Here is a 576,716-nt window from a genome sequence, read left to right on the forward strand (position 1 = left end):
AGCCCAACAGTTATCTTTGCTGATTCATGACTTTGCTCCATCTCAAGTCTGTCATTGTGACATCTCTCTCAGCACCTTTAGTCAGACACCTGGTCAGTGACTTTGGCTTCATTTCCCTACTTTATACTTGCCTCTTATCTTAGACCTGAAGATTTTCCATGATGGCTGCTTTCAATCATGCCATACCCTCTCTCTTGGCAGCCAAGTAAAGGTGCCACGTTCAACATTCTGTTGGAGAAAATGTCTCAGCCAGTGCCTTGTGTATAAACTTTAGCAAGCCACTTAATGATTCTGGGACTCAGTTCACTCATCTGCAAAGGGAGACAGTTGGACAAGATGGACACCAAGATACATTGCAGTTGAAAAAAAAGTAATTCTGAAGGTCACATAACTATAATCAGTGCCAGATGAAGGGATTAGAACTCCAATTTGGGTTCTTTGTCCTTTTCCAAATGACACATAGAAAGGCTCAAGGATTACATTTCATGTGACATGTGGGTATTTCTCAAGATGGCCACTCAAAACCTGGGACAATCCTTATCACGTCCATAGTCAGTGTTTTGAAATCCTGATTACTGGTTGAAAAAATGTGCCCCACCCCCAGCCTTGCCTTGTATCAGACTTGTTTCTTGCTGTTTTCTCCCAACTCTTTGAGAATTTGCTCCTTTATTTACTTGCTTAATAAACATTTACTGAGTCTCAGTATCATTCCAGTGCTGTGCTAGAGCTGGAGATACAAAGATTTTTTAAAAATGACCCCTGTTTTGAAGGAACTGAAGCATTTTTCAGAAAATAGGTCCATACTCAGAGCCATTATGGGAGTTATAAGACTGGGTGCTCAATGCAGGAACACTCAGACAGGGATCTTGGAGTTGAGTCTTAAACCATAAGTAAGAGTTCACCAACTCTCATAGTGTTATGCCCAGAATTCATGATCCCCAAAGACCACTAGGGAGCTGAGTCCGATGTAAAAGCAAAAGAGCCTTTATTCGAGCTAGCTCGAGCTCAATCCCCTAGCTGCACTGACGCAGCAGTGAGATACCCGGGAGAGAGAGCGAGTTTCAAAAGCACAAAGGTTTTATTGGGGCCTAGGGGCAGTTGGTGAGGTAATGGCTGTGGCCTCAGCCGATTGGCTGGGGAAGGGTCCGAGTCCTGTTAGGCAGGTGAACAGGAGTTACTCAAGGGGAGGAGGCGTGGTCAAGGTGAAGGACACAGAACAAGATGGAGTCGGAGGCATAGGCCCGCCCTTTCAATAGCTTTGTGAATATTTTACTCAATTTCCTCCTCAAGGATAAACGGTCAGGTCTTCCATGAAGAAGAAAACAAACAGCATGTTCCTTTCTTTCCTCAACTTCCTGGTTCTTTCACTTGAATTTTGAGATTCTTGTCTCACCATAGACTCAAGAGAAGTCCCAAAAGCCAAGAATTCAACCTTTGGTTTACCCTGAGTAATTTTGTATCCTCTTTTCTCTGGGGCAAACTAAACTTCTCTGGCTTTGAAAGTACACGCTCTGCAAGGAAAATAATTCCAGAAGAATAATTGCAAAGGGAAATATTTCAAAATATTATCCCTATTCCAGTTAGAACCAAATATCCATGAAGTAGCAATGTGGCCTTTTAGGGAGGCAAGGAATCCAATCCCATATGCTGTGGACTGCTACAAGGCCAAAAATTTGAATCTCATTTGCTGTGAGGGTGTTATGCAAAGAAAAGTCTCTAAGGGAGAGAGGCATGGCCAGGCCTCCAACATGTCACTAGTAGGCTTCATGCTTCTCTCCTTCTCATATAAGGATTAATCCCCGTTAAGGGTCTGAAGAAGCCATTTATTTTTTCAGTAACATCGATTTCTCAGGGGATGTCTTTCTGAGAAGCTACCCTCACCTCCCTGACCTTCCAACTACAGCACCAAATGCTCCTCTACAATAGAGCATATTGTATTCCTTGATTTCTAATGAATTTATTAAGGGGAATTTCTCCATTTTTACTCACAATTGAGTCCTCAAACTTACAAGAGCAGTGACTAAGTCATCACAGGGTCTCTAAAACCTATTTTTTTGAGTGAATAATATTTGCAAAGAGAAGGATTTATAAAATCTTCAAGTAAAGTCTAGAATATGCCTCCTCCCCCGTCAGCTTGCCCCTGGATTCCATCCTTAGGGAAATACTTGAAAACTCCAGCAAAAATGCAAATATGTTTTCTGAGAGGATTAAGAAGAAAGCTATTATCCATCAAACGCAAGCCCTTATAGCAAATACTTAAGATAGTCGACATCCAAAATGACCCACAGAGAGTAAAGGAGCTTATGGGATCTTACTCTTCACAAGGAAAACCAGGGCTAGGCTGGGTAATACCTAAAGAGCCAGACTCATGGTGCTGGGGATGAGAACAAAGGTCCTCATTCAAGACAATGGGAAGTGGGAGGGAGGGGCAAAGGAGAGAAGTAAGTCAGAAATAAATACCAGAAAGCCAGTGTGAGAAGAGTCGGGAAGGTTGTTAAATCCTAGGGTAGGAGTCCAAAATAATACATCAAAGTCTGACCATGAATCTAAGAGGCATCTGGGAGGTGAAAATGATCAAAACAAGGTAAGAGTTGTGTGGGAGTGGATGGGGCTGTGGTGGGGAAGGAGAGAGCTGTCTAGAGCATTATCACTGTGATACATCATATCAGGACAACAGGGGCCACTGCCCTGGGCCCCATGCTTTAGAGCAGCACTGTCCAAGAAAGCCACAAATGCGAGCCACATAGGTAATTTAAATTTTTCTTTATCTTCATTTAAAAAATAAAAAAGCAAAAGAAATAACTATAATGCCTTTAATGAGAAATCTTGCATTCTTTTTATTTTCTTTGTACTGCATCTTTAACATGCAATATGCATTTTACAATCAACTCGTTCAACACATCTCAGTTTGGACCAGCCACATTGCACATACTCAAAAGCCACGATCTTAAGGGACTTCACTCTGGTCCTCTTCTGGCTCCACCCTGGGGTTGAGGAATCTATGAGGCCAAAGGGTTCTATGTACCTAGATCCCAACACCTCCTTCTAGATTATACACCAAATGTCTGAGACTTTAAAATTCCCTGCCCAAAAGGTCCACAGTTCACTTTAAGGGCTTACATGAACCCTTTCCCTGGGTCCATCATAAGGAAAGGTCTACCCTTCTAGGGTAAACTATGCTGCTGCTCTGTGTAATCCCAAACTTGACAGGGTCCAAAGGGATGGCTGCTTATGGGGACATATGGACAGATCATGGACATGTGGGTTGATATTCCTGTGTAGGACAGAGCTAGGGGTTGGGAAGAGAAAAGAGACAGGTCATTCTCTAACACAGGGAGCCTGACCATCTCTCTCCACACTGCCACTTGCAATAGAGATTTCTGAAATGTCTTGAGAATTCTGCATTGGAAGCTAACTTTGACAAGGTAAGGGAACAGAATATATTTTATTTAAGAGTTTATTATTATTCCTGGGGCTCCTCGGTGGCTCAGTCGGTTAAGCATCCAGCTTTGGCTCAGTTCATGATCTCACAGTTTGTGGGTTTGAGTCTCATGTGGGGCTCTGTGTTGACAGCTCAGTCTGGATCCTGCTTTGGATTCTGTGTCTCCCTCTCTCTTTGCCCCTCCCCCACTCACGCTCTGTGTCTCTCTCTTTCAAAAATAAATAAACGTTAAATTTTTTAAATTAAAAAAACAGTTTATTATTCCTAACTTGTAACTTTAAAATATTCAGCCATGGTATGTGAGCCTCCATTTTTACTTCTGCCCTAGACCCCAGGAATGCTGGAAGCAAGCCTAATCCTGAGTTTTATTACTTACTGTAATATCTGGAATTTATTTATTTAAATTCTTATTTGTCTTTAGAGGAAGTATGAGGAAATTGGCCCATCTTAAAATATCAGAGGCATAGGGCTCCTGGGTGGCTCAGTGAGTTAAAAGATTAGGGGTACAATGAACTCTATGTAACACAAGAGGAGAAACAAATTATTTGGCATAAAATTCCAGGCTGTTTTACTGAAGGTGGTCTCAAGGAGACAAAGTTATATTACCTCCACTGTGGAGACCACCCCAACACCAATTAGCATAATTAATCATTTTTTTCTCTTTGTTCCCAGAGAGCACTTTATTCAAAATGACGTTTTTGTAGAGTATACCTCCTTCTACATCTAAAGGATCTATTTTCTCTTGAAACGCTTATTCTTTACTTTTGGGAATCACAGATCCTTTCGAGAATAGTATAGTGAAAGCCATGAGTCCTCCCTCCAGGGGGAAAGAAAAATATATATATATATGTGTGTGTGTGTGTGTGTGTGTGTATAGGTAATGTGTATATATATATATATATATATATATATATATAAAATACAAAATAATATAGGTAATGTGTATATATATACATAGGTAATGTGTGTGTGTGTATATATATATATATATATATATAAAATACAAAATTGGGAATATGATTTCAAGGAATTCATGAACTTGAGGTTAAAATTCCTGAGTTTGTACTACATGAAGAAAGGCATTGATTCCATTCAGTGCCATCTGAAACACAGTAAGCGCCCAAATCAGATAGGATGAATAAAGAACACGCTTCAGGCATCTCTTACATACAACAAACTATCTCACAATTTCATGGCTTAAAAGAAGAGACACAATTTATTGCTCAGGATTCTACAGTTCAGGCACGGCAAAGTAGGGATGCTTCTGCCCCACGTGATGTGGGCTGGGGTGGCTTGACTGGGAAATAGAAGAGCTAAGATGGTATCATTCACAAGTTTTAGCTAGAATCACTGGGAGCTGGCTCGATTTCTCTCTCTGACTCTCACTTTCCCTATAGTCTCCTAGCCTTGAGGGCATCTTTCCACATGAACTTTCCAACAGTATAGTCAAACTTGAAACCAAGGTTTCAGGAGGGAGCGTCTGCTTGTGTCATGCTTGCTAATTTCCCATTGGCCAAAAAAGTCCCATGACCAAGACCAATTAGTGTAGAAAGGTTCTACACAAGGGTATCGACACCAAGATATGTGGTTTATGGGGAGGGGTGTGCACCAAGTAAGTAGTCTCTAACACAGACTCTCCCCCTCTACTGCTGGCAATGGACAATTACTAAAAGAGCAAATAATCCCTTAAAGATGCTCCCCAATGAGGATGGGGGGTAGTTACTTAATTCTTCCCATCATGTAGGCCTCAGGCCAACAGTCTCTTTCTCACAGCACCTGACTAGGTCATATCTCTTTGTTAGGCACTATCCAAGAACCCCTTGCCCTTCTTCCTCAATACATATCACAGCTTGTAATAACATATTAGTGTGAATATCTGATTTTTTATTATGGAAACGAAATTATATACTCATTGAGGAAAGGGACCATAACTGCTTTTCTTACCATTACATCCTAGCTCCTGGCACAAGATCAGACACATGATAGTCTTTCATAAACATTTGAGGAAGGAAGGAAGGAAGGAAGGAAGGAAGGAAGGAAGGAAGGAAGACCTCAGACCCTACACTCTTAATCACTCTTAAACATTATATCAGCTCTAAGGACAAATTAACATTTAGAAGCAAAAGAGAATACTTAAGGACTAACATGTGTGTCCCCTCAAGGACTTCCTGGGAAAAGATGAACACACAAGCAAAAGAAAAGAGATGTTTGTTGCTTTGTGGTGGTGGGGGGGGGGGGTGGTTCAAAAGACTGGTGGAGATCAAGCAGAAAAATGGAGTGAAAAATGAAAGCATCAGGGAGATAATGAGGCAGAAAGGACTGACCGGGAGGGATGCTCAGGTGGGTGGGTCCACATTTCATTAGAGAGGGGGTGATGCAAACACTTCCCAGGTGGAAAGGAAGATTAGCTGGTTAAAGTATTCAGATTGGCTTTGCAAAACGCAGCCCTCACAATGAGTCATAATTTCAAAGATTATGAACAAAAACTGTGCCAAAGCGAAAGTTTAATAGCAGGTGCAAAATTTTTTATTAGTCACAAAACTCACAGGAGACGGTTGGCTTTCTGCTACAAACAGAGATCAAATATTTAAGTCTTTATCTATAGAAAAATCAAAAAGGCATAGCCCACACCCACCAGACTAGCTAAAATGAGAAGAAATGGATAAAAATTAATCATTAGAAAGGATTTGGAAAAATGGGACTCTCATACCCTGTTGGTGGGAGTGGAATCCACTACACCCACTGCTGAAAACTGTGAGCATCCACCAAAGCTGAACATGCACGCGTATTCTATGACCCAACATCACTTCTGAGCAAATACCCAATGGAAATGTACCCACATATTCATCAAAAGATGTGCTAGAATGTTCACAGCAGCACTATTCATAATGAGCTCCACTAGAAACCACTCAACTGCCCATCAACAGTAGAGCAGATAGGGGCGCTTGGCTTAGTGGGTAGAGCATGCGTCTTGATCTGAGTCATGAATTTGAACCCCATGTTGGGGGTGGAGGTAAAAAAACAATACAAAACAAAACAAAATATAATCGAGCAGATAAATCATTGCTCACACATTGGAATACTACACAGTAATGAGCATGAACAATGCACAGTTAAGTCCAGAACAATGGATGAACCTCACAGACAAGAATATTTAAAGTTAAAAGAAAACAAAACACTCTGGGGAAATCAGGATGGCAATTACCCTGTGGGAGGAGTGTCTGCAGGGAGTCTTAAAGACAGACTTCTAGGGTAACAGGGGCAATTTTCTATACGGATATTTTGTATCAATCAAACATTTCAAAGAAAACATCTTCAAGAACTCAAAACTGAGTTGTCCAATCACTATGTTGTACACCTGAAAATAACGTAGCATTGTGTGTCAAGTAAACTTCAATTAAAAAAAAAAAAAACTGGGGCACCTGGGTGGCTCAGTCCATTAAGCGTCCAACTTCAGTTCATGTCATGACCTCACTGTCTGTGAGTTTAAGCCCCACGTCTGACTCTGCTGACGGCTCAGAACCTGGAGCCTGCTTCAGATTCTGTCTCTCTCTCTCTCTCTCTCTCTCTGCCCCTACCCATTCACACTCTGTCTCTCTGTCTTTCAAAAATGAATACATATTTTTAAAAAATTAAAAAGAAAAGTGAATAGAGACACAGAGATAAGACCGAGGAGAAGCAATGGGCAGGAAAAAAGTCAAGGAAGTTGTGTAGTAATCTCCTATCCACAATCTGTTTAGAGGACACAAGGGGGTCATTCCAGGGGCTCCTGGAGGAACCATTAGTCTGGAGATCTTGGAGAATTCACAAGCCTCTCTTATGGTGTCCTTGTTTTAAGTCATTTCTAAGGAACAGGAAGGTGCATGCCTCTCCTCTCTCTTTCTCCAGGCCCTAGCATTGTGCCTTACACATGGCGGGTCTACAGTAAATGCGTGATGAATGAATGACGAATAAATAGAACTAAGGGGCTCTTTTTAAACGCTATGTCTTTAGTTGGTTTCCTCTAGTTTGTAGACCCTGACACAGGAATAGATGGGTTTGGGTGCTGCCCTTAGGAAGTACTTGCAGCAAAGTAAGGAAGTGAGACCAAGGAGGGAAGCAGCCAATACTGAGGGAGACTTCCACTCTGGGCAACTGGGGCTCAATCCACCTGGGGAGTTAACAGTATTAAACATACTTCAGAGTGGTCCCACCCAAGGTGTGAGATAGCAGGGGCATTCACCTTCCCATTTGCATTCATCCCTGCCCAGAAGCTGCTCCCAGAAGCCTAACTCCCTGATATGTCTTGAGAGTCACAAGTCCTGGGATGGGGGGCAAGGGGTACTGAGGAGAGGACGGGGGGAGAGGAGAGCATCCACCACAGCTGGTCATGAGGAATATTTATGGGAAACATAATTTTGTTCTCCAGTGATGGATATGGGCCATGACTGAAAGTAGGAACTGGGGTTCAAGAGCTAAAAGTAAAAATCATACAAAGTTCAGTAGAAAAGAACTTTAAGACTTTTTTCTCTGACCGCTCTTTGATGTTTAAATCCTTCTTCATACACACTGTTCACTTGATGAACACCCCTGAAGCAACGTACCTGAGGAGCTCTAAGAAAAACAGCACTGAATTTCATATGTTCTATGTCCCTCTTTCTGTCTGCCTGGAGCCCCAGACTTTTAAATAGTTCGCTCTAGGAAGGGACATGGCCTCTCTGGCCCATGTCTTTACATGACTTACAACAAGCTTCTGTATCATTTTTAGCACTGTGCAAATTGGCTGTCTTCTGTTTCCATTCCAGGATCAGTTAGGGGCTGGAAAGTACACAAGATTCATTTTGAAATCTCCAGAAAAGACATTAAGATGCCAAATTTTAAGATCAATGCTTAGAGGATCTAAGTCCCAGCACCTCAGGAAGCAAAGACTCGCCTCCCCAACCTTTAGGTCTTGTTAGAACTCTCCCCAACCAGGGCTGTGAATACTAATTCCATAATGACAGTGGAGCATTGATGTAAAATTTAACAGTTGTTCAGCTGATCATCAAAATTAGCCTATCACAGTAAAGAGAGGAACTTCTAGTGATTCACTATCATGTAATTGCAGATAATAAGTGATATGATGGAAGAAAAATTTTAATGTATTCTAAACCCCATAGGGGGCATTCAGACTCCTTGCCTAGAAGTTTGGAAATTCCAGGGATGAGAGAAAAACCAACAGCAACAAAGACCCAGCTCTGAGCAAAGTCCATTTGGACACAGTGTCCAGAGAGGAAAGCATCCTGGCCCAAAGATCTGGCAAGGAAAAGTTACTTGGAGATGCTTTTTTTTGTAACTGTTCCTTGGAAAAAAGCAAAGTCCTTGAACAACATTTTGGTTCATGATGTGGTGATAACTTAAAGTCACCAAAGCTAAGATCCAATCTTTATGTTGAAAATATTCATGACTGATCATGAGTTTTAAAAAAATTTCTAGTGTAAGTAATACCTGCCCATTGAGAGTTTTAATCAGTTTCTTTAAAGGGACTAACCTTACCTAAGTAGCAGTAAGTGGTATAGTTTATTATTATTATCTGCAGTGGTGTCCAGCTCAATAGTGGGTACTTAATAGGTTCTCAACAAGCTATTGATTAGAATGAATATTTTAAGGTATTTTCCATGGAGCTCCTTTTTTTTTAATGTTTATTTTTGAGAAAGAGAATATATTAAAGAGAAAGGAAGTACTTTTAATGTTTATTTATTTTGGAGACAGAGGGAGACAGAGCATGAGTGGGGGAGGAGCAGACAGAAAGGGAGACACAGAATCCAAAGCAGGCTCCAGGCTCTGAGCTGTCAGCACAGAGCCTGACACAGGGCTCGAACTCACGAACCATGAGATCATGACTGAGCCGAAGTTGGATGCTCAACCGACTGAGCCACCCAGGGGATTCTGGAGCTACATTTTCAAAAATTTTTATCTGGAAATAATTGCCAAACGTACAAAATTTGCAAAATGAGCTGTATCCTTTTGAAAATCAAAGTAGTGTGGTATAACTGAGAAGTGTACTGACAGCTACAAAATCCAGAAGCGCCTTTATAAAACCACTGTTAAGAGGTGTTTGCCTATCCTACATGGACAAGATGGTAGGATGAGAAGGAATGGTTTAGAACATAGTACTTCTTTTTTTTTATGTTTATTTATTTATTTATTTATTTATTTTTGAGAAAGAGAGAGAGAGAGAGGGAGAGAGACAGAGCACGCACGGGGGAGGAGCAGAGAGACAGGGAGACACAGAATCTGAAGCAGGCTCCAGGCTCTGAGCTGTCAGCACAAAGCCCGACGTGGGGCTTGAACTCATGAACCATGAGATCATGACCTGAGCCGGGGTCGGATGCTTAACCAACTGAGCCACGCAGGTGCCCCTAGAACACAGTACTTCTTTGAACAGCCCACTTTTATTTCTTTGTCCTCATGCCCCATCATGTGAGAAGCTGCAAATGAGATCATCTAAGCTTTCAGCAGCATCTCCTTTCTTTTATTTTTCTTTTGTATTGGGCTTTTGCAACATTTCCTTACTGTCTGTAATCCTAGGATTTCTAGAATTTCATAGACATTAAATCAGTTCCACACAAAATATCTGAAAAATATGTGAGATATAAGATGTGCAAGGTGGGTTCGGTTTGGAAGTTGGATTAAAAGCTATTCTATTCTGATTGATGTTTTTGTTGTTTGTGGGTTTGTTTTTTAATTAAAACTTTTTTTACCCCAGTGTTCTTCCAGACTTCTGAATTTCCTTGTCTGTTCTGAAAGCAGAGCTACTCAGCCAACAGCTAAAATCCCTTTGGTCCTAGACAACTTTTTTCACCTTTGCCCTGGCTGTCTCACTGTTTATTTGTGCTTCATCTTGTAACTAACTTGTTGTAGCTGGACATTGATGGGGGCAGGTTGTTGGGGGAAAGAACCCAAATGAGAACACTGCATCAATTCTATTGAAGTAGAGTAAAACCTTGGTTTGCCAGCATAATTCGTTCCAGAAACATGCTTGTCACCCAAAGCCCTCATATATCAAAGTGAATTTCAAGAACCATTGGCTCACTTGTGACCATGTGACATCATGCATCACCTACTACTTGTATCGCAAGACATTGCTTGTTGGTCAAGTTAAAGTTTATTAGAAATGTTTGTTCGTCTTTCAGAATGCTCGCGAAACAAGTTACTCACAATCCAAGGTTTTGCTGTCCCTTTTATTCAGTATGCTAGACATTCATGAATATGTTATATATGTTATATAACTGGTTTTCAAACAGGTCTTATTCTCAGTTTTGAATGTCTGATCTTATGAAAGTCTAACTCAATAAGGATTTGGTTTACTTGAGTCAGCTGTATTTGACTCACCTGGCTAGCTGAGTCCAGGTAACATAGGGGTCTCACGATTCCAGGTGCAGCAAGAGAGAGCAAACTCCAAGGCATAAGTACCCTTCAAGCCTTTGCTGACATCTCATTTAACAGAACAAGTCACGCTTCTAAGCCCGGCTTCAAGGTACAAAGTACAGGTTCCACCTCATGATGCAAAGAGGGACCAAGTTACACTGCAAAGAGGTCTACACTCAAGAAAGGGAGGCATTTCACCACCTTCGCAATCCGCCATACAGAGCAGTTCGTAGTTACACCACGAACCTGTAGCAAAAATCTGAGGACTGCTGCTTTCATATCATTCACCGGGAGCTGCCAAGAGGACATAAGAAGCAAACAAACAACCCCGCCACCCTTTCCAGATCTCTAATCGCCTGTCATCTTCCAAAAAGGGCCAGAATATTTAGTTCTGGGTAGTTAGCTCTGAAACACAGAGCATAATATTTTTTTAAACACATAATGATACTGATTCAATATAACAGCTGTGAAAAGATCATAAAAGGAGAAGTTAGGGAAAGGCCCATCGGAAATAAGATTAGAGACAATGTTTCAGCTCCGCGGCTTTCACTGGGCCCTGGGAAAAGAAACACCTCAAAAAAGGTTAGTTAACTTTCTCCCTCCTAATGAACATTATGAGGACAAATATTCTGTTTGCATGTACCCTTTTGGCAGGCTGGTTAATTTGTTAAGCCCAACTGGACACATAAAGAGAGCCCCTTTATCTTCATTAAACCCGATGAGAATGAATGGCAAACAGCAGCATCATTAGTCTGGCATGATAGGTTTCATCAAAGGGCCCGGAAAGCTCTTAAAAACCCAGATGCCTTTAAGGTTGGCTGGGTTAGGGCTTGCTCATCTCTTATAACAAACATTGGCTGGTCTTATCTTCATCCGTAGATTTAGGCAAGCCATGATCAGCTTTCAAGTATACACAGTATAGAAACACATGGGTGCACACACACACGCAAACGTGCATGTGCACACACCCATTCACACACACACCACACACACATTGACCAACTAGCACAACTGGGAAGGAGATACAAGAGAGATAAGGAAGACGGAGGAGACAGAGTGGCTTCTGTTCTCTCTCTGGCCACATTGACTGGATGTGAGCCCCTAAGGACTCATCAGGATCAATGGTTAAAAGCATGGACTTTTGAGTAGACTGCCTAGATTTGACTCCTGGCTCTATGACTTCCTAGCTGGGTGACCCTGGGGAAGTTACTTCATGTCACTGTAACTCAGTATCTTCACCTGTTCAAACAAAACAACAAAACTCATGGGGTTGTTATGTAGGTTAAGTAAGCTAATATCCTTGAAGTGTTTGGAATAGTCCTGTCCCATAGTAAGTGCTCTGTAAGAGCTATTGAGGAAGTATGGCTACCGGGGCCAGGATGAAACTGCTAAGGAGTGGCTTTGTGACACCCTGAGCTGCTTTGGAGCCCAGGTGACAAAGTGTGACCAAAAATTAGGGCCATGGATCTCTTCCTGCCCCAACACTGATTCTTCATGAGCCAGGGAATCACCAAGTACTAAAAGCTTTAGAATCATTCTTCTTTGACAAGGACTTTGAAATGAGAGTGGGGGGAGGGAAAAGGCAGTAACAGGGAATCTCAGGTAGTGTCACAAGAGAAGAAAGACAGTGACAAGGATAGATCATGTGATAACAGCAGAGACAGCAGGAAGAGACTGCTTCATGAATACACGTGGGAGACCCTTTGTAGACCTCCCAGAAACAATATGCTGTGGTGGACCTGATGGGGTTTGGCATCATCAGGATGTGTCTTTATCCGTGGGTCTGGTAATTGATCCTGATTTTCATCTAGGAGCTTCTCTTAAACTATCAACTGGAGGACCCACACATGGTCTCTCCATTAACCTGAACTTCCTGACAGTATGGTGACCTCAAGATATTCAGACTTACTCCATTGCTGGTCACTGCTCAAAACCAAAACCAACCCAAACAAAACAAAACAAAAAACAAACAAACACACAAAAAACACGCCAAGTGTCCCAGCTATCAAGGTGAGAGCAACATTGCTTGTATGACCTAGCCTCAGAAATCACACAGCCTCATTTTTGTCACTTTCTATTCATTACTAATGAGACACACGCTTGCCTAGGTCCAAAGAAAGGGAACAGAGACTGAATGTCATGATAGATGAAGTGTCAAGTTCACATTGTAGAAGAACATGTGGGACGGGAGATATTGTTGCAGCTAAAATGCAATCAGCAACAGGGGATGTCAAGCCAGAAGGTATTTGCATTATATACGTTTTATTTATATTTACTTCAACTTTATATGGATGAGTTAATAATCTACTTAGCTTACACAATCTTTATATTTCTCTACGGCTATATTGCAAAGAACAATCACAATATTATGCACCCATTATGAGCTTCCTTATGGAGTTGAAATAAAAACCCAGGAGTCAGCTGTGTTCTTTGAAGCCTAGCAATTCTATATGGTGAAAGGTTGACAAAACTTGGTATATCAGTAAAATTGGGTTAGCGAGCACAAAGCGAAGGAATTAGTTTCCCGTAGCAAGGAAAGATGCTAAATGGCTCTGAAAGAGCTGAAAGAAAGACCTCCATGACTCAGGATCTAGAGAACAATAGCTGGGGACTCAGTCCTGACACCATCTCCATCTCTGCTGTCTCACATCTCTCCTTGTCTCTTTTTGTATGTTGTCTTTGTTGTCTCCTACTGAAGACATGGGAGCTTCTCTGTAGGACTGGGAAATGACCAACCAGTCACCACACAGTAAGTCAGAGCTTCTCTTTTCCAATGTCAACATATCCCTTCCAGGGAAAGACAGCTCTGCTCCGCGTTAGTCACATGACTTCTCCTTGGAATTACTCTTGCTGGGGGATAATGCTCTATACTTAACCAGGAAGTCACGTATTTACTCCTCGGCCCAGGGGTCAAGATCTGTTTCATCTACTGAGTACCTTTCTTTACCTAAATATATGTGTATACGCACATGCTTGGTCATGAAAATAAACAGCCCTAAGGAAGCCAAAATATTCCTACAAATTTGCACATACTCCAATGTACTTTGTTTTCCATAGCAATCTTGGTTGGGAGAAACAGCTGATTCTCTTATCTGTAAGAACAGGACTGGTATTCCTGTCTGGCGAGGCCTGGAAAACACTTAAGACATTACTTGCTGCTGGCTGGGACTCACAGGCAAAGGAATTAGATGACACACAAGTCCTCAATTCTAGAACGTTGAATCTCGGAATGTCAGTTGTCCTTTGGAAAGTTGATTTTGGATGCAATGTCATTCTCTCCTTCTAGGGACAGAGGTACCTCCTGGCCTCAGCTGGCTTGTTACTAGGCAACCATGGAAGAACTCCCAGGATCATTCATTGGCAATCAGAGGGGGTGAGACTATGAAATGATGGCAGTGCTAAAATAAACAATGTAGCCACCTAATGGAAACTAATAATAATTTTTTAAGGTTTTTTTAAAAAAATGACATGGGTTTTTCCAACCCAAGGTGATGAAACAATGCCTCAATATTACTCTCCAGAGAGACAGCTCCCTAGAGTCTTTCTGGAAGAGATTAAAGGACTGACTTCAGCTCCATATTGTTTGGCTTCAATAATGTAAATTTGGTTTTAATCGGTCACCTCTTTGAAAGACCTCTTTAAACCAGCTGACAGAAGGTGAGTGCGGGAGCCAGATGATCAATGAGGATCTCGACCACTACATAGCATCACCTTGCTGGCACATTGGCTTATCCTGGTGTCCAAACTGTATGTGACAACCAAACTTTGGACAGTGGGGTTGCTGGGGAACAAAAACACACCTGGGCTTGATTTCTCTAATTTCAGGGTTCAGAGACAAAGGGCACAGCAATGACTTCCAAGGCTGGTTGAACATTCAAATGTGATTATAGTTTAGGGGTGCCTGGGTGGCTCAGTCAGTTAAGCATCCAGCTCTTGATTTCGGCTCAGGTCATGATCTCACAGTTGTGAGATCAAGCCCCATGTCAGGCTTTGTGCTGAGCAAGCGTGGAGCCTGCTTAGGATTCTCTCTCTCTACTCCTCCCCTGCTTGCTTTTGCGCCCTTTCTCTCTGTTTAAAATAAGTAAATAAACATTAAAAAAAGTGATTATAGCTTCACCCTCCATGGTAAAATGTTTTCTAATATCACCACCTCAATCCCTCCCACCCCTTATGCTCTTCCCAGTGTTAATTTTCTGCTCTCTCTACCAAGGGGTGGGTCTATTCCTCCATCCTGGAACCTCAGCTGGCCCTGTGACTTGCACTGACCAAAAGAAGGGAAGTATGGAGCCTCTGATGCTAGGCGTGAAGAGGCATGGCAGCTTCCTTTTTTGTCCTCTTGCCATGTAATGAAAACCAGTATTCTGACAGACTAGGAGGTCATGGGGGGCTAGAAGCCCTGGAGGAAGAGAAAGGACATGTGAAGGAGAATTGACATCCCAGCTGACAGCCATTACCAAAACCCCAGCTGCATGAGTGGGGTCATCTTGGCTCCTCCAACCCCAGTCAAGACGCCTGGTTGGCAACACTTAGGGCAGAGACAAGCCATCACCTTTCCCCCACTAGCCCTGCCCAAATCCCTGACCAACAGAATACTGAACAGTAAAATAGTTGTTTAGAGCAAGTTGTGGAGTGGCTATGGATCAACAGATACTCATCCATCCTCTTGTTCTACTTGGAGAAAATGGTCCCCCGAATTGGGAAGGCCTGCCAAAAATTGGGCTATTGAAAGGATCAGAATATATTTTGTGTTATTATCACTGGATACAGAGTATTTCCCTCCAAATATGAAAGCCAAAACTAAATGAGCTGCTTTTCTTCAGAGCTAGGCCCTGCCATTCAAATCCAACCATTTTATTCAGTCCTAAAATCTTTTCCAGTGGCTTGTGTGAGGTCAGTGAGCAGCCCCTCCAGTTTTCTGAGAGCCACTGGGTTCCATTTTAGCAACCCTAAATCTCTTCAGCCTTTATCAGTGTTCTTACTGAACTTGACAAATGGCTGTTGACAGAATTTTTTTTAATTGAGATTTGATTTCCCACTGAGTATAACTGCAACAAAGTTTCTATTAGATATCGATGGGAACATTCAGGCTGCTGAACTGATCATTTCCCATGTTAACACAGCCACCCTGAAAGTAATCAATTCTGCCCACCTGTCTCTGTGGACTGAAGAGAACTTTCCAGCAGCTTAGGCATGATTCCTTATTATCATATGGTCAATAAATTATTTGTGTAGGTGCATTTTATGGTTGCCCAATACACCAGCATAATAACAGTTTGAATTAGGTAATGCTCCTTTTTATTATCAGAAATGAATTACCTCATGGGACCAGCAGATACACAAATTTAGTGTGCCCTTCCACTAATTGGAAGGCCTTTTTCAATTGGCTTCTGACAAATGAGGAAGAAAAAAACCAAAATAACCACATTCCAAGATTTCTCAGTATCAATATTATAGATTTATTTTATTGGGCTCATTGTTACTCTTCATTCAATAATAAACAATAGCATCATTTCCATAGCAACCATGGCATATCATAAGGGCAATATTAAGCATAAATTCCAAACTTTGAGCATTTCTGCTGAGCCCAGAATGGGACCCTTTCTGCAGGGCATGGTGAAACGTTCACACTGGACAGAAGTTCCATTTTTGATCCCACCAGACCTGTAGTGCTAAACACTTACATTATGCTAATAAATGTATGTAATAGCACAGGTATTTATGTTCACCATAAAGAGAATATTATGCTTTGATATATGAATGTTGGCCTATGATTCTAAAAGCTCATGTTTCATTTTTAACTTTTAAACAAAACTTATCACATAATGATTAAGTGCTTCCTGTATACAAGGAACGGCCTCTCGATTTTCTCACTCTTAGCAGTTCATGAACTATGAATAGGACACTTGGACATCCAGTCTGTGTGATCGTCAAGGGTGAAGGCTGAGTCTTTGTCTCCGCTCTGTTTCTCACACCTGGCATGCAGTGGGCAATCAGTAAATGCTTAAAAATGGACAAACACTTCTTACTGACACTGAGGTGATGGAAGGGTGGGAAGTATTCCTGGAGAGTAGAAGACCCATAAATGTAGTCTGAAAAAATGGATAGTCCGATAAGGAAAAACAGGGGAAGGATATGGGGCATGAGAAACAATGGGAAGGGGGCCTAGGCCAGGAGAAGCAAGAACCTGCAGACTCTGATGACCTTGGAGGCCAATGTCTGCAGTAGGCTGAGAGCAGAAGTGAGGCCAGGGAAGGAGATACCAGGCAGGTCATGAAGCGCCATAGAATGCAGGTGCGAGCATACACATCACGGAGAGTATTGAGGGACATGAAGTAGAGACAGGTGTTGGTTGGGTTTCTGATTTAGAAAGATTATTCAGGCTTCAGTATGGAGGTGGATATCTAGGAAATACAGCGAGAATGAAGGAGACAGCTTAGAAGGCCAGTAGAGTTTTGGCCACCCTGACACTCCTTCATTGCTACCATAGGTACATCACATAAGCTAGTTTTGGTACTGTTTCCACCCCAATGTCACCTGGGATTCTCAACAAGGTCAAACAAAGTAGCCCAGGGCCCCAGTTCTTTTTTTTTTTCATTTTTATTTTTTTAATGTTCATTTATTTATTTTGAGAGAGAGAGAGAGAGCATGCCAGCAGGGGAGGGGCAAAGAGAGAGGGAGAGAGAGAATCCCAAGCAGTCTCCCCACTCTCAGCACAGAGCCCGACAGGCGGCTCCAACCCACGAACTATGAGATCATGACATGAGCCAACATCAAGAGTTGGACCCTTAACCAACTGAGCCACCCAGGGGCTCCTCCAGTTCTTGGGGCATCTCATGTCTTGGACACTGTGTTTCGAGGAAGCACTTTGTTCCAGAGTAAAGTGCTACTCACTTACACCTTCTGCCCACCTCCCTGTTCCTATCTTCCCATTAGTGAGCACTTCCAGGAGGAAGAACAGGGTGGAGAAAGGGGATGGGGTATTGCCATCTCTTTCCTAGTTTCAACCTTTCCAAGGACACCCTTCTCCACAGAGACAGAGTCCTGGTCTTGAGCCGGCATTGAGAGGACAAATCTTAAATGGCTCCATTTGCCAACAAAGAGCTTTCCACCAAAGAGGTGGGGGTGGGGGGGTATGAAACCACTTTATTTCTGATGATTTCCTTTAGAAACAGATCCAAAGTCATAGGCATTCAGGTTCACAGACTTTCCCAGACCACTGGACACCAAGAACCCACTTGAGCGCCAGGCATTGCTTTCAAGATGTTTCTAGACCCTGTAGTAAGACCTAAAAAGAGAAAAGCCCAAACCTTGTACTGTTTTGTAAACATCAGAAACCGCCTGCCTAATGTGGGCCCTTTCCAGACTAGTCTGTGAATATAGCAACAAATTTCTGAAGAGATTAGTCAAGAAATCAAACTTACTCAGAGTAGAGGAGACAAAAATGTCAGCAAAGACTCACTGAATCCTTTGAATCCAGGTTACTGTGCTTTATGGCAATGGGAGCCTAACTGGTTTGGCAGCTGCCTCCAAAACCCAGACAAGGATGTGCTTGCTTTTTGTAGCGGAGGGATTTAATTGGAACAGAGGGAAAACTTACTGATAAGAAAGGTTGTTAGGAACGGTAACAGATTATAAAGAGAAACCCCTTCAAATTCATTTCTTCTGCAAATATTTTATTGAGCCCCCTCCATGGGCTAAGCACTGTTCTGGACTAAGAGAACTAATTCATCAGTAAAACTGAGACTCCTGCCCAAATGGAGTTTATATCCAGCACAGCATCTGAGGGAGACCAAACAAAGGAGGCTTAAGATGACTGAGAGCTGCAGACACCTGCGCCCCGTGTGGCACAGTCCAATGTGGTGCAGTCAAGTGTGGGTACAGTGGCCACAGCCAGGAAAAATGGGAGGAGGGCGTGGTTTCCCTATAGGAGCCTCCGAGATGTGATGAAAGCATTGAGCTGGGCTAGGAGGCAAGGAGGAGTATGAGCCTGGAAATGGAGCTCCAGGTTAGGGCAGAACATGAAGAAGCCTGCAGGCCACCTGGAAGAATGGGGACGGTGCTGGAGAGCACAGAGCTGGTGGCAGGCAGGAGGAGGGAGCTGGCCAGGAAGATGAATCAAGGATGAACGGAGAACAGCAGGACAAGAGACCAAGCAGGTCTCTTTAGAGACAGATGACACCAATGAGAAACGAGATCCCAAGCAAGTTGCTAAAAGGACAGGATTCTGGGGCACCTGCGTGGCTCAGTCAATTAAGTGTCCAACTTGATTTCTGCTCAGGTAATGATCTCACCATTCGTGAGTTTGAGCCCCACATCTGGCCTCATGCTGACAGCACAGAGTTGGCTTGGGATTCTCTCTCCTCTGCTGGTTCTCTCTCTCTCTCTCAAAATAAATACATAAACTTTAAAAAATAAAAAATAATAATAATAAAAGGACGTGATTCAGTTGCCATTGGATGGAATCCGTGAGAAGCAGGGACCAGGTCTTGGGCTCACTTGGGTGGTGGCAAGATCACATGTGGGAAAGAGGGCAGGAGAGAGTGCTGGGCCAGTTTCAGTACCGCCTCTGAAGTGCTTCCCAGATGGTTGAGCAGCCACCCCCAGTGTGAGACGGCCACCTGCAGGTCATATGTCTGTGCGGTATGTGGCCCCAGGTCAGGCGACCCTGGGTACTCGAGGCCTGAGGGTGGGTAAATGAGATAACACAGCCTCAGTAAAAAGCAGCGCAAGCCTCTGATAGACTGTGAGAGAATCACTGAAATGCAAAAGTGCCCGCTACCTGCTGCCTCACCAATGCCAGCTCAGTCTGAGCGTACAGCCTCATTTGCTAATCAGAACCCTTTAGAAATGCAATCTCCTAGCCCCTTAGCTGCGGGGCGACTCAAAACTCCGGACCTTGACCTTCCCTGCAAGTTGAACAATTTGTTCAGCCCAAGTCCTCAGAGTCTGTCTGAGTAGAGGAAGCTCCCTCACATCCCTGCTAATTCACCCCGCAAGTGATTGGAGTAAGCCCTCTTGACACCCAAGCTCTCCAAACAGATGCCTGGTTTCAGGGGCACAGCAGGTAAGAGGGAAGCACAGTATGCCTTTGAAGTTTTTTACCACCCACCCCCCAGTCCTGAAAGTCAGACGGTTCATAACCGGGGCTCCCTGCTCTGTGGTCCCCATGAGGCAGAAGCAGTGGCCGCACGCAGGTGAATTCTTCTCCAGCTGGCCCTGACAGCCTGGCCGCGGGTGGACTTCACACTTGTGCTGTGGTAAGACCTCAGAGTAGAGTTGGTCTCTGCTGGTGACCCCAGGCATGAACCAGCTTTACTCACCATCTCCCTCTGGCTTGGCTTCTTGACACTGTGGTTTGAATTCCTTGCTTCTCCTGTTTTTTTTTTTAATGTTTATTTGTTTTTGAGAGAGAGAGTGCGAGCAGGGTAGGGGCAGAGAGAGGGGGAGAGAGAGGATCCAAAGAGGCTCCAGGCTCCATGCTGACAGCAGAGAGCCTCATGCGGAGCCCCAATTCCTTGCTTCTTGGTGCCAGAGGTGCAGGTCAGAAACTCTGTTCGGCAATTCTGTTCTCCATAATCAGAAAATCTCCTATTATTCATGAACTCCTAAAAGAGACCTGTCAGGTGTCACTGTTGTCCTTTCATACACATCCACCCAACATGTGGCTATATTGACACCCCATATGAGACATCCCAAGGCATAATTCCCCATTAGAAGCTTAATGAACTTTTCACAGCAAGTAGGACATGCTCCTGTGTGAAACACCATGCAATTTCACATAATAGCACACATCAAAAGGTGACATGCAGAATGCAACAGCGAGGCACTTTGGAGCCCTTTTATCCTTCTGTTAAGGGGCACAGAGTAAATATTTTAGGCTTTGTGGACCTGTTTAATCCGCCGCTATAAACAGCCATCGACAAGCCAGGAACAACTGGGTGTGGCCGCGTTTCTGCAAAACTTTACTTACAAAAATTGGCAGTAGGTTGTGAGTGGTCTGCAAGCAGCAGGCAGTAGTCTGAGGTAGTGACAAGAGACAGAATAGGAGAAAAAAGAGGACAGCACCTTAAGTAACTGCAATTTTTTTCTTTTCTTTCTTCCTTCCTTCCTTCCTTTCTTTCTTTCTTTCTTCCTTCCTTTCTTCCTTCCTTCCTTTCTTCCTTCCTTTCTTTCTTTCTTTCTTTCTTTCTTTCTTTCTTTCTTTCTTTCCTTCTTTCTTTCTTTTAGAGAGAGAGAGTGTGCAAGCAGGGGAGAGGGGCAGAGGGAGAGAGAGAGAAAGAGAAAGAGAATCTTAAGCAGGCTTCATGCTTAGAGTAGAGCCCGATGCGGGGCTGGATCCACAGTCTTGGAATCATGACCTGAGCGAAAATCAAGAGTTGGACGCTCAACTGACTGAGCCACCCAGGTGCCCCAGTAACAGCAAAATTAAAGGGATGGGCAGTGTAGAGGGGTGAAAACCAGATCACAGTGGGTTAGAGAATCATGATTACGTATGTGCTCATATATATACATACATATATAAAAACATGTGTGTACATAGCTGTATATATGTATATACAGCATATATATATGTACATACATGTATATTTCATGTGTGTGTGTGTGTGTGTGTGTGTGCGTGCGAGATTTTTGTTTCTTGCAGTTTAGAAGATTGGATATACTGTGTAAGGCCCGATTGAAAAAACAATTCTGGATTAAATGCATCTGTGACCTGGATTGGAAATAAGGAATCCTCAGAAGAACCCAGAAACAGAGGGAAGGGAGGAGCCCTGTGTGTTTGCAGCAAACCATGAAATACACTGCGATTTCCCTTCATCAGCTGCATGGAACTCCAGGAAAAGACACTGGAGCTTAGCCCCAGAGAGGTGGGGAATCTGAGAGGAGCCTATAGTGTTCATTACACATCAGTCACCTTAGCTATTCCACTGCTGGAAAAACAAGATACAGTTTAAATTCATACAACAGTGGACAAGGAATTCAGCACAGCAGCAGCAGGATAAGGACATGCTTGGAAAGGGGTCAGGAGACTGCAGGCCATAGTTTCTTTGTCCTTCCATGGCTGGGTCTCCTTGGAGAGCTTTGTCTCCAGGTTGTAACAAGGGCCAGTGTGTGCACACATGTGTGTATATGTGTGCTTATGGAGGGGGGGGCGGGTAGGTGAAGCACCTTGATACCTTGGTACCAGAACTGTTCATGTTGGGGGTCTCTAATAGATACATTCTAGTTAAGTGACCAGTCATATCTTAAAACTCAACTCTTTTCCCCAGATTCCACCAAAACCAAGAATAAATCATAAATCCAAATATTGTTACTAAACAATACCAAGAGGCTGCTACATTTTACTCTGAAATGGCTCACTGATCCATGATTGCAGAATATCATTTCTCATTAGTGAACAGACACCAAAGCCTTGGCTGACAAGGGTCAGTAGCTCAGGAGATGAGCATGTGTCAGTACAGCTCAGTAGAGGTGATCCCCATGCTACCTATCACCTCCAGCTGGGATGCCTCAGTGTCAGGACTACCTTTATAGTTCAAGAAACCTCAAGAAACTTTAAAGTAGTCCCATAGTGGTAGTGTCCCAGGCAATATGTAGGAACAGATTTAATTCCTTTATGGAGAGAATCAACCAAGGCCCCAAAGAAATCACACAGGTCTAGCTGCAACATAAATGGGCAATTCACAGACAAGCTGCCATGGGCTGGGACAAATCAGGGCAGGCACAGAATCACAAGGTCTTCAGCTATTGGAGTTGCCAGGCTCACAGGTAAAATAACTATTTTTGATATGCTTTAAGGAATAAAAGAGAAATCCAAACACATGAAAAAAAGAATCAGATACTACAAGGAATGGTCAAACACTAACTTAATTAAAACGAACAGTTCTATAGGCACCACAGCTAGTCTGTGATCAGTTTGTGCCTTTAGAGTATTGGCGATAGTGGGGAGGGAGGCGAACTCTAGGGGAGGAGAGAGAGAACTAACAGTGGGAGGTCATACAGCCCAGGTGGTTGTGATCTTGAGCATGGAATCGTATTGAGTCATGGGAAAAGAACCAAATAAAATTTCTCAAAATGAAAAGTATAATAATTGGAAAAAAAATTTTAATGAATTAAAAGATTAGTCACACATGAAAAGAGAAGAAATGAAGAAGATGGGATAGAATTACCCATTGTTTAGTTCAAGTTACAAAGGGATGGACCGAGTGAAGGAAGAAAGTGGGGTGGGTCATCTTCGGGAACAGGCGGGGCTCTCTCCAGGCATGGCTGCCAGGTTGGCCCATTCCCTGGATCTTCTTTTTGGTCTCACTTGGGTTTTGAGGAGAAAACAAAAATATAACTTTTCTATGAAACCTTCTGATCTTTAAATGTTGAACACTAATTTAATTAAAACGAACAGTTCTATAGGCACCGCAGCTAATCTGTGACCAATTTGTGCCTTTAGAGTATTGACGATAGTGAGGAGGGAGGTGAACTCTAAGGGAGGAGAGAGAGAACTAACAGTGGGAGGTCATACAGGCCAGGTGGTTGTCATCTTGAGAATGAAATCGTATTGAGTCATGGGCATTGAGGCTAGCTGCTCATCCTCCAAGACAGGTGGGACAGAGCTGCACATAGATGGGAGTTAGGCTTACTATATCTCAACCAGCTTGAGGAGTTTAACCTAAGATCCTGATATCTTGTGAACGAACTGCCCTTGACTTTTAGCCAAAGAGATTAGAAGCAGGGAGTTTCTGAAAAAAATAAACTGAGCCTCATGTCACAGCACTGGGACACTAAGTAAAGAGAACATTGGGACACTGGATCTTACATTGCTATGATCATGTCAGAATTGTCAGAAAGAATCTTGGAAACATGGTTTCTTTTGCTGCCAGGCAAGTGGACAGAAATTTTCTGTAGGCAAAGCATCCTTAAATACTCACCAAAGGATTAATGGGAATCTGGGGACAATATAACAAGGAGATAGCTTTTCTGATGCTGATTGGTAAAGGCAGACGACCTACAGTTTAAAACCCAGAGAGCAAGGAGCAGCCAGGAGGGTAATAAGAAAGAAAGGAGAAGGGAAAAGAATGGATAACATATCACCCTGCTGTTTTGAAAGGCACTAAAAATTGGCAAGGTAGGTTCTGGGCCTCCAGTACAACAGCGATATTGTTCACTGAGGTCCTCAAGAACTTCCCAATGACCTGGCATCACAGAGGAAGCAAAGAGGTCTGGTTTTGTGTCCACTTCCACTCTTAAGGTAAGGAGCTTACCTTTGAAGCCTTAATCAGCTTGCTGTCCTCTGTATGTGGAGCACCCAGCATGGTGTCCAGCAAATGAGGTATCACAGAAGGCAATTTCTCTCTACAGCCTAGACCTCCCTGTATCTGTTTATTTTTCCACATGTGCTCCTTCTCAGCAGCTATTGACCTCTCTTTTCTGCTATTTCAAAGAACCAACACTCCATGTGACAAGGCTATGTGCTGTGGCGAAGTCTCAAATTTAGGACGGGGAATGCATATTTGATCAAGATCTATGTAAATTCCACCCACCAACAATTTTGAATATTTTCCTTTGCTTTGAGAATACAGTTCACCTCTGTCTGTGTTTGTGTTTCTACAAGTGGTAAAGCCTCGATGTATTGTTTTCAATCACCCTTTTATATTCAACCTCTCCCTTGAAAAAGTAATGTCTCCCCCAGTAGATACAAATTGGTACCAAAAAAAAATCACAAAATAATTTTCATACCTTGTGTGCTATATATTTATGTGAAATGCCTTCAAGAGCATCACTAAGCCAAACAAAGCCCAATGCTTTCCATTTATTATAAATATTGTCTTGGCTACAATTTTGAATCACATTTTGCCCACAAAAAATATTAGGCAGGCTTTCTTGGAGTCCAAATATAATTTTTAATTTTAAGTATTTAAGTAGTGTTTTTTTAGCACATTAAAAATATGTAATAATATGGGAGTCATTTTCTCTTTAATCTGTCACATTAAGACAAAAAAGTATGGATTGCTTTCTTTTCCCTGTTCTGGGAAGCCTTGTTACTAGATTGTCCAAAGGGACAATAGGAGCTGTATATGGATCTCGTGAAAATGCAGATTCTGACTCACTAGGTCTCAGGTAGAGCCAAGATTCAGCATTTCAGACGAGCTCCCAAGAGAGGCCAATGCTGTCCATCCAAGGGCCACATTTGGGGAAGCAAGGCAACCAGAACAGTCGCTCTCAGCCTCAGCTCCACACATGAATCACCCATGGAGTTATAAAAGCAGGTGCCCAGGTCCCACCCCAGAGATTTCAATTTAATTGATCTGGAGGGTGGCCTGGCTATCAGAAGTTTGCAAAAGCATCTCAGTGATTCCAAAGTTCAACTTAGGTGGTGAATCAATGATTTCAGTTGGGGCCTGCAGGGCAAGGTCTGAGGCTCTGCTACCTTTTCCTCCTTGATGACGTTATGTCTAGATCATTATGAAATTACAGCATTGTTCAGAATGTCATCAGTGTGCTTAACACTAAACATGACCCCCATGGGATGATTGATTACGGTCCCTTTACCACTTATATTAAGAACCAGTACATTTGAATCAGTGGCTCCCATGGACACAATATGAATGACCCAAGATGAGAGGTTTTGATCTCGTTTAAGCATTACACACACAAAAAATCTGGGTGTAAGATATAGTCTTCTAGGTAGAAACATGGAGACCAAGGTAAAGTAAATATTTAAATAATTAAGGACTAGTGTGAAGCTGTGTTTCCTGAAAAAATGCAGTATTCTCTCTCTACCTTACAGAACAACTAGATACTTTGGTAGTTAAGCATACTAGATACTTTGGTAAAGACTTAAGGTAAGGAACTTAGGTCCCTGAGGACATCACAGCCAGCCTGTGATTTTCAAAGAGCCCAGGCTATCGCCCAGCTGATATGGAAGATGAGCAGTCTGGGTTATGCCCTTGCCTGGCTTAATGACCACCAGGTGTCCTCACACATGCAGAGACCCCCATCTATGAAGATAGATACTCTGTGACTATCAAGGACCCAACATATGTTCCAAGGAAGACCAATAAAAGCAATGCATTATGAAAAACAGGTTTGGCAGAGGACACAGGTGGATATAGAGATGCTAGAGTCAGAGGTTTCCTTGGGCAAATTTAAAAAGCCTCCAGACTTCTATTCCCCTGGTTTGGAATCAGTGATAGTGATACTCTTTCACTGATTCGCTTTTGGAAACCTATCCCAGGTCTATAGTTATAACTCATCACATAACTAACTTGGCAACAGGAGCCTATACTCTGGTGACTTTTTCTAATACAGCTGCCCTTCTATATGAAAGGTCATCATTTCCTCCATTTTTCTTTTTGTCTTCACTCTATGACCTCTAGAAAATAAACCATAAATACTATTAAATAATGAGATGACCTTTAGCTACAAATGAGCACTCCAGTGACCAGATTCTGCTGGATCACAAAGGTTTCAGAAGTTATAGTTATGGCAAGGTTCCTACTCTACACATCCTTATTCTGCCATATTGATGTTTTGGCAAAACAAACCACTGCAAAAAGATTGTTCCAATAGAGTACAAATATACAGTTCATGGTGAAAGCCATGTATAACCAATCAGCCACAGCATGTGAGTCAGATGGGTATTACAAAGCCAGGGCAACCATCAGCATGCATTAAGACTTCAGTACATCTCTCTATGTTTCTGAGTCTCCCAAGGGGATTCTGATATGCATTCAAAAGTCCTAAAAGGTACTGATGTCTTATCAGGTCCCACTTCCCTCTGACACTGAACCACTAAGTACTGCTGGTCTGTATTCTTGCCCACAGGGCACCAAAGTAAATGCACACAGGAGGGGTCCCCAGGCAGGGCTGCTTGTATCTCAGTGTGTTCCAGTATTTCAGTCTGTGTATCCAGAACCCAGAAAACTATTAGTCTGTCTGAAACAAACTAAACTTGAGTCCTATCCACGACTTCTATTCACAATGTCTACTCTCCTCCCATGTTGTCTAAGACTCTTCCTACAGACATTTTTTATGATGACTTTTCTCCCAGCAGACAAGAAGCAAATAAGTGTCAGTCGTGCCAAATCTGGGCACAGCGGTGGGCACAATAGGGACTAACAGAAAGCAGTAAAAGCAGAAATGTGTTTGGCTGTTGATCCAAGGAATAAATGGAGGAAATGTCATTTTTACTTACAGTTCTTTTTCAAAGCCAACAAGCACATGTTTTGGCTGGAAAATGATGGGTGGTTCGCTGCATGTGACATTTGAAATGAAGACCAAAATTTCCAGAACAATAGGAATCAACCATGTGGTCTCATTATAGATGTTACTGGGATCAGAATAAACTTGCCAAATGGGAAACCCAAATCAAATTATTATTCAAGTAAACAAATTGAAAATGAAGGCATTCCCAGATGCTTTTGACAAGGGGCAAATGGACTACTAAATCAAACATTTCATAAATAAATTAGCAAAATGCATTATGTAACACTAACATTAACAACACACACCAGATTGCCAAGGTTTTTAATCAAATCTTTTCAATCTAAGTCCTTATATTGGGAATGGGTCGGTTCTTACAGACAGCTCGTGACACAAAGGAAGTCTCTCCAATGACGTTTCTGCCATCACCAAATGTTTTCCTTCTGATCTGTCTCCAGGCCTGACATTTTTGCAAATTAAACTGGATTACATTATCCATGATGGCTTAAATTCAATTATCCAAATAACTAAACAGCCAGCGCCATGACTAAATTATCCACCTGCTGCCTGAACTTTTTGGGTTTTGACAACAGGCTGGTTTCATTTTAATTTTGAAAAGTAGAAGTAGACCTGGATTTCTCCTGGAAAGAAAAAAAAAACCTCAATGTGATCTTTTTTTATGTAACATTTTTTATTATTTAGAGAAAGTGAGAGAGAGCAGGGAAGGGGCAGAGAGAAAGGGAGACAGAGAAACCCAAACAGGCACCGAGCTTTCAGCACAGAGCTCAATGCAGGGCTTGATCTCACTAACCGTGAGATCATGACTTGAGCTGAAATCAAGACTGAGTCGCTTAACTGACTGAACCATCCACTCACCCCTCCTTTTTTATTATTTATTTGTTTGTTTATTTGCTTGGGGTGGGGACTCTTCCCATTTCATATTACTATAGGAATCATGGTCAGATCCTCACTGTAAAACATTCAACAATAGAGAAGTGATCAGAATCAAGGGCTGAATGTTCTTTATACTCCCACCCCCTCTCCCCCTCTCCTCCCAATGTTTTTATATGTGTTACCTTGGCCATTTATTTAGGTTTCTAAATCCACACAATCTCAAACAATGCCAGAATAGACATTTTTACCTTTGTGCACATCTCTAAGTACCAGGGAACTCACACTTTTATTTATGGAAATATTGTCACATTTCCTTTCCAGGAGACTTCACAGATTGACACACCCTCTTAGCAGTGTATAAAATCACATACTTCCCTTCATGCTCATCAACACATCATATGATATGTCATTTAAGTTTGGCCACATGACAGTTCAAAACAACTCATTATTTGTATTTACATTTGCATGGTTACTTGAGATGGTACATCTTTTCAGGTTAGTAGCCCCTCTTACATGTAATTTTTAAACCTGGTATAGGGAGTTAGAACAGTCTTTTTTCTTTTTAACATTTATTCATTTTTGAGAGAGAGAGAGCGTGAGTGAGTGGGGGAGGGGCAGAGAGAGGGAGATACAGAATCTGAAGCAGGGTCCAGGCTCTGAGCTGTCAGCACAGAGCCCAATGCGGGGCTTGCACCCATGAACCATGGGACCATGACCTAAGCCAAAGTTGGACACGTAACCAACTGAGCCACCCAGGCACCCCTAGAACAGTCTTTTAAAGATGTAAAACAAACAAACAAAATCACAAGACTAAAAACTGCCAAAATATGGGTTGATAGAAAACTTTTACCCAATGAATGAAGACAATAGAGTCAAATTTCCAGCAAATACTGAATGAAAGGTAGAAAACATAAGGGAAATATATTTTCAAGGTCATGTTTGAATAAGAGAATAGAAATAGAGAAAGAGGTCTTAGATTGGGAGCAATTCTGAAAAGAAGAATATTTAAAGATGCAGAGAGACTGGACTGTCTAGGCCTCTGCATTTTGATTATTGTAATAGTTTTCTTTTGCTGCCATAACAGCTCACACAAATTCATTAGTTTAAGGCAACACAAATTTGTTATCTTATAGTTCTGTAGGTCACAGTCTGGCAGGTGTCTCACCATGCAAAAATCCAGGTTATCAGTAGGCTGTATGTCTTTCTGGAGTCCCTGGTTTATAGGGGAGCATCAGCTTCCTGTCTACTTTGGTTGCTGGGAGAATTCAGTTCTTTGAAGTTACAGGACTAGGTCCCCATTTTCTGGCTGGCTGAAAAAACTGAGGGCTGTTCCCAGATTCTAGAAGCTGCCATATTCCTTGGCTCATGCCCCCCTTCTTACATTGTCAAGGTCAGCAATGGCGTGTTGAATTCTCCTCATGTCACATCTCTTGAGCCCACTCTTAGCTTCCTTTTTCTGTAAAGGCTTCATGTGATGAGATTGGGCCCACCTGGAGAATCCAGGCTAAGCTTGCTATTTTATTTATTTTTTATTTTTTTAAATGTTTATTGTTTATTTATTTATTTTGTTTTTTGACATAGAGAGAGCACGAGCTGGGGAGGGGCAGAGAGAGAGAGGGAGACACAGAATCTGAAGCAGGCTCGGGCTCTGAGCTGTCAGCACAGAGCCCAAAGCAGGGCTTGAACCCACGAACAGTGATATCATAACCTGAGCCAAAGTCAGACACCTAACCGACTGAGGCCCAAACCTTGCTATTTTAAGGTCGGCTGATTAGCAACCTTAATTCCATCTGCAACCATAATCCTCTTTTGCCATGGAACATAACATATCCACAGGTTACCACAATTAGCTTTAATGGAATGCTTAAGAAAGCTCCAAAGAATGTTAAACCTTCGTTTAACTGGCTTTTGTCCCTAACTGCTGAGCTTAAAGCAAAAATAAACACTCTGACTCTCCTTAAAGTTTATTTGTGGAAGCCTTGGATTCAGTCAGCTGCCACATGGGGACTGCAGTCTCTCTTTTCCTCTTCCTTGTGACTTCCTCCCTTAACTGCCAGGCCCTGGACACCATTGTGACTTTCTCTGAGGTTTTCCATCATGCCAGAGCTATGCCCTGTTTCAACAGGAAGGAGGGGGTGTAACTGCTCCCACAGTGTATGGCCTACTTGGCTTCCTGGGTAACCCAGCAGCCCTTCTTCCCTTGCCAGGTCTCCCTAGATCTTGCATGAAAATGGCTTCTCCTGCTTCTTATGAATCTTGGGAGGAGCTGGGCGACATAAAAGGAAACTTTTCACCTCCTCTCCTCTCACCTTTGTTTGGAAGGGATATTTAGGCACACTGACACTTAGTAGGTCACAGTTCATCATATACGTACAGAGGGGTCAGATTCATATATTTGCATATATATAAATTTGCATATATATGTGGGTGTGTAATATGCGTATATGAGAGTCAGATACGCACAGTGAAACAAATAATTCACTTTTCTCCCAAAGAATTCAAAACACAATTTTTATTATATTATTTATTCTAAATGTCTTCGTAGGGTATATATAAGACAATAAATAGTCTCATTTGCCATAATTCAACAGATGGACCTGAGAATAAGTCTTCCTCTCAAACTCATCAGGACAATTCCAGCCATCAACCCTGGCACAGGGAGCCTGACCAGAAATGGACCATCATTATGCCCTACCCAAAGAGTTTGTGCTCCAAGGAGACAACCTACACTGTGGACTATGCTCTGAGGAGATTCAGACTTTGGCTAAGATGGCTCCATTTTAGAATTCCTCCTGATGGCCTTTCCAAAGTGCAGCCAGGAAAAAGCCTAACAAAGCTAAGTGTTTGCTTCCTAATAAACATTATCATCCCAAAAGATGGCATATGCTTCAATGTGGCAGAACCGCTAGGACTTTCTGTCTGGGGATGAACCTAAAGATTTGGGCACCTTGGTCAGAAGTCTACTGTGACCTTTTTGTACACTGGAATAGAAAGCTAACCAAGATGGTATTTTTACAGGAAAAATTCTTTTATCCAATATGCTAAGAAAATGGTGTTGGTACAATCAACTCAGAATCCTGGGAAATTCAGATATCATGTAGAATCATGGATGAGGCTTTCACATTTACCTAATCCAATGCCTTACTTCGCAAAAAGTAAAACTTAACAAGAGCAGATGACTCACTCAAGGTCAGGCAGCTAGCTCATGTCACAGCTGGGTCACCAAACCCTCTCTATATTGTGATGTCTTTCCATCACTCATGGGTTCCTGATATTCCAAGAGTGAAATGAACAAGGTTTTAGTTAGAGATGCCACATGGTGTACACTCTTTTAGATCCTCTTCCTCCCCAAACTCCAATGAAGCGTCAGTAAGGAAATAGGAGAAGACAGCAGGAACAAAATAGTAGAATTTCAAAAGCAGATTTATCAGTGTTAATTAACTTTAGAAACCTGAATCCTTAAGCGGAGGAGGACATGAAATATATCACAGAATTCCCCCAAAGTTTCAGGAATTGTTTGCATCAAGTACTTTTGGAATTGAGAGTGTCAGTGGAGCATAGAAAAGGAGACTTGGCTGAAAGTCTATTTAAGAGGGAGTTAGAACCCAGATCCCTTCTGTATGTCCATGCAGCAAAGCCACCAGCCTTCCCTCACTGCAGTGGAAGAATGGAGCTGCTAAGTGATAGTTGTGATATATATATACACACACACACATATATGTGTATATATATATATATATATATATATATATATATATATATGTTGAGTAGCAGTTTTAACTGCAGAACCAAGGGCTAATGAGCCTGACAATATCAGGTGTACAATACCACTAATTGTATTAATAATTGTTTAGGTATCAATTCCCCAATTAAACATAAGACACAAAAACAGTGGAGAACAGAGCTACTCCTGCTGTGTACCCACACGGGGTACAACAGCAACAAAATCCCCAGGTCATCCCTCTTATGGTGACTTTGAATTCATCAAAAGGAGGTTACCCTGGGTGGGTCTGACTTAATCAGATGAGCATATGGGCTCATGTGTCCAGAAACTATAAGTGGACTCTAAAGAAGTCCTATTCAATAGCTAAAAGAATCGGGCCTTAGTCCTATAACCATAAGGAAATGAATTCTTCCCACAACCAGTGAGCTGGCAGAGGGCCTGAGACTCAGATGAGAATCACAGCTCTAACCAACACCTTGACTTCAGCTCAGTAAAACCTTGAACAGACGAACCAGCCAACCTATACCCAGATTCTTGAACCATGGACACTAAGAAAGTGAATTTGTGTTGCTTTAAGTCACTAAGTTTGTAATAATTTGTTATGCAGCAATAGAAAGCCAATACCTCTGGGTAGTCTTAGTAGGAAAAAAAAAATGGCCCAAAAATAGTAAGGCAGAAGTAGGCCATGGACCAAGTCCACTGCTACTTTAGCAGGAGTGAATTTTTTCATCTTAGAGTCTCTTTATCTCCACCCCCATCTAATTGGAGAGCAGATTACATTCCCCATTCTCCTGACTCAGACTGGAAACAGGATTTGAAACTGCTCTTCATAAAGGAGGTGGGGAAATTCCAGACCAAGCTATCATCACAGTGATTCCTAGGTGGAGTTGGGCTCATTCAAAAGTAACCAGACCCATAAATGCAGAGAACAAACTGATGGTTGCCAAACCAGAGAGGGGTGAGAGGATGGGCAAAATGGGGGAAGAGGAGTGGGAAGATACAGGTTTCCAGTTATGGAATGAATAAGTCACAGGAATAAAAAGCATAGCATCAGGAATATAGTCAATGATATTGTGATAGTGTTGTATGGTGGGGTAACTACACTTGTAGTGAGCATAGCATAATAAGGAAGTCAAATCACTATGTTGTATGCCTGAGACTAATGTAACATCATATGTCAGCTATACTCAAAAAAATGTTTTTAAATAAAAAAATAATTTTTAAGTGACCAGACTGAAAGCAGAGTACTCTAGACAATATAACCCCAAAATGAAGGTGGTCAGAAACATGAGTCAGAATCAGTATACCAAGAGAAAAAAGGCAAAGGCCGAAGGGACAAAACCTGGAGCCCTAATTACAGATAGACCAAAGCCAGGAATTAGAAATAGCAATCCGAAACAAAGAAGGCCCTGTGCCATTTCTGAGAAAGGCCATGGTATAGTGGGTACCCTCGAGGTCAGCAAGCAAGTGGTGTGGAGTATAGAGTTAAGAGATGCACAGTTACTGTGGGCCTTTACCAAGTGCTCTCAAACAGTTTGGGAAGGCTCTGAGGCAAGCCCTCATTAGCTTCTTTGGAAAGCTTGTACAGTCTATTTGGGAAACTGTGGCAGGGGAAAGCAAGCCAAAAAGAATATACACACCATGGCTGGGGGCATTTGTGTATGGGAAACTTCCCACCCCAAGCCACCCAGCTTAAGGGAGGCCTTGCTAGGAACACCGTTATGGAGGTCTCTGCGAATGTCCAATGGAGGCCTCAGATGGAATCATCATAAAGACAATTCATGATCTTAGATGTGTCTCATGTGATAAGTCAATTCATCCTATCATAAGAACAGTAAAATAGAAGACCCAGGACATTTTGGCATAGGCTCACCCTTTCACAGCTCAACCAAGAATCTAAAAGTTGGAATCACTAAAGTGAACATCTGTCTCAACACCCCTACACAGGTAGGGAAAGTTCAAAGAGAGTATGTAACTCTGGAAGAACCCAATACTCATCTTTAAGTGTCCAAACACTTAAAGTGGACAGAGTGACAAAGAAAGCACTGGGGTGGAATCTCAACTCTGCATTCATGAGCGCTGTGATCTCAGGCAAGTCAGTTTACTTCTCTGAACCTGAGTTTCCTTATCTACCAAAAATGGATTTAGAAGGATTACCAGGGAAATTTAACAAGCGAATCATGGAGAAAGCCACAGCATAGTGTGCATAGCATGTAACTTGTCAATACATTTCCTTTTGGGTCTTAGGACCAACCAAACTTTCATCTCTTCTCTTTGTACCCATTCCCCAGATCATCATGGAAGAAACCAAATGCACTGAGTTTCTGAATCTGTAGTCCTAAATCTTGAATCTTAGAACAAACCCATCATACTCTCAAGACTCAGAATTAAAATAAGGCTGGTATTTCCAGGGTCCCACAACAGCCTCCTGGCCTAGTGAGAAAACTCAGAGCCTGATCCACGGACAGGAGGCAGGAAAGATCAAAGCCCCAAGTGCTAGTCCTGAACACAGTGAACGACAAGCTGACTTGAAAGGATCAGCTAGTTCAATTGTGGACTCTTGAAACATGTTAAACAGGAAATGAATAGCAACAGTGGAAACAAGACTCAGGGCAACAGAAATACAACTATTAACTTTTCATGATTTTAGAGCTCAGAACATGCATGTTCATCACTGTGGCACTTTGTACATCAGTGAACGTATAGTGAGTGTAACTTGAAAATCAGGGCCCTTCACAGAAACAACTTAGTGCAATGCTGGCATTTTAAAAATTGTTATCAAAACTATTTCACCATAAAAACTAAAGAAACTAAAGGAAACTTAATGCCCCATCACCACTACCATTTTCAGTATGCTGTTAAAGGCATACAGTTGTCAGCTAATGCTTGCTTATCATGGTTTCTTGGTGAGGTCAGCAGGGCAATTTTTTTTCCAGAAAGGAGCTCAATAAAGAAAATATAGTGACTTGTTTAATTTATGGGGACTGTAGTATCAGCAGGCTTCTATGAACTCTAGTTCATATGCCCCAGTCCAGAGTCATTTTCACAATATTTAAATCCTCAACCCACCATTACACACACACACACACACACACACACACACACACAACACGCACTTTAATAAGAGGAACTCCTTAAAGGGTTAATTTGTGTTTTGAAATTTTTGCTGCCGATTTTCTATCCTGGGAGCATCACTCTGACTTGCCACCTACTGGCTCTGCAACTTGAGGACCCTCTTTTCAGGTTAGGTTCTCCAAGATAATAGACCCTGAGATAAGGATTTGAGTGTAAATGTTTTACTGGGGTGAAGGGTGACCTCACGAAGCACTGGTAGAGAATGAGGAATAAGACAGGGAAGGGAAGGCAGCCAATATGATGTGTTTTGATGAGCAGGTTATGTCTGTGGACAACTAGAGTTCCATCCCACTGGGGACCTATGTAAGACTGTACAGAATGCAACTCAAAGAAGTTCCCCCTCCAACAGGTGAGACAGGTGAGGTATTTCTCCACCAACTTCTCCTTGTCATTGGTTCAGGCTGCTCCAGGCACATTCCTGTGCACTTCTGGCCTTCCCCATGCACAGACCAAGCACACTACTGCAGCCAGAAAAAGCCCTCTGGTTTTTTTAGGTGCTAGCAATGGGAAGCCATCAATAAAACATACATAAGAATAGTGAGTGGCAAGCGAAGATGGACAGGGAACTAACAATGTCCACTTCACGCTACAAATAAACCTCGTCAGTTTTAGACTGTCTCAACTGACCCTTGTATTCCTTATCTTCTCCCTCCTAACAATCAGGCTACTCAGAGATGGACCCTAGACATTCTCTCTACAGACCTTACCTGTGACCTGCCCTTGTGTGCAGTCCTCATCAAGACCAATGCTGGCAAATCAGAAAATGGCAGAAGCAGACTGGCACCCCAAGGAGAAGCAGCATAGGTAGTGGTTAAAAGAATGGATGTGGGTGCCCCACAGCCTGGGTCTGGAATTCTAATGCCCCACAGATCTCCTATTTGCCACTCCAAAATTATGTCAACACTAGACCCTGATATTTTCTGTGAGCCAACCCTGTCAGCCAGATTTCTAAAAGACCTCCAAAAAAGCAGCAAAGATGTGTCATATTAATACTAGACTTGCACAAACACCACCACAGACTCAGCAGGAGAGGCATGGTGCTCACAGAACTGAGCCATCCAACAAGAAAAAGCCATTGTTTTCTGGAAGAACCCGTAGACATTCTGGGACGGAGCTGTAAGGGATAAGCTCCAGCTTGGCAAACTAAAAGCAATGGCAGAGGCTTAGAGATTTATTATAATCCCACAGACCACCAGCCATGGAAGGAGAGCCATGTGGAATTGATTGGGCATAAGTAAGGCCCAGAAGATTTTAATTTAAAACAATTTAATTATAAAAAGAAAAGAAGCAGACCCTGAAGGGGAAAAAAAAATGTGGAGGGTGCATGTGAGAGAAAGTTCATTTGTATACACGACTATGAAAAGAGACAATAAGAGAAACACAGAGAAATAAATAGAAAAGCAGAACTAAGGGGAGGGCATTAATGAGAATAAAAGGTGGGGGCAGGAAGGGAAGGGGGAAATAATATGTCAGCTAAGATATTTAGGCCCAGATAACAGAAAATAATTCTGGTTGACTCAAATTTAAAATTACCTGTTGGAAGGATAGTTCAGTAAGCAGGTGGAATAGAAAAGAATTAAATAAGCAGTCCTCAGAACAGAATGAAGGAGCTCCTCAGATCTAGATAGAGGAGGAAATGAGCCACCTCGTCAGGTGTCTGCACTTAGTAATCACCACTTTCTATTGATACCCTACTGAAAACCATCCTTTTTCAGGTCATGGATAATATGACCTACCTTTGGTTGAGGATTTGGGGAAAGGATCTTGACTGAGGATCTCACACACATCACATAAATGAGGGAGGTATATCTCCATGATGCCACTAGACAAAAAGCAAGAAATTCCAGGCAGGCAGGAGCATCAGTGGTCCACTACAGAAAAGGAACTCAAAAGAGAGAAAGGTAGTGGGACTCAAAGGAATTTAGGGAGAGTCAGCTACAAACCTGGAAAGACTAGGATATAGGAAAGGTAAGAGAATGATGAAGAGGGAGAAAAAAGGTAAGAATAATAAGAAAATGGCACGGAAAAATGAAGCTAGATAAAAAAGAAGAAACTCCATTTCCATGGAAGAAGTAGGAGCCAGACAATGGTAGGGAGAGAGAAAAGTGGAATGGTGATAGAAATGATAGCAAGGAATCACATAGGCTCAGTCATGACTTCATGAATTTATGACAATCGTAACTATAGGCATATTACTCCCCATGCCTACTAAGTGGATGACAAGTAGGAGGGGTCCCAGATCATCTCAAGAGAATGTGATTTGGGATCCACTCCACTTGGCATGAATATCCACTAAGTGATTTGATATCCATGATTGATATTTTTCCAGTTCTCTATTGTTCCACAACAAATCACCCCAAAACTTAGTAGCTTGAAACTACTTATTATCTCTCATGGTCATTTGGTTTTACTGGACTCAGCTGAGTGGTTTTCACTTCATGTATCTCATGCAATTCAGCCAAGGGTCAGCTGGGGCTGCAGTCATCTGAAGGCTCAACTGGGCTGGAATGAAGGCTCAACCAGGCTCGACTGGGCTCAATGCGCACCTGACTGGCAACTGATACTGCAGCTAGCTAAGGCTGTCAACTGAAATACCTCCATGTGGCTTGGGAGTTCCACAGCATGGCAGCCAAGTTCTGAAAGGGAGTGTCACAAGAGTGAGCATTCCAAGAGGCTGAAAGAGGAAGCTGTCAATCAAATTAAACTAAGTCTGAAACTAGCACAGCATCATGTCTGTCATATGCTATTGGTCAAGGTAGTCACAGGGAACACCCAGACTCAAGGAAGTAGAAAATGGATTCCTTCTCTTGATGGTAAAGTCTTTTGGTGGGCTTGGCAAGGTCAATTGCAGAAGAGCATTTGGGATGAATAAACATCTTTAGAAAATGTAATCTGCCCTAGGTATCTAGCCTCTTGACAATGAAGAATAAAGTATTGTCTTTTTACACCTTTTTGAGTTGTTGGAAATTGAGCATCCAAATTTTGAACTCTCAATCCCATCTGACCTTTCAGAATATCCTCACTTCAAATGCAAGTTGATTGGTCAGAGAAAATGTTATATTTTCCAGGAACCTAATTGACTCATTCTTATTGAATGTAATATCCAACTGAGAGCATACCCAGTCTGTACAGAGCCCACATAGGACAGATATAATTTTCAGTACCATCCTCTTTTCATTCATAATTAATTCATTTATTCCACAAATATTTTATTCCCAGGCTCCATGTTAAGTATTGAGGATGCAGAGAAAAGCATAGTCTCTACCCTCAAGAGTTGAATGCTATGACAGAGGTTCATTCACAACTCATTTTATAAAAGTTCTAGGGGTTACAGTTTACATTTATCAAATAAACTTAAAATTGTATATTACCAAAACTACTCTTAAAAATCTCTTAGGAATTTATCACTTTGTATACTCTGCTGCAACAAGCCCAATACAGATATTTTTTTCATCCATTGTTGGAAACTAATCATTGTTTTATTTTGTTGAACATCACATAAAATAGCAGGTTGCTATTTAGAAGTCACTTTTCTCTTCCTCCACTTACCATCCTAGACCTTTGGCCTCTCAGTTGATCTCCATGCTTTCACCCTTGCCCGCATGTAGCCAGAGTAGTCTTGCTTAAGTGAAAGTCAAATCACATTACTCCTCTGCTCAAAATCATCCAGTGATGCCTATGTCACTCAAAATAATGTTCTAAGTCCTTTCCATGACCCTCAAGGCCTTATAGGATGTATCTTATGCCTACGTTTCCAACATTTCTCACCACATTCCCCTCCACACCCTATATTCCAGGACTACTTCCTCCTTCCTGCCAAACTCATGTATGCCTCAGGACTTCTGAACTTGCTGCTCTTTCTGCCTGGAACATTCCTTCCCCAATTAGTCTCATCAGCTCCTCCACCTCATTCAGGTTACTGCATAAAAGGAACTTGGGCAGGGGCACCTGGGTGGCTCAGTTGGTTAAGCGTCCAACTTCAGCTTAGGTCATGATCTCACAGTTCGTGAGTTTGAGCCTGATGTCGGGCTCTGTGCTCACAGCTCGGAGCCTGGCTCCTGCTTCAGATTCTGTGTCTCCCTCTCTCTCTGCCCCATCCCACTCATACTCTGTCTCTCTATGTCTTGAAAACAAATAAAACATTTTTAAAAATTTTTTTAAAAAAGGTACTTAGGCAGAAATCTCTTCCCTGAGCACAGCATATAAGATAACATTCTCTGGCATTTTCTGACCTCTTACCTTGGTTTATTCTTCTTCCTAGCCTTTATCACTACCTGAAGTTGGGCATCTGTTCCCTCACTGGAATGTGACCTCCAAGAGGGCATCTCTGCACTCTAGTGCATCCCCAACCTCAGGAGAGTGACCGGCACATGGCACTCAATGAGTATGTGTTAAGTGAATGGAATGGTAGATAGATGGATATATGAACAGGAGAATAGATAAATAGATACATGCAGTAGAGGCTGTACCCAAATCCCTCTTTCAGAATGAGTCACCTCTTTCCCAACTGTCAGAAATATTACTTGCTCTTGGCTCCCAGCTATTTGCCCAAGGCTATGCCCCTTTCCTGGGGGCAGCTGCATCCATTGACTGGTTAACATGGAGGTATGTAGACCTGGCCCCTCTTTTCTTTTCTTTTTTTTTTCTTTTCTTTTCTTTTCCTGTCTTTTCTCTTCTTTTCTTTTCTTTCTGTTTGTTTTTGGTTTTGGAGTAGAATTCAGTGATTCATCACTTACATATAACACCCAGTGTTCATCCCAACAAGTGCCCTCCTTAATACCCATCGACCAATTAGGCCATCGCACCACCCACCTCTCCTCTTTGTTCTCTGTATTTAAGAGTCTCTTATGGTTTTACACCTGGCCCTCTTGACTCAACTTGGGATAATTCTGAAGATTTGGTTGCAAAGGCACCATGGTTTAACTTCTCCATGCCCTACCCTGCTCTCCAAGTCTCTACAGATGTAGGTCCCAAGATCACTCTCCAATAAATGTCCTGAACACAATTCCCATCTCCTAAACACAAATTTCCATCTCAGAGTCTGCTTCCTGGACACCTGACCTAAGAGAGTGCAGTACCAAAAATATCCACATTCAAGCACTGGAATCGCATGCAGTTCATGTATGAGTAAGAAAAACTGAGGAGTCCACAGACTCAAATCACCCACTTGGCACTTGTCCCAAGACAGTTGCTCACAAGAAGAAATGCTGGCAAATCACAGGTGTTCTCTTTCCCCATCCCTCTGTCTCTCCTTATTTCTCTCTCCACGTAGCTTATGTAGTTAGGTTCAGTTATATTATGTAGATACAGTGCAATTCCACTGTGTCCACTTTGACCAGGAAAAGCATCTATCCCAAGGTAGCCAGAATGAGGCTTATCATATAGTCTGGAAAGAAAACTTCTCCCCAAAAAAGGGTGAGCTAGGTTCTGACATCCCTGAACTCTAAACTGCTAAGTACAGAAAGGTCAGCAAGAACTGAAAAGATGCTCTGACAAGCCATTAGGAGTGGGAGAACAAGGAAGATAAAAGACAAAAATAAATGGAGAGAGGTCAGGTTAATAGGGAAATTCCAGATTAGGGCAACACAGGCTTTGGCCGCTGACATCCAGAGCTTTCTTGAATGCCACGTGATGATCCAGTTTCATACTCTTCAAGGCTCAGACATGCTGGGGGTCCCTGACCCTGCTTGTTGAGCTATCTCCCTTTCCTCGCTACTAACGTGGGATTCCTGTTTTTCCGAATTCCCAAATGCATCTTTTTAATGAACCCATTACTTGAGGTTTATGGAGTTCTTTAAATCTCAAAATATCTTACTGGCAAATATAATTATTGAAAAGTGATAACAGTAACCATTGAAGAGTGCTTACTACATACCAGGCATTCACTGTTTCATAAATCCTCACAACCATTTGAAAGAATTTCTGAGGTAAGAAACTGAGGGTTTAGAGAGAATGACCAAAACTAGGCAGTTTGTTGGATACATTATTCAGTCAAGTCAACATGGCCGAACTGAATTCAAAACTAGGTCTATCACATTCTAAGTCCCAAATCAGTCTGACTCTTCAGCATCCTGTTTAGTGGCTGCGTCTTGTTCTGCAGTGACATGTGCCATCTTCACCACCCATCAGAGAAAGTCAGGGAATTAGTTCAAGAGCCCAACAATGTCATTACTATCACAGTTCTGCTCTTGGTTCTGAGTGGGAAGCCACTGGCTGATCACCAATGGATTCCTGAAGGCCAATGCTCCCCAGACACTTTGTCTCCCAGTGAACTCCTTCTGATGGGAGAGAATAATAAGAGAACTAGTGTGCAGGCTGACCCTGAGGAGGCTTGGGTGTGGATCCTTGAAGAAAACCAGAAAAAAAGACAACAAAGAAAACCATCCTGTGACCTGCTCTGCTAGGCCATGTGGATAAACAGAAACCATCCCACAGCAAAGTTCCTCTGTCTCATAGGCAATCCAAACATCTACTTCCCTAATCGTGCTTTCTTTTATGCACACATGTATGTATATTTCACAGCTGTGCCATCTGTGTTACTATAGTTATGGTCCTATTAGCATTTCTATAAAAGTGATAGTAAATCTTTGTTTTCTGAGGTTCAGAAATAGCCTATAAAACTGGGTCTAGAGGCTGAATCTCATTCCCAGCAGGGTCCAGCCAAAACACTAATAGATTTTGTTCACCAATTAAACAAATATCAATTTACTTGGTGGGCTAAAAAAAAAAAAAGTGCATAAGTTTACTATTTCCAGAGGCAGTTTGCATTCATAAAGGCAAAAAAGCCCCAAATCTCAGTATAAACAAGATTATAGACTTAACATTCATGTTAGTGTCTGTAGGCCGTTTCTAATTAATTGAAATGTTAAAAAGTCAGGTAAGTACTATACAATCTACAGATGTTCCCTGATTGCATTTGTTATAGAGATCTTTCGATAACAAGCAGCAGAAATGGACAATGGCTACTTTAGGCAAGAGGGAAATTCGTCAAAAAGATTTGTAGGATCTCACAGGATTACAGGGAGGAAAAGAAGGGGATGCTGAATAACCATGGCTGAAATGGATGGGCGCAAACTGAAAGTCTTTGTAGCATGAGCTGCTTGATAGCACAATGTCCAGAGCAAAGGCACTGTACCACTTTCATCCTTCTCTGTGTGTATATATATATACATATATATATATACATATATATATATGTATATATATATATATTTTTTTTAGAGGGAGAAAGGGCATACCTAAGCAGGGGAGAGGAACAGAGGGAGAGCGCATGAGAGGAGTGCATGAGAGAGAATCCCAAGCATCTCCATCCCATGACCCCGGGATCATGACCTGAGCTGAAATCAAGAGCCAGACGTTCAACCAACTGAACCACTCAGGAGCCCCTGCATCCTTTTGATCTATATTCAAGATCCCAGGAAAGGGTTTGGTTTGCTAAACCTGCCATGTGGCTGTCCCTTGTTTCTATTACACTTGCTCCTTGGGACTATCACAGTGGTGGGAGAAGCATCCAGCAACATCATTTATAATTGCCAAGGAGAGGAAGGAAGGAAGGAAGGAAAGAAAGAAGGAAGAAGAAAATGAAAGTGAGAAGGAGCTGGGTGGGTTGGAGAAAGAAAAGGAGGAAAGGAAAAAAAGAAAAACAAAGAAGGAAGGAAGAAAGAAGAGAGAAAGAAAAAAGAGAAAGAAAGGAAGAAGAGAAAAACTGAAAGGCAAAAAGAAACTCAGAGAGAGAAAAAGAGAAAGTGCATGAAAATGCAATAGTTAGAAACTGGTTGGCTAAATTATGCTCCAAATACACAATGGGATATTCCATAATCATTAAAAGTTGTGGGGAAAATAGTAAACGACTTAGAAAGCTGTATTCAATATAGTGTTAAGTAAAACAGTAGGTTACAAACAGTATGGTCAATATAACCATTTTTAGATTAAATACATACATCCATAAGAAAGAATGTATGAATAGAAAAAAATGATGATGGACTTTGAAATTATTTTTAGTGTATTACTTTAGCTAATCTTTGTGATCTAAGTTTTAAAAAATGGATAAACACTATTTTTGAAAGGATTTTTTTTTTCAGGCAGAGAGTGCACGTGCAGAGGGAAGAGGCAGCAGGAGAGAGAGAATCAAGCAGGCCCCATGCTCAGCGCAAAGTTTGACTTGGGGCTCCATCCCACAACCCTGGGATCACCCTTAGCTGGGCCCAAATAAAAAGCTGGATGCTCAACTGACTGAGCCATCTAGGCACCCGGCGATTATTTTAGAGAACACATTTCAGGTTTCTAAAACGCCTCCTGCACCTCTGAAGCACATACAACAAATATTCTTACCCCATTCCATATATGGAGAAGTTAAGGCTCAGAGAGGACATTCCCAAGCAGAATCACAAAGTGGAGCTAAGAACCTAGAGCCTTAGTCTCAAAGTCTGGGCCCTCTTCTCTTCTCTCTTCTATGAGGGATGGAGTCATTGGATGTGACCTTTGACAAAGGGGGTGAAAACTGGCACTTAACACCCTTCTTGTGAACCAGACCAGCCTTCGTTCTTTCTTGAGCTTTGAGAGCTGCCTGTGAAGCATATTGAGCTTGGGCTTTTACTCCATTTTTGCAAGAGAGGGTCCTTAAAGTGGTATTGGAAATTCTGTGTGTTGTATTGGCACTGCTGGATGTTATCTTTCACATGCCATTTCGAAATCATCTCTGTGTCTGAAAGGTCACTACTGCTAGCTAAATGGCATTGATTTCCAGGCATTTACAGATGTACGTGACGACTCCTGAAAGGGCTTTTCATGGATTGCAGAGCCCCACCAATGGGATGCGAGTGGTAAACATCTCTCTGAACAGAGTCATTACAAGGGAAGATAAACCTGGAGGTGCCCGTCATCAGCAGACTAGAAATGGAGCCACGCTTTCCCGAGATGACCGCTGTCACTACAACATCCTCACAGCCTAGCCTGGCTCACCCGACACCACAGTGCCCATGAGAGGAAGCTCCTATTTGCAGCTCCTCCCTGCACACACCTAAGGGGCCCGGTGTTCCATACGAGAAACTCCAAGGAGGCTTAGCGGTTTGCAGGGGTGGAACTGAGACACAGGGTCGATGCGCACTGCGTTTCACTGTGAATTCTGAAAGCTCTCAGGAAGAACAGTCAGATTTCACATAAACGCTTTTGAGACATTCTCTCCGTGTCGAGGGCTCATGGTCATTTCTGATTTCAGCCATGACCCACCATTTCCTAGTGGAAATGGACCCACCATTACCTAGCACCAAATGCAATGGTATAAAGTGAGTCTGTATCGTACTCTCATGGGCCTTTGTTTGGCGACCGACCCCTCCTGGCCCACAATCAAGCACTTGTTGAGAGATTCAGATGAGGCTGTGGGGATAATAGGCTGTGTTTATGTCGACTTGTGTTTATAATTTTTGTTTTAATTTCCTTTTTTTTTTATTTGAGAGAGAAAGAGACTGCTAGTGGAGGAGAGGGGCAGAGGGAGAGAGAGAGGAGAGAGAAAGAGAGAGAAAATCTTAAGCAGTGCCCCCGCCTCCCACCACGCCACTCAGCGCAGACCCTGACAAGGGGCTGGATCCCATGACCTGAACTGAAATCAAGAATCAGATGCTCAACTGACTGAGCCACCCAGGTGCCCCGTTGTGTTTTAATTTCTAATAAATACTAACAGAAATAACTCACATAAACAAATTTTAAGAGTATTAGGGAAGCGTCGATCTAATTTCTTTGCACCTCCGCCTCCCAAAGAATCAATAGGCTGTTGTAAACATTAAATTATATTGTACACTCGAAGCTAATATAGCCCTGCATGTTAATAATACTTGAAAAAAAGTAAGTAAATAATTTTTCAATAAATAAATAAATAAAATTGGATGAAGCACATGGCATTAGGAGCAATACACCGAAATTTATCCCTTCCTGCTCAAATACATGCATTGTCCTAGCTTGGTCTGAATGCTCAACTTCACTCTTTATGGGAATGAGTTTCATTCCTGCTTGAAAACACCCATTGTGCCTTCTCTGCAAAGCCAGGCCCTTAATAATCCAGATTGAGTGCTCCAGGGCCTTCCCCTTAGATCCAATTTTCTGCCTCAGCCTTCCATCCCTGGCTTCTCTGTGCCATTTCTGCAAATATTAAGAGCTCTGTACCTATTCAAGTATATCCGGTAGAAGCCATAAAACAATACTTCTATGGAATGAAGGCACGGTCTTTCTTAAAATGAATGGTCTTTTCTGGTGTCAACCATTCCAGGAAGTGGAGGGCTGTAGGGCAGAGCTTGGAGGGAAATCCTTCAGTAATGTTCTTCTGTGTCTCATCCTTGGGCCAGGATTTGTGTTGCTTCATAGAAGTGGCACCCGGAGAGAGACCAGGAACCTGGCAGAAAGAACCCCCACATTGACAGGTTTCATTATACCTGTTTGTCTCTGAATCCCCTGTACTAACTTCTCAGGGGCTCACTCGTTCTCAGAATAAAATAACTTCATCATTTCCCGACCCTGCTGTAGCTAAGACACTGGTATTCCCATTTCTTCTAGAAGAGGTTGACTCTGGTATCCTACATCAGATGAAATGGAACAGGAAAAGTTTGGTGACAGGAAAATGCACCACAGACAGTGAGGACAGAGAAGAAATTTGAATTGAATAGGTATTTTCCAAATAAAAACATCAGGATTGTATGTGGGGAATGGGGGACATAGAGCAACTGAGGACAACTCCAAGGATTCTGCTTCCGAACACTGATGGAAGAGAGGCTATTCATTGAGGCAGAGTAGTGAAGGAGAGCTAGATTGAGAGGGCAGGAGAGTCATGAGAAATTCTGGTCTAAATCTCAGGCTAGAGAGGGGCACCTGGGTGGCTCAGTCTGTTAAGCATCCGACTTCACGTCCGACTTCAGCTCAGGTCATGATCTCACAGTTCGTGAGTTTGAGCCTCGCATCGGGCTCTGTGCTGACAGCTCAGAGCCTGGAGCCTGCTTCGGATTCTGTGTCTCCTCTCTCTGCCCCTCCCAAACTTGTGCTCTGTCTCTGTCTCTCCAAAATAAACAAATGTAAAGGAAAAAAAAATTTAATCTCAGGCTAGAGGTCATCCTGAAGGTCACGGAATGGCAGCTGAAGCCCACAGGGCCTTTGCTATGCCTCTGCAGATCTTGCAGCTGTAATGGTGAAGCTGGAAAAAAAAAAAAAAAAAAAAAAAAAAGCCGCCATCTGTTTTGTGGGATTCCCCAGAGCTCCTGTTGCTGATTCTTATTGTCAACTGCCTTTCCTGATTGCACTTCTGGCCGCTGACTTGATTTCCCCTTTGGCCTTCTGATCTGTTTTTGTACCCATAAACCTTGGCTCAATTCAGCACACATTTTAATCTTTTGCATATTCCCAAGACCAGCTCAGAAAACTCTTTATTCTTCTTGTGCTGCTGGGTGTCTTCATTAGAAGCTGAGGGAGGGAAGGACAAAGAAAAAAACACATAGAGCAAGAAGAGAGAAGGATCCCAGGAGAATGGGAACAATAAGGCAGCCATTAGTAAACTTAAAAAACTCTTCTTTCTTCTCTGGTGTGCATTTCGAAGTCGTACTTTCAAGGGAATTATTTTAAATGGCTAATTTGGAGACGTTGTGTCATTTGGGTAAATTTGGAATTAGAGCCAGATCTCTCACCCTCAAAAGGACTCAATTCATTGGAGCAAATATTATTTCATTCAAGAGTCATTGGCAACAGTAGAAACAACAAGAGCAAAAAATATATGCAATTTTCACAGTGATTTGTTGATTTCTAAAAATTCCTTATATAAATAACTTCTTACATCTTAAGAATTTAGGCAGTTCCTTATAATTCACTATTGACTAAAATTTGCCATTTACTAAATATTTTGCAGGCAGAGGAGAAACAGTACTAGATAGGGTCAAAAGTTTGCTCAGTTTAGATCACTTGCAAGTTTTTGCTCACTGATGGATAAGCTAATGGTCTATAACAGCTAAGTTTCTTCTTGGGTGGTGTTACAATGTCAGAGGTATGGTTTCTCTGTCAATTCTGACCTAGACAATTAGTAAATTCTCCAAAATGCTGCTTGTCAGTAATATAGTTGCAATGGATGGAGGAAGTTCTTCTGGTCAGGATAGGCTAGGTTACGCTGCCGTGGCAATCCCCAGAGCTCAGTGTTGTGCAAGGCAGACTTATTTACGATGCATGTTCATTACTTATAAATGGAGGCGTTTGTTCCACATCACCTTCCCTCAGAAACTCAGGCTAGTCACAGTAGCAGGAGGGAGAGGAAGGATGAAGAATCATCATTCACTCTTAACCCTAGAAGTGACATAGGTCATTCTGTTCACATTATTTCAATCCAAAAGGGATGTGAGTTGGGCTAAATTCAATAGGGAATTGAAAATAGGAAACTGTGTATGAACAAGTGTAAATTTTAACAGAACAGGAATAAAGACACCTTCATTTATTTACTTATTTATTTATTTATTCATTTATTTTTATTATGACTTAAAAAAATTTACTGTCAAGTTAGCTAGTGGGGGATTGCCCCCCCCCCAAAATGAATAAACATTAAAAAATAAATAAAGTGCAGGGGTGCCTGGGTGGCTCAGTTGGTTCAGCGCCTGACTTCAGCTTGGGTCATGACCTCGCAGTTTGTGAGTTCGAGCCCTACATCCGGCTCTGTGCTGACAGCTCAGAGCCTGGAGCCTGCTTCGAATTCTGTGTCTCCCTCTCTCTCTCTGCCCCTCCCCACTCACTCTCTCTCTCTCTCTCTCTCTCTCAAAAATAAACATTGAAAAAATTTTAAGTATTAAAAAATAAAGTACAAAATGAGTATAATAATCTTTATCTTACAAAATCATTATGCATAAAAAAATAAGAGAATGAGTATACCAGTCATACAATAAATGCTTATTTATTCTCCCCACCTTAACCACCAAATGAGCTGATAGTTGATTGTCAAATACAGACTTTGAGTCTATCTGAATCACGTAAGGAGTTTTTTTGTTTGTGCTTTTGTTTTTTAATGGGGCATCGCAAGATTAACAGAGGAAATTGTGAAGTGGCTTGGAGATGGGGTTTGTATTTTTTTTATGCTCATTTATTTATTTTGAGAGAAAGAGAGAAAGCACAAGCGGGGGTGGGGGGCAGAGAGACAGGGAGAGAGAGAATCCCAAGCAGGCTCCATACTATCAGCACAGAGCCTGATGTGGGGCTCCATCCCATGAACTGTAAGATCACGACCTGAGCTGCAACCAAGTGTCAGATGCTAAACTGACTGAGCCACTCAGATGCCCCAAGATTTGTATTTTTAAAGACATGATATATGTTTACTAATAGCTACTTTATTGTTCCCATTCTCCTGGGATCCTCCTCTCTTCTTGCTCTGCATGTTTTTCCTTTGTCCTTCCCTCCCTCAGCTGCCAATGAAGAGCGCAGGAATAATAAAGGCTGTTCTGGGCCAATCTTGGGAGTGTGCAGAGAATGAAAGTGTGTGCACTGTGTATGCATGGACTATTTCTAGACAGTTAAGCTATTTTACCAATAAAATTGATGCTGAGGGGCGCCTGGGTGGCTCAATCGGTTGTGTCCAACTTCAGCTCAGGTCATGATCTCGCACTCTGTGAGTTCAAGCCCCGTGTTGGGCTCTGTGCTGACGGCTCAGAGCCTGGAGCCTGCTACAGATTCTGTGTCTCCCTCTCTCTCTGCCCCTCCCCCACTCACACTCTGTCTCTGTCTCTCAAAAATGAATAAATGTTAAAACACATATATATAAAAATTGCTGATATACTTTTCTTTCTTCTGCCGAAAATATTCGAGCATTTCCTGAACAACAGTTATATTCTATGAGTGAGTAATTTGCTATAGAAGTTCCAGTGTCTGTTTAAGGAAGGAAACTAAAAACAGTATCATGAAACTATTCATAATAACATCAATAAATGCAATAGCATACAACTTATTTTTTAAAGTTTTCCAGAGGGCTGACATACAAGACCACAATAATATGTAGAAAATAATTTGAAGTTTGGAGCACATACACAAAAGTTTATTAACAGAAGACCAAACTAATGTACAATTGGACCTGAGAACCGAGTTACAAATAGATCCTTAATTTCTTAATATCATTTGCTTACTAAAAACTGCTTATATCATGTACATACCCCCTAATGAAGACACAGGCATGAGTTAAAGAAGGTATAATGGATTAACTTGAGGTTTCTTGGTAGCCATTGGCCATGATGGATATATACACGACTGTGCCTATGCCAAGATTGGTATTTCTTAGAAATGGTTTCCCTCTTGTGCCTGTTCTTCTGAAAGTCCCATTAGTATCTACATACCTTGGTTGCCAGTAAGTGGATTAGTGGTGCCTTTCAAAGTAGATTAGTGTTCCCTCTGCATTTAATTACAGTTCATTCCATCATCTTTAAGAGCAAAATTATGCAGAAAGAAATACCTTATGTGCAGACATTGACTACAAATATGTCTCCCATTTGGGTCCTTAAAGTGATCCAGTTGGCTGCACAGTTCAGAATTTCTGGAATAACATACAAATTCAGTGCTTTTTCTCCTGAGAATGGAAGTGTCTGCCCCATGAGTGGGAAGGACATGGGGAGGGTTATGTCCCTGACCTGATTTGAATCTCACACTTTCTAATAAGATAACACTTGTAAATCATTTTTAACAAAAGGGTAAAAAATTGCTAAAAAAATGGTTCAAAAAGTGATAAAAATATTAATGCCCTCCTTAAGTTGATAAACTTGCAGAGGGAGAAGTCACATCAGGGTGTTTCTCTGGCTCACAGATAGACTCAGGGCATCACTAAGCACCTTCTCATCAGACAGCACCATCTCAGGATCTTTAGTGCCATAAACATCAAAAGAAATTGTTTCATAGCTGAACTGACAATGTTCTGGTCTGTGGCTAGGTTGTCATTTTATGTAGCTTCTCTCACAATAGCAAATATTTCGGCTCTGAGCCATTTTATGACCCAAAATACATTTACTGCCTGACTCTTCATAAGCACAAAAACAAATGACCACAAAATGTCTATCCCAGCGGTTTGCAACCCTGGCTACCCATTAGAATCACTTAAGAAACATTTAAATGGCATACCTGAGTCACTCAGAAATTCTAATTTAACTAGTCTGGAGCAGGGCCCAGGCATACTATTTTTTAGAAAGCACCCTAGGTAATTCTGCAGCCAAGGTGGAGAGTCAAGGAGGAAAACCACTGTTCTTTCCAATTCCGTGTCTCGGGCTTGCAGAAGTGAGCCTTTGTGAATCCCAAGAAGATAAAATATTGCTTTCTTGCCTCTTTAGGCTAATCCCCTTACAGAATACTTTTACTTGGACTAAAGAGAATAGCCATCTCTTGCATCTGACTTTGCCTCTATCCCTTGGCTTTCAAAATGGGGATGGACAATGTGTGAACAAAGGAATCAGAGGGGCAGAGCACTTGGGAGTCCAGGCTCGCCTCATTTCTCCTGCTCTTTGAGCTTTACATATATCATCTAGGTGATGATATGACAGAGGTAATATGTGGTAACGACAGAGGAGAAGGAAGGCAATAACACAGAAAGCTGCTGTCCTACTGGGCCCCAGAAGAGACCACAAATGGTTTGTGGGCTGGTCAGGAGTTAGTTGGGAGGGGAAAATCCAACCACAAAAATGATCAATGGAATATCTGTGGCTGTGGACATTGGAGACCACACCTGCTGTGTGAAACAAGTGACTGAAGAGCCTTCCCAAGAGCCTGCTCTAACTTGCTGCTTCTCTGACTGTGGCGGAGTCAGCAAAGCCCCGTGGCATTTTCTTTCTCCCCCAATGCCTTCCCCATCTTCAAAGTTTTTAAGATACCATTTTGTAGAGTCTCAGTTTCTCTTTATCCTTTATTTTTGTCTCACACATACACAAAATCTTTACCCTAAAGATTGGCTTGGGTTTTTCAGTTGCTTCCTTGGTGACGTTCAAAAACAATGTAATGATAGTACCTTATCTGCGAGGCCACTTGAGGAAGCACAGAGATGAAACAAATGAGACTCAACTCAAACCGTTGATGACACTCAGGATCAAATTTATTTCTGATTCAAAGTATACCAGAAATAGGAAGACACAGCCAAGATGTGTTCCCCTCAAGGAAATCTAAGATTGTCAGCATAGCTCCTCAGATGTCTGTTCTCCTCCTCTGAACTGCTTTGGTTCAGATTTGACATGTGAGGTTTAAGCACTGCATCTAGTGCATTGTTTGAACACATGAGTCATTTCAGTTGTGAAATACCTCCTTTTTACACCTATCTTTCCATACCTTACCTATGGTGGTACCTGACCTAACACGAAAATAATGCAAATGAGATTCAGCGTGAATCACTGATCAGACCTAGTACCAAGTTTACTTCTGATTCAGCTTATAAGCATTAGCAATTGGCAAATAAATGATGTAGCTTCTGAAACATTTTCCATTGAGCCATGTCCCATAACTGCATTAATTTCAGGTTTATTTACAATAAGCGGTTGACACAGGCTAGGTTAATCCTGCTAAAAGTAGTGCACAAAGATTTTCCCTCATCTTTCTGCTGGCAAATATCATTTACCAAATGGTAAATTACCATTTGTGTGTGTTTTCCAGGAAATCTGGTTAGTTGTGAGCTGGCAAGAGAATTTGTCTGGTTTCTCTTTTTTTCCCCCAGATGGTCCAAAAGAGGTTGCAGGCCTGCTGCTGAACTTTTTTGTTTTTTCAGCACTTATAAATTAAAAACAAAAATGCCTCCACACCTAGTGCCATCTTGACTCCCCATGAAACCTCTGGAGCAAGCAGGGCAAGATTCCTTCTCTTTGAAGACTGAGGGAAATTCAAACTCAGAAAAATTGGGTGAGTCATCCAGAACCTTAAAACAAGTTGGGAATGAAGCAACTTGAGAAATCCAGCCTTCAATCCATAATATTCTGTCTTATATTTCCCTTCTGGATCATGATTCTTCATCGAGAACGACGCATGAGTAGTCACTCCTGAAACTCACATGTCTATAAAGGCAGAAAAAAAATTCAGAAGCACCGTTTTAAACAATGGCCATTGGATAATGTCTTATGTGTTCTGTAACTACCAAGACCAACGAATCCTAGAGCTCTGAGCTGTGTGTGGGTGATGGAAGCACCAACAGATGTCATTCTGTCACTGCTTCGAGGGAGCACCCCTCAAGGTAGTAATAATAATGATTCGTTCTCTTATGCACGTAAGTGTTTCATCAGTTAACATATGTGGCGTGTTCTTGCTGTACTCACCTTTGAATCTCTGGTGTGTGCAGGTGCACGGTAACTGTTTTTGTTGGACTAAATAATCTGTATTTGGAAGCTCACAATAACCTTTCGAAGCAGGAAGCTCAGAAATAATTATCTTTACTTTGCAAATATCGGAAATAGTGCTTAAGGAAATTTAATGGCATTTTCAAGTTTACACCTGGAAAGTATCCAAATCAGAGCCTATCCCCCAATCTCTGATCTCCGTTCCCCTCCCCTCTCTTCCCCCTGGGTTATGTGAATACTATAGCTCTTCCTTTCTTTTTTCACAACCGAGGTCAACTATAGCAGTGCCTTCCTTTCTCTTTTCACAACCAAGGTCAGCATTGTTACTCAATAATCTCTTCATTGATTATGTAACCTTTGCCCCCATTACTCTCCAGTTCAATTCTTGTTATCCAAAATGCAGACACCGAAAACCTTCTGGATTCTTGTAATGAGCGAGTCTGCATGGTGAGGAATGAAAACTGGGCATTAAGTGCAAAGGTCCTTGGCACTAAATACACATGTGCCTTGAACAGTCCCTTAACTTAATAAGCCCCTGTTTCTTTAACTGTAAAAGAAAGGGATTAGAAAAGTCTGTCTCTACATCCACTTTGAGTTCCAAGTCTCTTGATCACCCTCCTCTTGCTAGTTTATTCCTGCAGTATGCACTTATTTAGGTGGTCTTAAAGAACTGGAATTATATTTTCGTTTATTTTCTATTCTCATAGTGAGGTAGTTTAATTTCACCAACTGTAAGATCCCCGGGGTGAGGTGTCTGGCCACCAATGGGTGAATCCAGAGAGGAGCAATGAACTTCATCTTGACTGACTCAGTTCTGAATCACTTTTGTGCCTTTTAGATAATCCAGAAATTGTGGGGCACCAGAAGACGCATTCAATATGACTTTCACTTCAGGATAAGCCAGAATAGCCCAGAGCTCCCACTGACAGGCAAAAACCTGTTTAAAGTTTACCCAAGAAATAAAATAGATATCAAGGCATCACAATTAAGAAAGTGGAAAAAAGAGGGAGGGGAATGAGAAACAGGAAAGAGAAAAGGGAAAGCAACATAAAAAGGAATCAAGAAAGAGAAACTGAGTTCATGAAGTGCTCACCAGTGCTGGGCATTTATCCTCAATGCTGCCTTAGATTTTCCCCACCACCCTGGGAAACAGACTTCATCGACATTTGGCCACTGAGGAAAATGAGGCTTAGGATTGTTTCAGGCTTACATCGCTCCGGGGACAGTCAGGTAACAGACATCAATCAAGTGGACCAGGGACACAGAGGCGACAGGGAGGGTCTGCCACACGGAGAAGAACACAAGGCCACATTCTCATCTGCTACAGCAAATATGCCAGCTGGCCAAGTTCAGCCGTGGCCTGCCGAGTCTTGACCTCTGGCTAAGTGAAGGCTGGTATATAGGGGAGCCACACTTCAAACGTGTGCTTTGATCACATCATGCCCAACTTTTCATCGGCAGAGGTCAGGATTAATTTCACCAAGGTTTATTTTATTTCTGTCCCTGTTCCTTGAAGTGAACTTACCCAGACACTCAGTAAGGGAGAGGGAAGATGTAAAGCACAGGTATTACTGTTGAGGACCTTTAAGCATGGGCTCAGGCGTGACTGGGATAAGAAAACCAGAAGCCTTTTAGGGATTCTCTCCCTGCCCACTTAGCTGAATCCTTAGGTGGGTAGGGGGTGGCTCTCCCAGGAATGCCGCTGCTCACATAGCTCCCAGACGTCACACTCTGGGAAGGGAGACAATGATACACCCCAATCAACCTGGACTCTTGCCAGGTACACATCCTCATTAGCCAAGAGTTCTGGAGCCTGGTGACATGCCCACTACTATTTTAATGTTTCAAAAATGCATGCAACTCAGCGGTATGTACTTCCAGGAATGCTTTGCTTAGCTAAAAGGCTAACGGGGCCACTTTTGGATAATTCAACTGACAAGAACCAACAAGCAAAGACCTGCATAAGAAATCCTACACAGCTCAAGAAATGGTGATTTTGATCCTAAAATTCTACTCAAACAAGAATCTGTGAGTGTCTCTTCCCCACCCCACCCCCTGCCAGATTTAGCCACAGTAGTGACTGCCTACCCTGGAGGGATCATTTATGTGTCATTAACTTATGATATATACATGTGTGTATTTATTTTTATCTGTTTACTTATAATCACCAGCAAGAGAAGAGAGACCTCTGGGTGTCCTTCGGGGTAATTTCAGCGTGTTTTCTACCAACTACATAGCAAATGCTCAGAGCACCTAAGCTAACACTCTGATCTCTCTTTGATTGTTTCTGTCTTCTGTCCTTGTTCTGAGTCCAGTGTGATATCTCATTATTCTGACGTGTTAGATTAGATTGTTGTCACACTCTTTCATTCCCTCTCCCACTATAAAATTTTTCATCCACGTGCTTTGTCGTGTGACTTTGGACACTCTCCCCCTACGCTGGACAGAGTATATTTCCTCAGCTACTTGGTTTGGGGCTTGGTCCAGCGATTGCTTCAGCCAATGTAATCTTAGCAGGTGCGTACATGCAGAGGCTTTAAAGGTGCTGGCATGGTTTGGCCTGTGACTGCCACGAGCAGAGTGAGCCCAGGGAGCCGCTGCCCCTTCAGCGTGGGCCCCAGAAGGCAGACACATAAGCAGACCTGGACCAAACCCATACCTTGAAGTAGAGCTTCCATCCGATCCGAGGTCACATAAGCATAAAACATCAACTTCTGTCTGATGTAGCCAACCGACGTTTTAATGTTTGTTCTGCGGCATCATTGCAGTCATGGTGAATAAAGCACATTTCCGGTAGACATACTATGAACCTAAATAAACATTGTTCAGGCCTCTGAGATCACAACCAGAAGCAATGGTCCCCTGGAAATTAGGGCCAATTGGACACTTGTAGGAAATTAACTTGAGTGGTCCTCAAGCCAACAACCAAGCAATTTCTGTCTACACTTAACTATTTATCTGTTAGTCTGAAGGTTACAGAACTCCTCCAGAATATAAAAATTCACAGTCATGGGCTCTCTATATTGTGCTGTGATCATTGAATGGGCTGTGGAAGACACTGCTCCTATGAGAAAATGGAGCTTTTATAATACGGGTCTTCCCTTATCTCTCCCTGATTATAGGCACAAAACAAGACCCGTTTAGTGAACAGTTTGCTGGAGTTTGAGTATTCACTGATATACACTGACATGCTAGCTGTATTTTATACAATCTCCTGACCATTCCCTCCTACTTAAAATGAGGAAAAACTATTTGCAACTAAACTATGAATTAAAGCATAGGTACAACGATCGAATACTGACCATATATCAATCCTTGCAGTAGGTCCTTTGCACACATTAGATCATCCAAAAGTCTCAGCGATTCTATAAACTAGGGACAATTAGAATTCCCATTTTGCCGATGAGGACTTGAGGGCTAGGGAAGTTAAGAAATTTGTCTGAAGCTACTCGTCTAGTTTATAAGCTAGAATTTCAGTCCATGCATTTCCGAGTCAAAAGTTGACAGCCTCTGCCTGTCTTTTTGCCATCCTGTTCTTCCTTCTCCAACTTTAGGTAATTTCTCTGGCACCAAGGCCAGCGCTTGGACTCTGTTAGGCTGCTGAAGTTTCTCTCCCCTTGGGCCTGACTAGCTCTTTCGAAGGCAGGTAGCAACTGCAGGACCATGATTGCAGTTGCCTGGCTGGCTTTCAAAGGAAATGAACACAAAATAGTGACACAACACTGCGATATATCCCACAGCTATTGGCACGGCAGATAATCTGGGTGTAGAAGAAACCACAAATCCACCTACAAGGCAGTTGCTGCTAGCAGTGTCTTGACCTTGACCAACTCTTGGTCCCAGGGGCAAGAAACACTCCTAGCAGGGAACTAAAGTATGATAATAAGCATGAGCTTTTCTCATGTTTCTGTAGGAAAAACTTCCTCTTGGAAATGGGCTTTTGTGGGAGATGTGAAAAGCATGGACTCTGGAGTCAGAAGGGATTGGTTGTAAACTTACTTGTGTCACTACGCGCAAGCTCGTGACTTCACCTCATCATCAGCTTCAGCTTCTAACTTACAAATCAGGGTGATGCCTTAAGTTCGGTTTCCTAGAAACAGATCCCAAGATGAAGATTTGTATTAGTCAGGAAGCACTGCCAGAGGAAGCTGGAGATTGAGCAGGGGAAGAGGAGAGAAAAAAGGAGGGGCCAAACAGGAGACTGATCTCAGGCAAAAGTCCTGCAAAGGGCAGCCTCAGCCTGATCCTGAAGAGTACTGTGGGCTGCAAATCATGCCTCTGAGTCGGCCTTACCCAGAGGTGTTTTGTACGTCTGCACCTGTTAGTCATTGGTTAAGGGCTGTTGGAAGGAGAGTGGATATAAAAACTGAGGCACCTCTCTCTCTGCAAAGGAAGTTCTACCAGCAGAGGAGAAATCCTATGAAAAGTAGCCATCTGTACTTACTGTTGGAGCAAGAGCATCCCCAAAATGGGTGAAAAGGGACCCAAGGCGACCTTGGTGGAGTACCCATATTTTTCACCACAAATTATACTTACTTGCTGGGCCATTATTTATCTATATCTATGTCTATACCTATACCCATATATCAAAATAGAGAGATACATCTCAATATCCTGACATACAGAAGGCACTTGATAAATAGTTTGTGTTAGTGTCATTGTTATTATTGTTGTTCGAGTATTGCCCATAAAATCTTCCCAAGTTCACAGCCAGAGTCCTGTGAACTGCTTGCTCTGCTTGGGGACGCCCATGAGCTCTGCTTGCCGGCCGCATTGGTGCCTATGGGCTGATTTCACATCATTGGCTTTGTTTAGTTGGCACCATGTCTGTCACCCAATCTCATGACCACTGCCCTTTTGGAATCTCCTCTGCTAGGCTCAGAAAGGACCCACTTCCTGCCAGGCAGGGTGTTTCCGAGCGAGGCAGGTGCCTGAGGGCTCAAGTGTGAGTGCTACTCTGTCTCCCAGCAGTGCCACTGGGCCTCCAGCAGGATGTGCCAGCCCCAATCCTCCCCTCTCATTAAATAAACCCTTGGCCTTTTTAAGTTTTGCCTATTCATCTTCCCCCACTAACGGCTAGGGATTGGGTGGAATGAACCAAAGTCCACAAAAGGACTCTTTCCCCTTTATGTCTAAGAGCCTACCCTGAGAGACCTGGGGCAGCCCTCTCTCCCTAGGGGGCCTAAGACACCCACAGAAACAATGCAGCATGGGCTTTATTTAATTAATCTTTTTTAACAATCAGCCTTTTCCATGTGCCAGCCGGGAGAGCTCATCTATGAAGGAGCCTCCCCTCTGTGACTAATCCTCTATGTTAAAAGATTGTGCTTTGCTATTAAGCCTTTACATACATCAGCTCACAAGAACTGCATTTTCTCACAGTGCCAGACAGCCCCCTTAGCCACACTACTCTGGGACCTCATTTTCTAGGCTGCTATCATGCCTGAAATTAATCTAAGATGGGCTCCTTTTACAAGAGTGGCAGCAAATATCCAATTCAATTTGCTTTCACCCAAGATTTCCCAGGAGTCATGCCGAATGAGATAATCAATGATGATTATAGGGCTTGGCCTGCCTCGCTGAGCCAAAGTGTTAAAGGAGGGAGAATTTCTGCTCCGGTGCTCACCCAAGTCAGGCAGACCCATTACTATTCTCAGTGGCTGTAAACCATATGTGCTGCAGTAGTCATGGGGGGTAGGAACAGGGGATCAGTCCTCTTACCTAAGAAAAGAGAATTCATTTTTGCTTCCCCTCCCACCCCAGAATAACAGAAGCAAAAATGTATCGAGCATCTGGAGCAAAGATAAGTAGGCTGTTCAAACCAATGATGCTAAAGAGATTTAATTTATACAGCTAAACTTTCCTTGTCTCAGCTAGAGACTAGGCATTGCCTTTACTACTAATCCAATCAAAACAAAGTATTAAATTACTTGTTGCTATCATCTTAACCCTGAGAAGACTGTTTTCTGCTTGGATGATCATTCTGAAACACCACAACACAAAGGGAAGGAAAGTAGGGACAAGTGGTTCCAGGGCGGGGGGGGGGGGGGGGGGGCGCAAAGAAATCTTCCTGACTTCTTACTCCCTCCCTGTTTCTCCTCCTTCTTGCCTCAGCTAGTCTTGTACTCACTGTCCGGGGTGGGGGTGGGAGTTCTGAGCTCTGCACATTTTTACAAAGGCTGTGTCCGAAAGTGAGGATATGATTGTGTATTAGTTACCTACTGCTGTGTAACAAATGGGCCCCAGATGTAGCAGCTGGAAACAGCAAACACATGTAATTTCCCAGTTCCTGTGGATTGGGGATCCAGGAGCATCTTGGCTTTGTGGTTCTGACTCAGGCTCTCTCACAGGCTGTACTAAGGTTATCAGCTGGGGCTGAGTCATCTCAAGAATCGGCCTGAGAAGGACAACCTCTGAGCTCACTCACTCACATGAGTGTCTTATTGGTAAGACACATCAGAAGATCAACTTTCAGGTTCACTGATGTGGGCCTTTGCACAGGACTGCCTCACCAACTGGTGGCCAGATTCTTCTAGAGTAAGGGACCCAAGAGAGTGCAAGACAGTACCCAAGATAGAGACCTCAGTCTTTTTATAATCTATTCTCAGGAGTCAAGTCACATTACTTTGCCACATTCTGTTGTCAGTAAGCCAGCTCCCACTCAAATGAAGAGGGTCACACAAGAGCACAAATACCAGGAGGGAGGTCTTTAGAGACTCTAAGTCTTAGAGATGACTATGACAGAGGAGAGACCCGCTGTTTGGAGACATCATCTGTGCATGGAAGTTGGGGGCCATTGTCCCATCAGACTCTGAGGCAAACTCCAACGGGGGTCTCTTTTTTGTGGTGCAGAATGCTACCTCTGACTCCAGGGGAAGAAGAAGGGATATCTGCGTGTATTTAGAATCGCTCTGGGTGCTCAGGGTCAGAATTAGAGCTGGAAGCAGGGCCTGCCTTCTTAAAAACTTCACTGGAGGTAATAGGCTAAGGATGTACATGTTGGCCTAGGTGCTGCCTGGTTCCATAGTCTAGCAGAATGGCCAGCAGCACACACAGGACTGTGGTAGGAACCGTAAGACATCAACAGGCAGAAGAGAAGAGATACAGGACCTGGACTAGGAGGGCATGGCTGGCGATCTCTTCTTTCCTTTTGTGCAAGATGGTTATAGTCATGGCCCAACAAACCACACCTCGCAGTATCCCTGTGTGTGGTTCCTCTCCCACACTTGACTCTGAGATTGCCCATGAGACTTGTTTGGGCCAAGTCCACAAGATGTAAGCCCTTGCTAAGTGCTACATGTATTGGGACTTGCCTCCTGGGGATGCTTTCCTGAGACCATCATGCCAGGAAGACTCCCACTGGAAAGACTCTGGAATGAAAGACCACATGGTAGGATGTTCCAGCCATCCCAGCTTAGCCCTGCTCCAGCCAACCTGCTTTTCCAGCTGGATGCAGTCTCATGAGCTGTTTCAGACAAAATTGGCAGAGGATCGATCCAAAATTGGGAGAAGGGATTTCTTGCTGGTCTAGGCCACCAAGTGCAGCAGTGATACGTTACAGAGAAATAGTTAACCGATATATTACTGATCCCGCCAGAATGGTCAAACCTACCCAGACAGGCAATGGTGGAATTTGGAACAATCCTGTGGTCACACAGGCCCCCGAGCCAGAAAGCAGCACCTGCCCAGTGCTTCAATGCATGCTCTCTCTCTCTCTCTCAGTGATGCCACAGAAGTAGTTCACAAACATCACATATGTGCTGGTCTTTTTATTCCTCAGAGAGAATCTGGACTCAACCAAAACAGACATATCTTTGGCTTCAAAGGAGATTCTCTTAAGAAATCACAAACCAAAGGCCCTTTATGAGCCAGTGCTTCCTGAGAGCCCAGGGGAAATTGGATACAGGACCACATTGTGCTCTGAAAAGGCTTTGTGACAAAGCAGGGCGTCCTTACATCTCAGCCAATGATTTCAGTGGACGGTGATCAGCTCAGTGGCTCTGGTGCTGTAAGGTCACCTGCCCAGGTTGCTCTCCAGGAATATTGTTTTTCATCTCAGCAGCAGGTGAGCCAACTGGATCACTTGGGTGACTCGAGCGTCCTGGGAAGCGGTCAGATCATCCTCTGTCTGTCAAGAAGAAAATGTTGTCTGAGAAACGTGACTATCACAAATAATCCCTTATCCCTATTTCCCTGGTACCAAGCCTTGTTCTCTGAATCAGTATGCAGAGTGGAAACCTGCTGAGACATGAGGGACACCTCTGCCACCCTGCTTCACTGCCTGGTGAAATTCCACTTGCTTGTCAAATTCCAGTCCCAGCATCACCTGCTCTGGGGAAAGGTTGCCTGTTTTAATCCCATGGTAGAACAGGAGAGGGTGCCGGCTACATCCTTACCACTGCTATGCATCATCACTACATCCCACTGGGGTTGGCTGTACCTCCATCCCAAAACCTCAGGATCATGTTAAGAGGAAGATCCTGCTGTGAACATCTTGATATACTGAGTACACACCTGACACATGTTAGGCATTTGGCGAAGAGCAGAATTCATTCAGTCAGAAAATATTCACTGAATTCCTACTTTGTGCCAGATACCTGCTCTGAGATGACAGCAGGGAATGAGACACACATTCCTACCTTCAGGGGGCTTATATTCCACTCAGAGGAGACAAACAGTAAATGGAAAATAAGAAGTAAAATACAGGGTGGAGTAAAGCCTTGGTTTGCGAATCTAATTCATTCCAGAAACATGCTTGTAATCCAAAGCACTTGTATATCAAAGCGGATTGCAAGAACCACTGACTCAGTTGTGATCATGTGACATTCGGCGTCACGTGCTACTTGTATCGCAAGACATCACTTGCTCATCAAATTAAAATTTATTAGAAATGGGGGTGCCTGGGTGGCTCAGTATGTTAAGCATCCGACTTCAGCGCAGGTCATGATCTCACAGTTTGTGGTTTGAGCCCCGCGTGTCAGGCTCTGTGCTGACAGCTCAGAGCCTGGAGCCTGCTTCAGAGTCTGTGTCTCCCTCCCTCTTTCTGCCCCTCCCCCACTCATGCTCTGTCTCTCTGTCTTTCAAGAACGAATAAACGTTAAAATTTATTAGAAATGTTTGCTCGTCTTGCAGTACACTCACAGAACAGCCGTTTGCAATCCAAGGTTTTACTGTATATGAGAAGGTGATAGATGCTACGCAGAAAAACAAAACAGGAAAAGGAACAGGGTGTAGCAGTTTAATAGAAGCTGACATTTGAGCAAAGACTTAAAGGCAGAGAGGGAGTTAGCTAGGTGGGAAGAGTATTCTAGGCACATGAAAACGGCCAATGCAAAGTGCCTGAGGCAGGGGTATGACTGGTTTATTTGAGGAGCAGAAGGGGGGGTGCAGAATAGCTGTAGCTATGTGAACAAGGGAGTGTCTTTAGAAGATGAGACTGAGCGGGTACGGGGGTGAGTGAAGTTTGTGCGGGGCTTTGCAGGGCAGAGTAAGGATTTCAGCTTTTAATCTGCAGAAGATGGAAGACGGATTTGGGATTTTTGAGCAGAGGAATGACACGGACGGACAGGGTTTAAAAGGATTCATCTGACTCTTCGGTGGCAAAAAGACCGTAGGCGGGTATGAGTGGAAGCAGTTAGGAGGCAATAACAGTAACAGCCCAGGTGAGAGACACTGGAGGTTTGAAACAGGTAGCGACAGCGGTCAGACAGTGATGTATTCTGAATGGTATTTTCTAACAGATTAAATGTGACACAGAAGGAAGACGCGAAGAGTCACAAGTAACCCCAAAATGTGGGGTCTGAATGACTGACAGGGAGGGCTTGCTGGGTGGAGAGAAGGGGGTGGGCAGGGCGCTCAGGTGTGTCGAAAGATCAGGGGCCCTGCCTGGACACGTTGAGTCTAATATTTCCATCAGCAGAGATGTCGAGGAAGCTGTGGCATATTTGCGTCTGGAATCCATGGAGCACGTGTGGGCCAGAGCCATGAATTTGAAGGAATTCATAAGCCTGAGCACTTTATTTTACTCTCTTGATTTTACCCTCCTCCACAGTAAATTGGGTGGAGGGGAGGCCAGTAGGTGACATGTTAGACTTGGTGATTATCTACCATCCTTTCCGGGTCTTACACCAGTCTTTTATCTAGAAGATAATTGGGCATCCCACGCCGTTCACCTCTTTGGCATTCTGCCTTTGCAGGCCTCTTCACTTCTGATTCCGTTTTTCAGGCTCTTGCAATACATCACTCTTTCAAACAGAGATCACAAGTGCAACAGGAGAGCCAGCCCCCATCCATAGGTGAGTAACCACTCTCGGGGACCCCGGGCCTCTGGCGAAGGAGAGGACACAGAGGCACAATTGTCCAATCACTGACAGCAGTGGGCTGCAAAGGGCAGGCATGCGGCGGCCCGCCTCGCAAAAGGAACCAGTGCTACCCACCAGGCAGAGGCACAGATGACTTTATTCTTTCCAACACTGAGCAGGAGACTCTTTGCGTGTTTGCCTTAGAAGGAGAGTGAATGTGTGTCCCGCTTTGCCCAGAACAGCCTGGGTTGGTATCTTTCATTTCAGTATAATTATAGCAGCATCCCCTTTAACTTCCAAAATTACCCCAGCTTGATGATAAATCACATGGTCACCAACTTACAGGCTTCCCTCTTGACATCTTTTACCTAAAAAACCCCCAGCAGAGTCTTTCCCTGATAACTCAGAACTTTCTGACTCTTGAGCAGGTTACGAATGAACTGAATCTCCATGGACCAACCCTGGGAACAGCAAAATCATTAAATTCTCTTCTCCTTGCCACCCCCCCACTTGGAGGGACGAGGACCCGGGCAATGATCTATGCATATGACCCTCCATTGGGAATCACTGGGTCACTGTAACTTTCAAGGTCCCTGAACTTACCTCCTTTGAGTCCAACCCTCCTAAGGGTCCCGTAGCTGACAGTGTTGTAAATGGCTCAGGTCACCTATGCAGAACCACACTCGCTGGTTTTATATCTATTCATACCATTGTTCGCTAATAACCTTGCTTTCCATTCATGCAACAAATACTTATCAGATGCTTGCCCAAAGCATAATGGGAAATATGGAAAAGATTTATGTATTAATCCTACCCTTGGGTCTAGCATAGAACATAAACGTAGGCAGAAATCATGAAAAGTTGATGTAGAATATGAAATGACAAAAAAGGTCCAGCTGAAGGCAATCTGACCATATAAAATCCTCCCGTCCTTCGACCAACATTTTTGGCATTGATTATTCGCTCTGCAAACATTTGGCAAAGCGCCATTTATCAAGTGCCAGCCACTTGATATACATATCTCATTTAATCTTCACAGCCATACTCCAAGGTTGATATTATTATCTCAGCTTTGTAGATGAAAAGCCTGAGGCTCAGAGAAGTTGGATCATTTGCTGAAGGTCACACAGCCACAGAGCAAGAATTGAAACCAGGCTCTGTCCTCGTGCTCTTTCCAGATGCCACTTCCATGCACAGCACTGTTGGATTTTTCTTCCCCAACTCTGCTAAACGGGATAGTCCTTTCCTAGAAACACACAGGCAAGCCCTTGTAGCAGGATTCACATCCACTTGTTCTCTGGCTAAAAGGCAGAGCTGGGAGTGGGGTGAAGAGAGTAAGTCACTGACCGCAGGCACAAGATTTAAGGGGGTGTCAAAAACCTCAATAGTCAAGATAAATAATATTGTAATGCAACATTAAAAAAAATCAAACTGACAAACCACAGCGCTTGGGCCAGCTGCCTGTTTTCATAAATAAGGTTTCAGTACACTTCACATGTCAAGACAGGCCACATCCACTGGCCCCACGTGCCTGGTTTCACTTGTGGAAGAGACTTGCTTTGCCTTCTAGCCTAGAGGACAGCATGCATTCTATAAATAAAGGCCATGTGGGCTGGCGCCTGGACAATCACAGAGAGTGACACCAGAAGGCGGACTGCTCCCTTATTCTCCCTCGGAGCCAGAGCAATCCTGATGTGATTCCGAGACATGGGCAGGAAGCGGCGGCCGGCGCTTGCACAGCTGCAAGAATAACCGGCTGTGAGACGAGACGTGGCTCAAGTCCCCATTCCCCCGAGGATTAACTTGCCACGTGGGATGCGCATGGAGGGACTCGGGGTCACTCCTCCGCGCCGTGATTGTGATGGGAGCTGTAGCTCTTCTTAGCTGACACACCCTTCGGGTGCCTGGGCTCCACCGGGCACATGCAGTGACGCCAGCACCCGCGCCAAGCAATTATTAATGGGAAAAGAGAGTGCTGGGGCCCCCAACAGCCATTTTTAACTGTGGACATTATTGCTCAATTTTGAGCTGCACCCAGGGACTCGTAAGAGGAAGACATAATGCTTGTTTGTGGAACTTTTATAGCTAATTGACATTTTTTCAGTGCTCCCCCGACAGCTATAGTTACTCCTGATTGGAAGGGCGGTGGAAAGCATCAAGTTGTGCACTGTCTCCAGATGGGGCCATATTTCTGACGTGCCACGGGGAAAAAAAAAAGAATAAATAAAAAGCCGTCAAAATAAACATACTCAAAAGCGATAAAGAGGAGCTGAAGTGATTGGCAAAACTAGTCCGCTTTGTGCAAAAATAACGCATGCCATTTTCATGCTAATTGAGGATGTTTGACTATCTGGGGCTGTCAGATTTCCTCCTTTCTTGGGAACATTTTCCTCCCTTCTATAATTGCTCTTTGCTCTCCAGAGACAGGGGAATACGGAAGCAAATTTCTCCTTTCCCAGTCTGTGTGCCTCTTTCCACTTACGGGCTCTCAGACTCTGTCATTGGTGCTAGCAGAAGTCAGGGCATCATATTCTGGCTGCTCTAAGTCAAGTTCATGAGATAAAAACTACTGGAATTAAATTGAGAAATCAACTTAATGCTAGCAATTCCACTTTCCTCTCTGGACACGTACAGATTACCCAGGAATATCAGTAACTAGGATGGCATATGATATGCCAATTGAAGTGACAAATCACTTGGCATAAATGCCAATTGGGGGTTTGCATGTGTGTATGCATGGACTCTTTTACAGTAGGCTTCCTTCTAGTTTTCTTGATTCAGAAAGTCACTCTTCATGTGGAATGAATTCCTTTGAGAATATTATGTTCAGGACAGAACAATATTCCAGACGGAGGTCATCCTATACCATCCAAGTTTTCTGGTTGCATGGACAAATATCACATCTTGCCTATTTGGAGGGACGTCTCCTAGCCCATACATTTCCTGAATGGAAACATATATCAGGACAAGTATAAAAATCATAAAATGCAACTGAGTGGCCATATTTAATATCCAGTGTCTACATATCAAAATTTTACACACCTAAGGCATAGGAGAGTCTGCCAGGCATTTGCTCAAAACCTCCATTCACTTACTTTACACACAATTCAAATGAACTCAGTGATCAGATCTCTAAGTCAAAGCTGCAATTAAGGAGGAGGAGAGGGGTTGCTAGAAGCAATGATAGTGACAGCAGAGAGAAATGGCAAAGACAACAGCCTGGCAGTAATGAGAGAGATTTTCAATTCAAAGTGATTAGACATGAGACCTTAATAAGCCCTCTACACCAAGCCCTACAGGTGCAAGCCCTCAAGGTAGCCCTTTGGGCATCAGTGTAAAGATGCCAGAGGTATGACAAGGAATGTCCCAGAGGCATTCAGGAAAAAGTCAAGTTCCGGAGCTCTGCTTAAGAAGCAGGAAACGATTCATCTTAGAAAAAATCTAACTTGAAATGTTTCATCATCGTTGTTGTTGTTAGTAATTGAGGGAAATTAAAAGATAAACCCTCTGGATCAGACACGACTCTTGGTCTCAAGAGAAACCCAACTGAAATGAGCTTAAATAAGAAAATACATTAACTCCCCATGGGAAACTTCATAGTTGATCTGCGTTGAGAAATAGCTGGGTTCAGGTGGTCAAATGATGTCATCAACGATCTTCATCTTTTCATCCTGCTTTCCTCTGAAATCCTCTTTTATCCAGTCAGTTCATCACTCCAGGACAAAGATTTTTTTGTTTTGTTTTGTTTTGTTTTGTTTTGTTTTTTTGCCTCAATGGTTGAAGCATAAATCCTGAGGAGGATTCTTATTGGCCCAGCTGGGGTCATGTGCCATCCCCAGCCAATCACAGTGGCCAAGGCAATGTGCTGCTCTGATTGGCTAGGCATAGATCACTCCCCTTCCCCCATGGCAGGCTGGAGTGGGGTGGGCTCAGCTCCAAGGGTGGAGAGGAAGGGTAGTAGGCATACCCTAAGGAAAATGTAGAGGCTGATATGAGAAGGGGGGTAAGGATGCTGTGCTGGTAAAAACAATTGATGGTCACTGCAGTATTAGCTATCAGAAGCCATTTTCCAGAATGGCTCGATGTCTGAGAGTTTTAGAGTTCTGCATTCCCTAGGAAAGAGACTCTGAGATGGAGAATTAGTGGTTGTGGCAGAGGGCTCTTGAGACAGCATCGGCGGGGAAGGGAGGGAAGCTCGGCTGGGCAGAGGGAGGAGTTGGGCTGTTGCAACAGCAGCCTCAGCCCATCCCACAAAGCACTCTAGAGCCCAGAAAGATTTTCCCAGTTACCATGAACTGAGGTAAGGAGCCGGCCATTTGTAGATCTTGCATGGCGCAGTCATTGGACTGTCCCAAGGGAAGGGTTCTAGTCTTTAGGGAGGAGGCTCCCCTCAGCCAAATGTAATTCTTGGGGAAGGCACTCAGCTGAGTGCCATCACTAGGCATCATTCCAAGTATCTAGAGGAACAGATGCCTCATGGGAAGGGGAGATCTGTGTGGAGCACCGGAATGAAGAGTACCCAAGTGGGAGGTGGTATATGAGGTGAGTCAGAGTAATGCTCTCCCACTTGTCAGGCCTTGGGCTTCAGGTTCTATTTACCCTGGTATCAGTGTGGACTGAATGCACCCATCTCAGGAAAGGAAGTGGGCAACACTGTAGGCAGGCTGAGGCCATGCAACATTCTGAAGCACGGTGTGCTGAAAAACATTTATTGAGCACCTACTGTGTGCTAGTTCCATGCTAGGTTTTTTTCTGTCACAGAAACTTCTTCATTGTAAGAAACTTCTTTCCAGGGCACCTGGGTGACTCAGTCAGTTAAGCGTGGGACTTCAGCTCAGGTCATGATCTCAGGGTTCTTGAGTTCAGCCTCAAGTCCTGCTCTGTGCTGACAGCTCAGAGCCCAGAGCCTGCTTCAGATTCTGTTTCTCCCTCTCTCTCTGCCCCTCCCCTGCTTGCTCATGCTCCCTGTCTCTCTCTCTCAAAAATAAATAAATATTTTTAAAAAATTTTAATAAAAAAAAAAGAAAATTCTTTCCAAATGTGGATTCCAGGAAGTATGCTTAATAACAAAGGAAAGGGACACAGGGCTTATACTAAATGAGTTCAAGGACAGGAAAAAGAACAGTTGTTCAAAAGTGAGCCCCGGGGGTGAGCAAAAGTGTGTTTCTGAATGTGTATCAAAGGGAAATAAATTCTCAAGAAGAGGTAGGAAATTAAGGGAAAGTCTTTTTAAAAATGTAATCACAGAACTAGTGTAATTTTGTAAGGCTTCTTTTTTAAAAGAAATCCAGAAAATTAGATATAAAAAAGGTAGGTGTTCAAAAACAAAGAACAATGAGATAAACATGGTGGGACACAGTTTCTAAGAGGGAGAGAAGAGAAATAGGTCTTCTCATTTGCCCTTCATTGTTTACATGTTTTGTTTTGTTTGTTTTAAACAGGAGTTATTAACTGGGAGTTGGTAACTGAGCTGAAGAGGTCCGTGGATACCCTGGAACTGAATATAATATTGTGTACATTTTTCATCTGTGGATCTCGGCAGATCCTTAAAAATGACCATAATTCTCAAAATGTTTGAGCACCAATGTCCCAGCCCAAATAATGACTCTAGTGAGCAAATAGTTATAACAGAAAGATAAATGTTTTAGGAAATACTTGTATTTCCTTTTTGAGTAGATTTCTTATTTTTGTGTTTCAAAATTAGAAATGTATATTCAGTAAAAATTTCCTTCCTTCCTCCACCCACATCTACCTAATTTTCCTCCATATAGCCAATAATGTGACCAGTCTTTGTGCAACTTCCCAAATGTATCCTCTATAAATTTGTGTGTGTATGTGTATGTATGTATATACATGTATACTATATATGTGTATATACATATATGTGTGTGGATATGTGTATATAGTATGTAATATTATATATATATATATTATATGGGCAAATATACATACAAATACACAATCATATATACAATATATGACCATGTTTATGTACATATAAATTATATTACCATTTGTATTTATGTATGTATGTTTTTACCCAAAGAATAGTGTACAAAAGACATTATTCTCTACTTTTTTCCCCTTAATGTATCCTTATGTGGGCATAAAGATCTTTCTCTCTGCTTCTTAAGGGTCTTAATATTTCTATTCATGAACATACCATAATTTATTTAACCAATCCCTCAATGATAACATCTTGGTTATACTAAAATATTTTACAATTATGGAAACGGCAATTAATTAGTTTGACCATGCATAAATTTGTACCCATAAAAATATCTGTAAGATAAGTTCCTATAAATTGAATAGCAGGGCAAAATGCAAAGTGCATCTGAAATTCTGAAGATATTGCCAAATCTCTCTCTGAGCTTACGCTAATTTATACTCCCTACAGCTCTACATGAGGATGCCTTTCTTCTCACACTCTTGTCAATAAAGTATATTAATATACTCTATCTTTGCCAGGGTAATGGTTGAAAAAATATCTCAATGAAATGTTATTCACATTTCTCTGATTTTGAGAAAAGTAGTACCTTTTTATGCAACTACTATTTGTATTTACTTTTCTGTGATTTGTATATATCTATTTATATACTTTTTTTACTTTTTATATACTATTTATATCTATTTATATACTTTTCCCATTTTTCTATTGATTTGTAGGAGATCTTTATATATTTAGGTAATCATCCATTTGACAGGTGCATCAGAATGGGGTTTAAGTAGCTGTTAGAATGTGTGACAAAAAAAAAAAAAAGCATAACTGTAAAATATCTCAAGAGGAGTGAAGACATACAACAAAAACAAAAGGCAGAAAGAATTAGAAGGAATCAGGATAACTCGGCTAAAAAGGAGAAAAGACAAAGGATTCCTGAGAGCTACAAACTTGAACTTGGAAGAGAGATATAGAGATATACTATAGAATAAGACATAAGATACATGTTTTGGTTAAGATCGGCTAAAGACCTGCAACAAACCCACAAATGCAACAAATATAGTAGCAATTCATTTCTTCCAACAAAAAAAGTATAGTAGCAATTTATTTATTCACTGGGGCAAATGGCTCTCCTCACTATGGTGATTCAAGGACACACATCCACCCCTAGGGTCTTGTCCTAGTCTGTATTCATTTGTTGAAAGAAAAGCAAGTATGGAACAGGTACACCCACATCTTAAAAGCATGGGCCTTGAAATAGTTCACATCCCCTCCACTTACATTCCATTGGTTAGAATTAGTCATAAGTCCCCACCAAGCTGGGATAGAAAGAGCCTGGCTGGGTAGCCACTTCTCCGCACCAGCTGCATTACTGGGGAGGTGGGGAACAAAGTTTCATGGACACCTCGCCACCTTCACTACAACTAGTAAGAGACACACAGGGATCGAGCTGGTACCCGAGACTCTGAGAAATGCAGACCAAGGTATTATTCATTGGGAGCAGAAGCCCTTGCCTGGCTTAGCATCCCAAGATCTAAGTGGTTAAATATTCACACCTGTTCACCTGAGCCTGCGAGCAAGGGGAAAGCTGTCTGCTGTTTTCCCTGTGATCTGCTCTGTGTCTAGAACAGTACCTGATACATTGCAGGTGCTCAATAAAGATCTTTTGAATAAAGAGTGTTACACCAAACAGAAACAGAAGCTGAGAAGGTGGACAGGTACACTGCCTAAGAGTTGTCTTTGCAGGGAGGGTCAGAAGACAGCTCACAGAAGCTCAACCCTCAAGCCTCACCTTGTTTTTCCAAATCCTTCCTTAATTCCTTAATCTTGGCCCTGGGATTTTTTTTTTTTTTTTTTTTTTAGTGGCTTTGTTCGTTTGTTTTTAGCATCAGGTACCCCATGGCCCTGGGATCTTCTTACTTGACTGGGAGGATTTCTGAGCATCCGAGCCTGGCTCCATATTTCCAAAGAAACTCAAACTGGTTTGTTATCAACCTTCCAAACTCCTACTAAAGGCTTCTCTCTAAAAGTCTTGGTTTTTAGTATGAGAAAAAGAAATAATTTTGATTATTTTTATTACTTTCCATGTGTTCAGCTACTCCTCCCAAATTTCTGTTTCTCCCCCTGTTCCTAACCTACAAAGAATGCAAGACTCAAACAGAGCATGCGATTAGGGAGTTGTCATTCCTATTTTTTCCCTACAAATATGTACTTTGGTCCCATTAAATAGTGTAACAAACTGGGGTGACTTTTTAAGCAGCGGTCAGGTTGACTTGATCTGTTCATAAGTGTTTCAGTCTTAGGATCCACAGCTACAGACACAGATTTACGACACTGGTGACTATCTGTGTGAACTGTCCCTGGCATGATGGTGTGTGTACCTCAATGTTATGGACTCCAACAGAGGGTGCCGCTGTCTTGTTTGGAGATCTGCCTCTGAATTTTTAATTTTTTAATTTAAAATGGTATGTTTTACACAGAGGAGATCATTAAAGCTGTATGAAGGAAAACACAACAAGCCCGGGCATAGCCTCTTATGGCAGAGCTGACCTATGTGGTAATTATGTTAGGGTTTCTGCAGGGGGAGGAACACACAGACACATAATCTTGGCTTCTGCTCAGTGCTCTCCTGACATGCGACAGGTAAAACTCAGAGATGATGAAGCATCGATGCTGACCAGATGGGCTGGTGGGGTCAGTCCGGCACAAAGTGGGAAGAGAGCAGCGAACATTTCGAAGAGCACGCTGTGTCCAGAGGGCGTTGGTTTTCTGAGTGTATTATCATATTTAACCACTGAAACCAACCTGGGAGGCCCTCTCCCCATTTCACAGGCCAGCAAGTGAATGTACCTGACATGAACAGCTCTACAAATATGGAGGCAAAACAGACCCACAGTTTCTTCTCAAGATGCCTCCAAACCAGCTGAATTCAGAATATTTCAGATTGGGAAAACGTAACATGACGCCGTGACCCTAGAGTATGTGACACCCCATCAGGGTCTGAGTAGAAACCCCATGATCGTCCACATGAATATTTCCACAGTAAAACATAGGAATATTCTCACTGGAAGGGCTCAGTAAAGGTTATAAATAACCTCATGTCACTTCTGGTTAAGATTTGCCACCTAATGAGACTCTATCAATCAATCGCAGGAGGGAAAAAGAAAAACAACAAACAAAACAAAACAAAAAAAAACCTGTTCTGATTTCAGAGCATTCTTGGGTTTGGAATCATAAATTTAAAATTATAGACCTTATTTGTTTTCTTTCCTATGTCATGTCCTACCTTCCTTCCTTTTTCATTCCTCTTTCCCTCTCTTCCTTCTGTCCACCGTTTAGTCCATCCACCAGTCACTAGTGTGTGTTCTGTGAGATAAAAATAGACCTTATTTCTATCAATAATCACCTCCTCTTTCATCCCAAATAAACATCAACAAACAAAAAGATTCCATAATTCCATGATCAAATGATTTGAGGAAAATTTTTTTACAGATTTTATCTTTACGTAACCTCTACACTTGACGTAGGGCTCGAACTCACAGCCCAGAGATCAAGAGTCACATGTTCCACTGACTGAGCCAACCAGGTGCTCCATGATTTGAGGACATTTTGGACAAAAATACTTCTTTACTGCATCAATTATAGGAAATCTCAATATTATAAAATGCCTTGAAATATCCACAAAAGAAGATGTGTGTATTTGACCACAGACAACCGTGGTGGGCTTTTAAAGAATTTCCTCTCTTGAAATTCCATGGTGTGAGTGCCCTGTGCACCTGGTCCTTCATTCTTCTTCCTCCATCTCCAGAACAGCATGTCCTGTGTATTAGCTTGGGAAAAATTAGCTGAGATTTCTAAGGATCCCTGTTGTAGTGCTGAAAATGAATTCTGAACTTTGTCCAAAAAGATCCCAGACTTTAGGGGATCTTTCAGTGCTAATACTAGAAGTTTCTTAATATATAATAAAGGAGAAGTTCTTCAGGGAAAAACTGATTTTGTATACTTAGATTTTACGCATCATAAATAACTCAGTGATTTTTTTTAAAAATGGTATGTCACATTTCCCTTAGCAATTTATTACCAGAGTTAGAGGAGACAAGGTGTTCTAATATGAATTCTACTAAGAAGTACAGATTCATTCAATGCTTTTAGTAAGTAATGTGTTTAAATCAACAATTCTGGGGCTTAATATCAATTGTGGGGCTCCCATATTTGGGATTATATGCAAGGAACACAGATACACCCCCACACTCACACACAGTTTAGGGAAACTCTTCATGACATAGCTAAGTTAAATTATCAAGAAGTGTAGGAAACAGAATGCTTTTTCCTAGAGAGAGAGAGAGAGAGAGAGAGAGAGAGAGAGACAGAGAGACAGCATGAGTGGGAAGGGGCAGAGAGAGAGAAGGAAAGAGAGAATCCCAAGCAGGCTCCAGGCTCAGCATGGGGCTGACACAGGGCTTGATCCCACAACCATGAGATCATGACCTGAGCTGAAATCAAGAGCAGGATGTTTAACTGACTGAGCCAACCAGGTGTCCCTGCTTTTGAAAATTTAGAAATGACTATAAAAAATAAAATATATAGCCCACCATAAAAATTCTGAAAATAGAAGAGAATAGAGGAAAAAGTGAAGTATCTGCTAAATCCACCTCCATATATGTTTTATATATTTATGTAAATATAAACGTATTTATAAATATATACATATAAATATATACTTATATTTATATGTAATGCAGTTTATGTATATATATACACATTTTATGAAAATAGGGTTTCCTATTGCTATTTATTAATTAATGTTAATATAATACATTACATACAATGACTATTATGTAATATAATAGACTGATATTAACATTATTCTATTAATAATCATACATTTTAATAATGGGATCATAATCATAATAAAAGCTACCACTAATTGAGCTCCTATGATGAGTTAAATTTACACATACTATTAATAAGCTATTTACTTAATTACCTCATTTAATTCTCATGAATCTCAGACAGATACTCTGATGGCTCAGAAAGGCAAAGTGCCTTCCTCAAGGTCACACAGCACACTGTGGAGACCACTGTTCACACTCAGTCCACTATGTAGAGCCTGCACATTCCACCACTAAGCTATTCATACTCTCCTGCAACCTGCTGTTTTCACTTAATGTATTGTACTTATATTTCTGTGTTGATAAAATGGGGCTGTGCTGGCATATTTAATAGCTGTGTTGCATTTCACTGTAATGGAGACACCCTAATTCCTTCATCTATTCCTCTATAGGCATTATTTCGGTTTTGTAAAAATCTTATCTGTTTTCGTTGTTACAGTACTATCCTAAGTGTTCCTGTACCTTTTTGTGCATTTGTCCATTTCTATAGAATTTTAAATCGCTAGGTAACAAACTACCCTAAAACATAATACCTTAGAACAGCAACAGTTTATCATTTCTCACGATTGTGTGGTTTGGCTGGGCTCAGCCCGGTGGTCCTTCTGCCCCATGAGGTGTTGGCCAGGATCGCTCATTTGGCTGCAGCCAAGGAGGTGGCTGGAGATAGAACACGTCTCATGGTTGGCATTGTCTATCAGCCAGAGCCTCTCTCTCCTAGTGGTCTCTCTGGCTGTGTAGCCTACCGTCTTTAACTGGTGGCTCAGGGTTCCAAGATGGCAAAAATGGAAGTTGCCGGACCTCTTGAGGCCTAGTCTCTGAAGTTGTATGCTTCACTTCTGCAGCATTCTGTTCGTTAAAGCAAGTCTCTAGGTGAGACCAGATAACTGATGGAGAATGGCAGATCACATTGCTACAGGGCATGTGGGACAAGAGGAGATGTTTGGGCCATCTCTGCAAACAATCTACGGATAAGTCAGAGCATGTGAAAATCATAAAGACTTTTGACAAATACTGACCCATAGAGAGATTCATCAGTAACATCCCTGCAGCAGAAAGAGTATCAATTTCTCCATTCATTGGGGTACCAGAATCTCTTTAAAATTTTATCACTCCCAGGTATCTCAAATGACAGCCCAGTGATGACTTCATTTAAAATCTTAATTTCTAGTAAAATTGGGCATCTGTTGGAATGTTCAGTGGCCACTTAAATTTCTTTTTATTGGTGTTAATTCATATTCTTTGCCATCGTAAAAATCAAAGAGTCCTAAAAAGACATGAGTCTATTTTCTTAATTTGAAAGAGAGTTTTTCATGTGCTACCAATTCTTTGTCATGTACATTACAAACTATTTTCTCAGGTTGTGTTTGGCATTCTTTATGATGTGAACACCATCTGTATCCTTTCATACCAACATCACTGCCACCTTCAGGCTCAGTGAGTCTAGATTCCTCTCTGGACCCCATGTTCTCAGACATGAGAACCCAGGGTGAATTCCTGGGCTGACCATCTGGTCTGTGCAGTATCTAAAATACTAGTTTATGAAGCTCACTCAGGGGAATGTCCTGGGTGACATATCTCACCATTTGTGGGGTCAAAAGTTCCCACTAATCATGTGGGATAGTTTTGTAGTTCAGATTGGATCTTGGAAGAGGAATAGTCAGTTTAGGGCATCTCAGTAGTTATCACAACAAACCAAGATTTCTCATTATCCCGTGGGGAACCAAATTAGGCTTGTTGCCAAGTCCCTGGAATGACAGCGTTACTGTTCTCCTCCATGCTTGTAGAGCTGTACCTGCACACCACCAGCTTCCCCTGCCCAGCATCACAACCCAGCCTCAGAAGAATGCCACTCAATGGCCAGCAGAGAAGTCATGCCTCTTAGCATGACTCTTTTCCAGGTTGGGACAGATTGAGCAGCAGCTTGACAGGCCTGGAAACTCTGCATGGTGAGCCAGGCTTCTGTGATGGGTGTTTGATGGTGAGGTTATAGTCCCCAACTTAGAAATCAAATGCTACCCTAGATATTGTTGTGAAAGTGTTTTGCTGCTGGGATTAAAAGTCTTCATCAGTTAACATTAAGTAAAGGAAGTATCTTGGATGATTTGGGTAGGGCTTGACTGGACCCATTGGAAGACTTTAAAACCAGGGCTGAGATTTCTGAAAGGGAGGGAGAGAATGAGAGGGAGAGAGAGACAGGTGGAGGGAATTCCACCTGTGGGTGACAGCTTCTGACTATGTTTGTAGAGGACCCTACTTGTGGTCTTCCATCCATTAGCGTAACCCTACGGACCTCAATTTGTTGAGCCAGCCCACGATGGTGTAAGAGTCCTCTCTGGGAGATGATCTTAGCTTACTGAACCCACCCCAGTGACCAGGATGCTTTAGCTGGTCCTGTACTTGCAGAATCCTTGGGCCTGGGCTGTGATTCGGTCCCTGGATGGAGCAGTGGAAAGAAAGCATAGAAGGGAGAGAAGAAAGGCAAGGAAGCAGGCTTTGAGGTATGGGCAAACATAAACCTGCTGTGGACTGAAGGAAAAGAGGAGGAAGGACTGGTGGACTCACTTTGGCATTTGACTGTGGCCCATACACATGGGGTGGCTGAGTACCTAAGCTGAACTGGGATTGAGGGAAGACCTTACACTAAGGCACTCCAGTACCCACCTCTGAAGTATCCCGGATCCCACACAAACCTCTAGCTGAGAATCACCACCCCCAGGCTCCTGCCAAACCTTCCCCCGTCCAGAATCAGATTTCATGCTCCAGTGTGCCATGACAGTCCCTCAGGTTTGGCCATCTGGCTTCAGTTCACCACTTCTAGACTTCCTAGAAACCTGACCGTCTCCCTTCTTCCATGTCCTACAGACACACACACGAGCATCTGTTGCATCTGGAATGTCTATGAGCCTCTGGTTATAAGCCTTCTCTTTGCTATTTGCTCTGGGTTTTTACAAGAACAAGAAATAACAACACATTTAGGAGCCTGGAAGCAATACTCCACCTCTGGGGTTTGGGATAGCACTTCCAATCTGTTCACGCTGAAGCAAAGAAGGTTGACCAATACAACCTTGACTTTTCCTTTCCTTGACTTTTCCTTTCCTCCCAAATACCAAGAAATGCAAGGATTTCAGCCAGAACACAGTATTAGAAGGCAATGATCTTTTTTCTGCAGCTTTGTTTTCAATTACATTGGACGTCCATCCATCCAATCCTGTTGATACCAAAGGGACAGACACCCACCCTGTCTTTCTCTCCTCACAGAGGCTGCCCCAGCCAAGGCTCCCGAGTTTTTCTTGCATCTTCCACTTTGGCCCCTCTAGTCTGTTCCAAGCAGTAGCCTGAGGAGTCTTTTTAGAATGCTGGTCATTGCTACCCTCAGCCCCCAACCCCAAACATACACACCAACTCAGTGTAATAACCATGGAGCATGCCACGTGCTGAAGTAGGGGAACCAGCAGTGAACAGAAGAATGCAGTCTTGTCCTTCCAGAACTCATCACTTAGGAGGGCATCGGACATGGAAGCTGAAGGTTACAGACAGTTGTTATCAGTCCTGTATTTCCCACTGAGTCCTGAAGTCTAACCCCTCACTGGGTGTTTTGTGACTTGGCCCTAGTGGGCTCAGCGGATACCCCACACTTGGCACAGCCTCACCTTGCTGGGCCCCTGCTGGCCCCCAACATGGTGACAACATTCTCATCTTACAGTCCTGAGCATGCGGTGCTCCATGCGATTGGACAACTCTGCAGTTACTTTTCTAGTGAGTTCTGATGTCCCACCTCAGGAGTCTTCCTAGAGACTTGAAGGACTGGGAAGAAACACCTCTGGATCCATTTTCCTGTAAGATCTGGGCCCATGATCTTTTAGCTATGGGACAGTGGAAATCCTTAGACAGTGCTGGGGGTGGGCTGGGGAAAGAGTGAGAAGGGAGGGGAAATAAGAGAGAAGGAGGGAGAAGAGAGTGTGAAGGGGAGAGGGAAGCGGGCTCTGGAGCTGGCATGGTTGGTGACCCCCCATCCCTATCTTCTATTTCACAACTGTTATTGAGCACCTGGTGAGAGCCATGAAATGGTCCCTGCCATCTGTAGGCTGACAGACTACAGGGAGGTGACAGATTTTCCATCAACCTCGTATCCCCCTCCCAGTCAGGCCCTGGGGCCCAAGCTCACCAACTGGATTTTGGAGGTGAGGCTTTGGTTTTTTATTTTTTATTTTTTACTTTATTTTTGTATTTTTCTCCCACAGGACTATGTTAGCCATCTCTGGTACAAAGGAAGAAGAAACAGTCATGATATGCAATAAAGTCAGATAGTCAACACATTTTACTGAATCATTTCCTGAAAAAAAAAAAAGTATATATATGGCATACTTTACATACAGTAAAACCTTTTGCAATATACAGTTCTATGAATCTTACCAAATGCCTACACTTCTGTAACTCCTTCCACACTCAAGATATAGAACAGCCCCTCACCCCAAAACATTCCCACGTGCTACCCCTTTGTGGGGAACTCCTCCCCCAACCTCCCCCCACCAAATACCCCCTCCTGGAAAGCACTGATGTTTCCTTTCCCCGTGGCTTTGCCTTCTCAAAATTTTCATGTAAGTGGAGTCTCACGGTAATTATATTAAACAGTCATTATTAATTTATTGCTTGACCCAATTCTATAGTAATTGTTTCCCACTGTTTTTGTTGCATTTTCTTTGATCACTTCTGCATCAGACAATGATGTAACAGCACATTTAGAGAGAACAGAAAATAGGCTTTCCTTGGTGTCACAACGTGTTACTGGAAATAGCACACTGTGGGGGCAGAGCTTCTTGCCTCAGGGAATATCCTGGGAGATGGAGCTCCTTGACCTTGGAGGACTGTGGTCTTGGTAGCACTGGTCCAACTCAGTGATACCCATCCTCCCCTCCTCCCTTGCCCCACTTAACAGTTGCTGTGGGTGTCAGAGACAGCCTGCCCACCCCATGGCAGTAATGGTGGGACCACCAGGTATGGGGAGGTGACCCTTAAGCTCACCCTTGTTCCCTCCAGGAATGGCCAGGTTGCTGCTTCCCTGCCTGGGCTTCACCCTTGGAGGGGAGCCTGTGCATGTGAGGGGCGTAAGCTGAACTGTCTTCGACTTTCTCTCAGGATAGCAGGGTTTCCAGGAAACAGCAATTCCCCCAAGCTTCAAAAGATGACGAGCATTTCTCTTCACAACTTTGACACTTGGACACAAAGGTGGCACATCAGGCCATTCTGTGTGTGCCCTCTCTGTCCTTCTGAGACATCTCTGTCAGCCCTCACAGAGGATGAAAAAGTACAACTCGAATTAGTAGATTCTGAACTAGAGATTTTTGTTACAAGGCAGAAGAGAAGGACGTTCAACCCAAGTGCTTGAACGAATATTCTGAATTACCTGTATTTTGGCATTCCCCCTTTACCACATGGATGATGGCTAATTACAGAGATTGCTTCAAATATGTCTTATCTATTCAGACTTCCCCTTCTGAAAAACCTCACTTTTAATTGAATTGCCTTGAATTTGTAGGTCTGGCTTTGGCTTGTCTCCCCTGATAAGCCCTGCGACAGGGTATTTCTCAGATGGCAGGGACTGTTATAACTCACACTTCTGCACCTTTACAGGATGAAGCTTTCTTTGCGATCAGATGTACTCTCAGCCACTTGTCATCCCCCACACCCAGGAGCCGATCGTCTGTCACTGATACCAGGAAATTTAATGAAAATAAATGAAGTTCTTTGAGTTCCCTGGACAGCATCCATTTTAAGAGGAAGACAGATACCAGCCCAGTCATTGTGGGCTGACTGGAGAGGTAAGATGTTGAAGTAAGCAACTATTAAATGTTCATTCCATTTCTTGAGGATTTCATTCTGATAATTAGAGAAGTATGAGCCCCAGAGCCAGGAGGCTTGTTGTATGCCAGCAGAGCGATTTCTTGGGACCCTGGACTCTTTGGCCAGTTCTCTTTAAGAACTTGCCTGCATAACTCCTTCACACCCGATGTGTCCACTCCTGGTATGGGTGAGCAGGAAAGCTCAAATGGGAAGACGAGCCTTGGATTCCGTGGCTTGGCAGAACAGCCCTCCACGTGAGAAAAGCAGTTGTGCAAAAAGACCAAGCAGAGACTGGGAAAAACGAGACCGAGGCAACACTTCCAACGCCTTTGCTCACAGGATGTTAAACGTCTTCAGGAAATATCTGTTCCCAAATTCTGAAGTTCACAACAGCCAAGAAAATAGCCGTTTCAGGTCTTTGAAGGTTAATGTCATGGCCCAGTGCCAGGAATGTTATGGCTGATCTTGCCTCTCATGGGGATAAACACAGAGAAGTAATTTCTTAGGTGAGTAGCACGACGGATCACTCAGGCAGAAGGGATGAGGCTGCCCACCTTGAGTGCAGAGAATAGAGGTGATTCCACACAGGTTCATAAGGGCCCTATTGTGACACCACTGCATTTAATCAACAGCATGTAAATTCAGGGTCCCCAGGCCCTTGACCATAGAGCTCACTTCCCTGCTAGATGCTCTAGAAACATCCTTGTGTATGTCTGCAAGCCCTATTGAGATTGTAGTTCAGCCTTCCAGGACCCTGGGATTGGAGCAGATCCTTCCAAAATGACTTTCTTTGTCATGTAAGGGAAGAATAAGAGAAAGAGCAACTATCATTTTGGTGCAGGGAGGGGTGTCCTAGGATGCTTTGGCCCCTTGTCTTTTTAAAGCAGTCTTTCAACACTTCTTTCCATTTCAGGAAAAGTAGCCTATGGCAAAGGCAGATGCGGCAGGAGATGCTTGAGGTATCATTTCCCATGTGACGGGCATTGCATTGTGCAGGTGCCACATGGCTGCAGCCGCTTTGAGAGACAAGAGTGTCCAGTCTTTTGGGCTTCAACCTGATAAATGTTTGGAATAAATTTTACCTTTGCAGGTGAGCTCCTAGAGGACACAGCCCATGCAGATTAACTCCCAGACTAGAGTGTCCTGTGTCCAGCAATTGGCATACGCGGCATCCAAAGGATGTCCAGTGATGGGTTATGGTAGGGGACAGGGGGCCTGGCTTCCAGATTGTTCCCTGCAAATTGATTGATAGCTGATGAGTGTTAGGTCCAGGCTTCAACTGGAGCAAAAGCTCAGTGTGCCAGTTAGTGAACACATATCTCCCAGCTCAAAACCTGCCCCTCTCTGCTCTGGGATGCAGGGACTGGGACTCTGCAGATCTTATTTCTGCTCTGCCAGCTGCTCCCAGTTACGCTCGGCCAAGATAGGGCCCTAGAGGGAGACAAGCAAGGCTAGGGGAGCAAGAAGGGATGTGTTTCTTTTGCTTTCTGTTTCTGTGAACATCATCTCTACAACACTTCCTGTCTGCTTCCTCTTCCTGATTAGACGACTTCCTGTTCCCATCAGCATCACCCTAGCTACACGTCTCCCCTCCAGGAGCAGCAGCTGAATCCAGTGTGCAGTTTTCCCAACATTTGCCGACAAGCCTCACTACACCCTGGCCCGTAGAGACGCCAGCACCTCGTCCTCAGAAGCCCGGGTCCCAGCCCCACAGGATCCTCCCCGCCTGCCCGCCCCCCCCCCCCCAGACACCAGTACCAGTGCCAGTGCCCCTTCCCTTTGGGCTGTCAGTTTCAACTCTGTGGCGACCTTTCCTCCAAGCTTCTAAGTTTTAATAATTCTAATCTTCTCATGTTCTCCCCAGTACTCTGGATGGCAGCTGTTTCCTGTGGTTACTACCTCTGCCATACCTTGGAGTTTTCTGTTTTTCACCTTCTACATTAACTATAGTTGTTTTAAATTCTCTTTATGAAAATAAATGGTGCGATCCCTATCGTGACTGATGCACTCAGCATTTTCCTCTCATCCGGGCAGTGGTAGGACGTTGAGGCTCAGGTCAGTGACTTGGATAAGCCATCACCTCCTTCCAGATGTTTTGCCTTTGGTAAATTAAGAGATGGATTTAAATCAGAGATTTCAGGGGCACCTGGGTGGCTCAGTCGATTAAGCATCTGACGTTGGCTCAGGTCATGATCTCACAGCTTGTGGGTTTGAGCCCCACGTCGGGCTCTGAGATGACAGCTTGAAGCCTGGAGCCTGCCTCAGATTCTCTGACTCCCTCTCTCTCTGCCCCTCCCCTGCTCATGCTCTCTCTCTCTCTCTCTCTTTCTCTCAAAACTCAATCAGAGATTGCAAATGGTAACCATGGGCAGAGTGCCACCTGCAGGTGGGTCGGGCTTGCCCGGCTCCCACATGTGCACTTTTGCAGCATGCCCTCATTTCCCTTTGGTGGAGGATGTCCTCTCCATCCACATGTGTATTGTGTGTCTAACTCCTGAGCGGATCTTGGATCCAGATTGTTTCCAAGGCTCCTTCCGGCTCTGACATCCTTTTGTCTCCACCCAGGTGGAGTGGTGTTGCTGGGAGCTTGGAGAATGTCCCAAAGGTGGTACAACTCAATTGATGCAATTTCGGTTCCGTTGCAGGCACAGGAAGAAAATGCGAGAAATAACGGGCCCCCTCTGTTGGGGCCGCTCTGAGCAACCTAGACCTCCCTGGAGGCATTAAAAGTATGCTAAAGTTGTGTTCTGCAGGGCCGGCTTGGATTATCACCTATTCCTCATCCACAAGATGCCGCCTTACTGGCAGACTTTCCAGAACAGATGGAGACTTTCCTTCTATGCTTTGAATGCTTTGCTTGGCTTAAGGACACAACAAGAGGCTTGGACGCTGGTAGCAGCGTATTCATGGTTTTTTTGGGAAACTAGCAGAGCTCCTGCCATCCCCAAGGGTATCTGAGGCTCTCAGGAGCCCCACACAGCTCACTGAGGTCATAGCCACATGTGCAAAGAGGTGACACAGAAAGCTGGCGTGGCACTCAGTAGAAGCACCAGGAACCTGACTTTACCTGATGCCAAAAAGAAGTATCATGTGCAGCCAGAGGGCCCTAGGTGGCCTGCCCTATCTTTCCTCTTGCTTTTAACTTCAATAAATTCGTCCCTGAAAAAAGCTACCTAGGGAGATTGTCTTCGAAGTGTCCCCACCCCCAACAAAATGAACTCTTGCCTCGGCATGTACGTCCCCTTTCTGACTCTGAGAGAGGAGGCCTTTGAGCCAGAAGCATAGCAGAGGGGAATCGGCAGCGTGGGCCTGGCTGTTTGTGATACGCAAGGCCAGGTGTATCCCCCTCTCAGGCTGAACACAACCTGTCATCCTTCACTTCTGCTGCACCTTCTCCTCACCTGACATGTGTCTTGGCCCCCATGGCCTCTTCCTTTTGTGGGAAGCTTTCAGTGACCACAGCCACAGCCAGTGGTAGCCTGTCCCCTATTAGTCATGTTGTCATCGTTGGGGGGCCCAAGGAGGACTCCTTCTGTGTACACCCAGCAGAGAAGCTAGCTCACCAAATGGCCTCGTGAATTAATGTATGAAGAGCAATGGCCCTTTTGAATGGTAGCACTGAATTCATACAAAGTGGACCAGGCTGAAATTTTGGGGAGACCCTGTGTTAGGGATGTTAGTCTCTGAGCCACCTGATCCACAGAAACTGACCTGCTTTATTGAACCACATTCTCAGGCTGGCTGAGAGGTTTTTGCTTTCTTTTCCAGCCAAGGGGCTTCTCTGTACCGGGATGGGTTACAGGCTGTTTATTTAATCTGAAAGCAATTTTTTTCTTTCATGGGGGAGGCTGGGATGCTTATGCTCAGCCTCAAAAGGTGGGCAGAGGAGTTGATGTCCACTTAGGGCTGCGGATCATGGTGCCCCAGCCTTAAGGAGGACACGGTGTCCTTGTGCAACTGCTGGTCTAAGTCATAGACCAAACCCCATAACCTCATAGTTTCTTGATAGCTATGTCTGCATGGGGCTCCTTATTCTTCTGTTTACAAAGCAAGGATTAGGTGGGAGGCCCAAAGACAAGACATGAACTTTACTTGGGTTTGCTGGCTACTGTAGTATGGGACTTTGGACACACCCGGCAAGACATCTGAGGGTCTGGTGAGATCATGCCTCTCTAAGGCAAAAGCCCCTGAAATCTCAGAATCTGAAACACACACACCTAAGGTCAAGATGACAAGAGCAGAACTTCCGGCCTTTAGATGGCACAGGACAGTACTCTCACTCAGATCTTATCCCTTCATTGTTAATATTGGATCAGGAAGTTTGCTTCTCTTTATTATGTGTGATTTTAAAGGATGAGCCCTACTTGCCATGTGCTCTTCCCCCAGGGGAACATCCTTCCAAAACAGTGGTGGCTGATGGGAAACGTGATCTCATTTACAAAATTTCAGCCAGCAACCTCTCAGGTGCTCATTCCTCTGGCCTCTTTCTCTCCAACCTGTCATGTCTACGGCCATACCACCCTGAATGTACCTGATCTCGTCTGATCTTGGAAGCTAAGCAGGGTCAGGCCTGTTCCCGGTTGGATGGGAGTCCAACCTGTCACTGTCCCTGATGCTCTCTTCATGTTATAGCGATGAGCATTTTCCCTCTTGCACACATGCGCTTTCCTCGATTTGGGGCAATCCCTTTGCCTCCTTGGCACTCATTTCTCCTCACTGCTCAGGTCTTAGCTCAGGGAAACTGCAGAGCCTCCCAGATGAAATCATTTCTCTGGTACGTTCTCCCCTGGCGCCATCTACTCTTGTTCCATATCATTTATCACAATTTGCAGTCACGTGATTGGGCAAGCATTGGTGGGTCGCTGAGTGGAATGAGAGTTCCCTGAGGGCGGGTCCATGGCCATACAGCTCACCTCAGTGTGGGGGCCCCAGTCCCATGCTAGGACATGAAAGACGCTCATGAGTATGTGGTGAATGGTGTGTGGGATGCCAACGATGAGCAGGTCAGTGCTCTCACAACCAGGAATGAGCAGAACACAACCAGTTGCTCTACCTTCTCTGTGCCTTGTTCTCTCTCAGCCAGGATCTCAATACTTAACATGTGGCCAGTGGACTCACATGAAAGGCCACAGTTCGGTCTGATCCTTCCTTCAACCTTCCCCATGGCAGGAAGGGGCTGGCGGTGTGGCTGTGACACGTACACAGCTGGCTTTAAGTAGGGCAAGCATCATCCATACTTTATGAACTTACTGAGGCTCATCTCACCGTGTTTGTCCATCCTTTCTCCCAAACCCTCACGGGGTACAGAACAAGAGAGGGGCCAGTGGGGTGCACAAAGCAGGGAGAGGAATGGCTTACACAGGAAATGAATGAGGTAGGACTAGGCGGCGGTGTGAGTAGTGGGGCTGGGCCAGCTGGCACCGGTTTCCTGATCAGACACGCGCGTACGTGCAACAGACAGAGAGGCTGCTGGACAGCAACCTCTTCAGACGCATCCTCCACTCTAGAACACTCTGCGCTTCAGAATCCAAGGGGAGCACTGCACTCTTTGGCCTTGAGTTCTTTACGGAAAAAAGAAATCTATACATGGGTATATTTAGGCTGCGGCCCTTGTACCAGAAGGCAAAGAAAATCCTTTATAATGTAAACATGACTTTCCCCATCTGCTTATAAAGGATAAACAGGGTTTTAATATCACTCTGCAATCAAAGAATTGCACCCTCTGTGAATTGACTTTACTTATTACATTCATTAAAATTAGGGCTTAAAACACCAACCAAAAAGAGTCATTTATAACGGCAAGCCACACACCCCCATTCCTCCAGCCACCCCTCACCGCCCCCCCACCCCGCCCCACATACACCATAGCTTCTGGCTTGTTTTCAGGAGAAAAGCTAACAGAATTTAGAATCTATAAAAGTGCAAATATTAAAGATGCTCTTAATCACCGCCAACTGCTATGATTGTTCACTGTGATCCTCTCCTCTAAGATATTCCCTGGCAGCTTTGGAAAAGCAGCTGCGATCTTTCTCCCTTCCTCCCTCCTTCCTTTCCTTCCTCCTGGCTGAAAAGGAAGAAGGAGCCTCAGGAATAGCAGACCCTCAGGCTGTAATTTAGTGAGAGGCTCTCAGGCACAACTTTAAGTGCTACTGGAAACATTTCTGCAAATATTAACTGTGCATAAGGATTCACAACACTTTGAGGAAAATAACTCCTCTTTCAAGCAGTGAAGATATTTAACTATATTTTTCACATGTTTTTTTTTTTCCCTACCTGGACTTAAGTTCTAGACAAAGGTTTCTCTCTTTCAGGTGACCTGCCTTAATGGTACCGAACAGCTTTGTATGCTAACCCTTTGGGGCTTTTGCATTCTGCTGATGCATTTCCCTCTGTGCATTGCCAATTTTATACCTAGTGCACTTCCCCATTTTCAATGCAGAAAGAAAGATGGTTTGTGCATCTTTTTGCAAACACATCTATTTCTCCCTGAATGGGGAAGATTCTGCCTTTCCAGCAATGGAGAAGGAGCAAAATCAAATTGATGAACCTCAAATTCCGACAGAAGAATCAGTTTTTGGAGAGGTAATCCCCAGGTTAAAAAAAAAACACTTTATTATTTAACTTTCACATTAAGGGGTACCAAATGAGCATAGTCAAAGAAAGAACATTTTATATTTAGTCATTTTCCAAGAGATGCACAAAAGGGAGAAACCTCTAGAAAGGCAGTGCAGTAAGAGACAGTGCCAGAGCATAGGGCACAGAATTCTACAGTGATAAATGCATGCAGATTGCTATTTGCAGGGAACAAGGATAAACTCGCATCCTTGAACCCCTTCAGTTCAGCCAAATGTCTTTCTGTCTTTCCTACCATTTCAAAATGTAGCTGGGTTCTTCTGGGTTCCCAGATGGACAAGCCTTCTGAAGGTAACAGCCTGGCCACCACCACCATCACCTCAGATAACTCCCAGGTACCACTGTAGGATCCATTTGAAATATGACGCTTTAGAAATTTATAACAACCGGTGGATTTGTTTCAACTCAGAAACAATTCTGTATGTGCAAAATTCAAAATTTCAGCACCAGAGAGTCGTTACCCATGTAATTATCATCAGAAAAAAACACTCTGAACAAAAGGAAAAAAGTCGACAACCGGGTCCTCTTCTTGCACGTAGCAAGAGGCATGCCATTAAAAGGTGGGACAGACAGGGCTTAATCTGCCAAGAATGAGTCCCCCTAGATTAATGGTCTTTAATTAGTTTCCCCAAAACATAACTCACCTGTCATGATAATTTAAGTAAAACTGAAGCAGTTGATTTTGCCATGGATTTATTTTACAGACATTTCTTATTCCTCTTCTTCAAAATGAAAACAAACAAAAACAAACAAAAAAACCCACTTACCCAGTAACAGAGTCCAGCCTGAACTACTCTTGCATGGGTGTGTAGGAATATGGGAAGACAAGGGCCTCACGTGGGAGAAATGTTCAACCCTGGACTAATGACCCCTCAAGGCATCATTCTAGGCGTTTGTGAAGGAGCATATTTAAAACCTCTCTCCAACACTACTGATCGGAAAGCAGGATGTCACTGAAAATTCTCTCATGACCATCTTGAATTGTTACCTAAGTTCCCTCTGAGGAGATGAGGCCTGCTTGGGGTAGGCTCGGCATAACAACGAGCCACGTCACAACAGAAGCCTGCTCTCTACCCCAGAGGGCACGTCTGAGGAAGCGATGGGGCATGCGTCGGATTGCGCACTGGGGGAGGTGGATCTGAACCTCATCTTTGAAACTCGCACCCAGAACACCAATGTGCCCCGGCTCTGAGGCGAGGGACTGCAGCCTTGCAGGAGCTACATATCTGAGCTCACAGATGCTCTAAGCTGTGAAACTTCTGGCTCCTTCTGCCCAGACTGCCGAGCATGTGCTGGCCAGAGCACGAAGTGGGTGGACAGAGCCAAGTGGATAACTGGGTCTTTCTACATACAGATGTGCACAGAAGTGGCCTTGGGGCCTGGGTACCCAGTTCATGAGTCTCCAGGCATCTCCACATTATGGGCCCGAGAATCTTCTAGATGCCCATCATTTGGAAGCCAGCATGACTTAGCTATTCCCTATGCACAAGCCCAAATTAGTCAAGACGGCGAGGCCTGGGTGGGATCCCAGCCGAAGGCGCCTACCCTACTTGTGAGTATAAACAAGCTTGGTGTACACATTTTACTATGTAAGCAAGACCTAGGACACTCTAGGTCCTAGGTCCTAAAGAATCCTAAGTTCCTTAGATTTGTCCAACTGACTACAGGAATATTTAGAAGTTGATGGCACCTCAATCTGAATTGATAAAACGGTCATTTTAGCACAACTTTATTTGAGGCACTCGAAGTAAAAAAATCGGTATCTGCTAATTTTCTTTTACTGCTCTGAATCAGTCTAAATTAACAAAGCTTCAATTCTGTCATCCTGACTCTGACATCTGTTTTGTCTACACTCCAGAAACTCCATTATTTGTTTAGGTGAGACTTTTCATTGGCTTTTCAACATTCCCTCATGTTTTATTCAGGTCAAGCTGCCTTTGGGTCTGGTTAGAAGTTTGTATTTCACATCCGCACACCAGGGGCTTACCTGGCCCATCCATCAGGAGTAGTTATCCCCCTGCTTGTGACCACGGCTAAAACAGGAAAGAGAGACTATCCTGTGCAACAGCTTGTTTTCAGATGGGGAGACTGAGGCTCAGAGAGGTGAAATGACCCACAAACACTACAGCCAGCTTTAGCCAGAGCCAGCTAGCGCTTGAACTTCAAACTCAATACTGATTACTTAAGATGAGGATTGGAATCAAAGGGTCTTCTGGCTCCTGTACGGCTCACAAACACGGGTCTATTTATTCTCGCCAGGTTATTATCGTATCCTGTGTCACTTCAGTGAAACGCTTGCCATGAGCCTGGCCTCAGAGACAGGTCCAAAAGGGCAAGGGACAGATTATCTGGTCAGCTGAAGAAAACCATTTAGTTTACTCTGCAAACGAGGGACAATCTGTAGTGCTTTGGCTCCTTTTAGATGAATGACCTATGGTTAATTATTATCTCCCAGCTTTATCCTTAAATCTGCAGGTTTAAATTCTCTGGTAGTAATTGTCTCTGAACTATGCCTGTAATCACTGCTGGAGACAAAAAGCAAGTCTTTCTGTAGCAATTTTTAAATGTCCTCATTTTTGTCATATTAAACTATGATATCTAATTAGTGTAATAATAGTTTTCCCCCTTATTGGGATAATTGCATCTTTAAACATATTTTTCAGGTTGGAGGGCTCAGTTGCACAGGTATATTGTAGAAGACTGAATGCAAACACATTTTGTTACCCCATTCATTCGTGGCTTCAAATGTTACTCTAACAGCATCTTCTGCAACACAAATGCTAAATTATACATTACCGATCTTTCCAAACACATTAGATAAATTTTTAAACAGACCAGTAGGGATGATCATGTCGCAAACTTAAAATAAACGGTGCTACAGGATAGGTTCTACAACTTCATTTAATATTGATAGCAGCTCAATTTAAATTTTGAAATAGCAAATACCTTTAATAAATTTGGCGTGGATGATTATATATTTTGATACAACTACTGTACAGGCGTGTGTACATATATAAATCTATAGGTAGAATTATATACATTTCAGTATATGCCACATATTTTTCCACTTACATTTTTCTTCTTAGTAAAACAAAGCAGTTTTATTGTACATGGATGTGCAATGCTACATTAAGTCCTGAGTAATTTTAAGGGATCATTAATAAACTACTGCAAATTCTAGTCTTTCAGCCAAAGATCCAGTAGATTCTGTAACAAAAACGTGAAAAAAAATTTAAAAATATGCATTCAGCTAAGCGCTTATTTTGTGCTTAGCGGAGACAGCTCAAGAATGCACAGTAGCCATTTACGTTTAGGAAAATTTCCTCAGATATTCAAGATTAAACATATATCCTGTTTGTATGGATTTACAGATGTTTTAAGTGATGTCGCCTACATCTAATTTGTCAGGCATGGAAGATTCCAGTCATGATTGGACCATAAATCCCTTTTGCAGAATATGAAATTCTGTGTAAACATCAGTGGTCAGGTATCGTACAAAAGTTCTGACTCAAATGAGGGGAAACAGAAAAAATACAATGAAATCATTTAAAATGCTTCTCGTGGGATACAGCCAGCCATATGGAAGGCATATAAAAAATAAGATATATTTTGGTGGAAGAGGAAACCAGATGAAAGTCATTTCAGGTAGGTCTGGTAAGCCGCACACCCAGTTTGGGAGGTCCCAGGTTGGCGTGGCTCAGGGAGGCCCAAGGTAAGCCGGCCACGTCCATTTTGCCACAGGGGACGGCCTCCCGCTGTGAGGAGGAGGGAGCACTATGGGGGAAAAGGCCACGTTCAACGGCAATGGAACAGTAGCAGCTGCCCGTCAGGGTCACCACCAGCGAAGTGAAACATGCCAGTCCAAAGTCAGGCACCCGGGAGGCCCTGGCGGGGCGGCCCAGGCCAGCTGCTGCACGTCTGGCTGCCACAGGAGGAGGCAGGCCCAGAAGGAGTGTGGGAGGCTGCCGCACGCCGGGAGGGCCACGTGGACGAGAAGGCACTGCATCGGTGGTTCCTCCGTCACCCCCAGCTCTACCCCGTCCCGTGGCTGCTGTAGTCAAAGACCCCTTTCTTGAAGAACGGCGAGAACTCACAGATGGTGTGTTTGGAAAGAGTCAGCCCCACTTTGTCGATGTGTAGGGGAGACGTCGCGGACTGCAGCATCACGCTGAAAAAGTCCCTGAGGTATTTCTGAGGAAGAGACAGGAGACAAAACGTGGTTAGACGTCGTCGTGGGGTGGAGTCAAGGAGAGAGAAGAAATCCCAGAAACAACTTGCCACCCACTTTGGAAGAGCTGTTGCTGCCATTGGAAACAGCACATGGGAATCTGTGTGTCCTTGGCCTTCACCAGACCAACCCAAGGGAATAGAGTCACCACATCCATTACGCGTGTGGCTCTGCTCTCTGGCTCAGGGCAACATGGCCTCAGGTCTACCTGCGGACAATGCCCAGAGAAATGCCAATGTGGTGCCAGGATGGGGGGTGGGGAAGTGGTCTGCTTGCCAACAATAGTGGCATCAGTTAATATCCTATTTTTTTAACAGGTCGTTTTCCCCCAACTTACTTGTTAAATAGAAAGCCAATTAAAGGGAGGGGGGAAAAAGGCTAGCCATCTGTAGAATGCTAAATGTGCTGCTCACTAGCATTTTTAAACAGCACTGTAACTGTCTGATTTGGATCCTTTAAAGGAAAAGAAATGCTGGGGACAAGCGGGTCAGTTCCAAGTACTAATATTTACGAGTCATTTTGCAAAACCCATAATCATCAATGAAAAGAAATTCTGACTAAGATTAATTGCTCTGAACCCCCTGCTCTGCCCCTCCCCACGGCTGCACGTGTTTGTCACAGCAGTCGCCGCCTTTTCTGGCACCGAGCAAGCAAAGCATGTCTGGGATGAGGATCCGAGATGCCAGGGATGGAATGAGACGTGGGTGCAGGCAGGATGTATTAAAGGAAAAGAGGACATACAGAAATAGTTCACATATTTCAGGTCAGGCAAGTATTATTTACAAGAGAAAATGGGTAAGCCTAAATCTTTATTACTGCCTCAGCTTATTTCAAAAATATAAATGATCCTATCACAAACGCTGACATTAAACATAATTATTATGGACTTTGAGTAACAAAGATATTTGTCAGCGAAACACGCTGAGGCCGAGAAGCAGTGGTTCCCACCAGGGGCGGTCCACCCCGTAGAAGACACACAGCGATGTCTGCAGATGGTTTCGTTACTCTGGGTGGGGGGGGTGTGGCGTGCATCTAGGCGCATCCCACGATGCACGGGACAGCCCCATGCAAGCATTATTGCGTTCCCAATGTCACTCACGCAACGATTGCGAAAACCTGGCCCAGCAGAAGTGGCATCCAGCTGCCCCTACGAACTGCCGGCCTTAAATTTACTTCTGAAAGAAGACACTCTGCTCAAGGAAAATTCATCAGCTACTTTCTTAAAAGTAATGAGGATTATTAATAATTGACACTGTATAGTAATTTACTTTCTAAAAATCTTCTAACGTCTCATTTCTTACTGACGCACAGTCACTGTACGTGCTTCAAACGGACAATCTGGTGAGTCTTGAACCGTGTGTACACCCGTGAAGCCATCCCCAAAGCAAGAGAACAAAACATTTGTACTGTGCCTCCGCATTTCTGAGCTCACCTTGTTTTATGTTGTTATTGTACTCTGCCTAGAATTATCTGCTCTTATTAGTCATAGCCATTTTTGGATGAGGACCCTGTCGTCAGGGAGGTGAGCAAGGCTAGCGATCAGGAGAGGGGACTTGGAAAACAAGGGTTTTTCACTCGGACTCTGTCTTTTTTGTTCAGTATTCCTCACTTACTGGTCTCATGGTAATCTCTCAGGAAAGGAGCTTGAAAGAGCGATCAGGTCAAGGCGAGAAGGTGTCAAAACCAATTGCTGAAAAATGAAGATTTTACACCAGTACTTTTTTGCATCAGGGGCAAAAGGAACCGGACTTCAACCTCACTGGGGGAAGGGAAGCGGAGAACAGCAACTTTAGAGGGACCCAAAAATCCACCCAACGTGGATGCGAGTGTCCAACGCAGACCACACCTGCCGGCCAGCCAATCTTTACAATGCGATAAATACACGTGCGCAAACTGACTGTAGTGGGAAGGTCAAGAGGGAAGTGTTTCCAGAAGGATGAGGAGGAGCTTGTGCACTGGAGTGTGGGGCCACAAGTCTGCCACAGTCTAAAGCTCGAACAGAGCTGGGAACAGCCCCTGCTACAGGTCTCCCACAGGCTGCTCAAATCTAGGAACAGATGTTGTATCCGCATTTGTCGTAATTGGTTCACAAAGAGTGGGGGACCTTTAAAGGGCCAGTGGAACGCAAAGGGGGTCATGAAAAGTTAAAGTTAAAAAACACAGATAAAAATAAAGAAAATATTGGAGATACCTTCCCTGCCCGGTCACCGCCATCAAGAGACCAGTAAACTAAACTAGGTGCAGGGAGTGTCTTTTTCTTTAAATGAACTCACTGGCATGTCTCCATGGAAACTGGAGATACAGGGACCTCATTCAACGAATTAGAAACATTATAGGAGAGTTTTTTCATTGCAAAACAAACCTCTGCATTGCAGGATTGGGCAGCCGGGGCTCCCTTTACATAGACTGCTTCCTTGGCCAAAGAAATGCTTTGATTAGAGAGTACTCTTCATAGTGACCTTGAGGTGCTCTGAAGTATCCAAGGGGAGGCAGGGTGGCCTTGGTGCTGTGTCCAGAGCCACGTGCTTGCAGTGGGCCGGACAACTTCTGGTGAATGACAAAACCAAAGGACTAGGTGTAGGGCTGGGCACAGAAGACAAAAGTAAACTCCTAGAAGGTTCCTGAGGTCACAGACAGCATATCCTTCTTCTTTGTAACCACTGCCATGCCTGGCACACTGCTGAGCTTGGGAAAAGTGCCTGGAAAGAACCCTGATGACGGACGCTGGTGAGTTAATTTTTAAAAATTGAGGTGTACCCTGAGAAAACAGCATGCACACACAGCCTAACAAAGTTTCCAAGACTGGACATACCTGTGTGAGGAGCACCTAGATAAAAACGAGACAATGTTGCTAGTACCCGGGGGGGGGGGGGGGGGGGCTCACACTACTGGAACCACACAGGACACTCTCTTTTGTGTCTGGCCTCCTGTGTGTAACACAAAGCTTGGGAGATTCGCTCACCCTGTTGGGCATCCTTGTAGTTTGCTCATGATCATGGCTGTATAGTATTCTGCATGTGCACATGCCCACTGACTGTCTTTTGCAGATAGTCCAGCAATGGTGACTAGTTTGATTCTTCTCTCTGAGCTCTTCCTCAGTGATAAAATCTGCCTCTACATAACGCGGTGTCTGGTGAATCAAGCTTATCACTCTTTCTCCAATAAAAAAGTTTCCCTTTAGGATTTGAGGCTCAGGCCTAGATCAGCCAATGAACTAGAACTCGACCTTTGCATATATTTAATATACGTTACAATTATACATAAAATACATATTTAAATATACACATATTTACATTAGTAATTTTTGTGGCTTGGGCTTACCATGTTTTCTATGGCATCTGTGGCTGAAGGGAGAAAATGAGAGTCCTTCCTGTCAAGGTTAGCCCTCCCTGCTATGTGAAAAATAAGTCCAGGGGCCAAGCTGTATCCCCAGGGCAGTGCACTTTATAAAAAAGTATTGCAAAAATTGAAGGACATTAGGAGTTTAAGTGGCTTATCAGGGTCAGAAGGGCAAAGTAGGAAAAGGATTTGTGAAATCCAATATCAAGTTTCTGTTTCTTTCACATGGCATTTTCTCCATTAAAAAAAAAGAAGAAGAAACAAAAGTAGACGTATTTAAATCTGTTGCTGTTCGGGACCACAGAGGGCCGGTAACCCCTGCCCGCCGGGGGATGGGGGGGCATCTCACCTGAGTCCTTGCTTCATTCAACACTCGGATCAGGGCCATTGAGAATAGATGGTTATATCCCCAGAGGTTGTGCCACATTTCGGCCCTGCCTCATCCTGGTACTTGGAGGATGTAGGTCAGATTAAGCCAAATCCTTTTTCAATTAAGATTGCAAACCCATAGTACAGAGCAAGAAGGGGTCTGGGACAGGGTCTGAGTATGAGTGATTGCAGGAAAGGGCAGGGGCCAAAAGGGGCCCTGAGAGATGGAGGGGCCGGCTGGAGGAGGGTGAGAGAGGAAGTTTTGGGATGGAAGGGAGAACAGAAGCCACAGGGGAGAGAAGGCAAATAGCACAGCAATATTGGAGGTCAAACTCTGTGAGTCATGTATTGATTTGGAAAAAAAAAAAAAAAGATTTAAGAAATATATGAGACATTTATCTAGGTTATTTACTTTTTGCTACTTGGACTAACACTAAAGTATAAGGTGTTTTCTTATTGATACTTTCAGAAAATCAGGCTTAGATGGCAGATCTTGAACGCACATTTCAGTACTGAACAGAGTACCTTGATTCCATAAAGTGCCTTTCTTCTGCAGTCCGCGGGAATATCTTATTATGTTTTAATTTTTTTTAATGTTTATTTATTTATGAGCGAGCACAATCGGGAAGAGGGGCAGAGAGAGAGGGAGACACAGAATCTGAAGCACGCTCCAGCCTCTGAGTTGTCAGCCCAGAGCCCGACGCAGGACTCAAACCCACAAACAGTGAGATCATGACCTGAGCCAAAGTCAAACACTTAACCGACTGAGCCACCCAGGTACCCCTCTTATTATTTTTTAAAGTCAATCCATGCAAAGGCAATGAGCAGGCGTAGACGAAACTGGGAGAGACCACCCCATGGGTGTGTTCCAAATGGAACTGTTAAATAGGCATGTGCTTTTAATCTCCACCTCCAAATAAGACAAAATCCTGAGGGGACCAGGAGCCTTTCAAAAGAAGGCCGAAAGAACACAGGAAAGACGAGGACACACAGCTTGTTCGAGACACCTATATCAGGCTCCTGACCTCTCCTTTCCCAAGGAAAGTGGTCAACTCATACCTGCCAAGACCACTCTATTTCCTGAGGATTGTCTCCCACGTACACACAACAGTCTGACCAGCTCCCATCTTGTTGCTCTCACGAAGAGGCCAGTTATCAAGGGCATGTAATGTTCTAGGCACAGTGAGAACTTTTCATGGTATATCTCATTTACTTACCACAAGAGCTATTTATGAAATAGCTATTTATGAAATAGGGACACTGCATGGGAACCATCTGCCAGATGAAGAAACTGAGGACCAAGAGGCTGAAGTAATGCCCCAAAGGTCATGAAGCACAGAGGTGGGAATAGCAGATACATACCCACATCTTTCAGCCCTAGAGGCTGGGTCTCAATCACCAGCCTGCTGTCCAGCGTCTACCATCCCCGTTTTATCCTGTTGGGCCTCCCATGTCCTGAGCACTGTTGTCTCTCACCAGGCAAGGTTGTCCACACTGAGCCAGATATGCTGCCTTTTCCAGGCCTGAGGCTGCTCTCACAGAGACAGGGGGCCTCTGGGTTCTCTAGAGTTAATGTTCCATACAAACATGAGAAAAAGACCTCTAGCTGTGAGCCTTATACTCTTCTCCACAGAGTCCAATGTAACTCTGTTCATGCTCTGATATCTTCCTTACAGAGCCTCGGTGAGCACTGGCCATGTTTTGACTGCCCTGCTTCCTTTTCCCTTCCCTAATAGCACTCAGATTCCCTTCTGAAAAAACAGCTTTCCCTTCTTTGGGGGTTGGTTATCTAGCTGACTTATGGCAGAGGGCTGGTGAGTTTTTCCCATTCATATTCTGGGATGGGCACCTCACTGCCAAAGAGCTACTGGAGATACCACTTGGAATCTGCTGGAATCAATCTCTTATTGACTTCACAGCCACTGCCATAGAGCATTTATAAGAGTGTAAGAAATTCAGGGACCTCTCTCACAGAGGGGCAGCTCCAGGAGAGACTTTGGTCAGGCCATTCCCAAGCCTGGGAGTGGAGAAGTCCATTTGCTTACAATGTGGCCCCAGTGATTTTCTACTATTTGCAAACAAGTTAACGGACATTAACTCCGAGCACTGGCAGGTGGTAGGTGCCAGTCAAGATCAGAGGAAACCTTCCACCTATACCACATCCAAGCCCCTGGGCTGTGGGGGGTGTAGTCTGTAGTCACATCAAGATCTGCCCAAGTCACCCTTCTCTCACTCCTAGGAGGCTTTAGTGACTAACATTTTTGATGGGTCAGTGCATCCTAGTGGTACATCCCCGGCCAAGTATTTACCTGGAAAGCTCCTGCCCAAAGCCTGATATATACACGCAGGCCAATCTTCAAAATTCCAACACCATTTCAAAATACAACAACTAAAATATTATTAATCTTTTGAACCAAAACACAGGCTAATATGGTCTACTGGCTGTGTTAATGAGTTCTGAAAGGTGAAGCACACTCCCTACAGCAATACAGGGTAATTCAGCAAGAATTTAGTCAATTATTTTAGAGCTTTAGCCTGGTACCTCAATCGATACATTGCATGAGGAAAAAAATTGAAAATATAATGTGCTGCTACATGCTATTTTCATTTTTATTTCATTCTTGATGAAGGTCATTTTGTTAACATGATTCATATGTGCCTTACAATATAATTTTAGGCTCTGCTCTAGCTGAAAGGAAAAGTACTTAAGTTCCAGGAACAACCTAGCTAAAAGCTGGCCTTATGATGGCTTCTGCTGGCTTGTTCTTTTCAATTCTGGAGTTTCTGGATGAAACGTTAGTCTGGTCATTGGGACCGACCATATGCTCCATAGTCCTTCCAGGCAAAAACCTGCATGATCAGCAGGGAGTTCGATAGTGTGGCCCTTCTCATCTTGCAGCCATTTCCTTTCAGGTCTGGGATCTGGAAAGGAGGGAAGACGGAGTGGTATCCAAACTCAGCAAACTGTGTGAACAAGGGAGTAAGTAAGGCTAGCATGTGCAGGGCTCTGTGTGGGGAACAGCAGGACTTGAAGGAGAATGTGGAAGGCCTGGATGCTGGATTTGGATCTTCAGGCACTTTGTACAAAACACTTACCAGTTCATGAGCTCCCATGACCCCTAAGACATGCTGAGGTGGAGGAGGACAGGTATGTGAATCCTGTTTACAGATGAGGAAACTGAGATCCCAAGAGGCAGTGGCTTAGCCAATGTCAACAGACTATAGAAGCTGACAAACAACTTGGTCTTTAAATTCAGGAGAAAGTCAGATGGCTTAATGTCACTTACAAGGTGCAATCCCTTAAGCCTGAAAGGTAATGAGTAAATGTGCATGTAAACACAGCCCTTCTCTTTAGGGATCTCCATACCATGCAGACTCTCAGAATTTACTGTGTGTGTGTGTGTGTGTGTGTGTGCATGTGCACACACACGCACGCATAGAGAACACGTGGGAATAAGAGGGCTTCAGAAGCGTTTCAAAGATCTTACCTTATTTTTTGGCTCCCTTCCTTTTGCTTTAATGCTCAGGGGGATAAAGTCATGACTATTTTAGGTTACTAAAAAGCTTGCTTTAACAGGGCTCATGACTGTAAGTGTAGTCTGCTGCTCATTTCACAGGCATGCACCACCTAGCTGTGCCACTCTCATGATTTCCCCAGCCATCTCATTGTTGTGGAGCCCCTTCATCTCACAAAATTTTAACATAAATTTGTAATGTAATTTAAAGTTATTGAAATTATTAAAACGTACTTTAAAAATGTAGTAGGGCCTTATCCACCTTTCCACTGTGACATATTAACAGGGAAGACAGTTCCCTGGAATTCATTTCCAGAAGCCATTAGCCAGGGCAGCTTAAAGATAACGATCAGTCTAATAAGACTTAGAGGTTTCATTTACCTTGTAGCACTTGGAAAATTCATCCTTGACTGATGGGTTCCAAAGACCAATCAAGCGGGGATGGAGACATGCTGGGATATTTCTAGACATGAGAGGTCTGGTCACCACTGGCCATGGATCATGAATCAACCCCCTACCAGTGGGGTCAATATTCACTCACTCAAGTCTTCCCAGTTCTAAACTCTCATAAATTCTAGTCGACACCTTTCTCTGGCTATTTTAGGGATCCTAAAATTTGTCTCCACTGGATCAAAAATGCTGGGTTCCTTTCCTGACATGGTCCTAAATGTCCTCTACACTCTGATGAAATTAGGATGGTTTAATTCAAGCAACTCATCCATCCACCACAGTTACCACACACCTGCCCTACATGGAGCAGCGTGCCAAGCACTGGGTGTCCAACGTTGACTAAAACAGACACTGAGCCTGTGCAGAAAAGGAGCCTGGGCCGCCCAGCACCATCTCCTCATTGTCCAGAATCCTTCATCTAAATCCTACTTGTCTTCTGAGGACTGGATCAAGGTTTGTTCTTCGTCGGCTCCTCTTGAGACTTCATTCATGCACCCAACAAATATTTACTGAGAGCTTTCTATATGTCATGCTGCTGAGGAGTCAGTAGTGAATAAGGTCAGTTCTCGTCTTGAGTCACATGCAGGCATTCCAGGGACTTGGGACAAGTAAAGCTCTGATTAAAATATGGAATGAGATGATTTTGGAGTACATAGAAAAGGCATCCAGCCTAGTCCTGAAAACTGGTGACATTTCTGCCAAGAGCTGAAGGATGAGTAAGAATCAGACAGGTAGAGATACTCGTGGAAGATACTGTAGAAGCCTATTCCCGGCAGTGGGGGGAGGGGGGGTGGGCGGAGAGGGGCGGGGGATGTGCAAAGCCTCATGTTGACAATGAACAGTTTGGGGTCCCACCAAGAGTCCAGCATGGCTGGACCACACACTATGTGGGGTTCATTTACGCGGGGGACACACTTCTGGAATGTACTGCTCACTGGATCGGCTCTCCAATGGTCCTCATGTTGCAGCTTCTTCACTGTGCTCCAACAGCATCTCTTCTCTCTGATCCATGGATCCTGCCAGGCCTTCTGTTTTCCAAGAGAAAACACTGGAAGTAAAGCTGACAGTGAAGGAGTCACCTTGCAGGCTTCGGTGCCCCATCTGAGCCCAGTCCTCAGTGGAACCATGATCAGAATACAGCCATGGAAGTGGCCTGACATGATACCTGACATTTGGAAAAGATGAACCACTTGGCCAAGCCCTGCCCAAATTCCAGAACCACAGCATCACAAGCAATAAAGTGGTGGCTGCTTTAAGGAGGTTAAGTTTTGGGGTAGTTTATTACGTGGTGATAGATAATCACAATAGATATGCGTGGGAAGAAGGTAAGGGATGAGAGAGTCAATGAAATTAGTCAAAGCAGAATAGAAAAGTCTCATTGGTTTTTATTTATAATTTATGACTAGCCATACATCACAGTCCGTGCTACTAACCTTTTCCAACCTTTTTAGTATTTCTAATGAATAATTCTATCTTAGCAGGTACTTCTTTTCTATCCATCCTAGGTTTTAAAGTAAATACTTGAAATAAGTAGTCATCATTTGAAATATGGCATTTATTTCTTGATTTTATAGAGAATTCTGAGAGCTCCCAGTTAAAATTCATCAGGGTGAAAATGTTAGTCTGTGATTACAGAATTGGAACTATTCATTACAGCTATTCAGAGAATCTTCTTTATGAGCTTAATGACATAAGCATATTGTATTGAATTATTATGGTACTGCATCAATTGGACTCATAAATTTAATATACTCAGTCTGGTTCACATATTCTAATTCTAATAAAATCCAGTGAGCTTTAAACATTTTATAAGGAATGTGCATTTAAAGTCATGTGATATTCAGTTTTTACAGGTTGGCGTTCCTGCTTAGGGTAAGAAGCGAGCTTCAATGATCTTGGCCACCCGGCCTGGTAGACCAGCAAGCTTGGGGGGAGACCCCCCCCCCCACTCAGACAAACAGGCCACATTAGAAAGCCCCAAATCCATCAGCTCAGGCTGTGAAGTTGGTTGAGCTTTTCTCTAGAACCCAAGTCGGTATCAGGCCCATCTTTTCGGCTCATGAAGGGAAGAGAGCAACTAGCTGAGGCTGCATCTTGAGCCGTGAGCAATGGCATGTCAGCTGTAAGGGAGCAGGCAAACCCGCTTCCAGGCAGTCTGACAGGCCCCCCTCTCAACCTCATTCAGCTGAAGCAAAATACGGCAGGACAGACACTGTGGAGAAGCACAGTTTCCAGGGCTCGCTCTGGTTCTTTGACTTTCGTTTACTGGATCTAGGTTAGGAGATTGGTAAGGGTCCCACACACAGCAACTGTCTCTGCATCCAGGCAGGGAGGGCGGAAGAGGACCTGGCCATGTGGACCACACGACTGCTGGAGTCCTACCCTTGCACTGTGAGCCACGTCCTGGGCACCCAGTCACACAGCAGCCAGCACGCCGGGCACGGGGGGCATTACCATACTGGGGTCCAGATTAAGTCGTGAAACTCTCCTGCACCTCACTTTCCTCATCTGATTAGAATGCTTTTTAAATCAGAAGATGAAATGAGAGGTCTGTCAGGTGCTAGGGGCAGGGCCCAAGTCACAGCATGCATTTATTAAGTAGGTGACATTATTATCTACACAGCTTTGTCCTTGCAGAGTTAATCTGCAAATATAATCATTTTCTCCCTTTTAGATGTTTCAGGGCACGTGGGCTTAAAATGTGTTAGTATTTAATGCTTTAATGTTTTCCCCTTCAAAGGAAAATGGAAGACAACAGTCTGGAATGGTTTTTTTCCAAAGTCACCTCATATCAGAGGCTGGCAGACCCTTTATTTCAAAAATTGCTTTAAAGTAAGAAAGAGTTAATGTGTTTCTCAAAACGGGGAATCATGTTCACGTGTTTAAAAATATAGGCTACACCAGGTAAATTAACTATGCCCCCAAAGCTCATGGTAAGATATAGTTTGGATACTGAGATTCTGAAAAATGCTATCTGGGGAAAGAAAGAACTATTCTTTGTTTCTCAGCTCACGATTCCTTCTTGCACCATCTACATCTTCAAAGAGGTTCTTGACATTTTGAGGGGGATGACTGCTCCAAATGGCCAATGTGACTGACAGACTTTCAAATGAGAATCTCATTGTGTGGTACCTCTTGGCTATAATATACTTAAACTCAAATTCAAAGAAACCTCAAATCCAAAGGTCCCCAAAAGCTTAAGAATCAAGAAGTAGTTGCGCATTCATTACTGGCATCCCAAAGTCTCCCTCTTAGTAGAAGCCCAAGCACCGGGACACGGTGTGACGCTTCAGGGACCCCCCACGTGACCATCTTGCTCCTTTCTACCATCCGTGCCTGTGGTTGAGCAGGACCATCCCCCCCTTTTATGTCTAACCTGAGGTCACTTCTGTATTGATGGCAAGTTTCCTCAGGCTGGCCTTGTACTGGGCCATCCCTGAATACCAATGAGTCCCTGAATTCCAGGGCAAGAGGGTCAGCTCTTGAGACTAGGAGGGAAGACCCACTGCCCCTTTTTTGTTCTCTGGACGAGGGGCTCCTGATGATCCCTGTGAGGCTATTTGCCTTCAGAATATCTCCCTGCCTTGGGAGTTATTCCTCAGTGTCCACCCACTGCCCTACGTCCCAGGAGGGAGCCATGGTCATGCCCTAGGTGTGATTAGGCCTGTGGCCCTGAGCTGTGGGCCTGTGACCCCACCCCACGGAGAGGATTAGCTGAGGATTTGGATTATCCACACCGGTGATCCCTTTCACTGGGGACAATGATGGAGGCTTGACTATGTCGGGGAGGCTGGAGGCAGGGAGAAAAGCCAGACCAAACCTTCTCTCATATAACATCTCTAATTCTAAAAAAGGATGGGGTAGGTGTAGATTTTTAATAATTCCTTCACCAAACAGATATCATCCACACAATTAAGTATCTAAGTTGAAAAATATATACATTGAAAACATGTACCTCCTGCACAGCACTTTGCTCATAAAAGACACGGTCTATTAGGTACCTGATGCAATGAATGGTAGGTTAATATTAAATGTTAATAAATCCTGCTGAACAATGAGAAGCCTGGGTTTTTGCTCTTTCAGATCTTCCCTTGCAGCAAAATTTCACGGATTTATTATAGTATCTTCTCTCTTCTGAACAAAGGAAGTTTACTAAATTACTGTAGAGAAGGAGTCTATCAACTTATGCTTATGCTTAACTTATATGCTTATGCTTATCTTAACTTATGCTTCAAAGCCAAACTTTAGAAACTCTTCAAACTGTCCTTGGCCTCTGTCCAAATCTGAAAAGTTGCTGCAGAAGAGAAGTTGGAAAGGTTGCCCGTTGGGCAGGGGATGAAGCACGTGCTTCCTTGGATACTCGTGTCTGGCTCTGTTCCCCACAACGAACCTGAGCCTGTGGGAGCAACAGTCTTTCAGCTGTCACAACTTTTAGCACTCGAGATTGTTCTCAGCTGAGAGGCACTGAAAGCAATGTGGTACAAGTTAAAACAGAGTCCTGGCAAAATGTGGAAAGAAGATTGTACAGATGAAAGGGAAATCACACCAGCTGGGGGATCGCAGAGAAAGCGATGGGGCCATTAAATCTAAGAAATAATGGGCTAATTTGGGCTAATTTGACATCCAGTTTCTGTCACAAGGAAACTGCCTTCCAAAGTAAGAAATGTCAGTTTGTACTGACTGAGCTATGACTTGGATTGCCCAGAGTCTTTCGAGTAAGAAATTGCATATAAATGTAATGTTGGGGACTAGAAAATAAATAAGCAGCAGAAGTGGCAAAGAGAAGGTGAATCAGCAGCAAACAGACACCAAAATGCATAAATACCCCAGCCTACGGAGATAGTTAGGGCAGATGGTTATCTTGCTGCTCATAGCACTTTATCCACAGAGCTCGGAAATAAAAGCTCCAGAATCCACTGGGGCTTTGTTTCCAGCAGGCTAAAAAATCCACCGAGAAAAGGGTGATGGCTTCATTTACTGCCATTTTCAACTCTGATTAGCAAATGCTTTCTTGATTTTCGTACCAGTTTCTCAATTTTACTTATAAATACTATGAAACAGGTGATCTCAATTAGGAAACAAATTAGGCCAAGTGTTAATTTTTCTTTTTTTTTTTTTTTGGTTGCCTGGAATAAATATTATATATGTAAATGTAACCGCATTGCAGTGAATTCCTGGGAACAGAAATAAGCCTATCTAAAAATGGACGGGAGCTTTACACAGGCAAACAATAAAGACAAAATGTTGAGTGAAATTGGGACAAACTGATGTTCTTACCTGTTTCTTTCTCCCAAGTATCATCTCAAAGGACTGCAACATGTGCTATGATTCATTACTGTTATGAAATATAAGCAACACACACAGAAAAAAAAAGGGGGATCATCCAAGGGGAAAAAAAAAAAAACAACTACCTGAATTCTAAAATAAAGATTCGGTTTCAAAAGCAACAAAGGACAGTACAGAAGTTCACTGGCAAAGGCCACAGTGAGCACCTTTAATAAAAGCACAATTTACTTGGAAAACAAATCTAAATAAATGGAGTGAAAGGAATTGAAGCATCTTCAAGAAAGCCTAATTCAAATTTATAAAAGAGAAAGGGTGACTGCCAGATGTTGATATAAACAGTGAGCTGAGAACTAGCAGAGACTGGACAAAGTGGTTCTTTTTTTAAAGTTTTATTTTTTCAATTTATTTTGAGAAAGAATGAGCGAGTGGGGGGAGGGAGAGAGGGGGACAGAGAGAGAGAGAGACAGAGAGAGAGAGAGAGAGAGAGAGAGAGAGAATCCCAAGCAGGGATTGGGATTCAGTGCAGAGCCACACTTGGAGCTTGAACTCACCAACTGTGAGATGATGACCTGAGGTGAAGTCAAGAATCAGCCGCTTAACCGACTGAGCCACCCAGGCGTCCCAAGAGAAATTGGTTTTTAAAATAAACAGACACACAAGAAGAATTCTGTGTATGTCTTCTGGGCTATTGCAACAAAAGGAATGTATGACAAGGAGCTATTCAGATGTCAATGGAAATAAATATAATTGATCATTTCAGGAAGAAGCTAGGCCTTCAGGCTTGTAACAGCATGAGAAGGTGCAAAAGTAATAAGCACAATGTTAAAACAAGGTCAGGAAGAATGAAAAGGATCGCGTTGTGCAGTGCTTTGCAAACACTTTGCGGAGAAGGACCAACTGAAGGAGGGAGGGGGGAGGAGAAAGAGACAGAAAGAAATGGCAAATATAAGAGACAGGAAAATTCAAGGAGGACAAGACCAGGGGATCAACACAAACAAATGGTATTCCAGAAAGAAATAAGAGGAAAAACCCTGACAGGAGGAAATCATCACACAAATCTCCTAGAAAGAAATAAAGGACACAAGAGAGGGAATGTACATGGAACAACCAGCAGAACTGAAGGGCTGTTCACCAAAGTAGAACCAGGAAAGCTCAGAACCCTGGGTACAGACAGAGCTTTTGTAAGGGTCAGAGAAGTATTACGTCACATACAGAGGACCAAAAATCAAAATGGTGGGGCACCTGGGGAGCTCAGTCGGTTAAGTGCCCAACTCTTTGTTTCAGCTTAGGTCTCGATCTCATAGTTCATGGGTTCGAGCCCCACGTCGGGCTCCACGCTGATGATGCAAAAGCCTGCTTGGGATTCTCTGCCTCCCTCTCTCTGTCTCTGCCCCTCCCTCACTCGCGCTGTCTCTCTCAAGATAAACTTTCAAAATTAAAAAAAAAAAAAGGAAGCAATACACAAATGCAATTTTAGTTTGTAAGAAAATGCCAAAAGGTATCGCAAGGGTTGCTGCTAGGGAAAGGGGAATGGAATGCCCAGGATGCAGAAAACTGCTTTCCAGGAAAGCCTAGTACAACTATTTGAGCATACCCATAATTGGCACTGATTTTTTAAAAAAAGTTTTAAAATCTCTCTCTCATTGGAAAAACGGTCAGAAGGGACATATGCCCAACTGTAAGAGCAATGACCTCTGGGCAAGTGCCTCTATTTGAGACCCTGTGAAAGCAGAGACAGAGGGAGATTATATACAGATGATCTTGGATGCAGAGGTAAAGGGGCGGGAAAGTCAGAGTGGGAAAAGGAGGTGGCCAGTAGAGGGCTGTCGATGCACCGGTTACTGTCCAGGGCAGCACTTGGTCCTGCTGGGGACCCTTCGAGAGACATGTAGACTGTGCTTCTGAGTCATCTGTAATGACGGGAGGCAGGCACATTTATCCATACTTCGTCTCTTACTGTTTGAGGCAGGCCTCACTTCCCTCTAACCACTAGGCTGCAGCCTGAGGGAGAGAGGGAGAGAGCAAGCGAGCCCTGGGGCGCTGTAGCACATAGTACGGCTTTTCTCCAGGGCTGTGGCCAGAACCATGGGAAAGTCAAAGGGTCACAGAGCAGCACACAGCATGTGTTTGCTACAGGATGGGGCTGGGGTTGGTGGTGATTAAGGGGGATCCCAGCTTTAGATGTGAAGAGAGAGTCCTTTGCTTAGTGCTCCCTGCTAACCAGCTTGGGAAGCCAGCCAGGGTGATGGGGGTGGGGTTGGGTGGGGGTCGTCTTTGCTCTTGGCTCCAGCAGCTTTCTTCCCTCCCCAGCATTTTTCTTAGTCTTCAGCATTTTTGGTTTTCTGATGAGGACTTTTTGATTCACAGCAACCTTACTCGTTATCTTCTTAGGGATGAACAAGCATTTTTAAAGAATTTAAAATGCAAGTTTTATTGCAACCTTAGGTGATAAGACTGAGGTGACTGTGGCTCATGCACTGGGCCTAAGTCAGTTCATGGTCAGAATGATTCCAGAGCATTCAGAAGATAAAGAGCTACAAATTAGCTCCCAGCCTGCCCCATATCTTAGCTAACATCCACTGGGCTGGACTGTGGCATCGCCCCAGGAGCAAGCTGGAATGGCGGCCAGCACTAAGGGAACTGGGCCATGCTGCCGTCATTTCCAGGAACTCCTGTGTTGCATGTTTTTACAACAAGAACAGATTTTTATTTTATACGAATACTTCCATGTATCTATACACAATACTGAATTATATCTATTGACATCTCCATATACATCTATAATCTATTTCTAGATTATACCTATATAACTATATTTATAGCTATGCCTATACCTGTATAATATAATCTATAATTAAATCTATTAACTATGTCTTATACCACATTTTATTTTATAATAATATCTTAATGTATGAGGAATTTCCTCCTCCAATGAGTCTTAACAAGATTGTTACTGCATGTGAAACAATACAGTCAGGGGGCACTAAATGGTCACCTGACAGTGCCTGGAAGGGACTAAGAACCTTACGGGTGGGGGTTGGGGCCATTCTTTGATTTACACCAAGGGGGAAGAGAAAAATTAGTAGCCTCTGGCAGACATGAGCAAGCATAAGCCAATAAGCAGGGATACTAGCAGAAATTGATGATACAAACATGTCACTATCATATACGGGATTCAAAATGGTCACTGATTCCAAAACAATCGAAAACATTTTTTTTTAACGTTTATTTATTTTTGAGACATAGGGAGAGACAGAGGACGAGCAGGGAAGGGGCAGCGAAAGTGGGAGACAGGATCCAAAGCAGGCTCCAGGCTCTGAGCTGTCAGCACAGATCCCATGGTGAGGCTCAAACCTATGAACCATGAGATCGTGACCTGAGCCAAAGTCAGACCCTTAACTGACTGAGACACCCAGCACCCCCAAAACAATTTTAGTAACATGGGCATCATCAGAAGGTGGTCAGCGTTTTCTCAACCATCAACTGCTGCATCTCAGGTATGGCTACTCTTTTCCCTACTTTTAGCTGTATTTCTATGCAATGTTTCCCCCTGGGGCCTGGAAGCTAATTAAGTGCTCTGGCTTAAAAGACCTTTCCTTCTCACCCGTGTTGTGCCGCAGCATGAATGTGAGCTGTAAGGGGAGGCAGATGAGAAAATATTAAAATGGCATTTAATTAAGCAGAGTAAACAATAAGGGTCAGTAGCAACTTGAAGCTGACATCTGTCTCCGAACAAGCAGGCAAGTTACTTCCAGGTATGGGCGACAGAGAAGTAAGCTTAGGCTGCAGGCTCCTTTGGTCCATGCCACTTGTGATTTCTACTTCTGTTTCAGAGGCAATGAGACATTTAATAAAAGAAAACAAATAGCGATGCCGCGCTGTATCTAGGAGAGCAGGAACAACCCTCCAGCTGTTTAACACTGCAATGTTCAGGCTTCATTTCATTTTGCTTCTAAAAGAAACCAGGGAAATGAAAAATGTGGTATGCTGACCTCCACGAACAGAGCATGCACAGCTCTTAAGCCTGCCATCTCGAGCTGTGCTGCGTTAAATTCATCGGATGCTATTTCTATAAACAGGAAAGAGTTGGAGAATCTCTGTTAGGTATTTGTCAAGCCCCAAACACCTTGTAAATGAGCAAGGGGCCTGGAGAGATGACAGATGTTACTGATTTACTGCTAGGACAGCACATGAGGTGGGACTGTAGTTGCGGCTGATATTAGAATATCAAAAGCCCAACAAATGGAAAAATTACCATTGCAGCTGCATCTGGGGTGAACAGAATGGCTTCTGTCACAGTTAACCTTATGCATCAACTTGACTGGGTCATGGGGTGCCCGGATATTTGGCCAAACATTCTGGTTTATTTGTGAAGGTGTTTTGGGGTGGGAGTAACATTTGAGTACACAGACTGAGTACAATTTGAGTACGATCTGAGCAGACTGTCCTCCCTAATGTGGGTGGCAATGGTCAATCAGCTGAAAGCCTGCACAGAACCAAGAAAACTGACCCTTCCATGAGTTCAAGGGATCTCCTGCCTCGCTGCACTGAGCTGGGACACTGGTCTTTTCTTGCCGGTGGCCATGAATGGAAAGATCAGCACTTCTTGGGTCTCAAGACTACTGGCTCTCAGAACAGAATTTAGACCAGCAGCTCTCAGGGCTCTCAGGCCCTCAGGCTCAGACTGGAACCATACCACTGGCTGTCCCCAGTCTCTACCTTGATGCAGATCATGGGACTTCTCAGGCTCCATTATTGTATAAGCCAATTCCATATAATAAATCTCTTCACACAGACACACACACATACCCTACAGGCTCTGTTTCTCTGGAGAACCCCAACTACTTGTTTCCAAACGCCAGATTAGTGAAGTGGTAAAAAAAAACAAAAACAAAAACAAAAAACACCACTATTTCGATACCATGAGTTGTATGTAGAAATGTAAAATTCACAAATATATTTAATACCAGATTTCACTGTTAAGCTTGGTGTCCAGGTCTTGGGCATCCATACAAGTTTCATTACCACCCCCAGGTCTCATTCAACTGAGTGACAAGCCATGCTGATTCACAGGCAATGACTGTCATTGTCAGTGCACGGCTTTCATAAAGACCAAAGATTACAAGTGACCACTAGACATGCTTCCTCTGAGATGGGCAGAACAGCACCACTTATATAGTGTTCTTGTCCCCCACCAAATCAAACCTAAACTAGATCAAGCCTCTCAATATAACTACTGGTTTTCAGAAAATGCAGGTTTAGAGGAGCATGGTGAATGACACCACGAGGATGCCATTAGCAAAACCCAAAATGTAGGAATTTAATGGATACATGGTATGGCTTCATCAAAAACAGATGGTGAGAAAAAGAAGAGGGAAGGGAAACCTATAGATTATTATACACTTTAGAGGTATATCAACCAATATCACGTATGGATATAATTTGGGTCCTGATTCATCTACTGAAGAGAAAAAAAAAAAAAAAAGACTGATGTGGCTTGAACAATGACTGGTTATTTATTTTGAAAGATTAGCTAATTTTTAGGGTGTATGTGTGATGATAATGATTTTATTTTTAAAAACAGAGTGCCTTGATTTTTTAAGTACCTATTTAAAAAAAAATTTTTTTAAGGTTTATTCATTTTTTAGAGACATAGCATGAGTGGGGGAGGGGAAGAGAGAGAGGGAGACACAGAATCCGAAGCAGGCTCCAGGCTCTGAGCTACCAGCACAGAGCCTGATGGGGGCCTCGAACCCATGAGCCGTGATCATGACCCGAATGAAAGTTCGGACGCTCAACCAACTGAGCCACCCAGGTGCCCCTTTAAGTACTTATTTTAGAGAGAGACAATGTGCTTGTGGGAGAGAGGGACAGAGGGGGAGAAACAGAATCCAAAACAGGCTCTACAATCAGCATGGAGCCCAACATAGGGCTCGATCCCCAGACCCTGGGATCATGACCTGAGCCGAAAGCCAGAGTCAGATGCTCAACCGACTGAGTTACCCAGGCACCCTGAGTATCTTGCTTTTTAAGAGGTACATCCTAAAATATTTATGGTTAAAATATATAATGTGTGGTATTTGCTTTAAATTGTGTGTAATGCCATGCCTAAGGGTAGAAATGAAACAAAACTGGACACATGCTAATGAAATGTTGAAGTTGAATGATATGGGAGGGCACACAGGGGTTCATTACATTATTCTTTCTGAGGTTTCATAAATATTATCATGAGAAATAAAGTGAAAACAGGAGGTAGAATAGACCATTAATATCTATGTCATGATATCTCAAAGTTTCTTTAATGCATCAATGTTTGTAAAGTTGAAGATAGTTTGCATAAACCCTGGAGGAGCAGAAATGTGCAAATGTACCAGGATTACATTCTTGGATACTAAGAATTCTTTTAACACCTGATATTAACAAACACTATATTCTTAGGTAAACCTAATTCCTCTTTTGAACCAGAATGGGTTGGAAAGAATTGCCAAAGAAGATTACCAAGGAGATCTGGGGCGATGTCCTTCAATAAAGATGTTTTCTCCTTTCCCATGGGAAATTCTAGACACATTTTGATGCTAAAATGAATGTGCTCAAGTCCTTCTAGATCTTCACATTAAGTTGACAGAATGAAGGGGCATTTAGTTTTAGTACAGTGGAAAGTTAAGAGGTATAGGAAAGGGCAACCTCTATTGAGACTTTTTTAAAGTGACACTTGAAGGAAAAAGTCTTTACAAATTATACTCTGTAATTAAATGTAATAATAGGTCACCTAAAATATCCCAAGTGATACTACAAGAGAGAAGAGCACAAAGGTCTTCTGAACCTAATATCAATGTGAAAAAGTCTTTGTAGTAATATATGAAAATTATAGGGGGAAAGGATCTTTGCAACTATTTGTCAATTACATCAGTATTCCAAGTGGCCTTTAACCTTATTTTATGGTTACATCCAATTACAAGAGATTTCCTTCTTGGTTTCTGTGTTGAAATGTTTTAATTTGTGAAGGCTGTCCACTGGATAGGCACCTCATTAATTTGCAGACTCTGAGAAGCACTGATCATATACACAGACATCTGAGTTTGGAAAGAAAGAGTGAAGAAAAATGGTGCTTGGTAAAGAGACAAAATAGTGACTTTAAAGTTTCAGAGTAAGGCGTGAGCCAATCTTAATGGAATATAAATTATCATTTGCTTAAAAGTGGATAAAATACGTATTTAAAATATTATTTGTTTAGAGGATGATTACCTTTAACAGATTAACCTCATACTCTTAAGAAAAACGTGTAATGATGTCAAATCCATCCATCCATCCATCCATTTTTCTTCCTTCTTTTTTCTTTAGCAAAGCAATAAAGGGACATTGGAAAAATTGGAGGATGTGAGGGTAGAAGTGAAAGAAGAATGAGGAAAAAAAAAGAAGGAAAGAAAGGAGATTATAAATGTATGATGATTGCATAATGATTTATTTGTAATTTGTTATTGGTGATATGTTTAAGAGCAGTTATAGGTTGATGGGAAAATTGAGAAGAAGGTAAAAAAATTTCCCACATACACCCCTACCCTCACATGCCCACAGCCACTATTAAAATCCCACACCAGAGTGTGACATCTTGCATAAAGCAATGAAATGACACCGACACATCATCATCATCATCATCATCATCATCATCATCATCATCATCCAAAGTCCATAGATTACATTAGGGTTCACTCTTGGTGTTGTGAATTCTGTGGGCTTTTGCCAAACAAATAATGTATCCACCATGATAGCATCACACAGAGTTGTTTCACTGCCCTAAATATCCTCTGTGCTCCACCCATTCATCCCTCCCTTCCCCCTTCCCCCTGGTAACCACTTATCTTTCTACCATCTCCATAAGTTGTGCTTTTTCCAAATGTCACATAGTTAGAATTATATAGTATATAGTGTTCAGATTGGTTTCTTTCACTTAGTAGTATATATTTAAGGTTCCCCTATGTCTTTTCATGGCTTGATAGCTCATTTCTTTTTAGGGTTGAGTAATATTTAACCCTTGGTTCGTGTACCATGGTTTGTCTATTCACTTACTGAAGGACATGTTGATTGCTTCCAAGTTTTGACAATTATAAATAAACCTGCTATAAACATTCACATATAAGTGTATGTGAGGACATAGGTTTTCAGCTCACTGGAGTAAGCAGCAAGAAGTGCAACTGCTGAATTGAATATTAAGACTGTTTTTATAAGAAACGTTCAACTGTCTTCCAAAGTGGCCACACCATTTTGCATTCCCACAAGCAATGAATGAGAGTTCCTGTTGCTCCACAGCCTCATCAACATTTGATGTCCTTAGTGTTTTATTCTGGCCATTTTCATAGGTGTGGAGAGGTATAGCATTTTTTTTTTTTAATTTTCAATTCCCTAATGACATGATGTTGATGAACATCCTTTTTATACGCTTACTTGCCAGCTGTATATCTTCTTTGGTGAGGTGTCTGTTCATGTCTTTGCCCATGTTTCAATTGAGTTTTTCATCATCTTACTGTTGACTTTTTAAAGCTCACTGTATTGTTTTGTGTAAGAGTCCTTTATCAGATATCTTTTGCAAATAGTTTTTCCCAGTCTGTGGCTTGTCTTCTCATTCTCTAGGTGTGGGCTTTTGTAGAACAAAATTTTTCAATTTTAATGACTTTGAGCTTATCGATTATATCTTTCATGGACTGTGCCTTTGATGTTGTATCTAAAAGTTTATCACCATACACCCAAGGTCATCTTGGTTTTCTCTTATGCTAGCTTCTAAGAGTTTTGTGTTTTACATTTAGATCTACTATCCATTTTGAGTTCCTTTCTGTGAAGGATGTAAGATCTAGGTCTAGATTCATTATTTTCCCCTTTGGCATGTGGATGTCCAGTTGTCCCAGCACCATTTGTTGAAAAGACTATTTTGCTCCATTGTATTGCCTTTGTGCCTTTGTCAGATATCACTTGACTGTATTTACGTGGGTCTAGTTCTGGGCTCCACTGACTTATTTGTCTGTTCTTTTGCAAATAACGTACTGTCTTGATTTCTGTAGCTTCTAGTAAGTCTTGATGCTGGGTAGTGTCAGTTCTCCAACTCTGTTCTCCTTCAATATGGTATTGGCTATTCCAGACTTTTGCCCCTCCATTTAAACTTCAGTTTGTCCATACTCAAAAGATAACTTGCCGAGATTCTGATTGGGATTACAATGAATCTATAAATCAAGTTGGGAAGACCTGGCATCTTAACAACACTGAGTCTCCCTACTCATGACATGAAATACCTCATTCATTTGGTTCTTTGGTTTCTTTCATCAGAGTTTTAGTTTTCCTCATATAGACCTTACACATACTTTGTTAGATTTTTACCTAAGCATTTCCTTTTTGTGGGTGCTAATGTAAATAACACTGTGTTTTTTTTTTAAGTTTATTTATTTGGGGGGGGGTGGCAAGGGGCAGAGAGACAGGGAGAGAGAGAGAATGCAAGCAGGCTTTCCACTGTCAGCACAGAGACCAGTGTGGAGCTCAAACTCACGAACTGTGAGATCACGACCTGAGCTGAAATCGATAGTCAGATGCTAAACCAACCAAGCCACCCAGGTGCCCCATTACACTGTGTTTTTAATTCCAAATTTCACTTGTTAATTATTGGTATAGGGGAATGCAATTAACTAATGTATCCTGCAATCTTGCCATAATGGCTTATCAATTCCAAAAGGTGTTTCAGTCAATTATTTTGAATTTTCTACATAGATAATGATGTCATTTGTGAATAAGACAGCTTTATTTCTTCCTTCTCAATAGGTAGACCTTTTATTTCCTTTTCTTTGTCCCATGACATTAATTAGGGACTTTAAATGTTTAATTATAAAAGTATACTTACTATATAAGTCACTATACGGCAACTACGAGGTAGCAACATTTTCAAAAACAATGATCATTTCTAGGGTTTGCTATGTACCTGGCACCCAAATATTTTGTATTTTATATGAATCATCTCATTTAACCCTCACAATTATACAAAGTGGGTACAATTATTATCACCATTTTATAGATGAGGAGACAGCCTGACAGAGAGGTTACCTAGTCAGTAAGCAGCAGAGCAAGGATTCGCAAACAGCTTTACTGGACTGTATAGTGTACATTTTTAACCATTATCCTGTATCAATTAAGGATGTATTATGGGTTATGCCTTCTATTAGGTACTTTTTACATACTGTTCTCATTTGATCCTATTCTACACTGAGAATAATGAAACTCAGAGTGGGTAAGGAGTTTGCCCAGTGGCGTACTACAAAGTGGCAGAGCTGGCATTCAAACCCAAGTTCAAGCACATGCTCTCTTTTTGAGAAAAGAAAAAAATTTTTTTCAGAACAAATATGTGCATATACTGTTCAGCATGGCTTTAACTGCTCATTCAACAAACATTTGCTGAGAATCTATTAAGGGCCAGATACTGTTCTAGGCACTGAGGAAACAAATACACAAGGCAGCTAGAATCCTTGTCATCACAGAACTTACCTTCTAGTAAAATATAAAGCATTTAAAAACCAAACCAACAGACAAAAGTTCCCTCCAACTGCTACTAAGTGTTGTGATCAAGACACTATAGGGGGATATGGTGGGGATTAATGGGTCAAGGCTGCTTCCACTTGGAGGCAGGTCTCTCTGAGGAGAAGACATCTGAACTGAAGGACATGCTCCAAGCTTGGAGATGTTTCAGCTGACTTAATCATAATCAACAAAGAAATGGAGATCCTGATTGCCAGCTTAGAGTTTTAGGTCACAAGCCCAACGATGGAGAGCAAGTTTTCCACTTTGTGTTTTGAGTTCCTGAGTTGCTAGCCATTGCCCCATACAGTATGCCTTGAGGGTGTGGGGGAGTAGGAAGAACAGGAGGAAGAGAGGGAGAAAAATGTCAAGAGAATAAAACTGTTTGAAGGCAGTATGGGGGTGCTTCCCTTCCCGCTCCAGGCCTCCATGTGGATTTGAAAGTCTTTACTCTCTTGGGTAACATTTAATCTTGGCTTCCTAAACCAACAACTAATCATGGAAACCAAAGTAGGATTTTCCTTCCAGTTGGAGACTCACGATCTTTGATGTGGGATAAGGGTTTTTGTCATATAAAATGACTTCTTGACTGGCAATTTACCTGTGGAGTTCATTCTCATAATTCTTCTCCCCACACGTTATGGCGTGGCTTACTCCCAGTATATATGATTTCTCATGTAATTCCAATAACTCTACAGGGTAGAGATATTAGTTCTGCCACTCAGTAAGTAACAAACTGAAGTTCAGAGACAGAAGAAACTTGCCAAGTTCACACGGACACTGGGTTTCAAGCCCAGGTCTGACTCTAGAACCTTCTGCATGATTCCAATATCACATAGTTTTCTGTGTCCTTCCCTAACCTTAGCCCCAGTATCACAGCCTTTTCAGTTCTTCTGACTCCATGAAGCATCAAGATGAAACAGCTGTCAGACTGGCTCCATCCCCTCTAATGCACTTGACAGCCACTTAACCCCCTTCAAAAATGCTTTGCTACTGACGATGATGGTAATGGACTAATAACAGAAAACAGTTAATGTGAACAACCAGAAAACCAAAAGGAAAAAAAAACAAAAAACATTAGTGAGGAAGAAAATGGTCCTTTGTGTGAAATATTTCTTACATTTACGTTTAATAATGGTTCTACAATTATCCATTTTGCGAGATCAGCAGAACGTAGACGGAAGAGATGTTAAATTAAGCACAGAACTGCTGGATATCTTTAAGATAGTTAAATGAATGAGAAAACTTAAGGGTTTTTACCTCCTGAAATTTACTTTGAAATTGACAGAGCTCAACCTATAAAACGTCTAAACAAATGATTCTGTTGTTAGAAATTTAAGGTTTGAAGCTAACATAAAACTAAAGTAGAACAGGCAGAGGAGAACCAGACTGTATGTGTGGCGGGCACCATAAGCCAGAAAAGTGACTCTTGGCAGTGGGGGGTAGTGGTGGCATCAGTACTGGCAATCACCACTAATACCTGTATTTGGTAGCTAAGGCAGTTGAACTATCAAGACTTTATTTTGGAAACAGCTCTTCATTTAGTGCACTGTTTCCATTTAGAAAGATTATACCTGTAACTCTGGGCATCCCTTTATTGTAAGAAAAAAAGAAAGCAAGAAAAACAGCTAGGGGTTGGCCTGGTACTCACAGCTAAGTTGTAGCATTCTCCTGTCAACCATAAACAACTTCAAAGAATACTAACACAGGACAATGCTACTCTGATCATGAAGGCGCCTCCCCTTCCCCTCCCCGCCCCCACACAAAGACCGCTCCATTATCACGTCTAAACACAGACAAAAACATGAACACTGTACAAACCATGAATATGCCCAAATAGCTCCCTACTCTGGCTAACATGGCTGACTGCTTTTTTATCATAGTTTTTAAAAAACGTTTTATTTATTTATTTTGAGAGACAGAGAGAGAGAGAGAGAGAGAGAGCGAGCACGTGTGCAAGCAGGGAATGGGCAGAGAGAGATGGAAAGAAAATCTCATGGGGCTTGATCCCAAGGGGCTTGATCATGATTTAAGCCAAAATCAGAAGTCATCAAGAGTCAGACACTCAACCAACTGAGCCACCCACGTGCCGCATCAATCACAGTTTTAACAACACTCTCTTCTTCTTGCCCTCTAGATAAGAATTATTAAAACACTCACAGAATCAGCCCAGAGACCAGTCCAGAGCAAAGCACCACTTTCTTACACTCCCCAAAATCACCTAAAACAAGCTCAAATCCTACCTTAAGTTCTTTGTAACATGTTTTTGCTGGGATGCCCCCCGTACTTCCCATTGTATATGTTCTCCCTTAGTGCCGTGAGCCACTAAACCTAACACTGTTGGAAAGGAGGTATATTTCTGGGCGTCTGTGCTGAAAGGCACTGACCTGTGTCTATTTGTTCAGGGGAAGAAGCTCAGGAGATGCATCAGGTGTGAGCTGGGGACTCCACAGTGGGCAGTCTTGCAGCCAATGACCCAGGAAACATGCAAAGAGAACTAACCAGCTGTGAATAAAAGCCAAGTAAATGTGGAGGAGGTGTGCTCATTTCATAATGATCCTATGCCTCTTATCTCTTTCACAATGAATAACAGCTTGACCACGATTAAATCATCAAAAACCAGTTCTAGTTTTCAGAGTATAATTTTACAGGCTGAAAGAAAGGCTGGTATTAAAGCAAGAGATTCCTGATATCCAGGTGTCACCATGAATAAGAATACTTACATAATGTTAGCGTCTTTGCCCTCAGACATTGATTTTCCAAGTAGATGTGACAAACTGAGATACTCATATTGTTACACGTTATGGCTGCTGAAGGGCGGTGCACTCTTGTCCTTCTCTGGCTCTTCAAGCACATCTAAACATGCCTCAAAGGCTCCATCACTGTTGTCATTGTCATTACCACCACCACTACCCCCATCTTCACTGTCATCATTGGACTGCCCAGCAGTCTGGAATGTTCTTCTCTGTACTAGAGTCTGTGCCACATGCATGACCCCCTTTAACCCTAAGGTCAACTCTAGGAAGATGGTGGTGTTCTTTATCCTTATTTTGCAGAGAAGGAAACTGAAGCAGTGACATTAACTCCAAAGGGGAGGCACAGGGATTCAAGACCAGGATAATCTGCCCCAGGGCCCACATGCTTAGCAACTACACCACTTTTTACCCTTAACAGGGCCCTAGAATATGAGATGAAAATGGGGAAGAAAAAAAAGAAGTTGCCTTGGGCTTGCTTCATGCTCTTTAGTACTTTGAAGAAAACTTCCTTGAAATCTCTCAGGTTCTTACTTCCAAAGGTGGCTGTATTATTCTTGAAAGCTTTATGGTTTTAGAGGATTTCACGTACTTTCATTAATTACAGACTACTCCTTGAAATGATAGACTGTTAAGATGATTAGCAGAAATGTTTCCAAGTAAGATGATGATGTTGCCTGAAATTAGTAACCAAAAACGTACCTCTCACCAATCAACAAAAACAAAACACAAAACTCATTAATTTGGGGGTAATGGGGGCAGATTTTCTGATATTCATTGAATAATTCCATGGATTTGTGAAGCATGTGAAAAATATCACGGGAGGCTAAGAATCAAATGAGATGGCAATTCTGCTGCCTCCAAGGAACTGAAAAGAGTACAACATGGAAGGTCTGGGACATAAACCTGTCTCTTGGTACAAGCAAAACAGTGACAGGAGTCTTAACAGAAGTGGAGGGGAGGTTTCCTGGACATTACAGAATAGTGCTACTCAAAATGTGGTATGTGTTTTGGACGCCTGTATTGCAACTTAACAGTATTTTTATGTCTATTGAATCTATATATAGTAAGCTCAATAATTATGCTTGCATTTTATATGACCTTTTTATTTCATTTTTCATTTCATGTTTCTAGTAATTAATGCTCATTCATTTTGCAAAAGTACTAATAAATGACAGAGCATAAATAAGTGGTTCTTTACTACTGCAGCCTGAGAAGCAGTATATCCTAGAGCCGTGTTTGAGGCCAACCACATTTTTCTTACTAGAACTCAATTTGATAGCCATTTGGATATACATATAATAACGTACTATGTATTTTTTACATATAATATTTGCATAAAATATTTAAAGTCACAAAAATCTCTGAAGATATTCTAAGTTTATACTCTTTGGCAATTCATGTAGAAAATAAATCTGCATAGTAATGATTTGACAAAGCAGTAGACATATGCTTTAAAAATAAACAAAGCCATGGGGCGCCTGGGTGCTCGGTCGGTTAAGGGTCCAACTTTGGCTCAGGTCACGATCTTGTGGTTTGTGAGTTTGAGCCCCACACCGGGCTCTGTGCTGACAGCTCAGAGCCTAGAGCCTCCTTTGGATTCTGTGTCTCCCTCTCTCTTGGCCCCTCCCCAGCTTGCGTGCTCTCGCTCTCTCTCTCTCTCAAAAATAAACATAAAAAAATGTTTTTTAATTTAAAAATAAAGCCATAACCAATTGAGATTCAGAACCTTTGATGAGCCATGAAGTGAATATTTAAAAATCAACAATTATGATAAGTATTTTTCCTTGCAAAAAAATATAATGAGAGGTCACTCCTATAGTCAGGGTCAATTAAGAGATGAGGAAAAAAGAGATGAGAAACACTGTGTTGCTCTAGAGTTTTGTAGAACACTGCTTGGCACAGAGTAGGTGCTCAATACTTGCTGAATGAAAAAAAAAAGTATTTAAGAATAAATAATGAGGCAATGGATCTTAGTTAACATTGTGGTGTAATGCTGGAAGATGATGTTTCCTCAAAGGAAAAGACATTTCCTTTACAGGAAGACTCCATTCCATTCCAAACTTCGAGCATGCTGATTATTATGACAGGGGCTTGCTCTGAAAGACGCTGTAGTGTGAGCTGAGGCTTTGTCGGTGACTGGTGGTGGGACCTTCTTGGTCCCCTTCCTCCTCCTAGATCTCCTTGCCTACAACATGGAGATGATAACAGAGCTCACCTCACAAGCTAACTGGGGGAGAAGATGACATGTTATATGAGCATTTTGTTTATGCCTGGTACTTAGGGAATGCCCAGGTAAATGGAAGACAGCAGTAGTATTATGTGAAAGCAGAGGATTCTGCCAATTATTTTGTCACTTTGACCTACAACAATGGCAGTTTCTTATGGTTCAGCCTAATATTAATGGTACCTGGTTTCAAATACAGTAAACAGAACCTTTCTGCTCAAAATAATTCATCAGGCGGAGACTGATGTATTCGTTTCCTGTCACCTCCACTATCTTACCTGCCAGCATATGTTTCCTGGGCTGCTGTCCAAGTTACAAAAAGGGATGTATGAGCCTGGGAAGCATGTCACACATGGGGAGTGTTGCCATCATAATCCTCTGACTGCCTGATGGCAGGGTCTGCCCAGGACACGTACACCTACACTGTGCTCGTTCCTCCAGGGCCTCAAGGGAAGCAATGTTACAAACCACATTACAAACCTTCAAAGATTCTATGGCTCTTTTTGAGCAAAAGTGCTGGGCAGCTTTCAAGCTTGAGATGCAAAGCAAGAGCAGGCCAGATTCTGGAAAATGGGGCTCCAGGTATAAACTGGGGCTGGCCCAATAACTTTGTGTGGGTGGGCCACATACAAATTTATCAGTGAGAGCTAGCACTGGAAGCCATATTTATACCCCTCCATTGACCATCATCACCTTCTTACTCACTTCTACCTTTTATGGTGCAATATAACCAGGCTACAACCCTCAGGCTCCCACACTGCCATCATCACCACCACCACCACATACACAGCTAGTATCATTCTTTCCAAAGTAAGAAACTCAACCTCCAAAACATCTCATGACGGTTAGAAATTCCTGTTCCTACCCATCATTTTTACAAATAAGTACTGTAACAGGTTACATAGCTTGGGAAGAACCAGCGTGGTGTCTATGTCTTTAATATGAAAATATTTTATATTTTCTGCCTATAAACTTAAACACAAGTTCTAAATCTTGGAACTACTTTAATAGAAAGGCAGATCAAAGCCCAATGAATGTCTGCTTAAAACACCGCTTTATACAGCCTACTTAGGGTGAGGAGGTTTATAAAGTTGCGTTTCTGGATTTTAAAAAATTGTCAGATAATTTCGTTTGAGCAAAACTACGTATATAGAGCGTATTAGCACAAAGGTAGTCTACTGAAATCCATTTTTCTGTACGTATTTATGTATTTAGTTTTATCTCTAGGTAAAGTTTCATATAGGAATTTAAATATATGCTCTTAGAGGGAAAGAAATTATTCTATATAATACCTAGCACTGTCTCCAGCATGTATTAGGAATTAAGTAAATGTATACTGAATTAAATCGAACAGAAACTCAGGGAAAGTAATTATGTTAATTTTCACATGAAAATACAGTAAATCAAATGGTGGCTTCTGATGTTAGATTAAAAAAAAAAAAAGATACAATAGTCGTGGGAAATTAACTCAAGAATCTCAGATTAATTTTCCACTAAAGTGAAACTGAATTATCCTTGCTCCTTGAAAAGGACATAATACTCTAAGATTTAACCGTCAGCATGAGGAAAATGCATTTAATTTAAAATGTGCCTATTTCTACGAGGCATGGAATCCATTCTTTAAAGGCTAAAGCCACAGGTAAATAACAGTCACAGGCAATGGAATGGCTCCTTGTATAGGTAGAGACATCAATACAGAATTCTGTTCATTAACAATTGATGGCTTAGTAGGGCTAGGTGATTGGGTGGGAGGCACAGAAAGAACAAAGATGGGCCCACCTAAATACCAGGAATGAAAGAGGCCCCCGAGCTGTGCTCTGACCCTGAAACCTGGAATGGAAAGACAGGAGTCACCAAGGGCAGAGCTCACAAATACTCAACACACAAGATGCCCAATCTGTAGTGGCACAGCCGGGCGCCGTGTGAATTCAACAGGAGCCCCGAGAAGCTAGGAAAGATAATAGTCTATTTCCTGTTGGTTTATAAACTTGTTTTTATACACTATCATGCTCCACCTTTCCATTAAAAACAAGTCTAGATAACTGAAGGGGGTAAAGGTTAGGTAAAAAAATAAATAAACCATCACCAGTTCTATCATTATTTGTACATTTTTTTTGTATGATACAAAGCAAACCTTTAAGAGAACTTGATCAAGCAGGCTCACCACCATGACCTTTCCCTTGAAGGCAAGTCCTTCAGTTGGGTATCAGGGTCATGCCAACTCATAGATGATTTTTAGAAACCTACCATGATTCATTCAAAGCTCAGACTTCATAGACCCAGGACCTCTTCAAACGCATCATTCCTCCAGTATAACTCAAATGCCAGGAAGGATTGCTACACCCTGAAAATCCTTCTTTCCTCAGAGCGATTCTATATGAGGATCTCAAAACTCTAAGCTGCCCCTGATGGACCACAATCTCCTAATCTTTAATTTTAGTTTCCCATTTCTCCCCTTCTTTTGCTCTCACTGGACCCTCCAGCCTCTGGATGTTTCCCTAGTCCTTGGTTCACTAGCATTAAGTGGATCCCATGGGCAGTCATTTCAAACTGGCTGTCACCAGGAATGAGAATAGAACCTAATTTTGATGTAGCACTTCATGATTCAGGAGGGGCTCTCTTGGGCCTTCTCTTACTTGATTTCATTTGCAACAGGTCTTATTATTATTCCTCTTAAATAAGTAGCACAGAGGAATTTGAGAGGCCCCATGAAAGCTTGCTGACATGAGACTGTAGTCAGCTATTTGTAATTTTATCCTGCCCGCCTCAGTGGCAAGGGACATGAGCCAGGCAAAACGGCACAACGGCAGGAGATACAACCCAGGATACCTATGACCGTGCCTTAGCACCTAGATTCAGCCTCAGCGTTAGATTCCAACCAAATAAGCAACTCTATCTTGAAAAGGAATACAAACTACATAAAGCAGTCAACAATGTGTATTGGCAGCGAGGCACTCAGAAAAACAAGCTGTGCTGAGCCAAAGTTCTATATGTAGCTGGCTCAGAAGAATAAATTAAAACAAGTCAAACAAAGCCTCACCATGACCAAAATAGGTATGTGTCTTTTTGCTTCCAACTCTCTCAAAAAAGTAACAATAATGCAATACTATCTTCAGTTAATTAATTCAAGCTTCTTGCAGCAAGCTTTTGTACCTCAATCTGTATTACAGACCATCTGTCTCTGCGAATCGTTAGCTCTCACCCACAGCCTGCTTCCTAACCCTTAGAAGAAATGTGATCTCCTTCAAAGCCGGAAAAACGTTCTGTGACACCAGAGGGGGGTTAAGGACGGACATTTTAAGTAAACCGATGTCGTTACTTTACAATGCACCGCAGCCACCTCCGCTGTTAATGAAACAACACCTTCACATCCGTGAACAAGAGCCATAGTGTTTGTATAACAGGAACAATTCTCACTGGTCAATCAGATGGCAAATTTTCTATGCGGAGAAAGCAAAGCTTAATTCTGTTACCTCTAAGTGACTTCGCCTCTCAGCAATCACTCGTTCATCCTTGTTTCCAAATAGTTTCTTTGGAGGGAACTCAAGGGTAGCAAGCTGAAATACATATTTTATAAGAGATGCATTAATATCATACCTGCGACCTTTGGCTTTTATTTATCTATTATCTGCAGTCTCTATCATGGGGTGAAAAGAGGAAGAGGTTGGAAATTTAAAGATGGTAGGTCCTCCCCTACTCTGTCACTAATCTACTGCGTGACCTTGAACGGACAGGGTAGGACTCCACAATGGTCAAATGAGGAGGAGGGATGATGGGAACTCAGAGAAAGGACAGGTGTTAGTCCCAATATTTTGTCTCAGATGGGTGTTTCCCAAGTTTTATTTGTTAAAACGCAAGTTTGTTCTTTTAGTCCCCTCCTCATGCTAGAATTCAATTATTTTTGTGCTAGGAATGAAAGCTTACCTTGCATAGTACTGGAACATTCTGTAAAACATTCTGAGACCATTGTTCAGGTTCCTTAAACATTCCATATTGCCTTTTTATAGCTATGGTTACAAATGAAGAATTCCCGTGTGAAGGGAGGACCTCTCTTTGAATCTTTTCCTTGTTCTTTAGAGAATAAAGGCTTAGGATTTGTTTTTAGCCAGGTCTCGGGATTTCATGGTTATTTTCTTTGTGCTTGTCTTCTTGGAGGTATTAAAATCGTAATAAAAAGATAAGTTTTATTATAGGCCGTGAGGCAAGAAAGAACTCCATAATCTGATGAGCACCTGACCAGCCAGTGCTGCTCTGGTCAAATGAATGCTAAGCGGAGCAATAATTGCTGGTGTTGGTGAAATTCACTATTTCCTGCCTTCCTCACCTTGTCAGGTTCAGACAAACTGAGAGGCAAGAAAAAAATTAATGTTTCTTCCAAAACATATGTCACAGTGTGTCACAAAATCCCTGTTTTATACACATGTAAATCTCTTAGTTGATTTAAATTTTTATTACCACAGTGGCAGTCAAAAATTAAGAAACGGCGCCTATATGTTTAGTGCTTGAAAAGCTCAGTATTAAAGTAGAAGAATATACGTAAAGTGCACATAAGTGAACTTGGTAAATTTTCAACATCTCAACACACTGAAGCCACTACCCAGATCAAGAAAGAGAACATGCTCAGCACCGTAGGCCCCGCCAAGCACCCCCTCGCAGCCCTGCTCTCCCGCCCTCTACAAAGACTGACACTAGCCTGACTGACTTCCAACAGTGAGGCTCAGTGTTGCCTATTTTTGAGCTTTATGAACTCCTTGGTGTCTGCCTTCACCACCCTACCTCATGTTTGTGAGATCCAGCCACCTTGCTGTGTGTAGCAATAGTTTGCTCATTCTTGTAGCTACACAGTATTCCATTATGCGAACATTCCACCATTTATTTGTTTAATAGTCTTGTGTTACTGGGCTACTGGTTAGTTTCTAGTTTGGGGCCATTAGGAATTGTGCTGCTATGAACATTTTCCCAAAGGCCTTCTGATGAACATATGCAGGGATTTCTGCTGGTCAGAGTCTTGGGAGTAAAAATGCTGGGTCACAGGGTATGAAAGTGTTCAGCTGTGTTGGAATTACCGAATGGTTTTCTGGAGTGGTTTAACCACCTGAGACTCCCATGAGCAGGGACTGAGAGATCCAGTTGCTTCAGATCCTTGCCAATATCTGGTCCATCTCTGGTTTGTCTTTGCAATTCCATTGGGTGGGCAGTGATCTCTACTGTGGCTCAAGTTTACCTTTTCCTAATGACTAATGACGTTGAGTGTCACTTTCACATGCTCACTGATCATCTGGTTGGTCATTGTGGGGAAGTGTCTGCTCAACTCTTTTGTCATCTTTTATTAGGTATCTAAGGTATCTTCTGTTTTCTTATTAATAGCAATTCTCCTTGTTAACTCTCATCAAGGTATCTTTGATGACTTAATGTCCTTTTTTAAAGTTAACTGAGGTTGGGAAGATGTTTACTCCTTTCACACTCTAGCGTTGTACCAAAGCAGAGAAAACTTGGGGTGGGCGGCATGGAGCACCTCTTCTCCTCCTACTCTCACCACGTTCCAATTTTGGTGATGACACGGAGCTTTAAAATCAGTTCAAGGTAAAGTGAAAGACCTTGGGTACTGAGGTAAGGCACACCCAGTCTGAATCTTGGCTTGACCACTATCTAGCTGACTGGCTGTGTTTCTCTCTGCCTAAATGTTCCCTGCGGAAAGGCGGCGGACAACGATCCTAAACTTCCCCAGGTTTCTGTGAAGATGTAGTGAAATAATGACAGATGGACCTTAGCTACTGTTACGATTTGCTAGAGATCTGCTCGTTACAAGAAAAGCAGCATGCCACATCCTCTTGGACCCTCTCTCCATCCCTGGACTGATGATGTGGCCTCAGGGAGCAAAGGGTTTTCTGGAACCTTGGCCTCGCTGGCAAAAACACACTTCCCAGCTGTTGCAGTTTCGAGAAGACAGGTACACCAGAGCTTGTCTTTTGGGCTTTATCTAGCCCCGATTTTATCTTGTACAAGCGTGTTTCCCCCCAGCACTGACGCTGAAACCTTGGCAGGCATGCTGTCACAGTTGGTTGTTTTGTCATTTTCTTATATGGCTGATGAGGCGATGTGGTTTCTGTCAGGGGAAATTTATAGTCACGTTTGTGTGCTCAATCAGAAATGGGGCACTAACAGGACTTGAGGCAGCTGAACCGGGTGGGGAGCAAGCATTTAGCTGTCCTCGTTGTCAACAGCAATACTCTATTCTGAGAGGGAGGATAAAATTTTGTGCTGTTAATAACCACCCTGTGAAACAGGCACGTATAAAGTATGTGTAATGCTGTCGTTCAGATTTTTAAGAAGAAAAGGACACCTGTTAACAACTTTCAGGCATATAATCAGAGGACTATAATATTCAACCACTTAACTTCAGAGACCAGGAAACACAGTTAGTTCTAGACTTAAACAGTCATGGTGTGGCTGAGTTGAGACAAGGAATCAGCGCTGACTCTGAGTGTTTCACAATAGTGCTGTAGAGGGTGCCTGCAATGTACAGAAAAACCCCTTTCAAGTCCTTGGGAATCTAGGATTCAGAAGAAAAAAAGTAACCCCTTCTTAAGAATATTAAACCAGAAGAGTGATGTATAGCTGCTAGGCAGTGGCCAACAGTTCCAAGAGCTGTGAACAGAACCCCATGAAGACTGGTACCCAACAAGGGAACGGGAACATGCAGGAGAGCAACAGCAGTGGGGGTAACAGGAAAGGGGCTGGGTTGGGAGGCAGGCACCCAGAAGTCCATCCTGGGATTGGTCCTATGAGATTAGTCCGTTCCTGTCAGCTTACTCCTCTCACAATAAAAACTGGGAATAACGGTGGCTATCCTTATACACAGCTGAAGAGAGGAAGGAACGGACGGGGGCAGAAATTCCAGTATGACTCATGATAGAAATGCACACTAGTGGGTCCATGTGCTTTTGGTGGGGCTGGGGCACAGAGCAAATTAAAGTAGAAAGGCAAGGCTGTGAGACAAAGTATAAAAGAAAAATACTGCCTCCATTAAAATAATTATATTTACATCAGAAACAGCTCTCCAACTCTCTTCCTTCTGATAGAATGGAAATGACCTTCATTTCTCCTTTTTAGAGAATCTTAACACCGGTGTTTAAGCCTTGCTATCTATAAGCTCTTAGGCTAAATGAGATGAAATTGCCAATTTCGTAAGTTAAAAATGGTTGAATATCAGCAATTTCATCTGGTTAAACCCTGCATAAAACTTTGACATTTTTAAGCGACCACTAGGGCAAAGATACATTTCCATCTGCTTTACCTGCCAAGGGTAAGTATTCTCATTTGATGGACTGTCAGTGGGCTATATCAAACCGATATTCTTTCAAAGGCTATTTCTCTTACTCAAAAATAATACTAAACTAGAAGTATCTAATATTAAAAAGTATACAACAGTGAAACAGCCGAGGAGTTGGGAATGGGGGCCAGGTGATGCAGGAAGCCATTTGGGAACCAACAGCTGTTGACCCAGAACATAGAGCCACACTCAGCCATCTGAATCAGCCCATCCTCCGTAAGGAAAAGGGACCATCACAGTCTTTGCCTGCACTAGGGGAAGGAGACGGGAATTACTGCTTCGTTCTTAAAACAGTAATATTATGCATGGAGGAGGGCACTTGGGACGAGCACTGGGTGTTGTATGGAAACCAATTTGACGATAAATTATATTAAAAAAAAAAAAACAGCAACATTATAAAAATCCTTAGAAGAGTTTAGAGCTCTAGAACAGAGAAGAAACCTGAACTTTTTCTCTCTTCAAAAACAAAGTGACTGCCTCGTTTCTGTTAAAACAGACAGCAGAAGCAATCCTCCGTAGGTTTCATGGCTGGATTGTGAATTATTTAAATTTTTTAAAAAGGATAATTTACCAAGATCAACAAAGCCACTGGTCAGTTTAAACAAAGTGCCTGGAGAGCCAAAACAGACAAACAAATGGGCAAAACAAACAAACAAAAAACAAACACACATAAACACGCCAAACAAAAAAGAAAAACTCTTCCATTTTGCCGAAAGTGTTGCTGTCTGAAAAGTAACATTTCCAACAAGAGCACAAGAAAGGGTTAGAAAGGGGACGGTTCCGAACTGTCCCTGATTTCTCTACTCATGTCTGACGTACATCAACATCTTCTGTTTGCTTGCTTGGTTTCCATGTTAAACAGAAATTTGTAAATAAGATAAATTATATTCACTGGACGTTTTTATTTCTTTTCAAGTTCCTTGTATTCACAAACTTTCATTTTTATCGACTTATTTTTTAATCTAGCAGATGGTCTAGATTTGATTTCCATGAGAGACACTGTCAGGAACAGTGAATGGCAATCTGTAGGCGGGGGACAATGTCCTCTTTGATTGCCTTTGTAACCTGTGATAAAGGAAATACAGTGTCCTACATTTCTAAAAATCATAGTTCCTTAAGTTCTATATTCCTTACAGTAACTAAATTCGAGAGTGACTCAGATAAATGCGATTCATATACAAATTATCAACATACTGAGATTCAGTAATGAGGGAAAAATGACTTTCCTTACACTTTCATTTCATTTTCATAAAGAACAAGGGCCATGATTTCCCCCTTATAACTCTCATGGAGAGGGTGTCTCGTGTTGGAAAGTATGATTCTACCAGAAAATAACCTTTCTACAAACGATAAGATGTGAGGGAACAGTTCTGGTTGAAGGTAAAAAAAAAAAAAAAAAAAAAAAAAAATACTGCCTCCATTAAAATAATTATATTTATTTTGGCGGAGCTTTATTTGTTGCCCTTCAAAAGCACGAAAAACAAGAGAAGAGATGAAAAGGAAACACTGTGTCTCCAAACTAGGAAAGTGGCAGGGCTCTGCCCTGCAGCCTGGGCAGCACCCAGGGAAAGCTTGTGGGGAGTGGGGAGACGGGGAGCTGCCGGGGCCACCCTCACCTTGCCCCCAGACCGCTGGCATCATGAGCTGCCCACCAAGGCAGGCATGCAAACTCTCGGGCAGCCCACTACACTGCGATTAAAGGGCTAAATCTGGGGACAAGGAAAAGGCAGGGGACAGCCGCAGCGAGAGGAAGGCAGGTAAGGGCTGTGGGGGTGGGGTAGGACCTGGGAAAGCTCACACTACTAAGGAGAGGAAAGGTCTGAGGCCAAGTGTGTACCCCACAGTGATCCCACAGCCCTCACGAACACCAGAAAGGAAGAGAGTATGTGTCACAAAGACAAAACCGGTGGAAAGAGATTCAGAAAAATCCCAGGCAGAAGGTCAGGCACGTAGTAGGTTGCTGCCTTCATCATCGCCAGTATCTGTCCTCCCCTCTCCCCGGGATACGCTGCTGTTCCCCCAGCCATTAGTCCGCTGCACTGAAAGATGAGATGCCATTAGGAGGAACCCAGATGGGTACGATGACTAAATGAGTAGGGGTGAGAAGGAGGATGAGGGACATGTAAGCAAAGGCAGATAAAGAACCACCACCACATGAAGAACGGGCCAGAGACAGCCAGAGGGGTTCGGACACAGAGTCACTCACGGGCCACCCGGGGGGCTCAGTCAGCTGGGCGCCCATCTGACTCTTGACTTTGGCTCGGTACATGACCGCACGGTTGTGAGATCAAGCCCCATGTCGGGCTCCAGTGCGGAGCCTCCTTGGGATTCTCTCTCTCCCTCTCTCTTTGCCCTTCCCCCTACCCCACTTGCAAATGCTGTCTTTCTCTCTCTTAAAAGAAAGAAACTTTAAAAAAAAAGGAAAGAAGTTACTCATGGTCTTGCAGAAACCACAAAAATCATCTCAAAAGAAGAGCTGAAGAAGTACACAGGTTGAAGGAAGAGACCGCGAGGGGAGAGGGGTGGAAAAGCGAGCCAGCTCTGAGAGAAATGGCTGACTCAAGGACTGGGACAGGGAAGATGTAAGCTAAGCCTGAAGCATCTCATAGTGCCCGAAAGGAAGTGCCCAGAGACTTCAAAGCACAAAGATGGAGTGTTACAAAGGAGCACAAGCATTAACTGAAAGAGCTCCTAAAGGCCAAAGATGAAATAATCTGAAAACAAAATTTAAAAAAACAAAACAAAAAAACTAGTATTGGCTTATAGCCAAAATATGACCGGACAAGCAAACAACTGAATAAAGACAGACACGGGAAAGGAAAGACAAGCCCTCCGCGCACAAGATTTCCAAATAAGTTGTGGCTATCTCACCCTGAAGGACGTGGAACATACCTCTCCATGACTAAAATGTGTGCTGTGCACAGGGACTTCCTTCCAAAGAGTAAGTGTAGAAAAGGGGGAAGCCATGTAACATTCCGGGGGAGAAACTGGGAGAAACCTCAGCCAGGTGATCAAGATCAGTATCAACAGTGATAAGCCCCACGGACAGTGTTTGTCCCTTTCATCTGACATGATCATAATGGCACTTTTACCTCTGTAGTTCTCTCCTCCCCAAACCCACAGCTCTAATCACAAGAAAAGCATCACACAAATCCCAACAGGGAACATTCTGTAAAATACCTGACCAGCATTCCTCAATAAAGTCAAGGTCATCAAAATTAGGTAAGTATAAAAAAGTGTCACAATAAAATGTAAGACAGATTCCTGGATGGGATCCTGGAACAGAAATGGGATGTTAAGTAAAAACTAAGAAAATCTCAAAAATGTAAACAATAATAATGGATCAATATTAGTTCACTAGTTGTGGCACATGTACTATAGTAGTGTAAGTTGTTAATAACAGGGGAGGCTATAAATCTAAAACTATTCAAATAGGACTTCTGGCTTGTGATCTGACATGTTGAGAAGCTTGGAAGCCATCACCCTTGCCCTCACAACAAGAAAAAAGCTGAAAAGACTAAAAATCAACAGCTCTTCGTAGATCCATCAGAGAGCTGAGGTCATGGGGCAAACTAATGTCCCCAAACTAGAGAGACAAGCAGGAAGAGACTGAGAACCATATCCTATTGGGTGCAGAAGCCTGTAGCTGGATCCAGGAGAGGCAGCAACAATTTAAACTGTAATTGGTGAGGGGCACTGGCTGTCTCAGTGGGTTAAGCCTCCAACTCTCGATTTGGGCTCTGGTCATGATCTCACGGTTCGTGAGATCAAGCCCCACACAGGCCTCTGAGCTGATAGTGCAGAGCCTGCTTGAGATTCTCTCTCTCCCTCTCTCTCTGCCCTCCCCCGTTTGTTCATTCTCTCTCTCTCTCTCTCAATAAATAAACTTTAAAAAATAAATAAACTGTAACTGGTGAATTACTGGAGGCTCAGTACAGACTAGTATTTGAGTTAAAAACTCTGGGTACGTGTGGGGTCTGCACACTTCTGTTAGTTTTACCCCCAGGAGTCCAGCCAGGTTCTCATCTTGAGATGGGAGAAAAATCTGCTACTTTCCAGCAGGAGAGAAAAAGTAATCATCCTGAAATACACCCAAAGTTCTCTGTTGTCCTTAACATGGCCTGCCCTCAAGGGAAACTTGTACCAGAATCTAAGCGCTTTGGGATAACCAAACCTGGGGAAAGTAAAATGCCCCACAGCAGGCTCACTAAAAGAGGACACCTGATTAAAGGCCAATGCAGGCTTTTCCCTTTCCCTCTGGCCACACCTCACTACCACATCAAGAGGCCTCCTGATTACAGCAGAAAGAGCTACAAGGCCCAGGCTCTACTGAAGAAGTCTTTAGCCAAACCCAAAGACCAGGAAGCCCAAAACAAGGGCACCTGGGAAAACGGTAGCCTCTGATACCACAGCTACAGCAAACAGCAAGCACAGCCTGGATTCTAGCCAATGAACATAAAACCTCACACCAAAGGCCTATCTACCTCAATTCCTTTCATCCAATACACCATGTCCAGCTTTCAGCAAAAACTGACAAGCCAAAAAAAAAGAAAAAAAAGTTGATTGAAAAATCAGTACCACCACACCCTCACTATCTACCTCTCCCTACCCACAACCTACTAAAAAAAAGAGAAAAAGGAAAAAAAAAAGTGGGCCAGAAGCACTCCACAAAGAATGGGGAAAAAGCAAAAAACACTTATTAGAATGAAAGCCCCAGCAGAAGAAACAAACCCAGAATGAACACAATGAAAACACAGATTAGCATGTAGTATAGAGAGTAAGGGACAATGCAAAATGAAATGTGCTAAGGGAAAAGTCAACATGACCCGAAGAGTTTATGCCTAACCAAAGTGTCTTTCAAGTGCACAGGCCATAGAGAGACATTCTCAAGCACACAAGAACTCTGGTAAAACACATCAAGCTGCATCTTTTCAAAAATGTACTGGATGATCAAAAAATAACCAAGAGATAGCACAATATAAAGATCTCAGGAATGAAGAAATTATGGTAAAGTAAATGTCCCCTCTATTTAAAATCACAATATTTAGGGGCGCCTGGGTGGCTCAGTCAGTTGGGCATCCAACTTCAGCTCAGGTCATGATCTCACGGTTTGTGAGTTCAAGCCCTGTGTCGGGCTCTGTGCTAACAGCTTCAGATTCTGTGTCTCCGTCTTTCTCTGCCCCCACCCCACTCACTCATGCTCTGTCTGTCGCTCAAAAGTGAATAAATGTTAAAAATTTTTTAAAATCACAACATTTAATAATATATAATTATATAATTCTATGTACAATGTTTAATAATATATAATTATATGAATTTAGGTATAAAAGAATGTGAATGCTATATATCTTGACAGTGTAAAAAGATAATACAAAATGACTTAAAATTTGGGAGATGGGAGTAAACATAAGTGTACTGATCTTAACTTTGTTAGAAGAGTCAGTTGATCATTCATAAAAGGGAAACACAACTGGTCATTTGTAAACTAGAAACACATTTGAAAACTAGCAACTAAATTCTAATGTTTGTTTATAATCTGTTTTCTTAAAGTCCTATATATTTTAGAGAACTTAAAACTTCTTGTGGAGCAACATTTAATTTGAAGTTCAGTAATTTCTTCAATTTCATTTTCTTTCACTTCTGACAAATTCAAGTAAAATTAAACTTCCTGTTTGCAATTAAAGATACGACATTTAGAATGACCCTAATGTTATAAAATTATTTCATTCTTTTTCTCATTTTAGTTTTTTATCAATCTATATATCCATCCTTTTATCTGTGCCTATTCATTTAAGTGTGTAAGATAATGTTCATTAAATAGTAACATTAATTATATTTAGAGAATGATTTGGGGCAATCTGTTGTTTTCTCTCTGTATTACGTGAAATTTTTATAAATGAGCATGCATCATCTTTATAGAAACAATAAAAAGTGATTATTCTCTTTACAGATTTAATGGAACAGTTAAATTAGCGCCATATGTCTTTTTCTTTTAATAACCTGGGATTTGGGGCAATCAGATTTTGAAGTCTCAGTTCAGCACGGAGCTGCTGGTATATTCTCGAGCGATGTAAAAAAACCTAGTTTTATCACCTATTAAAATGAAGGAGTTGACCTAAGATGTTTTAAGTTTCTGTTCAGCTCTGAAATTCTGTAACTCAAGTACTGATGATGAAAATCTCTGTATGCTGAGTAAGAAGGAGTAGCATTTGGATACCACGGAGATACTTGGCTACATTGCCTCTGAGGAATGTCCTGACTTCCTGCAAAATCCTCACAGCATTCTTATTTGAAGAAAGGCAAAGGTATGTAGAAGGGAAATAGGGCCGGATTTATAACCATGAAGCACGGTACTTTTCAAGAGGTTGTAGAATAGAAAAAGGACAGATACAAACGGGAATGCAGTATTCATGAGAAATTCCTTAAAATGGTATCTTTTCCTGCTACAACCATTATCTTTGCATCAGGAGTGGGAAATGATGCAAAGATATTTGAGCTCTTATGGGAAAATTGTACGTTTAAGTTAAAAATGATGACGGAGATCAAATAAATTGGATTATTTGTGGAAGACATGGTAGGCCTGGAGAATACTGGAAGAAAACTTAACAGCCCTTATGGCCTACTTTGTATAATTATGAAATGTGATTATGCAGACTCAAACACAGGAAACAAACAAATGAGGCTAAAACAGCACATTTCTTTGGCCTGAGAGAAACATAATGACAAGCTTGTTCTGCAATTCAGTAAATAAAACATATTCTAAAGACAAAAAGATTGAAATAAAAGCCATTAGAAAAATGAAATCAGTAATTTTGAGGCCTACTGACTTCCAATGAAATTTGTCTTTCCCTTCTTCAGTGACTGTAGAGTCTAAAACCCCAAGTTGTTAATTTCATTTTGAATGTTTGAACCCACAAGCCTCTAATTTGCAGGCTGAACAACAGATCTGTATGAAGAACTATCAACAGCATCAGATAAGACAATTAATAATTGCTTATAACCAGTAGCCATTTTATGGAATTGCCCGTGAATTTCAGTTTTGGGAAAATGAAAGCATGGAGAATCCATTCATCCATGAAGTTGGTGAGCTATGTATGTATGTGCATATGTATCAGCGATAGTGTCCGCATTCTCTGTTGCTTTGTAATATTTCTTAATGATCTTAATGATCTCAGAGTTGGTTTTTCCCTTTCTGACTCCCAGTGAACTCACACAGCTCAATTACCTTCAAAGAGCCATCATGCCCAAATGCTGACTCCAATGTTTATTAGATTATAATAAGATAGGTCGGCCAGTCTGCTGCCATCACGAAGATAAATTAAATGCAATGGAAACGTTTGATTTTATTATAAGCCTTTCTCTCTTGGCCAAGTTCACTTTTCGGGTGAGCCAGACCCTATATTAAGCCCAGGTGGTCTTGGAGGCAACAGCATAGATTTTGATAAATGGGATCATTATTTCTTTGAATATAAATAATGGCAGCCCTTATACAGAAATTTAAATGAGTGATAAAAAGCCTTGTTTATCTTTTATGATTTCATAACAATTAAGCTGCTAAAACTGGATTACAAATCACTGAAAGAAAACCGAAAACAACTAATAAAGTGTGGAATCTTTACTGATGAAAGAAAAACATTTGACTTCTGTTACCACCTAATAAAAGTGTACTTTATTTTCATTCCTCATTTACAAAGCTCTTTCTTTTTTTTTTTCCCTTACTCCCATAACACTTGGCTACCTAACTAGTACCTGATTTTTAAAGATTAAGGGGGGAAATTCTACCTGGCACTCTAATTGGTCAAATCAGCTATAACCTGACTTTTGTAAGTAGACATACCTACATGATGACTGACAGCATTTGAAACATCCACACCCTGCAGGTTTGTGGCTGTGAATTTTAGCCACTCCAGCTTTTGAGAAATGCAAATAATGAAAACTCATCAAAGGGCTGCTATAATTCTCACAGCTGACTAAGTGGGAGCATTTCTGGCTACTCAAAATTAATAGCAATTTCCAAGGTCTTATAAGAACAGCTGTCACTGAGAAATATACTCACAGACAAAAAAGGAACTCTCCTCCAAGTTTCACTAGAGGCATGAAAGAGCAACTCTTCAGAACAATCTGGGTGGATTATTAAAGGAGCAATGACAACAGACCTCTCATAATAAGCACACCACACAATATTGATGAATACCTGCTATCTTGCCCACAGCCAGGCACATACTAGACTCTCCTCAAATATCTGCTGAATGAATGCACAAGGCAGGACTCTTTGCTGGTGGTCCACATGGTATAGCCAGCAATTACAATGAGGACATATCAGAGCTGCTGTCTTGTTGTCACTGAAGTGCTAAAACTTGGAGTCATCCTATGTACAAAACCATCGCTGGGAACATAGTTAAGACCGCATGGACTTGGTCATATTCTGTATAAAGATGATAACTTTTTTTTTTTTTATTTAAAAAATATTTTTTTTTCAACATTTATTTATTTTTGGGACAGAGAGAGACAGAGCATGAATGGGGGAGGGGCAGAGAGGGAGGGAGACACAGAATCGGAAACAGGCTCCAGGCTCTGAGCCATCAGCCCAGAGCCCGACGCGGGGCTTGAACTCACGAACCGCAAGATCGTGACCTGGCTGAAGTCGGACGCTTAACTGACTGCGCCACCCAGGCGCCCCAAGATGATAACTTTTTAAAATGCAATCACACAAAGCCTCCCAAAGCCAGTATCAATCTTATTCAGGCAGGGGCTAGTGAAGATAGATTTGAGGACATTCATATATGCTGCAACAATTTTGAAAGTGAGAAATGTTTCAGATATGTGAGAGTTTAATGTTGCATATTTAAGAATAATTATACAGTTGGACTAACTCAGATGCTTGCATTTTCTATCTCTTATTATGATGTTACTTGTCTCTTTCAGGGACTGAGACATGGCAAGAACCTGTCTTTGTCACGATATTCAACTAACAGATTTTTGCAGAGAAGAGATGTTCTTCTCTTTGGTCTCATCTGGGGCACTCTGAAAATTCCCCTTTCATGAATGACCAAGGTCATGGAGAGGAAGATTCAAAACACAGAAAGGGGACTAGGAATGAAGAGACATGAACTTTGCCTATACCCCAAGTCTTGATGTGACTTTCAACAAAACTGAGCATTTAAGTGTCCTTCCTTCCTTCCTTCCTTCCTTCCTTCCTTCTTCTTTCCTTCCTTCCTTCCTTCCTTCCTTCCTTCCTTCCTTCCTTCCTTCCTTCCTTCCAAGAGACAGACAGCATGAGCGGCGAAGGGGCCAAGTGGGAGGAGAGAGAGAGAGAGAGAGAGAGAGAGAGAGAGAGAGACCTAAGCAGGCTCCATGCTCAGCACAGAGCCCCCAAAGCAGGGCTTGATCGCACAACCCTGGGGTCATGACCTGAGCAGAAATCAAGAGTCTGATGCTCAACTGACTGAGCCACCCAGGCACCCCATGAGTCCTCATGAGTCCCCATGAGGTTTGGGAGTACCCAAACCTTTAAGACTCCTTGGTGTACTTACATTTCATAATGTGCAAATGGGTCCAACCCATTGCTATAAAAGTCTCCTTGCCGGTTGCAGAGGAAAGCCTGATACTCTATGCTTCACAGTCTTTGGTGGTCAAAGAAACAATCAACATGCCCCCACTGCCTAGGCTTAACATAGCCTATCCTTAATTTTGACAAGATGATTGGTCTCTGGAAATTACCTTTTAGAACTGGTGACCTATAATAATGAAAAATCAACCAATGCTCCCAAGGTGGCTGTGAAAGAGATGACAGGCAGCATACTAACCAGTGGTCCAGAGAGCACTATTTGGGGAACTGGGGCCCCAACTACCCACTCTCAGGCCCCACATCAGATTTACTGAATCATAATTTCCTAGTTTGGCGAAAAGCTTCCCAGAAAATTCTGAAGTCTTTTGCCCCCAGCTCCCCATACACTTGAAAGAAGTAATTAAAATACTGTTTTATGTCTTGGGTGGAGGGAACAGTGTGTTGCAAACCATACAGTGAGGTACCTTGGTCTCTCATAACATACTAGGTCAGGAAGCTGGCAGGAAGCGTTCTATTTTTGCCTACATAGCTGTTTGCTATTTAAAAATCCAAGGGGGTTGAGCTCTTGGTACAGGTGAATTTATCTAAGGCTTACTGAATGCTCCCTATGGCTATGGTTGGTAGCATTATAATTTGGGTGGTGAGTAGATTTGCAATTTTTATATTAAATTTGGAAAGCTGGTTATAAAACTGTTGAGAATGCATTTCAGTGATGGATGGCAAAAAGCTGTCCAAATCAAATCCAAGGCGAAGAGCCAGTTTCTTTTCTTCCCTGTCCACCCCCACCCCCTTTTATTTTTGGTACTGCTTTGGGGAAATTACTTGGAAAATACAGAAGGTGAGAAATGGTTCTATCAGCACAAACTGAAAGTCCATATATGAATTAAACACCTCCTTTTTTCCCCTCCCACTGTTATTTACTGGGCACCCAGAGACCGTTAGACTTGAGACAGAAGAGTTGCTCCATACAGCAATCTTTCATGTTCTATTCAAAAGCTCTGAAAACATTCCCCCCCCACCGCCCCAGCTCTGTAGGGAGAAGGGAGCCCCCTTGGGGATGCAGTTGATGGAGGCTGAGGTCCTGTTTGACACTTGGGGACTCGAATGACTCACTGTGATAACTCAGTTATGATGTAGACATTCACACGTCATGTTCCATGCCACATATGCTGTCACCACACACGGGCATTAAAAGTTCCCGTAGCATTTATTTTGATGGTACCTTTCAATACAGAACATAGCCTATTTTCATGGTTCATCCTTTTGCCTCCAGGAAGACCAACACAAACCTGCTTCCGAATGACTCTTGGCCCAGATTATAAAAAGACCCTTGATGATGGATTCCAATGCCTAACTTCTCTCACTGTGAGATGGCTCTCCTGAGAAGTATGGTGCCCACTAGGTTCTAGCACTTGTTAAATGTATTAAAATTAAAGACCTCTAAAATCAGAGTGTGGCATCTCCGAACCTCCTAGAATGAGCAGCTCTCACTGACCCTCTCATCTTCCAGCCCCATGTCCTCCTACTTTATAAAATACATTCAGAGCCCCCTAGACCACTCATCCAGAATGTAGGGGGCACAGGCACCATGTTGTCACTCTTCATTCTGATGGTTGAGAGGGAACATGGTCTTAAAATAGTGTCTCTTCCCAGCTTCATGATAAACTGTGCTTTGATCAGATCATTGTCCACTCTCAATGACGTGGATCCATAGGTAAACTTCGTGGACACGAGATCTTAACGGTAACTCTACCTCCTCCATGTCAAAAAGAGAACATTTGTATTTGAGCATATAACTTGACTGATGCTTAAAGGGATTATACTACTGACTTTAATGGAGTACAAAATTTTTCATACAGATAAAGAGCACTGCAGAAATGATTTGCATGATAAAATTTCAAAGACATGCTCTCTAGCAGATGCTGCATATTACTTCATAGTTGCTTTCAATAAAATATTTTATCTGAGGCTTTCACAGTCTTTTACAAACTAGCTGTGGCATTATCATTTTACAGATGTGGAATCTGAAAACACAGGGTTTAATTTGATTAAGATTCCATACAAGGTCAATGAAAGGGAGCAGAGAAAGAAAGCTAGAAGGAGCTATTATCCTGCACAATACATGTCAGTATATCAAGAGGACAATTAATTCAAGACAAAAGGGAAACCTATTTAGAATCCAGAAGAAACTAAGATGAAGGGAAATGAATAAACAAAAATAAAACAACAATTTTAAAAACCTTGAACAATGCAGCACCTCGAGTGAGGGCTCAACCCCTCATACAGTGAATCTGAAAATGGAAGGAACGTAATGTTCACATATGATCCAACACCACCTGCAGCCAATCCGTTCTTCTTTAGTGTTCCACAGAACAAAGAACTTTGTTTTCTTTTTCTGAAATTTGTCACGATACAAAAACAATGGACTCAATTTTTCTTCGGTGTCTACTTTGTCCCTGCCCTCAGTCCCCATGCCTGAGTTTCATGGGACCCAGTGGCTTTGTCCTTTCAATTCACAGGTTTGTTTTGCTTGTAATCCCCCTAAAGTCCTATTTTCTTCACAGACACACATTATAGCTAATAATCAATGACCTCTTCCTGTTTTAATTGGGTCACCACCCAAGTGTATATAAAGTATCCCTGAGGGGTCTCCAGTTGACATCCCTCTGCTTATGGAGACATTATAGTACACAGTAAATAATTAGGCAAATACATGGGAGTAAACAGGGAAATTAGAAGACATAGCTGAATGACGGTTAAGGAATTCTTAAAACCTTGCCACTACTTGGGGGTAAGGCTCGGGGCTCTCAGTCAACCCAAGTTTTGTGTGTTCTTTTCCTAATCTTGGTTCTTCATAAATTAAGTCTTTAAAAACAGTTGAGCAATTACCCAATTTCTTCACAAGGGAAATATGCATGTGTGAATTGGAAGTTATGCAGCTACCTTTAAGAATGTCCACAAAGAAGCCGTCACAGCAGCAAAAATCTGGAAACTACCCCTATGTCCATGAAGAGGAATCTGCGAATCTGATAAGGTGGTACGCCAACTTTGTTAGTAGACACCACTGCTCCTGGCAAAATGATCAATCACTTGATAAGCTGATAAACTGTTTGTATAGACTAGGGAAGTGATAGCTATCTGGTGTGAAGTCCTAGATTCAGGCTTCTCTGAGTGAGGTTTCTTTTATAGCTCAGCAGGTCTCTTGTAGGTACTCTGCTGGAAGCAGTGATATTTGTCTTATACCTTCCTCAGGTCAATCAACGCTAGGTATGGCCTATGCAAGTCCTGTAAGTACGAATGTTTAGCTGGACCCAAGAACTCCTGAGGGCATTGCAAATGATTGTTTCTGAGGGCCAGATTAAGAGAAACTTTCACACTCTATGTATACCTCTTTGAATGACTTCAATCTTTTACCATACACGTGTGACTTATTATCTGAAAAAAAAAAAAAATACTGAAAGAAAAAAGAAAATAGCCATAAGAAGAACTGTTATATCAAACTCCTGTAGAGGTATATCCCCCAGGAAAAACAGGGCTAAAATGCCAGAAGAAAATGTGAATGAACAGGATATAATTCAAAGTTCCAAAAGATTATAAGCTACAACCCAAACTAAAGTTTCAAGGTGAACAAAGATTCTCCATCTTGGCAAGTAATTACAAAGCCTATGTATTTTTGAATTCAAGGGTATTTTTTCAATATATTTTTCAGCTTGATTAAAAATTTGAAACCTTGTATAACTTGGTAAATTTAGTATGTATCATTGCAAAAAAAAAAATAATCGACCATCTTGTTACCCTTGTAACTAAAAGAACAAGAGGAGTTTCATACTTCTATCGAAATAATGACCCCAATTTGGTGAAGGAGTGAGGTAAATAAAATATGTTCCCACTTGGCTATGAAACAGTTATCTGTGAGAGGAAATTTTCAGCATCCTTCTATGTGAACCTTTGGGCCTTCCTGAAGAAGTTACATCTTTAACAAGTCAAATGATTTCTAGGATGCCGACAGGCCAAGTAGACCATTTGGAGATAGACGATTACTTCAGTAAGATTAACGTTATATACAGAGATGTCAACAATATGCACAATGATAAGAGCAATCATAACTGTTGAATACCTAATGAACATTATTGATCTCAAGTCTCCACAAACACTTAGCACGTAAGAGTATGTGAAGGTAGGCTGTGCAAAAGAAAAATCAACTTTATGGAAGAAAATACAGCTGATATTCAACTTGACATTTAAGCTTCATCTTGAAAATGTTAACTGGGCAATGTCGTTCTCCTTTCACTGAAATAAGATTTATCTAGAGCTACAATGACATGCTGCTGCCTTTTTACAGATAATGTTTTCCCCCCAATTTCTATTTTTATACTATTGTTTGTTTAGAGATAGTAAATGGAGCCCAATTGCCTGCGCTTCCAGACTGGCTTCTGCCCACCAGGTGTGTGACAGGAGGCAAGTCTCTGGCTCCGACCACAGGGTCCTGAATGGCAAAAGCATAACACAAGACCCAGGACATGGGAAGCACTCAGTCAATGGTGAGGAAACCAGTCAGTGTGGCTACTGTAAAGCTCAATGGCGCCCCCTCAGGCTTTGTAATTACAACCTCCCTTTCTACAGGCGGTGTTTATTTTAGGATCTCACCACATGGTTTCAAATCACTACTCACATTACCTCCTCTCTTTCAAACACATGCATACATGTGTAAGTTCTTTACATTTTTTGCCCTCAGAAGAAGGCAAAGTCACCAAGTTGGACTCAAAACAAGGAAAAGCAATTTCCAATCTTGGTTATCAGTTAGATCGTGAAAAGGGTTTGTATGGGAAGTCATACATGGATAGAATGGAAATTCCAGCTTAGTTTCCACATCCAGACCTTCTTTAATATCATTCAGTGGTTTCCCACAATACTTGTGATCAACTGATACATGATACAGTCCCTACTTCCTGTCCCTACCTCCCTGTCCTCACCTCTACCACACTTGCCACTTTTCACAGGACTTTTTATTCTTGGAACATGCTTGGCCAACAGGCGTGGTCCCACCCCAGGGCCTTTGCATTTGCTGTTCCCTTTACTTCAGATGTGTCTACCCCAGATTTTCATGCCTGGCTCCTTTTCAACATTAAGATTTCCCCAGGCCTGCCTAGCTCTCATGCCACATGATCACACTACCTTGTTTTATTCTCTCCATGGCACTTAACATTATCTAAAACTATCTTATTTGTTGGTTTGTTTGTTTACTGTTCATTCTCTCTGCTTCCTGAGAGGAGGGGATGTGGCTGTCTTGCCGACAATGGTATTCAGTGTGGGGTGGTTCAATACAGACTTGTGACTGACTGGATGAAGGAGACCAGCCTGATTTTCCTCATTCGAAGCTCACTTAACTTTTTTCAGCAGGTACGTACACTCTTTCTGCCCTTGAAAAGGATTATCACATATGTGATAATCTGTGTTCGTTAATGTTGCCAGCTACCAGGCAATCTCTTCCACTTACATACTTACATCATGTTTAACCTCAGGGGTGTTTTCTTCCATTATGTTTTTTTTTTTTTTTAATTTTTTTTCAACGTTTATTTATTTTTGGGACAGAGAGAGACAGAGCATGAATGGGGGAGGGGCAGAGAGAGAGGGAGACACAGGATCGGAAACAGGCTCCAGGCTCTGAGCCATCAGCCCAGAGCCTGACGCGGGGCTCGAACTCACAGACTGTGAGATTGTGACCTGGCTAAAGTCGGACGCTTAACCGACTGCGCCACCCAGGCGCCCCTCTTCCATTATGTTTTTAAAGACTGCTTCTGTTTGCTTTGAAATTTTCTTTAAGAACACTGATCAGGACTCGGCATCTGAGTGCCCAACCCTGAAACAACCTTTATACTAAAATGCCCAACATCTTCTGCCCATTACATTTTATGGATATTTTTCCTAGAAGGCATGCAGCTCACTTAAGATGGTAACTGTCACATAGTGTGCGTGTACGTTAAGTGTTAGTTATTATATTTTCCTTGTTTATTGTCAGTGTGTCCCCATATGAATTCAGGATACGTAAGAGAAGACATTTTTGTTCTTGTCCACCACTCTATTACTAGAATGTATTAAATCTGCCTACATACAATGGCGCTGAACTAATGGCACTGAAAGAACAGATATGAAATAAATCCTGCAATGCATGATACACACGTATTATAATTGATATGATATACATACATTTGTAGCATTGGGGAAAACCTGCACATTATTAAAGCACTGGTGGAGTAACTTATAATTAAGCAGGTAATGAGCTGCAAAGCTCAATTTAAAAACAAGTCACTCTATACGGTAATATGTACATGATACTTCCAATTTTTATTGTCAATATTAACTTGGGACATGAAGAGTAATTGCAGAAACAAACTCAATAACTTGACTTTGATGCAGTTACTTCTGGAACTGAAGCCTCTTGAGGAACACTGAACTAAAATCCAAATTCGCCACTTCTTCAGCTTTTAATTCACTGCTACCTAAGAGCTTAACAAGAGAATTTCGGATACCTCAATTCCCAGTACTCAAGGAAGCTTTTATTTATAAAAAGGGATTTCTCTTTATATTTATATCAGATAGGAAAGAGTAAGAGCCATGGAAAGGTTAAGGAAGCATTAGTTATTTGATGTGAGGGAAAAATGTCTGCCTAAATTCTTTTCTAGGCTGTCATAAGAAACTATAAAAATAGTGTCAAAAAGCAATACTTAGTGAGAGCAGATATTAGACAATGACTACTGACTGATTTGCAGTCAGTTCAAACCAAAATTCCCAAAGAGTTGTGCAGATACAAGGCTTCCTTTAGTTCAAGTAAAAACACTCCCTCACTCACTCGCTCACTTGGAAGATACACTTTAAGAATACTTTTCTTTGTTAAGAAGGGTTTTAGGGGCACCTGGGTGGCTCAGTCAGTTAAGCGACCCACTTCAGCTCAGGTCACGATCTCACGGTCCATGAGTTTGAGCCCCGCGCCAGGCTCTGTGCTGACAGCTCACAGCCTGGAGCCTGCTTCGGATTCTGTGTCTCCTCTCTCTGCCCCTCCCCTGCTCATGCTCTCTCTCTGTCTCAAAAATAAATAAAAATACTAAAAAAAAAAAAAAAAAAAAAGAAGGATTTTAAAAACTAGTCTTTGCCCAAAGAGGAAAAGATTAATAATGTATCAATACACTCTGGATATCTGATCAGATGTATGAAATACCTCCTTGCTTCTAGAGAATTCCATATTGACTATCTATCTCCCAACCATGTTTGATGGCAAATTAACCTTAAAGACCTAATTTCTCATTAAGTGGAAGTCTAAGCATTGATATATCTTTTTTAAGAGAAAAAAAGGGCAAATCTATATTGAGGGATTTATTACTGTTTCATTTTAGTAGATCTTACCATTAAGAAGTTGTAAGTTTATTAAAATATTTGTTTAAAATTGGTAAAATGTATTAAAAGGGTAGAATTCATTTACTGTCACTTTACTATCACTTTCAAAATCCTGTGTTCAGAAAATGTTTAAATTGTGTAGAACAGAAATGAAACAAAGAACAAAAGTTAAAAAGCTACCTTTGACAGATGCGTAATTGCAACAAAACTCAGTGACACTTACAAGCTAATACCTAAAGGGAGGGGAGCATGATAATGCAATCAGCTCATTTACTTTATAAAATAAATGTTCTTAATTGGAGATAATTATTTCATAACTTACCTCTGCATACTTTAACTTCAATGTTTTATGCATTTCTCGAAAGCGACTGTAGCGCCTGAATACGGTCCATGTCTCATCTAGGACAGTAATCTATTACCAGGAAAATCAAAATAAATCAGCATTAATTAGAGGGGAAAAGATGACTAGAATTAAAAAAAAAAATAATTTTAAAATTAACAAAAAGTGATTAGCATGTGAAATTTCTCCAGAACTGAAAACATTAATCTAACTGCATAAATAAGACTTATAAATAATAAGTGTTCTCTACTTAAGGATGCATCTCTGGTTCCTAAATCTGTTTATAAGCAGCATGTGCCTATGTAAAATGAAAGACAGTCACCTCTTAATGGCTTATAAAAAGTGTCCCTTTACTCTGCACTTGGGTGGTAGAAAGTAAATCCCATAGGGTGACCTTTCTGTTATGGCACTGTGCCCATACAAAATGTCAGTGCAGGCTCCCACATGCCACCATAGTGGATAGGATGGGAAAAAATGAGAGAAGGAGAAGCCAAGAAGTAAAGGGAGGAGGAAAAGGAGGAAGAGAAGGTAGAAGGAGAAAGAGGACAAAGAAAGATGAGAAAAAAAATCTGTAACTCAATTTTTAGCATAAAAACATACAACATAGTTGGCTTCATTTTAGAGGGGGAATTCTCAGTCCAATCTTTAACTGGTAGTTGAACTTCTAGCTCCTGTTGAATGTGCTAACTGGTACACATGCAAAGGTCCTGAGGCACATCAGCTCACATAATCAAGATCACAGTGACAAGGGGAGGCTGGTAGACACCACCAGCCTGGACAATCACAGGCTAACAAGTCTCAAATTCCTATTACAGTTCCCACTTTTCTTCCTAGCTCTAGACCCATGTACCCGAGTTGGAGACATCATTCTTTAGATGTCACACCATAGCAACTTCAAGGTCATGTTGTCTAAAACCAAACTCCACATGCTCTCTCTAGTCTCTAGTTCTTATCTGGTGTATTTTGCCACCATCCAGAAAGCCCTGTCAGACAGATGCTGAAGCCACACCTGATCCCCTCCTCCCCACCAATGTGACCAAGGTCCAACGAGTACTAGGTCTTGCTCTTTTTGCTTTGTAAGCATTTCTTAGAGTTCTATCCTTCCATCCTCCACCATCATCACCATCTCACTCTGGGCCAGCAGGTCTCAGATGGCCTTTGCCAGGGCCTCCCCCAGTTGTCTGCATCCACATTTGCCCCCTCCAATCCCTTCTCTGCACAACTGCAAGGGCAGCTTTATTCCACACACTCCGCCCCCCTAAAGACCCTGTGGTAGTTTCATACTGCCATAGAAAAGAGCCCTAATTTTTAATTTTAAAGAGCCAAATTTAAAATTTTTAACCCACTGCCTGCAGCAGCCTCATTTCAAGCCTGCCCCCCCTTAGGTGTCTTCACTCCTGCATACTCCCTGAAAGCGCATACTCTTTCCCACCGCAGGGCCCTCGCATGGGTCTTATCCCTTTATGGGAAATCTTATCTTGCACATTACAGCAATGCCCTTCTCGAGCACTGTCATTCAACCTGACTCTCCCACATATAAACCACAGGGGATCAGTAGGAATGGAGAAGCAATAGTGGGGAGAATACCCATGCGGGTAGCTTTGGGAGGAGTGAGTCTTGAGTCTCAGCCATTTGGTTCGCTCATTTCCCAAAGTGGCAAGTGAGATGATTTTAGGTTACAGGAGCATGTACTTTCACTTTTTAAAAAAAATGTTCAGCATTCTGGTTCTGTATTCATTATTTTCTTTTTTCTTTTTTTAATATGAAATTTATTGTCAAATTGGTTTCCATACAACACCCAGTGCTCCTCCCAACAGGTGCCCTCCCCCATCACCCACTTTCCCCTCCTCCTACCCCCCCACCAACCCTCAGTTTGTTCTCAGTTTTTAAGAGTCTCTTATGTTTTGGCTCCCTCCCTCTCTTTTTTTTTTTTTTTTCCTTCCCCTCCCCCATGGTCTTCTGTTAAGCTTCTCAGGATCCACTTAAGAGTGAAAACATATGGTATCTGTCTTTCTCTGTATGACTTATTTTACTTAACATAACACTCTCCAGTTCCATCCACGTTGCTACAAAAGGCCATATACCTAGGGGCACTTGTACCCCAATGTTTGTGGCAGCATTTTGAACAATAACCAAATTATGGAAAGAGCCTAAATGTCCATCAACTGATGAATGGATAAAGAAATTGTGGTTTAGGGGCGCCTGGGTGGCTCAGTCGGTTGGGCGTCCGACTTCAGCTCAGGTCACGATCTCGTGGTCCATGGGTTCGAGCCCCGCGTCGGGCTCTGGGCTGATGGCTCAGAGCCTGGAGCCTGCTTCCGATTCTGTGTCTCCCTCTCTCTCTGCCCCTCCCCCGTTCATGCTCTGTCTCTCTCTGTCTCAAAAATAAATAAACGTTAAAAAAAAATTAAAAAAAAAAAAGAAATTGTGGTTTATATACACAATGGAATACTATGTGGCAATGAGAAAGAATGAAATATAGCCTTATGTATTCATTATTTTCAATGATTGTTTTTAAAATTGTGGCGGGTTTCTTCTTATGAGTTCCCCCTAAAAAGTTATTTCTCTAAGGAAATAAAAAAAGTAAGTATATTTACAAAAAAAAAAAAGGCATTAAATTAAATAAAAACAGTACAGTTCTGCAGCTATAAGTTTTTAAAGCTGGTACACAAGTCACCACACTGCTCCCTGTGGCTAAGCTGGGGGAGGGGGAGCTTTCTCTCTGACCTCTCCTCTTCAATAGACCCCACTGAAGCACTGTGAGGGAGGCCACCACAATCAGCATGGGTGTGAGGACTTCCTTAGGGTGAGAACACAGCAATACACTGCTCTGGCTGGATGCAAACCAGGTATCAAAGAGAGAACTGTAACAGGAGGGGCCACGATGCTGTCTACTTGTCAAGAGAACCCAGAACGTTAACGGGGCCACACTCAGGGCCTGGGAGCAGGAAGACGCTGGATGCTCACAGGTGAGACCTTGCTGGGTTGGGACTTTGAATTCCATAGGAAGTCACCAAAGAAGCCTAGAACTCCCTCGTCCCTCAGTCTCTACTGCTCCCTGGCTCTCTGTTGAACTCCTAACCAGTCACCAGCAAAACACCCTAGATCCTTAGCCTCTTCCAGAAACATCCCCTTCATCCTCACTCTAACTGGAAACTGGCTCTCCCCTGAAGAATCACTTGGCCTGCAGTCCTCTCAAGTAGGGGCTATTTTCTGCTGGGATGTAGGAAGGCACTGTTGTTCTCCTACCCAACTTTCAAACCATCATTCCTCTGTCCATTCTGAAATCCCTCCTCTGTGAAGCTCATGCCTTCCGATCCTGCGCTCCATCTTTCCTGCAGGGGCCAAAGCACCTTAGTCACTTCTCCAACTCCCTGAAGGTCTTGGGCTCTGCTCACCGTCATCCACGCCAACACTATGGAACTGCTGTCATGAATCTTGTCCATTCCATTAACACACAGATGATCCTTCCGACACCGTGACCTGGTCCTCGACCTCTGCTGGTTCCTTCCTCACTCAACCTGGAAACCATGGGCAATCATGACCACCATTCCCTTGCATTCCACCTCAAACCTCTTCATCCTGCTCTTGAAATTCCCTGGACTAAGAACTAAACCATAGCCCTGGTGAAATGCAACATGGTCCTGCATCTGCCTAGTAGAATGTGGCTGAAGTAAAAAATGCCACCGAGTGGACTGACTGGTCTCATCTAAAAGTCACAGTCCACACTTTTCAGTCAGCCTGGAGGCCTCCCACCAGTCATACCTCATTTTCCAGTTCCATCCACTCTTCTCCTAGGTAAGTTTTCTAAAAGTCTACACCATCTTTCTCCTCAAGCCTCCATCACTTCTCTCCTGGTCCTCAGTGGATAACCTTAATTCCAACTGCATTGAGAAAATGAAAGAAATCCAAAGAACATTTCCACAGGCACCCTCAAGCGAGTCTCCTCATTGCCACCATCTACCCTGTACCTCATGTTTTCCCCGTTATCAGGCATGAGATACGGATCAGTGCTCCTGTTAAGGTCAAGCCCTCTTCTTAAACACTGGATTCCATCCTCTTTTGCCTGCTGAAGGATACTGCAATACACAATTTTCTCTTCTCTATCCTGTACCAACACATTCCCATCCTGTACTAGATTACTCCCATCGGCATCTATACGAGCTCTTATGTCCGTCATCTTAAACTCCCACCTTGGCCTCCCTTTCCTTTCTAATTACCACTCCATTTCTATTCTTCACATCATAACAAATCTCCTTGAAAGAGTTTATTCTTGATATCTTGATTTCTTTCTTACCATTATTCCTTGAATCCACTCCAATCTACACAGCATTCCACTCAAGCTACTCTTACCAAGGTCATCAACAACTTCCATATTTCCAATCCACTGGTTAATTCTTGGTCTTGATTATACTCCATGTATCAGCAGGATTTGATGTATCTGACAGGTCCTCCTTGCAACACCTTTTTCATCTGGCTTCCAGATGGCTACACTCCCTTACCTTAGTTTTCTTTGCTGAGATTTCTTATCTCTCTGACCTCTAAACATCAATATGTCCCAGGGCTTTGTCCTTGAACATGTTTTATTTTCTACCTGCACTCACTCCTTTAATGATCTCATCCCCATCTCATAGCTTACATGTATATGCTGATGATTCCCTGGGTGCTCATATCTGTCCCCCGAAACCAGACTCGTATATCCTACTGCCTATTTTGATGTCGAATTGCATCTCAGACTTAACATGGCTGAACTTACCAAACTCACTCACCTTCCTGCGTCCCCATCTCAGTAGATGACAATGCCACTCTTCTACCTGTTCAATCCCAAACCTCTGGCATCATCCTTGATGTTCCTCTTTCTCTCACAGCTCATATCCATTCAGTCAGCAAATCCTTTCCACCTAACTCCTAAATGTAATGAGACTCTGCCCAGTTCTCAACATGACCACCGCTCACATCTCAGTCTAAGCCACCACCCTCTCTTGTGTGGGTTATTTTTAAGAGCCTCCTAGTAGATCTCCTTGCTTCTGCTCTCCCCCAACCCCAACTTTCCCTTCTCACACAGCGGCCAAAGCGATCTTGTCAAAAATGAAGTCAGATGGGGCCATTTCTTTGCCTGAAGTGGACATCCTTCCAAGCTGCCCCATATCACTCAGGGTGCAAATTCAAGTTCTTCAACTGACCTACAAGGATCGCTATGATTTGTCTCCTTCCCAGCATCATTTCCAACCACTCACTCACTTGCTCATTCTGGTTTCCTCGCCTATCTGGAACATTTCAAATGTGCAACACAGAAGGTATGTCCTCGGGGACTTTTCATGAGATTTTTCCTCTTTCTGGAATACTCTTGCCACATGACTAGCTCCTTTACTTCCTTTAGGTCTTTGCTTAAAAGTCACCTTCTCATTTATACCTTCTCAGGATATACTATCTAAAACCGCACCCCCTTTCCCATCTCCACACTACTTGTTCCTCTTCTCCAACTTATTGTTATATTAGGCACTACTCACTACCCACCACGGTATCTTGTTTTCTGTCTACCTTCTCCACTGGAATGTAAGCTCCAGGAGAGGTGGCATTTTTCGCTGGTTTTCACCGCACCTTAGAAGAGTACTTGGCATGTCACAGGCATCCTAAATGAAGAGCAGGAAGAGGGAGCTCCAAGGTGGACTTGTCTTATATATGCTCAGGCTCTTGGTGACAATGGGACAGCAATAGTTCTTTCATCTCTCTGGGTGGAAGAGATGCCCTCAAGGAAAAATGAGGATAAAGATACGGTAAAGTGGGCATTTCGCTTGTGGGTCTTTGGCCTATGGTTTTTCTACCTTGTTTTCTCAGCTCATTAATGTGGGACCACCTTTTGAAATCTCTAATGAAATCTACCTCACCACCTGGGGGTTCATTCCCCTTTCCCACAGTGGACCCAGAAGAGTGCTTCTATAAGGGATACCAATGTCTCTAACAACACACACACACACACACCAAATCCTGGGGAGGAGGTGACATGGCTAAGTAATTTCCTGGGCAGCAGAATTGAGAGCATTGGGCACCAGATAACAAGTCAACAAGGAGAGGGCAGAGTCCTTGAGAGAATCCCCAGAAAGGTATCCAATGTACTTCCTTCCACTTTCTTGATATCAGCCCCCAGAGCTCACAGTGGGATGTGGGATGCTAACATGGTGGTGTGCAGAGCTGGGAGGGGACAGAGAAAGATGGCCCAATGTGCAGAGGCCTGTCCACAGCTTTATACATGTACTCCTTTGAACTGGGCCTGATAAGGTCTGTACAGGTGTCAGAGGCATCCCCGTTTTCACTGTGCTATGCTGGTGACTCCAAGAGTCCCACTATTAATAAAAAGGAAGGGGACTCTGTGGAACCATTAACACCGTATATACAATTTCTCCAAAGTGTTGAACAATGAAGATCATTATTGGCACATTCTGGGTAATGATTTATTTTATTGCCTATCTTACTTGATATTTTAATAAACTCAAGTCAACAAACCCACATACAGATCTGAATGACCTCAACCCTCGAGGTTTCAGTCTATAGTCTAAATCACTGGTTCTCAAAGTGTGATGTCTGACCAGCAGCACCAGCCTCACTGGGCAACTTGTTAGAAATGCAAGCTCGGACATGTACCCACACTTATTTAATTAGGAACTCTGAGGTGGGGCCTGGCAACCCATGTTTTGTTTTGTTTTAATTTATTTTTGAGAGACAGAGAGAGACTGAGCATGAATGGGGGAGGAGCAGAGAGAGAGGGAGACACAGAATCGGAAGCAGGCTCCAGGCTCCGAACTGTCAGCACAGAGCCCGACGCGGGGCTCAAACCGACAAATTGTGAGATTATGACCTGAGCTGAAGTCGGACACTTACCCGGCTGAGCCACCCAGGCGCCCCAAAACCCGTGTCTTAACAAACCTTTCAGGGGATTCAGGGTAAGCACCCATGCCATAAACTACTTGTAGTATTGCTGGTCCAGGATCAAAATATGGCGGCTGACTGGCCTCCCACCCTCTCTCAACGCCAAGGGCCCTTAGTATGGCATTCAGGGACTTTTCCAAGCTGACCGAATGCTACCTTTCTACCCTCAGCTCCCGGTGGATCAGAAATCTCACATTTCACACAGAATCTCACACTCAACACAGAACTATGATGTATTCATTGGTCTTTTGCAGGGTCTTTTTAATGGCCTCTCATAGTTCCATTCTATGACTAGAGAGCTTCTGTTCAGCCTCCAGGGCCGCCCCCAAACAAACCACAGTCCCTCCCTTGGCAGCTTCCTTCCTCCTCTTCTGTCCCTGGAAAAATCATTCCCTCCTCTGTGATTTCTTAGTGTGTATTCAATGCTTAACCAGAGCACATATCACAGGATATCAGTTATACAATTAAAGTTGTACTAATTAACTTATAGAACTGGTATTGGTTATATGAATGCCTCTCTACCCTACAGAATTTTAAGCCTTCTAAGGGAATGAGCCTTTGGCAATAATTGGGGTAGAAGTAGGAGAACTCTCACTGTAGAGATAAACATTTATTGAGCTACTACTATGTGCCGGACTGGTAGTTTGCTGAAAGATGTTCTTAAGATTATTTTGCTTTTCCAATCAGGTAAGAGTTCCAGGCTTGGCCCAGGGCAACCAAAATGGTGAACAAAGCCTGCCGCAATTGTGGCTCCACACAGTCTGTGCTGGTGGTTTCTTGGAGGTTCATCTGAATCAGATTATTTGAATTAGTCACACAATACTATACTTTCTTTTTTTAACTGCATGGAGAATATGGTGCCTTTTCAATGTATCTGTAACCTAAGCTTACAGTGACACGTAGAGGGATTTCTAAATTAGCCAGGTTAAGTACAGGGATTGAAACAGCTCAAGCTTCCTACTTCATACATGAACCATCTAAATCTCCCCTTGTCTATCAACATGGAAAGAGGATGAAGACAAGGATGATGAAAAATTAAGGCCAGCCATGATCACCACAGAAATGGGTGGCAAGGCGACCGCATGTGTCATCTCTCCAAGGAAAATGTCAAACCCCTTCAAGATGAGGTTTGGACCAACTACACAAAAAGGAGAGATATATATTAAAGTCCCATTTTGCCCCAAATTAAAATTGGGCATGAGATAAGGTGTTGATGCAGAGAAGGGACAGATCACTACAACAGATAAATCAGACCAAAATATTCGATTATTTTCTTCAGTGTTGAGAAAGCAGGGCATCATTACTGTGTATCTTTGAGGAGCAAATTCATTACTTCTCTCTCACTGAATGGTTCTGCTGATACAAATCCATCTTTTCTGGGCCATAAAATGATCAAGTGCAACTTAAACACCATAAACATGTCCACAAGATGAACTGCATTTACTTATAAACAATTCTCGATTGAGTGCTTTCCACAAATTTATGTTATATACATATTTTGCTGGTTTGAGAATTGCCGATTTTAAGATCTGTCATCAGTATATTTTCCCTTGCATGTATCTATCTGTGTAAGGACGAGAATCTACAATTTTTCACCCAAAGAAAACTCTTCTAGCTGGCCTCCATGTAAATAGTTACTTGTGGAATTCTCTCAAACAACATTTTGAGGAGGTACCTGAAGTATGTAAAAATAAAATTCCTTCTACTTCATAATAGTTTGGAGGAAATCGTCAAAATGCCAACCTAATATTTCCTAAAAGTTTTTATGCTAAAACATTATACTAAAGTTTTGTCAGATTTTTGCAAAATATAGTCTTCAGCAACACAACTGTGAACACGTTCAAGGGAACATGAACCTTCTTACAAACACTGGAATCTGTATGGTCGGAAGTGTTAATACATCAGACTTAATTAAAAGCTCAGACAACTGTCAAAATGGAACTAAACTGGAAGTGGAAAAAGAGGCCAACACCTCACTAACCACAGCCTGCCCATCATCCTGTAACTCCTTGCTCTGGTCCACCTCTAAGATGGCCAAATCCTTCAAAGGGTTTCGAATGGGCACGCTCGCCCTACGTTTGTGGAGTCCACTGTCTTCACTGGGATGCTCGTAACCTCTTCTGGTCTCTTAGCTCACCTCTTCCCTCTTGATCACTCCTCCTAGGCCCAGGCTGGATTCCAGGTCAGTCTTCCTGCCACTGGAGGACCAGCGAGGTGACCTCATTTCCCCAGCTCCCCTGGACTTTTCTGGTGGGGCCACATTAGAATAACCCCCCCAAATCAGGCAGTCTAGGGTGCCCGCTTTCTCTCCTGTGTGCTGCCTCCCACAGAAAGCAGAAAGTATGAAATTTATGCTCTTTTGACTCAGCAGGGTCACTCCTACTTGGAAATCCTTCCAGATTACATTCTCTGCAAGGAGTATTTCAAAATTTTCTAGATTTCCAGTCCTCATGGACAGTGATAATATTTTCTGAGGTGATTAGGGTCACCCAAAACCACCTTCCTGAGCACATTTCAAACCCTCTCAAAATAATGCTGTTGCTACATTCATTCTCTGCCTCCCCATCCCCCACCAAACCTCTTCATCTTCACTTCATTGTTCCCACTCTCTACCTGAGACTCCCCCCCCCCCCCCCCCCCCACTGCTTCCAGCCTGGCCTCGGCCTCAGGTGTACTGCTTTCCTCTTAGCACAGATCGTTGATCTCTGACTGCCCTCAGGCCTCTATCCTGCCTTTCTCACTGCCTCAAAAGCCCTCCCTCTCTTTTCCAACTCACTGAAATCCCCCCATCTGCCTTAGGTAAACAAAAATGCTATCTTCCTGACTGCTTCTTCCTGACCCCCATTTTGCTTTGCATTGTTCTAGTTTTCTGCATGTTTCTCTCTCCCCCACTTCGTTGACCCTAGAGCACATGAACTGCTTACTCATCTTTTCTGTCCTTCAATATGTTGATAGTTCCATCATGGTCTTTAAAAAAAAACAAAACAAAACACAAATGAACCACTACATTAGATGTTACATATGTTATGTACCGAATGAGTATTTATTAAATAATAAACAATGGAGACAGTGGAGCCCATGGTCTCTTTTTAATAAATACTTTAAAAAATTTTTTTAATTTTTATTTATTTTTGAGAGAGAGACAGAGAACAAGTGAGGGGGGGGCAGAGAGAGAGAGAGAGAGAGAGAGAGAGAGAGAGAGAATCTAAAGCAGGCTCCAGGCTCTAAGCTGTCAGCACAGAGCCCGATGCAGGGCTCAAACTCACGAACTGTGAGATCATGACCTGAGCCACCCAGGTGCACCTTAATACTTTTCTACTGCATTTTCCAATTCCCTTTCTCTCCTGCAATGTGGGCCGTGGAATGAACTGCATTTTAGTCTGTTTCTGACTTACCTGTAGCTATTTCAAGTTTTTAGAAAGTATGCATTAGAGGAGATAAAGGGAGAGGGTAATGAATTGCAAAACAAAGAAAGACAAAAGGTCATTTATCAAATTCCTTTTGGAGAGAGGATTCTGCTGATTGAGAAGAAATACTGTGACAAAAGATTTGGGGTAAGGAGAGTGAGTGGGACAGGGAGAGTAGATGAAGACTCCCCCCAAACACATCAAGAAACAAAAGGTGGTCTCTAAGTTGCCTTTAAAGGGGTGGGTCCTAGTTAAACTTCAGAGCATTTGTTTCTGAACTTCAAGGTCCTTCAGGTATGTAAACTTGAAAAAAAAAGGCCTAAGAAGTAGGCTTGAGCGGAATCTTCACTTAGCAAGGGGGCAGCAGCTAGAGCTCCCAAAGGGTATCTGGGAAGCAGGAGTGGGAAGGCTGGTGAACATAATTTTGGAGAACATTATGTTTGGGAGAACGTAATTAGCTAACAGGGTATTTTCAGTAATTTTCTCTGAGATGTGCAATGCACCTCCTTTGGTTTCCCTGGGGAAATTTCAGGCAAGTTTATACGCCTTTCTTTCTGAGAAACCCAGAGGAGTGCTGAGCTCTGTAGCCAAAGGAAAAGACACTGTCTCAGCAACCACCCAGGAGGCAAGAGACTAGCTGCCATTTGAATCGTGCCCATGAACTCTGTGTAACGAGATCCTGAACTGACCAGGCATCCCCTTGCATCACAGTGGTCCCATGAACCAAGAGGCTACCAACAATGGAAATTCGGTCTCCAGGGCACCTGAGTCAAGAAGTCAGGCCCCAGCAGGAGCACGGTCTTCAAGCCAGTGCACTGGGCAAGGAGAGAGGAGTCTATAATCCACTCCCAGATCTGCCCTGGCTGTTGGTGACATGGATGGGAGATGTATGGAGCTGGAGCATAAAGATTTCGGAAAGTAGGAGGCCCATGCCGAGGTAAGATCATTCGGCCTTCTATCCAGGAAACTCCCCAAACATCCTTCCGTGAAGATGCAGCACCAAGTACATGAAGTGCCCCAGAGCCCTTGGCTTCCAAACCTGCTCTGAATGCAGTGTGTTGGGAAGAAAAGAGCCTGAGCCAACTGCTGACTTACATCACATCTACGTAACTATGAAGTGGTGCAAGATCCAATAGAGCTTTCTCGCTGACCAAAGAATCAGCCTTCTGCAATAACTAGAAATTACAACCACTCGATGCTTCAGTTTCAGCACCCTCAAACTTGAGATAATTTCGTTTATTTTAGTGTACACTAAAACACAAGATCATTACTAATAAGTACTTCTCCCTTCCCCTAACACCTCTGCAAAACCAGTGAGGAATAGGGGAAATTATTCTACTTTAAAATTGTGGGAAATTGCCTAACCAATTTTCCTTCCAATTACGGAGGTATTCAGAGGCAAAGACCAGAATGCAAATGCGCTACCAGTCATCACTGGAGAGTGGAATAGTGAAAAGCTCTGGATGAAGACAGACTCAGATCCTAACTTTAGTCTAGTCATTAATTAGCTGTGTGACCTGGGCTCCATTACACAACTCCTCCAGGCCTCAGTTTCTTCATCTGTGAAATGGGCTCAGGATACTAAACTACAGATGAATGAAAAACATGTCAAACAATCAGCAGGGTGTTTTAGCACCCAATAAATGGTAACTCCTAGCACTGTGATCACAGGTCTTTTCTTAGGCACCACTCAAAGGCAAGGGGTATCTTTGGATAGCAACTGCAAAAATGGGAGTGCAAACCATTTTATGATTTATTTTTTTAAAGTTTATTTATTTATTGTGAGAGAGAGAAAGAGGGAGGGAGGGTCAGAGAGAGGGGAAGGGAGAGAGAATACCAAGCAAGGTACCTACTGTCAACACAGAGCCCAACACAAGGCTCAAATCCACGAACTGTGAGATCATGACTTGAACTGAAACCCAGAGTCGGATGCTTAACCAACTGAGCCACTCAGCGACCCTCATTTTGTAATTTAAAAAAAAAATTTTTTTTTTTTAACTGTTTACGTATTTTTGAGAGAGAGAGATAGAGAGAGAGATAGAGGCAGACAGACAGAGGGTGAGTGGGGGAGGGTCAAAGAGAGAGGGAGACACAGAATCTGAAGCAGGCTCCAGCCTCTGAACTGTCAGCACAGAGCCTGACGCGGGGCTCAAACCCATGGAGCACAGGATCATGACCTGAGCTGAAGTCTGACACTTAACGGACTGAGCCGCCCAGGCACCCCTGTGATTTAGTTTAAAACCAATTTTATTCCAGGAAGAGATGTTAAACCTCCCTCCCCAAATTCTAAAGTTTTGGAAGAAGAATTATTAATATATTCTTATAGGGAAAAAACAAACTTGAAATGAAAATTCAAGGCATGGCCAAACCAAGTTGACTGCTTTCCTTCTGCACTTATGACTCAATCTCATTTCTTCTTTGCCATTTTTCATATGTGCAGCATTTATTTTGTGAAGGCAAACACAACTGCCCCAAGTGAAAGTGATATAAAAAGATGAGTTGCTCTGTGTGAAAATAAGGGAAAGGAAAAAGGTTTTGTCTTAATTTTTGTAGCGAAAGACAAAGTTCTCAAAAAGATGGGAAGGTGCCGAAAAAAAATAGGATAAAATATGATTCTTCCAGTCCCAATGTTATTTCTTTGACTTGTTATTTATGTTTGAAAATAACACACAAAGGGATCTAGATGGACCGCAGCTTATGCAACACTCCATTTGTCTCGACTATGCTAATACACATACAGGGAGAGAATCTATCAAGTTACTAATAAGCAGAGATTCAGATGCCAACACACAAAACCTTCTGAACATTTATATTCTATCAAGTTGGGAGTATTTCTGAAAGATGTATATGTGCACAGTTTATCTAACAGACTGGAATGGCGCTTATTTCTGTTCTGCCAAATAAAGAGAAATTTCTCTGACTGTAAATGTGATTGCTCCAACTCGCAAAGTGCACATTTTCTGGGCATTTCCTCTCTTCATGCTCCCTGGCAGGTCTCTCCACCATCAAATTCTCCAGGTCTGTCAGAGCCTTCTTAATAGCCCCAATTTACAGAGGGCCTGTAACTTGGCCAGAACTCGAGCTAAAAAATTAAAATGCATACAAAAATAGGTTTTCAAAGTAGGCAAGGATGTGGAAATGGCCCCCCATCCGGGGCAACACTAAAATATGGCATCGACTCCTAAAAGGAGCAGAAAGTAGTGAAATTTAGAAGGCACACTGGGGCACCCGGGTTGCTCAGTCGGCTGAGCATCCCAACTCTCAGTTTCAGCTCAGGCCCTGATTCCAGGGTTGTGGGATAGAGTCCTGCATGGGCTCCACAATGAACATCAACCCTGCTTGGGATTCATATTCTCTCTCTTTTCCCTTCTCCCTCTCTCCCTCCTGCCGCCCCTCTCCCCAACTTGTGCTCTCTCTCAACCTTAAATAAATAAATAAATAAATAAATAAATAAATAAATAAATAAATAAGGCACATTAAAATGAGTAAGCAAAGGAACCAGTATGGATCTCCTCACTGGCCATGTGGCCTTGGGCAAATCACTCATAATGGCCTAGTTCATTAAATGCAAGTAATACCCCCATCCTGGTATAGCGTCCACATTTGCGGAAATGCCTGGCAAAGTGCCCGGGCTGAGGAAGATGTCTGATAGATGACGGTGTCCTCCCCTGAAGAGAGGCTGCAAACACAACTGCCTGAAGGGTTTAGCCAGGAACAAACCTCTGAGAGTCTCCGTGAGTACAGGGGTGTAAGACAGCAGGCAGCGCAGGGGGAGTCTAAGTGCTACCTGAGCACTTACAGCTCTGCCATAGAGGACGGATGAAGCTCCTCAGAGGGGCTGAGCACTGCCAGTAAATAAGCCAGCAGCTCAGGTGAGACAGGTAAATAAACCTCAGGATATGTGCCAGAACAGAGGGCAGGACACAGGCAGCTTTCCAGACACAAAAGAATGCATAAGATGTGCTAAATAAAGTCCTATAACCTATAAGGCATGCTGGAGACAGATGGGATAAATAAATATGATAGAACAGATAAAAGCATTACCTAGAGATACAAAGTAGTAGGTCATGATCAGGCAGCTCAGGGCCAACAGCTAATTCAGCCCTGAATGGACCACTGTTGACAAGAAGGACCCGGTCCCGTGCTGGGCCCACATGTGCGCTATCCAAGAAGTACAGGTGAAAACCGGGGGTGCTCAGCAGGGCACCGGCCAGGCACGTGGCCTTGGGGCAAATGAGCACTGGCGAGCAGAGCAGGAAGGCTCTGGGGCAGAGAGAGACAGGGCAGGTGAACAAGGTATGACCCTGGGGTCAGGTAGTGTGCTCCGCCCACCTGCTCCCCTCTCCCTGTGTGTGTAAATGGACTTCATAAACTGTGTGATCAGAGACTCCATCTGGTCTGTGAGCCCTTCCGGGCAGTCGGGACTTGGCGTGTACTGTTCCCTCCGGTGATCTCCTCTGTGCCCAGGGGCAATGACGTCTGTGGTGCGGTGGAGGGAGGGCAAGAGCCTCAAACCAAGAGGAGCCGCCGGCTCACCCCAATCAGGCTTGCGTTTTGGGAAAACCGGCCCAGGGTTCCCACATGTTCTGATATTTTACAGAAACGTGAGAAATTTGGATTTCCATTGTCAGATCTCCCAAGTTTGAAATGCTGAGAACTCACCGAAATATTTGAAAACCTGTTCAGGCAAAATAACGCACATCATACACTGACAGTTTGCTTCCTCTCCCTTCATACCTTTGCACAGCTCTGTCTGGCCCAGGCCCTGAGGTCCCTGTCACGTGGCTCCTTCAGTTGTAAAAGCCAGAGGCCAGCTGCCTGAATTTTGCCTTTGGCTGCGTTTCAACTCCAGGGCAGCACTGACTGAGACTGGAAGAGGGGCTCACATACCTAAGCTCACGTGACAGGAAAGAAAACGACACCACAGACTGGGCACTCAGGAATCCCTCGCAGGTGGTCTACAAGCTTGTGCTGGAAGGGTACCCACCCCAAGGGTACACCTTCCCGCTATCATTCCCCCCTGTGTCTCCTCTCCTTCTCAGGCCGCCGATCAGGAGTTACAGAAAACCAGGTGCATCTGGAGGCAAGAGGAGGTGACTGTTCCTGTGGTACCTTCAACACAAATCACGTGACTGAAATTAGGAACGGTTTTGTTTCAGATGTTGTGTGTTCGAGGTAAAGAAGTATGTAGTCCTGTGTTCCTTTGGTCCACAAGTGGACCAAAGTGATTCTGCCCCAAAGGGCTGACCTCCTGCCACCACACGAAAAGGGTAGGGCGCTGTCCTTCTCTGAACAGCATGGGGGGTGGGTATGACTAGGGTGCCAGGTGGCCAGAGGGCTCCTTAGAAGACTCTACAACAGGTGCTTCCTGATCAAGGGGCTGACGTGCTCAGGTGACCAGCATAATGTCCAGCAGGTGGACAGTGGGTAGAGGGCTACCTCTCTGTCAGAACGGAACCTCTCTGTGGGTGCTGGAGACTGCCGGAGCCAGGATGTGCGTGAGCTGGTGCGCTGGAGGGTAGGGTAGAGAGGCAGCGGAGAGGCAGAACGCACTGGCTTTCTTGCACTTAGACACAGTCCAGAAGCATGATTTGCCTGTACTTGCACTGGACCAAGAGAGAAGCAGCCACATCATTAGGAAAACAGTGGGTGGGATGACTATTCAACGACTGAATCCACCAGCACAGTTGGAGCACAGGGAGCCCGTGGGGGGCTGTTTACAAAGGGCACGAGGACACAAAATCCCGAAGCTCTACAAGGGCTCTGACCAGTAAGAACACCCGGTGATGGACTTGTGTGTGTCACATTGTTAAGTGATCTCTCCTGGGTGGGTGACCATTATCAGTCAGAGCCTTTGGGAGGGCTGGGGACTCAGCAAGGAGGGCCCAAAGGAAGACCATCTATAAACATGACAGTGACTGAAAGAAAACAATGTGACTGCCTCTGTGACCTCTGCAGTGAAGGGAGGAAACCAGGTGACAGGACAGAGAGTGGGGGGAAGGGGGACAACACAGCAGAAGTCGCGGCTCTAGGAAGACAGAAAACAATCTCCTGTAAAGATTACCTACAGTTTTTACAGGAATAAAGACTCTTAGGAAACAAAATATTAAAAAAAATACACCAGTGTTGGCTTATTTCTTTATATTATCATGTTAATGTGTAAATTAAAGGGGAGAGAATTTAAAACGATGCTGGAAACACCACGTTATTTCTATAACATAAAAGTACGCCAGCCTCCGTGAGACTTAACCACAGATTTCCCAGGCCGGTGTTTTGCATCCTGCTGAAATCTAATTTAAAAATTAAATTCTATCCACCCTGGTCCTGGCTGACTGCAAATGGCAAGTATAACGCAGTGTAATTGATTTCCTGTATCAATCACTGAAAAGCATTTGAAGCAGGAGTTTTAAGATGACTGCTGGAGTCCAGTTAGTGGTATAACCTGTGACAGCTGCGGTTTAGAGCAAGCACGTATTGTACCAGTACATTCTGCTGACCAGCAGGTAACATTCAACACCATTCAGCACAGAATGTGCTCTTCTCCAAGAGTAGCTAGACTAGCACGCCCACAGCTCTCTGCCCGCCTGTGACATCAGTCTGCAGGCCGTACATCTCTTGCAGTACACGTGGACACAGTCCCAGAAGGATGTGCTATTGCGACCTGCTGGAAGGCATGACCACAATGGTGATGGGAACCAAGGCCCATGCCCCGGGTCTCCCAGGCATGTGTCCTTCAACGATGAGCAAAATAAGTGGGTGGCGAGGGGTGTGAAGGGAGTGCGTCATGGAGATCACAGCTTTCTGTATTGTCAAGTAACGACATTAAGACAAATACCATTCCACAAATCATGATATATTATACAATGGGAGGCTATTTAGTCATAAAAAAACAAGAAACAAAAAACAAATTACTGTTCTACTCAGCTATATGGATGAATCTCCAAAACATCACGCTATGTGGAAGGAGCCAGACATGGAAAAGTAACCGCTGCCAGCCACATCCCCACGGCATGCTGGAACAGACACTACTCATCTATAGTCGCAGACAGCTGTGCAGGGGCACTCACCGTAAAGGGGCACAAGAAACTTTCTGGAATGACTGAAAAGTCCTAAGTCTTGATTGATGTGCTGGTTGCATGGGTATACGCACGTCAAAACTTGTCAAACTACACTTAAATACGTGCGTTTCATTGTATGTAAATTATGCCTCAACAAAATCAACTGAAAAAAATCAAATGGGACCAGAAAACAAAAACCTGTATGTGTATCTATTCTCATAGTTACTTCATAAAGGAAAGTTATTTTTAATCCCTGTATACAGAAGATTTGAAAAAGTCCTTTTGAATTAAATTTTAGTTTAATGAAAAAGTCTACTTTTCTCATTTTAAATCCCAGCAATAGGAACTTCCTTGAACTCATCAGGGACCAGAAGGTGAGCATTTGAGAACCACTGTTGTCCTTCCTCCCCCAAATTCCACTCCTCATACCTGACCTCAGAGAGTACCTTAACTTGGCTCATGACTACTTCATTCAGCAAGGAGCAGCCCAATCAGAGCCACTCGACTGGGGATTAAAATGAAAGTGGCCAGGAAGAAGGAATAACTTAAGTAATAAATGCTACCTCAGGAAAGGCAGGCAGAAAAGGGCGGGAGGCAGAGGGAACAGGAAGGGTGAGGGAGAAGCTGAAAGACAGAGCTCGGGGCAGCTATAACACCAGAAGCTGTCTTCCCCGCCCCACTCCTTGGGGCAAACTCAGCCTGTGGAGACTTGAACCCAGTGGGTGCCGTGTGTTCATGGGCCAGCTTGGCCCCTTAAATGAACCGGCCGTGACCACGGAGCAAGTTATACAGTCAACCGGGGTCGGACATCATTGACAAGACCCTTCCCTGCTGGTGACAGAGCCTTGCTGCGTATATTCAGGATCCCAGGAGACTTTGAAGACCATAACAGGGGAAGAACAGAAAACAGAAATCGCTTTTGTTTAAAAAAGGAGTGAAGATTTTTGGAGTATATAGTATCATAGTATAAAATATCTATACACATTAACATCAGATTTTCCTTCAAAAAAGGTCTCTAAAACTAAATAGAATAGACTTAAAAAAATAATACTTTTTACCTTAGCTGCCTGAAAGCCACCGGTTCATCAAGAAAAGACTTTAGTAGTAAACAAAGTGTTATCACAAGTGTGACTGTCCCAGAAAACTGTCAATGCATCAAATAGTCAAATCATGGATGGAAAAGGTTGCCATGCTTAATTTTAGAATTCAGGAATGTTGAGGGGGAATTAACAATCAAAATGGAAACAAAACAAAACCCCCAAACTCTCAAAGATACAACTATACATTCAAAGTCATTAAGAGGATTCCAAGGGTAAAATCTCAGTCATTCCTTGTGCCTTTTAAAAATTTACTTATTTTATGGGGCACATGGGTGGCTCAGTCAGTTAAGCATCCAACTCTTGATTTCTGCTCAGGATCTCATGGTGCGTGCGATTGAGCCTTGTGTCAGGCTGTGCACCGACAGCACATAGCCTGCTTGGGATTTTCTCTCTCTCTCTCTCTCTCTCTCTCTCTCTCTCTCTCTGCCCCTCCTCCTCTCTCCCTATCTCCCTCAAAATAAATAAACTTTTAAAATTTTTTAAATAAAAATTTACCTATTTTTTAAAAACAAACACTTATCCAGCACTTAGCATGTGGCAGGCACTGTTCTAAATACTTTACATGACCTAAGTTCATGCACTGTTCATACTAATCCAACCAGGCAGGTCTCTTTATCCCCATTTTACAGATGAGGCACAGCGAGACTATGGCTTGTAAGGTTAACTGGTGGAGGCTGGACAGGACATTGGCGCACCCAGCACTATCCCAACAGCTATGCCTTTGCTGGGGTGTGGCTGTTTTTGTTTTGTTCAGGGGAGGGGCAGTATATTCAGGTCATGTTCTAGTACTGGGGCCCTGATGTTTCTGTGACTAGTAACCCCAGAAGAATGTCAGACCCTCAGCACACCTACCTGCCAATGCATGCCAGCCCTTCCTACACAGAGAACTAGGGATTCTCCGGCAAGTGTTAACAAGCCATTCCTGATGCCGATTACAGCACCTGGGATAAGTACAAGAAGGAAGCAGAGCAATTGATATGCTTTCAGAACTTGGCTTTGATTAAGTTCAAAGAAAGCTAAACTCTTTGGATTTGGATTTTATGTATTCTGAATTGAAAACCAGGATTCTGAAAGGTCCCATACGATTTTCTGTATGTGGGTTCTCTAACTTGCCTTCACAGAATGATCTTCACAATTTTGGCCAGATCTGATAAGGCCTGGACTATTATTTGCCTGCCAGTTTTATTTAAATCAACTCAGTTTTTTTTTTCTAGTTCTTTTCTTTTTTTTAATTCTTGAAGTATAATTGACATATATCATATTAGTTTCAGGTGTATAATACAACGATTCGATATTTGTGTATATTGTGAAACGATCACCTCAATAAGTCTTGTGAGTATCTGTCACAACACATGGTTACAACATTTTTTTCCTTATGATGAGAACTTTTAAAGATTTACCCTTCCAGCAACTTTCAAATATGGAATACAGCATTATTAACTATAATCACGAAGCTATACTTGACATCCTCGGGAGTTATTTATTTTATTACTGGAAGTTTGTCCCTTTTGACCACCTGCACCCATTTCACCCACCCCAGCAACCACCAATCTGTCTGTATCTATGAGCTTGGTTTTTATTTTTAGGTTCCACATATAAGTGAGATCATACTAAATCAACTAAGTATCTTCTTTATCCATGATCTTATCTTTTAGGCATGAAATCAATTTAATGATTATATTTTATTAACACATTTATCTATTAAAATAAAATATATCTATGCACCAATGAAAATCATTGCATGTTCTCCAGTGCTGTGAGCTCTCTGTTTAGGAGAATTCAAATTCTGAGCTGGTGAAAGCCAGTCTTCACCCTCTAATTAAAAATATGGACTGGGGTGCCTGGGTGGCTCAGTCGGTTAACCCTCTGACTTCGGCTCAGGTCATGATCTCACTGTTTGTGAGGTCAAGCCCCGTGTTGGGCTCTGTGCTGACAGCTCAGAGTCTGGAGCCTGCTTTGGATTTTGTGTCTCCCTCTGTCTCTGCCCCTGCCCCGCTCACACATGCTCTCTCTCTCTCAAAAATAAACATTAAAATTTTTTTTTTAAATATAGAAATAATACACATACCTTCAGAGAGTATTTTGATAAATGTATATAACATTACATGTATGTACAAAGGGAACTCTAAATACACACACACACATACAATTTCAAACGATTGAGAACAGAAATTGAGCAGGCATTAGGCATACAGTCAGGGGCGGTGAGAAGTACTGGCTCCTGGACGTGGCATAACATTTTAATAAGAAACCACACAATCTGGTCAGTGACGTTCAAAATACCACCCCCCCCCCCCCCCAGACATCATGTACTCTCAGCAGGGACCTCAAATGTATAAATTAGTGCCTAGGTTTAAAAAATAAAAAGGAAAACAATATATAGAGATAAGAATCTGAGAACTTGATTAATTACAAAACTCATCGGCACTCTTTCTCCTGGAAGACTGAAAATGAATATGCATGCCTAAAAGGGAGAGATCCCTAAGGACCCAGGGGCTCCACTCCCCACCAAGGGGCATGTTGGGGGTGGGGGTGGGGACTGCTGGCTTCAGGCTCCCTCCGCCCTCTCCCCCCACAGCAGCTCCATGCTGATCTGCTTTCCACACTGTCCTTCCTCATAAATATTTTCTCAACAAATGTCTTTGCTAAGAAGAAATTTGGAAACCGCCGGTGTAATCCAATTTCCGCATTTCACCAGTGAGAAAACTGACGCTCAGAGAAGGTAAAAGACTTAGCATCACTCAACAAACAGCAACAGAATCAGAGCCTAAAGACCTCAGCGTCCAGATTCCCAGCCTGATGTTCACCTCCAAGAACACCCTCACACAGCCATATACTGGTGACCCTAGTGGATGTTATTACATCAATACCCTTGCCTAGCCTTGAAAACGAAGAAGTGTTATTATTAATCATTAATTCTTTGAAGAGAGGAGAGCATCCAGCAATATTGAATGAATTGTTATGAGTCAATGGAACTAAATTAGGAATAAGATGAAGTCATTATTTTGGAAAGTATGATGTAAGGAAGCAGGCACATTTCTTCCTGAAAAGTTGTATAAATCAAATCATGACTAAAATGGATTAGGAAAGCTTCCTAAATTAATAATAATAGAAACAACACTAAAAGCAGCAGTAGTAATTATAGCAACTGTTATAACTTTATGTGCACTGATATCCTTGTAATAAACATTATTATTCCCACTTTTATAGATAAGAAAACTGAGCTTAAGCCCAGGGATAGGTCACCAGGGATAGGGTGACCGACTGCACTGGTTTGTCTGGCATGAACTGGTTTCCCAGGGCGTAGAACTTTCAGTGCTGAAAGCAAAACAGTCCTGGATAACCTGGAAGGGTTGGTCACCCTGCCTGTAGGGCTGGTGACAAGAACTTCCTCCCGTGTCTGCCTGAATCCCCAGCCACCACCACCTTCTATGGCATAGCTTCCCTCCATGTTTCACAGTCTAGACTTTCACATATCAGTTTAAAGGAGGGCATGACCAATATGCTATAAAACAACATGTTCACATGTAGCTTCATCTCCTTTCATATGTATATATGTATATAGACAGAGAAAGCCCTGGGAGCTTCAAGCCTCCATTCCTCCAGAAGAGTAAAGAAGGGGCACTTACCTTGACCTCAAACTCGAAGTGCTCGTCCTTCCCTTGCCCGCAGAGCACATAGCGTGGAATACTAATTTTAATTGGGTCCTTCAGGTCGTCTGGATTTGTTCCCAAAGAGCGAGAAACCATCCTCTATCAAAGGCACATCAGGTGGGGAGAACAAAGAGAAACCCAGATCACTCTTCAGCAAAAACCATGTTTGGGCAGGCGGGAGAAAATGTGTTTCAAGCAAAGAAGAGAGCATCAAACTAGTAGAGTTTATTTAGAAAAATGATGGCTTCCTTTGAAAGAAATGCTAGGTTTCTCTCATCACAAAAGACCATTTCTTGAGGTATACTATTCCAAGAAATTAGGGCAAAAGCACTTCAAAATGTTGTTTGGCTTTGAAGTTCCTTCCAATTTATAAGAACAAGTGAAAAAACAGACAGATTACATATCCCGACTTTTTAAAAAATCAGTGTAAACCAGATTTCTTTCTGAAAAGACTTGATCATCTGACAAACTTCTTCTCTTTTCACAGACTATCAGATTGCTGTACATATAGCTCCAAAAGCTAAAGACTTTATTCAAATTTACTTCATTTTTAACTTCATTATAAGCCAGTATGGTGGGGAAAGCTCTTTAAACCACAATTAAAATAAATACCAAGTATTTTCTTTAGGCTTCATTTGATTAATAATCAGCCTGGCTCTGACAAACATTTATGGTCTGGATGGTGGGAAGCCAGAGGGGTTTGAGAAAGAAGCATTATGAAAAAAATAAATCTTCAAAATGAGTTCTCTTGAGTATAAATGGATAGAAATCTCTGAACAATCCTTATTATTTGCACTAACCTGGGGCTTTCGGCTTTAGAAAACGTAAGAAAATATGTTTTTAAAGCAGTAGCAGTAATAAAAGATTAATTACCATAATTATAGTTAGCATTCATTGAATACTTACTATATACTAAGGACTGTGCTAAACAGTTCATTTAATGCATTTCTGCATCATTTCATTTAATCCTCACGATCTCCCTATGAGGTATTAATTGTTACTGAACCCTACTTATCAGGTGAGGGCCCAAAGTTTGTGAATTAAGATAATGTGACAAAGGCAGGTGGCAGAGCTAGGATTTGAACTCAGGCTAACCCAGTGCCCCATCATGCCTGCTGGCCCATCTCCATCACCATTTATACTGCCATTATGAAATTTTTGAATAACTTCACCTGAGATAAAGTCAGCAAATGAACATTTCAACCAACATACACAGAATTTAAGAAGATGGGAATGCCATGATTATGCAGTAAAATTCACTTATTTGACTAAAAAGAAACACTGAGTAATATGTGGTCCTGGATCCTTAGCCAGGTGTAATGTGGAGGGTCCAGCCTAGCTGTGTGGGAATGAAAGCTCAGATTTCTGGATGACAGACAGGTGTATAATTTGTCTTAGATTACTGCTTTCATCTAGCAGACCCCGTAAACATTTTGGCATGGTATGAAGTTACCAAAGCCTTTTAGAGCATCTAATTTTTTCCCCGTGTGGCTGGTCACCCAAAACAAGAACTGTTAATTTTACGGCAATGGTACACCTACTTAGTTGTCTCTGATGTCAAAAGCTACCGTGGAAACTCTTAAAAAAAAAAAGAAAGAAAGAAGGAAAAGAGTTTCTCAATGTGCACATTGTCAAAGACCTTTCAGTTCACTGACTGAATTGTTTCCAAATTACTGGAAAGGTAGACATTTCCTGAAGCATGGAATATGTTTATCTCTTTGAAGGGTGAAAAGGAAGAGAAATAATTTAGTGGTTTTATTTATTTTCAAAAAGCACATTTACTGTTAAGAAATGTCTTTGACCTATGGCTATGTTTTAGCCATAAAGTTCGTACTCTACTGCCTAAGCCCTGAAATCTTCCATGCCATGCTCTTTATTTTTTATTTTTTTTTTAATTTTTTAACGTTTATTTATTTTTGAGACAGAGAGAGACAGAGCATGAATGGGGGAGGGTCAGAGAGAGGGAGACACAGAATCCGAAACAGGCTCCAGGCTCCGAGCTGTCAGCACAGAGCCCGATGCGGGGCTCGAACTCACGGACGCGAGATCATGACCTGAGCTGAAGTCGGCCGCCCAACCGACTGGGCCACCCAGGCGCCCCATGCCATGCTCTTTCAAAAATATTTATTTATTTATTTTGAGAGTGAGAGTGAGAGAGAGAGAGAGAGAGAGAGAGAGAGAGAGAGGGAGAGCTCAAGCAAGGGAGGGGCAGAAAGAGAGAAAGAGGGAGAATCCAAAGCAGGCTCTGCTGTCAGTGCAGAGTCCAATGTGGGGCTCGAATCCGTGGACTGTGAGATCATGACCTGAGCTGAAACCAAGAGTCAGACACTTAACTGACTGATTCACCCAGATGCCCCTTCTATGCCATGCTTCATAACTACATATATATATATATACATATATATATATGTTACATACACACATATATATATATGTTACATACACATATATATATATATGTTACATATATATATATATATATATGTTTTTTTAATGTTTATTTACTTTTGAGAGAGAGTGTGTGAGCAGGTGAGGGGCAGAGAGAGACACACACACAGAATCCGAAGCAGGCTCCAGGCTCTGAGCTGTCAGCACAGAGCCTGATATGGGGCTCAAACTCACAAAGTTGGCAGCTGGCAGCTGTGGGGGTTCTGGCAACTGATAATACTAATTGGGAAACGAAGACCCACATGCTCTACCTTAGGAGGAACCTGGTCCTCCCTACCAGTTAGACCCAAAGGCCAATACCACAGTTCATTTGATGAGGAGCTCTCTCTATGCTAAGAGGCTAGAACTGGAAAAGGAAGAAGGAAGAAAAGTAGTTAAATGCACTAGGAACAGTATTATTATGTGTATTAGGGGGTTTAAAAAAGTGTGGATAACAACATCAAGTGTAATACACTTGGTATTGAAACTCTACCATTAAGGGTATCCCTGAAGCAATCACTTGGGATTGCACGTGGGGTTCACCTCAAAGATTCAGAGAGGGGAAAGAGAAGACCCAGAATCAAATCCTAGCATTAGGTCTTGGTCTCAGTGTAACAGTCACCCATCCACCCTTTCTGCACCTCAGTCTCATGTCTATGGAAGTGGGCATGGTATTTAGCAAATCCCATCTATAGAGCAAAAACCCAACTGTGAACATGACAGTGTCCCACCCTACAGGACTTCTGGTCAGAAGCAGAATGACAAGTAAATTCTAGGAGGATTTTAAAACTGTGACAGGGGTTTATAGCGGCATTATTTACAATTTACAATATGGAAGCAGCCCAAGTGTCCAACAATAGATGAATGGGTAAAGAAGATGTGGTACACACACACACACACACACACACACACACACACACAATGGAATACTATTCGGCCACAAAAAAAGAATGAAATCTTGCCACTTGCAATGACATAGATGGAGGTAGAATGTATTATGCCAAGCAAAGTAAGTCAAAGAAAGACAAATATCATATGATTTTACTCATGTGGAATTTAAGAAACAAAATAAACAAGCAAAGGGAAAAAGTAAGAGAGAGACGAAGCAAGAAACAGATTCTCAACTACAGAGGACAAACTGATGGTTACCAGAGGGGAGACGGGTGGAGGGTAGGTTAAATAGATGATGGGGATTAAGGAGTGCACTTGTCATGATGAGCACCGGGTGTTATATGGAACTTGTTGAATTCCTATATTCTATACCTGAAGCGAATGTAATGCTGGATGTTAACTAGAATTAAAATAAAAACTTAAAAAAACAAAACAAAACACTTTGATGGGGGCACTGAGTGAGAAAAACAAGAATATACACATGGCTATCTAAAATGTCATGACTTTTGGGGCGCCTGGGTGGCTCAGTCGGTTAAGTGTCCGACTTCGACTCAGGTCGTGATCTCATGGTTTGTGAGTTCGAGCCCCGTGTCAGGCTCTGTGCTGACAGCTTGGAGCCTGGAGCCTGCTTCAGATTCTGTGTATCCTTCTCTCTCTGCCCCTCCCCTGCTCGCTCGCTCTCTCTGCCTCTCAATAATAAATAAACGTTAAAAAATTAAAAAAATAATAAAAAATAAAATAATAAATAAAATGTCATGACTTTTACTGGGGAAGAGCTGCAGCCCAAACCACCCATGTATATTATTAACCAAACAATGGAGGCTTCAACTTTCTAAATGCCTTTTCTTAGAGGCCCCCTTAGGATATACATCAAACATTGGTATCTTTTACTGAGCACCCACAAGGTACCATTCGCGAGGTCCTGAGAATAGGTCCTGAGAATACAAAATAACTTCTACAAAGTCTCTGTAATTTCTAAGACCTTTAGTTTTTTCTCAACTGCATCAAATTTTGAACAAAGATTTGGTTTCTCCACTCCAGATGGATTACATTCTAAAGTTAGCCAACTTAGCTTTCTCCTTTTATAAGTCAACATTCAAAGTGGGATAAGACTGAAATTGATGGTCTGGTTACTACATAGCCATTTTAGGACTGGAAAGTTCTCTGTTTCTAACAATTTTATAGTTGTGAAATAATCCCTAATGAAAGTTGCTTGGAGCTTGGGATTATACACCCTTTAAAGACAAAAACTCTTGCCTTTGATAATTTAACTGGGTACATGAAAGAAGTAGAGACCATTTATCTGGGAGGAACTGGATCCTGTAATGTTTATGTAGCTCATCTAAATTTAGGACGGCCCCTTATATACCAGCACCTACACGTATACCACAGAACACAGTTCTGAGCCACTGCCCCAACCGCAGGATCAGACAGTTTCTCTCTTCATTATTTAGCATGCTAGGGGCTAGAAATATTACCAGAGTCCTCGCTATCGCCCAGAGTCACAGTGTACTTCAATCTCAGATTTCAGAGAAACTCCATATTAACAAGTGTAGAGAAATGTACAACTACGGAAATGGGTAACTGAAAAATAACTGCTAAGGATCTGAAGATGTTTGAGCCTTTATCTACAGATAGATGAACAGAGAGACAAATCTAAAGAGTATGTGTTTCTATCAAATCACTGCTGCCATGTGATTTTTAGAAACTATTTTTTGAAGTCAATTTCATGAGAAATGTAGAATTCTCAGAATGCAGTGTGAAAGGTTCCTGACATTCCCCTAAACTATGTTTATGTTAGAGAGGAAGGAAAACTAACACACATGTCTCAGAAATTTATTTTTTATTTGAAAGTAGCTATGTTTTGAATATCTTGAGTTTTATACTAGACAAGTAAATGTGTGCTGTATCATGTTATATCCTATTATTTAAGGGAGCTTTTAAATTTCTATGGAGCTATTTATTTTGGAATCAGTCATGGTTTTTCTACATGTGGCAAAGAAGATGCTTAGACATGGAAGGGAAATTGGTCATACATCACAGGAGGAGGTAAAGAAACATGAAAGGCTGGATACACATCTTACAGCAGATCTGGATAAATACACAGGACATTTCAAGGAACTTTAAATGCCTTGTGGAGTGGGTTCTGTTTAGAAATGAAAGGTCAAGGAAAAGTACATAATTAGTAACTTGGATTATGCTCCTATACATAAGAAACATCTTTTAAAATAAAATGCAAAGAAATACTCTTCTGGTAGCTTTTAATGAAATAATGTCTTGTGTCAACAAATATGCTATTTTTCTGTTGTTGGGGAAACACTATAGTCGGGTCCTCAGCCAAAAAAAGCAGGCAGATCACAGACTATATTTTGAGTATTCAGATTAGAATCTTCTCTTCCCACTAAGGCTGTCTCCTTCAAAAGGGACAAGTTAAGGAAATTAATAGGAAGTGGCATTAACATCCACTCAGATCAATGTCGACACTGCAGAGGGCACAGAATGGACCAATTCTACAGGGAGTCATCAACATTTTCCCTAAATACTCTAATTATGTACCAGATGGTTGAATTCAGTGTATGCTCTGACTAGGACAAGGTCAGACCTAAGGACTGCCGTCTGATCTCCTAGAGCCAAATATCCAAGGTTTTCTAAAATACAGGCAACCTGGGTTTTTATCAGCTTCAACAAAACTACCAATTCTCCTTTCTCTGTTCCCAGCATAGCACATATTTCTATTCCCTCCTTTTTTCCACCACACATGCCACATTGATAATTCTAATTAGAGCTATTTTGTATCAAGGACTTCCTATGCCCAGGAGGTTTGAAAACAGAGGTCTGGGACAGAGGGAGGGCTAGGGGATCAGTTATATTTTCAAGTATTAGCCATGTTATCAGAAGCAGAGAATAAAGGTACCTTGTGTGAGCAAGTCCAAATTATGAATAAAGAGCCAAAACATGTTTATATTCATCTCTGGAAGGTGAAGCCTGCCTCTGTCATGAAGGGATATTTTTTATTTTTCAAAACTTTTTTTTTTTAACATTTATTCATTTTTGAGAATGAGAGAAACAGAGCATAAGTGGAGGAGGGGCAGAGAGAGTGGGAGACACAGAATCCAAAGCAGGCTCCAGGCTCTGAGCTGTCAGCACAGAGCCCGACGCAGGGCTCGAACTCACAGACCACGAGATCATGACCCGAGCCAAAGTCAGATGCTCAACCCACTGAGCCACCCAGGCACCCCTGTCATGAAGGGATCTTGAGCTAATACCACATCATCTCTGAAGGCTAAGTACATAGAGCTGAACTGGAGTCTGCTAAGAGATGTAGCCACACATGCCACAGGTATCTCCTGACCATGTTGGTCAAGGTGAGGACTTAACACCACCAGGGCATGAAGAAACAGTGCTAACCTTATCTTAAAGTGAGTTAAAAAAACTTGCATGAGGAAACAGAGATAAAGGTTTTCAAATAAAGGAGTATTTCTTCAATTCTGATATATATCTTTAGGGATAAACTACCCAGAAAATGACAAGCTGTTGGACATAAATATTTGTGGAATATCTTATTTACTTTTAGTGGATTTAGGGTAAATCCAAAAGGATGGCTAACATTTCCTGATCCAGGATTCTTACCAGAATAGATGATTTCATCCATATAGATCTGAGTTGATCAACGTTATTTCAAAATTTGGAAACACTGGGTATCTGATGAATGTTTTAACTTGAAATCATTAAGAACGTTAGTTACCATCTTTCTCTAGAGCATCAAAGACTAGTCCCTTTAATGGTCATTTTCTTGGGATAACTCATCATTAAATGGATGAAATTTTAAAAAGACTAAAGAATGGATCCAGTATAAGTGAGAACAGGGCAACAATTGCTAAGTGGTTCTTATACCAAACACAAACATTGGCAATTTGGGATGTTCAGGAGGGAAAATCAACTTTTCTCCTTTCCAATTCTACAGTGTCCATGATTAGCCACAAAAGGATCACGCATCTTCACTCACTAATTCTTGCTGAGCCCTAGTTTTGGTTCAATCTGTGCTCGGTTCTAAGGCCCAAGAGAAATTAAAGTTGGGAGGGAGGGGAAGATTCTTTCAGGTATCTGTAGAGCATATTGTTTGAACTTCAGGTAAAGCAGCAACATTGAGCATACAAGGTTATCTATACCATATTCGCATTATGACTTTACCTACGCTTCTCTTCTATAGGAGACAAAAACGCAGAGAGCAAAAAGGAGACATAAGGTTCATACAATGGAACAAGGGAATTGCAAAGGAATCTGCACAGGAATTTTTGGGGGAAAAAATAACTCATAAAGAGAGAAATAATCTTCAATGTCTAGAAATTCCAATAAAAGAATTTACAAGTCAGAAAAGAATCAACTTCATAGTTCTTCCAAATATTTATCCCTAGTATAGTCATCCCCATGAGAAGAATAAATCAATAAAAAAATTTACCCAGACAATGTGACCAGGAACTGACTTTGGCATTGCGGAAAGAATAGATGTTCTGGACAAAGAAGGTCCGGGTTTGATTCCAATTCTCAGTCAAGTGATCCTTTCTGAGTTAAATTCCCAAATATGAAGTGCAGATTGATGATAATTCCTCCATCCCAGGAGGATCACTGTGGGACTCAAAAGGAGCCATACATGGGAAAGAAGTTGGTACACTGTCAACCACAATGTAAGGGGGATTTGGATTGTTATCACTGGAATCCACTGCCACCTTTAGCACCAAAGATTTTAACCAGGTGTTAAATGGTAGGAGGAATGATTTACAACAGACTCTCTTTCCTTCTTACTAACTGAATCATTCAGTTCCATTCCTTATAAAGGAGGTCTTAAAAAATTACAATGGTGCAACCCTAGCAAGAGATTGGATGGTGGTGGTTTGGAAACAATGTTGGATAAGAAACAACAAAGGAACTGAAGGATGTTGGAGGTAAAAAAGGAAAATCAGAGAAGGTGAGAGAGATAATGGTCTTCTCTGAAGGGTCAGTCAGATTATAACACAGACTGTGGAACAGATTTGTTCTATTCTGTTACACAAGAATGCGAATGATGGATGGGCCCTACAGGTGTAGATTACAATAAAGATGATGATGGAAAGAATGGCCTAACAATGAGAACAGTTCCATTGAATAAACTGCTGTGAGGTAGAGAGTGAGCAGTCCTGGAGGTGTCAAGAAAGGACTAAATTGGAAAGCCAGTTGAACTAAGTAACTTTAATGGTCCTATGACATATGTTCTTCCCAGTACCTGAATACTTCCATTAGGGAGAAGTCCTACAAGCTTTATCTGAATTTTATTTTAAATAGAGCCTTAGGACCTTGACATAATATATCCATGCAGACTGAACCATTGGTCCCAATTTTTCTTTTCCCTGCAGCAGCATATATCCAGTCTTTCCATGGCTTCTTGGTGGATCGAGTGTTCCTTGCCCCTGGACTTTGGACTTGGTTGCATGACTTGTGTTGGCCAGTGGGACACTGGCAGACATGATGCATCAGCATCTTCTGTGCTTCTGTCATCATTGTTATGGCCACTGACCCTGCAGCACAGACCTCAAAATGAGACATCAGGAGTAGACCAACACTATCTAAACTTCAGATGATCCGTAGCCTACAAGTAGAGCCACCTCAACCTACTTACAACCATCAGTAAGAAATAAAATCTTTTTATTTTTTTATGGGTTGTTTGTTACCCAGCAAGAGCTGACTGATATAATGCCTATCACAAAAGATATCTTAAATAATGAATCAGAATTGTCTAACATGCAAATTAAGACAATTAACAAAATAACCTCACTAGACACTGGCCTAGCCATTAAGACTGCTTGACCTTCAAAGAAGCATTAATAAAAGTGCTCTAATCTATTTATCATTCAAAACTTGAAATCATGTAGGAAAAAGAATGTAAATAAAAATTACTGTAATTATTACTTGGGAAGCATAAGTATTCTCTCCAAGAGATGCACTTACATTTTTTAAGTAATGAGAAAGGGAAGACAAACTGTTTTTAAATGTTCTTCAACAAAGGCTGAATAAATTCACCCTGCCAACCACAATTCTGTAAAACAGGCAGCTGTGAACAAAATGGATTTTAATCAAATTCAGATGAAATCAGTATTTCGAAGTACTCAAAGAGGTATTGTCTAGAATGCATTAACAAGTTCCACAATGTAAATGTTTAGGCCTATGCTACAACAATGAAAATGCCACAGAACAAAGTATGTATGAACCTTTTTTTTTTTTTTCCTTGATGCAAGAACTCATTACAACTGAGATGATCCCCCATTAGGCTGAGTATGGAGATGCTCACATTTGCTCCCTACAGTAGCATCACAGGTCCAGAACTCCTAAAGAATGAGGCAGTGGAGACAGAGGGAGGCCTGCAGGATTAAAGCCACAGTGGATAATGGCACAAACACTACTTCCCTGGCCTCTACAGGGACAACCTAAGGTATGACAACCTTACTACTTACTTCATGGATAGTAAATCAAATTCTCATATCAGGGAACATACTTGATCTCAAGATAAAACGTATGCTTAGGTGAGAGAAGGGACATGTAAAATTTGAATTGCCGGAGGCCTCTTCTATTATGTGGTGAGACCTGAATGTAATCCTCATTGTGGCCTACCTGGGTCATAAAGCAGACGGAAGATGTTACAATGAATAACAGGATGTTTATGCAATGCTTGTATTTGCTGCATGCTCCATCTATGAACAATATTAAAGACCATAATTTATAACATAGAATTATGTTTTTTTAATCTATGAAGACAAGCAAGTCTGTCTAATATTTTTCATTCTTTGTTAAAGTTCTTATGCTGCTTATGTACTGTTTCCCTCCCAACTATACTGTCCCTCTGCTAACATCTTAAAGTTCATTCCCTCTGTTCTTCATGATCATTAGTTCTGTGCTTCTTATTAAGGATACTTAAGAAAATAATCAATGGGGCAATTTTTAAGAAAGTATTTTCTGAAAAAAGCAAAAAAAGGGGGAAGTTATGTGAAAATTATTGATAAGATATTAGAAGGCTACCATGGTTCATTTAAGAAATTCCTTCCACAGTAGATCTTCCGGCCAAAAACATGACAAGCTAACTAATTTTACTGATATCCTCATCAGAGACTCAAAACCCTTCATTTATAAGGCAACAGGGTGTGTATATGTGCATGGGGGGAAGGGTGGAAGTGACAAAAACAAGCTCCACCTAAAAACATCTGAACCCTATTGCCTCAAAAAGTCAAAAAGCCTCTACATGGTTATTGCAGATAAGACAGCAGCCACCGGTGTGTAGATCCTAACACACTCGCCAGTTTCCTGCCCTTTCCTGTTTACTTCCCCACACCTGGGGAGAGGAAAATCAATGATGAAGCACAGAACACATTAAGTAGCTTGTTAGTTCTGAGGGGGAAAGAAGGAAGGTCTGTACTTTGTGGCCAAAGGGAGCCGGTGAGTTTCTGGGTTAAGCTTTGACACTGCCCCTATCAGTGATCAGGAGTAGAAATGAAGAGAGGGCTATGGCATTTATATTGTACATCATCCAAAGGTCTCGCTAGAACAGAAGAATGACCCCTCCATGCCAAGGCTAATATAAATGGCTTCATGGAATCGCTGATTTGCTCAACTGTCTGCAACATTCAATGAGTAGCTACAATGAGCTCATCATGATCCCAGCTAGAAGTGGAAGAGAGAGGATGGAGCAGTGAAGAATCCACCTCCTTCCTTCTAAGACTCTGGAATTTAGTAGAACATACACATCCAAGAAACAGGAGAACACTGGCTGTGAAACCTAGGACCCGATGAAATAGCTAATAAATATAAGACACGCAACGCAATTCCTCATAGGAATGTTGAACAGGGATGGATAAAAAAGAAAGAGCTTATGAAGAGCCCAGTTTCAAGCCTCTCACAGAGGAGGAGGGCAGCTGAGTACCGGATCATACTTTGTGAAGAGAGACATACCTGAGACTGCCATGGGCATGACTCATCTCAGAAGACAGGCCAGTGGACCAGCTCGGGCCAGCAGAACACGCTGGTCAGCAGCTGTGAGTGATGATGTGTTAGGTGGGAGGCGGAGAGGGAGGGCGGCCAGAGGAAAGAGCCGAATGCCTTCTGAGGTGACCCTGCAGCTGATAAGATTGCTTACAGAAGCCATTAGAAAAGTCAGACTTGAAGATGAAGAGTCTTTCCAGGACAGAAATATAAAAGCTCGGAGAAAGTCCTGGCATGTGGGGGGGCATGTGGCATAGGGGGAAGGGTAGTCAAAACTAAACCAACAAGTAAGGAGTTGAAAGCACATAGGTTGGAAAGCAATAGTCAAAAAGTCTGAAAGGAGGAAGGAAAAGGCAATTAACTGAGGAAGAAGACACCGCAGGGCATGTGGTGCTGTCTCCATTCCATGTATTATAGTGAGAGGAGGGTATTTTAAATCCCTGGGTCCTTCCAGGAAGCTTGATGCATTACTAATGTGCTCTGCTACAGAGCTGTCCTAATCATGGCTAAAACGGAGGATGTCAGTGAAGGTCACTGCCAACCGGGCACTTTTTCAAGCAGCACAAATTAGCCTGCCGGAATCCAGCAGACACAGACAGATTCCAAGCCACCCTACTAGAAGTCGACATGAAGCCAAAAACAATCAGAAATGCTTTAATCACCTAACAAATAATGAGGCAGACCCAAATTTACAAGGCTGAGGTTCAAGAAAAGGAAGCAGGGTGGTGATAAAGATATTTTATCAGTGCTCTGCTACCCCCGCCTTTTTTTTTAATTGTAGATACTTAACATATTTACATTTTCAATTTTAGAGGTCTGCATTTTTCTAGTGTCAAATCAGTTAGCTACACAGAGCCTTTCCGGGTCCTTGACTATTCTCATAATGTTCATTTTATTAAAAATCTCAAAAAATATGCCAAGTATTTTTATAAGTTTCCTCCTGAGAGCCTTGTCAAGTGTGCGATGAGCCACAGAGCCTCATCCTGAGAGCTGAGGGTCAGTTTCCAGACCTCGGGTGCCACGTTCTGACTGCCCTCAGGACACGGCATGCCAGGGAACAAATGGACGTTCTGGGCTCCTTCAAAGTGCTCAGCTGGGCTATTTCTTGAATCTGATGGGAGTCTGAGTTTTTCTGGGAAGACAAGTTGGACGGTTGACAAGGTTTCCTTCTCTGGAACGACGACATACCTGAATTCGCTTAAAGCACGACATCTGGTCACATCAAACTGTGCTCGTGGAGAAGGTGTGTTTAGAGAATGAGTGTGGGGATAGAAAACTCGATCTTCCCTCAAAAGGGCAATGTGCCCTCAAAAGGGCAATGTGGGACTAACGACTGGAGGTTGTCTTGGCCGGGGTCACCCTCGACTCTGACTGTCGTGTAGAGCAGTAACTGTACCTCTGCCAGAGAGGGGATGTTGACTTCCATATTTCCATGAAGAAAGTAAATCATGTCAACCAAGGTATCCTGGAATCTGGATGACAACCGAACACCATCTGCCAAAACTAAATCAGGGATTTCTGCTTTCCAGTCAAGAGAAAGCTGAACCAGATCTTGTTGGAACAAAGGGTGATTAGTGCGTACAGCAGCATCAGACTCGGGCATCAGGACACACAGGAGGTCACTGCAAATCTGCTGACAGAGGGTTTTGCTGTAACTAAATACGGTGAGCAGGAGACTCTCTGCAGAGCCCAAGAGTCTGATGCTCTGCCCACCAAAGCTGACTTGGATTTCCTCTAGTCCAGAGAGAGGCAGAGCATGAAAAATGCCCATTGAGGCTGAAGGGTTATCTGACAGAACCAAAGCATATAGCATGGAATGAAGCAGAAGCAAACATGCTGGCTGAGGGTCAGGTTCTGTGCAGTTAGCAACAGCAAGCCAGTAAACACCTTTGACTTCCTTTATGTCGCCTGAGAGTTCTGGTACGGAACAAGCCACGTGCTCAAGAAAGTCTTTTAGAGGCTGCTCCTGAAGTTTCAGCATCTGGGCTGGGAATCGCACAAGAGTCTGCTGAAATGCGGGTCTCCTTCCAGAATCTTCAGATTCTAGGTGCAGCACTGAGCTTGCGGAGGAGTCTGGGGATCCTGCAGCAGCAGAGGCAGCAGTGAGGCCTGGTGCTCTGAAAGGCATGGTGCCCTCTGCTGGCCTGGCGGCTCCTGCCTCTTCAGGATCGCTGCTGCCAGCCTGAGCTTCTCTGGGGAAAGAATAAGGCTCTGATGACGCCTGCTGTGACTTCAGGGGCTTGTCCAGGGGAAAGTGTTTCAGAAATGGTAGTCTTCTGATAAATGTCGTCACATGGGAGGTGAGCCCCCTGGGGTCACACAGGTTCCCTATATGCCCGGCTTGGCGGATCACCTCTGTGCCAGCCTGTAGCAGGTGACTGCTGGTATCTTTATAAAGGTCTGCCAGCCTGTGGTAAAAATAGCCCAACCCGCTGTTTCCTTCTGTCCTGATATTTATCAGGGACTGTGGAGAGTTTGCTTTTTTAGCATCTAACTCTCTCTCGACTTGCTGCTCACCACAAAACTTCCCGGCGGGTGCATGCTGAGGAACGCTGTGGGAGGCACCCTCCTCACCAGAAACCGTTTCAGAGAGGACCAAGCAGAGTAACTTGCTTTGCCTGGTCTGCTTGCTTCCATTATGTAGAGGCACTTCTTGGGACAAATCTTGCAGCAAAGTCCAGCTGGACTCGATTCCCAAGTTGTGTTTATCTTTATGAGTCATCGGATCACTGAGATGTTCGGACCGATGCTGATGTTTTGTGTCACTGGTGTTGCTTTCGTTAAGAAATGTGATTTCAGGTAGACTGAAACGTTTTGGTTGGAAACAGCCTGCACACTCAGGATGACCGTATCCACGATCACTGTTCTGCCACACCTTGTGTACGGAGGACTGATGTCTTCGCTGGTGGGCTCTCTCGCACGATGCTGAGGAGGGAGCAGGAGACGCCGAGATGCTCTGTGTCGTGGGAGGACCCGGATGGTTGTTCCGATTCACCTCCCTCCCCTCTTCTCTGCCGGAAGGGCCAGTGACATCTCTGGGCAGCAGCAGGGCAAGATACCTTTTCTGTTCAAGATGTCAAAAACAGTTGAAATGGGGGTTGGCAGCACCTTTTGCAAATCTTTTTGCACATGAAGATTCCTGCAGTCATTGGATTCATTGTGTAGATTAATGCAGAGGTTAAATCGAAAGCCTAAGCTATTCATATTGATTGATACATGATTTAAGAATGGATGATCTGATTCACACACAGGACATCAATTTCCATATTATTTATCTTACAAATTGCCAAGTGTTTGAAAGAGATATGCTGTGCGGATTGATCCACAGTATCCACTTCTTGGTCTAATATTTCAATTGCTCCAAAATAAATCCTAAGATCTTTGACTCAATTTGCAAAAGGTCAGACTTAGTTGTGAAAATAAGTCCATGACTGTAGGTCCAAAATGTAAAAGTAATCAGGGCACACTTAATGAAAATCAGATGACAGGGCCAAAAGGAAATTGACAAGTATTTCAACCTCAGTCATATTTCTCTTGCCTCTTGGTTCACTTCATGGGAATCTTTAATTATACCTGCCCTGGTTAGACTGCCGTGACCAGAGCTACGAACCAGCACTGTGAAAGGCTTCCCCGCTACAGGCCAGGCACAGTGGACACAAAGAAATAACAGGCAACGTCCTACACTTCACAAGGTTATCTGCTAGAGAGAAGGATGTCTAGAGGAAGACAATGTCATTACTGGACCAGCCGGGTGGAGGCGTGGCAGTGGCCAAAGTCAGCTAAGCCTCCTGTGGGACACCCAGCCCTTCACCTCTTGTTCTCTGTTCTGTAATATATGGGCGCCATCTGTAAGACTTCTACCACCTAGTTTTGTTTTGTTTGTTTTTGTTTTGTTTTGTTTTTTAATTTAGGAATGTATGGGAAGGACACGTCCCTCAGTGGAAGAAAATACTATAAGTAAAACCTTACAAATCGTATGCCCAAATAAACCTTGGTTTGACAATCCACCAGAGAAATAAGCTAATCAACTGAGAGTATGTCCTTTGTACTACTGCCAACTCACAGTCCATAAAATGAGCAGGGTTTTTAAAACATTGAGAAGTGTTCGGTTTCATTTCCAAACCCCATATCTGATTCTGATTATATAATTCTGCCTTTTAAATGCAGACCAGGGGAAAGGATACTGTTACAAATGAAAAACTGGGCAAGGAGCCTCCACCACAGTTACATGCCATTCAAATAAAGTCCAAGCAGTTTTCAACCTGCAGGATTCCGTTTAATTTTAAGTCCATATAATAGCTTGCCTTCCCTATTAGCCATTAATCTCACTGGGACTTCAAAATTCTAATTACGCAACCAAACATTAAGAAAATTTAATCACACGAGCATGCCATAATTTAAGGCGACCTTATCAATCTGAAAAATCATTACCTACCTCATATTTTAGCTTACGTTGAATGGTGCCATTGTGGAGTTTCTCATTATCCTGATAAGAAAATAAAAAGCGCTCTATATTAAATTATAGCTTGTTCATAGAGGGAAAAGAAACTCATTTGATTAGAAATATTTATGGGAACAAAATTCTAAAGAAACATACTTACTCAACAATGACATCCCTTCTATAGAATTTATATTCCCAAGGTAAGTATGACTCTATTGCTCCATCTGCCTGTAAGGGAACTGAAGCATCTATTCCTAATCTTAAAATTCTAAGAATAATATGAACATATTAAATAAAACTCAATAAATTAAATAAATGAAATAAAACTTCCTTAGGACCCTTATTAACTTAAGGAATAGGAATGAAATGTTTCTATTTTGATAAAAATCAACATCGCAAATACATATCTTCTCAAAAGCAAAATTATATATCTACTCAGGATAATTTATCAAGCAAAATTAAATACTTAAGGAAATTGGTTGTATTTTTTGGAGAAAATGGAAAAATGTTACATGTAGAATCTTTATAAGTCAAAGTAAATAAAGCATTTTAGTAGACTCTATATTCAGTTAAGAATTCCCCCAGAAGTACAAAATTCTTAAATAAACAAAGTTTCTCTTGAACCAATACTATTTATAACATGTTAAGCTCCACCCAAGCTATATTTAATTTTTAGAGAACATTCTGCATCTCAGTTTTCTCACCGAGAAACAATAATAAGGGGGCCCATCACCACTACCTCCACCAACTTATGGAGAGGTCACCTTGAAAACTAATGATGGGGTGCATGGGTGGCTCAGTCGGTTAAGCATCCGACTTTGGCTTGGGTCATGATCTCATGAGTTCGAGCCCAGCGTCGGGCTCTGTGCTGATACCTCAGAGCCTAGAGCCTGCTTCAGATTCTCTGTCTCCCTCTCTCTCTGCCCCTCCCCAACTCACGCTCTGTCTCTGTCTCTCAAATACAAATAAACATTAAAAAAAAAAAAAAACTTAAAAAAATAAATGACTGATGGCTTGGCTCCCTCAGCTCACCCTCGCCACATCTGCAGATGCACTGCTATCCTCGCCAATCACGCGATGCAAATCCTGAAGTCGTCGTTGGACTTCTTCTTCAATGTAAGCACTGATCCTGCAAACAACAGAGATGGGGGAGGTGGCGCTTAAAGATTTCTAACCACAGAGGGCATCTGAGATCCTCAGTTTACTACACCCTTCAAAAAGAGGTGCTCTCTCATTCTAAACATCAAACATAACAACTCGGGACCTTGACCATTTTTCTACTTTCTAAGAAATGCAGTGCCATGTGTTCATGATCTGGGTTTTCTCCAAACAAGAGAGAAGTGGACTAATAACAGAATCTTGAGAATAAAAGGGAGACGACATGATCCCATCCACATCTCTCCTGGCTCTCCTTGGTGGAACCCCTGCTCCAGGAGAATCACAGACGCTGGCTTCAGAAGGCTCCACGGCCTCAGACCAGACTCTGAAAACCCACACTTCATTCACCAAGCCTCAGTTTCTTCACATGGAAAATTGTGAGTGTTATTTCTCATATCATAAAGTCATTTAAGAGGATTAAAGGGGAGGGGGAGAGTGGGCACAATCTCTATGAATCTTCACTATTCCAAGGGAACAATGGCTTGAATTGTTTCTGCTCCATCGTGTCTCTCCATAGGCACCTGGCTGTGAGAAACCACATTTTAAAGGCCCCTCTACCTTTCAAACTGCCTGGCATGTGGCCAAGACAGCGGAAGCAAGAAACAGTTGATGATTGAAGCAGTTGTCAACTAAATATATGGTACCCTAGAGAATGGAGGTGAATGTGTATGAAGTACAACCATCCACCCAGAGAAACCAGGAAGACCGAAGAATTTTAGTTCTAGCTAAAATCTTTCTAGTGGCTCAGACTGCCCACATGGAAGGCTTGCTTAGCTCCAGACTCTCCCTCCCCCATACAGACACCGATTAGATGGATTATTTAAAATTAACTGTTTTGCATGTTTATTTCTTAGCACACTAAAAAATAATCTGGTTTCATCTTTCTAAGCACATGTGCACTCCTAGAAACATCTCGGTACTATGAACCATGCCTTGATGATTTCCTGAAATGTTAGGCAAAGAGATTAATATTTTAAGTAAAAGAGCACAGAAGAATGGATAATAAAATGCCGTAGTTACCTTTCAATACTGAAAGAAAAATCATGTGCAGCTGACCCAGAGCCAAGGGCACTTACAAATGAATTACTTCTCTGGACCTTTTACTTAGAGTTTAAACTAGCCCCACTGAAGATGCAGACCTAGATTTAAGGGGCCACAGAGCCTCATACCATTCTTCGTACATTTTGATATCCAAATACATGTCACCTACTGCCCAGGGCTCATGACTGCCCAATTTGAAATGTCCCCAAGACACAGCTGGAGTTGACGAAAATAATCCACTTTCTTATAGGCAAAGAATGATTAAGTCAACTTATCTGAAAGCTCTAAGTCACAGAGCAATTTACAATACCACTCAAGTTGAAAACCATTTTACTATAGTAACATCAGGTATATATGCTATTCATGACCATTCCAAATATACTGGCACAGTTTTTGTAACAGACTTCATCTATTTGTAATTAATGACTTCATAAATTAACTGTCAGCACGAGGTCCTTCTTCTTGGTATGGTTCAATTAACTCTACTTCTTTGTTCCTCTCAGCCTGGCCTTGGTTCACTCCTTTCTAGATGACGTGGTTTCCCTGGACCTTCCAATTCTACCTTCTCACACAACACTACTCCAAAATGCCTTGGGTTTGGATGGCCAGTCCTCAGATCTTTGGTTCCCTTCAAATGATACCTCTCCCCACAGGCAATAAATTTATGGAGACAAAGTATACATATCTCAGAGACACCTATCACTAGTCACCTCTGATAGATCCCTTCACATGCACACTGGACAATACAAGGTACAGTGAGTCATTAAACCTCATGGCAAATGTAAGTTTGGCATCAGTTTAATGTCCAGTACCTGGCATCCATCAGAGGGACCAGGTGAGATTTTTCAGCACTGGATGGCAAGCTGGAAGAAGGAGACTTCCCCTCCATGGTCCCACGATGCCCCTTTTGAACACCATCAACCTCACAGATCTTCTGCTTCAACTGCTGGATTTCATGCTCTAATCTACAGAGATGGGAGTTACATGAATTCATTCATGAACAGTATTTCCGGAGCATCTTCACTGGGTGAGACATTGTTCTTGAAACCATGGGGGATCTAGACACTTTTTGCAAAGAGCTTTACCTTCTAGTAGTAAAGGTGCCACATATGCATCAGACAAGGTATAAGGGGATAACGAGCCATGAGAAGGATTCAGAACAATGCTGCAGGTGTTCAAAAGTTGGAGAGAGTTTAATTATCAAGGGCAAAGATATTCCCACAGTGCTGAGCCAATCCTCTGAGGTAGATGTACAGGATTCTGAGCCCCCTACCCCTGCCTCAACAAAACAGTTGGTCTTTGACCACATATGGGGATCCCCCTACATACCTGTGTTTGACAAAAGAGATCTATGCTTTAAAGAATTTTTAACCACCACCAACCCAAGGAGGATCTGCATGGTCAAGGCAGTTCTAAGTTGAATCTTCAGAGGCCCGTAGGAATTTGGGCATTTGGAGATGAGGGTTAAGGGCTCTCCAGGTACAAAAAGCAATAGGAACAAAGGCCTAAGTCACAAAAACTAGAAATCCACTTTGGCTAAGGCAGAGGGTGTGGGAAAGGGAAACAGGAGAGAGACCTAGGAAGGCAAGGTGAGTATCTTGAGAAATTAAACCACTGTAGAACCAAACACTTATTTCCAATGATAAATGATACATCCAATATGAGGTCAAGTGTGTGTAAGCTCATTCTCCTGCTGGCCCGGGTATGCTTGGATCCAGGGCCAGGAGGCTAGAGGGCCAAGCTTGCCAGTAAATTTGGCCCAGGAAACATAGGCGCTGCAGCTCCCTCACTGTGTGAACTAAGGCGAGTTAATGAAATCTGGGCCTCAATTTTTTCATACACCAATCTGAAGAGTCAACTAGTCTAAATTCCTTCAGTCCCAAACTTCAAGGATTCTAGCTTCAGATGCTGGCACAGCATGATCCTACCAGCTCTCTGGTGTTACCAACAGCAATTTGATGGACCTACATGAAAGCCAAGTTCTCAACTCGCAGGGATGTAATTACAAGGTCACCAGGGTCAGCACTCATGGGTTCCATGGAGGCAATGCCCAGCCTAACTCAGCCATTCATCTGTCTGCTGATGAGCAAGTACTTACTAAGCATCAACTTCCACAGCATGTAGTCTTTTCAAAGGAGGAAGAAAAATGCATAAACATTGACATCAGGGGCCAGTTGGTGGGCCAAGAACAAGGGAACAATATTAATACAAAGTCTTAGAGATGGTAAGGAAAACGAGCCAGATATAAGCAAGTAACTGCCAACATTTATAGTTAAGATGACATGTACCAGAGTCGGTCAAAGACATCTTTCAGGAGTGGGGCAGTGGAAAAGATACCACAGAGCAAAGGGGTTGTTGGCATGGGGTCCTGAAGCCCCAACAGGATTTCTATGGGTGGCAAGGGAAGCAGGGCGTCCCAGGAAAGGATTGTAGCACATATGAAGACAAGAGGACGAAGTGGCTCAGAGTGGGCTGGTGAGTAGACCTGCCACTTTCTAACTGCGTGACACTTGTCCCCAATGACTATATAACCACTGGGTGGAAAAGATGACAGAGAATGGATTAAATCTTGCTCATAAGGAAGCCAACAAGGAAAGCCAAGTTCAGTGCACTGTTGTCTAAGCTAGTTCTACTTGAATTTAAAATTTCACACTTGTGGGATTTCACAAGTGGCTGACTCAGGCCGCACGGCAGGCCCTGGCTTAGCCGTGAGAACCCAGAGAGATAATAACACACAAAACCAACACCCACAGAAAGGTGCAGTAGCATCACAGCCAGAGCAAAGAGCTCAGAATTTGTTGGCCTGAATTAGGTCTTAGCAAAGTCTACTCCATCAAAACACATGAAGCCAAAAGCATCCTTTGTGTGGCTTCTGGAGGAACGCTGACATCAGGAAATCACTTCCCTGGAAATCACAATACTGTATCCGCTATAATAGAGTATTAATACTAATGGCCAGGGAGTGAAGCTGGTTGACAAAAGCCAGGGACATCAAGCTAAAAGCCCACGTGGCATTCTCACTGCACACTGCAGGATATAAATTGAGAGCGTGCCCTCCACTGCTTTAAATTTCCTGGGGCTGCAGCTTTGTCCGGCAATTTCATTTACATAACATACCTGCAATCATTTTCTTAAAACTCCAACCTATTTCTCCGAAGTAATAGCATTATGGTTTTTGATTGTTATTTCTTGCTGTTTTGCCAGAGGGAATTACCAGAGAGCAAAGGTAAATAGAACCCACAGTATAAGCAGATCATTTGAAAGGGAGGTTGTCCCAACCTGTTCAGGCAAGATGATGGAGAGAGGCTCCAGCCTCAGGTCTTGCTTTGTCGTTAGTATGGATCCTTGGCGTCTGCCAATATCAAGCTGGGCTCCTACAAGCCAGCCGACTGGGCTTCGGTTGCAGCCCCTCTGGAGGCGCTGTGGGTGCCTGGAATGCTGGAGAGGGGGCAGCGGTCCAGGCCCTCCAACCTGGGCTTCAGGTAAGATCTCAATCGACCAAGGGGTCTGGAGCTAAAGAAAATGCACAGGCCCCTGGTCTCCTCCGCCCTCTTGTAAGAGGACGCACTGAGGCCCAAAGATCAAAGAGCCTGCCGAGGCCAGCCAGGCAGGAACGGGGTGGGCCCGGGTATGAAAGCTGGGCAGGACAACAAAGCGGGTGATGTCTGCATACCAAGCAGACTACCTACTTTCTGGGAGTCTTGGCATCATGTCTGCTGGGCTACCAGAAAAACGTGTTCTTGACTTCATGCACTTATTCCTTCTGAGAACCTACCGTGTGGGAAGTGTGGTGACAGGGAATGGGTGGGAGAAGATAAATACTCTTTCTTTACCATGAAAATAGTGCCAGTTCCTAGTTTTATTTTTCATAACACCAAAAGTAACATGAGTAAATCATCACCACACGTGCTTGAATATACCGCTTGCTGTGTTCATGAATCACCTGGAGAATTTTGTTTGTTTAGCAGTTTCCTTTTTAATACAGAATCCTGGGGCCTCCTTCAAATACTGTGAATCAGGAAGGGAAGGAAAGGGGCTATTTTTCAGTTTCCCAACAGGAGTGGAAATCAGCACCTGCTCTGTGTGGTCTGTGACCGAAGGGATGATGCTGTATTGTAACTAGTGCTGGTCACAGAGAAGATGTTAGGCCCAGGGTGAGGGTGATGTGGGGAATAGGGGAGGGTAGGAAAAATTCTGAGGAGGGATGGTCGGGGGAGGGGGGGTGAGGAGGGGAGGAAAGAAGGAAGAAAGGAGGGGGGAAGGGAAGGGAAAGAGAAAAGGGAGGGGAGGGGACAGATACAGGGGACGGGGCAAGCTGGAAGCAGTCGTATTTATCAAATATGACAATAATCGTATTCCATAAGTCAGTGGAGTCACAGACAAGGGCTCTGGTTTTGTTTGAGTGTTTTTTTCAATGGCAGGCCAACGATTCTCAGATGAGGATCCTAAGGAGCAAGAAAATGTGGGGGGGGGGGGGTGCTTTTCTCAGCTTTGGTTGGACCACAAGCGTTGGCTGCTGTATCAGAGAACACACAGGCGAACAGAATCACTTTTTTAGAAAGACAGCGAGACGCACACCTTGAGAGGGCGGAAAACACACCACCTTTGGCACCTATGGTGTGCCGTGCTCTCCCTGTCCAGCCTCACCTCTCCCGGTCCTTCTCCAGGGCTTCCTGCTCAGCTTCCAGGCTGGCCCGGAGGCCGGACTGCTCGCTGCTGCTGCTGTTCAGCGTGGCCAGTCTCTGCCTCTGCTCCTCGATCTCCAGGCCCAGGGTGGAGCGCCTCTGCAGGGCCCAGTGCCTCCTCTCCAGCCTGGCCACGGCCCGCTCCAGCGCCTCACGCTGCTGCTTCTCCCGTGACTCGAGGATCTCCTTTTCCTTCTTCCTCACTTTTTCTTCCTGACGGGCGATGTTGGCAGTGAACTCAAAGGTGGCTTGGAGCTTCTGCAGCTGGCTCGCGTTGGCCTGGTACTGAGCGAGCTGTTCCTCTTTTTCTTCCATTTCTTTTTCCACTTGATAAAGAGTGTTGTCTAAGCCGAGAGGACCTCTGTCAAGGATTTCAAACGCTCTCTGCTTTTCCTCCAACAGGGTTGGCAAATGATGCTGCAGGAGGTACTGGAGCTGGCGTTCCTTATACTGCAGCCTGTATTCCGCGGGCTTTATCTTCTCGAGGATTTGAGCCGCCTGGGTGACGTGTGTGACACCCTCGGCATCCTTCTCCGACACTCTGAAGTCATCTTCGTTTGCAGACTTTAAACGCTCCAGGAGTTCTTGTTCCTCTTCGACTTCTTTTCTCAGGAGGTCCTTCTGCTGAACCAGGTCCTTCTCCAAGTTGGCCAGCTTGACCAGCTGCCTTCTCTTGAACTCCAGGAAACGCAGCTGAGCCCGTTCTGACTCCTCGCCGTCGTCCTCCCCTTCGGCCCGGGCCTCCTTCACCCGCAGGAGGGCCTCCCGGATGCCCTCCAGGTCCCTCCTCTCCTCCTCCACCCGCTGCACCTCCCCTCGCTGGAGGAGCCGGCTCATCTCCCGCTTCTGGCGCAGCTGCTCCTCTAGGTGCACCACGAGCACGACCTGCTCCTTCTCCTGCTCCTCCAGCCTCTTCTTCTCCAACTCGAGCTTGGCGTACTGCTCATCCTTCTCCTTCTTGAGGCGGTCCAGCTCTCGAAATATCTGGATCTTCTCGGCCTTCTCGTTGTTGTTGAGCTCCTGGAGCCGCTGGAGCTCTTCTTTGACTCGGAGAAAGCTCTCCTCCTCCTGCTTCTTCTTCTGCAGCTCGATTTCCTGCTGCTCCCGCAGCCTTTCCTCTTCGAACTTTTCCTTCTCGGCAAGCAAATCCTTCAGCTTGCTCTCGATGTGGAAGCTGCGGCGTTTGAGGCTCTCCTCCTGCTTGCGGATCTGCAGCTGGACAATCTCCGTCTCCTTGCGCTGAGTCTCCACCTCCTGCTGCATCCGCTCCAGTTCTGCCTTATCTGACTTCTGCTTTTCTTCCATTTCTTCTATGAGTTTCCTGAAATGCCAAACGTTGACCCATCATCGTCTGCTCGCTACATACGAATGGTGCTCGAACTTTTCCCTACCTGAAATGTTCTGAACATGGACACGTGCCACAAAGTCAGGCCCTTCACTAAAATAAAAAGTGGGGGGAACTGCTTTCCTTTTCATTTCCGGCAGCACACTGCTTAGCTTTTTCACTCTGTAACTGTCCAACATATCATTTGCCTAATCTCCTGAAGTCGCCTCTGATATCATTTCTTTGTAGAGTCTATAAGCATAATGTGTTATGCATGATATAATTTTAAAAGCCCCCTGAGCTCAAAGAGAAAGAACCGTGCCCAATTTAAATTTAAATGTGAATAATGTTATTCAGCCCAATGGCTAAAACTCAATAGAAATTCAGTTACAAAATGACATTAAATAAAAATGCTTATGCTGTCCTCAACTCATTGGGGTCAAATATCAAAGTCAAGATAATCGACAGTTCATTGTTGCAGCTCAAATAACCGTATGCTATTTAGCATTTAATCACTAGTTTAGGACAAATGGTAATCACCAAATGGCCCCAAATATTAGTTTATTAACACATAACACTGAGAATAACAGGAGTCTCCATAGAAAACTGAGATGCATGATTTCAGGGGTTACATGTCATGCTTGGTCTATAGCATTCTAAACTCCAGGTTCCAGAAAATAAATATCCAATTTACAGATTTTCTCTGGCCTTTAGTTTCTACTCTAATAGATAACCTTACTCTGTTTCTTGGCTCGTTAAACAGGATGCGGGTGGGGAGAAGGAGAAAATACTTAGTTTTATCAGATAATTATATTCAGAACATATAAAAAAAACCTCTCCCAATCAGCTAAAAAAATCACTCACACACACACACACACACACACACACACACACACACACACGAGAAAAGTGGGCCAAGAATTTAAAGAAGCAAATTATAGAAGGGAAATATAAATGGCCAAATAACATAAGCAAAGATGTTTAAAAGGGGAGGAGACATAAGGAAGGGGAACTGTCATTCTTTTGGCTTTTTAAAACCTCAGGCGATAATCACTAAGGGGGATATGCTTTTAGATTAAACATAAGTATACATTTGGTGTATTAAATGTAACGAGTGTATGAAATTTGCCTACTGACTCTATTCCCACTTTCTCCCAAGTATTTGAAGATGTACTGTTTTCAAAACATTCAAACATGAGGTAAAACTAACCAGCTAGAGAAATGACCTACAGTCATTAAACACATAAATACTTGACACAGAGCCAGAGCAAGGTAGTGAAACAGACCCGAAGAAATCCGTCTGGAGCAGTAATGCAAGAATCCACAGACTACAGTAGTGTTAAAACCCGTACCCCACATGGCTTACCTTTTACTTTCTAATTTTTCAAGTTCTTCGCGCTGTTGCCGCTCAAATTCAAGTCTAATAAAAATCAAATGAAAATGAGTCACTTTTCAGAAACAGCTTTTCTCTCTCATTCTCTGTATATATAGTTGCATATTAGAAAGAGCATCCATTTTTTAAGCATTATTTTTAATTACAATGGATTAGCAATTTAAAATGTTTTCTTTGCTCTGTGACTATGATTAGAAATTAGACATTCTTCTGGGTGCTGGCATTCAGGCTTGAAAAGAATATATTTGACCTGAAGGAAAACAAACAAAGCACGGATGTATTGAAAAAGCAGGGTTAAAGGAAACTTCTAAATGATAAGCATGTCTACTCCATGCAGCTTAATCACTGATGAGTATATAAAATAGAGAATCTCTACCTTAGACAGATGGGTCCTTTTATAGGGAAAAGACTGCCAGAGAGGTGAGAGACAAAGAGAGAGAGCACAGACATCAATTAAGAAAAGAATTAACTGGGGGAAACATCAGGAAAAAAGCAGTAAGGTACTTAACAGCCAATAGCCATGCACACATTGAAGTCTCTTTTTATAAATATCGTATTTCCCAAAAACTGCTTGAAGCAAAGACTCCAGGGAGTTAGATGTGTTATGTTTGCAATGTTCCCATCATGACAGCACTAATAATAACTGAGTACCAATAATAATTCTGACAGTAGTCAAATTCATACTTTTACTACTTTGTAGATGGTTATAGCGCAAGGAAGTCCACCAAGATCTTCCTATGACTAGTAGTTCTAGGATACAGAAATTACTGGCGGCTACGTAGATTGTAGACAGATTTACCACAGCGTTACCAGAATAAAGGGGGCTAGTCACTGGGAATTTTAAAACAATTTGCTAATCTATTGATAACAAAAGTTGATCCTCCTCAAATACAAGACTTAATGACTACAAGATTTCACAGTGTGAAATCTTATGAAACAGTGTGAACTGTAGTTCTTAAACTTCTACATTTTCCTGCTGTGGTAAATGGCAGTTAGAGCTAAAAAGTTCAACTCTGGAAAAATTCATCACAAACTTTCCCGTATGACATGCAAATCCAGGCTGGCAAAAGTAACCTTTACAATGAGCTAACAAACATTCCAAATAGAAGTGTTACCTATTCATTTGAGCGAACATTGAGAGTAAGATGCCTGGTGTCTTTTATAAGCAGAACTAAGTGCTGTGCTAGGTCGTTTACCCACGTTAGCTTACTTTGTCTTCCCAGCAAACCCTGAAGTTAGCAAAGTCTCTCCATCTTACAGATAAGGAACCCAGAGCTCAGGTATGTGAAACAACTTGTCCAAGGTCATAATGGTGAGATGTGGAAGAGCCAGGATTTGAACCCATGACAGCCTACTCCCAAAACAGCCTCCCTCACTTCATGAGCAATGCTCCAATTTGTGATAGACAATAAAAGATTTAAACCTTCCCTGAAACTTGTCATTTAGGGTTATACATATCCTCCCATCAAATGAAAATAATCTGTAGACTGTAGGCATTGCCATCCATGAGAAATCAATCACATAAATATATACGAAGGGTATTTGCAAGTCCCCAAGCTCAGCACATATGCCATTATACTAAGTAGGGATAAGGTTTCATTAAAGTTAATATGTGACTGTTCTCTGTTATACAACAATAAACAGAACCTTGAAAATGTTTCCTAGTAGGTATTTTTTAGACTTCAGTACAGTTTAGCTTTCCTAGAAATATTTACATGGTCAAAAAGAATCATTAGATTAAACACTTTCAAAACCAGAGAATTCCCCTAATGGAACTGCCTTTAATCTCTAGTTTTACTTTCTATGAACAGCCCAGTGTAACCAACAGTAGACACTGCTCTGCCAATGTCACAGGCATGTGGCCCGAAACCAAATGCTCCCCTGAGAGTTGGGAGACCTGGGTTTGAATGAAACCCTCTCACCTGAGGACTGTGTACCAGGGGCAGGTGCTGGGCTAGGCTCTTAGCTGGCAATACCCTTCCTCTGTTCTCCCAACCCTGCCAGGGTGACATGCTTCTCATCCCCATTTTACAGAACAAAAAACTGAGGCTTAGAAAAGTTAAGTAGCAGAGGGAGAACTTGAATCCAAGTTTGATACACTAAAACCTGGGCTACTGACCACTGCAATTGTTGCTACTGAGCTGTGTCATCTCAAGAGGTCATAAAATGTGAGTTTTAATATCTTCATCTCTAACATGATGCTCTGAGCACCTACTTTTTTTTTTTTTTTTTTTTTTTTATTGAGCATGGTGCCAGGCACAGGGTGGGGGCACATGAGACATAACAGCCTGTATCAGTGATGTGGTCCCTGCCTCCACAAGACTCCCAGTCTGTGACAGTCAGATAAACACAAGTGAACACCCAACGGGTTGCAAGCCAGGAAGGACACAGTGTTATAACATACAAGAGCAGGGTACTGATCCCAGAATTTGGTAGTACCTAGAATCAAGGCAAGCTTCCTGAGGAAACTTATACCGAAGCTGTGCCATTCTTCCTCATTCATGATATAGAAATTCAAGAGAAGGTCAACAAAACCACACCTTGGCTTGCTGTGGGGGAAGCGGCAAGACCCAAAGCCTAATAGGACAACAAGAAGGCAGATGGTGAAGGGCCTTGGAAAGTAAATATTAAGGACTCTGAACTTGATCCTAAAGATGGTGGCAGAAAAGTCCCATGTGATAAGAAAGAAAGAGTTGGGGCGCTGGGGTGGCTTAGTCAGTTAAGCATCAGACTTCAGCTCAGGTCATGACCTTGTGGTTTGTGAGTTAGAGCCCCACACTGGGCTCTGTGCTGAGAGCTCAGAGCCTGGAGCCTGCTTCAGATTCTGTGTGTCTCCCTCTCTCTCTGCCCCTCTTCTACTCATTCTCTCTCTCTCTCTCTCAAAAATAAACATTAAAGAAAGGAAGAGTCAAAGATGCCCCTCAGGTTTCTGACCGGATTACACAGGAGGTGGGAAAACAAGAGCTAAAAGGTCTCCAGATGTAAACACAAATTCTAGGGACTGTGAGACCACGTATGAGTCATTTAATAATATGTATTGGGATCCACTGAGATGGAGAAGAGCACTGGGGACAGACCAGTGGGGGAGGCAGAAGTCGTAATGGCAGCCACACTAGCGCTAGTACTCATGGTGGCCAAGATGAGGGCAGCAGCCACCGTCCCCTGAAGATTCACTCTACGCCCGGTTCTGAGGACTTTGCATTTAACTCTCGCAATGGCCCTGTGAGGTAGGTGCCGTCATTATCCCATTTGACATGTGAGGGACGGTCATATCACTAGTAAATGGCAGAATCAATCCTGATGCCAGAGCTCACAATTTTCACCTCTTCTCCATCCTGCCTTCGAGAAGGTAAGCCCAATTTCATACATTTGTGGAAGCTAATGACTCCAGAAAGTTCTACTAAATGAGATGTCCAGCAGGCAGGGAGATACATACAAAGGTCTAGCTCTCGGGCCATTGTCAAGGACGGAGATACAGACTTGGGATTCACCAGCATCTAGACTGCAACTGAAACCACAAAAGCGGATGAAGTTACCCAGGATGTATGTATGGAATGAGAATAAAGGAGCTTAGTGACAAATCTGGAAGACCACGGATACCGCAGTGACTGGCAGAGAACGAGGCTAAGGAGCAGTTAAAGACACAGAGAGAAGGTTAGGAAAGAGTGGGCACAGGAAAGCAAAGGGAAGGGAGAAAAGTAGTATGAAATGCTCCAGTAAAGTCAAGTAAGATAGGGCCCAAGGAGAACTCACTGAACTTAGCAACATGGAGGTCACTGGCAAACTTGGAGTGAGCTTTTCTGGGTTTGGGGCCAGACTGCAGTGGACTGGGACTGAATGGGAGGAGAGCAGAGGCTGAACAATAGAGAGTGTTCTCGGTAATGTTAGTTATGAAGGGGAAGTGGTAGTTTTAGGAGAATGGGTCCTCATTTTAAAAGCTGGAAGAGACTTGTGCGTATTTAAACCCTGGTATAAACAAGCCAGAAGAGACAGAGTGTAAACAAATTGGGGATAGAGGCCCCTAAGCTGGAATTGGAAGGAAAGGACAGAACGATGGCTAAGAACATGGGCTTTGGAATTAGTCTACCCCAGATAAAATCCTGGCTCCTATAAGACCACGGGACAATTTCTCTCTAAGCCTTAATTTCCTCATCTGGAACTACACTCGAGAATAAGCTTAGTCCTTGCTGAGTGGAGGATCCAATGGAAGTATATAATGAGCACTTAGCAGTTAACAAATATTAGCTATGAATCCTACAGCATCCATAGTACAGGTAGGAGAAGACAAAGAGCAATTCAGCCATTGAGACAGGAAGGATGGAGGAAAAGACAAAAGCAAAGCAGACATGGGCTTTGGTGGTAGTGTTTCTTAGGACTTCTGTATTCTCTGTGAGGTCAGAAGCAAGGTCCTCTGCTAAGAATAAGGAGGAAGGTGGCGGGGTTAGAGACATAAAGAACATGAAGATTACTAGTAATACCTGAAAAGGCCAATGGACAAGAGAACCGATAAGGACAACAAACTAAAAGGGGGTGGGTGGGTGGGCATCACTCAAGCCTAGGGATCATTAATTTACAGAGGTGCCCATCTCTGTGTTGACATGGCTTTCTCTCATAGCATTGGGCTGAGATATCAGATATCAGGGCAGATATCATATCATATCAGATATGAGATATCAGGGCAGGGAGAAAATTCAATGGAACCAGGTGGGTCTCCAACAAGTGAAAGAACCAAAGGACCATCTGAGGACTTGGGAAGAGGACAGCTCAAGTGTTGGGGATGAAAACTTGACTGGACAGAGAAGTAAGTGGAGATGCAGCAAGTCTTCTTACAGGTGAAATGAAGAAATCTAAGAAGTCTCCAGGCTGAAGAAGTAAATATGCTTACTTAACCATAAGTATCCATACGGAATCACCCAAGATAACAGCAGGACTGAAAAAGATGGTGAAGCTTAGAAAGTAAGTTTAGATGACAACAGTAAGGAGGGGAAAAGGCTGGGAGAGGCAGGTGCCATAAGTGAACACATCAGAGCTCTATGGGGCAGGGGAAGGGTGGTCTGAGGGCAGCTTCAGGGGAACCGGAGTCTCTGGGCTGATGAGAACCCTGGCTCCTCCTTGGTAGAAGTTCTCATTTCAGATTGTGATAAGGAAAGGAAAAGAACTTGGACGAATGGAAGCTGTCAACTTTAGATGTAATGAGGCTGTCTGACCCCTCCTGAAGAGAGGTATCTAATGATATGTAATGTTCTGAGTTAAGAAGTCAGGGAAAGATTCCCATTTGAATTCATAAGGAAGAAGTATGGATTCATTCCTGTGGTCTCTTTCTAAAATGGGAAAAAAAGTTTGACTGCTTTCTACTAAAAGCAATGCCCTTGATAACAAATGACCCTTCTTTCCTAAAATATAAGAGTTAAAAAAAACAAAAACAAAACATAAAGATGCTCAGTCTTAACTTAAAACCAAGTCCCAACCATTCTGAGAGTCATAATTACAAAGTCAAGAACTATATTTCAAAATATGAGGTGAATTAGCTATTGCTGGTACTGTATGACTTCCATTAAATATTACATATTTACTAATCATACTTTAAAATGCACCTCTTTCCTTAATCAATGATAATTATTTCAAATAGCAAACCTCAAGAGATTGTGAAAGATAAACGTGAATGTGTTAATATCAGGGAAAGAATATCAACTATAATTGTATTTTAATGTGGCTTCATTTTAAATAATTGTAATTCACTATCTTATTTTACTGGAATTATCTTGGCCCCAAATGCTAATTTCCTAAATGTTACAATTAAAAGGAAAACCACAAAAGGATGTAATTTTTGCAGCTGTTTTTAGCATTTTAAAATGACATTTGGAAGTACACATACTGTGTTAGGTCCAACAAAAAAAGCAGCATACAATCTATTTTTATGAGAAACGGCTTTTTTTTTTTTTTGCATTAAAAAGACATCTAGCATTTTTAGGTATAATTGCACATCTTGCAATTTATATTCCTGTTATCATCGGCAGTGAAAAAGCAAGGGGGTGGGAATTTCTCAGTTCACACCATGACATTGAAAGTGAGACTGTGATTATCAAAAAAAAAGAAAGAAAAAGAAAAATTTAAATGAACTGAAGGCATAAATATCCGAGTCCTTATGTTATGCCAGGGGTGATTAGTTTTGTGTCTTTGATGTCGTTTCACTTTCAAAAAGGAGGCAAACAGCTACTCAAGTGCAGCCAACACTTGTACTGGCAGCTGTGGTGGGGGGTAGATGTGGAGGGTAACTGAGGCTGAGCCCCAGGCCCCAGCATGACTAGAAGGGAGTGACCTGACAACGGAGGTGAGCTGAAGGCAAGGTAGTCCCCCATATGGACATTCTCCATAAGTACGTGAACAGGTGAGGGGAAAGAAAATTCTTAGGCCATGGGTAAGCCAGAATTTTCCCCACGTGATTTTTAGGTTCTCATAGGTTTGACCCCATGGGTGTGCCACCTGTGAGGACACACAGGGTCCTGCATTCACGGTCTACTGCCGTCATCTTGAGACTCTTCCTATTTGAACGAGAAGCCCCATGTTTACACTATGCACCGAACCCTGCAAATTATGTAGCTGGGTTCTGATCAAGCATACATCATTTCTTAAAGAACTCCTGGCCCGTTGCCTGGGATGTACGGTGGTAGTCTGCAGTCCAGATTCTGGTAAGGGCCAGGTGGAAAGCAGCTAGAAAAGACCAGAACTCCATGCAAGATGGCTCACTTGTCCCTGATCCTTCACAAGGGATTAGGTTTCAACAACAGTTCTGGTCACAGTGAGACCAGAATGGCCGACCTTCTTACCACCCTACCACTCTCAGGAACTTCCAGCCAGTTTCAAACCACCTCACTACAAAGGAACAAACTCCCAAAGAGATAGGGGTGGATCTTAAAGACTGAAGAGGAAGTTTGGATTCGGGTGCTGGAGTTGATGCGGGTTTTATCCAATAATCTTCCTGAGCAGAAACCAGAGACTACCCCAAGGAAGGCACAGGGAAATGCATGAAATAACCTGGCCATTCATCCAGACCCCGTCTCTTCATGGAAAGGCTCTGAGGTCTTTCCTATGTGCATCATTAGAGACTTTTATAAGGAAGCTAAAAGTAGGGGTGCCTGGGTGGCTCAGTCAGTCGAGTGTCCGACTTCAGTTCAGGTCATGATCTCACGGTTCCTGGGTTCCAGCCCACATCAGGCCCACATTGGGTTCTCTGCTGTCAGCATACAGCCCACTTCAAATCCTCTGTTCCCTTCTCTCTGCTCCTCCTCCTCTCACAGGCGCAGGTGCTCCAGCACACGCTCTCACTCTCTCTCAAAAATAAATAAATAAATAAAAAGAAAGCTAAGAATCGTTGCTTTGTAGAGACAGTAGAATTGCTATGCCACTCCTCCCTATTTCCCTTTTTTCCTCCCAAATCATTGTATAGCCTGTAATATAGTGACTTACATACAACTGCAATTCAAGGCGTATATATCAAAATGAGGGTCTCACAATGCAATTTAATCTAGGAGGTTGTGAAATTAAACCCCTTTTAGTTAGAAGTCAGAGTTTATAACACAAATATCCCTAGTACTCTGGGAATGGTTTTCTAATAAATTTTCAAATCCCTAGTCTAGAAAGTACTCAGAAAAGACTTTCAGGAGCCAGTCTTAAGCCTTTTGTATTGCAGATGGAAAGTGCCCAAAGAAACAAAGATTGTTTTTGAAAAAAAAAAAAAGTAAAATTCGATACTAAAAGCATTTTAAGTGAGTTTTCTCCCCAGCCTATTTCTCATAACAGTGGTAAAACTCGCTCCAATAAACTCAGCCAGAACCAGATGTTAAACCCAGGAGACCTACCTGATCGAGCTGCAAGATCACATGTGGTTACGACTACATGGAGACTCAAGAGATTGTTCATTCAACTTGGCACACACCCTACACTCTGCTCCCCCCACTATTTTATAGGCCAAGAGACTGAGGCCCAGAGAGTAGTAGAGGGAGGTCCAAGGTGACCTCTTCTTTAGAGGAGCCAAGAGTAAAGCTCACCTCCTCCTACGCCTCCTCCATTCTCACTTTGACACTGCAATTCCACCTTACCTCCTCAATTGAACTAGGGTAACTTTTACCCCAGAAACAGCCTCCCAGAAGTTGACAATGGTTTATCATTCCAAAATGCACCTCTCCCTGTTGGACCCAGAATAGTGTACCTCACGTGATTTTCCTGCCACCTGATTCAGCCATGAATGCCACATCACCAATAAATGTGAATCAACACCTAGCATGTACAAGGGCAATGCTGAATAGATAAAGTGCCTTTGCATCTTAAGAGTAGATTATAAGTGAAATAAAATGTGCATGCATATCAATCACAGCACATGATGAACCCGAGAAAGTTCCATTTTTAACAGGAGATGGGTTGGAGGGAGAGCATTTATAGCTGCAGGGACGAGAGGATGCCTAGCAGAGGAACTGCTGTCAAGTTGGGCCTTGACAGATGGACAGAATAACAACGGGCGTAGTGTGGTGAGTGGGGGGAAATCTAGTTGAAGAAAAACAGGAGAAGAAAGACAAAAGATGCAAGCAAAGGAAGCAGTAAAGGGCACACCTGGCTATTGCTCAGAACAAATAAAGGAGTGATGAGAAGAAATAAAACCCAAAAGGTAGACCGTGGACAGAATGTCAAAAGTTAAGCTGACACTCTGGGGAGCACCTCCGTGGGCAACCTTTCCTCCCACCCCTGTGTAGTCCTCTACCCAAGACACTGGGTACAAAAAACAGGAACCAGTAGTTCACACAGCCAATAATTCATCTGTTCAATATGGCGTCCATGTGCCAGGGCACTGGCACTATGGGTTCAGCAAAGGGAACTAAGTCCCTGCCATTATAAACCCTCCATTCTAGTGAGTAGGACAGCTAACTAACAATGAGTATGTTATGCGATAAGGGTTATGAAAAAAAAAATGAAGACCAGAGAGAGGGTACAAAGAGAAGGTGACATTTAGGAGAGAGCTAAGTGGAAGAAGTAACCATGAGGATGTATCTGGTGCCAACACGAGTGGGAAGCCAGGCCAATGACCAGGAGACAACGTGTGTGGCATGCTGGGAGCACAGCAAGACCAGCATGGCAAGAGCATATGGAACCGGGAGATAGTGACGGTATGAGAGCAACTGTGGCCCAAGAGGGAGCCAGAGCCAAAACCACCAAAACCACACAGAGCCTTACAGATCAGAGGGCAGACAGAGCCCTGTCCACCAGGGTTCCTTAAGGAAAGAGACCTGCCTTAATTGACTGTGTATCCTGAGGGCCTTCTGTGAGGCAAATAGTAGGCATTCAACCAATGGCTGCTATGAGTAGTGCTTTGAAGTCAGGTACAAGAGGCTCAGAGCCAGACCCCAATGACATAGCCATAGAAACCCTGGACGAGGAATACTGATGGTGTCAGCCAATGCAGAGCTCCCTTTGCCATAAGAAGTAACAACTTTTGGTGCTTTCCACCCTTCTCAAGATGAAAGTTCACTAACTGTAGCAAATATACAAAATACAAGTAAGTAAAACACTTACTGATACAATCCCCATGATCCATCCCGGCCTACAGCCTTTAGCCTCCACAGCCACACATAATACACACAAGAGGAGAGCCAACAACAGAGTTCATTTTGTAACCTTTTCCTCTTAATGAATACTTCCGACAAGTCCCCAGATCATTAACGATTACTGTCTAACATAGTTTAATATCATGCAATTCGATAATACAGATGCACCATGATTAATGTAAGCAATTACATGCTGGAGAGGTACATGACAGTGGACACAGAAAACGGTGTGGTGCCATCTACACCGGGTCGTCCAGGAAGGGGTTCGTTTCAGAAAAGCTGTGCCTGTTTCTGAGCAGAGGGAAGAGAGAGAGCACAGAGGGAAGTTTGAAGATGTGAGAAAGACTTAAAATGCACCACAGCTCCTCTCCCTTCACTGAAGTGAAGGGCTTTAGTGTTACAGATCTGCGTTACACATTTGTACTTCTTTGATATCACCCACTGAATGACAAAATGCTACCACACCGAACAAGCAATGCTTGCACTGCGTGCCTCTGTCTCGGGCTGGGGGTGAGCAGTAGTCCTGGGAACACCTGCCGTACCTCCACCGGCCTGTGTGCCCACTCCCTGCTCTCTACTGTCATGCCTTTTATGGTCTGGGTCATCAACCATTCCTTTCCTTATTTCTCTCTCTGACACCTCTCTTCATTCCTCCCCTTGTTGCTTTAATGTAAGCAGTAGCTGCCATCAAATACAGAATTCAAGGGAGTGCGGATGTAGCTGACAAAAGAAAAAAAAAAGTGGGAAAGATTTACGTAAGTGGATTAATTGCAACAATTTATGGGGGGGGAGGGGTTCCAAAAGTCCTCTACGATTAAGCAAGAATTACAATTATGATATAAACAGAATGAAGACTTGTCTCCAATGGCATGAGGAAAAGTTCACAATAAAATGTTAAAAGAAAAAGCAGGATATAGAACTGTATATCTAGTTTGATCTCAATTTGTTTTTTTAAGTAATCATTATAATGCATAATTACAATATCTGATGTACAATTAAAACACATATACTATAAATCTAAGTAAATATTACAAACATAAACCAATCATTATTTTTTGGTGGGAGGATTGTGAATGCTTGTGATTACCTTATTCATTTCTGAATGTTTTCCATTTTTGTAACAAGCATTTCCATTTATAATGAGACAAACTACCTGTTTCAAATTTTTTTCTTAATCTACCATGATTATAGCAACCATTTTACTTCCTTTTTGCTTCCATGAATCTCTGGTTCATTTCCATTTTATCCAACGACAATGATGATTAACCTGACTAGATCATAAGGTATGGGAACTAAACACGTAATGTCACTGATGTGGGCGCAGCTTCTCAAGGTTAGAATTATGGTCTGTGATAGAAGAAGGGGATGAAACTGCCTTGTCAGGGCACAACAATTCACACACACATTCTACCAACAATTATTTCTCAAACACCTACTTGGAGCAGGGACACAGTATCAAGAAAATCAGACCCTTTCACTTACTACTAAATATATAGACCAAGGGTAGACAGTTGACCAAAAGACACAATTACCAACTATTTCAAATGCTACCAAGGAAAGACAGAGGATGCTTTCAGGGAATAGCTAAGGAGATGAAATTCAAATGGGAGGTTGGCAGGGCCTTTTTGAAGAAGCAACATTTAAATTGGGATCTTAGATAAGAGACTCTTGGATACTGAGAACAAACTGAGGGTTGACGGGGTGGGGGAGAGGGGAAAGTGGGTGATGGGCGGGGAGGAGGGCACTTGTTGGGATGAACACTGGGTGTTGTATGGAAACCAATTTGACAATAAATTATATTTTAAAATAATAATAAAAAAATTAAAAATAAATAAAAAATAAAATAAATTGGGATCTTAGAGACTATGTAGGATTCAGCCACACGAGGAACTGGTGGACACATGGATGAGTGCTCCAGAAGGAAACAGCATGTGCCAAAAGACCCAGAAGCAAGAATGGATACGTACAACTGGAACCCTTGACTGAACCAGCAAGAAGCTCTCATCAAATGAGTTAACAAATTATGGAGAGCTCGTGGCATGTATTCAAGTGAATACAACATGGATCTTCAAAGGCAAATCATGCTGCCATGTAGGACTAAGGAAATCTGCTATCTTCCATCCTTGCCCACAACTACCATTCACCATTTCACCAGGAAAAGTCTCATTTCCCCAGCTGACCTTTACAGTTCAGCTTTCAACTGTGCAATTATCAAATGAAGGAAGAGGAAATGCAGCCTGCTACTCAGACAATGCAAATCTAAGGTAACTGAATAAAGACAGATTGTTCTTTGAATTTACAGCTCATCTTTCTGCCTACTTTGAAAACAGAAAACACAGGAAGCTCATCGCTTAAAGTGGTTCACAGTGGAATACCATTCAAGGACAAGAAAACAAAACAAAAAAACCCAAAAAGTCAGTAATTAACACTAATCTCCATTAGTGGAAGGAAGAAGCCCACTTTCATCACATGGTCCCCAAGACTGTATCTTAACAAGCTATTTAAGGCACTCTAGAGCAACTGTAAAGTTAGTAAATGGTCCATAAAAAAGCAAGACAAATGAGACCAAAAACTGGAGAAGAAATCAGCCTTGCAGCAAAGCAAACTTTTGAGAAATGGCAAGGCCTGATAAAATAAACCAGCAGAGACAAACACAGTAAATAAACATCAACTAAAATGCAGGCTAACTACCAAATCAGCAGCAACATAAATATTGCCAACTACATGCATAAAACTTCCATGCTCAAGGTCAGCAAGAAAAAAAAAAAAAAAGAAAAAAAGATAAAAGAATTGAGAATTGATAAAGTACCAGAAAGTAGAGAGAAGAGAGAAAGGTGGAGCTAGCAGGGCACTGTATTCACAGGCGATGTGACCTTCTCTCTCAGGAGATATAGTGGAGACCCTGGTCTCACCTGAAGATGCAAATCTCATCAAGAGTATATCCAGCCATTACCAGATTCTGTTTCGGAAGCCCCTTCCACACTGGTATGAATTAAGGGGGGAAAGTGAATTCACTTTGCTCACATTGATCAGATGTCTGTTAAGTTTCAGGTACGATGCTGGACACTGAGTGAACAACACATTAGATTCTGTGACTGTTTTCTGGAAGCTTACAGTGATCCACAGTGAGGCTAAGGCTCAGTACAACAGGATGTAACCATATTATTGAGGTCTCCATACTTTCTCTCTAATGTGATATATTTATTTTTTCAGCTGAAGGCAGGAAATGGGGAGGGAGGACATAAGGAAGAAATAGGAAAGGGGCTGCAGATGGGAAAGAAAATGAAACTACAACTGACCCTTGAACAATGCAGTCAAAAATCACACAGTTGAAAGTCCACATATAACTTTTCACTCCCCCAAAACTTAACTAATAGTCTACTGTTGACAGAGGTCTTATTAGTATCATAAATTCAACTAACACATATTTTGAATCTTATATGTGTTATGTACAGTATTGTTATAATAAGCTAGAGAAAATATTAAGATCATAAGGAAGAAGAAATACATTCACAGTAGTGTACTGTATTTATTGAAAAAATTTACATGGGGCACCTGGGTGGTTCAGTTGGTTAAGCATCCAACTTCAGCTCAGGTCATGATCTCACAGCTCATGAGTTGGAGCCCTGCGTCAGGCTCTGTGCTGATGGCTCGGAGCCTGGAGCCTGCTTCAGATTCTGTGTCTCCCTCTCTCTCTGCCCCTCCCCCATTCACACTCTGTCTCTTTATCTCTCGTAAATAAATAAAAATTAAAATAAATTTGTTAAGAGGAAAAAAATAAAAAATCTGCATACAAATGGATGTGTGCTGTTCGAAGAACAACCCATATTGTTTAAGGATCAACTATACTTTTTTTCCATATGATTGTTGTCAGCCAGTGAGACGTCCTCACTGCCATCTTGGTGCCTCCGGCTTTTTGATACAAATCCCAGAATTCTTCATTCAGAATCTACTTCCTTCCAGCTTTACGTTCTAATTTGTCATCCCTACTTTTGACTTGAAAGGGCCAGGAAGGCTGGAGCTAAGTACATATAGCATTCTAGTACAGCATGAAGCTCCACATAGGACAAACTAGGTCCTTGATGAATCCTTGGTGATGATTAGGATGCCCAGGACATGCTTCCAGAGAGAGCCACCGTTAGCAGGATTCCCCAGAATCTAGTTCCTATGAAGACAGCTTACAGCTACACTCAAGAAGGTGTATTCATATTGGTATTCTATACTTCAAGAGGATCTCTTTCTAGTTTGTATGCAATTGGAAACTCTCCTACAGTACTGGTAGAAAATGGTGGTGATGTGTGCAACCATTCTATAGAGCAATTTGTCAACACTTATCAAGGGCCTTAAAACTATTTACATTTCCAGGGGCACCTGGGTGGCTCAGCCAGTTGAGCGTCCAACTCTTGAATTCAGCTCAGGTCATGATCCCAGAGTCGTGGGATCGAGCCACACGTCAGGCTCTGTGCAAAGCATGGAACCTGCCTGAGATTCTCTCTCTCTCCCTCTGCCCTTCTCCCCAACACTCTCTCCCTCTTTCTCTAAAATAAAAAATAAACAATAAAAAATGAAATGAAATGAAATGAAATGAAATGAAATGAAATGAAATGAAATAAATGTAAGAAACCAATAAACAAACAAACAAAAAAAACTATTTACACTTCTGGCCTACTAATTCCATCTCTACTTTTTTTCCCCCTGTGGAAGTAATCATGGAGAAACAAAAAGATTTAGCTGCTACATATATGTTCACCCCAATTGCTTGTGATAACTTAACACTAGACAAAATGCCTACCAACAGACAAGAAGTAAGGCACAGAATACCCAAGGAATGCAATATCACGTGGTCATTAAAATAATGTAGGAAAATATTTATGAAAAGAAAAGGTGAATAAGTGCAAAAACTCTTCATGAACCCGTCCTGGTTAAAGAACACATATAAATAATATATAAGTGCGTGTGTATAAAAGAGTATCCACATACATACACACACAAAGACAGAAATGGCTACACAGTGGAACAGCCAGGGGTAGAGACGAATATGCAGCGGCATGTTGACTATGCAGTAAGTTCATTTTTGCTTGTTTATAATTTCTAAGTTTTCCATAATGAACATGTTAAAACGTTAGACTGAAAATAATTTTCACTCATCTGTCTTCATTCCTTGATTGCTGATGACTTCAGACCATCCCCACTTAGGAGCCTTCCCAGCTACCGAGGTCTGCGGCGGCCCTGATGCCAGCCAAACCCCAGCTCGCAATGCCACACTCCATGAAGCTCCTTGGATGGCTTACCAAATACATGTCTGATTTTTGATTTGGATATTTTTTGGTCCGAATGGATTTGAAAGCCAGATGTTTCTCGTCTTCAGAATTCAATTATTCAAATATACCCATGTAAATCAACTCACCACTGGTTATTGCTTAAAGGATGCTAATGCACAAGTGAAAATCTCTTTATTTTCGAGACTGAAATGAATTTGGAATGTATATAATTTTGCTTAGAGCACTTTTGAGAAGCTGTGAAAGCTTCCGCATCCTGCCAAATTAGCTGTCTGTTTGCAGTCTCAGAGCAAGACAGAGGATGCCTAAGCAGTGGGCTTGGTTGCTTCATAAAGACTGTGCCGGTTACGGAGGAATCTTTCCCCCGCAGCGAAATTACTTCCTGGCAAAGACCCTCGCTGGGCACTACTCCAAAGTGGAACTAACTCCCAAAGGAAGTCACCGGGCTGCTTTGCCTCATCCAAAATTTCTCTGGCACCAAGTACCACGCATGTGTGTATACAAATCTTAGTTTCCAGGGAGCTTGAGATGTAGGCCAGGAGTAAGTTCCAAAACTCTGCTAGAAATGATATACCCAACTTTATGTGCCCAATTTGACTGATTAAACGTTCTTGGGGAGTAAAGACTTCACTTTCAAAAACTCCAAATCTTACTATGATTTAGAGCATGAGGTTTTTTTTAGACATGGGTGATGTGGAGAATCAGTAGGTTACCTGCTGAACAAAGGAAAAAGAACCGGTTGCTTTGCTGCTTTAGAGAGATAAGTTGGATCTCAACTGCATACAATAATTTGTAAACTAGACATACTTCTTTCAGAGAGCTTTGCTGTAGGAGGAACTGAGTATTCAGCAGTAATTTTCAGTCTACTGCAAAAAAACAAAACCAAAAACTCAGGTCTATACGATACCAAAGAAACCAAGAGATATGGTCACTTGTAACAGTTAAGAAAGCCACAAAAAAGTATGCCTGCACGAGTGAAAAACTCAAAAGGCAGGGGCCAGCTAAAAAGTGGAGATACTAAAAAGGGCACAGGACCCATCTGAAGCACGAGGCATCTGAAGACCTATGAACAGACACATCCTTTGTGCTGGGAGCACATCTGCGGGCCAAAACCTACCGCTCAATGAACATTTGTTAAGAGCCCACTATGTGGGAGCTTCTGGAGATTAAAAATGAGTAAGGAATGGTCTCTGCCCACAAGAAGCCTAGCGGGAAAGCAGACATAAACATCAATTAAATGAATTTGGAAAAGGCTCTGCTAAAAATATGCACAAAATGCCTGCAAGAGAATAAAGAGAAAGCATTTAGCTCAAATCGGAGACACACAGACTGCTTCTTGAGGAGACAATTCTGACACTCGGGCTTGAAAGATGAAGAGGACTGGCCAAGACAAAGAGTGGGACGGTTTTATGGATAGGTTTTATAGAGAGGCCTGACCTGGAGAGAGCTGTGAAAGATCTGTTTTGTCCACTTAATCCAAGGCATAAAGTTGGAGGTAGAAAGTGACAGAAGACAATGTTGGAGAACAGAATCATGAACGATTGTGCTGGAGCTTGGAAGTCACCACATGGGCACCGAGGGGCCAAATCAAATGCTGTGAAGAAGAGGGGTCTTAGAGAAAGAAGTCATCACAAAGGCTAAGGAGGTGTGACTTAAGGTTGGGACAGTCTTCCCAATGAGGCAGGTCAATGAGTCTGTCCTGTGCCACTGCAAAGAGGAAGTCAGGAATCACCTTCAGGGCCATGACAGTCACCTTAATGACATTTGCCAGTCCTCAGGTATTAATCACACTGGCCATTTACTTTATTTTTTTTTTTAACTGAGGTATAATTGATAATATATTAGTTTCAGGTGAACACAGCGATTCTATATTTGTAGATGTTGCAAAATGATCACCATGATGAGTCTAGTTACCATCCATCACCATAGATAGTTACAAAAATTTTCTTCTTATGATGAGAACCTTTAAGATTTACTCTCTTAGAAACTTTCAAATGTGCCATATAATAACATTAACTATAGTCACCATGCTGTACATTACTACACATTATATTACTTATTTACTTACTGGGAGTATGTACTTTTTTACCACCTGCATCCACTTGCCCTCCTCCCCTCTGGCAACCACCAATCTGTTCTCGGTATCTATGAGCTTAGTTCTTTTGTTTTGGCCGATCCGTTTCTTTAGATTCTACACGTAAGTGAAATCATATATATTTGTCTTTCTCTTTCTGACTTATTTCACTTAGCATAATGCCCTCAAGGTCCATCCATGTTGTCACAAAAGCAGGATTTCCTTCTCTTTTTTTATGGCTGAGTAGTATATCTAGAGAAGAGATGAGGCAAATATGAGGTAGGGGATACCAACCTCTACACTAATCACCAGGGCTTGGCCACCTGCTGATCAGAGAATTCTGTGATAAGGATCCCCTTCAATGAGATGCAGCATATTGAGGGGCGGGGTCTGGGCTCAACTGCACAGCTTTCCTTAATTTAAAGACATCCCAGGAATCCTAGCCTGGCAAGTGCAAGGACAATGCTACTGGTGTCCTGATTTCTGACAGGCTTTACGAGGGTCTTCCTTGTGCAATGAGTTATGCTCCAAGGTGACTGAGCCCCTATCTGTCTTACTCACCCCAGCCCCAGTACAGGGCTGGACAAAGGACTGCCCTAAAACAGGAGCCAAAGGGATGAGGGGAAAGTGGTAAATGTTGTGAACATCTATTTTACTCAACAAGGGAAACCTCCTTCATCCTGTTGTTTGGTCAAGCCACAGAGACTCCAGCTTTGTCCAGGGGTATGCAGCGGCTGACAGAGTACTCAAATGCACAGTCACTTATGGGAGAAAGTTCAAGGCATGGGGCTCAGTTTTTCAAGGTTGTACTCATTATTCTCCTGCCTCTTGACAACCCGCTCTTCCTTCCCTTGTATCTGTATTTCAGCCAGGTAGCATGCCACCCCCAACCAATTATTTAAGCCAGAAAACAGAAGTCAACATCTTTACTTCCCATATCCAATTAATCATCCAGGCTTCATGACTTCCTGCCCCAAATGGCTGTGGAGCCCACCCCTTCTTCTAGGTTCCTTTGATCACTGTCTCAGTTCAAGCCCTCACCTCTGCGTCCTTCCCGTAGCTTCCTTGGTGCCTCTGTTACTCAGCTGCCAGAGTGAATCTGTCAATGCAAAGATGATCACATCTCTCCTTGGCTAGAAAAACTTCTTGGATTCCTACCATCAATTAGGTTTTAAGATACCCAATCTCAATGGGCTGGTTAAACTGAACGTGACAGTGCTTGAGAGAGGTCATCAGGAAATCAATCTATGTTAGATTTATGTTCATCATTTGTTTACTGTATTTATTGGGGGAACTGAATTTTGAGATCTTCTTTCTTTCTATATTTCCAGACATCACTTTCCGGATAAAACATTCTTGAGAAAATGGAAGAGAAAAAAAACTTTTTTAACAAAATACAAAGGAACATCACCCCCCCCCCCCATACCCATAGGATGGCTATTATTTAAAAAAAAAAAAAAAAAAAAGAGGGGCACCTAGATGGCTTAGTCAGTTAAGCGTCCGACTCTTGGTTTCGGTTCAGGTCATGATCTCACCATTCATGGGATGGAGCCCACACTGTTCGTGCCCTGCTTGTGCCCTCTCTCTCTCTCTCTCTCTCTCTCTCAAAATAAATTAAAAAAAAAAAACTTTAAAAAGTAAAAAGAAAAAAAATTTTAACGAAAAAAGAAAAAAACAGAACAGAAAACAAGTGTTGGCGAGGATGTGGAGAATTTGGAACCCTTGTGCACCGTTGGTGGGAATGTAAAATGGTACAGATGCTGTGGAAAATGGGATGGCAGTTTCTCAAAAAACTAAAAACAGAATTACCACATCCCCAACAATTCCACTTCTGGGTATATACCCAAAAGAACCGAAAGCAGGGCCTGAAACAGATATTTGTATACCCGTGTTCATATCAGCATTATTCACAACAGCCAAAAGGTAGGAGCAACCCAAGTGTCCCTCAACAGGTGAGTGGATAAACAAGATGTGGTACATATGTCCAATGGAATGTTATTCAGCCTTAAAAAGGAAGGAGGAAGTTCTGACACGTGCTACAACAGGGATGAACTTAGAAGACATTATGCTAAGTGAAATAAGCTAGTCTCAAAAAGCCAAATAATGCAGGAGTCTACTTACGTGAGGTACCCCAAGTAGTCAAACTTCCGAAACAGAAACTACAATGGTGATCACCAGGGTTTGGGAGAAGGAGGGAATGGGCAGTTACTGTCTAATGGGCACAGAGTTTCAGTTTTATAAAATGGAGAGTTCTGGAGATGAGCTGCACAATAATGTGAATGCACTGAACTGTACACTTAAAAGTGGTTAAGGCAGTAAATTTTATGTTAAGTATGCTATCACAATTTAAAACAGTGAAGAAATGAGCTACCAAATGCTGATGAATATACAGAAATTGTTCTCTGTTGCATTTGGGGCCATATATTTTAATCATGGTCATAACTTCTGGACGTGCTAATCGAATTTATAAAAACATTACACATACACGGGTACCGTGGATGTGCCTAGAGAACCCGAGCTGCCATTCCTCTCCTACTTCTAATCCACCTGCCCGAACCCCAGTGCATCTCCGGGAGGAAAAGCTCTGTCTGCTCATCCATACTTGGCTTTCAGAATGCTCCCGAGCCAGGCCTGAATCTGCGGACTCCTCTTAGCACACCCTTCTGCTCAGCAGGACTCTCTCTTCCCAGCACTCCTCTGCTCGGCCCACAAAACTGCCCACTCCCAGAATCTCTTCTGTCCAGCCTGCCTCTCCTACTTGCAAACATCTCAAGGTCCGGCACAGAATCCAGTTTATTTGTGAATCTTGGAGAGAATTCTCGAGAAGAACTGAGGGGAGTGACTTGGGATTTCTAAGGGGAGGGTGTCCAAGACCAAATCTTCACTTAATATCCTTCCTCACTTTGTCCTCCAAGCTGAGGCAGTACTGCAGACTCCCGACAGCTTCATATCCTCAACTACAGAGAAGAAAGCACTAGACCAGAGGCTTCAGACCGGGTTTCACTTAAGGCTCCTAATAACCCCCACTATCCCTTCCATACTACCCTTCTCCTGAGATGCTCTCTGGCTATTTATTCCAGGCGTGTGTCGCTATGGCACTGAGAGGGAGCTGAATGGGATGGAACGGGAAAATTTTATGATAGGGACAGCTGGGTTGAGGAAACAGTGTTCCTGGGAATTAGGCTTAAGACTCAGATTCCATGATGCCGGCTGGAGGCAATCGCAATGTCAAGAAGGATTCCTTCTGGAAGTCTCTGGTTTTCTAGGTTACCCAACATATTACAAGGCAAGGCTACATGAGGAGGATCACTTCCCAGACCTCCCAGGGGCAACTCTCTGCCCTGAATCACATGCTGCCTGGCCTTCACTCAAAATGAGTTCACGGGCATGTGCCTGTTCTCCTGGGCAGAAAGAACATTCATCTGACACTTCTAGGTTCTCTACACAGAAGACTCTCAATAAATATGTGTTGATCTGTGCAAGCATCTCAGGGCTATTTTCCATCTTGAGAAACTAACATGCTCTTGTTCCAAGCAGCTCATTATCTAGCTATAAATAAATATTTAATCAGCGTCCAAGTAGAAAACATATTTCTTCCAATGGTCTTCCAGTTTATCATGTGGTACTTACTTTAAGCCAAGGGTATTTACACCTGTAACATCAAAAAAAGTATAAACAGCATGGCGATACTTTAATCCCGCTTCATTTTGCCAAGTTGCTAGAGCAGACACCTCGTGACACCCATAAATCAGAGTAGGAAATTTTTCTCCAATTATGCTTTAATTCATGGGCAATCATTCTCTACAGCAGGTGGCAAGTTGAGGGGGGCTAGACGTGAGGGAGCATGAAGTCAGGCTGGCGAAGTATTGAGTAATTTTAATCTGAGCTTTTACAAATGAGCACCGCAAGGGTGGCAGAGACAAAATGTGCCTGTTAACTGAAGCCAGGTGAACAGGATGCACAACGGCAGTATCAAATGCATCTAGAACCATCTCCTCAGCCAACTGCAATGTAATCTAACACAGATGCTGCTTCTCACTTGAATTCTCTGATTGTCTTGGTCTAATTAATTTCATCACAAGACCATCTTCCCATTTTGTTGTTTGAGGATCCTGAACATGACCTTGAGATTATTCACATAACTTCAGTGTCATTTAGGAATTGACCCATGTGACAGAAACACATTCCTTTATATAGTATACCATTTTTCACTCTTTGGAATATCCATGCCCAGAGAAATTAGCAAAAAATCCTTTCCCAAGAGGATCTATGTATCCTACTAAAATTTCCCTCTTAATCTGTTTGCTAAACATTTACTATGCACGTTACATGAATGACACTTCAACATACAGAAATTAGCCTGGGTGGCTCAGTCAGCTAAGCATCCCACTCTTGGTTTTGGTTCAGGTCATGATCTCATGGTTTCATGAGTTCGAACCCCAGGTTGGGTTCCGAGCATGAGGCCTGCTTGGGATTCTTTCTCTCTCCCTTTCTTCCTACCCCTCCCCCACTTGCACTGTCTCTGTCTCTCAACATAAATAAACTTTAAAATATAATAAAATAAAATAAAATACAGAAATTACTACAAGTAATTTACTTGTAATTTACTACAAGTAAATTTACTACAAGTAAATTACTACAGTAATTACTACAATTACTGACCTCAAAACACTTCCAATCAAATAGGAGAGACACTCACACGAGCCAAACTCTTGTGCAAAGGCCACCTCATGCCAATTCTCCCTGCTTCCCCTATCTCAGGAACAGACACACCATCTGCCCAGCTATTTACATCTGAAACCTGGGCATGACCCTTGATTCCATGGCACTCCATCTCTAGGGCTACCACCCAATTCTAAGCCACTCTCACTTCTACGTGGACAAAGGAAACAGCTTTCTAAACGGTTTCTTGTTTTCGTGCTACTTTCTCCAAGTAACATACGTTCTAAGGTTAGTAGGAAGTACATCATCGGGCTGCTTTTCTTCTGAAAGCCCTGGAAGAGTTCCCTAGCCCTCTTAGAAAAGAGACAAACTCCTGCCAATGGCCTAAGAGGCCTTATATAGCTGGCCCCAGTCTATGCACCAGCCTCACCTCCGATGACTGAATTCCCTCTACTCTGAGCTCTTGCTGTTCCTCGGGTAGAAGCCATTGCACTTGTCCTCTTCCTGGAAGACTCTCCTCTCTCCCACTTTCTGTCATTCCAGAGTCTTGGATTCAATGTCACCTCCTCAGGAAGCCCTCCCTGATCACTCCACTGCTCAGGACATTTCATTCCCACTTTCTGCACCCATTTGTAAATCCCCTGTGCCTGCCTCTCTCCTCTAGCGAGCTGTAAACTGACCCTGTCAGGGTTGTGGGCAGCTGTGCCCCTGGGTAGAACTATGCTCCCCACAGGAGGCAGGCAGAAAAGGCTTGTTGTTTGATGAATGTCCATTACAAAGAGGACCAGAATGAGGATGACAGAATGTACAGTGAAGAAGGAGCACTTCCTTTCAACTGGGAGAGGAAAGATGCGAATAGCCTCCAGAGGAGAGACTGCATGCACTGTGTTTTAGAGGACAAGTAAGCACATCCCAAAACGCATGCCAGAGCTCTGAAACTAGCAAAAGACAAGCCCAAAAGGCACGGCTAGTCCAGGCAGGTCTGAGCAACAGAAGGGTCCCTGAAATGGCTAAAACCCAGAACACATGCAGGGATGTGCTACGAGGACGGCACTCACGGTGGAGAGCCTGAGTGACACGGTAAGGGGTTAGCATTCTATTGTTTGGGACCACAGAAAGTCACCGAAAAGTTTGGAGCGTGAAAAATTAGTACACTCTAACCTGTATTTTATAAACATTGAGAAAGATCGTTGTAATGTAAAAACCAGCAAACAACCTAAACTGGCATCACTTTTAAGAGGACTACATATTCACCTCTGCTTGGAGGAGAAAAAAAGAAGTCCTTGGATACCATGTGGCAATGCAAGGGAGAGGGGGGCTCACAGCTGGTGACCCTGTGTCTCCAAGAGGATGAGCTGACTGCACATCAGTCTGGGGCTTTTCAAAGGCACCGAACAGCCACATAAGATTTCCAAATGGGTTCAAAGTAAAAGGCCCCAGCATCATGGATAAAGAAGCTGGTAACTGGATTCCAGGACTAGAGCTGGGTCCTGGACTGGGAGATGATTACGAGCAAGCATGGTACGCATTCCAGAACAGTTTAGTCAAACAATACTGAACAGATGGGCTCACAATACTTAAACTGAAATTAACCCCAAAGACTGGCATATTATATTAAACAAAGTGAGTATATGAATGACTCCATCCCAGCCACCACAAAAGGCAGTTGCTAACGCTACTGCAAGGGACTGAAGACCTCTAACAGAACATGCCTTCCAAAGCAGCGATAACCCAGGCGCTCTGAGGGCTTTATCGATACAGATTATTTCAAGACAGACTTATTTGATGAGCACAACTCTCCTCAACAGCTATGTAATAAGATGGGAGAGCTGACCTGTAAAATGGGTAAAGACAAAGGCTGACAAAGTTAACTGTGGCTTGTACTTGCAGAAGTTCTGGAGAGTGGGAGAGGCCCAGGAGCCTGCAGTTATGATGTTGCACTGGGTGGTTGTTTTTTGTTTTGTTTTTTCCTTTGGGTTTTCTGTTTGTTTGTTTGTTTGTTTGTTTGTTTGTTTTGGCTCCAGCCAGGTGTGAAATCAAATCTGGTCTTCAGCTTGCCTATAAAATGAGGAATCCTGGAAAAAAGATCAAAGGTCTCTCCCAGATTTAAACTCCCATGGCAATGAAGAAATCCCTTGTAGGCATAACCTGCTTTTCACAAACCAGTGAAGGGACTTGTGCCAGAAGAGGGATGCCTCCAGACTCAGTATCTGTGAGCACTGCCCAGGTGGGGTGGGGGCTCTAGCAGGGCACCGGCCCCAGGTCTGAAAAGGCCCCCAGCTGGAGATAAGCAGGGAATTACATGGTCACTGCATGGGCTGAGACCTTACGTGGGCCAGCAAATGGCTATAAATTCTCCATATGTCAAGCGGGGACAGTCACCCAGAGAATTAAGACAACGGGTATGAGATGCCGAATGCAGTGCCTGGCATGGAATGCAGCCACTCCTCAGTGCAGCGCAGTTCTAAAAGACGTCGTCGTCAGTTTTACATCACTTTTTCAGTTGTTAGATTTACCTCTGCTGATTTACAGGAAATTCCCTCTGTAGGAAAGATAAAACTGTGGGACCTCATAAAACAGGAAAGGACCCCAAAGTCCTTTCGTGCAGTTCCCTGTTCTTAGGCATTTTCATTGTCACCACCACATCACTACTGAAACTGTGAAGGACCTGAGCAACCCAGCCACAAAGTTCTTTGTGTCCCCAGGGGTCCCCCCCAAGGCTTGGATGTACTGCACACAATTTCCTGCACTCCTGGATGCCCTCAGAATCAAAATTGTCTGTTATTACAATAAATTTATAAAATGAGATGAAAGTGCCTAAACCAAGGGGATCACGCACTACATAATCAAAGAGCCAATTCTAAAATAATAGACAATTACGAAAATGATAACGAAGGCTGTAACAACCCTCACTAATGCTTCTTACGCTGTTAAGCAAAAAAAAAAAAAAAAAAAAAAAAAAATCGGAACACACAATCTCATTTATGTTGTGATTACAATGAAGTAAAATTATGTACAGACAGAGCAAGGGCTGAAAAGCGACTTGGGAAATGACTATGGCTGATTTGCTAAGGAGGAGCAATTGCAGAAATTTTATTTTTATCTAGTGACTTTAATGGGGTTGACACAATAAACACCACAAAAGTGACAGTCACAGGGAAGGAGACGCTGCTGTTCACTCACCCTGGGTTATACAACATGACCGTGGACAGGTTCTCACAGGACTTCGAGAGGTCAGTCATGGACAAGCTGAAGGAGGACAGAAGGCCACTCTAAGAGCAGACACAGGGCAGAGCGGTTACCTTAGTGGGGGAGAGAGGGCCAGAGCCCTGGACTCACTGCTCTCACCTTGTGAGAGGCAATGAGGTACATATACCCCTCATTAGCACGCACGCCAACTGGTCTACCTGAGGGCAGCAAATCAGGGACAGCCAAGCAACAAATACAACTCCAACCCAAGCCTCAGCTAACCACAGCGGGACCCCAGCATGCCCGGACAGGGGAAGCTAGCCAGGAAGTGCACAACCATGAGGATCTCTTCGACCACGCTGCACTGAAGTGGAGGGAAGGGTCACCCTCCATTCCTGGCGGGAGCTGTGTCCTGTTCTCAGCAACACTCACATGTGTTGAGGAATAAAGATGAGGAGGGAGAGGGGAAGGGAGACCAAAAAGTAAGAGCTTAACCTGTTTGCTTCCATGGAAAGCTACTGGCAAATATATTTTCCTCCCTCTCTTCCTCTGCAACTGTGAACCAATAAGGACCCTCCAGGGAGACCATGGGCCAGAATAGATAAGAGGTTTCACTGGCTGGAATGAGCAACCGTGGAGAAGGCTGGGGTTTGCAGCTTTCTCGTTCTTTCCCATGGAAGGCACTGGCACCCTTGGGTAGCCCTCACAATAGGAGGTTGACATGCAGGGCTCTGTGACTTAGGGGTGAAGGGCAGACCCTTTAGGTCAGCGGGTCAAGGCAGCAGTGCAGGCTGGCCATGTGCTAGTTAGGGAACAAGTAAGCCTCAGTTTCTCATCTTGATCATCTGTGACATGGGGTTAGTAAGAGCTGCTACACAGATAAAGCAGTAAAATATGCTGTAGAAGTTTCATACAGTGCCTGGCTCATAGAAATGTTAGCTGCAGCCTTTACCTTCCTCAGTCTAAGGATATACGGTGTCCCAAGACACATTCTCTCTCATCTCTTCCCTTCTCTCTCAGGTCTTCTACCCACCTCACCCGTCCTGCACTTAGAGTGCCCTCTGGATGACCCTATCCAACTAGCTGTCCCAAACTCACCCCCTCTCTGCTTCACACCCTAACCAGGAGTCTCATTTGCTATGGCTGAAAGTAAAAAGGAAGCAAGCCTTTGGATGAAACTGATTCTGATATTGGGTTAACTCCTAAAACAGATCCTCATAAGTGGAAGTCACTCCCCACTTAATGCAAAACAATGCCCAACTCCTTTTGGGGGGTGGAGGGGTGAAGAGAAGGATCTAGAAGGAGCCATTTCTCCCCCTGCTCTGTACTTGACCAGTTTGCTTTCCTACTTCATCAGCTAATCATCCACTGAGAAACAACTCCATACAGTTAGTACAGGCTACAGCGTGACTTTTCTAGTTCCGTACTCCAGAAAATCAAACTGCTCCCACAGCCCCAGCCCCACCAGAATCAGAATTGGCTCCTGGAGATGTTATGCTGCTCACCTTCCTCTTCTCCCTGAGCTTGGCAGCCTCCTTAGGATGGTTAAAGCGAAACATATTGGTTCTTCCCAAGAGTATCACAGCACCTAAGAACATACAAAAACAGCAATGAGTTCACGGTAAGCAACTGGTTGGTTGACAACATCATGTTGTGGAATTTTACAGCTGAAATGTAATTTCCAGTGCACTATAAAATGGTAATAATAAGGGAAAGACTTAGTCTCAAAAGTCTGCTTATATAAGCCAATTTTAAACCTGCAAATATTCTTATTTTTATAGCTGAGTGTCACAATACTCATGTTACTAAGGCAGAAGTGATGGATTCAAGCATTATATTACGAGATTTAAAACTTAATATCCAGATAATTATAGTTTTGATTGTTAGGAAGAAAAAAAAGCAGTAAGCTCTACAAAGAGATGCTGTAATACCAACCAAAGCATATGGTCACAAATTTGGGAGATGTTTATTAATGCCAGTAAAAGGAGAAATCCCGAAGGAAAGCGCTTTCAAAAGAAAACATGGTATAATCGGCAGAGTACAGGTAACCACTACTAACATCTACCTCAGAATTTGACAGGAAAGAAATTGTGTACGTGTAGGGTCTATTACCATGTGAAAACACTGCTTCTTGATAAAACTGTTAAAATTTGGGTGGCCACATGAGACACACGAGAAAGGCTCCATTTGATGGACCAGGGTTCTGCTTATTCAAAAAATGATCACACAGAATTCAAGCCAAGTACCCAAGGGTAACAAAAATGTTAACTAAGGGCAGGGACAAATTTTAGCATTTTTAAGCAAATAAGCAAACAAACACTTTCCAAATTCAGAACTGCTCAAAGCTGGTATGGGTGCCACAGATGGCAGTGAGCTCCTTGTCATCAGAGGCATCTAAGGGAAGCAATGTTCCAGAAGAGATTCACTATGTCGTCTGGTCCCATCCATACCCGAGAGTCTATCACACCTCAGAAGAGACCCCCATGTTCAATCCTTGCCCTGAAAAAGAATGCAACTTCTTTGTGAGGACAGAACATATCCATTGAAGTCAACCACGGAAGACGACGACATGTGATGAGGGGTCAAGCATCTAAGTGATGTGTGCAAGGCTGCTCAGCTGGGTCTCACAAGGCAGCTCGAGGACAAGAGAGGTGGTTCCAGTTTGGGGAAACCGCAGGGAAGGGCTAAGCCTGACCAGGGAAATGGACCTGTCCTGCTGTGGGGAGAGGAGGGAGTCAAATCCACCCAAAATGCGGGGCATCAGAAACAGCACCAGGATAGAACAGACACTGTGAGGACTTGGAGAGCCAAGGGAGAGAAGTTGCATCAAATGTCACAAACTGATGGGCTGAGAGACACCAGCTCAGAGATGTTTTGTGTGCCCCGCGAAAACTTAAAAACTAAAATTATTAGCTTCCAGTTAAAAATCTGCAGTTTTTACATAAAGTACTGAGTTTCTTTCTGATTTCCCTTCAAAACCTAGAAGGTAATGTATCAGTAGATTTGTATTGCCACTTGGCAAAAATCCCTGGGCTGCTGAAGGCTGCCTCCTTTGGACAGGGCACGTGACCTGTGGGGTAACAGCAGTCACCAACCTCTTCACTTAGCTACTATTTCCCTACCTGGGCCTCAAAAGTAATATCGTAGCCCCAGGTGGCTATTCTAGAGCTTCAGACCAGTATATCCACCTACCTACTCAACATACTGCCTCAGATTCTCAAATTCAATATGGTTAAAACCTAACGGGTTAGGTCATAACCCCAGGGAGCTACTGAAAGGGTTGGTTCTGGCAGTTATCATTATTTAGCGGAGAGGGAGTCCATATGAAAAGAAGAACACAGTTTTCAGAGACTTAAAAGTATAGCAGTGGATAGTAACCAATCTACAACCTGCTTATCCCCCTCATGGAAAATTATATTCGTATATTTTCCAATCATGAAAAGGCACCATTACCATAATTAAGAAAGGTGTTTTCTATACCTTTTATGACCAGGACTCAGAACTGTGTGCCATACAGAGAAGTCAAAAGTTAAGCAGCCATGTCTAGGATATAGGTATATTTAATGCTCTGGAAGTGAAATTAGAGATTAATAAGGCAATCACATTCAATGTGCTAATTAAATTTAATCCAATTCTTTTTTTATTTTTTTTCTGTTAATCAAATGCCCAGCCATGCAGGTTGAAAAGTGCTAAAATATGTTAATGGAAAAATAGAAATGGTATTTCAGAGACATATTTCATATCATATTAAATCATTGAAAATAATCTTGCCACCCATGTATTTGCATGAAATACACATAAAAATCCCTTTAAGAGTTATAAAAGAAAACAAAATTATCCATGACCATTCCTTGTTTCTACCTAAATAATGTGCATAAACTGCCTGGCACATAGAAAGAGGCTTGTTAGGGGCCCCTGGGTAGCTCAGTCGGTTAAGCGTCCAACTCCTGATTTTGGTCCAGGTCATGATCTCATGGTTGATGAGATCGAGCCCCAAATCAGCCCATTTGCAATTCTCTCTCTCCCTCCCTCTCTACCCCTCCTGCGTGTGTACTCTCTCTCTCTCAAAATAAATAATTAAACATTAAAAAAAAAAAAAAGAGGCTCTGTTAAGGCTGGTTTCTTTCTATTTCATTTTATTCCTTTACTCAACAAACCTACTAACTTAAAAAATTGGCTTTGTTTTTACATTATGCTGCTGTTCATGCATTCATTCATTCATTCAACAAGTACTTAATGAACCCTGACTGCATGCTAGTCACTGTGATAAGCACTGCAGATACAAAGTTGAACAAGTCAGACATATGCCCTGCCCTCATGGAATTTATAAGTAAGAGAGAGAGGTGAATAATCAAATAAGTCCACAATTAGATGCAAAGCTACACCTAAAGGAGAGATACCCTGCCCAGTACTCAAAGAGCACATAAGAAGAGGGTTGATTTAGAGGAAGTTAGGGAAAGAAGAAGTGGGAAGCGGTGCCTAAGACAAGCTCTGAGGATGAAGCACGGAGAGTGAGGGAGTGGCATGTGTAAAGGTCCCATGGCAGGAAAAACTGATGGTGGTGGTGGTGATGATGCTGAGTGACTGGAAGACAGTTAAATACCTACGGCACAGGAAAGGGAGAAGAACAGCACACGCAATGAAGCTTGAGAGAGGGAAAGGAAGAGACCACATAGAATCTTTCAAGATACAGTAAAGCAACTTTTACTTCATGAGGGTGCATAAGAAGATGGTGAAAGGCTTTGTGCAGCATCACATGATTGGATGAGAGTTTCAGAAAGTTCATTCTTTCAACTGTTTGAAGAAGGAAGCAAAGAGGGCAAGGGTAGATGCAGATAAATAAGGTGGGAGGCTATTGCAAGAGTCCAGGTCAAAGACAATGGTGGTTCAGCACTGGGGAGAAGGGGAGAGGAGAGAAGGAGAATAAACAAATCAGGAAGATATGTAGAAGATAAGGTCAATAGGACCCCATGATGGGCTGCATATAGGGACAAGGGAGGTAAAGAAGATGTTCCTGGGTACTGGCAGGCAACAGCTGGTTGGACGGGGAGCTGTTCACACAGACTGAGAATACTGAAAAAGGACCAATATTGGGTTGGGAGAGAAAGCCTGAGTTTGGTTTTATACATAATGAATTTGAGATGGCTTTGGCAGGCAGAAATATGGGTCTGAAGCTCTAGAAGAAAAACTTGGGACATCTATCCATCAGTGTATCTACCAACCTACCTACCAACCTACTTACTCATGAATATATATAAATGTATATGTATGTATGTGTGTGTGTATATATGTATGTATGTATATATGTATGTATGTGTGTATACACACACACACACTCAGACACACACATGCACGTATGTATATGTACATATCTACCTAACATCTGTGTGTGTTAAGACCCAGAGCATCTGCCCTGCCCCAAACTCTTGTGTGGCCAAGGGTGAGTTAAGCTCACCCTTTCCAGAATTCAGTTTCCTTATCTAGTCATCAAACTGGATACTTTCTAAGGTTCCTTCCAGATCTTAAACTCTTTAACCATGAACTACTCCTTGATCGGAGGTTAACATGATTAGTCACAGCAGATGGACTTTTCTGATGCGTTTAGTTTGTAATTTTTAGAGCATATCTAAGCCTCCTTAAAATGCATGATGGCTTCTTTGAGTTTACTTCAGAGCCTGTTAAATACCAGAAGGTAGACAAGTTCCAGATGGTCTTAAAAGGAAATGGAAGGGAAATGACATTGTAAAAGGGTACACAGAGGCACTTGTTAACAACCAAAAAAAAGATAGAAAGAAAGAAAAAAAAAGTGCTTTGCTTAAATCTCTATGAATGAAACCACTGAATGCTGATTTCACAGAAGATTTTCTGTTTTAGTATTTCAGGTACACTGAAAGTGAAATTAAACATGTAAACATTTCTATGGATTTCTAAGCAGTATAGTGACAATAATCGTTAATATCACTATTAATTACCCTCAAATTTTATGTGAGATTTTCTAATTCTGCTACGGCACAAATAAATCAACTCTTTTATCCTATTAAATGTTATCATATGAATATGTCTGAGGTGATGATGCACAAATTAATTAATTCTGGGTTATAATTAATACAAACATGTAGGAAAACTATACTTCCCAAAAATGGATGGTCCAATGTAACAGGAGTTTAGAGGCCAAAAAATAAGGGGCCTGGTGGAATTTTGCTTCAGTCTCCAAATTCTGAATTTGATTACTTTAGAAAGCCTCGCCCCACCCCACCAAGCACACCGACAGGATATAACAGACGGCTAAAGCATGCTCTGTGAAAGAGAAGTTTTCATTTTGGATACAATTGTCAGGAAAGCAAATCTCTGTCTAGGAACATAAGTTTCTATTTTTTTTTTTAATGTTCATTTATTTTTGAAAGACAGAGAAAGACACAGCACATGCAGGGGAGGGGCAGAGAGAGAGGAAGACACAGAATCCGAAGAAGGCTCCAGGCCCTGAGCTGTCAGCATAGAGCCTGATGCGGGGCTCGAACCCACAAACCATGAGACCTGAAACGTTCAATTGACTGAGTCAACCAGGTGCCTCAGGGAATGTAACTTTCTAGAATGGTACTGAGATACAAGTCAGGGTAAGGCAGGATGGGTGAAGTTCTTAAAACCTGTTTGTGTAGGATCATTTTCCTTCTGATTTAAAACATCCTCAAAATATTTACATTAAAATAAGTTATGATGATGGCACCATTTGGAGGACCTGATAAAAGAAAGTCTGATTTCCACTAATAACGCCAGTACTTGAGAACGCATTAAGTAATATGTTTGAAGGCCTTGGGCTCTTGTGACACTGATGTCATTACTTAAGACACCTGAATTACAGTAATTTTCCTCTATCTCCAAACGGCTTCAGGCAATGAGACGGGGAAGATTAAGATCTGACATGGTGCTTGTGGTAAGAAAATTTCATATGAATACTGACAAATTCAAACAGGGTAGGTGGCTTGGGGTTCACAGCTAGCTTGGATAAGTGACAGGCACTCAGCATCAAGGGTAACGGACGTCAGTGTCAAAGCATGCCATCGGGTCGTCTGCTAGTATTTGTGAAGGATATAAATACACATGACACCTTGTCAAAAGGCCACATAGGCCTGGCCCCCTCCCTTTCAACATTTATAAGTCAAATGTGGATTTACAATTTCCTGATTTAGATAAATTACTTAAATCCTTGTTCACTCTTGGTAAAGGAAAAATTGCAAACCTACATTGTGAGACTCTGGAGAAGAAAGTAAATTGATTTTCAATCTTTGTTATTGAGGTTTCCAGCCAAATAATCCATCAAGAATTATTTGTCCAAGTGTGTGCATGGGTTGACTCTGGAGCTATGTAAAAATCCCAAGATATTCCAGTCCTGTCCCCAAAGAAACGTTTAGATGTGTGTGGGGGTGGGGCAAGTGGGAGCTGATTTTTCTCTTCTGAAAGCCTGACAGGAGATGCAAAAAGGAATTTTCATTCTTCTGAAGGAAAATGCAGAAAGTGTATGAAATAATTAGAGGATGATTCCAGACAGTAGAATATAAAATGACAAATTCTAAGGTACTGAATGGAAGGCATTATACTAACTGGTCAGGCTATTAGTAACTTTCTTTACTTCATATTCTTTGTTGCCAACAGTACCATTTATTCTGTTAGTAACAAGCTCAACTATTCAGTTCTAGCCTCCTACACACTCCAAGCTGTCAATATTTTATCGTTCCTTCCAAAATAGTTCTTTCCAAATGCCTCTCTTCTCTCCAAGCAGCAACAAGGGTCTCTTCCCTCCATCACCCGTCTTGTGTTACTGCTCCTCTCCAAGCCCCCTTGGTCTACACAAATGTCACACTGTCCTTCAGGTCAGCGACCATATTATGCATTGACCGAATGGTGAACACCTTGCAGTCTACAGTTCCCAAGCCCTAGAAACCTGCCACGATTCGGCAGCCCTGGTCCCCCATTGCTCCTGGCTTCCACTTCACCCACCTTCCAGGCTTCAGACACTTCTTCACCACACACTTTGGTCAAAGCACATCTACATCACTTTTTCCCCATGTGCCATTTTGACAAATGCATCATCCACTTCAGAATTCAGCTTTGGGTAAATTTCTCCCTTTTTGGCAGTCTACAGCCACCCTGTGGGAGGAGTTTGGGTTCTGCACAGATGGATAAACACACCCCGCCCTGTCTGTCCCACTGAATGCCACTACAGTGTGGGCAGAATGCAGGCAGGAGTTATTCAAGGGCCCTGACAAGTAAGCAGTAGCAGGTGGGCTGAAGAAGACAGGGATCTGAAGCACCAATGGACAGACAGGGAATGTACTATTTGCACCCTCCAGGGTTCCCTGGCTTAGTCTAGGAGGAAACCCAAAAGCTGACATCAGCACAAATGAAAGAACTCCAGGAGAAGTCCTCTAGTTCAGGTTCAAGGTGGAGTGAGAGGGTACCCTGGCAGCAACAGAGGAAGCAGAAGGGGGCCCACGGATGCCTATAGCTACGAGGAAGGGGAAATCCCTCTCCAATCAGAGAAGCTATGATCTCCATGAGGGTGGGGCACAGTCTTGTAGCTTCTCTCTCTCTCTCTGCCCTCTTCCTTCTTGGCCCCAGACTTGGGCACAAGCACAGAAAGAACATGAAAGAGTAGTATAAAGCTCCAGATTTCTAGCCAGATGACAGAAACGGGAAGGCTCTTCAGTGTTGACACAGAAGGAGAAGTTCAGGAAATCAGACTCACAGAACTATTTATGAACTCCTCCGCCACTTAGTTCTGACCCTCAACAGCACACAAAGACTTCAAGGACTGACCTGAGATACAGACTACGGCTCAGGTCCCAGACAGGCCCTTAGGTAGCACACACGGGACAGACCAGAATAGCACCACAAAGGCTTTGAAAATTGAATTGGCATTGGAACTAGAATCACAACCCCCAGAGGCTAATTCTAACTTACGGTCTGAATCCAACCAGGTCAACCGCCTGCTAAAACAAAACAAAACCAAGCAAAATCAACGTTTCCCATAGGATTTAAACAAGACTCAGAGTCTCATATCAAAATATCAAAAATGTCCAGGATGCAATCTAGTATTGTTCAGCATATGAAGAAGTGGGGCAACCTCAACGTGTATGGCAAAAATCAATCAACATATGTCAACGTGGAGATCATAGAGATGTTGAACTTATTTGATAAAGATTTTAAATCAGCTATTATATAAATATTCAAAAATAGGAGAATAATCTTGAAAGGTAAAATGTTACAACAAAGAAATAAAGGATATTTATTCAAAGAAGAATCAAATAGTACAACTAAAAAAATACAACAACCAGAATAAAAATACACACTGGTTGGGCTCAATAGAAAGGGAGAAAGGACAGAGAAAGAGGCCGTGAACTTGAAGACAGACCAATTAGAATGATCTAATCTGAAAAGAAAAAAGAGGGGCACCTGGGTGGCTCAGTTAAGTGTCTGACTTTGGCTCAGGGCATGATCTCATGGTTCATGAGTTCAAGCCCCTAGTTGGGCTCTGTGCTGACAGCTCAGAGCCTGGAGCCTGCGTCAGATTCTGTGTCTCCCTCTCTCTCTGCCTTTCCCCACTCATGCTTTCTCTCTCTCTCTCTCAAAAATAAGTAAACATTAAAAAAAAAATTTTTTTAAAGAAAAAAGAAAAAAAGTTTACCAAAGGGTAAAAATAAGTAAACAGAGCCTCAGGGACTTGTGGAACAATACTAAAATACTTAACAGTCATGTAACTGGAGTCCCAGAAGAAGGGAAGAAAGACTATAGGGTGGAAACAAATTATTTAATTTTGACTATGACTGAATGAGTATAACTGAAAAGTTCCCAAATCTGGAGAAAGACATAAACCTACAGATTCAAGAAGCTGGGCAAATCCCAAACAGGTAAACATCAAGAAATCCATGCCAAGGCACATTGTCAAGCGACTCTATGGAACATGAAGCTAAAAGTGACATTTAAAAAGGAACAGAGAGGTCATGAAAAATCTCTAACAAGAGATGAACCCAATGAAGAGAAGAAAGAGGTTAAAGGGACTATCATATGGTTGTCGTGTACACCAACATCTGGGACACCAAGAAACTGTCTTGAGTGTTATTAGTTTTGGTCAGCTGGTCTCATATCAGATGTTCATCAACATCACTTACACGGCTTGTGAAAAACTAAAGTACTAGGCCCCGTTCCTATATTTTCTGACTCAGTAGGTCTAGGACGGAACATTTCAAAATGCTCTAGGTACTACTGATGTTACTGATACGGGGATGCACTTTTAAGAACTGTGGGCTTTGGGTAGAATCTTTAAGAAGAGCCAGGGCTTTGACTTTCAAAAGCATCTACTGAAACATCCATGTACAAGAAAAAGGGATCATATGTACAGATCTCAAGTCTGAGGAAAAAATCTAATGATAGTGAGTACTTATGAGCAAGTACAGGTGAGTTAACTGGGAGGCCAGCCACTGATATCTGCTGGCTGGCTGTAGTGTACAAAAGATCTCTTCTGTTCATTAGATACCTTGGAAAAGCTGCTGGAAGATCCATTTCCCTTGCTAGTTCCACTAAAATCCTTTCTTAATTTGCCACTGAACAACTCACAGCAGTGCTTAAGCAAATGAAAATTTTATCAAAGCCTCCTCAGCTCCACTCCCCAGATGATCACCTGTTACCTCTTTCTGAGTGCTTGAATAGATGCAAATATATTTTGGCACTCAAGCATAACGCATTCAGAAGCACCTAGGTGTAAAGTCCCCAGATACAGTTTCTGCGGCATGTCTAAAAGAAGAGATGAACGTTCAACAGCTCTGAAAAACCCGCCAGATGACCAAGGGAGTCCACTGATATGAATGGGAAAATTAATCACCTTTTAACAACTATCAGCTTTCAAGTAACATTTTATAGTAAAAGGACAAAAATAATAATAATTAACGTAAGAGAGAAGAATTCCTAGCAATTATATAGAAAATGCTGAAATACTTTTTGAACTGTAACTCACTTGATTTTTGTACCATTTCATAGTAAGTATTTGGAAAAAAGAAGAAGAAAAGCCTAAGGTCACTACCAAGAACAGCTCAAGGCCTATGCACTAGATACCCTGGTCAAATCCATGCTTTCTTCTCTAGCAATTGCCTCCTTTCTACAGAATCACACTATTATTCTATAAAGTCATTCGATGCAATCATTCTATGGCATCGTGGGAGTGAGGAACGCTAAGCTCCAGAGAACACAGCAATGGAAGAGCACACTCAGGTGTGATGCTGCATGTGCCGTGCGTGGCTTCTGGAAGAACTCAGGGAAGAGGAGGAGAAAGGTTTCACTTGCCGGGCTTTAGACAACACACATTCTGTATGTCATCTCATTTAATTCCCACGGCACTAGCAAACGCTTTTCATTTTAGTGATGTTGCCAGACGGAAATACTCCTATAATTTAAGGCGGGGGAAGTATTGTTTATACAATCTCGAAGTAAGGCTGTTAACTGATACAGGTTAAAAAAAAAAAAATTCCCCACAATGGTGCAAATCTGCTAAATACAAGTAAATCTCCTATTAGTTGACATTCACAAATCTCTTAAGTGATCTAGATAAGGAAGTGGTAATTACTGCCTGTGCTTTTTAAGGGGACAGCCTAACACATTTCCAAATGAAGTAATTTACTAATGAAAAGAGACGTTTAAGTATCAAATATCAGCAATAAACTGGAAACTGATAGTGAAAAGATAGGAAGCTGCTGGTAATGCAGGGTAAACCTGGAATCCTGTCAAATGCAGACTCAATACAGTTAGATGGCTGTGACTTGGGTTAACGTCCATCTCTTCTTGACACCTTCACTTAAACTGCTTCATGGGCAAAAGCCAAGTAATTTTTGGAGTATGAATATACTGATATGTTTAATTCTGTTTCCCAATTATTATATTTTAATGAAGTCCATATTCTTTCTCTTTTTCATTTTGGTCTTGTTTTTTGTTTGTTTGGTTTGTTTTGTTTTCTGTTTTTGTTAAACGATCAAATCTTACAAATACAGCTGGAAATTCTTCTGTAGCCCTACCTGATAAAAGACTCCCCAGGACTCCCCCTTCCTCTCCAGAGGTTAACACCATTCCAAAGTAGGCATGTGTTAGTCCCATTCACATCTTTTTGCTTTTACTACATAGTTTCATAACCAAAAAGAACACACTGTATATGTTGTGTTTTTAAAATGTGTTCCAGTTCTCATTTTAATAATCCTTAAAAACGAAGGTATGTGGAGAAGTCTAACCCTTAATTTCAGAAGGACCATACACATGGCTTTCCTTGGTCGGATGTTTCAGTCTGAAAGTATGTGCATTTAAAAAAAACGGTATTCTGTTGCTTCGTTCATGTAATGCCTTGAAACACAAAGTCATCTTGCATTTCACTGCCCTAAGACTTGCTAATGACATTTATTCTTGGTGCACGGTGTTTTAACGCTTTGGAACATGGCATTTTTATGTCGGTAGCTCAGAAGAGCACCAGAGGAGCTCAAGCCCAAATCATGGCACCACGGTAATAAAAACAAGATACCCCACAGGAAAAAGATAATTCTGACCATTAACCTTAAATGTCAATTAGTACTACTTTCCGAGGACAAGTCAAAAATTTAGTTTCAGTCATCACTAACCTGAATAGGCATATTTTTTAAATGGACTTTCAATTAAGGTAAAAATTTAAGATTTAAAAAAAACTTGATAAAAATACTATATGGGAAATATATTTATTACTTACCTTCAATGCCTCAATTCCCAAGAGAATTAGAGACATAATCATAGCTATATAAGCAGATGGCAGTGGAATAATAAGCAAATTCTTTGAACTAAATAAATAATAATCTTTCTATGGGGGTGGGTGGGCAAAGGGTAGAAGATAACCCCAATACTGAACAGTAAGTTCTAGGCAGTTTCCCTGTTAAACAATATGTGCTCTAAAAGCTCCTTTTACAGTGTATTGTTGGGACCTTAAAACTGATTTTTTTCAGAGAAACACCATTACACATAAAAGTTAACCTCCAAGAGGACCCACAAGAGACTATTTGACCCATAATGGTAGAAGCAGTGATTCTACAATTTCTTTGAAAAAATTAACAGGTATGAATAGCACAAAAACATTCAAATAAGAAGAGAAATTAAAGCATATTAAAACATAACAAGCATTAAAATTGTGCGATACCTGTACAAAAGTAGAAATACAGAGTACACGAACAAAGTGGAAAGCCACAAAATAGATACGTTGCTATGTGTCAGCGTTCATTTTTGGGAAAGAAAATTTCTTCGAAAGAAAGGTGGGTATTTAGCATGCATGAGGTAAGGTTATAATAAATGATAAACCAATATGGAAAAAATTAAATTAGGTCTACCCCAGATGTATTAAACGATTAAATATTTCAAAATGAATTCTAAAGTTCTACTCATGCATTAACGATGATATTGGAAACCAGTACAAGCCTCTTATAAAATCCCATAACAATACACAGTCATCAGAGCAAGGTCAACTTCCCCTGACCTGACAGGGATGCAGCCCCTACAGAGATCTCTACTGCGCTAGGGGACCCATCTCCCGCCTCTCACCATGACCTGTGCACCAGCCCTGCTGCCCAGAGGAACAGCAGCAGGCCCTCCACCTGAGGTCCTAAGCGTGAACAAACAGGTGGTCTGGGTCTGTGTGCTCACAAGCAGGACAGCCACTGAAACGCCCTATATAGTGACCTCCTGTCTGCTGGCCAATTATGGTAACCTTCTGGGTTCAGGGCAGACAGCCTCTCACCATGACTATTACTCTGCTGTCCATCAAGAACCAGCTTCTCCAACCCTTACTGCCAGAGTCCTTGTCCTGGTTACAGACAAGCAGAAAATGCTGCTTTGGTAATGATCACTGGGTACTCATGGTATCCTTGGTTTGGGCTAGTCACTGGCTACTGCTGAACTCTGACATTCCCAGCCAGCTCCAAGGTACCCAAATGTTTCCCAAGCTCAACTTACCCTGACACTGAAAAATACTAATAGTACAAAAACAGATGAAGAGATCAATGGATGAGTGGATGACTTGGTGGTAGGTTCATGGGTGGATACTCCATTAGTTGCTTTTAGAATGTCTTCAGTGGATTCTATACCCTTCCTATAAAAGGATGATGGTTCTGGTACCATACCATCCTTCATTTCTGAGATAACTCCTTACAACTGATTTCTGCTCATGACTTCACTAACACCAATGAACTATATGCTTTCCATCTGTCCAATTTCCCCCATGTGTCCAATTCCTATGTCAAACCAGATACATTATAGTATGTAACTATGAAAAACTGTTATCATAAAACTATGCATAATATACAGAAAAAAAAAGGGGGGGCTTAAGATATATCAACTCTTTCCTTTGTTCCTCCTCGCATGACTCAGTACAAAAGCCATTAGGCGGGACTATGCAAAGCAGGCATCAGCATGGGAAGGGAGTAAGTTTCAGTGTCTGCACTAGAAGAGTGAGGGCAGTGGCGTGGTAGTCCAGCATGGGGTGTCAAAGCCTGAACAGGAAGAAGAGGATCCCTGCATGAGGAGGGGGCAGAAGTGATAGCATACTGGTTACATAATGGAAGTCAGGTTTATCACTATCAGAAAAGGGAGCTATTTACAAATATGAAAAAAGGAAAAAACTAGAAAGAATGCTATGGTATTGTGTTGGGTTAGAGGTACTGATATGAACTCCTGGTCAGCAATATAGATGTTGAAATGCTGACGCAGATACAGACATAAATATAGTGTTGTATAAATACAGACATAAATATGTGTTGTACACACAGAGACACACACTTTCCCTAACTCTTTTGACTAACAGGACCTGGGAACAGCAACACCTCAAGAGCGACAAATACATCTAGAGCTCAGATCTTAGTTTCTAAATCCCATTCTCCACTGAGATGAACCAAGGCTCCTTGGAGAACTGGCTGATTCCAGCAAAGTATAAGAGATAAGCCTGGAACATGTTATTGTGTCAGAAATTAAGGAAGTGCTCATCGATGCTGGGGACAAGATCCAAGGACACAGGAATTGGCTTGGAGCAACTCCCACTCACCAAACCTGGGACAATTTGTGTATCAAAACAAATAATGACAGACAGACCAAGACCTACCAAATAAAATAGCGAGCCATGTGACCCTGTTGATACCTACAGTAAAAATCCTACTAATGTAGAAAGAGGGAGATTGCCACGTGGCATCCATCCGAATAATAATTCAATCAGACACCAGCACCCCCCAACATGGTTCCAAAACCAGTGGGTGAAAGTGTGATAAAGAATGGGTATTTATGATCTCAAAATCCTGCCCAATATCCTTATTAATAAAAAGGAGGAAGAGAGTAGCTTCATAGTAAAGAAGCCTGACAAGCTCCATTTTAATCAAATGATCAAAGCAAGCATCTCTTCAGTAATGGGACGTGGGAAAAACAGGGCATCATCTCTCGGACAGTCCTGTCAAGAAGGCACAATATTAGTGTCATCGCGAGGAAGCAGCAGATAGATGCTACACTTGTGTAAAGGGACATTCTGCAACATATTTGACCTGCCAAAGTCTCAAGAGTCAGAGGAAAGCAAAGGAACTCTTCCAGACTGAAAGAGACAAGACAGGTGGGGCAACTCAATGCAGCACATGATGCCGGATTGAATCCCGGACCCACAGTGGACATTGTTGGGCAAACGACAACTTGAAGGGCGTCTGAGGATCAGATGGCAGGAATATACCGAAGTTTGTTTTCTAATCTGGATGCTTATCTTGTAATTACACAGGAAAATGCCATTGTTTAAAGGAAATAAACACTGAATTATTCAGGGGTGGTGGGGCATCATGTTGGTGATTTACCTTCAAATGCTTCTAAAACTAAAAAGTTCTTTGTATGAGAATTGCAAATTTTCCATAAAACTGAAATTATTTAAAAAGAAAAAAAAAAAAGCTATGATACCAGATCCTGTATGTATACTACAATCACAACTATTCACAAAAAGAATACAAATATGGTAATAAAGTTACTAACAGCAGGCACTGTGTTAGGGTTTTGCATTTGAAAGGTGCTTTTTTAACTTAAAAAATTCCTTTGAAGTCATATTTCCATAAAAGCAATAATTTTTAAGACAACTATATATATGTTTAATTCAACAAGACAACTGGAATTATAAAGAAGTCCTCCAGCAAAACAGAAAACAGCATAATGAAGCAGTCTGCATATTTCTTATAACTAACCAGCAATTAATTCTAAGATGCACACGTTCTCCCATTACCTGGCCAACTTGTTCTCTAGCAACAGCATACACAAAGAACTCTGAAAACCAAAACCAGATACCTTGATTTAGGTGTGTGGCCTCCATGATCTGAACACCATTCACGGAGCACTGAGACCCGCTCAGGGGTATCAGAGTCACCGTCCCCCCAACGTTTTCAAAGATGCAGTGCTCACTCTCCAGGTCAAGGCCATGAAGAACTAAGTTGGAAAAACAAAAAAGAAAGATAATATCTTCTTTGTTATCGAGTACAGTGAGTCCCAACCTTTACTTATTTTTCCATATTGAATACCCTTCCTTTTCCATGTAAATATTATGAAGTGAACATTTATGTTCAGGGAGAAAAGTGAATTTCAGGACTTCATGGCATCAGCTGACAGACGCTGAATGTTACCTCAAAGGGTCTGGATTTCACCTGTGTAAGAAAGTAAGTTCTCACATGCTAATTTCTCTCATCTTCAGGGAGAATATAGTTAAGTAACTTGTCTTAATTGAATACCATTGTGTGGCTCAGATGCTGAATAAATTTCCTCCACCAGCCACCCAAAGGTCACTGTAAAATGGAAGCAACAAAAGGGCTCTGTGGGTCAAGGCCCTTCTTATAACCTCTGCACTTATAGACACTGCATTCCAGGAGCAGAAACCAAAGGTGAACTTGGCCTGGCATGGATCTTGAGAGGCCCAAGGAAGTCTCCAGAAGCTGCACTGGGATGCACACCACCACAGCCTGTGCCAAATCTGAGAGAACATGACCTCCACTGACCTCTTGGAGCATGAGGCCGCTAAAGTACCTATTCTTGTAGGACTACACCGAGTTATTCTTACTTGGGTGAGTGGCCAGGCATGGACATGAACGCCTGTCAAAAAAACCTACACAATTTTAGGCACAGTTCTTGGCCAGCTTCTCAGAAGTACAAATCAAACAGCTTCCACTGTTCTCCACTGAACCATACTACTGAGCTTTTCTGTGCACAGAAAACATGTGTTCTTACCACTCATCATCATTTACAGCAACCCCAAAGGTCAAATACACAATTTAACGATCAGAAGAGGAGGCCTGACACCTAGTTCCACTCAAAAACAGCTGAAGCTCAGGACTTCTGGGAACTGGTTTTCAGCTCTCCCAGTTTCACAGCAAATAGTAAAACACACAGAACTACGCTAGCTTTGGCGTGATGAATAGCTTACACTTGGCAGGAAAGCAAGTCCATTACCAGCAATTCTAAAAACAGCTGAGAAGACAGAATTCTTCCCCTGCCACTCCCCACCTTGTCACACACACACACACACACACACACACGCACACGCACACGCACACGCACACCAACCACCACCACTACAGTGGTTGCCCGGGTATGCTTTTAAAGCCTAACAAGACCTCACCCTGCTCCCGGGCTGAATCACTGCTTATCTGTGGGTCTCGGCAAAGACTTTCAGGAAACCCAGAAGTCATACCTCCGTATGCGTGTGTGTTGTGCACTCTGGCATCATTGCACAGGTGTCTATATCCTTCCTGTTGAGGGATCTGCTACCCACTATCTATGTCTGTTGGCATATTTTCATCACTGTCCCATTGTGACGAGAGTAGAGTAATTTAAATTACTCTCGAAAGTTGTGACAGAGTATAGAATGTATATATGGTGGGGGTAAGGATGTACAATTCCATTTTATTCACTAAACTAATTGTTCTGTTCCATTCATTTGAGTTGCATTCAAAATTATAGAAATGCACATACTGATCGATACTGTATTTGCAAAAGAGGTTTTTTTTATAATCACTTTAGTGTTAGTCATTTGAAAGAAAATTCTTCATTAAATGGTTTTTAAAAATCACTGGGAAGAAGAAATTGATAAAGATTCTCACCAATATCCTGTTCTGTTGAAGCATCTTCTCGACCAACATATGTCTGACCTTCCTAGGAAGAAAAGTCAAGTTGAATTTATTAGCAAGAACATGAAGAATGGTCTGTTTCTCCATTTTTCATGTAAACTCAAGCAAGCTGGTGGCTGATAGGCTGAGCAATGTTCCAGACAGGCCATAGCCTCAGTGCAATTAGAGTTCACTGAGGCTCTGTAACAATGTCCCATGTTGCCCAGAAAATGCACAGGTCCTGAGGCTTCCTGCTCAACAAGGGTAGGCTCCTATTTTTGGCGTGCATCCATACTCTGTCCACGTGGGTAATCCCACTGATGTTCCTGATCCTTTCTGGCAAGTTTCTCCTCTAGGGGCCAAAGGTTCTTCCTATCTAAAGATACAATTTATGGGAGGCTGCAAAGCTCAGATCCAACACTATCCTCATTTTAAGGCATGGATCAGAGAGAGGATACTAAGTCAAGGTTACAGAGGCAACCACTGATACTAATGTGGTAATTCTGTTCTCTTGACACAAATTGCCAGTTTGGGACCAGGCCCAATAATGTAGGCTGGAGACACGCTTTATAATTAACCCGAGGGACTAGAAAATTACATGTAGCAAATCTCAGCTCCAGGTGGTTGTAACTTTCCTTCCTTGGTCTGCCTGCCTTTTTGTTCCTTACCTCTCTCTCACTGATTCACCAAAGTGGCAGGCAAAGTAAATGCATCTTCATTTAGCTTTAGAACTCCATAAACATGGGAACTTTTAATACCACAGAACACCAGTGAGCCATTGAAAATCCCCAAAGGGCTCAAAGATTTGTAGTGTATTCTCTAATGTAATAGTTGTGTTCACGGATGTAGAGTATTACAGGAAACCCTGCTAGTGTCTAAAGAGGAAATGGAAAACAAAATTATGTTCTACTTAAGTCATTTCTAACCTTCAAGTGATATAAGATGATTCCAGTACTCAGAAGGTCATCATCAATGCCAATCAAATGGGGCAGTTCAGAATCCAAAACAACTCCAATCCCTTCTTTCCTAAGGGCTAGAGTTTGTTCCTGAAATTAGGAGGGAAAGGAAAGGAAAGATTACTTAGAGGAAAGAGAATGAGTAGTATTTTATTTCTCATCAAAATAGCTACAAGAAAAATGGAAAATCTTCATGCTGGGATCCTGGCATGTGGCAGGTAAAGTGAACTTGAAATATACAAAAAGCTCAATATAAAATGAAGTAAACTTATTGCCTGATGAATACAACCTCTTTGAAACCAAGCTCAGACCTTGCCTTGCTTAGGAAAGGTCCTAGGACCACCCAACTACAAAGTAATCTTTCTCCCTCTTCAGAACCCTTATTTCACTTAATATCTAGAAGTCTCCCAATCTGTCGGCTCTTCTCACCGGTTACTATGGTCAAACTGTGAATGTTCCCCAAAGCAATCCTTTCCTGTGCATTAGCAACCTCTGTGCCAGATGTACTTGACCCTCTGTCTCCTGAACTAACTTCTAATACCTACCAGGTCATCCCTATGTACATAAAAATCTGCAACACATTCTCCCAACAACGACCACCATGACCACCCCCCTTGGCTCTGCATCTCCTCCAACTACCAACAATTTCTCTGTGTCCCTTTGGAAATAATCTCCTCCAAAGTCTTCCCTACACTAGTGGTTTCTCCAATTCCTCCCCTCCCACTCTCTCCTGCAGGCTTTCATCCTTGGGACCAGAGTACCTATAGTCACTCCCTGATGACCGCATCCTGTCTCTGGACTTCACCTGCAATCTACATGCGATGACTCAAGTCTAATGCTACAGACAGCCGTCTCCCTTGACCCCACACTCATGCATACATACAATCACTTACCTCAGTGTATTCTATGGGGATGCCAAACAGGCAGCTCAAACCTAATACATTAAAAAACCAACTCTTGGGGTGCCTGGGTGGCTCAGTCACTTAAGCATCTGACTTTGGCTCAGATAATGATCTCGGGGTTAGTGAATTCGAGTCCTGCATCAGGCTCTCTGCTGTCAGCACGGAGCCTGCTTAGGATCCTCTGTCCCCCTGTCTCTCTGCCCCTCCCTCACTTGTGCCCACCCACTCTCTCTCTCCCCCAAAATAAATAAACATTAAAAGAAAAACCCAACCCTTGATTTCCCCTGCCTCTCAAACCTGCACACCATACCATCCTGGTAAATGCCAACCTTCCTTCTAATTGTTCAGACCAAACACCAAGGCTATACTTTGCTCCTTTCTTTCTCTAAATCCTACATGCTTAGTGTTGACTCTGCCTTCAAAATATGACCTAATCTGACAACATTGAACCACCTGCACCACATTCCTCCTGAGCCCCAACCACCATCATCTTTCACCAGGCTACCACCACTGGTGCCCCACTGTGTCATGTGCTCTACTCAGCAGCCAGAGGGATGTGAGGGCAGGCTGCTCCCCTGTTCGAATCCTTTCCCTGGCCTCCCGTTTCATAGAGTTGAAAGCCCAAGCCTTTGTAAGGTTCTACAAAGCTCTACACGATCTCATCCCTTGCTAACCTCCCGTTCTCATCTCCCCCCACCTTGCTCACTCCTGTCTAGGAGTCCAGAGGCTCCTTGCCCTTCCTCAAACTTGCCAGCCTGTCCCCAACTCAGGGCTTTAGGCATCGTTGTTCCTTCTGCTTTTGTGGTGGCTGTTTCTTCTGTCACTGTCTGTCCCTTCCCTTCCCCTAGAAGAGGGCTCCCAGACCCTGGCACTACTGACATTTCAAATCAGATGGCTCTTCATCATGGGAGGATGCCTTGTGCACTGCAGGTGGCTTAGCAGTACCCCTGGCCTCTACCTGTTAGTTATGATGCAATGGGAAGTTACGCAAATAAGAGGGCTAAAAGCTATCAGCAGAAGGGAGGAGGGGAAAGAACAAAAGTAGGGAAGGAATGTGTTTCGTTTTTGTAGAACCAACAGCTCCAGCCAAGGAGAAGCCCCAGTTAGGTGTCTGACCTGACAGTCCCTTGCTAGGTATGTCTCACCTGATATCCCTTTACATAAGCCAGCTTGAGCCAGATTGCAGGTGAGGACAGCCTGGGTTTTACAGAAACCCCCGAGTTGTTCTGAAGTTACCTTTAGCTCATTACAATACCAAGAGCCCCTCCGATAAGTGCAGTTTTCCACCATTTCAAAGATGGGATGTATGTACTGGCACGCTAACATGTCAGGCATGCACAACTGAACCCAATGCAAACTCCCAGCAAGCCTCCTTGCAAACCTATGCAAACTCCCTGCCCCTGCTCCCTAACACACTGAATTAAAGTTTCCCGTATTAACCCCATGGGGAGACAGTACTTTGAGAATTCTCTCCCTATCTCCCTATTGAAAGTTCTTTGTTTTCCTTGGGTGGCATTCAGTTTGGTGCACCCCAAGCAAACCCTTGAGTTCGGTTACATACCCACTAGATACCAGTAGTACCCTACTGCTTCCACAAGGCTGTGACAACCAAAAAGTCTCCAGATACAAGCCAATATCATCAACTACATCAACTCTAGTTGAGAAGAACTCCCATACATGCGTGTGTGTGTGTGTGTGTGTATAAATATATAAATAACTCAGCTTTCAGTACCTCAAGTCTCCACTCAAATGCTACCTTCCCCATCACCCCATACAAAGTAATAAGCACTAATCTCCTTTATCCTGATGTTTCCCTCCTTAACAATTACCACTACATGATATATTACATATGAGCTTATTACCTGTCCGGACTAGAATATAAACCAGTGCCTAATTTCATGTCTGACACATTGTACCTGGTTAGTATCATCAAATGAATGAATGAATGAATGAATGGTCAGGTACACGAAGTTCCGACAAATGCAGGCAGGGCGGCAACAGCGCTGGTCAGGCAACAGACCATGGGTCCCTGTCCTAACATAAGGCCCATCGGTACCAAGACAAAAGAGCTCTAAAATCAGGCTTCTAAACAAATCTGAGATAAATTCCAAAGACCGAAGGTGAAAAGTCCAGCCTTGAGGCTGGGCCATGCTGAGCTCTGACTGAGTCACGTCCAAGAGCACAACGCGGCACCCTGTGATCTTGGGTATAATGTGACCAACGGGGAAGCAAGCTCTAAGCTACCAACCAGGTTCCTGGTAGAGACACTCCTAGCGGGTCTCTTCCCCACCCCACCCCTATAATGCGCACTGTGACCAGGGCACAGTTCTAGATCCCCAAAGCGAGCACTGCCTGAAACATACTCAGTACACCTTACATTTCTGCAATGAATAAATGTATTTCATGTTACTGAAATATTAAAACGATGTCATCCTCTAGGTGAAGGATTCAGAACTTCACAACCTTATAGACAAGGGAGTTACTAAGAGGTTCAGGGGAAGGGTAGCAGAAAGAGAGAAGTTTCCTGGGCCTTCATCTCTGCAGATATATGAGTCTCAAACACACACCCACAGAGCTGCAGTCATGCAAGAGGGTGATAGAATGAAATGCAAAAAAAAAAAAACCATAAAAATCACCACTTGAAAGAAAGCAATTTAATTTAACAACCATTAAATAGATACGCAGAGAAAATGACCAATGCATAACTTCGATTCAAGAAAAGGAAATGAAGCGTATCATTGTTCTTCAATTACTCCTCTTATCAGCCAGGCTCCCACTGCAGGGCTCAAAACCTCAGGCTTCCAGGTCGGAGACTTCAGTAATCCTGATTTACTGTACCAAGACCCTCGCAAATCTTAGTTAAATGAGTACTCTAAATAAACCAGCCTCTACTCCTATCTCTCAGATATTGGTAGAATGTGTTCTTTTCCTCCTGACTGTAGAATTCAAGCAGGAGAGGAAAGTATGTGCTTTAAAAAAAAGAAAAAAAAAAAAAAAAGATATATGTTAGAGTGGAGAACTTAATCACACGGTTCTATTTCATAAAACAGTGTCCTCACTGGAAGGTCTGGTGGCTCTGAACTGTGACAGTACCACATATGTGGTTAGGCAGCCGCCTGCCAACAAATGTTCCAGGCCTCTAGGTCCATGTGAAGAGGACAGTGACTGTTCTCAGAAGTGCAGAGACATATGTATTTTCTTTCTGCATAAGAGTGGACAATAACCCGAGGAAAAGGCAATATTTTAAATTCTCATAGCTCCCACTCAAACTAGAGAAATTGTTTTGGACTACATCCCAGTTTAGTTTCATATTCCTTTTTTTTTTTTAAAAAAAACCACTGAAAAATACTTTCTTTTTCCCTTCCTTGAAATAAGTCTCATAGATTTTGAAAATCATTGGAAATTCATAACTTTGGAGCCACTAGGTCAAAAGCATTACCTGTCCCCACTCCCCCTTCCCATGCACACACACCAGCATGTTCTCACACACAGTTCCATACACAGAATGGGTAACAGCTGAATTAAGAGACAGTCTTCCAGGACTGGGAGTGGGGGCAGATGAATTTATGATTAATGCTGCTCTAAAGCTCCATGACATTCAAGCTGCATTCACTACACGATATTATAAAAGTGTCACCTCATAAAACTAAAAACGAGGGTTTAAATCATTGCTCAAGTGAAAAAGTAATTTCAGACAAAAATATCTATCACGTATAAAATATTTATTGAGTGGCATCTACTGTTATACATAATTTATGAAACACCTCTTTGATAAGATGGAATATTTAACATAGCAGAATTGGCCATCCCTCCCCCAACTCTAGGAACGCCATGTCCCAAAGAAATGGGAAAATATATAGAGCTGCACGTATTTTGTATTGAAACAAAGCTTCTGGCAACCAATTATTGTATAAAAAAGAAACCATAGCCTGACTAAAAGTGTCAAAACATACTATCAGCTTATTTTAAACATTACGTTCATTACATTTGCAAATAATATGTTCAATATGTTTCTCTGAACCTAAAACATGTGTCCAGTGCCTTTGTGCTCACTGTGTCACTTCTGGCACATTCCAGCAGTTCAGGTGAGTTACAGGCAGGGCTGCTCGATTCCAGGGGAGGAGACCACACAAGGGCTTAGTTCATTGGGAGCGCCCCATGTAACCACCATACCTGTTTATAAGACTGACCAGAGGTCCTACCTCTTTTAATCACAACCATATCCTCAGCATCTAGTACTTTCTGACAAAAGTCAACAGCTTTCCTCAATGACTAAGTGAAAACCAAAACAAGAACTTAACCAACAACAAAACCAATTTTTCCCTTTTGAGAAGTCTCCTGAGAGCTGGATCTCACTTGGGGAATACTAGGAAAACTGGTGATGTGTCTGTCCCACCTAAATTAAGAGCTGTCTAAGAATAGAAACTGTCTTTCCTTACACTGACTACGTCAGGTGAATATGGCTGCACCGGGCACACAGCAGTCACTCAATAAGTGCTGATTATTTGCCACGGTAGGGAGTAAGTGATTTTAAGTAGATTGTTTTTTGACAGCCAAAAATTAAATGTCAGACTCTTTTTTTGAGCAAATGTAGTCTATGGAGAATTATGTGTCTCACTAGCGGAATTTTGTAGCCTTGCCTCACAGTATAAAGTGCAGTTAACTTCTGCCAACTTGCCTATGACACTTAGCAGAAGACGAAAGGTTCCCCTGGAGCCGGTGCCCGCGGTGTGTGTAAAGAGGGAGGGAGGAAGCCAGGCAGACAGGAAGACTTTTATAAAAAATAAAATTAGCCTCTAGCAAAGCTACTTTTTCATTTAACACACCGCACGTGACTTTATGTGAATTTAACAAAAGGAAAAGAAACTGAAGTATTTGTTGAATTTCAACCAAATGTTCCTTCACTACAAGGGCTATTTCCTAAAATATCCTTCTAAGTTAAAACGTCATGAAGCATATTTAGCGGTCTGACGGTGCTGCCGACGTACATTTTTCATACGTGCTTTGATTTTAAGCACTCTTACTCGAGTTTGTACACGTTTGGAAATATCTGCCTCCTGCCCTCACACCTGAATAACCCCTTAGCTGTGTCAGTTTGGGCCACCATCGGGTCATACTTCCTTTCCCTCAGAATGCTGAACACACAGCTCCATTATCTTCAGAAACTGACTGCTACTCTGAGGAAATACGAAGCTACACTAACTTTTAGTCCACCGCAGACAATCTGCTTTTCTGCCCAGGGGGGTATGAAGAACTCCTTTATCTCTGAAATCCAATAGCTTAATTAAGATAGATTTCAGTCTTGAACCTTCTGTACTCCAAATTTTCCTGGAATACAAGACTCATCTGCAGACCCAGTTCTTTTGCTTATTTCTTCATTTCACGAAAACTGGCTTGTTTTCTACCGCATTTTGTTTCATTTGCTGACTGTCTACTTCAGGGATGCCAATTATCCTTATACGACATTGTCTTTGTCTTCTTTATATTTTAGCTTCTGATTACTTAATACCTTGAGCATTTCATTTGTGTTCATTGACATTATGAAGCCTTTACTCTTTTAGTAATTTGATTTCAATGGCATCTATTCTTTCCCTTGGTATTTCTAATTTTACGTATTAGTGCTGTACTGGATGTTGTTTTGGACCTCACACTCTTTCTTTAGGTCTGCAATCTCCTGTTTTTTTCCCCCCCAACCTCATTCTGCTTTTTATTATCATCTTGTTTTGTTTACCGACTTCACATTTCTCACTAACTTTAGTTCCACAGAATGAAACAATTGTAAAGAACTCCCATGCCTTGAGGTATGCTTTCATCGAGATCTGGACCCTTTGTCTTTTGCATGCTAGATTCCTTTTCTTTTCCTTTTCCTTTTCCTTTCTTTCTTTCTTTCCTTTCTTTCTCTTTCTTTCTTTTTGTCCATCTGTCCACCCATCCCTTACTATAACTATGTTTCTAGAATTACCCTAGTTTTATCTCTCGTCTCGTATATGTGCTCAGGTGTGTATGCTTAGGAATCCAGAGATTCCGTATGCTCTAACACACAACGGGCAACTCCTTGACCCCTGTCCTGCTGTTCCTGTGATCTTGTCAAGTTCAAAGACTGAGTAGCCTGCATTCTATCACTTTTCCCTAGCCAGATGGAATGACAAGAGCCACGTTTCAAACAAAGCACCCTAGAGGCTCTAGGGTGAATTTGAATTCCAGGGCTCTGCCCTCTCTTAGCAAAGGTCATGAAATATCCTCTACTGTGCTCCTTCCTCCTGCTTGAGATCCCACTCCTGTGGGGAAGCCTGCTCCCAGGTCTCTCACCATTTCACCAGGCTTTTACTTACAAAGAGAATCAGCTCTGCATTTCACTTCCTCCCAGTTACCACCACCAGCTACTTCTATGGCTCCTCAAATAAGAACAGGGAAATCAGTTTGGATCTCCCCAGACTGGAGGGCCCCGGGAAGGGTTTTTAGAACCCTCACTGATTTAGGGGCGCCTGGGTGGCTCAGTCAGTTAAGCGTCCGACTTCGGCTCAGGTCCTGATAACACGTCCGTGGGTTCAAGCCCTGCATCGGGCTCTGTGCTGACAGCTCAAAGCCTGGAGACTACTTCAGATTCTGTACCTCCCTCTCTCTCTCTCTGCCCCTCCACCGCTTGTGCTCTGTCTCTCTCAAATATAATAAACATCAAAAAATATTTTTTTTTTTAAATTTCTTAAGAACCCTCACTGATTCAGCTTCCGATTTGCAGGCTTAGGAACAACCTTCCCTCTTCCTCAGGGCCGGCTTGTGACTTTGTCATCTGCTCCCTATTAGTGAGTTCACGGTGGTTTTTCTGCTGCAGCATGGGATGCTTGCTTTGCTTTTTATTATTTCCTCCCATCTTTGAAACTGTGATGTCATCTCCAAATGCCTCTTTAAAGAGTAGGATTTCAGCAGGTTACAAAAAGGAAGAAAATAAGGGATACTCCAGGTTTGGGGGACTCCTTGAGTAAAGACAGGACAACAGCAAACATGGGTATATCCACAAGAGACCCCTGGAAATTCACTTTACCTGCTAAACCTGGAAAAAATGGACTGGAAAGCCAGGTAGATGGATCATTATTTGATTCAGAAAACAGGAAGCCATTGAGAATTTTGAAAACAGGAACGGGTTGATACTTTAGAAGATGAATCTGGCAAGGATGTGCAGGAAGAATGGGAACAGAGGAAAAAGAAAAGCGGGATTATAAAGGACACTGCAGAGGTAGATGCACTCTGTGACAATCAGTTTAGACGGACTGACCTTAAGACATCCTTCTCAACTATTTGACATATTCTTCTTAATGAGAAATAAGGAAAACTGGAGAGCTTGCAAGAGTTGCAAATATCTGATAAATATCCAAAAGATTTCTGTTGCCAGGAAAAAAAAAAACCAACAATCCTGACATTTCCTAGTAATACTTTGCAGACAGCTCAGCAAGTGGATACTGGTGACTTGTTAAAATCACTCACCAACTTGACTAGCAAGCGTTCTCAAGTAATTTACACGTTTCTCATATAATACAAAATGATAAACGGTCACTGGCAACACAAACTAACTAGCTCTGAAATCCTGAAAGTACACCACAAGCTGACATTCACCCAAAAGCTACTATTTCTTGTATGTTCTTCCACACACAGAAAGAAATCTAACAGAGAAAGGAAACAGTTGCCAAGATTACCAGGAAATCAATGAAGCTGTACATGTGAACCGCCAACTATCATCCTGTCTTCTTTCACTCTTTGTTCATGCAGCCTGAGTATGATGAAAAGAGGTAAGAATCTCTTTCACATTCCTCCAGGAAATAACTTTACTTTTGCTGTGTTCCCAGAAGAGAATGTGAGAGAGAAGTGAATAAAAATAATACTGGGTGGCTAACAGCATGTTCTATGACCCTACAAGTCTATTGGTAATATGTAATCCTTCTTATGAGAGCTCTATTTAATTATGCTCTCTGAATCATAATCTGATTTACACACACACACACACACACGCACAGGAAAGAATAGTCTGTGGAAGTTAATAAGGGAATGGAAGTCTACCATAACTGAAAAGGTCTGGCAGATACCACAGACCTAGAATCAAGGGAAGACTGGCGATCAGCCTTAATGAGAATGAGGCTCCAGCAAGGAGGAAGTTTAGGTGAGAAGGCAGAATTAGCAATCCATGGCTTGAGAAAACAAAAAAAAAGGAAGAATCAAGTGGATCAACCTAGATGCCACCCTTGATCCTTCTCTTTGCCTCAACTCCCCTAGCCAGACCATCAGTAGGTCCATCAGCTCTACCTACACAACAAAGTCTGAATCATCCACAACTTTCTGTCTCCACTGCTACTGAGCTGATCTGGCTACCACCATATCCTACCTGGAGTCTCTGACATCCCCCAGTTGGTCCTTCTGCTTCCTCTCTTGCCACCCTACAATCCATTCTGCATATGAGCCAGAGCCACCTTTTCTAAACATCAAGAGGTCATGCATAAAACCCTATGGTGGTTTCCCATGCATTTAGAATAAAATGACCCCCACATCTCATTTCATCTGGCCCCTGTGCACCTCTCCAACCTTGCCTCCCGCCTTTCTCCACTTGACTCACAATGCTCCAGCCAGAATGCCTCCTCATTCCCACTGCAGGGCCTTTGAACATGCTATTCTTTCTGCCTGGGACATTCTCTCCCGACTTTGTTGCTTATCCCTTCTTGTCAATCAGCTCTTACCACACATGCTGCCTGCTCTCTTAAAATCAAAGACAGCAGTGAGTAAATGGAGAAAGTCCCTGCTCAGATAAAGTTTATGCCCTACTAGACCCCATTCCCCTACTCCCAGGCACATACATATTCTACCACTCCACTGGGCTTAATATTTTCAGGGCACTCAAGGCTACCAAAATTACATTTACTGTGTGTCTTCCCCTCCAGAAAGCAAACGGTGGCAGGACAACAAGCTAGGCCCAGAGAAAGAGAATTCAGGATGGAATCACTGAGAGCCAAAATATTTAACAGTATCGTGATCTCTGATCCCAAGCCTGAGACTATTTCTGATCAGTCCTGTTTTTATGCTCCTTGCTAGGCAAAAGCAGCTCTTGAACCTCAAAAGAATATTTAAAATGGCCAGAATAAGTCAAGCTTATAAGGGAATCTTGCTTAAATGTGAAGGTTTGATCCTAAAAGACTATCATCATAAATGATTTAAGAAGTATCCAACACATCTCTACCTAGCATCATGATGCTGATATCAGATTGGCACCTATTACATCATGAAAGTTAGGGTAGAAATGTAAAAACCTTGTTTTTCACATGACTTTGAAACAATCCACATTAAAGTACCTGTGGTCAAAAGAAACACCTTTAGAACAGATGGTGAAGAGTTCCAGACTCACCAGGGCAGAAATAGGAAGAGAAGAATCTGGCCACCACCTACTCCATGGTGCTAACAAATCTAAATTTCCTAGGATTATTGGCAGTCAGCCCCTAACAGTAAATAGAATTAATATTGTGCTTTTAATGAACAGAAACTCTTGGGGCAGTTCAATTTCCACTACACTTCCCGTTACGGAAAACATTCTTTATTTTAAACACCAACAGCTAACTCTTGGCAGACAGTTCAGAGACGATGCTGTGTAGATCTTTCTGATGAAGCAGTCCTCTGCTGGCTGAGCAAATCACCCAGATGTTGGTATTTAAATTATGCAAAATGCATAATACCAATTAAAGAAATTACGTGTGAAAATATGCAAGAGCAAATTTCCCCGCATTAATATTTAACTAGGCTTTTTAAGTAGAGCAGGATCTTGTGATCAGAAGTACATTAGTATATTTGAAGTATATTTGAATGGAAGCCTAAAATACTCAGAAGGGCTCACCAGAAGGTACTACAAGGGCATTTCTATAAAATACAAATTTGAACACAGGTAAGAAAGCTAAGTGAAAGGGTCACTTTAAGTGGCACGTTGTAACCTAGAAAGCTTCACTCTGACATCTGCTTCACGCTTTGGTCATGTAAAGCTGGTTTACTCTTGTTTTCTTACCCACAGAAAATGTCACGCTCATATCCACCTTCCAGCCTTTGCTGGAAAGTCTGCTTGGAATAGCCTTGCAGTCCCTTCCTCTATCTGAATCTTACCCCATCTTTCCCCTTGCTGTGGGAAACATTTAGAGCCTACTCAGATCCACAGAGGACACGCCCTCTGTACTGACCACAGTTAAGCAGCCTAACCACTCAGATCTCAGTCGAATACAGACTACTGACATTAACATCTATGTGTAGTTATTTGTCCTGTTAGACCAGCAGATCACTCAAGGAGTTTTTAAAAAGTATCATGCCTGAGCCCTGTTCTGTCCCTTAACTGAGTATCTCAGGGGCAGGGCCCAAGCATGGTATTTTTTTTTTTTTAAGTTTTTCTTTTTCTTTCTTTCTTTCTTTTTTTTTTTTTTTTTGAGAGAGAGAGAGGAGAGGAGAGGAGAGGAGAGGAGAGGAGAGGAGAGGAAAGAAAGGCAGAGAGAGGGAGAAGAGAATCCCAAGCAGGCTCTGCACTGTCAGCACAGAGCCTGATACGGGGCTCGATCTCATGAACCATGAGATCATGACGTGAGCCAAAATCAAGAGTCGGACGCTTAACCAACTGAGCCACCCAGGCGCTGCATGAGCTGTTTTTTTTTAAGCTTCCAGGTATTTCACATCCAGGATTGCGCCATAAATTTCTATATTCCCTCATATGACTGACACCTCTGTTTTGGGCCCACTTGGAGGATATACCATGTTAGTATATTACTAGTTTATCAACTTGCAATCCCCTCATCCTCCAGTTAGCTGTTCCTGCAACTCATTCAACTAATATTTAATGAACTGCTACTTGCCAGATGCTAGTATATGCTGGGGATGATGGAGTGAATAAAAGACACCCTCTTATATATTATCTATATCTCCATTTTGTTGTCTCCAATCTGGATCTGTGTCAATGTTATATGTAATGACATATCTCTTATGTAAACATACCTATGGCTACATCTGTGTATCAAACTACATCTGTGTTAATCTTTAAATAGATTTATCTGTATCTACTTATCAGGATTACAGATGGTAGCTATTATCATTAACATCCATATCTTTGCTTAGCATAAATAATTAGCATTACCAGGAAAAAAAAAAAAAAAGCAAACAAAACCCCTGAAATTCACAACTAGCATGTCTGTCTCACCAAAAAAATGTCAAGGTCTTGGTACATGGACACTTATTCCAAATAATATTTTATCCGACAAAAGTCTTGCCCATGAGGAATTTGCACAGACTTTCAGAGTTGTAGCAAAATTCAAGTCCACTGGGTCAAGCTGGATGCTGATGGGCTAGGAGCGTGTAGTCACACATTCCACATCCTTCCTCCTGAGTTCCATTTAATAACACGGCATCACATGCCAGCAAATAACATGCAGGCCACAGAAAAACTGATGTGCCTCCATATCAATGTCATGAGTAACAAAGGTTGCTTTCTTCCTTGGGCAATGTACAGTAGCCCCCCTTTATCCACAGGAAACATTCCAACACCCCCAGTGGATACCTGAAGCCACAGATAGTACCAAACCCAATGTATACTGGTTTTTTTTTCCTATATATATGTACCTATGATAAAGTTTAATTTATAAAATAGGCATGGTGAGAGTTAACAGCAATAATTCCAAAACAGAACAATTACGTAAGAACATACTGTAGTAAAAGTTATGTGAATGTGCTCTTTCTCTCTCAAAACATCTTATTGTACTGCACTCCTACTTCTCCTTGTGATGATGCAAGATGATAGAATGCCTTCGTGATGAGAAGATGTGAGCGAGGTGAATGACGCAGGTGCTGTGATACAGCGGTAGGCTACTGCTGACATTCTGACAATCCGTCGAGAGGAGGGTCATCTGCTTCCGGACCACACTTGATGGGGGTAACAGAAACCGTGGAAAGTGAAACTGAGAAAAAGGGGGGACTACTGTAATAAATTAACTGGACATCGTTTCTTCAAGGGATCGGTATCAGCAGATCCACTTCACAAAGGCAAAAGCCAGAGGCACATGGTGGCTCCTCTCGGACCCAGCACACAGTTATCCCGCAGACTCAGTAGTCTGGAATGGTCCAGAGCCAGGAAGGAAAACACGGCTCTGTGCAGGCACCCACCAATGTCATGGAGGAAGGGCCCATCAAGAGCTTCATGGCTGAATTTCAGAACACCTCTGTTAAGCAGCTGCTCCTACCAAGCTCCATCCAGGTTTAGAGATAAGAGAACTGAACCTTCAGGAGACTGACTGCATCGTTTGCTGAAACCACATAACTAAACTCAGAACAGAGGTTCGCTAACACTGTCACACCTCTTTGTGCAGTCCTCCAAAGCCCGCACAGAAAACCTCATGCCTTCCTATGTTTTACACCTGCACTTGTGACTGTCCACTTCTGCACTGCTGGGCATTTAAATAATCTCAGTTACGTCTCCCACGAAAGATGCTTCACATCTCAACAGGCTCGGACGTATCACTATATACTGGCCATGTTTAAAACAAAATAAAGCTTTACATCACAACACAAAAAGCTGAACTAGTCTCAGCGGACTTAATATGGAAAAGCATGTGGCATACATTAGAAAAATATATGTATCACAGTGTGATTCATGCTAATGATAATCAGAAAAAACTGCATTAGATTACATAGAAAATGATCTCAATTTCTGTTTAAAATGTGTGGGTCTCTGTATATGTATGATTCATGTGTGTGTTTGTACGTGTCTGTTAGTCATCTTGAGCTGCCGTAACAAATTCAACGGAATGAGTGGCTTAAACAACATAAATTTATTGTTCAAGGTTCTAGAGGCTGGGAATCCAAGATCAAGTTCCTAGCAAAGCAGGTTTTGTTCCGAGGCCTCCATGCGTGGCTTGCAGGAGCCCCCACCCCACCTTGTACTCACATGGTCTTTCTTTTGAGCATGCAAGCAATGGTAAAGAGACAGATTTCTCTTCCTTCCTCTTATGGTAAGGCCACCAATCCTACTGGATTAGGACCCCAACCTTATGACCTCATTTAATTACTCTTAATTACTCTTAATTACTTAATTACTCTCTAAAGGCTCTATATCCAAATACAGTTGCACTGGGGATTAGGGCTTCAACAAATGGATTTTGGAAGGGACCAATTCCATCTATAGCAAGGGTGTGTGTGTGTGTGTGTGTGTGTGTGTGTGTGTGTGTGTGTGTGTCTCATGTTATGTACCTATTTGGAATACATAATAAATATAATAAATAAATATGAGAAAGAGAGAAAAGACAAGGAGAGACTGAACCTGACCCGCATCTCACGCAATACTACAAAATAAAAACAAATTATCTCTGGATATTTTTTCTTTATACTTTTTTACATTCCAAATTTTTTTAAATGTTTGAGAAAGAGAGAAAAATCACACTTGCAAGCAGGGGAGGTGCAGACAGAGAGAGGGAGACAGAGGATCCGAAGAGGGCTCCACGCTAAGAACAGAGAGCCCATTGCAGGGATCGAACTCACGAACCGTGAGATCAAGACCTGAGCCAAACTCGGATACCAAAGTTGGACGCCTAACCGACTGAGCATTCGGGTGTCCCCAAATTTTCTATAATAAACACACCTGAGGGGCGCCTGGGTGGCTCAGTCAGTTGAACGTCAGACTTCGGCTCAGGTCATAATCTCACAGTTTGTGAGTTTGAGCCCTGCGTCGGGCTCTGTGCTGACAGCTCAGAGCCTGGGGCCTGTTTCAGATTCTGTGTCTCCCTCTCTCTCTGACCCTCCCCCGTTCATGCTCTGTCTCTCTCTGTCTCAAAAAATAAATAAACATTTAAAAAAAATTTAAAAATAAACACACTTGAAACCAAAATAATACATGTAATAATCTTTTTCAATAAATAAAGGGACATATTTTCATGTAAAACTTTTAAACTTACTGTATTTCAATTTATTTTATTTAAAATATATTTTACTTAATCTTAAGTATATCTCCAAGACTATTATCTTATTGTATTTTTATCGCATGTTGTATAATGTTCTGAAGATGGAACTCTGAATGACAAAACAAAATTTCATCCTCCAAAAATGAAAGCCAAGAGACCATTCCTCCAAAAGCCTTCCACAAGGAAAACCTGCCCGCAGCTAACGTCATACTCAATGGTGAAAAACTGAAAGTTCTTCCTCTAAGATCAGGAACAAGAAAAGGACACCCACTCTTGCCACTTTTATTCAACATAGTATTGGAGGCCATAACCAGAGAAATTAGACAAGAAAAGAAATAAAGGTGTCCAAATTGGAAAGGAAAAAGTAAAACTGTCTCTATTTGCAAATGACATGATACTATATAGAGACAACCACAAGGACTTCATCAAAACACTATTAGAATAAACAAATTCAGTAAAGCTGCAGGATACAAAATTCATACACAAAAATCAGCTGCATGTCCATACACTAGTAACGACCAGAAAGAGAAATTAAGAAAACAATTCTACTTACAATTATATCAAAAAAGAATAAAATACCTAGGAATAAATTTAACCAAGGAGGTGAAAGACCTGCACGTTGAAAACTAAGACACTGATGAAAGAAACTGAGGATGACACAAACAAATGGAAAGATATTCCACGCTCATGGGCTGGAAGAATTAAGATTGTTAAAATGTCCATTATACCCAAAGTGACCTACAAATTCAACACAATTCCTATGAAAATCCAATGCAGTTTTCATAGAAATAAGACAAACAATCCTAAAATTTGCATAGGACCACAAAAGACCCCAAGAAGCATAAGCAATCTTGAGAAATAACGAAGCTAGAGGCATTGTACTTCTTAATATCAAACCATATTACAAAGCCATAGTAAACAAAACAGGACGGTTATTTGCATAAAAGCAAACACATAAGTCAATAGAATAGAAGAGAGAGGCCAGAAATAAACCCACCTGGACAAGAATATACAATGGGGAGAAGCACAGTCTCTTTAACAAATGGTGCTGGGGAAATTGGACAGCCCCATGCAGAAGAATGAAACTGGACCACTATCATACACCATACACAAAAATCAACCTTAAAATGAATTAAAGGATTGTATATAAAACCTGAAACCATAAAACTCCTAGAAGAAAACACAGGGAATAATGTTTTGGCAATGATTTTTTTTTTTTTTTTGGATTTGACACCAAAAGCTAAGAAAACAAAAGCTAGACAAAAAAGTGGGACTACATGAATCTCAAAAGGTTTCTGGCACAATAAAAGAGACGATCAACAAAATGAAAAGGCAACCTATAGAATGGGAGAAAATGTTGCAAACCTTATAAGGGGTTAATAACCAACATATATAAAGAACTTGATAACAACCCAGTAACAACAACAGCAACAACAAACATCACTCATCATCAGGAAAATGCCAATCAAAACCACAATGAGAGATCACCTCACATTTGTCAGAATGGCTACCATCAAAAAGACAAGAAGTAACAAGTGTTGGCAAGGATGTGAAGAAAAAGGAACCCTTGCGCACTGCTCATGCAAGTGTAAACTGGTGCAGGCACTATGGGAAATAATACAGAAATTCCTCAAAAAGTCAAAAATAGGACTATTATATGATCCAGCAATTCCACTTCCTTGTACCTATCTGAAGGAAGTGAAAATAGGTATCTGCACCCCTATGATCATTACAGCATTGTTTAGAACAGCCAAGACAGGGAAACAACCCAATTTCATCAGCAGATGAATGGATAAAGAAATTGTGGCGTATACAAATGTGTATATACATATTGAATATTATTCAGTCATTACAAAGGAAGAAATCCTGCTATTTGCAACAGCATGGATGGACCTTGAGGGCATTATGCTAAGTGAAATAAGTCAGACAGATGAAGGCAAATACTGTACAATCTCACCTATATGTGGAATCTGAAAAAGCCAAACTCATGGACACAGAGAACAGATTGGTGGTTGCAAGAGGTGGAGGCAGGCAGGGAGGGGGGGGAGGGAGGGAGGTGGAATGAGTGAAGGTTGTCGAAAGACACAAACTTCCAGTTAGAAGACAAATAAGTTATTAGGATGTAATGTACAGCCTGGTGATAAAGCTAACATACTATATTGTATACACTGAAAGTTGTTGAGAGAGTAAGTCTTAAAAGTTCTCATCACGAGAAAAAAAAAATGTATAACCGTGCAAGGTGATGAATGTTCACTAAACTTATTGTGGCAACCATTCTGCAATAAACACGTCAGGTCATCATGTTGTACACCAAAACTAATCCAGTGTTGTATGCCAATTGTATCTCAGTAAGACGGAGGTGCAGAGATAAGGACAATCTGCAGATGTCTGGAAGCCAAAGGGATGTGTAGCCAACCTTTATCAGCAGAAATCACCCCTGAAAAATCTATTAAGGCTTTCGGTAAAAATCTACCATCCTCCACAGGCATCAGGAACACACTGATGAAAATAAGTGGGAACTCACAGAGTGTATCTGGATTCCCAGATCTGAATTAAGCAGGAAATAAACAAATGCAAAAGCAAAGATCCTCCAGTTCACCTTTTTTTTTTTTTCCCTTTTGGTCAGCTGCTTTCTCATCACTCTTTCACACAAAAATGGGAGAAGAGGTCTTCTCTAATAGCTGAGAGAAGGGAGGGGCTTAATTCCTGAACTCGGTAGAGATTTCTTTTGTTTCTTAGCCACATGAGCCTATCATTACCCAAGGGGACTTAGAAAACTAAGAAAGGAGGAGACAGAGAAAAGAAGAGACAGAGAAAAAGTTAAAGACAAGGCACACTTCTGGCTTCTCAAGATTTCCTTCTGGAAAGTGCATACTCCAGACATGCTGGCGAGTCAGTGAAGACCCAACCCCAAGTGGATGGGCTCATTCTGTCTCCTAGTTCGTAATAAAACCTGCTTTTAACAGAGAAGGGAGACTATAACCCTCTTCCTTCTATTAACCTATATCCACTCCAAACACTAAAACCAAATCAGTCTAATGAACCCCACTGTTCAGACAGCTGTCGACACCATGAGCAGTGAGGGCCCAGCAGAAGCACACATCAGGACAGAGGCGAGTTTCTGCCCTGGCTGTGCAGTAAACTTTGGGAATGGCAAGGAAGCCTAGCACAGAGGGATGTGACCCTGGTACTCCATGAATAACTAGATAAAGTATCCTCTAAGAACCCAAGGAGTTAATCCTGTTCAAAAGGCCTGCCACTCAAATCCTGTCCCTTTGAGAGTTCAGGTCATTTACCTCACAACACTTGATATGAGCACCAATCCCAAAAGACCAGCTCCTTCTCCCCCAATCAATTTAGCAGGAATATAAATATATGTCTTGGTTGCATAAATACTCTCATGGCCAACAATATTTTACACAAGTATTCCTGTAAGTGATACATTACACTTTGAAATATTATTAATATACCTTTAGCAAGATAAACTGCCCAGTAAATCAACAGGGCACATTCACTCAAATTATGCAAGTGGAGGGCTTTCAAAAACCTAAATATAATTTTGAATGCTGACTGCACATGGCCCCAATAGTTTATTAAAATGTGAAATGTAATCCATTTTAAAAAGAGAAATTACATTTGAAATCTTTTTACAAATAAAGCATGTGTGGCTAAGGTTACAGAGCGGTTCAGGGAAACCTGAAATTCAAAATAAGAATTAAATTGTGTTTCCTATCTGGTCTATTAATAGTAAAGCAATAAACGAAATAAAAGGTACACATGCAACACTGTCCAATTACATACTCCAATTATTTCTGTTAATAAGTGCAGTGCCAGCTGCTTATCTCAACATCTAACTTCTCAAAATCATAACCAATCAGGACTCAAAAGTAAGGAAACAACTCAAAAGTAAGGAAACAACATCACAAAATCCAAACTCTCAAATCTACGTGCTTCATTCATACAGAACTATTTACATGTTGTTAAGTACATGGAGAGAACCACTACGGAAAACAGGCAGGGTCTTCTACAGTTGGAGAATATCTATACCACGTGACCCAGCATTCCCCCTTAGGTACATGCCCAGTGGCTGGGGTCAGCCAACTCCTGCCACAGGTCAAATCAAGCCAGCTGCCTGGTTCTGTACGCAGTGGTGAGCTGAGGATTATTTTTTACATTTTTAGATGGTTGAAAACAAAAACAAAAACAAAAGAATTGTATTTCATGACATATGAAAAATGTATGAAATTTAAATTTCAATGTCTATAAGCAAAGTTTTATTAAAATACACATTCCCACGTTCATTTATTTACATAATGTCTACAGTTGCTTTTGTGCTGCAGCAGCAGGTGTGGGTAGGCACGACACAGGCAACATGGTCTACAAGGAGGGAACTGTTTACTACCTAGCCCTTTACTAAAGCATCCCACTGACCTCCACACCATAGAAATGCATACAGGTGTTCCCTAAAAGACACGCTCGAAAATGTTCATGACAGCACCATTCAAAATACTCCCACAAAAAACCAGCGAACTACCCAAATGCCTGTTAAGAGCAGAATGGGTAAACTGCCATTTATTCAGACAATGCAATAATACTTAGTCATGAGAAGGCACAAACAGCAGCCATAGAAAACATCATGGATGAATATCACAAACCAAACGTGGAGGAGAGAAGCCCGACAGATGAGAAGAAAAGATGCAACATTCTACGTGTCTAAGGTTCAAACGCAGGCACAATATGTATGCAGATAGAAATCAGGATAATGGTTACTTATGTGATGTAGCACCGAAGAGCAGAGCTCTAAGTGTGGCCTCAAAATATCCCTGTATGGGGCATAAAATTTACTCAAGTTTCATGACGATGATGTCTGGGTCATTAAGGAACACTGAGGCTTCTGTTACACCACAGCAAAGTCTCACATGTCGCCCCTCAGCTGGTTGTGGTTTTAATCACCCCACCTTGCCAAGCCAGAAGAAAGCATTCTTCAAAGGTGCCATGCCAGAGGCCGGGCCATTTTCTGGCCCTGCCAAGGCATTACCTCCCTTTCCAGAAATTCTTTCATTCTTCAGATCAAAACCAAGAACAAATCCCACCATGAAAAGTTTTAAGGCGCTGTTCTACTGCTATGCTGTATTTAAGATGATGGGGAAGTGGGTTATCTATTTTCCACCCCAAATGGGTAACTTGCATTTCTCTGCTCTAAGGGGTAAACTTTTGTAACCCAGAAAGAGAATACTAGCTAAAACTAAGTTTTTTTCCCCTTTAGGAAAATTAACTCCATTTTTTCCTATGAAGTTTATTTTCTACCAATAAAGAAAAAATATACATGTATTTGTTCAGTGGCAGTTAAGCATAATATCTGAAGGAATATTCAGTTGCAGGAATAGATTAAAACTCTCATCAGGTCCATCCTAAAAATATTCTTAATCCTCCTTCCTCCCTCCTTTCCTTCCTTCCCTCCTCCTTCAACGTAGCAATATGCCTGGCAAAGTGTTAAGGGGGCACTGTTATCAGTGGATTAGAGGGTTTGATCATCCCACCCCATCTCTTACTTCAACACTGAATTAATGAAGGATGTTAGCCTGGCACAGAGAATAGGAAAAGGTATTATACTCTTTTCATCCATTTTATGCATAAAATTATGTGTAAATAGGAGATTATGCAGAACAGAAGCTATAACAACAATCCATAATGTTCATCAATCAAAACAAAGGATGGCTTCCCTAGCTTTGTGGATTCCTTCTACCCGAACCCTGCCATGCTTTGCTTTATAATTAACATACTTCTAACATGCCCAATGAAAAAAAACAAATATTTACCCAGTTATACTCATTCCCATGGTATTTAATTGAGGTTGAGATTATGCATACACCTTTCCTTACCTGTGGTTTCTGGCACACATAGTAGGCATATCATCGTTGTTTGGTGAATACTATGGGTTCTTATAAGATGTGGCAAATAATAACACCAGTAGGACTAAAGGTTATCCATCCAGTCTAAACATTCTCCTTGTAGAAATTATTTTCTTCTGATATTTTTGTTATTGTTTATTTTGAGCAAGGACAATATGACACTGAGTCTTCTTTGCATCATTTACTACAGACCTAGGACTCAATAAACACTGTGCTGTGTCCTGTTTTGCACAGTAGTTGGGTACTTTCCCCAGAATTTAGTTGCTGAACTTGATAATCACTGGGTGTCAGGGCTTTGTACAGTCTCTATTGACAGGCACGCCACATTGGCCTGGTCAGGAGAGGCAAGGCTCTGCAATCCCACTTCCTGCACTCAATCCTGGGCTCCTACACATACATAACTTTGACCATAGCTGAGTTCTTAAACTTGCTCTCTCTGTTTCTGAAAGCAGAAACCCGAGTACTTATATTAACTGAATTTATATCTTATCTAAACTGAGTTTAAATAAGATGGTATGCACAAAACATTCAATGCCCATTACAACAGTGTCTGGGACCAAGCAAGAGTTCAGCAAGGTTATGTATTTATATCTTCATCATTACAACACACAACTATTGCCCAACAGGCTAAATGGCTTTTAGAAAAATATTTATCTCCCCTGCAATGGAGCAATCATCTTGGACACAACCTTGTCCGGCCTGAGACACAAGCCCACACAGTTTTAACGTTGATGGCCTCAGGTCTGTTTTTAAAATTATCAACAGATTGTGTCATTTCAATTAGTTTTGTTTTTTTTTTAATCACTGATACATTCACATAGAATAAAATTTAAACCATATAAAAGGATTATGCAGTGAAAACACTCCATCCCACTCCTACACCAGAGAAAACCAGGACCCTTCCCCAGAGGGTCCTGTGAAATTTTGCAGAGACACAGGCACAAGGGAGCACATTGTTGTCATTTTGCCTCTCCTGTGACAGTGCATAGTGCATACCATTCTGAGCCTTGTTTCTCTCTCCCCCATCTCTTCCTCCCTCCCCTTCCTCCTCCTCCTCCTCCCCTCATCCTCCTCCTCTTCTTCCTCCTCCTCCTCTTCCTCCTTCTTCTTCTTCTCCTCTCTCTCTCTGTCTCTCTCTCTCCCCTTAGTATTTCTAGAGCTCATTCCATATCAGTACATAAAGAGCTTCTTCAGGTTTTATAGAGTTATGAACAATTTCATTGTGTGAATACACTCTAATTTATTTAACCTGTCTTCTATTCATGGGCATTTAAGTGGCTCTCAGAATCTTTCAATCACTGGCTATTGCCAACAGCTCTGAGATGAGTAACCCCACATGTACAATGAACCTCTCAGTGCTGGATGAGGGAACGGATAGACATTCATAATTGCTTCTCATTACACATCAGAAACAATACAAAAACCTTCCTGGGGACTTGGAAAATGAGCTAGATTCCATACTAAACTGTGGCCAAAACCCTCCTATTCCCAGGGGCCAACCACACAGGGTGTTATTACAATGTATATTTATTAGAGATTTGGGGGGAGGAAATGAGAATGAATAAATAATACACAAATATATTTGTTCTTTCATTCTCACTGCATATGTATATTTATAGATATGTGTGTATATATTCATTTGTATGCATATCCCCCCCTCACCCTCAATGTGAAGTCATTCCAACCAAGAACTTTGCAAGAGCTAATTTAAATATACTTTTAAGTGGGCAATTTGAATAACAAGTCACAAATGGCTTAGAATTTCAAGTCTTCTCAACCAAGAAGCAGTTTTGACAGCCCTTTCCTAAAAATGCAGGCTTCAACATCCTGTCACATTTTTGCCCAGGTCAGCACTTTCAGAGGGGACCGTGCATCAGGTCCTTTTTCACAAAATCGCGGGTGTTTACATGGTAACACACAAGCCCAGAACACAGTGAGTCAGAGTATGGTCCACAATAAGTACAGAAATTAAATGCAAGTGTTCAGAAACCTTGAGAGCAAACAGAGTAATTTTATGAGCATTGAATCTAATAATAAAATACTAGAATTTGTATGTTGCTATCCAGTTTTCCCAACACCATTTGTTGAAGAGACCATTTTTCCCCCCACTGGAAAAAAAAAGCCTTTCCTTCTTTGTCAAAGATTAACTGACCATATAATTGTGGGTTCACTTTTGAGTTTTCTATTCTGTTCCACTGATCTACGTGTCTATTTTTGTGCTAGTACCATACTGTTTGGATTACTACAGCTTTGTAATATAATCTGATGCTGAGAATTGTGATGCTTCCAGCTTTGCTTTTCTTTTACAAGATTACTTTGGTGATTCAGGGTGTTTTGTGGTTCCATACAGATTTTAGGACTGTCTTTTCTAGCTCTGTGGAAAATGCTGTTGGTGTTTTGATAGGGATTGTATTAAATGCGTTTATCGCTTTGGGTAATATAGACATTTTAACAATAATCTATGAGCATGGAATGTCTTTTCACTTCCTTATGTCATCTTCAATTTCTTTCATCAGTGTTTTGTAGTTTTCAGAGTACAGGTCTTTAACCTCATTGGTTAGGTTGATTCCTAGGTATCTTATGGTTTCTGGTACAATTGTAAATGGGACTGATTCTTTCATTTCTCTTTCTGCTAATTCATTATTGGTATATAGAAATGCAACAGATTCTGTATGTTGATTTTATATCCTGTGACTTTAATGAATTCATTCATCAGTTCTAGCAGTTTTTGGTAGAGTCTTTCAGGTTTTCTATATATACTATCATGTCATCTGCAAATATGAAAAAGAATGAAACTGGACCACTTTCTTACATCGTATACTAAAGTAAATTCAAAATGAGTTAAAGATCCAAATATGAGACTTAAAACCATAAAAATCATAGAAGAGAACACATACAGTAACTTCTTTGACATCTGCCACAGCAACTTCTTTCTAGATAGGTCTCCTGAGGCAAGGGAGACAAAAGCAAAACAAACAAACAAACAAAACAAAACTATTGGGACTATATCAAAATAAAAAACACAATATAAAACACAAAAAACCACAAAATAAAAAAGCACAATGAAGGAAACAATCAACAAAACTAAAAGGCAACCTTCAGAATGGAAGAAGATATTTGCAAATGACATATCCGATAAACAATATCTGAAATACATAAAGAATATATAAAGCTCAACACCCCCAAAAATGAATAGTACAATTCAAGAATGACAAGACATGAACAGACATTTCTCCAAAGACATTCAGATGGCCAACAGACATGTTAAAAAATGCTCAGCATCACTTATCATTAGGGAAATGTAAATCAAAACTACAATGAGATATCCCCTCACACCTAAAATGACTAAATCAGAATGACTAAAATCAACAACACAAGAAACAACAGATGCTGAGAATGTGGAGAATGGAAAAGCCTTTTGTACTGTTAGTGGGAACCAGTCACTCTAGGAAACAGTATGGAAGTTCCTCAAAAAGTTAAAAAGAGAACTACCCTCTAATCCAGCAATTGCACTACTAGGTATTTACCCAAAGGATACAAAAGTACTAATTCAAATAGACAAATGTACTCCTATGTTTATAGGAGTAATATCTACAATAGCCAAATTATGGAAATGACCCGTGTCCATCAACTGATGAATGGATAAAGATGTGATTTAGATATATATAATGGAATATTACCCAGCTATAAAAAAAGAATGAAATTTTGCCATTTGCAACAATATAAATGGAGCTAGAGAATATTATGCTAAATAAAATGTCGCTCAGAGAAAGACTAATAACATACGATTTCACTCACACATGGAATTTGAGAACCAAAACAAACAAGGAAAGGGAAAAGAAAGGGACAGAGAGAGAGGCAAACTCAAAACCAGACTCTTAACTACAGAGGACAAACTGATGGTTACCAGAGGGAAGGTGGGTGGAGCAATGGGTGAAATACGTGATGGGGATTAAGGAGTACACTTGTTGTGATGAGCCCCAGGTGATGTATGGGAGTGTCGAATTACTGTATTGTACACCTGAAAGTAATACTACACATATGTTAACTAACTTGAATTTAAAAAAAAAACTTTAAAAATATATTGGGACTTGTATTTTTGTGTATCTTGTGTTCCATTTTGGAATTCCAATGATTCATTATTAGTATTCAATTTTACAGATGTTTCAGTGCGTAATGGATTAAAATTTAAAAAACAAAAAAACCTGCATGTGACCACGGACAGTGTAGACAACCTCCTCTTCCTGCCTGATTCTGCCAGAACGGACAGCCTATGGGAGAGTGGAAGCCTGTTGTTGTTGCCTTGATGTCACAAGTGGCCCACAATGAGCAGGAGAGATGAGACAAGAGACAAGGAGGCTGGCACCTTTAATAAAAAAACAGATTTATCCTTATACATCAGTTAAACATTGAGAAAACAATCAGGGATGCTGAAAGTCCACTCCTTTGTTAAAAAGGTAAATTCAAAAGTTTAGGAGAAACTATAGAGACGATTCCATTGTGGTTTTAATGACAGTGCTGTCAAACACAGGCCGATTCCAACCTCAACAGCCCTGTGGCCGTTATCAAAACACCAGATTGGGGTTAGTTTGTACTTTAATTAATCTAATGAACCGACTGTCTGGCTTCAGTAGACATTTTTAAAATGTCACTGCATACCTCGAGGCTGCAAGTGAACTGGGTGGCGAGCCTTCCTGCACCATCTTGATTCCATTAACACTTCCCTGCAGGAACATTTTACGTCTGCATCCTCATATGCTCTGATAATGTCGTCAATTTAGGCTTTATTAGGCCAATTAAAATATAGAAATGTTAAGTAATGGAAATCTACAAAATTAGAACAATTCCTTAAAATAGAATATACCCTTAATTCAAATATGTATATATATATGTATACGTACACATATATATGCATAAAATAGCTGCCAGACTTTGATCACCTAAAAAGTCCATGGATTCTAACTGCTAAACAAGGAAAATGTTCATCTAATTTCTAGAGACCATACTATTTAAATCTTAGGTATTGTATCAATTTCAGCCTCAAACATCAGTAGGCAAGCTAGGTAGCAAAGAGTGGATTTCTGAAGACTTTACAGACTGAACAGGAAGTGCTCCTATATAAAACTTAAGGCACCTGGGTGGCTCAGTTGGTTAAATGTCTGACTTCAGCTCAGGTCATGATCTCACGGTTTGTGAGTTTGAGCCCTGTGTCAGGCTCTGTACTGACAGCTCAGAGCCTATAGCCTGCTTTGGATTATGTGTCTCCCTCTCTCTCCCTCTCTGCCCCTCCCCTGCTCACGTTCTGTCTCTCTCTCAAAAATAAATAAACATTAAAAAAAATTTTTTTTTAACTTAGAGATGAACCTGAGAAAATATTAGGACTCAAAAAAATCACCCCACACTGGACTAAATCCACTCATATTCACCAACTCGATTCCCCCACCACCTCTTTAGAACAACAACCTGTCTTTTTTAAGGTGGTTTTCAGAGCCCCAGCACAGCGCAGACACTCAAACACACAGTGAACGCTCCCCTGCGAACTAAGTGAGCACTTTAAGTCCTTCAAATCATGGACTGCACTTGAAAACAGGAAAAGAGGAAAGAGTTTAATACCTCTCTTTAGGGGCTTATCTGATTTACATTAGATGTGGACCACTTAGAACATCTCTTCATTCTTCCTTCCCATTCTAAAAGATTCACCATGACCTAAAAAGTCTACCCTTCAATTAGACAGAGGGAGTTGTAGCTAAGTAAAAACTCACAGGGACGTATTCTAATGTGAAAAATACTCCAACCTTTTTGATCACCTTCTTGAATTGAGATCACAGACCTGCCTCCAACTTCACTAGTCATGAGAAGAGGGGTGAAGAGCCCTGGAGGGCGGCCCAAAATTTCATCAGGGAAAGAAAAGCTGTGCCAGAAACTTACACTGGGAAAGTCCATTGAAAATGTCCACCCCAAATTAAAAGCAAGTTAAAAGCTCTAATAAGAACTTCCGGCTTATGATGGCAACGGCCAAAACCAGCGGCAGCTGGTCCACTCTCAGCCAGGTCCATATTGAAACCCTGATAAAAACACAGAAATCAATGCAACCAAACAAACACTTAGGCATTTCGCTATACTGGTAATAATGCGCCAGATCCTGAGAGATACGTTTTATAATAAAACCATATACAGGTGAGTGTCTGAGGAAAGACAGCAAGGGCAGCCAGAAAGGTTCCTTCGCCTGCTTTTCCATACCCCCAGTGCCAATTCTGGGCGGGAGGAACCGCCTTTCTGGAGTAGCCTAGACTATTTCATCATCCCTTGCTAGTGCTCCTTCTACATCAACCGTCACTCACAGGCAGGATGGAGGGCACCAGCCACTGCACACCGTGTCGTGACACATGGAGGAGGAAACAGGAAGGAGGAGAAGCACGGGAGGTGCCCACACAGCATCCTATAAAGATGTTTCTCATGCTGCATTTATGCCAAGAGAAAAAATACAAATGTTTCTATTATGAATAAATCTTCAAGTAATCCCATAAAATAGGATGGCAACAGACCATCCCTTGTCAGAAAAGCAAGCTGAGCTAGGCAAATGACCAGAAGATACCAAGAATTTGGCAAAGTGCAGCCCACCTAGACCAGTCCTTCAGCTTCCGGCCTGGCCAAGATTTCTAACACGCAGCAAGGCAAGCAGTGTTGGGGACCAAAGAGAATCCCCCAAGACAGACAAGCACAAGGATCCCAAACATCAGCAACAACCAACTCAGCAATGTTAAGACATCAACGGTCCTCACTGACCACAGAACAATAGGCAACAACTACTAGTAACTTAAACAACAAGTGGCAATAGCCCGCAAGAGCCAATAAGAGGGACTCTCCAGGCAAAATGATTTTGCCATGTAAAATAAGGGGAATGGTGTATTCAAGATAACAGAAAATATTTTGCTCTATTCTGTTTACAATAAGAAACAGAGGCTAATCCAAGAATATGTGATGTAAAAATGGGGGGTGGAGAGAAATGAAGGACATGGAGCTGAAACAGCAGAGGGGAGTGCAAACTCAGAATTAATTTCTGTATTAAAAGAGGAAACAAAACTTGCACTCCAAATAACCAGATGAGTGAGGCAGAGAACAAGAGATGTAATCACAGAATGCAAAGTGTCCAGGATGAAGGGATGAGAACAATGTGAGAATAGATAAGCAACAAAGAGGAAGGAAACAGAAAATCTAAGTGAAAGGAAATGGGTACTCCTGAGGAAGAGAAGACATGAGAGCGAACTACAAAGAGTCACTGGAAAGAAAAGCTGAAAAGAGGCCAGCATCTGATGAGGGAGAAAAATCTCTGAGGAGGAAGACAAAAAAGAAGAGGAGGAGGAGGGGAGGGGGAGGGAGAGGAGGAGGAATTTTATTAAATATAAAATGTAAGGGAGCCTGGGTGGCTCAGTCAGTTAAGTGTCTGACTTTCGATTTTGGCTCAGGTCATGATCCCAGGGTCATGGGATCATGCCCCGCATTAAGCTCCACACTGAACAGGAGCCTGCTTAAGACTCATTCATTCTCATTCTCATTCTCATATTCTCTCTCTCTCTCTTTCTCTCTCGTCTCCTCAACCCCCTCTGCTAAAGTGTGTGCTCGCTCTCTCAAAACAAAATAAAAAAACTAAAATAAAATAAAAACTAAAATGTAAAATTATAAAACCTGTAAGTATCAAGATAAAAGACAAATAGTCACAAATGGGAAAAATATTAGAATGACATAAGAATTTCCCTTAGCAACACAGAATCCAAAACATAAGTGACATTCACAGTTTTTGAAGGGGAAAAAAACTCAAAACCAAAAGAATTCTGTACCCACATGATTTTCCACCTGCCAAAGTATCACAAGCAACAAAAGATGGTCTGCAGACTCACTCTGAAAACAATTGTTTTGAGATAAGTAAGAGATGATCTAAACAAAGCACCCAAGAATGGAGGTGGGCATGAGGGACAATAAGCACTGAAACCATTTCAAAACAGGGAGTTGGGGGCATGGGTAAAATGGGCAAAGGGGAGTGGGAGATACAGGCTTCCAGGTATGGAATGAGTAAGTCACAAGAATAAAACATGCAGCACAGGAAATGTAGTCAATAGCAATAGCTATGGTGACAGATCGTGGCCACACTTGCGGTGAGCACAGCAGAACATACAGACTCATCCAATCACTATGCTGTGCACCTGAAATTAACGTGACATTGTTGAGTCAACTACAGTAAAATTTTTTTTTCAAAATAAAGATCTCTTATTAATTGTTGGAAATAAGGTTATAAAACACAATGCAAATGTCAAAATTGAGAGGTAAATTAAACATAATTATTAATAGTAGGATATAAGACCTCTCATTACATCAGCAACAGTAATATGGATGGCAGATGGGTGAGGTAATTACTAGAAAAATAGCTGCTAAAACTGAACAGAGTTCGCACAATTTGGTTCAACACTCACAGAGTACCTCCAGGAACAAAACACCATGGGATATGAAGGTGAACCAGAAACACAGTTTCTAATGAGAATAAGTATGAGACTAAACAGCATAAATACTAGAAGAAAATTGAAATAATTAAGAAGAAAAAGAAAACAATGATAATTTCTACCTTTCAAAACATCAATTTTTTAATTGATATACCATGGAACACTGGACATGGTAAAGGAAGGGCAAACAGATTTTTTTTTTTAATTCTAAATGCAATTCAGCCTACTTCAGTATTAATCTATGGTAAAATTTATTTGTGTTTGAACTTTAACTGCTTCCAATTTTATAGATGTTTGCTAATGTAGCTCACAAAGGAAACACAAAGCTAGAAAAGACACGAATACCTCCAAGTGAACCCCCTCTCTCCCCCACACACATACCTGAGTTTTGGTGTTCATGCAACCTGGCTCTAGAGCCACAACAGAAATGAACGCATAAGCCCCAACGCTACCATTAAACATTTGCATAGAGTTCAAAGACCCATCAAGTGTCTTTCCAGTTTAAAGTATCAACATACTGAATTTGTTGGTTTAAAGTTGGTCAAGTTCTACTGCAGAAGCTTTCCCAGCATGAGGCAGAGAGAGGACAGGAGAGCCAAAGTGCATCTGAGATCCCTGTGCCTGCACCTAGCATCACACACACACCCCGCCCAACAGGCTCTTTCCTCTGCTCAAGCTCCCCACCTTACACACGCTCCATTACTGTTGTTCCCCGCTGATGGCACTGTAATTACGCGCTGTCGCCCTCCCTGGGCTGAGTTCTCTGAGAACGAGGACAGCATCACACTCAGGTTTGTAAGCCCAGCACCTAAAAGAACCTGGTACCCAGTATATGCTCAACAAATGAGGTGAGGCTGGGCTGAGCTTTCCATGGGAAGAGACACAGGACATGTAGAAACAAACAAGATTTCACAGCTATATTTTGACCGACAGGAGTTCAGTTCTGAAGACACTTGAAAACATGCCCACTCGTGGAGAGAAATAGTAGGATGTTGTGAGCAGGTTATAGCTTAGTGTGTTCCACACCAAAAAATACTGCAATTTGTTTGAACTGACAAGTAATGCGGCAGTGGGAGGGGGCAGCTGGGTGGCACGCTGACAGCAGTGTCACCTTCTAATTCCTGCATATTCTCAGACAGGTTTGGGTCAGTCACAATCTCTATCTCAATGTTTTTTTCCACATTACACAGAAAATAGACTTGTCAGCATATATTCTGCAAGCGGCCTTCCAAGCTCACAGCGGGGGGAAAAAAACCTACAAATGAGAAGGACTGAAATAGTGCAAGTCATTTAGCATCTCATGTGGCTAATGTCTTTAGGGAAAACATTTCTATAATTGTAACTTCCTTATTTGGCCTTCTGATGGGAGACATTTATAGCAGCAAATGCAAGATGCTGCTAGACTCGGGAGACATGGAAACACATTTCATAGAATAATGAGGAACAAGGGGGAAAATGGGGCTCCTCTAGCGACTCAGAAAGTTTATGAGGCATACGCAACTGCACTTCGCTCACTATTTAAATGGACACTGATGGTGATTCTTGGTAAATCATAACTGACCCAAAATAGCTCTCCTAAGTAACTGGAAGGCTTCCTTCTTTGGATCGTATTGCCATTTCCATTAAGCTGAAACAAATACCACCACGTCAAAAAAACAATTCACAGTTTCTCAGAATATCTTGGTCAACGTTCACTTAAAGCCTTCTCTTGTGAACTTGGCAAACCAGAATTCAGGAGAGGAAGTAACTATTAAACAAACCTTGCCTCATGTTCACACTATCCAGTTCTAGTGAAGATTGCATGCCCAAAACACACAAAACATTCCCATAGACATCCGCAGAAAGGGTTGGGAGGCAATTTTTTTTTTTTTGTCAGGTTTTGGTTTCATTTGCTTTAATGTTCTGTACTTTAAAAATAAGCTCACGTGTACCTATTTTAAAAGGAATACATGGGCTCTGTCCAGGTTCAGGTAGGAATTATGGGGATTATTCACTTATCCTAAAAACCATGAAAAGCAACTAGAAGAATAAACAGAACCTTTTATCGATGCCTGTTTCAAATAATGTATGCAGGGGTAAAACTGCACCAGCAGAGTCGATGGCACGAGAGGTGACAGCCATGTGCAGGGGAGAAAATATAACCAGGAAGAATGGAGAGGGGTGGGGGGGTGGAGGGTAAAAGGACTTTATTAGTAGCAGACCAAGAAAACACCAGCAAAAAAATATTCACCACCAGAAGAAGAGAGGCTCATCCTTTGTGGGAACTGCTCTAGCCGGGTCTGAGAACAAATAGGGTAGAACAGGAAGAATTGGGGGACGCAGAAAGAAAAGGCATGGAAAGTGCAAAACATGCAAGGAGCCAGTGGTATGTAGCAAAGAAATTGCCCATTCCACTAGCAGCTGTGGAGAAGATGCTATGCTGAGAAACCAGGAGGGCTGCCCTAAGTCCCCTACCCTTACAGGCCCCTGCGGCTAGTAGGTATTTCAGGAAAATACAAATAATTCAAATGGGAACAAAAAGGCAACTAAAACTGCCATATCCACTATGGGAAAAAAAAAAATATTTCTCAGCATAAGAAAATTCGCCAGAAAAACATAGTCACAAAAGCTAGAAAATTATAGAACATTCCAAGAATTCAAAGACATAATCACACAATAGAAGGAAGGGAGAAGAAATATACAGAACTCAGGGAGGATAAAAAGAAAAAAGTAATTAGGAAACGAAGACTAAAGTACAAAGAATGCATGAGAAAAGAGAGATCCGAGAAAGCACAGTGAAGAATGTAAAAAATGAGAAAAGCTCTGAAAATGAAGCCAAAATCAAATGGCAGACAGGTAAGACAAAAGGTGACAGATATTTTAAAAAGTGATCAAAGGAACAAAATACAGTTCTTCATCCAAACAAGAAACCAAAACAGTGGAACACACCAAACATTTGAAACCTACTGCAAGCAAAGGTCTCTGAAATAAAGCACTACTCTCTACACCAGGGCTTGGCAAACTAGAGCCATGTGGCCAAGTCCAGTCACATGCATCTGTGAAAGTGCCACCTCCAGCTGCTTCAGCACTATGACAGCAGAGGTGGTAGCTGTGGCAGAGAGCACCTGGCCTACGAAGCTGAAACCATTTACTCGCTGGCCCTTTATGTAAAAAGTTTGTGGACCCCTGCTCTAAACTATGAATTAGAAGGTACATCATATGACTGGAAACACCCAGACATACACTTAGAAAGCCAATAGACTTTAAAGATGAAGGATCATTTGGGCAGCCAGTCAAAAAGACCAAGTCACCTATATGGGAAAGCAAATCAGGTTGGCAACTGACTTCAACATCAACATTCAATGCCAGAAAATAATGGAGCAGTACCTACAAAGAAAGAATGAATGAACTAGTATATGGATGCTTTGAGGGAGTATTTTTCCTGAGAGTTCTTCCAGAGAAATCTACCAGAGGACAAGCTTTATCGAACGAAGACATGAGAGAAACTTCAGCAAGGACTGATGGAGACCCATAAGTATTTGTCACTATAGAACTAAGACCTTAATAAACGCGGGGGTAAAAATGACTGAATAGCATGGAAATATTCATGCACCAACAATTTAACAATAGTGCAACTCATAGCCCACCTCCTACGTACCAGCTGAGGTAGAAAGGATGGCAGTTTAAGCTGCTAAGTCTCATTTAAGGATACAAAGTTAAACAATAAGAAATTCCACACAAGTGACCAAAAGCATAGATAGAAGAGAAGGAGAGGAAACTGGAAGAAGCAATAAGTTAATTTCATTGTTGTTCATTGTAAGAGACCAACAGACAAGGTCTAAGCTAAAGGAAAAGGGACTGAGTCTTTTGCGACTGTATTGTCATAAAACTACTAACACAAAAATATAGGTCTCCCCAAACACTGGAAGTATAAAAAACACATTGCTAAGCAAACAGAATACACACGGAAGATACTTTAAAAATGTGCACACACACATACATAAGTGATGCATTAAGTCAGTATCACAAAATTAAACCAATCACACTGGTTGTATCTATATCTATCTATCTATCTATCTATCTATCTATCTATCTATCTATATATCTTCCTATCTATATTTTAGGGCTTAATTCAATGATTTGCAGGTTGATGAACACAGTAAAACTCTTTTCTGTACCAGGTACAGAGACACTAACACAAAATGAATCAGGAAGATTCAAAATGAAGTTAGAAGCAATGGTATAGCAGACAAATGCAAAGCCAAAGGAGTGTAGGGATCACAACTTTGACATTAAATAACACAGAATTAAATCATGTAAACAGTAACATAGATGAGTGAATAGACAAACAAAAGAGAAGTCTAAAAGTTCAGAGACGAACCTAAATACATTTGGTGTTTTTGATGGCCTATCAAAACAGTTGGGTAAAGATCAATTTGTAAATGCACATAGTATAACAGCTGGACAGTGCAGAGGAGGAAATATTTTTCCTTCTACCCTTCAAGGTCCTCCAGCTGGTTTGAGAATTAAATTGACATAAAACGGATTACCAGGAGGAGAAAACCAAAGTTTTACTATATGTGTATGTACTGACAATTAGTTAATATATGAAGACTCTTAGAAATTCAGGTTAGGGGAATAACCAAAAAGCAAATAGAAAACTTTTTTTAAAAATATAGAAACAAATAATTCACAGAAAAATCCAATTAACTGGCCTTTAAATAAAAAGTTCTCTTAATTTCACATAAGAAAAATATAAATCAAAACTACCATGACCCAACAATGAAATAGAGACCTAAAGAAATGGACCAAAGCAGGCAATCTCTTTACAGTTTTTAAACAAGAAGATAATAAATTCAAGAGGAATTGACAAGATAAAGAAAATAGACATTTGGGAGCTCTTAGAAGGAATTGTAAGCAAAATTTGGGCTGGAGTAGATTAGTAAAAAGTAATAAGATTTGTTTCTACAGCTTTCTTGGCTTTAAAGTCCCCATATCTGGTGATAAAGATGTCTCTTTACTACTTAGTACAGAGAGGGTACCTTTCATATGGAAGATGTATTTCCCACTTTCCAGGGGACAGGGGAGGGTCTGAGTATCCTTTCACTGGCTGTTTCCCAAGGTCCTTCAATTCAAAATGATCAGTATACCAAAGTGGCACATCTTGGAGCAGGTTGCCCTTGGCCCCTACCATAGCCATTTAGAAAAAGACAAAGTTGGGATGCTTGGGTGGCTCAGTCAGTTAAGTGTCCAACTTTGGCTCAGGTCATGATCTCACAGTTCACGGGTTTGAGCCCTGCGTCGGGCTCTGTGCTGACAGCTCAGAGCCTGGAGCCTGCTTCGAATTCTGTGTTTCCCTCTCTCTCTGCCCCTTACCACTCGAGTTCTGTCTCTGTCTCTCTCTCTCTCTCTCTCTCTCTCAAAATTTTTTTTTTAAAAAAGGCAAAGTTAGCTCCATAACTTTACGTACTTTACAAAGGATAAACTATAAGTGGATCAAAGATTTCAATGTAAAACATAAAATTATAGAGATGCTGTGAAAAAAATAAAGTATACTCCTTTATAGTGTCAAAGTGGAGAATGTCTTGTTATGATTCAAAATCCAGAAGTCACAAAAGATTAATAAATTTGACAATAAAAACTACTGTGTGACTATATTATACACACACACACACACCCATAAACCCAAATACAAACTTCTACATAATTCATGTATAAATATACACGCCACACAATAAAAACACAAATTAAAATTTAAAAATCAAGCAAAAAAAATGGGGGATGTATACTTACTAACAATTGGTTAATACATGAAAAATCTTAGAAATTCAGGGAAGGGGAATAACCAAAAAGCCAATAGTAAAATTTAAAAAAAAAATACGGAAACAAATAATTCACAGAAAAGAAAATATAATTAGTTGGCCTTAAATATAACATTCTCTTAATTTCACTTATAAGAAAAATACAAATCAAAACTACCATGATCTATTTCTGATCTATCAGACTTGTAAAATTTTACTATGACAATATACTCTGTTGAGAGGTTGTGGAAAAAGCAAAACAGAACAACCTCTATGGAAAAGATTTGGCAATACCTTCCTAAATTATAGATTAATTTATCCTTGACTCAGAAATTTCACTTCTAGAATTCTATTCTATGAATTCACAGGGAAAAGTACAAATGACTTTCACACACACCCACATCATTCAGTTATTCCTTATGATATCAAAACATTTTCTTCAAAACATTAAAGAAAAAATGTCTCGCAATAGAGAAAGCTTGGGTCAAGTGATAGTGAATATAGTATATCTATCCACACAATAACTGTTCTGTTATGAAAAAAAACTAATGAGGAAAATCTCTAAGGAGAACTAGGATATATTGATAAATGAATAAAAAGATGTAGAACTATGTGTGTATTTTCTTGTCTTATTTTTGTGTAACAAGTGTGGAGAACAAAAATATATATTCATTGCTTTCCAAAAGCATATTCATGTATTCATACTTTCTAAAAGGAAAACTTTTGGAAGGATAAACAAATAACAAAAATGGACAATAATAAGAACAAAAGACTTATCTCTGTACACCTTTCTATATTGATTTAGGTTGTAGAACTGCACAAATTTAATATTATATATACAAACAGGTATAATAAGTATATATATATATGTAAATACACTTTATTCTTTATGTGTATCATTTTAATGTCTAACATAATAATTTAAATTTTTTAATCCTAAAATTGAAAATAAACTGGAACAAATGAATTCAAGTACTCATCAAAATGAAAACACATTATTACCTAAAATAAACAATTATTTTAGGTAAATTTTTAACACAGCATCCTGGTTACAAACCCTCCTTAATATTCTGAGAACAAAGACCTAGAAATGTATTTTAAACTTCCTTCATTAATTTTTTTTATTAGTTATGTATTAGTAATGCTGTCCTGAAAGCTTTCAGAAAAATAAAATGAGTATTGAATAAATCAAATAAATAATTTGTTAATGGTCTTAGGAATCAAGATTTTCACTTAAAGGAAAGCACATAATTTTGAAATAAAATACAAAGATGGTATTTATGAAATGGCTTAGAAGCCATCGCACTCCAGCAGCAGTGGGAACCCTAGGTTTCAGAGATCGGTATCAACACTATTCACCACTAACAGGAACCAGAGCTCCTTAGAGAGATGGCTGATTTCAACTCTCAGAGAGAAGAGGTTCAATATGAGCCTAGGACATCTCATTCCAACAGAGAACAAGTAGGTTTTAAAAGATTATGAGCCCGAGTGGCTCATTGGTTGAGCTTCTAACTTTGGCTGAGGTCATGATCTCAGGGTTTGTGAGTTAGAGCCCTGTGTTGGGCTCTGTGCTGACAGCTCAGAGCCTAGAGCCTGGAGCCTGCTTCGGATTCTGTTGTCTCCCTTTTTCTCTGCCCCTCCCCCACTCGTGCTCTGTCTTTTTCTGTCTCTCTGTCTCTCTCTCTGTCTCTCTCTGTCTTTCTAAAAAATAAATAAGCATTAAAAGAAAATTGTAAGGTTGTGTAGGGACACAGGTAGGAAAAAAAGCCACTAAACAAAATTGTGAGATTTTTAAATCAAAAAGAATGCTAATTATAGTTGACTAAAGCAGACTGATCCAGGAAATTCCATGATTTGTTAATAATAATCAAAAAAAGAATAAAGAGGAAAAGAAAGTGCCAGAAGGGAAAAAAAAAACTTATTTGTCATCATTTTAAGTAGCTATGAAACCAATTCCTTACTTTAAAAATACAATAAAAGGTGGGGGTGGGGGGGAAGGACTTATCCTGACTTTTCAGAGGATCTAAGTGGGTCCTGGTGATAAGTGAAGGTCAACTGCACAGAAGAAAACTAGCTAATAAAGGAGGAAGGAATGATAAAGTTAGAAAATCATTACTCCACAACTTCTAGTGAAATCATTGAATCAGGCATGAATTATCAACTGTTGTCAAAACCAAGAAGTAAACAGCTCACAGGAATTAAAGTAACAACATATATTCTTTGTCACTTCCACTCTAGTGCCCAACAAGAGTCCACACACAATAAAAATAAAAATAAAAACCAAATAATCATAATCATAATCATAATCATAAGGAAAAGAGAAAAAAGAGACAAATGGGCAGTAGGCTAAATTAAGAAGTAAAGGACAGGCTACATACTGCTTGCCAGAAAGATCTACACATACATTCGTTTAGGGTAGGACATACCTCTGACGCTAAATATATCTGCCAATACAAAGACGCTACCTGATTCACAGTATCTGTGAGTTAAAAACAAAACCTTTCCTTGGCACAGTACCTGCCCTTCCTCCTAAGAGAACTGTCCCCTCTGGTTGTCACAGAGACACACAGACTAGTCCTTAACAACTCCTCAGATTAAACATGGCAACCTGCTTTCTAGGGCATTTATTACAATGTCCTTCAACATAGGTTCATCGGATGTTGCCAAAAGTTAGTTCAATCAAAGCAATTCTACTGGGAGCTAATATGATTCAGTCCGGGCATATAATTTTGAAGCTCTGACTGAATCTAGGGAAAGATTTCTAGGTATCTAAAATCCAACTCACCACATTTGACTCATATAAATACATGACAGATTCATATTTCCTCTGGGAGGCCCAATTTGGAATACATAGCTCTCCGATGCGTACATTCTCAAATTCAAACTGACGTTAATGTCTTTGCAGTAGATTGCTTTTCTTTCTTTGAAACAAAAATGCAAACAGAAAAGGCCTTCCATGATCTTGCTAAAAATAGTCTCACTTTTTTCTTATTCCAATTAAAGCTCAAGCACACACTCATGTGTGCACATGCGCACAACAGTCCTTTATTCCAAAACATATATGCCTTGTGTGCCCTTTAGCCGATATGGCCCTGACAGAATGTGGGGCCCTCTGAATTCCATATAGTAATCCCAAAGAAGAAAGAGAAACTAAAAGAGATCACTAATATCATAACATCTAAAATGTTAAGACACCTACCCAAATTACACAACTAATACATAAGGCACCTACGACCGGACTAAAAAGTAACCTGATTTCAGAAACCATGATGCTAAACACCACACTCAACTATCTTGCAACACCACATCCTCCACTAGAACATGTCCCCGTGTTTTGTTTTGTTTTTTTGCCACAAAGATGGAACCCGAATTCACCTGACACTTTTATTGACCTATGAATGCTATGGAGTAGACAAGGCTCATCTAGCCATGATGGAATCTGCCTTGCCATAAAGCTCTAGGCTTCAGACCTAGAACTAATTCTGAAGCCTCAAGGTAGGAACAGACCTCCAGTGCCTGAAGACTCCACCCAGGTATCAAGACACAGAAACGTAAATGAGGATAATGTCCCCTCCTCATCCTATTCTGCAACTACTCTCATTTACAAGTTAGTCCAAGAAAGACACATAAAATGGGTCCTGGGTTAGAATCTCAGCAACTTCTTACTCCTGCTGATAACACTGATAAATAACACTTTACTTTGGTTCATGTTGCGAAAGACTTCTGATTAAATTCCACTTTAGAGACAGGCCGTGCATTTCCTTTTTTGTGGACACAAAATAACATTAGTAAACTGTACCGGTAACCCAGTATTTCTAAATCTGTGTACACTGAAAAGGACAGAAAACATGCAATGCTGCAAAATTTCTGTGAGCAGTGTCTTAGCCCAGAAATCATACTCACCACTATTTGCCTAATAATGAAAAGTCAATGGATGACTTTGCCTAAATGAAGTTACAAGAATTACAAATCAACGTCACAATGGCCCTTCATTTCTGCTCCATGAGATGTTAAAAAGAGGATGGGGGGGTGGGGGTGGGTCCTGAACACTCTGCCTTTTGAAGGCTTCATTTGCCTCATCCATGAAAAGGCTGGCTGTGGTTTGCAATCCAGTATTCAACAGCTAAGCAGGTCCTATGTGAGTGCCACCTTGCCTTGTCCGGCAACAAACAAAGAAGAGTATGAGTAACACCTTGAAAAGTGTTTGCCTCATGCAATCGTGAAGCTTCCCACTCAAGATGTTTATAAAGAGTCACACCAAGGCCTCCCCTAGATAGGAAACTGATCCTTGATACTGACAAGGACCTGACACAGGACGGTGTGATAGTCAAGGAAAGCTTCTTTGCCGCTTGGCCATGCCGGCATCCCTAGTTCAAGATCACAGAAAAAAGGGTGGAAGTAAAATCCTTTTATGCTCTTGGGAAGAAAAAAAATTTACCTGCACCACCCAGTAAAGCACAACCAAGAGGAAACCAGAATTGGTGTTACAGGAGATGGGGGGTGGGGGAGGTAGTTTTCTTGTGGTTTTGTGAGGCCTTTCTACTTTAATCAATCAAGAAATCCATTAAAGATTCTGCCACAACCCAGATCAAAATGGGGTAGTTTTGCTGTGAGCCACTTTACTGCCAAAACGCAGCTGCTTTGAGAGCGATCCACAAAGGCATCGGTGGCTGCCGCAGATGAATATCAATTAAAGAAAATGACAGATGCAGCATAAACAACTGCCCAAGTGAGCAAGTCTGGCAAAGAGGCGAAGGCAACAGAAAATTAATATGGTCGCTTTACGTAAAGAGAAAATGTTACATTGGGAATAACTTCACCTTCTCATGCTTCTCACTTTTCCTATGAAGTGCTTGCTTCAGTCACCTAAGCGATCTACTCACCCAAGGGTGGGCATGAAAATAAAGGCAATTACTAAGAAATCAAATTCTAGTATAAGAGTCAAAACAGGAAGCCGCTGCTGAAATTTATGTTCTAATAGCATACCTGATATCAATTTTTGATTAATGGTCTGATGTGTATGAGTAGCACACGCTATATTTTTTTTCCAGAAAACTCTGTCTTTATGAATAAATGTGGCTTAATATTCTAAAACTGGTACGCAATTCTTTGAAACATGACACTTAACAAAATGCCACATTCTAGCCAAGATTAGATTCAGAAAAGAGTTTGTATTAGATGAAATGGAAAGTGAAGGAAGGGAGGGAGGGAGGGAGGAAGGGAGAAAAGGGGGAAGGGAAGAAATCCACATAAAAAATGTGTCTGTGCGCGCGCGCACACACACACACACACACACACACACACACACACACACACCACGCCCCACTAGCTACTCTGCAGGAGAGCCAAAAAGATTAATTAGATGAGTCCTGGAAAATGCTTTGAACTCTTTGGAAGATGGGTGCAGTATAAATGGAAGGTATTAGTTTTCTTATTATTCTAAAAGGCATTTTGATTCACTTCTGGATGAAACATAATACAACTAATACCCAGTATGTTTTCTTTTAATAATTAAAATAATCATATCAGAAGTCTTTTTAGAATTTACATTAAACAAACACCAATTCCCCATTTACCAACTCTAGTGCTTGTATGATTATCATTTTTTAACAAGTGCCTGAAGTCATGATTTCTTGCCAAATAGTTTAATATAAGTTTAATTACAGGCATATAGGTATTTCTGACTTTTGAGTTATACCCTCACCACCAAGACTAAGACTATCATGCACAAATATTCAGTGACTACCTACCTACTCTAGGTAATACAGAGATGCCCAAAATTTAGTCCCTGACCCCAAGAAACTTGTAATTGCACATAAAATAACAAAATACAAAAACTGGGGCAATTGGGTGGCTCAGTGGGTTAAGCATCCGACTCTTGATTTAGGCTCAGGTCATGATCTCATGGTTCAGGAGTTCCAAACAAATGTTTAAATATATATATATATATTTATGTATATATATTATGTATATATATTTATGTGTATATATATGTGTGTGTGTGTGTGTGTGTATATATGTGTATATACACACACACACACACACATATATATATATATATATATATATATATATATATATATATATATAAACTGGGTCTCCTGGGTGGCTCAGTCAGTTGGGTGTTCGACTTCAGCTCAGGTCATGAAGTTTGTGGGTTCAAGCCCCTCGTCAGGTTCTGTGCTGACAGCTCAGAGCCTGGAGCCTGCTTCTGGTTCTGTGTCTCCCTCTCTCTTTGCCCCTCCTATTTTCACTCTGTCTCTCTCTCTCTCTTTCTGTCTCAAAAATAAGCATTAAAAAATTTAATATATATATACACTTATAAGAGCCTATTTAACCAACACAGTGGCTAGGTGTGGGTGTCAGGCATTCTCCACAAAGGAATTTTCCCAAAAGCCTAGGCTTCCTTTTATGAAGTTCTCAACCATTTTATAAAAGGGAATTATATTCAAGAAAAATCTTCCTCAAAGGAGCAGCACATTTTGCTGGCTCTTGGGTTGAGTGCACTGTGTATGTCTCTGGGGCTCTGAGTCATCGTCATGGCCTCTGATGACTCCAATGTAGCGGAATGCAGTCCATGCCACAGGCTGGGCCCTCTGAAGGTGGTGTGGTGGCAGCTTTTAGCCTGAACCGAGGAGCCAACAAAGTGCTTGGATTTGTTTAAATTATCCTGCCTCTTTTAAAATCAGCAGGTTGTCATTTATCCCTGCTATCTGGGCCTGCTCCTCACAGCTCCTATCCCACTTCTAATTTGCTTTTTGCTAATCTCCTGCAGGCCAGGAAACTCAAAAGCCCTTCTTAAGATGTGTGCACAGAGGGGTCTCTCAGAGGAGTAGAAGTTTCTGAAACATTTCCAACACCCTTTCTTTGGCTTCTGACCTGTGCTCAGCGGGCTTCACCGTTTTTAGCGCCCAGCTGTCTTTTAAGAGTCAAAACTGTCAAATGTTTTTGACATGTCTCACTTCTCCACTCATAAATGACTCATTTAAAAGAACAGTAAGATTTTTAAAATGGGGAAAATAAAGAGTTTTATCATGGGGGAGTAATACTTATACAATGGAAATCCCAAGTTGTTTATGTTATGAATCCAGACAGAATGAGACAGAAGTAGCCAAAACCTGCACATCTCATGACAATATGGCACAAAGAAGTACAAATAAAAATTAAATGCATGCTGGATTTAAAGTACAATGGTCTATGATTTCTCCTTGACTCTAGGATTTGGAAGAAAATAGAGCTTAAACTTCAGCAAAAGCATCATGAGCCCTACAGGCAATCCATTTGTCATTTACTACAAAAGCCTCCAACATCCCAGAGGTGATACTTCCATTCATATCATCCAAGAGATAAACCAGAGTGAAGAGAGGAATGGGGTAACCCGTGGCCAAACACACTGCTGGGAAGCAATGAACAACAGAGAAAGTACTGAGCTTAAGCTGAATATAATCTATATACAGATGGAAACATGGAAAGAAAAAGACCTTGAAAAAAGATACAGAGTGTAATAGTCAATAATCTAAAATTAAAATCTGAATACAATCCCAATCAAAATTGCACCAGCATTCTTCTCGAAGTTAGAACAAGCAATCCTAAAATTTGTGTGGAACCACAAAAGACCCCGAATAGCCAAAGCAATATTGAAGAAGAAAACCAAAGCGGGAAGCATCACAATCTGAGACTTTAACCTCTACTACAAAGCTGTAATCATCAAGACAGCATGGTATTGGCACAAAAACAGACACATAGACCAATGGAATAGAATAGAGACTCCAGAATTGGACCCACAAAAGTATGGCCAACTGATCTTTGACAAAGCAGGGAAGAATATCCAATGGGAAAAAGACAGTCTCTTTAACAAATGGTGCTGGGAGAACTGGACAGCAACATGCAGAAGGATCAAGCTAGACCACTTTCTTATACCATTCACAAAAATAAACTCAAAATGGATAAAGGACCTGAATGTGAGACAGGAAACCATCAAAACCCTAGAGGAGAAAGCAGGAAAAAAACCTCTTTGACCTCAGCCGCAGCAATTTCTTACTTGACACATCCACAAAGGCAAGGGAATTAAAAGCAAAAATGAACTATTGGGACCTCATGAAGATAAAAAGCTTCTGCACTGCAAAGGAAACAATCAACAAAACTAAAAGGCAACCAACGGAATGGGAAAAGTTATTTGTAAATGACATATCGGACAAAGGGCTAGTATCCAAAATCTATAAAGAACTCACCAAACTCCACACCCGGAAAACAAATAATCCAGTGAAGAAATGAACAGAAAACATGAATAGACACTTCTCTAAAGAAGACATCCAGATGGCCAACAGGCACATGAAAAGATGCTCAACGTCGCTCCTCATCAGGGAAATACAAATCAAAACCACACTGAGATGCCACCTCACGCCAGAGTGGCTAAAATGAACAAATCAGGAGACTATAGATGCTGGCGAGGATGTGGAGAAACGAGAACCCTCTTGCACTGTTAGTGGGAATGCAAACTGGTGCAGCCGCTCTGGGAACAGTGTGGAGGTTCCTCAAAAAATTAAAAATAGATCTGCCCTATGACTGAGAAATAGCACTGCTAGGAATTTACCCAAGGGATACAGGAGTGCTGATGCATAGGGGCACTTGTACCCCAATGTTTATAGCAGCACTCTCAACAATAACCAAATTATGGAAAGAGCCTAAATGTCCATCAACTGATGAATGGGTAAAGAAATTGTGGTTTATATACACAATGGAATACTATGTGGCAATGAGAAAGAATGAAATGTGGCCTTTTGTAGCAATGTGGATGGAACTAGAGAGTGTTATGCTAAGTGAAATAAGTCATACAGAGAAAGACACATACCATATGTTTTCACTCTTATGTGGATCCTGAGAAACTTAACAGAAGACCATGGGGGAGGGGAAGGGGGAAAAAAAGTTAGAGAGGGAGAGAGCCAAAGCATAAGAGACTCTTCAAAACTGAGAACAAACTGAGGGCTGATGGGGGGTGGGAGGGCGGGGAGAGTGGGTGATGGGTATTGAACAGGGCACCTGTTGGGATGAGCACTGGGTATTGTATGGAAACCAATTTGACAATAAATTTCATATTAAAAAAAAAAAGATAAAGAATCTAGAAACTCATGAGACCCATTGGTTCTGCTTTCTGTGGAGCAAGAAATCAAAAAGGATGCAGAAAGAAACAAAATCATGCCAACTCAGCTTACAATAAACAGATCCATTTCACTCATCACTATAAATGAAAAGATGAAACACACATAACAAGGTATACTGATCGCCATGAAGCCAAACTAAAGGTAACTCACAATTTATACATTTTTTTAAGTCAAGAATATCAGTGAATGAGGAGCGCCTGGGTGGCTCAGTTGGTTAAGTGTCCAACTCTTGATTTTAGCTCAGATCATGATCTCATGTTTGTGAGATCAAGCCCTGTATGGGGCTTGATGCTCAGCATGGAGCCTGCTTGGGATTCTCTCCTTCTCCCTCCCTCTGCCCCTCTCCCCTGCCCACACTCTCTTTCTCTTTCTCTCTCTCTTTCAAAAAAAAAAAAAAAGAGTATCTGTGATTGAAAGCCACTACCAGCTCAAACCCAAATTGAGAATACTGTAACTGACAGCACAGCTCTTCCTGAAAATTACAGATTTCTTAATGGAATACTGACCAGCCATTCCCAATTTACCCTTATAAATACCAAATTTTAGTGACCTAAATAACTGACAAGTAACAATCAGGTATAAAAAGCGCACAGAATTGTGCACCATATGATCAGAAGAATTTACAGAAAAGACATGAATTCTTAGTAAATTTCTGGCCTACCAGAGCAAAGAGAGGTATTTGTATTTGAGAGTCACTGCCCCAAAGCAGAAGTCTCAAACTGGAAGTTGCCCAAAGATGGAAACTTCCCGAGAATACTAAGCAAGGACAGATTCAAAGGCTCCAGATCTCCAATTTTCACCTGTATGCTTGTCTAGAATGGATCTGAGACGAAGCCGCCTGCAGTAGCCACACCCAACACTACCCATCCTAATTATATTATACTCAAGGTGCCAAGCAAAAAGAAAATGTGAATATTTAGTTTAAACCTAAGCCTCCTGACTCAAGGCACATTACAGGATTTCCTACCTTCCTCCACACATTTCCGTTGAAGTCAAAGCTGGTGATAGAACCTGGGTATCTGGCCTGGATTGAGCTATTTTAGGGGATGTTGGCAACACGGCAAGCCGTGGGAATGAGAAGACACGTTGAAAATAGTTTCCTTACTTCGAGTTAGCAAGGGTACGGTACCTAGTTCTCCCCATATAACCATCTTAGGACTGGAAAACAGAACAGGAACAGATATTAATGTGTTTGTTTCAACCGAAGAATGAGTCTGATGTTTTTAAACCAGAAGACTTTTTTTTTCTAAGTAGAAAGATAATAAGTCCACAGCCTCATGGTTTCCACCACACACATAGTATAGAGAGAAAAATGCATTTAAAGCCAATAATATATAAATAAAAACGCATTCTCAGCCTTTCCAGAGTATATAGAATTTTAAAAGGTGCCTTAAAGTAAAACCACAACAGGTATGATTGATAGGGGTCTGATGAGCTGAGGTAAAGCCTTTTTGGTAAACTTCCCAGAAACTGAGAAAGTGAATGATTCTAATGACTAGATAACAAAGCCTGTTTGGAAGTCGGGAGGTTTCCAATTCTTGACTTTCAACAAAATTGAAGGAGGACCAAATCTCAAGTTGTCAGCACACAGAGCATTAATAGTGATTTCTGATGACAGATCACCACATGACTGTCTGCTTATTACCTAGAACCGCTGGGAAGAAGGGAAGGACACTGCAAAGATGACTCTCTTCCTACTCCCACCAACTCATCGACTTGCAAGTGCTCCTCCATCAACGCCCCTGTGAGCAGTCCCTCTAACTGAGGAGGAAGTCCGACACATTGGGTAAATGACACATTTTTTAGTAGCATTTTTAAGGTATAATAATTAGTCACCAAAACGTGTAACACTTAGGTTGCTTTGATAAAGTGTGTACAACTAGTAACTATCATGGTAGCTCACTCTGGAAGAAATTTTCTTAATAATTACAGCCTCATGATTCTAAGAAATATTTTTAATTACATTTCAAATCATTTGCATGGTTTTAGTGCAAGGGATTAGGATAGGATGATCAAAGAAAAACTTCTAAGCACAAAAATACATTCCACTAGGGAAAAAAAAAAATTGGAGGGCAAACTGGATACACAGGTTCAAGGAGAGAAGAGAATGATGTAAAATTTCCAACAGTTAAAAAGAGACCTTTAACTCATTTTTGCATAGATGATAGTGGATGCTGAGTCCCTGTGATTTCAGATTTCACTGGATTCATTTCAAAGAGTGATGTAAAATTTTAAAATGTTAATATTTAAAATCCACCAAAATCCTAGCTTGTGCTGATGTTAAATGTGTGACAAAACACAATTAGATACAAATTTATAAATGTGAAAGTGAGTGCAGGGTTTTGCCAAGTTCCTTTAGCAGATATACAAATCAGGAAGTTTGATGGCCTCTGCCATCTAGCTCCCAGCGTGGTTACAGCTTAGGACAGGCATGCACCCCAAGCTCCAGCCTCATCACTGCTCTGTGGCACCCTGGGACCCACTGCTAAGTTCTTCATGCGAACTGGACTCTGAATCCCTTTCTTCACTTTTTCACATGTGTACCCCAACTGTCGACCGCAACAGTACACAACAGTCATGCACAAAGTACTGGTTTTCAAAATTAAATAAAATGTCATTTGCCAAAGGTTAGAGAGCAATTCCTAGTTCTTTGAGAACTTGTTCCAGCTGAACATTTATCAGACATAAAAGATGAGACAGGCTGAACTCTGGGCTATGAAGAGAAGCCAAGAGTCAAATTCCTAACCACCGTGCATTCTAGGAGTGACCTTTGATAAATCATTTAACTGTTGGATGCTTCGTGCAGGTTTCCACCTACTTAAAAATAAATGTACAAGAGATAAGGACCCTTGCCTTATTGCAAAAGTGGCCTCAAGAGGATTAATACATGCCTCGAAAAGCATTTCCAGCTCCTAGAAGAAAGAAATGCCTAACACTGGAACAACAACAAACAAGGACTTCAAGTAGTCATTCATTCTAGGGCATTCTCTGCCTCCAGATAAACCAGAACACACCAATTCCACAGAGAGCTGGGCGCTACACTGGAATTGAACCATAATGAATGGGAAGTCAAGAGGTTCTTTAATAAAAGAGATTCGTTGCTAATGCAGCTTAGGTCCACAGCCTCTCACATCCCCGTTGGTGGTCAGACAGCCTCAGTCCATCAAGCAGCTCTGTCCTCCACCAGCAAAGCATTCCACACACCTCTAAGTACTCTGTGCAGCTCTTCCGGTGGGCCCCTGCACTATTTTTTATTTTAAATCATTTTAATACACACGTTATTTTAAAATGTAGCTGCGTCTATAGCATTCCCATATGTAAACATACATGCATATGCAAAGTCTCTACACCAACCATTTTAAACAGTTCAACAACTAAAGGTGAAAGAAAAAAATCATTCTTAAGGCTCCCAACAAGAACCCAACACGCACATTTATACAGGTGCATAACATTTATATAATCACATCCCATGCTAACTTCTACATAGCCAAAGATGAGCAAAGCAGACTTATCTTTCCTCTCACTTAAAAAATTCTAAGTGAAATTCTTAGTGAATAGACAAAATCATTCTTCCTATACTTCTTTTCTTCTTGAACTTAAGAAATGTGTAAGAAATTCAGAACGATGGAAATTTGATGAAAGCAGAAACCTCGTCGGTCTGGTCCCATAGGCCCAGGGTCTACGCCTCTGCCTGAAGCACAGCAGGCACACAGAGACCACTTTGCTGAGTGGATGCCACAACAGTGCTCCAAATATAAAGGATGCAGTCTCAACCACCACATGGTTCAGAGGTGTGAGGCAGGGAGGGAAGCTTGTTTGGCTTTTTTATACTGAAGTATTAATTATCTGTCCAGCTTTGAGATATTATTGACAAATAACATACATAAGGTTAAGGTGTACAATGTGATGACTGGATGCCCATATATATACTGCAAAACAATTACAATGAATAAGGTTAGTTAACAACCTCTATTCCCTAACATCATTACCTTTGTTGTGTGTGCGGTGATTATATTCAAGATCTACTCTCTTAACAGCTTTCAAGTATATAAAACAATATTAACTATATTCATCATGCTGTACACTATATCCCCAGTACTAACTAATCTTATGGAAGTTTAGACCCTTTGGCCAACATCTCCCATTTCCCTCAACCTCCCGGCCCTGTCAACCACCATTCTACCCTCTTATTTCTATAAGTTCACCTTTTATTGATTTTACATATAAGTGAGATCATACAGTATTTGCCTTTCTCTGACTTATTTCACTTAGCATAATGCCTTCAAAGTCCACCCACATTGCTGCAAAAGGCAGGATCTCTTTCCTTTTAATGGCTGAATATTCCACACAACATACTACATCTTCTTTATCCATTCATCCATAAGTGGATGCTTAGGTTCTTAGCCTGTGTCGGCTATTGCAAAGAATGCTGCAACGAACATGGGATCGCAGGTATTTCTTCAAGATAATGTTTTTACTTCCTTCATATACATATATACCCAGAAGTGGGATTGCTGGATCAAACAGTAATTCTATTTTTAATTTTTTGACACACCTCCACACTGTTTTCCAGAGTGGCTACACCAATTTGCATTCCCACCAGCAGTGCAAAAGGGTTCCTTTTTCTCCATACCCTTGCCAACACTAGTTACCCCTCGTCTTTTCAATGACAGCCATTCTGACAGGTGTGAGGTAGTATCTCATTGTGGCTGTGACTTGCATTTCCCTGATGATGAGTGATACTGAGCATCTTTTCATGTACCTGTTGGTTCTTTGTACGTCATCTTTGGAAAAAATATGTCTATTCGAGTCCTTTATCCAGTTTTTAATCGTATTGTTTCTTTGCTATTGAGTTGTAAGAGTTCCATATATGCTTTGTATATTAACCCCTTATCAGATAGATGGTTTGCAAACATTTTCTCTCATTCTGTAGGTTGCCTTTTCATTCTGTTGACTGTTTCTTTTGCTTTGTAGAAGCTTTTTAGCTTGATGTAGGCCCACCTGTTTATTTCTGCTTTTATTGCTTGCACTTTTGATGTCACCTCCAAAAAAACCAATGCCAGTATCAATGTCAAAAAAGGGTTTTCCCTATGTTTTCTTATATTTATCATAAGATTTTGGGTCTTAAGTCTAATCCATTGGGAGTTAATTTTTGTGATGTGGTATTAGATGGTATCTAATTGCATTCTTTTGCAAATGAATGTCTATGTTCCCCAGTATCACTTTTATTGCAGAGCCTATCGTTTCCATATATAATATTTTGGTGCCCTTGTCAAATATTAGTTTGCCAAATATGTGTGGGCTTGTTTCTGAGCTCTCAGTTCTGTTCCATTGGTCTATATATATGTCTTTATTTATATGCCAATAACAGACTGTTTTGACTACTACAACTTTGTAATAAAAATATAAATTATAGGGAGCAAAATATGACTAAACACAGATCAGGACTTGAAGGAGAATGCATTCTGGGATTTAAAAAAAAAAAAAAAAGCTAACTTCTGATTTCTAGTCTGCCATGTAAGGAACTTAGAAGTCACACTCCATCCTAACAAGAGAAAAAAGCTGGAAAAAAAAAAAAACTGAAAAATGAAAAACTTTTTTTTACTGTCAGAGAAGTGAGGTCACAGTGCAAGCTGCTGCCCCCTAAACTAGAGAGACAGACAGTCAGAAACAGAAGACCACAAGTTACTAGAGCAGAAACGCATGAGAAAGTGCTAGGGTAAGAAAACATAAATGATAATTTGACAAATTGGTGGAGGCTCAGTGTGGACAAGTCTGCTGGTTAAAAACTGCAGAGGGCCAGCCAAGATGTTGTAAGATCTCTTCCAGGAGCTCTACCAGACACTCACGGTGAATATCAGAATGAAAAATTCCTTTATGCTTCCAGCAGGAGGCAGGGGAAAGTAGTCGTCTTGAAATATGTCAGAGCAGTTTGTTCTTCTTAACAAGGCCTGCCCTCAGTATAAACTGTTTTACCAAAGCCCAGCCTTCTGGGGTCTTATCAGAAACTAACCTATCTGGGGGAAGGGAAATACCCAATTCTAGCTCGTTCTGGTCATCCTGTCCCACCTAAGGTGACATGGGGGGACCAACTGAGAAACATTGTGACATTCACAGTCCAAGGGCATAGATTCAACAAAAGACTGAGCCCTATCATGGGACTATAGAATGCTTCTCTCCTCCAAAACCTTTCCACTACAGTACTGAAGGCCTATCACCACACTTTCTCTTACACAGTGCATCATGTCCACCTTTCACTAAAAATTACAAGGCATACTAAAAGATAAAAACACAGTTTGAAGGGATTTTAAAAAGCATCAGAACCAGAGTCACATATAGGAGGGAAGTTGTAATTACCACACTAAGACTTTTTAAAAACCATGATTCATATGCAAAGGGCTTTCACAGAAAAAGTAGACACCATGCAAGGACTCTTTGCAAAGATAAACTCAAAATGGATCACAGAACTAAATGTAAGATGCAAAACTATAAAACTCCTAGAAGATAACACAGCAGAAGACTTTGATGACTTCTTGCATGGTAATGATGTGGTGACTTTTAGATATAACACCAAAGGCACTACCAACAAAAGAAATAATTGCTAACCTGCACTTTATTAAATTTAAAACCTCTGTTATGTCAAAAGAATGAGAAGATCAGCCACAGACTAGGAAAAAAATATTTAAACTATTGCTGTTGTACCTTCTATGGGCTTTGACATATATCCACCACTGCAGAATAATTGTACCGCCCTAAAAATCCTCTGTGTTCTACCTGTTCATCCTTTGCTCTCCTCAACCTATCTCTGACAACCACTGATCTTACTGTCTCCATAGTTTTACCTTTTCCAGAATGCCATCTACTTGGAATCTTACAGTATGCAGTCTTTTCAGATTGGCTTGTCCCACTTAGTAATATGCGTATGGCTCCTAAAATATTCCCTATCTGGTCCTTTAAGGCAAGTATGCCAACCTCTCTCGTAGACACTGTACAAAGCAGTTATACAGATTACATCTTTACATGAATTGTTCTGGTGAGGTAGAAATTATTACTATCTCCATTTTAAGGAAAAGGAAGCTGAAGTAACTCTGCTAGACTCACAAGTGGCCAAGACAGACTACAACCCCAAACTCACTGGCTTAGAGTAGGTGCTCTAGGCCACCGAGCTATGCTGAGTGGGAGCTGGAGAGGTAACCCTAATTTTACATAAGCAAAGAAATCTTCCCTGAGACAAAGGTAAAAGGCCTAAGCCAATCTCTGGGATGAGGAGACTCCCACACACTCTGTGGAAACATTGTGTGAATCCCATCATATGACTAATATCACAGTTATTACCAAGTTTCCCAGGATAGTGTCATGTGTTTGCTTTTGCCACTTTGTGGATCAAGCCAGAACGTCTCGGTGCATCGACCACCAGCCCAGGGACTTTGCATTCTGCCTTTGCTGACCTACTCTATGTGCCATTACCATGCCGATCCCCTCTCTAAACACTGCATAAGCCGTTATCTCAGGGCACCTCATTCCCTGAGATAAACAGACTTCAGTGGGCCAACCTTAGAGCGTAACCACAACCGAATATCAATGCTTGATGGACAAAAACAAGATCGGGGTTCTGAGGAACTAAGAACATGAATCATTTTTCAAAATGGGACTATCTTCTCAAACAACAGATTTTTTAGCAGAAAACCCTTCATCATTTTACTAGCAAAAGACCAGAAGGCAATCTAAAATGAATAAAAATTGTTTTTGTCCCAAGGACTCAATTCAGGCTACAAGTTCCCTCACAGGCTGGATACCAAAACCGAAAAAGGACATTTGGCTTAGAGCCAAACAGGAGTCCTCAGAACACATTAAGTTTTGGGCACCTGAGTAACTCAGTCAGTTAAGCGTTCAACTCTTGGTTTCTGCTCAAGTCATGATCTTACAGTTCTTAAGTTCAAGCTCCGCATTGAGCCACGCTATCAGCATGGAATGCCAAGAGGAAACTTCTAGGGATGCTCTCTCTCCCTCTCTCTCGCTCTCTGCCCCTCGTCTGCTCATTCTCTCTTTCAAAATAAACTTAATTTTTTTTTTAAAAAAAGAACACATTAAGTTTAAAGTGAGCAGCCCCCTCCTTATAATCATCTTAGAGCCACAGAGCACATGAGTATATATTAAAGGCTCTTCCAACTTTTTGTTTAACCCAGTATTTCCAAGACTTAATTGAACAAGGATTTTTTTTTCCTCTCTCAAGGAACCACATTAATACTGGAATAATCTGTCAACAAACATTTCCTGAGTGTCTTTTTTGTGTCAAGCACTCAACTAAGGACTGAAGGTAGAATCCAAGGAGGATGCATGTTAAACACATCATTGCAGATGATTACCCAAATATCAGTACACTGCGAAGGAGATACACAGGGCTTGGAGAACACACTTTGGGAAATACTGGAATGGGAGGAGGACGCTGGACTGTGAATGAGAAAATGATCTTCTGACCTAGACTCGGACACTGACTCCCCATGTAATCTTGAAGACCACTCAGCAAGGAAAGATCATGTTCAGGCCTCAGATGCTCCCAACCATGACATGAAAAAGTTGAATAAGATCAGTTCTAAGGCTCCATCCATTTTGAATATTCCATGTCATTAATTCAATGTGAAATGAGAGAAATGAATAAGAAATTTCAATATACTTCTTAGACACTTCAAAAGACATACTGATGGCTCAGATAATGAAACTAAACTGGAAAAATGTCTTCAGAATATATGTTCAGAATTTAAATTAGCTCTGAGTATTTTTCCTGAAGCAATAATGAAGCAGCAAGAGCTCTGAAGGGGAAATTATATCCACCATGGTCTGACCTATGTTCTTTCTCCAGCCTTGGCACCTCTATCCTCCTAGACCCTTGTTCCAAGCTCTCTCAGCTTCCTCCAAAACTTCAGAGTAATGGGTTCCTCTAAGCTCAGGCCATCCGAAAGCCTTTACCACCGCAGCTCAAGACTCCCAACATCAACCCAGTTCTATGGTTGGCTTCAAGGTCAACTCTCCTCTGAGCCCCTCCTAACATCCTCACTACTGTCTTACAGAAGGTGTGGCCTGTTGGCCAAGGCCTCCTTGGCACCTCCACCAATCCTCAGACTGATTTCTGGCCAGCCTGGTCACCTACTGGCTGTGCAACAAGCTTCTTGTTTACTCTAGCCTCCATTTCCTCCAGCAGATTAATGAATACCCATACAGCAGGGCTGTTATGAGATCCCAGTGAATTACTACATGTAAGATGCTTTGGGCAGTGCCTGGCACATAGCGAGTGCTTGTGGTCAAGACCGCCTCTGCTTTCCCTCTCTTCAGTGTGAACAAAAAGTCAGTTTGGGTAGGAATGGCAATGTGCCCAGCTGGAAAACCATTTCCTGGCCTTCCTTGTGGCCAGAAGGGGCCATGTGGCATAACTCTACAATGAGATATAAGCAGGGTTGTTGAGGAAGGCTTAAAAGAGGGGTAAATTCAGCTAACATATGCCCCACTGTTCTTCCCCATTCCTCCTAAGTCTCAGATGTGATTACATAGCTGCAGAACTGGCCTCAAAACCACAAGGGAAAGACCAAGAGAATGACACAGACCTCTCAGCTCTGACAGCCGTGAACCACTAATCATATAGCTAGCCTCGCTCTACAATTCCCATCCAGGGAGGGAAAAGGGACAACCCTTAACTGGCTTACGGGACCCTTTCTCAGGTTCCTGCTATGTGCATCCAAACACATCCCTGATGCAGTTAACTCCTTCTTATAAACACAGCACCTACAACTATTCATTTCATCACTTCTTTACATTTTGGTTTCCTCGCCACAAGAAAAGTCTTATTCATGTTCACGCAGCACCTCCTACCAAGCAGGTGCTCTAAAATGGTAAATGAATAAATGAAGTGACAATAATAGCCATTATCTTTTGTCGCCAGTCCTTTTGTAAGAGAAAAAAAATGTTTTTCTTCTTCCCTCCCTAACAAAACGGAATATACTTTAGATTATTTAGCATTTAACAATGTGCCCACAGAGTGCCTGAAACTGAAGGCCTTTATTTAACAAGCTCTTAACGTGAGAACGTTATTTGCCAAGCACTACTTTCAATGCTTTCACAAACAACTCATTTAATCCTCACAACAACCCAATGAGACAGGTACGACTATCTCCATTTCACAGAGGAGGGCGCTGAGGCACAGAAAGGTTAAAGAAGCCACCCAAGGTCACGCAGACAGCAACGGAGCTGGGTGGGATTGGGTTTCAAGCAGTTGGGTTCCAGGGTTTGCATTCTTGCATCCTTAATTGTTACTAATTGAACAAGGAAGAGACTGGGAGAAAATCCAATCTGCCTATCTATGAAGGTTTTTAGCTTCACAAACCAGCAGAAACCAAGGAGGAGTACTCTCCATCCACTATACCGAAAAGCCAAGGGAGCAGGTATTACCAAATGTACGATTGGTAATGCAAAGAGAAGACAAGGAATGATATATTTTAATTCTCCTCAGAATTTCGGGGGTTGAAACCAAGGAAAATGTGAGGTAAAAGAAGAAATGACATAACAAGAAATTTCTGTAAGTGACAAATACAAGCAAAGGACAAAGAAAGCTTTCGAGTGGCAAGCTAATCGAAATGACCACCTAGACCCAGATTAACATGGTACATGTATCCAGGTATTCTGCTCCTGCAGCAATTTTAGAAAAACTATTTTAAAACTGAGAAAACAATCTCCAGAAACCTGGTGGTACATTTCATCTTTTCTCAGCAATTCTCGAGTTAGCCACTACAAGATACTAGTTATACTAAATTCTTCACAATTTATCTCTCACACAGATTCGGCATCCAGAAATCGGTGACCAAGCCCAAGTCCACTTAGCAGTACCTGTCATGTCCTTTCAGACAACTTCACTACCAAGGACCCTGGAATTAAACAGGCAGACAGCCGGCTGTTCCTATCTGCAGTGACATCAAGTGGTAAGAAATTGAAAAGCACCCTGCGGCACAACAGTTCTTTCAATTATCACATTAACTGCGTATTATAAAATTGGAATGTGCATAACTCTAAAATAGATCTTTTTTCATAATTAGAAATGCCAATTGTCAATTATCTTCTAATACAAAATTTAAAATATCTTCTAAGATTATCCCATTGAGAAAATACACTCGTTTGGCTGAGGTAAAGAAATCATTTTGTTCTCCAATTTTTTGTTGGTTTTAAACACAAACATATCTTTATTTACTAACAGCAGACTGGAATGTTAGGAGATTCTGCAGACATTAAAAGACTTCCTGTTAAATTGAACCAAAAAGCACTCTGGCTTAATATAACAATAAATATAAGCCATTTATTCAAAACCAACTTTCAAAAATCTCTGAAGAATAATTTAAATGCAGATGAAGCCCATTATAGAATGGCTTACTGATTTAAATATGCCATGGGCTAAATCTTGTCTCCAAATTTTACATATTAAAATTATATTCTAAAAGATGCAGGCTAGCTATATTCTCTTCATCAAAGTAAAGTACCATTTTTGTACTAAGAATCTAGGTGTCTGGAAACCATTTTAAAAGGTAAGTAAAGAATAATCAAAGAGCACTGAATTATGAGTACGAAAATAGGAGCTTGTCCTGGTTCTACCTCTAGAACTCTGAGACCAAATAATTTAATTTCTCTTGGCTTCAATTTCTATTAAAAAAAAAAAAAAAAAAAAGGCTAGGACAAGAGAAGAGTTTCGCCCAAGTTCTCACCTGGGCCCCTTGTTCTATATCCCATGTTCTATGAACAGAATAATCTTTAAGGTCTCGTTCAGAATTTTGTTTTAATTACTTAAACCACACATAATGACACAGCACTTTGAAGAAGACAGTGCTACTGGGGAAAAGAAAGGAGATCTGAACAGAAATCAGTGTGGAGCATAAAAGATTTCTTTAAGGGGTGGCTCAGTCGGTTAAGCGTCCAACCTTTGGTTTCAGCTCAGGTGATGATCTCACAGCTTTATGGGTTCACACCCCACATTGGGCTCTGCGATGACAACATGTAGCCTGCTTGAGATTTTCTCCCTCTCTTGCTGCCCCTCCCAACTCGTGTTGTTTCTGTCTCTCTCAAGATAAAAAAATAAAAAAAAAAGATTTAAGATGATTCCTGACCTAGATCAAAGACACATGAAACTGCATCTACTATGACCTTGTACTTCTCAACCATAAGTACTATCTAAAGCCTTTTAATAATGATCTTCAGAAATCAATGTAATTCAAGTGGGCTTTGTTGCTCAACCACAATAGTCATGAACATTCTGGTTAAGCAAAATACTGTCACCAGAATAAAGTTAGGTTCTTTACCTAGTTTAGTGGGAATGCTCATTGAAAATGTTTTCTAAGATGAGGAAAGAGATATAATTAATTTAAAATATGCCTAGAATTTTTTGCTACAATTATGGTTATTTCTATCACTTTGCACAAAGAATGTTGACCTGGCTAAAATAACAGCTACTGTTCCCAATAGCTAAAGAGAGATGGGGGGAAGGGGATGTCCAGTGGAGAAGTGGTTATACTCAACAAGCAAGAAGGAAGGAAATGAGGCAAGCTGAACCCCAAAGACCCACCAGATTTAGGCAGGCTCCAGACCACTGCACTGTTATGCCCCAGGTATCTCAGAAGGTCCCCCTCAAGCATTTGTGAGGAGCTGGTGACAGAGTGACAGCTCTGTTAGGTGACTAGCGAGTCTATGCGTAAACAAAGTGAGGTGAGCTGGAGAAGGCTGGAGGAGCGTCCCGTGGCCGAGGACACCAAACACTGGGGCAGCTTACATAATGACAGGGTCTGAGGTGAAGTCATCTGGAAAATAAGGCTAATTAAAAATAATGGGAAGTTTTTTAAAACCATCAGGAAATGCCACGTAGAACCAGTTTGAAAGACCCAGAAAATGGCTCCAGTGGGGAAAAAAAAGACAGAAGACTGCAAATGTTGGTGAGGAGGGAGAGCACCTGGGCCTCTCACAGAAGGTGAGGGTGTAAATAGTACAACTACTTGGAAGACCTACTTTCAGCATCTGCTAAAGCTGGACATATACCTGCTCTAGGACCCACCAATTCTACTCCTAGGCATACACCCAACAGAGATATCTTACATTCACCAAAAGACATGTTCGAGAAGGTTCGAAACAGCACTATTTCTAACAGCCCAAACCAGGAAACAATCTAAATTCAGAGGACGGAGTGAATAAACAAATTGTGACATAGCCACGCTTATGCAATAATTAAAATACAATTATGTGCAAAATTATAGATAGGTCTTAGAAACATAATGTTGAAAAGTGAATCCAGTTACCAAATACATACATATATACATACATACATACATACATACATTCTGTATGATTCCATACGTATAAAGTTTAAATGAAGGATAAACAAAGCTATGCTCCTAGAAGTAAAGCTAGACATCTCCTTGGATGGAGCGCTGACCGGAAGGGGGCATGGCAGGGACTTGGAGGCGCTGACAACATTGCCTCTTCACCTGATTGCAGGTTATGTCTGTTTGGTCTGTGAAAATCCATCAAGCAGCAAACTTATGATTTGTGTGACATTATGTATGTATGTGATGCATCAATGCCCACACTAAGACAGGCCACAAGGGTATGTTCAAAAAAGAAGAGTAGTCCCCACCCACCTCCCCAAAACATCCAGAAGCAAGGGACTAAAAGCAAGCCCTCGCTGAAGACCCCTGAAGAAAGAGAAACAGGAAAGGATTCCCACACCCAAGAGGCAAGGCCCACAGGGATAATGACATGCAGCCTCCTGAGAAAGAAACTAAGTCCTTGTCGAATAGAAGGAAAGCTTAGAGCTCATCTAGACCAGACTGTGCCATTTATGGCAGAAAAACATGAGACCAAGAGAAAGGGGGTATATTTGGTTCAAGTCACCCAATTAGTGAGGGGCAAATCCAAGTACCAAAACCAGGTCACCTCAGTTAGTAAGACTTAAATAATTATCAAATAGTCAAAATATTTCAAAAGTCTGAATTATGGGACCACCCAGAATGGGAAAGAACCCCAGAGAGGATAAGGCCTTTGTCCATTTCATTCACATGAGAGTCACAGCGAAGAGGCGATGGGATGCACACACCCACAGAAAGGGGACCTCAGAGGGAGGGAGACAGTAGGGTCTTAGAGGAACCTGGAGCGCAGCGGCCAAAGAGGAACTACGCCAAATCACCACTTGACCACTATGTTGCTTTTCTTCATATGCAGCACTCAAAATGACAGTACACTTGACCCTTGAACAACACAGGCTTAAACTGTGTGTTTCCACTTGTATACAGACGGTTTTCAATAAATACAGTACAATACTGTAAAAGTATCGTCTCTTCCTTATTTTTAATAACATTTTCTTTTCTCTAGCCTGCTTCATTGTAAAAATACATTCTATAATACATAAAGCAGACAAAACACGTGCTAATCAACTGTTCATTTAATCGGTAAGGCTTCCAGTCAACAGTTGGCTATGAGTAGTTAAGTTTTGGGGAAGTCAAACTTCATGCACACTTCTGACCGTGCAGGCACCCCAATGCCTGCATTGTTCAACAGGGCAACTATCACACATCAGGATGAAAAAATACCGGTACCCAGGGAAATAACTGTGACTCTCTGCTTAAGAAAAAGACTGACTATACATGGTGCCTGGGTAGCTCAGTCAGTTGAGCGTCCAACTTCGGCTCAGGTCGTGATCTTGAGATTCGTGGGTTCGAGCCCCGCATCGGGCTCCGTGCTGACAGCTCGGAGCCTGGAGCTCCCTTCAGATTCTGTGTCTCCCTCTCTCTCTGCCCCTCCCCGGCTCACACTCTGTCTCTCAAAAATAAGTAAATGTTAAAAAAAAAAAAAAAATTAAAGAAAAAGACTATAGAAAGGGGCCAAGGCAAAAGAGATGAGTAAGCCCAACCTTGGTGGAAAAAAAAAAAACAAAAAAAACCCAGAATCATTATTAAAGAAAGAGCATTTCCAAACACAGAAGAAACCCTGAGCCGTTACTGCAGAGAAAGCAAATCTTGTCTTGACATTTACAGAGATAACAGAGCAGCTGGTACTTAAACAGTGGCCATCATCTATTTTGGTTTTTAAAACACTGAAGAACAACCAAACTCAGGGCAAATATGGGGTCACTTTCTAAAACCACTTTTTTCATCAATCTTTATAATATGAAAAAGCACAAAGACCAGGGTTAGGGGAAAGACCAAACAAAAGCCAGTGCATGTGAATATGAAACAAACTGAGGTCAGTTTTAAATGATCAAGAACTGGGCAGTAGAGTCACGAGCCCAGACCTCAAGACAGGGTTCAAATTCAGATCTCCTCCTCCTTAACTGTGTACCCTCTGGGCCTCAGTTTCCTTGTCTATAAATTGAAAATATATATATATATATGGGGCACCTGGGTGGCTCAGTGAGTTAAGCATCCAACTTCAGCTCAGGTCATGATCTCATGGTTTGTGATTTTGGGCCCTGCATTGGACTCTGTGCTAACAGCTCGGAGCCTAGAGCCTGCTTTGGATTCTGTGTCTCCTCCTCTCTCTTACCCTCCCCTACTCATGCTCTCTCTCTCTCTCTCTCTCACAAAAATAAATAATAAACATTAAATTTTTTTTTAAAGAAAACAAATATGCCATCCTCACGAGACTACTGAATGGAACAAATTAATACATATGACATTTAAAACTGTGGCATGCATGTGGCTCCTGAAAAGAGTCTTAAAATGTGGCTAATGCCGTGGGAAAACTGAACTCGTCATTTTCTTTTCTTTTTTTTTTTTTTAAAACGTTTATCTTTTTTTGAGACAGAGAGAGACAGAGCATGAATGGGGGAGGGTCAGAGAGAGAGGGAGACACAGAATCCGAAACAGGCTCCAGGCTCTGAGCGGTCAGCACAGAGCCCGACACGAGGCTCGAACTCACGGACCGCGAGATCATGACCTGAGCTGAAGTCGGAGACTTAACCGACTGAGCCACCCAGGCGCCCCACTCGTCATTTTCATTTAATTTATTGGTTTAAATTCTTAAACTACACTCAATTGATTTATTGGAAAACTTTTAAATATGTTTGGAACACAGTTAATATGAGAATCTATTTTTCAACTATAAATTTTATAAAATCAAAATACTGATCAAGTGTATCTTATATAAATTAGCATATGAATGGAGATACACTGTAAATGTAAAATTCATGCATGTCAAAGACTCATTAATGAAAGAGCATAAAATATTTCAGTAATAATTTTTATATTGATTATATGTCAAAGTGGTAATTTTTATATATTAGTCTAAATAAGTGTACTATTAAAATTAATGTAAGCTATATCTTTTTATTTCTTTAATGTGGCCATTAGAAAATCTTAAATCCCTACTATGTGGCTTGCATTACATTTCTATTAAACATTGGTGACTTAGAATAACACCTAACACATAGTAAAGAAAGTGTGCAATAAATATTATCTACTATTATTCTTATTAATATTAAATTGCTGGGTGCAAAGTGATTTGGGGGCAAGGGGAGAGGGCTAAGTTTCCCAAAACAATTAAAATACATCGCTACCTCTGGACCCCACCATCTAGCAAAGGAAAACCAGACTGTCCACAACAGCTTTCTAGGACACAAATTATTAAATATCTGGCTGTGAAAAAAGAAGACTTACAGAAAAAAAAATCCACAGAGTGTATTAAAAACCTTTGAAATTCCTTCTACAAAGCTAGAGACATCAGAATTAATTTGTGTTAATCACCCAATTAAACTAAACCCAGATGAAAACAGAAAAAAAAAAAAAACACATTACACAAAGAACCCACATAGACTGAAGGCAAACATCTGCTGTTTGTGGATGAGCGGTTCTGCTCCTGCTGGGTCCAGACCTGATCCGCCAGGACAGGGGGTCTGGCCTTGGTCCCTTGGCCTCACCCAGAATGAGAGCCAGCTGGGCGAGGAACAGGGGATGTTTGGGTCAAGGATTCAAAGGTCATAAAGAATGGGCAGACACATGGAAGAGACAGGCAAGTCGGGACCAACCCTTACCAAGATGAGAGCCAGGAAAAGGGGGCCTGGAGAAAGGATGCACCCGACAAAACAGGTTCAAGAATGTTCACAGAAGCACCAGTCCTAATAACCAAAAGGCTGGACATAATCGCGCAAATGGAGATAGTCAATGGGAGAATGGATAAAAAGAGTGTGGTAGAGTTGCATAATAAAGAAGAAACTCCTGCTAGACAGAGCATGGATGAATCTTACAGGCAATACACTGCAGTAAAGAAGCCAAACACAGAAACCGAACATACCGCATGAATCTGTGTGTATGAAACTCAAGAAGAGGTGACCCTTCCCTGTGTAACAAGCGTCACAACGGGGAAGGCCTCTGCAAGAGGGAGGCAGGAAACATCTGGCTGAAGAGGGCAACAGGGAGCCCCTGGGGAGTAGGAAATTTCTCTATCTTGATCTGGGTGTGGGTTACATGGTGCATACACAGCTCAAAATTGATGAGCTGTCCACTCTAGACGTGCGTTTTACACATGTTCACCGAGTGGCACACTTCGGATCTGCACACTTGGTGTACACTGAACCTAAATTTAAAAAATAAACACTAATGTTTTTCAAAGTCCTGTGAATAAATCACTCCATTTTATGCAAAGTAATCTATTCAGTTGAGATTTCTTTCCAAATGGCATCACACAATGGCTCCAAATGCTTGCATGAGTGCCCAGTGTGGGGATCACAAAACACTGCAGGAAGTTATGTGTGCCATTTCTTTCCAGAAGCCCACACCCATGCAATAACACATCAAGATGTGCTCTAAGGGGTGATCTTCCATATGAGTCCCTGCTCTTGTGAGAAGGCACTGGGCACCTGTTCAAAGTAGAGAGTTTAGGGTGCCATCTCCCACAGTTCTCCGTCCTGGAGTCTGAAGAACCCACAAAATGATCTTTGCAAAAGGTCCACAAGGGATTCTGAGTGGAAACCATTTATACATGGAAAAGCAACTTCTGTGACATGCAGCATAACTGACATTTAAGTTGTTCTGGGTGAGAAACTGGACTTTGCAACTTGAAGAAGTGTCGTAGCAAGTTCTGTTGCTGATCTCAGCCCGATCTGCTAAGAATGCCACGGTAATCGTCACTGTAACGGCAAGGACAAGAAAGGCTTACATATAACACATTAATATAGAGTGTACTGGATCCAGAGGAAAATGACCACCTTTAGTGATGCCTGTGTTGTTAGATTCTTTCAAGGGGAAACCACAGCTATTTGAAACTAACTCCTGTCATCTCTGAGACACAGACAGCTTGCTGGGGAAAGCTGTTTCTGGCTGGCAAAGCTGGTGCTATAGAGTGTATTACATGACATATTAGAAACATATAGCTGTTTCCACCCTCTGCAAGTAACAGAATATCCTGGTAATAAATATCTACATGCCACCTAGGTCCATGTTTCTTTTCCAGTAGAGATGCCCACTTGCTAATTACACTGTCTTACAGATACATACTTCTTAAAACCATCACTTTTGCTAAAAAGAAAAAAACACAAAAACCTTGGGGCTCTGCTGCCTGGAGTTAAGAGAAACTGCTGTCATCCTTAAATAATGCAAAGGCAAAATCAAGCAGGATGCTAAGGAAAAGTAATCTCCTAAAACCTGCTGTTGTGTTACAAATGGAGGGGCAAATCCAGCACACCGCTCATAGTAACTGTTGCTAGGTAGACTGGGCTGGGAAACATCACGCTAAAGGGGTCAACTGGAAATTAAGCTAAATTCAAAACTACATATGAAAAGCTGGAGAGGAGAACACACCCACACCGAGGGTTCATTTGAAATAACGTGATCAATCAAAGGGAGAAGAGGAAAATGCATTTCAACACACGGAATTCACTGTGTGCCATCTTTCAATTCTAAGACCAAAAAAAAGACAGGTTTCTCTCCTATGACATATTCACACCACAGTACAGATACGCAGCAGGCCCTTTCACATAATTTTTCAGCTGAATATAGGACTTCTGAATCATAAAGAAAGTATTCGAAAACATTTTCTACTAAGAAATAAAAGCATGTTTCAAAAACTTGCACCTCCTGTTCACAATGAAGATACTTCACACTCCAGTAAGTGACCAGGTTCTATGTCTGTGAAAAACGTGGTGGCATCACTAAGATTCACCCTCTCCCCCCACTACACAGTGCACAGCATCTGTGGCCAATGGTCTTGACCTCACCCCCAGCTCCAAAGGTGGGCCCTGGTTCATCTCAACTCATCAGGGTCACGCCTTTCCTTGATTTAGACAACCCAAGCCAAGGCCAGTCAGCACACGGTATCTCCTCGGCCCCAACAACTGGTTTAGAAATGCACCAATCTGTACAAAGCTCGGAATTCTGTCAGGCACTCTGAAACCCAGACACTTTGAAACTTAGATGGTACGGTAGGTAGATACAAAAGTAACTGCTGCTCTCGCTTTGCCATTCCAAGAACAGAACACACGAAGATGAAGTCAATACAACAAAAAGGCAAAACCAAGAAGAATCCCAGAGAACCAGAGCCCTGATTAAACCATGCCTAAATCCCATGCTACCTCCAGACCATTACTCTTCTCTGAGCTTTACCACTTAAGCAAGTTTGGAATTGGATTTTCTGTTACTTGAAATAAACAAACATAAAATGCTATACCATAAAGTATCTTAGAATTAATGCCACATTGGAGCATGAAATTATATACTTTTGAAAGCTTCTATATACATAATTTTTTTTTCTGCCCAATTGGCAAGATACACACTACTTACTGGCAACCGAGTTTTATGTAAAAGAGGATGGACTCCCAGAAAACCAAACAAAAAACAGTTAACGTTACTGTAATGCCTACAGCGCTAACTATGTGCTGGATGCCACACTAAACTTCCTACATGTGCTCATCTGTCACTTTACGTGACAGGTACAACTCTTGTCTGCATCTTGTGGTGAGGTTTTGAGAAACAGAGAGGTCAATGGGACCCAGGTCAGAAGGGTGTACAGGCAGAGTTCTCTAGGTGAAGCAGGCAAGAGTCATCTCCTCACTCCACGCCCACCCCCTGCCCCCAGCACACCTTCCTCTCAAACTCACAACTGCTAGAACTCATCCAAGGTGAGTTAGATGTGCTCCGGGGTGACACGAACAATAAACGGATCTGTACCATGAAATGGTCGCTTTTTAAGACTCCCCGCCAATGAAACCAAGTGCCTACACTTTAGCACACCCAGTGAGTTCAGATGTACATAAAGCATACTTTCATATGACCAGGCAATCTTTTCCTCCCTGACCGTGGCAATAAATATGCAGTAAGAGCCCGTCAACGCACATGCCTCGCTGCAAAAGATCAGAAGGAAAATCCCCTATGTATTCAAAATAATTTATCGCATGGTTCCAACATTTAACAGTGTGCATTTGACTTATTTCTGAGCCTTGTGCTCCAGAAACGTTACTCAAAAGTAAGAACCAACATACACTTGCATTGCCTTTATTTACGAGCAGTTCCTTCAGGCTGAAAACTGCCGCAGAAAATATGGGAGCCCTGGCATTATTAACAACATCAGAGCTGGTTCTGTAAATCGCCCGCTTAGCCTCTGACCCCGCCAAGTTCTTCAGTCAACCTCCAGTGCTGTAGCGTTGACAGTGGTCCCCCCAATTCATTATTGAGTCCAAGTTTTAGAGAACAATAACTTTATTACTCTGCCCTTTGTCAAAAAGCAGTTGCAAAGAGCAAAACTTTAGAAAAGGGAGAACACACCGTTTGATGGAAATTAACAGCCAGTGTCAACTTTCATGAGAAGTTGACAAATTAACAACTACATACTATGTCAAGTGCAATCACATCATTTTTCTCTTGCTTCAAATCAAGAAAGAGCCAATGAGATAGTATGTGTGAATGCACTAAAAAAGAGAAAGGGCTTTGCACATGGGGCTTTGTAGATGACTTCTGTTCAAACAGACACAAAGTCATCCACATTAGTCTGCAGATTAAAGTGAGGAAACAAAGAAGTTCTTATGACACTCTCTCAATTCATCTATATTGCAACCCCTATCCCAAATCCTCTCTTTTCCGTACCGTCCTCTATAGAATGACAAGAATACACACTCACACACAAAAACGCAGCTGCAAATCACTGAGGCTGGTTGGTAAGGCAACGGGTCACAGAGAATAGAGAAAAAGATTCTTGTGGTCAGTTGTTTTGCAAAAATGGAAGAAATCACTGCTCACCCTGTACCCATGCCATTGGGTAACTCCCTCACACCTCACCCTGGTTTTCGCCGTATGAGTAGCTCTGGCCAAGGAGACATTATCAAATGAAGTACAAGTGAGGGCTGAAAAATGCTTGGACATTGGGGTTCATCCTCCCTCAAGACCACCATATAAATGAGCCCGAGGATTAGAGACACATGACCAGATCATCCACAGTGGACACCAAGCCAACCACCACCCATGTGAGTGAAGCCATTCTGGACTGTCCTGGGAATCCGCTGAGCCAGCCTGTACCACAAAATCATGGGAAATAGTAAGTCTGTTAAAACCACTAGGCTTAAGGGCAGAATGTTATACACCAAAAATCTTCAAACGTGTCCTGAAACATTCTCAGAAATGGGAGAACACAGTTAATTGAGTTCAACCGTTATTTGCTGAACACTTCCTACTTTTAAAACATTAGTACATAAAGCACTAGAATTTATGAGAGATACAAAAGCTAGTGATCATGTTCCCTGACCTCAAAGAGTTTACCACCTAACAGAAAGAATGGTGGGCATAATTTATTAACTCATTCGTAAACAACTTTTCTAGTAACGTACCCCATAGGGGCCTTTCTAGCTGTCCATTCAGTGCTCAGACCTGCTCTGAACAGCAAACAAAACAGAAGCTGTACCCTCATGGAGTTTCCACCCTAATGGATGTCAATTTTAAAAAGGCTTTCTATGCCTCTGGGGCTTTTCAAAGCGCTATACAGACAGACATTTTAATGCGCTTAGTATAAATTATCTTTTTAAGTATATTTAATTAATAAAATACCAGAACTGAAAAAGTAAGACATGTAGTTTACATAATCTGAGACCTCAAATATCAAACAATCAGAGGAGTGGACTATATTGTTGTGTTAATAAATCTATTTTTAAAGGAGAAGAGAAGAGGACCAGGTTATGGAATGTTTACAGAAGAATGTCCAATTTGGGGGAAAAGCCTTCTAGCACTAGGATGCAATGATCTCCATGAGGGCAGGGATTTTTTTGCTTTGTTCGTGAGGTATACCCAGTGCCTCAAACTATGTCTGATACAGAAGATGCTCTCAATAAACATACATTTAATGAATGAGGGAGGGTGAGAGAAGATGGACAGGAATGGATGAATGGACGAATGGGTGGTGGGTAGATGGACAGGAGGGATACAATGAGGGAAGCTGGGGAGGCCCCTAGAGGGAGAATATTTTTTTAATTCAGTGTACCACTAGCAATTTCTTTATCAACATAGGCAGCAGTCCTATTTTATTAGGATATTGGTATGCCAACAAAAAACAAAAACAAAAAGCTCACCACCTTTTATCCCTTCTTTACCAAAAAGTTTTCAAAAGTTTGAAAATAAAGTTTTTAAAACTCAGAAAAAAAATGAAACTCACAAGGCAGTTACTGAGATCGTAAAGGCATGACCTGCACGTGGGCAGCATGAATGAGCAGGTGCTGAGCTGGGCTCACTCTCTTTTCACAATGAAAACCAAAGGGGAAAGAGCACTGACTTCTAAAATTCCTGCTGCAGCCAATCTCTGCTTGAATGGATACTTGGAAATTCAATGTATTATCTTCACGTAGCCAAATGAGCTCTAGAGACAACAGTCTGTATTTTTATATGCTACTACAAACTATAAGCAATATGTGAGACTGTCGGAGGTCAGAATTTTGAACCATCAAATGCCCACACAGTTGCTAATAAGGAAGGTGACCCGTGGTTGAAAAGAGCTGTCTCCTCCTTAACCCAAAATCTGGGCAAAATCAATGTCCATAAATAAAATTCTATCCTAGAGCTACTACCCCCAGGTTCAGTTCTTGTACCAAGAAGAGGTCAAGATTAACTGCATCTAAAGGAGGCAAAGGCCACAAAAAGTGTCATCTCTCCCATGATTTCTTTGTAGGTTTTCTGGAAACCAGAGGATTCAGTGCCCTGGGCAGCAGAAATCCAAAGGCCTGCCACACGTCTGCTGAGCAACGGCCCCAGTTATTAGGGCTGTTTCCAAACTCATTACCCTCCCCAGTACACGTTTGCTCCACGAAATGGAAAACAGCAGACAGCCCAGGCAAAAAAAAAAAAAATCTTTTATAGGTTGCCATAATCTTCCAGAGACAAAAGTTCAGTTGACTGATTCCATCATAAAACAGAAATAAGTTGGTTTAAAGTAGGCCTATCCATGAAACTTAAGCTCAGAAAATCTTAAACCAAGAAAGGATTCTAATTTCATTTTACTCTATTTCTTATTACTCAAAACATTGTGAAAAAGTAAAACATTTTCTTCCATCAAAGTGTTAGCCAGCCCTGCCATACTCCTGCTCTTCTCTTCCTCAGGGATGGAAAATTAAGACCCAGCACAATTTAAACTTAAATTATTTGCATATGGATCCCACTGTCACATAGATTCAAATATGCTCCATCCTCCAAATTCAATTCAACAAACATTGTTTACTGTGTGTAAGGAACAAAACAAAACAAAACAAAACAAAAAACTCCATGGGGCGCCTGAGAGGCTCAGTTGATAAAGCGGCTGACTCTTGATTTCAGCTCAGGTTGTGATCTCACAGTTAATGGGTTCGAGCCCTGAGTCAGGCTCTGCACTGATGGCATGGAACCTGCTTGGGATTCTCGCTCTCCCTCCCTCTCTGCCCCTCCCCCATTCACTTGTTCTCTCTCTCTCAAAAATAAACATTTAAAAAAATTTTTTTTAAGAAAAAAATCTGTATGATTAATGTCTGGGGTGGGGGTGGGGGTAGGGGGATAAAAACACAAAAAAACAACTTTCATGGAACTTATATAAGTAGCTCACTTATCAAGGACAAGTCTCTCCAACTAAGCAGCCTGCTTCCTCCCCGACCTACACTTGTGCCAAGTCACAGTCAGACGTTCTGTGCTGGACAATAAAACACAAAAGCAAGTCAGACGCTGAAGTAATCGAAGAATATGCTTTCAGTAAGGAGGAGACCCTAGTTTTTTTAAAAAATGAGAAGAGTAGCCAAGGCTGGAGGGATGCAAACAGAGAGCCCCCTCGGGGCCGCAGGCCGAACTTCATCATTAGGCTCTGGACAAACCCCACAGAGTAGCGCTCCCTTCTGCCACACCATCTGTCAGACACTTGAGAGCTCTATGTTGCAGTCCAAACTGACTGTGCTTTATCTCGAAGCACAGAACTCAAGGAGTTATCTGGAAGTCAGATAACACCTTTGAGCATTTTTTTTCATCCGTTTATAAAATGCTGGAACAGAGAAACCAAAACGGGTACAGAGCAGACACACCAAAGAGGTATGTGAAGGGGTCGGGTGAGGGGGAAGAAGGTGGAAATGGAGAACGCATTCGGGGACTCATTACTTGAAAAAATTCATCAACAACAAAACATACGGGATTTATAAAAAGCCACGCCAAAAGGCCCCCAGGAGGCGCATCAAGTAGCCACTTTATAAACCACTTCAAACAGTAAGCAGTCAGCACAATATGGAAGCTATGCAAAAAGGGAACGATACACCAAGGCCTCAGGAACGCATTGATCCCAAGGCTTGTAGATGCTGGATTTATCACAACATTAAGTTCCAAGACCCAAGAGAGTTATCACGGTTTAGCACAAATTCAGCCAGGATGAAAAACACACCGGGGCAGTATTCGAAGAGACTAGAAAGATCAAAAAGAGAAGAGTCAACCCAGATTCTCAGGAGCTGGCACAGCACGTCAAGAGACTGAGATGTGGGACTGACTCTGCTATCAGACCAGGTTGAACCATGGAACAGAAGCTGCTTCAGTGCTTACATCCCAGGGGCTTTAAAACAGAGAATTGGTTACTTGGCTGAAGGAGGAGCTGGGAAGCCACTGGGGATGGTAAGGCCACCCAGAAACTGACACCAGCAGGAACCAGCATCACCCCTGGGCAGGAGGGACACAGGGGCAAGGCCAGGGCTGGGCCACACGAATGCTACAAGAAGCCTGAGGGGGAGACGTCTGCTTTCTCGCTCCAATCTCCAGGGGAGTCCCCCAGGAGCCTGAGAAAGGGTAGCCCCCAGGGGCCAGCCCCCCCCATGACTATGACCCAAGGCAGGGCCGGAGAAGTAGGGAAAGGGATCCGACGGCAAAAAAGCCCAAGACTGCTCCCCACCTTTCCTCAAACTGTATGGTGCAGACCTGCCACCCGGGCACCTTAGATTCTGACTTAGCTCATCTGCAGTGGAGCCTGAGGGCCAGCGATGCAGATGGTGCTGGTCCAGGAGCCCCAGTCTGGCGAATATCTAACTGATTCACATGAAAGGCTGGACCATAATCCAAAGGAACACAGCCACATTCCTTCTAAGGATAAAAACACACCCTCATGTATAAGCCTTTCAAAGAAGAACGAGGAACATAAGGCACAGGTAGGAACAAGACCAGTGCCCGCACAACACTCCGTGTTACTTCTTCCCCCAGACTGTCAGATTTGTGTGCTTCAAGGTTATGGCTGAATTGGGTCCCCCTAAAATTCAGCTACTGAAGTCCTCATCCACAGTACCTCAGAACATAACTGTATTTGGAGACGGGGCCTTTATGTAATGACACTAAAATGAAGCAGTTAGGGTGTAATATGACTGACGTCCTCGTAAAAAGAGAAGACTGGGACACACACAGTATGAGCAGCCGTGCAGGCAGGCACACTGAGAAAAGACCACATGAGGACACACGCCAAGAAGAGAGGCCTCGGGAGGAACCAACCCTGCCGTCACCTTCATCCTGGACTTGAGGCCTCCAGAGCTGTGAGCAGATAAAGTTCTGCTGTTTAAGCCCCCTGGTCTGTGATATTTCGTATGACAGCCTAGAGGGTTAATATAAAAGTCTTGGTTTGGGTTTTTGCTTCTTGATACTACTTTAATGAGGTTAAGTTTTCGCTGCTTGCCTGCCCAGTGAGAGGCAGAGTTCCAGAAGCTGGCTTACAGAATAATAGAGACAGTCCTAACCCAGACCCTGCTCCTATTTAGGGGGAGAAACCAAGGCCACCAACCTCAGATGATGATGGATGCTGTGACAGAGGCAAAGCCAAATGCTCTAAAGGCCCAAGGAGAACAAAATCATTCCAACTGGGAGGTGGGGTGGAAGTATGAGCAGGGACAGAGCTTCCACAGGGATTCTGATGGGTCCAGAAAGCGGAAACATCTGGAATGCTGGAGCAACACAGGCAAAGGCCAAGAGTCACCAAGAGACCCGATGCGCAGGTGTGCGGGGACCAGCAAGACGTCTGGCAGGGCGGGTGCGATGGCGGGGGCCCAGGGGCAGGGAGAGCTGTCAAAGTAAACAGAGAACTAAGGAGCTCACTACCTCTGGGAGTCTGAACTCTAATTTGCAGAAAATGAAGATTAATGAAATAAGGAAGGCAGGTTAAGGGCAAGAGAGTGGATATGCAGAGTCCATTGTGAAGGATAGTAAAACTCTCATTATCTAACTGCCTAAGAACAGCCTCCTCAAGATTACCATACTTTCTACCTTCATTAGCCACTTCCAAAAGAACTCTTAGAACTTTATTATCTCTTCCCCTGTTAACCTGGATCTAGGGAACAGGTTGCCATCCACCATGATATCCAAGCTAGGAACCAGAGTATGTGATGGTTGTGGGTAAGTGTCACAACCCAGTGAGTCAGAAAGAGAACTGAAGCCTGAGATCCAAGTTCCGCAGATCGAAGCCTGAGGCTCCGTCACTGCCACCACGGTGCCACCAGTCTGGCTGCAAATAGCCATCACCCTTTGTCAGAGCATGAATCTGGCTAGCAGCCTTCTGCTCTCCCTCCACCCCCACTCAGGAGGACCTTGGATCCCTCATCCAGAGCAAGGGAAGCAACAGGCCCAATGAAAAGAAAGGAACAAAGTTACTCCTTGGCTTGTGAGCATCCAGGATCCCAGCCTCTAGTGATTTCCAGGGAAATTAAGGAACTTCCAAGCGTAATTCACATGAATCTGACTTTAAGAGACCTTTGCCTTGTACACTGACTGAGAGTCCCACCCCTGCAGGAAAGGGGGCTCTCATTTACTCCCAAAGCACCTCCATGTGGTGTATGCCAATGAACTAATCTCGGGTCTCATCACTGACTGAGGAGATGCAAGCATACAGCACCGGCATCTCAACGCCAACAAAAACCAATGTGATGCCTGACGTGCCCCTCTCCTTAGTCCTCTCTTCAAGCAATAGCCATGTGGCTCCTCTGAAATGACTCGCCGATAAACTTGGACAAGAAAAAGAAACAAGGCAGACAGGCGTGGCACCAACAAACACTGAATCAGCCCTGGTCTCTCCCTTTATCCCCTGGATGTTATAACTTTCATCTGCCTGTTCCCCAAAGGACTCTCCTTGGATGTTCAGAATTGGGGTTTGGAAAGGATGATAACAGGGAAACTGGCAGAGTCAACAGTTGGGTCTTGACAGTGAACATAATCCTGGGAACCTACTGGTTCACTGGGCCTGTCTCTACAAAATGTGCTAATTCGGTATAAGAGCAAGTTCCCACAGTTTAGCACAGGCATGTGCAGACTGAACTACTGATCTGAAAGCACGTTTGCATTTACACCCTGGCACCGCCTTATTGTGAGTAAAATATCCTTCTTTCCCCTTTGCTTTTTAGTTCAGTCAAGTGACTTGCTTTGGTCAATGTGATGCTAGCGAGCACGGCGCAAGCAGAAGCCTGAAACACACCTGCATGACTCGGCATGCCCGCCTGTACCTTGGCCAAGACCATGAGAAGAGCACGCCCCAGAAAACCAGCTGGTCCAAGAGGATGAGGGACATGTGGGGCAGACCCGGAACCCACCGACAGCCTGGAGCCAAGCCCAGCCAACTCCCAGCCAACCCCCAGCCAACCTGCACACGCGTGAGAGAAAACGTGGTTTTAAGCCACTGGGTTGGGGTGGGTTCTCTGCAGCATTATTAGAGCAATAGCTGATAAAGAACCGTCTGACAACAGAAATAGGGGAAAGGATTACACAGGTTACCGCACAGATACAAACTCATCGAATAACACTCATTTTCCTCATCAATTTCCAAAGAATGCTTTCAAAAACAGCGTTTGAGTAGCCGCCTTCTTTCCTTCACCTCAGCCCTCAGGCACCGTCTTCCAGTAAGAGAGGAAGACCGCCCCTAAAACAGCAAATATAAGCAGAAAATGACTACAGATTTAAAACACAAATACCAGCAGAGAAATCTAAAATGGGCTTGCAAGAGCGAGAGACCATTTGAAATTTGAAATAAAATTAGCCAAATAAAATTTGAAATATCATTAGCCTTTCTCATAATCTTTGACACCTAGCACACAACACATTTCCATTCTTCTCATCTGAATAGTTATAAAAAAATAAAAATAAAGATTTATGAATAATAGAATTGGAATTGGAGGAGAACTTAGCCTCAGGGCCCAAAAATCACCTTATGAAAAGGCGCACTGCCTCCTGTGCTAACAGATACTACATGCGCTAATGACTTTTCAAAGAGCTATCTCGTTTCTCTGTTCCTTAAACGGAACAGATTTCCGTCTTCTCTCTTTGCAAATTTACTGAGGTGAGTGTACATCGCGTCATGAAAGGTCAAACGACGTGGGCTTCCCAGGCAGGGGCTGTGGCACTGCTCCTCAGAGCTGATGCAGCTACAGGATGAAAACTACCCATGTCTTGGGGGTGCTTGCTCCACACCAGACTATGGTACTTGCAAATGCAAGTGAGGTCTTTTGCTCAGTCTCCTGAACAAAAATCTATTGACAAGGGAAATGCTGAAGAAGTACTTCAAAATAATATGACACTATCATCAGAATCAGGAGGCTCCCCTCCAGAAACCCTTACCTTCTGTAACGGGAAACATCATCTCTCAGACCATCACAACCCACCCCCACTGAGAAGCACAGCTCAACCTCCCACCTTGTGAGAAAGTCTTTTTAAGCCTCAAAGCAGGCCAAGCTGCCTAAATGGCACGTGGAGAACTTTACAGCATATGCTGCTGACCTCTTTCAGAGCTGTCAGGCACAGAACTACATGGCTGACCCAGGCCTTCAAGAGTTTGCCCCCGTGAAACGGTTAAGTGGGTGCCCCATTTTTCATATATAGGGTAGGGTTCTGCCAAGACATGCAGCTAAACCTGGTCTCTCCAGCCTTACCTATGGTACAGGACATTTCACTTTTTCCAGAATACTTTGTCTGAATAGGCCTCAAAAACAAACCCAGGATTCAGTGGTCTCTGAATCCCGCTCCCTCACGTGTGAAGTCAGACACTATCAAAGCTTATATTCCGGTCCGAACCTCAAATGTCGTTGAGGTATTGACCCTCAATAGAGGACTCAGGTTTTCTGCCAACTCGGCAATAGCCGGAAACACGAAGAAGCGTGTATTTTGAAGCACAGAAAATGAAAATTGGAGGCCACTGGTGACATCCTTTCACAATTAGCATCACCAAACATGCAGACCATCTCTGTCTAGCCCTTGAGACACACACAAAAAAATTCCAATAGGAAATTACTAGTTTCGTAATCTGAAATCTAGCCATGCTATGCACACACATTCTACAATACTGACACAAGACTTTTTTTTATCCCCCCCCCCCCATTTAACCTATCACTTTTACATTGGGTTTAACAAAAGCAGGAAAGCAAAGTGGATGCCCTTGAATACTAAGTGGAGTTTAATATGTGCTGAATCAAAAATGGAAAAACTCCAGCAAGTAAAAACAAACACCTTACATATCAGCAACCCCTCTGCATGTGAAAATACACACCTTTAATGTCTCATAGCTCTATTTCCTGTTTCCATTTCTTCAAAATTAAACCAGAACCCAAATCCCCCAAAAGTCACTGGTCTTACCTTAAGCAAAGCATGTAGTAGCCATATATCAGGTAGAAGGGAAAAAAAAGTTTTATCTATTTAAGCCAAGATAGTAAGATTAAGGCACCATATTACAGTCCTTACTTTCAAAATATTTTGGGTTTCATTCCACTTATTTGTCCATTCCTTGGTCAATTCTTGAACCTAAAAGGAAAAGTACACATGTGTGATTGCTTCATTATCCATTATTGTGGTTTTCTTCTAGAAAGTTTCTAAACTCTTATAGCTTATGGAAGGATGTATGATATATATCTTTAATTACATAGTAATTTTGATCCCTGAAAGAACTATCACCAAATATAGATCAAATAAGCTGATCTCATTCTACAACCTACATTGTAGCAAAGGAAAGAACAGGAAAAAAAAAAAAATTGTCAAGTTGCCTAGAGTTTTACAACAGTCTTTTTCATGGTATACTTAAGTAAAAGCTGCTTCCTTGGATATTAACTAAAAATTACAAGTTCAAGAATGGGAGTGTCCCATTAAATGGGTTAATTTTTCCCGATTATACACTAGGTCCTAAAAAAATAGTGATTTGCTTTTCTTTCTAATTAGATGGGGTGATTAAATCACCTTGGATGCTGCAGTTTTCTTTAAGAGATAATCTGCTGCTTTAGCTAATTAATGGGACTTATAAATCTCATTCTATCTTAAAAAAGAAAAAAGGTAGCTCTTTAACTAACTCTTTTAGTAAAAGCAAAAATCTTTTGATAAAAATCAGCTTCTTTCCAGTCTGCTGTAACGTAGGGGAGAAAATATCCCCCCAGTTGTTGAACACAGCACAGTTGGAAACCGCTCCTCAAGTCTAATAAAAATGTTTTGCTGGTTCCATAAAACTTTGTAAATGGTCCTAGTAAGTAATTCATTAAGAAGCAAACAGTGATATTAGATTGAGAGGTAGGGAAAAAAAAAAAAAAATGTGTCCTGTAAAAATGAATATCCCTGAAGCTAAAACAGAGTGACTCCCCCCAGGGACGGGGTAGGATTGGACAGACAGATGACACTCGTCCTTTCGAAGCCTTCCTCCTTCCCTACTTTAGCAGTTCTGCCACTTCTCCGCTCCCATCCCATCTGAACGTACTGCTCTTGCAGCCGAGACATTAGCTTATTTAACCAGGCCAAAGTGCATGCCGGGAATACACCTGCTTGCACTCTCACTGCCAACAGCAAGACAACCCCCACACACCACTGAGTATATAGCAACTGGAAGAGGCGCTCATGTCAGACACCTCCCCGACAGAAAGCCTTTGTTACTGACAAGTGGGGAAACCGAAGGGACGGCTTACGAGAGAGGAAAACCAAACCACACCTAACCCACCTATACTCAATTGTTCGGCAGTCATTCATTTTACTCCATGTAGCCCAAATAGGGCTGACTAAGTTAAAAGAATACCGCTTCATTTTCACTAGTTATTAAAATCAAAATCAATCATCTTCTTGGTTAAAACCACATAAATGAAAGAAACAGGACCGACCCTCTCTAGTTTTGCTTTTTGTGTGTTTTTAACGGTTTGCAAAGACTGTCCTGAGCTGTCTGGAACTGCACATTCACTCCAGTCTTTCGTCTCATCCCTTGAGTGATGGCAACTTCAGGCTCTAACCATGGCAGTTAAAGCCACCTGGCTATCAGGGCGTGTTTTGGAAAAGCTTTCAGAGAGGCAATGTTCCGAGAGGGAATGTTCTGCCTTTTCTCCCTACAGAAGAAGGAAGGACTGGTATATTGAATTTACCAATTTATAATCATCGGTTCACAGATTCTCACTGGCAATTTATCGGACAAACACGGCATTCAATAATAAATGCTTCTGCATTTCACCAAAAGGTGTGTTCTCCCTGAAGAAATGACAAGCCAATCAATCCTTTTCCAATTCAATCAAACCATTCTAGCTTTAAACAAATGGTTAAGTATGCCTTGGGTTTATTTTACTATGGATTTTAAAGCAAATAATCTTCATTTACAAAATAGACCAATGTGTGATACCACCTCTAGCAAATGACCAGGTGATAAGATTTATAGCTAAACAGACAGCAAACGATTGTAAAAGGTCAGCAGAAAACTAGATTAAAACCTAGAAATTGTTATGAACGAGATACGTAGTCATTTCTGTCACAGCATGTGTAATGCATTCAAATTAAGATGTTTATTGCTTTCTATTAACTTGCTAGGTATTCCTGAAAACTATTATTAAGAAACAATATAAGACTATATCCATTTCGAAGCACTCAAAATTAGAATTTGAAGCACTAAAATACAAAATTTCATCAGAAAAATAGGGAGTAAGAAACTAATGTTTTTACTCATGCTATTGTCAGCAAATTCATCAGCATAATTACCCAGGGAAGTGTCAACAAGTTCCTAACTACAAGCCAATTTATATTTTCAGTATTGTGTACTCTTCAAAAAGCTTTACCAATAGAATCCAATTTTCTTTCTCAATCTGCTGTAACCATTCAGCACAGTGAACAAAATCCAACCCAAAAAATGTTCTCAGTGCCTGTTTGTCTTTCACAGACGACTCTTTTTTTAAAAAACAAAAATAGTACAGAACCAGGTCAGCCATGAAACTGGCTTTCAGAAAGAGCCAGCAAACCAGCACTCAACGTCAGCCCACAACATCTCCAGAGCCACTCTCTCTCTGGTCACTCACTGCCACTCCCTCTCCCTGCTTCAGCTCTCCCTAGCTTAAGGGAAACTAAGCATCCACGTGGAGTATTCAGAGATTCCCCCAGGGCTGCACTTCCCACTGGAAACAAAGTAAAGGGATGACAAAAAGACTAAACAGTGGTCATTCTTCAGCTACGGTTAAGCTGTGGGGACCACCGCTGTCTCATGAATGTTGAACATGGCCTCCCTCGACTCGGGGCTCCTGTGTGCTCTGAAGTACCGAGCAGCCTCCCGGCCTGCGTGTGAATTTCAGTTGCAGTAACCATCATGTACCAGACAAATCCCATTTAATAAGTCACAGAGGACACGATGAGATACACCAAGAGTCAACCATTGTGCTTCTTTAAAAATGGGGTGAGGCAGAGGGAGGGTTCAGTGAAATGAAGAAGGAAAATGAGTTTAAACAGCAAGTATTAAAAAGCGTGCACTTAAAATAACAGTGAAAAGATTTTTAAAAAATAACGAGTCAGGCATCACTTACTCTTGCTTCATTCTGCTGAAGTTTTTCCTCCATACTTAAGGCTGTGGGGGAGTCTAAGAGGGCAATCTACAATTTAAGCCATAAAAGAGAAAAGTAATCAGTAAACAGCAATAATCTACAGGAAGGATTTGTCCATGATTAATAAATTATCAAAAAGAGCCAAATAACTATTAAGCAAAGGTGAAAAGTACTGTCCCACAACCACCCCAAAAGTGTCAGTCATCACTGAGTCTTTAATTAATGGGGTACATATCTCATAATATTCAAAACCATAGCATCCTAGCAAACCCACATTTGCAATACAAATCAGTAAAGCAAAGGAAAAAGACAAACATGTTACATACTGACATTTTACCAAAACCAAACACGGTCTAAATCCCTAAATCTGAAAGAATTCATCTGTTCTGAATACGCACAATGTACAAAATTCAAAAAGAAGCATAAGTCTTGCTCAATCACAGGCTTCTGAGAATTATACATGTTGATACATGCAAATGAAATTTAGTTTCACTGCTGGATTATACTCCATGTGTGGTATGGCTACCCATTTCTTTATGCGCGTTGCAAAGGTATAAAGATTGACACGTGAATGACAAACACCAAAATCTGGTTGGAACTGGGACAAGACACAGAAGGGGAAGCACAGGGAGCCAGGTAGGACACAGAGGGGCTCTGACTGTATTCGGAACTCATAATCTGAGAGGTAGGGACATAGTGCTCCCTAGGATGTCATCAGAAATAAAAGAAAGGGGTCATATAAAAGGCACAGCATGTGGAGGGGGTGGGGGTGTGAGGACTTCTGGGTGGCTCAGTTGGTTAAACATCCCACTGTGGCTCAGGTCATGATCTCGCAGTTTGTGAGTTCGAGCCCCGCATCAGGCTCTGGGCTGACAGCCTGGAGCCTGGAGCCTCCTTCAGATTCTGTGTCTCCCTCTCTCTCTCTCTCTCTCTCTCCCCATCTCCCACTTGTGCTCTGGCTCTCTCTCAAAAATAAATAAACATTAAAAAAAAACTTTCAAAGATACAGCAGAGGGGACATAGTCAATGATATTTTAATAGCGTTGTGTGGTGACAGACGGTAGCTACACTTGTGAGCAGAACATCACAAGATGTTGAATCACTATGCTGTACACCTGAAACTGTGCATCAGCTATACTCAAGTAAAAAATTTAAAAAACAAAAAATAGAGAGGGTCTTCCTCCCTCCCCATCCACAGGCAACCACTTTTTCCCAATATGCTGTGTAAACCTGAAGTCATTCTGGTCATATGCACACATATTTTTGTTGTTTTTTAAACAGCACAAACACTAGCAGAACACTATTCTGAACACTGCCATTTTCGCTCAACAATATATTCTGGAGAAAATTCAGTACAAATAAAACCACTTCGTTCTTTTTAACAATTCCAATTCACCATACAGTATTCCATATATGTATACATATATATATACATATATGTATACGTTATTTGAATATTCAAACCATATATCCATATGTATGAATATTCCATAATTTATGTCAGCACTTTCCTAGTAATGGAAATGCAGGGTTTCTTTCTAATCTTCTGTTTTACCAGCAATGCTACAAACAGCAATCCTATACCACGGTCTACCATGTACATAGGTGTATCGATAAATTCCTCCAAAGGAATTTGTGAGTCATTTATATGTATGGTTTTTTTTTTTAACTGCCAACTCCTCCTCCTCAGAGACTGTAGCATTTTTTTTCATTATTATTTACATTTCAATTTCTATTCAAATGAATGCAACAGCCATAAGTGGTCTTCGTTGGCTCAGTTAAACTTTCAGGCTGACAAGATTACCATGGGCCACACTCCACATGGACAGGACAGCAAGGTCCTCATGAAGTCTCTGTAACGGGCCCCACAGCTGTCAGGAGCTACCATCTTTAGCCCTCTCGAAGGACTGAGATTGAAACACGCACCTAGGGGGCTCACCTCGGCCTAGAAGCCCCACACCCCGCCAGAGGCAGCATCTCTTGTTCAGGCATACCCTCTAGGGTCCACAAGAGACATCCTCAGTTACAAGAGTCACTGCACTCAGGGAAACCCAAACCTATGGCTTTCCACCCACACTTACAGTTTATATATAGTCCATCGTAATCCAGATGCAATTCTCCTATTAGGGGCCATTTTTACCATTAGAGATGTTGTCTGGTGATAAAGATGGCCTCCCACTGTTACCCAGATTACGGAGAATAAAGCCAACAAGATAAGCACTAGTAAAGGAAATTCATTCATAGCGGAAAAAAAGGAGTTTTGCTAACACGTTACTACAGCACATTATTGCAGCACCTAGCATGCCGTCTTGCACACAGATGGTACTCGACAAATAGCTGCCAGTGAAGAAATGCAGGTGGCAGGCTTTATTATGCCTGCACAGTTTATATGTGGCTGACAATTTTCACAGCAATTAGTGACCCCTTTATAACATGGCTAATTTCACCAACTCCGCTATAGGGATTTTTCATCTATACTCAAAGCTGAAACATTCCTACCACATCGTCAACTCAGCAGATAATCACCGACTGAACACATGCGGGTGGGCGGGCTATCATGACCACTGGGCCTTTTGGTAAACCCACCTAAGTCCTCTTAAAGGAAATATCTGGTCAAACTAAACCATTTTCAATTAAATTACTGTTTGCAAGGTGTCCATTTAGAAGAAAGACGTTCGGGACTAAATAATACTCAGATGAAGTTCATGTGTTAAACCAATGGTAACACGGCATCACAACTGCAGCAGCATCAACTCCACCAACAACATGTATAAGCACCTGTCGCCTCCCACCCGGGCCAATATACTATGCAATTAAGCATTTTGATCTTTGCCCATCTGATAGGTTTTCTAAGAAATGTGAGGTATAATTTACATGCAGCAAAATACACAGCTTAATGACTATGTGTCCATATCCATATATTTTCATCTCACTGTTCTTAATATTTGCATTTACTGTATTTCAAGGGACATTGAATATTTTTTCATAGACTTAGAAACCATTTGAAACTTTTTCCTGTGAACTGTGCTCATATTCTTTATTCACTTTTCAGTCAGCTTGTGATCTTTTCCTCATTTTTTTTTTAATAGAAGTAATTTTGGGGGCACCTGGATGGCTCAGTCGGTTGAGTGTCAGGTCATGATCTCACAGTTTGTGGGTTCAAGCCCTGCATCGACTTTACCGCTATTAGCACAGAGCCCGCTTTGGATCCTCTGCTCCCTTCCTCTCTGCCTCTCCCCCACTCACTTGCTCTCTCAAAAATAAATAAAAATATTACAAAAAAAAAAAAAAAAAAGAAGCCCTTTTCACAATAAGGAAACTTGTGGCACAAGTTGGTGATCTATTTCTCCTGGTTTGTACTGATTAGAGCAAATTTTCATGGTGTTATGTAAATATGCTACGTCCTTCCTTACCTTGGTCTATGTGAGCTCTCATGAAATGAGACAGAGGATTACAGCTCCCCGTGGCAAATATGTTTGGCTCTGTCTCCTGCTATTTCCTATAGTTTTTTGGGTTTTTTTCTTTATAAAAGTTGACACGTTTGGTTTTAATTATGAATTACACTCTTTACTATAATAAAGTGCTTTTTTGTTTGTTTTAGAGAAAGAGCACATGAATGAGGGGGAGGGGGAAGGGAAGGGGAAGGCAGAGGGAGAAAATATCAAGCAGGCTCCACACTCAGCACAGAGCCCAAACCAGGGCTAGATCCTATGACGCTGAGATCATGACCTGAGCTGAAATCAAGACTCGGACATTCAACCTACTGAGCCACCCAGGCGCCCCATAAAGTGCTTTTTTAAGGTATGCATAATATATATAAAATGTAAAAACAACATAATGCTGTTTTGTACGTCTTCCTTTCCCCTCTGAATTACCTAGTAGGCCTGTGTTCATTCATACAAATATCATGTAACAGTTTCCGTCTGTGACCCTCCTGGAGATGTGTCTTAAAAGTTTGCACATGATGACATTTCTATTATCTAGCTATCATTTAAAGTTTCTCTGTGACTCCAGCTATACAGATGAGAAATTCATCCTATTTCCATTTTAGTGTCCTCCTTGGCTTCCCGACTTTTCTGGCTTATTTCATTTCTTTATTGTTTAATTTTCTCATCTCCAGATATATCCAAGAGAAAGAGTTCACAGACGTTCTCTCTGTCAGCTTTGAAGTAGAACTCTGAAAACATGCTTTAAATATAACAAAAGAGAACACTTGAAAGGACAAGCGATCAAAATACTCAACTTCATTGATCATCTGAGAAGTGCAAACTAAATCCTTCTGTAACATAACAGTGCATCCGTCAGATGGTCACAATGAAAACTGGACAGAACCCAGTGTGGACAAGGGCCTGCAGCAGCGAGATCGGGCACTTTCGTGTGCTCATGGTAGATGTAAACCAGTACAGGCACTGTAAAAACTGTCTGGCTAAAACTGAGCATATGTACACCTTCCGACCCACCAACTCCACTCTTAAATATAAACCTAACAGAAACGTGTCGGTACATTCGCTAAATGACATGCAGAAGAAAGTCAGCAAGAGCACTTATAGCCCCATAAAGGAAACTCCCCAAATGCCCATCAAAATTACACTGGATAAATGAGTTGGGACACACTTGTGTGATGGAATACAATATAGCAGTGAGAATGAACGGATCTACAACTACATGCAACACCATGGATCAATCTCACAAACACGACATTGAATGAAAGAAATGAGACCAAGAGTATATACTACATGATTCCATTTACATAAAGAACAAAAATAGGCAACACTAAAACCTAATCTATGCCCTCAGAAGTCAGGATAATAGTTACTCTTGACAGAAATGGCAGGCAGCACCTGGAAAAGGAATATCAAGGGGGTCTTCCAGGATGCTGGTAATTTATGTTCCTTGATAGGGACGCAGGTTAGATCGGTGGATCCGGCTTGTGAAAATTCAATAATCTGTACACTTACAATATGTAGTTTTCCTGTACATAAATAACTCTTAAATACAGAGTTCATATATATGTATATATACAAACAACTACACATATCTGTGTATTTCTCTATAGTAGGAGAAACAAATACATGTTATATTCTTGTGCTTTATTTACTTTGTACTTTTGAAATTCTGATGCATTTGACATTTTGCACTGGCAAATACAAAAACTTGTTAAAAGGAGTTGATTTTTATTTAGCTGCCCTTAGCCAAATAATGGGACTTTGATTTGAATAACCATTTCAATGAACCATGGCAGCATTTGGAATATTGTAGGAATAGAGCAATGTTACCAGAAAAAAATTATACAGAGATTTTTAATGGGTACTTAAGAACACCTGCTTATTTTACTGAGCATCACAAATTTCATTAATTTAGGATAAGCCTGTACTGTCCCACAACAATTTATAGTTTCATAGTGTGATAAATTATTTTAAATTGGACTCCTGTTTTTATTATAACGTATGAAGTTAACCAAAGAATTTTATCTTCAGTGTGCTCTAAAATAGACTTAACTATCTCTTCTATCCTCACCCTCACCCACAAAAATACTCCTTCAATTACAGCAGCAGCCCTCGGTCACGAAAGAAGATAAAAGGCAACTGGCTCACACGATACGTCTCAAGACATCCCTCAGACAGAATATGGAAAACTTTTAATAAATTAAACTTTTCTGTCTGTATGATAAGGCTTCCTTCAAGGATTTCCTCAGGTTCATTTAAAAAGGCTCATCTTTCTTTCCCTTCATTGCCGCAACTTAGTAAATCATTAAGTACAACAAGTCGCACCAATAATCGTCCAAATACTTCCCTTCACATAGAATAGTGTGGGTGATCCTATCAAATCATCCTTAAGTGTTCACTTTAGATAAATAAAATTTTTATGACACTGAAAAAAAGATCCCACAGGGCGCCTGGGTGTCTCAGTTGGTTAAGCGTTTGACTTCAGCCTAGGTCATGATCTCGCCATTCCTCAGTTCAATCCCCGTGTCAGGCTGTGTGCTGACAGCTCAGAGCCTGGAGCCCTGTTTCAGATTCTGTGTCTCCCTTTCTCTCTGCTCCTTCCCTACTCATTCTCATTCTCTCTCTCTCTCTCTCTCTCTCTCTCTCTCTCTCTCAAAAATTAAGAAACAAACAACAACAAAAGAAAAGAAAAAAGATCCCAATAGCATGGTATACAAATTAAAATGACTATCATGTCCTAAGTCAGGGGAGCCTGATAATATCATATACAGCTGGACTATTCATTCTGGCAACTTGCCTTCACACACAGGAAAGGTCCACATCAAAAAGTAAAATATATGTGGAATGTTTGTTTTGTTTTGTTTTGTTTTGTTTTGTTTTAGAGAGAGAATACGGGCCAGTGGGGTAAGGGCAGAGGGAGAGAGAAAGAATCTTAAGCAGGTTCCACGCTCAGTGCAGAGCCTGATGTGGGGCTGGATCCCACAATCCTGGGATCATGACCTGAGCAGAAATCAAGAGTCGGTTGCTCAACCACCCGACTGAGCCACCCAGGTGCCTCTGTGTGGAGATATTTTTAAGTGCAATGAAGAATTCCTATTCAAATGCTGTCTGCCATCGGACGGGAATAAACTGTCAGGTACATTTCAGGATGCAGGAAACTCAGTGAGGTTTTCATTCTGCCAATAATTTTATGGGTCAAACCACTTATAGAGTATGTCAAGGGCTTCAAGGGCCATACATTTCTAGATGAAAAGCTGCTCTAGAAAGGGCACTCTGCATCTAAAGAAAAGCATTTTTTTTTTTCAAATAATACACTCAAGACATCCATGTATGGGTTAGGAAAATGGGAAGAAATGTATCTTTGTTTATTTCTAACTCAAATCTAAGTCCAATATTTTAAAAAGCTATCCCTGATTTTCTTTCAAGGGTGGACTTTCTTTACAACAGTATCTAAAACCCATCAGAACCTAAGTCACACTATTCATTAAAGAACGTAACTCTGTGTGCACACTACACAGATAAGCAAGTTTACTGTGAAAAAACAAGGACAAAGGCCCTTCCTTCACTGGAATCCCAAAACATCCCGGGGTGAAGCCATTTGGACAGTCAAGCAAAGCCTCAAGGACATCATCTCAGCCAGTTACAGGTGTGTCACACATGTCACTGTATCACCATAACCACCTCTGTAATGGGCAATACAAAATAGATTCAGAAAGGTCTTCAAACAAGTCTTTCATTCTGTCAAAGTACATTTTCAAACCATAAAATGCATGGGTAGAATTTTAAACCTTACTCCAAGCACCTCAATTTCCTTCCACTAATGGAGATTATGCGGCTAATCCTATTGCATGCTAAATTTCCATCCATAATTGATAACTATTAGATACTTAATCATTTCAGGCTTCGTGGATGAAATCTTACACACAGAGCCCATAATGAATGCAAAGGCCAAGGAGAGGGTAATGTAAAGGAGACTGGCTAACTCATTCAAAGCTTTACCTAGCACTTATTTACTCAAATCAATACAACGAGTGCAATAATTGTCTCATTAAGATCTAGAAATAGATGTCACTACTCAAAGAAAATTATCCATAAATCTCAGAAAAACCCAACCTGATTCCCTTGAGCAAGCAGCGTTTTCAGTCTGGCTATTTCAGCACGCAGCTCACGGATGAGTTTGACGTTGGCGTCCTCATTAATAGTAGGCTTGTTGATGATGTTTTTGGCTCTATTTGCATAGCGAAGAGTACTTAGGGTTTCTCCATAATTGACATCAGCAGGTGAAATGGCTGTGAAGAATGAATTCAAAAAATAATTTATCCAGCACTCCGTGTTTCATTTAACACAAAGTTGGTTTGTAATTTAAAAGTCAGATTAACCCCAGGTCATTGGATAGACTAAATATTCATTGCCATGGTAATGAATATTAAAAATTATCTAAGATTTATAGGAAAGGTGCTCACTATACCAAATTAAATGTCATTTTGCTCCTCTTAAGTCTAGAATCAGCTAGCTATCTAACCAACTCTAAAATGAGATATGAGACTTTCCACCGTGCTTTAAGTAAGGAGTTTTCTCTGTTGAAAATATAGGAAGAAGATTTTAAGACTATTTGTACTTCTCAATACTACATAGAAATTAAAATACTTTTAAAAGTTCCGGCAAAGTCTACCACCTGCAAAAATCCATGGCATTACTACTTTTCAAAAGAGTCAGTAGATCAGTGAATTCTTTTCCTCTAAAGCTTTGGTTAACCACCCCCCTGAACCCCCACCACAGCCTTCAGGGTTCAGGTAACTAGATAGTTACCTGTATCTGGGGTACATACCCTAGGTTAGATCCCTTTTCTCTACCATTAATGCATGGCCTGGGGAATGGGGGAGACACAGAGACAACAAGGGAAGAGGAGAAAAGGCAAAAGAAAGTGGGGTTAAAAGGTTTTGAGTTCTTCCAAGCAACTGTCTCCCCTTTGTACATCTTTTTCTGTTACACTTCTTCCAGTGAGTGAAAATGCAGGAGCATTTGCACAACACATGGCAAGTTTATCTAACTAGGAAACAGGAAAGAGAGTTAATAATATGATAGTGTAGACAGGGATCACAGAGATTTTCTTCAAGATAGAAAAACTATTATCTTTTTTAAGATTTAAAAAAAAAAGGCACTACTTCCTAACGAGATGCTTTAAACTTACACATCTACAGGTAGTTCACATAAAACACTATATGCTGAGGACAAGAACTTGAAATTCTTACTGGCGATCATGATGGTTTTAGAGTTCCCGCCAAGGCTATCTTTCAACAGCCAAGTCAAAACAGAATCTCTGTAAGGCACGAAAACTTGTTTCTTCTTCACAAGAGGGTTTGCCGCGTCCTGAGATAAATCGGCTGCACGAAGGAAGAAGAAAAAGAAGAAGCAAAAAAAAAAAAAAAAAAAAAAAGAGTAAAGTTTTTTCTCTAATTTGGCTTCAGAAAACCTTGAGGCTATCCTCTCAGACTATAACACAAACATTATACATAATTGCTTCGTGTTAATACAGTACCACGAAGAGTAAGAGGGGCAGGGGACAAGCAGAAACCCACCTAAGGCAGAAATGACATTTCCCAGAGTCACGAGGGATTTGTTAATATTCCCCCCTTCCTTCAGTCTGACCCCAGTGGCACCGGTGGCATCCGCTCGCTCACTTCCAGCAAGATCGACTAAGTGGATCTTACTCACGGTTTCAGACGGCATTTCAGAATCAAATTTTGCCTGTAGCAAAATATAAAAGCAAAATTGAAGAGGTGTAAAGAGCCCTGATGTTGTCTGTGATACAAATTCTAATTATTTTCCACTTCTCACTGTGATCTCTCAGGGTAGGGTTTGGGTTTTTTTTTTGTTTTTTGTTTTTAATTTTGTTGTTTCGTTGGCCTTCTTACTGATTATAGAAACTTCCAAATGAAACTGAATACACCAGAAGTCTACCATATGTAATTCTTAAACTTTCTGAAGATATCTGTTCCATTACTCAAATCACTCGGTCATTCTCAACAAAGGCTTACTAAGTCTGACTGTAGTAGAACAGGACACAAGTCACTGTGGGCACTCAACAAAGAAAATAGAAGTAAATAAATAAGTAGTTTTGTTCTCATCTAGAGTCTTCAGCATTCCAAGCACAATGGCTCTCCAAAATACGATAAATGTAGACAGCTGTTAAAAGACCATTTGACCATTATTCAATGTCAAAACTTGTTTCACAAATTATAAAACACTGAAAACCTTAAATAGTGTATTCCTTGCTTCTGGATTCTACCAAAATCCTACCTTCCCAACAACTTTTAACCTGCATTTAACAGTCTGAGCCAAAATGCCAAAAAGAAATTACCATATTTTGATAGAAATGTAAGCCTCTTAGAAACCAGAGGTGGCCATATCCTAATTCACATTAACCAGAAAGAAGGAGAAAATCCAAAAAACTACAGTAAATCATAAGCAAAGATGTAACAAAAGGTAAAGATGTGGAGCATTTATTAGGAGTTGTTCTGACTGATTTTTGAGAATTTTTTTATTTTCTTGGTCTGGGATTCCCCTCCTGAATAAAATACTATTTTTTGTATCTGATATATTCAATGGCTAACATAGGCCAGGACATCCCCAAACTCCTAACACACGCTCAAGTCCCAAGAGGACCCTACGTGTTTGCATTCATCTGTTCTACTGGCCTAGGTCTTAAACTATTTACCTTCAGTAATTCCACACACAGTCACAACACACCTCACCTCTTAATCAGAATAGTTCTTACACTGGTACCTAAAAACGTTGGTTGCCTTTTAATATCATTCAAATAATCATAATCAACATTGTGGGGCGAGTGCCATGGCGCGATAATGTACCACAATCAGTTACTCACCTTGGCCTCCAGCTGGTCTGACTTGCAATCCATTATCTCCCAGAGAGCTCACAACACTGAAAACTTTTGCTTAATTATGCAAAAAGCAAGTTTTTTCTGTCTAGAACAGGGCTGAAGCCTGCTAACTATTTCTTGAGGGTACACATCTGGATATTTCAAACGACCGTGCCTGCAACCACGGAGAAACTGCACACAACACATGTTCGTCTCTAATTAACAAGGAGATGACAGGCCGTCACCTTTGCCTGCTGCTGCTCCTGGTTCAACAATGATTGGTCCTCAGCTGGTGCTAATCACCAAGTAAAGACCTCGAGGATGGAGCCAGCCGGCCCCCCAGCTGCCCTCACCTGAGTGAACTTGATGGTGAAGATGGCATGAGACCTGCTACTGACGTCGTTCATCCCAGTCGCTGCTGTGGTTCGGTTGATATTTCCTGCATCCATGAGTTCTTCCACATCACCGTAATTCTGTACTAAATGTTTGGATAAATCTGGGAAAAAAGCAGAGGGCGGGGGGCTGAAGAAATCTCCCTAATATACAATAAACAGAATAAGAAATTTACCCCTAGGAAATCACACACAACTGTACAAATTTGCTGACTTGTTTGAAGATCTTGCTTGTTCCTACGGTGTGCCAGTTTATAACACAGACTCGGGGATCAAGTCCTACTCTGCTGCTTACCAGTGGACTTACATGATTATGCACAAGTCACTTAACCTCGCTGAGCCCCAGTCACCTCTGATAATGTGTACCTATCACATAGGGTATTTATGATAAACGTTAGCTATTATCATCGACCTCATGAGCGTTAGTTATAGCAAGGGAAACATAAACACTAGCTTCGTGCAAAACCCAAGAGCATTTTTTTTAATCCTTTAAAAAATGTGTCATTCATTTTCTGGGAACATTCATATGTTTCTAAAATCAAAAGCTATGAAAGATATACTGTGTAAAGGGTTTCCCACCACCCATCCTAAACCCACTGCTCACTTCCCTGTGTCAGACAACCCAATGTAATTAGTTTTTCCATACTCTTCTAAAAATAACCCATAGATATGCAGGCAATTACATACACGGGTGTGTGTGTGTGTGTGTGTGTGTGTGTGTGTGTGTGTGTGTAATTCCATTTGTATCCTGCTTTTTTCTATGTAATAATATACTGAAGAATATTCTGTATCAGTTAAGGTGATTCTTCACTCATTTGTGTGACTGCAAAGTGTTCAACTGTATGCATGCACCATAACCAATTTTAACCAGTCTCCTGTTGAAACTATAGACGTTGTTTACATTCTATTCGCAATTACAAGTCACGCGGATACAAATTATCTTGTACATAGGTCTTTTCAGATACGTGTGAATATTTCTGCACAAAAAAAAAATTCTTAAGAGGCAGAAGTTCTGGATCAAAGCACATTTGAAATTTTGGTGGATATTGCAAACACCGTTCTCCATAGAAGGCAATTTACACCCAGCAGCAGCAATGGATGAGACTATCTATCGCCCAACACTGTCTTAGGCTTACTTACATCTGCCAGGGATAGGTAAGAAATGGTATCTTGAAGACTTTTTTATTTTGCTTTTCTCTGATTATGAGTGAGGCTAAGCATTCTTTCCTTCATTTAAAAATCATCCATATTCCCATTTCTGTGAAGTCTATTCACATCTTTTGTTCATTTGTCTACTTGGTTGTTGAGTCTGTTGTTATTGGGTTATGGAATCTCTTTATTATTGGGAAATTAGTCCTTTGTCTGGAACTTGGATGGAAAAGATTTTTCCTACTTTTCAAGTTGTCTTTTTACCTTGCTGACTGTATTTCTGCCAAATTTTTATTCTGTTCTGTTTGTTTGTTTTTTACCATTTCAAATTTAACACTTAGTTTATGGTTTCTAGGTTTTAAGTAAATTTTTAAAAGACTTCCTTTCTGCAAATTTCTGAAAGAAAAAATTAACCCACAGTTTCTTGTAGCCATTTTATTGGCTATTGAAAGTAGTCACTTTCAATATTAAAATATTTGTTCCATTTGCCATTTATCCTGGTACAAAAGCTGAGTTCTGATGCCAATTTACTTTTTTTTCCTCCCAGACAGCTTAACAACCAATATTTGTCCAATGTTTGAACATCAGATTTATTAGAAACTAAATCCCCATAAGTATCTACATCATATTCTGGATGTTTTCCTCTGTCTGATTATTCTGTCTCCTCATAAGCCAGCTTTATAATATGTTTTAACATCTGATAAGACAATTAAAGGGAAGCATGAAGGCACAGTTAGCCTAAAAGCTATTAACAATAATAGCTATTCTACGCTCCACAAAACAAATACATAGTTATACACCTTACTTTGGGCATAAAAGGCAAAATTTTCATTGGAAATTTAATAAAATGCAGATGGGGCCTGTTAATACACCTGATGTCACCAGGTGAAAAAGACAACCAAAACAGGAACACCTTTAAGCCCATGACCAGTTCTCAGCCTTGCCTCCAACGAGACGCAAATGCAGGACAACAGCCACAGGAAAGCACATGTCTGTGATTCCTACAGGCCAGCCACAACTCAACGCCTATGCCAGGAAGTTGAGAGGAGCCAGCCTATTCATAAATAATTAGCAGGGGCCAGCCACCATTACTTGTGACGTTCCTCACAAGTGTCTGTGACGCAGCTAGTGTGTCACAATACAAATGCCAAGGACCGCAGCACAGGAAACTCTGTCAACGCTCTTCTCTCAAGGTGAGAGGTCTTATAATCTCCATACAGTCATAAGCCACCATTAAGGTCAGTAAAAATATACCGCTAAGACACAATGCCACTTAAAGAGGCAGCCTACAGGGTTGGTTATCTTGCCTGAGAACAGAAAAACAAGTTTCCAGAGAGTTCTTATTCTGGAAGCCAGAGGAAATCTATTGGCAAGCCCACAAAATCAGTGAATGCTCAATGAAGTATAAATTCTTACTAGTGATAGCTGTAGTGACGACACATGTCATCTTTGCTATAATAAAATGCCAAAGATAAATCTTTTGCATATCGCCATTATCTCACATTTCCCCCTGAAACTACTGTTGTTACGGAAATTCCCAAGAAGAACAGAGCTGTGAGATACTTGCTCTTACCCTCCACATAAGGTCCTTCTTTTGGATGCTCTCGGACTCTTAAATTGAAGGTTTTGGATGACTTCCGCCTAAGTAGATCTCGCACACGTTCATTATAAATTTCTAAGTAGCTAAAAATTTTAAACAGGATTGAATTCAGTGAAATAATTTCACACAGTAATAAAACGACAACAATAACAGCCGCAACATACCTTTATAGACAGTAACCATATATCTATCAGGTACCATGCTTAGCACTTTAAGTGGATTACTTCATTTAATCCCTACAACAGTCCACAAGTAGGTACTGCTATTATCCCCATTTTACAGGCTACATAGTGGAGGTGTAGAGTGTTTTAAACAACTGTTCAAGGCTACACAGCCACTGAGAGGTTGGGCCAGCCATAAAGACCTCTGATCGCCGTGTCTGTCCTCAAACCCAATGATGAGACAGGTTCCCCACAGAGGTTTTATTTCAAGGAGGAAAAACACTCCTCATCCATCCAGATTTATTTTCAGATTAGGTGTACAGTGATCCTACCGACACAAAGAATAACACAAACCTTATTTAGCTAAAAGAATAAGGCAAGTGAATGGGATACACACTTCTAAGTCGAAAGCTCGCTCTCTTTCAGATAAACATCCTAGGTTAGAGTTTCTGACTTAGAGGGATTTTTTTTTTTTTTTTTTTTGCCAGCCTCCCAAATCCTAATCCAAATTGCACCCAAGAAAGTCACTGAAAACAGATGTGTTTTAAGCTTTACTTCCAGCTCCGATAGTACAGGAGGGGAAAAGGCAGCCTCTCCCTTCAGGAATCCGCAGGCCTTATCTTTTATCTACTGCTCGAGCCTAGAGAGAAGCTACAACCAAGCTCACACATTCAGTTACTCAGGCCACGGGCCCTACCTGACTTCAGTTCGAAAAGATGCTTCATCCCATCTGGTGGTTTCATTTATTTGACTGAAGAGCCCTTCACAAATCCGAGGTATTAAGCCAGAATCGCCCTGCAGTAGAAAAGGAATGTCACAGCTGTCACTTGAAATAAAAGCAACTGATGGCTGAATCTGCAATTTGCCAGAGTGGATTCAGACTCAAGGGGCCTGCATGTCAACCCCAGGCCTACCACCGCAGGCCCCTGACACACCATCTACCCCCTCGGGACTGCTTCCCATCCTCTGAAATGAAAGGATGAAGCTTTCTAGCTTCTACATGCTGGGTCTAGGGTAATGTACAGCTATCAGCTGTTAATCAGTTGAATCCTGGCTTGAAAACAGATCTATTCCTTAACTTTTAAACAAGATGGTCTACAGCTGCAGAATAAATATGGAAAAGCTCATAAGGTCAAATGACCAAAGAAGGTGAAATATATGCTGGGCAGAAAAGAAAAATACCAATGAAATCTTCGTAAGCACTCAAAGTAGCTGATAAGTCTTAAAATTTAGGTGACAGGACCACATTAAAACATGTAGTGTATCCCTCCTTTGATGCACTAATCCCTACACTGGCCTTCCTAGACAGATTTTAATAATATCATATTACTTATACAATGTGGGCATCTTCAGGAATATTCATGTTTCAGCCAGCATTAACGAGTGACAAACCTCAGAACGATGCTAAAGATGATGCCAAGTATTCTTGCCAGGAAACCAAAACTTCAGAGCTTCAGTGTTTCCCTCCAAAGACCCTCTCTACCTTCACCCAACATTCCCCCAACCCCAGCAAAAAAATAAAAGAATTAGTGGGGTGCCTGGATGGCTCAGTCAGTTGATCATCCGACTTCAGCTCAGGTCATGATCTCACGGTTTGTGGGTTCGTGAGTTTGAGCCCCACATCAGGCTCTGTGCTGACTGCTCAGAGCCTGGAGCCTGCTTCAGATTCTGTATCTCCCTCTCTCTCTGCCCCTCCCCTGCCCATGCTCTGTCTCTCTCTCTCTCAAAAATAAACAAACATTAAAAAAATTTAAAAAAAAAAAAAAGAATTATCTTTACAGCTTTAAGAGATTTTTTTCCCTTATACCATTAAGTTGGTACCAATTCTTATCAAGGAAAACTGGGCTTTTCACCATATTGTTTGTTCTTCCTTTAAAAAACAAAATAAAAAGGAAGACCCAAACACTACTCAACTGAAAGGTCAGAGAAAAACAGGTGTAATTTAGGAGTACTTTATGAATGTTTAACTTAAGTAAAATAGCTACTAACAAATCAACATGTAAATTTCATTTTTTTAGAGAAGGTTTTTTTCTTTTCTTTTCTTTTCTTTTTTTTTTGTACAGGCACAGTGGGAAACTCGGAAGGGAGAAGTAAGGATAAAAGGAAATGTGAAACTCCTGACCCTAACTGTTCACTCTCCTATTTATTCTTCCATTCTGTTCAGCATTGAGGATTCACAAGACAGCATCCATCTACTTCCGTAAAGGAAAAGGCTGAATTTAAGAAGCCAGGTCACAGGCACTCAAATACTTTCATCTGGAAAGACCCACCCTCCTTCAGGAACGCACTACCACTACCTTCCATGAGCCACCAAACTTGCAGCACTAAAGACACCATGTGCCTGCCAGCAGGAAGCCCTGTGACCCTCTGCTCGCACCTCCACATCTAGAAGTGGCCACAGGTCTGACAGGCAGTGAAGAGAGTTTTTACTGGGACATAAATAGAACACACAAACACTACCTAGGTCTGGAGAAAACACAGAACGAGATAAAGTTCCTGCAATAATGTATAGCTTTTACTTTTCCATATTTTGGGGTAAGTATAACTTTAATGTCTGTTAGTTTATACAGCATAACTACTAAACTCTACATACTCCGTAATTACATAGACTCCATACAAACTACATAATTCTCTTTTGATGTATATGCTGGAGTTATGTAGTACCTTCCCACCAGAGAGTTAGATTTTCTTTTTTTTTTTTTTTTTTTTTTACATTTTTCTTGGGGAAAATATGTTTTGAATAATTTTAAAAAGAACAGAGTTCAGTAATTTTATTCAAACTGTTGTGTTGGCAGAAAAGAAGAATAAATTACTTGTGGGCCCAGCATACTTTTTTGATAAGATTATAAAGCCTTTAAAAACGGAAAATGAACTGAGACTTGCATCCATTATTCATGCTTATAAACTTAAAACTATTTCTAAGTTAAAATCTCTCAAAGGAAATTTAGTCCAACTTATTACTGAGTTTTATCTTATTGCTAAAGAATGATCAGAACATGAAAAGCAAGTTAGTACAGACCAAGTAGATAAAAGAGATAATTCTATCAGTCCAAAGAGAGATAATAAGAAATTTTCTTCCCACAGTGTAAAACAACGTACAGAATTTCCCATCATAGTGTATGACTTTCCCGATCCAGTTTGCCCATATGCAAAGACACAAGCATTATAACCTTCAAATGCAGACTTCACGACATCTGTGCCGAGGGTGTTGAAAACCTGAAAGCAGGAAAAACAAACACAAAAGACACAATTACCATAGATTTTAATAAGAACCCCTTTAATGTCGACAAATATTCTTGAATGCTACTTTCGTCTTGCAAGTATTACACCACATAAATAAAATCTTCGCACAACTATTAACAACAGAGTATGTATGTACCTCAGTTTTTAATCAAAAGGAAACTTTTTAAGGAAGAAAAGAGCAACCCCATCCTTTTTCCTACTTAACAAAAAATTCCTGAATGTAAACAAGGCAAAATGACAGTCATGTCTAAGAAGCAAAGATGCTTTTAAAGCATGATGATTTACCATTTCAGAATTAAATAAACTTACAAAGTTGTGCATTCTATCAGAGCTTCCAGGAGCTAAATATTCAAAACCTAAAAATCACTGCAGCCAGAAGTTATTGCCCAAAGCATGCCAAATCAATACTGTCATTTGAAGAGTCCGGCTATTCATCAAAATAAGTCTCAGAAGGTTGAGTGATGGGTGGGTGTGAATGAGGCTGGGAAGGCCGGGCTCCCCTGAGTTAGAGTCCAGATGCTTTCTCCTATTTGAATATTGGCCTCAGATGGAGAAGGCAGGGACAGGAGCTGTGTGGGGTCTGGGGTTGTGCCTACACTGGCCTGAGACTGTGTCTGATGTACCACTCAGCTGCAGTGGGACACTCTGGGAAATGAAACAGGATGAAGGACAAATACTTCGCCCAGACAACTGATGTCAGTGAGGCCAATCGACATGTGTGGCCATCCTGAGTACACCCAGTTGGGAAGGGGACCAACCAAAGCTGCCCAAACCCCACAAGCCTTCACGTTGCCCCTTTCCCCTGTCAGAGAGGAAGCATGATTGGGTTCTTAGAGCCAGGAAAAGTGAGGCACTGTTTTGTGGCGTCACCACAGTCCAAGGTGGGAGCCTCATTAACCCCTCAGGAATGTTTAGTCTGTGTGAGTGATGCTGAATCAGCTGAACTTGAGACCCATCATCTCCCCTTCAGGGTTCTAAGCCCTGCAGCCAGAACACCCATCCTTAGACAAGGCTGATAAACACTAGGCCCCTCAACCTCAGCTCCACATAAACTATCCCTGCTACTAACACAGCTTACCATCCAAGGACAAAATATAAACACAGTCAACCGGACTTCAGCTTTCTTCAGGTACCATCCTGCCGCCATCTTGCTTTTTTTCCTCAGTTTCTCGGTCAAAGATTTCCAAACTATCATTTCAATTGAGTCACTTCCAAAATGACCAGTCTCATTCATACTGTTAATTTGTATCCATTTCAGCTCTAAGAGTGGATATTTTCTAGTCCTATTCTCAAATTCTGATGACTTATTCAACTCTCAATGGTAATAGCAGGTCACAAGGAGTTCGCATATTGGTCCTCATAAAATTCTACAGGGTGAGTAAGCATCACTTAGATCTATTTCTCAGGGGGAGAAGTGAGATGAGTGAACATACACAGTGAGTGGCAGAGATGGGATTTGCACCTGGGTATTTCTGACCCCAAAGCCTGTGCTAAACCCTTCAGTGTCCTCTTCCCACACCCTCAACATCAAGCATGAGGCCCCAGTCCTCCCTGAAAGGACCTCCTCCCACAAACCATGAAAAGGCAGAAGCCAGGAATCCCAGGGAGGCTCAGGGCTCCAGACAACCTATCTAAAATCAGTTTTCACCATGGTATATGGAATATGAGGAAAAACTCTAAATATTTCTTTAATTCTCTTTGATTAAGCAAAAAATAAAAATCATACATCATTTTTACCCTATCATGGGGTGCCACTGGATAGGAAGTACAGCCTTCCATAAAGTTCTCAAAGAATAAAAAAAGGATCTTCTGTAATACCTTTGTCTGAGGCTAAAACAAACTCATTGAAAATATATTTAAACCAAACCCCAACGTTTTCAAAATAAAATTCTTTCCCAGGATTAAAAATCCCACCCACCAGGCTGCCTATGTGGTTCAGTCGGTTAAGTGTCAGATTTTGGCTACGTCATGATCTCACATTTGGTGAGTTCAAACCTCGCATAGGGCTCTCTGAGGTCAGCATGGAGCCTGCTTTGGATCTTCTGTCTCCCTCCCTCTCTGCCCCTCCCCTGCTCACACTCTCCTGCACTCTCTCTGTCTCAGAAATAAACATTAAAAAAAAATGTTTATAAAAAAATCCCACACACCATTTTACTATTACCTATTTCTCCAGAAAGCCAACTCAGCTGGATTTCTCCAACAGATCTGGGGGCCTGGAACAGGAGGAGGAGGGTCCTGGTGCTGGTGAACATGACTGCAAAACAGGCCTAGAATACGCAGGTCTGGATGCACTGAGACCCAGGCCGGGCTCAGTTTCAGCTTCAAGTAACCCACCCAAAGTTGTCCCAGGACCCAGAGAAGCAGCGGGACACTGTCCACATCTTTGGGGTTCTTGGCAAGGAAAACAGGCTACCCCAGTGCAGCACCCAGGAAGGACCTGTTTAGCATCAATATCAAACCAAAGTGGAGAGGGAGTGGCTGCATTGTGAGACCGAGCTCTCCCCTCCTCAACTGGCACTGGCGACTGGCATCAAAATCCGGCTGAGATCCTCACCTGGCCAGGTGACCCAAATAGCTGTATATCTGAGCACAGATTTTCAAGTGGATTTCCAGAGCGATCCAAGGCATCCCAGGGCCTCAACTGAGGGGAACTGCCCACAAGAGGGCACTGTTAAAACAAAAGACTCACCCATTCAGCTTGTCAACTGGGAGATTTTAGGTTTCAAGTTTCTCCAGGGTTGAATCAAGGAGATCAAAGCCTCCCTTTGGAGTTTTGAAGAACCATTAAGAAAATCAGACCTTACTTAATGGTCTTTAATTTATGTGAATACAGACTTAAATTGTCCAGTGATTTTTTTTTCCAAATCTAAAATTAATTTGTAAGGAAGAAATATTACTGGTCATCTTACTTGCTATTTAACAGTAAGGGAAACTTAGGTTGAACTCTAGTAATAGGCATGATATATTTCCTCTAGATGCCCCTCTATCCAGATGAGAAGGATAAAAAGGAGGAGGAAGAGAAGACCAACATCATGCTAAGCTTGCATCTTCCCGTTTATGCAGGGGTACAACCTGACAGCTCAAATCCTGGGCCAGAGATGACAGCATGAAAACTTTAATCAGTAATCAAAATTGAAGCTATTTTTAACATTAGGGGTGAGGGAAGATTACCCTTCTCTTTAATAGAGTTTCAAAAAAATAGGTATTTTCCTGTATCTATGCTGATTTTATTAACATGTGCTTCTGCTAGAAAGTAGTACTGTATTTACTAATACATCACCACGCTTTTTTAGTTTTGTAATTTAGTAGAACAATCTCAGGTTATTTATATAGTCGAAAAACGCAAAACACCTGAGAAGAGACGCTACCCATCACTCGAAGCATGGAAATTATCCCTATCAGAAGCTTTGCACAAACTAAAACTATTCTTAAACTCTGAGCGTTTATTTTTAACTTCCAAAAGAGCTAAACTTGTTACTCTTTCCCTGATCTTGACTCTTGTAGAACCAGGAAATGTCATCTGTTCCCATAAATTAACCACCATCTGTAAACGACTTCTGTCAGTCAGCAAATGTTTACCGAGCATCTCCAGCGTGCCAGGTCCTGCTGTCAACACACTGCTCTGCTCCTACCCCCATGGACTTTCCCTCACCACAGCCCTCTGTCCCCAAAAGGCCTCAAATTCAGGTTAAATAAGGAGGAAAATCCAACCATTTGCTGTGTAAGTTAGACATGGAAACCTTCCTGGCTCTTCATCCATCATCTCTTGAGGACATTCTGAAGACTGTGGAATGAATTGGCTTTTCCCTGAACAAATTCCCTCACACCAGCCACTTCATTTTTATTCCTGTATTAAAGCCCAAATCTGGATTCCGATATCTATAACATTCTATTCCTCACCAGACTCCTAGCTGCCAATGTTGACCAATCCAGTTACCTCAACAGCAAAGTTGCTGTGAAACAGAAAACCACAGGCCCAAAATGGAGTCACTTATGCTAGGCCAAGTCACCAAACTGGGGTTCAATACCTAACCTAACTGCAGTTTCAACCTCCCCCAGATATGCAGTCTCAACTGGTCAGTCAGGAATTTTCTGATCAGCACCAATGAGGTCATCTCCCACATGGGCCCTCTCCATCCCCCAGAGGAAGATGAGGTGATCCACCTAAACAACACCCTCTACTCTTCTGCCTAAGGGAAGATGACCTTGCCTGAAACAATCTTTTCTTGTGCTACTTCTCCCACCCTGTTTCTGCCTATAAAATCCTTCCATCCATCTTGTACAGCTCTTCAAAGTTCCTTTCTACTTGCTGAATGGGATGCTGCAGGATTCATGAATCGATGAATAAAGCCAATTTGATTTTCAAATTTACTCGGTTGAATTTTGTTCTTTAACACTCCTCACTCATTTATTCATCAATAAGGCTGCCCTATTCATCTATCATTTAGAACAAACCAACCTTATGCCCTGAAGACCCTCCAGTGGCATCTCCCCTGCCCTACACATCAGCCCCAGGATCTCATCTTGGCTACTATTAAGTCCATTAGGTGTATGGACTTGAGCACATTATTTAAGCTCAGAGTCTCTTCGACAAAGAAAAATGGAGCTAAAGTGAAACCTGGCCTTCTGAGAATGAAGTGAGACAAGTACATGAGTGCCAAGCAGAGTTTCAGACACCAACACAAACTCAAGCAACATTAGTTCCTGGCCCCTCTTTCATCCCAGGCAGCTAATCGTTCTTTATGGCTCTCAATCTTATTGCTGTCATCCTTTCAATTTTTGCCCTGATGCTGAACCCACACATTCTAGATACAAACACTCCAATCTTCTCCTTTGAATAATTTCTCTAAGTTGTCTATCTTAACTCCAACATTTACATTGCCTCTATAAGCCCACTTCTTCCACAAACCATGTGCTTAACCAATGCTAAGTTCTCCAATGTCGAGGTGTGCAAATCTGCTAAAAAATGCAGTTTGGCTCAGTGGGGTCTGGAATTGGTACAGATTTTGCATTTTTAACATGCTCTAGTCAATGCAGTGGTTCTGGAACATGGACACACGAAGTTGCAAGCAACTAGACAATAATACCACTTTAAGATGCCACCGCATGGATTATAACCCAGGGTAGGCAAGACGGGAATTCTTATCTTAGTTGTAACACATGCAGTCCTAAAGCAATATATCTGAAGAAACTGTTAAGAAGCCAGGAAGAAGCCCATATTCCTCCCCTTGTACCGATGCTTCCCCATAGCTCTACTCTGTTTAAACACCCAACTGGTCCCACCCAGGGAAATCCCCTTAGTCTGCTCACATGCAGCATCAATATGCAATGGTCTCCTGAGAGGATCTCCGAATCTGTTCTTCTATGCCATGTCACATCCACATTTTAGACCATAAAACCCTATAGCACCGGTTTCTTGGACAAATTACAGCTACATTCTAGATTCTAGAAAAATTCTGAACAAAATGCCCATTCCTTCTAGAACCCTTCTTTTGAGAATCCTAAAATGGTCCACAGGAAGTGGGGCTTTGGTCTGAAATCTAACTTCCAGAGCCCTGCATCACAGCAGGACTCAGAGCTGAGCGGCTTATTTGCTGGGCTTAGCAATACACAAACGGCGCTCCCCAAATGCTTTATTTGCACAGCTCCTTCAAAACGGTAGTCCTTTCCAAGTTTGGGGGTGGGAGGGTGGGGGGAAGTTATGATCATCATGCTTAGAAGTGAAAAACAAAATCAACTTTTTGGGGACTGAATTCTTCTCAGGCTTAATGGTGCTATGTAACAAAGCTAAGTTAGCAGAGGTAGATTTTACATAAATTATATTGCGAAAAAATCAGCAAGATGTTTTATAGAGTTTTAGGATGGGCATTTTTTTCCTCAATATGGAAATAAATCAAAATAAAGATTATGAAAATATCATACCATCTCTTGTGAGACATAATCTGGACTTTTCGTATCAGCAGAATAAAAAGAGAAGTCATAGGTGAAGGTCTTCGTCCGTTCTCTTCCTGAGTCCCCAGTCCCTCCTTCTGGTATCTAGACAGGATTGTGATAATAATGTAAAGAGCACTGCTAGCTAAATGATCTATCCAATTCAAGAAAAAGAAAAATCCATTAAAAATGTATAATGATCACTTGACTAAAAAAGCATTTAATTCCTCCTGAACACCCTCCTAAATACATAGGGAGAGAGAGAGGGTAGGAGGGGGTAAGGTTGGAAGGAAGGGAGGGGAGGGGAAGGATGAGGTGGGGGGGGAGAGAGAGAGAGAGAGAGAGAGAGAGAGAGAGAGAGAGAGAGAGGGAGATCCCAAATTCCTCCCAGCAATCCAGGCTATGATATGACCCAAGGCGTCTTTTCTGGACTTTTATTATGATTATCTTATATGAAGCCAACACTCTGGCCAGACTCTTATTTCTTTCCTGGCTTCAATTCTTTTTACTGTTCCCTCCAACCAAAACCAACAGAGTCAGGGTCTACAGAACTCCAAGGGGTGCCATTCACATAGATGGTGATGTGACTAGAGCCCCCTAGAGTTGTGCAGCTTTGTGGCCCCACTGTAAACTCCAGGTGGGATGCTTCCTCTCCCATGAAGCTTCCCTTGGGCACTACAACCAGAAGTAATTGCTCCCACCTCCGAGAGGCTAGATTCTCCCAGGACATATTCTGAGTTTACTGCAGATATTTGCATGTATCTTGTCTACCTTGCTATATACCTAAATTGAGCCAAAAACCATGTTTAAAAATCATCATAAGCCACCAATGCTTTACACAGTTCCCTGGACACATGCTGAAAAAATTTAATGAGCATCATATTTTCTAATATAATTCAGATTCTATAAATACACAATTTCTATGGTTCTTATTAAAATGTTAAAAATCTGGACATCTGTTTTTGTTAAATTGGACAAGGAAATGTTTGTAAAACTCAAAAGGCACCAGAACAATCAAGGAAAATAGATTCTATAATGACAAAGAAGAGAAGCATCCAAAGCCAAGGGTCTCTTTGCTCTGTTCCAGTAAATATAATTTTTTAAAGATTAAACTTGTACCAAAGCATGGTGAGCAGACAGATACATGAAGCAAAGCAAAGCAAAGGTAACTAACAGGAGGTGATGGTCAAGTGATGACAGGCAGAAATACAAGTAGATGTGGGAGGTCAAAGGAGGGCAAGCCAGGTGGGGCCAGACAGAGCTAGAAGGTATCAGGATTGTGCTCAGAGGAGAAAGAAAGACATTCCACTGGAGAATGCCTGGGGCAAAGGGACACGGAGCCTCAAAGAAAGCCTATCAAATTATCTAGAGCATGGCCAAATTGGAAGAGAGGAGCATTCCCCAGCTTCTATCACTGGAGATCAAGTAGACTACTTTGAGATTCCAAAGTATCTAGTCCCTTGAGCCACAAATTAACAGAAATCCAACTAGAGATTGATCTGCACTTGGCCATGGAGCAGCAGGCCTCTGAAACCCCAACCTGTGAGTTAATGACAAATTTGGGAGGACAAAGGGGCAGAGTCCACCAAGCATATGATTTACTATTATTAATTTTACACTCATATCTCCCACCAAGTGAAAAGTATTCACAATTCTTAACAAATTCACTGACCAAAGGAAAGAATAGGATATTTTAAGTGCAAAAGGAAGAAATATGCCATGCTAGAAAATTCTGGGTTTTTCCAACTTTTTCAAAACTCTTTTTTTTTTTTTTTTTAATGTTTGTTTATTTTTGAGAGACAGAGACAGAGTGTGAGCAGGGGTGGGGCAGAGAGAGGGAGACACAGAGTCCAAAGCAGGCTCTAGGCTCTGAGCCCTCAGCACAGAGCCCAATGCGGGGCTCAAACCCATGCACCGTGAGATCATGACCTGAGCCGAAGTCGGGACGCTTAACCAACTGAGCCACCCAGATGCACCTGGACTGTCCTTTCCAGAAAAAAAACAAAACAAAAAATCCATTTTTTTAAATCTTTCGTTCCCTGAGTTTTTAATAATAATGTAAGTTCCCCTTGCCAAGTTTAAAAACATGATTATTTTCATTAAGAATTGAAAGAGGGGCACCTGGGTGGATCAGTTGGTCATATCCAACTCTTGTTTTTGGTTCAGGTCATGATCTCATGGTTTGTGAGTTCGAGCCCCATGGCAGGCTCCACGCTGACAGTGCGGAGCCTGCTTGGGATTGTCTCTCTCTCCCTCTCTCTCTGCACGTCCCCTGCTCGTGTTCTCTCTCTCAAATAAATAAATTAAAAAAAAAAAAAAAGAATGGAAACAAATCTAGGGCCAACAGTTACTTAATGATTCACAAAATGCAGCTAGATGCCAGGCTAAGAATCTAGCACAGGATACAGGATAACATTGTGTAGTCGGGGCTAAATCTGTGAGTTTGCACACCAAGGCTACAGCTTGAAGGTTCTGAGACCAAATAAAACTAGGGGGCGGGAGAAGAGATAAAACATAGCCCTTCACTTCATGACTGAGCCCTAGACAAGTACAAGTTGACGTGGCTAGCTGAACTGAGAAGGAGGGGTAAGGAAATGGCAGATGTGTTTTATTTACCCAGAAATCATTTTGACAATAAAACAAACATGGAGGCTCGTGGAGCATGGCCAGGTTGCTACTTGCCTTTAAGTTTGTGATTGTTGTTTTGCTTTTCTCCATTTGAATAATGAATTTGGCTTCCAAGTCCTTTTCCCTGCAACACAAATTCATACTAGTTAGGAGAGAAAAGATTGTTTTTAAAACATTTGTTTTATTTACTTTTTACATATGGGGGTTTGTTTTTAAATGGCATCTGAAGCACAATCTGTGACACCACTCTTCCCAAATCTTTACTAATACAAACACAAAGACACACAAAACAGATGCCACCATCAAAAAACTTAAGACTGACAAATAATGTGTTCTCAAAACCTGGAAGAATCTCTAACTGCCCGCCAAGAGGAGTGTAAATTAAATGACAGAAACCGTGAAGGGCTGTGTGACTCATGAAAAAAGCAGCCCCACCTACCTGGTTATAAAAGACACCTTCTCCCCTCCACCCAAGAGGAGAACCAAGTAGAAAACTGGTATGAATGGTCGCAAACAGGCGCTGCTTCTAGAAGCAGCCAGGGCACTGCCACCTCCTCCCACCTTCTTTCCATATACATTCAGAAACTGCAGTGCCTGGAAAACAACAGAACTGGAAGTCCACAGGACTCCTGAGAACAGTTCTGGAGAATAAATAACCACGTATCTATACAATGGAGTGGTCAGTTACTGAAAAAGGAATGAGGAAGGTCTCTATCAACTGTTAGGGAATGGGAGCCAGGATGTATTGTTAACAGGGGAATGCAAAGTGGAGAAAAGTATACCTAGGATGCTAGAATTATAAGAAAATAAACCAAGATTACTTTTTAATGACCTAAAACAGATCAGTGTTTTAGTGCAGTTGAAGGGCAGCTCATGTGTTCCATGTTAAAAAACAAAATTAAATTAAAATAAAAATAAAAGGGGTGCCTGGGTGGCTCAGTCAGTTGAACATCTGACTCTTGATTTCAGCTCAGGTCATGATCTCATGGGATTGAGCCCTGCATCAGGCTCTGAGCTGACAGGATAGAGCCTGCTTGGGATTCTCTCTCTCCTTCTTTCTCTACCCCTTGCACATGTGCATGCGCGCGCACGCTCTCTCTCTCTCTCTCTCTCTCAAAATAAAAAATAAAAATAAAGTGACCTAAAACATAAAAGTAAGCTGAAGCAAGTGAACTGGCATACCACAGTGTGACATTTAATTAATAATTTGTTATTTAATTAATAATTTTAATTTTAATTAATAATTATTTTAATTAATAATTTATTTTTTAATTAATAATTTATTATTTTTTAATTTACATCCAAGTTAGTTAGCATATAGTGCAACAATGATTTCAGGAGTAGATTCCTTAATGCCCCTTACCCATTTAGCCATCCCCCCTCCCACAACCCCTCCAGCAACCCTCTGTTTGTTCTTTATATTTAGGAGTCTCTTATGTTTTGTCCCCCTCGTGTTTTTATATTATTTTTGCTTCCCTTCCCTTACGTTCATCTGTTTTGTATCTTAAAGTCCTCATATGAGTGAAGTGATATGATGTTTGTCTTTCTCTGACTAATTTCACTTAGCATAATACCCTGGAGTTCCATCCACATAGTTGCAAATGGCAAGATTTCATTCTTTTTGATTGCTGAGTAATACTCCATTGCATATATGTGCCACATCTTCTTTATCCATTCATCCATTGATGGACATTTGGGCTCTTTCCATACTTTGGCTATTGTTGATAGTGCTGCTATAAACATTGGGTACATGTGCCCCTTCGAAACAGCATACCTGTATCCCTTGGATAAATACCCAGTAGTGCAATTGCTGGGTTGTAGGGTAGTTCTATTTTTAATTTTTTGAGGAACCTCCATACAGTTTTCCAGAGTGGCTGCACCAGTTTGCATTCCCACCAATAATGCAAAAGGGTGCCCCTTTCTCTGTATCCTTGCTAACATCTGTTGTTGCCTGAGTAGTTAATGTTAGCCATTCTGACAGGTGTGAGGTGGTATCTCATGGTGGTGTTGATTTGTGTTTCCCTGATGATGAGAGATGTTGAGCATTTTTCATGTATCGGTTGGTCATCTGGATGTCTTCTTTGGAGAAGTGTCTATTCATGTCTTTTGCCCATTTCTTCACTGGATTATTTGTTTTTGGGGTGTTAAGTTTGATAAATTCTCTATTGATTTTGGATACTAACCCTTTATCTGGTATGTCGTTTGCAGATATCTTCTCCCATTCCATCAGTTGCCTTTTAGTTTTGCTGATTGTTTCCTTCACTGTGCAAAAGCTTTGTATTTTGATGAGGTCCCAATAGTTCATTTTTGCTTTGACTTCCCTTGCCTCCAGAGACATGCTGAGTAAGAAGTTGGTGCGGCCGAAGTCAAAGAGGTTTTGCCTTTTTTTTTTTTAAGTTTATTTATTTTTCAGAGAGAACACAAGAAGGGGAGGGGCAGTGAGAGAGGGGGAGAGAATCCCAAGCAGGCTCTGCACTGTCAGCACTGAGCCCAATGTGGGGCCCAAACTCACTAGCCTCAAGATCATGACCTGAGCCAAAACCAAGAGTGAGACACTTAACTGACTGAACCACCCAGGTGCCATGCACAGTGTGAGATGATTTCCATTATATGTTGGAATCTGACTGTAGAATGCAGTGGGATATAGCCCAGAGAGAAAAACAACTATAAAGAAGTCTTAAAGCATTTTCAGTAATCATATATTTGATGGTAAAGTAAGTGTCGGCATTTGGAGACTTCTGTTTGTGTATTATGGGATGATACTGGAGTAATTATGGCTGTGGCCTTGAGAACCAAGGTTTCTAGATGAAAAGAGATACAAACATAAGATGAATGAGGTTAAGTAAAAAAAAAACTCTCTCGTCCTGAATCTGAATGGGGCTAGCATAAACTTTATCTGAAATTGAGAAAGAAAAAGAAAGTACTCCCTAGCTTTGTCCTCCGAAAAGGCCTAGAATCTTATGCCCAAATTATAGTCTCTAAATTCCATTTAGTGTCAGGGTTCTTTGGAGAAAGACTCAATCCAAATATTTGAACTATCTTCTCACACAAGAAAGCAGGATGCTGTCACATCAAAAGTTACTGGTTTGTCCAGGTTGTCCATAAGCAACGTCTAACATGGTTCCTGGTGATCCCTGCCTCCGGGTATCTGTGACCCTGTGCAATCCCCTCCCCAGCAAATGGGCTGGACCTAGAAACTCACTTCTAATAACTAGAACACTACCACCCCAAAAGTGATGATCTGTCACTTCCTAGTTTGGGTTATAAAATAATTCTGATTTCTGACTTGCTGGCTCTCCTGAGGGTGTCTCTCTCAGAGCCCTGGCAATGGGGACAGCCAGCTGCCACACTGCGAGACTTTGGGAGAGACTCACATGGCAAGGAATTGCGGCCTGCCAGCAGCCACCTGGGTGAGCCTGGAAGTGTCCCTCCCCCAGCCAGGCTGGAAGGCCCTGGACTGCAGCCTTGAGACCCTGAGCCATCAGAGGACCCAGGTAAACCCCACCCAGACTCCTGACTCACAGAAACAGTGAGATAATAAATGTTGTTTTAAGCCCCTAAATTTGGGGGCTTAGGAGTTTGGAGCTCCTAAGTTGTGTTACACAGTGAGAAATAACCAAGACAAGAGCCGCAGCAAAAGGACTCAGTCAACCTGATAAGTGGCCGCCAACAAAGCACAGCGGCAGAAAGAACAGTAACTGCAGTAGACTGAAACGCGTGAGATATGCATAAATTATGAGCTCATAATTAAAAGATAAAAACCAAATGTCCCCTTTGGAGAATCAAAAGAATCACCTCATTATTTTAAAAACTAGTAAATAAAGGGGAAGATTCAAGCACTTACCCTGCATTTCCTTTTTTTTTTAGTTTTTTTTTTTTTTGATGTTTATCTATTTTTGAGAGAGAGACAGAGACAGAGCATGAGCAGGGGAGGGGCAGAGAGAGAGGGAGACACAGAATCCAAAGCAGGCTCCAGGCTCTGAGCTCTGAGCTGTCAGCACAGAGCCTGACACGGGGCTCAAACCCACAAACCGTGAGATCATGACCCGAGCCAAAGTCAGACGCTTAACTGACTGAGCCACCCAGGCACCCCATCATTTTTTTTTAAATGTTAATTCTTTTTGAAAGAAGGAGAGTGTGAGCATGTGAGCGCACACACACAGGGGAGGGACAGAGAAAGGGAGAGAGAATCAGAAGCAGGATCCACACTGTCAGTGTAGAGCCCTAGGTGAGGCTTGAATCCAGGAACTGTGAGATTATGACCTGAGCAGAGTCTGATGCTCAACCGACTGAGACACCCAGACGCCCCACCTGCATTTCCCAAACAATCTGCATTCCATGGTAACCGAAGAGTTGTTTGGGAAAGTTTCTCTTTTCAGGGTATTCTACCTAATACATCAAGAAGGAACAGAAGAATTAGAATGTCAGCACTTTGCGACTCTGGTGAACTCATGGCTTTAGAGAGTGACCATCATGGGCTGTTGACTCCACCACCAGGAGACAACCAGACACCCTGGGCATCCAAACTGAAACACCAGCACCCCTCTGCAGAAATCTTATCCCTCCCACATGGAAGACTGACTCTGCCCAAGACCTAATGGACTGTGATCTGCCAGGAAACACAGGGGGCAGGGGGAATCCATCCATCAATGCCAAGGAGGCAATCAGCAAAATCCAGCTTCTAGGCAGGTGGGCAGATAAGGGACCCAGCTTATTCAAGAACAAGAACAATAAACTGCAAGGAGCATAAAGATGGAAGGGGGACCTACAGATTTAACAAAAAAAAAAAAAAAAAAAAAAAAGACTTTAAAGACCTACCAACCAATTGGACTTCAGTGCAAACAGAAAAGGCATTTTTAGAAATTATAAGATATGTAGGGAAAAGCTTACACTGATTAAAAATTTGATATTAAGGAATTATTACTACCATTTTAGGTTTAATAATGGTACCATGATGCTTTTTTTTAAAACTCTCAACCTTTAAGAGATACACATTGAAATATTTATAAGTGAAATAACATGTCATCTGGTATTTACTTAAAAATAATCCCGGGGTGGAGGAACAAGGCATCTGGCAACCTTAGGATGAACAGGCTGAATAATAAAACCCAAACAGTCTGTTGTAAACATCATTCAAGAACTACAAGGGACTCCTACGGCCTGATTTAACTTTTCCAGCCAGTCTGAAGAAGTCTAGGCCTGGATGAAACAGAACAATGGCTTAAAAGACAGACAAATAAATGAAATCCCTGCCATGCGCATGGTGCCCAGATCTCACCCAAAAGTGAGAACTGCCTCAGGGACACCCCGTGCTCATGTGGTCTTAAAACAAATACTTCACCAAACTACCCCTTTCTTATAGCACGTAAGTACCAACAGCATGTCGTGGCCAGCAAGAGAGCTACACAATTAGTTTTAGTAATGCACGGGATGCCACATCTCCAGCCCTTCCATCTGCACGTGGGTCGGCTCTCAGTCACTAACCTAATGCGTCCAGATCTTTCACTTTAAAACCACTCTTATCAACAAATACCTGCCGGCAGCACAAAATCATCCAGGGATCAAAGATTAGAAGTGACTACGACAGGTGCTCATACCACTGGTCAATGCTCACTTACAAAACATGAAGAAATGCCATTCACACCATGCCCACCATTCTTGCTAGACGTCACAGGTAAAGCAATTCCAAGGCTCAGAGCCTTACACCCTTGGAGCAGCGCGAGTTAAAGGGCCCTCCCACGTGATCATTTATTCTAACCGTAGGTAACCACAGCAGTACCTTCCTAGTTTTAAATGAATATCCACACTATAAAATATACTAGAGAAGATACTGACTGAAGGACCATTACGTCATCTGAGTATCTATTAGCCACTACTGAAATCTGAAGATGCTGGGTGGGTTTCAAAGGGTTCACAACCTTGAAATCATATGCACTGGGATGTGGTTGTGGGAGGGGGAAGGTGGCAGGCTCACTGTTCCGAGGGCCCACAGCTTTCCTTACTTGCCCAAAGAGCTCTGTACCCCAAAAAACACAGGAGCCCCAGCTCATACCCTCATGACTCAAAATGCAGCCCAAGAACAAGCAGCATTAGCAGCCCAGGAGCCTGTCAGAAATGAGGGCTCTCGGGCTGCACCACACACCTGCACTGCAACGAGAGCCCTAAGTGATTCTGGTGAATGTGAAAGTTTGTAAAGTGCTATGCTGACATTATCTTAATATGATAAGCCTGATGCTACTGCTCGTAAGACCTACGCCCCAATGTTATCTATCTACTTGGTACACTGGGAAACTCACTACCTTTGTACTTTGACCTTTAAGTTTTACTTATAAAATTATAGGGCAGAATATGGACATAGCCTGGCTGACACTGTCTCTACTCTTTGCTCTTAAGTTGTACAGTGGCTTCTGACCAAAAACGACAAATGTCTGACTTACTGGTATCTAAGAAGCCATCTGACTGTCACGACTTCCAGGTTACCTCATTCCCAGCACCCTGCCAAGCTATCAGTTTCTAGCCCTTTCTATACCCAGACTGTTTCCCAATGTCAAGGTAAGGTTGCTGCCAATACCTTGAAGTCATTCTTAAAAATAATCAGAGTAAGGGGGCAACCTGGGTGGCTCAGTCGGTTGGGCGTCCGGCTCTTGATTTTGGCTCAGGTCATGATCTTGCAGTCTGTGGAGTTGAGCCCTGCACTGGGCTCTATGCTGGCAGCATGTAGCCTGCTTGGGATTCTGTCTCCCTCCCCCCCCTCTCTGCCCCCTCCCCGACTTGCTCTCTGTCTTTCTCTCAAAATAAATAAAAATAAACTTAAAAAAAAATCAGGTTAAGGGAATTACTTAGGGGGAAAATGGACTGAAGACAGAATATTTAAAAACCCAGGGAGTAAGAAAGCAGGAACCAGTTATGGAAACTGAGGCACAGCTCAGAGAGATCTTAGCAAAGTCATGTCTCAAGATGGTGCTTCTCAGTTCCAAAAAGTCATTCAACAACAGCTGGAATTATCTTTGAAGAAGAAACTAGAAAAAATACTCACCACAGCATCATCACATGAGTTTGAGCACAATAAAAAAATAACTTACTGGATTTCAGAAGCTATTTCGTATCTTTTTCCAAGAAAAGGGACCTGCTGTGGTTTGGGGAAAAATCCAAAGACCTCCAGAAGATTCCATTCAATGCTATGAAAAGATGAAGGCCAGGGCTTACCTGACAATATTTATTTTCTGTGATGCCCCAGCTGGTGGTGGTGAAAACTCAACGGCAGTTTGAGAACCAGCATGGGCTACAAAGACCCAAAAAAAATTGGACAGTGTTTGAAATGAGAATATCTTTTTAGATCTGACCACTCACCAAACTGAACTTCTGAACAGATATTCCTCTTATTCTAATAAGCTAATGAGCACTTTTAACACAAATGAAGATACAAAAATAAATACTAGAGAAGAACAAACATTTCATGTGAAAAATCTACACTTTCAATCAAAGCAGGTACCCAAGGATTAATAAAGAATCCTTACTGCCTGTAGCCAAAGATGTATCTTACTCAGAGGAAAACCCAAAAGCTTGGTACCCCGGGCCATGGTGACATTTATGTCACTTTCTACAACTCTGGTTGGCTCAATACCCTTCTAGGAGAAGGAAAAGACTATATTTCTGTGTCTAACGTAGATAATCTGGGTGCCAAAGGGGAACTTTATATTCTCAACCATCTAATGAACCCAGCCAATGGAAAACCTTGCGAACTTTGTACTGGAAATCACAAATAAAATACATGCCCAAGGTAAAGGGTGGGACACTCACTCAGTACGAAGTCTGGTGACTAGTGGAAATCACTCAAATACCAAAAGCACCCGTTGATGAAGTCAAATCTCATCAAAATTCAAAATATTTAACACCAACAACCTGAGATCCATCTCTCTCTTGCAGCCGTCAAAAGGCTGCAGGAGGAGAAGATATTGACATGGAAATCACTGTGAATTCAGAGACCGGATGGAGGGCTGAATGTCGCTCTGTCAGAAACTGCAGTAGGGGATGCCAGGAAAAGATTTTAACACTCAAGGTATTAATGTTCCTACAAGGCAGTTTCTGCCTGTCAAAACCACATCAGATCTCTCGCTTGTGATGTCAAACCTCTCACAGCCTTAACGCAGTATCTTTGACGAGTGGATAGCAGGAATTTTCCTACAGTGCCCTTGGTTAAGTTAGGCAGTTCTTTCACAAAGGTTCAGGACTCTCTAAGGAGACAAGAAAGTACACGAGATAGGCTTGAATTGGATCACCTCGCAGTTCCAGGGGATCGACGTTTGGTAAGAATGGTTATCATCACCGTTAATCACGGTGACTGAATTGACGTCCCCCTGGAGCAGTACTGGAGAACGAAATTATATTTAGGAACCTTCCTATCTTGGACGACGGCAATGAAAAACACTGTGTACACTTCATACTAATTATGGGCTAAATCGTTTCTTACAATAAAATGTTCTGTAGGATTCTAAAATAGGCAGGTACATTACTGTTACTGCGGTGTTAATTTTTAGAGTGTTTTGCAACATGATTTTAGTCTAAGAAAAGCACAAATGGAAGCAATGCTTTTCTTCTTTAAAGAAGATCTCAAAAGTTAGTTCGTCTCTTTCCCTCCACAACCTGCTGACCAACCCTGCTCAAGATCTCATCCACTGGAGACAGGCTACTGTCATGGCCTTTGCTTCATTGCAGAGCCTTCAACCGTCAGAGGTGACTTCAAGGTCCATGTGGCACTCCAACCAACAGCCTTACCTCCCGCTCCCTCATCCCCACACCCAACAGTCAGTTACTAAGTCCTATGAAACTGACCACCCATCTACCCACCTTGGCCACATGCCACATCTCCCCACAGACACTGCTGCATCTGGGGTTGCCACCACCTCGCCAGTGTCCTTGCCTCCAGCCTTCTCCCTTCCCATCCACACTCTACCCTGCTGTCAGAGGGATTCCCCCAGTTGCATATTTCACCCTGAGGCTCCCCTGCTTTAACTCCTTCAATGACTTCTCAAAGGCTACAGGATAAAATCCAACTCTCAGCAGTATACCAGGTCCTTCCTGCTCTGACCCTAACTAATGTTGCCATTCAACACTGTATCAATCCCACCTCCTCATCCTGACCCCCTCCCAGCCGGCTATCCAGACTCAGCTTAGACCTCACACGTCTGGAGAGACTTCGCTGAGCCCTCTCTCCCATCCCCTCGTTAGAACGTCCTCTTACTTGTCTTACCCACCAGACCCTGAACTTCTTAAAAAGCAAGGACCCTACCTGTTTGGGTTTATATCCGCAGGCCTAGCACAGCGCCTGCAACTTTGAGGTGCTCATCAAATGCTTGTTGAATGTGATGGGCTGACTAAAAGTTAAATAATTGCCTCTTACCCAAGCCTAGCCATCTCCACGTGCATCCCCTACTTAATGCCAGCCTCCCTATGCACCCCCTTCTCAGTTCTTGCTTTCCCACACGCTACGGTGCCAACCAATCCCCATCCACATTCCAAAGAAAGGCTTTTCTCGGGTCTAATTTGACTCACCTACCATCATAAAACCTCAGAAACCATTTCCCTTCATATACCTGCCTAGTTCATCCCCAATCGCACGGGCCACATCCTTGCTAATGTCACCTCTCCAATTAGTCTAGTGAATCCCAGAGATGCAAGAACCAGCTTTGTTCATAATCCACAACCTGAGTCCACTGAGCACAAGGGCAACACTCAAAAATCAGTGCCCAGTGCTTTGTCTTTTAATCCTTCAGCTGAGAACTGTAAAACACCAGGCATTGAGAGTTCCCCCAGCTCAGGTCAATTTCCTCTGACATTTAAGAAACATGGGAAATAAATCTTGACATTTTTCTCATATTGAGGAAAATAAATAATCCTAAAATATTATTTGAACATTGATTTGATAATAGAGCAAAATGAACTATGTCTCTCCCGAGCCACTTTGGTGAATTGGGTTTCTCAACCGAAAAGTCAATTATGGCTCCTTCATATAAATGAGTAATTTATTTGAAAGGTCTGGAAACTAGATCATAAGATGCTACAAATGAACCAGCTGGAATAAGTAGACTGAGATATAGATCAATATTGGAGGGAAGGAAAAGGAGGAAGGAAGGGAAAAGAGTAAAACCTCCAATCAGAAAAGAGATGAATTGTGTCAGCTCTCAGATTTGTGAGTAGGAGGAAGCTTATGGGGGGGGGGGGGGAGGGAACTATGTTAATTCAAGTATTTTGAAATATTTTTAAATTATTCAGCAATTCAAATTGATTCCAGTTGGTCAGCTGATGGTATTTGCTCACTCCATTATGGACAGCCTGATTGGATAGTACTCAGATCTCCAAACTGAGTGTCATCCAAGAAGATTCTGAAGAGCAGCTTACTCACCCCGAGTTCTGAAGTCAATCAGTATCCCCCAAAGTCATCTCAAAACTTACATACTTTGTATATAATTGTAGAATCTCTATGTTGCACACCTGAAACTAAAATAATATTGTATGTGAACTATACTTCAGTTAAAAGTAAAAAATGCCAAGAGGCACCTAGGTGGCTCAGTCAGTTAAGCATCTAACTCTTGATTTCGGCTCAGGTCATGATCTCACAGTCCGTGAGATCGAGCTCTGTGTCAGGCTCCATTGTGACCATGAAGCCTGCTTGGGATTCTCTTTCTCCTTCTTTCTCTGCCCCTCCCTCCCCTGCTCATTCTCTCTTTCTCACTCTCAAAATAAACAAACATTAAAAAAAAATAAAAATAAAAAATGCAAACTTACATCCTATGAATATCTAACTGCCTTCACTTTGGTGGCAGGATACTCCAAAGCAAAATTAAAAATAAAACACCATTTTTTTAAAAGAATATGTGACCTCCATGGGTACCACTATAGAAAGAAGTCCAAGGAAAACTGCTCGGTTGGAGAAAGAATAAGTAGCAAAGAGTGTACAGACCTTGATCCAGTTTGCAGGTAAGCAGATAAATAAAGCATAAAGAATATGCACACATATATGCTTCCAGATGTACAAGGCATTTCTAAGAGGATAAAGAGGAAGCTGTAAGTGGTATGAGATCTCATGCAATATTTGTATTGAGTTATACTATATCCTGATCCCATATGCTCAATGAATTGCTTAGTCCCTCTGTGCTACCCCATGACATGCCTCTTTGCCCTTTTATTAGGGCTCCAGATAAAATACAGGACACTCAATTAAATGTGAATTTCAGATAAACAAATGGTTTTTTAGTGTAATTATATCCCAAATATCGCGTGAGATCTACTCACACTTTATTTTCCCCTGCTAACCGGGATGCCACCGTGTCTTAGCCGGGGTGTGCATCCAGCAGGCTCTTCCAGTTAGATGCATGTGTGTTTGCCTCCCTCCCTAGAGCCCAGACAGACAGATACTAAGCTGAGTCTTCAAATACGCTTGCACCCTCAGTACCCAATGCAGCAGCAGAGGCTTCATAATCCATGTCCCCTCACCTTTGTCTAAATGTAGAAACAAACTCAGGGAGGGCTATTCTCCTGAAACCAGCTTCTCCTTAGCCTCTCTCGCTGATCCTGACCACTCAAAGATCATGGAACTGTTGACTACTCTTAGTTGCTCTCCATGAAATCATAAAAGCCTGCAACTCAGTTTTGGGGTAAAACCCAGGGGAAGACAGACACTGAAAATTCTGGAGTGGGTTTTTAAGGCAATCCCCCTGACTTCATTTCAGCTCCTCACAGCACACCTCACCGCACGGCGGTCAGCCAGAGGTCAGCGGCACCATGACCTCCATCCGAGGGCCAAGCTGGAGTGGCAGCCTGTGAGAGGTCTGCAGAGCCTCCACTCCATTCCTCACGGCCTGCCTCCACGGACGAGCCAAGGACAGCAGTGCTGTCACAGTCTCAGAGGCTACGAGCGTCCCATGCTAAGTGAAATCCTCCGCTGACCCCTGCCATATAGCAGGCAATTAAGTGAACCTTTTATTTCCCCTGGTCTGGAGAGGGTGTAATGAACCTGAAAGATTAGGCGCAACAAGCCCACTGCTACAGGTTGGGATCCCAGAGAAGCAGATACTGTGAAGGAGTTTAGCAAGTGGGGTGCTCTTGGGATGGACACCTGGAAAAAGGAGAAGGCAGCAGGACCGAGCAGAGAAGACAGTGGAACTGCGATGACACAGGCCCCAGGGCAGCCTCGACTGACCCCACAGGCAGCCCTGAACTATGACGGCCCTTCAGAGTTGCCCAGGCTGGGCCTCGATGCTCCTTATTGGCCGGGGGACTGTGGGAGGCTGCCTGGGGAAGGGGCACAACCTTGAGGCCGTGCTGCCCGCACTCTGGCAGCCGGGCAACACTATGTGGCAACAGAGGATCTGGTGGCGAGCGCAGGCTCCACCGCCCCATCCATGCGGTAGAGTATGCGGGCCAGTGGCAGCCACCACTGTGGCAGAGTGGTGTCAATAACAATCAGAGCTGTCTCAATGCAAATGAGCTGCCTGGACATGTGCAGAATCATCCCTGAGGGGGTTTAGGTGGAGGCTGACAAATCCTCATCTGGGACAAATCCTTATGCGGATATTTGCATTCACTCAGTCTTCAAATATTTAGTACCTTTCATGCCAGATAATATTCCTGGTGTGGGAAAAAGTGGTAAACAATACAGAGTCTGCCTGGAATCTGCATTATAGTGAGGGGAGCAGAAAAAAATAAAAACAATACCATCGTAGACACTGGTAACTAGCTATAAAGAAATGAAACAGTGTCATGCGATAGAATTGAGGGCAGAGGCAGTGGGAGGCATGTGGCTAGAAATGACCTTTCCAAGGGGGTTAATGTGTAAGCAAAGGCCTGACTGCAGGAAGGCCAAGGGGCAGGCAAAGATCTGGGAGAAACATTCCAGATAAACAGAAAGGCAGGGAAAAGGCCCTGGGGCAGGAACCAGCAGGAGGTTTGGGGGAAAGAGCAAAAAGGCCAGTGTGACTGCAGGTAAGAGGGAGTAAGCAAAATGGGATGTGAGGTCAGAAAAGGAAGCCAGGGCCAAAGTATGTCAGGCCTTTATAGGACGTTGGAACTTACGTGTGGTAGCAGGCCACAGACACAGGAGGGCTAAGAGTACAGGGGAATAGCACAATCCCACTTACATTTTTAAATCCTCCCCCAGCTACTGTGCATGGACTCCCAAGGGGCAAGAGTAGAGAAAGGAAGCCAAGGAGGGTCCTACAGGCCACACAAGAGACACTGGGCCGCCGTCAGAGCACAGGTGTGTCCAAAAGACAATGGGGCCACATCCAGGATTCCCAAGCCCTGCAGATCAACAGAATCACGTGAAGCATCCCCCCCAGACCTACCAAGTGAGAATCCCCTGGATGGGGACCAGGAATCTCTATATTCAACCACCAAGGTTTGGGAAGCACTGACCTGGGTGATCTGTGATGCCCTCCTCAGCTGTGAGGAGCCGGGGCCCTATGAGTGAGGAAGCGTAGTTCCTCTTAGCTCCTTCTGAAAGGGTGCTTTACTAGATGGGCTCGGCCCTTCTTCTGAATGGAGCCCAACCCACCCAGCCCCAATTCCAGAACAAGAATCCAGATTTAGACTGTGACTTTCAGGGTATCGCTGTTGGCTTCCTACCAAGGCTCCTCTTCCGAACTCTGAAACACCAGAGTCACTGAAAACACTCGTAAGTGGGAAGAAAGAGCAAGCAGCAAAACAGCATGAAAGCTATAATGTAATTTGCAATTAAACAGAAAGAAAGAAGAGAAGAAAAAAATACGCACATATACTGAAAACTATTTTCTCACTTTTCCTAAGGAAGGTGTATAACCAGTACCATTCTAGAAGCATAGAAGGAAAGTTAATTCATTACATATAGTGAGTGGATGCCTTACTCCGGGCATTAGGCATAATTTAATTCTGTCACAGAACCCTGGCCCAGTTGAGAAAAACTGGTGAAGAATTTCATACACTATAAAATTCAAGCCCAAAAGCCAAAAGAACTAAATTTTGCTTGAGACTAAAGATGATAATGACACTTTGCAGGGAATTTTGGATACTCTGCAGGGAGGACCACTGGAGACCAAGATGGTAAAGGGCTTGAAAGCCAAGATGAGCACTTGACAAGAAGATGATGGACTCGGAAGAGACCTCGTCCATGACCTCCACTCGGGCGGAGAGAAAGTGAGGCCCCGGGAGGGTAAGGGACTTGCTCCAAGTCGCTACTAGAGTCAGCACTATGGAAAGTTAGAGGAAGTAAGCGGTCAATACTTCCAAGCCACAGTGAATGGCTCTGGGCTGTGCGCAAAGCTAGAACACCAAACTTGATTTCAACTACCTCCCCCTGAAGGTGGGAGTTAGGGAAGGTTGGGCTCCCACGGGAACACAATGGGCCAGCTGCACATGTGAGCAATCACACCAAGATTACTCCCTAAATTGGATGCAAGGTGTCTATTGCATCAGGTGCTAGATGCAGGGCACAAGAAGCCCGTCTAGCCTCATCTCCCACACACACCTGTACCACCCAAGCCCCCATCGCATCCCAAACAGCGCCTTTTTCCAGGACTCACAGTGACCCTCATGCTGTGCCCTCTGTCTGGAATGTACTTTTCCCCTCCATCTCACTCTTCCTTCAAAGCTTTTTGATGTTTCTCCTCCAGGAAGCCTTCCCAATCTTCTCCTAGCCAGTACCTTCTGTGTGATATTCCATAACACACCACATCTTCTGTGTGATACTTCCTAACACACACCTTTGTAATATTTCATAACACATCATAGCGGTTTCTACCTTCCACCTGTTTACTACTGGGGGACTACATATTTGTCTTCTCAACCAGTCCACCCGCTTCCTGGGGGCAGACATAATGCCTTAATTTTTGCATACCCCATAATACCTAGCACTACACCCTGACATACAGAAAGCACCTAGATGGATGAATGAAAGTAAGCAATGAAACAATGAAACAGATGAAGTGAAAACAAGATCCTACTCTTGAATTCCAAGCCTTAAAATGCAGTTAATTATGCTTCAAAGTCCATTATACATTTTTAATTTCTAAATGCAGATGTGTTTTCCCTATAAGTATCAGTTAACCTAGCAGATGTTAACTCCAAAGGCAAAAATGAAGTTCGGCTCTTCCCGGAGACACACAGCTGTGCTGACTCCAGAACCAAGGCAGTGAGAATGTCCATCGCTTTTGAATCACAGAAGAAAAATAGGGATGTGCGTATGACCAAACTTCTTCAACACGTTTCTCCAAAACACAGAAGCAACACGTTCACAAAAGGAAAGTGGCAAGTTAAAAGAAATGGCCTAAATGTAAACACGGAGAACTTTACTAATACTTCCTTTTGTTTTCCTATGCTCAGACATTAAGCCAACTATTTAACGTCCAAAGATACCCTCGTGCAATGTGGCAGCGCCACGAAACACGAAGAAATGAGTTTTCTCGGCTCTTTCCCCACACCATTACCACAACCCTCCTTCCAGATTTATCTCTATTTTAGAGAAATGTTCTCAGTGACAGCTTTATGAAAAAAAAAAAAAAAACAATAGCTGGCTCATAAAAAGAAGATTAATTCCTTTTACCACATTGCCAGCTAAATATACCAGATAAGAGAAAGGTATGCTTCAAAATACTCAATTGTAAGACTCTTCAAAAGACTTCACCTCGAGTCAGAGTGGAATCAGATGCAAGCACAGCTTCTGATGTTGCCGAGCAGAGTGGTTTAATAATTGTGCAGGGAAGCACTGGGCTTTGGGCACCTGCATTGAAACCCTGCCTCTCGGCAGCTCTATGACTTTAGCACCTGATTGAACTTTGCCAAGCCTTGGTTTCCTCACCTGTAAAATGGCGGAATAAAACCTATCACACAGGGGTGCCTGAGTGTTTCCGTGGGTTAAGCCTCCAACTCTTGATATCAGCTTAGGTCATGATCTCGCAGTCTGGATCTTGTGGTCGTGAGATCGAGCCCTGCATCCGGCTGGGCTCCGTGCTGAGCATGGAACCTGCTTGGGATTCTCTCTCCCCTGCATGCGTGTGTGTTCTCTCTTTCCCTCTCTCAAACTAAATAAATAAACTTAAAAAAAAACAAACCTAAGTACTGATTGTGCAATGCTGTGGGTTGAGCTCACCTGATGCATCATTTTCTGCTGTAAAATGTGACAGAAGAAAACAGGCAACACAAGGCCAGGCACCCAGCAGACAATCAGTTCATCTCCATAACAAACCCAAAATCCATCCATCAGCAAGTGTTTATCGTGCCTGTGCTGTCTGAAGCACTGGACATACACCAGTAAACAAAAACAACAAAAAGCCCTGCCCTCCAGGAGCTTACATTCTGTTGGGCAGTTCTGTGTTAATAACCTTTCCAGGGCTTTCCAAAAATGAGTGGAAATGGAGGAAATCCAGAATACATTTTGCCAACTTTTCTAGCCAGATCTCAAAACTATGAAGAACCACCAGATAGTTGATCCTCATAGGTTTTATTTATAAAGCGCCTTATCTTCATCAACACAATCCAGAGGCCACAGTTCATAAAAAAGAACATCAGAAACACCAAAATTCTTTCACTTATTTTTAATGTTTATTTTTGAGAGGGGGGGAGGGGCAGAGAGAGGGAGACACTGAATCCAAAGCAGGCTCCAGGCTCTGAGCTGGCAGCACAGAGCCTGACACGGGGCTCGAACCCACAAACCATGAGATTGTGACATCAGCCGAAGCTGGATGCTTAACCCACTGAGCCACCCAGGTGCCTCTTCCTTCACTTATTTTTAAATACTTGAGAAAGGTGTCTAGTGATTCTGACTATATACTCGATGTCTGAAGACAGGAAACGAATGCCGTCCTTCTTGCCCAGTAGCCCCTTCCCTTCGTCCCCGAGGGCAAGCTTGCAATTGTATAATAAATTAAAGAGGGCAACAGTGGCTAGAGGCAGGAGTAGGTCAAAGGACAAACGCATGTCTCCCCTTTACGAGGCTCTCAGGGATACAGCGATGTATAATCATAGACCATGACCTTCACCATCCCACGATCACCCCATGTGGGTGAGACCAAACAGTCTGTAAAAGCAAAGGCCCACCCCAGCACGGGAGGCCAGACCAAGGAAAGATCTGATATGGTTGACATGGTAAGTGAAATGCAGTCAGTCCAAAAGGGAAACCCAATCATTGCCTAAAGGAACACCCACATTTTGTATACTAGGAGACAAGGGGGTAGGTCATCAGACCCTTTCCAGGCTATTCTTGGAACAAAACTGAGTCACACCACCTTCCTTGGTGCCTAAACACAGCCAGGCTTGGTGAAGAGCTGCTCCCTGCCTGCCCTGGCTATCGCTGCTTTTCAGACCACACTGGTCAGACACGGAGTATGCTACGCCCCATCTGCAGTTTCTGACTAGTGATACAAAGCACAACAGCAGAGGGGCGCCTGGGTGGCTCAGTCGGTTAAGTGTCCAACTTCGGCTCAGGTCATGATCTCGCAGTCCATGAGTTTGAGCCCCGCGTCGGGCTCTGTGCTGACAGCTCAGAGCCTGGAGCCCGTTTCAGATTCTGTCTCCCTCTCTCTCTGCCCCTCCCCTGTTCATGCTCTGTCTCTCTCTGTCTCAAAAATAAATAAACGTTAAAAAAAAAACAAAAAACAAAGCACAACAGCAGAGAAACAGAACAGAGGAAGAAGCCACACTCTACACTCAGGCCGATTTTCATTTCATCATCACCTGGAAAACATGAGGCATCAATGGAGAGCACACTGACATCATGCGGGGTGTCCAGGAGCTGGAGCGTTACCAGTAATCACATTCCAGCTGTCTCCCAACCCAGGAGCCCTCCAGCTCTGCTGCACACAGCAATTTCCCAGGGACTTTAAAATTCCTGATGCCCAGCTGCACCCCCTACGAGTTAAATCCACTCTCTGGGGTGGGAAGACATCGGCTGAGATGTGAGGCCAGCATCCTAAACTCCTGGTTTTTCTACTTCCCCCATTAAAGGTCTCAGAAGGGCAAGCTGGGCCTCCCCCACAATGTCATTAGCAAAGCCCAAAGGAGAAAACGCACCATGACCACGGACCTTGTATGAAACCAGATGACAGAGGTGGGAAAATATCAAGCAGGCCACCAAAACTCTCAACAAAGAAGAAAAGGCCTTCAGGCTCAGGCATAGTCAGAGCAACGTAGCCCAGAATTTCAGGGTCCAAAGAGCCAGGTTCACATTCTGCAGCTCTAACTGACCAATGTGTTGCTGACCAAGCCTGCCTGCCCGTCCATAATACAGGGATGAGTCCTGCCTGCCCTACCTGCCCTAGAGAAGACTATGGGATTCAGAGGACAGAGTCGAAGCACGCAGTGAAGGACGGGCTTATGCAGACCCAATTGCTGTCCTCAGCATTACCAGCACTGTTCACAGAAGCTACTTTAGGGCTACCTCTTCAGGAGCCCCCTCCCCAACCATGACACCTCTTTCCTGGTCCTCACAGAAACACGGAAAGGACCAGCATCTTTCAGCATTCAGTGGAATTCAAGGATGCTTGTGACATAACAGTGAGACAAGCCAGGAGCACTCAAAGATGACAACCACCCCCCCCCACCACCAAATATTGAAAACACCGGAAATGCAGAAAAGTAGTAAGGGGAAATGGTCTGAAGAGTTGCAAATAAAAGAGAAAGATTTTTTTAATTCCAGTGTAATTAACATACAATGCTGTATTAGTTTCCGTTGTACAACACAGTGATTCAACATATATATCACCCAATGCTCATCCTGGTAAGTGTACTCTTAATCCCCTTCACCTGTTTCACCCATCCCCCACCCAACTCCCCTCTGGCAACCATCAATTTTTTCTCTATAGTTAAAGAGTCTGTTTTGGGGGGATGTATGGGTGGCTCAGTCAGTTAAGCATCTGACTCTTGATCTCGGCTCAGGTCATGATCTCATGGGCCATGGGATTGAGCCCTGCATCAGGCCCTGTGCTGACAGTGTGGAGCCTGCTTGGGATTCTCTCTCTCAAACATAAGTAAACTTAAAAAAAAAAAAAGTATGCTTTTTGTCTTTTTTTATTCGTTTTGTTTTTTAAATTCCACATGAGTGTGATCATATGGTATTTGTCTTTCTCTGACTTATTCCACTTAGCATTATACTCTCTAGATGCATCCATGCTGTTGCAAATGGCAAGATTTAATTCTTTTTTATGGATGAGTAATACTCCACTACGTGTGTAAGGGTGTGGGTGTGTGTGTACCACATCTTCTTTGTCCATTCGTCTATCCATGGACACTTGGGCTGCTTCCGTATCTTGGCTATTGTAAATAACACTGCAATAAACACAGGGGTCCATGTTTCTTTTTGAATAGTGTTTTCATTTTCTTTGGATAAATACCCAGTAGTGGAATTAATGGATCAAGTGGTGTTTCTATTCTTAATTTTTCTTAATGTTTATTTTTGAGACAGAAAGAGACAGAGTATGAGCGGGGGAGGTGCAGAGAGAGAGGGAGACACAGAATCCGAAGCAGGCTCCAGGCTCTGAGCTGTCAGCACAGAGCCTGATGCGGGGCTCAAACCCACGAACCATGAGATCATGACCTGAGCTGAAGTCAAACGCTCAACTGACTGAGCTACCTAGGCACCCCTCTATTTTTAATTTTTTGAGGAATCTCCACACTGTTTTCCACAGTGGCTGCACCAATTTTCACTCGCCAACAGTGTATGAGGGTTCCTTTTTTCCCACATCCTCAACAACACTTGTTATATCTTGTCTTTTGGATATTAGCCATTCTGACAGATATAATATGATATCTCACTGTGGTTCTGATTTGCCTTTCCATGATGATAAGCAATGTTGAGTATCTTTTCATCTATCTGCTGTCCATCTCGATGTCTTTTTTGGAGAAATGTCTGTTCATGTCTTCTGCCCATTTTTTAATTGGACTATGTTTTTTTGATGTTCAGTTATATAAGTTCTTTACATACTTGGGATACTAACCCTTTACCAAATGTGTCATTTGTAAACATCTTCTCCCATCTGGTAAGCTGTCTTTTAGTTTTGTTGGTTGTTTCCTTTGCTGTGCAGAAGCATTTTATTTTGATGTAGGGGAGAAGTTTTAAACATTCATTCTATGCCACATATTTTTCAGTGGCATCCAAAGGCTAGGACTAGTGTACTCTGTATTCTAAAATATCTGTAATTAATTGTCAGTACTTTAAAAAATCAGAAGACCTTATGTGAATATTCTTGTTATTCCTGAAATACAATGGCACTCCTATGACCATACTCCACAGGACAGCAGAAAGGGAGGTGATGTTGGCTTACCCCCGCAGCCCACACAGGTCACCAGCTCTCCGCCAGTTCCCCAGACACGGGAGTTGAGACCCCATAGAAAACTTGGGAGACTTCAGAGAGCAGGTTATGCCTCTAATGGCAAAAAAAACTTTTTAAATGACCTACTGGCAGCAAATCTAAAGAATTTGATTGTGGCTTCTCAAACTTTCTGTTGGATTCTATTATCTTCTCCCCATGGCACCTCGAGGGACAGAGAGCCAATGACAATGCTGGCTGATGTGATGAAACCAATGAAGCTGACTTTTAACAAAATAAAACATGACTTAACCCAGCCTGGAGCAAATAAGGTGTGATCTGTTCAGGTTTTCTAACATCTTTAGGATTTCTTAAAGAAACTACCAGTGAGGAATAGCTTCTATCTTTTTAGCATAGGCTGCACCCTCTTTAATTTTCAATCCTTCTGACTCTCTGCCAGTATTTTCATGTCCTGATACCCTCGAGGTGTGCTCCTTTTGAAGAGTGAAACTGTCTTTCCCCAGAGCTGTACTGCTGGGGCAGCATTAGCTGGTTCTTAAGGCTCAAGAACTCATCCCAGATTCCTTGAAACTGAATACACTACCACAATTTACGCAGAAATGAAAGAAATAACCTTGTCATCAAGCCAGAAGGCCCTGAAGTAAGAAAGCCCTCTGGTATCATGATGTTCTTTGCAATCAAACAGGCAGAAAGCAAAACAGGTCTGTCCTCATTTCTGGGGCTCAGCTGACCGAACAGTAAATGCACAATAAAGCAGGCCCCTCCTACAACAACTATATGAGGGCAAAGGAAGTCTCTAGTTGCACCTGGCATTAATACTGGCATCTCTAATTTGGACCTCATTTCAAAGGAGGAGGGGAGGAGGGGCGAGAGCTAGTACACAATGCACTGGCACTCACTGTCTGAGATCGAGGCCTCATCTTGCGATCACACGATGACATCAAACGAGCAGTTCCACTTCTGTTTCACTCAAGTCCTCAACTCTCAAGTGTCGCCTTTCTGTTCTTTTATGATTAATTATGCTTTTTAATTCAGTCTCCATTCTTCTGCACACTGAGCCCCCTCACGTTTCATGGCTCTGCTCCATTTGCATTTTCAAAGCTTGACAAACCCAGTTCAGCACTTGAAACAGGAAGCTCTCCAACACAAGTGCCAAGAAACAAGGCCCTTAGCTGCCTACAAGCCACATAGGGAAGGGGCTTAAGAACAGCCATGTGTGCCTCTGAAAACAAACAAGTGGATAAAATCACATCACACTGAAGCTGCATAGAGAAAGCAAACTGCTGGTATTGTTCTAGCAAATGCATTATTAACACACAGCCATTGGAAGTTCCTTCAGCTCCTCAAATGAGGTCTCTGGGCCTTCCACGTTGTTCCCTCCATCTGCTATACTTGTCCCTGGCCAACGCCCACTTCCGATCTAGCTAGATGTTTCTCCCCTAAGCACCTTCCCTGATGCCCCAAGTCTGAATTAGACCCCAGCTCTCACCACAAGCTTCCATACATAGTACCACAGGACCTAGTCCAACAAAGACCAGGACAGTGCCTGGCTTATGCACCACTACATCCCCAACATGCAACCCAGCAGCTGCCTTGTGGTTGTTAATGACTATGGGGGGGATGGGGTTTAGAAGGTCAACTATATTCATAATTATACCAGGACATTATTTGCCTTTTTCACTCTCATTCTCTCCCAAGTGCACAGTGGAGTTTTCCAGGGGCTGCAATGTGTGTGATGAATCGTTCTGACGGCTAAAGGGAAGGTGTGCTTACATACTCCTATGTTTTAAATTTTTCTGTTTTAATTCCTAATGTGGTAAATAATAGACTTATGTAGCCCACAAAAACAAAAGCTCTTTGGGGTCCTCCAAAATTTTTAAGACTGCAGAAATCCCCAAAGCCAAAAACGTTTGAGAATCACTGGTCTAGCACATGGCCTGACACATACCCTGTCATGGTATCCTCCTCTGGAATGTTCTTCCCATCCCTAGAAGGAGCGCCACTCAACACCCCCACCCTCATACATCATGTCTCGAATACACCATCATTACCTAGGGGTCTTCTGAAGCTCCCTTTGTTCCTGTCATTTCCACTAGGTCATGAGCTACTAGAGAGTAGGGACTATGCCCTCGATCGTCTCTGACCAAAGAAAAGGGCTCAATAAAAGCTCAGTAGCTGGACAAAATGTCAAGGTCACCATGAAAACCTCTGCTTTTCACCAAGCTAAGCCTAGTCAGACCACAATGTTCAACTCCTGCCATAACTCCTTACCTATAGACTTGAGCTCACACTATCTTCCTTTCTCCAAATACCCACGGTATTTTATTATCTATATAGTAAAACCAAATACTTGGTGACTAGTAGACTTTGTCCATTTATTACTGAGTTATGTCAGATTGTGCTTTGCCATCACAATATCCACGTGAAATCCTAAAAAGTACAAGACAAAATTATAATAGCACTGATTATGCTTATTCCATGCAAGCACTCTACAGCCAGGATACAAGAAGCATCTAATTTACCTGCTCTTCCATATCCATGCCTCTATCACACCTTCACTGTACTAAGTACTGTGTGAAAGACTGGGATTACAGGACAGTGAAATCTCTGCCTCGCTAATGTAATCAGTAAACAGTCCAAAGGTATCCTTCCAAGGAAAAGCTCACACACAAAGAAAGTCGTTTCCCATATGCAGAAAGCACTCCATGTCTGCTGAATGAAGGAATGAATAAATGAATCGGAAATAGCAAATCAAGAACTACAAACGTGCTCCAAAGGCTAAGAAAGATGGTACAGAAAATAAATCCGATGTATCTAGGACTGATTAGCAATAGCTCTCTCTCAAAAGTCGGAGCAGAAGAAAAGGGAAAAGGGGAAAGGCAGCAAAAAGAAACAACCACAAAATCCTCCGACTCTTCAAAATCAAAGGAAGGAGGAATTCCAGCCAAGATCAAATTATAATCAAACCAGTTCCACAAGCACTTATGTTCCAGGCAAGGAGGAGTGAAGTCCTTCCGCTGATCCTTTAATTCATTTATTGGTCATTAGAAAGAGCAGAAAATCTGAAAACCACTGGTTAGTAGAAAGTGTAGGCTAAGTTACCATTACCACTGGAAATAAGCTTCCCTTGGGGACAAAAGCCTGCCTTTGCAGTGTCCCATCTTCCCTTCTCACCATCCTCCTGTTTCCAGAACTGGTCCACTACCTGCATCACAGGCTGAGTGTGACCCCACACCTCCCTGAACTCATCTTCAGCGGCTGCCCAACAGTCAACAGAATACAGGCTGCTGACCTCAGTGCTACGAGGGTCTTACAGGTCACCTAAGCTCAAGTTCTTTTAGCCTGACACCAGCCTGGTGATCGGTCATGCAAAGAAATAGGACAGCCAGAAATCACCACACCTGCCTACTCAACAGAATGGCTCCCTTTGTTCTCTGCCTGCCCCTCTACTCAAGCTTGCCACTCTGAACCAGCCACTCATTTGTTAGCCTGAGCTTCCTGAGAACATAGATCATGCCCATTGGTATCCCCAGTGCCTAACTATAATGCTTGGCACTTCGTAGGCGGCCAATGAATGTTTGCAGGATGAAAGACTGTATGAATGATCACAATCATATACACCCACACCTCTTGGTCAAATCATCCCATTTCTATTCTTGTCCCCTTACAGTCCATTCTCCACCAGTGGCCCAAGTGACTTTTGGACAAGTGAAGTCAGATCAGGTCACTCCCATTCTCTCACTCTTGCCATGGCCCTAACCACACTCACAATAAGCCTACAACCTTACCATGGTTTCCTGAGCTCCACATGATGCATCACACTTCCTCCCACATGGCTTCCAGTATCCAGTGCATATTCCAGGCATGTTCTTGCCATAGGGACTTCGTACTTGCTATTCCTTCTGCCTAGAGGATTCTTCTTAGATATCCCCATAGTTCATCACCTTCTTTTATCTACCCAAAAAGTCCCTTCCTGACCCCTGGTATGGTTAGCTATCCTTTTACCCTGCTTTATTTTCTTTATAGAACTTTTAACTACCTGCCATTACATATGATCTGTTTACTTCCCAGACCTGTGCTGTCCAATATGGCAGTGACTGGCCACGTGGCTACTGAGCACTTGAAACGTGGTTAGTTGTGCTGTAAGTATAACAAACATGCCACACTTCCGAGACAGTACAAAAAAGGGATGTAAAATATCTCATTAATACTTACTCTACTGATTTCATATTGAAATGACATTCTGAATATAATGGGTTAAATTAGATTGATAAAGTTAATTTCACCCATTTATTTTTTTTTTTAATGTGACTACCAGAAAATTTTAAATTACATATGTGGGGGACACTGCCTCTCTATTCGACAGTAGTATACTAGAATATAAGCTCTCTGGGGGCAGCAACTTTATCATCCTGTTCAGCAAAGAATCTCCAAACTTTGAAAAGCACCCTGCACACACAGCTGCTCAATAAGTACTTAATGACTAAAATATCTTTCCTCTGCTATGACTCTTTCCCACTGTACAAGGTCCAGATCAAACCTCCCCTCTCCCTGGAAGCTTCCTGGGGTCACCTCACTCAGCATTCATTCCCCCAGCAACCAGCACAGGGTCTGGCACAGTTCGATACACAGTAAGTCCAATAATTCAGCAAGTGGGGGGTGGGGGTGGGCAGGTGGGGAGGACTATTAGTCTCATATTGTAGAAGAAGGCTCTGAAACCCAGAGAAGTAAAATGACACACCCAAACTCACACAATGAGCAAGTGGCAGACCTGGAAAACAAACCCATGTCTTCCAGCCCCAGCCCCTGGCACCTGGCTCTCCACCCAAGGCCCAGGCTAGCAGCCAGGATCACACCCATAGACATGGTTTGCTTGTTTGTTTTAGCTATAACCCTAGCCAACATTTGAAATTTTGAGGATTTCAACAGTCCGTGTTCCCATTTTATTCAATACTTGAACACATGTCAAGTACAAGAAAGATATCCAAGAACAAGACAGGAATGGCCCCGGTCCTCATAGAGTAACTTTGACAATAAACCACTAAAAAAGGAAAATACACAGTAGTCCAAATTGTGATAAGAGTGATAAGGAAAATAAAAAATTGAGAAGGGAGATAGGAAATACCAGGCATGGGAGATGATATTTTCAATGAGACAACTGAGGAGGTGACATCTAACTAAGAAGGAAGAAACAGGACATGTGGACATCTGGGTTTCCACACCTGTACCACATGGAAAGGTAAGTGCAAAGGTCCTTGATGGTATCACTGGCTGGAACAGATGGAGTTGCCTCTCGAGACACAGTGTGCAGAACTAGATAGCTTCCCCTTTACAGTACAGAATTATCTCCGGGAAGTGGTGTCCCAGCCAGTAAAATAACTACGGTTTCCAGCTTTCCCTGCAGCCAGGTGTGGCCATGTGGCCAATGGGAGGTGAAGCACTAGTGACATGTCTCTTCCACACCACGGAGGTGGGTGCACCTCCCTACCCTCCACTTGCCTTCCACTAGCTGGAGAGAGAGGATGGTGAGGCCCCAGAGAATAGAGGCTCCAGGAGCACCAGCTGACTGGGAACTACACACAGTGATCTGCTTACGTGAGCAACAGATAAAGTGTTGGTAACTTTAGTGTGAAGTCCTTAAAACATGGGGGGAAGTTTACTAGAGAAACTAGCAAGTGCCCCTCCACACACGATTACCTCCCTGACTCAGAGTTTGTAATGTGGACTGTGGAAGGCCTATCTGGTTCCATGTAGGCATTGAGTTTGTAGCCCCTGTACTACAAATTTAACTAATTATGTCTAAAACTGATCCTTGAGGGGTGCCTGGGTGGCTCAGTCGGTTAAGCATCTGACTCTTGTTTTCAGCTCAGGTCATGATCTTTTGGTTCATGTGATCGAGCCCCACGTCAGGCTCTGTGCTGACAGCACAGATCCTGCTTGTGATTCTCTCTCTCTCTCTGGCCCTGACCCACTTGCTTGTGCATGTTCATGCATGTTTTTTCTCTCTCTCTCTCAAAATAAATGAACTTTAAAAAAAAAAAAATCCTTGACACATCACTAAGACCTGCCTTCCCCCAAACTCACTCCAAATTCCAAACCTTTCCACCCCATCAAGGATGAGAGGTCCCCATGTGTCTTTTCCATTTGACATGTGGAACAATTAATCCAACCAAGGTCTTAACAGCTCAAAGTGTCTGTCTATATTCCAAAAAAGGATGCCAGGAGGCATAATTCTTCAATCTTTCAAAGAGAGTTATTCTAGGAGAAATGTTATCTATTCTTACCCTTAATATCATATCAGGAAAGACAAAGTTGGCCCTAAGAACAAAAAGAGCTTAATTAAGATGTTTTACAAGACAACTAAACTCATTGTGTGATCTTGGACTGGATTTTAGACCTGAAGAAAGACACTATTGGGGAAATTTGGGAAATGTGAATAAGTCAGATTAAGATTCACTATTGTGAATAGTACTGTATCAGTGTAACTATGCTGGTTTTTAATTACAGTTTTCTAAGATTATAATACTTAGGGAAGTTGGGCAAAAGCCACGTGAAAACTCTGCCCTACTCTGCAACTTTTTGTAAATGTTTCAAAATGAAAAGTTTTTATATATTAAAATAAAATGAAGAAAAGAAGGACTACACCACCTGCGGCTGGAGGAGTTAGGGGGGGAATGGGAAGTACTCTGTTGTGCTGGTTCCTAGCAAAGAGTGTTCAAGCAAGAGACCAACTCAGCATTTTAGACAGGGCAGAGTGCTTGCCCAATACTTCCAGGATGCTCAGCAGGTAAGGCATAACCCCACCTCAAAACAAAGAAGAGAAAGAAGAAAAGAAAAGCACCTTATTTGGATCATCAACGTGAGTCCCAGCCCAGGACTGGTGACATTTTTCTCACAACTGCCTTTCAATCTGATCAAGTAGAGACAGCTCACAGGAAAACTTTAGGAAAAAGAAGAGACCAAAATCTGTTTTTAAAAGCTTCATCTCTGCAATTGTTCTCACTTTTGAGCTAGTCTCCATCACCTTGAATTATTTTTCTTAAAACCTTCCTAGGGAACTTTAAGTCCCACTAAGAGGGAGCTCACAGAGTGATTTACCTCTGCCCTAAGCAGAATTTCCAAGCAGAATCACTGTGATGGCTTAGACTCTGTTAATAAAACCCTGAAAATAAGAATCAGCAGGTGTAACCTGGCGAAAGACCATGAGGCCACGAGGGCTCAAGAAAGCAAGATCCTGAGAGTAGACATCGCATGGTAGGTTCAGAATCCTAGGCTCTTAAAAGTTGAAAAATCTCCTTCTAAGCTTGATTTATCCTCTTGGGATCATGAGCCCTCCAGCGTCTCAGAGGAAACAGAATTGACTTTCAATCTAACACAATCCTAACTTTGATGTTCTCTCGGGAAAAAAAACAAAATCAGATTTTACCAATTTCTGTTCTGGACAATAAATCCACTACACTGGTGTTTTCCAAACTGCAGATCTTAAAATCAATTTAGCGGGTAACAACTATCTTTTATTTTTTTTTTTTAATGAAACAGTAGAGAATAGAACACATCAGCATGTGGTGAGCTAATACATGTCTTACTGCAGATGTCAGAAATACACAGTCCTGTACAATCATCATCAGCCTTCCAAAACACAAATGTCCTTCATTTTCAGTATGATGAATCCTTTTTCACAAGGTTGGGTAGGGGGGATATTTTAAATGAATCTTATATTCACAATAACTTTTTATTAGAACATCTGAAATGTGTTCCCATGAAGATAAAAATAGTGTTATAAAACTGAAATTTAAAACTTTTCCTGCAGGGGCACCTGAGTGGCTCGATTGGTTAAGCATGACTCTTGATTTCGGCTCAGGTCATGATATCTGGGTCAGGAGATCCAGCCCTGTGTGGAAGCTGCTTAGGATTCTCAGTCTCCCTCTTCCTCTGCCCCTACCCCCTACCCTGCCCCACCCCCGGCACTCTCTCTCTCTAAAATTAAAAAAAAAAAAATTAAAAAAAAACTTTTCCCTTCAAAGTATCTCCCTCAGATATTTATCAACCACAGACACCACCAGCAGACATCACGTTAACCAGTGATCAAGGTCAACATCACCACTAAGAAGACAGACTAACACCACATACCCTGGCATGATGTGAAATGAAGAGCAGAATATTACTTATGTGGTGTTCTCAACAACACTGTCTCTTCAATTCAATCATGATTAAACATCAGAGAAACCCAAACTGAGGGCCATTCCACAGGCTAACTGACTGGCACTCTTTTGAAATTGAGGAACTGTCACAGACCAGAAGAGATTAAGGAGACATGGCAACCAAGTGTGAGGTGGGGTCCTGCACTGGTTGCTGGAACAGAGAAAGGACAGTCAGTTAAAACTATAGTCTCGTTAATAGTCTTGTACAGATAATTTCTTGGTTTGGAGCTGTACCCCGGTTATGTAAGAAATGAATATTAGGGGAGGTTGGAATTCCAAAATTATTTCAAGATAAAAAGCTAAAAACACAAAAACAAACAAAAAACACAAAACATTTTCCTGAAAAAAGGCACATGAGTGTTTTGTCCCATAAACTATGTATCATTTAAACACAGTAAGTGTTTTATCTCCAATTCTCTAACCTTAAGAGATAAACATAATGAGTATTCGATGTGCAATTTGTGTATAATTAACTTAATATGCAGGGAAAGCTCCAAAGCTGTTATTCTTCACCCAGGCTCCTCCTCAGCCCTCTTCTACTTCTCTTGTCCTCCTAATATCCAACAGGAAGATCATCGAAGTTCCCTTTTCCTCCTCACACAGAGCAGTGCGAGACATCCCACATATGCTGTGTTAGGGGTTCCTGATTCCTTAAAACAGGTGCTGAGCTAAGAGTTCCTGATTTCTTGTAACAGGTGCTGGGCTATGGGTTCCTGATTCCTTATAAGCATCCACAGACTGAAAGATAGGGGAAACAGGGAGCAAGGGAGGTGGCAGTAATTAATGCAATATTTTCTGAGTACCCTTCTCTGCCAGGCACAGTTCTAGGCTTCAGAGAAACATCCATGAGTAAGACTGACAAGGCTACTGGCTCTCACAGAATTTATGCAAGAACATGATAAAAAAGCAAACACACAAAAATACATTCATATGCACACATACATACATTCAGATAATGTAAATGCTATGAAGCCAGAAAACCAGTGTAATGTGATAAAACTGGGGCCAGGACCCGATCTTTCTCTGATCCCCAGTTTCCTCATCTATAAAATGGAGATAACAGTATTCACCCCTATAGGGCTGTTGCTAGGAATTAAATTAGATAGCAACCACACAAGCCTTAGCAGAGTTCCTAGTAAATGAATGAGCCGCTGGCAATAGTAATCGATGACAAAAATCACTGATCAGCACCATTAGTGAAAGCTCTTTCTCAACTGACTTTAAATTCTACATATCCCACTGAAATTTGTTCAAAGTGTCTATGCTGATGACAGACGTAGTTATTTCTCCCCTACTAAGCAGCAACAATGAATAATGAATGTATTTGGAAATAGAGCAGGAAACAAGCACTCAGCCCAGAGCCCCGGACAGTGAGGGGAAGCTTCCAGGTCCCGCTGGCGGGAACCTCCTCTGAGCTTGATGGGAATTGGCAGGCTGAATCCAAGGGAATGATGCCCGCCTTCCCATGAAGGACTTTTTCCTGGACTGTCTCTGCAACTGGAGCCGGACGGAATGTAGTCAGGCCACCAAAACAAACCAGAGGCTCTCAGTCCTGGGGAAAGGGTTGGGAATTATAAGGCACTATCACATCCTCCCCCAGCCGTAGGTGGGACTAGAACGTTTTCCTTCCCAAAACAAGCTTCAGCAAGATGGCTTCCCACTTCTAGAACACCCAAAAACAGCAAAAGCTATTGAAACAATTTAGAAAATTAACCATGAAATGAGGATGTGTAAAATGAATCAACCTCACACCAAAGCGCTATGTATTATACAGCTGGACATTTCTCAATAACCTCTGACACACAGACAGCAAGACAAACACACTCTGGATCTCTCACCCACAGCCTCCATGAATAAAACAAAGAAAAAGTTACTACCAAATCATGCTTATTTAATACTCTGGGTCACTAAAGAGCATTTTTAAACCACTAGTACTCATAGCTTATTTAAGTGCATTATATACATTAAGATATTTTTAAATTTTGTATATGAGAAAACACCAGTCACTCGCTTCACGTTACTTGCCAAGTCCGTCTAAAAGAAGGGATAAAACCTCCATGTGCTCCCAATCCCGTGAGTCAGTGACAGCGTGACCCTCCCTGGGGAACCTCACTCACCCGGAGCATCACAGCTGCCCCACACCCCGTGAGAGAAACCTCTAGCCATCCCTACCTCCCTCCCTTGCCTCCCCCCACAGCCTTCTTTCTCCCACCCCTACCTCCCCGTTTTCTGTTCCACTTCTTTAAAACAAACACACCACACCTCTCCTTTGCCTCGCCCAGGTTTGTGGTGCCCAGGTGAGGGCTGGGGCCCAAGTCTGGCCATGTGCCTCACAGAAGCAGAGCAGCAGTACTATTTACTGACAGTTACCATATAAGAAATTAAAACTGAGAAATTTCTAAAACATAGAACGGCACATAGAGCCACGACATCGCGGTACATCACGGTGCTCCTGGAAAACTCCACCACGCCCCCATGAGAGAAGGGTGAAAAGAGCAACAATCTTAGTATTACTGCAAAAGTAGTTCTGACTTTGGCAACTCCCTAAAAGAATCTCAGTGATTCCCAGCTGTCCCTGGTCCACCCTGAGAATCAATGTCCTACAAAAAGAGAACTGAGTCTTAAAGAGCAAGTGTCACACAGCCAGTTACACTGTTCTGCTACCAACCCTTCCTTGTTTACTATCGTTCTCCTTGGAAACAAAGCTCACTTCCACCACATCCACCATCACCTTCAAGAAACCCACATCCAAATGCACACCGCAGGGCTGATACTTCACCTGAGTCCCTACCGCCTGGATCCCCCACCAGCATCCAGAGCCAACTCAACTCATCATCATGCCCCTCCACCCCAACCAGCTCACCTTGGCAGCCTAACTTTGCGGGGGAGTCATTCTCCCACTTATATCCCAAACCACTCAGTCATCTTTGATTCTTGCCTCTCTGTGTACTGCTGATTGGTCTTCAGGGTGTCTCTTACATATGTAAACAGTAGGGTATAAAACAGTGTACACATTATGTTGCTACACAAGGAAAAAAAAAGGCTGGATTCCAATGCATCAAGTTTACACGTAGCTATCCCTGGATCATGGAGTTATGAGCTATTTTCAATTCGATTTCTTTGACATACTTGTCTTCAGAGCATGCATTGTTTTATAAGCGTATATTATTTTCACAGTCAGAAAATATGCTAAAACCTTCTTCAAGATTTTGCTTGCAAGTTATATCCTTCGACCCTTCCTATGTTAAAAGAAAACCGCAGGCCAAAATGGGAGTTACTTATGCTAGGCCAAGTCACCAAAGTGGGGCTTAATATCTAACCTAACTGTACTTTCAACCTCTCCCAGGAACATAGTCAGCCAACAATTCTCTGGTCAGCACCATGGAGGTAGGAAGACACAGTGATCCACCTAATAAGACTCTTTGTTCTCCCTCAGGGAAGGTGACCTTGCCTGAAACAATCTTTTCTTCTGCTAATAAATTCTCACCCCATCCTCCTTCCTATAAAAACCTTCCATTTTGTACAACTCCTTGGAGCTCCTTACAATTTGCTAGACAGGGATGCCGCCTGATTCACGCATTGCTTAATAAAGCCTATTAGATTTTTGAATTTACTTGGTTGAATTTCAACACCTATTAAGACTCCAATCTAGTCCAGAATCACATCGTCATGGGTCATGTTTCAGTTTTTATGGTCTTCCTGCACTGGCCTCTGCCCACTCACACAGACATTTAGGCCCCGGGTCTCGCATCCCAGAGTACGATAGGAAAGCCAACGGGGTAATACTGGTGCATAAGAGGCACTTAGCACAGCGCTTGGCAAATACTAAATAAAAGCTCATTGTTGCTGGTCCTGGCAGCAGTTCTCCACACTGCTATTAGATGAAACTTCTGAAAATATAAAATGGCAAATGACAACCCTGTTTTAAAACCATCAGTAGCCCCCAATGCCTAAAAATAATAGCCAAGATTTACAGAGCCCTTGCTCTGGGGCCCAACAGCATTAGCAAGTGTTAGCGCACTCAGGCACCATCTCAGCCCACAAGGTGGGTCCTGTGAAGATCTCCATTTTATACTTGAAGACACTGAACCACAGAGCACTCACGCGCCAAGGCAGGAAGCTAAGAAGCGGCAAATCTGGGACTCAAGCCAGCTCAGTCTTACCGCCGGAGAGAACTTTCCACGATGATGGGCATGCTCTATGTCTGCACTGTTGAATACGTGGGCTACTGAGTGTTTGGAATGTGACTGGCGCCAGTGAGCAACTACAACTGAAATCTCCCTTAATGTTAACTGAAATAGCCCCATGCGGCCCACAGCCACGTACCCGCCAGCAAACTGGAGCATAAAAGGATAAAAGCCCAAGCTTAACAACGGAAAGTCCTCACAACACCCTGTCTACCTACCTGTCAACTGATTCTTACAAGAAGCTTCGGTTGGTCTAAAACCCCTTGCAACTGTACTCGTTCCTACCTGCCTGGCTGTCCCCTGCCCTCTGCTCATTTCAGTGTCTGTATAATGGAGGAGCTTCAGAAATGACAGGAAGGTAGACTTGGCACAAATCCAGACCCCAGTGGCTATTATCCAAGGGTCTCAGTTTCCCCTCTGTAAAACGGGCATAATCAAGCCCTCAGTCACTCAGTTGGTGGGAGCAGGAAAGGAAGTTGCCAAGGTAAAGAAATGAGCATGATGCCTGATACATGGCAGCATCTTGACAGATGTCTCCCACCCTTAACACCCGAGCCATCTGTTGTCTTCATCACAGATCCAAGAGACCACCCTGACACTCGTAAAATAAGACTTTAGTACACCCTAAAGCTGTCAATCCCAAAATACCACTGACAGTTTTTCTTCTTCTATTTTAACTTGATAGACATGACTGTAGGGTCCACCTGAGAGGCTAATCCGGAAAGAAAGCTAAGAACAGTCAGAAAAGGGAAGGACTGAGGGGGGTCTTGCCTCATTAGATAAGAAAGCACGTTAAAAAGCTATCACTTGGCCTGTTGCCAGCACTCGCAAATATTTTTTTGGCAAAAAAATTTTCAAAAACTTACTATTAAAGTTGCCATCATTAAAATGTGAAAACAACAGCAATAACAATAACTGATCCTTACAGAGCCCTCGCTGCATGCCAGGCACTGTTTGGAGGGCTTTATCCACATGCATGATCTCATTTGAACCCCACGACGGTTGTTTTTCAGACTGCCAACTGCAACTCATTAATAGATCTTGGAAGTCAATCTAGTGGATCTAGAAATAGCATTCTTTTTAACAAGACAATAGAATAAAATAGGACAGGACAGAAAATATGAGGGAACTGCATGTAACACCTCACGAATCTTTTACGTATTTACAGAACTTCAATTTCAAATGTGTCATCTTGTCAATCACAGTAACAAAATGCATAAAAAAGACCTTGCCTCACAATCTATAAGGCCTGTACAATTACAATCACCATTTCACAGTTGCGAAAACTGAGGTTTAAAACAATTAAGTGTCTTGCTCAAATTTACCCAGCTTGTAAATGACAGCCAAAACTGGGACCCACGCAGTCTGCCCTCAGACCCCAGCCCCATCAACACTGGCAAATCAATGGGACAGGATAGATGGTGCAAAAGAATCACCTAGTGTTTCTGCAAAAAAAAAAGCAAACAACTGAAAACAAAAGGAAATGAACGAATTAGTTACCAAATCATTATTTTGTTCTCTTCAGAAGGGAAAAGAAGTATCTTGTAAAATTGTAAAACATGAAACCGATAAAAAAGAAAAGGCCGGGCCTAAGAACAATGGGAGATATCACAAAGAAAAAGGCATGCATAAGACATACGTACATAAGGCATAAAAAGACGATACATAAATGTTAAACTTTTGCCCATAAAAGCAATGAACAAATTAAGTTTCTGCAAACATTTTACTCATTTTCAAAAAGTACAGGGCTGACTGCCCTCCGAAACTGACTTCAGGCGGGGTGCCTGGGTGGCTCTGTCAGTGAAGCATAGACTCTGGATTTCAGCTCAGGTCCTGATCTCACATTTCATTAGCTCAGGCCCCACCTCGGCTTTGCACTGACAGCGCAGAGTCTGCTTGGGATTCTCTCTCTCACTCTCGCTCCCTCTGTCCCTCTCAAACTAAATAAATATTAAAAGAAAGAAGAGAAGAGAAAAGAAAAAGAAAACTGACTTCGAGCAAGTTAACTATGTTTCCCAGTCTGTACAATGGCACGACAATAATAGTCTGTACCTACTAAGACTGTAACAAAGATTAAATTAGATTTTGTACCACTGCCACAGAGCAAACTCTCACATAAAGTAGCTGCTGTTATGTGATGCAAAATAACAGTTCTTTCAAACCTGAAACTACTACTTCTGCCACATAACCAAAGCCCCACCATAGTAAAAACAAAGGCACTGCATCCTAGCCTGAATCAAGCACTGGGTGCTTGTTCGCAAGGACTAGTTACTGCAAAGGCTCCTGGCTCAGAAAGTCAGCATCCCCCTGCCATGCCTCCATCCTTTTAGAGCCAAGCTCCAACAGAGATCCTCACCTCCCAAAACTTCAGGCCTTTGCTTTCTGTCGATTGCTTCCTCTTTGCCTAAATCTCCTCTGAAGATTAACAAAACAAAAATTTTACATCTGCACCTACATCCCTACCTGCATCCTTACACATACGTCTTGGTAGACAGAAATATAATCCATAAAATAAAATCTTTATAAATGAAACTGTCCAATCAGTGGATTTATTAAATTCCAATCTTGATAGCTATCGTCAAATTCCCACTAAGAAAGTGTTCAGGCGTTTTGACCCCCTATGATTTCATCACCACTTCCACCAGCACCTGATGTTCAGTTAAGGTCCACCAAGCTCACTGATAAACAATAGTTTCTTACTGCTATTATAATTTGCATGTTTAGGTCAAGTACTTTTGCTCAGCCATTTGTACATCTCTTTCCATTTCATGTCCAACTTCTGGATCACTGTCTCTCCTTGAAACTGCCTTTTGGAAGGTTACCAAGGCTCCTGTCTCCAAGACCAAGGACCTCATCTTACTCACATCCTCAGGGCACCATCTTGGCAACATCTGACAGCAAAAACCATCACCTCCTTCAAGAGACACTTCTCCTTTCTCTGTTATGACAATTTGCTATGCTAATTCTCCTTCATGAGGGGCAAGCCAATCTTCTCCCTAGAATCCTAAAGAAAAGCATATCCCAGTATCCAATCCGTTTCTTCTTACTGTAACATTATTTTTGTAACCTGCTATATATATCTATCTATCTATATATAGATACATATACATAAGTATATGTATATACGTGTATGCATGCATATATATGTGCATATATATATATATATGCTTTATAAAGATAAGATTTTCTCCTCCTGAGAAATCTCACTGTAATACTCTTAAATTGTCCTCCATGTGCAAAAGATTTCCAAATGTCAGTCTTCAAATCACCTGAGACATAAACCCATGTTTCTAAAAGTCTAGCGAACGCCACCAAAGAGACAGATGCCCTTCCCACACAACAGGGTCAACACGAGGGCAGCACTCACTCTGTGCCCACAAGGTGCTTGTACTTGACACACTGTATCCCGTTTCCAAAAGGTTATATACCAACCTCATTACACACCTTCCCCAAACCTCTTCTACCTCCTTGACCATCAAACTTCAGTTAACGGTTCTCTGTTCTTCCCCGTCCTCCTCCTTCCCATCCAAGGACCTGCCAAATCCTGTCGATTCTGCCAGTAAACTGTCTTGGTGTACATACCCAGCCTTCCCATTTCTGCCTTTGGTTCAGACCACTACTTCCTTACCTCTTGCCCTAATCCTGATACCACCACCAGAGTTCTCTGCTGAAAGCATAAATACCATCACTTCAATCTACCTCCTCAAATCACATGACTTTGGATGTTTCCTGCAGCCACTCCATGTAACTGGCTCCAGGCCTACACTGGCAAAGGACTGCACCTGCACCATCCCTCCCAACCAGCCCCATGTTTTAGGAGAGTCCTGCCAGGGTGTAGTCCCTACCCATCAGATAGTAGGCTCTTAAGAAGACATTCATCAAACCTCATTCACCTTAGGGGCACCTGGGTGGCTCAGTCGGTTAAGCGATTGACTGGCTCAGGTCATGATCTTGCAGTTCATGAGTTTGGGCCCCTTGTCAGGCTCTTTGCTGACAGCTCAGAGCCTGGAACCTGCTTCAGATTCAGTGTCTCCCTCTCTGTCTCTCTCTCTCTGCCCCTTCCCCCACTCATACTCTCTCTCTCTCAAAAATAAGCATTAAAAAATTTAAAAAAACAAACTCATTCACCTTATTAAAAAAATAAAAAACACCTTATTCACCTTGTTCCCCAGACAGCACTCAGGACAGTGCCTTGCATTTGGCAGGTGCTTTCTAAAGTTACTCAATACAATCTTCTAGCATGTGTTCATGTTATTCCAAAGAGCGAGAGGAACTTTATACATGTAAATCCAGAATAAAGAAAAATCTTTTTAAATGGTCTAAATGACCTAGGAATCTGTCCTGTATGACTGAATACACAGAAAAACATCCATATTCTCTTCAGACTTACAAAAAAGTCAAACTCCTTCCCTAAAAAGCTTTACAAGTAACTTAAAAATGACAAAAGCACTGGTTTACAATAGCTACAACCCAGAATGATTCCCTATTTGTCAAGAGAAAAAGGGAGATTCGGGTGAGTCGAGGAAGATTCTGGCAATCACTTGATTTTATGATCCTCTGATGCCCCAAACAGCTGTCAGAACCACCAAACAATTACCTCCACAAGTTGACATGAGAAAGTGGAAAAGCCATATGGTAAGTCAAATGTCCAACAACTTGATTGAGAAGCCAATAAAAACAAATGGCCTTGTGTGAACTTGGCCTGTCAATTCAGAAGGACACATACCATTTACGTCTACTTCATTCTTTAAAGTTAAACCAATTTAAAAACTCTTCTAAAGCATCTTCCTAAACTGATTATAAAGAGGTCATTGAGAAGCAAGCACAGATTGGTTTTTCAGTGAATAAAGAGTCAAATCATTCTGAAAAGCATTACTTTGTTGAAAAATACAAGATTAAATTCTAAATGTGTTTATAGCTCTTCCCTTCTGTTAACACCAGAGGATTTCAAACACGTGTGCCTAAGTGTCCTTGATTTTTTCCCCCTCTGAAGTCAAAACTTTGCTAAAGTTTCCCATACACTCTTGAACGTGGAGTTAAGAATTGCTAAGTTACTGATTAGAAGTTAGGGTTCCAATTCAGGGACTCGAAATCCTCGCTCACTGAGAAATTAAACAGTAACATTACTGTTACTTGAGAACTTCTGAGTTGACAGAATTGAGGAGAGCTCCTCTGACAGCTGAGGTGTCCCATAACCACTTTCATATTCCCCCCAAAGGAGGCTACGCCTTCATGAAAGTGATCCCTTGACGCTTGGGGGGGGGGGGGGGGGCGGCACGCAAACCTCCACAAGTTAATACGGCAGGAATCTTCTACGTGGCTTCGTGAACTCCGTACCCCCAGGGTCCCCAACGGGGCAGGGTAAAAGGGACAGCAAAGCATGAAGTGCTCCAGGCCCCCAGAGGCCACAGCCGGGGAGCAGTGGGCCGCAGACCGTCCCGTGACACTTAGGTCCAGGCTGCCCTTCGAAGGGACTTGGAGACGAGGCTCATCCGAGTGGGGGCGCATCGGGGGACCGCCTAAGGCCTCCCCCAACTCACCTGCGATTCATGGGCCGGACCCTCACGGCCACCTTGACCGATGCCATCGCTCATCCCGGCCTGGCCCACGCGGGCTCCCACCTGCCCAGCGCCCCACGGCAGCCGGCTACTCTAGCGACTCTGCCCTCCGCTCCCGCCCACTTCCCTCTCTCTACCCCCGCCCCTCCGCTCCAGGCCGGACCGGGCGTCCCGCGGCGGCCCCACCTGCCGGGCCACTGAGCATGCCCAGAGCGACTCCGGCCCGCGTGATCCTCGCGCCGGGGTTTGGCTGCGGCCGGGCGGCGAAGAGGGGCGGGGTCGGGATGCCCGAGCACCGCCACCTAAGGTCGCCTAGTCAGGAAGAGCCTCCGCGCAGGCGGTGGCCTGTAAATCACCCAGGGTTACCGGAGAGGAGTGATTTCAGGAAAGCTACAACCCAGCCTTATCACCTGAAAACCTAGGGAGGAGGAAGAAAGGGAAGGGGTCGCAGTAACTTAAAGCCAGAGCGAAGACCTCAGTCCTGGGGCTCAGATGACCGAAAACAGTGGGTCAACCCATAACAAGACCTGGTTTTACCCCATTGTGCAAGAGTTAGCTCATCCAATTTACAGAACAAGAATCTGAGGCGCAGAGATTATCATACTTGTTTGTGGGTTGTCCCACTAGGTACTTCTCTGCTGCTCTAAGACTACCCAACCAAGGGGTGTGTTTTGGACCGCTCAATTCAGGGATGACGAGAAATGAAAATAAAAAGGGTACTAGATGTTTTTAAACTGCTGGCGAGAATGGCTACACTGACTGAAATCAGATCTTCATTGGACTTTTTTGCATTTGTTACAGTTTAGTAGTTCAGTTTTAATCATAACATAGGCGTGAAAACGACCCTCTCTTTAAAGCTTAGGGCATAAGAAGTGAGGCCTGACCCAGCCTTTTTTCCTGAGTCCTCCTCTCCCCGTTGCCCTCTCCCGAAGAATATAAATTCATTCATTCAGCTGTGCATTCACGTATTCCTTCACACACACCCAGGAAGCCACCTGTGACCACAGCCAAGACCTGAGTTCGGCCTTCCTCCTACTGCCCCATTCAGAGCCGCTCAGCCCACCCCAGCCCAGCTCCAGGACCCCTCCCTTCCTGCCCCTTAGGGCAGCTGATGGTCAGGATCTGGCAGGCCCACTGTATCAGGTCCTCAAGATCCACCAGGCTCTGGAGTCCCCCTAGGGCTGAGAAGGGAAGCTCTGCCCTCACCCCTCTCCCTCCCTGCGGGTATTTCACACTCCCAGGGTGTCTGAGTGTCTGGAGCAGTGGCTTTCTGTTCAGATGAAGGGACCAGGGCCAGGCAAGAGGGGCTGCTCGTCCAGGAAGCCAAGCTGTAACAGAGGCCTTAGGGAGTGGACACCGGGCTGCTAGATTTGAGCCCCAGCTCCTACACTAGTCTTGGGCGTCCTGCAGTCTGCATTACTAGGCACCTCTGAGGCTTTTTGCCTGAAGGCAAATCGGAAACAACTCCCTGGAGTTGATTAATGCATTAAGTGAGATGATGTCAGCAAACTTGACCCACTCAGATTAAGGAATCATTACTTCTGCTTCCCTAGAGCCCCGCGGCTAGCCCGGAATCAGCATCCCATTTGTTTTCCAGAGCCCTGAAAACCCAGGGTTTTTCCCACTTGCGCGAGCAGAGCTGGGTGCAGATTTCACCACTGCTGGCTGCAGGAAAACAAGGACCGCCGGAAGCTGGACCGGGCCGCGCGAAACATGCGCAGTAGCGGCGGGCTGCTCGGAGGCGCGGCCAGGGAGCCGGCGCACCGCCCCCACCGCCCAGGGCTGGGGCGGGGTCCGCCTTATAAGGGAGCTGAGCGGGGACAAACAGCGCGTGCCCAATTCGCAGGGGTGGGCGGGGGGCGTGCAGCCCGACCCTGGAGCGAATCACCGCCACCCATGTTCGCGACCACGCTCCCGGGTCTGGGCGCACCGAACACCCGACTGGCCCACCCCCGGCAGTGCCAGCTCAATTCTTAAAGACAACGAATTGAACTTTATAGGAGGAGCTCTAGCTTACTCATAAAGCGATTTTCTGTGCCTGGGGTTTTATTGGTTGGTTGGTTGGTTGGTTGGTTGGTTAGTGGTGAGGTTTAATTCATTATTTCGTTCGTTAGCTTCTTTTCAGCAGCCTACACACGCCTATAAGCCCCTGACCTCCCATGACCTTGCCATTTGACACAAAACAGAGCATCGCAGACACACTAGACCCCACACATCTGGCATAGAGGTTTTGACTAGGTGGCAGTGAAGCTTCAACTCACAGAGGGACAATGGGGAGGTGGGAAAAGAGGTACTTTGCTTGTTTTGATGTAGTTTATTTGAGTCTTCATTTATTTTTTTTCTGATGTTTAGCAATCTCTGTACTGCCAAATAGTTGTGAGTGATTGAAACTCCCTGAGTCTTAGCTTCTTCATTTCAAAGTGAGATAGCACTAGAATAGAATGTTCACTCTGCCTACAAATATTCGAATCATCTTGAAATACCATCATCAGAAAACAAACAAACAAAAAAACAATATCCCTATCAGCTATATATACAGCGATGTATTTCTTCCCCTAGCCTTTGAGGAATAAAATTGATTTACTCTCTCACAAACATGACTTTTAAAAAACCTTGATAAGCAGCAGACTGGCACACTTAAATTGGAACATAGGATACAACTGACATCTCAGAAACCCATCTGTTTTCCTGTGTGCTAAAAGTACCGACCTCAAGCATTCTATCACACAGTACGCTTAATATCTCCTCGTAGGGTTGTCTTATACCATGGGACTTAAGTTGAATTCAGGAGCTAAACAGTGAGCCAATAAATGAAAAAAAGGATTCTGGTTTTCAAACAATTGCCTGATAGTATCAGAGATAGAAATTACAGATATCAAATCCAAACCCAGAACCGTTTTCATTTTCTAAGTCATAAAATGTAAAGGTAAATTTAGGATCTCCTAAAATACTAAACATTAAAAGCAAAGATAATTTGAAAAAGTGTGCTTTGGAGCCGGATTGTAAAACCTGAGCTACTAAGTAACAGCAAAGATAATCACAAAAGTCATACATAGAAATTTTGCTACAAATCTATAGGCAGGTAGCTGTGAATCCCAGCTCTCTTTTATAGCAGAAGTGAATGAAGAAATCACAGAAGATTCAATTTAATGGAAACTATCACCCTAAATCATAGTCATTTTATATACTAAGATGAAAAAAAGATTGTTTCAACTGCATATAACTGTACCTATGGTTACAAATAGTTCAGAATCGACAGACTTTGTAGAGTCTGTGGCAACATTTCAACCCTTCAGAGTCAGATGCCACATTTAGTTGAAGGGATGGGGAGACGTCTTGTAGATGAACTAGTTTTGGAGATGGGCCTTGCAAAGGTATGGGTGGAATTTGAACCCCAAGATGGGTGAAGAGCTGATTTCTAAGCCAGAGAAAATACCTGGAACAAAATGTTCAGAGTTGGGAAAGTGGGGGTCTTGCTGCAGGAAGAGTGAGAAAGCCTCCTTACCTAAAACAGTGTGACAGATTTAAAGACAGTTATAAATGCTTCCCCACCTGCATTTGGACCTTGCAACGTCAGGTTGCAGCTACCCTCAATCAGGAGCAGTGTCCCATTTCTCTACCTCTCTAGTATGGCTGCCCTTGTATCTTGCTCTGACTCATAGAATGCCACAGAATTAACTTTGTCACTTTCAAACCTAGGTGTCTGAAGGCTTTGCATGCTTCTACTCACCCAAGGGACCCTGATGCTGTCATGTGAGCAAGCCCAGGCTGGCCTGCTTAAGGATGGCTTGACCCAGTCAAACCCAGTGCCACAGCCAACAGGCAGCCAACCACCAGACTTGGGAGTGGGGTCCCCTGGCACCAGCCCACCCCAGCCAACTCACTAGCTGATCACAGATGCATGAGTGAGGGCATCCCAGGGTGACAGAATCCATCCAGACAAGCAGAACCACTTGTTGACTAAGAGGATCAGGATATGCCACCCCAAAATATGTCGCTTTGACATAAGAATTCTTTTAAGCTGAGGACAATTAAGAAGAAGCAAACACAGAAAGAGCCCCCTACCCTCCCCCACCCGCCTAAAAGCAGGACACAAATTTCCTTTTGTGAAGGTGTTTCTTCTCTCCTCTCCTATACCATCAGAAAAGCAGTCCTTATTACTGGAGAGAGAGAGTCAGCAAAACTTACTAAAAAAACAAAAACACAAAAAAACCAAAAAGCCCTCATCTTCCATTAGTTTCCCTCATGTATTTACTTTCCCACAATCTACTATCCCTGGGAACCCAAGTCCTTTTCCTTTGTTCAGTCACTTCTCTGCATTTTATCACCCTTTGTTAAAACAGTATGTAAGCTCCCAGGTCTGAACACTTTGGGGGATTTTTCATTTCTTTTCTGTGATGCCCCCCATGTGCAGAGAAAATAAGGCCTTTCTCCTGTTAATCTTTCTTCCTGCAGTTTAATTCACACACCCCAGATAGAAACTTAAGAGAGTAGTGGAGAAGTGGTATTTTTTCATCCCTGATAAATCTCATGAGCAATAACCCAATTTGTTGCTTAAGCCCTTTGGTTTAGGGTATGTGGGTGTTATTGCTTGCATTCAAATACAGCCTATCTTATATAATGAGAAGGGTTTTTCGATGGATGTGGCAATTCAGGAGACTTTTAAACATATAGAAATATGAGTGACATAAAAATCAGCTGTAAAACAGGGCCCTAATCAAGGGCTTTGCAGTTGTAATCTGGAGCTGAAAGAGTCTTCATGGTCAATTTCTTACACTGCAAATGAGAAGACAGGCAGGCAGGCTCAGACCAGCAACATGACTCCCGACACTGCCTTCCTCACCACCCACCCTCTCAGTGGAACTTACATCAGTGAAGCAGGTTCACGGAAGAATAAATGCTCTCACAACACAATTTTCTGCATTCCCACTTCGATTCAGCTGCACATCCAAGAGGAATGCCACTTCCTCTCCTTGTCTCCTGCATCCAGTCCATCCTGAAGGTTCTACTGCCAATAGTGTTGCCCCCTCCCCGCCCCATGCACCGGCACCAACTTAAAATAACCAACCCCTCCACCAACTGCTTTGCACTGTGGCTGGCGGCACTCATTTGCTACTCGTTGGCGAATTTTAAACCTTGGTTTTCTGGGTCTCACTTCCAACCAGATTATCAATCCTTCAAGGCTAGAGAACAGGTCTTACAGTTCTCTGTACTGCCAGTATTGCCAGATTAGTAAATGCTAGGGTTGGTAATTGGTAAAACCAGTAAGCTCGTTACATGACTCTGTTTCTGTAGATAACCAGTATATACATATGAATTTCTGTGTGATGATTCTTTGGCCCATTCTGTCCTTTTTTGTTCCTCTAACCAGGTCAGAACATAAAGGTTATGCCATTTGTTACTGTCAAGCTTAATTAAACCCATTATAATTTGTTAACCCCTGTGCTTGCTTTGTAATTAACATTGATTAACACAAACAAGTACAAAATAGGCCATCAGCACTTTCCAGAAGTGCTGATTACAATTATATTGATAATTCAATACAGTACAGAAGATGATGGGATAGTAATTTGCACTCTCTTTACACAGGGAGACAAATGCTACCAGGCGAAACTAAGCCTAGAAATAAAATACTTTGTTCATCGGATTTACCTGATTGAACCTTCATGCTGTTAACCCCCTCAGTCCCCCACCCCTTGACTACTTAAACCTTGGAAGGATTACTGAAGGCACAGCTCCCAGTGACCTGCTTCATTGCATGCCTGAATCAGAATAAGGAAGCATTTCAAGGCTGACAGACGGATCATGGAGTGTTCAGCCACAGCAAAGCAGCCCCCAAGGCTCATGACAGACAATTATGGGGCCAGTATCACATTTCGTAATCCTGGGGTACGTCCAAGGCTTTATGGCAGCAGGTCGAAGATGTGCAACAATGAGCACCCAGCAGCGATGGGTCCAAAAAGCTCTCAGTGACCAATAACCTGAAAATAAACTCTATCTGCCTACTCAAAATACAAGAAACAAAACCAACAAAATTGATATCCCAATATACTCAAGAGTGTGTTTAAATTCCCTTTCTCTCTGACCTCAGACGATGATATATTCTGGCCATCCATGGTAAGAAGAGCCCACCATGCTCCCATGTGACTGTGGTCCATTACCAGCGGGGGTAGGCACACATTTGAACTTTTCCATATTTCTAGGAACAAAGTCGGGATGCTTAGAAGCTGTAATAGTTTTTGTTCTGTATATAAAAAAGTAAGCAGGACTCTGACCCACTGCACTCCAGGGAAGAATTCACAGAACTGGTATCACACAGATCAATTGGCCCTGTGCAAATGACATGATAATGAGGCCATGGAGTTTTTATGATTTTCTGTTACTGCTCCAGAAAATATGCTCCAGAAACCGTTCAAACCCCCTAAAAGGAATATTAGTACAAAACAAGGTGTTTCAAACTCATTGCTGAAAGATTAATGTTCAAAAAGATCCCTGAGATACCAAGACTTCTATATAAATGTGTGACTGATTGAGGAAAACTCTGCCAGATGAAAAAGTATGGAGAAATTTACTGATAGTCATATGCTTCTAACCCAAATGTCTGCATTCTCAGAGCTAGGCCTTCTCTTTTCCCTCCCCAGCAGAGGATATGTTGGAAAAAGTGCTAGAAATAGAAAAAAAAAAAAAAATGCTGTCAGAAGTAGAATTAAATAAAGAAACAGAAGAAAACAAACAAACAAACAAACAAACACAATCACACACTGAAACAAAGAGTCAGCCCTAAGCAAGACCGTAACATTGTGACATTTGCTTTGGGGGTCTATAGCCTCTTGCCTCCCATTATCAAACGTGACACTCAGGGTGTAACATCAATCCCAGGGAGTTGCCGCAAGTCATTTAACCCTCTTTGTCCTGTCATCCCATATCTCTCTCTGTCTCATAAATATTAGGTATGTATTCCAGGCTTTTTTGTCTTCTTCATGTAGTTTTTTAATAAAAAAAAGACATGTTTCTTCAACATCATGAGCAGACTATTACATTTAGCAATGAACAGCATGGGTGCCAAAAAAAAATCTACCTTACAACCCGTTGTTGGAATGCGTTACACTTTCTACAGAACAGAAACTAAGATAACCTGTTATATAATTAGTCACAAATAAGGCCCTTGAGTTTTTGCCCATACACATGAGTATTGTCTAAAACGTGTCTTCTTTGTAGCAGCTGGGCCCTGCCACCACTGTGCTTGACAGAGTTCACAACTGCTGTAACCTGTAGCTTCCCTTTCACTTCTCTGGCTCCCTTCTCCAGCTGAGCTTTGTTTCCTGGCAGTAATTAAAACCTCCTACCACTGCCATAGCTACTGCTGCTGCTGGAACCACCATGGCCACTCTGGTTTCGTGGTTTGGCAAAGTATTGGCCTCCACCGCCACAGGGGCCAGGGCTTCTGCCTCCAAAATTTCCTCCCTGGATGGACCCCCAAATCTGAAGATTGGTTGTTGCAATTGTCAAAATCATTATAGCTTCTGCCACCTCCAGAGTTACTTCCGTCATTACCAAATCTGTTATAGCCATCCCCATTGCCACCATATCCACCACCACCTTGACTGCCACCAAAGCCATCTCCCCCAGTGAGGTTTCCTCCGCAACTTTAACCTCTTTGGCTGGATGAAGCACTAGCTATCTCTTGCTTAGCTAGAGCTCTCCTTACTTCACAATCGTGGCCAGTCCCAGTATGGCGTTCTTGAATGACCATCTTGTCCACAGAGTCATGGTCATCAGATGTCACAAAAGCAACGCCGTTCTTTTTGCCACCGCCTGGGTCAGTCATGATTTCAATCACTTCACTTTTCCCATACTGTCCACCATAACTTCTTAGATGATGTTCTTCAGTGTCTTCTTCAACGCCATCCACAAAAATCTTTTTCACAGTTACGTGGGCACCAGCTCTTTGAGAATCTTCTCTTGAGACAGCCATCATTGGCTCCACAGCTCTTCACCAGACATTCAACTGACTGAGCTACCCAGACGTCCCAGACTTTTTACTTTAAAGTCAGATTTATTGAGGTAGCATCTTCTGGGAGTTTTGTTTGTTTGTTTGTTTGTTTTCTAAGTAGGTCCTATACCCAGTGTGGAGCCCAGTGTGGAGCTGGAGCTCACCACTCTGAAATAAAGCCCTGAGCTGAGATCAACAATCAGATGCTTAACTGACTGAGCCACCCAGGTACCCTGAGGTACCTCAAGATATCATTTTCATACATACATTTCATACAGCATTATTCACCATTTTTAATAGGCAGTTCTCTGAGTTTTGAGAAATGCATACAGATGTGTGGCCACCAATACAATCAAAATGTAGAACTGTATCATGACCTTTCCCCCCAAATCCCCCTGTGTCCCTCCCTCCATCTCTACCCCCTGGCAACCACTAATCTGTCTTTTGTCCTTACAGTTTATCTTTTCTAGAATGTCGTATAAATGGAATCATGCAGTATGTGGGCTTTTGAGTATGACTTCTTTCACTCAGCAAATACATTTGAGATTCAGCCATGTGGCTGAGTGTTTCAGTAGTTCCTTCCTTTTCATTCCTGAGCAGTACTTAATTATACGACAATCTGTATATCCATTCAGAGGTTAAAGGACATTTGGGTTGTTTCCAGTTTCTAACAATTATGAATAAGCCACTATCAACATCCACATACAGGGTTTTATGTGAATCTAAGTTTTCATTTCTTTGGGGTTCAAACCCAGGAAGTGGATTTCTTGCTCGATGCTAAGTGTATGTTAAACTTCAGTTTTTTGTGTTTTGTTTTTCAAAAACAGCCAAACCACTCTCCAGAGTATTTGTATGACTTCGCCTTCCCACCAGCAGCGTATGATACGTCTGGGTGCGCCATATTGTCACCAGAACTTGGCATTGCCGGTTGTTGTGTTTTCTTTCAAGTCATTTCACTAGGTGACTGACACCGATTTTTGAAGCTGAGCAAACATGTTCATAGAATTCATTGCTATCTTCAGAAAAGACTTAAAATCAATCGTAAATATCTAATATTACATGAGAGCCACTTGGCTGCATACTAATTAGGCAGTTTGTACTAACTGGAGTTACTTTTACCCAAGCTGTCCAACTTTGCTTAGTTGTCAATATCTCAAGCAGCATTCATGCCAATGTCCTTAGCACACTTGTTAAACACAAGAGTCCTGTGTCTTCCCTGCAGCGGTCCTACAGGGTATGTCTAAAGGGTAAGGGTCCTCACTTCATTCCAGCGTCTCTGAAACACTCAACAGCCTCCCTCTAATCACCTTGTTCAGGTGTGTTTTCGGTACCCAGAAAATGAAACATCCCTCCAGCGTCTACTTTCAAAAACATATCTATCAAAAACACTCTAAGCTGGAGGAAAGGAGAAAAAATGTTTTGTTGCAGTAAACAAATTGTCACACTCGGGGGATTGATGGATAATTCAATCACTTTCCTGCTCTGCCCTCGATCTGCACAGAGCCATACATTGCTGTTCTTCAGAAGTAACTATTGCTGATTTCTCTGACGTGGGCAGAAAACACACATAGTCAGAACCCGGTCTGCTCAGATTTGTCACACAAATTCCTCCCTGGCCTGTTGCTTCTCTGTGGATCTCCCTGCTAATGCTTTATTCATTTGCATCTGTCTGCCCCATCTGCTGGTTCTAATGGTGTGCTGTAAGCAATTAGACCCTCATGCATGTACCGCCTCCCATGCATTCCTTCTGTTCTTCCTCTCCCCCTCCCCCGGCCATTTCGATTTTTCTGCCTCAGCCCCAGAGGAATTCAGCAGACAACCCCAGCTGCATCTTTCCATTTTTCTGAAGTTTACTATTTATTTTAAATAGATAATACATGCACAAAAGATGAATCCAAAAGATACAAAAAGGCACAGAGGTAGAAGTCTCTTCCCTTCCTTTACCACTCCTCTGGTTCCATTGCTTAGAGGCAACTATGGTCACCAGTGTCTGGTGCCCTCCCAGAAAGAGATAATCTATACATAGACAAACATACAATCTAGATACTTTTATTCTTTGTAGAAATAGCAACACACTGTAACACCTTTTTGCACCTTGCTTTTTTCATGTACGTGTGTGTGTGTGCGTGTGTTGTAGAGCATTTCATCTCTCTATACTTGTATATACTACTGACTGTACATTAGTAGATATGCCTCTTTCCTTTAAAGAGTTGGTTGGTGTGTAATATTGCATATGCACTATGATTCATCTTACCAAAATCCTTTTTAAAGTATGTAAAATAACGACTTAACCCAACCAAGATAGACATTTATATCATGAAAAAAAAAATGAGCAGAGTTCGATGTCTCAGGGCTGGTATTGGTAGCTACAGTCTCAAAGACTTAAGATCTTTCTCTTTGTGTTCGAAGGTAGCTGCTGAAGCTCCAGCCTTCATGTCTGCATTCCCAGCCGGAGGAAAGATCTATGTGTTCCCCCTCAAGAAAGACACTTCCCAGCTCACAGAATCCCTTCAGTTATATCCATTTTCCAAAACCTAGTCACAAAGCTACACCTGGCTGCAAGGGAGGATGGGAAATGTAGTCACGATCTAGGGATGGTGTTGAAAACTTGGGGATCTATTAAGAAACAAGGAGGGAAGAGTGAGTATTGGGGTACAACGATATCCATTCTGTCCCAGGATTGTCAGCTCTTTCGCTCTTTCACTGCTAAACCAGAGATCTCTGTGAACATTCAGTTTCATGATCTGGGAGATGGGTCACAGGTTGTATGCATTTTTATTTTCGTGAGTATTCCCAATTGCCATCCCTGACAAAGCAACAATTAATCCCTGCACTGACATATGAGTGTGACTATTTCCCCACACCCTCAATAGTCCTGAGTGTGCTTACATTTTTTTTATTTTTATTTTTTGTCTTTTACCATTATAATAGCTAAAGTACAGTATCCAGGGTGCCTCAGTGGCTCATTCAGTTAAGTACCCAAGTCTTGATTTTGGCTCAGGTCATGATCTCACGGTTCATGGGATGGAGCCCCACTTTGAGCTCTGCTCTGACAGCACGAAACTGCTTGAGATTCCCTCTCTCTCCCTCTCTCTCTACCCCTCCCCAGCTCTTGCTCTGTCACTCTTTCTCTCGAAATAAATAAATAAACTTAAAAAATAAATAAAATAAAATAAAATAAAATACAGCTTCTCAAGTTGTCTTAATTGGATTTAATAGGACTTTCTCTTATTTTTAGTGCCAGTCAGTAGTTTTTCAAATGTCTAGAAACTATTTGTATTTCCTTATCTCCGAACTATTTCCATCATTTGCCCAGTAGATTGTATTATTTCCTTATTACTCTATAGAAATTCTTTATAAATTGGGGAAATCAGCATTTTCAGCAATATTATTTAAACATTTTCCCCCAACAGTTTTGGCTTGATTTGTTGTGCTTTTGTTCCCATGCAGATTTTTAAATTTTTTTTCTTTTTCTTTTAAAGAGAAGTAAGCCTTTGTTTCCTTGTTCCACAAGCAATGCTTGGCTGAGTTGGTTGCTGTCAAAGAGACAAGTCCCACATTCTCATGAGACTCCTCTGACTTCCCCTTTGCTTCAACCGTAGCAGGTGCAGCAGTGGCCACAAATGCAGATGCATCAGGCAGCAGGGCCTTGACCGAGAGGCATACATAGTCGGTCTCCATGGGCTAGAACCCACCTGTGCCCACCGACGACCGAATGGGGTATTGATGGGGGCTCCGGGTGGCTCAGTCGGTTAAGCGTCCAACTTTGGCTCAGGTCACGATCTTGTGGTTTGTGAGTTCGAGCCCTGCGTCGGGCTCTGTACTGACAGCTGGGAGCCTGGAGTCTGCCTTGGATTCTGTGTCTCCTTCTCTCTCTGCCCCTCCCCCACTTGTGTTCTGTGTCTCTCTCTCTTTCAAAAAATGAGTAAACATTAAAAATAATCTTTTTAATTAAAAAAAGAATGGGGTAGTGATGCAACATCTCTAGGCATGGGCTGGCGACATGGAGAATGCCCTCCTGGAAACGAGAATGCAGTGTCCTCTGTGATGTCAAGCACTTCCACGTTTGTAGATAATGGATGTTCAGCCAGAGGGATGGTGGCAGGGGGTGAAGGCGGTGGGGGGGGGGGTGAAATATTCAAAGTGTTCAGTGCCTCGAGCGCCCCCCCCCCCCGTCTCCATTAGCTGTAGGTCACTCAGGATTTCAATGGTGATTTTTCTTTTTTTCTTTTTTTTAAATTTTGTTAATGTTTATCTACTTTTGAGAGAGACAGACAGACAGATGGAGACAAATAGGGGAGGGGCAGAGAGACAGGGAGACACAGAATCCGAAGCAGGCTCCAGGCTCTGAGCGGTCAGCACAGAGCCCGACGCGGGGCTTGAACCCACAGGCCGTGAGATCATGACCTGAGCCGAAGTCGGACATTCAACCGACTGAGCCACCCAGGCGCCCCCAATGGTGATTGTTCTAATGTAGTTGCATGTATCCCTTTTAACAAATTGCTTCTGGGTATTGTGACTTTCTCAGAAGGCATTCCCTGTACCAAAATTACAAAATAAATTCTTCCATAGTTTTCTTTTTCAGAGTTACAATAATCACAAAGGGGCTCCAACTTGATTTATTTTAACAAGACTTCTGGTTATCCTGGCCCCACTGACCCATCCATCTTCCCCCACTGATTTGGTAGCTTGGCTGCCTTTAAATGGAAGCACCAAGCAGCTCTCCTTCACTTAAAATCAGTACATCTTAATTCCACTTTCTATTTGATATATCCTGCACTGCCATCAATATTATTCATTACCTTTCGGGGTTACAGATTGCAGTCGGATCCAATTTGCCAACGAGGAGGGCTAAGCACTGAGAGACGCAAACATTCAGACTGCCCTGCTCACAGGCTAGCTAGCAAACCATGTAATTCTAACCCGCAGAGACTTTTGGGAGGAACTCAGGCTTTGGAGGCTGTTAAGGGCTCACTTGTGTCCTCTCCAAATTCATATGTTAAGGTCCTAACTGCCAGTACCTGAGAAAGTGACTCTGTTTAGAGACAGGGCCTTAAAAGAGGTAATTCTGTTAGGGTGGCCCAGTCAGTCGAGCGTCTGACTTGGGATCAGGTCGTGATCTCAGGGTTCATCGGTTCATTGGTTTGAGCCCCACATTGGGCTTTGGGCTTTGCACTGACAGCACAGAGCCTGCTTCAGGTTCTCTGTCTCCCTCATGCTCTGCACCTCCCCTGCTTGCTCTCTTTCTCTCAAAAATAAACAGACATTAAAAAAATTAAAAACAGGTAATTACATTAAAATGAGGTCATTAGGGTGGGCTCTAATCCAATGACTGGTGTCCTTATAAGACAAGGAAGTAGGAGGTAGATAGAGGGAAGATCTGGAGACACAGGGAGAAGACAGCCATCTACAAGCCGACGGGAGACACCTCTGTAGAAACCAACCCTGACAGCATTTTGATCTCAGACTTTTAGCCTTTAGAACTGTGAGAAAACAAATTTCTGTTGTTCCAGCCATTCAATCTGGGGTACCTTGTTTGACAGTCCCAGCAAGCACATACAGGGGTGCACAGAGCAGGCTGAATCAACTTGGGGTCTTCGGTGCAAGTCTTAGAAGTTTAGCCAGATCCGTCAGGTCACGTTCCCCAGACTCTGGTGGAAATCTACAAATAGTGGTGGCTCAGTTGGTTAAGTGTCCGACCTCAGCTCCGGTCATGATCTCACTGTTGTGTTGGAGCCCCACTTTGGGCTCTGTGCTGACAGTCAGAGCCTGGAGCCTGCTTCAAATTCTGTGTTTCCCTCTCTCTGCCCTTCCACCGCCTGCACTCTGTCTGTCTGTCTCTCTCTCAAAAATAAACATTTTTTAAAAAATTAACAAAAGAAAAAGAAATCTGCTGACAGCAGCAGTACTGGGCAGGGCTCACAGAAGCTACAAGGTGTAGAAGGAGTAAAGGAAGCAGGAAGAAGAAATTGAACTATGATGTAATTTCAACAGAGGCCTCAAGTTGATCCTAAGGGGAGCTCTGGACCCGGGATAGCTTTTGGGCTTGTCCAGAATGAAGCAAGGACACTGGGCCTTTGTACCCCAGCAGACTGTCTCCTGGAAGAGGGTCTCAACTTGGGCAAGGAAGCTCTGGGTGGCTGAGGGCTAGGAGGGCCTCAGATGCGAGCCATCAGTGTCCAGCACAGTGACAGCAGGGGAAGAAGCCCCCCAGGCCTAGTGGGGGCACACCCCCACACCCACCACACCTACCTACACAGAAAGGGATTTGTTAGGAGGATATGGGGGAAGCTCACAGAATGGAGGGACAGCCTGAAGGAACAACCCTCAGAAAGGACATGGCTCAGAGTAGCCGTGAGGTTTAGGAACTCAGAAACAAACGGGACGGTCTCTCTAGGCAACAACCATGGGGATGAATCAGCCCCCACTATGCATCTTTTCCCTTCAGTGTTCAGAGTCATCGGAGAGAGTCTACTTAACCTGACTTGGATCACCTGCTTGCTCTTTGGACAGAGAAGAGCATGGCCCTTTGACATTTGCTAGAAGGCTGCACGACCTGGGAGAAAACTGGTTCCCCAAAAAAGGCCAACTGTGATGTCATCACCAGAAGAAGAAAACATGTCCATTGGGCCCGGGCCATCGGAGTTGGAACCTCAGTTTGGGGTGTTTGGGGGCAAATAGCTTGAACTTATAAAATTTGAAAGTGCTTCCTCTGTAAAAAAGAAATATTACCTCCCACATAAGATTTTTCAGGCTTCAGTTATATCTATAGCTATACCCATATCTATATCTCTGTACCTGTTTGTATGTATGTGCTTACATAAAAGAATTATGCATACATACATGTGTATACACACGGACATAATACATGTATGATGCCTATATAATATAGTCACCATTTATTTGAGTGTCTATAGCTCCTAGGTCCTCATCAACTATTTCCTATCATGTATCTGTGCATCTATTTGCTTTCCCACCTCTTCTTTGAGAGCAAGAGCAGCATTCAATATCCTAGTCCCCAAACTCTAGACCTGGAAACCCCCTTAGAGATGCTGCCTCTTTTTTTTTTTTTTAAGTTTATTTATTTATTTTGAGAGAGAAAGAGGGAGAGAGAGAATCCCAAGCAGGCTCCATGCTGTCAGCACAGAGCCCAACTTGGGGCTCGATCCCACACACCATGAGATCATGACCTGAGCCAAAATCAAGAGTTGGACACAACTGACTGAGCCGCCCAGGTGCCCTTAGATACTGCCTCTTTGTACAGAAGGAACTGTGGCATTGCAAAGTTTACCACTTCACATTCCTCATGTTGGGTGTGGGGGTGTGCTTGACTTTTAATTTAAAAAATAAGTCAAAGAGTCAGGAGGGGAACGAGAAAAGCAAAAGGAGAGTTTTTCTGATAGGTCATCTACTCACAGAGGTACACACAAGCCTTCTCAGGGGGTTTCTCAACCCCAGGTGATGCAGGGAAGGGGCAGGAGGAGAGCAGGATAGCCAGGTATCAGGCACCAGTGACATTCCAGAGTGGAGAACACAGTTCCCCATTTCTTTCATTGCTGATTATAGAGAACAGCATTTATTGTGGACCACGTGGGACGAGGCCGACTGGAATGGAGGAGAGAGTGTGAGACAGAGGGCAAGGGGGGGGGGGGGTTGGCATTTTCTCTCCTACAGCTATTTTCAAGAGGAGATCTAATTCCAGCAACAACGTTTCGACTTCACTCCCACCAAAAGGGATGGCTTCTGTGGAATGCCTCTCAGCTTGCAAATGTTGCCTTTCCGAGGTCACGCAAATAGCTAATACATCCATTTCCCTGAGATAAATGCCATCATGGAGGTCTTCTTGTCACTGTCAGGGGTTATGAGCGGTGTTGATGGAGTGGGGTAATGACATCGCAGGGTGATTGAAAGGGTTTGGGATGTGATTTCCTATTTGGTTCAGACAAAATAAAACCATTATCTGTGCTTCATCTTTTTTAAAGACATTGTTTCCCGAGCTCTTTGGTGCTTGAAGTCTGTTGCAGCACGGAGGAACAATATCAGCCTGTCACAATTATAGATCAGTTCATCACCACAGTCAGCCTCCAATCTCCTTGAACTCTTTTCAGGGGAAATGACTTTCCGGGGCCTACCTTATCCCCGGGTATTTTGCCTTTTGAAAAAGACGGTGCGGTGGTCATACATTCTCTGCGGAGAGCCCTCGGGCAGCACGGGGCCAGGCACACTGGGGAGTCTGCAGGTAGCCATCTAGGAGAGATGGAGACCCCTGAGCCCTTCAGTCACTCTTGGGTGAGCAAGAATGAGACACTCAGACACATGGACGTGATGGGGGCAAGCGGTTGCTTATGCAGGTTAAGGATACACTTGATGTTGAAGGACATAGGGTTCCCTGGTACATTTCTTATCTGTCTCTGAAACATGCCCAGCTCAGTGGGCTCATGTGGCCAGGCCGCAGCAAGACTATCAGAAGGGCTATCAGTACTCTTGCCCGCACACTTTTACCTCTGGCCAACCTAGGAAGCCATGCCATTGATGTCCTGGCCCTGACACTGCTTTATCCAACACCAGCCCGTCACCAGACCTTCTGTCGAAGTTCCAGGTATGTACAATCTCTACACTTTAAAGAGTTTTTCCATCCTGGGGGCCCTCCAAGCAGTAGGCTTCAACCCAGCCCTGCACACCTCCACACAAGGAGTAGAAGGTCCCGTGGCCTGTTACTTCTCCCAGAATCAAAATATCCCTAATTCATCTCCATAGGTGGGTGCAGCACATGTATCCAGCTGTCAACCAATCTGTTAGGGTGTTTTGAGGGGGCGTCTGGGTGGCTCAGTCAGTTAAGCATCCGACTCTTGATTTCAGCTCAGGTCATGATCTCACGGTTCATGAGTTCAAGCCCCTCATCAGGCTCTGCACTGACAGCACAGAGCCTGCTTGGGATTCTCTCTCTCTCCCTCTCTCTCTGCCCCCATGCATGCATGCTCTCTCTCTCTCTCTCTGTCTCTCTCTCACTCTCAAAATAAATAAATAAACATTTAAAAAAAATTTTTAAGATTTTATTTTTAAATACTCGCTACACCCAACATGGGGCTCAAACTCACAACCCCAAGATCAATTGTCACATGCTCCACTACTGAGCCAGCCAGGCATCCCTACCATTTTAAACATTTTAAAACCTACATTTCTGTGGTATTAAGTACATTCACTTTATTGTGCAGCCGTCCCCACCATCCATCTTCAGAACTTTTCCATCTTCTCAAACTGAAATTCTATGTCCATGGACTATAACTCCCTATTCCTCCCTTCGCCCAGCCCTTGGTAACAACCATTCTACTTTTGTATCTGTGAACTTGACAACTCTAGGAACTCATAGAAGTGGAATCATACAGTATTTGTCCTTTTGTGACCAGATTATTTCAATGTGGGTGTATAAATATCTATTCAAATTCCAACCTTTAATTCTTTTGGTATTTTGGTATGTACCCCAAAGTGGGATTGCTGGGTCAAATGGTATTCTATATTTAATTTTTTGAAGAACTTCAGTACTGTTTTCCACAAAGGTTACACCATTTACATTGTACAATTTTACAATGCACAAGGGTTCCAACTTCTCTACATCCTTGCCAGCATTTGTTCGTTCCTGGTTTTTTTGACAATTGTCACCCTAATAGTTGTCCTATTGATTTTTTTTTTTTAACGTTTATTTATTTTTGAGACAGAGAGAGACAGAGCATGAACGGGGGAGGGTCAGAGAGAGGGAGACACAGAAACCGAAACAGGCTCCAGGCTCCGAGCTGTCAGCACAGAGCTCGACGCGGGGCTTGAACTCACGGACCGTGAGATCATGACCTGAGCCGAAGTCGGCCGCTTAACCGACTGAGCCACCCAAGGCGCCCCGGTGTTTTTAAATGTAGTGATCACAGTTCGTTTAGAAAGTTGCTTCAGGATAAAGGGAAGAGAAGGTAAACGGAAAGAAAACCAATGAGAAGAGGTCAATGGGTACGGAACCAAGAAACTAGTGAGTTAAAGAGGGAGGAGTGTGTGTGTGTGTGTGTGTGTGTGTGTGTGCGTGTGTTGGGTGCTGTGTATATATGTTTTACAAGATACCAGCCACCACCATCGATCTTGTTGCTGGTGACTGGACTTCTTTTAGATATATGAAGATGGACACTCCAATCTCTCATATGTTTAAAATTTTTCATATTTATTCTCAACTTACAACAAACTTAGACCATTGTCATCATTTTAATCTATTAGCTCCCCAAATATATTCATTAGTAATAATATCAATAAATATATTCAAATATATTTAATCTATTGGCTCCCCAAATATATTCATTAGTAATAATATCAATAAAAAATAGACAAATAGATGGCCACCTGGGAGGAAATACTTGTACTATCTGAAAGGGATTAGGATCAGTGTTTAAAATATACAAATAACTCCTGTAAATTAATAGGGAAAATGAAGAAACCAAAGAGAAAAGTGGGTAGAGAATATAGATAAGCAGTTTGCAGATAGAAAATGAAAAAATGAAAAGAAGTACATGAAAAATCCTCAGTCTCACTAAAAATCAGAGAAGTTACAATCAAAACAACGAACCCACCTTGCGCTCCTTAGGATAGCAACTTAAAAAGATAAAAAAAAAAAAAAAGCACAAGTGTTTGTGAGCAGACCAAGAACCTCCCACTCATACTGCCATTGGAAATGTCAACTCAGCCATTCTGAAAAATAAACTGATGTTGTTTCACTACGTTAAACATGTTGAAGCCAAAGGAGGCAAAATCCCTTACTTGAATACCTTGGGCAGGCATGTAAGAAAATGTGAATGAAGACCTTCATCATAGCATTGTCTGTGGTACTGGGGGTGGGGAATGGCAGTTTGGGGTCCACCACAATGGGGCAAGATCAACAACAGGAGCAGACTGCAATGAAGCAGTCAGAAGCAACAGATTGAAGGTACCTTCAATGCCAACCTGGAACGAAACGTCAAGACAAAAAAAATCAGGAAACAGACGTCATAGCACCTTTAATACCATTTACGTACACTAAAAGCTCAGACACAAAACAGTAAGAATTTTTAAAGAATACATGCGTGCTGGGGATGCCTATCAGCACACTAGGATGGGTGCTTAGGAGGGGGAAGGGGAATGGATATAAGAATTAGGAATAAAGAGGGAAAAAAAACAAAAGAGGAGACTTGTAGTAGACTGCTGATCATATAGCATGCTGAAGATGACAAGGAAAAATTAATATGGTATCTCAGGTCTCCTTAGCTGGGTCCAAACATAAAATAAAAAAAGGGACAAAAAAGCAAAAGAAGGTCCAGTGATCAACACCTGAGCTGACCGTTTTGCCTTACATCGTGGTATCTATATGTATATGTCTATATAGAACTATATATATATCTGTATATATATAGAACTATATATATGTTTGTATATGTCTATATAGAACTGTTCCAGCAGTTCTGCATAATAAACATGAGACCTTTCTTCCCACTTAATAGTGAAGGGTCGGATGTTATCCCCCTAAGATCAGGAACAAGACAAGTCTGCTGTCACTACTTTAGTCAACATAGTACTGGAGGTTCTAGCCAGGGCAGTTAGGGAAAAAAGAGAGGGGATGGAATGAGATAAAGAAGAAAAAAAGAAATACAAGGTAGTCAGGCTAGAAAATAATTATTAAACTATCTCTATTTCTAGAGGAAATGATCTTATGTACGGAAGATCAAGTTGAGCAAGATTGCAGGATACAAGATTAATGACAAACACCAATTGTGTGTCAAGCACACTAGCAGGGAAGAATCCAGAAATGAATTTGAGAAATTTACACTAGCATCAAAAAGAATAAAATACTTAGGGATAAATGTATAGAAAGGCATGCTATTGTTAAGATGGCAATACTCTCCAAGTTAACCTTCAAATTCAACACGATCCCTATCAAAATCCCAGCTGACTCTCTTGCAGATGCAGCCCAAGGGATGTTAGACCTCATATGAAAATTCAAAGGACCCACAATAGCCAAAACAATCTTGAAAAAAGAGATACAAAAGAGAAGATTCATACTCTCCCATTTAAAAACTTACTGCAAAGCTACAATAATTAAGTCAAGGTGCTACCAGATAAGGATAGGCATTTAATCAACAGAATATGAGAATCTAGAAATAAGCCTTTATATTTATAGTCAATTGATTTTTGACAAGAGTGCCAAGATAATTTAGTTGGGGAAAGAACAGGCTTTTCACCAAATGGCACTGGGACAGCTGGATATCCACATTCAAAAGAATGAAGTTGGACTCCTTCCTTACTCCATGCGCAAAAATTAACTCAAAATGAATCTTAGACCTAAATGTTAGGGCTAAAAATTATAAGATTCTTAGAAGGGATGCCTAGGTGGCTCAGTCACTTGAGCATCTGACTCGATTTTGGCTCAGGTCATGATCCAAGGGTCATGGGATAGAACCCCGTGTTGAGCCCCATGTTGAGCCCCACATCTGGCTCCATGGAGCCTTCCTCTCTTGTTCACATTCTCTCTCTTAAAAAAAAAAAAAGATTCTTAGAAGAAAACATAGGAAGAAATCTTGTGACCTTGGGTTAAGCAATAGTTTTTTAAATATGATACCAAAAACAAAAGTGCCAAAGTAAAAAATGGATATCAAAATGGTTTTATCAAAATCAAAAATGTTTAGAGGCACCTAGGTGGCTCAGTCAGTTGAGTGCCCAACTTCAGCTCAGGTCACGATCTCCTGGTTCATGAGTTTGAGCCCCACGTCGGGCTCACTGCTGTCAGCCTGTTCCCCTGTCTCTGTCCCTCCCCGCCTTGTGCTCTCCTAAAAATAAATGTTAAAAAAAAAAAAAGTTTCTTTTTAAAAAAATAAAAAGTGTTTATTCTTCAAAGGAAACCAATAAGAAAATGAAAAGACAACCCACACAAGGGGGGAAAATATTTTCAAGTATTTCTGAATCATATGTTTGTAAAGGGAATCAAACAACAAATTCAGCAATAAAAGACAACCTAATTAAAAAATGGACAAAGGTCTGAATAGTCATTTCCCTAACAAACATATACAAATGTCCAATAAAGACATGAGAAGGTACTCAGCATTAGTAGTCACCAGAAAACTGAAAATCAAAACCACAATGAGATAGTACTTCACATCCACTGGAATAGTTATAATCAAAAAAGACTCATAATAACAAGTGTCAGCAAAGATGTGAAAAAATTGAGACCCTCCGATGGTGAGAACGTTGAATTGCCTAGCCACTCTGGAAAACTGTTTGGCAGTTCTTTAAAATGTTACATGTAAAGTTACCATATGACCCAGCAATTCCACTCCCAGTTATAAATTCAAGAGAGAAGAAAATATATGTTCAGCCAAACATATATACATAAGCATCCCTATCAGCATTATTCATTATAGCCCCCAAAATGGAAACCACTCAAATGTCCATAAATAATGGAAGGATAAACAAAATGTGGTATGTCCATACAATGGAATACTACTCAGCAATAAAGAGAAATATGATACTAATACATGCTACAATCTGGATGAACCTTAAAAATATTATGCTAAGGAAAAGAAGCCAGTCACAAAAGATCATATATATGAGCCCATTTATAACAAAGGCGCTGAATAGCCAAATCTATAGACCCAGAAGGTAGATTCGTGGTTGTCAGGGGCTTGGGGACAGGTACAATGGGGAGGGACTTCTAATGGGTACAAAGATGTTTCGTGGTGAGTGATGAAAACATTCTAAAATTAGGTGGTGGTTAAGGTTGCACAACTCTGTGAATATACTAAAAACCATCAAACTGTGGGGCACCTGGGTGTCTCAGTCAGTTGAGCATCCGACTCTTGATTACAGCTTGTGATCCCTGAGTTGTGGGATGGAGCCCCACATGGAGCTCTGCACTGAGCATGGAGCCTGCTTGAAATTCTCTCTTTCTCTCTGCCCCTCTCCCGCCCCACCCCCACTAACTCTCTCTCTCTCTCTCTCTCTCTAAAATAAGAAAAAAAAAATCAAAAGAAATAACAGGGCACCAAGATGGCTCAGTTGATTAAGCATCCAACTTTGGGTCAGGTCATGATCTCACAGTCCATGAGTTCAAGCCCCACATCAGGCTCTGCCCTGGCAGTGCAGAGCCTTCTTGGTATTATTTCTCTCTCCCTCTCTCTTTGCCCCTCCCCCACTATCTCTCTCTCATAATAAATAAATAAACTTAAATAAATAAATATCATCAAATTGTACATATGAAATAGCTAAGTAGTACTATATATGAATGTCTCGATAATATCACTTTAAAGAAACCAAAGATTTACTTATTTATTTTTTTCACATCACTATATGCGTCTCTATGCTGAAAATCAGCATTGGATGGGAAAAGAACTAATTTAGTGCTTTTCAGGAAGAATGCCAAATACCTTGCTTTAAATGATCAATCACTTGGGGGTGAAGTAACATGCACAGTAAATATGGAAATAAGCGTTTTTCTCCTTCTGTTGCACAGCGTGAACACACTGACTGCTCTGAAAAAGAAAAGTTGCAATACTGTTTGGCCAAAATATAATAGTTACATTTAACAACACCAGGAAAAAAATTTCAGAGCACTGGAACTGGAGACAAACTACCTTTCTAGATTTGATACTATTCGCCTTTAAGAGGGAATAGTGTACCAGAAGGGAAACAAGAAAGGGGACTGTTTTATCTGTGACTTTGAGAAAGAGTTGTGAACAGGAAGGGTTGGGAATGAACGGCAGCAGGAACCCATCATCCCACTACACACTGTCAACTTAGCTGCAGGACATCTAGAAAGACTGGATCCATTATCCTCCATAGACCTTGATCATCCTCCCCAAGATGAAAGAAGTCTTACTGCCATTTCTTTGTTGCGTCTCACATAGCACACGAGATGGCTCAAGTCCAAATCTTCAGCGTCATTCATTCGCATCGGCCATTTTCACCGGTTAATATCAATGCAGGTCGCCATGTTTATCAGGCTAATGTTGAGAGCAACTCTACAGCACATTCCAAAATCAACATACTGGCCTTTACAGACAATTTCCCTTTCTAGCGGTGATATGTTTGTTCAACTTGGCTAAGTTAAATAAACAGGCACTTCAGGAGACAGAACTATATATTTTATTTTTTTAATGTTCTCCCAAACCCATGAAGCTTAAAACGAGGTCCATCAGTCTATAAGTACTTAATACATTGGAAAGAAATGGTCCAGGATACCCTGCAATGATAGACTACCAAAACCACAGAAATGAATGATAGAACACACTTCTCAGAGGCACACTAACCATGCTTATTGGGATGCTGCAGCCCCAAGAATCTTACCCTTACAAGACAAGCATTTGTTTACAGTTCAGCATGGTAGGTAGGCAACATTGTGTGTGGAATAAAAGAGTCCCAAGTGATGGAACTCAGTGTTGTTTACAAAATCAGTCGTTAGGTTTCTTTTTCTCAGTCTGAGAAATTTCTTATTTTAATGTTTGGCGTCTTGTTATCTGCCTGAGAAGTCTCCGGGCTAATCATAAATTCAGACAAAGCTAGATTTTATTCAGCCTGTCTACCTTTGTGCTTTTGTGACCCTAGCAGGCTGCCTGGATTGAAGATTCAGAAGTATCTTAGAATATCATGGTAGACACAGGTAAAATAAACTACATGAAAAATGCCTCCATTTCTACAGTAATTTAAAAACTGTCAGATAGTCAGGAAAAATTCCCAGTTTCATTTTGCAATCTGAGAGTGGCACACTGTGCATATAAGCAGTGCTGAAATACACAGATAATTATCTGATTAGTTTGATAACTGTATGGACAGTCAAATCAGATAACTTAAGCCAAAGCAAAACAGAAACATTTTTAAATGTCTTATCTGGGAAACGATGGAGCTTGAATGGACTCCAGATGTATGGCATAGTCAGTTCTTCACGTGTATAATATTCTAGAGAGTCCAGTTACCCAGAGATGGTCACATGCTTCAGCACAGCAGTGACGCTAAGGTCTCCCTCTTTGTGCCTCTGCAGTCTTTTCCTTTCCTTGCACCCTGACCCACGAGCAGATGTGGGAAGATGAAGAAGGAGACAGCCCATCAGAAACCAAATCATGGCTGTACTGCATCCAAAACAATGCCAAGATGACACCAAGAGATGATGAGACACAGAAGACTGGGCTTAAGGTTTGATTTGGCCAGGTTAGCTGACTAGTGAAGATGGGCAGTTCATGATTTCTAATTTTATTCAAAACAAATCAAGAATTGGGAAGGCTGGGCGGCTCAGTCAGTTGAGCATCCAACTCTTGATTTTGGCTCAGGCCATGATCTCGCAGTTAGTGAGACTGAGCCCCATGTCAGGCTCTGTGCTGACAGCGGGGAACCTGCTTGGGATTCTTTCTCTCCCTCTTTCTCTGCCCCTCCCCCACGATCTCTCTCTCTCTCTGTCTCTCTCTCTCAAATAAATAAACTTAAAAAAAAAAACCAAATCAAGAATTGCCATGCAATGTTGATTTAATTCATTCTTCGCCAAATCCATAAACACTGAGAATTACTTGAGCCATGCCCCTAGCGTTCTTAGTCCTGCTTATTTACTAAGGGGAGATGAGTAAAGAAATTCCACAACTTGGGGGAGGTGCTAAGGTAACAGGACGTTACAGAAATCAGACACTTTCAGCCCATCCATGGGCTTTATTCCCATCTACCCCATGGGGACCTAGGGATGGATTGTTGGCCATGCTTGTTCACAGCCCCTTAGATGCACTGCAAAAGAAAAACGTGCACTAGGCTTCCGATTTGTTGAGTGTTTTCCAGGGTTTGTTTGATGGCAAGGGGAGAACGATCCAATGCATCTTAGACCAGCCTCCAGAGATTCAACTTCCCATTCTAGCAAGTACTATTCACAGAGGTGAAACAAGTGTTTCACCTAAGGTTAATTCCCTAAGTCCTACTGCTAATGAGTGCTGAGATGGGTATCTCAGACTCAGTGAATGCAGGAAAGTGGTAAGACTAAGTCTGACGCATGGTTCTCAAGTCCTGGGGGAGGCCCTTCGAGGCCCCAAGGAAAACAGAGGTGGGGAGCAGCTAAGTAAGTGTGCTTCTGGGGTCCATGTCAAGGTGCACCTGTGAACCTCCCTCCATATCCACCTGAGTGAAGTGTACAAGGGAGCACCCAGACCATGGAAGGGACTTTTACAGGATGAGCCCCTCAGCCTCACAGTGAACAGAGATGGTCTTCTTTACCATGTATGACTCAGTCTACTCTTCAGGTTCTTTTTCATTTTACTGGTATAATTGACACAAAGCATTGTGCTAGTTTTAGGTATACAACGCAATGATTTGAGATACAGCAAAATGATGAACTCAATGAGTTTAGTTAATATCCGTCACCGTACAGCTACAAAATTTGTTTCTTGTGATGGGAACACACAAGCTTAGCAGTCTGTGATTATGTAACACGGGACACAGTATCGTTAACTATAGTCACCATGCTGTACATCACATCCCCAGGACTTACTTCTCTTCTAACTGGAAACTTGTACCTTTTGACCAAGTTTACCCATTTCACCCACCCATCCTTACCCCCTGCCTCACTGTATCTGTAAGTTCGATTTTGTTTTGTTTTATTTTCATTTCTGTTTTTATTTTAGATTCCACATACAACTGAGATCATACAGTATTGACTTTCTCTGACTGACTTCAGTAAGCACAATGCCCTTAAGGTCCATTCCACATGGACCATATGTAGATGTATGTACATCACATCTTTTTTATCCATTAACCTGTCAGTGGATACAGGTTTTCTCCACGTCTTGACTAGTGCAAATAATAGTGCAGTGAACATGGGGATGCCAATATCTTTTCAAGATAGTGATTTTGATTCCTTTCAGTCCTTTTTTAAAACACAGCTTTTAAAAAAATTGCTTGGAATTGTACTACAGTTATGCAAGATTTCAAAACTGGGAAAATAAAGAATGAAGTGTGCTTGTGACTCCCCTGTGATTTCTATGCAACTTCCTCTGAATCTATAATTATTTCAAAATAAAAAGTTCTTAAAAGGTTTGTTGGTGCATTAGGCATAAGGTAACATAAGAATAAGAATAAAACAATAACAATGAGAATAGAATCTCTCTTCACTGAAAAACATAAGTCCTGCGCGTGCCTAGGTAGCTCACTTGGTTGAGCATCCAACTCGATTTTCGCTCAGGTCATGATCTCTCAGTTCATGGGTCCAAGCCCTGCATCAGGCTCTATGCCACCAGCACAGAACCTGCTTGGGATTCTCTCTCTGCCCCTCCCCCACTCACACTCACTCTCTCAAAATAAATAAATTAAAAAGTAAAAATAAAATGAAAGGGCACCTGGGTTGCTCAGTCAGTTAAGTGTCCAACTTCGGCTCAGGTCATGATCTCATGGTTTGTGAGTTCCAGCCCCACGTTGGGCTCTGTGCTGACAGCTCAGAGCCTAGAGCCTGCTTCAGATTCTGGGTCTCCCTCTCTCTCTGCCCCTCCCCCACTCATGTTGTCTCTATATCTCATAAATAAATAAACTTAAAAAAAAAATAAGTCCTACATGCATATCTGTCCGGGATGTGTTTTGCTTAGGTAACATTTTTGGGATTTAGTTAGTTAGTTAGTTAGTTAGTTAGTTAGTTTTAGAAAGAGAGAGACAGAAAGCATATGCATGCAAGTGGGGGGATGGAGCAGAGAGAGAGGGATAGAGAGAATATTAAGCAGGCTCTGTGCAGGGCATGACACGGCTTGATCCCACCACCCTGGTATAACGACCTAAGCCGAAATCAAGAGTCAGTCGCTCAGCCAACTGAGCCACCCAGGAGCCCCAGTAACATTTTTTATACAATTATCATACAGCCATTCATTTATGTACTGAATTCCTTCATTCACTGAATATTAACTGAGCACCTACTATATGCTAGAGCATTGCTGTAGGTGCTGGGCCTAGACTGCCGAGTGAGGGGCTCAGTCGGTTAAACATTGGACTCTTGATCTCGGCTAGGGTCTTGATCTCAGGGTCATGAGTTCAAGCTCCATGTTGGGCTCCAGGCTGGGTGTGAAGCTTACTTAAAAAAAAAAAAAAAGAATGCTGAGTGAAAACAAGATTTGTCCTCATGATTCTTACAGTTTAGTAGGGAAGACACCCATTTAAAAAAAATCTCAAAAGAAATGCATAATTGCCATTGTGATAAACACTCTCTAGGAAAGGTACGTCGTGGTGAGACCATAAAAGCTTCATCTGGAATTCCAACAAGGACTAACTGAGATACCATATGTGAAATACTTTTAAAACCATTAAGTTCTTCACAAGTGTTAACGATCATTAATATTTGGTGCCAAATTAGAAGTCAGTTTTGTTTTTTAATTCAGTCCTTCGCGAAGTACCCCCACCACTAGCAGCTTCTCGTAGTTTCACCGCTCTCCTTGGCAGGACGTGCTTTCCCTACCCGACCGACCACCCTGAAAATGTTAGCTTCCACCTGCTGCCCACCCAGGCACGTACAAGCTGCCGCCAACCGAACAGCCTGAACCATGTGCTGCACAGAAGTGTAACCTGGCCCAGGCCCCTGAAACACTGGCCTCGGATTCTCTGAGCAGCTGGCTTCTTCAGATTACCTCAGGGCAGTCAGAGGCTGGCCTCTTTGGAGGGCCCGCTAGCATGGTGTTGGGGAGGATCCAAGCACTTTTGAGGAATCGCCAAGTTCAATTTCAAAGAGTGTCATATCTGCTGACACCAGTATCTATTCCCAAAGAAGAAATATGACCTACTTTCCTGTTACAGAAATCTCTCGGGACCTTCGGTGTGGCCAGAGCAATTCACGTTTCCAGCACAGAAATGATTCTCAGCATCTGAGCTGAGGAGCACGGGGTGAATGGGTGGCTTGTCATGCAGGGACTCAGATTTTGAGGAATGAGGGGACAAGGAATGTCAGCGGAGAAGAACATGTCTTAAAGGGGACTATGGGAGCCATACTACCACCAGACAAGAGCCATAGGATTGAAGCCTCTTGGGGTTAAACAGGATGTTCCCAAGACGCAATCACCTCACCTTGTGAGCTGCTTCATATTGGGGGTGGGAGAAGCTGAAGAGGAATCTGAAATTAATGTCACCAATGGGAATGAGAGAACAAGGGAGAAACAGGAGACGGGGGGAGGGGATGAGTTTGGTCCTACTGAGTTGGAAGGGCCAGACCCCATCAGGCAAGGTGTCCTGAAGACAGTTGGCGATTGATGTCTTCCACCTCAACAAGGGACTCAGATGAGAGGCTGTCCAAATAGAAGAGGCTGTTGAAGCGTTAGAACAGTCAGCTCACTCAGGGAGAACAAGGGACCAGTTGGTGCAATCGGATTCTAACCCAGCTGTCATTGGGGTGCGTGGCTGGCTCAGTTGGTAGAGCAGGCAGCTCTTGACTTCGAGGTTGTGAATTCAAGTCCCAGGTTGGGTGTAGAGATTACTTAAAAATAAAATCTTTTAAAAAAGACAAAAGCAAGTAGCTGCTATTAATAGCTGGAAAGGTACAAGAGACAATATGTGCACAGAAAAGGTGGTCGTCCATTTTTATACCGCTATTACATAAAAGTAGCAGTTCGGTTTAGATTTTAACCAGTCTAACCCAATAGACCAACAAAATTCATGACACTCAAAATTCAGAAACGCATGCTGAACATTTGTGCATATCCACATATGTATGCAAGCATACAAGAGTGTGCACATACACACACATGCACATACATATGTACGTGTACATATGCCTTAGTTCTTCAGGATATATTACCATACCTGTTTTTCTTCAGGGTACTTGTTGCCAACTACAGTTTTGCATTTAGTGTGGTTATTTGAAGTCTGTCTTCCTGTGAGATTGCAAACATCATGAGGGCATGGCATGGATTTGTGCGGCACCATAGACCCACTGTCTAACGCTAATGACGGCATGTAATAGATTCATGATGACTTTGTGGACGAACTGATGGGTGGAAAGGGGTTGGTAATGAGTGGAAGGATGTCATCCAAACATTAGCTACAATAAAAGCCTTCCCTAGACAAATATTATCCCAGCATAGAATAACTTGGATTTATTTACTTATCTAATTCACCATAGACTCTTACATTGAATTTTTTTATTGTAAAAACTTGGAGAATAGGGGCATCTGGATGGCTCAGTCAGTTGAGTGTCCGGCTTCGGCTCAGGTCATGATCTCACGGTTTGTGAGTTCAAGCCCCACATCGCAGCACAGAGCCCACTTCAGATCTTCTGTCTCCCTCTCTCTGTCCCTCTCCCACGTGTGCACACACACACACTCTCTCTCTCTCTCTCTCTCTCTCTCTCTCAAAATTAAATGAAAACATTAAAAAAAATTTTAAAAAAACCTTTGAAGAATAAAGTCATAAATGAATCAAAATGGATTTCTGGATTGCGGATATGTGCCATAAAATCATAAAACAACAACAACAACAACAACAAATTTCTTCTGAGACCTGTTCCTTTCCAATTTATGTGCAAGCCAGCTCCTTTTATGTGTAAGCCAACCAGCAAGTATTTACTGAGCACTGATTATATGTATGACATTAGACTAGCACTGCATGAAAATGGCAATGCATGCCCCCAAAGGAGCTATGATATTCTAAAAGACATATTTTGAAAATTAACATTTACAATAACTGACACTTATTGAGTTCTTTCTACATTTCAAACACTGTTCTAAGCACTTTTCAAGGTTGACCTCGTTTAAACTTCATGATGAATCTCTGAAGTAGGCATAAATTATTGCCATTTTGTGTTGAGGAAGTTGAGGCACAGAGAGACTAAGTTAGTAGCCCAAGATCACACAGCTATTCATGGAGCTGGCCCTTGGGAGCCCATATGTTTACCATTATACTTTATCTTGTCTCAGCAGAGCAGCCAAAGGTGAGAGTCGGATGCTTGTTCAGAAATTAAGTGTATACGGAGTTTGGCTTATCTTTTCTTGTCTTTTGGACGGTATACCCAAGAAATTAAAATAATCTGTTTACTTTGAGAAATCACACAGCCATCTTGGAGCCTCCAAAAATAAGTCATTTCAGAAATTTTGAATGCAGAAAGAATGCAACACTGGCTCAAGAACATTAATTTTTCATTGTTTCTGATGATATCAAGTTGATCCTCATGATGTATATGGGTTTCATTTCCTGGCATTAGAGCAACTGCATCCCAATGTGTCATTCTAAAACAAAAGTCAAGAATAATATCATCGACATAGTCACAGGATGATGATGCCTCATCACTGACTGAGGTATAGTCATCTCCAAAACCATCTGGAAAGTCTCTAGGACAGACCCTTCTGCTTCTCAGGGTCTTGGCTCCCAATCCATAACCTAAGGCCACTGGAGGATGTTATTTCTAACCCACAGGCCAACCTGCCAATATATAAGATAATGAGACTCTCACAGACAAGAAAATTCACAAATATGGAGCAAGAGAGTAAGAGCAAGAGCGAGAGTGAGAGAGAGAGAGAGAGAGAGATGGCAAAGCACTTGATTAGATGCCGACAGAGAGAAAGCCAATGCATGTTTCAGAGGCTAGGAACCGCCATCTTGCGGGACCCCCCCAGCTTACTGCTTGCTACGAGGCTCTAGGCCCTACTGGATTTACACTAGAGTCCTTTCAAATGGCATCTCAGGCCCCAAAACATTTCTACTGTCAATTTAAGAAAGAACAAATCTTAATTCTAGGTGGAGAGAGAAAAGAACCAGCTCTCCTTTACGTCTAGAGCTGTTCTTGAAAATACAAGCTTATTAACCTCTGAATAAGTGAGGGAAAGAATAAAGGGCTCATAGGACAAAACTCAGCCAAGAGAGACTCTGGGGGTAGGTTTTATTAGCAGTATAACCTCTTTCTTCAGGAATTTTATGGGGAGCTGTCAGGCAGCATAGACCTTGGCAGCAGAAGCTGCCCGACTGCTCAGTATCTGAAGGCCTTGGTTTCAAAGCATATTCTCTGCAGGGTCTTGATGTATTTTTAAGCAGACAGGCAGGAATTACTTATTCCTCCCAGTGTATGATTTCTCATTTTTCTTCCAGCAGAAATGGGGAATGAATTGCTCTGGGATTCACAAGGTTCCTGAGCATTCGAGAGGGTGGCAGTTAGAATGACAGTAATGACTTAGGTCTCCTCTGAGGGTGGTCCCTTCATTACTGGGACAGCCTGAGCTCTGGCTCCATCATTCACACTCTGCCACTCTGTCCACTGTTCCACTTCCCACTCTGTCCATCACAGCCGTATGCCCTGCAAACTGGCCTGTTTCTATCTGGGACAGCCTATCAGCCTCACCTGCTTCCCCCTCTAGGAACCCTAGATAGAGTTCCTTTCCCCTCATCTCAGGCAACACACATGCACACAAACACACAAACACAAATATACTCACATGTGCAAACATGGACATGCAAGAGATCTTGTACTTAAGTGAACATTTTAAGCAATCGGAGGAATGAATAATGAATCTTAAGGAGAGAGGTGTAGAAGTAGGGAGAGCCAGCTCCACCCACTTAAATTTGGCTGGGGTTAAGGAGCCAAGAGTTATTGGTCAATTATATGTTCAAGGACTATAAAATATAGGAAGGGACTGAGTTTTACAATCTACTCATTCACATCTTTGGCACATTTTCCCAAAAGGCATCCAGTGCTGTATATAGCAATATGGAAGAATCTGATAGATGTAATGTCCAGTGAAAGACAGAAGACCAAAACATGTACTATGTACTGTTTCTGTGTGAAGAAACTCAAAGGGCTGGAGGCAAAGAGGTCATGATAAAGGTGGGCCAGTAGCTACAAGGAGACATAAGGGGCTTCTGGGAGCTGGTCATGTCCTGCTTCTTGATCTGGAGGGTAGCTATGTGAGAGCATTATATTTGTGAAAAGTCATCACTTTTATGCATAAAACAATAGCAAAAACCTGATCATATCATTCCCCTGCTTCAAAAGATTTCTTGGATGGCCATTGTCTATATGACAGTTGCTATAAATACCCTGCTCTATTGTCACTTCTCCACGAAGCTTGCCACAACTTCCCCATTCTTCATAACACAGACTCCATCACATGGCAATATGTCTGATCTTTGTGTGTGTCTCCCAATTAAGTCATTGGAGTCTCTAGGGCAACAATTGGGTCTTCCTCATCTTTTGAGCCTGGGTATCTAGCACATTACCTGGCATGTAGTAGACACTTGAAAAACAAATCGATAAATGAATGGATGAATGAATGCATGACTTCATAACAAATCCCATTCAGAGGCCCAGGTCATCTTGGAGCCAGTAGCATGGGGTTACAGGTATGGGGAGGTATATTAGAAGTCAGCTTCCTAGGATCATGGCTCCCTCTCCTTGACACACAGTTAGCCCTTGGACTTACCCCAATCTGGCCTCTGGTCCTACCACTCCACTGGAAAATCTCTAGCTTTGGTCAACAATGACCTTACAAATGTCAAATCCAGTGGAGTTTTTGAGCTTTATTGTGGGGAACCTCTCTGAGCATCTGACATTGTTGGGCACTTCATGTTCTTAAAACATCACCTTCTGCTGGCTTCTCAGTACTCTTGTTCTCTTCCTACCTCCCTGACAGTTCCTTCTCTGGCTCCTCTCCCAGCTCCTTATTCTCTGCTCTCAAGCATTCATACCTAAAGCTATGTTCTCTTCTCTCCCCTACATTTCATATACCCATCTGCCACATGCTGATGTCTCTCAGCTCCTGGACGTTAAGATCCAATGTCTTACTGCAGAGCTCTTCCTGGGTACCCCCACAGACAATCAGGATCCAGTACCTGCCACTGAACTTCTGTTTTTCTCTCCCAAATCCATTCCTTCCTCTTTTTTTTTTTCCTCATGAAAACCTGGTTTTAAAAAAAATGGTGTCACCATCTACCTCTTTCCCTAAGCCATGAGCCTGAGAGTGATGCTAGGTGCCTCCCTCGCCCTCACCTTCCCCAACAAATCAACTCAAAGTTTTGTAAATGGTTCCTTCTTAACACCGCACTTACTTGCTGTCTCTTTTTCACCCTTAGTGCTATTGCTTTTTTGCAAAAATCTTTTTCCTCTTCCAGTCTTTATTCTAAGCCATCAGGATCTTCCTAAAATGCAAATCAGATCATTACGTTACTCTGCTTCAAATAAATGAATTGAATTTGTAATTTGTAATGTTCCCCCTTCAAATAAATGAATTGAATTTGTAATTTGTAATGCTCCCCCTTCCTGCAGATTCATTTCAAAGACCTTCCATGGTCTGGTCTGGCCTACGATTGCCAGTCTAGCCTGACTTCTCCACACACCCCACTTCATCCTCATCATTTGAGAACTTACTCTACTTCAATAACCCAGAAGGCTTGGTGCCTCTGTGCCTTTGCTCTTGCTCTGAGCACTCTCCATCTATCTAGAACGACATACCTCTTCCGTAGCACCAACAATACTGCATTGCCCCAATGAGTTCCACATCCACCTCATCCTTCTAAACCCTGGTGGCCATGATGATGTTTCCTTGGTGCCTTTATGTGCAATGACCAGCAGAGGGTCTAACGTAGGCACTCAGTAACATGCCTGTGGAATGTTACTGAAATGTTTCTCAGAAACTTTATCTTTGTAATTGTCACCAAGAAATGGAGAAATAGCACAGAAAGACAAGCCCACAAATACAATACGATGACCTCTGGGGTGGAAAAAATCACTGTTTCGCCTGCTTTTTCATAATAGCCTCTTCACCTTTCTTATGGGCACCGGTCTCTTGCCATTGCATGCAGTTACTGGTGGGCTCTCAGGAGTGTGTCAGCCAGACTCCTGGAAACTTGAAACTGGAATGAATCTTACAAGAACAGAAAATGGTTCCTCTGTCTAGTCTCCAAACCATCTGGTTCCCATCCTCTCTGAGACGTGGCTGGTCGTATATTCTTCCTATTACATGGGCACTCGCCTTCCTCTAATAAATTGCATTCCTCCCTTATTTGCACTAAAGTTAGTTTTCCTTGCTTGCACATAAAGAACCCTTACAGAAATAACATTGCAAATCACCACAATCTTGTCTTCTGTCCCTCATCCTGTCCTAACTGCTATGATCCCAAAAGTCCTACCTCAGCTCAGGTGATTTACCTATTGGCTGACTTTTCTCATGAACATCTGCTTCTCGACTGTTCTTGGCACTACTATTTCCACTGCTTACTGGCCATGATTTTAATGAAGGATCTGTTAGAAAAACAGAGCCTCAGATCCCTTAAAATAAGGGCAATCCCTACCTCTTCTTCTTAGCAGGCATGCTGCCTGGTCTGGCAGGATTGGGTGGGGAGGGAAGCCTGTGGTGTTGGGGTTGGAAGCAGGGAAAGGATAAAGTGAGGGCAGGGTGGGAGAGTCACAAAAATGGACAAAGTGGTCATGAAAGAGGACTTCAAATACCTCCACTTTGACCTCAAGCTTTCTAATTAAGCTCTTTCCAGCTTATCTCTTAACTCAGGCAAAAAGATCCTGTGGGCAAAGTATCCCCTGGTGGGAACCAAAACTGCCCCCCACACCCACCCCCCCACCTGCAAGCAATAAGGACTACCTGGAGCCAGCAAGATCTTGCCCTTGACAATGATTGATTTGACCCTCGTTGCCTACCTGCACGTATCCACTGATCTTTGTCCCACATTTTCCTTAGAAACCTGGAAGTATTTTTTGGCACTTCGGAGACAGTCTTTGAGAGCTAGTTGGCTTGCCCTCTTCCCAGGGTTGACCTCATTGAAATCAATGCCTGTCTTGTTTCACCACTACTCATTTCTCTGCCTTTGGATTTTGCCAACAGCAAGTGGCTGAACCTGGTCTGTATGGGACCCCCGGAGCCAGATGCTCTTGCACCCCTGTGCCCTGGCTCTAGTCAGAGTAATAAAACATTTAAACTACCATCAGAAGCCAGAGTTGAGTCTCGTGGATTTTGCTTGAGGACACCTCAGTCAGCTGCTTTTATTTTACCAGAGGTGGGAAAAGTGACACGTGAGTGTTGGTCCAGATGGAGACAGAGCATCCCTGGTCTCTGAATACTTGTTTCCCCAAATCTTATCTGTAGAGCAGTTGTGTGGAGCTCACAATGTACTTTCTCATCAAGACGATGTAACAAATATTGTCATAAAGACCCAAGTGAAGCCAAATAGGACCTGGGATGCTCCCCGTATGTGGAGTCACCCACTCTTTCTGGTCTCCCCTGAATTTTGCTAAATCCTATGAACTGAACTCAAGAATCAGATGTAGGCAGTCGAAAGATAAGAGGGATATGAAGTGTAATCCGGGTCTCAGCATCCAGGGTATGGAGAATGGGGATCAAAAAAGAATCAGGGAGTCGAGGGCACAGGGCTGGATGCTCTGCGAGTCAGATGCTATTTCGGCCAGCAAAATACATTCCCAATGCTTCTTGCAGCAACACCGCATTTGCTTAAGGCACTACCCTTCCCCCAACCTCAGGCCACAGCATAAGAGTGGTTAAGAGTAGGTAGAGCTGGTCCCACCCCCATTCAGCATCCAGGCTGAGCACGTGACCTTGGCCTAGCAAATAAGAGCAGACCCAGGCCCAAGGTACCAGCACACGAGCCAATCAGAGTCCGAGAAGGGCTCAACCGCAGGACTTTTGTTAGAATTAAGAACCTTAGGGGCGCCTGGGTGGCGCAGTCGGTTAAACGTCCGACTTCAGCCAGGTCACGATCTCGCGGTCCGTGAGTTCGAGCCCCGAGTCAGGCTCTGGGCTGATGGCTCAGAGCCTGGAGCCTGTTTCTGGTTCTGTGTCTCCCTCTCTCTCTGCCCCTTCCCCGTTCATGCTCTGTCTCTCTCTGTCCTACAAAAATAAATAACCGAAAAAAATTGAAAAAAAAAAAAAAGAACCTTAACTATTTCAGCTAGAGTTGCCTGGAGCTCCATGTGGTCAAGATGTGAAGAACTGACCTGGAGAAGGAGCCAATGCTGGGGAAAGCCGCCTTAGAGGCAAAGACAAGGGGACTGAAACCCGATGACATCATTTGGACCCCAGCAGTTGTCACCTCCTCTGAAATTTATGATGATGCCATCCTAGCCTGAATGGCCTCTCTTCTCCAAAGCCTTCCCAGCACAACCACCACAAGTGTACGGACACTTTTTCCTCCCTGTCCAGAATGCCAGTGGGACTTACTTCCTGGAGCTCCCAACTTAAATCATAAAATGAATAGTCAGGGACCTTAAACTTCTCAGTCAAGTGCCACCAGAAGACACAAATGAGCAAAATGCACTCACTGCCTTCAGCGCATAGCTTGGCAAAGGGAAGAAAGCAAATATAGCTGATTGATGAAGAACCCGAAGCACAGAGAGGCAAAGTAATTTTCCCAAGGACACAAAGCTAGTAAATATTGGAGTTTGTATTGAAGCCTTGATACTGTGCCTGGCAAATTTAACTACCCTCATATCATCTCTCTCTGATGTGCAAAAAAGTATTGTCAGAAGCCTTTTCGGTGGTGAATTTCCTTTTGGAGGGAGTTGTTAGTTGAGAAACCTTTGCCCAATGGCACATAGAGACCCAGGTTGGGGTGGGGGCTGGAAAGGGCTTATCTTTGCATAAAATCTGTCTTTCCTAGACTGAAGCTGTGAGGTTATTCCTGGAGACGTTCTGCTGGCCCACACATCACTATCTAAATGCATTTGGAGTCATTCTGCTATGGCTTTGCCCTTTCCAGGTTCAGCTGACAGTCTAAGGGGACAAATGGCATTTGTGACATGCTCTCCCGGCCTTCTCCACCCCCAAAAAGGTTCCCTTAGGAACTGGGAGAAGCCACCATTACTGACTCTTGGTTTCCTTCAGCTGTCACCACAGCAGCAGTTTCTTAAACTCAATTCACCCTTACCCCCCTGCCCGCCTTGCTTCCAGTTTGTCCCCTTCAGACTTCATACAGCAGAGACTCTAGACGTCAGCAGGGTAGTGCACAGAGGAAAACCTCTCTGGAAATCCCAAGCTGGCAGGAGCCTTGAGATGGGCTCTCACTTAAGACCATCACCAAGCTGCCTGGGTGGCTCAGTTGGTTAAGGATCTGACTTTGGCTCAGGTCACATTCTCACTGTTTGTGAGTTCAAGCCCCACACTGGGCTCTCTGCTGTCAGTGTTGCAGGGTTTTTGTTTTGTTTTTGTTTTTACCACAATACCCAGGATTCGTTGTCTCGCCACTTCAAAGAATGAAGAGGTGGACACAAAATAAGTAGTAGGCAAAAGCTTGAGTCTAAGGTCAGAAAGGAAGAAGACTATGAAAGCTCTCTTTACAGAGAGGGAACATTCGAAAGTGAATGCCCAAGATGATATGTAGGCAAGGGTCCTTGTTTTATAAGGTTCTGGTCAGCCTTCCCCCTTTCTTCTCCCTTGTTCCTTCTCAGGTTCTACCCTTATTGGCTAGGTAACTCTAGGTGCTCTAGGTTGTCCATTCCTGATTGGCTTGTTTCCATGGTATGAGGGGTGGCCTATGGCCATACTCAGATCTGTTGTCAAATTCCTGAAGGAAACCTGAGGGGGAGTAGGTGGGGTCTGTTACATTCCTAAGAGGAACCTTATGCCTGAGGGGGTTTGCTGTGGTCACACACTCTGGGCATTGTTCCAAAATATGTTTTTTCCCCCATCCAAGGACCTCAGGTCCTAATCTTTCCCTCTCTGCCTACTGAATCCTATCTTTTCCTATGATATTGGCACAGAACCCACTTTGGATCTTCTGTCCCCCTCTCTCTCTGTGCCCCTACCCAACCCCCCTCTCAAAATTAAATAAACATTAAAAAAAATATATGTCATTACCTATGAAAAGCAGCCTATCCTAAATTATGCCTGCTTCGGAGCTGGCCCATTTCTCGAGTGCCTTGACCTCAATTAAAAAAAAAAAAAATTAAAACAATGTCCTTTGAAGAATGCCACTAAATCATCTCTCAGCCTTCTGCAGGCTAAAGCAGTCAATTCCTTGACCTTTCTAGAAACTGTTTCTCTACTGTCTCAACAAGTTCTCTTGTCTAGACCCTTGCTGCTCAAAGTGTGGTCGGTGGCCAGCAACAGCAGCATCTCCCAGAAGCTTATTAGAAATGCCGACTCTGGGGGCGCCTGGGCGGCTCAGTCGGTTGAGCGTCTGACTTTGGCTCAGGTCATGATCTCACTGTTCGTGGGTTTGAGCCCCGCATCAGGCTCTGTGCTGACAGCTCGGCCTGGAGCCTGCTTTAGATTCTGTGTCTCCCCCTCTCTGCCCCACCCCCTCTGGCTCTGTTTCTGTCTCTCAAAAATGCATAAATGTTAACAAAATTTTTTTTCTTAAAGAATAACAAGAGAAATGCAGACTCTCTTGGGGTGCCTGGGCGGCTCAGTCAGTTAAACATCTGATTCTTGATTTCGCTCAGGTCATGATCACATGGTTCTGCACTGACAGCATGGAGCTTGGGACTCCCTCTCCCTCTTTCTCTCCCCCACTCATCCTCTCTCTCAAAATAAATAAATAAGTAAATAAACATTTAAAAAAAAAAAAGAAAAGAAAGAAATGCAGCTTCTTCACCCTCAGCCCAGATCTACTGAGTCAGAATCTGTACTCTGTAGGATCCTCAAGGAATGCACATTTAAGGTTGAGAAACACATATCTAGACCAGTGGTTCTCAAAAACTTTAGTGGGTGCTAGACGTCCTAAGAGGGCTGGTTAAAACCCACATTTCTGGGCACATAGTAGATGTCCCATGCCTTCGTTAGCAGAGTGAGTCATTCCAGGCTGAGATGGCAGGGATGAATTCTCGAAAAGCAGCTACACCTCTTGGGCCTAACATCCTCACCTTTGAGGCAAAGGTGACTGTCCACTTTATTTCCTTCCGCCCACACTGCTCTGGCAATTCTGTTTTGACCCACTGACCCGTCACCCCTGCCCTGCCGGATGTTTCCACTAAACCTCAGAAGCACCACCCTGGTAAACAGAACATCATCCCCTGATGCTCCCTCCACCCCTGGCCTCCCTGAGCCCTCCCTGGCTCTGCCCTAGGCTGGCCATTCCCTGAATGCTTTCTTACTATTGCTTCTCCCTCTTACAGAACTCCTACACATCACGGCTCAGATGCAAGAATGGCCTCCTGCTCCCTCTCGGGCCCCTTCACCTTCCTGGGATCCCTTTCCATCCTCAGAGGCTCGGTGTCACCAAGAACCTGGAGGACAGCATCATTCATGCCTCGCCCAACCCTACCCTGCCCATCCATTCCCAAACTGAGTAGCACAGATACTCTCGCTGAAATGCCAACACCCTGCTCCATGTTTCTAAGGGTACAAATCTGGCTCCTTGCCTTGGGTAAGGATTAAGATTTGCACCCCAGGCCGCCATCTCTACACATTGTCATTCTTTGCTCCAGCTGTTGGGAACTGCCTCTACCCAGAAGCATTCACACTCTGTACCTCCCTTTGTGTCCCTAATTCCTACTTGCTTTTCACGACGAAACCAAAAATCTTCTCCTCTAAAAATCCTCTCTGACCTCCCTGCTTCTGTGAGTTGTTCTCTATGTGTGCACCCAGAGAACCAGGTGCCTCCCGTCTATACTGCTAATAACACTGGTTTATAATTGCCTTTGACTTCTCTGCCCTCTGTCCATACATAGTAAGGCAGGGCTTAGGACTCATTCTCTGCGCCACTGTTAGGATTTTGAGCTGCAAGTTACAGAAACCACCAAAACAGTGGTGTAAACGGATTGAGAGGTTTGCTTTTCTCATATAACAAGAAGTCTGCAGATCCATTTCAGTGATTTGATAATGCTGCCAGCAATGGATTCTTTCAAGGTTTTTGTCCCAACATCTTCAATATGGGATCTTTGTCCCTCATGCTCCATTTATGGTCCCAAGGAGGTTTCCTCTCCAGCACTCAGTCTCCTTTCCAGAGATCAGGAAGGGTGCAGGCTGAAGGGCCAAGATGCCTGCTAATTGAGCCAGGCCCCTCCTGGCTGCAAGGGGGGCTGGGACTTATGGTTTGTAACCAGACACATTGCTGCCCTACACAAAATCGGCATTTTCTTCACAAAGAAAAAGGAGAGAATGGGTATTGAGAAGCAATGGTTGGTGTCTGCCCCATCCCAGAATCTTCAGAACTTAACAGAAGGCCTAGCCAAGAGTACAGCTCCATACATTTTGGTTGAATGAATGAATGAGCTATAATAATACATGTGACCAGATCTATTGGGTCATAGAAGGAAGACATGGGAATCAGCCAGGTGGCACTGGCAGGGATAGGAATTGAACCAATCTCTGCTTTGATAAGGGAGAGGGACCCCACATATCTTCTCTCCAGGGCCTTCCCTCAGATCTTCATGCCTGCAGGGTCCCTTCTTCCTTAAGCCTGTGGTGCCCACAGCCCATGGGTGCCCCAGCCCATGGTGCCCCTTCTTGGGGTGGCCCTGGGGCTCTGTGGAATCTCACACCCTGTGTGACCTTCCCGAAGTGCTCTAGGCTCTAAGGTATACTCTCCTCCTGGGCTGAAACAACTTTTATTATGGGAAATTTGAAACCGCAAATGTGCAAAAAGACAAAAACAGAGACTCCTGCAAAGCAGTCAACATTTCGACATGGAGCCTTCTAAAATGTTTCTAGATATACATTTTTCAAAACGAATTTGGAATACATGTTGTATTGTTTATATGTTTTATAGTTCCTCAGCTTACCTTATCATAAACATCTTTTCTTTCCAATTAGCAAATGTCTGCCATAATTTTAAGCGTTGCTGCCTTGGATTCCATTATAATGTCTCATTTGGACTTGATCTTCACTTTGCACCCACAGCTCCACAGATCAGACCCCAGGGCTTAAATCTAATGTGTCCGCTTGGGTCCTACAAGAAGCAGATGCTGGGATGGATACAAGAAATTTCCTGGGGGAAATGACTGTAAAGAATCAAAGGGAAAGGGCACAGGAGTAGGTAGGGAGAGACTTCGGAGCAGATACAGGCCTGACTCGAGAAGGGAGGGATGGCAAAGGAGAGGCATTGGGTAGGATGCGCCTCAGGTCACAGCCAGGTCCCTGGGGAGCCTCGGAACAAGGATTGCCTTGGTTCTCCTACCCCAACCATGTTTAATCATTTGCCAGCAGCAGCATGGTCCCAGTGTGAACAATGAGTGGATCTGAAGTCGTAGCAGCTGGAGGCTCTCATCTGATGACACTCCTCTCAGTAGGTTATCTTAGAAACTCCGGGGGTGCCATACACACGCTCTTAGAGGTGCAGTCCTTTCCAGCAGAGTGTGAAGGTAGAGCGTTACCTAATTAGTCTGAAATAATGGGCTCGCTATCCTGTGCCCAGAACTATGCCCTTCTGCTAAGGCAAATGTTGAGGAAGACACTCCCATATGCTGGCTCTTCCTGACAGCAGCCGGGGATCAGATTGGCTTCATGGTGTTGCCTGTGGATGAGCTGTTTGCCTAGCTGGCGACAGTGGAAGGACATCCAAGTCAAGGGAAGCACTAATCAGGAGATGAGTAAGCCCAGGTATATGGTACAGAGAACCATGTGCTTGCTCAGAACAATAGCTCTCAGATCACCGCAAGAAGGCCTTCTGGGTCCCTCATGATACCCATCGATCTGACAGTCTCTATTGACCTCCAAAGGCTGACTGTGGCTACTTGAAGCATGTCTCTTCTGGCCAGCCTGTCAGCCCCGCTTGCTGGACAAATGCTGTTTTCACTGTTTTGGCACACTTCAGGGGTCTCCCCAGTTTAAGCATGAAAACTCAAATTTTTACAAGGGGCTGGGAGCTGAGGCAGGTATGGGAATTTTGGTGCACTTGGCTTTGTTGCAGAAGCACGCTCAGGAGAGGGAGTGAAGGAAGCAGGGGGAGAGCAGGGGGAGAAGCCAAGCTGGGATGTGGGCTCAGCTGGAGGTGAGCCGCAGCCCGACACCACGGGGAGCTCTGGCATGGATCGTCCTACAGAGTCTGTCCCACCTTGAGGCAAGGAGGCCAGTCTTTTGTATGCCTGGGTCAACCAGTCATCGGCAAGGAGGTCCCCCCTGTGGGAAAGGGCACACAGCCTCCTAGGAGGCAGCTCCCATGTGGCTGAGAATGATGATCTGGAGAAGAGGAAAGCTGTCAAACATCACACTCACAGAAGGTGGAGGATGCCGACGCTGGACCAGGTCATGGCCAGCATCTACTAAACATCTTTGAGCGAGGTACAGCCATGGTCTTAAGGAAAGGGAGAGAAGGGGCTTTGGCAAATGGAGAATACAGGCGCTGTCTGAAAGGACCACTGGGCCTCTGCCTCAGACAGTCAAGGCTGGCTCAGCATTGCCAGTTCGCGTGGTATTTTGAGAGAAGCTGAAAGTCTGGATTTTGTGTGAAATTGCTGATTTTTAAATGTTAAGCAAACACTGGCAGGTCCAAACAAAACCCTTATGTGGGTCTCCAGTGTACCATCTCTGTGGAACCCTTCTGCTTAGCACAGCAGAATTGCTTCCTTAATGTGCGTGCTGCCTATGAGGGCTGGGAGCAGACTGGGGACGTTGTATAACACAGTATCATGAATCAATTAGCGTTTGGTTTTGTGGGGCGCCTGGGTGGCTCAGTTGGTTGAGCGTTCCTCTGACTTGGGCTCACGTCATGATCTCACAGTTCGTGGGTTCAAGCCCTGAGACAGGCTTTGTGCTGACAGAGGGGAGCCCACTTTGGATCCTCTGTCTCACTCTCTTTGCCTCTCCCCCCGCCCTCATGCTCTGTCTCTCAAAAATAGATAAGCATTAAAAAAAAAAAAAGAATTTGGTTTTGCTACAAGTGGCAGAAAACCAAAACAACAATGGTTTAAAGAAGATATATATATATTTATATATATATATATAAATATATATATAAATATATATATTTAGAAAGTAAACTAATATATAAGTAAATATATATATATACATATATATATGTGTATATATATATATATATATATATATATATTTAGAAAGTAAACTATCTATACAGGAAAATTCCTTTTCTAATGGTATGGCCAAAGACTGTTCCTTTTCTAATGGAAAACACAGTTTAGAGAGAAACTGCTCAGTGTTGGCAGGGCAGCTCCATATGATGAAGTTTTGGGGTGATGGTGGGGTTCATGGAGTCTGGAGCCAATGACCAAAAAAGAATTCTTGAAGACATCTTTCATGCAAAAAGGTGATTTTATTAAAGCACGGGGACAGGGCCCGTGGCAGGAAGAGCTGCACTGTAAGTGTGGGGGGTGACCCTCATGGAGTCACGGGAGAAGGAGCTTCCAAAGAGACTTGTAACATGCAAAGACTTACTAGAGGCCTAGCCATTGTCAAGCTAAGGTGATTTTCCCCTCTAGCAAAGCCTTAACATTAAGACAGTGGGGAGTTCCTGGACTTCAGGCTATGATGGGATTACCTTTTTCTGGTAAACTGGTGGAGACTCTTATCAGCTTAACCATTTGTTTTGTTGTTTCCCAGTTCTGGGTAGCCTGGAGTGTCCAAAGAATATGGGACATTTCCTACCTGGGTGTGTGTCAGGGAGAAGGGGTCGCTGTCAACCCGCACTTTGCCCTCAACTTGGCCCACGCTCCCTCATCACAGAAATTCAGGGACTCTGGCTGCTTCTACTTTGTGCTCAGCCATTTTTAAAGCATGACCTATTTCTTGTGATCTGAAACTGTGCTGTCCAACACGATAGCCATAGCTACCGGAGGTGCTCTGTTGAACTGTAGCCAGTCCTAATTGAGATCTCTAAGTGAAAGAGTTCAGAGCAAGTCTCCACAAAAGGTCCCACTCTAGCACGTGACCTTGTTTTGAGAAGAAAGCAAATGGGACCCTGTGGTCTTGAGAATCTTTTGCTCCTCCCTTACCTGCCTGGAAGAATGTAAATTGGGGGCCTTTCCCAGAATCAGAGTTGTTACAAGAGATACATTTTATGTAAATGACTTATCTGTACGGCTGGGCAAACGTCTCATTACCAAACATCTTTCTTACTGTCCTGTGAATTGTCCTCTGCCCCTTTGAAGCCTCAGGCCCCAGTCCCATTCCTTAGCTCAAGACGAGTAAATACATCTCATTTTATCTTTATGTCTTTGAACCTCTCCTGTATGTGGGGTTCCCAGATGTATGACATTAAATTTGATTTCCTCCTGTTAATCTGTCTCATATCAATTTAATTCTGAGACCAGCCAGAAGCTATTTTTGAAGGGTAGAAAAAAATTTTCTTCCCCTACAAAAGACTTAGTATCATAAAAGAAATATATAAAAGACTGGCAAATATCTTTCAGGTGTTAGAGAAAAAAATTCAACTGAGTACATTTGAAGATCTAATTGGCTGTATCAGGCCATTCATGAGCACCTCATCTAGAGAGTAGAAAGGAGCTGAGAAGAGTCATACACAATGGAAAGTTTTTATAGGAAGGAGGGTGAGGGCAAGGGAGTTATTAGCAAAAGAAAAGGATTATTTCAAGCAAGGTCATTTTTCCCTTATGAGGAAGTACAGGGGGTCAAATCCTGCAGATTACCTCATCTTCCTTTGGGGGAGGAAGAGGGCTCATGTGACAGATGTCCTCACTGGTGCTGACCAGAAAACTCCTGACTGACCAGTTAAAACTATATTTCTGGGGAAGGTCAAAGCTCTGATTAGGTTAGGTGTTAAACCCTGGTTTGGTGACTTGGCCTAATCGATACTGTTGCATCCACAGGACTCCTGAAACAGAATGCTACGGGCACCAGTGACAGTCACAACAAAGTTTATAGCAATGAGAGGCAAAGCCAACCGATCGATCGGGACCGACACTCTTGACCAGAGTGCGGTCTCGAACAGCCAGGGTACAGAGTTTTTATAGCCAACCACATCGTCTTATCATCACCTGGGAATAGAACAAAGAAATAGTTCCCAGATGGGGGTGGAAACAGTTCAGACATGCCCTTGCCCCAATCCAATCAAACACGAATCCAGTTGATTTTCCTTGAACTTTTGTTCCCTTGATGGATAGGACAAGGCTGTTATCTCTTAATCTACAGTGTTAAAACAAAGCTGTTATTTCTTAAGGCTACAGGTTAGCCCTACACTACAATTTAACCCTTGCAATACCATTTTGAGCCTATGGGTTACTTATGTATTTATTTATTTGAGAGAGGCAGGGAGGGGCAGAAGGAGAGGGAAAGAGAGAATCTTAAGCAAACTCAGAAACCCTGAGCATGGAGCCCGATGCAAGGCTCGATCCCACGACCCTGAGATTACGACCTAAGGCAAAATCAAGTGTTGGAGTCTCAAACGACTGAGCCATGGACATGCCTGGTTTTTATTTTTAACAAAGGTAAATGTTAGAAAGAACACTGCCCCTTCGCCCTACTTTCTCATCAGCTGACCTTCCTTATAAATCCCGCCATCTTCCCTCAGGCTGCCTGCCCCCTTCTGAATATATCACACTTGTTTGTTCCCTGCTCTTCAGGCTGCTCCCAGATCCTCCACATTGCCCCCGCTTCATGCGCGGAACCATCCTGCGGCAACGTACTCGTTCACCTCGGTCCAGTCCTCGTGTGGGGCTTCTGAATTCTCCCTTAGAGATGGCTTGGGGTGTGTTCCCGTGAAGACCAGTCTCTCCCACAGAGCTTATTTCTTAAAACTAAGCATATTATTCTCTAACCTTGGAGTGGGCTAAGTAAAGCAGATGAAGGAAGGTCAGGCAGGCCTTGGCCTGCATATGAAAGTTTCCTATATAAATGGTTTACTTTCCTTGAAAATAAATTTATATATATTTATATATATATATTAGTGTGTATACATATACACTCAACACACACATATATACGTATATACACACACACACACACTAATTGTCAATTATCTGATAGTGAGCATATAGTGAGCATACATTGGCTTAATCTGGATGAGAAGGAATTTTTTCATTATTGTCCATTATAAATCCAACAAAAATAATTTTCTGTTCTGTCGAACTCTTCCCCCAAGGAGGAACAGGGACCGAGCGATGACAGTCCAAGTCCTTCTCTGCGGGCGTTGCGGGAGGTGAGCCTATCAGGAAGCCTCCACTGCTTACTTCGTGGGGCAGCCCAGGGGAGGCTGTGCCTGAAGGTGTGGGCAGCACGGGGAGCTGGCTGGGTCCTGGGGCTGGTGAGCTGGGAAATAGGACTCTGACTGGTTTAGGGAAGATGGAGGCCTGCAATGTCAGCCCTGAACCAGGAGGAATCAGGGGCCTTAGGCCTTCCTCCCTTCCAAGGTGGACATAGCTGAGCCCCAAGTCACTTCCACCCTGGGCCATGGAGGTAGAAGTTCCTGGAAGGCTATTTCTCCCTTTACCTTTGTCCACATGACGGATAGTTTTCTTTCTGATGCTTAAGATAATTTAGGTGAATGTTCCCTGTGGGTGGGCCCATGAGAACTGAGTTTGGACACATCCATCTCTCTGCTCAGACTCTAGAAGATTCCTACTGCCAGCTTTGAGCTGTGCCTCTCTGTTCCCTGATGAGGGAGCATAAGGCAGGCAGAGGGCAAAGCACAAGCTAGCACACCCCCACCTCCAGGTGGGATGTGTGTGACATTCCTCAGGCACTCCAGGCTGCCCAAGGACAAAGGAAAGGACAGAAAACAAATGGTTAAACTGACAGTCTCCATCAGATGACAAATATCTTAGTAAATTAGAAGAAAAAGGCAATCTTATCAATAGCCTAATTTGCAGAAACCTGTAGACTCAGTTTCCTGGAACCCCAAGATCACCCTCCCCTCCAGAGTGATGTGGGGAACAAAGGCAAGAAGGAAATGGCAGATAGAATTGAATTTCCTTTTAACCTGCAGCCCATTGACAAATACTTGAGGCAGACAGAGTAGAACTTTTCTCTAGGAACTCTCTACTGTCTGAATGTTAATGCTTTGATAGAGGGAAAAACAACCTTAGCTAGACAATAGCTAAACCTCCAGTAATCTGTGAACCTTTAGCATATGAAAATCTCTTTGGAAACTGCCCTTTGACTTTACCCTCCCCCAGCCCCAAGGCATCAAGGAGCCACCCTTCACAACCCCATTGCAGCTATTTCTGCCCAAGGGTCCTGTCCTCATGCTTTACTAAAATCACCTTTTTGCCCCAAAGGCATTTTCAAGAATTCTTTCTTGGCCGCCAGCTCCGAACCCCACTGTTGCAGGATTTTTTACTCCAATACCCGGGAAATCCTTGTCTCACCGCTTCAAAGAATGAAGAGGTGGGCACAAAAGGAACAGCAGGCAAAAGTTTATTAGAGTATAAGATTAGAAAGAGGAGTAAAGAAAGCTCTCTTTACAGAGAGGGGACATTTGAAAGTGAATGCCCAAGGACTATCAGCAAGGCTCCTCGTTTTATGAGGTTCTGGTCACCCCACACCCCTTCCCCTTCCCCCTCCTTCCTTCTCAGTTTCTACCCTCATTGGCTTGATAATTCTAGGTGCTGGGTTGTCCATTCCTAATTGGCTCATTTCCATTGTATGAGGGGTGGTCTGTGGCCATATCTTTCCTTGTGGGTCATAGGCTTTGTGGTCTACTACTTATTTTTAGTTAGGTCTTTAGTCAAATTCCTGAATGAAACCTGAAGAAGAGTAGGTGGTGTCTGTTACATTCTTAAAAGGCACCTTAAGCCTGAGGGGTTTGCTGTAGTCAGACACTCCTAGAATTGTTCCAAAATATGTGGGTTTTTTTTTTCCCATTTGGGGACCTCAGGTCCTATCCTTTCCCTATTTTATCCTATCTTTTCCTATCATACCACCTTTACCCCAGAACGTCATCATTTTCCTCTCCTTCTCTTCCCCATACCATCAACTAGAAAAACCAGAGATAGAATCAGACTGGAAGAAAAACATAACTAATGCAGGATCTATACCAGCCTCTCATGTCCCTGAGAAGGATCGGCCCAAGAGATGAGAGAGACATCTTTGTCCCCACTTGATCCTTCGGTAAACACACAGGTTTCTATACTTTCTCACTCTATCTTCTAGCCCCCTTCCTTCACCCTGAATGACAGGGATGGTTCACCTCACTCCTCACCACATTGGACCATTAAGCCAATGTTAGCCTTCCTTTCTGTCTTTGATGAAAGCACAAGAAAAATTCCCTTTAACTCCTAGGTCAATCGATGACATTAGGATTTTTCAAATGCCCATTTATAGGAAATCCAAGGGAAGCACCAACAACCAATAGCAAAACAAGGACATCTAGACATGAGCCAAGGTAGAGAAGGCAGTTCTGGGTCTGGCATGGGATAGACCCACAGGGCATTGAGAGCTGAGCAAGAAGACCCAGCCTTACTCTGAGCTGCCAGGAAGAACTGACACTCTGGCGGGCAGTGTAGACCAGTATGGACAGTCCAGAATCAGATTGTTTGGGTTCACGTGGTCTCATTTGTGTGACCTCAGGCAAGTCAGTAAACCCTTTCTGTCTTCTGTCTCCTTACCTATTAATGTAGTACCCACAGAAGGCCTGTTGAGGACTAAATGAGCTCATTCATGTGGGAGTTCATTCTCCAGAACCTGGCTTACATATAGTAAGTGCTAGATAAACCTAGCTAATTATTATTGCTAAAAATCAGACAGAAGCATTGGCCCATTTTGACTTGAGCTATTGAAATTTCCTCTACTGGCCTCAAAAGACTGAGAAACAAGTTTATTATTATTATTATTATTATTATTATTATTATTTTAGCCCCCAAAGCATCATTGTTAATAGGCTTTGCTGAACCAACACCAGACTTTCAAGAACTTGGCGAGGAAACAATCAGCTTTGTGTGGCCTTTTAGGGCTCTCAAGTCTTCCTTTCCAGAGTCCAGAGTCCAGAGGAGACGTTGTGGTCTCCTTGTCACAGAGGACTTTGGTGTCACTCTGATGATTGAGACTGGACTCTCTGCTGGAAGAGATTATGACATCAGGTGGTATTTATTCTCAGTCTCTATCCACGTGGCTTGATCTGAAGAATATGCTGGCTTGGGGCAGCTAGCTCTTTCCTTCCTCCTTACTTTTCTTTCCTTTGATTTTGTTTTGTTTTTGCCCTCTGTGATCATTCTCTAGGGAAGGAAAAATAATTTTCTTTCTACCCCTCTGAGTTCTTGGCTGAGACACCCCTGTAATAAAAGATGAATTAGGGGCACCTGGGTGGCTCGGTTGGTTAAGCACCCGACTTTGGCTCAGGTCATGATCTCATGGTTCATGAGTTTGAGCCCTGCATCAGGCTCTGTGCTGACAGCTCCGAGCCTGGATGGAGCCTGCTTCAGGTTTGGTGTCTCCCTCTCTCTCTGCCCCTCCCCGACTCATGCTCTGTCTCTGTCTCTGTCTCTGTCTCTCTCAAAAAAAAAATGAATTTACAGGAGAAAAAAACCCCACAACTTTTATTATATATGTCCTTAGGTGCCAGAGCCCTCCGAAGATATGAGGCTCAGAAGGAGGCCAGATGGTTGAGGCTTGCATTTCAGGGCTAAGGAAAGGGCTAGGATCCTGTGCTCCAAAGACAGGAAGGTGAGAAGATGTTTGGTAAACAAATGGTACCCTGCCATGCAGATAAGTCTCTCAGGTGACAAGATATTTCTGACAATAGCTCTCTGCCTGGCACAGGCCTTTTTCATGGAAATTTCCCCTACAAAAGGGTAATTTCTAGTCTGTTTTCAGAGCTTCTCCTATGTCTGCAGTTTCTCAAAATAATCAGTTCAAAAGATTCCTTATGTCAAAGGGGCATATTTTGGGGTGGCATACTCTACACCCCTTTACTTCTCACCTTTTAAAAGAGCTCTTACAGGAGGAACCAGTAGCCCATTCTTCATGCTTGCCCCTCAGCTCCATCAGGGTAGACACCAGGTATGTCTCAAACTCCTCACGGGGGCAGCAAGCATCTCATTGGTGTGTGAATTGGTCTTTCTGGATTTCTAGCCACATTTTCTCTTCAGTGTTCAGCCCCAGGAGGATTCAGCCCTGAGTCTTTCTCCTCGCTTTCTTTCTCTGACTCTTCTGGTTCAAGGGGGGTTTCTCCTCTAACTTTAGATGGACTCTAGGTAGGGGATTATATTATTTAATTATTTTTTAATGCTTACTTATTTATTTTGAGAGAGAGAGTCCCAAACAGGCTCCGCGCTGTCAGCAGAGTCCGATGTGGGGCTTGATCTCATAAACCATGAGGTCATAATCTGAGCCAAAATCAAGAGTCAGGCACTCAACTGACTGAGCCACCCAGCCACCCCATTAAATGAATGTTTCCCTAAGTGTATTAAGGGTGTGTTTTCTAGCAGAATAATGGACATTCCCATAATAGAGGATTTTCTGTGATCCAAGAAATTTGTGATCATTTTGTTACACAGAATAAAAAATTGGGGGCTTTGGAAGACATGTCAAAATCCTTGATAGATTTGTATGCTTTGTAAATCTGCAAGAGATTGAACTATAAATTGAAATCGCACACACACACACACACACACACACACACAAATGATATAAATGAGAGAGAACACATCTCAGAGAACTGGTTCTCACTGAACATCCTTTGGGAAGTGAAGATCTAAATCTGGAATAGTATACAACTGTTAAAAATGGATGCCATGGGCTTATACACAATCTATTACGTAGAAACAAAAAATTCTGAACAATATGAACACATTCCTTTATTTTCATTAGAGAAATAGCTGCGGGGGGCGGGGAATATAATATAAATATGTCTAGTGGGCATGCAAAGATGCTGGAGGTCCGTCTATCACAGTGGAATTATGCTCCCACCCCCAACACCACCCCAATGGGAAGGCAATCCCACTCCCCGGGAGTGGGAGAGTGATGGGGCGGGGGGGGGGGGATGGGGAAGAAGAGCTACTTTTTTTCTTATTTTACATAAAATTTTAAGTATGAGAAATTATGAATGATCTTACTTTTTATGGGTTTTCCGTTCGGTTGGTTGGTTGTATTTTAATAGAAATCTTTAAAATTCACAATGAACACATATCTAGTAGAAGTCCTTGCTCACTATATCTTCAAGCTGCTGCTAGTAATAAGGGTTTAGATGAATGGAAAGCAGTGCATGACTCGTGCTGGAGCTTTGGGCCTTATTTTTATCATGAGGAATGTTTGTCACTTAAATTTGACCATTAGTGTTGAGTTTGCTGAAAGTAAAAAAAATTTACCTCCCTCAGCTTTGCAATTTTAGGCAAGAATGTTGGCTGGAGATGAATACATGAGGGAATGAATGAAAAATAGGTGTTTGTGGTTGACATCTAATTGTTACTGAGCCAGGGAATGGAGCAATAAGGATGTCTCTAAGGGATCTCTTCTTTCTTCCCCCAACCTACCTGCCTTCATGTTAGCTGAAATGGAACAATTTGTTGGTTTTCTTTCTTAACTGTACCAGGGAGATGTTTTAATAACTCTTTGTTGGTGAGTTCTTGGTACCCCCAATATATCTCCCCTATCAGCCAATTTTGTCTTCATTGTTTGCAGAACTGTTGCTGTGTCTTTTGAGAAATGAGAAAACTGTTATGGTTAGGTAATAAAGAGATAATGCTGGGTGACAAATGCCTGTGCAAGTGAGAACCAGAAAGATTTAATAATATCCAGTGAGTTATGACCATAATCATGTCTTCTATTTGGAGCAAACAAAGAAAACTGGTCGCTGGTGCACTACGGCAGATCTTCACATCTTTTCTCTTTCTAGCATGGGATGTCTGGTTCCTGACTCTTAGACCATGACAGGGAGGGACCACCCTGAGGTTGAAAATGTTGGGTGGGTTGGAGTGGTGTCTTATGTTGAGTTGCCCCCCAACCTCCAAGCAGAACTGACAGAAGTATTGGAATGCACCAACAGGGAGTGGACAAGTGAGATGGGAAGGGAGGAAGGCAATCCAAGGCATGTTAAGGATTAGGTTGCTTTCCCAATGGGTGACTCGGTCCTGCTTGCCATGTCTGCGTGGCTGCGGAGAACACGCCATAGAACTGATAGACCCAGGAGGCAAGGAAACAGGGGCATTAATCCTCCAACTCTTGTTTTCTTCTTAACAGAGAGTTGCTCCTAGCATTGCCAGACAGTCCCGTGAGTGGACTGAGCATGCCAGAGAAAGCCTGTAGGGTGTTCCAGGTGTTTGCAGGACATAATGGAGAAGGTGAGTGCCAGGATACCGGTGGGCTGCAGGGAGCATCTTTTATAGGCTGAATGCATAAGGGGCAGATCTGTGATGCTTTTATGTGATCCCCAAAGGTCGATTAGCCTCTCTTCCTATTAACATAGGCATACAGCTCAGGGAAAGAGAAGTGAAAGGGCAAGAAGAGAGAAGGAGACAGAAGAGGGATGGACAGGGGGCTAAGACAGGCGAGGTAATGAAGAAGAAACAACATAAAATGGAAGAAGTCCCAAGGGGCATATGGCATTATCAAAGTGTCTTCACGCTGTAGGCCAGTTGTACTGTCAATATTTGCATTCATTTACATGTTAATATAGGTAGAGTGGACCAGGGAGGCCAAAGACAACGCCTGAAGGTTTATGAAGGTAGCTGCGGCCCCTTCATAAAAACCTACAATGCTACCACTCAAACCCGGCCTCATATTGTTTGTTTCACATGGTTTAATGTACTTTTTACAAGGAGACTGCGATGTGGGTATTAGTGTCCTATTTTGCAGAGGCGAACATTGAGGGACAGAGAAATTAAGTGATTTGATATATCAGAACAAGGCCCAAAACTCACGTTCTTTCCCCTGCAGAGTGTTACCTGTGTAGAATCACTGAGAAGAAAGCTGAACTTGGAGTAAGGTTGACTACGGTAGCTCAAACATCTTTTGACATTAAGTCTTTGGCTTTGACACAAGGACTTGGCCAGTTTGACGTGGCCTGCTACATTGGGTTGATAGCAGTTCCTGGGTCACAAGGGTGGAAGCACTTCATACAGAATGGGGGGCTTGTTCGGCCCCTCCAGATGCCCACACACTGTGTTCTGCCCCCCACATTCCTGCACTGCACACAGCTCCCTGAGAATTGTAAACTCTGAGTACATCTGGGGACGAAATCCTTAGTATGGAGAGTGATGTTCTCATCATGGGAGCAGACCTGTCAGCAGCAGGGGTGACTGCATGTGACTGTTTTGTGGGCACCTAAAAGGATCACTTTGAGAACTTGCAGGAATAACTGATGTCTTAGTTCAGATTCTCTAGAAACAGAGCCTGAGACAGGCTTCAATTGGAAGGCAGTTTACTGGGATGGGAACAATGTCTTGCCCAAGCATAAGATAGGCTACTAAGCCAGAAGAAATTTTGCCTACAGTGGGTAATAAACCAACTGGGACAATCAAAATTATTTTGAAGCTGGATAATTGAGTCAAGTCAATACCTTTATAAAGATGGCTACATGAATATCTGTATATGTAATTGGCAAAGGCAATGGGACTTCATCTTTGTTCTAAAATGGGATCTGGACTTTTGGGACTCATTCATTCATTCATTCATTTATAAGGAGAAAGGGAGGATGGAGGAGAGACTGGAACACTTAGGATCCCAGAGAAATTTAGCTACGAGGATTTGTTGGGCTAACAACCCCATGCAGGATTATTTCTAGGCAACTCAGATTATCGGATTCTGCCCATCTCAAAGCAGGACTCCCGGGATGTCAGGGGAGCACAGAGAGTCCTTTCTTTCCCCAGGAAGACAGCCAGAGTCTTAATGCCATTCAGAGCAATAATGTGCTAGCTTTACTGCTCCAAGCATCTGACACCTGGAGGAGATGACTTCTCCCCGGAAACATTCCCACGTCTGCTTGCAATACCCAGTCAACACACACACACCGAGACCCCTGCTTAGCTTGCTCTATTTTTTCTTATTTAGTTTCAGCTCCTTAAGGACAGGAGTCTTGCCTAGCTGAGTATCTGATCCTTAAAAAATATTTGATGAATGAATGAATGAGTGCTGAGTATATACCTCTGACAGTTATTAGGTTCTCCACCCCAAACCCACACTTTCGCACTCTGCCTTCGGATGGTGAGTCCTGCGAGCTCCATAGCTTCATCGGCGGGCTTCTGCATAGGTTCTGGCACTAGGAGGCTGTGAGGGAAATTGGAAGGCTGGAAGTGGGGCTTGGCAGGGCATGGGTTGGGGGAACTGCAGCATCCCTGTTTCGCTGCTTTCCCAGTCAGCATGACTCCAACCATAGCATTTTCCCCAGTGGCATCGGTTGGCTTGAGTTTTGAGCTTTGTTCTGCCTCCCATGCCTGTAGAAGGACCAACTGCAGCCGTGCAGTGTGCCCCCTTCAGAGGTCCGCGTCCAAGTTCCTAGGAGGGGCGTCTCCTCCTACTTTCTAGATTCTGTCAGAACTCTGATTTCTTCCCTTGGTTCCCCAGCCCTAAGAGTGATAGCCACTTCCTGCAGTTACTACCTCAGTGTTCCCTTTTGCTTTCCTCCAATCCCTATGTAATTGCATTCTTACTGTCAAATACCTCATGTGGCTTTTGTTTCCTGGACATCAACTCTTACATGATCTTGCAGCAATCCTGATATCGGTATCACTATCCCCATTGTGCAGTGAGAGAAGTGGTGCCAAGAAATGCCAAGGGGCTTTCTCAAGGCTACACATCAGGGCGTGTCGGAAAAGGCAAGGAGTTGTAGTCAGACAGCCTGAGTTCAAATCCTGCCTTCGTTGTTTACGTTGTCTTAAACTTTCACGTTTACGTATGGCAATATTCACCCTTTCCAGTAAAGGGTTCTGTGAGTTTGAACAAACACGTAGAGTTGGGAAGCCCCCACTGCGATAAAGATCTAGGACAGTTCCACACCCCCAAAATTTCCTCGTGCCGTCCCTAGGTCTGCTCTTCTCCACCCCCGGCCCTTGGCAATCGCTGGTCACTTTCGATTCTTGTAATTTTGCCTTTTCCAGAATGTCGTCTAGACTCATATGGAATGTAGCTTTTGAGTCTTGCTTGTCTCATTTAGCATAACTTATATGAGATTCATCCAGGTTTGTGGAGGAGTTTGTCCCCTCTAGTTGCTAAGTAATATTCTTTTACACAGAGGTACAATAGTTTTTCCATTCACCAAGTGGCAGACATTTGGTTTCTTTCCAGTTTGGGGCAAAAATGAATCAAGCAGCTGTAAATGTTCATGTGCAGGTTTTTGTGTGGACACTTTTTTATCTTTCTTGGATAAGCACCTAGAAGTGGGATTTCTGCATCATGTAGTAATTTTATATTTAACTTTATAAGAGAAATGACCAAACTGTTTCCCAAGGGACTGAGTCGTACCAAGAATGTGAGAGTTCCAGCTATTCCATATCCTCATCAGCACTCGGCATTGCCATTTGGGGGTTGGTGTTTTAAATTTTTTTAATTTTAGCTTAAAATAGGAGTATGGTGGCACATTGTTAAAGCATCTGGTGAGGGGTGCCTGGGTGGCTCTGTCAGTTAAGGGTCCCACTCTTGGTTTTGGCTCAGGTTATGATCTCATGGTTTCATGGGTTCGAGCACCACATCGGGCTCTGCACTGATGGTGTGGAGCTTGCTTGGGATTCTCTCTCCCTCTCTCTCTCTCTCCCCTTCCCCTACTCACAGTGTCTCTGTCTCTCAAATAAATCAGTAAACTTAAACAAAAAATTAAAGTATCTGGGTGGGACCGTGGACCAATAAGTTTACCTTGGAAGGCTGCATAGCATCATGGTTAAGAGTCTGGACCCTGCAACCAGCTTTGGTACTCACTGCCTTTGTGAGCATGGGCCTCAGTTCCCTCATCTGTAAAATAAGGAGAATAATGGAATTATCTACCTTGAAAGGTTGCTGGGAAGAACGAGTTGACATACGTAAAGCACTGGTACACAGTAAGTATTACCTAAGAGTTAATTATTACTGTTATTATTTTTCTCAGGGCCAGATCACTCTGCTTAGCAATGTGACATCCATATTTGCATAAAAACAAACCTGAGAGGTCACCGTGTTGGGCTTTCAATGGCAAATCTTGAAGCCCTTCCACTGTATCCTCCCATCTTCTCAAATGACCGCACCGCGGTTCTTTCCAGAAGCCACTCTGTGTGTAACACAGTGCGTATCCTTACTTTGCGAAAGTCCAATTTTAAAGGCAGCGTTTGAACCTCGGTGATTAAAGAAAGCATTTGAAATGTTATAGATTCCCATCTCCATCCAAACAATACGCTTTTAATGGGAACCCAGTCTGTGATTCATACTGTACCATTCGGATCTGCAAATGCCGTGTGCATCGTCAACGTGAAGACGGAATTACTCTGCCATCACACACGGAGCTCATACTTGCCGTAATTGCACAAAGGAAACCTTATTATCCTGCAATATGCACTCCAAAAACAAACATACAGCCTTTCCTCCCTCTAGTGGCACATTTAAAAAGCAACCTCGAGTATCACAGAGGCGAGTCTTGCCTATTAAAATGGAAGGAAACAAATAGAGCGTTTACACAAGACTTGGGAGTTTATAGTATTTGTTTATTACTGACGGCGGTGAAAAGTTTGTATTTTATTTATGCAAAATGATATTGCTGTCAGGATAGCAGCCTGGATCATAGCCATAGGAGTTTTGTGATTTATCCTCACTTGGCACTTTATTTTTTATTAAACACGGTAAACTAGAAGTCTACAAATATTGGGTAATCAGGGACTCTGATTCCTGGCTGCCTCTGGGGAGAAGGAGACCCCCATCCCCCCTCCCTTGCCCTTTAAATGTTTCTGAGCATTAGTGCTGCATAGTAATGTCTGGCTACAGTGGGATGAACAGTGTCACCCCCCCCCCCACCTATGTCTACCTGAAACCTCAGAATGTGATCTTATTGGGAAATAGGGTCTTTTCAGAGTCAAGATGAGGTCACAAGGTCATGCTGGATTAGGCTGAGCCCGCAGTGCCATAACTGGTGTGCTTACAAGGAGAGGAGAGGGGTACAAAGAGACACCCACACAGGGCAGAAGGCCACGGGAAGATAAAGGCAGAGAATGGAGTGAAGCGTCTTGTTAAAAGATAAACCGAGGCATGTTAAAAGTTTGAAGAGTTTATTTGGGCAAAAATCAGTTCGAATCTGGCATCAAGAAAGCAGAAGAGGTCAGAAGCGCTCCAAGGACAGAACCAGTGCAGAGAAGGTATGGAAGCAAAGAAAGGAAGTTATGTGACCTACTGTAGTAGGCTCCTAATGGCTCCTTGCCTGTGATTGGTTACCCTGAGGCTTTCGTTCCTTAACCTGGAGGCATTTGCAGACTGAGGTTTGGGTTGCTCCTGTGGGCCACCAGAGCAGAAGGGCCACTCAGTGTAATGATCTCCTTGTTTATTTAATTTAACAGTCCACAAGCCAAGGAGAGCCAAGGGTGGCCGGTGGCCACCAGAAGCTAGGAGACAGGCACAGAGCAGATTCTCCTCTCCCTCTCCAGAAGGACCCAGCCCTGCAGACATATTTATTTTGGATTTCTGGACCCCCGAACTGTGAAAACAATAAATATTTTTTTTAAAACTTTTTTTTTTAACGTTTATTTCTTTTTGAGAGACAGAGAAAGACAGACCACGAGCAGGGGAGAGACAGAGAGACAGGGAGACACAGAATCCGAAGCAGGCTCCAGGCTCTGAGCTGTCAGCACAGAGCCCGACGCGGGGCTCAAACTCACTGACCGTGAGATTGTGACCTGAGCAGAAGTCGGATGCTTAACCCACTGAGCCACCCAGTTGCCCCTAAATCTCTCTTTTAAAACACCCAGTTTGTGGTAATTTATTATCATAGACATAGAAAAAGAATATATTTACTCTGATAGATGAGAAGAAGGACTCCCTCCATAATTACTGTTGTGTGCTTGTTATGATCCAGGCATGTAGTATTTTACATAAACTAGCTTGTTTAATTCATGTTATAATACAGAGATGGCAACTATTCTAATACCCACTGTACAGATGAGTAAAACTGAGTTTCAGGGAAGTTCCATAAGTTGCCTAAGACCACATACCTTGACATTATTTAGATGTGCTCTGCCATGTGATCTCCCATACCTTTCAACTAGCTGAGACTGTTACATCTTTTATCTATTTTACTTGTTTGTTTTATTGAAGCATAAATCACATAAAGTAAACTATGACAGTCTCATGTGTATGGTGTCATGGGTGTTTCTACATATGTAGAATCCCATGTAGCTACCATACAGATTGGCACCGCAGAGGACTGGCCACAACTCTTCACAGGTGATATGGTTTCAAGACTTTCAAAATACTATGCTATTTGAAAAGTCATATAGATTTTTTATAAAACATTCAAAGCTATACAAATAAAAAAATTCCCTCTCACATTATTCCCTATTCCCACACCCAGAGGTAACCACTGTTAATGAGTGAGGTGTATATCCTTCTAGACTTTTCTATGCTATGCTTTCACTTATGTATGTGGATACAAACACATAATTCTTATATAAGCAGTTTTTGTATATGTATATGGGTATACATGCACGTATATGTGCAAATACCCATTATATATATACACACATATACATAGTTTTTCTAATATGGCATAATTTTATACATATATCCTGAAGCTTGCTATGTTTCCACTTAATAAAAAGCTCTCCCATTTAAAATTTTCAGCACATGTAGATCTACCTGGAAACAATAATGCTTTGACTGCCATCAGTCACTTCTACTTGGGTGTGAAAAAAGTTTCTTTCTATGTATGTATGTATGTATTTAAAGAAGTTTCTAAATGAAGATATCACTGAGCAAGAAACGAAGGTAAGTGGGACACCTAGGTGGCTCAGCCAGTTAAGCCTCTGACTCTTGATTTCCGCTCAGGTCATGATCTCACAGTTTGTGGGATCGAGCCCGCCCCCTAGGGCTCTGCCTTGGTGGCATGGAGCCTGCTTGGGATTCCCTCCCTCTCTCTCTCTCTCTGTCTCTCTCTGCCTCCCCCCCCCCCTTGTTGTGCTCTCTCTCTCTCTCTCAAAATAAATGAATAAACACAAAGAAAAACAATTAAAAAAAATAAAAGAAAGGAAGGTAAAGCAGGCATTCTAGTTTTGTCCACTCCATTCCATCCCACTTTCTTACAACTATTGCTAGAGATTGAAAAGATAAAGCCTACATTTACAGATTCCCTTGCCCCTTGGGGAACCAAATCACTTTCAGGAGACATCTATAGTATTTGGAAGGCAACAATAAGACAGAGACTCTTTTTGTGCTTCTTTGTTCCCTCTTATGTTTCTGCAGTGAATTGTGGTCAGGGGATTGTAGTTTGCCTGCAGCTGTGACAGCAGAGGTCCCAGACTCTCAGAAAGTGAAGCATGAGAAACCCATTTATCAGGATGGGTCATAGCTGAGGTGACATGTTCCTGGAGCTACTGGTGTGGTGGTGGCTTCCTGACCTCAGATCATTACAGAGGCTGTGTGGCCTGGGGCCCTGGGGTAGCTCTTCTGTGGCTTCCTGACCGTGGCCACGCAGCAGCTCCTTAGGGAGGCCTGTTCCAGAAGTCCTTCTGAAAAACTCAGCCTAGATCCTTTCTGCCGTGTTGCCGATGGCTTTGTAAGCACCTACTTCCCTGTAGTAGATCCCTTTCTGTTTGAAATAGGATGGCTTTGACAACTGCAATTAAACTCCTACTGAATCAGAAAAGGAGGAGGAAGGACAAAGACAGGGAAGTTCTACTTGCAGACAGTATCTCTGAACTGTTCACATGCATTAATCATACGTTAATAGAAATGAATCACTTCAATTCATTAATTGATAATGAAATGAACAATCACCAACAGAGGTTGACCTGAAACATTTATACTTGGCTTTTAATAGTGCGTTAGGACTCCTAATTTAATATAGATGCTTCGGGCCCTGGATGTTCACACTGCTGTTGGGAAATAAGGAAGTCACCCTGGGAATGTGTGACACCCCCTTCTCCTAACCCTTCTCACCGAGCATCTTCCTGGATGCAGGTGAACAAAGTCACCTCAAACTAAGTGCTAAGCTCAGTGAGACTGTAGGCAAATCTCCAACAAATGTGGTATCCCAGTATCCCAGATGCCTTCCCATCCAGCTCAGCTCTGTCTTTTTTTCCTTCATATATATATATATATATATATATATATATATATATATACATATATATATATATATATATATATATATTTTTTTTTTTTTTTTTTTTAAGGGATTCAGTCCACACCAAAGCTCCTGGCTGCTTGGGAATATGTCAGACTCACGATCTGGCCTGCCTTTACCTCTATTTCTTCCAGCCCTGCCCAAAGCAGAAATGGGGAAGAGAATTTGTTGGATCTAACCTGAAGACATTGGGAAGTGGGTTCTCTAGGATATGTCAACACCTGTGCTACCTAGAATGGCTTGAAGTGCTTTTGAAAACCTCTTTGAATCCATTTAAAGCTTCTGCAGCTTTCCAAAAGGGTGTTTTTCTCTGTCTTAGCGCATGTAAGCAAAAACAATTTTCCAAAAGAGAAACCTTAGAAAGTTAATGGACTATAACGACAATGGAACTGCTCTCCGTAAGTATTTTGCACGCCCAGAATTTGTTTCATTGTGAGTATCATTTCCAGAGAGAAAGAGAGCAAGAGGGAGAGAGGCAAGAGAGAGACCTTAAACCTTCTCTTTCTAGGGTGCCATACTTTGAGCTATAGAATTTTTGAGTACTCTGTTTCTGTACACTCTTTTTTTTTTAAGTGTTTATTTGTTTATTTTTGAGAGAAAGAGAGAGAACACAAGCAGGGGAGGGACAGAGAGAGAGAGAGAGAGAGAGAGACAGAAAGACAGACAGACAGAATCTGAAGCAGGTTCCAGGCTCCGTGCTGTCAGCACAGAGACCGACACAGGGCCCCAACTCACGAACTGTGAGATCATGACCTGAGCTGAAGTAGGACTCTCAACCCTCTAAGCCACCCAGGCACCTGTCCTCTGTACAATCTTTAAATTGGATAGAGGGGCACCTGAGTGGCTCAGTCGGTTAAGCATCTTGTCTGAGACTGGAGGTGGAGAGGCACAGTCTTCTTTGCTGCCCCTGAAGATAAGAATGTAGACCTTTTAGTGGTTTTGCCTTTGATTTCACAATAGAGAAAAACCAACAGGGGAAGACAAAATAACCAGAAAGGTTATCTTTGGCACCTTGGTCTCTGGACTATGGCTTCTAATTTTTCCATTGACATGTTAACTAGAATAGAAGCATCCTGACCCCCGAGGATGGTGCTCCCCAAGCACCCTTGCTCTTTCCATGTGGAGTTTTAAATGTAACCTCTGCCAGGTTCTATTCTATAAGGACCTTTAGGTCTGTTAAAAAGAAAACTCCAGGCCCAAAATGGCATTGCTTGTGCCAAGTCACCAAGAACTCAATACCTAACTTAACTTCAATTTTAACCTCTTTCAGAAATGTAGTCTTAACCGGCTGGTCAGGAATTTTCTGGTCAGCAACAAGGTAATCTGTTATATGGGCCCTCTCCATCCCCAAAGGAAGCTAAGGTAATCCATCTAATAAGACCCCTGACCTTCTCCCTAAAGGAACATGACCTTGCCTTTTGTTTTCTTTTGCTAATAACTTCCTTGCCCCCCAACCACCTTCCGTTTTGTACAACTCCTTGCTTTCTACTTGCTTAATAAGATGTTGCCGGATTCCCAAATAATTGGATAATGCCAACTAGATGTTTACATTTTTTTAATGTTTATTCATTTTTTGAGAGAGAATGAGAGAGACAGTGCAAGCACAGGAGGGGCAGAGACACAGAATCTGAAGCAGGCTCCAGGCTCTGAGCTGTCAGCACAGAGCCTGACGTGGGGCTTGAACACACCAACCATGAGATCATGACCTGAGCTGAAGTTGGACACTTAACTGACCGAGCCACCCAGGCACCCCTAGATTTTTAAACTCACTCAGTTGAATTTTGTTTTTGTAACAGGTCTTAGATCTTCAGTCATGACAGGTACCAAATATTCCTAGTCGCTGCCTGTGTTTTGCATCAGAAATCCATTCCCTTTTGTTTAGTTTCTGTTGATCAGAGTATTTAAAAATAAACCCTATAATTTAGAGCAGGGATTGGCACACTATAACTCCCAGGCCAAATTTGGCCACAGCTTATTTTCATACAATCCTCAAACTAATGTGTGGGGGTGGGGGATAGGGTGTGTGTGTGTATACCTAAATTATTTATATATATATACCTAATACATAATATATACCTAGAAGATATCACCTCATGGGCCACTTCCAATAATTTGGTTGTGGTTGTTTGGGATGCCATATTAACTTGTATTTTAGGCTTGGCCTAAATGAGATCTGTGATGGATTAGTGATGTCTGGGCCCAGTTTTGTCCCTGGAAAGGGCCTTGTGTGGCAGCCCAAATCTGCTAGACTCTGCCTTTTGTGGGGTAAACAATCGTAGAGGACCTCCCATCTCCCTTTGCTCTGATGGTCTGTCTCCCCACAATGCCTGCAAGCAGCCTTCTAATGATTGCTTTGACTCTCCAACTACCTTAATTCTGGGAAAGAGTTATTGTCGATGAGTATGCTGAATATTGAAAAGACATCTGTTCTCTTGCAAATTAGTAAACTGGCATCATTCTGGCATACATACTAGTCTTTGATGGGTTGAGTTTGTCATCAGAAGTGGAAGATGAACAAGTAGAATCCTGGATGCCCACGCATGAGGACCAGACCACAAGCTAATGTTGTCCATGCTAAGGGCCAAAACCTTGGGACGTCCTGTCCAGACAACCAGCCTGCCAACCCACCAGGCTAGCTTGCTCCCCTCTCCCATTGCTTGGTCATCACTTGGCCTCAGGACAGGGCTCTGTGAGCTGACATAGGTCAAAACCAAGTTAGCTGCTGGTGGGCGTTGTCCTGATCCCCTCTTGCCACATTTCCTCCTGTCCCCCCACTGCCTCAGCTTCAGATTCAGTTCCCCAGGCTTGCCCACATGCTTTGCAGACTGGGAGAGCAGTGATTCACTGAGCCGCAGGGAGCTCCACAGAGCTCTGACCTCCTGGAAGACATTGATTTGGTTCCCCATTTCCCTTAGTAATAACTGAATGTCAGGATGACAGATGAAGGGCAGGGGGAATGAACCACAGTCTCACTTTCAGCAAGTGGGGAGAAAGCTCTGTGGAGGAAGGAAGGTTTAAGATTTTGAGATTGCAAGACTTCTAAAGTTTTAGGGTAGTTTGGTGTCCACTCTTCTCAACTGTTTGGAGACAATGCACAGACAGCTTAACTTTTCAACTCCGGTTCCTAAAAATTCTCTTTATGGGAATTCAGACCCATCCAAGGAGAGACTTCCATGACTGTCTGGAGGGAACAAGAAAGAATTCTGATGTAGAGACCAAAGCATCTGCTTAGGTGTATATTCACCATTATGATTCTAAGTAAGTCACCTTGACGTGTCCACACATACTGAAATATTTGTCCACCCAATTTGATCTTCCTGTTGTCCATCTCCTTCCAGATAAAGCATCTTTTTTTTTGGGGGGGGAAATCACCCCTCCCCAACTCTTGGATCACAGGTTTGGGTGAAAATGAACCCCCCGCACCCCTGGGCTTAGCCATCTTGGTGGTCAGATGATCCCGCACTGGCCAATCAGTGTGTTCTATGGATCTTCCAAGAGGTTGTATAGAAGGAAAATTTTTTCTTCCACCCTCCTAAGGTCCCTGGCTGGTTCCGAAAGTCCAACTAACAACAAGAGAAAGCATGCACATTTTATTAATTTTTTACATGTGCTTGGGAGCCTTCACAAGAGAACAAAGATCTGGAGAAGTGACTGGAACAAGAAACTTCTATACCTTGTAGATGAAGAAACAATAAATCTGTAACGAATTGACAAGACAAAGGGATTTGAGCCAGGTCAATAAATGGTGAAGAAGTCACTAGGGAGATAAGGGTGAATTTAACAAGTTTGTTTGCAGATTCCTCTGGTACCATGTCTGGGCTGATAAGTCTGTCTCCAGGAAAAGCAGAATTTATTTCCTGCCTTCAGGAATAAAGGGGAACGTTTTTCTGTGTTTACTGCTTCTGAATTGCCTCCAGCTCAAAATAACTTTTATGCCAAAGAGGTATAATTTGAGGTGACATATTCAGATTTCCTTCAAAGTTGGTCCATCACTGGGAACAGGACCCACGGTAAGCCTAATTACTTAATTCTGAGACTCTCCCTGGACCACTTGGAGAAGAGGAGCCCTATTTCCTATGGTATTTCTAGCTTTAAAAAGGATGTAAGCCTGAAGATGTTGTGGTTAACCCAAGAATTATGTAAATACAGAGGAAAGCAGAAATGTGCCATGAAGAAAAGGAGCGATGAGCCGTGATGATGTGATTTGAGCTTCTGAACCCAGCCATGCCTATGAGAAAATTAATAAAGGGAAACTTCACTGCAGTGGAGTAGGTAGGTCAGACGGGAGGAGCGCTCACGCCCTGCCATTCAACATCAATTACAGACCCAGAGAGGAAGAGACATACCTGGTATTCTCCACTGGAAGAATTCTATACCTTACTACTCCAGCAGGAGGAAGAAAGATTTTCTCCTTGCCTGGCAACACTTCCAACTCCCAGTTTACAGTGTTGCCTATATAACAACCCCTCCTGACTCCCTCCTTTCCTCTGGAGAAGAGTGTTCCTCCACTTTGTTCTCCAGACTTGCCTATAGTTTTTCCATAGCTTGCTTATCCCAAATTGCAATTCTCTGCTATTCCGGAATAAACCCATTTGGCTGGTATAATAACCGACTTTTTAAAAATGTTTATTTATTTATTTGGGGGGGGGAGTGGGGAGAGAGAGAGAGAGAGAGAGAATGTGCATGAGCGGGGGAGGGACAGAGAGAGAAGGAGAGAGGGTCCGTGCTCAGCATGGAGCCCGATGTGGGACTTGATATCACGACCGAGAGATCGTGACCTGAGCCAAATTCAAGTGCTGGATGCTTAACCAACTGAGCCACTCAGACTCCCCTGTTTTATTTTTAAGGTTAATACCTGCCATCAGCCTTTTCTGTTATGTGAGTAAACAAGCTCCTTTTTGTTCAATCCCTTTTGAGACGGAGGGCTTTCATCTATAAATGAGAAAGGCTACCGAAGTCAAGGGGCTATGTCAGCTTTACCTTCAATTTTGTCTCCATGGTATCTGTTACTCATCCTCTGCGTCCCCCATCAGAGTCCCAGCAGCTATTACGCTCTGCCATGGTCTGCTCTTCAAGGGCCGCTAGTGATCTTTGTTTCTGCTTGTTTTTGTTTCCTTTTTTTTTTTTAACTTTTTTTTTTAAACGTCTATTTTGAGACAGAGAGAGATAGAGCATGAATGGAGGAGGGCCATAGAGAGAGGGAGACACAGAATCTGAAACAGGCTCCAGGCTACGAGCTGTCAGCACAGAGCCCGATGCGGGGCTCGAACTCACGGACCGTGAGATCATGACCTGAGCTGAAGTCGGACGCTTAACCAACTGAGCCACCCAGGCGTCCCTGTTTCCTTTTTTAAGTTCTTGTTTTGTAAACCATAATACGTGGTTTACCAAAAGTTTGCAAAATTCATACAAAGAATTTCTGCACACCCTTCTCCCAACTTCTCCAAACATTAACATCTCAATACAGATGAAGTGTTACCACCAGGAAATTAACACGGGTACAATACCGTTAACTAACCTGCAGACCTGATCCAAATGTCACCATCTGTTGCACTGATATCTTGTTTCTGGACCAAGTTCAAATGCAGGATCACATGTTGCATTTAGCTGTCTGAAATGGCTGAAGGCTCTATTTGGCCCTGGAGCCATAGGACCCTGGTTGTAGAGGGAAGCTTTGAAAACATGTCAGTTAATGTCATGCCCCTGATTCAAGCCTCCTCCTCCTGCTGCCCTACTGTTAGGTGTTACACCTCACTAAGAGAAAAAGCTTGAGTCCTGTGTCAGTCAAGGTTTTCTAGAGAAGCAAAATCACAGAGCCAGAAGGATAGAAATTTCTTTTAAGGAATTGGCTCATGTGATTACAGAGACTGGCAAGTTCAAAATCTACAGGGTAGGCCATCATGCTGGAGACCCATGGAAGGGCCAATGCAGAAGTTCAAGTCCAAGGGCCATTTGCTGGCAGATTTCCCCTTTGCTCAGGGAAGCCAGTCTTTTGTTCTGTTTAGGCTTTCAACTAATTGAATGAGGATCACCTACATTGTGAGAAGCAACCTGCTTTTACCCAAAACCCAGCAATTTAAACATAAATCTTATTTTAAAACACCCTATAGAAACATCCAGAATCATGTTTGACCAAATGTCTGGTCACTGTGGCCCGGCCAAGTTGATGCATAAACCATCTCAAGTCCTTAGCAAAGCCAGAAGGTCCCCTATGAGCAGGCCTCAGTCTCCAAGCTTGCTTCCGCCCACTTTCTTACTTGGTCATTGTGCTTAGTTTAGACCAGTGGTTGTCAAACTTACCCCTGCAGCAGAGTCACCTGGAGGGTTTTTAATATAGATTTCTGGGCTCCAGAGTTTCTGATTCAGCAAGTCTGAGGTAAAGCCCAGGAATCTGTAATTCTAAACATTTCCTAGGTGGTGAGGACCACTGTTCAAGACATGTCTGATCTTTTTGGTATTTCTCAACAAATAAAACATTCTTGCAATCCAAAGCCTTCATACTGGATGTTCTTTCTGCCAAGATTCTGTCCCTGAGGATTTGCATGCAATTGGATATTGATAAATACTTAACAACTGACTGAAAAAAAAGTCCTGATTTATAACATTTGCCCATCTGTGGTGTACAAATCCTCCTACCAGGGCTGTTTTTTTTTTTTTTAAGTTTATTTATTTATTTTGAGAGAGAGAGAGAATGAGCAGGGAAGGGACATTGAGAGAGAGTTCCAAGCGGGCTCCACATGGCCAGTGCAGAGCCTGACGCAGGGCTCAAACCCACAAACCGTGAGATCATGACCTGGGCCGAAACCAAGAGATGCTTAACCAACTGAGCCACCCAGGCACCCCCACCATGGCTGATTTTAAGCTCGCAAAATGATGTCATTGAATGTGGAGTTGAGAAGAGATGTGCCCCATCAGTTCTTGGGAGCCAAATGATCTGACTCAGTGCACCAGTATTTGGGTGACTTCATGTCTCTGCTCAATGTCACCTCCTCTGAGAACACTTCCCTGATCACCAGTTAAAATAGTAAAAGCATGCCCCAAATCATTCTTCTTGTCTTAATTTTGGTTCATTGCATTTATTTCCACTTACAATGGATTTCTATTTTTAAGGTTTTGCTGTCATTATTTGTAATCATTTGTCATAATTATGACTATTAAGTCACAATCTTTAAGAAAGGAGAATTTTATTTCATTCTGTGCTGTCTCCTCAGTATGCAGAAGGATGCCTCGAACAGAATAGGTGATCAATAACTATTTGTTGGATGTATGAATAAATGAATTTATGCATATGTTTGTTTGTTGTCTGTTTTCCCCACGACCCCACTGAAAGGTGATTCCACAAGGGTGAGGACTTCCTTGTGTCCTCATCCATATGTGGCAAATACAAAATAAGTAGCTTTTGGATGATCTAATCCACCCAAGTTGTGGTGAGAATAACATGAGAAGTTATATTTAAAAGAGGTAAGAGGGACACCTGAGTGGTTCAGTCAGTTAAGCATCTGACCCTTAATTTTGGCTTAGGTTATGATCACAAGGCTGGTGAGACAGAGCCCTGCATCGGGCTCCACGCTAGGCATGGAGCCTGCTTGAGATTATCTATATTTCTCTCTCCTTCTGCTCCTCCCCTGCTTGCAGTCTCTCTCTCTCAAAAAAAGTGGTAAGAAAGTGGGAAATTTTGATACAAATGTAAAAAGAGCTTTACACCTATCTGGTCTCTAAACGTGTATGGAAAGCTCTGGCCCCATTTGGAAGAGAATAGAGACAGATAAGATCTTGAAATAACTTTCCCATTTAGAATCCCATTAACCAGGGGAAGAACTGAATACTGTAGGTCAAACCTTGGTCTCAGGGTCTGCCCCTGGGACAATCCAAGTTGGCACCTGGCTTAGGGATTATGATGACCTGTTTTGGTGGATGCTCTTGAGGACCTTACAGTTGGGCAAGCAAAGACGCTCACACAGGTTTTGAGAGCACAAAACTGATGAGGATAAATGCCTCCAAAGAAGTTCATGTAGGGGGCGCCTGGGTGGCGCAGTCGGTTAAGCGTCCGACTTCAGCCAGGTCACGATCTCGCGGTCCGTGAGTTTGAGCCCCGCGTCAGGCTCCGGGCTGAAGGCTCAGAGCCTGGAGCCTGTTTCCGATTCTGTGTCTCCCTCTCTCTCTGCCCCTCCCCCGTTCATGCTCTGTCTCTCTCTGTCCCAAAAATAAATTAAAAAAACGTTGAAAAAAAATTAAAAAAAAAAGAAGTTCATGTAGTAGACATCTGTAGGGAAACCCAATCCATGAGGACAGAACTTCACAAAGTGTTCTAAGAATCAAGAGCAGATACCCAGTTCCTTCTATCCCCGTATGACTTGCCTTGTCAGACGGTGTCCCTGAAAAGGCATAGCTGTCCAGGGACACTGGCGGGTGTCAGCCCAAGAAATATGGGCAGCTCATCTGCATATCTTTTAGTGACCTTCTGGAATGACAGCCAAGCCACCAATGCTTCCCTGTTTGCAAATGATAGAGATCTCATTTCTGGGGACGGCAGGATTGATGTGGCAGCCGCAGTGCCATTAGACCTGGAAGATGCTCTGTTCTCATTACTGTCTCCTGGCAACATAGTACCAGATGCCACCATGAATATTAACGACCCTCATTCACGTAACCTTTAGCGCCTTCCGCCAGCATCTCCAGGCTGCAGCCAGGGATTGCTGCTATCTGCTCCTGCGGTCTCCATCTCAACAAATCTTTGCCTCTTCTCTTCCCATTTGAGAAAAGAATTATTAATGAGATTTTTATCTAAAAAGAGAGCTTCTGCTTCTTTATGGAGACGCTCACTTTCCAAGCCATATCCCATTTTCTAAGAAAGATAATGGCACTCCCATTCTGCAGGAGCTTGTCTGTGATCACTTCCGTTGACTTTATCTGCTGGTTGGAATACGTAAGTTGTCTAACACCTTTGCTTCTCTGTGTGAGGGGGTGTAAACATAAACATGGGAAGAAAATAAACGTGGAATTGGGGAAAGGGGGAAATCAAATAGTCAGAAAATGTCAATGAGTTTTATAGTTCTTGTCAGCTCAACTGATAAGTTTCAACTTTAGAGCTGTAATAATGTGTGTCATAGCAGTGGTCCCTCCAGGTTCGCCTGTCCGTTGGCTTTTCGTGTTAAGAGACAAAACCTTGAAAAGGTGAGGTGTCTCAGATTGCTCTAAGTCGGACTGTCTCGTGCCTTGAGCTGTTTACTTTGTTTCCTTAGACCTCTAAGATTTTGGCCAGGGATTTTTCTTGAGGGTAATTCAAGGCACCACAGAAAGTAGAATCTTCTCTTTTCCCTCCCTTTTCCTTTCCTTCCCTAATATTGAATGTGAGGTGTAATCGGATTTTAGAACACAAATTTTAGAGGGATCGAGGCCAGTGAATAGCTCCTGGAACCCTAGGCATAGAGTTCCATCTCACTCAGCCTTAGTTTCATACCTGTAAAATGTAGCTAAAAGGCACCAGACTCCCCAGGTTGTCAGTAAGTTAAATGACATAAGATATGCTTAGCCCAGTGCCTGGTCATAGTAAGGATTCAGTCAATGGCAGCCCGGTGTGGTAGATTGATTAAATAATGGCCCCTAATGAAATATACCTCCTGGTGTCAACACCACTTAAAATGATTCTAGAGTTGGTCATGTGACTTGCTTTCACCAATGGGATATCAGCTAATGTGATGGAGGTAGATGCTTGGTAAGTGCATATGCATTATGCTGCCGCTATCATATGAAGGAGCCCAGTCTAGCCCCCGGAAAATGAAGGACCACAGAGAGAGAGATGGCCAGCCAACCCTGAAGCTGAATGCAGCTGCATAAGGAGTCCAAGCTCAGGGAAAAAACCCACAAAGATAGCTATGGGATTTTGAGAAAAAAAATTTTCTAATAAGTCACAAAGTTTTGGAATCATTTGTTATGCAGCAAAGGCTAATTGATACACTTAATGGTTGTTGTTTTTTTTTAATAACTGTTGCCTTAAACCACACAACAATCCCATGAGGTGAGTGATATTATCTTCCACTTTATTGATGATGAAGTGAAGGTTCAAGGACATCAGGTAGATGACAACTTAATGTCCAGATCCTGGAGATTACTGCTGAGGTACAAGCATATTTAAACACTGCTCTTAGGTGAGACAAAGTCTCTTCACCTACATGGAGTCTTATGTTGGATCTCTTGGCATTTGTTAGCCTTTCTAACATACAGTCAAGAAAGCATGATTGAGCTGGGGAAGTGAGTTTACAATCCAAACCAGCTCTCCTCTCCTGCTCTCATGAAGGAAGTTGGCAACAGTTTCCCACCTGACATTCCTGGTCCCTGTTGATAGCTTTGCAGGTGCATTAGTGTCACCTCCTCACTTGACAGAGGAATGGAAGCTTCTGGAAGCTACTGTTTCTCAAAGCTTAGAGTCAAAGCAACCTCTTAGATTCAGGGCATCTTTCTGAGATCCTCTCAACTCTCACTTTGACTTTGTCTCTCAGTGGAATAAGTTACTATACATCCAAAATAGTTCCTGAATTTTCCTCATTAGAAACAAATCATTTAGGTTAAAATTTGTAGTTTTTAACAGTCTCCCAGAAAACTCAAATATCCCCCAAAGGACAATGCATAAATCCAGTTAATTCCTCACTGTGAGACAGACCATGTCACAGACTTATATTTGTGGGTAGCCAGTGTTGATGCATTGATCTAGAGCAGTGCTGTCCTACAGAAATATAAAGTGATGGCATGCCTGGGTGGCTCAGTCGGTTAAGCGTCCAACTTTGGCTTAGGTCATGATCTCACGGTTCAGGAGTTCGAGTCCCACATCAAGCTTTATGCTGACAGCTCAGAGCCTGGAGCCTGCTTTAGATTCTGTGTTCCCCTCTGTCTCTGCCCCTCCCCTGCTCTCTCTCTCCCATTCTCTCTCTCTCTCTCAAGCTAAATGAACATTTAAAGAAATATAAATGTGAGCCACAAGTATAATTTAAAATTTTCTAGCAGCTACTTTAAAAAGTATAAAGAAACAGGTGGAATGAATTTAATTATTTTTAATCTAACCTAATCCAAACTCTTTATTTCAGTGCATGTCGATATTAAAATTTTATTAATAAGATATTTTACATTATCTTTCCTTACCAAGTCTTCAAAATCCTATATGTGTTTTAGACTTATAACACCTATCAATTCTGTCTCACTACATTTCCAGTGTTCAATAGCCACACAAGGCTAGCGGCTTGTGTTGACAGCAAAGGAGTAGAGATCCAGCTTACTGGATTGTAAGGCGGAGGCAGTAAGCTGACCTCATGATGTGCTGTGCACATTAAATACGGTCACGTGTGGAAGTTTTTGCTTCAGATTCTCCCTCTCTGTCTCTCTCTGCCCCTCGCCTGCTCGCACACGAGCTCTCTCTCCAAGTAAATAAATAAATATTTTTAAAAATTTTTAGAAAGGGGTACTGAGATGCTTCAGTCAGTTAAGTGTCTGACTCTTGATTTCAACTCAGGTCATGATCTCATGGTTGTGGGATCGAGCTCCACACTGGGCTCCACACTGACATCCCAGAGATTACTTGGGATTCTCTCCCTCTCTCTCTGCTCTCTCTCTCTCTAAATATAAATAAATAAATAAATAAATAAATAAATAAATAAATAAATAAACATTGAAACAAATTTGAAGAAAAGAAAGTTCTGTGTCATCCTACGGGACCACACAGCATGTCCCAAAAGTCTTTGTGTACTTTTAAGTGTGAGTAACTTCGGAAATATCAATGCTACAAATCTGCAAAATACTCCTTTGAAAGTTTGAGGGTTTAAGTGTACTTTACACTTATTTACTTTCACAAATTTTAAACACTGTATCTTAAATTGAATTTTTTTACGTGCAACAGTTTCTGGGTAACCCCTCTCAGGCCAGTGGATCCAGAGTGGGGTCTTCTTGTATGGCAGTGTCATCACCTGATGTAGCTCCATTAGGCTGTTTCTGTGGGGGTCACTTCAAAGCTATCATGTATGTGACAAAGCCTCTATTATTGGTTGATCACTGAAAAGCAGCTTATAAAATTTACTGTGTTCAAAATTGACTAGAGTGATCCATAACACAGGGCAATGGTTATGTTAAATTTAGTAAGAACATATTACCATTTGAAAATTCTAATAATTAACCTTTCATTTTTTAAGGGTTTTATTTTTATTTTATTTAAATTTTTTTCAGTTTATTTATTTATTTTGAGAGAGTCAGAGACAGCACGACTTGGGGTGGGGCAGAGAGAAAGGGAGACAGAGAATCCCAAGCAGGCTCTGTGCTGGCAACGCAGAGCCTGATGCAGGGCTCAAACCCATGAAACAGGGAGATCATGACCTGAGCTGAAACCAAGAGTCTGATGCTCAACTGACTGAGCCACCTAGGTGCCCCAACCTTTCATTTTTTTTAAAGTAGGCTCCATACCCAATGTGGGACTTGAACTCACCACTCTGAGATCAGAAGGCACATGTTCAACTAACTGAACCAACCAGATGCTCTGATAATTAACTTTTCAAGTGCTATTTGCTCTAAGCTTATAGCATTTGTACTTCCAAAGCAATTAAAGTTTAAATTGGCATTAGTCTTATGGACACCCTGGATTTATGTTACTCGCCATCGAGGTGATAAGAATTACTATCCCTCAGTCAATCCTATCCTCTCTTCACAGAATTATCCCCCAAAGGGCTGTGCTGCAGGGGTTGTTATGCCAGTCTGAGGGTCAAGAAATTTGTGGTGATGGACAGTTCTTACATGGCCTGGAAAATTCCACACCTCCATTTGTTTGTGAGAATTAGGGCATTTCCTTCCCTCAGAGAGCGGGCAGCCATTTTTGCTGCACTGTGGAACACCTAGACTAGTCTGCATTTTGGGGGAGGCTTTGAGGGGAAAGGACTCTGCAACAATTCACAGAGATCCTGAGTATTATAAACTATGTCTTAATGAAGCATAGTAGTGGAATTAGTAACCGTGAAAAACCTGCCAGGAATGCCTAAATAACTTGGTTTCAAAATCCATAGAATCCATGCCTTTGAGGGCTATGGCTAAGATTTTTAATAGTCCATTTGGCCACCTTTCTGTTTATTAAGAAAAAGTGCCTGGTTGGGGGTAGGGGGCGCCTGGGTGGCTCAGTCGGTTAAGCGTCTGTCTCTTGGTTTCAGCTCAGGTCATGATCTCATGGTTTGGAAGTTCAAGCCCCGCACTGGACTCTGTGCTGGCAGTGCGGAGTCTGATTGGGATTCTCTCTCTTCGTGTCTCTCTGTCCCTCCCCCACTTGCTCTCTATCTCTCTTTCAAAAACAAATAAAAATAAGCTTAAAAAAAAAAAAAAAGAAAGAAAAAATGCCCCTTCCTCTAGGAGGGAAGTAGCTATGTGCCCTGGGGAGTGGGATATAACTTGGTGAGTGGGATATGACTGGATTTTAGCCCCAACTCAATAGCTTGATTGGGTGCCTTTGTAAACAACCTGTACAACTGTACATGATGGCCACAGCTACTGTCCATTCACATTGCCTCTAAAGACAGAAATGATACAAGTGGGACAGCAGGCTAGCTGGCTCATGGATGAGTTTGGGCAGGCTAAGGTCCATTACCATGACTTTAAAAATGAGTCAGAGGGGCTCCTGGGTGGCTCAGTCAGTTAGGTGTCCGACTTCAGCTCAGGTCATGAACTCACAGTTTGTGGGTTCGAGTCCCGCATCGGGATCTGTGGTAACAACTCGGAGACTGGAGCCTGCTTCAGGTTCTGTGTCTCCCTCTCTCTCTGCCCCTCCCCCACTCTCACTTTGTCTCACTCTGTCTCTCAAAAATAAATAAATGTAATAAAAAAATTTAAGAATGAGTCAGATATAATGCTCCTCTCATAAGAACAGGAAAAGAAAAAAAAAAAAAAAGCCAAGACTGAAGGTCCTCAATGTTATTTAGAAACAATGAAACTCGACGTCTAACCTCTGACATGCCACTAAAAGACATTTCATTTCATTCATATTTTATGCCTTCTCCCTAGAGCCGTTGAATATATCACATGTCACAAGACCAAATTACATTTATTCCTAATAATTTAAAACTAGAATTTGAGCTCAGAAAAAAAATAATGGTTTCTTACCACTGTCTAAATGAATCGTACTGTTCCCAAGTGAGGCCATGGCCCTTCAGACCAGAAGAATATACACATTTACACAACGAATGAAGAAATAGCACTGAAATTATGTCTAGTTCATTTTCACAGGCTTTGATTAGAGATTAAACAATTCCCAAAGAATGGTAAAAACAAGAGAAAATATACATTCCCCATGTGTTAGAGCAGATGGCGTACAGAAACTCAATGAACTGATGATAAAAAGACATACCCATAGTATTGACACTTATTGGTGTAAAGAGAATTTTGAAAATCTAATTGGGCTTGATGATGGAGAGGCAATCACTTGGTTTTATTATTCTAACTGGAAATGGAAACAGCACTTGTTCCCTGGTTTCCAAAAGAATTTTAGAACTACCCAGACACTTCCCATAATTGCACCGTTACTTCTGGTGAAAATGACAGGTCAGGAATTTTTCAGTTTCTTATGGATCTCCAGAAGAGTAAACTCTGCCTTTCCTCTCTCTCTCTGTCAGGTACACACACGAACACACGCCCTTCCGTCTGTCACAGTTTGTTGTAACAGTTAGTTCCTTTCAGCCTAATTGTCTCCTTCATGTGCTGTGGTCATAATCTCAACTTACCCAGAGAACTGAGGAAAGACAGAGCTGCCTTTATCTGACTTCGCTGTCAGGAATTCAGGAAAGCTCCAGCTGGCTCTACTGTTGCTGTCTTGCCCGTGTCCTGTTGCACTCACTGTTCCGGTACCAGCTGAGACCATTTTCCTGCAAGATGGCTACTCTCTGCCTGCTGGTTGTCTTTCTGCCAGTCTCCAGACCATGGCCGAAGTACCAACCAGTTAATACCATCAGGCGTATCATACAGCCAATGTTGAATGAGTTGAAGGATAAATACCCCAGCTCCCTCATCCCTTGAATGGGACAACTTTGAGACATGCTCTAGACTGCCTTGTCTCTGAGAGGCCTGCAGAGAAGGGCTAGATGCGAGGTAGGATGTCCCGCTAACTTTGAATTTCGGACAAATAATGGAAAACGGTTTCATTAAATATGTCCTAAGTATTGCACGGGACATTGTTCTACTAAAAAAAAAAAAAAAAAATTATTTGTAGTTTGTTAGACCTTCTCATTTAATAGAGCATCCTGCATTTTTAGTTGCCAAATTTGGCAGCATCTTCCTAGAGGAGTTGAACCCCAGTTGCCCGTATGGTGACACGCTGATATCACAGACTTTCGGCCTCCTTGCCTGTATCATTTCACCTGTCTCCTACAAATGCTCCCTGGGATTCCCTCCTACCTTATGTCAGGTTCCCTAGAAGTAGAGCCTCAGATGAGAAGTCTTACAGAAGTGATTTATGGACTGAGTGCTTCTGAGGGAGAAACCTTAAAACTCATGAGGGGAGCACGATAGGCAGGGAAGGAGCTGAGAAAGGATGTGGTTTTGGAAGTCTAGCTTCAGCCTGATCCCATGGGGTGGGGTGGGGGGACTCTGGAGCATGATTGACGTCACAGGGTTATCATACCTTGCATTTGAAGGTGGGCTGATCTTTTACCACTGCCCCAATCTCCAGTATTCAGTCTTTGACTGTGGTCTATCCAAATGAGTGCAAGGTGCGGGCAAGACACCAGCAACATCTACAACACCTCCCAAATAACTTGCCCTCACGTCTCTGTTTCACGGTTTGTTTCTGGGCAACCAGAACCAAAAACACCAACAGTAAAATCCTTAAAGTCTCCTAATTCCTCAAGGGTAATCATTTCCCTAAGGGCTAAATTCAATGCCTCCTTTGAAAGCCGGAACTGCAACTTATTTGCAATACCTCACACATTACAAATGGTCAATAAATATTTGTTGAACTGAATTGTACGTAAAAGCATATCTGATATGTCAGTAATATAAACATTAATAAAAAACATACTTTTGTATAGTATCTACTACAATAAACTAAACTAGGCACTCTATTAAATTACTAATTTTTAAAATTCGGTGAACAAAAAAAGCACTGCTATCGTGTCTCACAAGCACCCGGGAACGGGTCCCAACCTTGCTAGATCCTTAGTGAATTAGTAAAAATGCAGGAACTGAGAGTCCTGCTTTGTGTCATTGAAGCCCAGAGAGCAGCTAAGAGTTGGAAGTTGAGGGATGATGAAGGATCTGCCTTCCCAAAATATTTCCCCTCGTGCCCTTTCCTTTTTCTGTAGGCAGCTCACTATGTCAAGAAAATGCCTAGCATTGCTGGAACCCTCAGTGAGCAACTCATCAAGGTTGCCATTGTCTAGATTCCTAGTTGTTGCTTCTCCCAAAGAAGGCACTTAGCTCAGCTGACTCTGAGGCACCAGATCTGGGGATGGGCACCAAGAGAGGAAGGCCAGTGGATGGGAGAGTGGAACATCAAATGTTGATGAACTCTGTTGGGACAGGAGCGATGCTACCTAGCTCTTCCTGGAGGGGTGGTTGCAGAGGGCTTGGGACACAGGACACATTAGATTTGGTGAGCTTGGTCAATAGTGAATCAAGTCAGGCATGAAAGAGAATCATCAGGGGGCATCTGGGTGGCTCAGTCAAACGAGCGTTCCACTATTGGATTCGGTTCTGGTGGTGATCTCATGGTCGTGATCTCACAGTCGTAAGATGGAGCCCCCACATTGGGCTCAGTGCTGGGTGCAGAGTCAGCTTGAGATTCTCTCTTTCTCCTTCTCTCTCTGCCCTGCCCTCCTTGCTTGTTCTCTCTCTCTCTCTCTCTCTCTCTGTCTCTCTCTCAAAATAAATAAATAAACCTTAAAAAAAGAAAGAAGGAAAGAAAAAGAATCATCAAGACCCGACCATGGGAACTATAGCAGGAACAGATATAATGTGTTCTTGAGTCTTTAAGTGCCCTTGTTTGAAGACAAACTGGATCCTGGAAGCATTTAGCCTGCTGTCTTAAGGGCTGCAGGAATGGAGGCAGGTGTTAAGAAAAGATTTCTTTTTCAAAGGAAAGATCCAGAATATTTAATGTCGTGCAAGGTTAGGATGTGTGTGAATTCAGCCAAACCTTGGGCAGCTGAAGGCAGTAGAGAAGCTTGGAATTCTGGGGTATGGGAGGTGGGTGATGGTGGCAGGTAGGGACTGGACAAAAATGTAAGCACTAAAGCAGAGATAAGAGAGCACTAAAGAGAAAGTTGGGGCACGTGGGTGGCTCAGTTGGTTGAGCATCCAACTCTCAGTTTTGGCTCAGGTCATGGTCTCACGATGTCGTGGGTTCAAGCCCTGCTCCGGGCTCTGTGCTGGCAGTGTGGAGCCTGCTTGCGATTCTCTCTCTCTCCCTCTCTCTCTGCCCCTCCCCTGATCAGGCTGTGTCTGTCTCTCTCAAAATAAGTAGATAAACAACAAAAAAATTTTTTTAAAGAGAAAGCTAACGGTCAACTACTTTGGCAAATCTTTGGTAGTGTCCATTAACACTAAACATCTGCATGCTCTATTATCTAACAGTTCCGTTCCTTCGTATATGCCCAACAGAAATGTGTACGCGTGTTCAAGAATGATCCTTGCGGCATTATTTGTGACGGCCCCAACCTAAAACAACCCAGATGTCCATCAACAGTAGAACAGAAAACTGTGGTAGATTCATATAATATAATGCTACACATCAGCAGAAATCTACAATTACAGGCAACAACATGGATGAATCTCTAAAGCATAATATTGGATGAAGAATTCAGGCACCAGAAAGCACATATTTTATGATTCCATTCACACAAAATACGGAAGCAGGCAAATGTAGTGACTTTAAGTGGGGGGGTGGGGGGGTGGTTCGTGATGGAAAGTGGACTCCACGGCACTGCTGACTGGCTGGTGATGTCCTCTTTCTCGATCCGGGTTTCGGTGCCTTTGTTACACTGATGAGTGCAGTTTGCGAAAATTTGTGGAGCTGCCCTCTTAAGATTTATTCTGAATGTACATCGTTCGTCAACAAAACATTATAATGTATAAAAAACTACTGAACAGAGAAGACAAGATTCACCTATGTCCTAACTCTGCCAAGTGGCGAACTCCACCTTACTCTGTCACTGTTTTCCATGGGGCGTGTGAAGGGGGCATGTGAGACTGAATTCAGGTTGCTGAACAGCCACTGACGTCCAGCGTGTGGAGGAGCAGAAGTCCACTCCCTCTCATTCCCCCCAAAAGCAGACATCCCTACTACACCATTCCTGAGAAGTCATCCTAGAGATGCACTTAGCTATTTCGTGCTTGAGCGATAATCACCGTTTGGAAATCAGCACAAGCGAAAATGCAGATTTATGAGACAGCTCCAGAGACCCCAGCAGCAGGGACTCCCAGGTCTTTACACACCACCAACATGACTCAGTTACGTGCTAAAGAGTCTACCTCTTTCCATCTCTTGATTTTCCTCAGATTGTCCACTCCCTTGTCATGACTACTGGAACATAGCCCAGGAAAGCTTCTTTGGTGTTCATTCTACTTTCTAAAGTAACTGTTTTTCTATGGCGCTTAATTCAAATTCCCAAGACTTTACAAACTCAATTTTTTCATAGGTTGATGACAAGCCCATGGACTGACAGCCTCTGATTCAGGTGGCTTCGCCTGGAGTCACCAGCTGGGGTGCTGGTGAGTCAGTCGCAGGATAGAAATCTCATAGCTACAGCATCACAAGGCTGTCAGCAGTTTTTTCTAGAAGACAGTGGTCAGCCCCATACTCAGACCCACTTCTTCTTCATCTTCCCTTTCTCCTTTAGTCTCTAAAGTCAAACTCCCAAAGCAATCATTTAGGAGAAACTTATTTTTCAAACTCACAAAGCAATCACTTAGGGTAAACTTATTTTTTGCTTGTCTGGTCTGAGTCTTGCCTTACGGCTGACCTACATGTAGCTAACTGTCAGATTTCCATGTAAATGACAGAATAAGCTGCTAAAATTCCCAGAATATCTTGACCCTCCATCTGGGGCATAGTCCCATCTCCCCTTCACCTGACCATCCATCAGCAGTAACAACAATGGCGGGTTCATGGTTTAGGTCCTGTAACTTCCCCTGCTGCCCACCTTGAGGCAGCAGAGCTAGAGAGCAGCAAAATGGTCAAAAAGTGGCAGAGTGGAGGTAGAAGTCAGGATGCTGAATAATGACCCTTTGAATAGCAAGACCTGATGGAGCCAGGGACCTCCTGAGCAGACAGCAGGGGAGGATGGGCTCCTCTTGACGGGAGGCATGGATGCCAATCCGTGGGGAAACACCACGGGACACGCTGACCTTGGCAGGGTTGTAAAAGCTCCAGTTTCCCTTGAATAAACTCTTCTTGAACACCATCTCTAGTGTATTTGCATGAATCTGTTTTTTCAGAGTGTTCAGAATTCGTTCCTTTTTGGTTCTCCTGCTGCTCAAAGCAAGTGGGAACCCAAGGGATCTGACTCCTCAAAGGAAAATAAACACAATTCTTTCTGGAGCCGCTGAGCCAGAAGAAAATGGGGCCAAAAAAACGAATAAGACACAAAGCTAAAGCAAATCAAACTTTGTGAGCCCTCTGTCACATTCGTCTCTGCCTGGTTGAGCAAATGGATGGATGTATCCTGTCCTCTTTCCTCAGCTACCAACAGTTGGTCTACATGTTCTTACTTGTAATGCATTTTCTTATAGTTTTGCTTTCAAAGGCTTTTCTGTCCAAAATCAATGTCCTTCCCCTTCACCTATACACCTCCAGGCTTTCTCCTTCTGCCCAGTATCCCTGTTAATCTCAATGGTGATCTAATACACATTTGCACTCAAAAGTGCCAATGACTGATGATGTTATAAATGGCCGCGGCATCAGGGTCACCTCCAGCATCCTGGCCACTGCCAAATGCTATTATTAATGGACCTTGACCCTCCAGTGTTATTCCAGACCACTCTAATGACTCAGATGCTTTGGACAGAGCCCACTAGAGATGTGCTGCCAACCACAGCAGGGATTCAGACCTCAGTCAAGCTCTGAGCACCCCTGCATCAGAGTATCTGCTCCCTACCGTGATAATGCCTAAGGACTGACCTCAACTCCATCTTCTTTGCTCCTTCAGTCACTTGGAAGCTGACGGCTGGAATCTTTGGGTGTGGTACACCTGGTCTCCGAGCCCGTTCTGACCAAGGGCAAACCGGCTGTCAGCTGCCAAGTCCCAGCGGGAGCAAGTGGTTGGTTTTGGTGTCTTGGCCAAGTGTAGCTGAAGGTGGCCCAGCACCCGAGTGTGGAGTGTACTGGTAACACAATAGTGTGGTGAGTCAGGTATCCGGGGCCAGTTGGACGCTACCATCCTTCAACTTGTTTTTCGAGTACCACCTAGATATTTAAGTCTGCATAGCACCAGAAGGGTCGAATGAAAAGATGGAGATTTTGAAGATGGGCTCATTTCACTGAAAAATAAGACAAGCTCTCGACTCCGAGCTTCTTTGTGTGTGAATTATTTTAGTAATCTCAGCAACAAACACAGAGGAAAAAGTCAATTTTCTCTTTTTCTTCCCTTTCCAAATGATGTGTAGGGATGTTGGCTTATTAAAACAGTGTCATTGGGCTTATTAATAAGGGTATCAGTTGGGTCTCCAAGTCGCCAAGATAAGCGTGTTCTTTACAATTTTAAAACACATCAATTGCTTGTTTACATTTTGTGTATTGGATTAATTGATTTTGCAATGTTTTGTGAATAGGTTTTCTTTTTACAGACGTTAATGCCTTTTCACTTAAACAGAATAGCAATATTTAGTAGGATGTGAAAATGAGAATCTTTGTTTCGAGTTTTCACCAAGGCCTCCACAGGCTTACAAGAAAACGACAGGTGCCAGATTCTCCATTCCGTTTTAGGTCATCTATGCCAAACACCTGATGCAACCAACCTCTTGGGTATAAAAGGGATGTGGCCTTCCCCCCCCCCCCATCTTCTACCAAGATTACTTAGAAGAGGAGGAGGAGGGAGGGAGTTGCTTACTCTCACCTCCAGCCTTGTGAGAAGAGCGCTGAGGGGATCCTCTGAGAACTTGACATTTGTCTTGTGGAGACTGAGGGTAATAAGCATATGAACTATAACTTTAAAGTCCCAGTGCTGGTCACATCGCTCTATCAATACGCACACGCGAGGGCTGCTCACATTCCAGCCATGGGCTCTCGTAAAATGTCACCACTAACCTGTGAGGGTTGGTTTACAAACCCATGAAACCCATGGCCGGTTTGGGAAATTCGGTAGCAGAGCCAACATCTGCGCTAATCAGAGCCAGGGTCGGTGTACATTAGGGTTGGCGAATTTGTATACAGTCAATCATAGTAAGGGTCTGAACAAGCAGGACCCTTGAGGGAAACAATCACAGAGAAGCCGTTCCTAATACCGAGAATAAGAACAGTTTGTATTCACGTGTGAAATGTAACTTGATTGCAACACCATAGAGAAACACAATTAGACTTCAAGAAATAAATTGAAGAAGAACCATAAGTATTCACAGCTTGATGGTACCTATCATGAGCTAGCAGGGCATGTGCCCTCTGCTTAATGATGGGTGGATCAGTTGCTGGCCAGAGCCCTGGATTTCACTGGTACAAGAGCCCTTGGATGAGATCCAATCCACAGTGATGGTCCCTACAGATACCAGGGAGGTTAGGGAGCATCCATGCCTACAAGGTGCCTGCTGTCCCTTCCTGGGATCTCCTAGGGAGTAGGACAGGGTGGCTTATAACCCCTGCTCCAAAGAAACATGTGTATGAATGAATAGGGAAGATTTAGTCTAGAGAGATTAAATTCTTTGATATGTCAAATGATGCTATAACAAATCTTAGTAATTTGAAAAGGCCATCTCTGGTCAGTTTCCACTTACTATAATTAAATTGGTGGAAAGACTGTTCACTGGTTCCTTGTATCTCTTACCCCCTGCAGCTTTGACGGAGATGCCACATGACCCACACAGAGAAGACTCGAGGCTGCAGGTGGAAGGGGGAGCTTTTCTGCCTCGTGGACAATGAATGCAGTGGTTGCATTGAGAAACAAAGCAGCATAGGAGGGAAGAGCATGACCCACCTGTTTCCTGTGGGTCAGAGGATATCCCATAGGAGCTCCCGCCTGGGCCACACTTGCAAAATGCCTTTACCACTATTGTATTCAAACCTCACCCCAACCTTACGGGCTCATCGGCCCAGGCGTTATTGTACTCAGGAATTATTAGTTCCATTTTATAGGAAGGAAATGGAAGGCCAGAGAAATGGAGAGGTCCACAGCCCGCAAGGAAGGTACAGGCCTCTGAGAGCCCAGTGGAGGCAGAAAACAAGGATAATTAGTGAGGGTGAGGATTTAAGAAAAAGCCCGTTGTTAACTTAGTGAGAGGAGGTGAAAGAGGCAGATTTTTCCTTCCCTTTCTTTCCCCCACTCCCCTTTGGCCCACTAGGTCTCTTGGCGCCTCTACCCTGAACAACCCCCCCCCCCCCCCCGGTCCAATTTCTTATGTCTCAGTGTTTCTACTCCAGCTCAAGGGCATTATGCATTTTTTTTTTTTTAATGTGAGCATCAGAGTGAAGCTTATATAAGACAAAATATCCCACTGCCAAGGTCAGTCTCCACTTCACATAATTCCGATGGGTGATTATGCTCAAGTCTGCTTTCATCACTTTATCAAGATGCCTTTGCATGTTTTGGGGCAGGCTGTGGTTCCAGCAGTGAGGTGGGGTGTGCGTCACAGCTAAAGAAGGAAGCAGAGAGAAAACTCCTCATCTACCCCATTTCAGCTTCGTGGTTTAAAATTTGGACAAATCCCCTTACAAAATGAGGAGGCTGGTATTCATATCTTTTTATTTCTGCTGCGATAAAATAATTATTTCCTTTATCTAAGTATATAAAATTTACCTTCTAGACCTCATTACTCAGTTTTTTGTTTTATTTTTATTATACAGAGATACTGTCCCCACTAGTATCACTGGTGGCTTTTCCGCTAGTCTTGGCTGCTGTATTTTATTCAAAAGTAGTCTTCTTTGATAGCGGCTCATGGGTATGATATTGTTTGAGTTCTTACTGTCTGAAAATATCATCTCTTCACTTTACTGTGTCCATTCAAATTCACAGAGATTACACCACACTATTCCCCCAAATCTTTCTGATATTTTCTACTTCCTTTCAGAATTGAGGTGCTTGAGGCCAGTCTTTTTTTTTTTGTTTAAGTTTATTTATTTATTTTAGGTGGGGGGAGAGAGAGAGAACATTCAAAGGAGGGGCAGAGAGAGAGAGAGACAAGAGAGATAATCCCAAGCAGGCTCTACACCGTCAGTGCAGAGCCCAAAACGGGGCTGAAACTCATGAACCATGAGATCATGACCTGGGCCGAAACCAAGAGTTGGATGCTTGGGGCGCCTGGGTGGCTCAGTCGGTGAAGCGCCTGACTTCAGCTCAGGTCATGATCTCATGGTTCGTGAGTTCGGGCCCCGCATCGGGCTCTGTGCTGACAGCTTGGAGCCTGGAACCTGCTTTGGATTCTGTGTCTCCGTCTCTCTCTGCCCTTCCCCCGCTTGTGCAGTCTCTCTCTATCAAAAATAAATACAATGTAAAAAAAAAAAAAAAAAAGAGTCAGATGCTTAACCGACTGAGCTGCCCAAGCGCCCCATGGCCAGTCTTAATTCCTCCATTATACATGATTCTTACCTGACTAGATATCTAAATGATTATTTATCTTTGTTCAATAAATATCCACATACATCTCAGAGCTGATCATTCTATAGCAATTTTCCTTATCCCCTACTGTCACATTGGAGAATAGGAGAGGATCCGAGGCACACACCTGTATGTATTTGCCAAAACTCATCAAATTGAACAGCTGAGATGTAAACATTTCACTGTATGAAAATTTTAACTTCAAAAACACAAACCAATACTAATGTCTAGCTAGTGATACTCATACTGAAGTGTTCAGGGGTGAGGCATACTGATACCTACAACATAGTAATAACTACATCAAAAAGTAAAATGGACTGAGGCGCCTGGGCAGCTCAGTCGGTTAAGCATCTGACTCTTGGTTTCAGCTCAGGTCATGATCTCGGGGTTCATAGGTTCAAGCCCCGTGTTGGGCTCTGCTCAGCACAGAGCCTGCTTGGGATTCTCTCTCCCTTTCTCTTTGCCCTCCTCTGTACCTTCTCTCTCTCAAAGTCAATAAATAAACTTTAGAAAAAAGAAAAGTAAAATGGACTGATAGATAGGTTTGTGATAAAGCAAAGAAAAGCATCAACAGTTGTAGAATCTAGATGGTGCATGTCTGGCTCCTTATACAATTCTTTCCATTTTTGTGTGCATTTGAAGACCCCTATGATAAAATGTTAGAAAGAGGGCACCGGCGTGGCTGAGTGGGTTAAGCGTCCGATGACTTTGGGTCAGGTCATGATCTCATGGTTTGTGAGCTTGAGCCCCAAAACAGGCTCTATGCTGACAGTGCAGAGCCTGTTCTGGATCCTCTGTCCCTCATTCTCTGCCCCTCTCCTGCTTGCACATTCTGTCTTTCTCTCTCTTTCTCTCAAAAATAAATAAACATTAAAAAAGAAATAAAATGTTGGAAAGAATGTAAGCAAATTAATTATTGTGGCAAACTACAGAGGACATGAAAAATAATTAGTGTTGAATAATACAGTTGGTGATCTATCATAAATGCATAAGTGTTTATGAGACAAATTACCAAAATTGACTCTGAGAAGTAAAAAAAAAAATCACCTAAACAGATACTTTTTAAAACAATTTTTGAGTTATGTCAGATATGATTTAAGTGGTTGTCCAAGAATGTGGAAATGTGAACTGGGAGGGGTTTGAGGACAATGAAGGAGATTTGGTGGACTGAGACGGAAAGGAAGTGGTCACAAGAAACCTGACCACTGTTACCAGCGTGGCTTCCTGGTCTGTAGGAAAGGTGACGATTTTGCCCTTCTTTGATGACACTGCAGATTAGAGAAGCAGTTCTTCAGCTTGGGAGTATATCAGCTTGGGTGGCTCAGTAGGTTGAGCATCCGACTTCTGATTTCGGCTCAGGCCTTGATCTCACGGTTGTGAGATGGAACCCCACGTGGGGCTCTGAGCCAACAGTGAGGAGCCTTCGTGGGAGGCTCTGCCCCTCCCTCCCTCTCGCTCTGCCCCTCCCCTGCTCTCTCATGCCCATGCACTCTTTCTCTCTCTCCCTCTCTCTCTCTCAAAATAAATAAATAAGCTTTAAAAAATAAATGAATAGAAATAAAATTCTGTAGGTCTGGGGTGGAGGTCCACCAATTTGCATCTCTCCAAAGTTCCCAGCCACTGCTGCTGCTAGCCCAGCGCTCCCACTTCCAGAACATCCCCTGAAGAAGTGATTACTACTGTCTTTTTCATTCGACCCACATATACCTTCTCTTTTTACTCTCAGCAACCGAACAAACAAAACAGATCATTTGTTCATGCAAATAATTCTAGGCAAAGACTCAGATGTGGAGAAACCCACACAGGATTCATCTCCAAGGATAGTGTACATAATAATTTTGGCCATCTTACCTGTTTTATATTCTTACATTTCCATTAAAATATTACAGTTTCCTTTTTTTTAATATTTCTTTATTTTTGGGAGACAGAGAGACAGGGTGCAAGCAGAGGAGGGGCAGAGAGAGAGGGAGACACAGAATCCGAAGCAGGCTCCAGGCTCCCAGCTTTCCGCACAGAGCCAGACGTGGGGCTTGAACCCACAAAGTGCGGGATCATGACCTGGGCTGAAGTCGGACGCCTAACTGACTGAGCCACCCAGGCGCCCCTAAAATATTACAATTTTCTCTTTTTTCTTTTTGAGGAGTCCATGTAATACATCACTTAGGGGAGCAGCTCCTTGTTTTGTTCTTACCAGCTGTGTATAACTTTAAACGATTATATGTTGTATTAAGGTATTAATCGTTCATGTTAATTATATTAAAATGCATTTTGAAAAGCTGTAATTAGTTTTAAAGGTTATGTCCTAAAACTGGAAAAGGGGGAGATGTCCACTTATCTAATCTTAAATAAATGCCACATGTAAGTGGAAATCTTTGCATACATAGGTTACACACACACACACACACACACACACACACACACACACAGAATACATTATAAGCAAAGGAGCTCCTTGATAGCATGTTTTTTATTCATATCTTAATTTGGAGATAAAAATTTTAGGTGTGTTGTCCACCCTTACCCCCGCATCTCTCTGCCCTGTCCTGATGAAAAAACAAATGGAAAGAAGACAACGGTCTCTCCTAACAATTGAATTAGTGGCTGGGAAGATAAAGTACAAAGTGAAAAAAAAAATCTATCTCAAAACAGAAAGAATAATACAGAAATAGAAGCCGCCAGGCAAAAAAAAAAAAAGAAAAGAAAAGAAAAAAAGATTTGGAGGCCAGATCTAGGAGACCTAAGAGAGACTAATAGGCATTCCAGATGGAGTGGATGAGACAGATGGAAGAGAGTTAATCACACACATAATTGAAAACTTTGCTTGCCTGACAAAGACTTGGTTTGCAGATAAAAGTGCTCGCGGAGCTCCAAATGTGATTAATGAAAAAAGGCACACACTTCAGCACATCCTGGTAAAATTATGAATTGAGACTCAACAGTAAAACGTTTCTTGGCCGAGCAGAGGGAAAAGGATGGCATTAGCAATAAACTGTGTCTTCAGAGAGAGTCTGGTTTCTCGTGGACGGCTTCACATTGCGTGGTGGGTTCAAGATGACTGTGGATGCTGTCACTCTGTTTTGAGAGGGGGAGTTTGTTCTTCTCCCCTATAATCTAGGCTTGTCCCAGTGACTGCTTAATCTGTAGGGTGTAACAGAGTGACGCTGTGCCAGTCCCAGGCGTAGTCTATGAGAAGACTCGCTGCTTCTGCTTTTCTGCTTCCTGCTTCTTAAAATGCTTACACTTGGGGTGCTCAGTCTCTGAGCCAGCTGCCATGTTGTGAGGAAGCCCAACCACATGGAGATGGCCTGAGCGGGCTTTCCTAGTGACAGCCCAACTGAGTTTAGATTCCAGCCAAGAGAATGAATGGCCAGACCCAGAATACCCTCTAGTGAACTGGGACGGGGAATTCTAGGATAGATAGGCTTTAATAATCCTATTAAATTCCACCTCCTTGGCTACTGCAGTGGGATCCCTTAAAGGAAGTATCTCATAGATTCTCTATAAACAGAGAATTGCCTCCTCTGCCTACTTCATCCTTTATAACAGGATTATGTCTAGTTTTTTGGTTGTCCTCTGGAGCCCTCCTGATAGCATTTAATCTGCCTGGCTATTACAAAATGCAGTTTGGGGGCCAACAGCCAAGAAGTGCCCCTGCTTGTCCGAGACAAAGGAGAATGTCGAGCTATTAGGCCATGAAATGGCAGAAGTTATTAGCTGAATGACTGCATGACAGTTGTTACCATAGTGAGATCTGAAAAAAGGCTCTGGAAAAACATGGATCCTAGTATTGTATTAACCATGTATTTTATTTTCTGTATTCTGTTGCTTTGACATCTGGGGTCTGGCTGACCCCTCCCAGTGCTAGCCAATTCCTGGAGATGGTGAAAAACATGCCCATTAGCACGCTTTTCAAATACAAATCAACCAATCCTCAGCCCACATTCCTAGCACTTCCTTTACAGGATCTCACACTGTGGGCTACTATCCACTTGCCTAATCACCCCAGGGCCAGGTACCGGACAACCTGGGGCAGCTCCTGTGTCCCAGGGCCTGCGAAAATTATTCAAACCACCCAATCCTAGGCCTGCTTACTTTGCCTCATGTATTCTTTCCTGAAGAAACCACAGTAAAGGCTCTCGCACACAGTTCCCCCTCTCTGTCTGCATGTTACCAAGCTCAGTGTTTTCTCAGGTGGCCCCCCATGACATGGCATGCTACCTCCTCTTAGGAACTGTGAATAGCAAATGATCTTTTCAAAGACAAGAAAGATCTGTTGGCAGATCCTGATCTGTTGGCATTTTCATATCTCAAATTGTTGATGAATACACTATATTTAATTTATTTATTTTTATTTTTTTGAATACACTATATTTTAAAGCAAGCCTCTAGATATTGGAGTCAGACTTCTCTTTCTTCTGGATATTGAAAGATTTTGATCATTGTGATAATGCTGATGGGTCAGCTCGGTCACTGGTCATTTCACCATCATACAGACATGTTCTAGGTGGAACCTGGTGAGTGACATACACTTTTCAAAGATGGTTGCAACAGTATCTTCCATCTCATATGGTGTTTCTTATAATATGACTTTTATTATCTTGTGATTATGGCAGAAGGGATCCAATATGACTTGTGAGGCTAGGTCATAAAAGACAATATAGCTTCTGCCCGGTTCTTCTGTGGAACACTCACTGTAAGGACCCAGACACCATGCCGTAAGGAAGCTCAAGCAGCATGTGGAGAGGCCCACGTGGAGAGTAACCAAGCCCACCAAACTGGCTGAGCTCCTAACCAACAGAGAGAACCACCTTGCCAGCCACATGAGTGTGCCATCTTGGAAGTAAGTCCTCTGGTCCTCAGGTAAGCTGTCCCAGCTGACACGGAGTAGAGGGAGATGAGCTGTCCTTGCTGAGCCCTGTCAAAATTGTAGATTCATGAGCTAAATAATGTTTGCTGTTTTAAACCACTGAGCTTTGGGGATAGCTTATAATATAGCTGTTTATAACTACAAAGCCCTACCACAAAGGCTCCTTTCAGCCTACACCAAAATACACAGATTGTTCATGGAAACTGCCAATATGTCTGGGCCAGGGGCCGGGGCAGATTCGCTAAACCAAAAATCCTCTCCCAGAGATTCTGATTTTATTGGTTTGTAGTGGGGCTTAAGTGATCCTCGTGTGAAACCAGGAGATACTAATTTGCCTGCACCTAGAAAAATCAATTAGAAACTGTGAGGGTGGGACCCAGGCATCTGTGTGTTTTCAAGCTCCTCAGGTAGCTCAACGTATAGACAGAGCTGAGAACCTTGTAGCTAAACTATCTACAAAACTAATGTTAGAGCAGCGCTTCTCAAAAATTTAATGTGCATACCAATCACCCAGGGATCTTGTTAATAATGCAGAGCCAGGTTGAATAATTCTGAGGCAGCATCCCAGGTCTGCATTTCTATCAAGTTTCAAGGGAATGCTGATGCTCCTGGCTTCAAGGCCACACTTGGAGCAGCTGGGAATTAAAGCTCCCATGAAAGAGTGAGACAGAAATATCTGGGCAAAGTGTCCACAATGGTTTATTAGCATCTGCCTGAGGGGCCTCACGTTGGCCCCAGGGCAAGAAGTAGCAGGCACCGATGAGGAGTCCAGGAACTCAGTGGCCGCCAACACAGAAGTTGCAGTGAATAGAGAGACAACCCCAGGGGTTTAGAAGCAAATAAAAACATCACCATGATGAAGCGGCACAAGGCTGGAAATGAAAATAATCTGAAATGAGCAATCCTCCTGTTGACACCACCCAGGATGAGCTCTGCTGGCAGAAGGCAGTAGGGAATTGTGGGTTCTGTGGTCCGTACCCACCTGCTCTGAGGCAAGAGCTATTCAGCCAGGCCTCTGGCTGTTGACATCCTCACTGAGGACTCTTTGGACTGGGAAGCTGGAGAAGAATGAAAAGGACGTCCTTGGTGGTGCCTGGGTGGCTCAGTCGGTTGGGTGTCCAACTTCAGCTCAGGTCACAATTTAATAGTTCAGTCAGAGCTAGCAGATAGTTCGAGCTCTGCATCAGGCTCTGCGCTGACAGCTCGGAGCCTGGAGCCTGCTTCAGATTCTGTGTCTCCCTCTCTCTGCCCCTCCCCTGCTCATTTTCTCTCTCTCTCTCTCTCTCTCTCTCTCTCTCTCTCTCAAAAGTAAATAAACATTAAAAAAATAAAAAAAATTAAAAAAAAAAGAACCTCATTGATGTCTCCAGCACCATCCAAGGAATGCTTGAGTAAATAGCCCTGTTTAATTTGTTCCAGGTTATGGATTTGAAGGCAAGTTCTTTCCACAATGTCCCCAACTCCAGAGACATGAGGATCCAGGTCAAAGTGAGTAATGCTCTAGACTGAGGGTTGGCAAACTATGGCCCCCCGGCCACAACCAGCCAGCGCCCTGTATTTGTATAGTTTGAGCTAAGACAGCTTGTACATTTTTAAAGGTTTGTAAACAAGCAAACAGAAACCCAAAGATGAGTATATGTCAGAGACTGTATGTGACCCACAAAGCCTAAAATATTTGTTATCTGGCCCTTTACCGAAAGAGATTGCTAACCTTTGTTCTAGATGCAAAATTGAAGTGCCCATGGGGCACCTGTGTAGCTCAGTCGGTTGAGCGTCCGACTTCGGCTCGGGTCATGATCTCACAGCTTGTGGGTTCAAGCCCCGCATCAGGCTCTGTGCTGACAGCTCAGAGCCTGGAGCCTGCTTCGGATTCTGTGTCTCCCTCTCTCTCTCTCTGCCCCTCCCCCGCTAGCACTCACTGTCTCTCTCTCTCTCTCTCTCTCTCTCTCTCTCTCTCTCAAAAATAAATAAACATTTAAAAAATTTTAAAAAAGAAGTATCTTTCATCATAATACAATCTTGTGTTTCTCAGTTCTTTCAAATACTCACTTTTGTAAAATGTTTTATTTATTTATTTTGAGAGAGAGGAAGAGAGTGAGCAGGGAAGGGGCAGAGAGAGAAGGGCATGACCTGAGCCCAAATCAAGAATGGGATGCTTAACCAACTGAACCACCTAGGAGCCCCATATATTCACTTTTTTATTCTCTATTTTATAGCCTGTCCCACCCCCCAAACACCCCCTTATTCTGACATTTAAACTCAGGGGCTGTTTTCCTTTCCTATGCTGAAGAAATCATTTCTTTAAGGGGGAAAGAAAGAGATAAGGGGAAAGTACTCTTTTGCCACATTGGATGTCTTCCTATGAAGCTTTGTCCTGAAAAACAGAGGTACCAGGAGACCCCCTGTATCGATCAGGCTTGGCCAGCTGCTATAACAAATATTTCCCAAACCTGCACGGCTCACTGTGGTAGAGTGTATTTCTTGCTCATGCAAAGTCACACATGGATGTTTCCAGTCAGGTTGCACTGCTTGTCTGAGAAGTGTGTTAGGAATTCTGCACCCTTCCAGCTTAAACACTGCCAGTCTCAACACATGCCTTCAAGGGTCTTCATAGGAGATGCAGGGAGAGTGTGAGGAAGGAACATAAGATTCTTACCACCTGTGTCTGGTAATGACACTTTCCCTCACATTCCATTGACCACGAGTAGTTATACAGCACCCCCTAGCTGCAAGGGAGCCTGAGAAATGTAGATCTTGGCTAGATGACTCTCATGCTGTGTGAGAGAAGCTGGACACAAAATAGTACATTTGGTATGATTCTATTTATGTAAGTTCAAAAATAGATAGAAATAATCTATTCTGTTAGAAATTTAGATGGTGGTTACTGTTATGTCTGGCCGTAACAGGAAAGGACATGAAGGGGCTTCTGGAATCCTGTTCTCTTTCTTGAGCTGGTTTCTGAGGACATGGGTGTGTTTATTTTGTGAAAATCCATTGGGCTGTGCACTTAATGATTTTTGCATTTTTTTCCATAGGTTACATTTCATTTAAAAAATTTATATTAAAAAAAAGATACTAGGCAGGATCTTGTTTGGAAAATATAGAGGAAAATGAACCCTACGCTCATGAACTCTTTTACTATACAGAAGCTCCTTTATGTCTCTTAACCTCAGTTTTTTCATGGGATAAAAAAAAGTAATAATAGTTACTTTGTGTGGGTTTTTTGAGCATCATGGGCCATGGAAACTGGGCTTAGGCTACAGTATAGATGAGACCACCAGCTACTAGAGTGAGGACATGTTTGTGTAGGGCTCCTGTCTTGGCAATGGTTGGGAGAACACAACTGAGGGCTGCTCAGACTGAAAGGGAGGTAAGAATGAGGGGATTCAGGGCATGTGACTTTTGTAAGAACCTTGACTTTGAGGACTTTGAGGTTGATTAAAATTATGTAGATGTACAGCATTCCTAGGTGGCTCAGTCAGTTAAGTGCCCGACTCTTGATCTCTGCTCAGGTCATGATCTCGCGATTCTTGAGTTCGAGCCTCACATCAGGCTCTGCTCAGATGGTCTGAAGCCTACTTGGGATTGTGTCTCTTCTCTCTGCCCCTCCCTGGCTTGTTCTCTCTCTTTCTGTCTCTCTCTCTCTCTCTCTCTCTCTCTGTGTCTCAAAATAAATAAATAAACGTGAAAAAATTTTTAAAAGATTATATAAATGTGCTAATAATCTAAGGGAAGAGAAACACGCAGTGCATAGAACTAACCACTATAATATAACAAAGTTTATAGTATTATAGGTCATATTTGCATTTAACTTATATGAGTTAAACTGTACACATTTGACAAATAAACACACCAATGCACACAGACAGAACTCTGCAAGAAAGTGTGAGTTCAGAGAAGCACATCATCTGTTCCTAACTATTCTGGACTCCAATGCAGCTCTCCATGAGAGACTCCTCAGCAACAAGTGTAATTCCGATGCTTAAGGAAGCGATTCTTTTCATACTACATGGCCCCTAAATGCACACAAACAACTCTATTTCAATCACTCATGGCCAGGTGGTAGGGGTAAAATGCGAATGACTGTCTGGTGCATGGATTAAATAAAACTTGCAGAATTGGTAGATGAAATGAGAGAAAGTTTCCCTTTATAGAAACTTTCAGCCTTTAGGTGAAGGAGAATTATAGAATTGGAATGTCACCTTTTTGCAACTGCTAATGAACCAATGGATCTTGGCATCAAACATCAAGGGCTGATAACATCACAAGAAGAGAAAAACAGACATTCTATGCCTCCTGATGGAAGAATACAACACTATGAAGTGTTCCTGCCGAAAAAATCAAACCTATCTGTGATCAAACTTTTAGATGAAAAACAACACACAATTAACAAGAAACACAAGTGACAAAGGGATATTTTAAATTACACTACAGGGATGAAATCGACAATATTTAGATGATGACAACTCTGCATGGGCAAACAACCCAATTGCTTCAAGAAATAAATTGCAGTGAAAAAAGGTGAACAGGGAGAGATTTTAAAAAAAGATATATCAATAAAATACCATGTGAGGACTTTATTTGGATCCTTATTTTTTTACATTTTTAAAAGGTTATAACGTTTGTGAAATCATTGGAAATTTGAACATGGCCTGGATATTTGATGGTGTTAAGGAATTATTAATTTTCTTTGTGTTGGAAAGGGTATTGAAATTATATTAAAAATAATCCTATCTTCGGGGTGCCTGGGGGGTTCAGTCATTTAAGCTTCTGACTCTTGGTTTCGGCTCAGGTCCTGATCTTACAGTTTGTGAGTTTGAGCCCCACATTGGGCTCCATGCTGACAGCATGGAACCTGCGTGGGATTCTTTCCCTCTCTCTCTTCTCCTCTGCTCGTGCTCTCTCTCTCTCTCTTAAAATACAATACAATACAATAAAAAATACAATACAATACAATAAAATAGATAAACTTAAAAAAATAAAACTGTATTTTAAAGATATACATACTGAAAGGTTTATGGATGAATGATATCTCAGACACATGTCGGAATGACGCGTCACATGGAATGATCTGTCAGACATTTGTTTCAGAATTATACAGGGGAGAAGAAAGTTTATGAAGTTGGGGATGGCAGATGCTGGTGGCTGGTAGTTGCTAGGTGATGGATCCACAGAAGCATGGTTCATTATCTTATTACATTTTTTGCTTTGTTCAAAATTCTCCATAATGAAAAGTAAAAACCAAAAGCCAAAAACCAGAACAAAACCCTTATAACATGGTGTCAGTGGCTTAAAGGAAAACCCCGTAGGTGAGAGCGGTGCACGTGTTTTAAGAAGTGGCTTGTCACTTTGGCTCTTGGCACAAAAGATGACATCAATTGAGTCACTGGTAAAAGGGAGCTGAAAGTGATTCAGAATTAAACTCCAAATGTGAAGAAGTTTTGAGAATATCTTAAACAACATTTCCGGTCTACTTTCCTTTTCTAATGTATGAGGCTGATAGATAAAAAAAAAAAATGTTTAAATGAATCTAATTCATTTCACACAGATAAAAAATTCAATAGGGATACAAAATCCTCTTTCATTAGGATAAAAAATTCTAGCAGATAAAAATGCAAAACGGGGCACTGGGTGGCTCAGTCGGTTAAGCGTCTGACTTCGGCTCAGGTCATGATCTCGCAGTTTGTGGGTTTGAGCCCCGTGTCGGGCTCTGTGCTGACAGCTCAGAGCCTGGAGCCTGCTTCGGATTCTGTGTCTCCCTCTCTCTCTGCCCTTCCCTGCTCATGCTCTGTCTCTCTCTCTCAAAAAACAAATAAACATTAAAAAAAAATTTTTTTTAAATGCAACATGTCTGAAATGGAATTGTTGGGGTTTTTTTCTTTGAATGGTACATAAAATAATAGCATGCTATTGATAACTTTTTAGTTTCAATGAAATACAAAACCCATCTAGTGGTCTAGTTAGCCTTGGTGATGTGTTCAAATGACGGATGGGGAAAGAAACTGGTTTTAATGGACTGATTGACAAGTGTTTCTGTGCTATCGTTACTTGGCAATTCAATAATTTTTAAGGAATTGTTTTGCCTGTTACAGATTTGAGTATATACAATGCTCCTACCTCAAGTCTGGCCAAGATGGGGACATCTTCAAGGTTGTCTCTGGTGGCAATATTGATGGCAGCTTTTCTGTAGCTGCTGATCGTCTCTCTTGTTTAACCACTTAAACTAGGAGGAAAAAATGTAAGAAAAGGGGCTTGATGTCTGCTGAGGACTCCAACTCCATAGAGGTTAGTTTTGCAGTGGACGCATTAGTTACAACAGAAATATGGGGAGGGCCACCTGGGTGGCTCAGTCAGTTAAGCATCCAACTCTTGATCTCGGTTCAGGTCATGATCTCATGGTTTGTGAGTTCAAGACTTGCATCGGGCTCCGCACTGTCAGCACAAAGCCTGCTCAAGATTCTCTCTCTCCTTGTCTCTCCCTCTCCCCTGCTTGCTCTCTCTCTCTGTCTCTCTCTATCAACATAAGTAAATAAACTTAAAAAAATATATATATATATAAGGGCACTGGATGGGTTAGTAGGAGACATATGCCCATAGGAGCTGGCAAGAAACTTAGAGGTCATTTTATCCCACTGTCATTTTATAGGTGAGGAAAAAGATAAGTCAGATTGCCCAAAGTTAAACAGCAAGCTGGACCATGGCTGGAAACTGGGTTTCCTGTTTTCTAAGATCCTGATCAGTCCTAAAAGACCGTGTCCCCTATAAGCAGAGCCTGAGATGGGTATTCCTGTGAAAATGATTTGTTGGTGAAGAAAGCTCAAGAAAAAAAAAAGTGAGGAGAGCAGGATAGGACAGGGAATAAAAGTTAAGCAAGGGTGTGGTTTCAGGTTCAGTCAAGCTTCAACCTGATTGTGTGGGGAACTCTGGAGCACAGATTCACCACAGAGTTGGTCTGACCTTGAGGTAAGAGGGCCAGTCTTTTGAATCCCATGTCAGTTGTTGGCTGTAAACAGCTGGGGATTGTGCTACCATTTTGTATTTTATTTTATTTTATTTTATTTTATTCTATTTTATTTTATTTCATCTATTTCATTTTAGAGACAGAGTGTGCAAGCTGGGGAGAGGGGAAATGGAGAGAGAGGCAGAGAGAGAGAGAGAATCTCAAGTAGGCTCCATGCTTAATGTGAAGCCTGACTTGGGTCTCAATCCCACGACCTTGGGATCATGACCTGAGCCGAAATCAAGAGTTGGATGCTCAACTGACTGAGACACCCAGGCTCCCCTGCCATGCCCTTTTTTTAATAAACTTAATTTTGTCCCCTCTATTCCCAGATTCATAGGTTGAATTTCTAACCCCCAGTACCTCAGGGAGTGACTGTATTTGGAGACAGCCTTCAAAGAAGTAATTACACTAAAATGGGGCCATTAATGTGGGTCCTAATCCAATATGTCTGTCTTCTTAAAAGAGGAAATTCAGACACAGACACTCATGCAAAGGGAAGGCCATAGAAGATACCAGAACAGATGGCCATCAACAAGCCAAGGAGAGAGTCCTCAGAATGACTCAATGATTCCAACACCTTGGTATTGGACTTCTGGCCTCCACCTCTGTGAGGAGGTGCATTTCTGTTGTTTAAGCTTCCCAGTCTGTGGTACTTGGTTATGTCAGCCCTAGTGGACGAGTGCACCTTTGACCGAGGGCGATCCTCGGGAGAAGGGAGCAGCTGTGTGTGGTATATCCACCCACAGTCTCGGCAGCTGGGGCACACATGCCCTGCTTGGTAAAGGGACTCACTATGTAAGGTTATGGGTATTGCCAAGGGATCCCTTTAAAGCGTGTTCTGTAAGCTCTTAGAAACCAACATTTATTTAGCCTCTATTCTGGGTCATTCTCAGGGGATACAGAGGAAGAAGGGGAGATGGGGATGAATTACTTTCTTGCCATGACCTTGCCACTTAATGCATTCATCTTTCTCCCAAAGCAGAAATGGAAGAAATATGGAGGCTGATATGAAGCTGAGGAGGGAAAGTGGGGTACGGGTTGTTTTTCTTAATTAGGAAGTGTAGCAGAACCTGCTGGGTAAAGAGAGGCGTCTATAACACTCCGCTGCCCCCCTTCAGATCAGCAAACGAAGTATGAATCGCGCTAACGACTCGGGGTGGGCATTATGGGACAGCCTTTCCTCATTACCATAATCCACTATTCCCCCTAATGTGTTTACCACAGTTTTTACTCTTGCCTGCTGGGTGAGAAATTTTAAAGAAGGCAAATTAAATTATTGCTGAGGTTTATCAAGTTGATTTTTCCACCCAATCACTTTCTGTACTTAATAAAGCGAAGGAAATGTTATTGATTAGAAAACTTCAGGACACTTTATGAGCAGGGGAGTGAAACATAATTCTTCATAATAGTCAGAAAGTTGGCTACTTCAGACCCACAGTATGGTTTTCATCAGTGAAGCGGAACTTGCTTTTTCAAGTATTTACTCCGTTTTACTTTACACCAGCCCTATTAAATTGCTACTAAGCAAGAAAAATTCCTTCCATAATTTGGATAGCATACTTTCAGGTGAGATCATATCAATCTTGGTGCAACAAGGAAGCTTCCATCACTCTGATATAGCAAAGCCATCATAAAAGAGAAAATGGCTATGCCACCTTAGTGTGGAAGAATGCAGAATGGCTATGCTAAACAGCATCAGGGGTTCTTATGTGTGCATAAAACAGGCAGAATACCTTTCCTATGCATCCAGAGGTGTATTTATTGCAAAGTATAAGCACCTCCAAGGCACTGCCCTGAATTTTGTGTTTATACAAATATTCTATTCCTTTTTTCTAAAATGGACCCCCAAATCTAATCACCTCCAGGCACCCCAAATCTAGAACTGCCCTATATTGGATACAATTTTTCCGAAGGAAATTATTATGGTGAAGACACTCAGCCCAGTGTTTATGGAGTAACACTGTGACAGCCCGGAAGGGGAAATAGTCAGTAAATATACCTGTTGCTTGGATACACAAGGCAAGCTTCTTTCATCAGTGATTCCCCAGAGTGACTATTGTGTGGAGTCTTCTATCAGCTATTTAGCTGGTCCATGTCATAGATCCACACGGGCAGCCATGTGAAGACAGCACTCCATAAAATGATTTTATAAATACTTAGTCTATCTGTTGACCAGGCAATTTGGGGCCACATTTAGTGGGGGCAATTTTGCTTCACTGTGGACATTTGGTAAAGTCTGGAGATATTTTTGATCACCATGAGGGTGCTACGGGCATCCATGGGGAGAAAGAGGTGAGAGATGCCACAAAGCATTCTACCATACACAGGACAGCTCTCCGAACCAGAGAATTATGTGGTTGCCGATGTCAATAGTGCCATAGTTGAGAAAATCTGCTATAGAGAGTGGAGATTAAAATTCTGGCACTGGGAGGAGGGGTGAGGGGGGTGGCACCTCGTGGCTCAGTCAGTTAAGCATCTGACTCTGGATTTCAGGTCAGGTCATGATCTTATGGTTCATGAGTATGAGTCCTGTGTTGGGCTCTGTGCTGACATTGTGGAGCTTTCTTGGGATTCTCTCTCTCCCTCTCTTTCTGCCCCTGCCTCACTCACATGCTCGCTCTCTCTCTCTCTCTCTCTCTCTGTCTTCGCAAAATAAATAAATAAACATGAAAAGAAAAAAGAGATTTTGCCATCAGGGTCCATATCTCTGAACTCAGACTCTTCCACTTGCTGGATCTTGAAGCCTCAGTTTTCTCATCCGAAAATGAGGATAGTATTAGTATCTATCTTATGGGGTTGTTAAGAGGATTGCATGAGGTAATAGAGGTAAAGTGGCTTGGCCCAGTGCTTTGCCTACAGTGTTCATAAAGTGATGACCATTGTTGCTATTATTATATTTATGTCCTAATATTTCACATAATTAGCACAATAATAAATCGTTACTTCCTTCCAAAGGTTAACCTCTTAATAACGCCCTTTCTTTACCTAAAATAAGAAGAAGGAACATGATCTATTTAGATTGGTATTTAAATTTGGCTCTGGGGCGCCTGGGTGGCGCAGTTGGTTAAGCGTCCGACTTCAGCCAGGTCACGATCTCACGGTCCGTGAGTTCGAGCCCCGCGTCAGGCTCTTGGGCTGATGGCTCAGAGCCTGGAGCCTGTTTCCGATTCTGTGTCTCCCTCTCTCTCTGCCCCTCCCCCGTTCATGCTCTGTCTCTCTCTGTCCCAAAAATAAATAAACGTTGGAAAAAAAAAATCCTTTAAAAAAAAAAATAATAAATTTGGCTCAGATTTGGTATTTAAATTTGGAGCAGGGGTGGCCAGTGAAGGGAGATAGAAATCCCCAGCCCTAATTCAGTTAGATCACCTCAGCTTTTATCCATTTTGTTTTTGCTCTAAGAATTATAAAAAAAAAAAAAAAGGCATTGAAAAATTATTGAACTAACTGTTTCATTCCAGTAGAAACCTTTTATGACTATGTGATAATTTTAAATATTTTCAACAACTGTAAGCCCAATAAATGTCTGAAGCGTTTGGGGAAGACATGATATTGAAGGGCATCTTTTTCTAGGGAATGCCAGCAAGTTCTTCTGTGAAGCATCATAAATCCATAGAGAAAATGATCTCATTAAAATGGGGTCTGGAAGGGACATTCCTTATCTAGATTTATGCAGTCCTAGATAAAATTTTGACTCTTATCTTTCCACAGGAACCACCTCACCGAAGTATCCACATATAAACATGTATGCAGAGGCTTATTGATGCATGGATTTTTTTTATTTTTTAACATTTATGTATTTTTGAGAGACAGTGTGAGACAGAGCATGAACAGGGGAGGGGCAAAGAGAGAGAGGGGACACAGAATCCGAGGCAGGCTCCAGGCTCTGAGCTGTCAGCACAGAGCCTGATGCGGGGCTCGAACCCACGGACCGTGAGATCATGACCTGAGCCAAAGTCAGACGCTTAACTGACCGAACCACCCAGGCGCCCCTTGACACCTGGATTTGTTGCATCAAACCTGTGCCTTGCGTTGGGTAAATATAGATGCCACTCAACAGGAAGATCCTCCAGTGGGTTCTGATAGGCGCCTACAGTCTTCAACCTGGGCACTATGGGGCTGAGCCGGACTTTCTGATGCGTTTCCCTGGTCTCACAGGGCTGATGTGTCCTGGAATGTCCACACTGTGCTGTGCTGGAACTGTACCTGAGGCTCCAGTTAGAAGTTCTCTGCAGATGCTGACGGCTCGGCGTCTGCTTTCTCTTCGGAGGCGCCGCTGTTCTATGGGACCTTCATCCCTTCGGTGTGCAGGGTTCTAAAGATCCTCTCTTGGGAACAATTTTTTTCTGCCTGGAGACTAAACAGACAAAGAAACATACCTTTTTGCAGCACCTGACACCTCCCGTGTGGCCACATTAAATACCTTCCCAGCCACAATTGAAAGGGTGTCTGGTCATTGGTCAAATGTGCCATGTCTGTGGGTGGCCTGACTTTAATATTTGTAGGACTGTGGCAAGAACACAAAAGGAGATTCTCAGCCTATGATCTGTCTCCTTCCCTTCTTACCCCTAACTCCATTCTGCACATAGCTAGAGACCTTGTGCCCACACACATGGATACCTCAGTCTACAAGTTCAAGCCCTATTTGTATCCTCCACAAAAAGCTACCCCTCGGCCTCCCTTTGGGCCTAGGGGTACTTGACCTAGCATGGACAACTTTGAGAAGAAAGATCAAAGGAAGAGGTCCATGCAGAGCTTATAACTGGGTTTAGAGCTGTTTGAGTGAGAAATTTCAGGGTTCCAAGGTCTGAATGGAAGCATAGGGTCTTTGGGTAGGCACATCCCTTTAACTTGCACACACTAACTCTGGAAAAGGTCCAGAACAAAGCCCCAAAGAGCATAAGGCCCAGGGCCAAGGATTCTCTTGCCTGGTCCAAGGATGGTGTTACATTCCAAAATGGAATGATATTGTACCTACTTTCAGCTTCTTAGTTTACTCATTCAATCCTTACATGTCGTGTGGTGTAGCTCCAATTTGCTCTTATTGTTTGTTTATTTATTTATTTTGAGAGAGGAGGGAAGGGGCAGAGAGAGAGAGAGGGAGAGAGAGAGAAAATCCCAAGTAGGCCCTACACTGTCAGCACAGAGCCCAACACAGGGCTCAAACCCACAAACATTGAGATCACGACCTGAGCCGAAATCAAGAGTCAGGCACTCAACTGACTGAGCCACCCAGGCACCCCTCTCATTTGTTCTTTTTTAATGCCTGTATAGTACTTCATAATATAGACACATCGTGATTTAACCAGCCATTTCTCTGTTAATGGGCACTGACCTGTGTCCAGCTTTTAGCTGTGAACAAGGCTGTTATACATATAAGTATATTACACAAAAAGGCATTATTTCTTTCAAACGTGTTTCCAAGAGTGGAAATGATACACCAAAAACATATAATTTGAATTCTAACGGATGTTGCCAAAAGTCAAACTATGAGAAGATGCTAACTTGTCATCAAGGAAATTCAAATTAGCCTAACAAAGGAACATTACATCCATCAACTTGAAAAAAACCCAAAAACTTGGAGGAGCTATAATATCGATATAATTCTGGGGAGAAGTATGATCTCACACATTGCTGATGGAAATATGAAGTGCACCAGCCGTCCTGGAAGGAAGCTAGAAGCTTACCACGGGGGCCCAAAAACAAAGCACAACTCTCTGATCTCTTCATGTGTATTTATACTTCTGTAAATTAATACCTACATGGTGACCCTATGAACTCACTCCCCGTAGATGACCCCCTTCACTGAAGGGAAGGCTGAAGAATCATGGACCTTGGGTGACTTCAGCAAACCTCCCATGGGCTCTTAGCCCCTTGTCTCCTAGCTGTGGCTGACCGTGCTCATCTTGGGCACAGGGACCGTTGACGAATGGAGACTCAACACGTAAACGCTGAAGAAAGCTGAAGAAAGCCCCCATTTCTTTAATGTAGCAAGTTTCCTGTACAGAGGTCCCCAAATTATGCTGTCTCAAAGTCCCCACCTGGAAATACCTGAAGCCCTGATTCTTTTCCAGAGAACTCTCTCCAGCTGACTAAGAAATTTCTAGCCATCATTTAACAGTGTCTGTGTTTACTTCTGGGTCAAACAGGCTGTGAGACTTGGTACAGAACTCCCCTATCCTGCCCCCTACTTCTAGAAACGCTATTGATTTTCAGCATGGTTGATAAAACAGAGAGATAAGAGGCCCAATTTTTATTTTTATGATAGATATGACTAATTAACTATAAATGTCAAGTATCCACAACTTAATTAATTCCAGTTCATTTAGCTACAGTAATTAGATTTTTCCCCCCCCAAACAAAGCAACAGTCTGTTTGCGAAGGTCATAGACTAATACTACAATGAACAAGGCTGAAAGGCCTGCACTTCGGATCAAAAGTAACTGATGGCTGGTGCCTGAGGGGGAAACAGACCACACAAACTAAAAAGTAATTGGCATGCTGATTAATAAAGTTTGTTTGAAATGTATACATAATGCATCTTTGATTAATAGCACCAACGAGTACTTGAAATTAAACCTTTAAAAATGTTAGAGACTTTTCATTATAATGAGAAGATTAAAAAAAAAAAAAGAAATTGACCAGAGTTTGAATCACACAGACCATCAAGAAGCCAGAATTCTAATTAGCGAGAAATGTCTCTTTTGTTTAAGAAAAGCAATTTAAACGGGCATATTCGATTATATCTGTCATGTTCTCCAGGGGATAATCTGGATTGGGAGAGATTTAATCAAGAAGGGGTTAACTTATTTGCCTTAAAAGAAATTGAAAAGCTTTAGAAAGTTTAAAGAGGCTGGTAAGGGCTTCTGGTGAGAGGGAGCGGGGTTTTGAGAGATATTTGAAAGGAAAGAAAAGGAGGGGAGACCCAAGCTATGTGGATGACACCAGCCAGAATCTGCAGAAAATGGGAGAGACTCTCCAAGGAGGGAGGGCGATCAAAGAACTTCAAAATGGAGACGTCTGTTGTTTAATTTTAATTGGTTGTTTTTTGGTGCTTTCTTCTGCCACCATTTCCCCAAGAATTTAATTAAAGTCTTCCAAGTGGAACTGGCTCGTGACAGTGTCGTGTTGGGGCTTGGGGGGTGGAAAGAAGCTTGCAGGCTGCATCCGGTGTGGGCTGAAGACGCTGGGAAGGAAGACAGCCTCAGCGGAGGCGAGCAGAGCTGGGGGCAGTAGCCAGCGGTGGGGAAGGGAAGCATGGCAGGGGCTGCTGCGGTAGAAAAAGTGTATCCTAACACCCCTCAGAGGTAATGGACCAGGATCTACAACCTCCGTTAGTGAGGGGTATGGGGCATGGGACTTCTTTCCTACTCTTTTATTAACTCATCCTCTTTATTTACCAGTTTTGAAAACCTGTGATGTGTTGTTTTGTTTTTACCCCCCCAATGGTTTCCAATCAATTTTTAAGTGATTATGAACTCATATATTTCAACGTATTTGTTGGGGCACCTGGGTGGCTCAGTCAGTTGAGCCTCCGACTTCGGCTCAGGTCATGGCCTTGGGCTTCACGAGTTAAAGCCCCGCATTGGGCTCTTAGCTGTCAGTGCAGAGCCTGCTTCAGATCCTCTGTCTCCCTCTCTCTCTCTGCCTCTCCCCCTGCTCTCTCTCTCTCTCCATCTCTCTCATAAATAAGTAAACATTAAAAAAACATATTTGCGGGGCGCCTGGGTGGCTCAGTCAGTTGAGCATCTGACTTCGGCTCAGGTCATGATCTCGCTGTCCGTGAGTTCGAGCCCCGCATCGGGCTCTGTGCTGACAGCTCGGAGCCTGAAGTCTGCTTCATATTCTGGGTCTCCCTTTCTCTCTCTGCCCTCTCCCGCTCATGTTGTCTCTCTCTGTCTCTCAAAAATAAATAAACATTAAAAAAATTTAAAAAAAAACAATATTTGCTAAGTTTCAATCATTTGTCATTATACTCGTTATTAGCACTCAAGTTGTCCCATCTCTGGCCTGATGGAAGCTCTTGAAATCGCACAAGCCATTTTTAAAAACTTTAAATATACTTCATATATTATATTAGTTTCAGGTGTCCAACAAAATGATTCGATGTTGGTATATATTGTGAAGTGATCACAGTAAGTCTAGTTAACATCAATCACCTAGCATCATTACAATTTTTTTTCTAGTGATGAAAACTTTTAAGATCTACTTAAATAATCTTAAAAATGTCACAAGCCACTTTTTAACAAGAAGCAATTTTTAAAACCATTTGTTAATAATAGGGGAAAGGGGAAATCTAGAATCTTGAGGATGTCAAGGCAGCAGGCACTTGGGGGAAGGTGTTATTTTTCTGTGAACTGAATCCCTCTGGCTATGTCTCATCACCTCTTCCCTTCATCTCTCTTACAAAAAACCCTATATCACTTGACCTTAGTTCAAGCATCTTATTAGACTTCAAGGAAAACCATGACTCAATTTCCTTTATGTGTATTTATTAAATGCCCACTATAGTTCCTGGCTGTGCCAGGAAGTACTCCCTTTTCTGGTGGCCAGATTCTTGACTCTCATTTCCTGATGGGTGATGTCATTTGTAAAGGCAGTCATGGCGATGACATTCTTAACTTGGGGTAGACCATGACATCCAAAGAGAAATTTACATACCTTGGTTTCCATGTGTGAAAAATGAAGATCATGCTAGCTACTTCTCAGATCAACTTGGGCAAGGCATCGATAAGAAAAGCTACAAGGAAGATAATCAGTCTTCCATAGTTCAGGTTATGCTTTCTTCCTGAAATGGCTTGCTTGCTGTGATTGATACATAAGGGAACTTCATCCTTGCAGGGAGTTTCCAAGCATAGGTAATTGGGCTTATGGCCATGGCAAAAGTAGGCAAGTGGAGATACCACTGTTGACTGTGTGGTTGGCCTTCCTGTATACCTACAATTAAGGTGGTAATAAGCAGAGTAGAATATCTTCTCCCTCACTACTCTGGCTGTTCATAAATGCAGCCACCTGGGTTGCATTCTGAGGCATCAAAATGAGTTTCCAGAAACTTTCCCTCCAAATTCTTTTTGAGTTCTCAGGAAGGGTATCTTTCTGTGGTAGTACTCACTTCCCCAGATGCTCAAGGGCCAAGAAGCCTTTCAGGGGCAGATTCCCTGAGGGGCTGCTGCCTTTAGAAGGATCAAGTCAAGGCCCTGGAGGGCACAGAGGTCATTGGTAGAGACAATAACTCCCCGCCTTAATCTTTTATCTCTGTGGTGTTCAGTATCCATCACAACGGTCTGGAGTGAAGACAAGAGATCATTTGAAAAATTGGTCTCTCCTAATGTATAGAGTCAGACAAATTTGAGTCTTGGCTCTAGCATTTGTTAATTATATGGGCTGGAACACTGTCTGACATTGGGTTCACTCTGAAAGCAGACTGAGAAAAGGCTTTGAGGACAAGTAGTGAACTCAGGAGGTGATTCTAGGAAGCACTAACATGGGAGTGGGGAAGTGAGGCAGCAAAGGGAAGGAAACCTATACAAGCTATGTTACTGAGCAATTTACTACGATGGGCAATTGTGACTCATTCACGCTGGGGAACTCTGGGAGGCCATGCAAAGCCTGCGTCTGTGTTCTCCTACACAAGAGGAAAAGGAGCTTTGGGCATTTATCCACTGACATCTACCCATGAGGGTCTGAGGACTGCTCCCAGCGGTATTAACACTCCAGCCTTTCTGTTCTGGTCTGTATGTGGGCTCAGCTTGCTTCTGTAGCCAGAGCAAACCAGGCAAAAGGTGACAGGTGTTTGTCATAAGAAGCCACTGGTCTGTAGGTAAATGGGTGCATGTGAATGGTGAGTCTGTTGCACACGTTAGGCCACATCTCTGCACCTTGGTTTCCATGTGTGAAAAATGAAGATCATGCTAGCTACTTCTCAGAGTTTTTATAAAAGGTCAAAAAGCTGATGTGAAGGGAAAATGCTTGATACATGGCACTCCAAGTAGGTACTTGATGTATATCTCTTTCCCTTTGCTTGTAGACACTCCATAGCTATGACAGCAAATCATCTTGCAAGCCGGGCTCTACGCTTTATAGAATTGGGTGGCAGGCGGAAGTGGAGGGGAGCAATGTGTAGACACTGGGCTGAGCAATGTTGATGAATAGCAGTAGAAGCATCAGGTACAGTATTGTATACCGGTCCATGGGGGATGCTTCAATATATTTGCATAGAAAGATGAGATTTCTGCACTTTCTTCACAACGTTTTCCCAATGGCACCTCTTTAGTATAATATGTAATGCGTTGCAAAAGCTAAATTGTTGCCTGGCATTTTAAAATGGAATCTTTGCTTTGGGATCAGGCAGCAGAACATGAATAATTTGTGCCAATCTATCTTCTTCCATTCCTCAAAAACTAAGTACTTTCTGTCATTAACCTAGCAAATCCCACACTTCCTCTCAGTAGGGGAAATCATCTCTTCAGCACTTGAGATGGCTATCATTCTTCTTGCTTCCTCCATTTTACAGATGGAGAGACGAAGACTAAAGGTACATTCTGGTAAATAGTGTATGAACCCACGTTGGAAACGTCAGGTTCCAGTTACACCAACTCTAGTCCTCATGAAATCATAATATCCAGAACCTCATAAAAGAAAACAAGAACATTATACTCTGTTTCTAAAACCAGGCTGTGTGGTAAATGAGTTACATGTGGCTTTGAATCTTCTCTTGGTAAGAAAGCAAGGCAGAGCAGCTTGGATGCATTTGTGGGTAGGCGGGTCTGCTGTATCTTTTTTGTTTTGTTCTGTTTTTACTACATGTGCGTGTGAGTCTAAGTGTGTGTGTGTGTGTGTGTGTGTGTGTGTGTGTGTGTATTTGGTGAATGGTCAGGGCTAGAGAAGAACTAGGATCAGAGACCTAGACAATCGGGTCTTTTGTTGTTCTTAGTTCAAGAGTAAAGTATCAGTCAGGATAGGCTAGGTTATGCCAACATAACAAACACTCCTGGAATTTCAGGGGCATACACAAACAAAGGCTGGCTTCTCGCCCCTTCTACATGTCCATCAAGGGTCAGCTGGGAATTGAACTCTGCTGTGACACAGGTTGATCAGCAGCCATTATCTGGGACGGTTCTAGTAAATATGGAAGAATAAGGATAGAACCCTAGATGGCTTTTCATTCATAATTTAAATCCTCAACCTGGAAGTGACTTACTTCACTTGTGTTCATTGACAATAATTGGTCATGGTTCTGATCGAATCAACTACAAGGGCTCTGGAAAGTGCCATGCTAGCATATGCCCAGAAAAGAAAGAGAACTGGACTAAGCAGTGAATAGCGGTAATGACTACCACACCTTGACTTATGTCCATACAGTATAGCATCATCATTACCTTCCTTTTATATAGAAATGACCCTACCTCAAAGACATATTATCACCATATTCAAGGTATAAAATTTTAATCATTTACTTCTAGACTAGCTGTGTTCTGTAGAACTTGCGGTGATAATGGGATAATTTTTCACAATGCAGAAATTATTTCCATTATTGGTTATGGTAGCCACCAGCCATCCATAGTTATTAAGGACTTGAAATACGGTTAGGGTGACTGAGGAACTGACTTTTTAAAGTTTTATTTAACTGTAATTAATTTTATTTAAATCCAAATAGCCAATGGGGGCTACCATGTTGGCCAACACAGTTATAGACCATTGAAGTCATACTGTGGGTTTATTTTCCTGTTCATCAGCATGATAAAAATAACATTACTTACTCCCTATATTAGCATTGCATTCTGTAGTTTTCAAAATGTTTTTAACGTTTATTTTGTTGTTGTTCTTGAGAGAGAGAGAGAGAGAGACAGAGAGACAAAGAGACAAAGTGCAAGTGGGGTAGGGGCAGAGAGAGAGGGAGACACAGAATCTGAAGCAGACTCCAGGCTCTGAGCTGTCAGCACAGAGCCCGATGCAGGGCTTGAACTCACAAACCATGAGATCATGACCTGAGCCGAAGTCGGATGCTTAACCGACTGAGCCACCCAGGTGCCCCTCAAAATGCTTTTATATATACTACTCATCTCATATGATTCTCCCAATATCCCTATGAGATAGATAAGGAAGGTAATATTATAATACCCCTTTTATAAATAAGAAAACCAAGGTAAGTGATTTGCTCATGAAAACGGGATGATTTAGTGGCACAGAGACCAGAACTAAGTCTCTAGGCAAACATATGCCTTGTTTGACCTTATATACCCTGCTTGGCACTATGCTTGTCCCTCAATAAATATTTGACTCAACACTTGAAAGTTTTAAGAACTTCAAAGCAAACTCACTTCTCTTTCTTTTGAAGTACTTATTTTCCTGAGCTTTTCCTTAGTACTTGTTTACAGCATTACCATCATGTTAATCATAGACTAAGCTTATATTAGTCACATTCTTTCTTGAAGTGGTACCTGTCAGTTGAATATATGGATCTTTGTTTTTAAATCCAATTAAGTTGTAAACTCCTCAAGTTTAGGAACTTCTCTTTCTTTGGTAATTTCCTCAATGCCCAGGAGAGTCACCAGTTTTCCTAGTTGGCCTGAGAGTGAAGGGTTTCTCAGGATGCAGGACTTTTAGTGCCCAAACTAAACAGTCCCAGGCAAATTGGGACAGCTGGTCACCCAGGTGCCCGGCATGAATCTGAGTTCACAGGTTGGACTGAATTAAATATTAAAACAGCAAAGATGTGGTTCAATTACAAACCTTAGCACAGTCACCTGAGCATTGTAAATTCTCCATAAAGGCTTTATTCCAATTTTATGACAAAAATAAAAGGTAATAAATTTTGCATATGCTTCCTTATGTTCAAATAGCAAAATGAGGAAATGGGGTTTTTTTTAGGAGCTGTGTGATGCCAGTAGACCTCTCTTTTTATATTTCCACATCTGGTTTGAATGTTGTTTCAAAGTCAAGAGTAAAAAGAAATTATGTATTGCTGATCTTGGATGCAGCAGGCATTGTTAATAGCATGCACGCATGTGCATGCATGCATGCTATCAAATGATGGGCCATTCTCAAAAGCTTCCATTGACTTTAGATAACTATTCTAAAAAAGAAAAAGTTCAAATGTTTATTTTCAAACTTTGATGCTTCCTCTTATTCTTTGAAATAACCATAACCTTTTATCTCTCTGGGGAACAAGGCCAAGCTCCTGCCTTGTGTATTTTCCAAGTCTCCACTCTTACAAGCAAGACTGGAGCTTTGATTTTGATCTGTGGGTTTGGGGGGAGGGGGGAAGGGCTCATTCTCTATTATGCCTTGAGCTTCTGAATGCCTCAGTCACTACAGCATATTGATTTCCTTGACTTCTTCAAATGAGAAAGCGCTTTTTGAATAGCAATAAGATAACTCTTTACACACCTCCTGAATAACAATCTCTTTGTGCATTTGTGTGCAGAATAGCAATGCCTTGAATGTTTCTCATTATAACAGGCAGCTTCATTGTACTCCAACTCACAACCACCTGGTGAACTCCATGAGGACCTCAGACGGCCCTCATTTTATCCAATCGCTGTGTTCTTGAAAACCTGGGAGTTAAAAAACTAATTTACATAAATCAAATGCTTTGGCCACATGTCTGCCAGGACCTTGTGGAAGAGAGCTCATGCAAGGTGGAGAGGGATTAGTCCGAGCGATTCACCTTCTCTTCCCAACTGTCTGAGATCCTCTGAGTGTAGATCTTTCAATATGATACTGGCGACTAATTCTAGAGATTTGTCACTTTCATTCCTGAGTGATCTTCAACTAGCAGTGGCCCCCAATACTTTAGCTTCAGTCTAAACTTACAGCCACTGCAATGCCCAGAGCAAAATCACAATTAGCAAGTTTGCCTGTACAGAAAAACAGCTGTGATGGAGAGGAAAAATAATGGTGTTGCCTGCACTGCCTACACAAAGTTGGTAGAGGCAGAAATTTCTCTCTTAGGGCCTCTTGGGAAAGGGAACGGTAAGAATGTCAGGGTACCTTTGGTCTAGATCACCCGAAGGTTCAATCAGAGGGGAATTTTCAAGCAAAACCAATCCAAGGAATGCAGAGAGTTGAACTGAGGAATAAAACGAAGACCCACTGAAGAGGCTGCGGGTTTTTGGTTTGGCATTTCAGCTTTTGCAATCGTGACTCAACCCCTCCTTTGAGATCAACGGATGCCCAGGCTGGACCCCTAGCCAACTGAGCCAGAATCACTGGAGTGAGACCCACGCATCATTCTTTTTTAAATTCTCCAGCTGATTCCAATGTGCAGCCAAGTCTGAGGAGTAAGAGACTTTTGGGTAAGAGACTACCACATTCTGAGACCTTGAGGAAAGGTCACTGAGGGAAGTTTCTACAGTAAGGTGCAAAGAATGCCAGAAGAGGTATATGCAGGTGGATATTGCCAATTATGTTGTATATTCCAATTATGGAATTTTCTTCTGGGCTCAGTGCTTTTTTCTATTCCTCACGGTAATGGCATGAGATAGATATTCATATTAAGTACAATTAATGCACCTTGCCAAAGTTCCTCAGTTTCAAGTGTCCCTCACTAAAGACTCCCACTGCCACCATCGTTAACTTACCTCTTGCTAATCCATGAAGAATGTGTTTTTGCCAAACTTATCTATGTGCCCCTAACTTGGGAGTATGAAGACAGGTCCAGGCAGTAGACTTAGGACTTGGTGTCTCCTTCATTAGTCTTCACTCTTACTGTGACTCTGATTCTTTGCTGCTGTGGACCACCCTCCTGATTGAACAATCGTCTGCATTCTCGTGCAGTAAACTCAGTGATCCATCACCTTATATTTGTTTCCCTGTCTCATTTTCCTTTTCTCACTCTCACTGGCCTGGGGTTGGACCCCTCAACAAAATACTAAAAGGAAGTTCTGCCATTTGTTTTATTTTCAAGGAGACCCAAACTGAGTCAGTGTTATTATTCCAAAAAATGCTGGTCTGTTGGTCTCCAAAGTCCCTGGCTTTTCCACTCTTTTCCTTCTTCTTTCCTGCCTCAGAGGACAGAGAAGTGGATCTTCATCCTCCTTTGCCACTGACTTAAAGTGTCTTCTTGAAGACTGTCACGTGGTCCATGAAATGAAAGGGTTGGGCTATCCCATGTTCTTAAACTTCTGGATTCCTTAGACCTCTTGAACAGCTGGTGAAGCCTATGAATTCTTTCTCAGAATAATGTTTGTAAATTGTATAAAATTAAATACTAGAATTTTTTTCATTTTTTTAAAGTTTATTTATTTTAGAGAGAGAGAGAGAGGGAGCAGGGAAGGAGCAGAGAGAGAGGGAGACAGAGAATCTGAAGCAGGCTCCAGGCTCTGAGCTGTCAGCACAGAGCCCGACATGGGGTTCAAACTCACCAACCATGAGATCATGACCTGAGCCAAAGTCAGACACTTAACTGACTGAGCCATGCCGGCGCCCCTAAAATACTAGACTTTAAAAAAAACCCACACTTACACTGAAATATGCTTGTCAAGATAATATATATGTGTGCATAATTCGCAAAATATATATGCTATGGTAATATATATGCTTCTTTACTCATGTCTTAAATAGCTGCTTGTTTAATAATTATGATGTAATATCTAAGTAGTGATGAGAATACTATTTTGAGCCACCTATGAGAAAACATTCCTGAAGACAATTGGACCATAATGATCCCAGTTGAAATAAACAATGCTCAAAGAATGTAAAATGATCATCAGACAAATTCACTGTCAACAGTGACAATACTTTAAATAAAGCAAAGAGCAGGATCCTCTAGAAGCACAAAAGTGACTGGACTCTCCCCTCTTACAGCTAACACAAGTGACTATAGCTTCTTTACCACTTACCACTTTAGCCTTGCTTACCCTCTAGATAAAAATGATGTCGATTCCCAATTACTGAGTGACCCCCTTGCATTGACAGGACCCATCGAAAGTGTCTTCTCGCCCAACCTCCACCCCCAGCCACTTCTTTCACTCCCTAGAAACACTCACAGGACTGATCCGACAAGAATCCCATCCTAATTCCTTCTTACTCAGACATCCATGGCTTCCCTGGAGTGTGTTCTCCTTTGCTGCGGCAAGTGAAAGAAACCTAAATGTTTGGAAGATGATCATATTCCTGGTGATGATCATTCCCCTTTGGATGGGGACCTTTTAACTTCTGCAAAAATCATAGTATGATGTAACAACACCTGTGGTTTGTACCCATGACAATATAATTGTGAAGCTGAGATTCAAATCTAGGCATTCGGGTTTTAGAGACTGAACTGTTAACCTCTATGCTCCACAGACTCTAGGCGTAAAGAAGTAAACAGAACAAAACATAAGTAATCACATGCCAGCTATGGACTGTTACATACCTAAAGGCATCCCCTAAGGGCATACATGACTTAGAAATTTTAGCTGGTATCAAAATGACAATCACAACAACCAGTCACGGTAGAGAAAGAAATAGTAACCACGATGCTAATTTTCAATTTGTATAGCCCTTGACATTTGATTGGACCTTCTGCATATGAGCCTCAGCACAGTAAAGAGAGATCCCAGTCAAGATTTTCTTAGCCATAGATAGCCTAAGTCTCCCTATAGGATTAAAAAAAAAAAAAAAAAAAAAAGCCTCTAAGAGAAGAAGATAGGTCATTCTCAGCTCATTATTGAAACTTCACTATTTGCATTCATATGAAAGCAATATTTATTAAATGCTGAGAGTGACTGAATTGTGCTTACCCTCAAATTTCTATGTTGAAGCTATAACCCACAAAATGACTGCATTTGGAGATAGGGTTTTAAAAGAGATAATTAAGGTTAAATAAGGTCATAAGAGTGGAGCCCTAAACCCGTAGGATTGGTGTCCTTACAAAAGGAGGTTATGCCAGGGATAAGCACCCACAGAGCAAAGGCCATGTGAAGACACAGCAAGAAGGTGGCCATCTACAAGCCAAGAAAAGAGGCCTCAGAAAAACAAACAAACAAACACACAAAAAACAACCTTGCCGACACCTTAAACTTGGACTTCCAGGCTCCAGACCGTGAAGAAATAAATTGCTGTTGCTTAAGTCACCAAATCTGTGGTATTTTATCATGCCGGCCCTAGCAAACAAATGCCTAATGAATATGCTGAATGTGGTGGGTTTTTCTGAGGCAGGGGAGGGGCAGAGAGCGAGGGAGATAGAGGATCTGAAGCCCACTCTGTGCTGACAGCAGACAGCCTGACGCAGGGCTCAAACTCACGAACTGTGAGATCATGACCTGAGCCCAAGTCAGGCACTCAACCGACTGAGCCGCCCAGGTGCCTCTATGCTGGATGTTTTTACACGTTATTTCATTAGGTCATCACAACCCAGAGTACGCTGGAGCCACCTTCTCCTGGCTTGCGAGAGCCAATTAAAAATTTTGTAGGAATGTTTGTGACATCCATTAAGATTAAGCTACGTAAACTTACACTTAAATAAATTGTATTTTTAAAAGGTGATAAATATCTAAACTCCATCACTCTCTAATGTTTTTACTACATTTTACTATCACCTATGTCCTTGAAGTTATAAGTAGGTTGGAGTTATTGTATCTGGACGGTGTGCACGCTACAAATGGCACGTTGCTGTGGGTTCAGGAATACCGAGTTGGCAGTTTGAAATAGGCCACGATAGGAGTATTCATACCATGCGAATCAGCAAACAGTTTGGGCTCCCTCTGCCCACCAGAGCTTGGTGTTAAACATCTATCAGCATATCCCTGACCATAACAATCCCTCAGAAAAGGCAGTCTGATTCCAGATTACTAGATGAGGGAACTCTGGCTACTGAAACACAAGACTCGAACAAGAACCGGGTCCCTCGGCTCTGGAATTAGGGATCTTTGCACGATACCACACTGCCTCTCTATGCACACAGGAGGAAATGCGATAGCTCGATTTCTATCTCAGCCAGGCTGCCCAGCAGAAATCAGATTAAAAGGGGCTTGTGCATTTGGTGAGGGTCTGTGCCCGCCTCTTAAATTTCTCTGCCCAGCGCCAGCATTGTGTAATTCTAATACCCGCGAGAATGAAGGCCACTTGCTATAAATTTCAGGGCGCTGGGAGAAAGCCCCGGGAGGAGTACTCTTTTACAGCCACAATTTGCGGTCTGTTGTAAAGTAGTTTAATTGCCACTCAGTATAGGGTTTTGCCTTGCGTGTTTTTCCAACATGGTCAAGATTAATGAGGAGCAGAGGGCTGAGTCTGGGCACCTGGTAGAGCAGGGAGCAGAGAAGCCCTGACCACTCAGAGATGGATTTACAGAAACCCGGACTGAAGACCAGCAGGAAGTCTTCAAAATACCTCTCCGAGAAGCTTCTTTGATGAGCTGAAGCAATTCAACAGCTTCTGCACTGTGCATTCGTGCTCATAAATCACCAGCATTTGCAGGCCTTGCAAACCGTCTCCTACCCTGCAGCTTAAAAAAAATGTACTCCCTGCAGTAGCATTAAAGATCTACTGTTATTTTACTCAGGCACCTTGCATCTTAAGGGACAATTTGATTTTTGTTGTTGTTGATTATCGGATGCACGCAAGTTTGTTGTTTTAAAAAAGGGGTATTTATGGAACCACTCCAGAAAAATCTTGAGGAAGTCATTTTCCCTAAAAAATATTGCTAGGAAGATTTGAAGATTTTTTTTTTAATTAAAAAAAATTAATGTTTATTTTATTTTTGAGAGAGAGACACCAAGTGTGAGCAGGAGAGGATCAGAGAGAGAGGGAAACATGGAATCCGAAGCAGGTTCCAGGCTCTGAGCTGTCAGCACAGAGCCCAATGCGGGGCTCGAACCCACGAACTGTGAGATCATGACCTGAGCCAAAGACGGACGTTAAACCGACTGAGCCACCCAGGTGCCCCATGAAGATGTTTTTAAATATGTTCTTTTAACCTCTGAAATCTAGAGCATCCAAAGCTCAGCTGAACCCAGGCTATACAGGTGAACCCCCTGGAGAACTTTAGATATCCTAATGCCTACTTCCCACCAACCCAGAGATTCTGACTGAAGACGTCTGGCCTTGGGCGTTGGGTTTTTAAAAGCTCTCCAGAAGACTCCCAGGCACAGTCTAGTTGGAAACTATGGTTCTAAAACTTTTCTTCCCAAAGTGCGGTTAATCTGTGGACCAGCAGTATCAGCCTCACCAGGGCGCTTGGTAGAAATGCAGAATTTGGAGCCAGACACGCTGAATCGGTCTACATCTTAACAAGATCTCCAGTTGATTCAGTGGTTCAGCCAAAGTCGAGATTGTCTAGAGCTTAAATAAAGAATGCTAGAAGCAGACCACCTGCCTTCCCTAATTCCCTAGAAATGGTTTTCTTCTCTTATTCCCATCTCAGGTTATTATCAAGTCCTGCCGGTTTTCCTCTCAAATGAACCTCTCTTGTGTCTCACAGATCTGTCCCCCCAAGAACGTTCCATCTTCCTCCAAGGCCACTGCTAAAATCAATCCTTTCATTACCTCTGCTCAAAAATCTTCAATGACTGCCAATTTCCCACCATTTCAAATGTGCATTTCTCTGCCTGACTCCAAGGCCACCCCACATCTGGATCCAGGTGACCAGTCTAACCCAATTTCCCCACCCGTCTCCCTGGTCCCCGCTGGTCTTTTTCCCAAGTCACAAAATGCCAGCCAATTCCTCTTTGTCTTGGCTCCTGGAAAGTAATTCCTTTTCAGGCTTCCCTCTGCCTCTCCAAGCCTTTTTCATCTTTCAAGGCCACTTCCTTTTGCTCTGAATGCCTCCAGCACTTATAATCTGAACTATCTAATTCCTAGCTCTGCATCGTCTCACGCTGGACATTAATTTTCATGCACCCGGGGCCAACTGAGCACGGAGCTCTAAAACAGGACTCAGTGTATCCTAGACATGAATCCAGCTTGGGATTTTCAGAGTAGGCTTGGGAAATCCTCCCTCTCGGTAAAAAGGTGCCTCAGTTGATGCTGTGATTACCCTTTACTCCCGGCACTTAGGTCAGGCCTGGTGGTTTGGCCTCTCCCATCAGACTGAGGGCACTAAAGTTGCGTCCTGCAGCCTTTATGGGTCCAGTGTTGTCATCACTAATACAGCAGGTGGGTCTTGGAGCCACCTGTGGGCAGAGCATCATGCTAGGTGGGTGGTCGTGGTGGAGAAGGAGGAGCAGGGGGAAGCAGAGGAGGAAGAGGAGGAAGGTGGAGAGGGGCACGGACGAGAATGACCCACAGAACAATGGCTATCTCCGCGGCAAATGCAATTCTAAGTGTTTGTTTATTATGTCTTTATTTAAAAAAAAAACTTTTTACTGTCAAGTTGTAAAATAAAACAGAAAATGAAACAAAACAAATAATGAATTATTACGAGGCGAATACCGTTGTGAACACCACCGCGATCAAGAAACAGAACCTGGCTGGTGACACTAGACCCTCCCGTTTGCTTCACCCTAATCAGAACCTCTTGTTTCCTTTCCCCACGAGACAAAACCATTGTTTTATCTTCTTTATTGTAGTGAAATGCATAATAGAAAATTCATCATTTGAGCTATTTTTAAGTGTGCAATTCATTGGCATTTAGTACATTCACACTGTTGTGCAACCATCACCATTATCCATCTCCAGAACTTTCTCATCTTCCACAACTGAAACTCTGTACCCAGTAAACGATATTCCATTACCCCCTTCCCCAGCCCCTGGCAAGTGCCATTCTACTTTCCGTCTCTGTGAATTTGAGTGTGTTACCAAACCCAAACTCATCCGTGCACCCACTGCATGGGAAACCAATGTCTGACACACTGGTTTTGAAGCAGGGCAAGCTTTATTATCAGAAGGGAAGCTCACAAAGGAGGCAGGGGACTGCCTTGCCCCATTGAGCCTCAGGGCAGCTTATATACATGAGAGGAGAGTCAGGGGGTTCTTGAAACCTTGAGGAAGGGGGCCTTGAAACAATCTGGAGGTAAGCATTCTTCTACAATCATTGGGTCAACAAGGAATGGGAGTAAAATGGCAAAGTTAATTAAGTTGGGAACAAGCCAGAATGTGGAGTTGAGTTAATAAGGCAACTAAGACAACTATGGTTCTGCTTATGCTTTTAAAACAGGGGCGCCTGGTTGGCTGAGTCGGTTAAGCGTCTGACTTCGGCTCAGGTCATGATCTCACGGTTTATGAGTTCAAGTTTCGCATTGGGCTCTGTACTGACAGCTTGGAGCCTGAAGCCTGCTTCGGATTCTATGTCTCCCTCTCTCTCTGCCCCTCTCCACTCACTCTCTGTCTCTCAAAAAATAAATAAATAAACATTAAAAAATAATTTAAAAAGTAAATAAAACAGGCCCAGGAACCAAGTGTCCAGACTCAACTACCCTAGGTTCTCCATGTAAGTGGACTCATACCGTATTTGTCCTTTTGTGACTTCTTTATTTCACTTAGCAAATGTCTTTAGGGTGCTTTCTTGTTGTAGCAAGTGTCAGAAATTCCTTCCTGTATGATATTCCATTGTGTGTATCACCACATTTTGCTTGACCATTCATGCGTTGATGGACATTTGGGTTGTTTCCACCTTTTGATATTGTGAATAATGCTGCCATAAACATGGGTGTACAAATATGTACTCTGACTTTGATAGGTAGACACTTTAGTAAGAGTTTTATCATCCAGTTGTGCATTTCCAATCAGTTTCATTTGTTCTTGGCCATTCCTTATAATTTGACATTTCCTTTCATTTTCTTTTGCTCTACACTTTTTAAAAAATGTTTATTTATTTATTTTGAGAGTAAGAGAGAGAGAGCACAAGCAGGGGAGGGGCAGAGAGAGAGGCAGAGAGAGAATCCCAAGCAGACTCCACGTTGTCAACGCAGAGCTGGATGCGGGGCTCGATCTTACGAACCGTGAGATCATGACCTGAGCCAAAACCAAGTGTCAGACACTTAATCAACTGAGCCGCCCAGGCACCCCTGCTGTATACTTTCAGAATGCTATTTCTTAAAAAAAAAAAAAAAAAAAAAAGAGGTTAGAGAGGGAGAGAGCCAAAGCATAGGAGACTCTTAAAAACTGAGAACAGGCTGAGGGTTGATGGGGGTGGGAGGGAGGGTGGGTGGGTGATGGGTATTGAGGAGGGCATCTGTTGGGATGACCACTGGGTGTTGTGTGGAAACCAATTTGACAATAAATTTCATATTTAAAAAAAATGCTATTTCTTGTCCTCACAAGTGGTGTGCAATAGGTATTATTGGTCCCATTATGTGGATGAGGACAGTGAGGCTTCTCAAGGCCACACAGCTTCGACGGTGGTGGAGCCAGAATTAAAACACAAATACACCTACAAGTGCTTTTGCAACACCGTCATTCTTCATGACTTTGAGTTTATCACGTTAGCACAGCCATTCAAAACTCTAGATGCACATCAGTCACCTGGTCACCTTTAAAAACAAAATCATTGGGGTGCCTGGGTGGCTCAGTTAGTTAAACATCCTGCTCTTGATTTCAGCTCAGGTCATGATCTCCTGGTTTGTTGGATTGAGCCCCATGTCGGGCTCTGTACTGTCAGCACCGAGATTCTCTCTCTCTCTCTGTCCCTTCCCTGCCTGTGTGCGCACACGCTCTCTCTCTCAATAAATAAATAAACTACATTAACAAAAAAGAAGGCTGTCTCACCTCCATTATGGGGAAAAGCCTACATTTGGGGAGACAAGCAGAAGGAAGATGAAGTGCTATAGAGACTCACAAGAGGTGGACAGCAGGCTATGGGACCTGGGACAGAGTGGCATCACGTGCAGTAGATTGTGTACTTCTTAAGGTTCATTTATTGCACTCCTTAGGTGCAGTGGGTTAAATTAACCCACTGCATATGTTACATACAAAACATATGAAACATGTTTGCATGAGGCCCTCGTGTTTCATGTTTTTATTCCTTTATGCTTCGGCCCCCATCCCTGTTTATTTCCCCTTAATTGGTAGAACTATCTTTGTAAATAGCTAAAGCATGTGGAGGTAAATCTGGTGACCAAGGTGGATAGCTCGTTAAGGCGATAGCATTTGTCCAACACCGGATAAATCGCCTCTCTCAGTGGGTCTAGTTGTAATCTGTAATCATTTTCACGCATCCAATAGATATTTACAGAGCACCCATCCCATGCCAGAAGTCGTTTTAGGCACTCAAGATTTGGCAGGGAGCAAGAAAAAAATGCTTTTTTGTCCCCATGGACCTTATGTTGCAGTGGAGTCACATGATGAAATTATAAACAAATGTATCAACAGGATAAATTCAGAAAGAGAATTCAGAAAGTTTTCTGAAGGACGTGACTGGTTTGGAGTGGAACCTCTCCTATGAGGTGACATTTGAGCTGCCACCCAAATGACAAGAAGGAACTATCTTGGGTCAAGTCAAAGAAAAAAGGGTTCCATGTAGAAAGATTGGCAAGTACGAAGGCCCTGAGGTGAATGAGACAGGCTCACTCAAGGAACAGAACAGTTAGTATGACTGGAAGAGGCTGATTGAGGGAGAGAAGAGGAGGAGGGGCAGTTGGAGAAGGAGGAAGGGATAATCCTTTGGGCGGTGGTAGGCGACTTGGATTTTGAGAAAGTCAGCGAAGAGGAAGTCATTGGGCAGGAAAGTAGCAGGATCTGAGGTACATTGTAGGGAATCTATTTGTCTGCTCTGTGGAAACTGGATTCTGCTGGAGCAAGAGTGGGTGCTGTGTGCAGTCAGGAAACTCTTAGAACAGTGTTGAGGAAGACAATGGAGGCTTGGAGCAAGGGTTGGCAGGTGCCCGGACAGAAGAGATGAGTTTGGGAAATGGAAACCAGTAAATGCAGGAGGTACCTTTAGCGTTCAGAAACTCAACATTATGAGCTTCTTAAACGAAAGCTTAACACAACACCCTTAACACAAACATGGCTATAAACACACGGTGAAATGGACGTCTTTAAAGGTGACAGGCTGACCTCATCATTTTTAAAAATTTCAGTGGTGAAAACTAGGCAGTTGATTTAATTCTTCCAACTCTTCAAATTCTTTGAAGGCTATGATGTTTCCGAAGGGCAATGATTATGTTTGACAATGAGAGTTTTTACATTTGCATTTATGGGCAGACTGAAATGAAGAGTAATTTTCCACCTAGATTTTTTCCCCTCCTTTCTGCAGAAAAATTAATGGCGCTCAGTGGTGTCCTCGTGGTAGAAATAAAGAGGTCAGTGTGATGGGAGCTCACTGAGAGGAAGTTGTTTTGCATACTGAATGGGCAGGCAGTGAGAGTATTGTCAATACACTGACCTCCCTTTTGAGCGTGCTTTCTCTCTTCAGGGCTTGCTTCCTGGTTAATTTGCTGTCACTTAGCATTACACTCCTTAAACAGGATTAATACCATATAAAATCCTTGTGATTAAAGCCATTGCACTTGAACACAACCTCACTCTTGCAGGAGGCCTACCATGAAAACTGAATGATTCTCATCACAAGAAAACACTGGATAACCCCCAACTGAGGGACAGCTAATACTATTCAAAATGTCAAGGTCATGAAGAACAAAGAATGGCTGAGGAACGGTTCCAGATTAAAGGAGGCTAAGGAGAAATGCCAGTTCTATGCAGTGTTTGACCTGAGATGGGTTCCTGGATCAGGGGGAAAAAAATGCTATAAAAAACATTTTTTTTTAAAGTTTCTTTGAGAGAGAGAGAGAGAGAGAGAGAGAGAGAGAGAGAGAGTCCCAAGTAGGCTCCACACTGTCAGTGCAGAGCCCGACGCAGGACTCGAACCCACAAACCATGAGATCATGACCTGAGCTGAAACCAAGAGTCTGATGCTTAACTGATTGAGCCACTCAGGCGCCCCTATAAAGAATATTTTTAAGAGAAGCTGGTGCAATTTGAATATGGACTGGATAGTCGACAATAATAGTGTACCAGCGAGGGGCACCTGGTTGGCTCAGTTAGCTAAGCATCTGCCTTCGGCTCAGGTCATGATCTCATGGTTCGTGAGTTCAAGTCCCACTGTGCTGACAGCTCAGAGCCTGGGGCCTGCTTCAGATTCTGTGTCTCCTTCTATCTTTCTACCCCTCGCCCACTCACATTCTGTCTCTCTCTCTCTCTCTCAAAAATAAATAAACATTAAAAAAATTTTTAAATAGTGTACCAATGTAAAATAACCAGGATGATTAGGTTTTAATTACAGAAGGGAATGTCCCTGTTCTTAGGATATGTAGGTTGAGGTATTTAGGGGTAAAGAGTTATGATATATGAATTCTGAACTGGTTCAGCAAGAAAAAGAACAGGAAAAATACACAGAGACGTGGCAAAACCATTGGAGAATCTAGGCAAGAGGTGTTCATGGCTTCATTTTTGAAACACCTCTGGCTTTGAAACACACAGTTTAAAGAAAATGTTTACAAAGCTTTTTTATAAAAACAGGAAAGGAAACAAAATCCGTTTTATTTTACAGGTCACTTCACAGACTACAGCTTGTACCCCAGACAAAGGCCACAGTTAGGTGTTTCTCATGGTGACTACTCACAGATGAGGCCACCACAGAAGAAACAAGAGCCCTGGAATGACTACAGAAGGTTCTGGTTGGTTTTCATCCAGTCCTTCTGGGGGTTGTCTGAAGCTGTTCTCTCCCCCTTGGACAGCCCCAGTTCTTCTGCCTTCCGGATTTTCTCAGGATCTTTCTATTCTCTATATCTTTCTGTCTTTCTATTGTATTCTGTAACCTTTCTCTGGTTTTCTCCCCTTGGCACCTCTTTTACCGTCTGAAGTCCTGCATTCTGCTCCTGGAATCCTTTCTGATTTTCACACCTTCATTCTGGAAAAGCCCATGGCGATGGGTCGCGTGGTCCACTTCAAGCCACACTGTGGGGAGGGGGCAGCTGGGAGAGCCCTAGCCAACAATGCAGCAGGCAGGCTGCTTGGAAGCTGCACCTGCTGCGTCTGCCATCCAGGAGCTAAGAGAGTTGGTTTCAGTACTAGCTGTTCCAGGATCGAGCTCTGTGACCTAGGACTACTCCCTTAACCTCTCTGGGCTTCATTTTCTTCCCCTGTAAAATGATTGCTGAGATCCTCCCCTGACTACAGTCTTTAATTATGACTTCAAATGCTCCAATTCAGATCCCTTCTCTTGACATCAAAGAGAGTTGAAGCCAGAGGACTGCCCGTGAGACATGAAATCATCCAACAGCCATCAAAACCTATGTTGAGCAGGTTCTGTGTGCCCAGACCGGTTCACAGCGGTTAAAATTCAGAATCCCGCATTGGACCGGCCTACTTTCAAATATTGGTTCTTTCTGTTGTTATTTCCTCTGGGAATTTGGACAAGTTATTTATCCTGCCTAAGGAAGAAAAAAAAAAAAACCTTCAACTACCCCACCTGTAAAGTGGGATCTGTCCTGGTACTTATTCTAAAGGACCATTGAGAAGATTAAATGAGATAATACAAATAGTACTACATCAGAAGCACTCATTACAAAACACTACTTCTGAATGCTATTAATAATATTCTGCTATTACTTAGAATATAAGAAAAACCCTTTTCATCCAGGATACCTTAATTGAAGTTACACAATTGAAGTCCACTTAACAACTTAACAGTGCAAAAAGGCAAGAAATTTAGTGATAAAATCTATGTGGCAGAGATGAACAAGATTTTAGTAAATGAGAAAGGAAGACCAGTTTGGGCTGGGGTTGGAATTATTTCTGGCTTAAATATGCAAAGTACTATTAAGTAGGGTACAAACTAAAATATATAGCTCTTATTTTTTAAATTATGTGCAAAATTACTATATGGATCCATCTATTTGTAAAAATAATTTCAAGTAATACAGATTTAGGAAAGTCTTCTTTAGGGGCACCTGAGTGGCTCAGTCTTCTTTATTGTCTAAACCAAATCTCCAAATCTCCCTCCTCCCCAGATGTAATCACTAGTATCCGTTGGGATGAATTTGTTTAGGTTTTTCTTCTTCTATTCACTTTTTGTTTAAATATTCTAAAGCACCGGGGCACCTGGGTAGCTCAGTTGGTTGGGTGACTGACTTCGGCTCAGGTCATGATCTCACAGTTTGTGAGTTTGAGCCCCATGTCGGGCTCTGTGCTGACAGCTCAGAGCCCGGAGCCTACTTCAGATTCTGTGTCTCCCCCTCTCTCTGCCCCTCCCCTGCTCACGTTCTGTGTCTCCCTGTCTCTCAATAATAAATAAACGTTAAATTTTTTTTTTAAATATTCTAAAGCAGGGAAAGAAAGGGCATAGAGTTTATAACAGTTGTGGTGGCTCATTGTTCCTTTTATCAGTATGAAATACCTCTAGTTCCTGTAATGTTTTCTGATTTCAATTTGCCTAGAAATACTGGACTTCAGCCTTCTTTTGGTAGCTTTTACCTTATAGATAGAGCTTTATATGTATTTATTTTCAACCTTCAGCATGGTTATAATATAGATATATCTCTTGTCAATAGTATAGAGCTAAGCCTCCCAGTTCGAGTGCTGTTTTTCTTTAGTTTTGTGACTTCCTTTTCTGTTACTGCTTTGAGTGTTCTCATGCTCACCCTTCACTCTATTCTCTCCCAGAATTTCTACTAGACAATATTGGGACTTCTGACTTGTTCCTCCAAATCCCTTAATTTTTCTTCTCTGCCTTATAATGCTTTCTCTTGTTCAGCATTCTGGCAGAATTCCTATTCTAGGCCACCAACTTATGTGACAATCAATGTCTATTTTGCTGTTTGTCCCATTACTCGGTTTAATTTTTTTAATGTTTATTTATTTATTTATGAAAGAGAGAAAGAGAGAATGAGGAGGGGCAGAGAGAGAGAGGGAGAGAGAGAGAATCCCAAGTAGGCTCCATGCTGTCAGTGCAGAGCCCGATATGGGGCTCAATCTCACGAACCATGAGATCATGACCTGAGCCGACATCAGGAGTCAGACACTCAACCAACTGAATCACACAGGCACCCCACCGTTACTTGGTTTTTAATTTTAAAAACACATTTAAAAATTTTTCCTAGATCGGGGCACGTGGGTGGCTCAGTCTGTTGAGCGCCCAACTTCGGCTCAGGTCATGATCTCGCAGTCTGTGAGTTCGAGCCCCGCATCGGGCTCTGTGCTGACAGCTTAGAGCCTGGAGCCTGTTTCAGATTCTGTGTCTCCCTCTCTCTCTGCGCCTCCCCCGCTCATGATCTCTCTCTTTCTCTCTCTGTGTCAAAAATAAATAAACATAAAAAAAAATTTTTTCCTAGATCTTCAACTCATTGTTTTTGATGGCTATAGTGTCCTCTTAAGATGCACTTAAGAATGGGGATTACAACCATTCTAAAAGCTTCTCCTGTTTGCCGTATTGACTGCATTTCTCCATTTGTTGAGTTGGGTGAGGCTTTTTCCGTGTTGTTGAACCATTCACATGTTTGTGGATTCTTGCCCTGATTTCCTGTTCACCTGATTCTGTGAATATTTTGTCCATTTGTCATGGCCACCCATCATTGATTACACTGGATGAGAAGGATCTGCTTCTAGGTGGGGTGGACTGCATCCCTGCCTGGGTTTGGGAGTAGACGGTGGGCACAGGATGCATGGGTAGGCAAAGCATGCCATGCTCCGGACATGGGTCATTTCCAGTACTCCTTTTGGTCACCATCCCCCTGAGTATTGTGTGATGCCTCTCCCATCTAGCTGCCAGATTCACTTTACTTAGATTAAGGCAGTCCAGTTGAGCACCATCCAGCTGGTGGGGAGGTGGAAAGGGAAGAAGAGTGGTCAACCATCTGGCTTGTTTGTTGGCATTATCCCAACCAGCAATCCAGAAGCCAACCCCACCCAGATCCTTGTCCACTCCCAGTTATGTACCTTTAGGCTGGAAGCCACCCGTATTTTATGGAAGTCTTTTCCTACATGGGCTTTTCCTTTTTATGGTACAATCTTATTTTCCTTCTGATCTACCAAAAACACCTCTTCTTGTTTTCCAAACTGGTTATGTATTTGTCTTAAGATACATATTTCTCCTAGAACTTCTAAGATGATGCAGTGGGAAGAAGTTTCCAAATATTGTCAGGAGCCTATCTCTTTCTGAATGGACTTTAAAAACTGTTTTTCTTTTAAGTTTTGTTCTCAGAGAACACAGGATATAGTGTTTCATTTATTTATTACAAGGAGTTATCTTTATATTCTATCAGGGTTATATTTCAACTCCAGAAAAGCATATTGCATTATAGAGATGTTCTTGGTAAAAGAGAAATCTTTGTTTGAAGAATGCCAAGGGTTATCTTGGCAGAAATCCACAGTAAACAGAGCTCTGGCTGGAAGAGATCACAATATGCAGTCTCCCGGACAAATGATCCTGTAAGACGAGGCACAATTCTGCATCTGCCAGCATCGCGTGTGTGTGTGTGCCTGTGCACGCATGTGTGCATGTGTAGACGCCTGTGTGTGCTCTTAATAGAAAGTTTCATTTGCAATTTCATGTTAATTAGTGGCCAGTTATTGGCCAAGGCTCGAAATTAAATTAGGAAACAAGTGTAATGAGAAGTTGTCTCCATCTCATAAGGAAGTTTCTCCTGGGAAGAAAGGATAACATACAGTTTCTGCCTTTTCCCTCATAAAATAGCAAATTCAGCACTAAGGTTCTGCCCTCTAGAATATCAAGTATAGGTTTAAAAAGGAACCTTTGGGGGCACCCGGGTGGCTCAGTCGATTAAGCGTCTGACTTCAGCTCGGGTCATGATCTCACAGTTTGTGAGGTTGAGTCCCCCGTTGGGTTCTGTGCTGACAGCTCAGAGCCTGGAGCCTGCTTCAGATTCTGTGTCTCCCTCTCTCTCTTCCCCTCCCCTGCTCACACTCTGTCTCTGTCTCTCAAAAATAGAGAAACATTAAAAAAAAATTTTTTTAATGGAACCTCTAACCATTTACTCCAACTAGCAACATGCACCCTCCTGCTTGAACTTACTTCTTCAATGGTTATTATTCATTCTTATATTCATTGTATTAGCCACTTTTTGCTTTGCAATGAACCATCGCCAACTATTATGGGACTTACCAGCATTTATCTAGCTCAATAGTTGACTGGGTGTTCTGTGCTAGGCTCGGCTGAGCTCAGCCAGGCTCATTCATGGATTTGTAGCCAGTTGGTGATTTGGCTGAGGGCTGCCTGGGCTGTTGGCTGATGGGGGCAATTGGTCTGACTGGTCCATGTGTCTCTCATCATCCGGAAGGCTATGTTCTGCTCCTTTACATGGAGCCTGGGTTCCAACAGCAGCCAGAGGGCAAGCCCCAAAGCATGAGCTCCCTTGAGGCCTCAGCTAACCTTACTCTCATTCGTGCCTTATTGGTTAAAGCCAGTCATAAAGTAAAGAAAACATTCAAGGGGTAACAGAATGAAAGAATCTGTGGCCATTTTGCAGTCTATCAAATTATATTTTAATTAATTCTATTAATGTAGCTTAAAGGTTTCTCCACAAATTTGAAGGTATTAGGAAAAAATACAGTGGGAAATTACAGTAAATACATAGTAATTTTTTTATTCACATATAACATGAGATTGAGCAGGAAAATTGAATCCTAGACCCAGTCCACCATTTGTTATCAATGTGATTTTGGGCAAATCATTTAGCTTAGGAGTTTGATTTTTCTAACATGTAAAATGAGGGGGTTGAGGGCACCTGAGTGGTCAGTCAGTTAAGTGTATGACTCTTGATTTTGGCTCAGGTCATGAAATTACAGTTTGTAAGTTCAAGCCCTGCATCAGGCTCTGAGCTGACAGCATGGAGCCTGCTTGAGATTCTCTCTTTCCCTCTCTCTCTGCCCCTTCCCCGTTCTCTCTCTCGATCTCTCAAAATAAATAAATAAATAAATAAATAAATAAATAAATAAATAAACCTTTTTAAATGAGGGGGTTGGATTATCTCTGGGACCCCTCTACTCACTCCACTATTAGTAAGAAGAAATTTGGATTTATCTGTAAGAATTTACCAAAAAGAAATTCTTCTGAACCCAGCAAAAATAGGTATTTCTTTTTCTTTCTTTCTTTCTTTCTTTCTTTCTTTCTTTCTTTCTTCCTTCCTTTCTTTATTTCTTCTTAGAGAGAGAGAGAGCAGGGGAGGGACGTGGGGAGAGAGAGAGAATCCCAAGCAGTACAGATAACTCCATGCTCAGTACAGACCCCAAAGCAGGGCTTGATCCCATGACCCTAGGATCATGACCTGAGCCGAAATCAAGAGTCGGTCGCTCAGCTGACTGAGCCACCCAGGCATCCCGAAAGTACAGGAATTTCTACTGCAAGAATGAGTTCTGAGTATTCCCAGATTTGGACTTTGGATACTTAATCCCCAAAGGAAAACTTCCATCTTCTCTTAAACTTTTTCTGTTTACTCATCTTTGACCAGATTTCCTTTGACCAGTGAATTTGCGTTTAACCTTCTTGCCTTGCTATGTGGCTCTTATCCTCTAGATGAACTCTGACCCCATCGAGGCAGACTGTGTCTGATACCTTCTTTCTGTTCCTAGTAGTTTGCTCCTAGTGATGTCGCACATTGATCATCAATAAACATTGGTTGAATGAGTTGAATAAAATTGAGCTGTCTTCACCAAGTAGAACATGTTTCTTGAGGACTGTGACAGCATATTTCTTTGGAAAACTGGAGGTTGCACCTCTAGCCCAAGGGAGAATTTTCTACATTCAGCAAGAAAGTGATGTGATTTGCTGTGGCTGTGAGAGGGGGAAGTGGGCTGTTTTATATGGTGGAGGAACTGTATCTTGCATTCTGCAGGACACAAATGAGAGATCCCATTCTGTTTGGAATAGAATCAGGTGGTAAGGAAATGAGAGTTCAGCCACCACCTGGGGCATCACTGGTCTGAAACGTTAAAGGCACTTGAACTACAGCTTTTTAGGGTTGAGCTTAGAACTCGTGCCAGCCCTCCCAGCAGCAGGGAGTATATCCATTCATGCAGCCTTCTTGGTCTACATATGTGCACTCCAGCCCATCTTCCGTCAACAGAGTGAGCACCAGGAGGGAGATGGGGAGGGAAATAGGTCACGTTCACCCTAGAAAACCAGCATTTGGATAATCAGCAGGTGGTCAGAGATTTTTTTTTCTTTCTCAAAGTCACTGATTTTGCATCCAAGGTGTGCCATTATTCTGTCCCGGGTTTGGGCAGGACTATCTCTGAAGATAAAAGATGGACATAAGCAGGGGCACCTGGGTGGCTCAGTCAGTTAAGCGTCAAACTTTGGCTCAGGTCATGATCTCACAGTTTGTGAGTTCGAGCCCCATGTCAGGCTCTGTGCTCAGAGCCTGGAGCCTGCTTTGGATTCTGTATCTCCCTTTCTCTCTGCCCCTCTCCCACTCATGCTCTGTCTCTCTCTCTCTCTCTCTCTTAAGAATAAATAGAACATTAAAAAAATTTTTTTAAAAAGCTGGACATAAGCAAACTCATATGGAATTTCTTCCTTTTAACTTAGATATGCAACAACAACAGCAGTAACAACAACAACAAAAACCCACATTAAATAGCAAAGAAAAAATGCTTGTCATTTTCATCGACTCATAACAGAACTATGAAATTTAATGCAAGAACACTTATTGATTAACCCAGTGAAGTAGTTACTAGAGATCAGTCTTGCAAGAGAAAAAATATCTGAGTTGGGAAAAATTATATTCAAGGGATTCATGCTCATTTGAAACCTCACAGTGTGACTACGAATGAAAAATTGAGGCCTACGTCTCTGATTAAAGTTGATTTAGGGGTAGCCTTACCCAAAGCCAAGGAAATGCAGCAGAAATTCTCATTATCTCTCTGGGTCGGTTGTTCTGTAATTAATTAATTAACCCTTAATTGTTCTGCACGAGACTCCCCTGAGCGAGGAACGTGGTAAAGCACTGCCTTCTTAAAGGGAAGACACGCGAGGCGATGGGATGTAAAATGATCTCTTAAGTCACAGAAGGAATCCCTAGTGGAACTGGGCACAAAATGCACATCCTTCCACCTTCTTCTTCTGCACAAAAGGGGCTGCTCCTGAATAAGCAGATGGCTGCTCTTTGTTCTCCACCAAAGACAGCCTTTTTAACTTACAGCAGGAGGGAGTTAGATGCGGCACCAAATTGTCTGCAGCCCTTCCAGACCAGCAGTTATGATGCCGTGTACTACCTGGATTTCCAAATCTTGAATATTTACAAAGGGCTTGAAAAGGAGAGAGAAAAATGGTTCTGTGGAAACATACAAGGATCTTTATCTTCCTAGGAGTGGCTGCGTCTGAACTATCTACTTCCCTGCCCTCTAAAGGGATCGGGACATTTCAAGTTGGGAACACATTTCGATAGCATTGTGCAGCCAGTGCCTTGTGATCGCTCAGCCACACTCACGTCCCTTTTAAACATTTTTAAATATTCTTCCAAATCATCTCGAGGGATTGAAGTAAAAGAATATTTTGGTGGATATAATACACTGAGGGGTCCAAAAGCTCTTTATTTCAAGATTAAGAAGACTAAGAGAAATTACATTCAGGATAAATCCGGAAAACTGGAAGGGGTGGGTGTTTTTAATGAGTTGGCAGATAGACCGTGAAATCCCACCCGAAGAGCGAGGGCAACTTGGCTCTGCAGCGTTACCTTCATTCAGATTCATGGAAGAATAAATCAACAGTGTTTGAAGTGCCTCAGAGCAAGAATGAATGTGACAAGCATAGAAGGGATTACTGAAGGCATGAGTCCAGCTTTGTGTGGCAGGGTTACTGAAATCCACTTTATTCGCTTTTGAAGCATTCAGAGAGAGAAAAAAAGGGGGGGGGGGATATAGTATAAGCAGATGTTTCCTTTTCAGCGTTTTTAGCAAACACTCTGGGCAATTGGACACTGTTGCTTCCCTTGGTGCACGCAAGCCACCATTGTACTGCAGTCAGTAGACCGTTGGATAACAATGTGGGAAACGGCCTCGGTGAGCCTCCTCCTCCACCCGCCACAGGCATTCAGGGTTTAGACTCTTGGTGGATTCTGATGTTACTGGGGGAAAGAAACCTTCCAACCTCAGTTTAGAGGGATGAGGTGAAGGTTCCATGACCTTGGTCAAGGGATCCAATTGTCTTCCCAGCTAAGGAGCTAAGTGGTGTCCATGCCCACCCCACCCCCAATTCATATGTTGAGGCCCTAGCCTCCCCACCCCAGTACCTCAGGATGTGAACGTATTTGTAAATAGCGCTTTTAAAGAAGTGATTACGTTAAAAATGAGACCCACAGCCTTAATCCAGTCTGTCTGGTGTCCTTATAGGAGGAGGAGATTAGGACACAGAGACATCAAAAATGCACACTCACAGTGGCTTCGGGGTGGCTCAGTAGGTTAAGGGTCCAACTTCGGCTCAGGTCATGATCTCACAGTTTGTGGGATCGAGCCCCACGTCGGGCTCTGTGCTGACAGCTCAGAGCCTGGAGTCTGCTTTGGATTCTGTGTCTCCCTCTCCCTCTTGCTCCTCCCCTGCCCGCCCTCTGTCTCTCTCTCTCTCTCTTTCTGTCTGTCTCTCTAAAAAATAACTAAACATTAAAAAACAATTTTTTTAAAGGCACATTCACAGAGCAAAGGTTGTGTGAGGACATGGTGAGGAGGCAGCCATCTGCAAGCTATGGAGAGAGACCTTGGAAGAAACCACCTCTCTGGGGACTTCCAGGCTCCAGAACCGTGAGAAAATAAACTGCTCTTTAAGCCACCGAGTCCGTGGTACTTTGTTATGACAGCCTGTGCAGGCTAGGCTGGTGACTGTGCCTTCTGTCGACCGCAATTGAGCAGACCTCCTGTGTCTGGGCATACAGTAGGAGCTCAAAAATATTTGTCAAATGAATGAATGAGTGACATGGACATCCCTGTCCTTCAGTTGCTTTCTTTCTCTAAAATGTGCGTAGTTACAGTAACTCGATCACAGGGTTGTGGTTCGAACAAGTACTTAGAACATCGTGTTGGGTACATGGTAAACCCCATAAAAGTGTTTGCTCTTATGGCATTTACTATTAAGTTTTGTACCTGTTTTCATCTTTTGGTGACTTTGTGGACAATGATCCCGAAAGCAGGTGGTGAGATCCAGTCTTCAGCATCGTATTTTACTTCATGTACTTCCCATAGAACCTGGGCTATTTTTCTCTATTATAGCCAATTGGTTTGCAGTCCAGAAAACCACAGAAATTAAAAGTTGATGAGATGCATCTCACCACATCTGGCTCATCCTTTAATGGTTGGATTAGATTGTTTAGTGACTGGTATTTTATTTTTTTGTTTTTCTTTTAAGATTTTTTTTCTTTTTCTTTTTTTTAAAGTTTATTTTTATTCAGACACCTGGGTGGCTCAGTTGGTTAAGTGTCCAACTTTGGCTCAGGTCATGATCTCAGGGCTTGTGAGTTCGAGCTCCGCGTGTGCTGACAGCTCAGAGCCTGGAGCCTTCTTCTGATTCTGTGTCTCTCACTCTCTCTGCCCTTTCCCCACTCATGCTCTGTCTTTCTCTCTCTCTCAAATAAATAAATACACATTAAAGGAAAAAAGAAGAATGCTTAAATTTTATTTATTTTGAGAGAGAGATAGAGAGAGTGAGCAGGGAAAGAGCAGAGAGAGAGGAAGACAGAATCCCAAGCCCCGATGCAGGGCTCAAACTCACAAACCATGAGATCATGACCTGAGCAGAAACCAAGAGTCAGACACTTAACTGACTGAGCCCCCCAGGCACCCTATGACTGGTGTTTTCTATCAGGGGTGGGAATGGAGGGTGGAAGGAATAAACTGATACTCTTTACTTCCCCTGCCTGTCTACCTCTGGAGACCCGGTGAACACATCAGACCCAAAGCAGGCAGGACTAGGGCCCAGACCATGCACTGGGGGTGGGAGGGGGAAAGGCCAAGTTCCCACAATGTTCCAAGCACAAGTGGTAGAACCTGCACGATTTTTATCCTGACAACTCTCCCAGCATGGACTAGATTTTATATCTCCTTGCTCAAAAATTTCCTCAGCTTCACACAGTCACCCTTATTTCTTCTCCCTCCCTTGGAAATAATCTTCCACCAAAGAAGCCCCCAAGTGAAACTCACAGAGCCAACTTCTGTCCCATCTATATTTCATGATTATGGAGCCAGCCTGCCACATGCTCCATTAATCTCCCAAACCAGCCTCAGACTTGGACTGCACTGAAAGTGATTCCAATTTTAACCTGTCTGCCTTCCACAAGGCTTTGTTTATGCAACTGGCACTGTCTTGGAGGCCCCCAGGCCCCTTTTGTGTCCCTGTGTCTTTTCCATTTCATCGTTGCATTATTATTCATTTGCGATTTCTCTTTGTCGATTACCTCTACGTTTGCCCGCATCCCGCATCCCCTTTAGGTCAGGAGCTTGTGGAGGGCACACCTGGCATTGTTTGCGTTTTCTGTAACCTGTCCCCACGTGTGAGTAGAGACTACTTAATAACTAAGTGATTGGCTGGGAGGTGCTGGTCAATGTCCGTCTCCACCTTCGATCCTTCTGCCCATTTGTAGCACCTCTATCCTTTTTTTTTTTATAAGTGTTTTATTTATTTTTGAGAGAGATACAGAGAAAGAGGGAGAGTGGGGGAGGGGCAGAGAGAGGGGAGAGAGAGGATCTCAAGAGGGCTTTGCACTAACAGCAGTGAGCTTGATTTGGGGCTTAAACTCAGGAACCGTGAGATCGTGACCTGAGCCAAAGTCAATGCTCGATTAACTGAGCCACTCAGGTGCCCCTGTAGCATCTCTATTCTTGATTTTTATCCCTTGATTATTTTTTCTGAGCCATCAGTGTAGTGGAGCACACTGAAATGGACAAGTGTGCCATTGAGAGGTAAGGCAGAGAGGGAGACTTTTGACATATTTAACTTTGAAATGCTGTGTGCCACCAGGAAAAGGAACTAGGGCAACTTCAGCTATTAGGTGGGTGGAGAACACACAACACAGAGGACCTGTGAGCTCACAGAACAGCCATAATGAGAAGAACTGAGACAGCTGCCAACGAAGGGAGAGAAAAGGGGCATTTCTCCCAGCTGACTGTCAGCCCCAGAAAACCAAGGGTGCCAGCCAGGAAAGCCGCTGACAATGGAAGGGAGACAGAGGACACTGTAAGAGAAGGGGAGGAGGAAATCTAGAAGGTGCAGCTGCAGCCAGCCTCCCAGCCTCTCTCGCCTCTTTAGTAAAGGATGCTCTGCACAGCTGCACACCACCCTCTCCCAGGTCTTGGGACACTGGACAGTGGGGTCGGACACATAGGGTGCCTGGTCCCAGGCTCCTACCTGGCAATTGGAATTTCTTTCTGTGACCTAGAGTCAAAGAACTCTTCTTCTAGTCTTTTTCCAAGGGGCTCTTTAAAAAAAAAAAAAAAAAAAAAGTTTTATTTATTTTTGAGAGAGAGAGGAACAAGTGGGGAAGGGGGACAGAGGATCTGAGGCAGGCTCCAAGCTGTAAGCACAGAGCCCAACAGGGGGCTGGAACTCACAAACTGTGAGGTCATGACCTGAGCTGAAGTCGGACGCTTAACCTACAGAGCCACCCAGGCGCCCCTTGATGGGCTCTTAATAGAATCATAGAACCATAGGATGTTAGAGTGATAAGCAAGTTAGGAGGTTTTCTAGTAACCCTCTCCTTTTATAATGCCCAGGAACACAGGAAGTTTGGGTGGGTGATTACCTACTGTATCCCACAGCTTGTCATTTCTGGCTTTGTTTTCTAATATGTTTTCTTTGAGCTGTAACACACTCAGATAACAATACACCATCGTGTGTACAGCTCAGCTTGTGTTTCATCATAACCATGTCACCAGCACCCGGACTGGGAAATACAACATTCACAGCACCCCCAAAACCCTCACTGTGCTTCTTTCCATGGGCAACCCCTTCCCACTCCAGGTAACCTCTATCCTTATTTCCAATAGGATGGATTAGTGTGCCTGTTTTTAAAATTCATATAAATGAAACCAAACAGCAAGGCCTATTTTATGCCTGGCTTCTCTCACTCAACGTTATATTTGTAAGATTTATCCACGTTGTTTCATGCAGCGAGAGTTTGCCCATTTTTGTCTTCCTATAATATTCCATTGTTTGAATTTACATTTTATTTAATCTCTTTATCCATTATACTGCTGAAAGACACATGGGTAGTTTCCAGTTTGGAGCTATTACGAATAGTGCTCTGAACATTCTGGTGCACGTTTGTTGTGTTGCTATTGTTGTTGATAGGCATTTCTATTGAGTAGTTAAGTCAAAGTGGAGTTGCTGGGTCATAAAATATGCCTATGTTCAACTTTAGTTGATACGGTTAAATAGCTTTCCAAAGTGGCTGTACTAATTTGCACTCCTACCAACAATGAGCATTCCAGTGATTCCACACTTGGTATTGTCTGTCTTTCCCATTTTCACACTATTCTGGAATGTGTCTTCCAGTTTGCTTTTGACACTCAAAGATTTGGAGTAAGGCGGTGCCTGGCTGGATCAGTCAGTAAAACACGTACCTCTTGATCTCAGGATTTTGAGTTGGAGCCCCATGTTGGGCATAGAGTTTAATTAAAAATAATAATAAAAAAAAGATTTGGAATAAGGTTTTTGTTTTGTTTTGTTTTGTTTTTCCTTAGTGGAAACATGCAATGACCCGGTTAGTACACACTCCTCTAGTTTCTGATGCCTAGTACCAGAGCAATCTCTCAACCCAGGAAATAATTAATGCTTAAAATGGAATGATATAAAAGAAGTATGAGGTCCTCAAAGAGCTCACGCTCAACCTGGAGAGATAAGAATCCTACATATGACACCAATAGGCCACACTGAAGTCCTAAAGTGTTTGAGACTCATGTTAGACATTCTCTTTTTTTTTTTAATTTAATTTATTTTTTTTTTCAGAGAGAGAGAGAGAGAGAGAGCACAAGCAGGAGAGATGGGCAGAGGGAGAGGGAGAGAATCTCAAGCAGGCTCCACGCTTAACACAGAGCCTGAGGCCGGGCTTGATCCTACAACCTTGAGATCACGACCCGACCCCCAATCGAGAGTCGGACGCTCAACCAACTGAGCCACCCAGGCAGCCCATACATTCTCTTAATGTTTGTTAAATGTTGGGTACTAATCGTTAAACACAAACAGTAGAATCAGTCTCTGAGTACAGAGAGGGGAGACATGGCAGAGCACAGGTGTTAGGAGAATATTCAGGAATGAAATGGGACTTCAGGTGGCCCTTCAAGGGTTAGATGTTTGCAGGTGGAGAAAGCTAGAACACTTCCTGATATTCTCTGAGTGGATGGGCATGCCCATTCGTGTGTATGTAACACACGCAAATGTCTTAATAGCGGCAATTGCCTAAATTGCCAGCACATCAAGGAGAGTCTCGGGGACCAGCTCACTGAATGCTGCAGAGTTAATGCCATTCTTTAAGGTTTAAATTGTCCTCTTGTATCTTGCATTAGCTGTGACTTCAGTCATTTAGACCAAAAGGCCAAATTGGAGAAGTGTGGGGTGGGGGGCAGTGAGGGGGTGTTAAAAACATGCTTTGTATGCTGTCATCAACTGTTCAGAGTGGAAATGGATTCTACAAAATCCATTTCCCATCTCAGATTTTGAAATATTGAATTAAATCTCTGATTTCTTGAAGGCGCTCAAAAAGAAGAAATGTTACCACAATTACATGTCACTAGAAAGGTCTCTATGATTCATTTAACTGGGTGGGTATCTTTTTTTTTTATCATTAAGTAGAAATTTGACAGATAAGGCAAATATTAATTTTCACTTCTTGTCTTTAGAAAACAAAACCTCAGACATCTCCTGCTGAGAAACTATATTTCCCAGCCTTGCTTGTAACTAGGTGAGCCCATAAAACTAAGTTCTGTTCAAAGTGATATAGTTTGAGACTTCTGAGAAGCCTACTTAAAAGACAGTGAGGGGTGCCTGGGTGGCTCAGTCTACTGAGCTTCTGTCTCTTGATGTTAGCTCAGATCATGATCCCAGGGTCATGGGATCCAGCTCCACGCTGGGTTCCACACCAAGTGTGGAGCCTGCTTAGGACTCCCTCTGCCTATCTCCCCAACTCCTGCTCTTTCTCTCTCTCTCTCTCTAAAAATAAAAGACAATGAGATAAGCTTCCTCCTTCCTTCCTGCTGCCTGGAATGTGGATATAATAGCTGGAACTCCAGCAGCCACCTTGAACCATGAGGTGATCTTTTGAATGGAAATGGAAAAATAGAGCAGCAAAACAGAGCAAAAAAATACGGGGAAGACTGACCCACAAAGAATTTGCAGAACTGCCCTGCCCTGCTGATTTTCAGCTGTGTTTTATATAATAAACCTTTGTGAGTTCCAGCTACTGCAAATGAATCTCTGTTGTTAGCAGTTGAACGTGATCCCCCACTGATGCAAATGGATAGAAATGTAGAATCCATCTTTCCCAACCTGTAGATTAAGGCTAATCAGTGGGTGCTGACAGTGTTTCCCTCTCCACAGGAATCCCAGCGAAGAGGGATACATATCCATGCATCTAGCCCCATGTTTGGCTCCCTGAACTATTCATGAATGTCACTATCAGGTCTGTCCTGTTTATTCCCCTTTCTTCAGTTCTGGGTTGATCTCAAGAACTGGGGAAAAGAACTATCTCTCCTCACATAAAGACTGCAGACCCCTGTTATGACATTTATATTAGAGACATCCATGGCCCCAGAAGCTTGAGGCACCTTAAGAGAGTTATTGGGGCGCCTGGGTGGCTCAGTCGGTTGGGCGTCCGACTTCAGCCAGGTCACGATCTCGCGGTCCGTGAGTTCGAGCCCCGCGTCGGGCTCTGGGCTGATGGCTCAGAGCCTGGAGCCTGTTTCCGATTCTGTGTCTCCCTCTCTCTCTGCCCCTCCCCCGTTCATGCTCTGTCTCTCTCTGTCCCCAAAATAAGTAAACATTAAAAAAAAAATTAAAAAAAAAAGAGAGTTATGATTATGTTGCCTTGACGTCCCATCCAGAAATGGGAGAAAACTCATCCAAGAGATAGCTCATGTGGCAGTTCGTGTTTTCCAAAGTGAATATAAGAATATCTCTGGTCCCACATGAACTTCAAGAAGTTTTCCACTTCTCTCATCAAGAGTAGAGTCTGTGTCCTCTTCCTTTGAACCCGGGCAGGTCTTTGTGACTGTCTCAATTAATAGAGGACAGCAGAAGAGATTCTATGGGACTCTGGAGGCTGAATCACCAAGGCAAAATGCCTTCTGCCTGGCACATGTGCGCTCTCTCTCTCTCTCTCTCTCTCTCTGTCAGTTGCTCTCCTGACATGTGCATTTCTAGTTCTGAGCCACCTTGTAAGAGGTCCATTCCCCTAAAGTCACAGTACTGAAAAGAGCACACAGGAGAGAGAGATGCCCAAGGATGCCAGGCATTCCAGCCCTGCAGCTGTTTGAGTCTTGCCAACCCAGGTGCAGACATGGGAGTGAGGGAGTGTTTGAGAGGATCCCAACCCCAACCACTGTCTGATGTGAGATACCCTAGCAAGACCTGCCTAGCTGAGCTTAGTTGAACCCCAGAGCTGTGAGAAAGAGTAATCAAATGATTATTGTAGTCTCAAGCCACTAATTTTTTTTAATGTTTATTTATTTATTTTGAGAGAGAGAGTGCATGAGCAGGGGAAGGGCAGAGAGAGAGGGAGAGAATCCCAAGCAGGCTCTGTGCTGACAGTGAGTGATCTCATGAAGTGTGAGATCATGACCCAAGCCGAAATCAAGAGTCAGATGCTCAACTAGCTCAAGTGAGTCACCCAGGCGCCCCTCAAGACACTATTTTTTTAAATTTTTTTTAAATGTCTATTTATTTTTGAGAGACAAAGAGACAGAATGTGAGCAAGGGAGGGGCAGAGAGAGAGAGAGGGAGACACAGAATCCGAAGCAGGCTCCAGGCTCCGAGCTGTCACCACAGAGCCCGACGCAGGGCTCGAACTCACGAACCATGAGATCATGACCTGAGTTGAAGTCGGACGCTCAACCCACTGAGCCACCTAGGCGCCCCTCAAGACACCGTTTTTTAAGATGATTTGTTCACAACTATAGAACACCAGAGCAGCCCAACAGGCTAAATGTTAGGCTCCGAGATGCCATTCATTCCTGCCCCACATTCCATGCTTAGATACCTGCAGAAGTGTCCCTGGTAGGTGATCCTTCCTGTCTCACCTGAAGTACAGTGATGGGGACTTACCACCCTGAGACAGCAGGCATGGTTTTCAGTGTGCTCTACAAGGTAAAACATGTCTCTCTGTGATGTTTACCTCTTGGTCTTAACTCAAGAGCTCTGGGACCATTCAGAGCAAGCCAGGCTTCTCCTCCACAAGCAAACTTTCAACTCTAGAAAGACCTCTTACTTGCTCCTTATGAATTTTTGTTTCTCTAAATATTGCCTTTTTTTTTCTTTTTTGGTGTTTCTTTAACCGCTTCCCCCAAAACCCCTGAGGAGCTAGGAGTGAAAAAAAGTGATGTGAGGCAAAAATCATATGAAATTGACCATGAAGTGGGGTGCCTGAGTGGCTCAGTCGGTTGAGCATCCAACTTCAGCTCAGGTCATGATCTCACGGTTCGTGAGTTCAAGCCCCGCGTCGGGCTCTGTGCTGACAGCTCAGAGCCTGGAGCCTGCTTTGGATTCTGTGTCTCCCTCCCTCTCTGTCCCTCTCCCCCTCACGGTCTGTCTCTTTCTCTCAAAATTAAATAAATGTTAAAAAAAAATTGAAATTGACCATGAAGTGATACCCCCTGCTAAAAAATTGTACTAAAAGGGTGATTTTCTGCCTGATTTTCAAAATTTCCTATACCATCACTAAATTACCTCTGAAGAAAGACATGGTATATTGTGGCCTAAGGAAGGTGGAGATGCCAATGAAGGAAATATGCAGGGATTCCAAAGAGATGGCCTGTCACATGTGTGTGCCACACTTAAAAGGTAAGCTTTCCCCACATCTGAAAAGAAATAAAATGATTGTATTCAATACCTTATTAACCTGCTCAAGATCAGATGCTCCAGCTGACTTTTTATCTAGCTACCAGAAAATCTGTTTACCCAAAACGAGTAAACCAAGGTTCACTTTTCCCAGACCATCCATAGTTTTTCTCTTTCCTTTCTCCTTTCTTTCATAAATCCTCTTTTGCCTTGGTTCATTAACAGCCTTTGGATCATCTGCCTTGCAAAGATCGATTTGCATGCAAAAAACCCCTAAAAATCTCTGAGTAACTATTTTGACTTTTTTTTAGCATTAAAAGAAAGCAATTCTTCAATGGCTCTTCATTTTCTAGCATCAAAGATAGACACTGATCAGCATTGTCTCTTCCAATTTATTTAATATTGCTTTCCAACTCTATAGCCCACTCAGGGTCCCTGAATTTGACTATGGACCCTGAATACAACCTTATTTGTCTGTCTATTCCCAGAGCATATTCTGTGTGGCTTTCTCTGAAGTTCCAAGTTCAAATTCTCCCACTTCTCTGTATTCCATACAGCCAGGTCATGCACCGTTTTGTACATTTCATAAAGTGCCTTTTGGATCAGTTACACCTTTGAAGTGTCTTCTTTCTTCAACAAGTTTTTAATGCCTATGAGAGCAGAGATAGTGTATTACACACAGCTGGTGTCTCCCACAGTATAAAGCATGTGCTTAATACATATATATTTAATTCCTATAGAAAGAACCTCTTTTAGTCAAATACAACCATGAGGAGAAATGGAGTCCACCATTTTTAACACCTACTATGTGTCACACATGCAGTAGGTTCTTTCCTATTACAATAAAACCTTGGATTGCGAGTAACTTCTCCTGTGGGTGTTCCACAAGACAAGCGAACATTTCTCATAAATTTTAACTTGATAAATGAGCAGTGTCTTGCAATATGAGTAGTACGTGACACCGAAAGTCACATGATCACAAATGAGCCAATGGTTCTTATCTCTCTCTCTTTCTCTCTCTTGCTGTGGGATTGCGGGTCACTGTCTCCCATGCTCGGATGCTCAGTCTTAGGCCACGGTGTTTGGCAGAAATCCGTGATTTTTCAGAATGTTGGAAGGTGCCTACAATTGGCGCTAGTGTATTTTTTGTCACTTCAAAGCACCCGTGGGCAGTCCTTTGCTTTTCCAAACAAGAGTAAGCTTAGGAATGCTTTGCTTCATTCCAGGTCAGATATAGACCCTTTCCTCTGCTGCCTTATTGTCAGTTACATTAAATACAGGATATGACAAGAGTTTATTAATACTCTACTGTAGTCAACATCCATGCAAGTATATACAATGGCCCCCATGCAGAAAAAGATCCCACTGAGCCAACAGATAGCAGTGGTTCCATTAGTGATAGTGAAAGTTGTCCTACACAACAACCCTCCTCTCTCTGGTCTCCCTCACACCAGCCACGAAGGTTTTCAAATGTAAGTGCAGGTTAATTTGTTTCTTTTTCTTTATATTTTGTATTTTCCTTGTTATTTTGTATTATATTACAGTATTATAATCATTCTTATATTAATATTTTTTGGGTTGTAGAACGAATCATCTGAGTTTCCATTATTTCTTAAGGGGAAATTCACTTGGATACACAAGAGCTTTAGATTACAAGCATGTTTCTAGAATAAATTGTGCTCACAAACCAAGATTTAACCATACTTGATTTCATATAATCCATGTGTTTTGACAACATCTCCCTTAGGCAAGAGGGGGAAGAGAAGCCCCTCCAAGTCCATGGGACCAAGTAGTTGTAACCACCAGAACCTCTATCTCTTCTCTGAATAGATTATGCTCTGAGTCCAGAGACCTCAGAATCCTCTGTCTGTGGCCTGAGTCCTCTTTCAGGGCTTCTATGGACCTCTTCACACTCAAGGGCAGACCTTGTCCAAGGGGTAGCCTGTAGTTGACCTGTTGGGGCAAGGGCAGGGCAAATTGAGGAGAGATAAAGAGAGCTTAGACTTGCCAACAGGACTCCAGAGAGCGAGAGAGTAGTTTCCAGCCTTCCTCCTCTATGTGATTGCCTATAAATCTGAAAGCCAGGAGCTGACAGTCACTGAACAGGAGTGTCACTACTTATACCTTACCCATTCAACTGTTTAATTGGAAAATACTGTGTTCAAAGGGCCCATGACCATCAGGACAGACCCCAAGTTTTGCTGTTAGGATTTATACTATGTGAAAGCAGGAAGGGACTTTGAAGAAACCATTTGGAGCAGCCATTCATTTCATAGATAAAGACACTAAGGCCCATAAAGGGTAGGCTGATGGTTTAGCTTGAAGCAGGAGAGATGTGTTCAAGCCAGCTTGTACCAGCTTGTAAGAAATCAATTTTTAAATTTTCAAGAATTTTTCAAGCCAGTGACCATGGCAGGAATATTGACACCACAGGAGTTGGTGAACTTTGCAAATCAGGTCTTTCTCTCCTCTCCTCCCCCTGGAGAGCTAGTAGTTAGTATATGTGCTGGCAAAGTGAGCACAAGTTGTTAAACATTTACTAGAAGACCATTGGCCTTGATTTCCTCTTCTATGAACTGAGATACTCAATGGAGGTCCCCTGGGCTCTAGGCTTTTCTCTCTGTTCTCACCATCCAGTTATCCTGCACTCTCTTGCTTGTCACCTAGCAGGATACAGTTCCCTCATCATTGGGCTTCTTGTTCAGATATCCAGCCAGAGATCTCTAGACTTGTCTATCCAACTACCTGCTTGACATCCCCACCTGGGCATCTCACTGTTAAGTGACATTTAACCTATTCAACATAAATGCTGGATTCTCCAGCTGCCTCCCCCAGCCTGCTTGCGCCTCAACACCATTCACTACTACTCCTTCAAGGATTTGTGCTGGAACCTGAGGGGCATCCTTTCTTTTCCTCATATTGTGGGTTAAATTTTGCCCCCTGCACAAAAAAAGGTGAGTTGAAGTCCTTACTCCTGACATCTGTGACTGTGACCTTGTTTGGAAATAGGGTCTTTGCAGATGTAATTAGTAAAGACGAGGTCATACTAGAGTAGGGTGGGCTCTTAATCCAATATGACTGGTGTTCTTCTAAGAAGAGAAGAGACACAGAGACAGACACACAGGAGTCCCCCATGTGATGACTGAAGCAAAGTGATGGGGAGTATCATTTGGGGAGTATAGATTCAGGTAGTAACTGAAATTGTGTCCCACTAAGGAACAGAAGCCAAGAATTTTATTTTTTTATTATTTATTAAAAAAAATTTTTTTAATGTTTATTTATTTTTGAGAGAGACAGAGACAGAGGGTGAGTGGGGGAAGGGCAGAGAGAGAGGGAGACAGAGAATCTGAAGAAGGCTCCAGGCTCCGAGCTGTCAGCACAGAGCCTGACGCAAGGCTCGAACTCACAAACCGTCAGATCATGACCTGAGCCGAAGTTGCACACTTAACCGACTGAGCCACCCAGGCACCCCGAAGCCAGGAGTTTTAAAAAACAAAATGGGACACTTGTAGAGGTTGTTTACAAATATTTTGATTGGTGTTGGTGGCAGAAAACATCTTCGTAGACATAACTGGTTGCTAAGCTATCACTAAGCCAAGTCTGTTACTGTAGCAGGTTGCAAAGTCCTTGGAATATTTGGAGTTTGGCCCAATTCAAAGTTTCATGGTTTTATTTAGTGAGGACATGCATAAGGGCCCATTTCCTTAATGGCCTCCTTGCTCCATTTTGGGGCGCCTGGGTGGCTCAGTCGGTTGAGCATCCAACTTCAGCTCAGGTCATGATCTCACAGTCCGTGAGTTCCAGCCCCACGTCGGGCTCTGTGCTGACAGCTCAGAGCCTGGAGCCTGCTTCGGATTCTGTGTCTCCCTCTCTCTCTGCCCCTCCCCTGCTCACGCTCTGTCTCTCTCTGTCTCAAAAATAAAAATAAAAACATTAAAACCCCTTGACATAAGCTATTCCATTTTATTTCACCTTTCACATTTGTTACAGCAGACCTAGGAAACCAATACATCTCACAATCCCTACCCTCTTCACGTTCAATCTGCTAGCAAGATCTGTCAATTACATCTCTAAATAGAACTCAAATCTGTCTACTTTTCTGCTGCCATATTAATTCAGGCCACCCTTATCATCAGTGTGGGCACTGCAAATATTTCCTCACTTGCCCAGACTTGATCCCTTCAATTCATTCAGAAAGATCCACGCAAAGCCTCAGATCATGTTCACTCTCTGCTTAAACATCTGATTTCCACTGCTTTTAGCATAGCATTCGGATGTCTTAACATGGCTTGCAAGATGCTACCTGATCTTTGAACCTCACTCTCTCCCTCACTCTCCATGCTCCAGCTACAACTGTTTTGTTTTGTTTTGTTTTTGTTACTCAAATTTGGCAAATTCCTCTTCACCACATTGCCTTTGTGAGGAGTATTTACTCTGCTTAGGGATGTCTCCATTGCCTTCCTCTTACTTACTACCTTTCTAAATGCCCACTCTTTCTTACCTACAGTTCTGTAAAGTCTTTCTCTCCAACTCTGTGGGGTTTTTTTCTTTTTCTTTTTTAAATGAGAAAGAGAGAGAGAGAGCACCAGCAGGAGACAGGGACAGAGGAAGAGAGAGAGAGAATCTGAAGCAGGCTCCATGCTCAGAGCAGCTCCTGACACAGGGCTCGATCTCATAACTCCAGGATTCATGACTCTCTGAAATCAAGAGTCAAAAGCACTCAACCAACTGAGCCACCCAGGATCCCCTGTGTTCTTTCTTTCTTTTTCTAGAAGATTGCATTGTGAAGATAGTCATAAAGATTTGCCTATCAACCAACTTCTGATGGCCCAAGACACTGTGGCTCTGAAGGCAGCCCAAATATCCTCGGAATAATGCCCCAGGAGAAACAGGCTTGATTGACCCCTATGCCATCATCAAGCCCTCTGACCACTGAGTTAGCCATGAAGAACACAGAAGACAAGAACACTCTTCTATTGGTTGTGCATGTCAAAACCAACAAGCACCAGATCAAACAGGCTATAAAGAAACTGTATGACATTGATATGGGCGAAGTCAATCCCTTGATCAATCCTGATGATGAGAATAAGGCATATGTTCAGCTAGTTCCCAACTATGGTACTTTGGATGTTACCAACAAAAGTGGGATCGTCTGAACTGAGTCCTGCTAGCTAATTCTAAGTACACATTTTTCACCATTAAAAGAGGTCCATAATAATATCTCCCTTCCCACAAGCTTTCTGCAGTGTGAATTTGCTAGTCTCACACCAAGAAATGGGATCCAATTTCTTTGCCCTTGAATCTAGGCTGGCCTTATGACTCACTTGTTAACAGACAAGAGGTTGTTAAAAGTCTTGTGTGACTTTCCAGGCTAGGTCCAAAAAGGTCATGAAGCTTCCACCTAATTTTCTTGAGACATGTGGTCTGGAGGAAGCTGACCCCGTTATAAGAAATCCAACCACCTTGAGACCACCAAGCTGAAAACATGCATGGATGCTGGCTCAGATTTAAAAAAAAATTTTTTTTTTCTTAACGTTTATTTATTTTTGAGACAGAGAGAGACAGAGCATGAACAGGGGAGGGTCAGAGAGAGGGAGACACAGAATCTGAAACAAGTTCCAGGCTCTGAGCTGTCAACACAGAGCCCGACGCGGGGCTCGAACTCACGGACCGCGAGATCATGACCTGAGCCGAAGTCGGATGCTTAACGGACTGGGCCACCCACGCGCCCCACTGGCTCAGATTTTTAACCACTCGGATAAGTGAGTAGCTAAAAGTCCCATGTGAGCTCAGTCTTTTAGCCACTCCTACCACCAAACATGTGAGTGAAGCTGTTTGGAGCCTCTAGATCAGTCCATCCATCCACCAGCTGAGTCCCACTGAGTAACGTCAGTCACTGCAGGAGGAGTAGAAGAATCACGTAGCCACACTCTGAATCCCTGACCCACAGAGTCCATGAGGCCTAGACTCATGTGGTTTGTTACACAGCAATAGTAATGGGAACATCGCCCTAGTGGCCGTTCGCAAGCAGTTGCTTATGGATCTGACGCCTCCAAGAGATTGGAAGCTCCATGAGACCAGGTGGCATGTCTGTGCTGCTCACAATCAGGTCCTCAGTGGCTGGCACAGGATTCACTATGTGTAGGTGTTCAGTAAAGATAAGAGTATCCCAAAGTCTTAGTCCTGTTGTAAGCTATATAAAGCTTTTTATATAAAGCTATACAAAGCTTTTTAAGCTATATAAACAGTGCACAAAGATTTCCAAGATACCCTAGGTTGAATGAAGGGAGGAAGTCTTCCACTGTTAGCCACCTGTAATGGAATCTGACGTTTGCAATTTCAGTCACGAGGAAATAACTTAGAACTAATTTTTTTCAGGCTCCGAAACTGACCAGTCTTACTCAGAACCTTCTACTGAAATGACAAAATGTATTATGCTATATTAATATCTTTCAGGAGCTGAAGTAATTTGGTAACATTAAAGGTCAGAAAGTAGCTTCATATTAAAACTGAAAAAAAGAGACTGATTAAGGAGAGACTGTCCCATATCAGTAAGAGATAAATATTATTTCTTACTTTTTCACCATCCATTTTAATAAACTCATTAACCTATGTGATGATGTTTCTGCCAGTGGATATTAGGGAAATTTACAAGAGTTGAACTGATCCCCATTCACCTTAAACAAAATAGAATAAGAAGCACCAGGCTCATTTACATAATTGTTTTGGATTCCCTTGACAGAAATAATTTCCAGGGTTGTCTTGTCCAAAAATAATCTGCAATTCAAACTAGAGGCTTCATTTTTTTCCTTCATTTTCTTTGTGATAGGAATCCAAACTGTCTCATGATGTTAAATCTTGCCTGAAATGTATTATAATATCTTGGTCTCTTGTCGCAAGGCGATATCCTGACCACTCTAAAATAGAGTATGAGCATGACATCTCTTTGTTTCTTCAGAACCCTTCTCTGAAGGTATGTGAAAATGCTACCAACCACAAATTCTTCTCTCAGCTAGACTGCAGGATATTTTCTTATATATGTCATCTAACATATATGCCCAGTAAATCCAGGATTAGGTTACTACACAAAGGTCACTCAAAACACAGATCATATGCAGTCGATCCTACTGCGGTGGGGGGCAGGGGGTAGGGGTAAGCTTGCTGAACCCTCACGCAGTCAAAAATGTGCACATAACATTCAACTTCCCCCAAATTTAACTACTACTGTTGATCAGAAGCCTTACTGATAACATAAGTAGTTGATTAACACACATTTTGTATGCTATATATATCATATACTATATTACAATAAAGTAAGCTCGATACAAGAGAATGTTATTAAGACAATCACCAGAGAGGTGCCTGGGTGGCTCAGCTGGTTAAGCTCCTGACTCTTCGATATCGGTTCAGGTCATATCTCATGGTTTCGTGAGTTTGAGTCCCACATCTTGCTCTGAACTGACCACAGGGAGCCTGCTTGGGATTCTCCCTCTCTCTGCCCTTCTCCCGCTTGCATTCTCTCTGTCTCTTTCAAAATAAATAAGTAAACTGAAAAAGAAAGAAAACCATAATGAAGGGAAAACACAATTACAGTACTGTATTGAATTTATCAAAAATAATCTGCGTATAAGTGGACGCACGCAGTTCGAATTGTTTAAGGGCCAGCTGCAGTTATAAACTGATTACTTTGATTTCCCTTTCAAAAGAAATGAGCCACCTCAGCTACATAACCTCATATGCACTCAAAACCAGTCCATGATTGTGAAACTACTTGTGTAAAACTCTTGAACTTTAAAAAAAAATATTTTTTAACGTTTTATTTATTTTTGAGAGAGAGACAGAGTGCAAGCAGGGAATGGGCAGAGAGAGAGGGAGACACAGAATCTGAAGCAGGCTCCAGGCTCTGAGGTGTCAGCACAGAGTCCGATGTGGGGCTTGAGCCCTCGAACCCCGTGAGATCATGACCTGAATCGAAGTTGGACACCTAACTGATTAAGCTACCCAGTCGCCCCCCCCTCCGCCTTTTTAAAAAGATTTTATTATATTTAAGTAATCTCTACAGCCAACATGGGGCTCAAACCCACAAACCTGAGATCAAGAGTTGAGCCAGCCAGGAGCCCCACACTCTTGAACTTTCTAAGAATTCCTTCTCAGAGATGGTTTCAATTCCTATGTAAGTCAGGATGGGTTAGGCCACCTGAACAAATACCCGCTGAATCTCAGTTGATTATTCCTTGCTTACGTTACACAACCAATTTGAAGCACCACACGTATGTGTAGGGTAGGTGTCCAATCATTGAAATCCCTCAGGGACCTAAGCCCGACAGAGAGTCCATCTCGGGCTATGTCTCCATGATCACAAAGCCAGGAAAAGGGCACTTGGCAAATTGTGCACAAGCTCTTGATGTTCCTGCTTGGAGGTGATGTGACCCTCATGTCCTACGGCTTCAGTAGCCAAGACAAGTCACATTACTCTGACACAAATTTCCAAGGTGTGGAGAAGTGCAAGCCCTCCATGAGCCCGGAAAGAGAGAAGAACCAGAATGCTTGTGCACAGATATGACTTACCACCAACTAGACGGCGACCCTGAGCCTCACGAAAAATGAAGCAATCTCTTTTCATTAAGGAATACAAATTCCAAACTTCCTCACTCTCATTTAAGATTTATTTCCAAATGCCCAGTAGAAGGCAGTTAAAATAAAGTTTCAGATAAGTAATACCTCCTTGGAAAGAAATAGTTGATTTGTGTTTGCACAAGAGGACAATAGCCTGTGTCTGATAGTTCTGTGGCTTCAGAGCTAACAGCTGTGCGATGCTCGATCACCCACCAATTAATTAGTTCTGTCAAAGAGGAAATGCTTTGGATTCTGCTTCCCCAAATATCATGGGGGACCAGCAGCGTCAGCCTCACCTGGAAGCTCGCAATAATGGCAGATTCTTAGGCTCCATGCCATATCTACTCAATCAAAATTTGATTTTAACAAAATCCCTAGGTGACCCATGTAGACATTAATGTTTGAGCAGCACTAGGTATTAGGATATCTGGAGTATACCTGTGAAATCAATGATATATCACATTTGAAATTCCATAATTGAGGTCCAACATTAAAAAAAAAAAAAAAACAAAACTTTCCAGGGCACCTGTGTAGCTCAATTGGTTAAACATCCAACTTTGGCTTAGGTCATGATCTCATGGTTCATGAGTGCAAGCTCCGCATCAGGCTGTCTGCTGTCAGCACTGAGCTGGCTTTGGATCCTCTGCCTCCTCCTCTCTCTGCCCCTTCCCTGCTTGTGCTCTCTCTCTCAAAAAAAAAAAAAAAAAAAAAAAAAGAACGTTAAAAAAAACTTCTTATCTGCATAATATTTTGCTTGTCAGGTGGGCCTAATGGGACTGGCATCTTATTTTTCTAGTACTGAAGGGAAGGGAACGGCAGGTGTGTGATGTTATGGTAGGGTCCCCCCCTAAGGAAAGAAAAAAAGCCTCAAGGCAACCTGGATATGTAGGTGACAGCATCCCTCAGGACCTTGTAACATGAGACCACTTAATCAGACTGCATGTTTGTGTGTTACCATATATGGGAGACAAAGAAGTAAAAATATATTTTTAAAAAACTATGCCACATGGCATTCAGGGCTCAGTTCTTTGGGTACCAACCCAACTGAGCTGTGCCCGCAGGATTAAAGTTGCTTCCTGGAAAGAAAAGCCTAGGTGTCAAGACTCTCTGTTCCAGAATCCTGCTACAATGTTACTATAGCAGAGTTCAGGGGAGGTCAGATGACACCATGGCGAGCACAACTTGCCCCTATCTTAATATTGAACAGTAAGAAGTTCAGGGTCCCTTCCCCCCCCCCCACACACACATACACACGCATTTCTTTTGATTAATTATCAGGTCTTCAAAGGCAAACTACTGCTTCCAAACTTTAAGGAATGCATATATTATTATAGCCTATCTCAGATTCCTATCTGGATGTGAATGACACCCCATTATTAACAGTAACACAATAGTACATATCAGAGGTGGTAGTCATTTCTGGTTTTTTTTTTCTTCCCTGAAAACAAGAATATGTCCAAAAGGAGTAAAAGGGAAGGGCCAAAGTGAACTGAAATAATTGCACAAAATGATTTCTTCCCCGAATGGGGGGGGGGTGCTTTTTAGGAAGTTTCAGCAAACATAATCCCACCCAGCTAGGAAAAAGGTAAACCTAATTTAGTGCTCAACAATAATGCCTGCGTTTGTTTAATGGTTGTTGTGAAAATAATTTCACTCTACATAAATTTCGTAATGTAATCGCCACCTGGGGAGAGAAAGAAGCTACAAACAAATTGTGGTACATTTGTGGCTCTATCTAACATAAATAAGCTAAAACTTACCCACCAGTTTGATGATGCATTTTCCTTTAAACATGGCTCCATCTCAGAGCCACTGCAGCAAGATACGGAAAATATTTAATGAGAAACATAAAACATGTGCAGATAAGGTAAGTAAATATTTGTGTATGCGGAGTCACTAAGAGACACCTCGGTTATCATCCTCGTAATTTAGGACTCTTGACACGGTTTATTCCCTATTGTTTGTAGTCATTTTTCTTCTACCTCTAAAACAAGTGAGTTTCATCATCAGTAGACACATAAAGCTTGGCTAAGGTGTTATAGCACTGCCTCTGGGTTTAGTTTGATAAAAAACCTGTTCCACAGGAAAGTCAATCATGTTGTTTAACTGAAATATGAGAGACTGGACTGAGCAGAACTCCAAGGAAACCCATTTGCTCTTCTATTATTTTTAAAAACACGTAAGCTTTTGACACCGATTCTTGATCCGACCCTCAAGAGGTGAATTTGGTTATAAAGGAATGAGAGTTGTATTACCGAACTCTAACTTGTCCGTGCACGTGATGAGCAGGAAGCCAATGTCTGAGACACTGGTTCTGAGGCAAATAAAGCTTTGTCATCAGAAGGGGAGCCCTAGGAGAAGGCAGGGGGTCATTCCCAAAACTGCCTTGCCCTGTTGAGCCTACAAACAGCTGATATGTGTTTGGGGAAGGAGGAGGGTAAGGGATTTCTTAAAAACTTGAAGGGGGAGGGTGCCTTGAAATGATTTGGAGGTATGCTTTCTTCAGGCAATGAGGCATGGGATCTGGTGATCAGGTACTCAGATAATTTCAATACAAATGTTAGCATCCAGTCCCCACTAGGTTACTACCATCATCAGTCAGTAAACAGGGAGTAGGAGTGGAAAAAGCAAAATTTCTGGTTGAAAAGAGGTGCATAAAACATAATTAAGTAGGGGACAAAACGGAAGTGAAGGTAAGTTAATCATGCAATGAACTCAACTATAGCTGCACTTATGCTTTCAAAATAGGTCTGGGAACCAGGGGTCTGGCTTCAGCTGCTTTACAGTGCATTTGGCCAAAGTTCAGATATTATAATGCTCTGCCTGTAGTTCTAGAACCAGGCCATGCAAGACTTCTCACAAGACCAGAAAAGCTGCTCTGTCCCCTTTAGTCCTTTCTCATTCCTGCTTTCAATTACCAGTTTCTCAAAATCATTCAGGAAACTTTGGAGGATCATTAACAGACCATTGGAAAGCCCAAAGCAATTGCCCAAGGACAGGAAAACGCATTGGCTCTTTTTAGAAGAACCTGTCTTTTTAGAAGATCATTGTCACTGAGTTGGCATTAGAGGATTTCTTCCTCCCAGCATAGTAATGTGTAGTAGCCTTTATTTAGTTGTTAATGTAACATGATGTGTACTCTGTCTTTAGGTCTCTGTGTTTCCTGTGGTATTTTCTTCCCATCTTGGCAAAGTCCTACGTCATCCTCTTTAAACAGTTATGAGGAGTTCTTGGCCAGAAGCACTTGTATAATACTATCAGGTTATAGCTTATTTTCAGAGAAATAAGTTTAGCTATCCACAGCAGTGTCAAACAGAATTAATTAATTGCTCAGATACCTATGTTAATGTAATTTTAATTCATACTAATGCTTGTCCTTTGTTATTCAGAAATCATTTTTGTTTAGTTTATATTCTCTTTCAAGGTGTTAAGGATATTCCCTTTTTATTCATTCATATTTCCTTAACTGAGACAGGACTAGTTACATTTCTTCCAATATATACATGAAAATAATGCTTTTCTGTGATTACCATGTTTTTTGAAGTTTATTTATTTTGAGAGAGAGACAGCAAGAACAGGGGAGGGGCACACAGAGAGAAAGAGAATCCCTAGCAGGCTCCGCACTGACAGTGGGGTTCAAACTCACGAACCCCAAGATCATGACCTGAGTCAACCAAGAGTCAACTGCTTAACCTACTGAGCCACCCAGGCATCCCTGTGATTATCATTATTTCCTACACTTATGTGCATCTTCATGAAATATCACATTTGTTTAGTGCTACCTAATTTTCCATGCACATTGATTCATTCATTCAATACATATTTATGAATACCAGGTACTTTTCTAGTCACTGAGGGTACTTGAGAAAACAAATCAGACAATCCCCACCCTCAAGAAGCTTACATTATTTTCAAGTTGTTGCAACTTCAGGTGATCTTTAAAAAAATAATAAAAATCTCCATCTTATAAAACCTATTTGGCTCCTTAATCCGTATGTACAAATCATAGACAGCATTTAGAAATAACATCTATAAACCATTTATTTTGTGTCTGACAGTGTGTTAACCACCTTATATTTAATCCTTCCAGAAGGAAGTACTATTATGATCCTTAGTTTACAGATGAGGAAAGCAGGCTCCGAGAGATTAGTTAAGGGGAATTGGGAAAATTAATAAAGGAAAACCTCACTAAAGTGGTTTGGGTAGGCTAGAAAGGGGAATACCACATCAATTACAGGAAGCATTGTCAATTACAAGCTCCAAAATTAGTGTCACTTACAGACCCAACAAAAGAATCCTCCATAGGAAAGAATAATCAATTACAGGTCCCAATAGAAAAAGATGTACTTTGCATCTTCTACAAGAAATTCACTATCCCTGCAACTCATCCAATGAGAAACCCTCATAACCATGAGATCTTGTCACCCCCCCCCCCACACACACACAATGGATTTTCCTTCAAAACAACCTGCCCCAATTTCCTCCTTCTTCTCCATAAAAATGAAATTCCTCTGCTGTATTTGTGGGGTTGGCCAATGGTTTTCCCGTAACTTCTTTATCTTGAATTTTATAATTCCCTGCCATTCCCAAACTTTTTTTTTTCTGGTAAAATAACAGTTTTATTTTTAAGGTTAACAGAAGATACTAGATTAGATTTCCCTTGCCTCTTAACAACTATTTCATATTTCAGATGATACTGATGAGGGACCATAAGGCAAGCTGAGGGCCAAGCACAAGCTATCACAACCCCTCCCTTTGGGTGATATTCCTCCGTCACTCCTGGTTGCCCAAGAACAAAGAAAGGAAAGAAAACAAATGGTTAACTGATAAGATCACAGTCCTACAGGACATGAGTCTCCATCAGTTTACAAATGTCTTAGTAAATTACAAGAAAATGGCAATCTTATCAGTAGCCTAATCTCCAGAAACCTACAGACTCAGTTTCCTGGAGCCCCAACATCACCCTCCCCTCCATAGTGATGTGGGGAACAAAGGCAAGAAGGAAATGGCAGGTAAAATTAAATTTCTTTATAACCTGCGGCCCACTGACAAATACTTGAGGCAAATACAGAGTGTAACATTTCTCCAGGACCCCCATATGGTCATAATGTTAATGCCTTACTAGAGGGAGAACAACCTTAGCTTGACAATAGCAAGGCCGGGGCTGGTATCTTAGGAGTCCTCTTTAGCATATAAAAGTCCCTTTGGAGGCCCCTCCTTTTGACTTTACCGCCCCAACTCCATAGTATATAACCTGTCACTTTCCACAACCCCAGTGCAGCTCTTTCTGCCCTTGGGTCCCATGCTTTAATTAAAATCACCTTTTTGCACCAAAGACACCTTCAAGAATTCTTTCTTGGCCATCAGCTCCAAACCCCCACCATTCCAAAAGCTCATCAATACTTTACACACGTTTGATGAATAGAAGAATGACTGCATGTACTTCTTTTGGATTCCCATTCAGCTAGGCATCAACAACAACTTGTGTTGTCCCAGAACAATCTAGGCATTTTTGTATGAGAGAGAAGATGGGAAGGGTGGTAAGGAATTGTTTTGTTTTGTTTCAGTTGAGTTTAGGCAGATGATCTTAGGGGTGCTTGCTTGGCTATTACTGGAGAGCAGGAGACATCAATTCCCTCTGCTTTGGAGCCTCAAACTGAGTTGCTTCTGAGAGTCAAGCTCATCCGCGGAATGTTTCAGGAGAGTTCCCTCAAGAGTCTCGGGAATTCGAGAACACTTGGGAGGTTAAAGATGAGGTTAAATCAGAGGCCACCAGAGATCCCAGGAGGGCAAAACCAGGGCACCTTGCCAGTAGTTGGTATGAGGGGCTGCCTATAAAACTATATAGGATCTGGAAGGATGAAAGGCACCGTTGTGTGGGGTAAAACTGCACAAAGCAATGGCTGGGTAAGGAATCACTGACTTTCCTTCACTGCACTACCCACTATTACAGTTTAATCCATTAAGTTCCTACAAACTTCTCCCCTTCCCTAGACACCCTTCCAGCTCCCCAAGTGTGCGCATGCGCAGAGAGATTCCCAGCTGCCGCCGCAGGAGCCGGCAGGGCATCGATCGACTCCGTGCTCGACTCCTCGACTTGTCGGCACTTGATTGAGGCACGTGGTAACGTAATTTCCGGTAGCGGCTCGGTTTCCGGCTTTCGGTTTTTGCGGGAGCAGCGTAGGCCTCAGGTGAGTTGGAACGTGTTTTCGTTGCCCGTTTCCGACCTCCCCGCTACCGGCCGCCGCTGGGCCCGACGCCCGCTTGTGGGAGCCGGGAGTGGACGGGGCGCAGCGGTGGAGCCGGCGCGCGTTCGCTTCGGCGTTCGCAGAGGGGGCGGGGGGAGTTTGAGACTGACGCGCTGGTCCCGCCAGGACCCCGAATTTAGGAGCCTTGTCTCCGGTGGGAAGGGTTGGCATCGGGGATCGCGGGGCCGCTAACTGGGGCTATGGTCGAACGTGCCTGTGGCTGAAGAGGCGGGAAGCCCCTTTTGGACTCTCGGTGCCCTTGCTCTAATGCAGACCACCATCAAACCCTACATGAAATGTTGCGAGAGTCTTTCCTCTGAGGGATCTGCTTTAAGTTTGACCGAGCAATTCCTTCTCGTCGTTTCCGCGACGTGAGCCCTTTTTCGGGTAAGGAGTGGGGGGCACTAAGGTCGCAAGCCTGACAAGCATGGCCTTTCACCTGTTAAGTGCGGTCCCTGCAGTGGGCCTGAAATCTGTGAAATGAAGGAATATGTGGGGGCACCCAAGGAAATAAAGCGAGGTCACAGTTTGCACCTGAGAACAACGTAAAAAGTAAAGTAGCGAGGTGAGTGTGAAAGAGAAGGGCGAGGAGACCCGCGGAATTGCCCGGCCTGCTGTTTATTAGCTATCTGACCTTGGGCAAGTCCTTTAACCTGTAATAGCCATTAATAATAACAGCTTGAAGTGCTTACTGCCTGTGCCAGAACTGTGCTTGAAGTTTATGTGCCGTTCAGTCTTCTGAGTTTTACTAGGTAAATGCTGTTAAACCAGCCCCGTGTTACCGCTATCGACCCGAGAGATTAAGGAACAGCTGGTGATAACCATAGATAGGGTTTGAATTCAGATGTGGGCTGTGCTAGAGTCTGAGCTCTTAACCATCACGCAGGACTGCTCTCTCTGAGCTCCCTAATTTCAATTCAGGCAGAGTTAACCTTACAGTCAGGACAGCTGGTGATAGTGTATATAAATTAAGTAATAAATAGGTACAAAGTGCTTTTGAAGTGCACCCATGAGGTATTGCTTGGTAAACTTTGTTAATGTTGTGTCTTGATTTTTACTGGGCATACATTTGCTAGTTTCTTTTTTATTTTTCTTAAAATCTACTCAATTCTAAAATAATTTCATAAAAATTAAAGGTATTTCGTGAGGCAGATGAAAAAACTGTATTGCTTGTCACAAGTGAAAGATAAGTATAAAAATAAATGCATTGGTTGAAATAATCTTATTGAAATCTGCCTAGGTCCTGGTGCTCCATCAAGTTTTGAGCTGGAGAACTGTTTGTTTATTTGTTTGTTTAAAAAGGGCTAGCAAGTGTTGGAGAGGTTTTAAAGACTGCTAACAAACTAATATTTTCTGCACTTGGGATTGAAAGAAAATTGAGATGTTAATCCTTATGTCCTCATGCCATACAACAGTGAGTTAACGCTCTCCATTTATAACCGAATTATTTACTATCTCCTTAGGCTGTTTGGACCGTTTAACCCAAACATGGATATAAGACCAAACCATACAATTTATATCAACAACATGAATGACAAAATTAAAAAAGAAGGTAAGTGCTTTTAAAAAACATTTATTCACAACCAAAGCGTGTTTAATTACCAGCATCTGAAAACTTGTGCGGCTTCAAAACTTGTCATGTAGTCCTCTTTGTCAGTACCTGCAACAGTGCCTTGTTTCTTTTTGTGTGAGGATTTCAAGGCTTTTTAAAAGCAAAAATAGGTAGGGGCCGAAAATAAGTGGAATATGTTTACTAAAATGTGTAACTTTGTATAAATAAGTGTGTGATGGAGGGTACTCGATGCAGTGTCATTTTATGAAGAATTTTGTATTGTTTCTTTCACAAATAACTTGTTTCCCCTCTAATTTTACTCAGAATTGAAGAGATCCCTGTATGCCCTGTTTTCTCAGTTTGGCCACGTGGTAGATATTGTAGCTTTAAAGACCATGAAGATGAGGGGTCAAGCCTTTGTTATATTTAAGGAGCTGGGTTCATCCACAAATGCCTTGAGACAGTTACAAGGATTTCCATTTTATGGTAAACCAATGGTAAGGCGATGTTATTATTTTGGGTATAATCACTATTGATGGTGTGTTAAGTTTATAGACATATGCATGAAACTGGGTGTTTCTGCCTTAATTATGTGTTAGAGCAAGTTTGGTTTATTTTATTTACACATTTATGTTTATAGAAACACATTAGTAGTAGAGTTTGTAATTCACTTAGTTTATGACAGACAGGCAATAACAAAATACAATGAGATATAGAGTGTTTATTTTTTTAAGTTTACTTTTATTTTGAGAGAGAGAGAGTGGGGGAGGAGCAGAGAGAAAGGGAGACAGAATCCCACACAGGCTTCACACTGTCGGCACAGAGCCCAATGTGGGGCTTGAACTCAGGAACCCACGATCTGAACCCAAATCAAGATTCAGAGGCTTAACCGACTGAGCCACCCAGGTGCCCCAAGATGTAGAGCGTTTAAAAAAAACAATGGTAGTATTGGCAATCTTCTTATCTTGAAAGAACTAGAAGTTAATAGCTCAAAACGTTAAAAAGAAACCTTTGTAAACTTATAAAATAATATAAAACAAAATCATGGTCAAAGGAAATCCAGTTGATGTTTCAGAAAATAGCGTAGTGAAATAACTCATATCAGAAGCTATACAGTCTAGAAAAAGCAGTGATCTGAGAAAAAATCATCGGTTTGAATTCATAGGTTTTGTTGGTGAATAACAGTGAACAGAAGTGAAATAGTTATGCATAGAAAGTTTTAAACTAAGGAATGACATACTGAGATTCACGTTTAGCTGCTGGAAGAAGATTGGAGTGTGGGAGGGCTGGGAGGATGTAAGGGAACTCAGGCCGCTGGTGTAAGGGATGGTAGAGGATTGGATTAGAGTAGAGACAGGGTATAAAGCAAGGGTTTCCAAATGTGTGAATGAATACAGAGCACCTTGGGTGTGGATTTCTGAGTGCTTTTTTCTGGGACTGGGATGGGGAGGGGCCTTGGGGAAAGCCAAGGCCCAGAGTTTCAAAGCCCTGGGTCATCATTCTGCCATAAACTGGCTCTGTGCCCAGTGTGTTCATTTTCAGTACCTGTAAGATATAAGCAGATTGGCTATCCTTTGGGCTAATTCAGAGGTTAGCAAAAACTTCATAAAGGAATAGATCATATTTGAGGCTATAGGTATATGCACATACAGTTTCTGTTGCATATTCTTGTGTATGTGTGTGGGGGTATTTAACAACCCTTTAAAACCGTTTAAAAAAAAAAAAAAAGTCCTTATAGGCCATGGGCTAGATTTGGCCCATAGTCGGTAGTGCAGATACTGGTCTAATCCCTTTATTTTAGAAATGGAGAATGAGGCACAGAAGTTGCCTACCTAGGTTATATTAATATAACCAGTGGCAGTGCAATCACACCCACTATTGTGATTTTTTTTTTTCTTCTAAACTAGGGATCCAAACACTGTCCTAAAGGGTCAGGTAGTAACTATTTTAGGCTTTGTGGGCTGGATGATCTCTCCAGCAACTTTTTTTTTTTTTTACGTTTATTTTATTTTTTGAGAGCGAGAGAGAGTGCGAGTGTGAGCAGGGGAGGGGCAGAGAGAGAGAGGGAGACACAGAATTTGAAGCAGACTCCAGGCTGCGAGCTGTCAGCACAGAGCCCAATGCAGGGCTCGAACTTACAGGAGATCATGATTTGAGTCAAAGTCAGACACTTAACCAGCTGAGCCACCCAGGCTCCCCCAGCAGCTATTTAACTCTGCCTTCATAGCAGGAAAAGCAGCCATAGATGGTATGCTAGTGAATGAATGTGGTTCTCTTCCAAAACACCTAATTTACAAAAACAGGCGGTGTTGGCTGTGGTCTGTAGTTTGAGGGCCTTTATGTAGCATGTTGTTTAATTCAGGAGTGGGCACTTTTTGTTACTGGAGCCAAGTTTTCCTTTTCTATCAAGTTCCCTTTCTCCCATCACTTCGTATCTGATGGGCATCATCTGTGTGGAAAAGCCCACCTCAGAAAACTGGGATTGTGCCTACATACCTCCTTTTTGATAAAACGGTATTTTCCTGAAACCAGGGTTTTTTTCTTAGTACGTATGAAGAAATAGCATAATGGAGATCTCACTTGGCAGGAGCATAAGACTGAGTTTTAGTTTAAGTCTAAAATTACATTAATGTGGAGGAACAATTTCATCCCGTAGAGGATTTTAAGGCTGTTTTGTTGAGATGACAAGTTTGCATGTACCTATTATTCAGATACAGGAAAGCTAGAAATGGCTGTGTTTGGCACTGGCTTCACTTTGGCAACTAATGATTTTAAATCAATGGAAAAAGTCCAGTAGACTGATAGTGCATTGAAAGTAGTTTATGAGTTCCATTCTCTGCCTTCAGGAAGGTAGCAGATACTGCCAAATCTCCAGCATCCTGGAAGAGGGAGAAGAACATTCTTTGCGCTGTCTTGTTTGTGTTTATTTAGGTGGTTTTGGTTGCTCTTCTGTTTTAACTCCCAACATACCAGATCAGAAATGAACAAAATTTGCTATAACTTGGAACTCATAACCCTAATTCAAGGATATTTGGTTATTTAATGCCAAAAACAGAAGAACCATCTTCCTAAAGAACCTTTAGCATAAATGTAAAACTTGCCCCTTCTCTAAGCTCTGGGTGTACTGCTTTTATCGCTAATGGGTATTTAGTCTAGACCAGAGTTTTCCAGCATTGGCCCTTTTGAACTGAGTAACTCTTGTCGTGGTGGGCTTCTTGTTGATTGCAGAGTGTTTAACAGCATCCGTGGCCCCTATCTACTACACGCCAGTAGCATGGCGACCCACAGTGTCTCCATTCGGTAGCACCAGCCTTCTCCTGTGGGCACAATCACCTCTGATTTGAGAATCACTAGTGTAGACCAGGCAGCTAAGAATGGTGGCTGAGGTCAGAGATTTTCACAGGTGACTGTGTCATAAGGATAGACACAAGATCACCCAAGATCTGTTCAGGTCAGGGAGAAGGTTGAAGAACTAGGGGAGATGAGAGGGAGTCCTTGGGACTAAGTCAGCGTTAGTTTAAGTCTGTTCCTTCTGGTTAGATGATGCCATGCAAAACCACAGTTGTTTGCAGAGATAAGACCACTTAGAAACCCTGTGCTGCAGCAGCCGGGAGCAGCCAGAGAAAGTGCTGAATGCTAAGGTGAGGGTAGGCATGCTCTCCTCTTGCTGCCCCAGTATACTCATCTCTAGCTGAGGTAAAGAAAAGACAGACTTGCTTTTGATTTTGACAAATTTCCTCCTTTAAACCCATGATACTTTAGAAGGTCTCTGGTTTCCCTGCAGACTGAGATTAAATTCTTACTCTGTAAGGCAAATTTAGATAGTAATTTGTAGGACTCTTGTGTTTTGATATGGTCAGAGAACTTGTTTCAGCTCATTCAGCTACAGAGAAGAAAGGTTTCCTTGAAGTGGAAGTTGCCGTTTGCAGATAGATGCACCCTAGAAAATAGTTGTAACTCCTAGCACCAATATTGGGATGGGTGATTGAATTTAGCTGTGTGGTAACGCTCTAGGCCACGGCCGTGCTACTCGAAGTGTGGGCCCCACCATCCACTTTGTGCTTCGTACAAGTACAGGATCTCAGGCCTCACTCAGACCTACTGCATCAGAATCTGCAGTCTTACAAGCACTCAAGGTAGTTGGAAAGTACATTAGTGTTTACAAAATGCTCTCCTAGACCAGTGTTTTTAAACGCCTGCCTACTGTCTCAGTAGCATGTCCCTGCTGGCTCGGGCATAGTAAGAAGGAGCAGGTGGCCTGGGTGCCTAGTTGTGATGCCATCCTTTGTTTCTTTTCAGAGCATTTTACAGTTTAAGTTGATGCCGCTGTTGGTCATTTTGTTGAAAAACAATAGATCGAGGCACCTGGGTGGCTCAGTAGGTTAAGTGTCCGACTCTTAATTCAGCTCAGGTTATGATCGCAACAGGTTCATGGGTTTGAGCCCCACATCGGGCTCTGTGCTGACAGTATGCAGCCTGCTTGGGATTCTCTCTCTCCCTCTCTGCTCCTCCTGTGCTTGCTGTCTTTCTCAAAATGATTAAATAAACTTAAAAAAATGTATAAAAATATTAAAAAATATATAAAAATAGCAGATTGGATTCAAAGGGAAATTCTTCTCAATCTTTAGTACTTAAGTTTGAAAATCTCAGATTCCATATGACACATTCTACAGCTAATTGACACAGCTCGACCCTTATATTGAGACTCCCTGCTAAGCAGCAAACAACTTTCCAATGCACTTTTCTGTTTTATGAAATGGAGAGAAGCAGTGGTGCAGATATTGCAAAGTTCTGTTATTCCCATATGAAAATGTGTGGGTTTTCTTCTGATAAACCTAGTTGAGTCTGACTTTGTCTAAAAATTGTGAATCATAGACCACAATTTATTTTCACTGGGTGTGTGTTAGACAGATTTCCTTAGGGGTGTGTTACAAACTAGCATGTAGTGTATTTGTGTAATGAAATTTGAAATATTAATGAGTAGTGTAAACAGCCTTCAGCGTAATTGAAAGTAACCTGTCTCCACATAATTAAAACAGCGAATCCAGTATGCAAAAACAGATTCTGATATAATATCTAAAATGCGTGGCACTTTTGCCGACAAAGAAAAGAAGAAGGAAAAGAAAAAAGCAAAAACAGTGGAACAGACTGCGACAACTGCCAACAAAAAACCTGGCCAGGTAAGACAGACCAAAGCTCCTGGGTCTGCTGGTGCTGCAGACTTGATGGAGGGGTCCGTGTTCCACTTACGGGAGGGTCTCCGAGGCGTGTGTGTATGTTTGTGCCTATGTGTGTTTCAAGGTGGACTTTTAAGAAGCTGGAATGGTTGAGTTCTTATAGGATTCCAAGACTTATGTTTAAGCACCAAATTAAAACATAAACCTGTACATCTGCAGATTTATATGAAACAGTTTTGTTTGAATTTGGCATCCAGTTCCATCGTTCTTCAAAATCTGTAATATCTATTGGCTTATTTCTCAACTTCTGCCCGTAAATAATACTGTGGATACTATCTTTAATCTTGAGTATGCCACACAAAACTGCTTTCCTTAAACAATTTGGAAATTAGAAATCTAGTTTAAAATACCAAATAAAAGTAGTTACTTTTGGATTGAAAGTGATTAGAAATCAGTTTCACGAAGCATAATAGTCGACTTTTGTGTACTTGCTTTAAAAAAAAAATTAAGAGGGGCACCTGAGTGGCTCAGTCAGTTAAGTGTCTGACTCTTGATTTTGGCTCAGTTCATGATGTCACAGTTTGTGGGATGGAATCCACATCAGGCTGTGCACTGACAGTGTGGAGCCTGCTTGGGATTTCTCTCTCCCTCTCTCTGCCCCTACCCTGCTTGCACTTTCTCTTTCAAAATAAAGTAAAAAAAAAAAGGAAGACAGGTTCTTGGTTTCTCCATATATATTTCTCAGTAATTTTATATTTACATATTATAAATATGTAATTTTAATGAATTATTTTATAATCTTAAAGGTTAGAGGTTAAATTTTATGATATAGTCCTTAAAATTTAGGACTAGATCTTTCAAAATTAACTGACAAGTTAGTTTTAGTCAGTTAAGGTGGCAGTTCTTAAAATGGAATAAATCTTTTTAAGTTAATGGGTTTAAGTTTTCAAATTTTAACATAAGTGTTCGTAGTTCAGGTGTACAGTATAGTGGTCCAACAATTCTATATGTTAGTGCTCATCATGATAAGTGAGGAGTGTATTCTTAATCCCCTGCCTCTATTTCACCCACCCCCCTCAGCCACCACCCTCTGGCAACCACCAAGTCTGTTGTCTGTAGTTAAGGGTCTGTTTCTTGGTTTGTCTCTTTTTTTTTTTTTTTAACCTTTGTTCATTTGTTTTGTTTCTGCAATTTCACATGGGTAAAATTGTATTTCTTTTTCTCTGACTTCTTTCACTTAGCATTATACAGTCTAGCTCCATCCCTGTCATTGCAAATGGCAAGATTTCATTTTTTTTATGGCTGAATAATGTTCCATTGTGTGTATATATGTATACATATACATACATATATATATCTGTATACACATATACCACATCTTTTTTTTTTAATGTTTATTTATTTTTGAGAAAGAGAGAGAGAGACAGAGCGTGAGCCAGGAAGGGGCAGAGAGAGAGGGAGACACAGAATCTGAAGCCAGTTCCAGGCTCTGAGCCGTTAGCACAGAGCCTGATGCAGGGCCCGAACCTATGAACCATGAGATCATGACTGGAGCCAAAGTCCAGCGCTTAACCGACCAAGTCACCCAGGCACCCCCATACACCATATCTTGATCCATTCATCTACTGATGGACACTTGGGCTGCTTCTATAATTTTTGGCTTTTGTAAATAATGCTGCTATAAACATCGATGTGCATCTGTCCTTTGGAATTAGTGTTTTTGTATTCTTTGGATAAATATTCAGTAGTGCAATTACTGGATTTAATTTTTTGAGGAATCTCCATAGTTTGGATTCCCACCAACAGTGCACGAGGGTTCCTTTTTTTCCACATCCTCACCAACACTTGTGGTTTCTTGTGTTTCCGATTTTAGCCATTCTGACAGATATGAAGTGTTATATCATTGTAGTTTTGATTTCGTTTCCCTGGAGATGAGTGATGTTGAACATCTTTTCATTTATCTGTTGGCTTTCTCTATGTCCTTAGAGAAATGTCTGTTGATGTGTTCTGCCCATTTTTTAGTTGGATTGTTTTTTGGGTGTTGAGTTTTATCAGTTCTTAATATATTTTGAATACTTAACCCTTTATTGGATATGTCATTTGCAAATGTCTTCTCCCATTTAGTAGGTGGTCTTTTAAAAACTAACGTTAATTTTATGCAGTAATTAAAATTATAAACTCTTTTTTAGAGCGATTGGAAAAATTTTTTAAGTTTATTTTGAGGTAGAGCGTGTGCGAGTGGGGGAGGGCCAGGGGGAGAGAAAGAATCCTAAGCAGGCTCTGCACTGTCCACATGGAACCCCATATGGGGCTCGATCCCACAACCATGAGATCATGACCTGAGCCTAAATCAAGAGTTAGGACACTTAACTGTCTGAGCCACCCAGGCATACGTGATTGGAAGTTATAACTGTTTTCTCTTTGTTTTGTTTAGGGAACACCAAATGCAGCAAATACCCAAGGAAATTCAACACCAAATCCTCAGGTAATATTTTTCCCATGTGGTGCTTGCTCTTTAAAATAAAATTATAAACCACTACGATAATACACAACTTGCATGTCTCCAGAAACTGAAAATAATTCCTCTACAAGACATTAAATTATATAGCACTTTAATATAGAAACTCACTCCTCAAAACATTTTAGTTATTTTAAGGGGGAGAAAATGAAACCTGACTTTATTCTTTGCTTTCCATAATGATTCAGTGATGGAATCAAAATGACAGATTTTAAACTCTGCGAAGGCTGGGAGCAAGCATTTGTGTTTCCTCCACAGTACGTCTGAAGCCCAGGGCTTTACAGACACACAGCTTGCGGGAATTGGCCAGGTGACAGGCTCCCTTTCCATACTAGTTGCCTGAAACACTAAACCATCTTTTCTAATAGAGCAAAGTTGTTTACGATTACCCTTGCTCGCTCTTCTGAGAACAAATACATGTCCCTTTGTATAGATGTTTTAGAAACCTTTTAGCAAATCTCCCTGCTGGAGGCCTCAAAGAGAAAGCTTCAATTATATACTAATGGTTTTCTCTTTGGTTCCTTAGATGCTCAGGTCTGACAAGATCCTTAAATCCAGAGAATTCCTTGCATCTCTGCGCTTTCCTTCTCTGACTTTAAGTTGTGTACATCTTCCTATATTATCTACTTCTCTTCTTTGAAGTCTTTCGGCAATTATAGTACAGTTTACAAATGCCAGTACTTCATTCTCTAAGCCTTAAGTTGTTCTCTACTCATCATGTCTTCTCTAAATGAAAGTAGTCTGAAGACAAATAGGCTCTCAGGTACAGGATGATGCTGTCTAGGTCCTCATAACCCCAGGTCGGGGTGCCAGAGAATTAGTTTAATATCTAACAATGGTGTTTGTTTCTACTTACTTGGATGGAAGTAGATGCTCTGTAGGTCTCATTTACTCGCAAAAAACATTGTCACCCAGTCGTGGCCCTAAGCGGTAGTTCCAGAGTTTCTTAAACGCTGGGAGGTTGTAAATAATGCAGAAGATTGAGTATCTGAGTGTTGTTCCTCAGGTAACCAGCTGAAGATGGGGGGCATTGCTGCCTTTCTAGTTAGGGTCTTTCAACTATGTAATCCAGATGGCAGAGTCCTCCCATTACAACTGAAACATTGTTTTCAGTACTATTAAATTCTTAAAACGTAATGAGATTTGCAGTCATCCAAATTTGCATAAAGTGACTTGAACGCCTCCTTAGTTGCTGTTAGGTTTATGTTTATTTGCATGGTGTCCTTGTTTTTCAGCTTTAGTGTTTGATGTAGTGCTACGATTTCGTGTTCCTTAATAAACTGGAATGTAGCTCTCTGAAGTTTAGATTTTAATGTGACAGCTAAATGGCGTACTATGCTTTTCATACTGAAAGCTAACTTTGCTTTTTTCTTTGTAATAGGTCCCTGATTACCCTCCAAACTATATTTTATTCCTTAATAATTTACCGGAAGAAACGAATGAGATGATGTTATCCATGCTGTTTAATCAGTAAGTCTCTTCACAAACCAGTGTGTGTTCTGAAATCCTCCCAACAGGATGTGGAGCGCTTCCGTGGGTTGAACCCATTTATGTATCACACAGCAGTACTTCCAGGGTCACAGATTTGGTTGGGGATTAATCCTGAATTGAAGTCTGTCTGCCGAGTGAGCATATGTAAAGCTGAAGTACCTCTGATGTTTGAATTACTAATTCTAATTGATGAGTAAAACAGGAAACCAAGCCTTGATACAATGACAAGAATAGAATTAGCTTACGTTATACCGACCCTTCTTTCACCGTATTCCTAATTATATTTTAGACTCTTTCAACCTACTCAGGATTCTGGTAGGTCATGTTACGTTTCCTAGACCAGTATTAGGAAGTTGCTTAGCAAATTTAAACACAGAACAGACATTTATGTATTTGATAGCATTTATGTAAATTGTTTCTCATTTTACAGATTTCCTGGTTTCAAGGAAGTACGTTTGGTACCTGGAAGGCATGACATTGCTTTTGTTGAATTTGAAAATGACGGACAGGCTGGAGCCGCCAGGGATGCTTTACAGGGATTTAAAATCACACCTTCCCATGCCATGAAGATCACCTATGCCAAGAAATAACATGGGATAGTTGTCTTTAAGGGACTTGGTGTTATTTATAGTGTTTGTTTTGATAACATTTGGTCAACCCATTTTAATAGTTGGGGGTGAGGGGGAGTGAAAGTGAAATTTTGCTGAATGATTTAAATAGCTGGTCTTTGTTTAGTCTGGTGAACTATGAAATATGAAGGCCTTAATTTTGTACAATAAACTATTATTTGTACTCTATACATAACGTTTCATTCATTTCACTGTCCTGTCAGCAGATGCCTACACTAGTTTAGAACACATCTTACGGTGTATAAACCTGTCATAGGATGCTTTCGTAGTATTTTGGGGCAGCTAATGGCAGGGAAATATTGAATCATTTTAATAAAAGTAAAGCAGAATTAGATCAAGCCCTAGAATGAGATTTTCTGTAGTTTCCATCCTGCTGCAGTTTTTCTTAGTTTATTGGTTTTTTTAATTGAGTTGCATTAATGGTAAAAATAGGGGTGCCTGGGTGGCTCAGTTAGATAAGCATCTGACTCTTGATCTCGGCTCAGGTCACAATCTCATCATTCATGAGCTCGAGCCCTGTGTCAGGCTCTGCAACTGACAGCACAGAACTTGCTTGGGATTCTCTCGGTCTCAATAGACTTTAAAAAAAAATTTTTGCCCTGGGTGTTAGCAGAAAATGAGACCTGGGCAGGATCTAAATTTGAAGTTTGTGCTCTTCAAATAAATGAGCATTGTTTTTTTTGTTTGTTTTTGCAGTTAGTAGGCATTTCACAAAGCTTTTCATTCAGCATTTAATTGAATAAAGGTCATTTCGGAGTAACTGTACTTCTGTTTTCCAGGAAGAGAGAGGGAAAGGGAATGCTGTCTTCGAACTTCTTATTTTATGTTCTCATCCTCTTGATGTGGAATTGTTCTGAAGGAATACCTGCTTGGCTAATAATCTAACCTCTTCATTGAAAGACCTCCAAGGGAAAGAAGTTGCAATCTATAATATTTTTTAAGACACGTGGGCTGACTTGTAAAGGGTTGCCAGTTCTAATCTTGATACCTCGTAATTCTCAAACACCAGTTTTTAATTCTTTAATAGCAAAGGTCATTTTCTTTAGCTTTTGATTCATACCTAGGGTTATGATTCAGTCCCCTGCTAGTAGAACCATGGGCATCTTTAAAAGTGAACAATTTTTTGCACATACAGCACACATTAAAGTGACACTTGATTTTTTGTGTGTGTGTTTCTCACTATTACCCTGAACAAAAGTTAGAATTTGTATACTTACAGGAAGTCTGCTTTTAGACATGTAGGTTTTTATCCCATCACTCTTGTGCGTACATAAGGAGGAAAAAGGAAAATCGTTTTTATTCTTAAAGCGGCTACATTTAGAATCTGACTCTTACTTGAATAACTTTAACTTAGTTGTCAAGTTCATGTACTTTTATAAAATGTACGAACAATGAATTACTAGATAAGACCATACTTCTGGTTGTTAGAGCAATGCCAATTGCTACTAATTTCTAACTCCTTATTCTCTGTGACTGTCCGTATCTTGTCTCAGAAAAGGTTTCACAGATGGCCCCTGCTTTGAGTGTCTGTATGAGAGAAAGTAGAAAGGTCAAGGTGGCTGGAGTGAGGTGAGAGTAAGGGGAATATGTAGGACTTTTTAAGGACTCGCTTAAGCTATGAAATGGGGAACTCAGATTTTTTTTAATTGAGTTATTTACAGACACTAAAATTCACCCATTTCTAATGAGTTTTGAGGAGTGACCCAGTTTGATGAGTTTTGACAATTGTATACAGTTGTGTGATAAGATACAGAGGATTCTGTCACCCCTCGTAAACAAAGGCTCCCTTTGCAGTCGATCTATTCCCCAGCCCCCAGCCCCATCCCTGACCATAGGCAACCACTGATCTGCTTTGTATCACTATAATTGTGCCCTGTCTACAATGCTTTTGAAGTTCATCTCCATTGCGTGCATCAGCAGTTCTACCAGTGGATGGGCTTTGGGTTCTTTTTAATTTGGGGCTGCTAGAAATAAAAGCTTATGAACATTTACATGCAAGTCTGTGGACACGTTCTGTCAGAAGATTTTGAGTGCAGGAGTGACCTCTGATTACTTTCAAAAGCTTTTTATTTTGATATAATTTCCAATTCATATAAAAATTGCAGAAATAGTACACGGCTCCCATAAACGTACCTGAACCATTTAGGAGTGTGCTACCTTGACTCCTTGTTACCCCTTAACACTTCTGTGTATTTCATAAGTACAAGACCACCCCGCTACATAACTACTGTATGACCAGCAAGATCAGGAAATCCAGTGTCCCATCTGATCCACATTTTCCTGATGTCCCCAAAATGCCCCAAGATTCCAACCAGGATCATGTGATATGTAATTGGGTCTCTTCAGTCTCTTGTCTGTTCCTCAGCCTGTGTGTAATCTTTCATGATCTTAATTGTATGTAGAGACTAATTTCAGCTGTATCTATACAATATTAGCTATAGCTATGTCTGTACAATATTAGCTATACAATATATCTATACAATATTAAAAATGAATTTACAGTAGTACCTCTATTTGCAGTCCAGCAACTCCAAGTTTATTCTGGGCTTCCTCCTCTCCTTATTTGTACCTCTTTCTCTGCTCCCATTAACCTCCATGCATTTACTTATTCGCTTAAATCTCCCCGAATGTAGCCAAACTCTGGTAAGCAAGACTTCAAGAGGGAAGAAGGGGAAGAAAAAAGGAGCCAACTGTACTTTGAAGCTGATTTGATCAAGCTGGGATCTTCTGCCCTTCCTTCCCTTGCCATCTGTGGGAGTTGCCAGGAGTTTGGGAGGAAGTAGATGTTGTGCCCGGCTAATGTGGGTCTAAACTTCAAGGTTAATTTTCAACTTTGACTGCATATCCGAATCATCCAGGAAACATTTCCAAATGCTGATGCCTCATCTACACCCCATATCAATTAAATCCCAATCTCTGTGCATGAAACCCAGTCATCAATATTGTTTAAGGGCCCTGAGTGATTCCAACATGAGCTAAGAACGAACAAAGCAGATTTCTACCTTTATGAAGTAGGTTGTAATGATTAGATCATTAGTTCAAATTGTATTTTTCAAAAGCAGCATATTGATAAGTAGAAGATGGGGTAAAAACTGGAAAGTGTTGTAAGATGTTCATGTTTTTTAACTTTAAAGCTTAAAGTATTTTCTGTGTGGTTATTTAGCAAATATTTTATCCCTTGGAAATATTGTAGCCAGCAAATATCTGATGAGGAATGTGAAGCCCTGGCTTAAAATTTGTGCTGTAATTGATTTGCCCTTGAGCAGTACTTCTCAAACTTTCATGTTTCTGCAAATCACTTGCGAGGCGTGTTAAGCTGTACATTGATCTGGCAGGACTGGAGTGGGGTCTGAGGGGCTTTGTAACACAATGCTGAAGGTGCCAGTCTGGGGACCATGCTTTGGTGGCAAAACCCCAGAGTCTCTGTCCTAATTTACTCAGTGAGTCTTAATTTTTGGGTGCTATGAATGAGGAGATCGTGACCTGAGCTGAGATCAAGAGTCAGATGCTTATCTAACTGAGCCACACAGGCACCCCTATTTTTACCATTAATGCAACTCAATTAAAAAACCAATGAACAAAAACTCCGGCAGGATGGAAACTACAGAAAATCTCATTCAAGGGCTTGATCTAATTCTCCTTTACTTTTATTAAAATAATTCAATGTTTCTCTGCCATTAGGGGCTCCAAAATACTACAAAAGCATCCTATGAACCTCTTTTGGTTTTTTTATTTCTTTATTTTGAGAGAGAGACAGAGACAGTGTGAGTGGGGTAGGAGCAGAGAGAGGGAGAGAGAGAGAATCCCAAACAGGTTCCACACTGTCAGCGCAGAGCCCGACACGGGGCTCAAACCCACAAAACAGTGAGATCATGACCTGAGCGAAAACCAAGACTCAGACGGTTAACTGACTGAGACACCCAGGCGCCCCGAACCTCTTTTGAAATGTAATAAAACCGAAGGGCTTTCCCCGGGAAAAACAAAAATAAAAGCATACAATTTCAGGAGGGTCATGCATTCATTCAATGAATACCTATTTTTGAGTACCGAGGATTTTTCTGGGTGCTAATGATAGAGCGATGGGCAAGATAGACAAGGTCCCCACTTCCTGGAACTTTCATTGTGGTATCTGGGGAACAAGTGCCATCACGTGAATAGACAAGGCATGTCAGGTAGTGGTAAGTGATGAGAATGTACCACAGTCGCATGATGGACTGATTGGGTTGGAGAATGGCAAGAATGGATTTGTGAAACTGGTCTCTGTGAGGAGACATATTGTCCAGAGACCCGAGTGCCCATATGTGGAGGGAAAGCTTCTCCGGCCATAAGCTCAGCAGGGTCTGAAGTAGACACGAGCTTTGCACTTTCAAAAGACAGAGCAGCTGGTGTGGCCGGAACAGAGCAATCAAGGGAGAGAGTGACAGGGAGTGACTTCAGGGGGGCAGAGGGCCCAGATCATCCAGGGTCTTGTAGGTCACAGCAAAGAGGCGGCTTCCACCCTATCCACCACCCAAGCCTATTTTTAGACCTTGAAGCAGCCAGAGCCTCCATTTTAAGAACTCCAGGTTGAGAACTAATTTAGTAACTAAAGCAGGAGAATGTCATCTGGGGATTAAATGCTCGGAGAATACATCTGAAAATCCAAAGAAAGTAAGCACGCTCAGGACAGATCACGTCTCCGGACCCCGGGTATCTGTGCGCCTTGAGCGTGCCTCCAGGTACAACTGATCGCTGAGTTATTGTAAGTTTAACTTCCCATGTGCAAGCAAAACTGCGATTTCCATCCCATCTCTGCCCACTACAGAATGCTAGGACATCTCAGGCCTACCCAGTATGCACTCAGCAGGCTTGACATCTCTTTTCTTTACTTCTCTAACCTTCCAATAGCCAATAATGGCTTTGTGTTCGCATCAGCCTTGGTTTGCTAAGTTGTTGCGATAGCTTGGTTGTGGCTTTATTCAACGTTTCCCTCCGCTTTGCGGCGGCTTGTTCACGGTGCGGCAATCTGAGTTTGTGCAGCCCCCATTTCTGTTAAGTGCCTCTTAAATGGCAATTGTCTTTTAACTCTCCTGTTGAGGGCTGCCTTGAGACTGTAACGGTCTGGAAAACAGCTGCCCGATCGGGATTAAGAAGATTTAATCAATGCTTTAGTTTTCCCAGAGACCCTTTTAGGCCCCTAGATTATAGGAAGGAAAAGTGCCCTGGCAGTCTGCTTTCAGAAATGATTTCTAACTCATCCTTTCCTCGAAGTAAAACAGGAAATGAGGAATGTAACACCTCCATTCTAATGTGACAGTGGATGAATGGAGACAGCTCTGGACACAGTCCTGCTGGGGAAGCTTTAGATGGGGTGGTTAAGACAGGCGACTCTGGCCTCTGCTGGGCCGCGGTTGCTTCATCTACAATGAAGACGCTGAATTAAACAAGCTTCCAAATCTGGGCCAGCTGTAGAAAAGATCGCCCCCTGATAATAACACACACACATGCATACACACCCACCCCCGAAGAAAACCCTTTTATTATACTATGAGTATTTTTGCTTTACCAGTTTATCCCCAGTTTTGTACAAAACTATTTTGTAAGTTGAATGCTTGTCCTTCATCTTTGGAGGGAGGGAGGAGGAGGTTCTGCTCTGAGATCTCATCACCAGCCAAGTTGGACAGGGCATCCTGACAGGGACCTCTGTTCTAGAAACAATGGAGGTGGGGTGCACCTTATGAAAGAGATACCAGCCCCAAACACTATAAAAAGCAGTTACCTAAAATCTGTCTCTCCTAAGAGAAAGTAAATCCTTGGGGCCAGGGCCTTTTTTATTCACTGCTATATCTCTAGTGCCTAGAACAGTGCCTGGCACACAGTAGGTGTTCAGGAAATAGTTGTTGAGTAGATGGAGCTGTGTATTGGCACTTCAACTCTGGCGATTTCTAGTAGTGCCCCTCTTTCCATGGGAAAGATTCCCGGAAGCAGGGAGAAGGGCCATAACGGAAACCTCTTGCTTTCTCCTTTCTCTATCCATGAGCATTTTGAGACTGAATTTCAGAGATCTCAGAGAGGAAAAAAGAGACTGTTCCTTTCTTTCCATCCCGCCTATCCCTTCCTTTCCCCAATCGTAGGGTCTAGATGTGATAACAGCTCATGTGTTACAAACCATGTCTGCCCCAGGACAGATGTGACTTCCGAGAATCCTATCATAAATGATTTGTAAACTTAAGCATCCTCAGTTTATCTATTATATGAATCCAGGTGCTTATTTTTAATTTTTTTTAGTGTTTATTTATTTTCGAGGAGAGAGAAACAGAGTGTAAGCAGGGGGAGGGGTAGAGAGAGAGGGGGAGACCCAGAATCTGAAGCAGGCTCCGAGCAGAATCTGTCAGCACAGAGCCTGATGCGGGGCTCAAACTCACAAAACCGCGAGATCATGACCTAAGCCAAAGACAGACACTTAACTGACTGAGCCACCCAGGTGCCCCATAAAGGTGTTTATTAATTGGATTTGTTCCAATGAAAATATGTGTACTAAGGATATAGATCTCACATTTTCAGCAGATTTCTCAGAGTCAGTACATCTTTGCTTATAAGTTGAGAGAATATGAGACTTGAGCTAAAAAAATTGTTTTAAACAATTGAAAATTCTCATAGTTCTTTGCACAATGCCTTGCTGATGTGATATGCCACAGCTAAAGCAATGGTGGACCATTTTTGGATATCATTTGTGTATAAAGAAGGACACAGCTTTTGAGTCTCTTTGGAAAACCAGATGCAAAATAGCTCCTGGAGCCCAGGAGATGTTATGAAAGCAGAGGAAGGAACGGTGGGCACCTTCCCATTGGCCGGGGGGACTTGCCCAAATGTCTGGCTTCCACATAAAAGACAGGAACCACTGCAGTCAGTTTCCACTTCTAGTTAAAGAACGATAGCAAAAACAGCAAAAAGGGAAGATGGCAAGACTCTTATTACTTTCTCTCCCCGGTCTTGTGGCCATATGTGCCGTGCACGGAATATTTATGGACAGACTTGCTTCCAAGAAGCTGTGTGCAGATGACGAGTGTGTGTGTAAGGACTTTTCTTATGCCTTTCATTATCTTTCCATTATATAATTGAAAAAAAAAATCCACTAACAGCATGAAATCTAATAGGGCTCTTAGTGAATCTTCTCTGACGTGTGTGTTAGCATTGTTTCTCCTGGTCTGTACCTTTGGTGAATTTACTTGGTTAAGATTCTGTTGGATATAGCTTTAATACCTTGGATAGATTACTCTTCTTGAACTAAACAGGAGCTGTGAGCCGGGAGTTATTAATCACTCTGATTTCCAAGTTTTCTGATAAGCTTGGCCTTTTTACTGTTATAAATTCCAGGAGACGAAAATGTAGTCATTGCAATGTTTTTGTTCTTGTTTTTGTTTTTCTTCCAGATACTATTTCTCTGGCCAGAGCTCAAGAAGATTTCAATGCCCCCGACTGTAGGTTCATTAATGTTAAAAAAGGGCAGCAGATTTATGTTTACTCAAAGCTGGTAAAAGAAAATGGAGCTGGAGAATTTTGGGCTGGCAGTGTAAGAGGAGATTCTTACAAATACACATACATCTTGACATACGGTGCTCTTAACTTTTTCTCTGGGACTTACCTTCAATGCATTGTAATGTTTAAAACTAGCTCCTTAGAACAATGGAGAGATGGCAGACAAGTGCACAAATTCACAGATATTTGCTTTTATCGCATGTCGAAGAAACAAAGACAATTCCGTAACAAAGCCAAATGTAGGCGTACGTGATGTTTTGGCAAGGACCAGCTAACCGCACAGGGCTTGAATGCCTCAAAGGGTTTGAAACTCAAAAATGTTTGAGCGGATTTGCCAAGTAAAACGCATGCGTGTTGGCAGTCAGTCTCGGCTTCAATATTTTAAAGGAAGCTTTCACACCCGCTTCAATTCCAGAGAATCTGCTTTCTTCGGCGCAAATATGCAGGGGTGGGCCCCAGGGAGGGACGAAGCAGGACTGATTTCCTGTTCCTCGTCTGCAGCCTCACAGATAGATTCTCAAGTAATGAAGGATTAATTCTTAAATTCACTCAAGGATCTGTGCATTTGAATTTTTAACAACTGAGAAGTGACAGTCCTTTAGAGTCAAAATGCCTACTCACTTTTTACGAAATTTATCGACTTTGTTTACAGGCAGCTCACAAGATTGCATAAAGTAAAGGAATGCTAAGTGAGCCTGGTAAGACCAGGCCACAGAAAAACAGATACATGCTTTCCGTGGGTTGACTTAGTTGCTGTGAGTGAACTTCAGATTTGGGTCCCAGTCCCCTACCCCCACCCCCACCCCCACCCCAGAGGGGGAAGCAAGGCACTTAGTAACAAATGTGATGCCAGTGGGTTTTCTAGAAGTGTGCTCATATCCGCCCTCCCCTAACTGTTACTCTTCTGGACACTCAGGTTTATGGAGATGGCCAGGAGGATGAGATGGGAACCGTGGGGTATTTCCCCAGCAGCTTGGTAGAGGAGCAACATGTGTACCAAGAAGCCACCAAGGAAGTCCCCACCACGGTAAGTGTCTCAGGGCTCAGGGCAGGCCAGAGAAAGACTCAGATCTTGGGGTAATGCAGGCAGGTGTTAAAAATGCATCAAGTCACTTACAAGATGCATGGAGCAAATGCCCCTACTTGCAATGAGGGCTTCCTTGAAACAGGGAGGTTTGGGAGCGCATTCACACCTACTCTCAGTATTGAAAGAGTAGTGAACTTTCCCCACCCACCCCCCACCCCCCTTTTGTTTTTAGATACAAGTTATCCTAGAAAGGAGGCCATGTCACAAAGAAAATAAAATAGTATGAACGCACTCTTAACTGATGGTTACATTTATCTACTAAAACAGTTGGGCTAGGAAAAAATTAGCGCCTGTATTTAATCAAATCGAAACATTCTGGAAAAAGAAATCTTTGGATGATTTATTTCTGTGGTAAATAGATTCTACTTATGTTTGAAAAAGAAATTATGCTCTTTCCAATGCCCGGGGGTCTTGCAAACCCCAGAACAGAAATAAAAGATCCCCTTTGAGCTACTTTGCAGGGTGGTTGTTTTGAAGAGATTTCTCCTGGAGCTAATTGCTGCACGAAATAACTTCAAAACATTGCCCAACCCACACACCGGGCTCACCTGTCATTGCTTCTAAGCATTGAACTTGAATGTGTCAACTAACCGCAAATTTGAAGTGTGTTTGAGAACCTTCATTTTAAGTAGTTTTTGACTTAAAGTGATAATTATGGTATACTCTTTGGGGTTCATCCTTACTTTAAATCCAAATTTCCCTTTGATTACCTGTGATTTTTAAATAAACGATATCTGTTTTCTGGGCCTGTCTGCTCAGTTCAATCTTTGCTTTGTTTGTTTGTTTGTTTGTTTGTTTGTTGTTTTTGTTTTGCTTTTTTTTTTCCCCAGGATATTGACTTCTTCTGTGAGTGAGCGAGTAGACAAACCTGCAAATAGAAAGGAAACATCAAGAAATAAAGAAAAAGAAGTGAAATAACAACAACAACAACAAAAATACATATCCCTAATTCCTAACTTTGGTTTCGAGGCTTTGTTACCTTACAGGAGGGCTGGGCCCTCAGGGCCTGCGGTCGGAGATGAAGGAGGGGGTTTCCACTCAGTTTTCTGCGGCAGGGCGATGTTTGGCTCAAGTGGGAGAACTGGAAGCAGAGATTGTTTTTCAGCCTAGAGAATCTTCTTTTATGCAGGGATGCATATAGAAGATGGTTTGTTTGTATTATTTCCAAATGGTAATTCTTGCCAGCTCTTTGGCTCCTTATATAAACTTGGTAGGTCATAAGTCTTCCTTTGGACATGCTGTTTTCTAATTATTTGTCTCTCTGGCCATTTGCAGTGTTATAATATATCCAACGGGGCTATATCATCAAGGAGTATTCTTGTTGATTGTTGTCTAGGATTGTTGTCGCTTTTAATATTTGGTGCCTTTGGGATATAAAGCTGGTGGGAGTGGGGGAGCTGTTTAGACTCATAGACGTTTGGACTATGCCTCTTTCTCTTTAAAAAAATTTCACGGGGGCATCTGGCTGGCTCAGTTGGAAGAGTATGTGACTCTTGATCTCAGGGTCGTGAGTTCAAGCACCACTTTGGGCATAGGGATTACTGAAATAAATAAACTTAAAAAAATTTCACCCATTATTTCCACTGAATAATTTTATCTTCTAAATGATTGGTTTACCTCTCCCCAAATTTTAAATAAGTATGTGTATATGTAATAAGGGTGGAGTAGCTTATGAAATATTTGTAGTAGAATAGTTTCCCCTTCATATGTGCTGTCAAGTCAAAAGACAGAGGGAAAGAAAAGCATGTGAGTTATTTCTCGACTTCTGTTTCAACTTCGAATCTCCTCTTCCCATGTAAATCCCCCCAGTCAAGGGTGATGTGTGAAGAAATCTGGTGAGCCAATTGGCCCACAAGTTTTTCTACATTTAGTTGGAAATTTGTTTTGATTGTGTATTCCTGGTGTAATTCTTTTTATGTAGTCCTGGGTCTTTGTTTACGTGTAATTAAAATGCCTGTAGTCAAAAAAATTCACAATTTCTGGCTTCAAAATTTTTTGAAGACATTTTTCACCTTGGGATATCAAAAGTCTGGGAGGGGCCTGGAAATGGGGTTGGTTCCTCAGTTTTCGGTGGTCTGTTCATCCCACAAGCATGAGGAGGAGGAGGGCATTAATGGCAAGTTGGAGACTGGGATCCCAGGGTCATTTTTCCAGCTGCATCCACTGTGACTTGGGGTGAATATGTTTTTGCCAAATTCCTATGGGAATTTACCATCAAGTAAAATGGTACCCCCCAAAAGCCCCCCAAACGCAAACCCACCAGTCTATTTGTTTGTCTTATTGATGTGGTTTTGGAATGGTGGTGGGGGTCCAGAGCTGACAGCCAAGAAAGAACTCTTGAGACATCTTTGGTGCAGAAAGGTGATATTATTAAACAAAGCATAGGACAGGACTTGTGGGCAGAAAGAGCTGCACTGGGGTTGTGAGTGGCTGATTATATAATATTCAGTTTGGGCGGGGGGGTGGTGGTAAAGCAAAACAGAGGTTTCCAAAAGGATTTTCATATGCTAAAGAGGACTCCTAAGATACTAGAGGCCTAGCTTGGCAATAGTCAAGCTAAGTTTCTTTTTTTCCTCTAGCAAAGCATTAATGTTAAGCAATAGGGAGTCTTCTCATTCTTGGAGGAGTGTCATACTCTGTCTCAAGTATTTGTCAATGGGCTGCAGGTTATAAGGAAATTTAATTTTACCTACCATTTCCTTCCTGCCTTTGTTACCCACATCACTATGGAGGGGAGGGTGATGGTAGGGCTCCGGGAAACTGAATTTATGGGTTTCTGGAGGCTAGGCTATTGATGTGATTGATAAGATTAAATTTAATTAAAATTTTTCCTATTTCTTTGTTCTTTGTTCTTGGGCAGCCCCCCCCGTTGGTGGGGGGGGGAGGGGAATGGGCTTATGGGGTATCAGCTTGGCTTATGCTCCCTCATTATTACTGTATTCCATGAAATATTTCAGGCAGTATCCAGGGCACTCAACACAATTTTAAGGTAAGAGACATTATCCTACCTCTGTTTCTATCTGCTTCTCACTTGCTGGCACCCCCATTATCCCTTGAAACACCCAGCACCCCCATGACACCCTCAGTCTGCCAAAGCCCCGTCTGTCTGGCCTCATGCATCTAACCTCGCTCCCTGAGCATGCGGCTCCTGGTTCCAGGCCCTCCTGGCCGCACCTGGCTCCCATTCACCAGAACCATTCTCATCCAGGAGTTTTGAGGTCATTGATTGGTTTCAGTCTCCTGGGGGCCTATCTGTGGCAACATGAGGAGAGAGCAAAAGGCAAACTGACACCCCACAAACAACCTCCCTGCCCCCAGGTGGGATGGGCGTGACATTCCTCAGGCACTCCCGGCTGCCCAAGAACCAAGGAAAGGGAAAAACCAAAGGTTAACTGATAGAGATCACAGCCATGCAGGACAGTCTCCATCAGGTTACAAATGTCTTAGTAAATTACAAGAAAAAGGCAATCTTATCAATATTCTAATTTCCAGAAACCTAGACTCCGGTTTCCTAGAGCCCCAACGTCACCTCCCCTCCATAGTGAGGTGGGAACAAAGGCAAGAAGGAATTGGTGGGTAAAATTAAATGTCCTTATAACCTGCAGCCCACTGACAAATACTTGAGGCAAATACAGAGTGTAACATTTCTCCAGGAACGCCCTACTGTCTTAGCATTAACGCCTTACTAGAGAAAAAACAACTTTAGTTTGACATAGCCAGGCCGCTGGTATCTTCTTTGTCCTCTCTGGCATGTGAACATCCTTCAAGGACGTCCTTCAAGGAGGCCTCCGTTTGACTTTATGTCCCCTGACTCCATAGTATATAACCAGTCACTCCTCACAACCCCAGTGCAGCTCTGTCTGCCCATGGGTCCTGTCCCCGTGCTTTATTCAATAAAAATCACCTTTTTGCACCAAAGATGTCTCAAGAATCCCTTCTTGGCCGTCAGCTCCGGACCGCCACCACCACTCCAAAACCCCATCACACAGAATGAAAGCACCACAGGGACTTTAAACACCATCTAGCCTTTCAAAAGGCAAAGTGCCATCCCTGGCCCGGCAGCAGCGCGGCCCCACCTGGGTGTCGGTTGGAATGGCAGAAGCTCTAGGCTCCTCTGCAGGCTTTCTGAATCAGCATCGGCATATTAATAAGTCCCCAGATTCAAGATACGTGTATGCATTGTAGGGAAAGACCCTGCTGGGGTCTCTGGCTGGGCCTAAGAATTAAACTGGCATAGATAGATTACTGGAGAAAACCGTACGTGTTTAATTTAATATTTTTACATGTAGATGGGAAAATGAAGACCCAAAGAAGCTGTGAGATCCACATACTTCTATACCTCTTGAGACAATGAACAATAAATTGTGAGACATGACAAGACAAAGTGGCTGGGGCTCAGGGCAGTAACTCGTGGGACAGTGACTAGGAAATATACAAGGGAACCAGCAGAAGATAAGGGTTGTTTCAGTAGGTTGTTTGTACAGATCCATTTCAGTGCCGACTCCCAGTGCCTGGTGATAAGAGGGTTCTCTTTCCAGTGCAGGGAGGGCACCTTTCTCATGAGAAATTTTATGACCTGTTTTTTTAGGTAGAAAGGGGGAAGGTCAGAGAGCCCTTCCTGCATCTGTGGTTTCTCAACTGCTTTCAGCTCAAAATAATCAATATGTCAAAGGGGCATATTTTGGGGTAGCATGTTCCGAATCCCTTTGACATTAAAGGTTATGAGCAACACTGATTTTCATTCCCTCCTCTCATCTTACACATAAAGAAATAAATTAAAAAAGCTAGAGCACCTGAGAGTTGAAGCAGCTCTCCCAAGGTTAAAAGGCAGGATTTCAACTTTCCTAAACCAGTATTCCCCTATATGGCAGGCACTGGCTTGGTGGTCTACCGATCTCTCTACCTTAGAGAAAAGGGAGCCATGGGGTAGGGGACTGAGAGTTTGGGGTGCAGTGAGGCATTCTAGGATGCATCCCCACTTGGGGAATCTTCCTCCCTTCCCACAATGAGCAAGGATATCTTTTTTTTTTTTTTGTAATATTTATTTAGTTTTTTTTTTTGAGGGGGGAGGGGCAGAGAGACACGGAAGCATAGAATCCGAAGCAGGCTCTAACAAAGCAGCTGTGGGGCTGGAACCCACAAACTGTGCGATCACGACCTGAGCTGAAGTCGGACGCTCAACCAACTGAGCCACCCAGGTGCCCCATGAGCAAGGATATATCATATCTCTCAGATGTTCTCAATCACTGACATTGTTGCTTTGCAACCTCAGGAGCTCCCATGAGATCTGAAACTGGGCCCTGGGAGGGCAAGGGGAGACCAGGAAAGGGGCAAACCACTCCATAAGGGTAGGTGGCAGTTTCCTTAAGCAAGGGACTTACACAGGAGGCTTGTCATGGGTGGCTGCAAGACAGGTGAAGAACCTCTACGGACTGTTCCCGTGCAGTTCTAGGGTCAATTGGCAGTCACATCCTTTTGATGACCTCTCCCAACAGACATGAAAGAAAATAACTTCAAACAACTAGGCCTAGGGAATGAAGGAGTTCCAACTTGTAGGTTTCCTTGGTATTCCCAAGCTGAGGGTGTGTGTGTGTGTGTGTGCGTGTGTGTGTGTGGTGTTTAAATTTTTCCATGTAGCTTGTACTGTCTCCTCTTGGGAGAGAAATAAGAATTTCACCATCTCTTATGTGTATACAGTGGGATATTAGCCGCATAAAGAATGAAATCTTGACTTTCCCAACAACATGGATGGAGTATAATGCTAAGTGAAATAAATCAGTCAGAGAAAGACAAATACCATATGATTTCACGCAGGTGCAATTTACGAAACCAAACAAAAAAAGAGACACACTGAAAAATAGACTCCTTTTTTTGTTAAAGTTTATTTATTTATTTTGAGAGAGAGAGAGAGAGCATGCATGCTGGTGGTGGAGGGGCAGAAAGTGAGGAGAGAGAGAATCCCATGCAGGCTCTGCACTGTCAGCACAAAGCCCGATGCGGGGCTTGAACTCACCAACCATGAGATCATGACCTGAGCCAAGACCAAGAGTCGGGCGCTTAACTGATCGAGCCACCCAGGCACCCCCCAAAGATAGATGCTTAACTACAGATAACAAACTGGTGGTTGCCAGAGGACAGGAGAATGGGGGTGTGGGTGAAATAGGGGAAGGGGATTAAGAGCACACCTATTATGATGAGCACTGAGTAACGTATAGAATTGATGAATCACTATATTGTACACCTGAAACAAAAAAAAAAAAAAAAAAAAAGAATTTCATCCTCCCTGACCTCGGAGAACACAGCAAACAGTACAGGGGGATGTATATGAGTAGCACAGGCAAGTAGATTTCAGGAGCCAATTTAGGGCAAATGGTGAGACTTTGCCTACAGCAGAGCTATTCAAAGGAGTTGGCAGCACAGGACAAGAGAAGTACTTGAAAGCCATCAGGGGTGAGAACAGTCAGGGCATGATACACACTGGCAAGCAATAAAATGAAATGAAATCTTGTTTAAGGGAACTGTGTAATTGGTAGCTCAGAGAAGTTGGAGGAGAAGAGAGCCCAGGGCACCCTGGAACAAGATAGGCTATATTTCTTACAGCGCTGTAGTCCCCTATCTATGCATGCTTGGATCCGGTTTGGACCTTGCTGGACCTCAGTTTTCTTAGCTATCAGTGGGGTTAACAGCATCTTCCTTGCTGGGTTGTTGCGAGCCTTAAGTATAATGGGGGTGTGGAATAGAATCCAGGGGCCCTAGGACCGGGGCCCCTATGTGGCAGCAGTATTATCTGACCCCAGAGGGCTGGAAGGAGGACGGCCTTCCTTCAAGGAGCTGTGCTGTAATCTGCCAGATGCTTCACTGATAAGAAATTGCAATTTCCCATTCAGACCACCTGGAATTTCTAAATCAAAGATATTTCCAGATTGCATGCTTTTTTTTGTCGTTTCATCTCTTTAAGAAAAAACACCTGAAATTACCTGAAATAGTCCCAAGTCATTCCACTAGCAATTTGGTGACCTGACGTGGAGTGTATTATTTTGATTTGAAGTCTCGGTTCTGGCCACAGCCCTTCATTAACACCAGCAAGTGAGGGTCATTTACTTCCCACTGAGGGCCACCATACCTTACAAGAATCAAGACATTATTCTTACAAGAATCAAATATATCTATGTATTTGTGTATCTTTGAGGCCTATAGCCAGATGGATGTTAGTATGTAACTTAATCTTATTTAGGCTTAACAAAGTTGGGTTGTCTCATTTGCATATAGCCATCCTAGCGAGGGTGTAAATAACAACACCTCTTGGGAAATCAGCCTTGGAAGGGGCGTGTCCCACCAGACCACAAGTGCCTTGTGTTTCCAAGGCTTCATGGACTCCGTCTGACAGCAGGGGTGAATACTGTTCCTCCGCTCTCCTGATGCTGGAAGTTCATGTCTCCGGCCAGACATTTTGACCCTTACTCTGAAAAGAGCCTTATACAGGATCCAAAGCACAAGACACGAGGAAGAGAGAAGGCCTCCGTGGACCTCAACAGGCACCCACCTGAGACTGAGGTACCGTGGCTTCTACTTCTCTAAAAATTATGCGTGCGTGTGGAATGCATGCTAATGAGAAGTTTATCCTTTTTTTTTTTTAAGTTTATTTATTTATTTTGAGAAAGAGAGAGAGAGTGAGCACAGGCGGGGAAGGGGCAGAGAGAGAGGGAGAGAGACAGGATCCCAAGCAGAGCCCGAATTCATGAACTCTGAGATCATGACCTGAGCTGAAATCAAGAGTCAGACGCTTAGTTGACTGAGCCACCCAGGGGTCCTGAGAAGTTTATTCTGACTAAATTACTAGAGAACAGGATTTCTTAGGGGATGCTCCTTTGTTGTATTAAATGATCCTATGATAAATCCAAGTCATTTAAAAAATAAATACAAGTAATTTGAATAGGCTGCATTTGGTGGGTTCCCCATATTATGTCACAGCCGGTGAAATCCCTGTAATGTGAACTGTTGTAGACCTGAGACCCCTTGGGGGTCTTGCACATCGTGTGACATGATGGCTCAGACTTCTGTTGCTTGTGTGGCCAGGTTCATGTCATTGAACCTCTTTGTCCCCCACTTTAGTTGCCTACACGTGGGAATAATAATGCCTCTGAGATAATAATAACTAACTTTGGGGGGGTGATTATAAGGATCGGGTTAAATAAGATACAGTATGTAAAAATCACCCAGCATACACCAGTGGGTATGTAATAAATGGTAGTAGAATTAAGTTCAAAATGAGAGGCTTTTAAAACATGTTTGAAACTTTTGAGGAACTACGGTTCTTTGTTGTTGTTGTTGTTTTAAGTGAATCAAAAATATATCTTGAGCATCTTTTCTTTCTAGAACACTTTTGTGTTTCTCCATGGCTTTTTTGAAGGTGTGTGCAAGGTATACTGCAAACACTTAGCACGAAAGTACAGACACACACACACACATGCAGAGCTTGGCGAATGCTAGATCTAATGTCTGGGATGGTGCATCTTCCTGCCTTCATTATCGGGGGGAATGTCTCTGGTCTGTCAAGAGACATTTAAAAAAACACCTGGCAAAACAGAGCAAACCAGGGAGATATTGTTCCCTTGAGATAAAGCCCCAGTGTTCTCCAACTTCCAGCCCTTCCCTCGCACGTCCTCCCTTATCCTCAGGGAATGTTGTAAATGGCAGCAAGCCATCGGATTCTCTCTGCTATCTGATGCCCCGCCAACAGCGACTTGACTTGATTTCAGATACTCCGTCTGGGTGCTGGGCATTGTGACATATGCTTGGGCTGGCTAATAAGTAAGTAGCTGGGGGTCCTTTTGAGTGAAGCTCTTGCAGTCCTGCAGAAACTGGGGACACTGACCTAATTAATGAGTCTATAGATTTGTAGGGACACCTCATGTTCAGAGTATGAGCTTTTGAATTCCCTTTTTTTGGCTACTTGCTGGGAACAAACGAACAAATGAACAAACGTCAGCAAATGGCAAGAAAGGACAATGTAAGGCAGGGCTTTGATTATCCCAGGAAAGCACCGTGAGCTCATCCCTGCAGGTCAAGCAGGATATTCCTACTAACAGCGATCCTTTTTGTTAAAAGTCCTACCCTTTGTTCAAGGGCCAAGTGGCTGGGAATGCAAACCTGTGAGAGGTAAATCAGAATCCCTGGCAGACATTAAGATTGGAAACCTATCCTTTCCATTCCTGACCATGAACTTATAAGACCCTTTCCCAACCAGGCTTAGCAAGGTTTTTCAGACACGCTAGGAGAAATGGGGTAACTGGGGTGACTGTTGGAATGTTGGGCCTCAAGTTGACTTTACCAGAAACATCCAAGTTATTGGGGCCCTCGCCACCCCCCTCAGCCCCTGCCCCAACTGCTTTTGTGAAGACAGTCTGTGTGAAAAATATTTGAGTCACAGCTGACTTAGCTCATTGTTGGCAGCGTGACTAAATTCGGCAGCAGGTTTTGTGCAGTCAAGTTTCAGAAAACCCTAGCATATTTCATAAGTTTAGAAGAAAGAGAAGTCAAGATGGCGGTGCCTTCAGCACCCCCACTCCTGATCCTAGATAAATGGGGGCATTTATTGCTTCTCATGTTTATTGGCTGAGCAGACGCTTGTGCCCTCCCGGATCTGATTTAATACAAGGAAATATCAAGCGCCTTCATGTAGTATTTAAACAAATCTCTGGAGGGGTGGGCACTTCAGCTCTGAGTGGAGAGAAGAAATAAGAGTGAACACCAGGAAGAAAATCTCATTTCTTCAACAATCAGTCTCATCTGTCTGAAATGGTGAGGAAGAAAAGTAAGAAAGAAATTACACAAGCTAATACTATTCCATGCTCTTCCCTTGAAATACAATTTTGGGGATTTTAAAGGCCTTCCAATGTTACGACGTCTTAGCTGCATCACCTGCAAATACCACCGTATGTCAGTAATTTAATCAGGAAAATGACATATCATATCGATCCGCACGCTTTAGAGCACCCCCCCTCTAACCCATCATTAAAAAAGACAGAGAAATGCTCCCCAAGCTGTAATTTAAATATTTTTCTAAATGGAAATGATTTTTCTGTCACACGTGAGCAATTGTTTTAATCATTTCTTTGCATGTGTAAGCTGTGCTGGAATGAGTGTATTTGGGAGGTAAAGACGAGGCTACTAATATCTCACCCGCTTTCCCCACCTCTCATCTCTTTTTACTCTCACTCCCCTTTTTCCTATTTGTTTCAGCAGGTGAATTTATCCTGGCCAAATGCTTTCGTGGAGATGGGAATGTTAATCCGCTTAAGCAATTCTGTGTCAAGCTGGGTTGGGGGGAATCCATGCCAGCTTTTAGATTTCTTTTTTACTTTTTTTTTTTTTAAGTTTTATTTTCCAAGAGAGAGAAAGAGAGAGAGAGAGAGAGAGAGCGAGAGCGCACACAAGCAGGAGAGGCAGAGAGAGAGGGAGAGAGAATCCCAAGCAGGTTCCACAGGAGCAGAGTCGAGCCTGACAAGGGGCTCAGACCCAAGAACCACCAGATCATGACCTGAGTTCGATGCTTAATGAACTGAGTCACCCAGGCACATCCTCCCCACCCCCTTATAGATTTCTATAAACTAAGGGCAGAAAACCCGAGTTGTGGTCCCTGGTTGTCCACCCACTCACCTCACTGGACCCTCAGTCACTCAGGGGTTTCCAGGTCTTTCTTCTCTCCCCTGCCCTTGGAGACAAAATGATTTAAGGCCTACTCTAGATCTTTCCCTGAGACTTATGTTACTGCTAATGATTAATGCCGCCACACATGGATTAGAAGACAGGACTTGAGTCTTGACTCCCAGGGGCCACACATGCAGACACGCTGGCTCCTCGAGAGACAGTAGGTCAAGGAGAATGGGCCAGCTGGATAGACTTGCAATGCTGATCTGTCCTGCAGAAGGCTACTACTCTAGGTGAGATGTGTCCCTGAATCCCACCGAAGCAGGCAGAGAGATGATCACGGGAGAAAAGAACCAGTATTTTGGAACACCACCTATAAACCAGTGTCTTGCATGAGGCTCCCCCACCCCGCCTCCGAGGCTGTCTGGACCCAGCAAGAAAGCTAAACTTTCTTCTGGCCCATGTCTGATTAAAGGTTGCAGTGGGGGCTAATCCAGTCTCAGATTTCTCCCTTGATCAGCTTCCAAGGTCCCTGAAACTTTGATGCCCTGTAGCTGTAGTGAGGAACTTTGGAGGGACCAGGGTGACACCTAGTGGTGAGCTTGGGATCTGGCATACAGAGAGACCTTTCCAAAGGAGTCGGCAGCCCACCGTGTGAACGTCCTTCGTAGCTTTCAGGATCATCATCAGGGCCACCTCTTTGGGTGGACTCTCCACCCTCACCCCTTCCTCCAAATATGTGCAATCTTAAAATCTGCCTGTCACATGGCATAGATATAGGGGTAGTAATATGCCTTTACTGCTGACCTTCTCATAAATTCAACTGATTCGAAAATTCACACATTAGGGGAAAGCTGACATTTCACTTTCAGACCCATTTTGTATATTTGCTCTGAATATGGAACCCTGCAGAGCTTAGACATTGTTTCATTTGATTTAATTCACTTATAGAAAAGCAGCAATAGCACCTTGAGCTGGGAGAGTAGAAATTCCTCTAGAAAAAAATTAACACAATTCCCAGCCCCCTCTAGGGGTGCCACAGAGTGTCTGAAAGGTATAAGACAGTGTCCCAGATCATTGACCTAAAAGCGTGAGAGCAGGATCTGCAGATAGACCGCCTGGCTTCAAGCTCACAAGCTGTCCATGACACCGTGCTGAAATAGGAGTAAAGAAAAAAAGTCTGGGTTTCTGCTTCATTTCACAGGGTGATTCTCAACCCAGGGTGATTTTGACCTCAGCCCTCCCTCCTACTGGGGACATTTGGCAATGTCTAGAGACACATTTGATTGTTACAAACAGAGGAGATGCTACTGGCATTTAGAGGGTAGATGCTTCTAAACATGCTATCCTGCATGAGAGTGGCCCCCCTTCAGGAATGATCCAGACTCAAACGTCAGTCATGTTCAAGTGGGGAAAGCCTACTGTAAGGGGTGATATTAATCAGCAGGTGAATTTTGAATGAGCGACAAATGCTAGGAAGGCCTAGGCAATTATCTGGCCATGTGTTTTCTCTTCTCTTCTCTTCTCTTCTCTCCTCTTCTCTTCTCTTCTCTTCTCTTCTCTTCTCTTTTCTTCTCTCCTCTTCTCTCCTCCCCTCTCCCCTCTCCTCTCCTCTCTTCTCCTCTCCTCTCCTCTCTTCTCCTCTCCTCTCTTCTGTTTTCTTTTCTTTCTTTTTTTAAAGTAATCTCTACCCCCAACATGGGGCTTGAACTCAGGACCCTGAGATCAAGAGTTGCATATTTTCCGGACTGAGCCATCCAGGTACTTTGTTTTCTAAATTTGTGATGAACCACTAGATAGAGTTGGATTATCCTGACACATGCACGCCACACCGTTTGGAGCTATGACAGCACAGAGAGAACCTCCATTTTGCAATCAGCTCCTTACAAATGACCATCAGCAATTCCCTTTCTTTATAATTTGAAACACGGTCCTTTTGCTTCATGCTGTAGCTGTGCACGCCCTTGCTCCTGATGTAACATTTCACCAAACGCCCTTCATCAGCTGCAGGAAGGTTCAGGGCTAGTGAAGGGCTGACACATGATGGGGGCTGAAGGCTATTTGCATTTCTTCCTACATCCCTTTCAGTCTCCTCTAGGAGATTGCTTAATTGCTTTTCAAACAGCTATCATGTCCTCCTAGCTTTACAGCTTCTTCCAGAAGATGATTACAATGTCCTATTATTTTTCAAGCAAAAATAGTGCTTCCTTACCCCTCAGTAATGTATGCACTGTCAATTTCAATAGCATCAACTGTCTTTACCCGACATGAATCTCTTTTTCCCTTTATCTCCCCCCTCCTCCTTTGCTCTTGTCATCCTGTTTAACCTTTCTTGGGAGAGCTTTCTAAGCACACAAATATATCTATGGAGTATCTATACACTTGTGGATACAACTGAGGGGGAGCAGAATATATCACCCCAAAAAATGCCATTTGGCATATTGATTATTTTGAATTAAAGTTACTTAAGAAACAGCCAGTGCAAGAAGGACACTTTGACCCTCCCTTGTCCCCCTGAAAGCAGGAAATAAATTCCCCATGTGAAGGATACCCTCCCTGCCCCTGGAGGGGAGGAGGCATCCTGATCACCAGAGGTAGGGAATTTCGGGCGGAGAGGTCTCCATAAGCTACAGGCTACCTCTTCACTAACCAGCTACCGAAATCCAAACCTCTTGGTTTTGTCCAATTTTCACAGCTTATTGTTTCTTTGTGTAAAAGGCAGAAAGCTGCTAGCTTTGGTTCCTCTCCAAGCATCCTGCTTCTATGAGTTCCTGTGTGGACAAAATTAAATCCGTTTTTCTCCTGTTAATCTGTTTTATGTCAATTCAATTATTAGGCCATCCAAAGAACCTAGAAGGTAAGAAGGGAAATGTTTTCCTCCCTTACACAATTAAATTTTAAACACTGTGTGCTTAGCCTAGTGTTGACATTTCTCATTCCTTGGAGCAAGAATTTACTTAGACGTTAATAAGTACAGGTGCAATGTACTTTTCAGCACACACTCCAGTTCTGAGAAGGGGAGAAAGAGGCCATGCAGCCCTCACATATTACACTTGCGGGTTTGTTTAAAAGAGATACGTAATTGGAGAACTAAAGCCTGAGTTGAAATGTGTTACTTTATCTCATACCAGAAGCCTGAATATAACCCCTGCTTGTTATGGCTCGTGAGTTTGAATGGGGCTTGTGTCTTCTTTTTTTTATTTTTATTTTTTTAGTGTTTATTGATTTCAGAGACAGAGAGACAGAACACAAGTTGGGGAGGGGCAGAGGGAGCCAGAGACAGAATCTGAAACAGGCTCCAGGCTCTGAGCTGTCAGCACAGAACCCAAGGTGGGGCTTGAACCCATGAACCGTGAGATCATGACCTGAGCTGAAGTTGAATGCTTAACCGACTGAGCCACCCAGGCAGCCTCCCCCCCCCCATCTTTTTTTTTTATGAAGTTGCTAATGAATTTAAGTTTAAAAGGAAAAAAAAAACCATTCTTGCCCTTCTCTTCAAAACCTCCTGCCCTCATGTGACTTAGTACTTTTGGTTTTCTTGTTTTTTTAGTATCACATTTTTCAAAATCGACACTGAACAACAGGAGGGCATCAGATGGCTAAAATACACACTAGGGGTTGGGACGTGGGCTTGGGCGCTCCAGGTCCTACACCCTCGCGTCTCCTGCAAGGAAGGGGCACCCACAAGGTGAAAGAAACAAGTGAGCTGTGAATAGCAGCTTAGTGGATGTTAGGCCAACATCAGAAGATGCCCCCATTTCCCGACATAGAGGTTCTGAGGCACAGGCCGGATTGGCAGTGTGGCTCGGACTGGCAGGTAGGTCTGCATATGGTTTCCTGGTTCCTGCTTCTTTGAGTCTCGGCCATCTGGGTCTGTGGCACAAGATGCCAGTCGTCGTGTGACAGGTGGCTCATCCCACTCCAGTGTAGATGGAGAAGTTACAACAATAGAGAGGAAGAAGAGCAGATACTCTTGACCCCTGGTCCAAGACACCTGCATCTCTGCCTGGCGGCCTTTATAGTCCCCGGAGTTTGCTCATGGCAGTCCGGACGTACTAGGGGATTGACACTTCCTGGGAGGAGCCCTTAACCAATGACTGGTGGGGGTAGGTGTATAAAGCTTCAGCACCCCCATCCTCGGAGGGGTGTAGAGACTGCACCGTCCCCCAGAGGTGCCAGGTGAAACTCAGTGCCAAGTGTCCACGGGGAGAACTTTCTTGATAAGACACCCTCGGTGCCTGTCTATTCTTTCCCCACCTCACTTTCCCGCCCCCCACTATGATCTCTAGAATCATCTCCCCCAAAATTAATTCTGCTCGTATCCTGGTCTCAGGGCCCATTTCTAAACCAAGACAAAACATGTGACTGGTGCTGTCCTTGGCCAACAGGCCCTGTGCTGGGAAGCTGGAAGCAGAACAGGACGTGGGAAGAAGGCCTGGCACGCAGGGGTGCAGGACGTGGCAGGGCAGGGCCGTGTGTCTTCTAAGCCCAGTGGTCCCTCTCCGCTAGTAGAACTCACTGGAGGTCTCGGATTCTGACCTGTAAGATTTACCCTTCTTGTGGCGCCTGGGTGGCTCAGTCGGTTAAGCGTCTGACTCTTGATCTTGGCTCAAGTCATGATCTCATGGTTCCCAGGTTCAAGCCCTGTGTCTGGCTCCATGCTGACCGTGCAGAGCTTGCTTGGGATTCTCTCTCTCCCTCTGTCTCTGCCCCTTCCCGACTCATGTGAGCTCTCTCCTTCTCTCTCTCTCTCAAAATCAGTCAACTTAAAAAAAAGATTTGGGGCACGTGGGTGGCTCAGTCGGTTGGGCCTCTGACTTTGGCTTATGGCATCATTTCGCGGTTCATGGGTTTGAGCCCCATGTCGGGCTCTGTGCTGACAGCTCGGAGCCTGGAGCCTGCTTCCGATTCTGTGTCTCCCTCTCTCTCTGCCCCTCCCCTGTTCGTGCTCTGTCTCTCTCAAAAATAAATAAACATTAAAAAAATTTTTTTTTTAAAGATTTGTGATTCCTAAAAAAAAAAAAAAAAAAAAAAAATTAAAAAAAAAAAAAGAATGGGGCTCCTGGGTGGAGCAGTCGGTTAAGCGTCCGACTTCAGCCAGGTCATGATCTCACGGTCCGTGAGTTGGAGCCCCGCATCAGGCTCTGGGCTGATGGCTCAGAGCCTGGAGCCTGTTTCCGATTCTGTGTCTCCCTCTCCCTCTGCCCCTCCCTCGTTCATGCTCTGTCTCTCTCTGTCCCCCCAAAAATAAATAAACGTTGAAAAAAAAAATTTAAAAAATAAAAATAAAAAGAGATTTGTGATTCCTTATTTATTGGGGAAGAGATGGTAGAAGAGAGAGGGGTGCAAGGTTTGAGATTTCCTTCAGGTTCCCACCCCACCCCAGCCCTGAGAGCAAAGAGAAAAGCCAAAACAAAAAGATTTCTCTTCCCAACAGCTCAGGTCTATTCCCATTTCAGGGTGGCAAACATTCCAAACTGTGCTCAGACCTCCTGGCAAACTCACATCCCGGCAGCAAGATGGAATGGTATTTGGCTCTATTTCATATTCAAAGCTTCTTATACCATTCCGAGCCACGTCCCTTTCAGATTCATCATGCTAGGACTTAACTATTCAAACAAAACAGTTCTTAAATTCTTCCACTTCCTGCTATGAACACGACTCAGAGCTATGAAAAACTTGTAGGGCAGCCTTCTGGGTGTATTTTATTAAAAGGTAAGATTATGCTCGAAGCAAAGGTTAGGCAAACATTTGCTTAACGCCTCCATCCTCAACAGGCAGGGAACATTTTCTCAAGTCGGAAGCTGAATAAAATGGCTGCCAGGTTAAGAAAGGTCTTTACTTAAAGGTCAAACCAAAATATAATGGGAAAGATAAAAACAGTGTGAAATAGGCTTTTTTTTTTTTAAAGGGAGACTGGCTCTAAGTGGAGATTTGTCTCTGCTTTCAAAGTTTCAAAAGTTCATAGTCAAGTTTTAGAAGCACAATTGTTCTCCAAAACAAAGAGTGAAGCTAACCTGGCCCGCAGTGCGGCTTCACATTGAAACGGGAGGAAAATGACCAAGTACTTGGAGGTGTCGACCTCCCCTTTCCCAGCGTGACCCAACCAAGCGCCCTGTTCCTTCAAAGCACCTGCTCCCCAGGCACTCCCATGTTCCAGATTGCCGGGCCTAGAGTCCCATTTCCCAAGGGGACAGGTGCATTAGGGACTAGAGTAGCCATTCTGGAACCTTGACCAGATACTCGACATTGTACAGGTACCACGAGCACAGTGCCCTTCTGCCAGAGGAAGGGATTACAGAGGCTGGCAGGTTTCTGGGGACGATATCCAGGTTTGGGCGGCTCCCCCATTTTCTTAAAGCCCCACGTGTAGGAGATTGCCAATACTTGGAGCGGGCTCCAGGCAATGCATATTTGTTTCATAACCAAATGAATCAAGAGGCGGGGGTGCTGTGTGGTGCTTTCCCAAGCCTTGGCCGCGCTCTGCCGTAGCAACCTCAGCACCTTCGCTCATCCCGTGACTTCATCAAGCCCTCTCAGAAAGTTGTCGGACTCATTACATGGTACACAAATGATACCCTGGTATACCTGGCTCGGACAGATGGTTTTGCCTGTCTCAGATTAATGGCAGGTAGTTAGTTAGCTTCTCCAAGATTTACTGGTACTAGTTAATTTTTTGAAAGACTGCTTTGGTGGCTGGTAAATAGTCAACTTCCCTGAAATCCCTCAAGTGTCCCTTCACTGACACCCCTATCTCACAAGCCCCTTCTCTGGGATCACCAGGGCCTCCAACAGGTACAAGGTTAATTCCCAGAACAGCATCTGTCCTCAGGACTGTGCTCCATTCTGATGGGCTGGTGCCCACGCAATCTCAGATATACTGATCTGGTGGGACCGGGCTCTTTGCACTTCCCTTCCAGTCCTCACCACTTTGGAAACTCTCACGGCTCAGACACATTTCCTGTATTTTGTCCAGCCTTTCTGGTTGCTTTTGGTGAGAGTAATGCTATCCAGTCAGCTAGTCTATCTGGGGCCTGCGTGGCTCAGTTGGTTAAACGTCCAACTCAGGCCATGATCTCACAGCTCATGGTTTAGAGCCCAGCATCAGGCTCTGTGCTGACAGCTCAGAGCCTGGAGCCTGCTTTGGATTCTGTGTCCTCCCTCTCTTTCTGCACCTCCCTCATGCTCTTTCTCAAAAATAAATAAACATTAAAAAGATTAAAAAATAAGCTAGTCTATCACTACTTGAAGGGGGAGCCATCTATGGACTTTTCATGTGAGGCAGATCAATCACCATTTAAGCTGCTGAGAGTTTGGTTACTTGCAGCTGAACGAATTCCTCACTGATAAGTTTGCTCTTGTCAGGATCATGCCCTGTGTGTGGCCCATGGTCTGTTATCTGAGTAACAACTTGGGCATGTGGTCAAAAGGAAGGAGACTGAGAAGCCTGGCTTGGTTAGAGGAGAGGATCGTAAAAAGCAGAATCTTAGGAAAAGGAAGTACTTCAGGGTAGTCCAAGAAGGATAATTTGAGTTTCTTCATTTGGAAACAAAAAGAGAGAGAGAGAGAGAGAGCGAAGAGATCTATAATGTGTACTAACAAGATGAAAGGGTTATTAGAAAACTTTGGAAACTGCTGAGTGGTAATATTTCTAACCCAAGTTAATAACTTGCTGGAAACCCAAGAGGGAGGCATTTCGTCTTAGCTTTGCCATTAAGCACAAAGCCGAAACTCTCAGAACATGATTTATAACCCTCAGAGCTCTGCGGATTTCATTATAAAGCACTAAATAAAGCCTGGCACCTCTCAAGGTGTCCCGTGGCCAGGGACATGGAGAGATAAGGGGCTTTTGCCAAGGTCACACTCTAGGCAGCAGGGAGCCCGTGGATATGAGTTGGTTAAAGAAGAAAGACCACACACACACACACACACATACACACACACGCACGCACTCTGGGTTTTGGGTAGGAACACTCTGAATCTTGTGCCTGTTGTGGCAGATTGTAATTTCCAAAGATGGTCCCATCAACATGTTCTTCTTACAATGGACACAGACTCTCTCTCAGCAAGAGGTGGGGGGTCTCTCTTCCTCCTTTTGCTCCTGGTGGGCCCGTGACTGCTGGAAGGATAGGTCATAAAGGGCAATGCAACTTTCGCTGGCCTCCCAGGATCCTTGACCTGGGGATCCTGCCACCAGCCTCATGGAAAGGCTACTGTAGATGTTCTGGCCACAAACCTAGCAGACCATCAGAACTGATCACCCATCATCCGTATCATCAGCAGCAGATGTGCGAGTGAGCGAGGCTTCAGAAGATGCCCCCCACTGAGCCTTTGAGCTGCTCTGGTGGAACAATGTGGTGCAGAGATGAGCTGTCCTCCACGAGAATTTCCCAAACTGCATGTTTACAGGCAAAAAAAAAAAAAAAGTTATTTTCATGCAGTTTTTTTTTTAAAGTTTATTTTTATTTATTTTGAGAGAGAGATAGACAGCGAGCTGGGGAGGGACAGAGAGAGAGGGAGACAGAATCCCATCAGCAGAGGGTCTGAGGCAGGGCTTGAACTCGTGAACGGGAGATCACGACCTGAGCCGAAGCCAAGAGTTGGATGCTTAACCGACTGAGCCACCCAAGTGCCCCAGGAAAAATGTTATTTTAAAACAGGAAGTTATGCAGCAAGAGCTGTTCTTCCCTGCCTTGGAGCGTACCGCTAACAAGAGCTGCTCAGGTATCACTCATGACAAGGAATGTACCCAAAAGGACACAGAGTCTGCCAATGCATTAGCTGATCCAAGTGAATGCATGAGGGCAGACAGAGCTCTGGATCGTAACAAAGCCTCAGTCTGGCACGGCGCCTGACCTTGTGGGAATGATCGGCAGAAATACCGACTGTAGTTCTGGCCCCGGCCTTTACATGGTACTGGTTTTACTTTCCTTGTTGGTGGCTTTATTGAGAAAACATTAAAGATAAAAGTCAAGGGATATTTGACAGAGGCCACCAATTGATTCCTCAAATCCGTTTTCTCCTTCTTCTTTCAGTAGCAAGTTCCTAAATTTTAGCAGTTCACAGACCACTCAGGATAAAGATTCCTGCTGTGGGTGCTTGTGATGTGCCCACCGCTCTGTGGTCCGTCCAGTCCTACTGCAGCTGTGGACACAGACCTGCACCAGGCTTCTTAATTGTTTTCTCCTTTCTGCCATATTCGTTTTTCTTCTTTTCTTTCTTAATTGAAATAAAAATTCCTACAACCTAAATTCACCCTTTTAAACATTTTTTAAAAATTGTTTTGAATGTTTATTTATTTTTGATAGAGAGAGACAGAGCATGAGCGGGGGAGGGGCAGAGAGAGAGGGAGACACAGAATCCAGGCTCTGAGCTGTCAGCACAGACCCCAAAAGGGGGCTTGAACTCACGAACCATGAGTTCATGACCTGAGCTGAAGTCGAACGCTCAACCGACTGAGTCACCCAGGCGCCCCTTAACCATTTTTAAAGTGGACAGCTCAGAGGTGTTTAACACGTTCTCAGGGTGGCGTGATCATAATTACAGTCTAATTCTGGAGCATATCACCGAAAAAGACACCCTGCACCCAGGAAGCAGTAGCTCCCCTGTTCTGCCCTGCCCCCAGCTTTTGGCGAACGCTAATCTACTTTCTGTCCCTATGGGTTTGCCTATGCTGGACATTTTCTCTAAATGGAATTACACAGTATGTGGCCTTTTGTCGTCTGGATTTTTCACGTAGCATAATATTTTCAAGCTTTGTCCATGTTGTAGCATATATTGGTATTTCATTTCTTCTTTTCCTGTGTTGTATTCTTTGTATGGAGATAATACATTTTATTTATCTGTCGATTAGTTCATGGACATTCAGGTTGTTTCCACTTTGGGGCTATTTGAATAATGCGTATATGTACATTCATGGACAAGTGTTTGTGTGGATGTTTCATTTCTCTTGGGTCTATACAGAGGAGTGGGATTGCTAGGTCTTACAGTAATAGTACGTGTAGCTTTTTGAGCAACAGCCAAAATGTTTTTCACAGTGGCTGTACCATTTTACTTTTTGACCAGCAATGTATTAGAGTTCCAATTTCTCCACATCCTTTCCAACAATTATTATTATTATTATTATTATAGCCATCCTAATGTATATAAAGATGGTATCTCATTGTGGTTGGGTTTGCATTTCCCTTAGAACTAACAATATTGAGCATCTTTTCATGAGCTTATATGCCATTTGTATATCTTCTCTGGGGAAATGACTCTTGAAGTATTATGTTCATTTTTCAGCTGAGTTGCTTGTGTCTTTGGAGGGTTTCTTTTGCTATATTCTGGTTTCTGAACTCATCTCAGATATATAATCTGCAATTATTTTCTCCCATTAGGTGGACTGTCTTTAAAATTTCTTAGTACTGTCCTTTGATGCACCAGAGTTGCAAATTTTAATGAATCAAACTTATCTCTTTTCTTTGTTATTGTTTGTGCTCTGGTGTCATATTTAAGAAACCACGGCCTGATGCAAGATCATGGAGATTTAGACCTATGTTCCTGATATTAAAAAAAAAAAAAACAGCTTTTTTTGAGTTGCTGCATAAGTATTTTATGGTATGACAGCCCTGTTCACATCCAGAGTCTGGGCATTTAAAATTTTTGTTTTTTAATGTTTATTATTTTTGAGAGAGAGAGAGACAGAGACAGAAACCAAGCAGGGAAGGGGCAGAGAGAGAGGGAGGCACAGAATCCAAGTAGGCTCCAGGCTCTGAGCTGTCAGCACACAGCCTGATGAGGGGCTCGAACTCACAGACCGCAAGATCACGACCTGAGCAGTAGTCGGCTGCCCAACCGACTGAGCCACCCAGGCGCCCCTTTTTTAAAAAAAATTTTTTTAATGTTTATTATTTTAGAGAGAGACAGAGACCAAGCAGGGAAGGGGCAGAGAGGGAAAGAGTCTGGGCATTTAGATCAGGACCTGAGTTTAGGATTTGCACCCCAAGTTCCCACTTTCTTTTCCTGGAGCACGTTTTAAAATAACCACTTAGAGTTGAGCCTGCAAAAAATTAGTGACTTCTGCCTCAACCACCTTGTAAGTAATAGATGCTTGCTACCCTGTTCTCTATCCCCAGCTCCCTCATGACCTAGGACAGAGGACTGTCTTTCCCCCAACTCATTGCACATCTCTGCTCCTGTTTCTGGGACATGTAAGGAGTTAATACTGTGACTTGACTTTCTTTGTGTGAGTGTACTGAAACTGCCTTCAATCACAAAGATCCCAGGGTTTTCACCTCCTCAAAGAGGAAACTCAGATGCTGAGGAAGCTACTGATTGACACTGTGTTGATAGCTTGTGTCTCCCCACTTGGCAGGTTATAATCTGCATATTTTTAAATTTAATATACCAGCTACAGGCCCCCCAACATAGTTTCCTTTTATTTTATTTTATTAAATTTTTTTTTAATGTTTATTTGTTATTGAGAGAGAAAGAGAAAGAGAGAGTGTGGGGAAGGGGCAGAAAGAGAGAGACACAGAATCTGAAACAGGCTCCAGGCTTTGAGCTGTCAGCACAAATCCAGACGTGGGGCTCAAACTCACAAACTGTGAGATCGTGACCTAAGCCAAAGTTGGATGCTTAACTGACTGAACCAACCAGGCACCCCTACACACAGTTTCCTTTTAAGAGTTTTATCTCTTCTATTTGGATCTTTTATCCACTTTAGTTAATTTTTGTATATGGTGTGAGGTAGGGGTCTAAATTCATTCTTTTGCATGGAGATATTCAGTTGTCCCAGGACTATTTGTTGAAAATAATATTCTTTCCCCATTGAGTGATCTTGCGACTCTCGTTGTAAATCAATTGGCTATAGATGTATGAATTTATTTCTGGACTTTCAATTTTATTCCATTAATCTCTATGTCTGCCTTTATGCCAGTAACATGCTTTTGATTACCATATCTTTTTAGTAAGTTTTGAAATCAGGAAGTATATGTTTTCCAGCTTTGTTCTTCTTTTTGAAGATTATTTTAGCTATTTGGGTTATCCTAAAATTTTAAATTAAATTTAGGATCAGCTTGTCCATTTCTGTTAAAAATGCAGTTGGAATTTTGATAGGAATCAAATCAGTAGATGAGTTTTGGTAGAGCTGCTGCCTTAAGAATATTAAATCTTCTAACATCTAAACATGAGGTTTTTTTTTTTTCCTATTTAGTAGGTCTTCTTTAATTTCTTTAAATGATATTTTGTATTTTCAATGTGAAGGTCTTGTAATTCCTTAGTTAAATTTATTCCTAAGTATTTTGTCCTTTTTGATGCTATTATAAATGGAATTAATTTCATAATTTTATTTTGGTTTGTTCACTGCAAGCATATAAAAAACAATTGATCTTGTATCTTGCAACTTTGCCAAGTTCACTTGTTAATTTGCATAGTTTTTGCATAAATTTTTTAATGTTTATTTATTTTTGAGACAGAGAGAGACAGAGCACGAATGGGGGAGGGTCAGAGAGAGAGGGAGACACAGATTCTGAAGCAGGCTCCAGGCTCTGAGCTGTCAGCACAGAGCCCGACGCGGGGCTCGAACCCATGGACCGTGAGATCATGACCTGAGCCGAAGTCGGACGCTCAACTGACTGAGCCACCCAGGTGCCCCTGCATAAATTTTTTAAAAAGGGGTTTCTATATGTAAGAGGATGTCTTCTATGAAAAGAGATACTTTTAATTTTTTTTCTTCCCAATCTGGATATGCCTTTTACTGTTTTGTTTTTGTTTCTTGTTTTGTTTTGCTTTTTTCTTGACTACTTGCCCTGGCTAGAACTTCCAGTCCATGTTGAATACAAGTGGGGAGAGCAGGCATTTTTGTCATTTTCCTGATCTTATAGGAAAAGCATTCAATTTTTCTCACCATTGAGCATGCCGTTAGCTGGTGGGGGGGGGGGGTCACTGATGCTCTTTTTTTTTAATTTTTATTAAAATTTTTTTAACGTTTATTCATTTTTGAGAGATAGAGCATGAGTGGGAGAGGGGCAGAGAGAGAGAGAGAGAGCGAGAGAGACAGAATCTGAAGCAGGATCCAGACTCTGAGCTGTCAGCACAGGGCCCGGTGCGGGGCTCAAACTCACAAACCATGAGATCATGACCTGGGCTGAAGTTGGACGCTCAACCGACTGAGCCACCCAGGCACCCTTCACTCATGTTCTTTATTGGTTGAAGAGGTTCCTTTCTAGTCCTAATTTGTTGGCTATTTTTATAATGAGAGGGTATGGCATTCTGTTAGATGTTTTTTCTGCATCAGTTGGGATGATCATGTGGTGTTTTCCTTCATTCTATGAATATGGGAGGTATTTGATAGATTTTTGTTCTGTTGAAACCCTCCTGCATTCCTGGAGTAAATTCAGTTGGTCGTGGTGTCTAATTATCTTCATATGCTGCTGCATTCAGTTTGCTAGCATTTTGCCAAGGATTTTTGCATCTATATTTATCAAGGATATTGGTGTATGGTTTTCTTTACTTGTGGTGTCTTTCTCTTCCTTTGATGTCAGAGTCATAAACTGCATTAGGAAGTGTTTCTTCCTCTTACATTTTTTAGAAGGTTGTGAGAAGAATTGATGTTCATTCTTCTTTAAATATTTAGTAGCATTCACCAATGTAGCCATCTGGTCCTGGGGTTTTCTTTGTTGGAAGTTTTGTTTTGTTAAATGATTCAATCTCTATACGAGTTATAGGTCTATTTGGATTTTATATCCCTTCTTCAAGTTTTTTTTGGCAGTGTGAGTTTCTAGGGATTTACCATTTCACTCAGGTCATTTAATTTGTTGGGATAGAACTGTTCATAGTATTCACTTATACCTCTTTGTAATCTCCCTTCTTTCTTTTATGATTTTAGTAGTTTGAATCTCCACTCTCTCAGTCAGTATAGCCAAAGGTTTGTTAATTCTCTTGATCTTTTCAAAGAATCAATTTTTGGTTTCATTGATTCACTCTAGTGTTTTTTTTTTTGTCTGTTTGTTTTTTTTTTTTTTAATTCTTGACTTCATTTGCCTTCACTCTAATCTTATTTCCTTCCTTCTGCTTTCTTTGAGTTTAGTTTGCTCTTCCCTTTCTATTTTTTGAGGTAGAATTTTAATTTGCAATATTTATTCTTCTTTGATGTAGGCTTTTACAGCTGTGAATTTCCCTGTAAAAACTACTTAACTGAGGGGCGCCTGGCTGGCTCAGTTAGAAGAACATTTGACTCTTGATCTCAGGGTTGTGAGTTTGAGCCCCATGTTGGGTGTAAAGGTTCCTTAAATAAATGAAACTTGAAAAAAAATTTTTATGTTTTTATTTATTTCTGAGACAGAGAGAGACAGAGCATGAGTGGGGGAGGGGCAGAGAGAGAGGGAGACACAGAATCCGAAGCAGGCTCCAGGCTCCAAGCGGTCAGCACAGAGCCCGACCTGGGGCTCGAACCCACAAGCTGTGAGATCATGACCTAAGCTGAAGTCTGAGGCTCAACCGACTGAGCCACCCTGGCGTCCCTGAAACTTTTTTTTTTTTTTTTAAAGAGAGAGAACATACACTGGAGTTGGGGGAGAGGGCCAGAGGGGGGGGGGGGTGGAGAGAGAGAGAGAGAGAGAGAGAGAGAGAGAGAGAATTTATTTTTTGAGAGAGAGAGAGAGGGAGAGACAGAGTGTGAGTGGGGGAGGGGCAGAGAGAGCGAGGGAGACACAGAGTCCAAGGCAGGCTCCAGGCTCTGAGCTGTCAGCACAGAGCCCAACCTGGGGCTCGAACCCACAAGCTGTGAGATCCTGACCTAAGCTGAAGTCAGACGCCCCACTGACTAAGCCACCCAGACGCCCTGGGAGGAAAAATCTTAAGCAGGCTCCACACTTGGTGGGATCATGACTGAGCCAAAATCAAGAGTTGGTCACTCAACTGACTGAGCCACTGAGGCACCCCAAATAAATAAACCTTTTTTAAAAATTAAAAAAAAAACAACTACATCCCATATGCTCTGTTATGCCTTCATTTTCATTCATCTGAAAGACTTCTAGTTTCTCTTGTGATTTCTTTTTTGACTTGTTGATTATTTAGGAATGTAGTGTTTAATTTCTCTGTAGTTGTCAATTTCTCAGGTTTCTTTTTGTTATTATTTTTCAATATGAGTACATTGTGATCAAAGGACATAATTTTTATGATTTCACTTTTTTTTAATTTTAGAGAGAGAGAGTGAGAGTGCAAGCAGGGGACAGAGGCAGTGGGAGAGAGAAGCGGGGGAGGGAGAGAGAGAGAGAAAGAGAGAGAAAAAGAGAGAAAGAGAGAACCCTGAGCAAGCTCCATGCTCAGTGCAGTGCCCCAAGCAAGGGTTGATCCCACAACGCTGGGATCATGACCTGAGCTAAAATCACGAGTTGGATGCTCAACTGACTGAGCCACCCAGGCGCCCCTGATTTCAACTCTTTTAAATTTACTGAAGCTTGTTTTATAACTTAACTTGTGACCTCTCCTGGAGAATGTTCCACTGCTTGAGAAGAATCTATTATTCTTATGTTTTGGGGTAGAGGGTTGTAAGCTAGGTATAGGTTACTAGTGTTGGTTAAGTCTTCTGTTTCCTTGTTTATCTTCTGTCTGGTGGTTCTGTCCATCACTGAAGATGGGGCATAAAGCTTCCAGCTATTATGTTGAATTTCCTATTTCTCCCCTCAATTCGTCAGCCTTGGCTTCACATACTGTGAAGCTCTGTTGTTAGATGCATGTGTGTTTGTAATTATTATAACTTCTTTATGATTGACCTTTTATAATTATAAAATGTCCCTACATATGTATAGTAACATATTTTTCTTTGAAAGTCTATTTTACCTTATATTAGCAAAGCCATCCATGCTATCTTATGCCTTCTTTTTTTTTTCCATCCTTTTACTTTTAACCTATTTGTTGAAAACATGTTTCCTGACACCTACACTAATATCACATTGTATGTGAATTATGCTTCAAGTAGAAAAAAATACAGTTTGCCTCCTGCAGACAACACATGGCTAGATCATGTCTTTCAATCTATTTTGCTAGCCCCTGGGTTTTTTAAAAAGTGGATTGTTTAATCTGTTCACAATTCCTATGATTGTTGGTAGACTTGCATTTATGTCTGCCATGTTACTTTTTAAACAATATTTATTTATTTAAGTGATCTCTACCCCCAATGTGGGGGTCAAACTCACGAGCCCCAGACCAAGAGTCACATGCTCCTCTGACTAGGCCAGCCAGTGGCACCTGCCATTTTGCTTTTTGTTTTCTGTGTTACTCATGTCATTTTTGTTCTTCTGTGTCTCCTTTACTGCTTTCTTTTGCATTAAGCGAATACTTCCTAGTTAGCACTCTAATTTCCCTAAGAATGTTTCGCTATATATCTTGTGGTCATTTTCTTAGTAATCGTTCTACCACTTACCATATACATTTTAACTTATCAGAATCTACTTTAGATTTGCACTAACTTCTGTCTGGTGAGATACAGAAGTATTTCTCCTAACTAGTTCTACATGGCTTTGCTTTCTTTTGTGCTGTCATTATTGCAAGTATTACATCTATAAAATGCTACAAACTTAATACATGGATATAATAATTATTTTATCCCATTTTGTCCATTCATGCAGCTGAGAAAAGAAAGGAGTGCTAATAGACATTTGCAGGGATTATTTCTCAAGTAACAGTCAATACATATTTGTTCAATGAGTGGATAGTGAAGCAGAAACAAAAGAAAATGTATTTCGAGAAGAAATACGTGATCAGCTGTGTCAAACGCTGCTCTGAGAATGGTGAGAATCGAGAACCAATGAGTGGGTTTGGTGACATGGAAGCTTTGGTGGAATTCTGGGGGTAAAAGCCCAGTTAGAATGGGTTCTAGGACATCTGGAAGCTGGCAAAGTGGAGAGAAGTAGGCCACTCTTCAGGAGTAGTTTACCATAAAAGGGAGCAGAGAAATGGGCCTTTAGCCAGAGGAAAATATGAGGCCAACATAAAATGTCTTAAAAGATGAAAGATAGTGCAGCATTTAGCATGCTGAAGGTAACTCAATGGGGAGGTTTATGAGTAGGTGAGAGGCGAGAAGGCCAGCATGCAAGCTGAGAATTGCCTGAGGTTGCAGGATGGGCAGTTCACCTGTTGGATATCAGGATGTTAACAAGGGGTTTCTTTCTTGTCTCTGAATTTAACAAAAACAGGAACAC

General features: G+C 42.5%; 3 protein-coding genes and 1 pseudogene across 9 annotated transcripts; 2 read left to right on the top strand and 2 right to left on the bottom strand.

Moving 5' to 3' along the window:
- Nucleotides 1–88,560: 88,560 nt before the first annotated feature.
- KIF16B (kinesin family member 16B) lies at nt 88,561–375,717 on the bottom strand. Of its 6 annotated transcripts, XM_053200271.1 has the most exons (29): nt 375,559–375,717; nt 337,391–337,460; nt 334,700–334,813; nt 328,634–328,750; nt 326,232–326,329; nt 325,347–325,456; nt 322,586–322,728; nt 320,932–321,100; nt 320,605–320,736; nt 319,466–319,641; nt 311,889–311,954; nt 308,827–308,886; nt 234,419–234,538; nt 233,487–233,538; nt 231,685–231,822; nt 216,840–216,922; nt 215,329–215,417; nt 190,911–190,943; nt 190,508–190,561; nt 187,780–189,138; nt 183,945–184,097; nt 181,966–182,062; nt 180,928–180,978; nt 177,889–179,556; nt 165,147–165,269; nt 143,008–143,097; nt 121,866–121,949; nt 98,514–98,606; nt 88,561–89,868 (listed from the first exon to the last, which is right to left on the bottom strand). In XM_053200271.1, the coding sequence occupies exons 1-29, from the start codon at nt 375,603–375,605 to the stop codon at nt 89,710–89,712; spliced, it is 5,748 nt and encodes a 1,915-aa protein (XP_053056246.1). In that variant the 5' UTR covers nt 375,606–375,717; the 3' UTR covers nt 88,561–89,709. The 6 variants fall into 6 exon arrangements, with proteins under 6 accessions (XP_053056246.1, XP_053056247.1, XP_026925336.2 ...); XM_053200272.1 differs by lacking the exon at nt 190,911–190,943 and having other exon boundaries at nt 375,559–375,716; XM_027069535.2 differs by lacking the exon at nt 177,889–179,556 and having other exon boundaries at nt 375,559–375,716.
- A 6,916-nt stretch (nt 375,718–382,633) lies between these two features.
- LOC106980683 (heterogeneous nuclear ribonucleoprotein A1-like) lies at nt 382,634–387,250 on the bottom strand (annotated as a pseudogene).
- A 141,492-nt stretch (nt 387,251–528,742) lies between these two features.
- Nucleotides 528,743–540,443, top strand: SNRPB2 (small nuclear ribonucleoprotein polypeptide B2). Of its 2 annotated transcripts, none has more exons than XM_015063229.3 (7): nt 528,743–528,851; nt 530,372–530,460; nt 530,785–530,957; nt 535,500–535,640; nt 538,072–538,122; nt 539,537–539,625; nt 540,077–540,443. In XM_015063229.3, exons 2-7 carry the CDS (start codon nt 530,397–530,399, stop codon nt 540,234–540,236), a joined length of 678 nt encoding a protein of 225 aa, XP_014918715.1. In that variant the 5' UTR covers nt 528,743–528,851; nt 530,372–530,396; the 3' UTR covers nt 540,237–540,443. The 2 variants fall into 2 exon arrangements, with proteins under 2 accessions (XP_014918715.1, XP_014918716.1); XM_015063230.3 differs by lacking the exon at nt 528,743–528,851 and adding an exon at nt 529,156–529,295.
- Nucleotides 540,444–547,213: 6,770 nt separating this feature from the next.
- Nucleotides 547,214–550,831, top strand: OTOR (otoraplin). Its single transcript, XM_015063256.3, has 4 exons — nt 547,214–547,328; nt 547,688–547,827; nt 548,710–548,820; nt 549,711–550,831. Exons 1-4 carry the CDS (start codon nt 547,214–547,216, stop codon nt 549,732–549,734), a joined length of 390 nt encoding a protein of 129 aa, XP_014918742.1. The 3' UTR covers nt 549,735–550,831.
- The last annotated feature ends 25,885 nt before the right edge of the window (nt 550,832–576,716 follow it).

The sequence above is a fragment of the Acinonyx jubatus genome, chromosome A3, assembly GCF_027475565.1.
Source record: "Acinonyx jubatus isolate Ajub_Pintada_27869175 chromosome A3, VMU_Ajub_asm_v1.0, whole genome shotgun sequence".
NCBI lineage: Eukaryota > Metazoa > Chordata > Mammalia > Carnivora > Felidae > Acinonyx > Acinonyx jubatus.

Excerpts from the sequence above, each read along its gene's own strand:
- SNRPB2 (XM_015063229.3), top strand. The coding sequence starts at position 530,397 with ATGGATATAAGACCAAACCATACAATTTATATCAACAACATGAATGAC. Across the intron at positions 535,641-538,071 it reads CCAACAAAAAACCTGGCCAG|GGAACACCAAATGCAGCAAA; the intron begins GTAAGACAGACC and ends TGTTTTGTTTAG. Across the intron at positions 538,123-539,536 it reads ATTCAACACCAAATCCTCAG|GTCCCTGATTACCCTCCAAA; the intron begins GTAATATTTTTC and ends TCTTTGTAATAG.
- OTOR (XM_015063256.3), top strand. The coding sequence starts at position 547,214 with ATGGCAAGACTCTTATTACTTTCTCTCCCCGGTCTTGTGGCCATATGT. Across the intron at positions 547,828-548,709 it reads GAGAATTTTGGGCTGGCAGT|GTTTATGGAGATGGCCAGGA; the intron begins GTAAGAGGAGAT and ends CTGGACACTCAG. Across the intron at positions 548,821-549,710 it reads CCAAGGAAGTCCCCACCACG|GATATTGACTTCTTCTGTGA; the intron begins GTAAGTGTCTCA and ends TTTTTTCCCCAG.
- KIF16B (XM_053200271.1), bottom strand. The coding sequence starts at position 375,605 with ATGGCATCGGTCAAGGTGGCCGTGAGGGTCCGGCCCATGAATCGCAG. Across the intron at positions 325,457-326,231 it reads TCTTTTCGAACTGAAGTCAG|CTACTTAGAAATTTATAATG; the intron begins GTAGGGCCCGTG and ends TAAAATTTTTAG. Across the intron at positions 233,539-234,418 it reads TCATCTTATATCACTTGAAG|GAAGGTCAGACATATGTTGG; the intron begins GTTAGAAATGAC and ends TTTTCTTCCTAG.